Source organism: Periplaneta americana, chromosome 16 (genome assembly GCF_040183065.1).
Source record: "Periplaneta americana isolate PAMFEO1 chromosome 16, P.americana_PAMFEO1_priV1, whole genome shotgun sequence".
NCBI lineage: Eukaryota > Metazoa > Arthropoda > Insecta > Blattodea > Blattidae > Periplaneta > Periplaneta americana.
Window position 1 is genome coordinate 5,763,338 of NC_091132.1, and position 576,716 is coordinate 6,340,053.

Here is a 576,716-nt window from a genome sequence, read left to right on the forward strand (position 1 = left end):
ACATGTTTCGGGGGCTATGCTCCCCCATCTTCAGTGGTTGTAACACGACTGCAACAAGAGAATGGAATGTATAAAGATCTTGAATATACTACAAAATTATGAAATTTATAAAATACAAAGTCTAAGACAATATCGTTAAAAAGTAAAATAATCTAATGTATTGAATTAAAATTTCATTATAAACTTAATTAAGAATGATTTGAAGAATAGTTATTAAATATTTTTAAATGATATCTTATGGAAGGAATATATATAATACAATTCTGATAATACAATGTGCAAATCTTAAGTAATACTAATGGTGACACAAGAATAATGTTAAAATATCAAAATATTATAGAATATGAATGACAAGATGTGAATGTTATTCATTCCAAAATATTTTAAATTAAAAATTAACCATCAATGAAGTTGAAAACTGATGTTGAAAAGTTTTAAAAAGAAGTTTAAAAAATATAACTTATGTTCTTATACTATAAGTACAATAAGAAATACACTCTTAATTAAGTTTATAATGAAATTTTAATTCAATACATTAGATTATTTTACTTTTTAATGATATTGTCTTAGACTTTGTATTTTATAAATTTCATAATTTTGCAGTATATTCAAGATCTTTATACATTCCATTCTCTTGTTGCAGTCATGGCACAACCACTGAAGATGGGGGAGCATAGCCCCCGAAACATGTATGGTTTTTAACCAATTTTATTTATTTTATCAATAAATAGTGTTCAGACAACTGTAATAATTATCTCCATTATTTTTAATATATTATAATGTTTTCACTTCCATTTATTGTTGAATAATTGCACAAATTACCAATTACAAGGAAATTCACCTCGCAACATTTTTCAAGCACACTACAGCATCCCACGTGTTGGAAGAGACTAGCTACTAACACGTAATCGGAACCGTTTTACGGAAATGGGAATGGGAAATAATCTGAGGAAAGCGAGAACACTGCACCCACTCACGTGGTCTGTGTTGTCACATGTACATTTTACAAGTTCAGTATCACATGCTTTTGAAGAATATCAGTTCTTGTAAAGTCATACTACCATTATTGTTCAAAGTTGCCGGTGGCCAATTTTTTATGTTAAAAATGATGTAGTTTGGAGTACTTTCAATTTCAAATATATTTGTACAAAACTGACAACTTGGTTGTTGCCCTGTCTAGTAGACAATGAATGGAAGTGAATTTCAGGGGCCAAAAAGATCTGCGATACTAACGTAGAACTACTTCCTCTATATAAACCCGACTTTAACTTTCAAATATCCTTGAAAGTTTCAAACCATGAATAGTAGCCTATATAAAGTGCAATGAATAATATTTTTTATTTATAATTTAAAAAAAAAAATGTATATGGTGCCTTTCTTAGGTTTGCGTTAAAACTGTTTTTATTGTGCCTCCTCCTAGATGTGTTATAGTCTGGTTGAATGCATCATCGTTAGGTGGCAGCGGTAGCGAGCTTGCTGCACGACCAGTCGGTTTCTATTTCCCGCCCATGCGCTGATTCAGAGGAGGATCTCCTCCCTCTCCGTTCATTTACTCGCTTTAAAACTCTGCTTCTTTCTCTGGCCGCTAGTGCGCTGTTGTCTGTGTGTGTTAACTACAGTAGAGGAGGAATGGATTGACTTTCCTCCACACAAACAATCTCGCATCCTTCTCACAGTTTTCTAGCAGCACATGAGTGTGCGTCGTTTAAAACTCGATCAACCGAGGTTTTCTTATAGCTGTGAACTTAAAAATTATCGAATCTTCCTTGAATTTCAAGGCACATATTTTATTTGGTATTTACCTTCAAAAGAAGAAAAATGTGAGGAGGACGTTCCTCCCTTCCCTCCCCCGAGGAACCGCCACTGGTCTATGATGCATGGTTTCCCTATGTACTTATACCTTTAATCCCAGGGTGAGGAGTATTCATTTGTTTAAGACAGTTTTAAAAATGATGAACACAGCTGCGAGCAGATATAATGCCTTGTGAGCAGATTCCTGAGTCCTGTTAATGTTACAGATGTACTCCTGTAAGGAAACAAGGAAATAGGAGTAGTTAGTTTTCAAAACTTATAGCAATCTTATCAAACTTTAGATTGTCAATCTCTGCTTCTGACATTGCCCTATGCTGTGAGGACAGGACAAGACTGTTAGAGGCCAGTCCACAATGATATATACAGGGTGAGCCAATTGCACCTTCGGAGAAACTGCAGTTAGTGTCCTGCAAGAAATTTTTCAAAGTCCAATGATGGGACATTGAGCATGTGCAAGACACAGACAAGTAAAGGAGCTGCCACACCATAGATAAAGCTGGTGCTCCAACAGTAACATGTACTCAAACCGTTTTAGCCAACGAGTTAGATACTCATTGATTAAAGTTCTCGTTAACACTTTGTTAGAAACATAAAATTTACTTTGTCATACGTTAAAAGTGTTAAAATTGTTAAAAAAGGTATTTACCTTCGACAGACGGCCCGTTTCGACGCTATGTGTCGTCGTCTTCAGTGTCTCTTGGACCACTGGTGATCTTGACTCTGCGATGTGCAGTTGGCCAACCCCCACCATAGAAGCAACACACCCCCACCCCTACCATCGACAACTGCACATCGCCGAGTCAAGATCACCAGTGGTCCAAGAGACACTGAAGACGACGACACATAGCGTCGAAACGGGCCGTCTGTCGAAGGTAAATACCTTTTTTAACAATTTTAACACTTTTAACGTATGACAAAGTAAAAGTTAGATACTATAGAGAGGCTGAAGACCTCTGATAAGCGCTCCCTGCGGAGGCCAACAGTACTATGGATCGTTCCCTAAAAAACATGGCGGTCTATAGTACCGCCAGCCTCCGCAAGGAGTGCTTATCAAAGGTACACTGCAACGAGTTGGTACATGTATTATATTTTTCAGATACATCAATATTTAATTTAAACATTTCGCTATAGGTTTTGTAAAAAGCTGATTTATAAATGAAAAAGTAATAATTAAGACTTTAAAATTTCCAAAAATGTCTCATTCCCTCATTCCCTCGGATTTAAATTAAATGTGCTGGATAATTAAACCCTCTCAATACAGGTACCATTGCCGCAGAGAATTATAAGATAAGACGGACTGAGCATAAGCGAAGTATCTGTATTAATAAGTTTGTACCATCAAGAGTTTAGTATTTATTGTGTTTATAGGGTCTACTCCAATTTTCTTTTTATTAATGTGTAGGGCTCTTTTTGTTACCAAAGAGGAAAGTTAGCACTTGCATCACACACAATTTGTCATTATTGTTCAAAATAATGTAAGAACAGTTTTATTCTGCAAAAGCCTCTGCCTAGTTGCAAGACACGTGTGAGATGAATGCTTGTTTCAAATTATATTAGACTACACGATGTCTCCATCACGCGACAATATTTGTTTCAAATTATATTAGACTACACGATGTCTCCATCACGCGAAAAGAAGTGTACCTAGCTGTGGCTCCTGTTGTTTCTGATAACAATGTTAATCGTATCTTATCGTTTCAATAAATGTGGTGAGTTATGATCACGAGTAACTTTCTATTAGTGTCATTCTTTAATTATTATGTTGCATGCTAAGAGATTATTTGTAGTTTTAATAATTGCAGTTTTCAAAAGTTCTCTGTGTTAATTCCAATTTCAAATGAATTTTTCTCAACAACTTAATTACTGGATATTTTTTTTAATTTTCGCCACTACCTTTCCTATATTTTACTACTATTAGTTACATACGTCGTCTCTCTTGATATCACCTGGTGAGCACTGAATTACATAATTTCATATTAGGTTAGATTAGCTGTAAGGTCAAAAAAGTATTTATTTTTCTTCTGCCGATTAAATTCATCTGTCTTTAGGTGCTTTGCTTTGGTTGCATCGAGTACCGTAAACTGGGGTAAAGAGGATCACATGTGGTAAAGTGGATCATATGTGTATTGCCTAGATAAGGCAGCGCCACATGGATCACACATGAAAAGAAAACCTTTCTTCTATAAGTGCCACTAAAAATAGTTTTCTTTGCATGTGTGATCCATGTGGCGCTGACTTATCTAACAATACACATATGATCCACTTTACCACATGTGATCCTCTTTACCCCAGTTTACGATATAGCTTGTCATTTAATATCTGGGCTATATTTAGTGAAACTAATAAAACATAGGCCTACAGCTGTTATAAAACGTAAAGTTTTGTGTGTATTTTACTTTTTACTTATTAACACAGTCTTAATGTGTAACTCAATTCACAATAATACTAACTTCATCACAGTCATTTCCTACAACATCCGAGCCACGCCCCTTTGTTTTGACTAACCGAAATATGGCGGACCAATGTTCAATTGTCTTCACTTTCTGAGATCTTTGTCCTCTCTATAGTATCTAACTCGTTGGTTTTAGCAGGTACATTTCACAATAGCTGAGGCTCAACATAACAAATGGCGGCAGTTATATTGCTTTGTTTAGGGCCGTTTTCTCTAAAGATAGTTAAACTTGGGATAAATTAAACCCGTTCTATTAAACAATTATAACCTACACTTTCGGTATTCGAACTCAGGAAATATTGCCGTCACTTTGTCCAAACAAGAGACTGTAATTTGGCGGAAGATGTGCATTGTCTATACAAATTTTTAGATTTTTCCTGCAATTTTTTATGTCTCTAATAAAGAATTATAAATTTTCGGAGCTCAAACCCAGGATATAATGCCGTCATTGAATACAAACTACAGACTGTAATTTCGCGGAAGTGGAGCAATGCGTGTACATGTTTTTGGACTTTTCTGTAATTTTTTATACCTATAATGATGAATTATATATTTTCGGGGCTCGAATTCAGCCTTAATTGGTTCCTATGGTGGCAGTTCCATAGATGAACAGTTCCTACTACAAATATAATCTTTGTAATAAGACAGCAGCATTTTACACTCTTTGCGTGTCTTGTACTCTCTGCACGACCTGCATTAGATTTTTATCGAGAGGAAGATTGGCATAAGAAACAATTTTCGTTACAGTGGAGGCAGATGAGTTAAAGCGCAAAAAGCGCTAGAAATATGTTGGCACTCCTTCAGATGTTACAGCATAGAGGGACAAATACTGCAGTTGAGCCATTTTATAAATACTGTTATTGTAAGTTATCTTGGACCTTACATCCCCTAAGTCTGTCTTTCGAACTGCTCGATACGGCATGTACTCATCAACGTAACGGCACGGCAAGGATGCCTCTCCCTCGGGTAACGTGACTCTTTTCGGAAAACGTTGGTTCTTTCACTTTACGGCTCTCTAGTGTAAAAGAACTGGGTTCAATATAGACATCTCACGACACTCCAGTTTTGAGAGGAGAACATATTAGCCTGTAATGAGCAAGAATTTAAACATAATCGTGTGGACACTTCTTCTCTCTCATCCGGGCTGAGGACCGGCAATGGCGGAGTTACTAAAGCCATTTCTATACATTATATAGGCCTACATGACTTATACCTACAGCTGATATGTACATATTGTTATAACAACATTTTACAGGCTTATTATTTGAATTTACATTAATTTACAATTATACACAATCCATATCCCTATCACTGCTGCCATCATCGCTTGGTCCAAAATTAATTATTATTTCGTCAATGGCATCATCCATTCGGAATTATCTTCTTAATCGTAGGTACTACTTTCTGAACAAGATAGAATTCTTCGATTGTATCCCGAATGACATGTTGATTGAAGTCGTCCATTCAACTTTACACAAGTCCTAATTCTGGAATGAAATAATATGTTTTGTAGAACTACAACAAAATAATAACTTACAACAATAATTCATTATGTCGCTCACAGTACACACACTACTGTACATTACTATTATAGCAATAATTTCTAAACATTACATACCTATTCTTTCCCGGAGTAGTGTGAGGTTCATTCGGTTGTAATTCAATATTATTCTTAATTCTCTTCACGGAACTAATACTTTTTCCAGAGTATTTAGCCGCTCTCTCATATTCCTTACCAAGAGGTTCCAACAAACATTTGTTTAATTTTTCCTCATCGCAACACTTAATTATATCTCCGATAATTTCTCTTTCTCCGCTGTGCATAACAGCATTACTTTTTCTCCGCGGTGGTGTGATTTCACCATAATTACTACCCTGTGGTTGCTGCTCCATGTTAACACTACTGGTAGGCAGCGAAGGAAATAGCTCTATGTTTCTTGACAAGAGATTATGCTGCGGAGCATGAGCAAACAACTCAGTTGGCTCAACCCACGTTACGTGCTTCCTTCCCTCTGCCCCTCTGTCCCCTCTCAAGAAGTTCAAGATAACTTGCAATAACAATACATAGTTATGCAATCGCAAACACTAGGCCTACTCATAAGCATATCTGAAATGCAAAAGTGTGAATGACATGATCAAGCCACTGATTTTACGCTATTCTACACTATTCCAGAAACTTCTGATCAGTGTTGGTTGGAATCAGATTCAATAATTGAAACAGGGAGATAAAAAAACCCACTAACTCCAATTTTTGACAAAATTGAGTTACGGGCTGAATGATGCTTTTTAGTTTGCCCCGCATGCGTGGAAGGCAAGAATACACTAATATCGACATTCATCTGCATTCTGGGGGCTGTTTTAAAACTCGTGGAAGTCGGAACTCCACTTACTCTATGGAATAAGAGAGTTTTTGCATTCCAAGCTTAATTTCCCGGCAAGTGGCAACACTATCGCTCAACTAGGTGAGTAAATTGATAAAATACGGTATTCTGAATGTCACAAAAATCTATAAAATCCATGTAAGTAAGACTATTAAAGGCACAATATCGAGTCGATTAACTTCCAGAAACCCAATACAGATCCATCATTCCCCAGTCAACTGAAGTACAATTCAGCATTGCCATTGAAAGAAGAAAGCAAAAGGACTTGCAAAATTTAATGCAGTTTATTTCTGAGGAAAGTAGGATGAATTACCAAACTCTGTTTGCGGACAGTAATAATCTAGAATCTAGATGCACAGGAAGAACATGAGAGTGAGAGAAAAAAATAGACTCTGTAACATGAATGAGACTGTGTTAACATTTTAATATTGTTTGTGGTTTTATTTGTGCATTTTGATGTGCTTTATGGTAATTTGTGATTTTCTGTCTCATATATTTGAAATTTAAAAAAAATGTAGCAATGTTAATCTTAATAATAAACTTCCATTTTCTCGTATATTCCAATGTTTCATAAGGGAATTATGATATGCTTATCTTTTTTTGTTCACATGGTTTATATTTATTCACTTTTCTTAATTCATACACTGTGGAAGTCAGAAAACCACTAACTCCAGCAGTGTTTATTTCAAATTGTAGCGTAAGATAATGTAAAAATTTAGGTTTTGAAGTATTTAATTGATAAAGAACGTAATTTTACACTATAGTAATAGATAAATGTATAATATTTAAAGTTAGTAAGAGAAATAATAAGTTTTTTCTCTCTCCTGTGAAATTTGATTTATTGGAGTTAGGGAGTTTTTGACTTCCCTGTCTCAATTTGAAAGAAGCAACGAAGAATACATATTGTAAAGACAAAGTGTATCCGTAGAGACTGGAAAGAAGTTAAAAAAATAATGCATTTTGAATCTTGCGTACACCACTTTTAACACTTGAATATAATTAATTGATGAACTAGTGGACTTACTCGTGTTAAATATGTAATATTTGTCCGGCTTACAGCTGTTTCAGTGCTTCACGCACCATCATCAGAGCCTACTAGATCGCAGCGTCATCTCGAACTTCTCTGCCTGTTAAGAGGGTGTGTTTTATTGTTGGAAGGTGTTGAAGTGTGCAGTCGAAATACATTACACTAACATATGAAAACAAAAGCACACATAAGATCGCATCTTCATACAGAAAACAGAAATACAACATAACATACAGAACAGAAAACACACTACAAAGACATCTCAACACACAAAAAACACAAACAAATAAATACGACCACACAGGTGTATACAAACTCACATGTAATAGTTGCGACCAGTTCTACATAGGACAGACAGGCAGATCATTCCAAACTCGATACAAAGAACACATTAAAGTTCTGAAAGCTTGTTCTGAAATATTATCCCATCCGTTAAGCTATCTATGCAATTTGTCAATGCAATGTGGTATTTTTCCAGAAAGACTCAAATATTCAATAGTAAAACCAATATACAAAAAGGGAGATAAATGTACTATTGCTAATTACAGACCCATATCATTATTAACAACATTTTCAAAAGTGTTTGAGAAAGTTATGTATAATAGATTATATCATTACCTGGAGTCCAACAATATATTAGTTTTAGAACAGTTTGGATTTAGAAAACAAAAATCGACAGAGAATGCTGCTTTTAGTTTGGTGGATGAAATACTAAATTCATTAAATTCGAAACTACATGTAGGTGGGATTTTTTGTGACTTGGCTAAAGCATTTGATTGTGTAGACCATAGTATATTAGTAAAAAAATTGAAGTTTTATGGTATTAAAGATGAGATGTTGGGTTGGTTTACATCGTACTTATCAAATAGAAAACAAAAAGTAGAAATAAATGTACCAAATAGTCATAAAGTTACTTATTCAGAATTTAGAAATATTAAACATGGTGTTCCACAGGGGTCAATTTTAGGTCCATTGTTGTTTCTAGTTTATATTAATGATTTAGCCTTGACCATAAACAATTTATCTAAAGTAATTTTATTTGCAGATGACACAAGTGTAATTATTTCAAGCAAACAATACGATCATTTTATAAACACTTCTAATACAGTGCTGAATCTAATGAATGAATGGTTCCATGCAAATAAACTAGCACTTAATGTTGATAAAACCAGTGCAGTCAAATTTAGTACACACAATAGTGCTCAGGTTTCCTACAGTATTCGATTAAATGGAACTCATCTCAAAGAATCTATAAGCACAAAGTTTCTTGGTTTAGAATTGGATAATCACTTAAACTGGAAAACGCATATAGAATGTATTACTCGTAAATTGAGCTCTGCCTGTTATGCATTAAGATCCTTATCTACTATTGGTGATATAAACTTACTTAAAATGTCATACTTTGCATATTTTCACTCTGTAATGAAATATGGATTAATATTCTGGGGTAACTCGTCTGAAGCTAAACACGTTTTTGTTTTACAAAAGAAAGCTATAAGAATAATGGCCGGTGTGCATAAAAGGACCTCATGTAAAAATATTTTCCGAAACTTAGAAATCTTGACTTTACCTTGTGAATACATTCTTTCCCTAATGATGCTGTATATTAAGAACCAAGATAAATTCAGTACTAATCAAGACATTCATCATTTTAATACAAGACATAAATCAGATCTTCATCTACCCTCTGTTAGTCTAAGCTGTTTTAAAAAAGGAGTTCGCTATTCATGTATAACAGTCTTCAATGCACTGCCTAATAATCTTAAAGATTTGAAGAACAACGAGAAAAGGTTCAGAAAAGAATTAACCAAATTTCTACATACTCATACCTTCTACACAATTGATGAATTGTTTATGCTTGTGAATTAAATTATTCTACTTAAATGACATGTACAATTTTATATAGCTCAACTAAAATATGTTTTTATAGTGACTTAATCTGTTTACTATGTATTGTATTTTTTGTTTAGCATAACTGATGAATTGTATGTACTGTATACTTCAACTGATGAATTGTTTAAGCTTATAAATTGAATTAATCTACTTCATATGAATTGTATAGCTTAACGAAAATAAGTTTGTAAATTGAACTAATTTGATTGTATATGTTTGTATAGTTTGGCTGATGAATTGTATATGTTCTTAAAATGATTACTAGTCTGTGTAGCTCTACTGATGAATTGTATATAGACCTACTGTAAATTGAATGGTAATATGTATAGCTCAACTGATCAATTGTTTATGATTATAAATTTAATTAATCTACTTGATATTAATTGCACAAATTTGTATAGCATAATGAAAGTATGCTACTTTGTATTGTATATATTTGTATAGTTTTGGCCGATGAATTGTATATGCTTTAAATTGAATAGTAATCTATATAGCTCTACTGATAAATTGTTTGTGTTTGTAATTTGAAGTAGTTTGCATGATATGTATTATCAATTTCTGTATATCACAACTGGTTGAATTGTTTATACCTTAAATTTAATTAAATTGTTTTGTATTATAATATAGCTCAACTTATGAATGATCGTTTGCGTTTGTAAATTTAATAATCTGATTGGCTATGTATTGTATACTTTTAGTAGAGCCATCGATGTAGCTCAGTCGGCAGACTCGCTGGGCTGCTGTTCCGGAGCTGCGTTCGGGCTTGGGTTGGATCCCCCTTTGGACTTTTGTTTCTTCCGAGGTTTTCCACAGCCGTGGGACTGAAGCCGGATGGTCTATGGCGAGTCCTTGGCATCAACACCTTTGATTTGATTACCCCCTTTGATTTGATTACCTGGTTGGGTTTTTCCGAGGTTTCCCCCACCGAAAAGGCAAATGCCGGGTAATATTTTGGCGAATCCTCGGACCTCATTTCATCTCACTACATCTCGCCAAAATGTAAAAAAATTGTACAACATTGTAAAAATTGTAGAAAATTACTAAATTGTAAAACTATAAAAATTTGTAAAAATTGTAATTGTAATATTGTAAAATGTTGACATGTTCCACATCTTAAAGCTTCATTGCTCATGTAAGATCTATGGAATAAAATAAATGAATGAATGAATGAATGAATAACCAGAGGACACAATACATCTACATACGCCGATCACATAACTAATGCTAACCATACATACAATAACATAAATGCGGATATGGAAATCCTACACATACAACCCAAGAACCAAAAACTCAACACACTAGAACAATACGAAATATACAAACACACTAAAACACACCCCGATCAAATTCTCAACACACAGATCAATGTCAGTACACACACACTATTCGACTCCACACTTCAACACCTTCCAACAATAAAACACACCCTCCTAACAGGCAGAGAAGTTCGAGATGATGCTGCGATCTAGTAGGCTCTGATGATGGTGCGTGAAGCACTGAAACAGCTGTAAGCCGGACAAATATTACATATTTAACACGAGTAAGTCCACTACTTCATCAATTGATTAAAAAAATAACAAATCTCTGTCACTTGCAACTCCACTGAGATCAACACTTTGCTGCTTGTCAGGTGGAATATGCTAGACAAGTGTTGTAAATACATCACAAAACGAGACCAGCAGTTTGAGCATGAATTATAAGACACTAATAACCTAATATTTTTAACATGTCAGAGCTCACGTGGGCTACTATTGTAGTCCACTGTTGTCCTGCAATATCTTCGCGACTTTGCCTTTTGTATACCTTTCCTGCACACTTGTAACAAAGCATTAGTGGTGTTACAGTTCATGACTTGACCAATGTTCAGGGTGAGAGCCATTATTATTCCTTGGGGTACAGTTGTAGCCTACGCAAGTAAACCAGTACGGTAACTTCATTTTCGAAGCAACTTCTCATAAATTTATATAAACTAGAAGATATATAAAATTAAGAAATATAACAAAAAATATGGAAATGAATAATTAAAAATTATAACAGATTAAAATAAAGGTCAAATTGTAATGGGCTACAATAGTAGTTGACGTAAGCAATAACAGGATATTATAATCGCAAGCTAAAGAAAATTAAAGAAATGAGATTAAATAGTTGTTGTTTTCTAATGCCAGGCGTTTGAAAATAAAGTCATTTGACCTCTTGCACTCCAATATTTTTCAAAGATATTATCATGACCAGCCACTGAAGCACAGATTTTGAGGTGAGATTAAATAGTAAAAAGACAGATAAAGTTATAATAAATAATAATAACATTGATACTGTTCAAGAATTTAAATATTTGGGTAGTACAATTGACAAGGATGGTGGAACCTTTGAGGATGTAAAGAACCGAATAAAAAATGCAAATAGTGCATTTGTCCAGTTGTACCCAATATGGAAATCTTATATTATATCTAGATCTACAAAAATTAAAATCTTTAACAGTAATGTGAAATCAGTCTTATTATATGGCTGTGAGACATGGAAAACAAGTCAAATTGTACAAAATAAACTGCAAACATTTGTTAATAGATGTTTACGAAGAATTAAAAAAATTAGATGCCCAGATATAATCACAAACTCAGAACTATGGAAGATAACAAATCAGAAAGAAATCACAATAGAAATCAAAAGACGAAAATGCAATTCGATAGGGCACACAATCAGGAAAGAAGATGGAGCAGTAGAAAGAATGGCTTTGGATTGGAACCCCCAGGATAGTGGAACAAGAGGAAGGCCAAAAAATACATGGAAGAGAACAGTTTTGGAGGAAATTGCTAGGGAGGGGAAAACATGGAGCGAAGTGAAGAAGTTGGCTACAAATAGGGTCCGATGGAGGCACTTTGTGAATGCCCTATGCTCCTCATGAGGAGATACAGGAGTTTGATTGATTTATAATCGCAAGCATTCAAATATTAACATAATATGTTATTAAAATTTATAAGTAAAACCTAACCAACTAGTCACAGTTTCCTTCATTAAAAATTTTTAAACAAACAAGAAAGTGTCTAATTATAAATTTGTGCTAATATTCCCATGTCACACAATAAGTGCAAAGTTGCCTATTGGTAAGGAAGACCCAGATGACCCATCTGCTTTGAAATCTTCTATAATCAGACACTGTAATTTCGAGGACATACTATAAAATGCAGGGTTGCATAAAACTGAAAACCAAAGGCAAATGAATCACCTATTTTACTGACAAAAACAAAATCAACGCACTGTTATTACATGTCTAAAATCAGCACTTAAAAGTTTCTTTTCTTCTACTTCTTCTTGAGGTTCACTGTAACACTGGTTATTAAAATATAAAACTTTGTAACAAAACATGAAAACTTTTTAAATTGTTAAAACTATTATACTGATACTTTTTAAAATAAGTGTAACACTTTTACAAATTTTTAAGTTTTTTAATAAAGAGGTGTGTGTGTGTGCGTGCGTGTGTATACAATGCCTACCCACTTCACTTACGTGATTCGGGTTTCGCATATTGCGGATAGATGGCAGGACTGTGACCTATTTTTCAAGTTGCACACCACTTCAGTGGGCCACGCTGTGTATGATTATATCTGTGGAGAGTTATGTCATGTATACTAGGGTGAGTGTATGTGTAAGTGTAGTGTAGAGAATGGATGACAATGAAGGTGAGGAAGTGAGAAGGTTTTTAATAAAGTTTCATATATTATTCTTTTATTTATATGTATTATTCAGTACATACTCACCTGAGAAAATACTTTTTAAAGCGCAAACTGACACATCTTATTTAGCAGATGTATCCTCTCAGTGGTGATATTTGTGACCTTTTTTCCAATCATTCACTGAAACAAATAATATGAAACATAAAACGCGATGTCCAAGAGAAGTAAATAAAAGAAATAAAAAAATCTAGTCTCATTTAATCATAATCTGTATTATTATATTACAGTTAAAATAGTATGACAGTGACAAACACTAATAATAGAGAACATCAATTTTTCAATGTTAAAAAAGAATTTGTTGAAGTTCGTTTTAAAATTAACTCACTGAAATGTGTAAGCAATAACCAGAGGACACAATACATCTACATATGCCGAACACATAACTAATGCTAACCACACATACAATAACATAAATATAGACATGGAAATCCTACACATACAACCCAAAAACCAAAAACTCAACACACTAGAACAATATGAAATATACAGACACACTAAAACACACCCTGATCAAATTCTCAACACACAGATCAATTTCAGAACACATACATTATTTGACACCACATTTCAACACTTTTCAACAATCGAACGTACCCACACAACAGGCAGCGAAGTTCGAGATGATGCCGAGATCTAGTAGGCTCTGAGGATGGTGTGAAGAAGCACCGAAACAGCTGTAAGCCGCACATGCTTACACAATTAACACGAGTAAGATCGCCATTTAATCAATTATTTATATTCAAGTGTTAAAAGTAGTGTACGAAAGATTCAACATGGAATAAATGCAAGTCTTGTGTTTGCTTGTTGGATCTAAAGGCTGCTTGTTTCTCTTCCAGTTGTCTTTTAATCTGGTTTGCAATATTCTTGTAAAAATGTTCAAGATGGTTGCAATGAGATAGATTGTCTTGTAACTGATTTGTAAAGGAATGTATGGAATCAAATATGGACTTGTAAACACTAAAGTAGCATAATGAATTATGAGATATGCTGGCATCAAGAGACTTACTTACTTACCCTGGCATTCCTTGCTGCAGTAGTGTTTTTCATCTGGTGAAGCCTCATCAACACATAACTTGCAGCGCTTGTACGTGTTAGGAGCAGGTTCAACTTTGTTACAATAAGCACACAGCCTCAGTCCGTCTGTGAATGACATAAAACGAATAATGAGAGAACTGAAACACGAATACAGAGAAGTGAATTTGAACAGTAATGTTCTATAGCAGGCATTCTCAACCTGGTGCTCTTTTAATGATATTTGGTACTCTCGTCTCGCGAGCACGAATGCTCCTGAGGTTCCTTTATCAATTCAAACTTTGTTGTTTCTGCAAGAACAAATAATGTTCCCATCCATCCATTATAATATTTTAGCGACCTGATAGGCCTTCTCATATTTCATGGTGTATAACCCATTTCAATTCAGTGTTGACTTAATTAGAAAAATCAAGATTATTCAAGAGAATTATATGGCTACTCGTGCAGACTTGAATTGATAGATCTCCCGTGCTCCTTAGTGCTGAAATACTATGTACAGTAGTGGCAAAAAAAACAGGACTGACCCTTGTAGCTGATTTCAGAGTCACAGATTCAAATTTTGCTAGTCACAAAACACATCCATCTTGTATAATTAATTGTAACAATGAAATTTATTGCATTTGTTCGATTCGTACCGTCTTTTGTTTCCTTCAGTGCCTCAAACTTACAGACGAAAAAACTTTGAGAGTTTTATTTTCATCTGGCATCAGTATTACATTTCTACCTCTATTCGGCAAAGATAACTGCGTATTTTTACATTAAATAGCAGTACATACCTCTGGCTTCACTATCCATATTCAAATTACTACAGTTTGACACAATACACAGCACAAGATTCTTTTGTATCAGCTATAAGGGTCGGTCCGGTTTTTTTTTTTTTGCCACTACTGTACATATTTTATTTTAAAAAGATAAATTCATACCTCTGGGGAACAAAATATACATTAAGTTCCAAATACGGCGAAGTGTTTCTAATGTCTATGTTCGGGACGATTTACCTATGTGAAAAACTTTCCCACTTATGAAATAACCTACCTCAAGAAATTCTGAGTAACATTCAAGTTCAACTGTAACATCACCCTGGTGAGTGTTTTAAAATGTATTTATTTTATTTATTTAGTTTGTTTATTTATTAATTTGTGTTTATTTATCTTAATTGAGGACGTAGCTGCAATAAGGGCCTATAGCCCCAAAGGCCCTTTTTCCAGAGAATGCATAAATCGATTCTCCATAGTTTCTTTGTTACACCCACAAACTTTCGTTGAAACGTTTTTAACGACAACGCTAGTAAATCTGTTTATTTTAATATATGTTATAGGCCCTTAATCTATAGAATATGTTCATACATGAAAAACTGCCCTCCAAGACTGAATCTTCAATCAGCGTCTCGAGTTCCACTGAAGAAAAGTAAAGTTAAGGATGTCAGAGACTTATTTCCATATGTAAAAGAGGAAAGCCGCTCATTTTATTAGTCTCTTTTCTAATCTTCTCAGACTATGGAAGATGAAGAGGAGGGTGGAAGTGATGACGAGATGAGCAGGGAAATCGTGTGGAAAATATGGATGTGGAATGAACAAAAATAATGTCCTATCTTGTTTGAAAAACATTTTTTACTATTCAACAAGTCCATGATGTTGTTTGATTAACTTCTATTCTTTATTTTGTTTTGAAAACATTTCTAACTTTTCGAAATGTTCATTATTTGCTATGTTATGTGGGAAATATCTCAAGTTCTAAAAATGTTAATGATTATTATTAATAATACCGATATTGCTGTATTTTATAAAAAAATTGATAATAATTAATTTTTTATGAACACTACACACAGCTTATATATATTTTTGAACTGAAAGTACGTTCTCCAGAAAAGAGGCCCATAAAATGCATTACTTGAATACATTGTTCTTTAAATATATAACACTGGATTAAAATGCTTTTAGCATTTCTGTTATATAATGTAAAAAACACAATACTACTTACCCAGCAGTTTCATACTCATTGGTTAGTGCATTTAGTGCACTGCTTTAAAAATTTCAACTCTATATATCTCAGAACAGCATTTTGGAGTTTGGGCCCTTATTGCAGCTACGTCCTCAATTGTGTATTCATATATTGAACCTAATCGATTTCATGATGCTCGCTCATTTAGTGTTACAAGTGGGCGGTGCTCACAAGCTAAAAAAGGTTGAGAAGCCCTGTTCTATAGAATCAGTTTTATTTGTAGATGATGAAATGTTGCTGGGAGATCAGAAGATGACCTTCAAAGAAATGTGTACCAATTAAGTAACATTTTAAAGAATGTAACATGAAAATAGCAAATGCAAAAAATGGTCTCTCTGGAAAGTGCTATAATTAGAGCAAAAATTGTAATTGATAATAGACCAACACAACAACACTTCTGATTGAGGTTCTGGCTGATATGTATATCTATTATCAGGCAGTGTCCCGCTCTGTGGCGTCGCGGTCTAAGGCATCCTGCCTAGAACTCGCGTTACGGAATGCGCGCTGGTTCGAGTCCTCATGGGGGAAGAAATGTTCTCATGAAATTTCGGCCAGTGTATGGGACCGGTGCCCACCCAGCATCGTGATGCACTTGGGGAGCTACGATAGGTAGCGAAATCCAGTTGCAAATACCAGCTATAACGGCTGGGGGGATCATCGCGATACCTCCATTCTGGTTGGATGATCGTCCACCTCTGCTTCGGCATGTGGGCGTGAGGCCAGCAGCCGGCTGGTCGGTCTAGGCCCTTCACGGGCTGTAGCGCCACGGATGATGATTATCAGGCAGTACATCTCACCTGACGAACAAGAATTGCTCAATATCGTGTTACAGATGGTACCGTGGATCATGCCACTGTTTATGCACATCGATCGACTGATTTTACGTGATCTGTCATGGTTTACTCATGGCTTATATTCGAAAGAGAATACTGACCATTGACGCAAATACTTGCAGCAATGCTGTAACATTGTAACGAAAGTTTACTGACCAGTGATGCTAATACTTGGAACATTATTCTGTCGTTGCAATGAGTTCAGACTCTGAATAAAATACATGGACAAAAGCTATAGTTTTATTCACAGTTAAGAATTATGTTTTGAAATGTAATTATACTTATCGACTCCAAGGGGGCTATATTTAATATAATTAAATATGTATCAAACCTATATGCACACAGAATTATTCCAATTCAGAAACAACTAAGTAAACTAAAAGAACTCCAAAAGGAAATAACATTTCAATGGATACCTAGTCATTGTGGTATACCTGGAAACGAGAAAGTCGATAATATTGCAAAACAGGCAACATATTTGCAACCAAGACCTCTTCAAGTGATATCTCTATCCAATGCTTTTGCTTCAGTAAAGTCTCATTTTACAAACCTATGGATCAACAATTGGCTCTCTTCTGACAAAGGAAAAATTTTACAGTCTGTACAAAAGAAACCAAATGACCTGAAAATGTACAAAAACTTGCCCAGACATGTTCAAACATTTTTAACAAGAGCCAGAACAGGTCACCTTGTCACTCAATTGTACCTACACCGATTTCACATTTCTGATAATCCTACTTGTCTGTGGTGTAATAATCATGATGAAGATCTGGAACACATTCTTCTATACTGTCCATCCATAAACCACAAAAGAAGTCAATTAAAATCATCAGTACCAGTTGCAGAAGACACAGCCCTGCAGTATATATTGACTACACCCCACCTCTGGCTACTAGCAACAGGCATCTATAATGAACACCGATCAAAATACCCCTCATTTCTCATGAGAAACAACAACTGAATAGACTACAGTGGACTATAATGGACTTTATGTTGTCAGCAAACAGCTGGATACATTAAGAAGATTGATTGATTGATTGAAATGTAATTATAAAAAATGAGATGACTGAAACTTTTTCATAAAAATACGGACATTTAACAAATCTTCAAAAATAAATATTGACGGCAGGACAAACCTTCAAAATACGGGCATGTCCTGCTAAATACGGACGTTTGGTAACCCTGTATCATTAGAATCTCAATTCTCTCATTTTCTGTTACGAATATATTGTTTTATGTTGATTTCATCAATAAAACTACATAACACAGGGACTAACAAAATAATACATCAACAATAATTATTGTTACCATCTCTCCTTATACTGTGAAGTGCTCTGTAGAAAACAAATTAAATATTACATAAAAAAAATTATGCTCTTTCAGATGATATTAAAGAACTTGAGGGTGCCATTTAAAAATGTTTTCGGTGACGTCATAACTCGCACAATAATAGTCGCAAAAAATTTGTTTCCATAAAAATATTCCTTTCTAAATATAAGATCTGACATGTCTTGAGTTTTTTTTTTTTGTTCAAAATCCCATCATTCAGTTTTAATAGAAATTAGCGTTATTTTTAAACACCCTGTATACTTGCTAAACACGGTTCAGAATACACATGCATACCTTGTATAGCCTGGTCACTCTCTTTACTCGCACCTGCCACAGACCGCTGTGCCTGACTAGGCTTGCCTGCTGGGGTGTCAACAGACTCCGCTTCTTTCTCGTCGTCATCATCATCATCACTTGACACGGGATGCACGAAGTGAAAGCCTAGACTACTTGTTTCCAGAGGATATATCTTGGGCAATTTCACAGTTTTCACCATTGCAATTTCCTTGAAATGAAAGAAAGAAAAATTTACTGTAATATAAATATCATTCTCTCACATACAGAGCTTATGAGTTAATTTAATGCAATAATATACTGGGTGTTCATTTCAAAGTGTGTCATGACGTCACTTTTGTTGGGTCACCGATTTGAAGCGAGTTTCAGCTTATATGTCAGAGAAGTTGCCTATTATTTAAGGCGTTCTTCAATCTGAACTTGAGAACGTGTACGGTATAACTTGCACGTCGTAGCAACAGATGGCGGTCTGTACGGTCTATGTGCTACCATAACCTCTTTCGAACTGTGTTTTGCGCGGCCAAGTCGTACGCAGGGTATTTGTTATCATCGGTTGCGTACGGTAACATTCCACAACACAAATCAAATGCTCCGTGTCCATGTTGACCGTCGAAGTTAATGTCAACAAATACGTAAGTAATCGTCTTAACCCTCTCCCCATATCCCGACAGTACGTATTTCCAAACAGTTCACATTCCTGCCACTACTGGCGTTACCGTACGTATCGGTACGTACTCTTCAGAATGAACGCCGTACTTGCTAGGCAACTTCTCTGCCTCACAGGTTATACACCTCTGCGGAAGTGTAGGAAGATTGAATTCTCTAGGCTCATCGGCTAGCTACATGACAGCATACAGCGAGCCATGACACATTTTGAACTGAACACCCAGTAGACATCACTGTCTCAAAGTAAGAAGAGATAAACTTCAGCAGAATGGCTGAGTTCAATGTCTCTCTTTCTCCACCAGCTGTGCATGCCTCGCGACTGGTACAGTTGAGCACATCACCTCACAATGCTGCTTTCAAAGCCAGGGGAGATTTCATTATTTTCTGACATTACATTGTAACATTATATTTTTTCTAGTGTTTCTTGTTATATTACCAGTATGGTTGTGAAGTTTGGACTCTCACTTTGAAAGAGGAACAGTAGCCAAGGGTGTTTGAGAATAAGGTGCTTAGGAAAATATTTGAGGCTAAGAGGGATGAAGTTACAGGAGAACGGAGAAAGTTACACAACACAGAGCTGCATGCATTGTATTCTTCACCTGACATAATTAGGAACATTAAATCCAGACGTTTGTGATGGGCAGAGCATGTAGCACGTATGGGCGAATCCAGAAATGCATATAGAGTGTTAGTTGGGAGGCCAGAGGGAAAAAGACCTTTGGGGAGGCCGAGACGTAGCTAGGAGAATAATATTAAAATGGATATGAGGGAGGTGGGATATGATGATAGAGACTGGATTAATGTTGCTCAGGATAGGGACCAGTGGCGGACTTATGTGAGGGCTGCAGTGAACCTCCGGGTTGCTTAAAGTAAGTAAGTATTTTGGACTTTTTGAGGACATATTTAGTAATTTTTAGGGCATGAACTTCCTGGACCTATACATATGACTAAAACTGTCATATTGCTTCACTTCATACACCAATTAATTTCAATATTTAGGATATACATTTCCCAAAATGAGAACCATATCAGTACAAATCATGATATGGCGTTGTTAGCAGAAGAGGGGATGATACTAAAAGATATGCTACTGAAGCTAAATGACTGCTGTGAGCAGTATGGGATGAAGATAAATGTCAACAAGACGAAGACCATGGTCATAGGAAGAAAAGTAAAAAAAGGTAAACTTGCGAATTCTAAATGAGGCAGTAGAGCAAGTGGACAGCTACAAATACTTGGGGTGTACTATAAGCAGTAACATGAGCTGCAGCCAGGAAGTCAAAAGGAGGATAGCAATGGCAAAGAAAGCTTTTAATAGAAAAGGAAGCATCTTCTGCGGACCTCTGGAGAAAGAACTAAGAGACTAGTGAAGTGCTTTGTGTGGATTCTAGCATTGTATGGGGCAGAAACATGGACATCACGACGAAGTGAAAAGAAGCGACTAGGAGCTTTTGAAATTTGAATATGGAGAAGGATGAAGCATGTGAAGTGGACAGACAGAATAAGAAACGAAACTGTGTTGGAAAGAGTAGATGAAGAAAGAATGATGTTGAAACTGATCAGGAAGAGGAAAAGGAATTGGTTTGGTCACTGGTTGAGAAGAAACTGCCTATTGAAGGATGCACTGGAAGGAATGGTGAACGGGAGAAGAGTTCGGGGCAGAAGAAGATATCAGATGATAGACGACATTAAGATATATGGATCATATGAGGAGACAAAGAGAAAGGCAGAAAATAGGAAAGACTGGAGAATGCTGCGTTTGCAGTGAAAGACCTGCCCTTGGGCAGAACACTATGAATAAATGAATGATTGAATGAGTACAATATACGTGGTACAGTCATTAAGTTCTGACACTGACGCCTGAAGGGTAGGCACCCACAAGAATCAGGATGTCTCAGAAGATGCCGCGTGATACGGCGTACACTTAAACAGATCGACATCCTCCCTCAATATAGTCGCCGTTGGCCGCTATGCACGTCTGCCAACGTTGGTGTAGGTACTGGAAGCACCGCTGAAAGATGTTGGCAGGAAGATGCCGTACAGCTTCTCTTGTGGCAGTCATGACCTTTTCGGCCGCATAAAAATTACCCCTCGTAGGATTGATTTCATGAGGGGAAAGAGAAAAAAAAATCGCATGGTGCGAGATCAGGTGAGTACGGAGGATGTGGCAAAACAGCGACCTGTTGCCTTGCAAGTTCCTCTTGGACAAGGATGGAGCGATGTGCAGGGGCATTGTCGTGTAGCAACAGCCAATTCTTCCTATGCCAAAGCTCAGGACGCTTACGACGAATTGAATTGCGTAAACGGCCAAGAATCTCTTTGTAGAGGATCTTGTCTACAGTTGCACCTTGTGGGATGAATTCTATGTGAACAATTCCATTTGAATAAAGAAACTGTTAAAGCATCACCTTGCCTTTTGACCTGTCTTGTTGCGGATTTTTCTGACGTGGAAATAATGGCGTTTTACAGGTGGCGGATTGTCGCTTCAGTTGCGGATCGTAAAGGAAACACCATGTTTCGTCTCCAGTTATGATAGGTTATAGCAGTTTCGCCTAATTTCTGACAGAACGTGATGTTTGCCCGTTGCTCAAACTGCAACATACTCGAGTTCCGACGCGCACATTCAAATCACCGTCACAACAATGACCGTAGTTCTGCTTACACTATATGCACGTAACTGTATGATGCTAAGACGAGAGACTAACTGACAAGGTACCATATCACAGTGCTACCTATCCGTTCTAGTGCACCACACCGCCACTATGCCCTCAGTCTCAGAACTTAATGAATGTACCACGTATTCAGTGTCTAGTAGGTATCTTTTGAGCACTGCAATAACATGTATTACAGATTACACATCACACGTACTTCCACTGCATGCCACCAGGGAATGGCATGCTGGAAGCCAACAAGCTCTGCCAGTTCGTCACCCCACTTTTTCTTGAGGGCTTCTTCAAACAGGTGAACTCTGTGAACCTTGGAAAAGTTGTACCACTGAACTGGGGCTTTCCATGGCATGTCAGTTAACGCACTCACTGACTTTGCTTTCTTCCAGCGTTTGTGAATCATTACCAGCCCTCCGGAGAATCTGGTCCACACCAAGAATTTCACGAATTTCTGCAACATTGTGGAGATGACATTAGTTAAGCTATCTCAGTATTCTTATGATGTGCCTCTAGGAAGACAAACAAGAGTATCAATAATGGTGCATCATTCACTAATTTTGAGGAATGTGAAACCAGCGTAGAGATAATTAAGTATGGACACTTCACGTCGGTATCTTTGATGTAGCCGGACTGATTTCAATGACCTTCAAACTAGCTTGAGCGTGAGATTGTGCTTTCTCCCTAGAGTTGGCGCTGATATCACACCAGCTAGCAGCCGACACAGCGGAAATATAACACATACAATTAATACATCTCGGTACATTATGTACTCAAATAAAATAAATTGGATCCATAAAATAATAAATCCGTCATTAATTGTAATGTCTAGACTGTAGAGTTCCTTTATAATGAGAGTTGAGACGTTGACCCCAACAATAATTAAAATATGTAATGATTTGATAGCGCTGAAAATGGAAAAACAAAACTCTTATGAGAGGTAAAACCTATATTATATTATATACAAATATTAAACGAATTCGATACTTAATTTTATAATGTATTATATTATTTTATAATATAATTTATTATGTCTGAAATATAAAAAAATATTATTACAACTAGTTTGTCTCTGAGAAATAAGGAAAAGCTGTTAACTTGAATTTATTTGAAGCAAAGCGTTACTGGATTATGCAATAAGGTAGGCGATGTTTGGATCCTGTGTCTCAACTCTATACTCAATTATTATCTTAGCGTATGCTCGATTACACTAACTTCTAGCGCTTGAAAGTGGAACTAAATGCCTGCGCACAGAGAAACAAAACACAGGAAAATTCGCTCAGTGTCCATTCTTTATAATCCCTATTCACTGGTGAAACTAACACACAAAAAGTCTTCATTGATAAATAAGTACATTCGGAATAGATGCATTTTAGGACCCATCAGTCTAATCGATAGTATGTCAATGTAATCGATAATTAAATTACTTTGTTAGAGTTGTCCACTCTCCTCATTGCTTGAATAATGTTACTATTGATTTATATTTCCCTGGACAACAAACTCATTACCCTTGAACCTTAATATTTATATGTATTTCCCTGGACCAACAAATTTATTATATAATAAATAAAACTGCAGCTGTTAAGTAGCCTATTCATTTACAGCAAAATATAATCCTCCATTTAATGACAATAATATAATATCAATAGTTTCATTAAACAAATCGCTACTTCTGTCCACTTTTTTTTTTTTCATTTGTGGCCATATATTACATTCAGAGTGGGTCCTATAATGCATCTGTTCCAGTATGTGAGGAAGACGACGTAATTATTAAACCATAGCTGTGTTCTTCTCTCAGTTTGATGAAAGCCAGAGCATTAGATTAACAATAAAAAATTCTTGTGTGACTGTCTATATTTCTAATGTCTTCAACAAGCAACATTTGATAACATAATCTCAAGGGAAAAAATGGAACTCTCTGCATCATAATCCACAGTTAATTCCCGATTTACCACGAAAATCGTCTGTAGCTGCATTTAGATTGGCAACAGGCCATGATTGTTTGGCCAAACACCTGCATAGAATTGGAACATATCAGTCCCCTAACTGCCCATTGTGCAACTCAAACCAAGCAATGGATTCGGAACACCTCAAAATCTGTGCTTCAGTGGCTGACCATGATAATATCTTTGAAAAATATTGGAGTGCAAGAGGTCAAATGACTTTACTGTCAAACACCTGGCATTACAAAATAACAACAGCAACATATTTCCTAATGTTTGAATTGTTGGCATTTTGGTTAACTATTTTTATATAGTTATTTAAACATATGTAAGTGAAAGTTGTTTTAGCAGGCCTATTTGCAGTAATCATATAATAGGATTTCGACATTTGGAGAAGACTGAATTCTTATGGGTTGTTATCTTTTTGTAATATCACCAACCACAGATCATAATCGAAGAGTTTGGGGCAGGCACCCCTACATAAATTTGGAAAATATTTAATGAATTCTTGCTCTGTACAACTTGCAATAATTCAAATTTGTTCTAAATAGCTACACAACTACAGAATATGCAGATGTTTCAGAGAGATGTAGTACTGTACTCCAAAGCAAGGAACTTCCTTGAGAGGAATGTCATGTTATAATCCTGTAAGTCCTAGCCACTGCAAAATACAGTATAGATGGAGAAGCGAGATCTGGCGTGTGATCTTTGCAATAGGGGAAAGGATGGGGCAACAATGCATACACTTTATCTATACTAATAATAAATCTGTAGCCAAAATTTTTCTTGTACTTTTCGATTTTCTATACAAAATTTTGATAGGACTGATATTTAATGAGATAAATAAGTTTTAAAATTACAATAACAACGCCATCTAAGGCGCTGCACTGAAATAAAAACAAATGACTTCGTCTATAAGGGGCCTTGGACAACAACAATCGAAAGCTATTAAACATAGCCTAAGAGAATGTTTCTGTGTTTGTATGAAGTAATATCAGAAGCTGATTAATTGTTCAATTATTATTTCACCATTGAAAAGTGTAGTTTCTCTAGATGGACATAATTCTACAATGTTAGTACAATAACTTCTGGAACATATAGCAAGTAATATAAAGTATACACATTAAAACTAAATTATATGTCAATCTTCATTAAACTATGGTTGCATGTAATAACAATTAAGAAACATGTTAAAGGAATTGTCACTGCACCAAATGATTGCTTTCTGGACCAAAATGATCGCATTTTAATATTATTTAAATACAATTTAAATGAAGTAACATATTAAACGATTTATCCTTCTATCAAACACGAATGTTCCCTGGATCAAACGTCCTATTTTAATTATGAAATTACTTTATATTTATTTCTAACAGGTGCAGCGGAGCACACGGGTACGGCTATTTTTAAATATACAAAGAAGAGCCGTAGTTTTAAACGTTAAAAAGCAACGGAGAGAGGCCACAACCTTCTCTGACTCCTGAGTTTATTTCCGTCAAATGAGTTATTTTTTCTTTTATTTTTACTGCAATAAGGTTTGATTTATAAAGGTTATAAATATTATATCGTCGTGTGAATGCAAGAACTAGGTAACTCGAAATTTGCGTTTTTTAGTTACCTCTTTTATAGCACAGCAAAAATCGCACAAAATGTAATCCAGGATCTAGGTAACTGATCGAACGATACCAGCGACATCTATTTTCCAATATAACAAATAGGTAAATGAAAACGAGACATATTCCTTAGTGCAATAAATAAGTAAATAGGCAATGCTACAAAATATGAAAAATCAAGTTACCTAGTTCTTGCATTCACACGACGATATATGATCTGCTTTGGGATCTGATCCTTTGTCAAAATTTCGAATAACAAACTTCTGTTCACTTTATCAAATGCTTTTATAAAATCAATAAATGCAAAAAAATATATAATTCCTTACGTAAGGTATATCCTCAGCTCTACCAAATAATCTGTCCAATGAAGGCTTCACGTCTGGAAACTTCCAAGCCAGTAATGCTGAAAACAACAACAACTGTTAGGTCCGCTGGATGTAAATTAGAAGCCACAAAGTTTCTTAACATAAGAATACTCACGAAGTATATGCTGTTCTGTCACGTAGAAATTGTATCTGTAAAATGAGCGGATATCTCCCATCAGTTCTTTTATTTTATTAGCCCTGCAACAAAGAATAAAGGCTAATACAGAGTGAACAAAACTCCGCTATACTGCTATGCAGAAACATACATACAAACATACAGTGTACCTCGTTTTAACCGTGACAACGCTTTTTAGTTCTTTTAAGCATTCTGATTATTGTATTGTGGCTCTGTTTTGTGAAGGATTTTAGATAAGGTTGCAAATGGCCATAGTAGCTGACGCGCCCTTTTTAAACCTCACTAACTACAAACATACAGCCTCACTGCAGCTCATAAGCCTCGGTTGTAACGACGCCTGTAGGCGGTAGTGATACCAGGGTCATACAGAAGAGCGATACAGACTCTACAGGACCATAACCAGCTTTAAATGTCAGGGTAGGGAGCAGTAGCGGCTGGTGGTCAAAATAATGAGTGTGCTACAATCTCTATATCGGCCTACTGTATACACTTATATGTATTTATCTTAATTTGAGACTCACCTAGTGACGAAATATGGAGTTCCTTCCTACTGCAGAACTTGTCAATTACCCTGGTGTTAAACGTTAAATCCCTCCATCCTGGACATTATACTCTTTTCTATTGACAGTATTGCAAGAGCAGTGAGACGATCCTGGGACATAGTGTTCTTTAAAAATGTTTTTATGCGTTTCAAGCAAGAAAAACATCTTTCTGGCTCAGCAGTGGTCATTGGTGTTGTAACCAAAATATTTAACAACTTCGTTACTTCACAGAATGGATCCCGTGAATTGTTGGAGACTGTGTTTTGTAACAATTGAACAGCCATCTATATTTCGGAAGACGGATCTTCCGTATAGAACTCCAAGCTGTGTCTTTAACATTCTTTTGTTCAGTACAGTATAGCTGTTGACAGCAACTTCAAGTTCGCGTTCAGGAAAATTATGCAAAAAATTGTCAAAAAATTCGCTGTTTAACAATTTTGTTGCGTTTAGGTAGCTTAAAGATTGGAAACGACGAGTAGTTTCCTGAATTATACGGTTACATACCTCCTTGGCATCAATTTTCTGGGATTCAATTTTCCATCGCTTGCTGATTGATTCAGGAGGAACCTCAAAAAACTGGTAGATGGCAGCAGCAGTCGAACATTTGAATTACCAAATACATTGTACATAGTTCCGAGTTCCTCCACAAACAAGCATTCATTCCTTACGCTTTACTTTTGCAATCTCCAAGCTGTGTTGTGCTGAAGCTGACTACAGCACTTCCCCACGTAAAAATAGCCAATCAGAGCAGTGATTTCAGCTTCGCACATGCGCATTAACTGTCTACATTCTCATGTAAGTTTTGAGTAGCACAACGAACCCCCTGAGGCACCAAAGAGCGAAGACTAAACACTTTATAACGCGTCATGAACATAACAACGGGAAATTGTCAAATGGCAGATCAAATACTGTGGTGTTGCAAACACATTATTTGAGCAAAAATTATCATTGTGCTGTAGCACTGTAGCACATAAGGACGGGCCGCCCCTGGTAGGGAGGCAAAGAATCGCACACATATTATAAAGATCATAGGCCTACATAATACCCATACCAGACGAAATTGATGCAACTATTGGCAAAATTAATCATGACTTGAATCAAGTTTCTTCATGGGCGAAAAAGTTCGGACTTAGGTTAAATGCTAGTAAGTCACAAGCTATAATAATTGGACATAAGAGACTACTGAACACAATGAACGACAGACATATCCCAATTATTACAGTAAATAATGCCACTATTCCGTACCATTCCGTCGTCAGAAACCTCGGCATTTTCTTGGACGAAAATTTAAATTGGGAATGCAAAATAAAGGAAATATCCAAGAGAGTGTGCTATACCATGCATTCTCTTAACCCATTCAGAAACTTCCTCCCGCCAGAATTAAAACAGACTTTAATGCAAACCCTCGTACTACCACTGTTTGACTATTGCGACGTAATACTCACAGACTTGACAACTGACCTTTCGAACAAGCTGCAGCGTGTGCACAATATGAGTATCAGATTCATCAGCAATGCTCACAAATTTGACCACATTACACCCTCGTTCAAATCTTTATCCTGGCTGCAACTTAATAACCGTAGAACACTTCATTCGCTGTCTCTTCTGTTTCGAGTTCTCCACACTTCTACTCCAAATTATCTTCGTTCCCGGTTTAACTACTTATCCTCCAATCACAATCTAAACACCAGGTCACAGGAGAGCCAAATCCTAGCAATTCCTGCCCATAGAACATCCCACTATTCATCCTCTTTTACTGTCTCCGTCCCCCGTGAATGGAATTCTCTACCTCAGAAGATTAGGGGCTGCCAGACAATAACCACTTTAAAGAAAAGGCTAAACGATTTCTTACGGGCGCAGTCAAATTGAAGTTATAATTGTGATCAAGTTTAATAATTTAATTTAATTTAGGTATGACTATCATTACTATTACTGTTATTATTATTATTATTATTATTATTATCATTATTATTATCATCATCATCATCATCATCATCATCATCATTATTATTATTATTATTATTATTATTATTATTATTATTACATAATTATTTTATTGGTGTTGTGAAGATGAAAAGAATTGTCATTGTATTATATTAATTATGTATTATATTGTCTTGTATTGTAGTATTGTATTGCTTTGAATTGTATTGTATTGTATTAATTATGTTATATTCATAGCATTGTAGTAATTTTCTATCATACTGGTTGAGTGGAAGAGAAGGCCGAAATTGCCTTAACTCTGCCAGTTAAAATAAACCATTATTATTATTATTATTATTATTATTATTATTATTATTATTATTTTTATACTGCATGTATGAAACAAAATGTGCTTACAAAGATGGGAGATCGACGCTACATTTACATATTAAAATAGCGGATGAAGGAAGACAAAATAGAAATTTTCAATTTCCATGGTATAAGAAATCCTTGGCTAAGAGAGTGCTCTGGGACAAATAAATTATATATTTGTATTGTGTTTAGGGGGGTGAAAATGAGTGGTCATCATCTTCTTGTAGGGTCTTGTCACATAAAATATTTTGATAGAAAAGCTGAGAAACATTTGGTGTATAAAAGGTAAGCAGATTTTTTCAGCCTATCAAGTATTTACACATTATTTGGGATCAGTTTGTTACAACAATTTTTATCAAATATGCAAATATGCATAGATATTAAAATTACAATAAGTCAAAAATAAAATACATTATGCAAGAGTTCAAAGGTCCACACATGCATATTCTAGACTGTAAGGACACAAATGTATTAGTTTATTTTTTTATATATTTCCTGAATTTAAGAGTATTATTTGTATATTTAATATCCTCAGGCAAACTATTGTAAATTTTAACACCAGAAACCATATAAGTTCTGCTAATATTTAATAATAATAATAATAATAATAATAATATTTATTTGTCAGAAACCAGTGTACAAGGCCTGGATATGACATCGTCAGGTTCGATAATACACACACACGCACACATACACTCACACATGCACAAACAAACTTAGCACAAATAAATACAGACAAGTAAACAAATAATTATAAGCAAATAAACATACATAGTCAAATAAACGAACACTGAGAAATAAACAAAACAAACACTGTGAGATAAACAGGGTATGCTGTAGGTTAACACATTTATATAAGGACAAAAGGTATAATTAAAATACAAAGAGACAAATTAAAATATAAAGATAGGGTTACATTTCTAAAATACAATATTTACATCACACTCCATGAATTCATTCACTGAATAAAAAGGTCTGTTCAGCAACCATCTATGTATGCAGGACTTAAACCTATTTATTGGTAACTTTCTCGCCTCCAATGGTAGCTTATTAAATATATTTATGCCATTAAAAAGCAGGTATTTGAGCTCACACTCAATCTGCACCTTGTGTAATCTAATTTATCTTTATTTCTAGTGTTGAAGGAATGTATATCTGATCTGGTCTGATAAAGATCTGTGTTGGATCTAAGGAATATCAAGGTTCTGTAAATGAATAGATTGTAAACTGGCATTACCTTTAACTCTGGAAATAGTGGTCTACATGATTCCTTGGTATTTTTATTGAATATTACCCTCAGTGCTCGTTTTTGTAGTAATAAGATGCTATTGACTCCTGTTGCACTTCCCCATATATGAATTCCATAGTTAATGTGAGATTCAAACAGTGCAAAATATACCTGGCTGAGAGTTTCTGTTGAAACCAATGGGTAAGGTGGTGATCCGGAATACTTGAACTACTTTTATTACGAGTGTCATATGTATGAAAGTCACTATTTTGATCAAAGTCAGAAATATTTAAAATAAATTAATTGCAATATATTAAAAAAAATATATGCCTAAAATTTACTCTGTCACACGTTAAAAGTGTTAAAATTGTTTAAAAAGGTATTTACCTTCGACAGACGGCCCGTTTCGACGCTATTTGTCGTCGTCTTCAGTGTCTCTTGAACCACTGCTGATTTTGGCTCTGCGATGTGCAGTTGTCGATGGTAGGGGTGGGGGTGTGTTGTTCCTATGGTGGGGGTTGGCTGTCTGTATGTTATGACGTATTATGATGTCAAACAATGTGTGTGTATTGAACTGTAGTTGCGTATTAAGTATGTAATGTGGGTGTGCTATTGTGTTCTTATATATTTCGAATTGTTCTAGGATATTTAACTGTAAACTTTTTGGTGTGATGTGTAAAATTTCCATATCTGTTTCTATATTATTGTAGTCATGATTATTGTCGATAATGTGATCTGCATAATTTGATGTGATGTATGGTTTGGTTATAGCTTTAATATGTTCGTTGTATCTTGTATACGGGCCATCTGTCGAAGGTAAATACCTTTTTAAACACGGGCTGTCTGACGAAGGTAAATACCTTTTTAAACAATTTTAACACTTTTAACGTGTGACAGAGTAAATTTTATGTTTTTAACAAAGTGTTAACGTGAACTTTAATCAATAAATATATGCCATTAACAGTGAGAATATTGTACTGTAAAAAATATTCTCTACAGAAGATTCTACTATCAACGCCTGCTATGCATCTGACAATACGCTTCTGAGCCATAAAAATGTCGTTCAGCATGGTTCCAGATCCCCAAAAACAAATGCCATATCAAAGCCTTGACTCAACTTGTACAAAATGAAGACATCAATACATCATGACTAAGTATAGTCCTCAAAATTCTGATTTGATAACAAATACTGTTAAGTTTAGAAATTAAACTTATACAATGGGGCCTCCAAGACAAATGATCATCAAATGTAACACCCAAAAAATTTAGTAGTTTCCCATTTACGTATTGATCTTGAAGAGAAATATTACTGTCCTTCAAATTTTTCTTTTGAGAATTGTACATGTTTATTGTATTCAGGGCCCTTGTGGTCACTCAATTCTTTGAGCTGATGTCTTTAATGAATAAATGAAAAACCTACATAACATATGCCTACTTTTGATTATCTTGACTCTCGACTGTAACTCTAAGGCCGGATGCACACAGAACCAAACACAATGCAACGTTTTGTGTCTCTCAACCCCTTGCAACAGCTTAACACAGTCTGCTTGTGATAACTGATTTGCTGGCTGTGGGGGTTTGGAAAACCGCCTAGGCTAGAAAAAGACGTCAATGAAAGATGACTGTCTATATGAGAAATTCTATTGTATTTGCCAAACACTAACACTCACTCACAAAAGTCTTTATTAGCCAAACACTAACACTCATTCACAAATAATGTCACAATGAACACAGCAAGCGACAAATACATCTGCACTTCACCATCAAACTGGGCTGTTGTATGCTGGCGGGTTTTCCCACCACATCCTCCCACAACATTCGTGACTTTAGTAGTAGGTTTATTTTGCCTGGCAGAGTTAAGGCCATGAGGCCTTCTCTTCCACTCAACCAGGTTTCAATAATATACATGAGATACAAAATTTGATTACAAAACAACACAAAAGAAAATACCTTAGAAATTACATAAAATATAGTAGGAAATTACAATAGACAAGATCAGTTACATAATATAAAATTACAAATGGTCAAGATCAGTTACATAATATATAAAATAAAGTAGAAAATTACACATAATCAAAATCAGTTACATAACATAAGGGGGGGGGGGACAAAAAAAACACACACACACACACAGCAGAAAGAAGATGGAACATACACCACAGACACGAGAAGTACCCTAATTCACATGCTTGAACACTTCGTTCCTGAAGACAGTGAAACAGAGGATAGAGAAATACATAAAGCAATCAGGAAGGAGATACAAGAGCCAATAGACACAGAAGACGACACAGCCTTCACGAAGGAAGAAATATTAACAAACTTAAAAAAGTTCAACCCTAAAAAGGCTCCTGGGGAAGATGGTTTAACCAGTGATATTGTTAAAAGAGCTTTTCAGCTATTTCCCTTATTCTTTACACAGCTATATAACGCGTGTCCAAATAAGGGGTGCTTTCCCAAAAACTGGAAACGTACAGTCATTCTCCCAATAATTAAGCCTGGAAGAGAGAACTGCAATGATGTCTCGAAATTTCGGCCTATAAGTCTTGTAAACACTGGTGGTAAACTGCTGGAAAAATTACTGATTGACAGGATATTATTCCACATATATACTAACAACTTGTTCAACAAAAACCAATATGGATTCACACCCCAGAGAGGAACAATTGATGCAGCTTTTGAAGTTAAAAACTACATAGAAAAAAGTTTGAATTTAAAGGAATGCGTAATTGTAGTCAGTCTTGACGTGAAAGGCGCATTTGATGCGGCCTGGTGGCCCGGTATTTTAAAGAATTTAAGAGAACTAAGATGTCCGAAAAATTTATACAATTTAGCAGTAGACTACTTTGGCAACAGAAAAGCCACACTTTCAATAAATAATTATACCACCGAAAAAGACGTTCAAAAAGGGTGTCCACAGGGATCATGTTGCGGCCCAGGTTTCTGGAACGTCTTGTACAATTCATTACTAAATTTGAAGTTTAATAGAAGAACAAAAGTGATTGCCTTCGCGGACGACCTTATTATTCTAACAAAAGGATCTTGTAAAATAGAAGCAGAAAATATCGCAAATCAGGATATAATAAAAATCCAAGATTGGGCCACTGATAATAAAATAAAATTCAACGACAACAAATCCAAAGTTTTATTCATAACGAGGAAACGAAATGACGAGAGGGATGTCAACATCTATCTGAATCACAAACGGCTGGACCAAGCTGAAGAAATTAAATATTTGGGAATATATCTGGACAATAAATTTAACTTCACTGCACATATAGATCTTACCGTACAAAAATCAATCGCTCTTGTCAATATGCTAGCCAGAACAGCCAAACTGCAATGGGGTTTAGGTTATAAAGCATTGAGAACAATCTATGAAGGAGCTTTACTCCCAGTTATGACGTATGGAGCTCCGGTATGGATAGAAGCAATACGAAGAAAGAAGAATATCGCAAAATACAGGAGAGTACAAAGACTCATTAATATAAAAATTGCCAAAGCTTATCGGACAATCTCTTACGACGCCTCATGTATCATAGCTGGAGTACTACCAATCAATATACTCATAGAACAAACAGTACAAACCTACATTGCAACGAAAGTTCACAATGGAAAATACGATGCACCCCTGGAATTAAAATTTTGGCGACATCCTTCAGAAATTCCTGAAATTCGTGAAGTGGAAAATGACATCAAGTATACAATTGAGGCTTACACAGACGGCAGTAAATCCGGAGACAACGTCGGTGCAGTAGGAATTATATACGAAAATGGCACTCTAACAACCGAACTAAAATTCAAACTCCATAGCCAGTGTTCCAACAATCAAGCGGAACAAATCGCAATATTAAAAATAGTGGAAAAAATAGAAGAAATTCAGAACGAAGACAACGACAAATCTGTTGCATTATATACGGATAGTAAAATTACTTTAGATTTATTGAAAAACAACTACAAAAGAAATAGATCAATAGAACTTATTAAAACAAAAATAATTAATTTGGCACATTCGAATTGGAAATTACATTTCGGCTGGATTAAAGGACATTCAGGAATAGAGGGGAATGAAATAGCAGATAGACTTGCAAAGCAAGCAGCAGCAGAAGACCGGGAAATCATTTACGACAGAGTACCGAAAGAGGTTATTATAACACAGGAAAAAGAAAAAGGAATCGAAATGTGGCAGCAACAATGGACAGACTCAAGGAATGGAGCAATAAGTAAGGCTTACTTCCCATCAGTGAAGAATAGACTACGACAGAAAATTCCCTTCTTCCCAGAATTCACAGCAATAGTAACTGGCCATGGAAAGCTGAGGGCATACCTTCACAGATCTAGACTTTCAGACAACCCGATATGTCCATGTGGAGAAGAAGAACAAACTGCAGATCACGTCGTATTGCAATGCAAAAGATTATATAAAGAAAGAAAGGAAATGAGTAAAAGAATAAGAAACATTGGCGAGATTGGCCTACGACTCATGACAAGCTAGTTAGCAAGTATTTGCAAATATTCGTCCGTTTCATCAGCTCGATAAACTTCAATGATCTACAATAATATGCCAATTAATCATGACAGACTGCAATTAAAATATTATATTATACGATATCATAGTAGGTATGAAGATTATAGCTAAACACGTGTATATTATAATACGTTAGATACTGTAAACTGATGAATTGAAATTACAAAGCATGTAGTATTACTATGTAATGGGGCATGCAGTTAAAAAAAAAATAAAATAAAAAAAAATAAACACACACACACACACACAAGGGAGAAATTCAGAATACTAAGCAAACAAAACTGGACAATAGATATAGGATGGGTTAAGGCTGACATAGGGATACAAGGGAATGAAATGGCCGACAAACTGGCAAAAAGGGCAACAGTACTAGAAGGGTTGGAGTGCTACAAAAAGGTCCCAAAAAGTACCATCCAGGAAATATTGCGAGAGGAAAGTATAGCAAAATGGGAAAATGAATGGAGAAACACCACGAAAGGAGAAGAAACCAGACAATACTTTCCTACAGTCGCAAAAAGACTTAAACTAAGGATAACACTGACACCAAACCTCACTACAATGTTAACAGGACATGGACGACTAAGAGCATACTACCAACGATTCCACATTACTGAAGACTCAACCTGTTCCTGTAGAGGAGGGGAGCAAACAGTTAACCACATCCTATATGACTGTAACAAACTCGACGAGGACAGAAAGAAACTAAAAAGAAATATAATTCAAAAGGGAGGAACATGGCCTGCAAATAAAATGCATCTAATAGGAAAGTTCATGAATGAATATCGAAAATTTATTAATGCTATTGAGTTAGAGAATTTATAAGGGTATAAGTGTTACAATGTTAAGTGTCAAGATATCAGTATGTTAAAAACTATCACATTTTAAACAATCTGTACGAACATTTTGAAGAGAGATGCTTCATTGCAGTGGTCATGAGGCTTCTATCTTATGTGTTGTGTATCGGTGTATTCTATGGGTGGAGATGAATGAGGGTAGAAGTGAGTGAAAGAGGAGGTGATGACATATGAATTAGAGCTTAATGGTGAATTAAGTATGCATTGTCTATCTGTAGCAGTATCTTTGTATTTTTTTTTTTAAGTATGGGCTATTGTTGCCTATAGTGATACATTTTCAAATGATAAGATAACGGATATGTTTATTTTTCTTTTTTTATTTTCTTTTTATTTATTTTTTTTTTTGACAAAAACAATAGTTATTATCTATGAATATGAACTATAAAACTGGCCAAACATCGTTCTGTTCATTAAAAACATTTCTAAGTAGAGTGTGCTTAAAAGATTTTAGACTCCGACTGCTCCTGATTTCCTGTGACAAGGAATTCCAGGAACGAGCTGTGTGTATTGTGAAGGAAGCAGAGTAGAGAGATGTTTGATGGAATGGAATTGATAGAACAAGGTTATGCTGTGAATGTGTATCACGGTTGTGGTGGGATGCTAAAAGTGTCAAGCGAGGAACTAGGTAACTAGGTGTGGAATTATTTAAAATCTGATACAGCAAACAGAGTGAATGAACTGAACGTCTCTCCCATAAACGAAGCCAAGATAATTGAAAGAGATACTCGGAGACATGATCATAGCGACGGCTGTTAAAAATGAAAAGAACACAAGCATTATGAACACGCTGAAGCCTCTATGACAATTCAACACTAAGATCACTATACAAAACGTGGCAATAGTCGTATGTGACTGGGAATTCCACTGCTCGTTGGATCTCAAGGTATTTACAAATATCGGCATTAAAGTATCAAAAGTACATTAGTAGTTTCTTATAAGATCCCAAACAGATCACTCCCTTTTTATTCTTTCAGATGTTCTGTACGTGAGAACATAATCGTAACAAATGCTTTTACAATGAGATAAAACATTGATCATGTTGTGCTTTAACATAATTTACAACAGAAAGGAAAAATAATTCTGCGTATAAAACTTAATTTCTCTGAAACACAAAGGTCAGGTACTCTTTACGATACAAGTTTTTTATTCTAAAAATTGTTTACTAATCTATAAGTATTGTCTAAATCACTATACCAAATTTCGGCACAAAATTAATTCAGGATATGTAGAAATTAAATTTTGAATATTACTGGGGATATATTGATTAAGAGAGAAGAATCCAAAAAGGATAGCTGCCTTTGAAAAAGGGGTACCGAGAGATAACAGCACCTAAATTAATTGTAGATCAACAATATTCCATTTTAAATTTTAATTTTATTTTTATTTTATTTTAATTTATTTTTGGGGGGCAGCTATCCTCGACATGAATAATTTATTTTTCATATATAGAGCTGTACAGATGGTTATTTACAATTAACAAGGAATGTCTTAGAACATTAATGGCTATATCTTGAAGTTCCAAAAGATCGATATGGAAACGATGAAAGAAATTGATACAAAATCTTGATATAGTGCCCCTTGCACCAAAGAGAAGCGTATTACTTCCCAGCAACAAACAGGTATGTGGTATTTCTCTTCCAGATAAGGAAAGCAGGGTTTGTAATGTCTTTTCTTTTCTGCTAAACATCTCTTCATCTTATGCAACAAGGGGGAAGGGAAGGGAAGGGAATTAGAAATTGTTACACCAGTTTTTGTGTTCATATCACCATTTTGTCTTCAGTTTAACTAAAGATGTACTGGTACCAGTATGTATTTTAATAAATATTATTATACATAGTTTTTATGAATTATTCCAGAATAATCTGACTCGTTGAGATTGAATATGAACAAAATCCGACCAGTAAGCCTTAATTTTTATTGCAAATTATTTAGAAAACATTGCATACAAACGCAACAAAATATCACAAGAATGTATCTACGAATTTAATTAACATACTGACCTTCTTCCTGTGTTCGTGTCTGACATCAAGTTCAGTAGGGTGATGTACGTTTCCTCCGCATGTACTGCCCTCCAATCTTGTCGTGGTATCAACCCTATTTTGTACAGTTTTGATCGGAGTGACGTAATGTATCGAACCCAGAACCCTACAGGCTGAGAAGGAAGATAATTTGTGAATATATTTAACACATTATATATCAAAACAAACTTCAAAGGAAGAGACTACACAAGAAATATGGTTCACACAATATCAATACTATTCACACTTTTTATCTTCCACACTTATGAGGGAAATTAAAGGTATAATGTAAAATGAAAGAAACCAAAGAAGTGAATGAAGGAGATAAAAAAGATGAGTAAACCATGCACAAAATAAAGCAGTGTTTTTGCCACTACAAAGATATATAGGGCTTTCATTTCAAAACTTTCCAGTCTAAATAACTAATTATTTAACTTGAATTTAATTTAAACAAAAAAACACATCAATTTAGATATTGAGAGGAAATCCTGAAACCAGGCTTAATTGCATTTTAAATTTCATCCACCCACCCCCCAGCAACTCTTAACTTTGAAATTTCAAATGGCATCCCTATATTTTTATATTTAAATATCAAAGAGAATTCAATTGTTTATACATCTCATTCATTTGTTTTCGCATCTTTTGTTTTCTATCGTCGCCTGGCAACCTGTATTTTTGTTATTATCAGTAGATTGTAGGATGAAAACACAGCTTATTTTGTGTAACTTCCTCAATTTAATCAATAAGGATGATTTATGTTCTCTCTTGAAGGGTAAACACCTTTTTAAAATAATTTAATACACAAACACAACTATTACAAGAAATGCTCAATAAGTTTTTGTAACTTTATTCTCTTCAGACGTAATCAACAATAACAACAATCCAGGTTGCCAGGCGATGATAGAAAACAAAAGATTGAAAACAAATGAATGAGGTGTATAAACAATGGAATTCTCTTTGATATTTAAATATAAAAATATAGGGATGCCATTTTAAATTTCAAAGTGAGGGTGGCTGGGGGTGAAATCTAAAATGCAATTAAGCCTGATTTCAGACTTCCCCCTCAATATCTAAATAATTGACATTTTTTTTTTTTGTTTAAATTGAATTCAATTTAAATACAGTAATTAGTTATTTAGACTGGGAAGCACTTTGAAATGAAAGCCCTGTATAATACAAAATGGAAGTGGTATAATTGTGCAGATTAAAGGAAGCAGAAAAACCTATTATGCGTTTTGTAATTAAGTGCCAAGTTAATGTTCTTTCTGAGATATAAAAAAGCTTTAAATCTATATATATAAAATTTGAACTGGTAATGGAAATTACGGGAAAACGGCTGAACGGATTTTAATAAATAACCCCTCATTTTGAAGCTTGGAACCCAAATTTTTTCGGAAAAGTAGTAGTTTTCAGTGAGATGTCAATTTTCCTACATCATTTTTCAAAATCCATCTGTCGTCAGTTTTGAGAAATGCATAGGCCTAATCACGGCCGACTTGATACTCGCTTCCTTCTTTGTATAGCCTAAAGAGTTCTCAGAATAAAACAAAACACAAGCACACTACAATAAACAATATCACACAAAGGCTACGACCTGCAGGATTGCTGACATATTTAGAGTTGAGATGGCTCAGATTCTCTGACATCATAATTCCAATATGTCGATCTTCATTTGTGTAACTTTTTCAGAACGTTTCTGTAATATTGGTTATTAAAAACTTCATGACTTATTAAAACGAATTTACAGGGCAGATTCTCTTGTGTGTAATTTTCTGAGTAGAGCTGTCTGTGCGTTGCATATTAAAAACTACAAAACTTAGGAATGTTTGATGACATTATTACCATTAAAAATGAAATATTATTATAGTGAATGCCATGATGTGAGTTTTGTTACTAATCATACAGATTAATGCTGTATTAATGATATGAAAGTGAAACATTTTGGGTTTATATAAGTAGACGAAGATAATTTTTGAAGTTAGATCTTTATTTCTGTAATATTTACTGAGTGACGGCTATATAGTAATCTATACAAAACTTACCTAAGATAACAATTTTGTTATAAAAAATGAAATATTTTTATAGTTATTAATCAAGTGGTATGGGTCATTTCGATATTATATTTAATGGTGGTGTAGTGTAGATATTTAAAGCTGAAAGTTAGAATTTATAAAACAGTTATGCTATTGGTTGTTCTTTATGGTTGTGAAACTTGGACTCTCACTTTGAGAGAGGAAGAGAGATTAAGGGTGTTCGAAAATAGGATGCTTAGTAAAATATTTGGGACTAAGAGGAATGAAGTTATAGGAGAATGGAGAACTGCACGCATTGTATTCTTCACCTAACATAATTAAGAACATTAGATCCAGATTTTTTTAGATGGCAGCGCATGTAGCACATATGGGTTAATCTAGAAATGCATATAGAGTGTTAGTTGGAAGACCTGAAGGGAAAAGACCTAAAGGGAGGCAGACGTAAATGGGAGGATAATATTAAAATGAATTTGAGAGAGGTGAGATATGATGGTAGAGACTGGATTAATCTTGCTCAGGATAGGTATCGATAGTGGGCTTATATATGAGGGCAGCAATGAACCTCCGTTTGTAAGTAAGTGATATGGATATTTATATGTGTGATTCTCTTCAGTATTGTCTGGAGGATGCACAAAAATTATAATGCCTAAGGGAAGACCAAAGGTATTACTTACTGATAAAATAAGAGGCCTACAAAATGTTGTAGTGTCCCGATCACTTTAGCAAGATACTTGGCAGGATAAAATGATTCTACCCTCTACATTTCAAGGTAGTTCACGAAACATGCAGCAGCATACCAAGCCGCTATGTCTGTTGTTGGAAAGCATGGCAAATCTGATATTTTCATTACTCCAACCTATAATCCTCAATGACCTATTGCTTCACTCCCACATGAAAAACCGACTGATCGTCCTGACATTGTTACTTGCGTTTTCGCATTGAAACTCAAGAACTGAAGATGTATAGGTTCAATAAAAAGTATTTAGCATGAAGAAAACCATTCAGAGGGATATGTTTATTATGGAAGCAAGTAACTTCCAAAATGTCTGGTATTCTTCATTGGAAATAAATTTGAAAAATTTGAATTTGAACTTCTACTGTAATGAACTTAGTTTGCAGCATTTGCTGCACAAGCCACTAGTATGATATAATTACTAGTAAAATGCACTTGCCTGTTGATTAACCATTTCCTGCACTCCACTTTTATTTTTCTGGTAATAGTTGAAGTGTTCTGGATTTAGTGTCTGTTCACAAATGGAAATGTCATCTTCATCCATCATTATATACCTCATGATTGCTTCTTCATGAAACAAGCACTGTAAATTATACACAAAGAAAAATACTTTTGTACCAAGACAAACTAAATTGAAATTCACTGTGTTCAGTTTTCCACTGCACTCAAATAGATATGGTTAAGTAGGTAGTATCTACTTAAATTTACAATATCTTTACAAATTTGAATCACCACAATAGGTAGACCTAATACATTCTTAACATTCTACAGGGTGTTTCCGAGGTGGTGTTACAAACTTTCAGGGATGATTGCGAAGGGCTCATGTATCAATTTGAGATAAGGAACCCTGGTCCGGAAATGACTGAGTCGAAAATTACAAGCAAAAATAGTTGTGTGGAAATGAAATAATTTTATTCCTCTGTACACCTTATTTATGTGTATTTATCTGTACATCTTACACATACTGTATTCATCTGACATTGTTTTACGTTGACTACTTACAGTATTCCATTCAGTGCGCTGTCTGAGGGATGGGGACAGGAAACTACACTAAAGCAATGCAGATAGCGTAATGTGTAACGGACATGGTCGGTCCTGATATGCACGTCTGTAGACAGCAGTGTATGTGTACAAGTTGCAGTGTCCAGTCGATCAGTCCTAGTGAAATGGAGGAGTACACGAGAGCGGAATAAGCAGACCTGATTTTCGAATACGGATGAGCCAATGGGAACAGTAGACAAGCTCACAGATTGTATTGGGCCAAGTACCCACGTAGGAGACAACCGACCCATACCATCTTTCCACGACTGTACCAAAGGTTAAAGGCAGGAAGGCACATGGTGCCAAATTACAATTCCACTTCCACACAACTATTTTTGCTTATAGCTTTCGACTCAGTCATTTCCAGACCAGGGTTCCTTATCTCAAATTGATACATGTGCCCTTCGCCATAATTCCTGAAAGTTTGTAACACCACCTCGGAAACACCCTGTATAGAATGACATAAGTATTGCTTAATATATAATCGCTATCAAGTATTTACTTAGGGAATGAAGTCTGGACACCAAAACTTTGCCTAGAGGCGGCTGCAAGTTTAAGAAACACTGGGTATAGAATGGACGTTAGTTGTTTACTTTACTAATGTGCCTTCATGTTCATATACAAAATGAAAGACGTAGGATAAAGGGAGCTCTGTTCATTTGAAGTTTAATGGGTGCGAGTTGCGTTGTTTACTGCTTTACAATAATAGCACAGTCTAGTATATACAGTCACGAAGCTTGAGTTGTGAGGGTGCTACGAACAATAGACTGTGCAGGTAATATTTAGCATTGTAATGAGGAGATATTAGCGATCCTAGTGGTTAGCAACTATATATGAATGCATATTTATTACGTATTGAGCTTCGTAACTGTGAGTAATGGAACGGAGAAAAATTCTCTCCAGCGCCGGGATTTGAACCCGGGTTTTCAGCTCTACGTGTTGATGCTTTATCCACTAAGCCACACCGGATACAACCCCGGCGTCGGACAGAATTGTCTCTGATTGAGTTCCAACTCTTGGGTTCCCTCTAGTGGCCGCCTCTGCATCAGCTTCACAGTCCCCGTTCCTCCCTCACGCAGCTCCTAGGCGTGGGCAGGTTCTATATCAGTTTCATAAGCAATATTAGTGGTGGCATAATGGCATTATCGAAGCAGTGTGTCGCGTTAGAAAACGATTATTTCATGAGAAATGGGAGGAAGAATTTTTTTTTTCTGATTAGAAGGGGAGAACATACGATGTTTGTTATGCTCGAAAATCCTATTAGGCATTAATAAATTTAATATACAACGACATTACTCCTTATGTCATAAAGAACATGCTGAATTAGAAGGTAAGACAAATTAAATGTTATTTTTCGTACTATTCCGAAGAAAATTTATGATCTTAACATTTGCATACTATACTAAATGCGACATTATACCTTAAACACGCTGCATTAAAAGGTACGAGGAATTAAATGTTGTTTGTACGTATTATTTCCAAAAATTTATAAAAAATATCAAATGTGCGTAGAAAACGAAATATGATTTTCTGAAATTATTTTTGGTCGAGAACGTGCAAATCCATTAAGTAATCTTGATAAACCCCAGAATATTCAAGAAAATAAACATAGACAACGTGATGGAATATTATTGGCTAGTTACGCAATTTCTCGCCTTTGATTTAAATCAATTCAAAGGTGGAGAAACAGTAAAGAGGTTTATGATTAAAGCTGCCGAATTAATTTGCGAAATTGAATAAAAGTTTTCGAGTCTCTCACATTAACCAAGCGCTTTCCTAATAATTCGCCACTGACCGCCTTGGCGATAACGATAAGGTGACGCAGGTCACAGCAGTTTATATTTCCCATCCTACTCTGCAGTCTCCTCGCCTAGTAAACAAACTATTTCAAATCGAGTGCCTCACGTAAGCGAAAATTGTGCCCATGTATGCTTTAATTGATCACCTTCATTGAGAGCAGCATATCATACGCTTTAATCTCGTTCTTAAGCCTCGTTCACACTTTTCAAGTAACTTGAATTGAAGTCACGTGATTTCAAGTAACCTGAATTCAAGTCTCAGTTCAGACATATTCAAGTTATTTTGTTTTCAAGTAGGATAAAATGGCGTCGATGGATGTTGTGCAATTAGGAATTTATGTAGTAGCAATCCTCCGTGCCAGGGAAATGATAAATATATTGAAGAAATGGAAGACGCGTTGTTCAGTATGGGTTAGGAATTAGATTAGTAAGAGAAATACACGATCATTACAAATAGAAGAAGTGAAATCTTCAAGCAGATTTGATAATTCTTATCGCAAATGTAATAAAATATTAGCAAGTCTGATTTACCATAACTGAAAATTATTATCTTGAAGCTGTTAAAGAGTTCCCAAAAGAAAATTATCAACCACACTGAACCGTGCCAGTTTCGGCGATAAATGTCATCCCTTCAAGCAACGCTCTTCTTTTCTTAATCTCTCGTATCTTCCTCACTTCTCCTCTATTTACAGTTTAATGGTTTTTATTATTGCCTTTCATAGGCTATCTCGTGTGTCCACGTTAAAATCTACAATGAACTCTTCCTTCCTTTGCATTTTTATTACGAAACTTTTCTGTTTCTATAATCCGCAGGCCTTCGTGAATTTTATACAACTTCAGAAACTCAAATACTTGGTCATTATTTCACTTACTGCTGTTTCCTATTATTTTTACGTTCCCGGTAGAACAGAAAAACAATCAGCTGTTAATTTAATGCTTTTAAAACAGTTGTTAATTTGAATTCCCGCGCTTTTCTCCTTGAATTCAAGCTATCAAGTGACGTTCACACTTTTCAAGTATCCTTTGAATGAATGAAATGAAATGCGCACAATGTGCATAGGATTTGTAGGTTAGTCTTTGCAGAAGTTTGTGACCGAGGTTTTCCTTTCTCGGCAGTTTTCAACGTGATATCGTCCATATGGCTTCTGACACAGTTCACACACACACACATTCGTCGTTGGGTTCGTGGTATCTCTTGGTGGTACAGATCTTATGGTGAAAACCATGTACTGCGTAACGGGTCACTATGTGTCCCAGTTCGTAGTTTGTGTTTGCCCAGTCTCTGGTTGTCATGGCGTCTGTTATGTAGAACTCGCTCCAGATGGCGTTCTTCTTTCCTCTGAGTACTTCCAGGGCTTTCTCGTATGCTGGGGTGTTCGGCATGCAGAGTTGTGTTCTAATATCTTCGATGAAGAAGCGTTCCTTCATTAGTTCGTATGTTAGTCTCGAGAGAGTTGTTCTTCCTACTCCTAGTACTCTTTTCATGAAGGATGATTTGACTCGTTCAATTTTTCCCACGTCGTTGACTGTTAAGTTTCCTCATATGATATTTAGTCCGTAGGTTGCTATTGGTGCTATAGCTGACCTAAATAAGGTCATTGCCGTTTTTGTTTCTAGTTGTTGCAGATTCTTAATATTGTACATAGCTTTTATTGCAGCAGCTGCTCTTTCTTGAATGTATTTCAGTGTTGTTTGAAGTGTTACTCCTAAATATTTAAATTTTTGCACTACCTCAAGTGGCTCGTTCTGCAGTGTCAGGGTGTCTTTTTTTCTTTGTTTACCGCCGTTTCTGAAGTTCATTTGTTTTGTTTTCTGGTGGTTTATCTGTAGGCTGTTTTCCTCGGCCCATCTCACGAGTTTATTTAGGACCTGTTGTAGTTCTTCTATGTTGGACGAGCCTATCGCCATGTCGTCTGCGTACATAATCATCGATGCTGTGGTGTCCTCTGTGATTTTTGTTATGTCTGTGGTCATGATATTGAAGAGGATCTCCTTGTAGTACCCCATTTGTCTGTATCCTTTCAAGTCAAGTAAAAAGTAGAACGGGATCCAACTTCACTTGAAACTTGAATTCAAGCCGTTAATTGATTTCAAGTCAACTTGAAACATAGTTCACACTTTTCAAGTTCGTCATTCAAGTGACTTGAAAAGTGTGAACGAGGCTTTATTGCGGTATAAGTTGATACACATGCGCAATAGGTAGGCCTATAATAATTAATCTTTCGTCATACAAACTGCACAAAGGAATGATCGGAATGATATTAGGATGTAATGCGACTCGTCAGCTCACGTTTTCGTTCCCAGTGTTGCCAGATTGGTATAACTAAAAGTAGCGAAAGCTCGCTGGAAAAGTAGCCAAAATTCAGAAAAAGTAGCCCAATTTTGGCAAATTTATATTTCGCGGACTATATACGTTTAATTGAATCGTAATGTTTTTTTTTTTTTCAAGTCTCCTTTATGAGCACTAATTTGAACTTCATAAACTTTACAATCTGCTTCATTGCTGTCGTCCTTCACATCCTGAAGCCAGTTTGAGAATGAAGTAGCATTTAACCATTGCCTATTAAACGTTTTGGCATACTTCTCCCACTTTCCCATTTTCAGCATTACAGAACGAAATAATAAATATTTCCATTTTCAGTATAATCACAAAACAAAATAAATGTATAAAAAATTATTCACTATCACAACTTAAAAATGTTACTGTATATCACTTCTATAACAATCACAGATCTCTTAAAATTATTTCACTATAGGACTCAGAATTGAATAATTAGCCTACATTATAATTAGGATACAAAAAAGTAAAAAAAAAATTAATTCTCTAATATAACTTAAAAACTGTATATCACTTTTACAAAAGATCCTATCCATTGATTAAAGTTCACGTTAACACTTTGTTAAAAACATAAAATTTACTCTGTCACATGTTAAAAGTGTTAAAATTGTTTAAAAAGGTATTTACCTTCGACAGATGGCCCGTTTCGACGCTATTTGTCGTCGTCTTCAGTGTCTCTTGAACCACTGCTGATTTTGGCTCTGCGATGTGCAGTTGTCGATGGTAGGGGTGGGAAGATCCTTTCATACAAGATACAACGAACATATTAAAGCTATAACCAAACCATACATTACATCAAATTATGCAGATCACATTATCGACAATAATCATGACTACAATAATATAGAAACAGATATGGAAATTTTACACATCACACCAAAAAGTTTACAGTTAAATATCCTAGAACAATTCGAAATATATAAGAACACAATAGCACACCCACATTACATACTTAATACGCAACTACAGTTCAATACGCACACATTGTTTGACATCATAATACGTCATAACATACAGACAGCCAACCCCCACCATAGGAACAACACACCCCCACCCCTACCATCGACAACTGCACATCGCAGAGCCAAAATCAGCAGTGGTTCAAGAGACACTGAAGACGACGACAAATAGCGTCGAAACGGGCCGTCTGTCGAAGGTAAATACCTTTTTAAACAATTTTAACACTTTTAACATGTGACAGAGTAAAAAGATCCTAGTTCCTAATTTAAGATTATTGTAATAAATTACGGCATTCACAAAAATACTAACGCTTGAATTGGAGCAAAAACAGCAACTGATTATAATGTGCCTGCAGGCTGCACTTCGCCACTGCATTTCTGCTGGCACTGGTCATGGTAAAACGAGAAAATCCCCTTACACTGACTTGGTCATGTGACATGTACAATAAATATATATTTCGCATAGGTACGTCGTTTCTCGTGGTTAAAGTGGTGGTGGAATAAAGCGAGACGTAGGCCTACACTGTACAGGTTTTTTTCACGGAGAGGAAGACTGTTACTACACCTATTATTATTAATTTTCCACAAATTCAAATCAGAAAAAAATAGCCCAAAAATAGCCCCGAAAAATTTTGAGTAGCCCAAAAAGTCGCAAGTAGCCCAATGGTAAAAATCAATAGCCAATTAAAATTTTAAGTAGCCCAATTGGCTACTTGTAGCCCAATCTGGCAACCCTGTTCGTTCCAGGAAGCAGCTGCTGACAGACGAGTGATTTCCCCCACGAATCACGTGACTCGCTCGCTTCAACACTCCTCGCATCGGTTATCTTGTCGACTTCCTTTCCAACGCGTCGTGAAGCAACGAGTCATATTTCGCAACATTTGGATCAGCTCAGCAGTATGACCAATTAATATTTGAGGAGAAAAACTCGATCCGGCGCCGGGGATCGAACCCGGGTCCTTGAATCCGGTCCTGTGGATTGAATTCGGCGTAGCTCAGTGGTCAGAGCGCTTGGTATGTAGAACCAAGGACCCGGGTTCGATTCCCGGCACCGGATCGAGTTTTTCTCCTCAAATATTAATTGTCAACAGTACAGAGATTATACTGTAGAACAAATTAATAAAATCCATAATAATCTCATAGCTAGCAGTGCATCATAACTGCGGAATCCCGGCCAAACAAGTCACTCAACTGAGTGCGCTCCTAATATAATGGCAGTTGACATTAGACATATACGTCAACATATATGACTAATTTGGAGTCAGGCCACAAAGGGAAACACTGAAGGAAGAAGGTTAGATCCGGTGCTGTGGATTGAATTCGGCGTAGCTCAGTGGTCAGAGCGCTTGGTATTGTATTGTATTGTATTTATTAACATTCCATGGTATTCATACATTGCTTACAGCTAGAATATGGAACAAGTCAAAAAACTTAACACTATTATAAAGTCTTAATTTATAGTCACAGTCTAGATGAAATATATACAGAAGAGATTTACAATATAGTCTACTAGTACAACACAAAGTTTTAGTATCAATTTCAGGAAGTGTTATTGAATGTCATGAATTCACCTACAGAATAGAAGGCGTGAGAAATTAGGTACTTCTTTAATTTGGCCCTAAATAATCTTATGTTTTGAGTTTCATTTTTTATATCGATAGGGAGGCTATTAAAAATTTTTACTGCCATATAACGCACTCCTTTTTGATAGCATGATAGACTTGCCGATGGAGTATGTAAAACCAAGGATCCAGGTTCGATTCCCGGCGCCAGATCGAGTTTTTCTCCTCAAATATTAATTGTCAACATTACAGAGATTATTCTGTAGGACAAATTAATAAAATCCATAATAATAGTATGGCCAACCTTGCTATTGTGTAGCTATAATAAGCTGATTTTAAACTTTACGGTTATATCCAGGATTGCCAGATTGGGCTACTATACTTGTTTTTTTGAATGATGGGACATGACAGTTAAGCGGCCGAGCTTGGAACTACAGTGCTATGTTGCCAATATGGACTACCATGCTGCCAGCTGATGGAAGCTAGTAATTGACGTTAAGATGACTGACGTTAAAACATTAATTGACAATTGACGGGAAGGTAAGAAAACAATACAAAAATCGATAGAGAATCAAACACGAAACATACCAATGCACAATAAATATCGCCAAGAGAGTTATTACGCACTCTCCACATGGGAATAGTAAGTTTGGCAACTCAAACGTGGTTACCATAGCAACAGGCCTACCACTCTATGTGGCATTCAGTTGTTTTTACGATCGCAACGCTCCTGTCATGTCCCATCTTTAAAAAAAAAACAAGTGTAGAAATTTTGACGAGTGAAATTTGAATGGTCATCTGCAGCGCATTCGTACAAACAGAATTCCAAGAGCCATGTTTCGCTATCGACCAAACGGTTGTCCAACGACGCATTCGGTTGAAAATTCTACAGTGAGATCGTAACAGACAATAGGGCCCAGTGAGCTCTACTCCTTGAACATCTTATATTTTTCATTCGTTTTTCTTTGAGTTTGTGTTTGGCTGACATTAGTTTTTAATCCCTGAATCAATGATTTCTTCGTAATAACTTATACAATAATTCAAACCCAGTCAATCACCTCCTACCACTGTTACGCCCGGGGGCGGTAAACTACACACACGTTTCAGGTATATGACATAAAAGAAGGTAATTTACACACACCGATTTTGGATATGTAATCTGCACACTCAAACAACCCAGGTAATAAAAACAGGATGTAAATTGCACATGGAGCTATAATGGCATGTATTTCCTTTGAATATACTTCTATTACAATATTAACGTATTAACCAATAATTGATATTGGTAGGTGGTATTTTGTTCGCTTAATGAATTCCAATCGGGATATATGCTTCTCAGTAAAATCTTTTATATTTCTCTCCATAGATTCTTTCTTCTTTAAGGAGCCTTATTTTTAATTTTTGCTGCAGTAGATATCCCTGAATTTTCACGTATATGTATATTTGAAATTCAAAAGTATAAATATCAGTATGAGCAGAGTAAAATGTCTTGTTGAATCTAATATGAAAATACTCATAGACATTAATTAGTTGTACGCTGCAAGCTATTTGTTTTAGCTGCCCAGACTGAAGGAGGAAAGGTAGCGTCATCGTCTACATAGGTGTCTACTAAAATAAACAGTCACAAAAGTTATCTAGCTTTTCATCTTGTGGCTTAATGGCCACTAAATCAGATACAAAGCAGTGGCCATCCTCGTGTAGGTCTAAAAATGGTAGAGCGAATACAAATTTTAACCACCTGCCGATTTCAGAATCACTTTTATATTTGTTTATTAAAGCATATTTTTTTAATCTGACGAAGCCAAGATTGACTTAGGTGGAATGTATATCCAGTGACATTGGCTTCAGTCCATAGAACACTTATTGCAGCATAGATATCACTTATAAACAACTGTGTTCAAGGACCAATACTTTATGTTGAACTGCTGTGTAACTATCCATCTGAGTCAGTCTAATTCATACAGTACCTCTCTCCTTTCATTACAATTGTTAATTGTATTTATCACTTGTAACATTGGTTGATATTGCGTTCGATTTATATGTCATTTATTAAAAAGAAATCCGAGTCATGCTGTGTGTGCAGTTTACTTCCGCCCGTTACGCTTGCCTCCACGTGCATTTGAAGGAGCTTCCATTCCAGGGGTGTATTTTGCGGGCTACCGGGGCTACCAGTGGTAGCCCAAGGAAATTACAAAAGAAAAAGTTCATAATATAACATAATGTAATAATTTTCTATTATTAGTTTTACCATAGTAATTAAAATTAAAGTAATTGTTAGATATATTTTGTGTAATAATAGGGTCAGCGGTAGCCCAAACCCTTTAACCAGTATACGCCACTGTTCCATCCCCATTCCGTCACTTATGTAATTATGAGGAAAATACAAGTGTATTTATTCCTTTTTATTGCGTATTTTAATTGTTCACAAGACACAACGAGTACTTTTAGCGATATAAATTTAAACTATCGCAAATTCTTTTAAATTTCTTGTTTTATTTTTTTGTAGGTTATTTTACGATGCTTTATCAACAGCTTAGGTTATTTAGTGTCTGAATGAGATGAAGGTGATAATGCCGGTGAAATGAGTCCGGGGTCCAACACCGAAAGTTACCCAGCATTTGCTCATGTTGGATTGAGGGAAAACCCCGGAAGAAAACCTCACCCAGGTAACTTGCCCCGACCGGGAATTGAACCGGGCCACCTGGTTTTGCGGCCAGACTCGCCAACTGTTACTCCACAGGTGTGGACAAATTTCTTGTTACAGTACACAAGAGCAGATGAGCATTGCTCTGGAACGAGAGAGACAGTAGCATTTAAGGGGAGTCTGTACACCGAATTTTGAGAAAAAAAAATGAAATTTTGGTTTTTATTGTTTTCCGGTAAAATGTGTAAAATGATATGATTTTATTTCTTCTAATTGTCAGCTTTTAGTCCTATCTTCAGCAAAAATATTGTAGTAATTCTTAATGCAAAAAATGTTATGAATGAAATGTTTTTTTTTTTGTCAACCTCTCAGTGGAATCTATACTAATAATAAATCTGTAGCCGAAATTTTTCTGGTAATTTTCGATTTTCCAAAAATAATTGGTCCTAACATATATAATTAACCACCCTGAAACCGAAAATCGCTTTTTTGAAATTTTTGTTTGTATGTCTGTCTGTCTGTCTGTATGTTTGTTACCTTTTCACGCGATAATGGCTGAACGGATTTCAATGAAAATTGGAATATAAATTAAGTTCGTTGTAACTTAGATTATAGGCTATATGGCATTCAAAATACATTATTTAAAAGGGGGGTTATAAGGGGGTCTGAATTAAATAAATCGAAATATCTCGCTTATTATTGATTTTTGTGAAAAATGTTACATAACAAAAATTTCTTTAAAAATCATTTCCGATAAGTTTTATTCTTTGAAAAATTTTGTTAGGACTGATATTTAATGAGATAAATGAGTTTTAAAATTAAAATAACTGCCATCTAAGGCCGTATAATGAAATAAACAAATGACTTCGTCTATAAGGGGCCTTGGACAACAACAATCGAAAGCTATGAATCATAGCCTACAGAAAACGTTTCTGTGTTTGTATGAAGTAATATCGGAAGCTAAATTAACCGATTTGTATAATTAATTATTATTTCACCATTGGAAAGTGTAGTTTCTCTGTATGGACATAATGCTATAATGTTATTACAGTAACTTCTGAGTGAATTGAGGACAGGTAAGATTAAAATAGCTTCTTATGCACAAACAACTTGATAGGCTATTCTGTGTATTCGTTTCCTGTATTTCTTAAAATAATGTTTATCTCAGAGAATTAACGAACAACGAGAGTGTATTGATTTAGTATGCAGTAATAATATTGTGAATTTTATTAGTTACAACAATGTAATTTATTCGCCACAACAATAATTCCTTTCTACAATTCGCCTTAAACGCTCTCGTCAACAATTGGATTTTCACTCAACACAGTATTCGTTATAGCACTCCACCGACGACAATGACAATTTACTTGGACTAGTACGAACAACAATTAACTGTTAATCTTAACTAATATTTACAAAGCACTATTTACAAATCAGAACTATCAGTTCTCAGTTCACAGTTCTTCTATCTCAGTCACTCGAGTTCACAGTATCTCGAACCACAGACCTTCAGAGACAGTTCACTGTACTCGAACTCGGGTCCCTCCAACTGCGGTCCACTGCACTCGAACTCAGGTCCCTCCAACTGCGATCCACTGCACTCGAACTCAGGCCTTCGGATGCTGACGCAGATGCGGACGCACACTCGAGTCGAACTCCGGTTGGCTTGACTGGCTCGCTCCCTCTGGCTTACTCACTGACAGAATAACTGAAAACTGGAAACTCTCGTTCGCTGGCGCCTGCTCTTTTATAGCAAAATCATAGTTGCGAGAACCTTCTACAGGTGTGTAGAGAATTATTTCGATATCTCTACATCGGCGCATTTCTGGAAGGGCCGGGAAGGTCCGTTCCCCCTTCCCTCCGTAAGCAGCTGCGCGCGCGGACTCGTCGCGTGACGTAATACACCCTCTCTCTTCTCTCCACCGCGCGACGTCACTCAATGTTCCGTGGAGCCTGTGCGATCTGCTTTCTTGCGGGACGCTGGTCGTGAGTTCGATTCTCACGTCGCTGTCACATTGCCCCCTCCTTAGGGCTGCTCGTCCCGGGCAGTCCCTTGGTAGGCTGCTAGTCGGTCCAACGTTTTGGAGTCCTCCGGCTGCTCCCTCCTTATGGTGGCGCCACCCCATCCTTGGCTTGGCTGGGCAGCGATACTCGTACAGCGTGGGCGCCATCTTGCTCTTCCTCTTGGCCCTCCAAGGAGAGCTCGCTGGCCACGGGTTGGTCCTCGGCGTCCATCAGGAACACTTCATCCCGACCAAGACGGAGTATACGGCGCCGGACGTCCACCGTCGCATCGAGTAACCGCATGGCGTCGAGTCCCAGGACGACGTCCTCGGTGATGTTGGCGACGAACACCCACATCTCCAGTTTCCTTTTCCCCAAGGTCAGGTCCAGGAAGACCTCTCTCTGGATGGGCAAGCTCTCGCCTGAAGCAGTCCGTAGCTCGTATTGGCGCAGCGGCGTCCTCCCAGGTAGGCCCCGCATGACGTCTGGTCTGGCGATAGTGAGCATCGCCCCGGTGTCCACCAGTACTCTGCATGGACGGCCTTTTATCCGTCCTTCAGCAATCAGCCCATCGTCGCATCTTCTGTCGACCGGTTTCAGGACGAGCCGAGGGGACGATGATGATGGCGCCGACGTGCTCCTCCGAGCATCGGCCCCCTCTCTCTCCTGACTGTTGCCAGGTCGGTCGCGACTCCTCCGCAGGTGCCCAGGTTCACCGCAGGACCAGCAGGTGGGCACCCGTCGACTCCGTTGCTCAGGCGACTGTTGGTTTCTCTCGGTGTCAGCCACCTCTCTCTCCTGCCGGTGGCTGGAGCGGTCGCAGTCCCTCCTTAGGTGTCCTGGCCTCCCGCAGGACCAGCAGATGGGCGCACGTCGTCTCCGCCGCTCCGTTGACTGTTGGCGCTCCTCGACGTCGGCCACCTCTCTCTCCTGCCTGTGACCGGATCGGTCACAGTCCCTTCTCAGGTGTCCCGGTCTGCCGCAGGACCAGCAGGTGGGCGCCCGTCGTTTCCGCCGCTCCGTTGACTGCTGGCGCTCCTCGACGTCGGCCACCTCTCTCTCCTGCCTGTGGCCGGATTGGTCACAGTCCCTTCTCAAGTGTCCCGGTTTGCCACAGGACCAGCAGGTGGGCGCCCGTCGTCTCCGCCGCTCCGTTGACTGCCGCTCGGGTGGCTTCGGTTGGCGCCCCCCAGCATCCGTCGCCGTGACGCTCCTGATCCAGTGCGGTGCTGAGACTCCCGCCGCCGACTTGGCCGCCTCCATCCTGAGGGCCGCCGCCAGAGCTAAATTGATGGTGCGATGCTCTGCCAGGAGTAGCTGTTGCTTTATTTCCGGGTCTCGAACTCCGCTGCCGAAGGTGTAGGCCGCCTCTCCAGCGATGAAGTCATTAGGTAGGCCCCTGAGCGCCTTATGGGCCAGTTGTTCCACCGCCGTCGCGAATTCTTGCAGGGACTCGCCTGACTTTTGGACCCTCGTTTTTAGTTGGGTCCTAAATGCTGCAGCAAGTTGATGGTCACCATAACGTCCCTCCAGGGCCGCCATTATCTCAGCGGCTGTCCCATCTTCTGGAACGCTGTGAAGAATCTCCGACGCCTGTCCCTGAAGCGCGGCCAGCAGCTGAGTAGTTTTCGCTGCCGGCGTCCACCCATTGTGCTCTGCGATGGCCTCGAACTGGCGACGGAATATCGCCCAAGACGTCGTACCATCGAACTTCGGCGTCTTGACGTTGTGATGTCTGGCTGAAGCCGATGGTTCCGCAGGGGCACTATGTGAGGTCCTCAATGCTGACGTCGATCTTTCCACGGCCCGTTGAACTTCCTCGGCAATTATCTGTTTCTGTTCTCTAGCCTGGCGATCCACCAACGCGAGGATGTGTTTGTTTTCTACAGCGTGTTGGTCCATTAACGCGAGTATGTGCTTGTTTTCCTCAGCGTGTTTGTCCATCACCTCACTCGTCTGCTCTTGACGACGCTCGAGATCGCGGATTTTGCCGTCGAAATGGTCTACATCCTGTCTCAACTCGGCTACTGTCTCGTTTATAGTTGTAAAATTCTGGTTTAGTTTATCCAAATCGGCCTTAAGTTCGTCTTTTACGATGGCGACAATTCCATCTACGTGGGCCGAAACGCTTTCAATTTGCGTAGTGACGTCATTTTTCACTCCGCTTATGTCGCCTTTCACTCCGCTTATGTCGCCTTTCACTTCACTTATGTCACTTTTCATCTCAGCTTTCATTTCCGCGATGGCTTGCAGGATCTGCTGTAGGTTCTCCATTGTCGATAATATCCCGGTTCTGACACCAATGTGATTTTATTTAGTACCAACACTGTAATTTATTCGCCACAACAATAATTCCTTTCTACAATTCGCCTTAAACGCTCTCGTCAACAATTGGATTTTCACTCAACACAGTATTCGTTATAGCACTCCACCGACGACAATGACAATTTACTTGGACTAGTACGAACAACAATTAACTGTTAATCTTAACTAATATTTACAAAGCACTATTTACAAATCAGAACTATCAGTTCTCAGTTCACAGTTCTTCTATCTCAGTCACTCGAGTTCACAGTATCTCGAACCACAGACCTTCAGAGACAGTTCACTGTACTCGAACTCGGGTCCCTCCAACTGCGGTCCACTGCACTCGAACTCAGGTCCCTCCAACTGCGATCCACTGCACTCGAACTCAGGCCTTCGGATGCTGACGCAGATGCGGACGCACACTCGAGTCGAACTCCGGTTGGCTTGACTGGCTCGCTCCCTCTGGCTTACTCACTGACAGAATAACTGAAAACTGGAAACTCTCGTTCGCTGGCGCCTGCTCTTTTATAGCAAAATCATAGTTGCGAGAACCTTCTACAGTTGTGTAGAGAATTATTTCGATATCTCTACATCGGCGCATTTCTGGAAGGGCCGGGAAGGTCCGTTCCCCCTTCCCTCCGTAAGCAGCTGCGCGCGCGGACTCGTCGCGTGACGTAATACACCCTCTCTCTTCTCTCCACCGCGCGACGTCACTCAATGTTCCGTGGAGCCTGTGCGATCTGCTTTCTTGCGGGACGCTGGTCGTGAGTTCGATTCTCACGTCGCTGTCACAATATGTTAGCTTAGCATTTCATTATTTTATAATCCAAATTTTAACTATGCTCAATTGAATCGAGTTAAAATACATAAAATACATATGCATTAAATGCAATGCAAAAAATTTGGGTAATGAGCCAAGCAGATTATGTTGCTCTGTTGTAAAATAAAATTTGTTCCTCCTGAGATTCAAGAGCCCCCATAACAAATTGAAAACTTACTTATCGGGGTACATCCGTTATCAACACACTTTTTATATAATATAATAAAATATAATATAATATAATATAATATAATATAATATAATATAATATAATATAATATAATATAGCACGTATGGGCGAATCCAGAAATGCATATAGAGTGTTAGTTGGGAGGCCGGAGGGAAAAAGACCTTTGGGGAGGCCGAGACGTAGATGGGAGGATAATATTAAAATGGATTTGAGGGAGGTAGGATATGATGGTAGAGACTGGATTAATCTTGCTCAGGATAGGGACCAATGGCGGGCTTATGTGAGGGCGGCAATGAACCTACGGGTTCCTTAAAAGCCAGTAAGTATAATATAATATAATATAATATAATATAATATAATATAATATAATATAATATAATATAATATAATATAATTTAAGTTATTTAAGTTATTTGAAGGGTTCAGAACCATAGTGGGCCAAGCGCCATTTACTGAATACGTAGAAAACAAGAGTTAAAATTAAGTTATTACCATAATTGAATGGAAACATATAACAAGTAAAATAAAGTATACACATTAAATGTAAATGATGTCAATGTTCATTGAACTATGGTTGCATGTAATAAAAATTAAGAAACATGTTAAAGGAATTGTCATTGCACCAAATGAGTGTCTCTGGACCAAAATGATTCCATTTTAATTATTTAAATATAATTTAAATTAAGTAACATATTAAACGATTTATCCTTCTATCAAACACGAATATTCCCTGGATCAAATGTCCTATTTGAATTATGTAATTACTTTATATTTATTTCTAACGGGTGCAGCGGAGCGCACGGGTACGGCTAGTTTTAAATATATTTAACCGGTTGTATATACATAAAGATATCTTACATATGCTCTATTTTTTCTACATTTGTATCTTTATAGCCTCTGAAAAAAGTGTACCAAAAATTGAGGAATTTAACATTGTAAGATATGGAAGTACAGACTCCTTTTAACAGAATTTTGTACTGGCATCATAGGTCTACTGTCTCTAGCAAACTAAGATATAAAACAGTGTGAAAAAATTAAAATATTGGGCGATTCTTTCACTAAAAGGTGACTTTCAAAGATATTATTACAAATTTCTGTTAAAACAAAAAAGATTTATTAAAATTTCAATTTTGAGATTCACATTACTTTCTTGTACTGTATGTAAAGGGATATTTTTTATTCCCTTTTTTTTTTTTGTAGTCGTGAAAATGTCAACTCTGCCCATATTCATATCATTCTTTCTTTAAGACAAAACGTAAGTCCTGTACCCTATATTATGATAGAGAAAGAATGTCCCTCCTTGGTAGATCTAAAATCTAGCAACCCTGCTATACTGCTACTGGAAGAAAAATATCTCTAGGGAAATGAAAACGAGTTTTTAGTGAAATAGTTGTCCTACCAACCAGTAATACAATTCAGTGAACTTTACTTAAAAAGTATCTTGCCCAGTGGCGGCTCCTGCATATTTCTTAAGAGGAGGAAAGAAGTTAACAGCGCAAAATGACACCTTCTTGAGAGAAACATGCTACAAATTAGCCTACATGGATATTTCTAGTGTTAGGGTTGGTCTTCCCATTAGTATAGCAATAATCTGTTCTTGTAAACTGAAATTCCTAAATTGTCCAAAATATAATGTGTTTTCACTTCCATTCATTGTTGAATAATTGCACAAATTAACAATTACAGGAAATTCACAACCTCGCAGCATTTTTCACGCACACTACAGCATCACACGTGTTGGTAGAGACTAGCTACTAACTCGTAACCGGAACCGTTTTACAGAAATAGGAATGAGAAATAATCTGTTAGGAAAGCGAGAACACTGCACCCACCCACGTGGCCTGTTTGCCACATGTACATTTTACAAGTTCAGTATCGCATGCTTTTGAAGAATGTCAGTTCTTGTAAAGTCATACTACCATTATTGTTCAAAGCTGCCGGTGGCCGATTAATTTTTTTATGTTAAAAATAATGTAGTTTGCAGTACTTTCATTTTCAAATATATTTGTACGAAACTGACAACTTGGCTGTTGTTGTGTCTAGTAGACAATGAATGGAAGTGAATTTCAGGGGCCAAGAAGCTCTGCGATACTATCGTAGAACTACTTCCTCTTTCTTTATATATAAATACAACTTCAACTTTCAGATATCTTCGAAAGTTTCAAACCATGAATAGTAGCTTATATAAAGTGCAATGAATAATATATTTTGATTTATAATTTTAAAAAGTTTATATGGTGTCTTTCATAGCTTTGCGTTAAAACTGTTTTTATTGTGCTGCCTCTTAGATGTCTTATACCAGCGATGTCAGACAGGGACAAAACGGAGCGGAGCGCTCCACTAGACTGGTTGCGTGCTCCGGTGCTTCCACAGACATAAGCAAGTTCAAGCTCCGATCTAGCTCCACAACCGGTATTGGAGCTTACAACTCTGACACTACTGTCTTATAGTCTGGTTGAATGCAGCATCGTTAGATGGCAGCGGTAGCGAGCTTGCTGCACGACCAGTCGGTTTCTATTTCCTGCCCATAACTGATTCAGAGGAGGATCTCCTCCCTATCCATTCATTTACTTCCTTTAAAACTCTGCTTCTTTCTCTGGCCGCTAGTGCGCTGTTGTCTATGTGTGTTAACTGCAGTAGAGGAGGAATGGATTGACTTTCCTCCACACAGACAATCTTGCATCCTTCTCACAGTTTTCTAGGAGCACATGAGTGCGCATCGTTTAAAACTCGATCAACCGAGGTTTTCTTATAGCTGTGAACTTAAAAATTATCGAATATTCCTCGATTTTCAAGGCATATATTTCATTTTGTATTTACTTTCAAAAGAAGAAAAATGTTGTTGTTGTTGTTTTCTAATGCCAGGCGTTTGACAATAAAGTCATTTGCCCTCTTGCACTCCAATATTTTTCAAAGATATTATCATGACCAGCCACTGAAGCACAGATTTTGAGGTGTTCCGAATCCATTTCTTGGATTGAGTTGCACAATGGGCAGTTAGGGGACTGATATATTCCAATTCTATGCAGGTGTTTGGCCAAACAATCATGGCCTGTTGCCAATCTAAATGCAGCTACAGACGATTTTCGTGGTAAATCGGGAATTAACTGTGGATTTTGATGCAGAGAGTTCCATTTTTTCCCTTGAGATTGTGTTATCAAATTTTGTTTGTTGAAGTCTAAGTATGTAGATTTAATAAATCTCTTCACAGAGTAATACATAGATTTAGTAACAGGTCTGTAAGTAGCAGTGCTGCCCTTCTTTACTAAAGCATCCGCATTCTCGTTTCCCAGGATTCCACAATGGGATGGTATCAATTGGAATACAATTCTTTTATTGAGTGATAATAATTGAGAGAGCATTTTAGTTATTTCTGCTGTTTGAGATGAAGGTGTGTGTTTAGAGACGATTGATAGAATAGCTGCTTTGGAGTCTGACAATATAACTGCATTCCTAAATTAATTGATGTGGCATAGAAGATTCCTGAGACTTTCACTTATTGCAATGATTTCTCCATCAAAACTTGTTGTTCCATATCCAAGAGATCTATAAAGTGAGAAGAGACAGCACGTAACACCTGCACCGGCATTTTGTTCTCTGGAGATCAAGGATCCGTCAGTGTATAAAGGAAGCCAGTTTTGTGGAGGGTACCTAATATTAATTGTCTCTAAAGACAATTGTTTCAGTATTTCAGTGTTTACTTCTGATTTCAGTATTTCTTCTGTTAAATTTAGATTATATTCTATATTTAATAAAGTTAAAGAGTTTGGTTTAATTTGTAAGTTTTCTTTTACATTCGGGATATTGACTTTCTGTGAGGAGGACATTCCTCCCTTCCCTCCCCCGAAGAACCGCCATTGGTCTTGCCTAAATTTTGGGAGTCGTTGCTTTGGGAAGTTGGTTAAAAATTCATAGGATCCACCTGCATACCTGCTTGACTTCTCTTGGACTGACTGTCACCCTCCAGGAACATCTTCATGTGAACCAATGGCTTCCTCCCCTTCTGCAACAGCATGTGCCCAGGCTGCCAGATCCAACACGATGGGGTGTGATGGCCCCATCACAGATTCATCAAACAAATGCTGGATTGTGGGGCAGACTTAGTGACTTCTTAAACTGTGGGGTAACAAATATTTCCACTTTACAGATGTGAAAGGTGCAGCCATCAATATATTCATAAAGTGGCATTTATAATTAAATGCGTTTTGATACATTTATATTGTTCATGGGTATGTTTCGCTAATATAGATAAAATATATATTTTGAAAATAAATTGGTGAAGAAGTGTGCTAACACTGATAACTGACTGATTACGATATTATACACAAGGTGGGACAAAAGTCGCTTCCCATTTCAGCAACACTTGTTGCAAGAGGAATAAAAAAGGTACAATGAAAAAGTATCGGTATGCTATTGTATACGTCATAAAATAAAATATATTTTTATACTCAATGACATAATTCATTGTTTAAAGTGAGAAGTATTGAGTGAACAGTAACCTAATATAATTGATTCATTGATAACTTATCTGAAAACAACAATGTCTGTCAAATCAATAGAGCAATTCAACATCATCTTCACTTTAACAATCTGACAAATGCACTAGTGGGTAAGTGGAGAAAAAATTTGCAATATATAGTAGCAAAACTTGAAACCACTTTTCCTGCTATTTTCATTTTTTAAACTTTAGGAACATGTATCTCTTTTTTTTTTCTTTTTTTTTTTTTTTTATTTAACGACGCTCGCAACTGCAGAGGTTATATCAGCATCACCAGATGTGCCGGAATTTTGTCCCGCAGGAGTTCTTTTACATGCCAGTAAATCTACTGACATGAGCCTGTCGCATTTAAGCACACTTAAATGCCATCGACCTGGTCCGGGATCGAACCCGCAACCTTGGGCATAGAAAATCAGCACTATACCAACTCGCCAATCAGGTCGACCACATGTATCTCAAAAACTATTCAAGTTAGAGTGACAAATTTTTTGTACACTGCTTCAATAAGTTACATACAAGTTAAACCACCTATAAAATCTTGCCAAATAGGTGGCACTTAGCTATAAAAAATTATAAGCTAATAAATTGATATAAAAATTAAGGGTGAATTTTTAAAAAATCCCACAAATTAATAAATTGTGTAAACATAATTTCTGTGTGTTTTTTTTTTTTTATGACGAATGTCCATATATATTGTGTAAAAATTTTAAACCTAGTGAGTGAAATGGATTTAGAGATATGTGTACCTAAAATTTATGAAATTAACATTGTCAATATAGGGACGTCATTCTCCCCTAAAATTACTTCTTTAAAATTTAACTATTTTCTAAATAATGTAATTATAAACAGAAAAGATTACATTTCTTTCTCTGACACATATGGTCAAGTGAGATGTACTGCCTGATAATAGATTTCACATATCAGCCAGAACCTCAATCAGAGATTATTATTATTATTATTATTATTATTATTATTATTATTATTATTGTTATTTTATTGTCGAGCACAGTGCTGTAGTGGTTAACACGTCTGCATTGTATTCTGGAGGTCCGGGATTCGATCTCAGTGGCTGGATATCTTGACTTCAGTTTCTTGCATGGGAGCAGTGAACGAAACCTTGAGAAAGATTCCTAGTGCTTTCATAATAGCAGCCCAGCTGTACCTAATACCTAATGAATTTTGAAATGATCTATTTCAAAATGTTTGTAATGATGTAAGTTATATTAACAACATGAAGTAAAATCTTTCCCTTATCTCTTGTAAAAATGTGTTTTATATAATTTTAAAGGATGTATCATTATTTTAACATTTTCCTGATCCATATTACTTTTTAAATATAAATAACAAATTCCATAGCTACAAATTATATTTGAATTAAGATGTGAAAAATATTTAAACATGCAAAATTCAATTAAAATATCTCGAAAACGTTTTGCGTTACCATTTTGTTGATGGAATTAAATTAATGTTGATTAAATGTTAAGCATAGGAACGCCATTTCGTAATTTCAATTAAGAAACACACCAAACGAATTATCTTTGCACCAAAAACGGATGCTCCCTGGACCATATCATTGTATTTTATAATTGTTTAAATGCAACAGAAGTCAGAAGTCTTGCTAAACATGTTATTGCTAAAGCACTACGAAATGGCGTTCCTGTGCTTATCAATTATAAATTATTAGTGGAGCTTCTTTTCCAGACGCTAAATATAGTATAGGTGATATTCGAAATACGATATCAGAGAACTCCACAATCATTGCAGAATTTTGATGCAAAATTTTGGAAATTAATTACTGTTAATTAAAAAGTTTTTTCTTTGAAAATATTAAACAAACAGAACAAAGAAGAAATGTACTGCAAGTTTGCCAAATAATGTAATTTCACCATAACTAAACAAAATTAATAAAACGATTGTGTAGTTCTTCCAACAAAATGGTGCTCATCGTAAATCGAGAGCATGTAGATTAACTTAACTATTATTTAACTCGAAATATATCTAATCGCAATAAATAAATATCATAGCAAGGTTTGGAATTATAAATAAATAACAATGTGTGACAGCCCAAATTAAGAGAAACGTACATGAACGGGATTATGAATGGAAAGAAATGAAACAATTGGAGGCAGATTAATTAGAATAGATTTTCTGAAAACACATAGCACTCCCAGTAAAAAACTGTCGTATGTCGAAAATCACATATTACTTTCGTAAATTAGTTTCAACACTATTTAGTATTTTAATGTAATTGTTGTCAGTGAGGTATCCGTATACTAGCTTCACCCTAAAATTTTCCCCTTCCAGGACGTAAAATAAAACGTGTATCTGAATGTAATTATTTTCATAATAAACAAATGACGAGAGCGCCTCTTCGTAAACAAAATACTGTCGTTATTCACTTGAGAGAGAGAGAAATAAATCGTCCGGCTTTAATTAAGGATGACCACGAGGATCCGGAAATTAATAGCGAATAAAAATATAATTAATTAAATATGAGTATTGTTATAGAATAAAATGTAATAATTAAGCACCACTGATTTTCAATTATAAAATACGGCATAAAATAACAGCATGCAGGACAGATGGCAGTATATGCGCGCTCTATCATGTGCTGCATCCAGCGCAGAATTTCTGAACTTCGTGTTAATCGTGTAGTATATTTGATTGCTATTATTTTCATCCTTTTGCTGACGTCATCACTTGCAAGTGGATTATACAATTCAGGACAGATGGCAGCACATGCATTTTTCTATCATGTGCTGCACCCAGTGCAGAATTCCTGAACTTCGTGTTAATCGTGTAGTATATTTGATTGCTATTATTTTCATCCTTTTGCTGACGTCATCACTTGCAAGTAGATTATACAATACAGGACAGATGGCAGCACATGCATTTTTCTATCATGTGCTGCACCCAGCGCAGACTTTCTGAACTTTGTGTAAAGCTAAAATCTAAGATAGTATCAATACCTCTTCCAAATCTTATTTCCAGACCCTTGCTTCTTGTTTTCTTGTTTTGCTTGATCTTTCGTTTACCAAGCGAATGCACAAATGTGCTCGTCATAAAGGGAACGCATCTAGATTAGTTATTATGCAACTTGAAAGCTGACATTACTTATGAAAGATTCATGGATAATGTCACCCTTGATGGCCTTACAAAAAATATGTAATAAAGTTCTTGTCGTCTAACATATAAAATTCGACATTTAAAATATTCACTATTTACTTCATAGTTAATATCAGAAGAATATGTACATACGGATATAAATTTTCTTTGAATATTTTCCAAACTATGGATGCATATTCAAGTTTCGATCTAACTAATGTATAGTATAACATTAATAGGGAGTCTAGTGTAGAAAAAGAATAATTTTTTGACATTATTATTCCCAGCATTCTTAAGGAATGATTATACCTGTAATCAACATGATTATGGAAGTAAAATGCCAAGGTGTCTATGCAATCTTTTCTGTTTATAATTACACTATTTAGAAAATAATTACCGGTAAATTTTAAAGAAGTAGTTTTAGGGGAGAAGAACGTCCCTATACTGGTAATGTTAATTTCATAAATTTTAGGAACACAATCTCTAAATTCATTTCACTCACTAGGTTTAAAATTTTTATACAATATATTATATGGACATTCGTCAACACAAAACACCACAGAAATTATGTTTACAACAATTTATTTATTAATGTGTAAGATTTAAAAAAAATTACCCTTAATTTTTATATCAATTCATTAGCTTACAATTTCTTTATAGCTAAGTGGCAACTATTTGGTAAGATTTTATAGGCGGTTGAAGGAAAAGAAATAAAGAGAGTAAAAAATTGTGATGAATAATAAAATAGTAGAGAAAGTGTCATCATTTAACTGTTTAGGGAATATTATATCAAATTCAGGGAATGAAGACAGAACAGAAACTACATACATGTAATAAAGTAAATGGAATTATAAGAAGACATTTCGGAAGCAAATGTTACAAAAAAAATGAAGTCAGATTAACATTACAGCAAAACAAAAGCTAAAATCTAACAGTGAAACATGGGTCATAAGCAAAGAGGGTAATCTAGAATATAAGCAGCTGAAATGAAATTTCTTACATTCATTTTAGGATTAATGGATCAGAACTTCATAAGTGACACCAATAAGGCATCACTCATGAGACAACTAGGCCAGGAGATAAGGGGTAGAATGGCTAATTCCATTCCCCTTCCATTGTATACATTTCTGGCTAGTTACACTAATCAGACTTCAGATGTAGGCTATACAAACAGTTACATTGTTCTTTCTTTGACACATATCGTCAAGTGAGATGGACTGCCTGATAATAGAAGTACATATCAGCCAGAACCTCAATTAGAGATAAATACAGTACAAGACAAAGGAAGTTATACTTACTGGCTTTTAAGGAACCCGGAGATTCATTGCCGCCCTCACATAAGCCCGCCATTGGTCCCTATCCTGAGCAAGATTAATCCAGTCTCTATCATCATATCCCACCTCCCTCAAATCCATTTTAATATTATCTTCCCATCTACGTCTCGGCCTCCCTAAAGGTCTTTTTCCCTCCGGCCTCCCAATTAATACTCTATATGCATTTCTGGATTCGCCCATACGAGCTACATGTCCTGCCCATCTCAAACGTCTGGATTTAATGTTCCTAATTATGTCAGGTGAAGAATACAATGCGTGCAGCTCTGTGTTGTGTAAATTTCTCCATTCTCCTGTAACTTCATCCCTCTTAGCCCCAAATATTTTCCTGAGCACGTTATTCTCAAACACCCTTAATCTCTGTTCCTCTCTCAAAGTGAGAGTCCAAGTTTCACAACCATACAGAACAACCGGTAATATAAATGTTTTATAAATTCTAACTTTCAGATTTTTTGACAGCAGACTGGATGATAAAAGCTTCTCAACCGAATAATAACAGGCATTTCCCATATTTATTCTGTGTTTAATTCCCTCCCGAGTATCATTTATATTTGTTACTGTTATTTGAACTTCTCCACCTCTTCAAAGGATAAATTTCCAATTTTTATATTTCCATTTCATACAATATTCTCGTCACGAGACATAATCATATAGGCTACTTTGTCTTTTCGGGATTTAGAAAGGAAGTTATATTAAATTTTAATTCAATGTTTAAACATACTGAAAATCTGGAAAGCAATAAAATTATGAAATCATTTTCTAGTATAGGTAGTCATAACAACACTGATCTATACTAATAATAAATCTGTAGCCTAAATTTTTCTGGTAATTTTCGATTTTCCAAAAATAATTGGTCCTAACATATATAATTAACCACCCTGAAACCGAAAATCGCTTTTTTGAAATTTTTGTTTGTATGTCTGTCTGTCTGTCTGTATGTTTGTTACCTTTTCACGCGTAATGGATGAGCGGATTTCGATGAAAATTGGAATATAAATTGTGTTCGTTGTAACTTAGATTTTAGGGTATATGTCATTCAAAATACATTATTTAAAAGGGGGGTTATAAGGGGGCCTGAATTAAATAAATCAAAATATCTCGCTTATTATTGATTTTTGTGAAAAATGTTACATAACAAAAGTTTCTTTAAAAATAATTTGCGATAAGTTTTATGCCTTGAAAAATTTTGATAGGACTGATATTTAAAATTAAATAATTAAAATTAAAATAACTGCCATCTAAGGCCGTATAATGAAATAAAAAACAAATGACTTCGTCTATAAGGGGCCTTGGACAGCAACAATCGAAAGCTATGAAGATAGCCTACAGAGAATGTTTCTGTGTTTGTATGAAGTAATATCGGAAGCTAAATTAACCGATTTGTATAACTAATTATTATTTCACCATTGGAAAGTGTAGTTTCTCTAGATGGACATAATGCTATAATGTTATTACTGTAACTTCTGATATAATATAATGTAATGTAATATAATATAATACGTATAATATAATATAATATGATATAATATAATATAATATAATATAATATAATATAATATAATATAATATAATATAATATAATATAATATAATATAATTTAAGTTATTTGAAGGGTTCAGAACCATAGTGGGCCAAACGCCATTTACTGAATACGTAGAAAACAAGGGTCAAAATTAAGTTATTACCATAATTCAATGGAAACCTGTAGCAAGTAAAATAAAATATACACATTAAATCTAAATGATGTCAATGTTCATTAAACTATGGTTGCATTTAATAAAAATTAAGAAACATGTTAAAGGAATTGTCATTGCACCAAATGAGTGTCTCTGGACCAAAATGATCGCATTTTAATTATTTGGATGCAATTTAAATTAAGTAACATATTAAACGATTTATCCTTCTATCAAACACGAATGTTCCGTGGATCAAATGTCCTATTTTAATTATGTAATTACTTTATATTTATTTCTAACGGGTGCAGCGGAGCGCACGGGTACGGCTAGTATATAAATAAAATGAATAATTATGTAATTAAATATTAGGGCCTAGGGCCAATGCCAACTTATTTACTGCTCATGGAGTGAGGTACCTCAGATAGTATTGGTAACACACATTATTTCTCTTTCGCATCATTAAAAATTAATTTAATATATAACAACAATGAGGTAATCTAGATGTTGTTGGACATTCTGTTCCTGGGTTTTGTTGATTTTCAGAAGGCGCTTTTGCATTTAGCCACAGATGTTTGGGAAGGCACACTACAAGTCTTACTACATGATTGGAGACTGGGAACTTTCTAGCAAGTCTTTTAAATTTCTAAAGATAAGAGCATTCCAAAAGCAGCCCCAGTAAATGCTTTACTTATGTATATCATTTAAATGATAGTTCAAGAAAATAAACTAAAAACAATAATATCGTTAGCAACATAAGAAAGTAACTGAATTGTTGTGGTGTGTAACGAGGAAATCCATGTCATGTTTTTGACACCGTTTATTTACAATCATATATTATGGAAATATTTTTGTTTCAAATTTCACATTTGTACAAATTATTACAAAGCCGATATGTTTGTTGCTATGCAACGATCATTCACAACAGATGTTCACACATGCGAGCCCCTTTTCTTATGAAATTGTGTTCACATTTTGGTCTCGTATGTAAATTACTATGGACAGAACGGCTATTGCTAAACATAAAAACAGATTAGGTCGGAATAAATTAGTTACAGAACTGTCTATGTTGAAGCACGTTCAGAAAACTGATCTCCGCATGCTTCAGCATGTCAAGAAGAAGTTAAGAAATAGATACCTCAAATACGAAAGGCCTTCAACACCAAGAGGAACAGAGGTTAGATTTTCAATAATGCTGCCAAACCTTTATTTACATCAGATTTTAAGCGATTGTAATAAAATTGTTGAATAGCTAGGCATTACTTATTTAAATATTATATTTTGGTCACAGACAGATGGTCTGGGTGGCATTCGCGAATCCGTTGCTGACAGGTGGTCCACCCTATCTCAACCCTGAGAGATCCAGCTCCCGTTCTCAGACGCTGGGCCCAAAGCCTCAAACCCTTCCTTTATTATAGTCCCGTAGCTCTAATTTCCGGCAGCCAATCGCGTTGCAGGTCGGCTACATTTAAACGTGTGCGTCTTGTGATTCGCTGTTGAAGACGTTATTAATTTTTTAAGGCTCGATAAATAATATAATCGCCCGCCATTTTGGCTCTTTCGTTGGCGTTCGCAGAAAGCACACGAAGACGTTATTTGCCGCTCAATTATTTGCTGAATTACAGTGCGTTTGATTTATTATCATAGGAGCTACGACATGATAATGTTTAACGGTGTGGCAAATAGATTCCTCGTATGGTAGATCGGCAACGAAAGAACAAAAATGGCGGACGATACTACCTACCTAGACTTTATAGAGCCTTCACTTCCTAAGACGTAAGCAAAGAGGAGGAGTCACGCCGGGAATAATAGCTTCGCGACTATAGCATCAGAAACCCACACTACAGTCGAGATCGCACCAGGCCATTTTTAGATATTACAGATGACGAGATGATAGATGAACTGAGGGAAAGGTGGACAGTGTTCGTGGAATGGCTGGAGATCGAATCTGGCCGCTTGTCCATCACTATGGAGTAACAGCATGTCTCACCGTGAAACAAGGTTTAAATCCTGGTTGGGACAACTGCTTGGTTGAGGTTTTATCCGAGATTTTCCCTCAACCAATTGAAGGAGAATTGCTGGGCAACTTTCGGCATTGGACCTCGGACTTATTTCGCCATCATATTATACTTCCCCTCTTTCATCATCATCATCATCATCATCATCATCATCATCATCATCATCATCATCATCATCATCATCATCATCATCATCATCATCATCATCATCATCATCATCATCGTCGACCTGGTTGGCGAGTTGGTATAGCGCGGCCTTCTATGCCCAAGGTTGCGGGTTCGATCCCGGGCCAGGTCGATGGCATTTAAGTGTGCTTAAATGCGACAGGCTCATGTCAGTAGATTTAGGGGAGAGTCGGGTAGTATCGGACATTGGGTAATATCGAACAGTGAGTTTCTTTCATCTACCACACGATGATAGTACCTGATTGGCATGGTTACGTTTCTGTGATGTCGCATAGAGAAACGTAACCATGTCATTCAGGTACTACCATATGGTGGTAGATGAAAGAAACGCACTGTCCGATACTACCCGATGTCCGATACTACCCAACTCTTCCCTACTGGCATGTAAAAGAACCCCTGCGGGACAAAATCCGGCGACGCTGATATAACCTCTGCAGTTGCGAGCGTCGTTAAATAAAACATAACATTTTTTCATCATCATCAATATCATCATCATCATTATCATCATCATCATCATCTCCATTTCTTTTCAATATTTCAGTTATAGAGTTGGCTCTGGGCCGCCATCGAACGTGGACCCAATAGTATGTGGTCATTAGTTGCTGGTAGTAGTGCTATGTACCGCGGGCTCATGGTAACGCTTACGACTAGGGTTGAGGGACAGCGATGATGCCTAAGTGGAAAGATAAAAGGGATTCTGCAGACTGTAGGGGAGTTGGAGGGCGGCCCGTAGAGGAATCTGTAGCGTGGTGGGGATTTAGGGGATGCACATTATTCCATTCCGGGTAGGGAAATGAGTCCACTCAACCGGCCTACGTGTGAGGGCAGCCCCCAGCCAGTGCCCTTCCTCTCAAGAGGAACTAATAGAATAGAACCTGGTCGCTTGGATGGAAGACCAATGCTCTGTCTTCGCTGTATTCATTGTCTCACTGCCCATAACAGTGCCTACTTGTTTATATTGCAGTCTTCGAAGGTGCGCATGTACGAAACCCACAACCCTGGGTTCTGCTATCATAGGAATGGTGAGTGCAGAGTCTCGGACACCTCTTCCAACACGTCTTCTCAGCAGTCTTATGAGGTATGGTTAGAGGTGGTAGAAAGTTAAATTATTATTTTTTAAATTATGTTTTATTTAACGACGCTCGAAACTGCAGAGGTTATATCAGCGTCGCTGGTGTGCCGGAATTTTGTCCCGCAAGAGTTCTTTTACATACCAGTAAATCTACTGACGTGAGCCTGTCGCATTTAAGCACACTTAAATGCCATCGACCTGGGCCGGGATCGAACCTGCAACCTCTGGCACAGAAGGCCAGCGCTGTACCGACTGCGCCACGCAGGCCGACTAGAAGTGGTAGATTTTCGCAATCATGATAAATGGGAAATATATCCAAATGCTATAACGTAATTTATGTTTAAAAGCATATCAAGTATATAACTGTAGTTCTTAAATTTGCGATAAAATGTGAAATTAAGTACAAAATGCCAAATGTATAATATTTTTTTGCGAAATAAGAGTGAAATTACATTTCTTGAGACGTTTTTGTCCTTTTCTAAAAAAAAAATAAAAAATAAGGGGCCATATTCATAGACATTCTTAGCGCGGGCTTCCGGTGGATGATCAGCGAACTAACGTTTTTCGTATACATAAACCGTGTTAGCGATATGATATGATATGAATCCTGTACAAGTAATCAGTCGATAGCCGGGGCTAGTTTAGCACGCTCTTAGCGCGGGCTAGCGAAATGTCTATGAATAGCACCCAAGATTTTTAATATGTAAAAGAGATTCTCAATCAAACAGTAGTGGCTTGTTAGGTTAGTAATACTACAAATCCTAGAAAAAAGTGTTGGCTACTAAGACAAGAATTTAATATTTCATTCCTATACACTCTGACAATTTTTTATGTGGTTTTAATTTTTTCGGTTTTCATGTGACCTCTTCTTTTTTTTCTCTGGTAAGTCTCCTTTGTTTTATGCATGATTTTCAAAGATTTGTTTCATAAAAACCATCGTACTCCATTCAGTTTTTAATGTTCTGTTGATTGGTGTTGTCGTTCATGGCGTATCTTTTACGAGTTGTTCATAATCAAACGATTTTCGTGAAAGCTTACCTGCTCCTGATATGGCCATATCAAATGCACCATGTCCATATCAAGTTCATTTCTCTTTTATTTTTTCACCTGACAAATTTACATGCCTTATAGCTGGGATTACGCAAAAATTTTGTATTTTAAGAAAAACAACTTAATTTTTTATGGAAAAACCTGTTTTAACTACACTTTTGAATTATAAAAAAGATATTAAGTGTCATTTTTATTCATTTTACACCAAAATTATTTAATTTTAACACAACTGCGCTATCAAACTGAAAACAATCACGATTTGTAGAACATGGAACAAGGGTGGCACATGTGCACATGTTCCTGATATGGCCACTAGGTAGACTTTTGGAATTTGGGACTTTTTGGACAATTAAAGCTATTTTTATGGGGAAAGGAAATTGTTTTAAGAAAGTCCATTAGACTGAGAACGAGTAAGAAAAAAGTAGTTTACATTTTTTTTTCAAAATGGCGGCTAGAAAAATTCTCAAACCTTAGCATGGCCATATCAGGGACACCTACCTTATTTATCACCCTGTCTGTGTTAGCAGGTCCGTACATTTTGAAACGTTTCTTCATGTATGTACATTGTTTCGCTGTAATTTTATATCTTCCTTTACTTATTATTTTCACGAGTTTTAACTGGGAAATACAGAAAATGCACATATTAACAAATTCACGACATTGAATTTCTACCACTAAACTTTCCATAAAAATATTCCATCAAATATGTTATAAAATGCTACATTTGATTTATAAAGTGCTAAATTTTAAATAATTGATTAAATGGCGATCTTACTCGTGTTAATTATGTAAGCATGTGCGGCTTACAGCTGTTTCGGTGCTACTTGACACCATCCTCAGAGCCTTCTGTGTCTCGGCGTCATCTCAACATCGCTGCCTGTTGTGTGCGTGCGTTCATATGATGAAGAGTTGTGTCAAATAGTGTGTGTGTTCTGAAATTGATCTGTGTATTGAGAATTTGATTGTGGTGTGTTTTAGTGTGTCTGTATATTTCATATTGTTCTAGTGTGTTGAGTTTTTGGTTTTTGGGTTGTATGTATAGGATTTCCATGTCTGTATTTAATCAATTATTTATATTCAAGTGTTAAAAGTAGTGTACGAAAGATTTAACATGGGCTAAATTTTAAGTTGCTAAAATATTTGATATCTAGGTATGTTATATGTGCCACTCAACGGCCAACTGCACGTGCACTTACTAGCACCATACTGTTACAGTAATGCATTTAATTCCACTTATTTCTCTGTTCTGCGCCTTGAAGTTTTCAGAGACAGAAAGAGTTCACTAACGTTTCTATACAGTAGCGCCAACTTAAATGGGCCCACACAATAATTTGCTGTGTTATTACTATTATCATTATTATATATATTACATTTATTTATTTTAACTTATAATTCAGGTGTTTGAGTTCACCCAATGTTTTCCAAAAGTTGGCGTCACTGTTTCCATGCCATTGTTTATAATGCTAGTAATAATTTAATCAAGGAAATCAAGAACCCTCTAAATGCAGTAAACCAAATTACGTGCCATACTTCTTGGTTCTTTCTCTTTCTGTTCTTGTCAGGCTATGCGTGAAATGCTGTTCACTAATGGAGAGATTGACGTCGACAAACTGCTTTGCCTCCACCTCCTGGCCGCACATAATTTTTCTGCAGCCTCGACCAGAAACAGCGCTGGATCCAGGTAGGCCATGATGCTCCCGAAGAACAACAATACGTTACGCGACTTCATCAAGTTACTACGTCGTGTGTTTGAATTGTGTGAACGAGTATTTGGTATTTATTGTACATATTTTATATTTCCACACCAACATTGGAAATTTATCCTATGAAGAGGTAAAAAAGTTCAAATATCTTGGAGCAAAAGTAACAAACATAACGACACTCGGGAGGATATTAAACGCAGAATAAATATGGGCAATATCTGTTATTATTCGATTGAGAAGCTTTTGTCATCCAGTCTGCTCTAAAAAAGCTGAAAGTTAGAATTTATAAAACAGTTATATTACCGGTTGTTCTGTATGGTTGTGAAACTTGGACTCTCACTTTCAGAGAGGAACAGAGGCTAAGGGTGTTCGAGAATAAGGTGCTTAGGAAAATATTTAGGACTAAGAGGGATGAAGTTACAGGAGAATGGAGAAAGTTACACAACGCAGAACTGCACGCATTGTATTCTTCACCTGACATAATTAGGAACATTAAATCCAGACGTTTGAAATGGGCAGGGCATGTAGCACGTATGGGCGAATCCAGAAATGCATATAGTGTGTTAGTTGGGAGGCCGGAGGGAAAAAGACCTTTGGGGAAGCCGAGACGTAGATAGGAGGATAATGTTAAAATTGATATGAGGTAGGGACTGGATTAAACTTGCTCAGGATAGGGACCGATAGCGGGCTTATTTGAAGGCGGAAACGAACCTCTGGTTTACTTTAAAGCCATTTGTAAGTATTATTATTATTATTATCACTATCATCATTGCTATTATTGTTATTTTAACTGTAGTGTTTTTTGACCATATTGATCCTCTAATGGACTTTAATGTACTATTTTGTATTATTTTTGTCATTATTTGGATTTGTTGTATTTGTATGTGCTATCTGCTAGGATGAAAGACAAGACCCCATGGCCTTAATCCTACTTACTTACTTACTGGGTTTTAAGGAACCCGGAGGTTCATTGCCGCCCTCACATAAGCCCGCCATTGGTCCGTATCCTGAGCAAGATTAATCCATTCTCTATCATCACATTCCACCTCCCTCAAATCAATTGTAATATTAACTTCCCATCTACGTCTCGGCCTCCCTAAAGGTCTTTTTCCCTCCGGCCTCCCAACTAACACTCTATATGCATTTCTGGATTCGCCCATACGTGCTACATGCCCTGCCCATCTCAAACGTCTGGATTTAATGTTCCTAATTATGTCAGGTGAAGAATACAATGCGTGCAGTTCTGTGTTGTGTAACTATCTCCATTCTCCTGTAACTTCATCCCTCTTAGCCCCAAATATTTTCCTAAGCACCTTATTCTCAAACAGCCTTAACGTATGTTCCTCTCTCAAAGTGAGAGTCCAAGTTTCACAACCATAAAGAACAACCGGTAATATAACTGTTTTATAAATTCTAACTTTCAGATTTTTTGACAGCAGACTGGATGGTAAAAGCTTCTCGGCCTTAATCCTATCAGATTAAATAAATATAAATATAAGAGTAGTGCATAAATACAAGATATTGCTAATTTTTTAAGGTATCATTTTAGTATTTCAGAACTCATCTTGCATAATATCTGCTGGTGTGTTATTTCGCTCAGGACCCTGCCTGCGAAAGCCAGACCAAACATATCAAAATCGTATTATTTTTGTACATCTTTTCTCTCTAGAAAAGATGCTATAAAAGAATTGTATCCAAGAAATTCGAAGAGCAAGAACATCCAGGGGACAAGAAGGCAAGAAAAGAAACAGGGAGAAGGGATGCTTTGGAAAGGTGTGACCAGGATGCTGCCGACTTACGTTCTGCAACTACGAGGTTTGACAAAAGTGGGAATAAATAGTCCAACGAAAAACGACGACGAAGAGGAGAACGTTCTTTGCAGGAGGCAATCTCCAAGAAAAGCCGAATGGAGAAACGTCAACTCAATCAGGCGGTTTGAGGACGTTCCCTTGCTTGTAAATGACTCAGTTGAGCGTTTGATTGATTCTGTGATCGAAACTCTGAAGGAAGTGAACCCCGGGAAAGCTAGTCAGATACTGGAGCTGTCGAGAAACCCGCCTGCTTTACGAGAGATCTTGAAGAAGCCGGATATTCAACGCTTCATCGGTAAACTGTGTGACAAGCCTCTGATATGGAATTCAGAATCCTTCACGTTGAGTAGAGCTCGATTGTATTCGACGTTGAAGCGTCATTCAGGGAGGAAATCCAGCGCTGAAGAAACTTTTACAGAACAGCTACCGTCAGATGTTTTTCGTACCGGATCGGAAAAAGAAATGATGGTCGTGAGTTTGGACATGGACGATAAGTCTGCTACTAAAAATCTGGGGCAACTTGTGGGGAAGATAAGGCAGAATGTATTTCCTGAAGTCGCAGGAAATGAAACTTGTGAGGGTAAACCGAAGAATGTTCCTGGTTGCGAATCTCGGGGGTCTAGACTTCGACTCCCAGAGGCTTCAATCAGTGGCATATTACTGGAACGTAAGCCAGGATGCGATATATTTAACAATTCACTCACGACGCTGAGATCTTTAACGGAGTCGTCTTCTAATAAAATGTTTAGAAATACAACGTTTGCAACACTAGCGAATAAACTTGTGTCCAAGCCATTAGCAGTTTCGACACGCAGTAGAAAGACAGAGGGTACACTTCTGGGAGAGTTGCGTTACTCCCTGCGACGACTGACGTGTCCAGCCTGCGTCGAGAGACGCAAGCTTCCGACAAGACTTAACAATCGAGACAACGCAATCGGGCGCTACTCAACAGCAGAAACCCAGAAGGTGTTGACGACAAGGAAACTTCAAAGAATTATGAAAATAGTGACAGATTACGGAAATGCAAACACGCCAGAAGGGGCGGCGTCCATCGAATCGTGTTACTATCCCGGTAGAAACAAACTAGAAAATAGCTCCAATTCTATCCTGAGGAGATTGAGCAACGCACAAAGGATTCGAGTGGGACTGAAATCTGCGAGCTTAAAAAACCACGAGATTAACCACGAAGGATCAGAAGGAAAGATGATGATATCTACCTCAAGTTTCATACACTCTGTGCTCTCGAAGACTTCTATCGCTGATTTGGCTAGTGGGAGTAAAGGCAGGGAAGTAGGCCTGCTGTGTTCGAACAGCGGCGCCAGAGTGGAGGAACCACAAGGGGAGACCTCAGAGCGGAGTATCACCAGGAGGGATCTGGAGGACAGACTCGCCAAAACCAAAGCTGCAGTTGTAGCATCTGATGCTGTAAGGATCACAAATGCGGATCTTGCCAAGATGATTTGTGAGGTTGCAGAGAGAGAGATAGACAGGAGACTAGCGCGGTTTTTGAAGTGTAAAAATCCATGAGAGCAACGAATCTGTTCTGCACTTCTCGACATTCAATAGCCAGATAAGAAATGGAGTTCTACATTTCTTTTGAGATAATACTTGATTGAAACTTGTTTGATTTTAAAACCAATTCACATTTTACCTTTTGTAAAAATTTGGAATATTCTTAATTGAAATTGCCATTCCTTAATCTCCATGTATATTCAAGAAGAAGCAAAAAGCCTGCATCATAATAAACACAGGATTTAAAAGTTATAAAATACTCTGCAAACGTTTATAAAGAATATTTTATATTGCACAAATCGGCACAGAAATGAGCGAAATGACATTAATTTATTATTATTGTTTAAAATATTAGTTGGGACTTATTATATGAAACACCAGGCCCCGAAAATGATGATGATGATGATAATAATAATAATAATAACTGAAAGGAACTGGCCATCCTACCCCATTATCTACTGCCTTAGTTGCTCATAAGTGGTGCCATGTTGGTATCATTTGTGAGGTTCAGACCTGTCTTCGGACAGTTGACTAAAGAGAAAAGAAAATAATAATAATAATAATAATAATAATAATAATAATAATAATAATAATAATAATAATAATAATAATAATAATAATAATAATAATAACGGAAACAATAAATTGTAGGTTTGAGCTGCCTCTATTACTTAAAAATCGAGAAATTAGCGAGCACGTTAACAACAATGGTCAGGATTGCCAACTTGGTGAATCAGTATCTATGTAGAGTTTAATTTTTGAAGTGTGGTGATTCTGATTGAGTAGGCCTAGTTCACCGGCATGTTTAGCAGCGCCGGGAAAGGGCAAGAGGATAATATCACAGCAACAAAGAATAATACATTCTAAAATGTTCATGACTCCCACAAGATAACTTTTCACATTAATTTCACAAAATTCTGCTATAATTTTGTGTAGGGTTTATATTACTTTTACTTTGTAATTGTATCATGTAATTTACACAACGCAAATTTCCATAAATGTTGGACTATTGCTTTCCACGGACAAAACTTGTTTAATTACTATATATTTCAGTTTTATCATAGCACTAATTATGTATGACTGCACACTAAAAATCCCCTGATAATCTGGTAGTTATTTCATGATAATAAAACACCAACTTAATACGGCATTCCAAAAATACAAATATAGGTAAAATTTCTTTTTCTGGACTGCACATGTAATGCAGAAGAAATGATTACTTTGTGCAAATAATGCTATAATAGTGGATGTGGAGGAAAATTAAAATATGCCAGATATTAATCACACCCACTGACGAAAACTAATGAATCGAAATTAACGTGAACCTGCGTGTGTATCTTATATAAGCGTTCCTAACGGAGGAAAAATCAACTACTCGTATATGGAGTTGTCTCCAAATTTTGGCATCTATTTCCTACGTGTGATTAAAATGCAATGAACTAGTAATCTAAAACAAATGACTACAGTACAACAATGCAAATACATGTGCTACTACGTTTCACGTAATACCAATGTTTTAGTTTATATAATCCCCCATATCACAGCGGCCAGTCTGTGAATTTTTCAACGGCTGATGCATTTTTAATTGCGGACAGATAGTACGAAAAGGAGCAGACATATTGCTGGCATATAACTCGAAGGAAGTGCACATTCGCTTCGTCCTTCACCAGGACGACACAGTCAGTAGGCGTGACGCTGTTAACTTGCGACTTCAGTGCTTTGTCGCCAAGTCTTGCACAAGCGATTCTTGTTAGCTGAAATTGTTTTCATGGACCAATTTACAAGAAAGACGATTCTCTTATTTTTGCTACGGAAAAAAAAAATTATAACACGTAGAACGAGCGACAAGAATCTGCCGCTATGCAAGTCCTTCTGCTGGACGAACTGTTACCAATACAAATATCACTCCCGCCACGCCGAGATTTGAAAGTGGGTCCGCTGCCAATTGATCTGTCAGTGCGGCGAAGGTAATGTTGCCTACAGTTAATTAAATCATGGCAAACTATGTTAAATATCTGAAACGGTGTATAATAAAATTATATTCACTGCCTCCTAGAACACAAAACCAGAGAATAATCTTCGCAACAATGAATGACGTCTTGGACTATTGGAATGTGAATAAAAAATGTGGAAGTCGCATTTATTTTACTAATTAATTGTGCATGTGAAGTGAAAGTGATTTTATAAATATGTTTTAAAGAAGCGCTAATTACCATGTTCTTATTGTACCGGAGTTAAAAATATTACGTACCTGGCATGATTTTTTTACTTTTATAAGGAGCATGTAAGCAGATTGTGAGAAGGTTAATATTGTGTTGAGAAAATAAACAGAAAATTAGTTTTGCAATACTGAGAATTAAAAATTTTGAGCATTTACTTATCTAATATAATTATAGAGACTTAAAGTATGTTTGGCTAGGTTAAATTAGTGCGATGATACACGATCCAAGGGAATAAAGAATATTTACGTACATATGTAGGTCTAGTAATTGAAAGTAATAAACTGTTCTCATAGATTTTATCTTTTCCATTCTTTTTTATTTTGTGATATAGTGTTCATAACTATGAAAATAAGATATATCTTAAATGTCTGCATGTCATAAAAATCACACGCTCCAAAAATCTATAATATTCTCTTTTAAATTTGTAATTTTCATCATAAGCTAAATTTATACATTATTTTCAAATTCAATGTCCACAGAAATGGTTAACAAATATCTGGGTGCAGGAGCAATTATGAAGCAAATTGTGTATTTTATTATGTACCAGTATTTGTATTGTATTTATGTATTATGTTTTTAAATAAAGTTGATATTTCACTGTTCCTCTAATATTTTTATTCTTCATGCTTCTCCACTTGAAACATCCACAGAAAATTGCCTCTAGTTTATAGACTGATTCCAACAAAGAAAATGTATTTTACATAACGGAAAGGAAATAAAGGTTGAAATACTGGAATTGATGTTAATATCTAATAGATAAAATAAGTTTCTCCAACAGTTGTAGACAGTAGGTTGTGATTTATTCAACTTAATTCTTGAATCTTTGAAACCACAAGGAATATCACCACGTAATTTAATATTTAATAACCATTAATACTATTGTGAAATATGTGTGTATCCAATGCCTACCCACTTCTCTTGCGTGATTCAAGTTCCGCATATTGCGGACAGATGTCAGGACTGTGACCCAATTTTCAAGTTGCACACCACTTCGGCGGGCCATGTTGCGCATGATGTGTATCTGTGGAGAGTTATGTAGTGTAATAGCACAGTCTAGTATATACAGTCACGAAGCTTGAGTTGTTGAGGTTGCTAGGAACAATAGACTGTGCAGGTACTATTTCGCATTGTCTGTAATGAGGCGATAGTAGCGATCCTAGTGGTTAGCAACTATCTATGGATGCATATTTATTACATATTGAGTTTCGTGACTATATACTAGACTGTGGTAATAGGGTGAGTGTATGTGTAAGTGTAGTGTAGGGAATGGGTGAGAATTATGATGAATACGAGGAAGGAAGAAGGGGAAACCCGGTGCCGGCACGTAGCTACTCCTGTCTATTAGCACTAAAGGGGCCGCCAGGCTTAACGTCCCCTTCCGACGGACGAATCACTATCAACAGTGACATATGCCTTCCCTTCATATGCACTGCGGAGAGATTTGGGATTTAACCCAGGCATATTGGTGCACAATCTAGTGATTAGGAATTATGCACCGCCATCTCCCCTAGTCCCGAGGTAGAAATTTTAAATAAAAATATCTGACTCTGCCGGGAATCGAGCCCGGGGCGATTAGTTGATAAATAATGAAAATAGTATTGGTCCAAGATTAGAAACTTTGAACCTTCCCTTTAGTATTTAAGTACTAATATACGGAGAAGAATGGAACGTGTGAAGTGGACAGACAGAATAAGAAATGAAGCTGTGTTGGAAAGAGTGGGTGAAGAAAGAATGATGCTGAAAGTGATCAGGAGGAGAAAAAGGAATTTGCTGGATCAAAGGCTGAGAAGAAACTGCCTACTGAAGGATGCACTGGAAGGAATGATGAACGGAAGAAGAGTTCGGGGTAGAAGAAGATATCAGATGATAGACGACATTAAGATATATGGATCATATGAGGAGACAAAGAGGAAGGCAGAAAATAGGAAAGATAGAAGAAAGCTGGGTTTGCAGTGAAAGACCCAGAACACTAAATGAATTAGATGAATGAATCTAAAAAAAAATGGTTTAAACTTCTTTTGGAATTCGGCAATTTAGCGTTAATGAGAGAGAAAACTCAAGTCTTAATTTCAAAGCTTAACAAGTTGGATTCTTCCATTTACCGCCTTCAGTTGTTTCCCAAGGAACGCTTACGTAAGTAACAATGAGACAAGAGAGCGGATGAGACGTTTCCCAAGGAGCAAGGTCTCTGCTCCAGACGCAGGAAATGTCTTGCAGGATCCTGTGTTGTGCTTGTAACATCGGGTATTAGACATGCCTCGACATTATGACTAAGCAATAGCCTACTTTACATAGCCTGCAACTTTTTGAAAGTCGTCGTCAGTAAGTTATTTGAAGTAAAATGAATAAAAATAATATTTCACGTGAATCTTTCCCAAGTCCACCCGATACCGAAATCACAGATCTACAGCAACTGTTTTTACACGGCCCTCTTGTATAAATATACACTACACCAGTCAAATAAAGAAGCATCAAAATAAATTATCTATTTATTTATTTATTAACCCATTATATCCCAGAGATTTTTACTTTCTTCGGTATAGACTTGTTTACATTTTCAGAATTTGAAGAAGGATAAACATTCAGACGAGATGAAGTAGTAGAGTTCTGTGGTAATTTTATATGAGACGCGACTGTTGTTAAATTTTCTGATCGTTTCTCAACCCTAGGTTCATTCACGTTTGATTAAAAATTTATATCCTCTCTCTGTTTGAAATGATCCCTCTGTCTAACTATCCTCATCTCACCTTCCTGATGTAAAATTCCTCTGCCCAGATCCATAAAAGTAGTCGTCGCTGCCAGCATCATCCCGATCACTGTCGGCGCCATCAGCAGGAGGGTTAAGTACCACCTCTATTTCGTCAGCAGCATGTATACTTGCACACATTTCAGGTTCATCTGCATCTAACACCTCATCTAGCCATTTTATCAATTGTTCTGTATCTTTCCTGTAAGATGGATAAAAGTTCACATAAACGCCCAGCGTTTGATATATCAAACATCAAAGTTTACGTAACCCTCCAGTCCATATTATTCAGATTATTATGAAAAACTATAATAGAACTGAAAGAATACACATTTTCCAACACGTTAAAACAATTGATTAAAATCGAGAGTTCAAAACAAACTATTCATAAAATAAAAATCCAACTTACATGTTATCCATCTTCCGTGCAGACTGGTACTGGAATTTCAACACTCGCAACAACTGCCAAATTAAAATATTTAAGTTTTCCATTGTTACCAATATAGAGGTTGATGATTTATAAGCCAACTGGTTTACCATCAATCACAATAAAAACAGAATTGCAAATATACAACAATCAAACATCATAAGCTGCATCGTGTTTGATATATCAAACGGTGGGATATAATGAGTTCGTATTGGAATTGTCTACATAAAGAGACGACATCTCGAATGGCTTGGTAATTTCTTTGAGGAAATATTGCCATGCACATAACCTCTTAAAATATAAAAACAAATGAGGGTGGATCCGTCAACATAGCCCACTATGTTTAGGCCGCACACTCCATCTGATCGACGTTGCAGCAACATAACCTGGGCCATGAATAAACAAATGAAGGCATAAAAGTTGGAAATGCAAATCAAAGAATGTTGTGACGCAAATTTCTCTTGAGACAAAACATTCCAACAAGAGCTACCAGCAGCTCAAGATACACGGCAGTAAACGTTGGAATAACAACCCGCCATCACACGTACTAGAAGGAAAACGTATCTTCCCAGAGTGCTCCTATTTGATGTTGATTGGTTTTACTGTTTTCTTTGCTTTTAAATTTAAGTAGGTCATTGTATGCTGGGACAAATGTTGCTGAGAAACATAGCTTACGCATTACTGAATGAAAGACCTTCCTTCCCTGACACAGAATCGGTACAACACACTGTCAATCAGACAGTTCACCGCTGAGTGACACAGTTTTAGTAACGGTGCTCAACCAGTTAACTCGAATGTTACTAATTTGTGTTATTCTGTACCACATAACGTCGCGCTTATACATTAAGAGTACATTCTCACATGAAATAAATACAAATACTCACTCACGCCTTCTTATGCAAGCCCGGACATATAGTCAATTCCGTAAAAACAGTACCCATAGTCATATTTGATATGGAAAAGTAAAACTATGTCTTACACATTAGCTCAGTTGGTTAAGGCGTGCAGCCAATAATGGATAATGGTAAGGTATCTTTTTTTACTTGATTATTTAACGACGTTGTATCAACTACGAGGTTATTTAGCGTCTATGGGATTGGTGATAGCGAGATGAGGCCAAGGATTCGCCATAGATTACCTGACATTTGCCTTATGGTTGGGAAAAATCTCGGAAAAAACCTAACCCATGTAATCAGCCCGAGCGGGAATCGAACCCGCGCCTGAGCGTAACTCCGGATCGACAGGAAAGCGCCTTAGTCGACTGAGCTACGCCGATAGCGATAAGATATCGGATGAGAATTTGTCACACCATGCATGTTGTTTAATGTGGAGACCACGAAATACTTTAGAATAATTGATCTCATCCTACACTATTTCACAAACTTCGGAATATTCAACATTTAAAAGAAGAAATCAATACTGTTGACAATATAGTTCCATTGCTGTCGAAATTTGCGACTTGTGAATAATCAAAAATTCTTTGCAGATCGAGGTTAGCAGTTTGAGCATGTTTATCAAATACATAATTATATTTAACACTAACTCCTTAAATATTTATAATGCTTATTGCTTTTAAGGAACCCGGAGGTTCATTGCCGCCCTCACATAAGCCAGCCATCTGTCCCTATCCCGAGCAAGATTAATCCAGTCTCTATCATCATATCCCACCTCCCTCAAATCCATTTTAATATTATCCTCCCATTTACGTCTCGGCCTCCCCAAAGGTCTTTTAACCTCAGGTCTCCCAACTAACACTCTATATACATTTCTGGATTCACCCATACGTGCTACATGCCCTACCCATCTCAAACGTCTAGATTTAATGTTCCTAATTATGTCAGGTGAAAAATACAATGCGTGCAGTTCTGTGTTGTGTAACTTTCTCCATTCTCCTGTAACTTCATCCCTCTTAGCCCCAAATATTTTCCTAAGCACCTTATTCTCAAACACCCTTAATTTCTGTTCCTCTCTCAAAGTGAGAGTCTAAGTTTCACAACCATACAAAACAACCGGTAATGTAACTGTTTTATAAATTCTAACTTTCAGATTTTTTGGCAGCAGACTGGGTGATAAAAGCTTCTCAACCGAATAATAACAGGCATTTCCCATATTTATTCTGTGTTTAATTTCCTCCCGAGCGTCATTTATATTTTGTTACTGTTGCTCCAATATATTTGAATTTTTCCACTTTTTCAAAGATAAATTTCCAATTTTTATATTTACATTTCGTACTGTTCTGGTCACGAGACATAATCATATACTTTGTCTTTTCGGGATTTACTTCCAAACCTATCTCTTTACTTGCTTCAAGTAAAATTCCCGTGTTTTCCCTAATCGTTTGTGGATTTTGTTCTAACATATTCAAGTCATCCGCATAGACAAGCAGCTCATGTAACCCGTTCAATTGTGTATAAATTAATAATATTATAATTTTATTCTTTAACTTCGAAATACTTTTTAAAATGCGTATAGTCTATTACGAATATATTCCTTAATTATGTAATTTATTTATCATAAGTTATTGTACCTGATTGACGTAAAAAATTATTCAAATTCTTCTGTCTCAATATTACATTATTTCTGATATTTCATTGTAGCCCTTATTTTATTTTAGTTTATAGTTTATTTCCCTATTTATCTTGAAATTAATAAATTTTCTAAACTGAGACCCACCACGAACACTGCTCTTTCCGTCCTCAAATTTATTAAAATTATTAGGGAGTTATATCCACTGATTTTTTCCTTGTATAGATTATTGATTTATTCTGTTTGTATTTTGAATTAATGTCATCCTATATTTATCTATAATCATCTAAGTAATAATAATAATAATAATAATAATAATAATAATAATAATAATAATGGTTTATTTTAACTGGCAGAGTTAAGGCCATTCGGCCTTCTCTTCCACTCAACCAGTATGATAGAAAATTACTACAATGCTATGAATATAACATAATTAATACAATGCAATACAATACAATTCAAAGCAATACAATACTACAAGACAAGACAATATAATACATAATTAATATAATACAATGACAATTCTTTTCATCTTCACAACACCAATAAAATAATTATGTAATAATAATAATAATAATAATAATAATAATAATAATAATAATAATAATAATAATAATAATAATAATAATAGTGTATACGTCAAGTTTATAAATAAATTTGTAATTGTGCGAGGAAAAATAGTTTATTATTTTGTTTTAATGTTTTCTTATTAATATTATTATTGGTAGCTTATTTCATGTACGTTCATAACACATACGTTCATTGAAGACTTACTTAAAACCAGATAGACTGTTTTCAGTGCTATTTATAAATGACGTAAAACCCGTGATTGACCATAATCTACGATCTCTCCTTGTGATGATCCGTGAACAATAATTAATTGCATGCTTCATGTGTTTGTTGGTGTCCTTTGAATCCTTTTTCCTGGTGTACTTATTACTATTTCAAGGACACGTCATGCAGCTATTGTTTCGCTCCTCTTGTATTACACAGCACATCTGCTACCATTAGCACACATTCTCATAAGGAAGCTTCCAACTTCATCAATGCCAGCTTCCGCCTCGTCTCGTGTACAGCGCTCAATTGTCTTGGTTTCCCATACTTAAGTACAAGCGCACCTGCGATGCATCGCCATGTAGCCTTCGGCTCTCATCTTTGTGGCCAGTTCTTTCCTCCTTCATTTCGTACTATAATGTTACGAAATCAAGAATGGACATTTCTTGGGGATTTTCCAAAACCGTAACTTTTAAAAAAATCAAGAATGAACGTTTCTTGGGATTTTCCAAAACCGTAACTTTTAAAAAAAATCAAGAACGAACGAACGTTTCTTCGGATTTTCCAAAACCGTAACTTCTAAAAAAAATCAAGAATGGACGTTTCTTGGAACTTTTAAAAACCCTAATTTCTAAAAAATCAAGAATGGACGTTTATTGGCACTTTCCAAAACCGTAACTTCTAAAAAATCAAGAATGGACGTTTCTTGGCACTTTCCAAAACCGTAACTTCTAAAAAAAAATCAAGAATGGACGTTTATTGCAACTTTTAAAAACCCTAATTTCTAAAAAATCAAGAATGGACGTTTATTGGCACTTTCCAAAACCGCAACTTCTAAAAAATCAAGAATGGACGTTTCTGGGAACTTTTAAACACCCTATTTTTCTAAAAAATCAAGAATGGACGTTTCTGGGAACTTTTAAAGACCCTAATTTCTAAAAAATCAAGAATGGACGTTTCTTGGCACTTACCAAAACCGTAACTTCTAAAAAGAAATCAAGAATGGACGTTTATTGGAACTTTTAAAAACCCTAATTTCTAAAAAATCAAGAATGAACGTTTATTGGCATTTTCCAAAACCGCAACTTCTAAAAAAAATCAAGAATGGACGTTTCTGGGAACTTTTAAAAACCCTAATTTCTAAAAAATCAAGAATGGACGTTTCTTGGCACTTTCCAAAACCGTAACTTCTAAAAAAATCAAGAATGAACGTTTATTGGAACTTTTAAAAACCCTAATTTCTAAAAAATCAAGAATGGACGTTTATTGGCACTTTCCAAAACCGCAACTTCTAAAAAAATCAAGAATGGACGTTTCTGGGAACTTTTAAAGACCCTAATTTCTAAAAAATCAAGAATGGACGTTTCTTGGCACTTTCCAAAACCGTAACTTCTAAAAAGAAATCAAGAATGGACGTTTATTGGAACTTTTAAAAACCCTAATTTCTAAAAAATCAAGAATGAACGTTTATTGGCACTTTCCAAAACCGCAACTTCTAAAAAAAATCAAGAATAGACGTTTCTGGGAACTTTTAAAAACACTAATTTCTAAAAAAATCAAGAATGGACGTTTATTGGCACTTTCCAAAATCGTAACTTGTAAAAGTTCAAGAATGGACATTTCTTTGGATTTTCCAAAAACGTAATTTCTGAAAGTCAAGAATTGACGGACGTTTATTGGTATTTTCCAAAGCCGTAACTTCTAAAAGAATAAAAAAAAAATAAATAAATGAATAAATAAATAAATAAATAAAAATAAAAAATGGATATTTCTTGGGATTTTCCAAAAACGTAATTTCTAAAAATTAAGAATGGACGGACGTTTATTGGCACTTTCCAAAGCCGTAACTCCTAAAAAAAAATCAAGAATGGACGTTTCTTGGGATTTTCCAAAACTGTAATTTCTAAAAATCAAGAAGTGACGGACGTTTATTGGCACTTTCCAACATCGTAACTTCTAAAAATTCAAGTTTTATGTAGTAATTTTAGGACATGAGGTGCCATGATGTTTGGGAAACCATGTTGTGAGATTGGTGATCTGTGCTTGGTAGAAAGAAACCAAATGTGAAGAACAAGGGAACGACTCTGCATGAAAAAACTAACACGAAGATCAGATACATCCACATCATAGTGGACATACTACATTTGCTACATACTTATTTTATTTCGTTATACTGATTTACTTCGTAAAAATGAAATTCGTTAAATTTAACGATACATTTTATGGTAAAAAGCCAGGGGACAGAAAATAATTTCATAATATTGAATATTTCGTTATAGCGACGTTCGTTATAACGGCATTCTACTGTATTTTGCAATTGGAAGGGTAAAGTGATAAAGAATATTGGATCTTGATCGTCAAGCGACTGAAGACGGATCTAGTCGAAGGGGAAGGTGTATGACGTCATGATGTAAGCCGTAAACATTGCATTAGCTGGAAAGTAGCCTTGGTGTGGCTCCATGATGGCTGACAGTTGTACGATTAATCTCGTGCGGAGTTCCCTCTCGTCTTTCATTTGTTATTGTGTGATAATTATTATTAATTAAACAGCAGGTTCTCTGGTTGTAGTGATCGGCCCGCCCGTGACACGAAGCCTGGATTTTCATCAGCAGTCCCCGTTGATTCGGTCACACAGAACCCTTTCACTTGTTAACATGCACGTTGCCTTGTTCCAGTCATGAGCGGCCTTCGTGTAACAATGTGGAAACCGTGGCGCCCCCCACCCATTTCCTGATACACTTGCCAATAACCCCCAAGTTCCCGGACAGCGTGCTAGGATTACCTCACATTTTGTAAACCGCTTGTTCGGTTGTCTGCTTCGATTGCAAAGTGTACCACCGCTGGCAGGGTCAAGGACTTCTACAAGAATTTAGCCAAACAGACTTATCTTCCCATAGTCACGAAGATATGAACTACAGTGCGTTGAAAATAATAATAATAATAATAATAATAATAATAATAATAATAATAATAATAATAATAATAATAATAATCATCATCATCATCATCAAAATGGCCTTCATTATCGCTGCTATATCAACATCATCATCGTTGTCATAATTCTCTTCATCTTCATTAAAAATAACGGAGTTTTGGCATTCCATGAGGCCTAGTCTCCAAGCAACAATGCAATTGATAGTTAATATGATACCAATGATTTGTTTAGAATAATAATATGTTACGGACAACTGAATTCATTTGGAAATTAATACCACAGTTGTATTAAATTAACTGTTTCTGTCTTTACACTCCCAGAATTTATTAATCACACCATTTAGTGAACGAATTATAATGTTGTATTAAATCAAAATTAAGTTCACTATTTCGTTAAGCTTTTATAAGCCTATTTGATACCAAAATCACAGATCTACAGCAACTGTTTTTAACACGACCCCCTTTGTATAGAGATATAAATCTCTGAAACAAAGAAGCATCACATATATTACTCATTAATTAATTAGTACGAATAGAAACGCTCCACGTTAAAGAAATGTTTTATTGAAATGACAGACGTTTCTTAAGCTATGTAGGCACAAGTTTTCCCCGCCTACTGGCACTGCACAATATTTACCAAGGAAATCGCCGACTAAGTAAGCCATTGCATGCACGGACATTGTGTGATATATGCCGTGATCCAACAATGACGGAAACCGTTCACACTTGTCTGCAATTGCTTAATAAAAGCTTTCCCTTTCGTGAGAGTGATTATCTTTGTCTACTACATACACAGGTACTTATTGTGGTATTGAAGTTGTGTGGATTGCCATCTTGATGTGTTGGAGAGACATTATAGCCGTTGTACGGCAAGGCGGAAGGTCGCGGGTTCGATTCCCGATGGGGTCATGATCCTTCCGACTGCACTATATCCCTGGGGTTGACAGAGATGAGAATCGCGGGCATTTCCTTGGAATAAAGGCGGCGAGCAGCTAGGGCTGATATTCCTACTGCTACTCAGTCGATTGTATCGTGATCTTAATGATCTTTTGGTGCCAGTAGGCCTAAGGAAAAGTAATTTGCACAGAGCCACAATACATTTCACAGGATTGAAGCTTAGCAAAATGTGAAGATTTTTAATTATTAAATTATTCGGGATATTATTATTATTATTAGGCATTGTTATTATTATTAGGTATATTGTTATTATTAGGTATTATTATTAGATATTGTTATTATTATTATTATTATTACTATTATTTGCACGTTAATATTCTAAATAAATAAAAAATAAATAAAAAATAGGTATTGTTATTATTATTAGGTATTATTATTATTATTATTAGGTATTATTATTAGGTAGTGTTATTATTATTATTAGGTATTCTTATTATTATTATTATTAGGTATTGTTATCATTATTAGGCATTATTATTATTAGGTATTATTATTAGATATTGTTGTTATTATTATTATTGTTATTATTATTATTATTATTAGGTATTATTATTAGACATTGTTTTTATTATTATTAGGTATTGTTATTATTATTATTATCATTATTATTATTATTAGGTATGATTATTGGATATTATTATTATTATGTATTATTATTATTATTATTATTATTATTATTATTATTAGGTATTATTTTAGATATTGTTATTATTATTAGATACTGTTATTATTATTATTATTATTATTAGGTATTATTAGATGTTATTATTATTAGTTATTATTGTCATTATTATTATTAGGTATTATTGTTATTATTACTATTATTATTATTATTATTATTATTATTAGATATTGTTATTATTATTATTAGGTATTATTATTATTATTATTATTATTATTATTACTATCTAGCGAAATTTATAAGCTTGTATTCGCTATTTGGGAAAAAGAAATTGTACCTAAACAATGGAAGGATTCCATAATTGTACCTATTTTTAGGAAGGGGGACAAGACTAACTGCAGTAACTTTCGAGGAATATCACTTTTGTTGACGTCGTACAAAATTTTTTCCAATATTATTTTCAGAAGATTAATTCCATACATAATATGTAGTTGACATTATTGGGGATCATCAGTGTGGTTTTAGGCGTAATAGATCGACTATTGATAAGATATTTTGTATTCGACAGATGTTGAAAAAAAAATGGGAGTATAAGGGTACAGTACATCAGTTATTCATAGATTTCAAAAAGGCATATGACTCGGCTAAGAGAGAAGTTTTATATAATATTCTTATTGAATTTGGTATTCCCAAGAAACTAGTTCGATTAATTAAAATGTGTCTCAGTGAAACGTACAGCAGAGTCCGTATAGGCCAGCTTCTATCTGATGTTTTTCCAATTCACTGCTGGCTAAAGCAAGGCGATACTATTCTTGTTCGATCCCGGCACAGATCGATGGCATTTTAGTGTAGATTTATTGGCATGTAAAAGAACTCCTGCGGGACAAAATTCCGGCACACCGGCAACGCTGGTATAACCTCGGTAGTTGCGAGCGTCGTTAAATAAACCATAATTAGAATTAGAAACGGCAATGTGGAATTCAGCAGTTTTTCTAGTAGCATTTGTAGAATACAAGGCAACCTCAAATGCACCGAGGTTCTGCTAGTTGTATAACCAACAGGCGATGTTATTTATCGGTGAAAATAAAATGACAATATAATAATAATAATAATAATAATAATAATAATAATAATAATAATAATAATAATAATAATAATAATAATAATGATTTATTTAACCTGGCAGAGTTAAGGCCATACGACCTTCTCTAACACTTAACCAGGAGTAAAACTGCGTTACAAAAAACACTACAAATTTACAAAGTACACTACAATTTTACACTCAAAACTGAATAAGATAATAATAATAAAATGTAAACAACAAGTAAGTAGAAATCAGACATAATATATAACATACAGAAAGAAAGAAAAAAGCATAATAAAATGTGAACAGCAGGTCAAAATAAATGAGACATACAAAGTAAAAAAAAGTAAGACAATTATTGATAATAATAATAATAATAATAATAATAATAATAATAATAATAATAATAATAGTAATAAAATAGTGCAGTACAAAGCATACAATGAATACAATATTTTTAAGTACACACAGTAAGGAAAATTATGATTATATATAGCTCAACTTATCATATTATAGATATACCATTATCGGAAAATATGAAAACAAAAATATAAAATAAGTTAAATATCACTAGAACATAAAAAAATGTGAATACGTGGAAACATGCAATACAACACTTGTCATAATAGTAAGTTAGTTTGGCAACTCGTCATAAGATAATTTTCTAACTTGGATTTGAACGATTTCAATGTTCGGCAGCCCTTGACTTCAGGCGGCAGAGAGTTCCAGTGACGAGAGGTAGCAACAGTGAAAGATGAGAAATACAGAGATGATGTGTGAAGTGGAATTTCTAGCGTGTTATCGCGTTATGATCGAGTATTAATATTGTGATAAGCGGATTCTATAACATACGGCTATGTGGTGTAGCGGTCAGTTTTCCTCAGTATAAATCATAAAGAAGAGAAACTTGCGTCCAAGTAATCCACCTCCTTTCGGTGCCGCTGTTAAGAAAGCAAAGCTGTTTGCTTGTCTTCGAGGGACCACAAACACGTGGAGCAAATATCTGACCACGTCTACAACTGGCAGCAGCACCTGAGGTTTCGTCGAGGAGTGAGAGAAAATCAGCTTCACTAGGTCATGCCCCACTGCGACGGCTTCATTACATTCAGCACCTCAGTGGCTTGTTTACGTAACGCCATTCTGGGAACTTGTTTACAAATTTCTCATCGAAATAACGTCCGACTCTATAAAAAAATTTCTGCGCTGTATCGGGGATATACCTGCAAGTATGAAACTACAATTTGTGTTGGTTTGAATGTTTTATTTTCGTTTCGGTTTACAAATGGAAAATATGAGTCTATTATAAGAGAAGTAATTAATGAATGGCATAAATATACAGGGTGATTCGTTCGGGTATGGATAAGTTACTTTTAAGTAGGTTATTTTACGACGCTTTATCAACATCTTACGTTATTTAGCGTCTGAATGGAATGAAGGTGATGATAATAATAATAATAATAATAATAATAATAATAATAATAATAATAATAATACTTACTTACTTACTTACAAATGGCTTTTAAGGAACCCGGAGGTTCATTGCCGCCCTCACATAAGCCCGCCATCGGTCCCTATCCTGTGCAAGATTAATCCAGTCTCTATCATCATATCCCACCTCCTTCAAATCCATTTTAATATTATCCTCCCATCTACGTCTCGGCTTCCCCAACGGTCTGTTTCCTTCCGGCCTCCCAACTAACACTCTATATGCATTTCTGGATTCGCCCATACGTGCTACATGCCCTGCCCATCTCAAACGTCTGGATTTAATGTTCCTAATTATGTTAGGTGAAGAATACAATGCGTGCAGTTCTGCGTTGTGTAACTTTCTCCATTCTCCTGTAACTTCATCCCGCTTAGCCCCAAATATTATCCTAAGCACCTTATTCTCAAACACCCTTAAGCTATGTTCCTCTCTCAGAGTGACAGTCCAAGTTTCACAACCATAAAGAACAACCGGTAATATAACTGTATTATAAATTCTAACTTTCAGATTTTTGGACAGCAGACTGGATGATAAGAGCTTCTCAATCGAATAATAACACGCATTTCCCATATTTATTCTGCGTTAATTTCCTCCCGAGATAATAATAATCCGTGGCGCTACAGCCCGTGAAGGACCCAGACCTACCAGCCGGCTGCTGGTTCACGCCCACATACCGAAGCAGAGGTGGACGATCATCCAACCAGAATGGAGGTATCGTGTGGTTAGCACGATGATCCCCCCAGCCGTTATAGCTGGCTTTCACAACCGGATTTCGCTACCTATCGTAGCTCCCCAAGTGGATCACGATGCTGGGTGGGCACCGGTCCCATACACTGGCCGAAATTTCAAGAGAAAATTTCTTCCCCCATGAGGACTCGAACCAGCGCGCATTCCGTAACGCGGGTCCTAGGCTGGATGCCTTAGACCACGACGCCACGGCACGAGACGAAATGAAGGTGATAATGCCGATGAAATGAGTCCGGTGTGCAGCACCGATAGTTACTCAGCATTTGCTCATATTGGGTTGAGGGAAAACCCCGGAAAAGATCTCAACCAGGTAACTTGCCCCCACCGGGAATTGAACCCGGGCCACCTGGTTTCGCGGCCAGACGCACTAATCGTTACTCCATAGGTGTGGACGGTATGAATAATATTAATTTATTATTATAAAGCTATTATGATAGTAGGAAAAATTTCTTGCTGGTTATATTATGATTAAAAGATGGGAGTTTCCATGACAACCAACAAGGCATAATCTGAAAGGACAAATGAAAATCGTAGATGATTAAAATGGCTACTACAAATCAACAGCGGGCACAATGTGTGCTTTGGTACGCTATACGTGAGCGTGGTGTGCGTAATGTACCTAAATGCGATTCCATAATGTTGTGATCTCGAACATTTGGTCGACCTGGTTGGCGAGTTAGCATAGCGCTGGCCTCCTATGCCCATGGTTGCGGGTTCGATCCCGGGCCAGGTCGATGGTATTTAAATGTGCTTAAATGCGACAGGCTCACGTCAGTAGATTTGCTGGCATGTAAAAGAACTCCTGCGGGACAAAATTCCGGCACATCCGGCGACGCTGATATAACCTCTGCAGTTGCGAGCGTCGTTAAATAAAACATAACATTTAACATTCGAACATTTGTAGAAACAGGTTCTGTGTTAAAAAAAAAGGCATGCAGGAAGTCGCAGGCGAAACCTAGTACGAGAAGCAGCTGTCTCTTGGCTTGGTCCCCAAACTCCCCAGATTTAACCCTTCCTGATTTCTTCGTGTGGGGTTTTGTTAAAGACATTGTATATTCACAGAAACCCAGGAACATTGAAGGTCATGATGATGATGATGATTATTATTATTATTATCATTATTATTATTATTATTATTATTATTATTATTATTATTATTATTATTATTATTATTATTATAGGAGCGACGATAATGTTCTTACTCCCATCTGTCGACACAACGAACTTCCTTTGTTTTTGTCTCTGTACCTGACCATCTACTTGAGAGGAAATGTTTTCATTCCGCGTGTGACCAGTCCGAAACTTCCGTCACCGTAACACATTATTTCAAAAATGTCGTGACGGTGTGACATCAGATATCTGCCACATGTAGCCAGTCATGTGAAGTGATGTTTGCCTGTCTTTCATCGAAAGTCGTTTTTTTAGTGTAATCACGACTTCTATGTCATGTTGATATCTTTCTGCATACGTCATTGTTTCAATATGAAGAAAGTTGAGAATCGAGTATTTCTGGGCAGTTTTGTCAAGATAAGGAACTGCGGGCATCCCCGACTAGATCGGCTTCAAATTTCGATGTTGTTTTAGTCGAGTAGCTCATTTCACATTATTCTTTTTGCTAATGCTACTGTTCATTGCCTCCCAAGTGTGACGAATATAATGTTGATGGAATTTTCTCCTGATATATGAACATCAGCGTTAAATAAATCTACAAACTTACACAGTATGAAATACTTGGCTGACGTTGAAGTGAATCTTAATAAGAGAATAATAATAATAATAATAATAATAATAATAATAATAATAATAATAATAATAATAATAATAATACTTACTTACTTACTGGCTTTTAAGGAACCCGAAGGTTAATTGCCGCCCTCACATAAGTCCGCCATTGGTCCCTATCCTGTGCAAGATTAATCCAGTCTCTATCATCATACCCCACCTTCCTCAAATCCATTTTAATATTATCCTCCCATCTACGTCTCGGCCTCCCTAAAGGTCTTTTTCCCTCCGGTCTCCCAACTAACACTCTATATGCATTCCTGGATTCGCCCATACGTGCTGCATGCCCTGCCCATCTCAAACGTCTGGATTTTAAGTTCCTAATTATGTCAGGTGAAGAATACAATGCGTGCAGTTCTGCGTTGTGTAACTTTCTCCATTCTCCTGTAACTTCATCCCGCTTAGCCCCAAATATTTTCCTAAGTACCTTATTCTCAAACACCCTTAACCTATGTTCCTCTCTCAGAGTAAGAATCCAAGTTTCACAACCATACAGAAGAACCGGTAATATAACTGTTTTATAAATTCTAACTTTCAGATTTTTGGACAGCAGACTGGATGATAATAATAATAATAATAATAATAATAATAATAATAATATTAATAATAATAATAATTGATACTAATAATAAATCTGTAGCTGAAATTTCTTTGGTAATTTTCGATTTTCCAAAAATAATTGGTTCTAACCTATATAATTAACCACCCTGAAACCGAAAATCGCTTTTTTGAAATTTTTGTTTGTATGTCTGTCTGTCTGTCTGGATGTTTGTTACTTTTTCACGCGATAATGGCTGAACCGATTTATATGAAAATTGGAATATAAATTAAGTTCGTTGTAACTTAGAATTTAGGCTATATGGCATTCAAAATATTTTATTTAAAAGGGGTGTTATAAGGGGGCTTGAATTAAATAAATCGAAATATCTCCCTTATTATTAATTGTCATGGAAAATGTTACATAACAAAAGTTTCTTTAACAATAATTTCCGATAAGTTTTATTCTATGCAAAATTTTGATAGGACTGATATTTAATGAGATAAATGAGTTTTAAAATTACAATAACAACGCCATCTTAAGCGGCTGAAATGAAATAAAAACAAATGACTTCGTCTATAAGAGGCCTTGGACAACAACAAACGAAAGCTATCAAACATAGCGTACAGAGAATGTTTCTGTGTTTGTATGAAGTAATATCGGAAGCTAAATTAACCGATTTGCATAATTAATTATTATTTCACCATTGGAAAGTGTAGTTTCTCTAGATGGACATAATGCTATAATGTTATTACAGTAACTTCTGAGTGAATTCAGGACAGGTAAGATTAAAATAGCGCATTAATTATTTAAATTAAGTAACATATTAAACGATTTATCCTTCTATCAAACACGAATGTTCCCTGGATCAAACGTCCTATTTTAATTATGTAATTACTTTATATTTATTTCTAACGGGTGCAGCGGAGCGCACGGGTACGGCTAGTAATAATAATAATAATAATAATAATAATAATAATAATAATAATAATAATAATAATAATAATACTTCAAACTATTTGGTAAAAAATTATCTCATTGCAAATATTTGAAGGCCTTGGAGGAAATATACATCATGAATATATTTTTGAAAATATCCTGGCTTATATTGTATGAGGATTTCAAGTATGATAGCATTGTTAACATCTGTGCTGCTGTAATCCTTTATACAGGGTGTTTCAGAATTACTTTGACAAACCTTGGGGGGCATATTCCTCACACCAAAGCAAGAAAAAAGTTCATATAAACATATGTCCGAAAATCTTAGTTTTTTTAGTTATTATTGAAAGAACAAATTGAAACAATTGAAGGCTACAGGAAGAAAAGGGGGAATGTCAAGATTTTCAGGAGAGCTAATTTAAAGTTCAAAACTAATTTATTCAAGAAGTGTGTTACAAATGATAAATACCACCATGCATTTTGAAAGGTGGTTAATCTAGTAATCAATATGTTCAATATGTTTTATTGTCGTCTAACCATAAACTTCCAATTTTTTAACATTATCTCAATTTTCGCAAAAAAAGTGACATTCCCCTTTTTATTCCTGTGGTCTTCAATTGATAATGCATATCAAGAATTTCGTGGCCTCCACGTTCTCCGGACTTCAATCCTGTGGAATTTTATCTGTGAGTGCCATCTAAAACAATTGGTTTATGCAGCAGACATTCCTAATGCAGAGACACTTCAGCAACGTGTCACGGAAGCCTGCGAAACTGTTCGATACCGTGTGGGAATATTTGAAAGGATGCGACAGTATGATCCAACGAGTGCATGCTTGTGTGGAAGCAAGAACATTTTGAACCATTTGTTATGAGTTTCTGAATTGATTAAAGTTGCAACACTTGCTACCAAGCTGACAATACCTAACAGATGTTTCATTATGTTCTTTCATTAATGACTAAACAAATTAAGGATTATCGGACATATGTTTATATGAACTTGTTTTCATGTTTTGTTCTGAGGAACATATCCCCGAATGTTTGTCGAAGTATTTCTGAAACACCCTGTATAGTAAAAAAAGTAGCACAGAAGGCTTTTTAGGAAAATAAATATTTAAGAAGAAAATCAATATGTTAGAGTGTGAACAGATGTATACTCTGATGTGAGGGTAGCAAAGACGTAATGGAAGATGATATCACTTGTGGATTGCAAAACATGTGTGAATATTTTTATAAGCTCTTCAATAACAATAAGGTAATTCATTCCTGTTGATGGCTATGATTCCGTCATTACAAAAGCAATACTTTGGGTGAAGGGCGATGACCTTTGCATGACTGTAGATTTTATATTGACATTACATCTACGGCTTTGAAGAAGGGAAATGAGGTTGCGATGAAAGGGCGTGTGAAATGGGCTGATGTAACAGGAGTTTTCTACATTGCTGGTGTGGGTATCTCTAGATTAAATTTTAATAATGGCAAATCTTATATTCTTAGATATAATCGTAAGGTTAAAGGCCTTCTTCAAATCAATAAGGAACAATAAAATAGCAGCTGAAGTTCTGAGGTCACACTATAATGACTGTGTCAGCAAGATAGAACATAATATGTCTAACATCTGCGATCTATTTAGGCGAACAGATGTACTACGGTGTAGGATTTATTTCGAGAAGTTTAGTATAGTTGGTAGATTTTCAGAATTATTCCTTTGAAAAGGACAAAAAGTGAAACGTAGATAAACCAATAATAGTAATATGCGTTACAAGAGCGGTATGTTGAAGTTTTCATGTTCGAGGAAAAGTTTGAAAAAGCGACACGTAGTTGAGCTTTTTTAATTTCCGAGAATTGAAAGAAAACATACCGCTCGTGTATCGTACATTATTTTGTGCGAAGATCGTTTATTACATACCTGAAAGAGGAATTTCTAATTAGTTGCAATGAAATCTCCATCTTGGTTTCTGTTCAATGACGGCAAATTTGCAAAACAAAAATATCTATCTTCAACATTGTTGCTTTAAAATGTTTTCTGTGTTTACTATACTCCAGTAGGCCGTGATATAAGTCTGTCTTTTTTTTCCCCAGTCTATAAATGCGAACTTAAAACAAACGGCTTCCTTAATGTTACTTGCATCACGAATGCAGTAACTTTAGTGGAGTTGTAGAGTTTACTTAATTTTTGCAAATATTTAAAAACAATAATTAACAGTGCAATTTATGTGAAATTGCAGTGGTAAGTTTCCAATTTATAATTATTACTATATTGAACGTCTCTAAAAATAATATGTTAAAAGCCTAAAGCAGTAAAATCAATATGTCACTTAAGCGGTAAGAAGAGGGAAATTGTTATGTGTGTTAGGTTGGGAATACTGAATGTGGAATTTTAGACTTTCCGCGGATTGGTTTTGTGCGGAAACCAAGCAAATATGCACGATCTCGCACAAAATAATATATCTTTTTTTTTCTGGATATATGACATAAGGATTTAACATTACCATAAGAAACTTATGTATAAAAACAATGTTTAGAAATTAGCAGGCTTTTACAATTTGTAAAACAAGAGAACATCATTTATGGTTGCTAAGTGAAAGCCTGATATTCTCTTGTTTTACAAATGACCAAAGCCTGCTAATTTCTAAAATATTTCCCACTGATTAAATTATATTTTCTTAGTTTTTTTATACAGAAAAAACATACAGTATATTATTGTTATAGATTGGCTAGCGCAATGCTGAGATCTCTTTTGGTGTTTTAGAGAACTGTCTTAATCATGAACTACAGATTTCTTTTCTCGTGTCTTGAATGGTCAAAGACAATTCTTTATACATATTTTGGTCATAGACTACCCATTTCTGTTTTGAATATATTAAGATAAATGTTTTACACAGTAATTTTACATTTATTCAGATATTTTAAAATTGTAATGTTAATATTTTCAAGAGAAGATAAATATTTCTCCTTCTGTCATTAAAATGACACCGAGTATTCCTTCATTTTAATGTAAACAGGAGGAAGTCAGTTTTATAGGAAATAGGAAATACATTTCGTGCCGAAATCTGGAATTTGAGATCTAGGAAGATAAGTAGGGAAGTAAGACAACCAATTCTTTTCGATGATTCATTCATTTGATTGATGATTTCAGCTTTCTAAAGCCAATTTCTCTTGGATTACTAAGCACAATGACGTGATATTTGTCTGCAGAATCGTGATGAGACGTGTCTGTGCAATATTCTTCTGTGATTTCCGATCTTAGAAGGTTACAGACACAGATAATGTTACGTAATGGCTGGATTTCGACCCAATATTTCTTAAATGTAACATAATAATGGTCTATCCGCTATCAGTCCTGCATTCACATCCATCCACAAGATAAATCAATTGACCAAAGCATTATTGTCAATGTGATGTGCTTATCCATATTCACACGAAACATTTACTAGATCATGTGAAGTATTCATGGATTTTGCGGAACGGATCAACTGATAAGTCAAACTAATTCACTGACTCACTCACATGTTCACTGAGTCTCTTATTTTGCTCCTGTTCTTTACACTCATGTTCATATACTATTTCATTTTCTATATCAAACTTAATCCGTTACACTCACACCCAAATTCTCACATTCGGTCCCATTCCCACGCTCTTTCTCTGTCACTCACTTTCTCACATTCTCACTCACAATCACATTTCTCACGGTATCTCACACTCATCCACCCAACCACTCACCTACACTTTGATACATTATCATGCTCTATTTTACACTCGTATTCACACAATCTCATTCCCTCTGTAACACTCACATTCCGTTATACTCACACCCAAACTTTCACATTCGCTCTAATTCTCACCTCACAATTTCTCACATTCTCAACCATAATCCCTCATTCTTACGCTATCTCAATCATTCATCCACCCACTCATCTATGTCGTCTATCATCTGATATCTCCTCATGCCATTCTCTTCTCCCGTTCACCGTTCCTTCCAATGCATCCTTCAGTAGGCAGTTTCTTCTCAATCAGTGATACAACCAATTCCTGTTTCTCTTTCTGATCAGTTTCACCATCATTCTTTCTTCACTCACTCTTTCCAACACAGCTTTATTTCTTATTCTGTCTGTCCATTTCACAAGCTCCATTCTTCTCCATATCCGCATTTCAAATGCTTCTACTCGCTTCTCTTATAATTTCATTACAAATGTTGTATTTTAACATTTAAAAGATTACAAGCTAGTATTGTTGGACTCTCACTTTGAGAGAGGAACAGAGATTGAGGGTTTTGAGAATAAGGTTCTTAGGAAAATATTTGGGGCTAAGAGGGATGAAGTTACAGGAGAATGGAGAAAGTTACACAACGCAGAGCTGCACGCATTGTATTCTTCACCTGACATAATTAGGAACATTAAATCCAAACGTTTGAGATGGACAGGACATGTAGCACGTATGGGCAAATCCAGAAATGCATATAGTGTGTTAGCTGGGAGGCCAGAGGGGAAAAGACCTTTGGGGAGGCCGAGACGTAGATGGGAAGATAATATTAAAATGGATTTGAGAGAGGTGGGATATGATGATAGAGACTGGATTAATCTTGTTCAGGATAGAGACCAATGGCGGGCTTATGTGAGGGCGGCAATGAACCTCCGGGTTCCTTAAAAGCCAGTAAGTAAGTACAAGCTAGTGTTGTGGGTCCCTATCACCACGGCATGGCGCGTCCTCAGGTTGCGGATCCAGGAGACGGCCTCCAGATATGGAGGGTAGCTGTGAATATATTGAATAAGCAGTCGTGGACAGCCGATGAGGGATGGTCCTCCAGCTTGGGGGTTGGACGAAGGGCTAACAACCTATCACCATAAAAACAGCTTGTTACGAATCCTTCAAATAAGCCTCGGAATGGGACTGATTCTCTGGCACGACTACAGCAAAGACCTTTAGGGAGGCCGAGACGTAGATGGGAAGATAATACTAAAATGGATTTGAGGGAAGTGGGATGTAATGATAGAGAATGGATTAATCTTGCTCAGGTTAGGGACCAATGGCAGGCTTATGTGAGGGCGGCAATGAACCTCCGGGTTCCTTAAAATCCAGTAAGTAAGTAAGTAAGTAAGTAAGTAAGTAAGTAAGTAAGTAAGTACAAGCTAGTATATTTTGTTTTAAAATTTACCACCAAATGGAAAGTGGGCTTTTTAAAAATTTTGGATACAGGGGCGTCCCATTCCAAATGTTGCATGTAAAAGGCGGAGCGGTCTCAAAAACTTTGGGAACCCCTAGGATAGGGTGATCAGACGTCCCTATTTCCATGGACATCCCTCATTTTCAATTGTCGTCCCCGGGGAATAAACAAATAAATAATAAATAAAAATATATAATAAATAAATGAATAAATAAATAAATAAATAAATAAAATATATATAAAATAAATAAATAATAAATAAAAACATATACAATATTTAATAAATGAATAAATAAATAAAAATATATAATATATAATAAATAAATAAATAAGTAAATAAATATAACATATAATAAATAAATAAAATATATAATAACTAAATAAAAATATATAATAAATAAATAAGTAAATAAATATAATATATAATAAATAAATAAATAAATAAATAAAAATATATGATAAATAAATAAATATATAAATATATAATATATAATAAATAAATAAATAAAAATATATAATAAATAAATATATATAATATATAACTAAATAAATAAATAAAAATATATAATAAATAAGTAAATAAATATAATATATAATAAATCAATAAAAATATATAATATATAATGTATAATAAGTAAATAAATAAAAATATGTAATAAATAAATAAGTAAATAAATAAATATAATATAATATATAATAAGAAAATAATAAATAAAAATATATAATATGTAAAAAATAATTGAATAAAAATATATAATAAATAAATAAATAAAAATATATAGTATATAATAAATAAATAAATAAATAAAAGTATGTAATATATAATGTATAATAAATAAATAAATAGATAAATAAACATATATATTAAATAAATAAATATATAAGAAATAAATAAATAAAAAATAAAAAATATATAATATATAATAAATAAATAAAATATATAATAAATAAATAATAAATAAAAATATATAATATATAACAAATAAATAAATAATTAAAATATATAATATATAATGTATAATAAATAAATAAATAAAAATATATAATATATAACTAAATAAATAAATTAATTAATTAATTAATTACAGTTTTGTAAAATAAAAATACTCTCAATTCATTTTATTAATCAGAAATGTCATAAATAGTTTTATGTTGTACTAAAAATTTAAATGCACCTGAAATCCCTATAGGGGGCAATTTTGAACTCTAGGGGAGAGTAATTTGTGCCTCGGGTCACTTTCCGAATTTATCACTGACAGACGTGCTGGGCACCGCATTCATTTTCCATCGTTGAATCCTCAATCCGATTACATTCAGATCCTTAGAGCTATAAAAAACCTCACTGCTGGCAGACGGTACGTCTTCTCACAGGTGTCTGTCCAGTAGGGCGAGCGACAGTAGCATCACATAGCGGAGGAGACTGGAACTTGTTTGCAGCACGTGAGCGGGATCGTAGTGTGTACCGGCGGGCAAAGCAAAGCGGTCGTGTGTTGTGTAAGCTTATTGCATCGTGTTAGCAACAGTGACAATATTACATTGTGAACTTTCGCGGAAAGATTGCGTTTTTGAGTTTATCAAGCTTTAACGGACAATGTCAACCTGTTGAATATGTGTTTTGACGTGTGTGATGAACATTGTATACGATGTAGTAACTGTCGTTCACCGTCGTTTTTGTTTTCAAAACTTTTATATAATGTGAATGCAAACAATCGTCAAATCTGTTCTAATCAGAAGGCGTATAAATATTGAAATGTCTTTCAATTGGATTATATAGCGCAAGGACGTGATTGATAAATTCACTGGAGAAGTACACCTCGTTTTTTTTATTATGTGACTTGTGCCTAAAGTGAAGATATAGCCTAATATTCATTAACCTGTGAAGATCGCAATTTCAGTTGTGCAAGCCCTTTCGTGTTTATATACGACAAAAAAATATGTTCTACATTGTTGAAAGAAATTCACTTTTTTATTGCAAATATTCTATTTCTTTCACACCGTCTCACGCTTCGTAAACAGCATATAGAAGTATTCGACGTGGGTTTATGTACTGATTTAGTGTTAAATCTAACGGCTACCGGGATCGAAAAAGATTGCCAAGTTTTATTTTGCTGTATACAGTGATAATGCTAAAGATATTGACTTCATTTTTACATAACCATGAAAAAAAAATATATAACGCCATTTTTTATTAGAGAATGTTGGAGGGAAACAATGTACGTCACAGGTCACGTCATTGTGGAATCAACAATTGAATAATGTAATGCGATTACCCATCATGCATTGAAGTGAAATTCGAGATGTTTTAACGCCATACCTATAGTGAAAAAGTGTAAATTGTGTTAAAAAATTAGTGGCACTTGTGAGAATTTCCATGGAAGTTTATAATTTTGTGTGAAGTGATAGTCTGCATGTCTGAAAATGCCTCTCTGTGGCAGTGAGTGAATATTCAGCCGTGTGACATAATCTGTCACCATGGATACCAGCGTCGGTAGTGCTTTAGCCAGGGCGTCGAGGAGGTCAAAACTCGGTCGGAAGCTGTCTCGACGTCTGTCATTAGTGACGAAGGTACCGAATATGATAAGTGTGCGGCTCAAACAAGAATTAAGCGGTTCCCGAGATTCTCTGCGAACTCGACGGGGGTCCCAACAGAGGAACTTCGAGATTACAACAATAGCGCCCGACAAGACTCAGAGAATTGTAAGTATTCTTGTAAATTTAAACTTGTATCTTCCTGCACGTCTGATTTGTGTTAGGTTATATCACAGTCTAGTATATACAGTCACGAAGCTCAATACGTAGTAAATATGCATCCATAGATAGTTGCTAACCACTAGGATCGCTACTATCGCCTCATTTCAGACAATGCAAAATAGTACCGGCACAGAATATTGTTCCTAGTACCCTCACAACTCAAGCTTCGTGACTGTATATACTAGGATCAGTGATGTCAAAGCAAGGGCATTTTTCTGACCTTGACGTCGTGCGCTGGCAGCAAGCGCAAGCAGAGGAAGGGTTGTGTATATGAATAAGCAACCTGTTGGATTAAGAAAACAGTGGTGCACAAACTTCAAACGGAACGTGAATTTTATGTCGTTATTTTTATATGGCTTCTTTCTGTTTAATATTATCTATATTGTCTGTAAAACAAAAATATTAACACTGATTTCTTAATATTGCACTTGTGTTTTAAATCTTAATAACATAATAGAGAGTTAAGAAGGAATATTCACTTAAATTCCATAGTAGTATAATATTATACTGTATTAAGTGGATGAAACACATCATTCATAAAGAAAGTGATATTCCAAAGAAAGAGATTGAGTATGACATGATAAGTTGGAATTTATATTGATGGTATCTTTAGCCTTACAAAAGTAATCAATAAACTAATCAAAACAATATTACAGTACAAAGCAAAGTTACCTAGGTACTATATCTGTTTTAAGTGTAACTAATATTACATAACAAAACTCTTATCGCATTATGCTTTTACGGTGATATTTGTGAACAACTTCCTATCATCAGAATATTAAATTATTTTCTCGAAATCTGCTGAAGCTATAGAGCTGACATTTTTACAACACATGGGCACGTATCTTTTGCTTATGATGTAACAGTAGTTGCTTTTTTAATTCATTTCCTTACAAACAATTTCCATGCGAATATTTTCAAAATTTTCAATACACTATCTTCAGTAATACGTATATATGGTATATTAGATTTACGAAAACATTCTGTAAGGCTACTAAATAAATGGGCCTATACCTGAAAATTTCACTTTTCTATACGAAAAGTTGAGAAATATTTGTTTTGAATAAAAAAATCAAACTTGTGAAAAATGAGCATTAAAATTAAAACTTACATTCTTATAATGCACTTATACTTCTCAGACAAATCTAAAATTAACATGGATACAGTTTTAATAAGTTCTCTTCCCTTTATCCATTGAATTAGTGCTGGCCATCCCTGAATATAGCTCGACTAAGAGGCATATACCAACTCTTTCGTCTGTCTCTTTCCTTTCCGCTGTAAAGCGCTCAGGCTCTCCTGGGCTCTAAAGCGCGCGCTTGCTCCTGTGGGCATCAATTGACATGCCTGCACTAGACTGTGGTTGTATCATGATGAAATGAAACTGAGAGATTTTCATAACTTTACAGATGTTCACTATTTGGAGAAATAAATAAGGGAGTTTTCGTAAGGCCCAGGATTAGTAAGAGGTCAGGTTTGATTTGTTCAGGCTTTTAATGTGCCTTGCATTTTCGTTTTTTAATAGATAGCCTAGTTACACAGATTTACCCTGGACCGAATAAATGAATACTTTATTTTCTTACTTGGTTTATTTTAATACGCTTTATCAACTGTGATGGTTATCTAGCATCTGAGAGAAATGGAGATGATAATGCCAGCGAAAGTAATTCACGGTGCAACGCCAAAAGATACCCAGTATTTGGTCATAATGGGTTGAGGGAAAACCCCGGAAAAAATCTCAACCAAAACTTGTCCCAACCAGAATTTGAAACCCGGCCCGATCATTCCACGGTCACACATGTAAACCTTTACTCCGCAGTGGTGGACAAGGGGTACTTCGAACGTAGTGCAACATCATGGTGGTGCTACTGGACTGTTGGGTGTGAAAATGTCGAAGAAAATATCTTAGCTTTCGCAGTGATCACAGATATAAATAATTTAAATAATAGAACTAGTGCCTTGTATTTTGCATTGAGTGTGGAGGAGGGGCATTCCAACTTTATTATTTCAAATCGATTGTTCTGAATGAAATATTTGATCTTATATATACAACATTCTCTACAATATCATTACCACGTCGTGACTACTGCGGTTTAGAATTTCATGTATCTATTTGGATTTATTTTTTCATATTGATAATTAATTATCTATTTTGTACCAACTTCCATTGTTTTAAGTTCTTATGTTGCATATAAATAGCTAAATATTACCCTACTTCATTTCTTTCAATTGTACCAGTACGATATTTTCAACAAGTCAATGTGTATGCACTGAATTTAAAAAGTAAAGCATGATTGAAATTAAAATTAAAAACTCAGACACGTCAAAGCTTGTATTTAAAAAATAATATTTTTATGGAAACAGAATGTTTTTGAGACTGTTGTTGATTTTCTGTTTTCTATTGTGTGTTGTAGATCACTTGTGTTCGTGTAACTGATTTTAGATTTTGATTTATGTTTATTATATTGATGATCGAGGCGGTGATGAATCATGGTATGTAAATTTCCAATCCGGAATTACCCTTTGTGACTGAGAGAAAACATGAAAAACCCTAGCCGGATTGGCTGGCCACGGGGTTTGAACCTGGGACCTCTCGCATGGGAGTCTCGAACGCTACCGTCTGAGCCAACTCGCTCGGTCTCATGGTTTTCAATATCATCGCAAAGAGCATATTATTTTTACATATGTAATATTTCATTTGTTTTGTACAGAAAGAAACACTATGGTTACAGCTACTATGGTAACAATTTTGTTGTTGATTTATTTTGTTAGTCTCTGTGTTATGAAAACAATTTTATCGATGAAATCTATGTAAAACAAGATGATCTTAACAGAAAATGAGAAAACTGAGATTCTTATGATGGTGACAGAAGACTACACAAGGAGAGGGAGGCACTATGCATACTTTTGAACGAAATTCGTTCAAATCGGCTACCTATTTTTCAGTCAGCTGAGAGTGGAATAGAAGGGAAATTCAGAACTTGGACATGTGAGACATAAAAAGGCCACCGTATTGCTACAAAATTTCCAGAGAAATTTACTGACTATCGGCATGACTGTATTATCCGTGTCATTATCGGCGTTGTTATGAGAATTACCCTGACACAGTTTTAAAGTAAATATGTGAATTAGTCTTCCAAGAAACGAAACAGAATTACTATTCCACTCAACAAAATTGGTAAACTGCTTTATTTGAGGTCTGAAGCGAGGCTATCTTAGACTTACGAAAGTCCCCATACACGCATCAGGTGTCGCAGGCCTCTGACCATCGTGCGTGCCACAAAGTGAGACAAATGGGACATTATTCTGCTCTTGACAGTTGAGCAATAAAGCAAAGTTCCGACCGTTCGTGGCAGGACTGTTTTGTATTCGTGTTTTCTTGCTCTCTCTTCTGTCGCACGGGCCCCTCAAAAAATTACTTTTATCCATGATAATGCGTAAAGTTGCATTTTACCAACTGTTATCAGTGCTTTAAGTGAGCGTATAAAATAGGTAATAACTAGAGCGGTGCAGACGGAGCACATGACAGACAGAATGGCATCATAGCAAGGGTTCCGATGTTACTCGGCGTGTTCCCTGTGTACAAGCGACGGTCATGTACACGATGTGTTGACGTACAGACGACACAATAGAAATGACACAGTTCCCTAACGTTTCTACAATTAATTTCCTACAGATTCTTTAGTAAGATTTCAAAATTACAAAACTAATTAACCATTTCATCCTAAACAAATAATATACTGTATACATGTATGATTTCATACAGAACGCAAACAAAATCACTGTTTATTTGTAACGGGTTCATGATATTCTATTCGCAAAAGCACTTGAACAATTGTTTTTTGTTTTTCCTTTTCTTTACAATGAGTGTGATTTATTAATGCACATATGATACGTTATCTGATTTCTTCCAAATATTGTTACAGTGCACAACAAATGACATTTGTACGTTATTAACAGAAAACGATTTTCGTCTATCTGATAGCATGGCCTTATATGTGGAGAAGCTTCTTTCTACGTCTGTTGAGACAACTGGGGCATACGTAAAATCCTGTAAAACATTTTTTTCAACTTCTGTTAGTTCTTCAAAGGAATCCTTATCTCCAGAAATACTGTCACTAATCTTTCAGAGTTTATAATATCCACCATTTTTTTTCAACTTATTTGTTATTTTCGCAGATATTATTTTACCAATTTTATCGTCTACTTGAGTCACTTTCTTCCAGATATTTCGCAGTAGGGAAATCTGATCAATCAGTTTTGTACCAGACTTTTCTAAAGCTGTTATACAATCAGGAATAAACCCATAATTCGATTCAATGTATTCCAATTTGTTTTATGCTTGAATCAATTAACAAAAATATCAGAAATATCACCATATTCGGAATTAAGTCTCCTAAACTATGCCGAACGAATTTGCTCCGCCTTAGGCATCGTAACACTAGAACCGAACTGTTCTTATGTTCCTTCAGTACTGACGTTTGCTTTACTATGCTGTACCTACTGCTTGGAGCTATCCTGTGTACCGCAGAGTCAGACCTCTGCAGGTACACAAGGTGAATTTACAACCCTTGCCCTGTTGCCGGTGTGTCGAACAACTGCTCCCTTTGCTCTAGTAATCACTTTACGCATTGCCAAATAAAATGCAATATTTAATGTACACACTTCATTCAGTAAGAAATTAATGCATTATCGGTACCTCGATCTTTCATTGCTTAAATATTACACGTAACACAAATAAGAAACAAATTTAACATTCATATCTACATTAGAAACGTGTTAATATCTTCAATTTGATTAAATAAATTTATAGCCTATGTGTATGAATTAATCAACCTATATTATATTTGTATTCTATAATTTTGAAAAAAAAAAATATATATATTTCTACTTTTCACGTGCGATATTATTCTTCTCTAGTGTTAATATTATATTATACTAGTGGCTTGTGCAGCAAATGCTGCTGCAAACTAAGTCCGTTAGACGTTCAAATAAACATTTTTCAGATTTATTTTCAATGAAGAATACTTGTCTTTTTGATAGTTATTTGCTTCCATAATAATGAAACATACTCCCTCTGAATGCATTTTTTTAGCCAAATACTTTTTCTTGAACCTATCCAACTTCAGTTTCTGAGTTTCAACGCGAAAACGCAAGTATCAATGTCAGGACGATAGCAGTAGCTATTTTAGGTCATTGTGGATTGTAGGCAAAAGCTAAAAAATGTCAGGTTTGCTAAGCTTTCGAACAATAGCATTTTCGTATAGCTGCTGCATGTAGAACTTGAAATGTAGAGCGTAAAATCATTTTATCCTACTAAGAGATCTTGCTGAAATGATCTGGAGACTACAAAATTTTCTAGGCCTCTTATTTTATCAGTAAGTAATACCTTTTGATATTTCCTTAGGAACTGTAATTTTTGCGCTCTCTCCAGCCAATACGGAAGACAGTGACACATATCAATATCTACACTACACCGCCATTACTTACTTACTTACTTACTGGCTTTTAAGGAACCCGGAGGTTCATTGCCGCCCTCACATAAGCCCGCCATTGGTCCCTATCCTGAGCTACACCGCCATTAAGTATGTGAAAAAGACCCAACCCCACTGGGTTAATAAGTATAAAAATATTTGATTTTTAATAACAATATTATTATCTTACTTAAGTTTTGTAGTTATATATAGCAGTCACTCAGTAAATTACAGAAATCAAGATCTAAATTAAGATATTCTCTCATTTACTTACATAACCTCAAAACGTTTCACTTTCATGTCATCAATATAGCATCAATATTATGTACAATTAATGAAGAATAGACGCATCATGATATTAACTATAATAATATTTAATTTGTAATGGTAATAATGTCATCAAACCACCTCAAGTTTCGTAGATTTGAATATCCAATACACAGCTGTACTCAGAAAATTATACACTGCAGAATCAGTTTTTAATAACAAATTGAATTGAGCTCTAAATATGTCGGCAATCCTGCAGGTCATGGCCTTCGTGTAATAGCCTATTGTTTATTGTAGTGTGTGTTTTGTTCTGAAATTCAATCAAGTCGGCCGTGATTGAATAAAATTAGTTCTCAAAACTGACAACAGATGGATTTTGGAAAATAGGAAAATTATGTAGGAAAATTGACATTTCACTGAAAACTACTACTTTTCCGAAAAACATTGGATGCCAGGCATGAAAATGAGGGGTCATTCATTAAAATCCATTCAGCCGTTTTCCCGTAATTTCCATTACCAGTTCAAATTATATATATATAGATAATTCCATTGCCGCTGTAATTTAAATTTTAGTTCCTATTTTATTTTACTTATTTATTTTTATTATTATTTTCTATATTTCTCTTATATTAATATTGTATTATATAATTTCTGTAACTGTAATTTTAATTCTATTTCATATTTTATTTTATATTCTCTTATAGGCCTATTAATATTATATCTGAACTGCGACCGAACACGAGAGCTGCTCATTCGGTCTCAAATTTTTTTAATACTACTGTATCTCCTTTTTTATATTGATTGTATTATTTTATTTCTATTTCTCTTGTTTGTTTTGTAATTATATTCTTTATTCTGTATATTTAAATTTAAATAAATAAAATAATAGTTATTTATGGTACTTGTGAGGTAAGTGCATCTTTATTGCACGAGTGGAAAGATTTAAGCACGAGGCGTCAGCCGAGCGCAATGAAGATCACGCTCACAAGTACCATACGTAATTTTATCCATGACCACAACGAAAAATTATGTTTTATAAAAGAAAATATGTTGAAAATAAGTCCTCATGTAATCACATACCATGGCATGGATTTTAGAATCAATACGTTACTAGGTAGGTCATGATGTAGGAGGCCATGATTAGTAAAGAATGGTATCTAAGGCGTTGGATAAATAACAAATTATAATTAATTATATAATTTTAATATATATTTTTTCACTTTAAACGTGTATTTTCGTCTTTTTGAAGTTTCAGGGATTATTTAGAAGTGTTCACGGAACTAATGTGATTAAAATAATTTCACATTTTACTTCTGTAAACTTAAGAGGAATATTAAAACTTAATTAATCATCGTGTCTGTTTAGCTCAGTTGGCTAACCCGTGTTGTTTTAAAATCCTATAAACCCAACTTCGTAGGTTCAAGTCTCCTCGCATCCCAAAAGGTAAATTATTACAAAATTTAAAAAAGATATGGACGTAATGTACAAATTACGACGTAGCAGATAGAGAAAAGAGAAGGAGATTGAGTGTGTGTATATTTAAGAAATGGTAATAAAGAAGTAGAGGTAGTGACATCTAGTAACTAATATATTAACTTCTTGAGTAATAGTTCAATGGAAAAGTATACGTGTGTACCCGGTACTAGGAACATACTAATGAACTGTGAGATAAAGTTCAAACTGTGAGGTAAAGTGTTTATCTCACTAGTGAAATAAAGTAATGTTGAATAAAAGCCTAGTTTACAAACGCAAAAGTATTTAGTAAAGGCATGTTTTTCCTTATGGTCATGGATAAAATAAATTAATTAAATACATTAAATTAAAGTAAATTAAATTAAATTCTGAAGTTACATCTGTAGTACTCATTGCAACAAGATGTACAGTAGAACCTCTATTATCCGTGGTAATGAAGGGGGTGGAGTGAACGGTTAATCGAAAAAATCTGATAATCCGTACTATAAAAGGTGTTCATAAACTAAGTGCATAATACAGTTTCGTCATTTATCCCCGTGGTCTATTCTTTTAACACGCTAGGTAGTGTGAATCATAAGTTCACTAAATTAAGTCTAGTTTTCAAATACAGGTTTATAATGGCCAAGGAAACTCCTTATGACAGCTGTCTCTGGAAAGATAGGAATAGTAGAGGTCTCATGTTGTAGATTTACAAATTTGACGCACTTTATATTTTGTTTTTTCATTAAATCGCGCACAGTTGTAATTCCTATTTCGTATTTTGATGAAACAGTTTCTCATTTCCAAAACCACTCAATTACTTGCACTTTTTTCGTAGCAAAAACAACTTTTCCTTTGACACCTGTAGAAGACATTTTGCATAGAAGTTAGACAGTACGATCACTCGAAGAGTAGATCATATTGCGTAAGGGTAAAGATTTGTAAAAAAACACTCTGTAGAAAAAAAAATGCATACTAATACAATGTACAGTAGGACTCATATTTTTTCTGCAAAACAAAAAAGAGCGATAGAGAGAAAGACAGTCGGATAATCCACCAATCGGTTAATACGGCGACGGATAATCGGGGTTTTACTGTATTTGTAGCGTCATGAAATCGTGATCTTATAACATCTGTAATTTTAAATATTTATTTAATGTAAATTTGAATAGATATGGGAAATGCGTGTTATTATTCGGTTGAGAAGCTTTTATCATCCAGTCTGCTGTCAAAAAATCTGAACGTTAGAATTAATAAAACAGTTATATTACCGGTTGTTCTGTATGGTTGTGAAACTTGGACTCTCACTTTGAGAGAGGAACATAGGTTAAGGGTGTTTGAAAGTAAGGTGCTTAGGAAAATATTTGGGGCTAAGAGGGATGAAGTTACAGGAGAATGGAGAAAGTTACACAACACAGAACTGCACGCATTGCATTCTTCACCTGACATAATTAGGAGCATTAAATCCAGACGTTTGAGATGGGCAGGGCATGTAGCACGTACGGGCGAATCCAGAAATGCATATAGAGTGTTAGTTGTGTGGCCGGAGGGAAAAAGACCTTTGAGGAGGCCGAAACGTGGATGGGAAGATAATATTAAAATGGATTTAAGGGAGGTCGGATATGATGACAGAGACTGGATTAATCTTGCTCAGGATAGGGACCGATGGCGGGCTTATGTGAGGGCGGCAATGAACCTCCGGGTTCCTTAAAAGCCAGTAAGTAAGTAAGTAAGTAAGTAAGTAAGTAAGTAAGTAAGTAAGTAAGTAAGTAAAAAATCTAACACATTGTCCGTTTTTCACATTTTCCACCAGCAAACTTACCAGCTCATCTCTTCTACAAGGAGCAACTTTTTTATGTCAAATATTAATCAATCTGGATGAAAATTTTATTGCAAGTATTTATGAGGTAGCTGTATGTTTCTATGCATTTATTTTGTAAGAAATGCTGCTAATTAATTTTATTAATTTTTTTTCGTCAGTTATAGAAAATATAACATTTCCAAAATTTGAAAAAAAAAAAAATTGAAAGTCAATAAATGAAATATTTTAAAATTAATGCATAAAAATGTTTCTGTATGTTTTGTGAATGGAACCAAAAGAAAAGAATTTAAAAATTGAGATTTTCTACTGAAAACTTGGGTTTGAAAATATTTCTAAAAAATAGAAAAAAAGGCCAAAAAACATTTGGTAGTTCAAAATTTGGATTTTGTTAGTTCTTTACATAGTAAATATGTTCTCAAAATTGGTTGAAAAAATGATTAGGAAGAAAGTTGTTTGCGTTTTAATAATAAGTATTTTGTGTATAGGGTTTTCTATTCTGGCTTTTTTCATTTGTTAACTCAGTCACCACATAAAGTATAATAAAATAAACGAAATGAATAACAAACAGTTAAACCTGTAGAAAAAAAATTAAAAAATCCAAAAATAAACCTAATATTCCCTTAATTATATTAAATCTATATTCATCTATATTAAATAATATAGTCGATATATTGAAGTCATACTAGGCCTGTATCAATTTTAAATACCATAAACATGATTAGGTTGCCATGGCAATCAGTGGCCTACTATGATCTATAGGTTCCAAGGTCTAGCGTGCAATTGAATGATGATACATATATTTAAAAATAGATTGTTGTTAAAAATCATTAAACGATCGTAGATGTATTATAGGATAAATAGACTATTATCGCTCTTATATGATTATTAAATCACCCGACTAACACATTTATCTTACGTGGTTGAGGTTTTTTTCAGGGGTTTTCCCTCAACCCATTAAGAGAAAATGCTGGGTAACTTTCAGCGCTGGACCTTGGACTCATTTCGCTGGTATTATCAACAGTAATCTCACTAGACGTTTTGATTTATCTAGAGAAAATCAAAACTCGAGTGGGATTTAATTGACTATTACACGATTAGAAGAAAGTATATAAAGATTAGAAGTAACGAAGTACTCCAATACAATAAAATATTAATTGACTTACGAAAATACAACTGTCTTCAAATGTATTATTGTACCATCTCAACATTACAAATATTACGCTAGATGCATGCTAGATGGCAGTAGTGTCTTTATACAGACACTGTAATGATTACTATTCAATAAATCTTAATATTAAACAATCTCTGATACGTGACTATCCATAATATCATATAGCAGAAGCTATAACATAACCTAATATACACAAGTGTTAGAAAAGTTTTAATTAACGACGATGACATAAAAAATAAACATGAATAATTTTAAAAGGAATAATTATTGAATGTACAATTTTCAAATTTGAATGTGGTTGGTGGTTCAATTGATGTTATATTGGACGTGTGCGTAATAGAAGTGGAACTCGTTGATTTAGGCCTACATGGTGTATTCAACTTATTCAGGATTTCCGAATGGTGCTCTTCATTTATTTGTAAATCGGATTTCAGAAGATGCATAGGTATGACCAGTGATTCTTTATTAATTCTTGTTCTTGAATGCCAATGCGAGTCATATTTGAAACTGCTGTGCATCGACTGGAGTGATTTGTAATTTTATATATATTTTTGACGTCCAGACCAGCGCAGTTTCAAATGTTGGCAAACAAAGAAACAAATGCTAGGGACGCGATAAAATTAAACAAATGCTAGGGACGCGATAAAATTAAACAAATGCTAGGGACGCGATAAAATTGTGCGATAAGCAGCCATGATTGGTTGAAATACGTCCTTTCGTACCGTTTTATTGGTCAAAAGTAGTATGACGTAGTAAGAGTGTAATAGTCACCTTAATATCATTCAGACACTAGATAACTATAGATGTTGATAAAACGTTGTAAAATAAAACACTCAAAACACTTCGTTCTTAAAAAACACACTGGACCAATAATAATGCACTTACTAGTTGTATAAATAACTAAAATGGATCTTTTATGTATGTGACATGTTGTATAACATACTGTAACGTTGCCTGAAAATGTCCACTGTTTGTGACGAGCTTACAAGCAAACATTGTGATGGAGGGCAGGTAAAAAAGTTATTTTTTTTTTCCACCATGTTAATAATGTCAAAACAAGTGCTTAAAATACAAATTTTGGACACCCGAGCGCAATTTCAAGGGCCGTAAAAATAAGTTTCTCTGGGGCCGTTTACAGAAAGAAAACACAATTTCATGGAAATATTTATTGGAGCATATACAGCATTTTGTTGAGCTATTCGCTTGTTTTCATACTCTCTCTCGCTATCATAATATTAATACTTGATCACAACGCGATAACACGCTAGAAATTCCACTTCACACATCATCTCTGTATTTCTCATCTTTCACTGTTGCTACCTCTCGTCACTGGAACTCTCTGCCGCCTGAAGTCAAGGGCTGCCGAACATTGAAATCTTTCAAATCCAAGTTAGAAAATTATCTTGTGACGAGTTGCCAAACTAACTTACTATTATGACAAGTGTTGTATTGCATGTTTCCACGTATTCACATTTTTTTTATGTTCTAGTGATATTTAACTTATTTTATATTTTTGTTTTCATATTTTCCGATAATGGTATATCTATAATGCGATAAGTTGAGCTATATATAATCATAATTTTCCTTACTGTGTGTACTTAAAAATATTGTATTCATTGTATGCTTTGTACTGCACTATTTTATTATTATTATTATTATTATTATTATTATTACTATTCTTATTTTTATCATTATTATTAGGCCTATTATTATTATTATTATTATTATTATTATTATCATTATTATCAATTATTGTCTTATTTTTTTATACTTTGTATGTCTCATTTATTTTGACCTGCTGTTCACATTTTATTATGCTTTTTTCTTTCTTTCTGTATGTTATATATTATGCTTGATTTCTACTTACTTGTTGTTAACATTTTATTATTATTATTATTATTATTATTATTATTATTATTATTATTATTATTATTATTATTATCTTATTCAGTTTTATGTGTAAAATTGTAGTGTACTTTGTAAATTTGTAGTGTTTTTTGTAACGCAGTTTTACTCCTGGTTGAGTGTTAGAGAAGACCGTATGGCCTTGACTCTGCCAGGTTAAATAAATAATAATCATCATCATTATTATTATTATTATTATTATTATTATTATTATTATTATTCAACATATTCCGCACCGGAATTGAGACATTTGTCATGCCTTTTGTAGCCTAGTGTCGTAGAAGTGTGCCGCCTGGGATCGAAACCAGTGTGTTCTAGCCATCTACACCTCTCTGTCGATCCCATGGTGTGACAAATGTTTCAATTCCAGTGAGAAATATGTTAAAAATAGCTCAGCAATTTTTGTATCTGTTCCAATCATTTTTCCAATTAAATTATGATTTCTTTCTGTAAACGGCCCCAGGGAAATTTATTTTTTACGGCCTTTGTAATTGCCCTCGACTGGCCATAATTTGTACAAGTACTTGTTTTGACATTATTAACATGGCGGAAGAAAAAAAATAACTTTTTACCTGCCCCCACGAGAACATTTGCTTGTTACTGCATTAAATCGATAAATAATAAAAAGGAACGGTGAACAGTAGGATAGGAAAAGTGAATTTATCAGGCATTAAATGCAAAGGTCTGTGTAAATTGTTTAACGACAAATTTTGGGACTGCATCGCTGTAATGGAAAATCTGACCCTCTGTGAAAAGAGAGCGTTGTTAAGGAAGGGTTGAAGTCTGTAAAAAATTTTGTTTTATAGTAGACTTGCTAACTGGGAGACGATATTGGCTGATAGAGCAGATGAAACAGTTGTGGCAAAGTGGATGTAGTTGACCTTGAAGCTATCCCCTCTCATAGACACAGAGAGCGAACCAATAGCAGTCGAAATACATAGGCTACTGTATTTGACACTTCAGTTGTTGTTACGGCTACAAGCATAATTTCGAAGGTTTGTAGTGCAGTGCAATTCAGTCGAACTGATTTTCTTATAATTATAAAGTAAAATATTTCAATTAATACTCCAGCGGTACTTACTGGCTTTTAAGAAACCCAGAGCTTCATTGCCGCCCTCACATAAGCCAGCCATCGGTCCCTATCCTGAGCTAGATTAATCCAGTCTCTATTATCATATCCCATCTCCCTCAAATCCATTTTAATATTACCTTCCCATCTACGTCTCGGCCTCCCCAAAGGTCTTTTTCTCTCCGGCCTCCCAACTAACATTCTATATGCATTTCTGGATTCGCCCATACGTGCTACATGCCCTGCCCATTTCAAACGTCTGGATTTAATGTTCCTAATTATGTCAGGTGAAGAATACAATGCGTGCAGTTCTGCGTTGTGTAACTTTCTCCATCCTCCTGTAACTTCATCCCTCTTAGCCCCAAATATTTTCCTAAGCACCTTATTCTCAAACACCCTTAACCTATGTTCCTCTCTCAAAGTGAGAGTTCAAGTTTCACAACCATATAGAACAATCGGTAATATAGGCCTAACTGTTTTATCAATTCTAACTTTCAGATTTTTTGACAACAGATGGATGATAAAAGCTTCTCAACCGAATAATAACAAGCATTTCCCATATTTATTCTGTGTTTAATTTCCTCCCGAGTGTCATTTATATTTGTTACTGTTGCTCCCAGGTATTTGAGTTTTTCTACCTTTGAAAGATACATTTCCAGTTTTTTTTATATTTCCATTTCGTAAAATGTTCTGGTCACGAGACATAATCATTTACTTTATCTTTTCGGGATTTACTTCCAAACCTATCTCTTTACTTGCTTCAAGTAAAATTCCCGTGTTTTCCCTAATCGTTTGTGGATTTTCTCCTAACATATTCACGTCATCCGCATAGACAAGCAGCTGATGTAACCCGTTCAATTCCAAACCCTTTCTGTTATCCTGGACTTTCCTAATGGCATATTCTAGAGCAAAGTTGAAAAGTAAAGGTGATAGTGCATCTTCTTGCTTTAGACCACAGTGAATTGGAAAAGCATCTGATAGAAACTGACCTATACGGACTCTGCAAGATATCAGTAGGCCTATATATAAAGAAAAATACAGAGTGATCCATATGGGAAGACAGAAAATACTCGTATGTAGTGAATATGAACCAAAACTGTTCATTATTTTTAGGAGAAAGCGTTGTACAGACTGAATAGCTCTAAAATGAATTATGGCTAATCCGCAATGAAAATTAAAAATACTAAATATAACATAAACCTCGCTGCCAGGTTATTTGATGGGGCTATTCACAATGATTTACAATTCATATAAACATTGACATAGACGATAACATGAAGTTTGCAAACATCACATTTTTGTGTTCATGCTTAAGACATACTGTAAGTGAATAATTTGAATAATTTCGAGGGAAAAATTGTTCCGGAGCCGGGTATCGAACCCGGGACCTTTGGTTTAACGTACCAACGCTCTACCACTGAGCTACTCGGGAACTCTAACCGACACCGACACAATTTTTCCCTCTATATCCACAGACCTCAAAGTGGGCTGACAACCGTCAAGCAACCAAATTGTGTCGGTGTCGGTTAGAGTTCCCGAGTAGCTCAGTGGTAGAGCGTTGGTACGTTAAACCGAAGGTCCCGGGTTCGATACCCGGCTCCGGAACAATTTTTCCCTCGAAATTATTCAAATCAACTTTACAGGGAGTTATACCTGAAATCTTGATTTGCATAATACACGTCACTGTTCGTGAACAGAAAACCACAATTTAAGTCACACAGAGTTAGTGTGCACTCGAAGTTGGTTGCTTGACGGTTGTCAGCCCACTTTGAGGTCTGTGGATATAGAGGGAAAAATTGTGTCGGTGTCGGTTAGAGTTCCCGAGTAGCTCAGTGGTAGAGCGTTGGTACGTTAAACCAAAGGTCCCGGGTTCGATACCCGGCTCCGGAACAATTTTTCCCTCGAAATTATTCAAATCAACTTTACAGGGAGTTATACCTGAAATCTTGATTTGCATAATACACGTCACTGTTCGTGAACAGAAAACCACAATTTAAGTCACACAGAGTTAGTGTGCACTCGAAGTTGGTTGCTTGACGGTTGTCAGCCCACTTTGAGGTCTGTGGATATAGAGGGAAAAATTGTGTCGGTGTCGGTTAGAGTTCCCGAGTAGCTCAGTGGTAGAGCGTTGGTACGTTAAACCAAAGGTCCCGGGTTCGATACCCGGCTCCGGAACAATTTTTCCCTCGAAATTATTCAAATCAACTTTACAGGGAGTTATACCTGAAATCTTGATTTGCATACTGTAAGTGATTTTAAAACAAAACACAATCATATAGCTCTGAAGTAGACTATATACTTACTTACTTACAAATGGCTTTTAAGGAACCCGAAGGTTCATTTCCGCCCTCACATAAGCCCGCCAGCGGTCCCTATCCTGTGCAAGATTAATCCAGTCTCTATCATCATACCCCACCTCCCTCAAATCCATTTTAATATTATCCTCCCATCTACGTCTCGGCCTCCCTAAAGGTCTTTTTCCCTCCGGTCTCCCAACTAACACTCTATATGCATTTCTGGATTCGCCCATACGTGCTACATGCCCTGCCCATCTCAAACGTCTGGATTTAATGTTCCTAATTATGTCAGGTGAAGAATACAATGCGTGCAGTTCTGTGTTGTGTAACTTTCTCCATTCTCCTGTAACTTCATCCCGCTTAGCCCCAAATATTTTCCTTAGCACCTTATTCTCAAACACCCTGAACCTATGTTCCTCTCTCAGAGTGAGAGTCCAAGTTTCACAACCATACAGAAGAACCGGTAATATAACTGTTTTATAAATTCTAACTTTCAGATTTTTGGACAGCAGACTGGATGATAAGAGCTTCTCAACCGAATAATAACACGCATTTCCCATATTTATTCTGCGTTTAATTTCCTCCCGAGTGTCATTTATATTTGTTACTGTTGCTCCAAGATATTTGAATTTTTCCTCCTCTTCGAAGGATAAATCTCCAATTTTTATATTTCCATTTCGTACAATATTCTGGTCACGAGACATAATCATATACTTTGTCTTTTCGGGATTTACTTCCAAACCGATCGCTCTACTTGCTTCAAGTAAAATTTCCGTGTTTTCCCTAATCGTTTGTGTATTTTCTCCTAACATATTCACGTCATCCGCATAGACAAGAAGCTGATGTAACCCGTTCAATTCCAAACCCTGACTATATAACAGATGAAAAATGACATCGTTATGTTTCCATAGTTACCAAGTACGGTTTATGCTCACTTTTTCATTGTGTATTATATGATGCATTAGGCCTATATTTTACTTGCATCATTCGTGGATACATTGACTGATATGTAGTGAATATGAATAAAATCCTACCAAGAGTCTGGAAGAAATCGCTGTAGCCCTATTTACATAAATTATTACTAAAATCATTATATTTCTTGTGCGTCATTCCCAGGAAAATGAATATGAACAAAATCCTTCAGTAATTGAGGAAAAACTGCTTCATACAGATAAACAGGCAAGATGCCAAAAACCACTTTTCGTTACAAGGTTGTTGAAAACATGTTTTTCCGAGAAAATCTCGCAATAAAACATCACATTACTTCCTCTAATAGTAAATAAAAAATTGTGTTACAAAGGTATGTTATCGATTTTTTTTGTATCTGATTTATCATAGCTCTTTCATCCTTGATGGTCTGGGAGTGAGAGGAATTTCGTATCTGGGGTGGTACACCTGCGAGACAAATTCATTGCTCTGACGTTGATTACACCAGATTTGACTTTGGTCATGGACGAGGAGTGGCGTGTTATCCTCTTTCAGGGACAGGTTTTAGGCTAATACGTGTCGCATGCGTAATGCTAAGCTGCTTAAAAAGTCCGTTAAAGAAATTTATTGCTCTTAAAATGTACAGCTTTCGGACTACTTTGAACGAAACTTTGTTAGACGATTTTTTTAGCTACCGCATATTTCAACTGAAAATAATTATGTAGTCGTCAGGTTGAAGTGTCGGCTTTCTATTCAGGGGGTCCGAGTTCGAGGCAGCAAGACCAAGTGGAATTCGTAATGTAGGCCGTAGTCGTTGTATAGCGATCATTGTCATCAGTAGGGACCGGATTTTTATATAATATCAAGATTTGAAATATGTACATATTTCTGTACGAAAAATAAGCTGAATATATACAAAAATATGTAATATCATGAAAATATTTAATATCAATATCTGGCAGGTATAGGATAGGTAAGACTCTCCAGTTGTGATTTCATAGAGCACCCGACTTTTCTACCGCACACTTGACACTTTATTGTTTTTCCATCTGTAGTGAAAGCTTCGTCCATCACAATCCATGATTTTATTTTTAACGTTAGGGTTGAAGATACAGGGGCCATTTTAGTTAGTTAAAAGCAGTAGATAAACTCACTTGTACTTTAAACTGTAAGTACTAAAACTAGAGAACTGAGTGAAATGAATGACACAACAGTACTGCAAGCACTGTTTCGCTTTACTGGATTAAGAGAAAATAAGAGATGTGGGACACATGCATTTTAGCTGCTCCCTGTAAGAAACAAGTACCTACTAAAACCTCAAACTATAGGCATTTACAAACTGTTGTTTGAAAAGTGATATTCCTGTCTCATTCAGAAGGGTAGGATTATTCCAGCCGAGAACCATACTTTCTAATAGCTCGGAAAATCCCATTTCCGTATAGGTCTACTAAATTTAAAGTAAAGGGGTCAAGCAATAATCTGAAAGTCTCATGTCAGACTTGACGTGTGCAGAACAAAATTATAGTTAGAGACAAATCATCCCACTCCACCGCATGAAGGCAACGCTACTTTCTGAGTGATTTTTACAATACTAGGTATTGTATGAGAAAGGTTGCCTTTTGTTCACTCATATTTACAGTGGGCGGTATGGGGTGAGTGCCTCTATTACTTCCTGGAACTAAGGACGTTATGTTTCGTCCCGAAATATATATCCTTTCTTGGTTAGGTAAAAAGGCTTTTTAAATCTGTGTATTTCAAATTGTAAACTTCCTTAGCAGAAGTTTTTTTTCTTTCCTTTTATAAAAGTAAAAATGAATAAAACCCCAAAATATGTAGATTTATGTAATACCAAGCCATAATATGTAATGTGGGATAAATATGTAAAAATATGTTGTATGGAATTTTAATATATTAATGATAATTACAAAGATTCGCAAATATTTGTTATTTATATACGGTTAGGTTGAAAGGAATATAATATGTAATTATATAAAAATCCGTCCCTAGTCATCAGCTCAGTAGGCTTATGTCATCATTTAAAGCTCGTCTTTCTCCCGACCTGTAGGTCTAAATCATCATTTCGTTCGTTTGTCTGGACTGCAGAATTCTTTGGTCGTTTGTTTTTAATTTGTTTTAATGCATCTGAAGTCTGATTAGTGTAATGTATTACTTGTCAAGGATGTATGCAATGGAGGGGGAAATAAACTGGTAACCTTTTACCATTATCTCCTGGTTTAGTTGCCTTATGAGTGGTGCCTTATTAGTGTCACTTGGTTCTAGCCTGTCTTCAGACAGTTGACTAAATAACGCTCTGAGAAAAATGGTGGACATTTTCTGTCTTTACGATGTGTCTGGCCATACTTTCCTTGGTTGTCCTACTCTATTCCTCCGTAATCGTTTGTCGTAAATCTCTAAATTTATTATTATCTTTTAGAGTTCGTGTTACTCGCCCGAGATCTTGCTTTCGGATTGTGTTCTCACTCTTTTTTTGACAACTTTATTCGAAATTCCGATGTTTAAATAAGGAAGTAGGCCTATGCCTTAAAATCTCGCAAAAACTAAAATTTTGCAAACTTTTTCTTTGGGTCGAAAATCGAAACCAATGATAGATAACGGTGTAGACACGCTTATTAAAGACTTTCTGAAAGAATTAGCACAATCGGTTGGAATTTATAGATTTTATTAACGTTTATACAGATCGCGTTTTTGTATGTATGTATGTATTTATTCACACTGCAATGGGTATATACCCGGTGGCAGTGGTAACTAATTACACTCAATAATAACAATAATAAACACAATTAATAAAAATGCAATTAATAATAATACTAATAATTACTACTAACAATAATTAATAATAATAATAATAATGATAATAATAATAATAATAATAATAATAATAATAACAGGGAACATCCTAAATTAAATGAAGCACGCTCACTTAAAATAACATTTGAAATAAATCTAATTTGTATCTTAAACCTAAGTTCGAACTAAAACCCACGAGTATGATATGTTCATATCTGCACAAGTACCTTTCAACACTACACTAATTTCGCTGTCAACTCACTCACTGCACTGGAACTACGACACATTTCACTGATTCTATCCTGATTTCACTAACACTTCAAAAACATTTCACTGTTCAAATACTTTGCACTGCTTCTATAAACTATAAAGCTTCACTCACAGGAACACGTTTCACTTACACAGCACACTTCACTGACACAACATAATTCTTCACTGATACAACACACTTCACTGACACAACATAATTCTTCACTGATACAACACTTCAATAACAACATATCATTTACACCCTTTAAATACTGTGTATAATTACCGTCTATTAGTAAGGTCCTTAAGCCTATTTTTAAATACATTTTTGGTTGTTGGTAAAGCCTTTAGTAAGTCTGCAGGTAAAACATTCCAGTCCCTGATAGTAGCTCGTGAAACGGAAGATTTTCCCAATTGGAAGTCATATACTAACAAACTTATGTTTTTTCTGCATGCGACCATGAAACTTTTGACAGATATGTGTGCAGACATACAGTAAATATTAAAAAAAAAAAATGGAAGAATCCGATGGTATTTGTAATTTTTATTCATGTGTATAGGGCCTATGTACTATTTGAATTATACTGTCTGTTTATTTATGTGGTTTCTTTTGTTTTCTAAACTCTTTTTTATGAATCTCATCCCTTGTTGTTTTTCTTATGAATATTTTATTGCACAGCCCGTTTTACTTCTTAGAAAAAGTTCCATTCGAAATAAACACTCATGTACGCCACCAACAGGTACACATATTTCTTGAGTTGTAAACACCACCTCATCTGCTTGATCCATGTAACCCAGTGCCAACACTAGTGGCTACAAGCTCACCAATTGTGGAGGTGATTTGTCTGGGCTTGTGTGTCTTGCCTTGTGTATTATCAAGCCGTGTAATTTCTTACCTTCAAGAAGACCAAACGGAGTGGCCCGATCCTTCAAGAACTTGATGCATACTAAGATAAGGGAATTATCAGGTAGATGACAGAATAGTGTCTTAACCCTTTGCAGCGTAGTGATTATTCAGAAGAAACACAATTTTCTTCCTTTCTCTACAAGTATTAATTGTATCATCAAAAGTGATGAATGAATAGTGTTTCTGAACTATAAAAAGAGAAACATTAATTATACATTTGTGAAACGATTGTAAATGTCACTATATGCTATATTGGTATTCATTCTTACATAATGTTCTTCCCAAGAGCAGATATTTCACTGCATTCTCCAATCTTTCCTATTTTCTGTCTTCCTCTTAGTCTCCGCATATGATCCATATATCTTAATGTCGTCTATCATCTGATATCTTCTTCTACCTCGAACTCTTCTCCCGTTCACCAATCCTTCCAGTGCATCTTTCAGTAGGCAGTTTCTTCTCAGCCAGTAATCCAGCCAATTCCTTTTTCTCTTCCTGATCAGTTTCAGCATCATTCTTTCTTCACCCACTCTTTCCAACACAGCTTCATTTCTTATTCTGTCTGTCCACTTCACACGTTCCCTTCTTCTCCATATCCACATTTCAAATGCTTCCATTCGCTTCCCTTTACTTTGTCGGAATGTCTATGTTCCTGCCCCATACAATGCCACACTTAACACAAAGCACTTCACCAGTCTCTTTCTTAGTTCTTTTTCCAGAGGTCCGCAGAAGATGCTCCTTTTTCTATTAAAAGCTTCCTTTGCCATTGCTATCCTCCTTTTGACTTCCTGGCAGCAGCTCATGTTACTGCTTATAGTACACCCCAAGTATTTGAAGCTGTCCACTTGCTCTACTGCCTCATTTAGAATTCGCAAGTTTATCTTATGTGTATTTTTTAATATGACCATGCTCTTAGTCTTATTTGCATTTATCTTCAGCCCATACTGCTCACAGCTGTCATTTAGCTCCAGTACCATATACATAAGTATTTAGGAGTTGTTAATTTATTATAAAGAGTCAATCTGATAAAACTTTAATACAAATTAATTTTTATTTCCTAGACTATATCTATCTATAAAATAAATAAATAAATAAATAAATAAATAAATAGTTATTTATCCTACATAAATCAATAAATAAGAAAATATGGAAGTAAGGAAATAAATAAATAATAAATAAATAAATGATCAAGTATATAAACCAATAAATAAGAAAATATGGAAGTAAGGAAATAAATAAATAATAAATAAATAAATGATCAAGTATATAAACCAATAAATAAGAAAATATGGAAGTAAGGAAATAAATAAATAAATAAACAAATAAATAAACAAACAAATAAATAAATAAACAAATAAATAAATACATAAACATTATCTTACTGCCCCCAGCAATATCATTAACATTTGTGCCGTTTTCAAGGTGTTGAATGATATTTACTTTGTTAGAAATACTCAGACGTGAACGTTTTGTGACATGATGTCTTACCGGTATGCGGGGGCTTGGATTCTAGTCATACAACAGACCACGTTGTACTGTTTGCTGCTTTCTTTAGACTGAAACGCATTCTACTAAATCGACGGAGCCGTGTACCTCAAATCAGTTTACTGTGATGCACCACAGACTTTTGTTTTATTCCTGCTTTTTCTTCAAAGAAATTGAATTTTACTTCCTAATTATACGAGAAATTGAGAGAAAGTATTATGACGTTGTAAAAAAAATCGATTTGGAGATTTTCACGAATATATACTTTTTCAGCTTGTTTGAAACCGAAATGAGTTTTGGAACAGAAATTACCTGGAATTTCTCCTAAACTGTTAGACGGATTTTGTTCGTTGAGTATCTACAGTCAGTTACGGTTGCTAGGAAGTCTTCTCCAAGCCATCAGCCTGTCACGAGGTGGTTCAATTCGAATCCCGATCATAGAAAATTTTTTTCCAGGATTCTCCGTTTCTCCAGTACAAGCATCAGCGTCATTCCGTCAACATCTCTTCTGGCATCCTGCATAAACAGCGTGCCTTAGCACAATGTGCCGTACTGATCAGTACAACTGGGTCGTTATACCTTCTCATATAGGCCTATTATTATATGTAGTGGCTATGCATTACTATTCAGTTCTATGAAACAGATCTACAGAATGTGAACAAAACACGTTGCCTTGGTAACAACACACAGTCAAATTTTTTTCAGTCGATTTAAACGATCAAGAGTACTATTGAAGGACCAATGAAATAAACATTTTTGACTTACACGTTTCTTTCTCTGATCGTTCGCGTTTTCTTGCTGTATTTATTGTTTATTTGAGGCTGTTGTGAATGAAGACTCAGTGAGACAGCGGTACGGAGCTGGCCGCGTGGATTGATGAGGAAGAGTTGTAAGCTGTGCAGGTAGCCTGGCCGTTGTAATGAGTTTTCTGACTCGGTGGCTGGGGGCAGCCGAAACATTCGTCCTCAAGGCCCTCCTTGAATGAGATTCCACTCAGTGGCGTTCTACTGGGCCTCTTCTTTTTCGTAACTTTGATTTGCTTCTATCGATTTGGCATTAAATGTGTGATGGGCCTGTGTATCCTCTAGACGCCATGTTTGGTATAATAAGAGGATCATCCGGTTCATGAGATCGAAACCCTCTTTGTAACTTTGCACACGAGTAAACGATGTAAAAAAAAGCTGACCTACAAAAATTAGCTGCCAATAGAAACACTAAGATTCAAAAATAGGTTTCAATTATCGCTCAAATTATTAGGTTATTCTGTACTAGGATAACATTCATATTTGTCACTATCGAAGACAAGTCAAATGTGTCACTCCCTATACTAAGACAATGGCTGATTGGAAAACTGTGAATAAGTCTAGGAATTTTAAGAAAGAAATAATTAATTTTTATGATGAAGGATGAGTGGAACGGAGAAAAATTCTCTCCGGCACCGGAATTTGAACCCGGGTTTTCAGCTCTACGTGCTGACGCTCTATCCACTAAGCCACACCGGATTCCCATCCCGATGTCGGATTGAATCCTCTCAGTTTAAGTTCCATCTCTTGAGTTCCCTCTATTAATCACTTAGTGATTTAAGACGGCGCTTATTCCGTCGGATCCCGGCCACTTAGTCACTCGTAACGAGTGCACCTCTGCACATGGTCCCACTGTCATACATCTATGACGCAGTGCATGAGGGTAGGCCACTAGTGGGAACCCAAGAGGTGGAACTTAAACTGAGAGGATTCAATCCGACATCGGGATGGGAATCCGGTGTGGCTTAGTGGATAGAGCGTCAGCTCGTAGAGCTGAAAACCCGGGTTCAAATCCCGGTGCCGGAGAGAATTTTCCTCCGTTCCACTCATCTTCTTCATAATTGAGGCGTTCAGAGCTAAAGTGGATCAAGTCCATGAGCCGTAGTTTTGAGACAATAGGAATTAAAGTTAACTTGTTCTAGTGGATTGTCTAATTTGACTAGCAATAATTTTATTGCTCCATTCTCAAACTCTAGACTTATAAAATACTAGCCGTACCCGTGCGCTCCGCTGCACCCGTTAGAAATAAATATAAAGTAATTACATAATTAAAATAGGACATTTGATCCAGGGAACATTCGTGTTTGATAGAAGGATAAATCGTTTAATATGTTACTTAATTTAAATTGTATTTGCATAATTAAAATGCGATCATTTTGATCCAGAGACCACTCATTTGGTCATAAAATTATTTTAGGAAATACAGGAAACGAATGTACAGAATAGCCTATCAAGTTTTCTGTGCATAAGAAGCTATTTTAATCTTACCTGTCCTCGATTCACTCAGAAGTTACTGTAATAACATTATAGCATTATGTCCATCCAGAGAAACTACACTTTCAAATGGTGAAATAATAATTAATTATATAAATCGGTTAATTTAGCTTCCGATATTACTTCATATAAACACAGAAACGTTCTCTGTAGGCTATCTTTCATAGCTTTCGATTGTTGCTGTCCAAGGCCCCTTATAGATGAAGTCATTTGTTTTTTAATTCACTACACGGCCGTAGATGGCAGTTATTTTAATTTTAAAACTCATTTATCTCATTAAATATCAGTCCTATCAAAATTTTTCAAGGAAAAAAACTTATCGGAAATTATGTTTAAAGAAACTTTTGTTATGTAACATTTTTCACAAAAATCAATAATAAGGGAGATATTTCGATTTATTTAATTCAGGCCCCCTTATAACCCCCCTATTAAATAATGTATTTTGAATGCCATATAGCCTAAAATCTAAGTTACAACGAACTTAATTTATATTCCAATGTTCATCGAAATCCGTTCAGCCATTATCGCGTGAAAAGGTAACAAACATACAGACAGACAGACAGACATACAAACAAAAATTTCAAAAAAGCGATTTTCGGTTTCAGGGTGGTTAATTGTATATGTTAGGACCAATTATTTTTGGAAAATCGAAAATTACCAGAAAAATTTCGGCTGCAGATTTGTTATTAGCGGGGAAAGGATTTATATGTAAATACATATTTACTTATAAAGCTAATATAATTTATATTTTGCATTATCTTTATGTTTCACAATGTGTAGGGTTGAAAAATCCTACTTTTATTTTCCATATTTTTCCATATTTTAGAGTTTAATACATATTTTCGTTAATTTCCATATATTTTCCATATTTCATATAAAACAGTCCATATTATATTAGGTTTAACAATAAAACAAAACAAAATTCCATTAACTTTTAAAAATACATTTCAACAATAGAGATTTAAACACATGTTCAGTAATCCCTTTAACATCAGAGTTATTTGAAAATTAGCAGTCCTATCAACAATGGGAAAGTAAGTTACAAAACTGTATTAATTTAATTTAAAATTTTTAACAGACTTCAGTTGTGCAGCTCAACAGTTAAATGCCAGTCAGAGTACACATAGGTTCAGTTTTGTAAATCATACTATAAAGACGGTAAATATGCCAAAAGTACGTCATTCAGTCAATTTAAAATCAAAACTAACAAGTTACATTTCAGAATTTAAAGAAGATGGTTTATCAACTGACAATAAAATATTATTTTGTAATTTGTGTCAGTGTGCAGTATCATCTACACAAAAGTTCCTGGTGCAACAACACATTACAACTAGTAAACATCAGGCCAACAAACAACTAAATTCCAAGCAGAGACAATTGTTTTTAACACAACCAACAACATCGAATGTAAGATCTGAGTTTAACATCGACCTGTGCCGTTCTCTCATCTCTGCTGATATTCCTCTCTACAAACTAAAGAATAAGGTCTTCAGGGAATTCCTTGAAAAATATACTCAACATACAATCCCGGATGAGTCAACACTTAGGAAGACGTATGCTCCATCCATCTACGATGAGACAATACAGAAGATAAGAGATGAAATTAAAGATAGTTCAATTTGGGTTTCCATTGATGAGACTCCCGACAAAGAAGGTAGACTTGTTGGTAATGTAGTTATCGGTTTGTTAAGTGAACAATATTCTGAACGAATTCTTTTACATTGTGATGTTCTAGAAAAGTGCAATAACAAAACTATAGTTAAACTGTTCAACGAAGCTATGGGTATCCTGTGGCCAAAGGGTATTATGTACGATAATGTGTTATTCTTTATTAGCGATGCTGCCCCTTATATGGTCAAAGCTGGACAAGCATTATCTGTTGTATATCCTAAATTGACTCATTTTACTTGTGTGGCGCATGCATTTCATCGTGTGGCAGAAGTGGTCAGAGACAATTTCCCTAAAGTAGATTTGTTGATTTCATCAGTGAAAAAAGTATTTCTCAAAGCTCCCAGTAGAGTTAACGTGTTGAAAGAAATGTACCCTGAAATTCCATTGCCACCAAAGCCAATTTTAACTAGATGGGGTACATGGCTAGAAGCAGTTGAATATTATGCCGAACATATAGACTCTATTAACAATGTTCTCCTTGCATTGGACTCTGAAGATGCAGTCTCAATTGATACTGCGAAAACAGTTACCTGTGACATAAGTGTGAAGAATGACTTAGCTCACATTCAGCATACATTTTCATGCATCATAAAAACGCTCAAAAGTCTCCAAAATAGGCACCTTTCACTATCTGAAAGTTTTGAAATTATAAATAGTACTGTGGAACAACTGAATCGTGGTAGAGGTAAAGTTGCAGATGCAGTAAGAGCTAAGGTGGACACTGTACTTTCAAAAAACCCTGGATATGAAGAACTACAAAAGGTTGTTGCTGTGATGAGTGGTGAATCAACAGTGAAGATTAACTTGGACTTATCCCCAGCAGACATTGTGAAATTGAATTATGTACCAGTTACTTCTTGTGACGTCGAACGCTCTTTTAGTCAGTATAAATCTATCCTCAGAGACAATAGAAGAAGATTCACTTTTCAGCACTTGAAAGAAATGTTTGTAACCTATTGTTATGGTAACAGACAATAAAAATTGTGTTTTGTTGAAACTACATTGGAAGATAAGGTACGTCCATTATATTTTTTGTTTAGTTTGATTAAAATGTACCAATATTTAACGTACATAGTCATTTTTTTATAATTTTAAGTCCATATTTAATTCCATATTTTGGTAAAAATCCATATTTAATTCCATATTTTGGTAAAAATAACTACATATATATTTACATATTTCATATATTTTTAGTCCATATAAATCCGTTCCCTGGTTATTAGTATAGATAAATAATTGTAATGTTAATTGATGCAATGCTATGGTGACTTGATCCACTATGGCTCAGAACATCGTGAACAAAATAATCTGAGCCAAAAGTGACTGGTGTCACCTACCGGCGAAAGCTTGGAATTAAGACTTGATCCATTACTGCTCGGAAAAGATCCATCTTCAGACAATCAGAAAATGAATTAAACTCAATGTATGAAAATTTGTGACTTAATCCACTTTAGCTCTGAACGCCTCATTGATGACGCAGAATTTCTGCACGGAAATATCATATGTACTTCGGAACATCATATAGTCAATTTTATGTTCCGAAATTAGGTTCAAAAGTATTAGACTCTAATAACTGTCTATGGGATGTAGAGTAAACATATAAACTGAGAGGGGACGTCCAGAAAATAAGTTCCCCTGGACTCGTTTACAGAAAGAAAACACAATTTCATGAAAATATTTATTGGACCAGATACAGCAATTTTTGACCTGTTTTTCAACATATTCCCCACTGGAATTGAGACATTTATCATACCGTGGGGTCAACAGAGAGGGCACACGGCTGTCACGCACTGGTTTCGATCCCAGGCGGCCGACTTCTACGACATCAGGGATACTAAAGTTGATCCCACTGTCTTTTTAGAAATTAACAAAAGACAGTGACATGCTGAGAGGGTCGGATTCCAGACACTATAGCTCGCACTCGATGCCTGGTCAGAGTCAATTAAATTAATTCATGTGAAGTTGAACAGGCAAGCAATTAAACTCACAGAGTTGTGTAATTGTGTTCATTATTATTATTCTAACGGGAAGGAAACAAGTGACTCGTGCTTGAAGGTCAAGGGTCTTCAACGACGTAAATCCGGGTAATAATGGTACAGATATGTAATTTTTCATCCTCTTCCTTGTCACTTGTCGAGACTGACATTTGTTCAATGTCAGAGATTCTGTGATAAGTTTATATATAGCTCATATACTTTTTTTTTTGCTTACGGAAATGAATTTTTTATTTATCTGGTAGCTGTGTCATAATTTTTTAGGTTTGATAATGTATGTTTTTAATGATAGTCACATGGGTTTTTTTAGGGGGGGGGCGATTTTTTTTAGTTGTAACGATCGAAAGATTATCCCAACATTAAACCTTTAGCAACTGCGTTTTTCATGTTGTTGAGCTTCATTTCCTAGCCAATGAACACATATGAGTAATTTTTCTTTGAATGAAAGATATAAACTTGTTTTTCCTTCTAGAATAGCCCCACTTTGTTGATTTGTTGAAGAACTTAATTTGCTTGAGTTGGCATTAAAGAAAACATTCACAGAACCTAGACAAATTTAGGTTAAGGAAATTTATCTCGTTTTTATGTAGCCTACTTAATTTTTGAGTTCTTCACCACTTGAATCACTTAACAATGAATGTTCTCTTATCTAAATTATTTTGAATCCAAAAGAGAAATAATTGTAATGAATAACTAATTTAATCTTAATGGCAAAAAGACTTGGTTCTCTGCAAAAATCCATTCAGTTTTCAGCATATGAAATTTCACTTTCCAAAATTATTGTAATGTTTGAAGAAAAGCAATAACATGTTTGAAATAGTAATATGCGTTACAAGAGCGGTATGTTGACGTTTTCATGTTCGAGGAAAAGATTGAAAAAGCGAAACGTAGTTGAGCTTTTTTAATTTCCGAGAACATGAAAACAAACATACCGCTCGTGTATCGTACATTATTTTGTGCGATCATTTATTACATACCTGAAAGACGAATTTCTAATTAGTTGCAATGAAATCTCCATCTTGGTTTCTGTTCAATGACGGCAACTTTGGAAAACAAATATATCTATCTTCAACATTGTTGCTATAAAATGTTTTCTGTGTTTACTATACTCCAGCAGGCCGTGATATACGTCTGTCTTTTTTTCCCCCAGTCTATAAATGCGAACTTAAAACAAACGGTAAGGTTATGTAATGATTTATTTTTCATTTTAATATTTTAACAATATTATTTATATAACATATTGCAGTAATAACATCGGTATCTGGAATCTTGTTGATTTTTTCACGGCTTCCTTAATGTTACTTGCATCACGAATGCAGTAACTTTTGTGGTGTTGTAGAGTTTACTTAATTTGTGCAAATATTTAAAAACAATAATTAACATTGCAATTTAGGTGAAATTGCAGTGGTAAGTTTCCAATTTATAATTATTACTATGTTAACGTCTCTAAAAATAATATGTTAAAAGCCTAAAGCAGTAAAATGAATGTCGCGCTTAAGCGGTAAGAAGAGGGAAATTGTTATGTGTGATACGTTGGTAATGCTGAATGTGGTATTTCACACTTACCGCGTATTGGTTCTGTGTGGAAAGCAAGCAAATACGCACGATCTCGCACAAATTTCCTTTACGCTTCCTTTTCACTTTGCAAATCAGTTTTTAGAAATGATAGTGCAACAGAAACTGCAATTAAATGTGCAAACTACAAAGTGAAAGTTGAAAAGTTTAAGGGGTTAGGTACAGCTTACAGCAGCAAAATTTGTGAAAATATTCAACATTTTTTTCCTCCATTACTGTATCTTGTAAAGTAATGAAAATTGTTATGTGTAAAACAGTGTCCTTCTGCTATATGAAAAAAATATTTTTACGATTAAAAAAATTATTTATATATTTTTTTCAAAATTCAAACTAGTGGCAGTTCACTGTGCAGTGATGAAGCGTTTCCCTCATAACTCATAAACTTGTTAACTTTTTCATGTACTCTCTCGTTTGTTTTATTGCTGAAATTCATGTTTACAATATCATGCTCTTTCAACTACATTCCTTAATAAATAATATTTTTTTTTAATTTTGTATTACAAGAAAATACTGATTTTTGATCATTTTTAAAAAGGAATTTATTTTTTATCAGACAATCTATCAAAGGTAGAAAAGTGATCTTGCATCATATTGTAGATATGACATGCATAAATACACACAAAAAATTTCATCACAGAATATTGGATAGTTTTTGAGTTATGTGGAAAACGCTTCATCACTGCACAGTGAACTGAATTTTGAAAGAAAAAAAAAGTAAATAATTTTTTTTAATCGTAAAAATATATTGTTCATATAGCAGGACAGTTTTTTACACATACTAATTTTCATTATTGTACAAGATACAATAATGGAGGAAGAAAATGTTGAATATTTCCAAAATTTTACTGCCGTGAGCTATACCTAACCCCTTATTGGTGGATTATGCACCAGATTACGTTTTTTTCCGGTCCCAGAGGCGCAGATGACAATGTGATTTTTTGCCTCCTTTGTGGAGGTAGGTTTTTTTCTCACTGATGTGATTCTGTTATGTGATAACTTTTTATGGTTGTCAGGGAGACGAGCTTTTATTCCCGGACTACTGAATGGTTTTTGATACGTTCTTATTATTTTATTGATGACGTAGTGTTTATTTTTACTGTCGGTGGAGATAACTTCAACAATGGCTCAGTGCTAGCGTGGTGAGCTTATAAGTTGAGAGTACCAGTTTCAAATCCCGGTTGAACCACTTATATTTTTATAACGATTATAATAAACAATTATTTAATGACGATGTATCAACTACTAGGTTATTTATTGTTAGTGGAATTGGTGGTGGATGCTAGTTTGGTGAGATGAGACCGTGGATTCGCCATGATATTAACTAACATTCGGCTTACAGTTGGGGAAAACCTTGGAAAGTACCGAGTCAGGTAATCAGAGGGATTCGAACACACATTCGAGCGCACTTTGAGATCACTTGCTTGCTTACTATTTTATATTCCTGCACTTACCCTTATTTCACCAGTAACAATGTGTTGTACTGAGAAAACGGAAGAAAATCCTTCTGCACTCATACCATACACAATCCATTATGCTTAAAATCCCCAGGAGGTAAAGATGAGTCGAGTGGATATATTTTCAGCCTCGGAGATACAGAGAAGACTCAGGAAGCTACCTACGGGTCACCAGATGTTACACGTCGCCCCCGAATATCAACTTGATGTCTTCCATCTGACGCCTTGAGCATTCTTCGCATGATGCAAAGTCTCGCCTCAAGGCATCCATCTAATAGCACCGAGAACACTTCCTTCTGGGAGAGGATCTCAACAAATGAGCGATAGAGATGAACAATTCTGTTCTGTATCAGGGATAATATATCAGCGCGTAAAATACGGCACCCAGTCTCGGAAATGAAACTATAGTTTATTGATTTGAATATTTTATAATTTTTTTTTCTGTTCACAAATGCAGAGTATGGGTCTATGATAAGAGAAATAATCAATGAAGGACATGCAATATATTTTCTCTTCATATGAAACGACATCCCCAAATTACTCCCAGCTCACAACACATTTTTCACTATAGTTCACTCAAAGTGTATCGTACATGTTTTTTATCACTTTAATATCGTAGAACTCGAGATTACAAATCAAATAAGTGGTCGCACAGGTTTGTAGCTGCTCTCGATGCCGAGATATTACTGTCAGAGTTCGCGCGGCACGGTTAATTTTATACGCAACTTCGGCGCCCTCATGTCCGTTGCTAGGGAAGGTGGCGTCATTGGGCGTTATTACAGGATTTACATTGATTCATGACCTAACTACTAATAACATTAGCAATTAGCTGTGATTCCTAGTGTTGTTACTGTATGCATTTGAATTTATGTAAATTTGTTCATCACGGATCTCGGAAGGTGTGCACATATTCGGTGCGGGAAAAACGTATTCTACGTCAAAAATCCGATTTCTAAAGGTATATCATGTAAAAGTTATAATAAATTTAAAAACATTTGTAGAAAAGGGTCTGAATTCTATCAACCTGGCGATTCCAACGGTTCCTTCTTGTATTGACATATACAAGAGCCTTTAGCTTTTCCGACGTTTTCTGAAAATGCAAAGTTACCCATTGGCGAATCGCGTGAAAAAGAATCATCTCATTTTTATCAGTTCCATCGACGCTAGATTACTGAATCATTATTTGACCGATTTGAGAAATTGACGCGTACAAGTTTAAAGTTAAAAAAAAAAAGAATACTCGGAAAGGAAGTTGGAACAGCTTTAAATCTGGGAATCAAGTTTCTCGTACTTGAAAACAAACTAATTCTCCTTGAGACAAAAGGAAGTGACGTCATCATTAAGCATTCAGTGGGAAAGATTGCTGCTATCCTTGCACGCTCGATCCTGGTTGCTAATGGCCTCTTCTCATTTACGTCCAAATGTACCGTTAGGCCCTGTTGCCTGGCAACGCTCGTGTCTCTTGTTTGTCTTTGTAATTCAGTTGTTTTATCGCTGTTCTGCGTTGCAAACAAATGAGTTTAGCTGCAGTTTCTTGTACTCATTTGTTATTTTATTGTAGTCTTTGCCGCTATATTATATCTTTTGATTGATTTTGTCCGTTTATACATTCTCATAATTTGTAATATAAAGAGAAAATATACTATATTTTAATATTTCATAAATAGATGGCAGGATATTCTCGGAAATCTATAAAGTACTAGTGGCTTGTGCAGCAAATGCTGCAAACTAAGTTCATTAGAAGTCCAAATAAACATTTTTCAGATTTATTTTCAATGAAGAATACCAGACATTCTGAAAGTTATTTGCTTCCATAATAATGAAAGATACTCTCTCTCGAGCCAATACTGAAGAGAACCACGCATATAAATATCTACACCACACCGCCATTAAATATATGAAAAAGACCCAACCCCACTTGATTAATAACTATAAAAATATTTGATTTTTAATAATATTATTATCTTACGTAAGTTTTATAGCTTTCAGTAACATATACTATATATACTATATAGCCGCCACTCAGTAAAATATATAAATCAAAATCTAATTTAAGTTATTCTGTACATCTACTTATATAACCCCAAAACGTTTCACTTTCATATCATCAACAAACCATTAATATGTATAATTAATTAATAATGGTCACAACATGACATTAACTACAATAATATTTCATTTCTAATGGTAATAATGTCATCGAACCACCTCAAGTTTTGTAGTTTTTAATATCCAATACACAGCTGTACCCAGAAAATTACACATCACAGAATCGAACCTGTAAATTATTTTTATTAAGTTAAGTTTTTAATAACCAATTTAATTTGAGCTCTAAATATGTCAGCATTCTTGCAGATCATGGCCTTGATGTAATATTGTTTACTGTAGTGTGTGTTTTGTTTTATTCTGAAATGCAATTAGCTAATTCTCAAAACTGACGACAGATGGATTTTGGAAAATAGGAAAATGATGTTGAAAATTGACATTTCACTGAAAACTACTATTTTTCTGAAAATCTTTGAGTTCCAAGCTTCAAAATGAGGGGTCGTTCATTAAAATCCGTTCAGCCGTTTTCCCGTAATTTCCATTACCAGTTCAAATTATATGTATAGATTGAGGTATTTATACATAGTCTATATTTAATAGCACGGCCTTCACACAATATCACGGCCCACTGTATAGTTAAGGAAACAATGAAAATGTTTAACATCTGAACATCAGGAGCGACAAGATATGAGACAAATGCGCATAAAGTGCAGTTGATGGTTGGCTTTGATTGGTTAAAACTCCATTGGCATATTAGTACATGAGCGAAATATTCTGGCCGAGTTTCACTGGTGCTAATAATTTTATTTGTGAATTTAGTTTCACTTTCAAGCTCGCGTTGCTTGCCATGAGATACATATTTTTGGATTTTCTATTTCCAAATAATTATCAGGCAAAAAATATTCGTAAAGTTTAATTAAATTATGGAAAAATTGTCAACACTGTTGAAAATCTCAAAATTAATTTTTTGTAGTAGTACATTTTCCCTTTTTACTTCATTTAGTGAAAGTGTAAATTTTTATAAAATTCTTGGCCATTCCTGTGCTGATCCAAGTGTCGAAAATTTGAACTCAACCTACATAAGAAAAAAAAATTAAGCTACCTCGCTTCAACGATCGACATTGTGATTGGAGTAACATATTCTTTTTTTAGTAGGTTATTTTACGACGCTCTATCAACATCTTTGGTTATTTAGCATCTGAATGAGATGAAGGTGATAATGCCGGTGAAATGAGTCCGGGATCCAGCACCGAAAGTTACCCAGCATTTGCTCATATTGGGTTGAGGGAAAACCCCGGAAAAAAACCTCAACCAGGTAACTTGCCCCGTCGACCTGGTTGGCGAGTTGGTATAGCGCTGACCTTCTATGCCCAAGGTTGCGGGTTCGATCCCGGGCCAGGTCGATGGCATTTAAGTGTGCTTAAATGCGACAGCCTCATGTCAGTAGATTTACTGGCATGTAAAAGAACTCCTGCGGTACAAAATTCCGGCACATCCGGTGACGCTGATATAATCTCTGCAGTTGCGAGCGTCGTTAAATAAAACGTAACATTTAACTTGCCCCGACCGAGAATCGAACCCGGGCCACCTGGTTTCGCGGCCAGATGCGCTAGCCGTTACTCCACAGGTGTGGATTGGAGTAACATAAAATTCCATTAAGGATGTATCTACATGCGATCCTATCCGGTATGGAATACTTACTTACAAATGGCTTTTAAGGAACCCGAAGGTTCATTGCCTCCCTCACATAAGCCCGCCATCGGTCCCTATCCTGTGCAAGATTAATCCAGTCTCTATCATCATATCCCACCTCCCTCAAATCCATTTTAATATTATCCTCCCATCTAAGTCTCGGCCTCCCCAAAGGTCTTCTTCCCTCCAGCCTTCCAACTAACACTCTATATGCATTTCTGGATTCGCACATACGTGCTGCATGCCCTGCCCATCTCAAACGTCTGGATTTAATGTTCCTAATTATGTCAGGTGAAGAATACAATGCGTGCAGTTCTGTGTTGTGTAACTTTCTCCATTCCCCTGTAACTTCATCCCGCTTAGCCCCAAATATTTTCCTAAGCACCTTATTCTCAAACAACCTTAACCTATGTTCCTCTCTCAGAGTGAGAGTCCAAGTTTCACAACCATAAAGAACAACCGGTAATACAACTGTTTTATAAATTGTAACTTTCAGATTTTTTGACAGCAGACTAGATGATAAAAGCTTCTCAACCGAATAAAAACAGGCATTTCCCATATTTATTCTGCGTTTAATTTCCTCCCGAGTGTCATTTATATTTGTTACTGTTGCTCCAAGATATTTGAATTTTTCCACCCCTTCGAAGGATAAATGTCCAATTTTTATATTTCCGTTTCGTACAATATTCTGGTCACGAGACATAATCACATACTTTGTCTTTTCGAGATTTACATCCAAACCGATCGCTTTACTTGCTTCCAGTAAAATTTCCGTGTTTTCCCTAATCGTTTGTGGATTTTCTCCTAACAAATTCATGTCATCCGCATAGACAAGCAGCTGATGTAACCCGTTCAATTCCAAACCCTGCCTGTTATCCTGAACTTTCCTAATGGCATATTCTAAAGCGAAGTTAAAAAGTAAAGGTGATAGTGCATCTCCCTGCTTTAGCCCGCAGTGAATTGGAAAAGCATCAAGTTTACAAACTGAATTTTGCGTGACCGAATGTGCTCTGAAGAAAACAGTTTTAAACTAACTTAAAATTGTTGTGAAACGAAACAGGGGAGTAAACCTGAACCTTGGAGTCCTGGATGTTGATGGCGATGATGCAAAGAAATCATAATTCATTTCCCTTAATTTCAGACTTTTTAATTTACCCTTGACATATTTGGATGAAAAATTGCCCGCGTTATTGCTAATTGATCGATCTGATATCTCTGACACGGTTCATTGTTCACACGATGTATTACCCTCAGCTTTTAACACGTCATTTCTTTCATTAGAAAAATGTACACGTTACATAAAACTTGTACACGTTTTGATCGCAAATGACCTGTATGACTCATAAACAACAGATTAATAACGGGTCTAAGATATTAAAATAGCTGAACGTGAAATCTGCAGCCGATATGAATTTAACACCACATCCGTGAAAGTATGTACCAGGTACAGGGTTATTATTACATGCCACTTAATATGGAGAGGGTCGAACCGAGATCACGTCAGGATAAGCTGGTTTATTTCGGTGTATTAGCTAGAGTTGTGCCATTCAGAGTTGATCCACAGTCACGAAGCTCAATACGTAGTAAATATGCATCCATAGATAGTTGCCAACCACTAGGATCGCTAATATCGCCTCATTACAGACAATGCGAAATAGTATCGGCACAGTCTATTGTTTCTAGCACCCTCACAACTCAAGCTTCGTGATTGTATATACTAGGTCAGTGATGTTAACTGATGCCCATAGGAGCAAGCGCGCGCTTTAGAGCCCAGGAGAGCCTGAGCGCTTTACAGCGGAAAGGAAAGAGACAGACGAAAGAGGTAGTATATGCCGCTTGGTCGAGCTATATTCAGGGATGGCCAGCACTGATTCAGTAGATAAAGGGAAGAGAACTTATTAAAACTGTATCCATGTTAATTTTTAGATTTGTCTGAGAAGTGCAAGTGCATTATAAGAATGTAAGTTTTAATTTTAATGCTCATTTCTCACAAGTTTGATTTTTTATTCAAAAGGAATATTTTCTAAACTTTTTTTTTACAGAAAAGTGGAATTTTCAGATATGTTTGTTTAGTAACCTTACAGGTACTAAAACAATGTTTTCGTAAATCTAATATAATATCGTAAATACGTATTACTGACGATAGTGTATTAAAATGTTTGAAAATATTCGCATGGAAAATGTTTGTAAGGAAATGAATTAACAAAGCAAATACTGTTACATCACAAACAAAAGATATGTGCCTATGTATTGGTAAAACGTCAGCTCTATGGCTTCAGCAGATATCGAGATAATTTAATATTCTGATAACAGAAAGTTGCGCACCATATCACCTAAAAGCATAATGCGATAAGAGTTTTATTATGTAATATTAGTTACAGTTAAAACATATACCTAGGCAACTTTGCTTTGTACTATAATATTGTTTTGATTACTTTTATAAGGCTAAAGATACCATCAATATCAATTTCAACTTATCATGTCATATTCAGTGTCTTTCTTTGGGATAACACTTTCCTTATGAATGATGTGTTTAATTCACTTAGTACAGTATAGTTGTAGTTATTATGGAATTTATGTAAATATTCCTTCTTTACTCTTTATTATGTTATTAACGTTTAAAACACAACTGCAATATTAGGCTAAGAAATAGGTGTTAGTACTTTTGTTTTACAGACAATATAGAAAATAACAAAGAGAAAGAAGCCATATGAAATAACGACATAAAATTTCACGTTCCGTTTGAAGTTTGTGCACCACTGTTTTCTTAATCCAACAGGCTGCTTATTCCTCCTAGCATACCTAGCGCTTAATGCCCGTGCACGACGTCAAGGTCAGAAAAATGCGCTTGCTTTGACATCACTGTACTAGACTGTGGTTAATCCCTGATGGAGGAAGTCAGCATTGCGAAATATCGGAAGGCAGATCACGTGGTAATATATTTGTAATGTTAAAATCACCTTCTTCATGCGAAACTGTAAAGAGCGTTTGCATCTAGAGCTGGCATTGACACTATCTGGATATGTTTAACTTCTGAAAATTTTAGTGATTATTTTTTAAAAATTCTCTTAAAGAAATTCGCCTAAATGTGAAGTCAGCTACCTACTCTGCTTTGAGTTTTGTTTACAAGTTATTCCTCCACATGCATACAGGGAGAGTCGTAAGTAATGTCTTTAATTTCAGGGTGTTATTCTTTGAGATACATTAGATATTATCTCCAGTCATTCTTCCACATCCTAAAATCTTTCTTCAAAGAAAAAAAAACGAAACTCCACAGCTGATTACTAAAAATGGAGGGAATAAACTGATTGACCAGTGTTACCAACTACCAATATTATGATGTAAATTTCAGTGGCTGATACGTGTCGATTTGCCGCGAATTTCAAGCTCGAGAGAATTTTAGAAAATGACAATTTTTCCTATAAAGGAGGGGGGTAATCTGGATTACAAAGCTTGCACGAACTGTCACATTTTTTTAAACAAAAAGCAATAATTGCACAAGAAGCCTTTCAGATATATGCCTAACTCTATTCCAAAATTCATTGATCTAAATCAACCCATTCTTTAGTAATTATTTTTTCCTACAAAATATGTATTTTTCACGCAAATCGAGATTTCAGGTATAACTCCCTGTAAAGTTGATTTGAATAATTTCGAGGGAAAAATTGTTCCGGAGCCGGGTATCGAACCCGGGACCTTTGGTTTAACGTACCAACGCTCTACCACTGAGCTACTCGGGAACTCTAACCGACACCGATCCAATTTTTCCCTCTATATCCACAGACCTCAAAGTGGGCTGACAACCGTCAAGCAACCAACTTCGAGTGCACACTAACTCCGTGTGACTTAAATTGTGGTTTTCTGTTAACGAACAGTGACGTGTATTATGCAAATCAAGATTTCAGGTATAACTCCCTGTAAAGTTGATTTGAATAATTTCGAGGGAAAAATTGTTCCGGAGCCGGGTATCGAACCCGGGACCTTTGGTTTAACGTACCAACGCTCTACCACTGAGCTACTCGGGAACTCTAACCGACACCGATCCAATTTTTCCCTCTATATCCACAGACCTCAAAGTGGGCTGACAACCGTCAAGCAACCAACTTCGAGTTTATTTATTTATTTATTTATTTATTCATGTATTTTTCAGTAAGTTTCAAAACAGACAAATAATTATACAGGGTTTTTATTTCAAAACTTCCCAGTCTAAATAACTGATTATTTAAATTGAATTCAAAAATAGATAGATAGATAGATAGATAGATAGATAGATAGATAGATAGATAGATAGATAGATAGATAGATAGATAGATAGATAGATAGATAGATAGATAGATAGATAGATAGATAGATAGATAGATAGATAGATAGATAGATAGATAGATAGATAGATAGATAGATAGATAGATAGATAGATAGATAGATAGATAGATAGATAGATAGATAGATAGATAGGTGAACATAAAGTTATAAGTAAATAAATAAACAAATAAATAAATAAATAAATAAATAAAGAGGCAAATAATTGAATAAGTAAATAACAAAATAAATAAATAACTAAATAACTAAATAAATATGTAAATAAGTAAATTTGTAAATAAGCAAATAAGTGAATGAATGAATGATCTTTGAAACTTGAGAGTTTACGTTCAATTATGCTGACAGTTGATTTAAAATAATGTAAAATTTAAAATTCTTTCTGATGTAAATAACATTCATAACAGAGCTTAGGTGAAAAGTTGCGTCAAATTCTTACACCTTGATTTATATTTTTTCATTTGATATTTTATCATTTGATTTAATAACTAATCTTTGTTCCTTTATAGGCCTACATATTTTCTGTGGAATTTGTTAGACGTTGTGGATAATCTCTTTTTCTAAATATTTCCCATAACTCATGTCTGGATAGTTTGGAGACACGCTGTATATTAAAAGACAAATAACTCAGTTTAAATTATCGTGTTGGACGCCATGTCGTGATTGATTTCGCAATGTGTGTGTGTGTCTGGTATATTTATGTAATACCAACTGCTATCATTCGTTATGAAATACGCCACAGCCCGTGACAAAGTGACTGAAATGAAGTGATTTATGCCTGAGCTATATATTTATCTGCTCGTACTGGCTGCCTACTGTGGAATTCGTAACGTAATGCCTTCAAGCAAACGCGGACGAAAGTGGAGTGAACATAATCACGAAAGAAACCGGGGCTGTGCCCATCGCCTATGGGCGAATACTCATACAGCTTATACTGTTTCTTAAAAACGAAGAAAAGAGAAACTCTGGCCTGATGTCTGATAAGCTATTTATGCATACATTAAAAAATACCAGACCAGAAACAACAAAAACCTTAATACATAAAATATTAGGTGAAATTATGTGTATCCGTCCTCATCCGTGTACGTAAAAAGTGACAACAGATTCATAGAATCACTAGTAGCTTGTGCAGCAAATTCTGCAGACTAAGTTCATTAGACGTTCAAATAAATATTTCTTCAGATTTATTTTCAATAAAGAATGCCAGACATTCTGGAAGTTATTTGCTTCCATAATAATGAAAGATACTCTCTCTCGAGCCAATACTGAAGAGAACCACGCATATAAATATCTACACCACACCGCCATTAAATATATGAAAAAGACCCAACCCAACTTGATTAATAGTTATAAAAATATTTGATTTTTAATAATATTATTATCTTACGTAAGTTTTATAGCTTTCAGTAACATATACTATATATACTATATAGCCGCCACTCAGTAAAATATATAAATCAAAATCTAATTTAAGTTATTCTCTACATCTACTTATATAACCCCAAAACGTTTCACTTTCATATCATCAATATAGCATTAATATGTACAATTAATGAAAAATAGTCACATCATGGCATTAACTACAATAATATTTCATTTCTAATGGTAATAATGTCATCAAACCACCTCAAGTTTTGTAGTTTTTAATATCCAATACACAGCTGTACCCAGAAAATTACACATCACAGAATCGAACCTGTAAATTATTTTTAGTAAGTTAAGTTTGTAATAACCAATTTAATTTGAGCTCTAAATATGTCAGCATTCTTGCAGATCATGGCCTTGATGTAATATTGTTTACTGTAGTGTGTGTTTTGTTTTATTCTGAAATCCAATTAGCTAGTTCTCAAAACTGACGAAAGATGGATTTTGGAAAATAGGAAAATTATGTTGAAAATTGACATTTCACTGAAAAGTACTATTTTTCTGAAAAACTTTGAGTTCCAAGCTTCAAAATGAGGGGTCATTTATTAAAATCCGTTCAGCCGTTTTCCCGTAATTTCCATCACCAGTTCAAATTATATATAGATTATGCTGTTCGTGATTGTTATTGTGTGCATAGGGTTGTAAGAATGTTTACGATTTTAAATAAAATTTGATATTTCTTTTCATTTCTGTCTTCAAACTCCTCGAATTTAAATTTAACAAGGCGGAGCCTTCGCGTTAACTATTTCACAATCGCTTCTTCATTCCATGGGGCCTAGTTTCGAGACAACAATGTAATTAATAGTCGAAACAATTCACACATCAATATGACGCCAGTGAGTTGTTGATTGTAATTAATAGTAATGTGTCGTTAAAGAGAATTGGATCCATTTGGAAATGAAATTAATATAACAGTTAAGTACTTTAGAATTAGACTATGTTAAATTAAATATCTCTGTCTTCATACTCCAAACATTTAAATATAACAAGACGGAGCCTTCGCGTTGATTAGTTGACAATCGCTTCCTCATTCCATGTGGCCTGGTCTAGAGACAACAATGCAATTGACAGTCGAAACGATTCACACATCAGTATAACGCCAATGAGTTGTTTGAAATTGTAATGATAATGTACCATTATAGAGAATTGGATTCAGTTGGAAATTAATACCAGAGTTAAGTGCTTCGGAATATTATGTTAAATTAACTGTTTCTGTTTTTATACTCCCCGCATTTTTAAACACATCCATTTGTGTAGGAATAATAACTTTTTATTAAATTAAAATTAAATTTAATATTTCGTTAAGCTTTTATGCTAAAAAAAATGTTTAATTGTCAAGCTTGGGCACGCCATTTTTAAATGTAATTATTATGAAAGTCGCCATATTTTCTTACTGATATTACGATCCACTTCCACTAGATGGTACCCCGACACGAGTAGCAGGGTTGCCAATACATACAATCGAAATGATACTGAACGTGAGGAATGTTGCTACAGGTGTGTAGTATTATGTGACAGGTTAGGTTAAGTTAGGTTGATTAGGTGTGAAATATTATGTGAGAGATTAGGTTAGGTTTGATTACATGTGTAGTATTATGTGAGAGATTAGGTTAGGTTTGATTAGCTATGTAGTATTATGTGAGAGATTAGGTTAGGTTTGATTAGGTGTGTAGTATTATGTGAGAGAGTAGGTTAGGTTTGATTAGGTGTATAGTATTATGTGAGAGATTATGTTAGGTTTGATTAGGTGTGTAGTATTATGTGAGAGATTAGGTTAGGTTTGATTAGGTGTGTAGTATTATGTGAGGGATTAGGTTAGGTTTGATTAGGTGTGTAGTATTATGTGAGAGATTAGGTTAGGTTTGATTAGGTGTGTAGTATTATGTGAGAGATTAGGTTAGGTTTGATTAGGTGTGTAGTATTATGTGAGGGATTAGGTTAGGTTTGATTAGGTGTGTAGTATTATCACAGTCTAGTATATACAGTCACGAAGCTCAATACGTAGTAAATATGCATCCATAGATAGTTGCTAACCACTAGGATCGCTAATATCGCCTCATAACAGACAATGCGAAATAGTACCTGCGCAGTAAATTGTTCCTAGCACCCTCACAACTTAAGTTTCGTGACTGTATATACTTGACTGTGGTATTATTACTATATTGGCGACACTGAAACTCACTATCAAAGTAACGAAATATGGCCGTATTCTTCATTCACAAGCAACGATTTTTGTATATAAGTAAGGTACGTATTTAGGGCGGGTTGGGTGGGCTTAGAGCTCTCCAAGTGATCACTTCTATTTCTACTAATGAATAATTTCATTTTATAGTTTATTTGAGTGATTTTCAAAAAGTTAAGGGGTGGCGTTTATGTGATTTTCATTTACCAAAAAATGTTTCACGTGAGTCTTCTTCAAGTCTACCTGATACCGAATCAGAATCTATAGCAATTTTTTTTTCTTTTAACACGGCCCTCTTGTATAAAGTTATACAGTAAGTCACTGAAATAAAGAAGCATCAAAATGCATGTTTTACTGGCTGGATGGTTTCTTTCAGGAACTCCTGCGATGCACATAACCTCTTAAAATATAAAAACAAATGAGGATGGATCCGCTTGCATAGACTGCACATTTCATCTGATCATTGTTGTAGTGGAAGAATAACGTGGGCCTAGAATGAACAAATGAAGCTCGTTAAAAATCGAATGCATTGCGGGTGACATCGACGCAACTGTCATAAGGGGCGATACTGCAATTTTTATCACAATTCTTCTCGAGTGATGCGTAGAAAAAGGCTCCTTATTAAAAAAAAGTTGTTTATTTTGACAGCGTTCTTAAACTGCATCACCTGAAAGAGAAGATGTTCATGGTCCTGTACTTGAGAAGCCCTCTTCTGATGTTTATTTCATTTCCTTTTGTCGTTACTTCTGTGTTAATGGAAGATGTCTGACCCATGCCGCAAACACCAGCAGTTTCTATATCCCAGTGGAGATAAGTGGTTACGTTTAAGGTTTGGATGGTCGTTACTACACACGTGACACACAGCTACTGCATATCCTGACACGGTAAATGTTCGGTCATTTAGATGTAAAAGGCAACCCTGTTGTCGTAAAGCGAACTGCCTATTTTCGACATACATAACCTATAAGGAAATGACTTTTAAAAATTCCTGAGAACATAAACCGTTTTTAACTATAATCAGGAAACCCACTGCATGGATTCGCTGCTTCCGTAGCGAATCCATTTAGTTTGTACAGGGTGATTCACGAGGATTTACCGTCCCTTACGGAGTTTATTTTCGAAGACATTCTGAGCAAAAAATGTCATGTAAACATTTGTCCTAATCTCAATATTTTCAGAATAAAATTACACTAATTTGAAGTTGTTTGTAAAATACCATTATTCTTTAGTTTTGAGGGTAAAAGAATATTACAAATAAAGAATGAACTATTTAGGAGTATCATTTCTTTAATTAGCTAGTATTCTGAAGCTAGAAATGCGTTGTGAATTCCATAGTTGCTTCGTACAGATTTTTTTTTTTCGATTTTTAATTACAAATTTACATTTTCTTACGCATTTATCACAACAATTGTTTCAAATAACGCCATCTAGTGGCAAAAAGAAAAAAAAAAAACCGGACCGACACTTATAGCTGATTTCAGAGCACGATAGACTGGTAACTAAGACTTTCGTGGTTCGAATCCTGCCTGGGAAGGAACCTTTTATTGTTCCTTTTTCAAATTTATTCCCAATACTTTTCGATTGCAACGATATTTTACTACTTAATTAACTTATTATTCCCAGAACATGAATTTTACCAGCCATAGTTTCGTCATTATTTTATTACGAAAGGTAACAGAATGTCTGAGATTCTCTATTGCATCCGATAGTGTGCGCTAGTGTGCCGCGCTAAGTATCGATAATATAACTGGACTTGATCGATTACCACGCTATATTTTGATAGTAATAAAACCAAATCCTTGTAGTGGGGTTCACGTAAGAATAGTTCCTAAAAGCTAATGTGACCGCCTTTTCAGTGTTGCCAACTGTCACTAAATATCCCCAAAACAAGTAAAATCATAATGCTGTGTACTGAAACACCACCACCAGCAACAACAATAATAATAATAATAATAATAATAATAATAATAATAATAATAAATACTATTTTGTATGATCTCTTATTAAAATGTATTTTTGTTTGGGAACATGAAATTCGTTGATTTGATTAAACAATAAATTTATGATTCCTGAGACCTAACCTAAAAATTTATTTTGTTTAACCAAATGAAATGATTAGTACAAATTCCGAAAACGGAATACCATTTTGAAATGTGTACTGTTTATGTATTAATAAAATTATTGTTACTGTAATATTTAGTGTTAATATTATTAATTTATTACCCTATTACTTACATTCAAATTTCAAATAACACTTGCTAAAATTTCGCTACATGAATGTTGGCAGCTTCTTCAAAGGAAAACAATGGTGCCAACTTAACAGTTAGGAAGTAACTGCCAGTTGTAGTACCGATGTTTGTCAATACAAAGAATCGAAACAAAGTTAGCAAAGACCACCTTTGTGGTGTAGGGGTCAGCATGCTGGTCTCTTACGCAGAGGGCCCGGGTTCGATTCCCGGTCGGGTTGAATTTCCTGGTTGAGGTTTTTCAGGGTTTTTCCTCAACCAGGAAATTCGGGCCACAACATCCCTGAAAATCACCGGCCTCATTCATCACCGAAATCATATTCATAACAAATCAGTAATACATATACAGTCGCCATCTAATTCACAACAATAGAACCAGTCTCAACAATAGCATATAAGCCTTCGGTTTTCAACCAAAGATTAACTCGCGATATGACCAAAGATGTTAAAGCGAGTATAAATAACAGCGAGATAAAAAAAATAGCAAAAGAAAATTCAACCTGACAGCTAGAAAATCACTATAATCGTCTAGTATATGTAGTAAAATGAGGAAAATGGTTAAGTTTCACCCTTAGTGTATAAAACAGAAAGACTACGACTATAGCTGAGACAAACTATGCTCAGCAGAACATTATGGTCGCCATATTAAGAACACTTCGTAAGCGTTCACAAGGCTGCAAGTAGGACAGAAACCAAGTGCGTCGGGTATAGCCTGCGGTGTTGCAGACCCCCCAGGCGTTGGCTGTCACACTTAAACACTTCGCGACGAATACTTGAGACTTATTTACAGTACGGGCATCGAAGTACTGATGCTGCTGGTCACCCGTTCGAGACCTGATATAACTGTGAAGGTGATACGTCGCAGTTACTACTGAACCAGTGAACTAGAAGGTCCGGAATTCAACCTCGGATGGTGACAAGATTTTTCTCGTTACCAAACTTCCAAAACGGCTCCGAGGTTCGTTCAGATTCTATCGAATTGAGTACCCCGGGGTAAAAGGCAGTCGAAGCGTAGTGTCGACCACACCATCTTATACTAGTGCCGAAGTCAAGAAAGCATGGGATTTTAGTTTCCTACCCTCAATTGCCTTCGTGGCATACAAAGGGAATACCTTTACTAATGAGGAGAAATGGAAATGATAAGAAATGCAAACGCATAGGCTTTGTGTAGGAGCTGGTTGATATTGAATGAAATTTAGTGATTACATGTTTCATGTGAATGTATATATGTGCATATTTTGGACATTTATTTAATATTTTGATATTGAGAGCATATTTCATGAATAGGCTACTTTTTATTTTATTTTGTAGCGAAAACTATTTTTTAGTTTTCTGGACTTCGTAGTAATTATTTACTTTATCTGGCAGAGGGTTTTCTAGAAAAACATTATTCAGAACTCCTTATTTCATAATAATAATAATAATAATAATAATAATAATAATAATAATAATAATAATATTACTTACAAATTGCTTTTAAAGAATCGGAAGTTCATTGCCGCCCGCACATAAGCCCGCCATCGGTCCCTATCCTGAGCAAGATTAATCCAGTTCCTATCATCATATCCCAACTCCCTCAAATGCATTTTAATATTATCCTCCCATCTACATCTCGGCCTCCCCAAAGATCTTTTTCCCTCCGGTCTCCCAACTAACACTCTATATGCATTTCTGGGTTCGCCCATACGTGCTACATGCCCTGCCCATCTCAAACGTCTGGATTTAATGTTCCTAATTATATCAGGTGAAGAATACAATGCGTGCAGTTCTGCGTTGTGTAACTTTCTCCATTCTCCTGTAACTTCAACCCACTTAGCCCCAAATATTTTTCTAAACACCTTATTCTCAAACACCCTCAATCTCTGTTCTTCTCTCAAAGTGAGAGTCCAAGTTTCACAACCATACAGAACAACTAGTAATATAACTGTTTTATAAATTCTGACTTTCAGATTTTTTGACAGCAGACTGGATGACAAAAGCTTCTCAACCGAATAATAACAGGCATTTCCCATATTTATTCTGCGTTTAATTTCCTCCCGAGTGTCATTTATATTTGTTACTGTTGCTCCAAGATATTTGAATTTTTCCACCTCTTCGAAGGATAAATCTCCAAATGTTTATATTTCCATTTCGTACAATATTTTGGTCACGAGACATAATCATATACTTTGTCTTTTCGGGATTTACTTCCAAACCTATCGCTTTACTTGCTTCAAGTAAAATTCTCGTGTTTTCTCTAATCGTTTCTGGATTTTCTCCTAACATATTCACATCATCCGCATAGACAAGCAGCTGATGTAACCCGTTCAATTCCAAACCCTGTCTGTTATCCTGGACTTTCCTAATGGCATACTCTAGAGCAAAGTTAAAAAGTAAAGGTGATAGTGCATCTCCTTGCTTTAGCCCGCAGTGAATTGGAAAAGCATAAGATAGAAATTGACCTATACGGTCTCTGCTGTACGTTTCACTGAGACACATTTTAATTAATCGAACTAGTTTCTTGGGAATACCAAATTCAATAAGAATATTATGTAACATTTTCTCTTAACGGAGTCATATGCCTTTTTGAAATCTATGAATAACTGATGTACTGTACCCTTATACTCCCATTTTTTCTCCAATATCTGTCAAATACAAAAAATCTGATCAATACTCGATCTATTAGGTACGCCTAAAACCGCACTGATGATCCCCATCTACGTACGGAGTTAATAATAATAATAATAATAATAATAATAATAATAATAATAATAATAATAATAATAATAATAATAATAATAATAATAATACAACCCATAACTTTCATACTAAATCAAAACCTTTGACTTTTTGTATACAAGTGTCTGGTTAGAACTTTCTCCCAGCGAGGAACTGAATGCAGGACTCCTCATGCCGCTCCCTCACAGAGGCCATGACTACACGTTGGGCAGTGCTGGATGTGCCCGCAGATGATGACAGGGTCTTCTTCGCGTGATCGCTGCAGCTCCACTGACCCGTATTTAGAATGAATGCCGGTAGTCGTAATGTTTGTAAGCTTTAGGTCAGGTTTTACATACCTGCACGTCGTTACGGCAGCGGTCTGCACGAGGTGTTGCGGGCTGCGTTCACGCCGGCGATAAATCGGAACTGCTCTGATTGGAGACTATGAATACAATGCAGGCACGATACTGATAATAGAGCCAGGACGGTCAATCACTTGCATATATTTTTCCATTGCCTGTAATTTATTTCTGATTAATTATCTTCACGAATCATCAACATTTAGAGTCCGTATAGGTCAGTTTCTATCAGATGCTTTTCCAATTCACTGTGGGCTAAAGCAAGGAGATGCACTATCACCTTTACTTTTTAACTTTGCTCTAGAGTATGACATTAGGAAAGTCCAGGATAACAGAGAGTTTGTAATTGAACGGGTTACATCAGTTGCTTGTCTATGCGGATGACGTGAATATGTTAGTAGAAAATCCACAAACGTTTTGGGAAATCACGGAAATTTTATTTGAAGCAAGTAAAGAGATAGGTTTGGAAGTAAATCCCGAAAAGATAAAGTATATGATTATGTCTCGTGACGAGAATATTGTACGAAATGGAAATATAAAAATTGGAAATTTATCCTTTGAAGAGGTGGAAAAATTCAAATACCTGGGAGCAACAGTAACAAATATAAATGATACTCGGGGCGATTTAGTAGTTTATTTTACGACGCTTTATCAACATCTTAGGTTATTTAGCGTCTGAATGAGATGAAGGTGATAATGCTGGTGAAATGAGTCCGGGGTCCAGCACCGGAAGGTACCCAGAATTGCTCATATTGGATTAAGGGAAAACCCCGGAAAAAACCTCAACCAGGAAATTTTCCCCGACCGGGAATCGAACCTGGGCCACCTGGTTTCGCGGTCAGACGCGCTAACCGTTACTCCATAGGTGTGGGCACTCGGGAGGAAATTATACACAGAATAAATATCGAAAATGCGTGTTATTATTTGGTTGAGAAGCTTTTATCATCCAGTCTGCTGTCAAAAAATCTGAAAGTTAGAATTTATAAAACAGTTATATTACCGGTTGTTCTGTATGGTTGTGAAACTTGGACTCTTACTTTGAGAGAGGAACATAGGTTAAGGGTGTTTAAGAATAAGGTTCTTAGGAAAATATTTGGGACTAAGAGGGATGAAGTTACAGGAGAATGGAGAAAGTTATACAACACAGAACTGCACGCATTGTATTCTTCACCTGACATAATTAGGAACATTAAATCCAGACGTTTGGGATGGACAGGACATGTAGCACGTATGGGCGAATCCAGAAATGCATATAGAGTGTTAGTTGGGAGACCAGAGGGAAAAAGACCTTTAGGGAGACCGAGGCATAGATGAGAAGATAATATTAAAATGGATTTGAGGGAGGCGGGATATGATGATAGAGACTGGAATAATCTTGCTCAGGATAGGGACGTATGGCGGCCTTATGTGAGGTCGGCAATGAACCTCCGGGTTCCTTAAAAGCCATTTGTAAGTAAGTAAATAATGAAAATTGTCTCACCACCAAGATCTGTATTTTAGGTGTGTTTTGAGTCTAGTCTTCAAATCCTACAAACTGACATAGATCTCACTAAAATTTGACGTTTTCTATTGGCGACTTCCTGATGTCAGTTCAGGTCAGACAAGAATATAAACAGAATTACATTAAAAGCAGTAAAATAATAACTAGCCTAAGCATTCAGTTTTTTTAAAGCCGTCCGTTTGAAATGACAAATGACTGTGTTGTTGTCTTAGAAACAAAACAAATGCTAGTAATGAGGTCAGAGGTTCTGCTGCTACATTCGCACGTCCTGGTCGCTAGTTTATTGTTTGACCCGTTTTCCAAGTTAACAGTTCGTCATGTGTCGACCGCATAAGTTTTCCGTCACGTACAGCAGCAACAGACGTCTCAAATGCCCTGTATGTCACAGAATTAAACAGAATTGCTTAGCAACTTCTCGACGTGCGCTGCAAACCAAGTCAGCATGAGTAACTCTTTGTGTCGTCTGCTGAACTCTAGCTGGGATACAGCGTGCCCCAGAAATACGGTCTCAGAAATTTGCTCGGGTTGGTTCAGAAATTCGTGGGCTCTTCAGAAGAAGAGATTGATACCGAAATGATGATCTTTCTTTTTTTGAAGTAGCTTCTTTGCAAATAGTACATTATGCCACGAGCCTATAATGGTAGTAATTAAGACACGAGTATGTTTATGAAATGAGCGCAAGCGAGTTTCATAATTTTCATACGAGCGTTTTAATTACCATTATAGCCAAGTTTCATACGACTTTTTATGCTCGACCATATTTCTAACTTGAAATTATTCATAAGTATTCATGTTATTCTTATCTGACTGAGGAGCGCAACTGACCTTGTGCAATACCTCGTAAATTGTGAGATGTGCGCAGACGCGAAAGTATTGATTTTTCCGAGAAAGAAATGTCGACATTGACCTTGATATAATCTAGAAAGTAAAATAAAGATTAATCTTGATATAACCTTGAAATTCAATTAGACATTAAAAAACGAGATAACAAATTGAATTTATTTGAATATTATTTACAATTAACGCTAATTATTATAGTAACAGAACTAGTTGTTATTCGATTGCATATCCGAGATTAATCGATACTTGCGCTTTCATAGACCTATTGCTACAATGGTATTTTCTGATTGGTGGAACCCCTGAACTTTAATTAATAGGTGTATTTTAATGAGGTCCATTAAAGGGCTGCTACCAGGTGTATAATTACTACATTTCGGCATGGTCAAGCATAAACTATAATATACTTCTAAATCTCTTTAGCTTCTCCAAGATAGGGAAGCAAGCTATTTTAACTACTTGACCACTTTAAAATCTCTTCCTCTCAGGTCTTTTTTCATAGTTGAAAATGCCAAAAAATCTCGTGGTGAGAGATGCAGACTATGTAGTGTATGATGTAAAGGAGCATTTCCTGAATATTTCGTTGGGCCAGTTCGCTTTAAAGTTTCTTTCTCCCGAAAGTTAAATTTTCACTCTAATGGTGCACTTTTATTATAAACTATTTAATTTATGGTTATGGAATTTTCAAGTCGTGTTAATATATATATATATATAATAATAATAATAATAATAATAATAATAATAATAATGATGATTTATTTAACCTGGCAGAGTTAAGGCCATACGGCCTTCTCTAACACTCAACCAGGAGTAAAGACTGCGTTACAAAAACACTACAAATTTACAAAGTACACTACAATTTTACACACAAAACTGAATAAGATAATAATAATAAAATGTAAACAACAAATAAGAAGAAATCAGACATAATATATAACATACAGAAAGAAAGAAAAAAGCATAATAATATGTGAACAGCAGGTAAAAATAAATGAGGCATACAAAGTATAAAAAAATAAGACAATTATTGATAATAATAATAATAATAACAATAATAATAATAAATAAGAACAGTAATAATGATAATAATAATAATACTAATAGTAGTAATAAAATAGTGCAGTACAAAGCATACAATGAATACAATATTTCTAAGTACACACAGTAAGGAAAATTATGATTATATATAGCTCAACTTATCACATTATAGATATACCATTATCGGAAAATATGAAAACAAAAATATAAAATAAGTTAAATATCACTAGACCATAAAAAAATGTGAATACGAGGAAACATGCAATACAACACTTGTCATAATAGTAAGTTAGTTTGGCAACTCGTCATAAGATAATTCTCTAACTTGGATTTGAAAGATTTCAATGTTCGGCAGCCCTTGACTTCAGGCGGCAGAGAGTTCCAGTGACGAGAGGTAGCAACAGTGAAAGATGAGGAATACAGAGATGTTGTGTGAAGTGGAATTTCTAGCGTGTTATCGCGTTATGATCGAGTATTAATATTATGATAGTGAGAGAGAGTATGAAAACGAGCGAATAGATAATATATGATAGACTTAATGATACACTTTCATGAAAATATCGCAATTTTTTTTGTCTGTTCATCTTTCTAGATGAGAAACGAACATTTATTTTAGCGTAGTATAAAAATATTGGACCTATTAAAAATGATATTGTATAGTTTTACGTACTTTAGTGTCCTCTGACAATATGTGGTTGGAGTTTTATTAGTAGGGCCAGGATTGGTATGCAATTAAAGGATTTTTTGGAAGACAGCTGTAGTCCAAAAACATAAATTTTCAAGAGAAACAATAAAATATCTGGCATGGGTGTTCTTGATACTTCAAGTATGAAATTCATCAGCCATTTCTTAAGGTGTTGTAAAAAACTTGGAAAAAGTGAAGTACATTTATAACTTAAATCACCTCACAGAAATACATGTGTAAATACGCCTATAGGTATCTGTGTGCAATAGTTGTTTTAAGAAAAAATACTCTGTTGGCTGAAGTGTGCCTCTCCTTTAATCTTCTTTTTCTTTATTATATCCTGTTTCTTCTCCTTTCGTTGCTTACGTTTCTTCCACGGAGTTACTTCTGCACCTAAAGATGACTTCATAACTCATACAACAATTCACGTGCTGAAGTATTTTTCTCTGAGGTGGCTTTTGTCGCGTACAGTACATAAAAAGCAGTATTGTCAATCCACTACATTTTAAGCTTGTAAAAAATTTAAACTATGGTTTATTTAACGACGCTCGCAACTGCCGAGGTTATATCAGCGTCGCCGGTGTACCGGAATTTTGTCCCGCAGGAGTTCTTTTACATGCCAGTAAATCTAATGACATGACTTGTCGCATTTAAGCACACTTAAATGCCATCGACCTGGGCCGGGATCGAAGTCGCAACCTTGAGCACAGAAGGCCAGTGCTATACCAACTGTGCTACCGAGGTCGACTTTAAACTTGTATAATGTTTCAAGATGATATCAATGGGATATTTGTAAATGCTACCAGCATCCTGGACAATACCTTAAAAAAAAGAAGTCTTTGGACTACGGTTGTTTTATGAAAACTACTGAACATTTCCATTCCTATAACATAGGACAATGTTTTTTTTTTCACTAACAACTAATTCAGCAGATGGCCGCAACAATATGCTCACCACATGCTTAATGTTTTAAATTTTCATTTTTTGGACTACAGTTCTTTTTTTAAAAAAACCTTGAAGAGTGTGACCACAAAACTCGCCGTCAATTTGACCATTTTTATACATGTAGTATATGATTATCAGTTTCTGTCTGATGCTTTTCCAATTCACTGTGGGCTAAAGCAAGGAGATGCACTATCACCTTTACTTTTTAACTTTGCTCTAGAGTATGCCATTAGGAAAGTCGAGGATAACAGGCAGGGTTTGGAATTGAACGGGTTGCATCAGCTGCTTGTCTATGCGGATGACGTGAATATGTTAGGAGAAAATCCACAAACGATTAGGGAAAACGCGGGAATTTTACTGGAAGCAAGTAAAGAGATAGGTTTGGAAGTAAATCCCGAAAAAACAAAGTATATGATTATGTCTCGTGACGAGAATATTGTAAGAAATGGAAATATAAAAATTGGAAATTTATCCTTTGAAGAGGTAGAGAAGTTCAAATATCTGGGAGCAACAGTAACAAATGTAAATGACACTCGGGAGGAAATTAAACACAGAATAAATATCGGAAATCCCTGTTATTATTCGGTTGAGAAACTTTTATCATCCAGTCTGCTGTCGAGAAATATGAAAGTTTGAAATTATAAAACAGTTATATTACCGGTTGTTCTGTATGGTTGTGAAATTTGGACTCTCACTTTGAGAGAGGAACATAGGTTGAGGGTGTTTGAGAATAAGGTTCTTAGGAAAATATTTGGGGCTAAGAGGGATGAAGTTACAGGAGAATGGAGAAAGTTACACAACACAGAACTGCACGCATTGTATTTTTCACCTGACATAATTAGGAACATTAAATCCAGACGTTTGAGATGGGCAGGGCATGTAGCACGTATGGGCGAATCCAGAAATGCATATAGAGTGTTAGTTGGGAGGTCGGAGGGAAAAAGACCTTTAGGGAGGCCGAGACGTAGATGGGAAGATAATATTAAAATGGATTTGAGGGAGGTGGGATATGATGATAGAGACTGGATTAATCTTGCTCAGGATAGGGACCAATGGCGGGCTTATGAGAGGGCGGCAATGAACCTCCGGGTTTCTTAAAAGTAAGTAAGTAAGTAAGTAAGTAAGTAAGTAAATAAGTAAGTAAGTATTTTAGCCCTCTGTCATTGTATTTTAAACATGTTTTCTTCTAAAACAACGGCAAAATTTGCCTAAAAGTTTGTGTTATTGTGCATGCCATTTAAATACTCGTTCGGTTCGTAGACCACGAAAAAAAAAAAAAGCAGTCAAGTCCTTTCATAAAAATGAACTGGGATCACATCCTTGAAATGCATGTCTTTACAGTCCTGTTGTAAGTTATGCAAAAACATTTTATACAAATCTGTGCAAAGTTAATTGTGAATATTTTTGCATATTTCGGCATTCCTGCATATAATAGAATATTGTAGCATATTTTTTTACGAATGTGATGATTCCCTGTCACCATATTTTGTGCTTGTAATGTCTGTAGTAGTTAAAAATAGGTTGAGGGTAAAGTCTTGTGAACATAACCTCATATTCCTACATGAAAAATGCTAGCGCGTGCGTCTTATGTGAACATTAATAATGCTGTGGAAAAAAAAATCACGGCCTATTTTAATACAGGCTCTGCAGAACTGAGGAATACATTCATACGCGCAGCTATGGTGTGTGACTCAGACAAGTTTAAAAGGAAGGCGGTTTCCCGTAAGCTCCACGTAAAAGGCTCTATCCCTATAGGGAATCGCTGACTCGTGGAGAAATGCAGACACAGTATCCTTCCTTGCATTACGATTGGGTAGGAACTTTAAGATAATATATTCGTAGCGAAATGTTCTTGCCTCACAGAAGCTGAAGAACTGAGGATCGTTTTTACCTCCTCAATGTACAAATTATAAGTTGTTTTGTTTAGTCAACTGTTCGAAGACAGGTCTGAACCTCACAAGTGATAACAACAAGGTACCACTTATGAGGCATCTAGGCCAGGAGATAATGGGGTAAGGTGGCCAGTTCCTGTCCCCCTCCATTAGGCTACATATGTCGCTTACTCCGTTTCTGGAATCTGTTGAGTGTAAGAACCGAAACTAGTGCTTTGCGCAAGTGGTGAGTGGAGGGGGCCAGTCCAATGAGCGCTTTGTGGGAAGGCTTTGATTGCAGACAAGCGTCTGAAATGCCACTCCTAGCTATCACCTTCTGTCACGCGCATGGTACCCCTTAGCGCCGTGAGTCGATGCAATATACTCCCGCACTGATAGGTTCCGTCCATTCGCTTGTCATAGGCTCCACCCAAATGCGTCGATTTACTCCACAGATGCCAGAAACTTAGTTTAGCTACATGTTACACTAATCAGACTTCAGATGCATTATAAACAATTGACACGTATCGTCAAGTGAGATGTACTGCCTGATAATAGATGTACAGATCAGCCAGAACCTCAGAGAAAAAATTAAATATAAATACATTCATTCATTAAAATTAAATATAAATAAATAAATTAAAAATAAATAGCTGAAATAATTAAAAATAAATTAATCAGATAATTATAAATAAATAAATAAATTAGAAATAAATAGCTGAAATAATTAAAAATAAATTAATCAGATAATTATAAATAAATTAATTAATTAAAATAAATTAATAAGTTAATTATAAGTAAATAAATAAATAAAAAATAAATAAATGAATTAAAATAAATAAATAATAAATTAAAATTAAATATGAATAAATAGGTCTAAGTAAATTAAAAATAAATAAAAAATTAACTTAAATAAATAAATAAATTAAAAATAAATAAATCAATTAATTAATTCAAAATAAATAAATAAATTAAAAATGAATCAATTAAAAATAGATTAAAAATCAATTAATTGAATATAAATAAATAAATAAATTAAAGATAAATAAATAAATAAATTTAAATAAAGAAATAAATACATTTAAATAAAGAAATAAATACATTAAAATAATTAAATAAATTTGAATAAATAAATAAATAAATTAAAAATAAATAAATAAAAATTAAATATAAATAAATAAACAGATTAAAATAAATAAATTAATTAAAATTAAGTATAAATAAATAAATACGTTATAAATAAACAAAGTAACAACTAATTAATTAATTATAAGTAAATCAATAAATTAACAATTAATTGATTAATTGAAATAAATAAATTAAAATAAATGAATGAATGAATTAAAATTAAATAAAAATAAATAAATAAAAATTAAATAAAGACATTAATTAAAAATAAATAAGTACATTAAATAAATTCGTTTAATGAGAAATTATTCTGTATCTGTGATTTTATTTTTTCAGTTATCAGAGAACGCTTTCACTTTCCTTGAAGTAAAGCACAAAAAGAAAACTGTTATTGCATCAAGTGTTATTATTATGTTTAGACAATTAATTAATTAATTTAATCTCATCATCACCTGCTATAGTATAAAGAACAAGAAGCTAATTTTACAAATACAAATAATTACTCTTGAACCTACAACGTATTACCCATAGCCTACATGGCAGTTTATGCTGTATCTGTTTCATTTGTTCACTTTTCAAAGTACATACAGTACATCTTCACTCTGTTTACAACAAAACACTATCACTAAAAATAATTCTAACTAGAAAATAAGGACGTGTTCTATAGCTGGGGCCATCTACGAACTCAGACAATAAACATGAAAAAATATCAATACATGATTATGAAATAATAATTTTAATTGTAAAGGAAACTAAACCACTGGAAAGTTTCTGAGTACATGGATGTAGATATTAACAACAAAATATGATATGGGGTCAGTCAAGACCCCAGGTAAGTGTCGAGGGATAAGCATACTACCAATAGTTCCAGGATAGCGTGTGATCAGAGATTAGTGTAACAGGCTGGTATCTTCATGCTTCGAGCTTTAACAAAGTTGTGCAGCATTTCAGAATCGAAAAAAGTTCCACATTAAAAGAACATTATGGTTTTCAGGATTGCACAAAACTTTGCAAAGATATATACAGTTTAAGTTACCGCTTGCTTTTTAATATCTCAGTAAATGTGGAACTAGTGTAAGCAGACGACCTGGAACAGCATTAATGGAGAAAGAGAAAGTCTTGATTTAGATTAATTTCCACCAATTATTATACAATTTAAAACTCATTCTTACATTCTAACATACTCCTTTTACTCTAGCGTGTCCACTTAATATTTCAACATGCTGAAAGAAGGAATTTACAGAAGAATCGATTAGCACAGACGTTTTCCTCTGGAACATGGCTGGTGCAAATGTTTGGACTAGTACATTACTCTTGTAGCCAACAAGTCGAGTGGACGTTGTTCTAGGAAAACAACAGCGAAGATACCGAGTCAAATCGGACGGCAAAGTAGGTAGGAGTGGATGTATTGTAACTACATACAATATGCATGCAATGCACCCATTGTCCTAGAAGCAGACCTCTCGTTTCCAAGGAGACCAGAACGGCCAGGATTTCCTTGCCAAGAGATGTCTAGAATGAAGAAACGTGGCTTATCTACTTTCCTGTACGAATTTTGACGTAAATGCTTCATCTGCAATAATAGAGAACACCTGAGGAATCCCGGCCACCAAGTCACTTAATTGAGTGCGCTCCTTGTGTAATGATAGTTGACTTAGGCCAAATTGTATAAAACTCCCTGACTAAAGATCAACTTTGATCGAAGATCGAAAAGTGAATCGAGTTCAGAGACTTCTATTGTATAAAACTTTTCTGCGATCAAATTACTGTACCTTGGTTCAAATGCAATCTAAGTTCACGTGAAAAGGAATTAGCAACATCACATAAAGAGGTGAAAGATGTGATGCGCGGACAGGTTTGTTCAGTGTTGCCAATCTAGCGACTTTAACTCTTTTTCAACAACAATTTCATTTAACTTTTATATTGCTTAAATAGGGATTTAGCGACCTTTTTAGCACCCCATAGTAACAAAATTTAATCTTTCTTTGTTGATAATGAGAAATCTAGCGACTTTACAACTACTTTTTGGCGACTTTGTGTACACACTGTTGGAGGCACTGTTTTTTTTTTTTGTGCAATGTAAATAATGGCGGACAATAAGAAGAAGGCTGACTGTTCTCCAAGTTGTTATCATGTTATGGTGTTTGATACTGCTAAACATAATAAAGCTTTATAAAACGACAATTTTCGTCTATTAATACAGTTAATTGAACATTTATGAATGTACCTATCATATCCATTAATAATTAATGGTTGTTATAAACATAATATAATTATAGGTTATGTTATTTGATACTGCTGAACACGATAGAGCCTTATAAAATATAAGAATGTTTGTGTATTAAGGCAAGAAATTGAAAAAAAAAATATATATATATATAAATGTACCTACCATATCTATTAATAATAATAATAATAATAATAATAATAATAATAATAATAATAATAATAATTGATATTTTATTTGCACAATCTGTCACTCGTATATTTCAAACAGAAAAGAAATAACTGAACTTGGATCATCTAACTTAATCGGAGAAATTTCTTCAGTCAAAGTTGACTTTAATTTAAGACAAATTAATCTTAGATTAGACTTTATACAACACAAAATTCCAAGTTCAGCTAGAACAAGGATCAATTTAACCTCTGATCTAAGATTAAAAAATGATTTATACAATCGGCCCTTAATATGTCAACATATATGTCGAACTTGGAATCAGGCCACAAAGGGAAAAACACTAGAGGAAAGGGATTCGATCCGGTGCTGTGGATTGAACTTCGGCGTAACTCAGTGGTTAGAGCACTTGGTTCGATCCCTAGCGCCGGAGCGAGTTTTTCTCCTCTAATAATTAATTATTGTTACCATAACAGATAAGGTACATGTGCCAATTACGGCCCACTTAACTTATAAAGATCTGTTGTACGTTTACTGAAGGAGATAAAATTCTAAAAATTGTACTAAAACATACTTCAAGGTGAGCAGTAAAGAAAACGTGGTCTTAGATTTAGAGTTATTGAAAAACTTTTCTATAATAGTGCAATATTAAAAATGTGAGTAAAGAGCCTTATTTAGCACACTCGTTCCAAATAAGGCCCACTATCAGTCCCAAATAAGGCCCATGTATAAATAAATAGTCATTCCGAAAGCAAATAAAATAAATTAAATTACAATAATTGTATTTAAACCAAATGAACTACAATAATAATATCCAAAGTTAAGTAGAGAAAAACACATTCTGGACAAAGCAAATGTCCTTAGTCTAGAGATCATACTCTGAGTAAAAAAAAAAAAAAAACTCTTCTTAGTCTAAGATCACATTCTGGGCAACGAAACCTGAGTATTTTCACCATAGTTTCACTGTTGTCTGAAGATTACACTCTTGGCAGAGAGAACTGGTATGTTGTCCTTAGTCTAAGATGACATTCTGGGAAAATCACACTGTGGACAAAGAAAACTGAATATTTTTTCTTAGCCGTAAGTCCAATGCATTCTTCATGAACATAATTTGAACACTTTACACACAATCTCATGTCAGCAATACGATCTTTTCTGTATAAATAGCAGAACCAACTTCCTTTTTTCACTCTTTTAGCGTGAATGCCACTCGGCCCAGCTTCAAGAAGATCTTTCACGGAAGGCACAGGACATATTTTCCTCTTCTGAGTTGTCTTCACGCTCAAACCTTTAGGAGTAGTGGCACCATTCTTATCGCTTTCGCGGTCCTCTGTAGGCCTATGTCCTTTAGCAGTGTTAACTGATTTAGTCTTCTTTGCCTTGAAACAATTCCTAATTACCTCAACTGCTTGGTAATTAACGGCTTTTCATCGCTGGTTTGTATGGTTTTTCTTCATTTCACGGGTACGAAGAATGTCTTGAAATGAAGTTTCTAATTGTTCTTCATTATCACTAGAGATATGGGAAAAGTTACTGGATTCGTCATGTAGAGAGAAGATGTCACTTGTGAAGCTTGAGTCCCCTGAATCTCTTTGTTTCGAAGCTCTTTTCTGGGTTAATGCTTCAACTTGATTTGGCTGATGTACAGTATGAGCAATTGGGATCCAGATTGTGGTTGTAATGGGGTTTCTTCAGGCTTTTCTCTCCTGGTGAGTTTGGAAGTAGCGAAGGCACTCAGGGATAGCACTAGGGTCGAACGGATAAATTCCAGTAGCGCTAAACCCACTTGATATGTTAGAGGGAGTAGCAGCTCTTGGCCAAACCTTACTAAATATTTCCCAAATATCTGTTTTTTCACTGTACGACTTTCAGCACCTTCCTGCTTTGACCAGTAAAGCAAGACTTTATCATCCCAGAATGCTTCGTAAGGTCCAAGCACGGACTTATCGAATGGCTGCAACTCATGTGTGGTATTGCTAGGTAAGCAGAATAACGTAACGACTCGTGAGTCTTCAAACCTTCTATGTCTCAAGTCATTTCCAGTCAAAATAACGCAAGTTTAAGCTCTCTAAATAACTGAAACTTTTGTGTTTAGGTATTACATATCGAAAGAATGAAAATATTGTATTTAACAAATAAACACAATTATTATGCTAAAATAATTTAAATTACGAATTTAGAATAACTATCGTAACTTTGATAATTGTCTTCACAATTTTTCTTATAAATAAATTACTGTATGTACAGAACGTCTTTATGAGGCTCAAAATAAGAAAAACCTTGAAGATAATTCATGTTCCAAATAAGGTTCATGGGCCTTGTTTAGCTCATCTATAGAGGGCCTTATTTGGAGCTCCCTGTAAATCCACACTTTCATTCATAACTTTACTAAGGGATAAATAAATACACGTTAAGTGGAAAATATCAATACACTCTCTTATTCTAGTAGTCATATGCTTTGAAATGACATATACCATGTTCATTTATGTTAAGTTACAAAAATGCATAAGGTTTATTAAAATACCTCGAAATAATAGCGACAACAGCTTCAGACGTTGTTCACTGTTCAACTGAAGCAAACATGGCGAAATCGTTCACTTAAAATGTTATAGTTTCTGGTCTAGCCATTAGAAGCCAGGAACTGTCAGAAACATTAAGAAACTAGTGGAAATTGTAATGTTAACTTAATTAAATGACAGATGGGCTTTATTTAGAACCGGGCTTTATTTGGCTCATGTACCTTATATTCTGCAGGACCGAAAATTAATCTTTACGTAGGAAATGTAAGATAAACAAAGGAATAATGCCAAATAAAAAAGTGTAGCATTCACATTTGTCTTTTTAGAAAGATAGTAAACTCTTTGCAAGTTTTTGCGTATTTCTTGATTTATTATGCATATCTGAAACTTTGTTTGTGCATATAAATGCTGGCCATATTCACGATTAACGGGAAAACTAGTCCTTACAAGGGAAATCCTCACAAATAATTTTACACGTAACAAATTTCTTTACAAATACAGAATGGAATCAACTAAATAACAAATGAATGTACTTTGTTTTTTGTTAAGTTTATTTATACACGCTCTAACATCTGTGGTCATATCGCGTGTTATGATCTGTGAGTATACCAGTAGGCCGTTGTTACTATTGTTGACTTCCGGTTTTTTTATTGTGTGTTATAGATGGCATGTGTTCATGTAACTGATTTTAGATTTTGATTAATGTTTATGATATTGGTGACTGAAGTGATGATGAATCATGTTATGTAAATTTCCAATCCGGCATTTGCCTTTGTGACTGAGGGAAGCCATGAAAAAAACTCGCTAGTCACAGGATTTGAACCGGGATCTCTAGAATGCAAGTCTTAAACGATACCGTCTGAGCCAACTAGCTTGTTTATTCATACCGTTAGTTTTTCAGATAATATGACATCCTGATTATTTCCATGGCAACCCAAGTAGAATTCCCGTTGCATAAAACCCTTTCATTTTTTTTCTATTAGTGTAGATGGAATTTATACGGTACACGTGAAAATATAGATTTTTTTTTATTGGATTAATTTTTTTCAGAGTAAAGGCTGGTTCACAATAAACCGGAAACGAGAATCGGAACGAAAACGAAAACGGTAAAATTGTTAAAATGTGTACATTTAAATGTGAGCATTCGCAATTAACGAAAAGCTTGCCGGACCCCGGGATCGGGAACGGAGAGTTGGCCAAATTTCAACTTTGGCGTTCACGTTTCCGATCACAGCCCACTAGATTCATTCTATTGCCATCTAAAAGCTATTTTGTCGTCGTATATTTTGTAGCAAGAAGACCGTGACATAACCTATGCATTATTTTGTTCTGTGTTGTGCATCATGGAGCAAGTTTTATTTGATGAGATTCTAATATCGAGTGTTGAGGAAAATCCTCACGTTTACGATAAGCGGCGCGCCTCGTATAAAGGTGAGAAAATAAAGGAGAATACGTGGCTTTCAATAGCTGCATCTTTGAACACCGATCGTAAGTGAATCATATTTTATTACTGTATTGGTTGTATTACACACTACATATTCATGCTTCAATTCAGTAACTACTGTTGTGTGTTCATTTTTATTCTATTGCAAATGTTTCTTCTCTAATTATTTTACGTTATGGTAGACTTAAAATAGGTTGTGATAATAAAGATGCATGGGCATATTTATAGTACCGTACCTAATGAAATGTTTCAGTTGAAATTTCGAAGTTGGTTAACCTGTGTTTATGTTGGCTGCCTTGTACTCAAGAGAGAACACCATTGGTCAATTATACACAAATAACATCACGATGCGTAATATCGACTTTACATATCGTTATTGACATGCATATCGATATGCATAGTCGTCTACATTCTCGATTTATTGTGAATAAAAATTTTTCATATTCACGTCTTCTGCTTCTCGTTTTCATTCTGGTTCTCGTTCCCGGTTTATTGTGAACCAGCCTTAACACTTGAATTACTGGGTTCGTTAAACATCGCAACGTTTGGACGTGTCACCGAGAGGCCTCTTTCGCCGTGCAGAGCTTCGTAACTTGGCACATACGACGCATGTAATAAATTGTAGCATCGGCTGGCTGTCGACCGGCTGACCAGAAGTTGTCAACAGACGCGAACGTTGAACCTGTCGTGAGACGCTCTACCTGACAAGCGTTTGTCATAGCGCTGTCTGACTTCTACCCCAACTTCACTACTGAATGGTTTTTTCGATCCTATACTACAGGCGATGACGCACAAAGGAACTCCCGCTGTATAGGACTGAAACGAGGACTTCTGTAACTGGGAAAAGAAAGCAGAGTCTATGAAGTGTACTGTTGGACGTTTTTCTAGATATTTCTGTCCTCAGCCACTATGACTCACTCTTTCTTACTTGTCATGTTTCAAGTTGTTCAGTTTGATTTCTCAAGTTTATGAGGGATTGGATGCTTTCATTTTCTTCAAATATAAATTATTCCATAAGCCCTATTAAAGGTAAAGTGCAAATAATTTAGCGACAGAATTTTAATTCCTTGTTTTACGAAGTGGCGATAGTTCATTTAACGACGTTTCTGTACTCAGAAATCGTCGAAAATCAACGTGGGCAAAAAAATGACAACAAATTTTACCTGGAGCAAGGACAGGTCACTTTTACGTGCCGAAAATCTACGACACGGCGCCCACAGTTTTACATGCTAAACGTTTTAGCGGTCTTTAAATTAAAAAATTTTCTTAATGTCCTTATTCAATGAATTTAGAATTTTGTTTCTTGTATTCTCTTAATGTAATGTTCGTATTTAAACATTAACATGAACATGTATGTGGCAGTACCAACGGCACAATATAAAGGAAATGTTGCAAAATATGAAATTATTTTGGTAAAATATGAAAATATATTTTCAATTCTTTCGTTTGGAAGTCAGAGCGTACAACAACTCAGCCGAAAGCTTCATCTCCTATTCTATTTCTCTTTTTTCCCTTTTAAATCCTTTCATATTCCTCATTTGAATGGGACAGGGTCAGTACTAATTTTGCGAGTTTTGCTATATTGGGAAATTTTAGTTCTTCATTGAAGTCTTTACCTTAAGGAGTTAGGTACAGTTTACAGCAGTAAAATTTTGGAAATATTCAACATTTTTTTCCTCCATTACTGTATCTTGTACAATAATGAAAATTAGTATGTGTAAAACACTGTCCTTCTGCTATATGAAAAAAAATATTTTTACGATTTAAGAAAATATTTACATTTTTTTTTTTTCAAAATTCAGTGCGTTGCGTTTCCCACATAACTAAAAAACTATCCAACATTCTGTGATGGAACTTTTTGTGTGTATTTATGCAGTCATATCTACAACATGATGCAAGATCATCTCTCTACCTTTGATAGATTGTCTGATAAATTCATTTAAAAAAATGGTCAAATATCAGTATTTCCTTCTAACACAAAATAAAAAAAATATTTATTAAGGAATGTAGTTGAAAGAGCATGTAAACATGAGTTTCAGCAAAAAATGAAAGAGAGAGAACATGAAAAAGTTAAAAAATTTATAAGTTATGAGGGAAACGCTTTATCACGGCACAGTGAACTGACAACATTTTGAATTTTGAAAAAAAAAAATAGTTTTTAAATCGTAAAAATTTCTTTTTCATATAGCAGAAGGACAGTGTTTTACACATACCAATTTTCATTATTGTACAAGATACAGTAATGGAGAAAAAAATGTTGAATATTTCCAAAAAAATTACTGCTGTAAGCTGTACCTAACCCCTTAAATGACTAAAAAAAAAAATCAACTTAAAATTTATAAGGTGACCAAAAAATGCTGTCAGAATTTAAAAAATGTTCAAAAACGCCCTCATAATTTAAAAATGACTTAAAAATTAAAACAATGAACAAAAATATGACGTAAAAACTCTACATTTCTGTAATCAGGAGGTCGAAGTCTAGATTTGTATATATTTACGGGCGTTGCAAAGGATGTAAAGAAAAAAGATGACGTCATAAAAATTCGCACCGTGATAATAATAATAATAATAATAATAATAATAATAATAATAATAATAATAATAATAGTCTTCGGAATATGTATGGTAAGACTTTCCTGTGTTAAATTTCAACGTATCTCGATTACATGTTTCGACCTATTTATGGGTCATCTTCAGAACTGGTCGTTGTTGGTCTTGGCGTCACTTGTTCTGTTTCCTGTGAGGGTGTGTTCCTGCGGTATAGTGTAGAGGTACGTTGAAATTTAACACAGGAAAGTCATACCATACATATTCCGAAGTTGATACAGTGTTAAAAGTTGTGTAATCAAGATGAATAATAATAGTAATAATAATAGTAATAATAATAATAATAATACTACTAATAATAATAAATGTTATGTTAAAATGTTATGTTTTATTTAACGACGCTCGCAACTGCAGAGGTTTTATCAGCGTCGCCGGATGTGCCGGAATTTTGTCCCACAGGAGTTCTTTTACATGCCAGTAAATCTACTGACATGAGCTTGTCGCATTTAAGCACACTTAAATGCCATCTACCTGGCCCGGGATCGAACCCGCAACCTTGGGCATAGAAGGCCAGCGCTATACCAACTCGCCAACCAGGTCGACTAATAATAATAATAATAATAATAATAATAATAATAATAATAATAATAAAGGTAAAGGTATCCCCGTAACATGCCATGAAGGCACTTAGGGGACATGGAGGTAGAGCCCCATGCTTTCCATGACCTCGGCACTAGAATGAGATGGTGTGGTCGGCACCACGCTCTGGCCGCCTTTTACCCCCGGGAAAGACCCGGTACTCAATTTTATAATAGTAATAATAATAATAGTAATAATATTAATAGTAATAATAATAATAATAATAATAATAATAATAATAATAATAATAATAATAATAATAATAATAATAAGAATAGTTTGATGTACTAATTTTGTATAAATAATTTCATTGTTCCACTAACAATACCATCCCATCGCACCTCCTCATACTCATCTTCTTTCACAATAGCCCTGCCAAGACTCTGGAATTCGCTACCTGCTAGCATCAGGGACTGTCGAAATAAAATTGAATTCAAACGAAAACTTACTAGGCTCTTGGTCAGTAATTGATTACTTGTAAATAGTTTCTTTAATCTATCACAAAATATTTCAATATTCAGTAATTTCATCACTATACAATTTTGTTATTCTAGATTTAATTTGTAATTCAGTAAATATAAAATATTCTTTGTTTCTCTATGATAAATTATCTAGCTTTAATTATTCAGGTAATCTTTTCGTACTTTGATTTTATTGTAATTGTAAATTTAATACTAATGGTAATATTATTTGTAATTGTAATTGTAAATTTAATACTAACTTAATTGTAATTTTATTGTTGATATTGTAGTTGGAATCTCCTGGTAGAGGGGCAGAGAAGGCCTGACGGCCTTATCTCTACCAGGTTAAATAAATAAATACTACTACTACTACTACTACTACCTCATAAGTTAGATAAATTCTTCAGAAATATTTCAACGGTTCTACAGGGTGAAGTTGATCGTTTTCTTACATGTCACGTTGTCTCGAGAAGTGTAATGCTTAGAGAAAATGGAAGATCATTTGTAAACAAGTGAATGCCACACCTGAGGCGTGACCGTGTCGCCTTGAGTCCTCGTCACGGACGTTGGTGTCGGCTGGCTGGCTATTTTGAAGAATTTCTGGATTTCTGCTATTGCGGCGTTTCTCTGACGTCACCTGATGCTTGTGGGTTGTGATTTTTGTGCCCATAGTAACGGTAACTCGTGTTGGCACCAGACTAAACAACTGTTTGCTTGGAGGCGGAATGCATGGGCAAGTACAGCGGAGTGTGACCAGCACGTACTGGGCTGTTCTTCCTTTTTTCGTGGAAAATATTGACCTGTCCACAAACAGGCGAGAACACACACAGACTATTCCAAGTGGTCTGTAACCACCTGATTTGCAGGATGTTTTAGTTGGTGAAAAATTCAGAATTGCACGATAATGGTGGTGGTCGACGCCATAACAAGACTATGGTGCGACGCTTTATCAACCTCTATGGCTGTACAGGGTGTTTAAAAATACGGGGCATAATTTCAGGTATTTATTTCCCACATGTAGACAATCAAAATAGTTCATTACAACATGTGTCCGGAAATGCTTCATTTCCGAGTTATGGCCTTCACAACATTGAAATTCACCGGAACATTTTTCTTTCCGCAGGTCGTTGTCATTACAGAAGATGTTCAAAATGTCCACCTCCTGTTTGAATATAGACCTCACATCGATGTCTCATTGACCTGCGAACACGATCCCAAACTCCAGGAGTATTGCGTATCTCCTCAGAACATGCCACAATTCGATTCCGAAGGGATTCCAAATCAGGCACCGGAGACGAATAAACCAATGATTTTAAATGGCCCAACAAGTAGAAATCGAGAGGGTTCAGATCAGGTGAGTATGGAGGCCAAGCAATTGGGCCACCTCTACCTATCCAACGATCAGGAAACCTTCGATCCAAGTACCGGCGAGCCGTACGACTGAAGTGTGCAGGAGCGCCATCATGCAAGAAGTGAATGTGTTGACGATTGATCAGTGGAGTGTGTTCTAAAACATGAGGTATGGTGTTTTCCAGGAAGTTTGTGTACTCCTGCCCCATAAGTCTGTTTACAAGTACATGGGGTCCAACTAATCGATCACCAATGATACCGGCCCACATGTTGAGGGAGAACCGCACCTGGTGATGAGATGGAACAGTTGCACGTGGGTTCTCATACGCCCATACATGCTGATTGTGGAAATTTGTAATGCCATCTCGTGTGAACTGTGCTTCATCTGTAAATAATACTAAGGCAGGAAAGTTCGGATTTACACCACACTCCTGCAAGAACCACTGACAGAACCTAACTCGTGCAGGGTAATCTGCTGGTGACAGGGCCTGTAGGCCTACACGTTGCAAATGATAAGGATACAATTGATACTCTTTCAACAGTCTCCAGACAGTCGTATGAGGAACATTTACTTGCAACGCTACCCTTCGTGTGCTAATAGAAGGAGTCATGTTCACAGCCTCCAGAATCTCCTCCTGTACTTCTGGAGTTGTAGATCTTGGTCGTCCCCTTCCCAAACCAGGAGAGTTAAATTTTCCATACTCGCACAGACGGTAATGGAGACGTACAAATGTCTTCCGATCTGGACATTGGCGCTGTGGGTACCTCTCCTGGTACAAACGACGAGCCAGCGCAGCATTGCCGTCCGCCTTACCGTACATGAAGTGTATCTCTGCCAGCTCTTGATTTGAATACATCTCGCACAATCTAACGCCTACACAACACTGAATGTAACCTTCGCCTCGGAATGAACTGTCAGAGTGCCCACTTAATGTCTCCTTTGACGGCAACGACCTGCGGAAAGAAAAACGTTCCGGTGAATTTCAATGTTGTGAAGGCCATAACTTGGAAATAAAGCATTTCCGGACACATGTTGTAATGAACTATTTTGATTGTCTACATGTGGGAAATACATACCTGAAATTATGCCCCGTATTTTTGAAACACCCTGTATAGCGTCTGAACGAGATGAAGGTGATAATGCCAGCGAAATGAGTCCAGGGTCCAGCGTCGAAAGTTACTCAGTATTTCCTCATAACGGGTTGAGGGAAAACCCCTGAAAAAACCTCAACCAGGTAACTTGTTCCAACCAGGAATTGAACCCGGGCCCACTTGTTTCACGGTCAGGCATCCTAACCGTTATTCCATCTCAATTATTGTATTTATATAATAATACTTTATTGCCAGAACAAAGATACATATTGATTTTATACATAAAAACACTCTAGCATCCCCAGAAAGAATAAATTTTACAGGGTGTAAAGGGTATAAGTACCATTATTTTAACTGATGATTATTCATGTCATAAGGAAGACAAAATGTCCTCACAATTTTATTCTAATTCCAATAATAATTCCATACCAAGATTGTCAATAAATGGGTCGTTTATTAAGTATGGCGACACTGTAAAAAATCTTGGATTATTAATGGACAGAGATCTAAACCTGGAATAGTCAAGTAACTCACATCTGTAAGAAAATATTTTCATTCCTCCACTCCCTAAATCACTTGCGAAACTGTCTGCCCCTTTCCATAAAAGGAAACATTTTTCAATCAGTAGTGATGCCCCATTTTGATTACTGCGATTCTCTCTTGACAAATATAACTATCAATTTAGTTGAAAGACTACAACGTGTTCATAATGTGTGTGTCCACTTAATCTGCAATACTCGTAAATTAGACCATGTAACGCCATCTTTTGAAGTTCTTTCTTGGGTCCGCCTAAAGGAAAGTAGAATAGCACATTCTTTATCTGTTCTGTTTAGAATATTGTTCACTTCTACTCCAAAATATCTGAGAACTCGCTTTGAATATCTTACAACGTTACGGAATCAACATCAGGCCTTCCATCATCCATTCCTCGTCACCGTACCTCTTTCTATTCATCCTCTTTCACAGTGTCAGTTTGTCGCCTATGGAACTCCTTACCTCGTCATGTCAGGGATTGCTGAACGGTTAATCAATTTAAATTAAGAATTAAGAATTACATGCTTTAACATGAAATTGATTTGTGATTGTTAGCCGATTTTTTATAGATTACTCTGTGTATATAAATTGTCATTTAGGCCTACCATAAATTAGAATTAGGATATCAATTGTAAATAACTTAATTATGTATCATGTTCAGTTAATATTTCATTATAGCCCATGTAAGCTTGTTAATGTGCATGGAAATTATTTTTATTTTTAAGTATGACTTTCGTATTTTTGTCATTGTTTTATTATGTATTTTACTTCTGGTAGTGTGGAAGAGAAAGCCTCATGCCCTTAACACTACCAGAATAAATAGATAGATAGATAGATAGATAGATAGATAGATAGATAGATAGATAGATAGATAGATAGATAGATAGATAGATAGATAGATAGGTAGGTAGGTAGGTAGGTAGGTAGGTAGGTAGGTAGGTAGGTAGGTAGGTAGGTAGGTAGGTAGGTAGATAGATAGATAGATAGATAGATAGATAGATAGATAGATAGATAGATAGATAGATAGATAGATAGATAGATAGATAGATAGATAGATAGATAGATAGATAGATAGATAGATAGATAGATAGATAGATAGATAGATAGATAGATAGATAGATAGATAGATAGATAGATAGATAGATAGATAGATAGATAGATAGATAGATAGATAGATAGATAGATAGATAGATAGATAGATAGATAGATAGATAGATAGATAGATAGATAGATAGTTAGATTAGATTAGGATAGATAGATAGATAGATAGATAGATAGATAGATAGATAGATAGATAGATAGATAGATAGATAGATAGATAGGTAGGTAGGTAGGTAGGTAGGTAGGTAGGTAGGTAGGTAGGTAGGTAGGTAGGTAGGTAGGTAGGTAGGTAGGTAGGTAGGTAGGTAGGTAGGTAGGTAGGTAGATAGATAGATAGATAGATAGATAGATAGATAGATAGATAGATAGATAGATAGATAGATAGATAGATAGATAGATAGATAGATAGATAGATAGATAGATAGATAGATAGATAGATAGATAGATAGATAGACCTAATTATTAAAGTTTACAATATTAAACGTCTGGCAACGTTGCTGGATGGGAAGTAGGGGTTTACAAGTACACAGTATAGTTGAAGCACATACAGACGTGCCGTACAAAACAGATGGTCTGTTCTAATGCAGGGGCGGAATTCCATGAAATCAGCTCATATTTAGTCCGTAATGATGGACCCTGTTTAACTCTGCTGTTTACAGACGTTCAGTTGCAGTCTTGTTTCTCCTTCGTCCCTGCCACACGCTACACTCAAAATCCTCCGCATACTAGATTCACAGCGATATTCAGAACATCGTTTTAATACCTTGGATATTATTTTCGTAACTTTTTTGCACTACATCTTACACTAATAAAACGTGTCAGTGTGCAAAATTTGAAGGTTCTACGCAATGTTGAACGTTCTTTTGTAAGCATTAATATTGAACATTTTGACACACAGATTACATGCAGGGAATTTCTTAAAAGAATTAAGAGAGTTGCTATTAGATTGATTTATATCTCAGGAGTCACAGATGCCCGGACTGGATGAGAACCGTTGAAAGGGACCGTAATGACACGTCTGGACGGTGACGTAATCAAACGGTCTGCGTTGACTCGTCTTGTTTAACCAGACTCGAACCGGCCTGATCGTACTCATGAATTCTCTTCACTGGGTCAACACGCAGTTTCAAAAACTGTACCGCAGAGAAAGGATAACATTGCCTGGCGGTCTATCTTACAGGCGACAAGCGATGGCCGTGAAAACTAAAATTCTTTCAATCATTATCATAATGCATTGCTGTCTAAACTGACTGAGCATATTGGGAATTAAATCAATGACTTTCCCAAAACGCTCTGTCAAATAGATGGTTAGCAGAATGATAGTCCATTACGTTTCCGTCCATTCGTAATATGGTCCTAATTTTACGTTTGTCCAGTTATATATTTGTCCTGCTTCAAATTTTGTCCACAAATCTTTCGTCTATGTCATTTTAGTATTACGTGAAATTTCGTCACACACACACACAGATATATATATAGTAACAAATATAAATGATACTCGGGAGGAAATTAAACGCAGAATAAATATGGGAAATGCCTGTTATTATTCGGTTGAGAAGCTTTTATCATCCAGTCTGCTGTCCAAAAAATCTGAAAGTTAGAATTTATAAAACAGTTATATTACCGGTTGTTCTGTATGGTTGTGAAACTTGTACTCTCACTTTGAGAGAGGAACAGAGGTTAAGGGTGTTTGAGAATAAGGTGCTTAGGAAAATATCTGGGGCTAAAGGGATGAAGTTACAGGAGAATGGAGAAAGTTACACAACACAGAACTGCACGCATTGTATTGTTCACCTGACATAATTATGAACATTAAATCCAGACGTTTGAGATGGGCAGGGCATGTAGCACGTATGGGCGAATCCAGAAATGCATATAGAGTGTTAGTTGGGAGGCCGGAAGGAAAAAGACCTTTAGGGAGTCCGAGACGTAGATGGGAAGATAATATTAAAATGGATTTGAGGGAGGTGGGATATGATGATAGAGACTGGATTAATCTTGTTCAGGATAGGGACCGCTGGCGGGCTTATGTGAGGGCGACAATGAACCTCCGGGTTCCTTAAAATCTATTTGTAAGTAAGTATATATATATGTATATATATATATATATATATATATATATATATATATATATATATAGTGCTTACCTGATTTAGTCCAAATTTATTTACTTGAAATTTTCGTAGCTGTTTCTTAGAAAGTGTAATTTCGTTCTTCAATTTCCATCTTCGAAGTTCTGTGGGTTGCTGTGTAATTTCATTAGAGGTTGCATTATAGGTTGAGCGATTCTCACATCGCCAATATATCCTGGTTCGATCCTTATTATAAGAGTGGTGTTGATAACTGTAGCCGTCTTTTATGAGCAGTGGTTTGTTCCTTTTTGAAGAAATTGCTTTGGGATCCATACCTGATAACTTTAAGTGAAACTCTTGTATGCAGTTCCCTAGCAACACTTGTCCATTTTTGAGTTCTCCATTATTTGGTATGCCATTGTTTGCGTCCGTTTAAAATGTGCTTCTATAGTCGCGACGCTGTTATTCCCGGCGTGACTCCTCCTCTTTGCTTACGTCTTAGGAAGTGAAAGCTCTGTAAAGTCTAGGTAGGTAGTATCATTTGCCATTTTTGTTCTTTCGTTGCCGAGCTACCATACGAGGAATCTATTTGCCACACCGTTAAACATTATCATGTCGTAGCTCCTATGATAATAAATCAAACGCACTGTAATTCAGCAAATAATTGAGCGGCAAATAACGTCCTCGTGTGCTTTCTGCGAACGCCAACGAAAGAGCCAAAATGGCGGGCGATTATATTAAGTATTTATCGAGCCTTAAGAAATGAATAACGTCTTCCTCAGCGAATCACAAGACGCACACGTTTAAATATAGCCGATCTGCAACGTGATTGGCTGCCGGAAATAAGAGTGACGGGACTATAGTATCTGAATATCCAAAATCAATCACGATTGGACAATATGTATATAGGATTAAATTTTTATGGACTAAAAAATTTCTGGACGTAATTTACTCTTGGACGAAAATGCTATGGACTTATTCCACTGGACTTAAGTGTGTTGGTCTTAGAAATTAGGACGAAATATTGTATTGAACGAAAATGTTCGGACAAAAATTCCTGAAAGCAAATAGATAATATAAAAGATTTTGTGCGAGATCGTGCGTATTTGCTTGGTTTCCGCACAAAACCAACCCGCGGTAAGTCTAAAATTCCACATTCAGTATTCCCAACCTAACACACATAACAATTTCCCTCTTCTTACCGCTTAAGTGACATATTCATTTTACTGCTTTAGGCTTTTAACATATTATTTTTAGAGATGTTCAATATAGTAATAATTATAAATTGGAAACTTACCACTGCAATTTCACCTAAATTGCACTGTTAATTATTGTTTTTAAATATTTGCAAAAACTCTACAACCCCACTAAAGTTACTGCATTTCGTGATCCATGTAACATTAAGGAAGCCGTTTATTTTAAGTTCGCATTTATAGACTGGGGGAAAAAAAGACAGACGTATATCACGGCCTGCTGGAGTATAGTAAACACAGAAAACATTTTAAAGCAACAATGTTGAAGATAGATATTTTTCTTTCCCAAAATTGCCGTCATTGTACAGAAACCAAGATGGAGATTTCATTGCAACTAATTAGGAATTCCTCTTTCAGGTATGTAATAAACGATCTTCGCACAAAATAATGTACGATACACGAGCGGTATGTTTTCTTTCAATTCTCGGAAATTAAAAAAGCTCAACTACGTTTCGCTTTTTCAAACTTTTCCTCGAACATGAAAACTTCAACATACCGCTCTTGTAACGCATATTACTATTTTTTTCGTAAAGGCAGCAAAGACGAGCGCAAATTGTATTAAGCTTTTTTTGTTTGAAATATCTCAAAGAATAACTCCCTGAAATTAATGACATTAGGCCCTACTTACGGTTAAATTTGTATTTTCCAGTATTATTTTAATATATTTCATTCCAACATTAGTTTTGTTATATCTGATAGGAGAGCGCGGTATACCTGAACTGTAAATAGATAATAAGGCTTAAAATATGATGTCTTGTACACAGACTAGAGAAATTAAATTTCTTACTTATTTACTTTTGAAGGCTTCTCAACTTCCTTGTAAACCCTGTCTCCAATTCTGCCATCTTCCCATAAATCCTCATACAGTTCTCTTCATCTCATCATTTATCCTCTCCAAATCAGTCGTTGACTGATATTTCTTTTTACGCCCGGATGGTAAAAATTAACCACCATTTTGCCACCTCTCCTACTACGACATTCGTTGAACGTGTCCATACCATTGTAAAGTTCGACTCTCGAATCGATCTATCGCGGTTGGATATAAATTAAATTTCTGTCCAAGAAATTGAATGTAAAAACTGATCATAAACGTACGAAAAAAGAAAAATTTACTAAAGAAAATTGATCATGGTAAGGGATGAATTCTGGGACATAAAAATAAATAAAGTGGATAGTATACAGGGTGTCCCATTTATCTTATGCACCTATTATAACTTTTTTGTTTGGATAGGTGTTGGAATTTTTGATTTTGAGCATTATGTTAGAATGAGCGGCTAACATGAGTGTGGAGATTTGGTGCATGTAACTACATTATGGTACAAGATACACGTGACGTCATGAATTTTTCAAATAGAACTACATACTTTAGGGGAGAGTCGGGTAGTATCGGACATCGGGTAATATCGGACAGTGCGTTTCTTTCATATACCATCATGTGGTAGTACCTGAATGACATGGTTACGTTTCTCTATGAGACATCACAGAACCGTAACCATGTCAATCAGGTACTATCATCGTGTGGTAGATGAAAGAAACTCACTGTCCGATATTACCCGATGTCCGATACTACCCGACTCTCCCCTAATCATGTTACATTGATTACACACTTTAAGACGATTTCAAAAATGTATCACAATGTCACCTTCCTAATCAATAACAACAACAAAACGAAACAAAAACGTACTTCCAATGTGATAATGTTATACTTTGAGAGTCACAGAAGATGTTCAAAATGGTGACCATTCACATTAAGGCACATTCGAAGGCGTTCCCCGAAAGACCGTATGGCTGCCCTGCATGTTGCTGGCTGAATGGACACACAAGCCTGTCGAATGCGTTGCTGCATGTCGTCTGGTGTTGTCGAAATGTTCTGGTACACACTGTCCTTTACAGTTCCCCACAGGAAGAAGTCGAGTGGCGACAGGTCCGGAGAACGTGCAGGCCACTTTATGTGGATTGTGGCGTCGACAGTTGTTGTGGTTTGTTTACATGTTAAGACAGCAAACACACAACACACGACGTGTACGGACGTCAGTCGTCTTTTGTTTTGTGTAAGTTAATGCAGAAGATGAATGGGGCATCACAACAAACGACACATTCTAATGGCATTCATTTTGCATTTTATAGTTGTTATTGATTGGGAAGGTGACATTGTGATACATTCTTGAACTCGTCTTAATGTGTGTAATTAATGTAACATGAATCTTGGAGCAACAGTAACAAATATAAATGACACTCGGGAGGAAATTTAACGCAGAATAAATATGGGAAATGCGTGTTATTATTCGGTTGAGAAGCTCTTATCATCTAGTCTGCTGTCAAAAAATCTGAAAGTTAGAATTTATAAAACAGTTATACATACTAGGTTCAAAAAGTTCCCGGAATTTGCTAGCATCATAGAAACAACGTACCTTAAACACTATTCTACAGCATTCCCTTCAAAATAGTTGCCTTCCGCAACAACACACTTTTGCCAACGCGTGTAGAGTTCCTGGAAGCAGGCCTGGAAGCCATTTTGTGAAACCCGTCTTAGTGCTCTCGTCGCGTTTGCGATAACCTCTTCAGCATTGAATCTCCGTCCTTTCAGATGACTTTTCAGACGGGGAAACAGAAAGTAATCAGGTGGTGAGAGATCAGGAGAGTATGGTGGGTGATCCAAAGCAGTTATGTTGTGCCTGGCAAGAAAATTCTTTACAATAATTGCGCGATGAGCAGGTGCATTGTCATGCATAAGAAACCAGTTGTTTTCTACCCACTTTTCTGGACGTTTCCTTCTCACTGCGTCCCAGAGGCGACGGAGGGTTTCTACGTACAATTCTTTCGTTACAGTACGACCTTCTGGAATGAACTCATGGTGCATGAGACCCTGAGAGTCGAAGAAAACTTCCAACATAACTTTGCTTTAAGTGTGCTTAAATGCGACAGGCTCATGTCAGTAGATTTACTGGCATGTGAAAGAACTCCTGCGGGACAAAATTCCGGCACATCCGGCGATGCTGATATAACCTCTGCAGTTGCGAGCGTCGTTAAATAAAACATAACATTTAAAATAACTTTGCCTTTGGAAGTGTCCCTAGGAAATTTTTGCTTCCGAGGAGATGTTTTCGATTTCCACTCAGATGACTGTCGTTTAGGGACTGGGTCGTACAAGTAGCACCAGTTTCATTTTGTTTAAGAAATCACCATCTTCATCAGCCATACTGATCATGTCCCCAGCAAAACACAGAACTTGATGTTTGTACTTTGCTCTGTGGACATAATTACAAAATGCGACGAACAAACAAAACACTATGATAAACAATTGCCTACAACTCAAAACCAATAATTGCCATTATCAGCAAACTTTAAGGAAATGACATCATGAATGTTACCAACAAAACAAATGTATAATATCCCTTGTTATATATTAATACGAAAAATTGTAGTAAAATTCCGGGAACTTTTTGAACCTAGTAGTATTACCGGTTGTTCTTTATGGTTGTGAAACTTGGACTCTCACTCTGAGAGAGGAACATAGGTTAAGGGTGTTTGAGAATAAGGTGCTTAGGAAAATATTTGGGGCTAAGCGGGATGAAGTTAAATGAGAATGCAGAAAGTTACACAACGCAGAACTGCACGCATTGTATTCTTCACCTGACATAATTAGGAACATTAAATCCAGACGTTTGAGATGGGCAGGGCATGTAGCACGTATGGGCGAATCAAGAAATGCATATAGAATGTTAATTGGGAGACCGGAGGGAAAAAGACCTTTGGGGAGGCCGAGACGTAGATTGGAGGATAATATTAAAATGGATTTGAGGGAGGTGGGATATGATGATAGAGACTGGATTAATCTTGCTCAGGATAGGGACCAATGGCGAGCTTATGTGAGGGCGGCAATGAACCTTCGGGTTCCTTAAAAGCCATTTGTAAGTAAGTAAGTAAGTGCTATTTGAAAAAATGACGTCACGTGTATCTTGTACCATAATGTAGTTACATGCACCAAATCTCCACACTCATATTAGCTCCTCGTTCAAATATAACGCTGAAAAACAAAAATTCCAATACCTATCCAAACAAAAAAGTTATAATATGTGCACAAGATAAATGGGATATCCTGTATAGAAAGGAAGAATAATTATCACATCCACAAGGGACATCGAATTAAGTACAAGCCAAAAACAAAACACAGCTAGATTCTGATGATGAAGAGGCCGAAAGATCTAAGCCGAAAAGAAGAGGAAGAAGAAGAAGAATTTTTAGAGGATGCTAGTAAATCATAAATTTGTTGATACTGCGCCAATAGTCTTTGGAGGTGTTTGAGTACTTGTTTGTGAAAGGTGGAGGAACTTCCTTTTGCTTTTGTACTGACACTGAGTACATCTCCGGTATTTGATGTCCTTGAAGGATGCCCCAGCACTTGTCACAACATTGCTAATGTTTGTTCACTGTTAAATGTATTATTTACATAAAAACACTTTCTTGTACTTTCAGCATGCATGAAGATCTTGTTATATAATATCATTGTACACAGCATTTTCTGTCTGCATTTAGCTTCATAGTTGCTGCTCTCCTGTAAGTTTATTCAGATGGCAGCGTTTCGAACTACGAAAGCGTAGTATCCGAATTTCACTCCTATCAAGGAAATAAATATTTGTTTGTTTTCGCAGGAAGTGAGTGTGGATTCCTTGCTTTTGCTTCTTCTGTTTAAGATGTGTCTTCGTTGCTATAGTAACATACTAATGGGGTTACGTTATTTAGGATTGTCAGTTAATGATTATCAATGGACTGAGAACGGAAAAGGCAGTGAGAAAAATCCTTTAATGTGAATTAAAACGAAAATTATTGTAGGATAACATCAAAACTACTTCCTCAGAACTTCTCTGTATTAAAACTGTGAAGTCTACGTCACAAAAAATGAGAATAATTGAGATTCTAATAATGGTGACAGAAGACGTTCACAACAAGAAATATGCGTAGTTCTTAACGAAACTCGTCCAAATCGGTCATCTAATTCTTAGTGAACTGTGAATAGAATAGAAACGAAATTTAAAGAAATGGACATGTCAAAAACATAAATGATTATTTTCTGTTAAGAACATCTTGTTTTATTTCGATTCTGTCGATAAAACTGATTCCATAACACAGCGACTAACAAAATACATTAAAAAACTGTTACCATAGTAACAATAACTATAATGTTGTTGTACAAAACAAATGAAATATTATATATGTGTAAAAATATGCTCTTATAGACGATATTAAAGCTATACCTTTTAAAAATGTTCTCGATAACGTCAATATTTTTGTTACTATAAAAATATCCCTTCTAAATACAAGGTTTTACGTGTCTGAGCTTCTTGTCAAGAATCATTCAATTTTAATTGAAATTACGTGTTGCTTTAACACACATTGTACTGTTTATATGTTTGTATTGGGCTCAGAATCAGTTTCTTTATATTACCTTTGCTTTTAATGTATTATACTCAGTTTTTCTACAATTCCTTTGTTTTGCATTCATATATCTGTTACCATGTTTCCGATCTTTTTTTTTTTCGTACTGAAAATTTTATTTCGCAATATTTCCAAAGAGTATAAGAATCATTTTATAATCAAACAGTGGATTTTCGGTTTCTATACAAGCGATACAAGTATGTACTTACACAGCGAGGACTGAACTCGGGATTTATAGGTAGAATCGCTACACTTAGACCATAGCGGTTGATTTCATGACGTCAAGTAGTGTGGTGAAGGGGCGTTTAATTTCTCTTCAGTGTTGACCACTTGCTATCAGAGCGTGAAACCGTAAGATCTGGTGTTATCTGTCTCCAGAGGGCACGATTATCTCCCTCATACTTTCTCACAGACGGCCTTCCTCTTCTGCGGCACGCCGCTGAGGAGTACCATGTTAACATCGCGAGAAACCGCAGACAGGTGGTGCTGTATACGCATAGCACTGGTGACTTCAAATATCTACTACAGGCAACGGGCCAAGAACAGTTTGTTGGTTCTGCAGCGTGAAAAGAGCGGAGAAAACCCTACTTACAAAATTGCTTTTAGAGAACAAGGAGGTTCATTGCCGCCCTCACATAAGCCCGCCATCGGTCCCTATCCCGAGCAAGATTAATCCAGTCTCTACCATCATATCCCACCTCACTTAAATCAATTTTAAAATTATCCTTCCATCTACGTCTCGGCCTCCCTAAAGGTCTTTTTCCCCTCACGTCTCCCAACTAATACTCTAGTTGGTAGTAGTGACTGAGGAGATAAGATTGCCATAAAGCAGCTCTGTGTTTTCATACTCATATTTAGCATAATTCTCATATATATATTCATAGCATCATATTTAAAGATACTTAAAATACTCACTAATCATTTGACATATAAATCATAAATTCATAACATCCATTTTCCACGCAATTTTGTAATAATATACTTCGCATTTCATACACAACATAAATCGCCATATTGTAAACAGTTAACCTCAAATCAACACTTTGGTCACTATTCCCGACCTTTTCTTCTTTTAACTTGAGTAATTCTTAACCCATAAGTTGACTAATTTTAAGGCTCTTTGTTATTTGTAAAGTTGAAATATTTAATTGATACATAAGTAGGCTTAATTGTAACACCTAATATAGAACGTGTTTACATATTTTAACAAGGACTAGGCTAAATTATTAATAGCACATTTCAATATAAATACTATTGTTGGTTAAGAAATTGCGTGTGTTAAATAACATAAATAGTGAAGTTGCATCAAGACTGAAATATAAGTGCAGTGAAGTGACGTATCGTGTAGATTAACGTCGACAAGTGTTGTACTGGTATAGTGAAGTGATAAAGTGTAGTGTTGGTCCATTGAAATATTGTAGTGTGGTGATACTTCAAAGTAGAAATAATTTAAAACATAAATAGTGAAGTTTCATCTAGACCGAAATATAAGTGCAGTGACGTGTCGTGTAGTTTCAACGTCGAAAAGTGTGGTATAGTGAAGTGATAAAGTGTACTGTTGGCCTATTGAAATATTATAGTGTGGTGATACTAAAGGGTGGAAATAACCTAAAACTAATATACGTAAGTACATTAAATTGAAAAGTGAGTGAAATTGAATTTGTAAATAAGGTACAGTATATACATAATGTGTGCTATGGCTGCTCTGTCTGGAAACTGTCGTAGTTGTAGAAGGATTGTAGTGAAAGGATTGGTATGTAATAATTGTAATTTCTGTTTTCATTGGAAATGTATAGATATAGATCCTGATAATTTTGTTGACAAAGGTAGTTGGGAATGTAGTGATTGTATATATGATAGAAAGATGCGCGATCAACTGGAGAGAATCAGAGCCCTAGAATTGGAATTAGATGAGGCAAAGTGTGAAATTAATAAATTGAGAGCTTTGAAGGATAGCATTAGTGTTTCGAATAAAGGGAGATCTCACACTTGGATGAAACCGAAGAATTCCAAATCTAGGAGTAGACGTTTCTCTGCGGATGATGCTGCATCAATCAAACTGACCAACAAATTCAGTGCTCTTCAAGCAATGAATGTTGATCAGGAGAACTCAGACCCAGTATCGACACTAGTAAAGGTAAGTCAGAAAACAGATAAGGTTAATGATTGTAGGAGTAAAGTATTGATTTTAGGAAGCAGCCATGCAAGAGGTATTTCCTCACTTTTGAAGTCGAAACTGGGCGATGAGTTTGAAATATCTAGTGTATGTAAGCCTAATGCTCCTCTCAAGAATGTTGTTGAGGATATGATGAAATTGAGTTCAGATTTTTCTAAGAGGGATCATGTAGTTATAGTGGGTGGGCCAGGTAATAGTATTGATAACGATTGTAACTATTCTATTGAGAAATATGTCAACAACATAATTGAGATGAGCAGCCATACCAATGTGGGATTTCTCAGTCTTTTCAGCAGGTACGACAAGCCGTATCTTCACAGGAGGGTGCGGAGTGTGAATGTGCGGCTTGAGCGGGCTCTGATGAGACCTGGGGCATCACACATTGGTTTAATAGATGTAAGCCCTATAAGAAGGTATGAATATACGTCACATGGCCTGCATCTGAATGGTAGAGGCAAGGAGCACCTTTCGGTTCTTATTGCTAATAGCATCAGAGGCAGCCATGTTAAAAAGCAGAGTTGTAATATTCCTGTGTTAGTTAATGCTAGGGCTTCTTCTTTTTTAGGTTAAACCTCCCACCAGTAAGGTGTTTGAAACAAGTTCAACTAAATTGTAAATGCTCTGATGTTTCTAGTAATGAACACAGTAACTTCATTATTTTTCATCAAAATATTAGGGGATTAAAACAAAAAACTGATGAATTGATCACTTCTTTAGCAACTCAAAAGCATAAACCTCAGATATTATGTATAACTGAACATCATATGAAGCAACAGGAAATACTACAACTGTCTTTACATGGATATGTATTAGGTTCTCATTTCTGTAGAGATGTCTTCCAAAAAGGGGGTGCCTGTATTTTTATCAGAGAGGATCTATTATTTAGTAAAATTGATATATCTGATTTTTGCCTTGAACAAGATATTGAAATCTGTGGAATACAAATTGGTTATGAGATATCAAATTTAATTATCTTATGTGTTTATAGGGCGCCAATGGGAGATTATAAGAAATTTACAACTAACTTAGATTCATTATTGAAAAGACTTTATAAACCACATACCGAATTTGTAATCTCTGGTGACATAAACATAGATTATCTATCAGAAAGCTCACGTAAAAGAAAATTAAACTCACTTCTTGAAACTTATAATCTTAGTCACACAGTAAGTTTTCCAACCAGAACACAAGCTGGAAGTAGTACTGCCATTGATAATATATTTATAGATAAAAGTAGATTGAATTCCTATTCAACAGTACCATTAGTCAATGGCCTGTCTGATCACGATGCACAAATTCTAAGTGTTTTCAATATGAGTGAAAAATTCCAAAGTGTTAATCTAAAAATAAAAAAAGGATTATAAATGCTGAATCTCTTCATCATTTAAATACATGTCTACAAAATGAATCTTGGGAAAATGTATATAGTACCGATACCATTGATATTAATACTAAATTTAATGCATTTTTCACTACATTTACGAATTATTTCAATGAATGTTTTCCAGTCAAGGTGGTGAAAAAATGTAAAAGTAAAAACATGTGGATAACTCAAGGAATTAAAATATCATGTGCTAGAAAAAGGAATCTATATTTAATGAGTAGGAATAGTGATGATCCTCATGTTCTTAATTACTACAAGAATTACTGTAAAACTTTGACAAAAGTTATAAAAGATGCAAAGAAAATGTATCTGAATGAAAAAATACAAAATTCAGATAATAAGATTAAAACTATTTGGGATATCATTAAAAATGAAACTAATCGATATTCAAAGAGTGAAAATATTACTTGCATTAAAATCAATGATAGTAAAATAGATAACCCAAAATCAATTGCAAATCATTTTAATGACTTCTATATAAATATTATTCAGAACTTAAACATTCAAGATTGTCCAGAAGATGCTGCACTTGGTTACCTAACTGATGCATTTAACACTGAATTTTTAGGTCTCAAATTTATTCCCACTACCGCAGCAGAAATCATGCATGTGATAAAACAACTAAAAACAAAATATTCCTCTGGATATGATGAAATTCCAAGTAAAGTTCTGAAAGCTTGTTCTGAAATATTATCCCATTCGTTAAGCTATCTATGCAATTTGTCAATGCAATGTGGTATTTTTCCAGAAAGACTCAAATATTCAATAGTAAAACCAATATACAAAAAGGGAGATAAATGTACTATTGCTAATTACAGACCCATATCATTATTAACAACATTTTCAAAAGTGTTTGAGAAAGTTATGTATAATAGATTATATCATTACCTGGAGTCCAACAATATATTAGTTTTAGAATAGTTTGGATTTAGAAAACAAAAATCGACAGAGAATGCTGCTTTTAGTTTGGTGGATGAAATACTAAATTCATTAAATTCGAAACTACATGTAGGTGGGATTTTTTGTGACTTGGCTAAAGCATTTGATTGTGTAGACCATAGTATATTAGTAAAAAAATTGAAGTTTTATGGTATTAAAGATGAGATGTTGGGTTGGTTTACATCGTACTTATCAAATAGAAAACAAAAAGTAGAAATAAATGTACCAAATAGTCATAAAGTTACTTATTCAGAATTTAGAAATATTAAACATGGTGTTCCGCAGGGGTCAATTTTAGGTCCATTGTTGTTTCTAGTTTATATTAATGATTTAGCCTTGACCATAAACAATTTATCTAAAGTAATTTTATTTGCAGATGATACAAGTGTAATTATTTCAAGCAAACAATACGATCATTTTATAAACACTTCTAATACAGTGCTGAATCTAATGAATGAATGGTTCCATGCAAATAAACTAGCACTTAATGTTGATAAAACCAGTGCAGTCAAATTTAGTACACACAATAGTGCTCAGGTTTCCTACAGTATTCGATTAAATGGAACTCATCTCAAAGAATCTATAAGCACAAAGTTTCTTGGTTTAGAATTGGATAATCACTTGAACTGGAAAACGCATATAGAATGTATTACTCGTAAATTGAGCTCTGCCTGTTATGCATTAAGATCCTTATCTACTATTGGTGATATAAACTTACTTAAAATGTCATACTTTGCATATTTTCACTCTGTAATGAAATATGGATTAATATTCTGGGGTAACTCGTCTGAAGCTAAACACGTTTTTGTTTTACAAAAGAAAGCTATAAGAATAATGGCCGGTGTGCATAAAAGGACCTCATGTAAAAATATTTTCCGAAACTTAGAAATCTTGACTTTACCTTGTGAATACATTCTTTCCCTAATGATGCTGTATATTAAGAACCAAGATAAATTCAGTACTAATCAAGACATTCATCATTTTAATACAAGACATAAATCAGATCTTCATCTACCCTCTGTTAGTCTAAGCTGTTTTAAAAAAGGAGTTCGCTATTCATGTATAACAGTCTTCAATGCACTGCCTAATAATCTTAAAGATTTGAAGAACAACGAGAAAAGGTTCAGAAAAGAATTAACCAAATTTCTACATACTCATACCTTCTACACAATTGATGAATTGTTTATGCTTGTGAATTGAATTATTCTACTTAAATGACATGTACAATTTTATATAGCTCAACTAAAATATGTTTTTATATTGACTTAATCTGTTTACTATGTATTGTATTTTTTGTTTAGCATAACTGATGAATTGTATGTACTGTATACGTCAACTGATGAATTGTTTAAGCTTATAAATTGAATTAATCTACTTCATATGAATTGTATAGCTTAACGAAAATAAGTTTGTAAATTGAACTAATTTGATTGTATATGTTTGTATAGTTTGGCTGATGAATTGTATATGTTCTTAAAATGATTACTAGTCTGTGTAGCTCTACTGATGAATTATATATAGACCTACTGTAAATTGAATGGTAATATGTATAGCTCAACTGATGAATTGTTTATGATTATAAATTGAATTAATCTACTTGATATTAATTGCACAAATTTGTATAGCTTAATGAAAGTATGCTACTTTGTATTGTATATATTTGTATAGTTTTGGCCGATGAATTGCATATGCTTTAAATTGAATAGTAATCTATATAGCTCTACTGATAAATTGTTTGTGTTTGTAATTTGAAGTAGTTTGCATGATATGTATTATCAATTTCTGTATATCACAACTGGTTGAATTGTTTATACCTTAAATTTAATTAAATTGTTTTGTATTATAATATAGCTCAACTTATGAATGATCGTTTGCGTTTGTAAATTTAATAATCTGATTGGCTATGTATTGTATACTTTTAGTAGAGCCATCGATGTAGCTCAGTCGGCAGACTCGCTGGGCTGCTGTTCCGGAGCTGCGTTCGGGCTTGGGTTGGATCCCCCTTTGGACTTTGGTTTCTTCCGAGGTTTTCCACAGCCGTGGGACTGAAACCGGATGGTCTATGGCGAGTCCTTGGCATCAACACCTTTGATTTGATTACCCCCTTTGATTTGATTACCTGGTTGGGTTTTTCCGAGGTTTCCCCCACCGAAAAGGCAAATGCCGGGTAATATTTTGGCGAATCCTCGGACCTCATTTCATCTCACTACATCTCGCCAAAATGTAAAAAAATTGTACAACATTGTAAAAATTGTAGAAAATTACTAAATTGTAAAACTATAAAAATTTGTAAAAATTGTAATTGTAATATTGTAAAATGTTGACATGTTCCACATCTTAAAGCTTCATTGCTCATGTAAGATCTATGGAATAAAATAAATGAATGAATGAATGAATGAATGAATATGCATTTCTGGATTCAACCATACGTGCTACATGCCGTGCCCATCTCAAACGTCTGCATTTAACGTTCCTAATTATGTCAGGTGAAGAATACAATGCGTGCAGTTCTGCGTTGTGTAACTTTCTCCATTCTCCTGTAACTTCATTCCTCTTAGTACCAAATATTTACATAAACATCTTATTCTCGAACACCCTTGACTTCGGTTTCTCTCTCAAAGTGAGAGTCCAAATTTCACAACCATAAAGAACAACCGGTAATATAACTGTTTTATAAATTCTAACTTTCAGATTTTTTGACAGCAGACTAGATGACAAAAGCTTCTCACCCGAATAATAACAGGCATTTCCCATATTTATCCTACGTTTAATTTCTTCTCGGGTGTCATTTATATTTGTTACTGTTGCTCCAAGATCCAATTTTTATATTTTCATTTCGTACTATGTCCTGGTCACGAGACATAATCATGTACTTTGTTTTTTTCGGGATTTACTTCCAAGCCTATCTCATTACTTGCTTCTAATAAAATTTCCGTGTTTTCTCTAATCGTTTGTGGATTTTCTGCTATCATATTCTCGTCATCCGCATAAACTGAGTGAGAAAACCATACAACAAACATTTTAAAGAGATTAAATAATAATAATAATAATAATAATAATAATAATAATAATAATACTTACTTACAAATGGCTTTTAAGGAACCCGAAGGTTCATTGCCGCCCTCACATAAGCCCGCCAGCGGTCCCTATCCTGTGCAAGATTAATCCAGTCTCTATCATCATATCCCACCTCCCTCAAATCCATTTTAATATTATCCTCCCATCTACGTCTCGGCCTCCCTAAAGGTCTTTTTCCCTCCGGTCTCCCAACTAACACTCTATATGCATTTCTGGATAATAATAATAATAATAATAATAATAATAATAGTCTAATAACAATAATAGTCTAATAATAATAATAATAATAATAATAATAATAATAATAATAGTAGTGTCCCGCGCCGTGGCGTCGTGGTCTAAGGCATCCTGCCTAGGACTCACGTTACTGAATGCGCGCTGGTTCGAATCCTCATGGAGGAAGAAATTTTCTTATGAAATTTCGAGCAGTGTATGGGAGTGGTGCCCACCCAGCATGGTGATGTACTTGGGGAGCTACGATAGGTAGCGAAATCCGGTTGCGAAAGCCAGCTATAACGGCTGGAGAGATCATCGTGCTAACCACACGATACCTCCATCCTGGTTGGATGATCGTCCACCTCTGCTTCAGCATGTGGGCGTGAGGCCAGAAGCCGACAGGTCGGTCTGGGCCCTTCACGGGCTGTAGCACCATAGATAAAAAATAATAATAGTAGTAATAATCATCATCAAATATTAAATTTTTATTTCAAAACCCAAACATCTTTACAATCCCAACCATGCCCACAATAACAATCACGAACAGACAACATGGGCGGTTATACATTCAATATAAGTGAAATTTTTGGTTAAAGTAGTTAAACATTTTATTTTGTAGTTTTTATTTCTTTTTAGGTGATATTTTAATTTATGTTATAGGTTTGGTTTGAAGCTATGAAATCTTTAATTTTAAACTAGGAATAAATATTCGATTGTTTTTATTATAAGAATTCATTGAATGTGCAGTCACTTTTTTATAAACACGTCTTCAAAACGCTTGTCTTTTTTTATACAACATTCATAACGTTTACATAGATTCTCATATTTGCTAATGAAGATTGCTGCACTTGAAAGATAGCCACACTATTGTCCATGGATACTCTATGAAGATGGTCTTCTTCAACAACCCCATGGTAGGCATCGGGAGGTATAATACCAGGTGAAGGCGATGGATAAGGAAAATGTGTTGCTCGTGAAATTTTGCGTTACCCAAAGTGTTCCTGGGGCAAAGCGGCCATGATACAGCAATTACATTTGTTGCCAAAATCGGAAAACTTATATTCAGAAAGTATGCGTAAATTTTGCGACATTCTTTTTTTAAATAATTGATTAAATGACGATCTTACTCGTGTTAATTGAGGCATTGACATGGGAAAGGTCGTAACTGCCAAAAATTCGAATTTTTAGGTTTTTCATTGAGAAGGTAGTAAATGGCCATGCCAATGGCACAGAGAAGGTAGTATGTCCGTATGTAATGAAACGAGGTTGGAAACGTAGTCACTAGATGTTGTAAGTTGTATGTGCACAGCTGTTGGCGCGGAGAAGGTAGTAACTCCTTTTACAACATCAGAGTGTGTCTAGACAAATATGGGCTGATAACTGTGCAGGGCAGAATAAGAATCGGGTGATTCTAATGGTCCTGATTTACATTATTGCCAAGAAACATTTTGATTCAGTGGACTTGAAATTCCTGGTTTCAGAACATTCCTACATGCCATGTGATAGGGAATTTGGCATCATAGAGAAAAGAAAAAAAAAAGATGCAAGACCATGGTTCCAGAAGAGTGAAGGCCTAATAATGTAATAATGATGAAGGATGAGGATTTCTTCGACTTTTGTGCAGAATGTGACAAGTTTTTGAATACAACTCCTATCAAAATCAGCACCCTCAACTGGATTAGACTCTCAAGAGCTGATTTTCCTCTAATAAAAACAAGACAGTCCTTTAATGACCTTGAAATGTGGACAGAGCACAGGATTTTTAGGAAAGGACAGTCATTAACGTCAATCACTAACTTGCAATGCTTGCAACGCCTTGAAAGAAGACCAGTCGTCCCTGATGCCAAAAAGAGAGACTTGTTATCTATGTTAGACTTCCTCGATGAAAAGTATCATGCGTTTTACCGAAAAATTTGTGCATAATGTATAAAAAACGTTAATTCCCAGTTTGGCTAAGGAGTGATTTCAATGTTGTATTTTCATAAAATAGAATTTCACAGATAAATCTGTGCCACAGTTTTCAAATTTCATATGTAACACAAACATGAGTGTATGCCTTTCATTTAAAGCAGTTTCTGTAATGATGTAAGTGAGAAAGTGTTCATAAATTTGTTTTTTGCTTCCCCTGAAAAATTTTGTTTTTGGCAGTTACTACCTTTCCCATGTTAGCGCCTCAATTGTGTAAGCATGTGTGGCTTACAGCTGTTTCGGTGCTTCTTCACACCATCCTCAGATCCTACTAGATCTCGGCGTCATCTCGAACTTCGCTGCCTGTTGTGTGGATGCGTTCGATTGTTGAAAAGTGTTGAAATGTGGTTTCAAATAGTGTGTGTGTTCTGAAATTGATCTGTGTGTTGAGAATTTGATCAGGGTGTGTTTTAGTTTGTCTGTATATTTCATATTGTTCTAGTGTATTGAGTTTATGGTTTTTGTGTTGTATGTGTAGGATTTCCATGTCTGTATTTATGTTATTGTATGTGTGGTTAGCATTAGTTATGTGTTCGGCATATGTAGATGTATTGTGTCCTCTGGTTATTGCTTTAATGTGTTCTTTGTAGCGTGTTTGGAATGATTTGCCTGTCTGTCCAATGTAGAAACTGTCGCAACTATTGCATGTGAGTTTGTATATGCCTGTGTGGCTGTAGACTCTGAGGATGGTGTGAAGAAGCACCGAAACAGCTGTAAGCCGCACATGCTTACACAATTAACACGAGTAAGATCGCCATTTAATCAATTAATTATATTTGTGTTAAAAGTAGTGTACGAAAGATTCAACATGGATTCTTTTTTATTTAAGTAACAAAACGAATCAAGAAATTTGTTCCGAAACTTTAACTAGTCCACACCTGCGGAGTAAAAGCTCGTCTGGCTGCGAAACGAGGTGGCCCGGGTTCGATTCCCGGTTGGGGCAAGTTACCTGGATGAGGTTTCTTCCGAGATTTTCCCTGAATCAAATATAAGCAAATACTGGACCCGGACTCATTTCACCGGCATTATCACCTTCATCTCATTCAGACGCTAAATACCCTAAGATGTTGATAAAGCGTCGTAAAATAACCTAATAAAAACTTTAACTATTGCCAGTATTTAATAATAATAATAATAATAATAATAATAATAATAATAATAATAATAATAATTTATTTAACCTGGCAGAGTTAAGGCCATACGGCCTTCTCTAACACTCAACCAGGAGTAAAACTGCGTTACAAAAAACACTACAAATTTACAACACTACAGTTTTACACACAAAACTGAATAAGATAATAATAATAAAATTTAAACAAAAGTAAGTAGAAATCAGACATAATATGTAACATACAGAAAGAAAGGAAAAACATAATAAAATGTGAACAGCAGGTCAAAATAAATCAGACGTACAAAGTATAAAAAATAAGACAATTATTGATGATGATTATGATAATAATAATACTAATAATAATAATGATAATAATACTAATAGTAGTAATAAAATAGTGCAGTACAAAGCATACAATGAATACAATATTTTTAAGTATACACAGTAAGGAAAATTATGATTATATACAGCTCAACTTATCACATTATAGATATACCATTATTGGAAAATATGAAAACAAAAATATAAAATAAGTTGAATATCACTAGGACATAAAAAAAATGTGAATACGTGGAAACATGCAATACAACACTTGTCATAATAGTAAGTTAGTTTGGCAACTCGTCATAAGATAATTTTCTAACTTGGATTTGAAAGATTTCAATGTTCGGCAGCCCTTGACTTCAGGCGGCAGAGAGTATTTAGATTCAGACAAATGTTTCCTGAAAAATAAAATTCGTTTATTGATTATTTGGCAACAATTCATTTTCTAAATATCAGTTCCAATCCTTGGACATCCCTGTGGCAATCAATGTGTGTCGGTGCGTATATTAATCAGGAAGGCAGTGTTGACTTTGAGCACGACATCACCTGAGAGAGTAAATGCTTGGAATTCCTCCTGGCAGTCGTCCAGTCTAGTGATATGGAAATTGCTGTTCCTGGAAACTCGGCAACCCAAGCGGCAGGCACGCCCACAGTGGCGGCGCTCAATCGTGTTGTTTTCCTTGTTTACGACAGACGAGAATTCTTCTTTTGTTATTGTACGAATAACAGAATAAGCCAGGTTGCTGCAAAAGTTGGTCTCTTACATTTGATGGGAAGGGAACACTTTAGGGTTCACTGATACGAGAGAATTACCCTTCGGACGAAAGTTGATATTTAATATTCGTGACTCAATTGTGGCGGATAATAAAATCGTGAATTAAGAGTTTTTGTTTAAAAATGTCGGTATTCGTTTTAAAAAGGTCGTCCAATAAGACATTTCCTATACCTTCGTCTAGGGACTTTGTAACTTTATCCGTTATGAAAGAGATCGTATATGTACGTGAACGACAACAAATATCAGAAAATGCAGGCTCTAAATTTCTAAACTTTTATAAGGAAATGAACTCACAATTGGACAAAAAGTACAAGGTACCACAACAAGACTTATTAGAACTTAAATATCTGATAAAAGTTAAAAAAGGTTACGAATAATATTTTTAAGAATTCACTTTTAACTTTAAATTAAATTTTCCAAAATTTTAAAATTTTCACACGTATTATATCATAACTCCACAACCATAAGAATTCAGAAATTTTGTACACTGATTTAACATGCATTTATGCAAAAGATAGACTACAATAATGCCCATTTCTTTGAAAATAGAAAAAGTAGGTCACAAAACATTATGCAAATTTTAATATATTTTATATAGGACAAATAAATATTAATTGTATTGAAATAAACAACTCTACATGTCTGGGAGTAGACCACTTTTCAGAAATAAGTGTTTATTACATGCAGGAAAAATATTAAAGATGTCAGAGAGACCATAACAATGTTTGGTTACCAAATGACGTAATTGAAGTTTTTTTTTCATACTCTGATAAAACTGGTTTGAAAAATATTATTAGTAACCTTTTTTATACTTTTATCAGAAAATTAAGTTCTAATATCTTGTTGTGGTACTTTGTAATTTTTGTCCAATTGTGAGTTCATTTTCTTATAAAAACATGAAATAACAAGCAAAATATTAAAAGCGAGTTCATATATTATAGCTGGGCCATTAAGTTATTTATGTAACTATTCAAATGTTCAATGGTATATTTCCCGAGAGATTAAAATATTCAGTGGTTATTCCTATCATCAAAAAGGGAGAAACAACGTCTCCAGAAAATTACAGACCCATATCACTTCTACCAGTCTTCTCCAAAATCTTTGAAAAAGTAATGTATAAAAGATTATATCATCATCTAGAAAGATACAACATTTTAGTCCCAGAACAATTTGGATTTAGGAAAAATAAAGGCACAGAAAATGCAACATTTAGTTTAACTGACAAAATTCTGGAGGCAGTAAATAAAAAATTACAAGTTGGAGGGATTTTCTGTAATTTATCCAAAGCATTTGACTGTATAAATCATAAAATGCTGCTAGATAAATTAGATTATTATGGAATTAAAGATGTTGCACACCAATGGTTTCACTCATATCTAATATATAGGAAACAGAAAGTTGAAATCAATACAACTATGAAATCTACATCGACATGGGGAACTATTAATAATGGAATTCCTCAAGGATCAATATTAGGTCCCCTACTTTTTCTAGTGTTTATAAATGATCTTGCCCCCCTTATAAAAGATGTAGGTCATCCCATATTATTTGCAGATGACACAAGTATAGTAATTACAGCCAATAACTCCAACACATTCCAATCTTCAACAGAGGCAATTCTCTTCAAAATATGTGGCTGTTCTCAGTCAATAAATTAGTATTAAATTGTAACAAAACTAACATAATTCAATTTAAATCCTGTCCAAATGCAACGTCGCAAATTTCTAGCGCAATAATTAACAATAGATCCCTATTAGAAACAATAACAACCAAATTTCTTGGCCTAAAAATCGATAATGTGTTAAATTGGAAAAATCATATTAAAGAAATTACCCCCAAACCAAATTCAGCTTGTTTTGCTATTAGATCTATGCCAAAGATAGTAAATATCAATACCTTAAAAACAATATACTTTGCATACTTCCACTCGGTAATGAGTTTTGGAATAATATTCTAAGGAAATTCCACAGATAGTAACAATATATTTCTATTACAAAAAAGAGTAATTAGAATAATAGTAGGTGCGAAATCTAGGGAATCGTGTAGGACTATTTTAAAAAAACCACAAATAATGCCCATGGCTTGTCAATATATCTTTTCATTGATAATCTTCCTCTTATGTAATCGTGGAAACTTTGTAACTAATTCAACAATTCATAGCATAAATACACGTCAAAAAATGACTTTCATACTCCATCGGCAAGTCTATCGTTCTATCAAAAAGGAGTGCGTTATATGGCAGTAAAAATTTTTAATAGCCTCCCTATCGATATAAAAAATGAAACTCAAAACATAAGATTATTTAGGGCCAAATTAAAGAAGTACCTAATTTCTCACGCCTTCTATTCTGTAGGTGAATTCATGACATTCAATAACACTTCATGAAATTGATACTAAAACTTTATGTTGTACTAGTAGACTATATTGTAAATCTCGTCTGTATATATTTCATCTAGACTGTGACTATAAATTAAGATTTTGTAATAGTATTAAGTTTTTTGACTTGTTCCATATTCTAGCTGTAAGCATGTATGAATACCATGGAATGTTAATAAATACAATACAATACAACATTTTAGAAATATAGAACCTGCTTTTTTCTGATAATATTTGTGGTCGTTCACGTACATATACCCTTAAGGAAGAGGCTGGTGAAGTTTTGGTAATTTTCAATCAAAAATCGCATTTTCGTTTTTTTTTTGTGTGAAAATGAATCAGCAATCTCTCATAATGTTGAAGTTTCAGCCCTCTGAGGAGCTTGGAAAATTAAAAATTACGTCATATTTAAATGGCTGCACTTTTGAGTTTGAATTCCATGCAAATTTTACAAGCTGTTTTCTCACAGTTTTTTTTCTCCCCCCTCCCATTACAATTCATCGTGTTCAAAGTGTAAAAGGTCTTACGATTTTGATGCTAGGAACATGAAATTTTTAATGCATGTTTTGTATAGTGTGGTTAATAAAAAATAGTAACATTTTTTTGATAAACTAAATAATTTTGAAATTAAAAAAATAAAACGGCCTATTTAGCGCATACTAAAATTTAAAAAAAAATTGAAGTTGCATATATTAAAAAAAATTCTCTCCATTTATGGATGTAAATTTAAAATTCTATATACTTAGTTCTTTTCTAACCATGTCAGAGATATAAACGAAATATTGGCCATTTTCAATTAAAAATAGCATTTTCGTTTTTTTTTTTGTAAAAAATGAATCAGCAATCTCTTATTTATGTGTTGAACAAATTTAAGTGTTATGAGGCCCTTGGAAGCATAAAAATTACGTCATATTTAGATGGCTGCATATTTGAGTTTGAATTCCATGCAAATGTTACAAGCTGTTTTCTCACTTTTTTTTTCAGCATATTTCGTCGTGTTCAAAGTGTAAAGGCTCTCACAATTTTGATGCTAGAAACATGACATTATTACTGCGTGTTCCATCCTATATTGTGCTTCACAAAACACTGTAGTATTTTTGATAAACTAATTAATTTGAAATTAAACAGTAAAACATATTTACAGGACACTAAAATTAAAAAAAATATTAATGTTGCATACACCTATATTTTTTAAAATTGATCTATATTTATAGATGTAAATTCAAAATTCGGGATACTTAGTTCTTTTCTAGCTATATCAGAGATTCAAATAACAGTCATTCATATAACCTATATTTTGGAAAAACGGAGATAAATTTTGAAAATATGAAATTGTTTAACATTTGAATGACTAAAAAAAACCACTCATCTGATCATAATGAAACGTACCTGCTAGAATACGTATAGGAAGCGAATAAAGTGTACAAAATAATATGCAGTCTATGCCTTAAAAATAGTAGAAAATAGAAAGTTCAACCATGAAACCCTTAAAGAGGTGAATATGGTTGTCATGGAAACAGAAAAAGAACAAAAGAGAAGTGACTGAATCGCCCAACACACGAGGCAAATTTTATTTATATAAAGATTTATTATTAGTATAGATTTTAACAGCGACGTATTTGAAGTAGTGCATTCATATTAAAAAAATATATATAATGTAAATAAAATATAAATCTTTAAAAAACTATGACATTTTGAAGATTTTTGTTAAATTTGTAATAAAATTGAATTGATTAGAGGAAACAAAACTTGCTTTTAGTGCAATTGTAATTAAAGAAAAATATGGCAGGTTAATTTTTTACGTTTCTCATGCTGTCTTAAAAAGAAAAGAAATTAAAAAACTAAAATTGTGGTCGGTAACATCTCGGCATTTGTCTAACATCGCTCACCAGGGGAAATACATAAATCATCATCGAAATTACCCCATATCATGAGGTGAATCAGAAATTTTTACAAATAACTACTAATTTATTAGAGATTAAAAATTCTATATAATTACACTGGTAGAACGTCAAATGATTATAGATTATACTTTTCTAATTTTTGTATAAAATGTAATTCCACAAGATTTCCTAGAAAAAAACGGCATTACTCTATTTTGTCCTGCGCTGGACGTCGTGCTCTAAGGCATCCTGCTTAGGACTCGCGTTACGGAATGTACGCTGGTTCAATTCCTCACTAGGGAAGACATTTTCTTATGAAATTTCGACAGTGTATGGAATCGGTGCCCACCCAGCGTCGTGATACACTTGGAGGGCCACGATATGTAGCGAAAGCCAGCTGTAAAGGCTGGAGGAATCATCATGCTAACCACACAATTCCTTTATTCTAGTTGGATGATCGTCCACCTCTCCTTCGGCATGTAGATGTGAGACGAACAGTATAAAATAGAGTATACTGTACTTTCATATTATCCCTGAACTTTAAATATATTGTGAATGCTGCATTTCTCTGAATGAATAGGATATATTTTATATATCTTAAATTAAGAGTAGAGAACGTAGCCTTGTTTCTCTTTACATAAGATGGGAAATACCCTTGAGTCTGGTCTGCAGATTTCTCTTGGCTAATTCCGTCATTATATTTCCCCTCACTGCTTTTCCTTAAAGACAAAAGAGCATCAACACGCACATGCAACAATCGGTGGATTTCACGGAGCGTAACAAAAGACTGTCATGACGGCAAAACTAAATATCCCACTTTGTGCACACAATGCCTGACGTAAGAGGTTCGTTTGTTTTGGCAACTTTATGTTTAAACAAAGAAAGTATTTTATTTAAAACAAAGCTCAATATGAGTTTGCGTAATTTATAGGATTTCCCCACATTATGTAAGAGTCGATTTTGCACAAGGAATGTGGTTAGAGACATCTTAATTGAACCGGGATGCTATTGAACAATGTTTTAAATGTAAGCCACTCAGAGGGTGAAATAAATTAATAGTACATTATGCAACGAGCCTATAATGATAGTAATTAAGAATCGAGTATGGATATTTATGAAACGAGCGCAAGCGAGTTTCATAATTTTCATACGAACTTCTTAATTACCATTATAGGCGAGTTTCATACGACTTTTTATGCTCGACCATATTTCTAACTTGAAATTACCGGTATTCAGATGTATACATTTCATTTTTATCTGACAAGATCGGAAGTGACCTTGTTCTAGGTCGTGAATTGTGAGATGTGCGCAGACGCGAAAGTATTGATTTTTTCCTAGGAACAGATGTCCACATTGACCTTGCTAGGCCATAAGAACCTACAGAGATAACATTGAAATTAAATTAGACATTGAAAAACGAGATAACAAATTGAATTTATTTGAATATTATTTACAATTAACGCTAATTATTATAGTAACAGAACATAACCTTCTGCGACAGTATTGGATTTCCAGCCTCCGTGACTTTTCGCTAATTCTCTTTCCATTGCATATCCGAGAATAATCGATACTTGCGGTTTTATAACGGTACAAAGCTGACTTGTCATTGGCTGAACACATGTAAGCTGAGTTATCATTGGCTGAAGACCTGTACTTTAACGAGTAGGTGTACTTTAATGATATGCATTAAAGGACAGCTACCAGGTGTATAATTACTACATTTCGGCATGGTCGAGCATAAAATATTTAATAATAAAAGACTCAGGGTGGGAACTTCTCAAATCAAGGCGACGAAAAACCAGACTCACCGCATTATTTAAGGCACAAATGGGACACAAAGCATGGACCGACATCAATGCTAGATTAGCAACACAATCATACTTAGGCAGGGCTGATCATATTAGGAAGTTTAAATGTAGAAAACAAAGAACGGACGTGGCAAAATTTTCCTTTGTTAACCGCACAATAGTAGACTGGAAGAGCTTACCTGCGGCAATCTTTCAGGGTGGTCCTCTCAAAATCAATACATTTAAGGAAAGATTGAGAAGATTAGACTGAAAATGTATTTGTAGGTGCAGTGTAATTATCTAAGTTGTGTCATGTAATTAATTGAGTTGATATGTAATTAATTAAGATGATATGTAATTTAGTTGATATGTAAATAAATTAAGGTGATATGTAATTAATTAAGATGATATGTAATTTAGTTGATATGTAAATAAATTAAGGTGATATGTAATTAATTAAGATAATATGTAATTTAGATGATAATGTAAATAAATTAAGGTGATATGTAATTAATTAAGATGATATGTAATTTAGTTGATAATGTAAATACAATAAGTTGATATGTAATTAATTAAGATGATATGTAATTAAGTTGATTTGTAATTAATTATGATGATATGTAATTTAGTTGATATGTAAATAAATTAAGGTAATATGTAATTAATTAAGATTATATATAATTAAGTTGATTTGTAATTAATTAAGTTGATATGTAATTAATTAAGATGATAATTTAGTTGATATGTAAATAAATTAAGGTGATATGTAATTAATTAAGATGGTATGTAATTAAGTTGATTTGTAATTAATTAAGGTGATATGTAATTACTTAAGTTGGTAATAGTTGGGTGAAATAGAAGTACTTATAAGTTAGATTTACTTTTGCTTATCGTAGGCGTTATTATAGAATAGTTTTTATTTATAGTCCTAGGTTTATTGCACGTATTTATTTATAGTTAGAAATAAATTTAGGTTTATTTTATTTTATTTCTTTATTTTTATTTTACTGCAGTAATTATTGTATAACTGTAATGGTATTATTGTATATTATATTATATCACTGCCACCGAGTGTGTACCCAATTGTAGTATTAATAAATAAATACATACATACATACATACATACATACATACATACATACATACATACATACAAGTAAGACTTTTTACCATTAGACAACTCTATCAGCCACGCCTGTGGCCCAAGTGCTAACGGGTTGGTCCGAATTCGATACCCGACCTCGTGTAATTTAAGCACTCGGCTGACGCCTCGTGCTTAAATCTTTCCACTCGAGCAATAAAGATGCACTTACCTCACAAGTACCATAAATAACTATTTTATACCAGTTTCCTTCCTATAATTTTATTGAAAATATAGCATAAATTGAAACGTATCCTATAAGATTCCTTGTCAATTTAAGGGTTAAAATCCATGTATAGGCCTATAGTAAAATGTATTAGACGCAGTATATAATAAAATAGGTAAACTCTACAACAGACAGGTAGGCATATTTTATGAAATCCTTCGGAACAAGATAGCTGTGTATGCAAAGTTCCGGCAGTGTGTGGATTCGGGTTATTGTTTCATCAGTCGGACACGAATAAGGTGAATAAGGTCACTCATGTACCGGAAACGTCCTCAAGGTCGGAGTGAATGTGCTGGGCATAGGGTTCCATGTGCTTCTCGCACTGCGGAAATTTGCAGTGTGAGAAAGTAGACATGGGATATGCAACAACATTTACCAGCATTAAGTGGATGTTCCATCTCCAGAAACAAACGGATGGAGTCTTAAACATTTCAGAGGCTTTTGTGATCGACCGTAGGTCCAAAATTTGAATGATTGGTAACCTATATTCATACATTTTTTTGAGCTTCTGGATCTGACGAAATAAGTCTATTAAGTTAAAAAGGATTATGTTGTAAATCAAATTATTTTATTTTCTGCAAGATGAAGACACAATAATAATAATTATTGTTACATTTTAACTCAGATTTTAAAGCTATATTGTAACCATCATCTTTTGTTCAGAGAGGAAACGTACCTCACAGAGCTTCGAGCTCAGTAACTCCGCTATATTTGTCACAAAGTTGTGATTCTTGCATACCCTAATGTTTCTCTCTTTCTCTTTTCAGGTAAGTAATTCACAAGCTGTTTGTTGTTCAACTTCCACTCCAAACACCAGTTGGCGCATTTCCAGGTATAATTTGATTACTTAACCTGTGTGACATGTTTAATCAGGAGTGCCAACTCTACCATAATTTAACACCATGTATCACAATATTTCACGCATCAGTCCCACAACTTCTTGAATAATTCGTTATGTTATATTTTTAGCTACGAAAAGTAGAGATGCTTTATTTAATTGTACAAAGTTTACATTTTTTAAATATGTTTTTATGTGCTCCTGCTGGTTGTTATGTGATTTAATGCTAATCTGTAATTTGTGAAAACGTTGGAAGCCCAACGCAGAAATATGACGTCATATACTCTTCTGCTACAACGTTAATCAAATAGAATGAGCAGCTTGAGCTTATTATGTTGGAGGACCCATCCTCATTTGTTTTTATATTTCAAGAGGTTATGTGCATCACAGAAATAAATCACCCAGCCATCCGGAATATCCTCTGTTTATATAGAAAGTTTCAAGAATAACGATGACGTATACATAAATATAAATAAATAAATAAATAAATAAATAAATTGATAAATATATATATATATATAAATTAATAAGTAGATAAAAAAGATAAATAGATAAGTAAACAAATAAATAAATAAAAAGATAAGTAGAAGATTAAATAAATAAATAACTAGATAAGTAAGTAAACAAATAGATAGGTAAATAAATGCATTGATAAATAATTAAATAAATAAATTAGTACATAAATAAATAAATAGGTAGATAAAAAGATGAATATATAAAAAATAAATAAAAAGTAAAGAAATAAGTAGATAAAAGGATAAATGGATAAGTAAATAAATAAATAAATAAATAAGTAAGTAAATTAGTAAATAAATAGGTAAATAAGTAAATAAATAAGTAAGTAAATAAATAAGTAAGTAAATAAGAACCAAGTAAGTAAATAAGTAAACAAATAAATAAATAAGTAAATAAATAAATAAAGAAGTAAATAAGTAAATAAATAAGTAAATAAGTAAATAAATAAGTAAAGAAATAAATAAATAAATAGGTAAGTAAGTAAATAAATAAGTAAATAAATAAATAGGTAAGTAAGTAAATAAAAAATAAGAAAGTAAATAAGTAAGCAAGTATATAAATAAATAAATAAGTAAATAAATAATGTATTTTGTTGCTTATATACTTCAGTGATGTATATCTTTATACAAGAAAACCGAATTAAAACAGTTGCTGTAGACCTGTGGTTTGGGTATCAGATGGACTTGGAAAACTTAACTAATTTCCTGTGTCTTTCCAAAAGCATTACTGTACATCCGCCAATCCGTGTACATAGCCAATTTGACTCTTGTGGTGAATTTGTCTCTCGATCTATAGTCACACAGCATAAGTGTTAGTTTCCTTTTCATGCTATTGGTTCATTAATGTGCCCGATTGTGAAAGAAGTTAAGACAATGCTGTAACTCTTGTTTTGTATATATTTAAAAAAATATAACATCTATTATCAGGCAGTACATCTCATTTTACGATATGTGTCAGAGGAAGAACAATTGTTTGTATGCATCCGAAGTCTGATTAGTGTAATACGTTACTAGTCAGCGATGTTTGTAATGGAGGGGGAAAGGAACTGGCCACATTCCCTGTTATCTTCTGGCTTAGTTGTCTCGTGAGTAGTGCCTTATTAGTGTCACTTATGAAGTTCAAATTTGTGTTCGGACGTTTGACTAACAACAACATAATAATGAAAATAAAAAATGAAAGACTGGCTAGGACATCAGGATAAAGTTTCACGAATGTTAGGAAGCTTGCAGAGAGATATGGGTGGGATTCATACAGGAGTTACAGGTTTATACTGAAATATTCTGACTTGTTCCTTTGTTTATTGAATGAGCTAGTGGTTCATTGACCTTCACTTTAATCTATTGAAAACTATAGATCATGTGTTCATGAAAATTGACGATAGCCTAGTAGTAATAATAATAATAATAATAATAATAATAATAATAATAATAATAATAATAATAATAATAATAATAACTTTTGTTCCTCGCTGTCCTTTCTGCATGATAATGTTACACAAACACTACAAACTCATGAATAGCTTCAGTTTATGGCCACATGGTGTGCAAAGATCAAGGTCGTCTCTGTACATTTGCTCGACAGTTGACACACATCCGGTCGCTATGGTGATGAGATGATGTATATAGTAATGTCCATTCATTCTTTTCTAAATATTTTATGCATGTCATTGTTTGGCCTTAAGACAGTTGAAAACTTACGTAATATGGCAGACACTGAGCGGTGTTCTCGTACACGAGGTGAGCACAACGCATTGTGCTCTGAACCTAAGAAGGTATAGCATTCGTATTCAGTGGTCACTCTTGCCGTTGCAACAAATGTTTTCGGGTACATATCCAAACATAAAAGTTTAGTGTTTAAAATATTGAGTTTTAACCAATCAAAGTCAATTACCAGCTGTTATCATGTCATACCTGATGCGCATTTGTTTAATATCTCGACGCACCTGATGTTCAGATGTTAAATATTTTCATTGTTTCCTTAACAATACAGTGGGCCGTGATATTACGTGATAGTAGTGCTAGCAAATGTGAAATATTGAATATCTTATTGTTAGTGTATAACATAATCTGTTTCTGTAGGTTATAAATTATTTCAAACATATTCGCGAAATATTTTTATTCAAATGTCACAAGATTTTTCATCTTGTCGATATTTCACTAATTGAAAGTACTTAGTTCAAAATAAAATGTTATATCCTCAAATATTTGTTTAATTTTTCTGTTTCACTAGTCATAATTTCTACAGCGACTGTCAAATGTTTACCCAAGAGTTTCATATTGCAGGAGGCCAAGACTATAACTTATTTACATATCGTCTGAGAATTATTGTGGTTTATCTTGAAACTCATCCGTTTGGCTAAAAGTTACAAATTTCGTTCCACCAACAATGTCCAGTTGACTCCACGGTTCTCTCCATATCTTTATTATTTTATCAGTCACGTGTTTGTTTCTAGTTCATTCCCTTGAACTATATTTCATAAGACATATGGACGTGAAATCATGTACTGTTCGTCAAACCCAGAAAATAAACTTTCGTTATCTACATTGCACAGGAAAAAGTTAAGAGTCACGAAGGCAACATACTTTCTCGCAAGTTTTATGCGTTTTACAAGAATTCAGTTCTTTATTTATCTAGTTTCTTTTTTATAAATGATTTTAGTTCTTCAACGTAGAAAATTATTTAAAATTTTCTCTATCGTAATATTATATTACATGTGATATTTCAATGTAGCGCTTATCTAATTTTAATTTTTAGAAATAGAGGAGTACGTCAGGATGTCCTTTATCACCTGCCATGTTCAACATCTACTTGGAGGATTTCGTGAAGAACTGTTTTCAGAACATGGGAGAAGTGATAGTAGGAGGAAGAAGAATAAAGTGCATAAGATTTGCTGATATGGCGTTGTTAGCAGAAGAGGAGATGATACTAAGGGATATGCTACTGGAGCTAAATGACAGCTGTGAGCAGTATGGTATGAAGATAAATGCCAACAAGACGAAGACAATGGTTATAGGAAGAAAAATAAAGAAGATAAACTTGCGAATTCTAAATGAGGCAGTAGAGCAAGTGAACAGCTTCAAATACTTGGGGTGTACTATAAGCAGTAACATGAGCTGCTGCCAGGAAGTCAAAAGGAGGATAACAATAGCAAAGGAAGCTTTTAATAGAAAAAGAAGCATCTTCTGTGGACTCTGGAAAAATAACTAAGGAAGAGACTAGTGAAGCGCTTTGTATAGAATGTGGAATTGTATGGGGTAGAAACGTGGACATTACGACGAAGTGAAGAGAAACGACTAGAAGCATTTGAAATGTGGATATGGAGAAGAATGGAGCGTGTGAAATGGACAGACAGAATAAGAAATGAAGCTGTGCTGGATGGAGTGAGTGAAGAAAGAATGATGCTGAAACTGATCAGGAAGAGAAAAAGGAATTGGTTGGATCACTGGCTGAGAAGAAACTGCCTACTGAAGGATGCACTGGAAGGAATGGTGAACGGGAGAAGAGTTCGGTGCAGAAGAAGATATCAGATGACAGACGACATTAAGATATATGGATCATATGAAGAGACAAAGAGGAATGCAGAAAATAGGAAAGATTGGAGAAAGCTGGGTTTGCAGTGAAAGACCTGCTCTTAGGCAGAACACTGGATGAATTGAAACATATTGACAGCAAGTATTTAACATAAAATTATCATACGAAAACTAAAATACGTAACATTCACCTGGTGACGTCAGTGAACGTTATATCCACCCCCTGATTCCGCCTACGAAACCTTTAAGTATCTCTCATATCTCTTGACTGTTATATGGAGCAGCTAAGCAAAAATGAATAGCTTAAGTCAGACACCCTGTATAACATACAAATTATATTTGTTGACAAATTTATGTGATGTGTTCAACGTGAATAAATTGAACAAAATGCGAAGAAAATAATGTGCCAGGGAACGAAAAACCATCATTTGGGATGTGCTGGATAAAATTCGTGATTTTTAATTGCTATGGAGTAAATATTAGCATTCTTGACCGTAAAACGAGCGGGTTCGGGTTCAAATCCTGGTTGGGACAAGTTACCTGATTGAGGTTTTCCCTCAACCCATTAAGAGCAAATGCTGGGTACTTTCGGGGCTGAACCCTGGACTCATTTCGCTGGCATTATCACCTTCATCTTACTGTCATCAGCAGTTGATAAGGCGTAATAAAATAAACAATTAATTTTTTGCGACAATTTCATAATGGCGCATTGATCTTGAAAAGTTTTCGAAAGCATGTTGAATTCTTTTTGTCTGAGAAAATGTCAACGAAAAATTTTGAATGAATGTTACATTCACAATGTTGTATCTACTGTAAAACAATAGTAATATGCGTTACAAGAGCGGTATGTTGAAATTTTCATGTTCGAGGAAAAGTTTGAAAAAGCGAAACGTAGTTGAGCTTTTTTAATTTCCGAGAATTGAAAGAAAACATACCGCTCGTGTATCGTATATTATTTTGTGCGAAGATCGTTTATTACATACCTGAAAGAGGAATTTCTAATTAGCTGCAATGAAATCTCCATCTTGGTTTCTGTTCAATGACGGCAAATTTGCAAAACAAAAATATCTATCTTCAACATTGTTGCTTTAAAATGTTTTCTGTGTTTACTATACTCCAGCAGGCCGTGATATACGTCTGTCTTTTTTTTCCCCGCAGTCTATAAATGCGAACTTAAAACAAACGGTAAGGTTATGTAATGATTTATTTTTCATTTTAATATTTTAACAATATTATTTATATAACATATTGCAGTAATAACATCGGCATCTGGAATCTTGTTGATTTTTTCACGGCTTCCTTAATGTTACTTGCATCACGAATGCAGTAACTTTAGTGGGGTTGTGGAGTTTACTTAATTTTTGCAAATATTTAAAAACAATAATTAACATTGTAATTTAGGTGAAATTGCAGTGGTAAGTTTCCAATTTATAATTGTTACTATATTGAACGTCTCTAAAAATAATATGTTAAAAGCCTAAAGCAGTAAAATCAATATATCACTTAAGCGGTAAGAAGAGGAAAATTGTTATGTGTGTTAGGTTGGGAATACTGAATGTGGAATTTTAGACTTTCCGCGGATTGGTTTTGTGCGGAAACCAAGCAAATACGCACGTTCAATACAGTAATAATTATAAATTGGAAACTTACCACTGCAATTTCAACTAAATTGCACTGTTAATTATTGTTTTTAAATATTTGCAAAAATTAAGTAAACTCCACTAAAGTTATTGCATTCGTGATGCAATAACATTAAGGAAGCCGTGAAAAAATCAACAAGATTCTAGATGCCGATATTATTACTGCAATATATTATATAAATAATATTGTTAAAATATTAAAAATGAAAAATAAATCATTACATAACCTTACCTTTTGTTTTAAGTTCGCATTTATAGACTGGGGGGGGGGGGGGAAAGACAGACGTATATCACGGCCTGCTGGAGTATAGTAAACACAGAAAACATTTTAAAGCAACAATGTTGAAGATAGATATTTTTTTGTTTTGCTAATTTGCCCTCATTGAACAGAAACCAAGATGGAGATTTCATTGCAACTAATTAGAAATTCCCCTTTCAGGTATGTAATAAACGATCTTCGCACAAAAGAATGTACGATACACGAGCGCTATGTTTTCTTTCAATTCTCGGAAATTAAAGAAGCTCAACTACGTTTCGCTTTTTCAAACTTTTCCTCGAACATGAAAACTTCAACATACCGCTCTTGTAACACATATTACTATCTCCTTACATTTATATGAATTTATTTTTAACAACACGAGATGAAGACGGAGTGACCAAACATGATCATTTTAGAAAGTGTTTGCGAAAATATTATAAACTCTTGGCGTGTGCGAAACTGTCATATGATTAGTTGCAATGAAAGTTTCAGCGTTCTGGCTGTGTGCAGTGGCAATAAAAATCCTTTCCTCATTACTCTCCGAAAATAACCCTTTGCTTCTAAATGAATGGTGCAATTCATTGTCAGCTTCAAGGTAGTTCTCGACAATGCCCGACACACAATGGGATTCACACGCGACCTGGGCGTCACACTGAACAGTTCGCAGGTTTCGTAACATCATTGTTGCTTGCTTGATTCATAAATGCCAGCTTTCCCACATACAATACTGTGCCTTCAAATCCGGTTCAGGGCAATACAATTTCAGACGACAGAATCGTGTTCTTTCAGTCAGAAGACGAAATAAAACTGTTGCTTCCACGTTTACCTACCTTTAATACGTACATAAAAGATAATACTTGTATCTTAATATATAAAATTGAATGTGGGTATGTATGTGTGTGTGTATGTTCTCAATACAAATCTACACGCTTTGACCGATATATGCCAAAGTTTGCACATTTAACCTTCATAACCAGGAGAAGAACATAGGCTACATTAAAATCGGTCAAATGGAAGTTAAATTAATTAAAAAGATAAAGAAAATAAAAATATATACGATCAAATATTTATTTATATAATTTGAACTGGTATTGGAAATTACGGGAAAACGGCTGAACGGATTTTAATGAGTGACCCCCCATTTTCATGCCTGGCATCCAAAGTTTTTCGGAAAAGTAGTAGTTTTCAGTGAAATGTCAATTTTCCTACATAATTTTCCTATTTTCCAAAATCCATCTTTTGTCAGTTTCGAGAACTAATTTTATTCAATAACGGCCGACTTGATTGAATTTCAGAACAAAACACACACTACAATAAACAATAGGCTATTACACGAAGGCCATGACCTGCAGGATTGCCGACATATTTAGAGCTCAATTCAATTTGTTATTAAAAACTGATTCTGCAGTGTATAATTTTTCTGACTACAGCTGTGTATTGGATATTCAAATCTACGAAATTGATGGCATTATTACCATTAGATATTAAATATTATTATAGTTAATATCATGATGCATCTATTTTTTCATTAATTGTACATAATATTGATGCTATATTGATGACATGAAAGTGAAACGTTTTGTGGTTATGGAAGTAAATGTAGAGAATATCTTAATTTAGATCTTCATTTCTATAATTTACTGAGTGGCTGCTATATATAACTACAAAACTTAAGTAAGATAATAATATTGCTATTAAAAATAAAAAAAATTTATACTTATTAACCCAGTGGGGTTGGGTCTTTTTCATATACTTAATGGCGGTGTAGTGTAGATATTGATATGTGTCATCGTCTTCAGTATTGGCTCGAGAGAGCGCAAAAATTACATTTCCTAAGGAAAGATTAAAAGGTATTACTTACTGATAAAAAAAAAGAGGCCTAGAAAATTTTGTAGTCTCCAGATCATTTCAGCAAGATATCTTAGTAGGATAAAATGATTTTACGCTCTAAATTTCAAGTTCTACACGAAAATGCTATTGTTCGAAAGCTTAGCAAACCTGACATTTTTTTTAACTTTTGCCTACAACCCACAATGACCTGAAATAGCTACTGCTATCGTCCTGACATTGATACTTGTGTTTTCGTGTTGAAACTAAAAAACTGAAGTTGGATAGGTTCAAGAAAAAGTATTTGGCTTAAAAAAATCCATTCAGAGGGAGTATGTTTCATTATTATGGAAGCAAATAACTATCAAAAAGACAAGTATTCTTCATTGAAATTAAATCTGAAAATTTTTATTTGAACGTCTAACGAACTTAGTTTGCAGCAGTATTTGCTGCATAAGCCACTAGTTAATGTATAATATTAAATGCAATCTTCTACAGTCAATTGTTCTTTATTATTGTCTGTTGTATTCAACATCGACTTTCATGAGGCCATGGAAAAAGCAAAACGATATAAAATAACATTGTAGATACATCATGAAGGCCAAAATCTAGACAATTCGTGCAATAAGTATTCTTATGCAGTCCAGAACCGTAGATACAGTTGTAGATAGTGAGCAGACTGTGTTTGATCATACTGAATTCTTAAATTCTTTGAAATCACAAGGATTGCCAACACATAATTGAATACTTAATATTGAATCAGTACTATTGCGAAGAAGAATTATGCCATGGAACAGGAATTGATGTGAAAAAAACTCATGTCAAACGTAATAGAAGTGACAATATTAACTGGCAAAACGAAAGGAAAATATTTTTTATCCCACATATTCCTATAGTAGCCAGTAACATGCCGTTCGACTTTAAGCAACTGCCATTTCAGTGCAACTAGCATTCGTAATGACCGTAGTAAAATAAAGCTCAAAGAAAGTCGCTCAAAGTTGCAGACATTCACTTAAAAACTCCGTGTTTTTCACATTGTAAATAAATTGCGTAACTTGCTTTCGAGTGAGCACACCTAAACATATATACACCTTTATACAAAAGAGGGAAAAACGAATTGTATGCATATCAATGATACTTTTGTCATGTTCCTAATGTAGTATGTGAATATACGTAAGCCCACTGAAAATAACACTATATTAATTCTAAAATACGTATCTTTCAAAATATTATTGTCCGTGTCCAATAATGTGTTATTGCGAAATTCTGTGTAATCATGTTGCCAGTGTAGAATGTTAAGCGTTGTGGAAAGAACAGTCACTTCATTTCTATAACATATGTCTTTCAGAATATTATTATTTACAGTATGTTGACTTACTTACTTACTTACTTACAAATGGCTTTTAAGAAACCCGAAGGTTCATTGCCGCCCTCACATAAGCCCGCCATCGGTCCCTATCCTGTGCAAGATTAATCCAGTCTCTATCATATCCCACCTCCCTCAAATCCATTTTAATATTATCCTCCCATCTACGTCTCGGCCTCCCTAAAGGTCTTTTTCCCTCCGGTCTCCCAACTAACACTCTATATGCATTTCTGGATTCGCCCATACATGCTACCTGCCCTGCCCATCTCAAACGTCTGGATTTAATGTTCCTAATTACGTCAGGTGAAGAATACAATGCGTGCAGTTCTGTGTTGTGTAACTTTCTCCATTCTCCTGTAACTTCATCCCGCTTAGCCCCAAATATTTTCCTAAGCACCTTATTCTCAAACACCCTTAACCTATGTTCCTCTCTCAAAGTGAGAGTCCAAGTTTCACAACCATACAGAACAACCGGTAATATAACTGTTTTATAAATTCTAACTTTCAGATTTTTGGACAGCAGACTAGATGATAAAAGCTTCTCAACTGAATAATAACAGGCATTTCCCATATTTATTCTGCGTTTAATTTCCTCCCGAGTGTCATTTATATTTGTTACTGTTGCTCCAAGATATTTGAATTTTTCCACCCCTTCGAAGGATAAATCTCCAATTACAGTATGTTGACTTCTTGCAAAATTGTACTCTATCTGCAGTCTGTATATAAAATAAAAAGTAATATATTTAATATGTTCTGAATTTGTTAGATTTAATATCTCGAGTCATATTTAAAAAGTCCGGGTATGATATAAGCGGACGTACAGCTGTCAAGGGGTAAAAAATTTTCCAATATAAACTGAATTATATATGTATATATTGATTCTTTGGTACGACCGATAAACAGATAAATTTCGGCTCACGATGACACCCTAACGGATTCAGACTGGGAACAAGGGAATTCCCTAATTATAATACCGTCAGCTCTCTGAAGTTCAAGTGAAAGCACACGTAGACATAAAATTACGTGAAATGTATGTCAGCACAGCTTCAGATCAATGTACAGATCTTATAATTATTTTATCTCTGCCTCAGTACAACGTCACATTTGTGGTGGGGAGGAAAGGAGACGGCAGAAAAATTATTCAATACGCTGACAGCCACGACTAAGATAAGGCACTTGAAATTTAACGGTAACTGACCGGCAGAGATAAAATGTAAGATCCGTAGAACATTGAGTCAACGCTAAGGGGGCGTGTAGAGATCGAAGGGTGTGTTTTTGTTTTGCTGAACTTCAAGACAATGTTAACTCATTTAAAGGTTGTGTGACTGTAGCCTGTATATATTTTCGTTGTAGTTTGATTTTTCTATTATTTTATTTGTATTTCTGGCGGTGTGGAAGAGAAGGCCTAATGACCTTATCTACACCAGAATAAATAAATAAACAAAACAAATAATATATAAATAAAAAAAATTATATTTGAAGCACATGATGAAATGTTTTCTTCTCGGTGCCTGATCTAAAACTGTTTTAAATTTAGTTAACCCTGGCAGGCATTTGGCTAAGGAGTTCATTGATTCATGTAAGTGACGTTAAGTAAAGATTAATCTTTATGGACGAGGAAAGCTTAGTAAAGGCAATTTGTTATGGTTGTCTATAGTTGGGTTTTCGAGATTTCCGAAAATTTAATAACCAGTTCTATTAAAAATAGAAGCAGAAAGGAAAATCTGCGCAACTCCGGGTACTTTCAGCTAGTTCATTAATACAAATCGATGCATCTTACCCTTAAATTCGCAAAGTATCCTATAGGATACAACAGTTTAATAGGCTATATGCTCTAATTTTAATAGAAAAATTGTAAAAAAATGGTAGAAAAATTAGAATTTCACAATACTACATGTGTGGACATTGCGATAGTTGTTTTCTTTACAGTCCGACACGGTTTAATAAACTAGTGCGAGAAATGAAGTTTTGCCAATTTAAGGGTTAAGGGGGCTGAAGAACAATTTCGGATTCATTTTGCATCGGTTTCATCAACAGATTTAATGTTAAAAATGCACTGACACTTTTTTAACAATTGTTATAACATCCTTTCGTGCATTTTCGTTGCACCAACCATTTCCAGATATAATATGTTAGCTAACCATGTTGAATTCAAAGTTTTTCCTTCGGGGGAATGGAATTTACATTATACTGGAAGGAGGGAGTTGAGACAGACAGAAAAAATTCAAATCTTGCCTAACAACAGAGGCAGTCTATGTAAAAAGAAACATAGAAAAACACGATCATTTAAAGAAATAAAGTTTTCATGCGTTTGTAGAAGTTTTAAATACTTCTAAATGTTAATATAGACATTAACTTAAAAATGATGGAGAAAGTTACACAACGCAGAACTGCACGCATTGTATTCTTCACCCGACATAATTAGGAACATTAAATCCAGGCGAATTGAGATGGGCAGGGCATGTAGCACGTATGGACGAACCCAGAAATGCATATAGAGTGTTAGTTGGGAGGCCGGAGAGAAAAAGACCTTTGGGGAGGCCGAGACGTAGATGGGAGGATAATATTAAAATGGATTTGAGGGAGGTGGGATATAGCCTAATGGTAGAGACTGGATTAATCTTGCTCAGGATAGGGACCAATAGCGGGCTACCAGAAGTTCATGATAAGTTGTGTGATGTTAAAACTCAAGAATAATGGTATTTTACAAACAACTTCAAATTAGTGTAATTCTGAAAATATTGAGATTAGGACAAATGTTTATATGACATTTTTTGCTCAGAATATCTTTTTTTATTTTTTATTGGGTCATTTTACGACGCTTCATTAACATCTCAGGTTATTTAGCGTCTGAATGAGATGAAGGTGATAATGTCGGTGAAATGAGTCCGGGGTCCAGCATCGAAAGTTATCCAGCATTTACTCATATTGGGTTGAGGGAAACCCTCGGAAGAAACCTCAACCAGGTAACTTGCCCCGACCGGGAATCGAACCCGAGTCAGTTGGTTTCGCGGCCAGACGCGCTAACCGTTACTCCACAAGTGTGGACTCAGAATGTCTTCGGAAATAAACTCCGTAAGGGACGGTAAATCCTCGTTGAATCACCCTGTATAAGATGTGTGTTCCCCGTCGTGGCATCGAGGTCTCAAAGGCATCATGCCTAGGACTCGCGTTACGGAATGCGCGCTGGTTCGAGTCCTCAAAGAGGAACACATTTTCTCATGAAATTTCGGCTAGTGTATGGGACCGTTGCCCACACATATCCGTAATGCATTTATGGAATTATGATAAGTAACGAAATCGAGTTACGAAAACGAGCTATAGCGACCTATAACGTAAGCTAACCACACGATACCCATTTAGGTTGGATGATCGTCCACCTCTGCTTCGGCATGTGCGACTGTTCAGCACCCGACTGGTCTATTTTCACCCTTCAAAGGGTGCAGCGGCACGGATTATATACATATAGGCCTATATACAGGGTGTCCCATTTATCTTTGCACCTATTATAACTTTTTTGTTTGGATAGGTATTGGAATTTTTGTTTTTGAGCGTTATGTTAGAACGAGGGGCTAACATGAGTGTAGATATTTGGTACATGTAACTGCATTATAGTACAAGATACACATGACGTTATCAATTTTTGCAAAATGAATGCCATCAGAATGTGCCGTTTGTTGGTGCCCCATTCATGTACTGCATTAACTTACAAAAAATAAAAGACGACTGACGTCCGTACACGTCGTGTGTTTGCTGTCTAACATGTAAACAAACCACAACAACTGTCGACGCCACAATCTACGTACAGTGGCCTGCACGTTCTCCGGACCTGTCGCCACTCGATTTCTTCCTGTGTGGAACTGTAAAGGACAATGTGTACAGAACATTCTGACAACACCAGACGACATGCAGCAACGCATTCGACAGGCTTGTGTGTCCATTCAGCCAGCAACTTGCCGAGCAGTCATACGGTCTTTCGGGGAACGTCTTCGAATGTGCATTAATGTGAATGGTCACCATCTGGAACATCTTCTGTGACTCTCAAAGGATAACGTTATGACATTGGAAGTCGTTTTTGTTTCGTTTTGTTGTTGTTATTGATTAGGAAGCTGACATTGTGATACATTTTTGAACTCATCTTAATGTGTGTAATTAATGTAACGTAACATGATTAAAGTAGGCCTATGTAGTGCTATTTGAAAAATTGATGACGTCACGTGTATGTTGTACCATGATGTAGTTACATGCACCAAATCTCCACACTCATGTTAGCCCCTCGTTCTAACATAACTCTGAAAATAAAAAATTCCAATACCTATCCAAACAAAAAAGTTGTAATAGGTGCACAAGATAAATGGGACATCCTGCATATAGATACAGGGTTAGTTAAAAGTCCCGTACCACCTAAATAACTTTTGAAGAATACGGTTCAGTGACATGAAACTTGGTATGTGAGGATAACCATATACTAAGAACTCGATAATGGTATTACCGAGTTTTTTCTACTTCCGTTTTAACCGGAAGTAACTCCAACTCTCTTATTTTAAATGGAACACCCAATATATATTTTTATTTTTTAATAGTGCTCACTAAGAGCTTTTCAAAAAGTACTCGCACTTGATACTTCTGTACAAATTCAGTGTTGCTAAGTCAAGAAAACAGAAAAGTGTATCGAATATTAAAATAATAAAATACTCCTTCCTTAATAAAAACAAAACAAAGCTAGCTCACCTTCTAAATTATGTGTTCAAATTGGTAGCCCTCAGCTGCTTTACAATGTGCCACTCGATCATAGAAACCATTTAAGGAATGATTTAACCAGGCTTTAGGAATATCTTGCACCACTTCCATTTTTATTTGATGACATTATTACCATTATAAATTAAATATTATTGTACTTAATACCATGATGTGACTATTTTTCCTTAATTATACATATTAATGCTATATTGATGATATGAAAATGAAACGTTTTGGGGTTATATAAGTAAATGTAGAGAATAACTTAAATTATATTTTGATTTCTATATTTTACTAAGTGGCGGCTATATAGTATATGTTACTGAAAGCTATAAAACTTACGTAAGATAATAATATTATTAAAAATCAAATATTTTTATAATTATTAATCAAGTGGGGTTGGGTCTTTTACATATATTTAATGGCGGTGTGGTGTAGATATTTATATGCGTGGTTCTCTTCAGTATTGGCTCGAGAGAGAGTATCTTTCATTATTATGGAAGCAAATAACTTTCAGAATGTCTGGTATTCTTCGTTGAAAATAAATCTGAAAAATGTTTATTTGGACGTCTGATGAACTTAGTTTGCAGCATTTTCTGCATTAGCGACTAGTAATATATATATATATATATATATATATATATATATATATATATATATATATATATATTGTGTGTGTGTGTGTGTGTGTGTGTGTGTGTGTGTGTGTGTGTGTGTGTGTGTGTGTGTGTGTGTGTGTGTGTGTAAGGCTGAAGAATGCAAAGAGCTGGTTTGTTATTGTTCGGCACGTGGTTAGCTCCCATGTTGCTACGTAGTGTGGCACGATAGTAAGAAATCACGTTGGTATTGCTGCAAGAACTTTACCTGCTGTTACAGCTGAGGACGTTGGAAAGCGAGCGTCCCTCTGCTGGGAATGGGCACATCAAGGTCTGTGAATTAAAGCAATTATTCATTCCTTTGACAACCGCAGTTGTGATATGGCAGTCAATTGTTAATCAGATCCTTGAATTAGACATGCAGTGGTTGGTGCTGCTTGGCTTACTTTCCTGGCATTCTTCTTCCACTTGATTGTTTTCTTGCACCTTCCCAGCGTCTTTCAATTCGTCTTCGTTGTCTTTATCTTCGCCAACGTCTTTATCATAATTATTGTCATATTTTTTTTAGTTATTTGGCGACGCTGTATCAACTATTCGGGTATTTATAGTCGCGACGCTGTTATTCCCGGCGTGACTCCTCCTCTTTGCTTACGTCTTAGGAAGTGAAGGCTCTGTAAAGTCTAGGTAGGTAGTATCGTTCGCCATTTTTGTTCTTTCGTTGCCGAGCTACCAGACGTGGGATCTATTTGCCACACCGTTAAACATTATCATGTCGTAGCTCCTATGATAATAAATCAAACGCTCTGTAATTCAGGAAATAAATGAGCGGCAAATAACGTCCTCGTGTGCTTCTGCGAACGCCAACGAAAGAGCCAAAATGGTGGGCCATTATATATTAAGTATTTATCCAGACTTAGGAAATGCTTTACATCTTCATCAGCGAATCACAAGACGCACACGTTTAAATGTAGCCGACCTGAAACGTGATTGGCTGCCGGAAATTAGAGCGACGGGACTATAGCGTCGATGGGATTGGTGGTAGCGAATTGATATTTGGCGAGATGAGGCCGAGGATTCGCCATAGATTACCTGACATTCACCTTACGGTTGAGGAGAACTTCGGAAAAACCCCAACCAGGTAATCGGCCCAAGCGGGAATCGAACCCACGCACGAGTGCAACTCCGGATCAGTACGCAAGCACCTCAACCTACTGAGCTACGCCGTAAAATCATCGTCTTTATAATCTCCAGATTCATCATCATATACGTCATTTTCTACATCTTCATTTTCATACGAACATAATCATAGGCATCAAAAGGATCTGAGATTACTGATAAATTCTGGACCTATGTAGTATCCAGAGAACTGATTTAGGAAGCTTGGATCCTGAAGTGGCATTTGTAAGGAGTATTTCCTGAATGGGACGGGAATACTAGAATTTAAATAAAATTCATAAAGTGCGTTTAAAGAAAATGAGACCTACTTACATTATTTTATATGCAATTAAAATTTTAATGGCTGATCGCATGAACTGTCTCACTGCATACTGAATAATGATCAAATTATGATTAGTCTATTGTTTTAGAAACAGTTTCGGCAACTTCTGAAAAACTATAAACATTGAATGTTCGGATAAGGTACAGATCTACTTGATCGAAACATTGTTATATAGACTTATACAACCTATTCCGATCAAAAATAAAATAAACAAACTTACTTACTTACAAATGGCTTTTAAGAAACCCACAGGTTCATTGCCGCTCTCACATAAGCCCGCCATTGGTCCCTATCCTGAGCAAGATTAATCCAGTCTCTATCATCATATCCCACCTCCCTCAAATACATTTTAATATTATCTTCCCATCTACGTCTCGTCCTCTTTTTCCCTCCGGCCTCCCAACTAACACTCTATATGCATTTCTGGATTCGCCCATATGTGCTACATACCCTGCCCATCTCAAACGTCTGGATTTATGTTCCTAATTATGTCAGGTGAAGAATACAATGCGTGCAGTTCTGTGTTGTGTAACTTTTCACATTCTCCTGTAACTTCATCCCTTTTAGCTCCAAATATTTTCCTAAGAACCTTACTGTCAGACACCCTTAATCTCTGTTCCTTTCTCAAGGTGAGAGTCCAAGTTTCACAACCATAAAGAACAACCGGTAATATAACTGTTTTATAAATTCTAACTTTCAGATTTTTTGACAGCAGACTAGATGACAAAAGCTTCTCAACCGAATAATAACAGGCATTTCCCATATTTATTTTGCGTTTAATTTCCTCTCGAATGTTATATATATATATATTATTTTGTCCCTGTTCCTCCTACAATATTTTTAAGTTTTCCACTTCTTCGAAAGATAAATCTCCAATTTTCATATTTAAATTTCGTAGAATATTCTGGTCACGAGACATAATCATATATTTCGTCTTTTCGGGATTAACTTCCAAACCGATCGCTTTACTTGCTTCCAGTAAAATTTCCGTATTTTCCCTAATCGTTTGTGGATTTTCTCCTAACATATTCACGTCATCCGCATAGACAAGAAGCTGACGTAACCCGTTCAATAAAATAAACAAACTGGTATACCAAAATACTTTATTGATCAAATTCGTATATGTTGAATACATTGTAATTATTTTAATTTAATCTATACTAATAATAAATCTGTAGCCGGAATTTTTCTGGTATTTTTCGATTTTCCAAAAATAATTGGTCCTAACATATATAATTAACCACCCTGAAACCGAAAATCGCTTTTTTGAAATTTTTGTTTGTATGTCTGTCTGTCCGTCTGTCTGTATGTTTGTTACCTTTTCACGCGATAATGGCTCAACCGATTTCGATGAAAATTGGAATATAAATTAAGTTCGTTGTAACTTAGATTTTAGGCTATATGGCATTCAAAATACATTATTTAAAAGGGGGGGGGTTATAAGAGGGCCTGAATTAAATAAATAGAAATATCCCGCTTATTATTGATTTTTGTGAAAAATGTTACATAACAAACTTTTCTTTAAAAATAATTTGCGATAAGTTTAATTCCTTGAAAAATTTTGATAGGACTGATATTTAATGAGATAAATGAGTTTTAAAATTAAAATAACTGCCATCTAAGGCCGTGTAATGAATTAAAAAACAAATGACTTCGTCTATAAGGGGCCTTGGACAGCAACAATCGAAAGCTATGAAAGATAGCCTACAGATAATGTTTCTGTGTTTGTATGAAGTAATATTGGAAGCTAAATTAACCGATTTGTATAATTAACTATTATTTCACCATTGGAAAGAGTAGTTTCTCTAGATGGACATAGCCTAATGCTATAATGTTATTACAGTAACTTCTGATATAATATAATATAATATAATATAATATAATATAATATAATATAATATAATATAATATAATATAATATAATATGTAATATTATATAATATAATTTAAGTTATTTGAAGGGTTCACAACTATAGTGGGCCAAGTGCCATTTACTGAATACGTAGAAAACAAGGGTTAAAATTAAGTTATTACCATAATTCAATAGAAACCTGTAACAAGTAAAATAAAATATACACATTAAATCTAAATGATGTCAATCTTCTTTAAACTATGGTTACATGTAATAAAAATTAAGAAACATGTTAAAGGAATTGCCATTGCACCAAATGAGTGTCTCTGGACCAAAATGATCGCATTTTAATTATTTGTTTGCAATTTAAATTAAGTAACATATTAAACGATTTATCCTTCTATCAAACACGAATGTTCACTGGATCAAATGTCCTATTTTAATTATGTAATTACTTTATACTTATTTCTAACGGGTGCAGCGGAGCGCACGGGTACGGCTAGTACACAATAAAATTATTAAAAAACGCATTGACCTTTGTTTTCTCTGGCATGTGTATTTTTTTTTCTTTTTGCGTTCGTTACGTCTCAATCATATTTAAATTAACTTACAAACGGATTGAAATTTCATTCATACTCCCTGAAATATTTCTCTTGTTTCACTTTTTCCGTAACATTACACATGATTTTCACAGTAAAGTGTTTATTTTCATCGCCATTTGATTTTCTGATATTAATACCCCAATCTTTAAAAGTCTGTTTGGAATCTGTTGAGATCGTATTTCTTTTTTCAATCCATAAGCACGCGCTTACTGACTGCACACACATTTTTTTCCTTCTGTGTTTTGTCGGAAGAATTTTCTCTAAACGCAATGTCAGGAATAGGAGTCTACAATGCGTTGCATGAGAGCGGCGTATGTTAAAAGTGAAAATGTGTGCAATTTACGTTACACTGTTTATTACTGCATATAGTAGCTTTTGGAAAGTCCTTAAGTTTGATTAGTCGATAATTATTACATTGTGTAAATATCATTGATATGAAATTAACTAATTGCAGTTGCTAGGGAACAATTCAATGTCGAATAATTAGAAACCATTGTTGCCGGTCTGCTGATCTAATCTGGCCGCATTTAATTAGGCAGGAGGGAAATTTTTCTGCCAGTTTACAATATCAGAGCCGCGTCTTGTTCCTGAGTGAGGCGAAGCGTGTAAAATTAAACACACAAGCTGATTGGAATTTCGGGCGTCTCCTGCAGCCGACCCGCTTTCACAGCCGAGGAATGTGCATCAGACATTCAGCAGAATATATAACTTGAGAAATTCTTGATCTCTATCGAACAGATTCGTGGATATCGGTCCCTCAGATCTAACGTGGCCTCAAGGGCACATCGTGACCAATATTGCTTCGGTTTGACGACTGACTGCGAACGAATCTTGAGGTAAAATACAAAATAATGTAACTTAACAAATTAAGAAAATATATGAGCTACTTTATATAAGACATTATGTTAACTTAGGCTACAGTACATCGAAGGCTATATTTCTTTTAAACTATCCACTTGTTTACTCTTTCAGTAATTGTTAATAAAATTAATTTATCCTCCATTAATTTATTCCGTCATTCACTCTCATTTCATGATGTCCTCAATTTATTGTTGAATTGATAGATTGATTCATTCGTTCATTCGGTCGTTTGTTCATTCGGTCGTTCGTTCATTCGGTCGTTCGTTAATTCATTCGTTCGTTCATTTATTCGTTCATTCGTCCGTTCAATCATTTGTTCTTTCATTCGTTCGTTCATTCGTTTGTTCGTTCATTCATTTGTTAATTCATTCGTTCGTTCGTTAATTCATTCATTCGTTCGTTCATTCGTTAATTCATTCCTTCGTTAATTTATTCATTCATCCGTTCGTTCGTTAATTCATTCATTCGTTCGTTCGTTCGTTAATTAATTCATTCATTCGTTCGTTAATTCATTCATTCGTTCGTTCATTCATTCGTCCGTTCGTTAATTCATGCATTCGTTCGTTAATTAATCAATTCGTTCGTTCGTTATTTCATTCGTTCGTTTAATTCATTCATTCATTCGTTCGTTCATTCATTAATTCATTCATTCGTTCGTTCATTCATTCATTCGTTCATTCGTTCGTTAATTAATTCATTCGTTCGTTAATTAATTCATTCGTTCGTTCGTTCGTTAATTCATTCGTTCGTTAATTCGTTCGTTTTTTATTTCATTAATTCTTTCGTTCGTTAATTCATTCATTCTTTCGTTCGTTAATTAATTCATTCGTTCGTTAATTCATTCATTCTTTCGTTCGTTCATTCATTCACTCGTTCGTTAATTCATTCGTTCGTTAATTCATTCGTTCGTTCGTTCGTTAATTCATTCATTCGTTCGTTCTTCCATTCATTCACTCGTCCGTTCGTTAATTCATTCGTTCTTTCGTTAATTCATTCGTTCGTTCGTTAATTTATTCATTCGTTCGTTAATTCATTCATTCGTTCGTTCGTTAATTCATTCTTTCGTTCGTTAATTCTTTCATTCGTTCGTTCATTCGTTTGTTCGTTCATTCGTTTGTTCGTTCATTCGTTCGTTAATTAATTCATTCGTTCGTTAGTTCATTCGTTAGTTAATTCATTCATTCGTTCATTCGTTCGTTAATTAATTCGTTCGTTTGTTTGTCTGTTCATTCTTTAATTCATTCATTCTTCCGTTCATTCATTCGTTCATTTGTTCGTTCATTCGTTCATTCATTCATTCATTCATTCATTCGTTCATTTATTCGTTCATTCATTCGTTCGTTTGTTCGTTCATTCGTTCATTCATTCATTCGTTCGTTCATTCTTCAATTCATTCATTCTTTCGTTCATTTGTTCATTCATTCGTTCATTTTTTCGTTCGTTCATTCATTCATTCATTTGTTCATTCATTCCTTTGTTCATTTGTTCGTTCATTCATTCGTTCATTTTTTCGTTCGTTCATTCATTCATTCATTCGTTAATTTGTTCATTCATTCCTTTGTTAATTTGTTCGTTCATTCATTTGTTAATTTTTTCGTTCCTTCATTCATTCATTCGTTCATTTGTTCATTCATTCGTTCATTTTTTCTTTCGTTCATTCATTCATTCATTCGTTCATTTGTTCATTCATTCCTTTGTTCATTTGTTTGTTCATTCATTCGTTCATTTTTTCGTTCGTTCATTCATTCATTCGTTCATTTTTTCGTTCGTTCATTCATTCATTCCTTTGTTCATTTGTTCGTTCATTCATTCGTTCATTTTTTCGTTCGTTCATTCATTCATTCGTTCATTTTTTCGTTCGTTCATTCATTCATTCCTTTGTTCATTTGTTCGTTCATTCATTCGTTCATTTTTTCGTTCGTTCATTCATTCATTCATTCGTTCATTTGTTCATTCATTCCTTTGTTCATTTGTTTGTTCATTCATTCGTTCATTTTTTCGTTCGTTCATTCATTCATTCGTTCATTTTTTCGTTCGTTCATTCATTCATTCCTTTGTTCATTTGTTCGTTCATTCATTCGTTCGTTCGTTCATGCTTTAATTCATTGATTATTTCGTACAATTGTTTGTATGCATCTGAAGTCTGACTAGTGTAATATGTAGCTAGTCGGCGATGTATGCAATGGAGGGGGAAAGGAATATGCCACACTACCCCAATTATATCCTGCCTAGTTGCCTCATGAGCGGTGTCTTCTTGGTATCACTTGCCTGGTTCAGACCTGTCTTCGGACAGTTGATTAAACAACAGCAACAACAATACAGTAACGTATGCCCGTTTATAAATTTTTCTTTAGATTCTAGTACTCCCATCCCGTTCGAGAAATGATCGTAATAAATGTCACTTTAAGATATGAAATTTCTAGATAAACTCTGTTATTTTATTATCTATGACATTTATTTCGCGTTATTATGTTTCCTTTCTAAGCGCGAGATAATTATCTAGAAAAGAATCGGCGTATAGTTTTACCACAGTCTAGTATATACAGTCACGAAGCTCAATACGTAGTAAATATGCATCCATAGGTAGTTGCTAACCGCTAGGATCGCTAATATCGCCTCATTAGAGACAATGCGAAATAGTATCTGCACAGTCTATTGTTCCTAGCACCCTCACAACTCAAGCTTCGTGACTGTATATACTAGACTGTGGTTTTACTATTTTTTTCACGTCCTGCTTTCGAAATACTTCTGGTTAATTGCCGAGAACATTTTTACAAACGATAAATAACTAGGCTTCAGTTTTGTAGAGAGCTTGCAGGTTTATAACTTGAAGAATTAAGTTCCAAATTAGTTGCGAACTAACTCACAGTATGATGCTGTCACGCTTGACTGTTGTCTTGGTAACTCGGAAGCGTAAGCAGAAAAAAAAAAGATAAGCGATAAAGGAATGCTTACGTTACAACGCCCTCTCATCTGCGTCAACCTGTCTGGGAGGTCCAGATATCGCGGAAACTAATCCTTTCCGATGAAACATCAGCGTAACTTGGAACAGATCTGCTTGTAGCAGAACAAGGGGAGAATAGACAGATAATAAAATGAATGTAACGAAGCTGAAATCTGCTGTAGATTGATTGTATGCATACAGTAGCAGATGTGGTGTATTGGTGAACTATGTTTTCAGTTAGATCGGAAGTTCATGGGTTTAAAACCTGGCGCATTAAATTCTTAAGTACAGCCTGCACCAAAAGAGAAGGTTACAAAAACGTAGGATTTGAAAAAAAAAATCGATGTTTTAAATCTCTTATACGAAAGAGAACATATTGTGATCATGAAAAAGAAATAGATTTCGAGACTTTTACGAAAGTACATATTTTCAGCATCATTATACTGAAAAAATTTGGTTCTCTCTTGGTACAAAGATTTCTTTTGAAATATGGGACAGATTTTGTTCATATTCAGTATCTACGAATGGTGCATATGAAATGAAAGTGGACAGTTTCAAATACTTGGGGTGTACTATAAGCAGTAGCATGAGCTGCTGCCAGGAAGTCAAAAGGAGGATAGCAATGGCCAAGGAAGCTTTTAATAAAAAAGGAGCATCTTCTACGGATCTCTGGAAAAACAACTAAGGATGAGACTAGCGAAGTGGTTTGTGTGGAGTGTGGCATTGCATGGGGCAGAAACATGGACATTACGACGAAGTGAAGAGAAACGACTAGAAGCATTTGAAATGTGGATATGGAGAAGAATGGAACGTGTCAAGTGGACTGACAGAATAAAAAATGAAGCTGTGTTGGAAAGAGTGGGTGAAGAAAAAATGATGCTGAAACTGATCAGGAAGAGGAAAAGAAATTGGTTGGGTCACTGGTTGAGAAGAAACTGCCTACTGAAGGATATATTAGAATGAATTGTGAACGGGAGAAGAGTTCGGGGCAGAAGAAGATATCAGATGATAGACGACATTAAGATATATGGATCATATGAGGAAACAAAGAGGAAGGCAGAAAATAGGAAAGATTGGAGAAAGTTGGGTTTGTAGTGAAAGATCTTCCCTTGGGCAGAACATTAAATGAAATGAACCGTAAAGTTTTAAATAAAGAAATGGAGATGCACTATCACCTTTACTTTTCAACTTCACTTTAGAATATGCCATTAGGAAAGTTCAGGATAACAGACAGGGTTTTGGAATTGAACGGGTTACATCAGCTGCTTGTCTATGCAGATGACGTGAATATGTTAGGAGAAAATTCACAAACGATTAGGGAAAACACGGAAATTTTACTTGAAGCAAGTAAAGCGATAGATTTGGAAGTTTTTTTTATAGTAGGTTATTTTACGACGCTTTATCAAGAGCTTACGTTATTTAGCGTCTGAATGTGATGAAGGTGATAATGCCGGTGAAATGAGTCCGGGGTCCAACACCGATAGTTACCCAGCATTTTCTCATATTGGGTTGAGGGAAAACCCCGGTAAAACCTCAACCAGGTAACTCGTCCCGACCGGGAATCGAACTCGGGACACCTGGTTTCGCGGCCAGACTCCACAAGTGTGGACGGTTTGAAAGTAAATCCCGAATAGACAAAATATATCATTATGTCTCGTGATCAGAATATCGTACGAAATGGTAACATAAAAATTGTACATTAAATTTTTCCTTCGAAAAGATGGAAAAATTCAGATATCTTGGAGCAACAGTAACAAATATAAATGACACTCGGGAGGAAATTAAACGCAGAATAAATATGGGAAATGCCTGTTATTATTCGGTTGAGAAGCTTTTGTCATCTAGTCTGCTGTCAAAAAAATGTGAAAGTTACAATTTATAAAACAGTTGTATTACCGGTTGCTCTGTATAGTTGTAAAACTTGGACTCTCACTTCGAGAGAGGAACAGAGATTAAGGTTGTTTGAGAATAAGGTGCTTAGGAAAAAATTTGTGCCTAAGAGGGATGAAGTTTCAGGAGAATGGAGAAAGTTACACAACGCAGAACTGCACGCATTGTATTCTTCACCTGACATAATTAGGAACTTTAAATCCAGACGCTTGAGATGGGCAAGGCATGTAGCACGTATGGATGAAAGAGTGTTATGCGTATACAGTGTTAGTTGGGAGACTTGAGGTTAAAAGACCTTTTGGGAGTCCGAAACGTAGATGGGAGGATAATATTAAAATGGATTTGAGGGAGGTGGATATGATGATAGAGACTGGATTAGTGTTGCACAGGATAGGGACCGATGGCGGGCTTATGTGAGGGCGGCAATGAACCTCCGGGTTCCTTAAAAGCTATTTTGTAAGTTGTATGGCATCACTTTCATACCAACCCACGTGTTAGAAACCCTCAAAGGAGTCTTCAGCCTGAAGTGGAAGGTTCTCCCAAGACCAGAGCCTGGGACTTGGCGGCAGTGGCTTTAGTGACCACGCCTGAGACTTGCAGACACGCGCCGCCCATATTTCATTAAAGTTGTACCTCCATAACTGATACCTTTACACAAAGGCCATGTTCCAAAGGACGCTAATGTACATGCAGACCTATGTAATCACAGACTAGAGTGTGCTAGTATCTGCATTCACATTGGATCTCCCTCCTTCATTATAGCTATGATTACCATTCTCACATTTATAACCCGCTTTTATTCCCAACTTCCGTTCTTAATTGTCACTTCTCAGTCCCAGGCTTGCATGCAATTCACACTTACTCTCACCACAACACCCATTTCATTTCTTTTTCATCCGTTCACCATCTCTAAAGTCTTAAATACAACACTGTAATCGTTCAAAATCTGCACACATTGTATTCTTCACCTGACATAATTAGGAACATTAAATCCAGACGTTTGAGATGGGCAGGACATGTAGCACGTATGGACGAATCCAGAAATGCATATAGAGTGTTAGTTGGGAGGCCGGAGGGAAAAAGACCTTTAGGGAGGCCGAGACGTAGATGGGAAGATAGCTAATATTAAAATGGATTTGAGGGAGATGGGATGTGATGATAGAGACTGGATTAATCTTGCTCAGTATAGGGACCAATGGTGGGCTTATGTGAGGGCGGCAATGAACCTCCGGGTTCCTTAAAAGCCAGTAAGTAAGTAAGTAAGTAATCGTTCAAAATAACCCACGTCTGCGGTCAATTCCTAGAGTACAAGTATTATAACACTGAAATGTGGTCCCTACTATGGCTTGCCCACACCTGTGGAGTAACGGTTAGCGCGTCTGGCCGTGAAACTACCGAGCCTGAGTTCAAATCCTAGTTCAGGTTTTTTTTTTTATTATTTTTTTCTCAACCCATTAAAGGCAAATGCTGGGTAACTTTGAACCCTAGACTCATTTCTCAGGAATTACCATCTTCATCTCACTCAGACGCTAGATAATCATAGCAGTTGATAAAACGTCGTAAAATAACCAACTAAAAACATGCTTCACATCTGATTTTGCCAGAAGGGGGATACGCGCACAATGATATTAGGGGAGAGTTGGGTAGTATCGGACATCGGGTAATATCGGACAGTGATGTTTCTTTCATTTACCACCAGATTGTAGTACCTGAATGACATGGTTACGTTTCTGTATGCGTAACCATGTCATTCAGCTACTACCATCTGTTGGTAGATGAAAGAAACAGCACTGTCCGATATTACCCGATGTCCGATACTACCCAATCTCCCCTACTGATACTGACAACTAGAGCCCGGATGTTTGGCAAAATGCCTTTTTTACTGGGCGAAAGTAAATTATTATTTGCATAGATATAGATGAGATAGGTGATAGGGCCAATTTTTATTTTGCCTATTTTGCCTTTTTAAGGCGTTTCTTACTACTAAATGCCTTTTTTTTGTCATTTTAAAGCAATATTTCCTGTTTATTTGCAATTTTTTTAATTAATTGTAATGTAATGTGTATGAAATTTAAATATTTGAAACAATGACTAACTTTACTAACAATAGTAAATAAAAGTAATTTATTTCGGTGCTTAATCTACTAATAATCGTGCTTTAATACTATTGGTGTAATATGGATAATGATCCACAATCCACAATTACAAATATAATATTGTCATGTCTTCACGATACCAACAATCAGCTTTATAATTTTAAATATTAAGCTCGTTCTCATAGAAGTTTCTCATAGCATTTCCAATTGTTTGCTTTCATATTTTCAAATCTCACCGTTACAATTTTGTGCTACACGTGCAGTCAGCGGTTTTGTAGCTAAATCTGTTGTTTTCAGGACTATGCATGGTCAGCTACAGAATTTTACCGTCAGCGGCTAGCTATTTATTTGGCGTTTTTTTATGATTCCGGCAGAAACAGACGATATTTTAAATTTTTTCTTCTGTAAAGATGTTATAATTGTTTTTATATGTAGCCTATTTGCGGACAACAATATTAGTTAATCATAAACCAGAGTTTAATATGGTATTATCAAAATTCTTCATTGTGCAAGTATAAAATATCAACGTTTTAAGTTAGCTCGATTTGGTATAACCAGGTCCATTTCCTGCTTCATCCATTGTTGTACAAATAAGGCATGCCACATTCGTTAAACTCTTAGTCTAATCATGTGTGCATTGTTTTTGTAAATGAATTGATGTAATCATAAAGAGTAGATAATGAACTGAATTGTTATTTTCATTTATGATAACTTATATTACCACAGGCCTATATAATTTAATTTACCATTCCGCATTATAGTTTATGTAACACAGACATACTTAAAACCAGACTCATTGTTAGCAGACACATCTCCAGCTCAGTGTGAAATCAGATTTCGAACCGACTGGTGTGATAGTGAATGTGGTTGTTTCCGAAGTATCCGGTATATTCTTGATCTACTTCATTCTATTTTGAAGAGATATGCCGCGTAAAACTCCATACGTACAAAAAGTTAAAGATGTGTGAAAAAAACATAGGCTAATGTGTTGAAAGACTGGGTGGAAGAAGTTACCGATGATAGGTGGAAAGCTCGGCCTAAATGGTGTAAGGTGACATTGAAAGCAAAATATTCAGATTTAATTTTCCATACGATTTTGCATAGAACATAGAGCCTACGAATTGACACATACTTTCCATAATTTAGCGTACATTTTGATAAAATTCTATAGTTCCCAAAACTGTATAGTTTGTATTTCAAATTTGGAAGTAATGTGTTAAGAAAAATCTGGAGTTTTTCAACTACAGTTTAGCGGTTTTTTAAGCTTGTACAGCGGTAAATAGAATTCTGAGTTGGCAACACTGTACACGTGTTTATTATTGTAGGAGAAAGAAATCTGGGTGAGGAACAGTCAGTTATTGTCGGGTGTCAGAAAGTATAAGATCGGCTAGCTAGAATGCCTAAATTCAGTAAACTTGACGCTTGCGTTAGTGAATTTGGTGCCCATGTGTTTTCAACCGGTAGAACAGTTTTGTTATGTAAGGTTTGTGAAAAGACAGTTAATCACGAAAAAAATATTTTATAAGTCAACATGTGTCACCTGGCGGCCGGGTAGCTCAGTTGGTAGAGCAGCTGGCTACGGACTGGAAGGTCCGGGATTCGATCCCAGGTGGCGACAGGATTTTTTCTCGTTGCCAAACTTTCAGAACGGTCCCGAGGTTCACTCAGCCTCCTATAAAATTGAGTACCGGGTCTTTCCCGGGGGTAAAAGGCGGCCAGAGCGTGGTGCCGACCACACCACCTCATTCTAGTGCCGAGGTCATGGAAAGCATAGGGCTCTACCTCCATGCCCCCCCAAGTGCCTTCATGGCATGTTACGGGGATGCCTTTACCTTTACCTTTTACCTTTACATGTGTCACCTACGAAGTAAATATGTGCGTTATGTTGATATAATTTAAATTTGTTGCTAAAATATATTATGCCTTTTTCAAAGATTATTGTGCCTTTTTTACGTTTTTATTGCCTTTTTTTGCCTGCCTATTTTAACTGTTGTAAATGCCTAAACATCCGGGCTCTACTGATAACCCACTACGAAGGTTGGCAACTCTGCATCAGGGATAGTACTTATTTTGAATTTAAAGTAAGCACACATTAGAAATCAACAGACTAGTCATTCAGGTTTCGTGTCAATAAAGTATTCTATCTCGTAGTTGGCAATAATTTTCTGGAGACGTTGCAGAGATTGTGTGTTACATTGTTGCAAAACCGAACATCTTTGCTACAACATACCGCAGCTGTAATACTGAGCCTGCTTTTAAATCTGTCACACAGCTTTAAGACTGCTCCTTAGTTTATGCGTACTTCATGAGCAGCTGGTCGGTTACTGTAGCTGTCAGCGAACCCGGTTCATGAAGAGTATTACTGCTACTGGCAGTTTCCATAAAATGTTCCCCCATATTGCATATCCTGAATGATAACCCCGGTAGTTAACAGCTTGAGAAAGCCTTTTGACACTTACCTGATACACGTGACAACAGCAAGCCAAGAGCGGGGCGTTGGAAGAGCTAGCGGCTGTAAGCTGCTACTTTTTCTTTTCTGATAGCGTCGGTCACTTTCTTTATTGCTGCAGCTCATTTTACAACCTGCAGGTGCCGAGACAAATGGGTTTGTGTTGGTATTCGTCAGCTGTTCCGAAGAAATTATATTTCATTCATTCATTCAATTTATGTTACGTGACGTATTAGAAGTCAGTTATTCATAGATTTCAAAAAGGCATATGACTCGGTTAAGAGAGAAGTTTTATATGATATGAAATAAACTCATTAACAGTTCCCTTGTGGGGTATTTTGGTTGGATAACTGAAAACCCGTGTCATTTTCTAATACTTACTTACTGGCTTTTAAGGAACCCGGAGGTTCATTGCCGCCTCACATAAGCCCGCCATTGGTCCCTATCCTGAGCAAGATTAATCCATTCTCTATCATCATATCCCACCTCCCTCAAATACATTTTAATATTATCTTCCCATCTACGTCTCGGCCTCCCTAAAGGTCTTTTTCCCTCCGGCCTCCCAATTAATACTCTATATGCATTTCTGGATTCGCCCATACGTGCTACATGCCCTGCCCATCTCAAACGTCTGGATTTATATTCCTAATTATGTCAGGTGAAGAATACAATGCTTGCAGTTCTGTGTTGTGTAACTTTCTCCATTCTCCTGTAACTTCATCCCGCTTAGCCCCAAATATTTTCCTAAGCACCTTATTCTCAAACACCCTTAACCTATGTTCCTCTCTCAGAGTGAGAGTCCAAGTTTCACAGCCATATAGAAGAACCGGTAATATAACTGTTTTATAAATTCTAACTTTCAGATTTTTTGACAGCAGACTGGATGATAGAAGCTTCTCAACCGAATAATAACAGGCATTTCCCATATTTATTCTGCGTTTAATTTCCTCCCGAGTGTCATTTATATTTGTTACTGTTGCTCCAAGATATTTGAATTTTTCCACCTCTTCGAAGCATAAATCTCCAATTTATATAGTTCCATTTCGTACAATATTCTGGTCACGAGACATAATCATATACTTTGTCTTTTCGGCATTTACTTCCAAACCTATTTCTTTACTTGCTTCAAGTAAAATTCCCGTATTTTCCCTAATCGTTTGTGGATTTTCTCCTAACATATTCACCTCATCCGCATAGACAAGCAGCTGATGTAACCCATTCAATTCCAAACACCCTCTGTTATTCTGGACTTTCCTAATGGAATATTCTAGAGCAAAGTTAAAAAAAAGTAAAGGTGATAGTGCATCTCCTTGCTTTAGCCCACAGTGAATTGGAAACGCATCTGACAGAAACTGACCTATACGGACTCTGCTGTATGTTTCACTGAGACATATTTTAATTAATCGAACTAGTTTCTTGGGAATACCAAATTCAATAAGAATATCATATAATACTTCCCTCTTAACCGAGTCATATGCCTTTTTGAAATCTATGAATAACTGATGCACTGTACTCTTATACTCCCATTTTGTCTCCATTATCTGTCGAATACAAAATATCTGGTCAATAGTTGATCTATTACGCCTAAAACCACACTGATGATCCCCAATAATTTCATCTACATATGGAGTTAATCTTCTCAAAAGAATATTGAACAAAATTTTGTACGACGAGAACTTGTATCTCCATATCAAATATCTCAGACTATACTTAGAAACAAGTTCAGTTCGCATCGTTACGTTAAGATGCTGCTGATTCGTAATAATGTGCACTCATCTTAAATTGAGGCAGGTCGGGTAGCAATGCCTACGCAGCCTTCAAGGAACAGAGCGATATGTTGAAACTGAAAGACTTCATTGTTTAGACATCGCCGTGACAGGAAGCAGATAACGCCGATAAGCCTCTTTATGGCCGCCTCCATAAGCAGACGCACGCAGCTCGCCTTGTCTGAATCGAGTTCGAAAGAAATTAATCATGTCTTAAAGACTCGTTGGGGCTATGAACTTAGCGGTACCGCAAATGCTTTCAGTTCCTGGAAACAAACCGTGGACTGTAAGGTCTGCTGTGGGATATAGTGATCATTCATGACTCATCAGTTTGTCACGTATACAAGGGAGAGTCAAAAAAGTAACCTTAATAATTGTTTTATTAATTGAATATGTACAATAAGATTACAAATCTCGAGTGGGATTTAATTGACTATTACACGATTAGAAGAAAGTATATAAAGATTAGAAGTAATCAAGTACTCTAATACAATAAAATATTAATTGACTTACGAAAATACAAAACTGTCTTCAAATGTATTATTGTACCATCTCAACATTACAAATATTACGCTAGATGCATGCTAGATGGCAGTGGTGTGTTATGATCATGTGATGTTATCAGGTGTGCCAACTATGGAATCTTCATTGAAGTCTGTAGACGGTTACTACTCAAGAAGGCTTTGTTGATTCAATTTCATTTTTATTAAAGAGTTGCATTCCACTTCATTTATCCGGATCCCAGTAATCAACGTCACTTTACAGATGATTTTCAATAAATCTTAGTATTTAACGATCTCTGATACGTGACTATCCATAATATCATATAGCAGAAGCTATAACATAACCTAAATAATATAAACGTGTGTTAGAAAAGTTTTAATTAGGGATGATGAAATAAACAAGAAACGTTTTAATTAACGATGATGACATAAAAAATGAACATGAATAATTTTAAAAGAAACAATTATTGAAAGTACAATTTTCAAATTTGAATGTTTTAGTGGTTGGTGTTCTTGTTTTATATTAGACGTGTGCGTAAAAGAAGTGGAACTCGTTGATGTACATGGTGTATCCCTCAACTTATTCAGGATTTCCGAATGGTGCTCTTCATTTATTTGTAAATTTGATTTCAGGGAAGATGCATAGCTATGACCAGTGATCTTTATTAATTCTTGTTCTTGAATGCCAATGCGAGTCATATTTGAAACTGCTGTGCATCGACTGGAGTGGTTTGTAATTTTCTGCGTGTGTGTGTGTGTTTTTTTTTTTTTTTGACGTCCAGACCAGCGCAGTTTGAATGTTGGCAAACAAAGAAACAAATGCTAGGGACGCGATAAAATTAACAAATGCTAGGGACGCGATAAATTTAAACAAATGCTAGGAACGCGATAAAATTGTGCGATAAGCAGCCATGATTGGTTGAAATACGTCCTTTCGTACCGTTTTATTGGTCAAAAGTAGTATGACGTAGTAAAAGTGTAATAGTCACTTTAAAACATAGTTCTCACTACGTTGAATGCAAGTGTTCCTGTTATACAGTCCGATCCGTTTGGGCATGGATAATATTAATTTATTATTATATTATAAAGCTATTATGATAGTAGGAAAAACTTCTTGCTGGTTATATTATGATTAAAAGATGGGAGTTTCCATATATGACAATCAACAGTGCATAATATGAAAGGACAAATGAAAATCGTAGACGATTAAAATGGCTACTACAAATCAACAGCGGGCACAATGTGTTCTTTGGTATGCTAAATTTGAGAGTGTTAAAAGAGTTCAAAGGGAATTTCGACTTGAGTATGGTGTGCGTAATGTACAGTAGTGGCGAAAAAACCGGACCGACCCTTGTAGCTGATTTCAGAGCCTTGTTCACTCCAGAGCACGATAGACTGGTAACTAAGACTTTCGTGGTTCGAATCCTGCCTGGGAAGGAAACTTTTTTTGTTCCTTATTCAAATTTATTCCCAACACTTTTCGATTGCAGCGATATTTTACTACTTAATTAACTTATTATTCCCAGAACATGAATTTCACCGGCTTATTTCCTAATGGCTTTCGAAATGGGCTACGTCAGCAGTCGAAACTACAACAATTTCAATAGATTACTCGCTATCTTGTGAATGCGGGCGTGGCATGCGCAGTGGCTCATTTCGGGGACTTTGATTATTCCTTCGGTCCGGGTTTTTTTTTTGCCATTACTGTACATAAATACGATTCCATAATGTTGTGGTATCGAACATTTGTATGTATGTATGTATGTATGTATGTATGTATGTATGTATGTATGTATGTATGTATGTATGTAATAATAATATTAATAATAATAATAATAATAATAATAATAATAATAATAATAATAATAATAATAATGTTTTATTTTCGCTGGCAGAGTTAAGGCCATGAGGCCTTCTCTTCCACTCGACCAGCCTTAATCAATACAATACATAAATTTAAATTACAAATATTTACACTACACTTAAAAGGTTCTCCAGCAATATTCTTCACTACACATTTATTTAAATTTAGATAAATCTATAAGGTAAAGTAGTAACTTAATTTATGAGCTAATTTAATTCAATGAATTATAATTAATTTAATACTTGAAATAGCTAGTAAAATGATGAAAATTTAATTTGATATAATCTTACTAGGACTATGTTACAGGGAGAATATATATATTTCTATTTCTATAATGAGAATATTAATGTAATTGCCATTAGAGGTTTTGTAAATCTATTTAGAGAAATTAATGATAATAATAATAAGAATGGACAGATGTTAGTTTCATTATAAGTAACACATATTAATCAGCAATTCATCTGTTAAGTAAGAATTTATGTAATTTTGACCTAAATGAAGTTATTGTCCAACAACCCCTTATATCACTCGGAAGCGAGTTCCAATGTATGTATGATAGATAGATAGATAGATAGATAGATAGATAGATAGATAGATAGATAGATAGATAGATAGATAGATAGATAGATAGATAGATAGATAGATAGATAGATAGGTAGGTAGGTAGGTAGGTAGGTAGGTAGGTAGGTAGGTAGGTAGGTAGGTAGGTAGGTAGGTAGGTAGGTAGGTAGGTAGGTAGGTAGATAGGTAGATAGGTAGATAGATAGATAGATAGATAGATAGATAGATAGATAGATAGATAGATAGATAGATAGATAGATAGATAGATAGATAGATAGATAGATAGATAGATAGATAGATAGATAGATAGATAGATAGATAGATAGATAGATAGATAGATAGATAGATAGATAGATAGATAGATAGATAGATAGATAGATAGATAGATAGATAGATAGATAGATAGATAGATAGATAGATAGATAGATAGATAGATAGATAGATAGATAGATAGATAGATAGATAGATAGATAGATAGATAGATAGATAGATAGATAGATAGATAGATAGATAGATAGATAGATAGATAGATAGATAGATAGATAGATAGATAGATAGATAGATAGATAGATAGATAGATAGATAGATAGATAGATAGATAGATAGATAGATAGATAGATAGATAGATAGATAGATAGATAGATAGATAGATAGATAGATAGATAGATAGATAGATAGATAGATAGATAGATAGATAGATAGATAGATAGATAGATAGATAGATAGATAGATAGATAGATAGATAGATAGATAGATAGATAGATAGATAGATAGATAGATAGATAGATAGATAGATAGATAGATAGATAGATAGATAGATAGATAGATAGAACTTTATTGTCGATGGCATAATGTATGCATAGACATGGTCAAATATATACAATTACGATTTAATGTAAAATAAGTCAAATATAAAAAAAAAAAACATTATTCATTTCAACGGCCCATGCGTGCATCCTCAAGACTTTAGGGACACAATTTTATTAATTTCGTTTTTATATAATTCTTAAATTTCAGAGAATTTTTTGTATATTTGATGTCATCAGGCAAACTGTTGTATATTTTAATACCAAAGACCATATATGTTCTACTAGTGTATGTATGTATGTATGTATGTATGTATGTATGTATGTATGTATGTATGTATGTATGTATGTATGTATGTATGTATGTATGTATTCACATTGCAAATGAGTAATACCCGATGGCAGTGGTAACTCATTACACTCAATAATGACAATTAATAAACACAATTAATAAAAAAATACAATTAATAATAAATTAATAATAATACTAATGATAATAATACTAATAAAATTAATAGTAGTAGTAATAATAGAAATAATAATGATAGGCCTAATAATAATAATAATAATAATAATAATTATTATTTATTTATTTATTTATTTATAATATTAACGTGCAAAACAACAGTACAAGGCCAATTACAGTTTAGCACGGATACAGAACAAAAACAAAACAGCAAATGATGATGAGAATGAATGATAGAAAATGGCAATGAGATGAAATACAGTGTACAGAAATAACCATTGTTAAAATTACAGAGAAATGCAAATAAGCAATAATGACAAATTGAATAGATAATTACAAAAATACATGATACAGAAAAGCTAAAAACAACACAAATGAAGTTAAAATGAATGTAATAATAGCCAAACAACAAACTATACATTAAATGGATCTGAATTAATATAATGTAAATTGGCAGCTTTCATGCATATGACAACTGGAGAGAGAGATTTAGGCTTATAGGTATAAAAATTTTTTTGAAGTCTTAAACCTTTCGAAGGGGCTCGAAGGTAGATATTGCTTATGAAGGATTCACAATCAATATCACCCTTTAAGGCCTTAATAATAATAATAATAATAATAATAATAATAATAATAATAATAATAATAATAATAATAATAGGGAGCATTCTAAATTAAATGAAGCACGATCACTTAAAATAGCATTTAAAGTAAATCTAATCTGTATCTTAACCCTAAGTTCGAACTAAAACCCACGAGTATGATATGTAGAAACAGGTTCTGTGTCAAAAAACATGTAGGAGGTCGCAGGCGAAACCAGTATGAGAAGCAGTTATCTCTTGGCTTGGTCTCCAAACTCCCCAGATCTGACCTCTCCTGATTTCTTCGTGTGGGGTTTTGTTAAAGACCTTGTCTATTCACAGAAACCCAGAAACATTGATGATCTGAGAGTAAAAATTGCTCAAGTTTTTCAACAAATCACCCCTCTTGTGTTACAACGGACATGGACTGAATTGCATCACCGTTACGAGTTGTGCAGGGTGTGCAATGGGGGTCATGTTGAGCTCTGAGGAATCTCCCATCTTTCAGTGTTGTATGCACAAAGTTTCAACAAATAAAGTTCAGTAGTAAATGTTTTACCGTGTTTTTATTTTATCCATACCAAAATGGATCACCCTGTAATATAATATAAATGGAAGGTACTATGCATAATATCACATTTCCATAACGTCAATTCTAATTGATTCTGCGTCCCACTGGAATCGAACGGTATCTCCTAGAGTCGCCGCCCAAGCATGCTTCTCGAAATGCGGCTTGATGGAGGAAAGTTCAGCCCGCTTTCGTACAAGCGACAGGCGTTTGATCGGGGATCATGGCTGCGACCCGTGAACAAAGAGGTCTTGCTGTGGAACCTCATTGTGCCAGAGAAATGTTCCAGGAATCACAAGGGTGCCACACAAAGCAGCAACGCAAGTGGTGGGAGAGGCTGGTTCCCAAACGCAATTGCGTGCCAGGTAGCTTCCAGGCACGCTCGGTCGTAACAATCAAACTGCCAGACGTCTCTCTCTTTGTTCCTAAAGGCATTCGAGTGGTAGACAATACTTGTTTGGCCGATATGGCATCGTTTCCACTAAACACACTGGAACAGACGAAATAACCCATTACGAAGTTCAGATAGCCCGCAAGTTTGTAACGGGAGGCCAGCGAATAGGGATGATAAAGAATAGACACTGAGCGAATTTTCCTGTGTTTTGTTTCTCTGTGCGCCAGGGTTTAGTTCCACTTTCAAGCGCTAGAGGTTAGTGTAATCGAGCATACGCTAAGATAATAATTGAGTATAGAGTTAAGACACAGGATCCAAACATAGCCTACCTTATTGCATAATCCAGTAACGCTTTGCTTCAAATAAATTCAAGTTAACAGCTTTTCCTTATTTCTCAATGACAAACTAGTAGTAATAATAATTTTTTATATTTCAGATATAATAAATTATATTATAAAATAATATGTTATAAAAATTAAGTATCAAATTCGTTTAATATTTGTATATAATATAATATAGGTATATGATTTTACTTCTCATAAGAGTTTTTTTTTTCAGTGCTGTCAAATCATTACATATTTTAATTGTTGCTGGGGTCAACGTCTCAACTCTCATTATAAAGGAGCCCTAGAGTCTAGACATTACAGTTAATGACGGATTTATTATTTTATGGATCCAATTTATTTTATTTGAGTACATAATGTACCTAGATGTATTAATTGTATGTGTTATATTTCCGCTGTGTCGACTGCTAGCTGGTGTGATGTCAGCGCCAACTCTAGGGAGAAAGCAGAATCTGACGCTCTAGCTGGCTTGAAGGTCATTGAAATCAGTCCGACTACATCAAAGGTACCGACGCGAAGTGTCCATTCTTTATAATCCCTATTCGCTGGGGGGGCCTTCTGAATTCAGTGAAATCTGAAGCATTCATTAATACTTCCAGAAGAAGTCGATATTGACTTGAATTATTGTCGTCTTACGAGGACTTTGGTTGGGAAACAAAAGACATACCGATATACAGGAGGCTTTGTAAACTCAGAAATATTCAGAAAAATTTGTATAAAACATCGTAGGAAAGAAATAAGCAGATGCCTTCTTATAAACTAGGTGGTAAATGCCGTCCTGCGAGATGTAAGGACTAAATCGATGGCTAAGAAATTATACCTTCTATCTATAAATTTGCAGGTGAATAAAAACTTTTTTATGCGATTCTAGCAATAAAACACGCTTGTTATAACACTATAAATCTTACAAAATTGGCCTAATTCTGACAACTAGTATTCTTTGACGTCATCACCGCCTTCACAACACAATTTTATATAACCTACCTGTAAGAAAAAGCTTAAAAAAAAAAAAACAAAACAAAATAACATCGTCTTAGAAATAGTTACTTAGCAACCATGCCATGTAGGCTTTTACGTCGTATCCAGTACTCATGTATCTACTACGTCGTAATATTACATTTTGTGAATTTACAATAGTTTTTTTTGCACATTTTAATGCTAGAAAAGCATAAAACCACAGTCTAGTATATACAGTCGCGAAGCCTGAGTTTATGAGGGTACTAGGAACAATAGACTGTACAGGTACTATTTCGTATTGTCTGTAATGAGGCGATAGTAGCGATCCTAGTGGTTAGCAACTATCTATGGATGCATATTTACTACGTATTGAGCTTCGTGACTGTACATACTAGACTGTGATAAAACGTTGTATGTACCATGTGTATGAGCTTCATTATAAAGCGCTCGCTTCACTCATGCCATAATTATCAAGATTATACAATAGTTACTTAAAGTACTATTAATTTTTTTTTTTCAAAATATACAAACGTTTTATAGGCTATATACTTCTGCTTGACAAAATCTTCTACGTGAGGACAAAAATTAGTTAACTGTCCAATTTTCTGAACTTAATAATAATGTAGTTAAACTAAATGGCAATTGAGCCATTGAGAGCAGAAGTGGTGTAAGTCAAAAATGGGTATAATGAGGGTTAATATAAACATTTTGTAAAATACAGCGCAAAATAGCAATTAATATTCAATTTATTTAAACTATTAGTAGTCAGTGGATAACGCAAAGGCCATATTAATTGCTCCTTTGCGCTGTATTTTACAGAATTTTTACTTTAAACCTCATTTCCCAATTTTCACTTACACCATTTCTGGCTCAATTATTGTAGATACGAGATATCACTTCTTAGCCATCGATATATCGACTGTGACAATGAAATATCTGTGGATAATAAAGAAGGCCGCATTATGTCGTAAGCGAACCCATATTTACTGGAACTTTATTCTTCCCTTCGTTTTTACTCATACTTCTCATCCCTACATGTTTGACCATCACTTTTGAAACACCCCGTATATATAGGGTTCATTTCTCTGTCACCAAACCATCGACGTTGGACAACCAAGCAAGTTGATACAGCGTTGTTAAATAACCGATGAAAACAGATGTAATCAAGTGCCTAGGTTAAGAAGATGGCCAGTAAAACGGTTCGAAATGAATTGTTTGACTGCAAGCTGTATGTTCAGTAGCACGCACGTGATTTTGTTCACGAGTCGCCACTGCTGAAGCAGGTGTCCCAGGCCACGTGGGCAGATTCTTCAAGCCTCTCGACCCAATAATGATCATTCTCGGTGGGTGTTTATTGAAAAGCTGGCTGTGTTCCGTGACTTAGCTTCGTGTGGAGGCTGACTGGCTTTACAGTTAGCTTTGGAGTCTGCCGAACCGAGTTCGAGTTTGAGCGTGGGTCCGAAGCCCGCTTCTTAGCAAGCAGAGCTACTTCTGGGAACTGAATGTTGTAATACTTTTTTGTGCTCAGTTTTGCGTATCATTTATACAAAATATGCATAATGGCGGATGTATACTGGAGTTAAAAAAATAGATGTTATTAAGGGGAAACGTATGGAATTTTGATATTTTTTTTTTGTTAAAAATTAATCAGCAATCTTTGCGAGTTTCGCACTCTGTTATGCTTGGAAGCATAAAATTTACTACTTGCTTACTTACTGGCTTTTAAGGAACCCGGAGGTTCATTGCCGCCCTCACATAAGCCCGCCATTGGTCCCTATCCTGAGCAAGATTAATCCAGTCTCTATCATCATATCCCACCTCCCTCAAATCCATTTTAATATTATCTTCTCATCTACGTCTCGGTCTCCCCAAAGGTCTTTTTCCCTCCGGCCTCCCAACTAACACTCTATATGCATTTCTGGATTCGCCCATACGTGCCACATGCTCTGCCCATCTCAAACGTCTGGATTTATTGTTCCTAATTACATCAGGTGAAGAATACAATGCGTGCAGTTCTGCGTTGTGTAACTTTCTCCATTCCCCTGTAACTTCATCCCTCTTAGCCCCAAATATTTTTAAGAACCTTATTCTCAAACACCCTTAATCTCTGTTCCTCTCTCAAAGTGAGAGTCCAAGTTTCACAACCATACAGAACAACCGATAATATTACTGTTTTATAAATTCTAACTTTCAGATTTTTTGACAGCAGACTGGATGATAAAAGCTTCTCAACCGAATAATAACAGGCATTTCCCATATTTATTCTGCTTTTAATTTCCTCCCGAGTATCATTTATATTTGTTACTGTTGCTCCAAGACACTTGAATTTTTCCACTTCTTCGAAGGATAAAGCTCCAATTTTTATATTTCCATTTCGTACAATATTCTGGTCACGAGACATAATCATCTTTCCCTGTCACTCGGAAATTCATGGAATGATATTGCTCCTCCACTCTTTTTTCTATTCGAAGTACACAATGGTACACAACAATACGTTATTTTGAATCACATCACAATACACTCACATACCAGTAGAAAGAAGCACAATATTACTGAGTATAATTGTACAAGAAACCATTCACACATTCCTCAGTGAACCTTGGCAGTCAGTGCCATCTGGCGGAAATTTTATCCTATTCTCGATTACAGCTTTAACACAGGGATCAAAATAATTGTCAAGGCCGGTAAAGAGAAGCGAAGCGAGAATCAAGTCGGCCGTGTTAGAATAATATATTTTCAAGACAGTTTATTAGTTTCGTAAGTCAATTAATATTTTATTGTGTTAGAATATTTTATTTGTTCTGACCTTGATATACTTTCTTCTAATCGTGTAATAATCAATTAAATCCCACTCGAATTTTGATTTTTTTCTAAGTAAATCAAAACTTCTAGTGAGATTACTGTAGGTAAAATCAGAACATCACAGGTTTAGTCGTCCACACCTGTGGAGTAACAGTCGGCGCGTCTGGCTGCGAAACCAAGTGGTCCGGGTTCGAATCCAGGTCGGGGCAAGTTACCTGGTTGAGGTTTTTTCCGGGGTTTTCCCTCAACCCAATACGAGCAAATGCTGGGTAACTTTCGGTGCTGGACCCCGGACTCCTTTCACCGGCATTATCACCTTCATATCATTCGGACGCTGAATAACCTAGATGTTGATACAGCGTCGTAAAATAACCCAATAAAATAAAATAAAAGTAAATAGGTTTAGTTTATAAATTTGTTCAATTTCAAATGCCTTAAATTTGAGAGTAAATTAATTTAGCTGGATAGTCATAACGTTTCTTAAAACAAATTTCACCTATTCCCTTTTGTAATAAATTTAATGGTTTAAGATTAGTTTTAGTGTTATGTACTACATACGAAAAGATAATTTGCCACTGTGATAGTTTGAAAAGTCGTTCATAGATAGCTCTAGTTCTGATTTCTGATTCGAGAATTTCCCATCGTTACCTGTCTGAATCCAAGTACAGCGATGTCTGTGATTTTGCAACACAATTGCTCGCTGCAAGTACAATTGTGCCGTACCTGGGTATCATCACACGATCTGGAGGTCAGCTGTAATTGGCGTGTTGTTCCCTTCTTAATGGGGGACACAAAGGGTGTTGTCTGCTTAAATCGGGGTCGGCCGTGTCCATTACGTTGACGCAAGCAAATGGGGTCACGGGAGTGTTAGTTGATTCGTCGCACTTTTATTAATTGCGAAACAATGGCTACATGAACCGTGGTTATTCCGGTGAGTGTTTTAAACGTGAGTGTTAAAGAGGCAGCTATTAACCCTTAAATTCGCAAAGTATCCTATAGGCTATATGAATACAACAATAGAAAAGAAATTGGTAGGAAAATTAAAATTTCACAATACTATAATATTGTAAGACATATAACACATGAACATTGCGATAGTTGTTTTCTTTACGGTCCGACACGGTTTAATAAACTAGTGCCAATTTAAGGGTTAATAATGGAGACAAACATGATTTTGCCACGCTGTTACCTTGGTGATGGAAAAAAATAGAAACTCGTTGAATTTGCTTTCGTATTCATGTACAGATGTGGAGAAGGCTAGGAGTTCGAATTGTTTTGGAGCCGTTATAACTGGCAATCTACTTGACTGACCGACAAATAAGAGTTGGAGGTGTTAGAATGTAGGCGAAATAGAGAATGGCAGAGAAACAAGAGAGTGTAGGAGCGTTCTAAATAAGGTGGAAGTAATGGTGACCTGTTGAAAAGGGGGTTAGATTATACCTTTTATTTCCGGTAAAACAAATTTAGGGATTTAAAAAGTAAGAGGTACCGTCAACCGGGATGACTTTGTCACATTTTCAGCACCTCTTTCCCTTTAAAACATTTTTATTGTGTAAAGAGTATATTTTTAAATTTCTATAATATTATTCTCAAACTGTGTAGTGTCAAATGAATAATTTAAAGCAATTTTTCAAAGTTATTGAAATTTCCTAAGTCCACTTTTTTTTTTTTTTCCAAAAAATTGGACAATCAATTGGTTGTTAAAAACTTTAAGACTTACTAAAAGTAATTTACAGATCTGATTCTGCGGTGTGTAATTTTGTGAGTACAACAGAACTGTGTGTATTGATATTAAAATCTAGAAAATTTGAGGTGGTTTGATGACATTATTACCATTAGAAATGAAATATTATTGTAGTTAATGTCATGATGTGACTATTTTTCATTAATTGTACATATTAATGCTATATTAATGATATGAAAGTGAAACGTTTTGGGGTTATGTAAGTAGATGTGGGCTATTTTATATAAACTACAAAACTTCGTAAGATAGTATCGTTATTAAAAATCAAATATATTTATAGTTAATCAAGTGGAGTTGGTTCTTTTTCATATACATAATGGCGGTGTGGTGTAGATATTTGTATGCGTCATTCTCTTCAGTATTGTCTCGAAAGAGCGCAAAAATTACAGTTCCTAAGGAAAGACCAAAGGGTATTACTTACTGATAAAATAAGAGGCCTACAAAATTTTGTAGTCTGCCGATCATTTCAGCAAGATCTCTTAGCAGAATAAAATGATTTTACCCTCTACATTTCAAGCTCTACATGCAGCAGCTAAACCAAGATGCCATGTCTGTTGTTCGAAAGCATAGCAAACCTATTTTTTTTAAATTTCACCTACAGTACAAGCCACAATAACCTGAAATAGCTATTGCTTTATTCCCACATGAAAAACCCACTGATTATTCTGACATTGTTACTTGTGTTTTCGCATTGAAATTCAAAAACTGAAAGAAAGAAAAAAAAGTGAGAAAGAAAGAAAAAGAAAGAAAAAAAAATGAGATGGAAAGAAAAAGAAAGAAAGAAAGAAAGAAAGAAAGTGAGAAAGAAGGAAAGTGAGAAAGAAAGAAAAGAGCAAAAAAGAAAGAAAGTGAGAAAGAAAGAAAGGAAGAAAGAAAAAAGTGAGAAAGAAAGAAAGAAGAAAGAAAAAAGAAAGAAAGAAAGTAAAAAGAAAGAGAGAAGGAAAGTGAAAAGAAAGAAAGTGAGAAAGAAAGAATAAAGAAAGTGAGAAAGAAAAAGAAAGAAAGAAAGTGAGAAAGAAAGAATAGAGAAAGAAAGTGAGAAAGAAAAAAGAAAGAAGGTAAGAAAAAAAAAAGAAAGTGGAAAGAAATAAAGAAGAAAGAAAGGAAGAAACGAAGAAAGTGAGAAAGAAAAAAGAAAGAAAAAAAGTGAGAAAGAAAGAAAAATTAAAGAGAGAAATGAAGAGAAAAGAAAGAAAGAAAAAAGAAAGAAAGAAAGAAAGAAAGGAAGAAAAAAAGAAAGAAAGAAAAAAAAGAAAGAGGAAGGAACTGGATAGGTTCGAGAAAAAGTATTTGGCATAAAAAAAACTTTCAGAGGGAGTATGTGTCATTACTATGGAAGAAAATAACTTTCAAAATGTCTGTTATTCTACATTGAAAATAAACCTGAAAAATTGTTATTTGAACATCTAATGAACTTAGTTTGCAGCATTTGCTGCACAAGCCACTAGTATGCTGTATTCACAGCTGAGGTTAATATATTAGAAATTGTAGTGTAAACTAGGGCCTCTTGGACAGTCGAGCATGTTGGACACTTGGTGAGGTAACACGTTTAAGTACAAAGCGTCCAACATGCCCGACTGTCCAACAGACCCTAATTTACCCTATGCATCTGACGGTGTTGCAAGTGCGGTGAAAACGTTTATACAGTCATGAAATATGCAATATGAAGGGTTTAATCCTTGAATATTTTATAATAAGTCGTTGACTGAAACCAAAAATATTCATTAGTACCACCATTACAGTTTTCTACTGCCAACTTGAGGTTACCTGATGAACAGCGACACATTGTTCGTCCTTGATACGATTTTTTAACGTTTCTTCACGAAACCTGTTGCTCGCGATTAAAATGAAGTCGTGTTGTGACGAGGAAGATAACTGTCATGTCTGGTGTTTAATGTTGTTGTTTGTTCTGCATAAGCACGCCCAGATCCGCCAGGCTTCTCTTGGAGGGTCTGGCCTTCGATCCGCAGTAATATCATTTACGTCTTGTACTTTAAATCGTAATGCATGAAGTTTCTGCATACACTAACACTCAGTTACGTGTATGAGTTTTATGGCCCATTTCATTTACAGATGTTGTAGTCAGACCCTGTTCCCAAGGTCCGTTTCGAGCATAAGTTGTCTGTGAAATGGAAGACTTAACAAATGGGATCGTATATTCTTCCAAGGACTTACAATTTCTTACTGTTTATTGTATTTGAAGTTTTGTACTGAAAACGTCTGTTACATTCAGTATTTGTTAGTTCTGACGCGCTGAAACATACAGGGTGATTCATTAGGGGAACCCGAAGGTTCATTGCCGCCCTCACATAAGCCCGCCAGCGGTCCCTATCCTGTGCAAGATTAATCCAGTCTCTATCATCATACCCCACCTCCCTCAAATCCATTTTAATATTATCCTCCCATCTACGTCTCAGCCTCCCTAAAGGTCTTTTTCCCTCCGGTCTCCCAACTAACACTCTATATGCATTTCTGGATTCGCCCATAAGTGCTACATGCCCTGCCCATCTCAAACGTCTGGATTTAATGTTCCTAATTATGTCAGGTGAAGAATACAATGCGTGCAGTTCTGTGTTGTGTAACTTTCTCCATTCTCCTGTAACTTCATCCCGCTTAGCCCCAAATATTTTCCTAAGCACTTTATTCTCAAACACCCTTAACCTATTTTCCTCTCGCAGAGTGAGAGTCCAAGTTTCACAACCATACAGAACAACCGGTAATATAACAGTTTTATAAATTCTAACTTTCGAATTTTTGGACAGCAGACTGGATGATAAAAGCTTCTCAACCGAATAATAACAGGCATTTCCTATATTTATTCTGCGTTTAATTTCCTCCCGAGTGTCATTTATATTTGTTACTGTTGCTCCAAGATATTTGAATTTTTCCACCCCTTCGAAGGATAAATGTCCAATTTTTATATTTCCATTTCGTACAATATTCTGGTCACGAGACATAATCATATACTTTGTCTTTTCAGGATTTACTTTCAAACCGATCGCTTTACTTGCTTCAAGTAACATTTCCATGTTTTCCCTAATCGTTTGTGGATTTTCTCCTAACATATTCACGTCATCCACATAGACAAGAAGCTGATGTAACCCGTTCAATTCCAAACCCTGCCTGTTACCCTGAACTTTCCTAATGGCATATTCTAGAGCGAAGTTAAAAAGTAGAGGTGATAGTGCATCTCCCTGCTTTAGCCCGCAGTGAATTGGAAAAGCATCAGATAGAAACTGACCTAGGATTTACCGTCACTTATGGAGTTTATTTCCGAAGACATTCTGAGCAAAAAAATATCATATTAACATTTGTCCTAATCTCAATATTTTCAGAGTTACACTAATTTGAAATTGTTTGTAAAATACTATTATTCTTTAGTTAAAGGAGTACAAGAATATTATATTATATTATATTGTATACTTTTAGTAGAGCCGTCGATGTAGCTCCTCATTCGCAGACTCGCTGGGCTGCTGATCCGGAGCTGCTTTCGGGCTTGGGTTGGATCCCCCTTTGGTCTCATTGAATGGTTTCTTCCGAGGTTTTCCAAAGCCGTGGGACTGCAGCCGGATGGTCTATGGCGAGTCCTCGGCATCACTTCATTTCGCCCCTTTGATTTGATTACCTGGTTGAGTTTTTCCGAGGTTTTCCCCAACCAAAAGGCAAATGCCGGGCAATCTTTTGGCGAATCCTCGGACCTCACATCATCTCACTACATCTCGCCAAAATATTGTAAAAAGTTACACAAAATTTTAAAAATTGTAGAAAATTACTAAATTGTAAAACTTTAAAAATCTGTAAAAATTGTAATTGTAATACTGTAAAATTTTGACTTGTTCCACATCTTAAAGCTTCATTGCTCATGTAAGATCTATGGAATAAAATAAATAAATGAATGAATGAATGAATGAATGAATGAATGAATGAGACAAAAGAATGAAATATTCAGAAGTATCATTTCTTTAATTAGCTAGTATTCTGACGCTAGAAATGTGTTGTGAATTCCATAGTTGCTTCGTACAGATTTTTTTTTTTTTTCGATTTTCAACTACAAAATTAAATTTTTCTTACGCATTTGTCCTACAATTGTTATAAATCACACGCTCTTGTAAATTCTTTAAGACTGTACATTAGCATACGTAATTAAACTGTAAAGAATCAAGTTCCTAAATTCGTATAATTTGTAACCATTTTTTTGTGATAAGTGTGTAAGAATAATATAATTTTTAGTTAATAATATTGAAAAACAAAATCTGTACAAAGCTATTAACAACACATTTTTAGCTTCAGAACACTAGCCAATTAAAGAAATGATACTTCTTCGTAATATTCTTTTACCCTAAAAACTAATGGATAAAGGTGTTTTACAGACATCTTCAAATTAGTGTAACTCTGAAAATATTGGTATTAGGACAAATGTTTATATGACACTTTTTGCTCAGAATGTCTTCGGAAATAAGCTCCGAAAGTGACAGTAAATCGTTGTGAATCACCCTGTATATCAAGTCTATAGTAACGTTTTCACTCTTCTTTCTATTTGAAGTGAAATGAAATAATTGTATCTTTCTTTCTGTGCACCATTCTGTATCGTAGTTGGTGATATTTTGCAGTAGATATGAATGCAAAATGGTTCCAGAGTACATAGGCCTACTGGAAACTCTACAGTGGATTTGTAAATTACTGTATTCTTTTTTTCTGGTGAGTGGAAAAGAAGGATTGTTGACGGTTGACCTTTAAATAAATAAATAAATAAATAAATAAATAAATAAATAAATAAGTAAATAAATAAATAAATAAATAAGTGAGTGAGTGAGTAAGTAAATAAATAAATAAATAAATAAATAAATAAATAAATAAATAAATAAATAAATAAATAATAAATAAATAAATAAATAAATAAATAAATAAATAAATAATAAATAAATTAATTAATTAATTATATAATAGGCCTATTCAAAAGTTAGAACATGCCAAAGAGTTGAAAGATAGTTAAAATATTATTAATGTAAAATTCAAATATTAGCTCTAACCATTTAGTAGTGCGTTCAGACTGAGCAGCATAGAGGTTATAGGAGGCAGTTATTGACGATGGGTTGTGGGGAACAAAACCAATAATTAATTAAGTTATAGTGTCATTAGGGAGAGATTTAACTAATTCCTAAGGAATTGGGTGCCTTTCGTTGCCTTGTACTCTGTTGTTTCAGTGGAGGTCCTCTATCGTGCTCACCATAAGACCATTGAGTCCCGCAATGTGTGCCTGTCTTCTTGTCTATTAATGGTGAAAATGTATATATACCTTCCTCTGCATGGCATTGGATTCAAAGTCCCTATTAAAAGGAAGCGATAAAAAAGACAGAAAGAAAGAAATTGAGGAAGAAAGAAAGAAAAGGGAAGAAAAATACAAAGAAAAAAGGAAAATGAAAAAGAAAGAAAAAACGAGAAAGAAAGTGAGAAAGAGAGAAAGAAAGATAGAAAAGAAGACAAAGAAAGAAAGAAAAATATAAAGAAAGAAGGAAAGTGAGAAAGAAAGAAAAAGAAAAAATAGAGAAAGAAAAAAGTGAGAAAGAAAGAGACAAAGAAAGAAAGAAAGAAGGAAAAATAAAGAAAGAGAGAAAGAAAGAGACAAAGAAAGAAAGAAAGAAGGAAAAATAAAGAAAGAGAGAAAGAAAGAAAGAAAAAGAAAGAACAAAAAAGACAAAGAAAGGAAGAAAAATGTAAAGAAAGAAGGAAAATGAGAAAGAAAAAGAAAGAAAGAAAGAAAGAAGGAAAAATAAAGAAAGAAAAAGAAAGAAAGAAAGAAGGAAAATAAAGAAAGAAAAAGAAAGAACAAAAAAGGAATAAAAATATAAAGAAAGAAGGAAAATAAGAAAGAAAGAAAAATAGACAAAGAAAGAAAGGAAGAAAGAAAAAGAAAGAAAGTGGAAAAGAGACAAAGAAAGAGAAAGGAAGAAAGAAAGAATGAAAGACGGAAAAATAAAGAAAGTGAGAAAGAGAGAAAAAAGAAAGAAACAAAGAAAGAGAGAACTAAAAAGGCAAAGAAAGGAAGAAAAATATAAAGAAAGAAGGAAAATGAGAACGAAAGAAAGAAAGGAATGAAAGAAAGAAAGAAGAAAAAATAAAGATAGAGATAAAGAAAGAAAGAAAGAAAGAAAAAGAGAACAAAAAAGACAAAGAAAGGAAGAAAAATATAAAGAAAGGAAGAAAATGAGAAACGAAGAAAGAAAAAGAAAGAGACAAAGAAAGAAAGACAGGAAGAAAGAAAAAGAAAGAAAGTGAAAAAGAGATAAAGAAAGAAAGAAAGAAAGAGTGAAAGAAGGAAAAATAAAGAAAGTGAGTGAGAGAAAAAGAAAGAAAGTGAGGAAGGGAGAAGGAAAAAAAGAAACAAAGAAAGAAAAAGAAGGAACAAAAAAAACAAAGAAAGAAAGAAGGAAATAAAGAAAGAACAAAAAAGAAAAAGAAAGAAAGTCACAAAGAGAGAAAGAAAGAAAGGAAAGTAAAGTGAGAAAGAAAAAAAAAGAAAGAATGAATGAAAGTAACAAAGAAAGAAAAGGAAAGAGGAAAGAAACTGCCTTCATTAGCTTACATGCGAGCATCTCCATGTGAATGTGCATGAACAAGGCTGGTGTCGCGCTTCAGTTGTTTTATCCCAGCTGTGTTGCTCTTTGTAATCGTTACGACTAATTGGCTCGTCTCAATTGCGTGGTGACTCAGTGCAATAAGACACTGCATACGTTTTTAAGGTTACAAGTTCATGACGAAGTGTCTCTTCATACGGATCACGTGGCCGTCCCAGTTTCCGCGCTATGTGATGCCCACTGTGTTGTTGGATCTGTGTTACGAATGTACTGTGTATCTGCCAGCAGCAGTGTTATTCTGTTTAACCTCTTATCACTGCGAGAAAATGAGGTTTAATCATTTCTTCGCACTCTAGACCTGTGGTATTCAACCTTTTTTCCTCATCCCGTCCCCTTAAAAACGCTTTTGTACCCAACCTTGTACCCCCTACTATACGTAACTATAATATATCTAAACTTAATCAAGCTCAACAATTTATTAATTATTATTAAATCATCTAGTTATTATAGCAATATATTTCAGATTTATATTTTGCTCCCTTTAACATACTTTCAGTATTAATAAACTACTATTAAATTAATTTTCATTATTTAAGAAACTAGCTAACTCAACGTTAATTATAATTTTTATATAGAATATACAGGGTGGGCACAATGCCCCGTTACCCCCTATGATTCATTCATTGTCCTGCCCAAGAGCAGGTCTTTCACTGCAAACTCAGCATTCTCCAGTCTTATTTTCTGCCTTCCTCTTCGTTTTCTCATACGATCCATATATCTTAATGTCGTCTATGATCTGATATCTTTCTTCTGCCCCGAACTCTTCTCCCGTTCACCATTCCTTCCAGTGCATCCTTCACTAGGCAGTTTCTTCTCAGCCAGTGACCCAACCAATTCCTTTTCCTCTTCCTGATCAGTTTCAGCATCATTCTTTCTTCACCCACTCTTTCCAACACAGCTTCGTTTCTTATTTCTGTCTGTCCACTTCACATGCTCCATTCTTCTCCATATCCACATTCCAAATGCTTCTCGTCGCTTCTCTTCACTTCATCGTAATGCCCTGTTTCTGCCCTCATACAATGCCACACTCCACAAAGAGCACTTCACTAATCTCTTCTTTAGTTCTTTTTATAGAGGTCCGTAGAAGATGCTCCTTTTCTATTAAAAGCTTTCCTTGGCCATTGCTATCCTCCTTTTTACTTCCTGGCAGCAGCTCATGTTACTGCTTATAGTACACCCCAAGTATTTGAAGCTGTCCACTTGCTCTACTGCCTCATTTAGAATTCGCAAGTTTACCTTCTTTATTTGTCTTCCTATGACCATGGTCTTCGTCTTGTTTGCATTTATCTTCATCCCATACTGCTCACAGCTGTCATTTAGCTCCAGTAGCATATCCTTTAGTATCATTTCTTCTTCTCCTAACATCATCAGCAAATCTTATGTACTTTATTCTTCTTCCTCTTACTATCACTCTTCCCATGTTCTGAAAATAGTTCTTCACTAAATCCTCCAAATAGATGTTGAATAGGGTAGATGATAAAGGGAATCCTTGACGTACTCCTCTCTCTATTTCACTTCCTTCAGACATTTCTTCTCCTATCCTGACATTGACTCGTTGTTTCATATAAAGATTACTGAAAAGCCTCCTCTCTTTCCAATCCATACCAATTTTCTTCAGGATCTCCATCACTTTGTTCCAATCCACTCTGTCAAAAGCCTTTTCTAACTCTATAAATGCTACATACAATTCTTAATTTTTCTGTAGTTATCATTCGCCGATTTTTCGTAGCAGTCCAATAGTAATAGACTATAACCGATTTTTTTATTGGGTTATTTTACGACGCTGCATCCACATCTAGGTTATTTAGCGTCTGAATGATATGAAAGTGACAATGCCGGTGAGATGAGTCCGGGGTCCAGCACCGAAAGTTACCCAGCATTTGCTCGTATTGGATTGAGGGAAAACCCCGGAAAAAATCTCAACCAGGTAACTTGCCCCGACCGGGATTTGAACCCGGGCCACCTGGTTTCGCGGCCAGACGCACTGACCGTTTATCCACGGGTGTGGACCCGAAAAAAATACCTTTGTGCGAGATCGTGCGTATTTGCTTGTTTTCCGCACAGAACCAATACGCGGTAAGTGTGAAATACCACATTCAGTATTCCCAACCTAACACACATAACAATTTCCCTCTTCTTACCGCTTAAGCGCGACATTCATTTTACTGCTTTAGGCTTTTAACATATTATTTTTAGAGACGTTTAACATAGTAATAATTATAAATTGGAAACTTACCACTGCAATTTCACCTACATTGCAATGTTAATTATTGTTTTTAAATATTTGCAAAAATTAAGCAAACGAAACTTATTGCATTCCTGATACAAGTAACATTAAGGAAGCCGTGAAAAAATCAACGAGATTCCAGATGCCGATGTTATTACTGCAATATGTTATATAAATAATATTGTTAAAATATTAAAATGAAAAATAAATCATTACATAACCTTACCGTTTGTTTTAAGTTCGCATTTATAGACTGGGGGGAAAAAAAGACAGACGTATATCACGGCCTGCTGGAGTATAGTAAACACAGAAAACATTTTACAGCAAGAATGATGAAGAAAGATATTTTGATGTTCCGAAGTTGCCGTCATTAAACAGAAACCAAGATGGAGATTTCATTGCAACTAATTAGAAATTCGTCTTTCAGGTATGTAATAAACGATCTTCGCACAAAATAATGTACGATACACGAGCGGTATGTTTGTTTTCATGTTCTCGGAAATTAAAAAAACTCAACTACTTTTCGCTTTTTCAATCTTTTCCTCGACCATGAAAACGTCAACATACCGCTCTTGTAACGTATATTACTATTGTGATTTTATAATAATTTTTTGTTTTCATTTTTTAATCTAACGCCTGTGATAAGGCTGAAGTTACGTCGTTTCCGTTACGTTCCGTTACGTTGCTTTCGTACGTACGTTGAACTTCACCGTAACGAAACTTAACGCAAAGGAACTCCGGCCTTAGCACACCAGATTTGGCATCAGAGCTAGAAAATACTAGCAAAGCGACATGACGCTAAATGCCAAAATTCTGAGTTAAATTACTTTTCAAAACAGCAGATCTATTACCATGGCAACGCTAATACTATTTAAGCATATCAGGCTCCGGAGTAGAATCAAGCACGCTATATCTCGGTCAGTGGGAAGAAGAGTCTGTTACAATGTCTGGCTAAAACTGCTGACTGGTCCGGATAACAATCACACTCGGCATGTTTCATAACTCCGTGTAGCACCTGCTCTTTGCTCCAGCTCATCTGGCTAATGCTCGTTATGTAATAAACTGATTCTATAATGACTAACAAGCTAACGGCGTATAAAGTCCCAAATCGAACATATACAATGTACCTGGAGAGGAAAGAAAATAAACAGCGACAGAATCTTTCTCATTAGCTTTATTCTGTTCTTTATTACACATATACATACTACTTACTTACTTACTGGCTTTTAAGGAACCCGGAGGTTCATTGCCGCCCTCACATAAGCCCGCCATTGGTCCCAATCCTGAGCAAGATTAATCCAGTCTCTATCATCATATCCCACCTCCCTCAAATACATTTTAATATTATCCTCCCATCTACGTCTCGGCCTCTCCAAAGGTCTTTTCCCTCCGGCCTCCCTACTAACACTCTATATTCATTTCTGAATTCGCCCATACGTGCTACATGCCCTGCCCATCTCAAACGTCTGGATTTAATGTTCCTAATTATGTCAGGTGAAGAATACAATGCGTGCAGTTCTGTGTTGTGTAACTTTCTCCATTCTCCTGTAACTTCATTCTCTTAGCCCCAAATACTTTCCTAAGAACCTTATTCTCACCTCTCACCCACTGGAGTCAAACTCCGTTCCATTTGTATTTGCCTCTGACCTGCGAGTGGCGTATCGTCGCAATGTCTCTCTCGAAACCATGAACCTCTACAAAGACGAAAGTTTCAAGTAGGATGGGAGGACGCATTTTTTTTTTTAGCTGTCAATATGATGAGAATATTAAATGTATGATTTGTTCACAAGTATTACGAGGAAAACGGTTGTATAACATAAAACAGCATTATATTACATGTTACTGTTGAAACATTAAAAGGTTGTGTTATTATTATTATTATTATTATTATTATTATTATTATTATTATTATTATTATTATCTCTGTACGTCGATCCTTTTTCAGCAGATGTACGAATAATGCAGTTAGATCTTCTATTTGAACTCACAGATTTACTATGTGATGTCAAATGAAAGCTAGATGTAAGGACTTGACAAATGTTGAACTTTTCAAATCTTTGCCAAAAAATAAATATCCGAAGCTTCGTTCTTTCGCTTGCCCTGTTGAAGCCATGTTCGCTAGAACTTACATTTGTGAAAAAATTACTTTCAACAATGAAAATAGTAAAAACCAAATTTAGATCACTACTGACAGACAAATACCTTCGTGATCAATTACGACTGGCAGTAAGTGACATAATTCCTGATTTTGAAACTCTGTCGCAGAGACATTCTGAAGACAGTTAATTTTACGTTGTGATAATGTGTCCTATGTTTTCTTGTTCATTTCTTTCTTCGTTACACGTACTAAACATTAGTTTGTAGTCTTGTACTATATAAAATTTTATTCAAGTGCTAGACGTAAGGAAAATGAAAATCCATTAATAAGTCAGACAGTTGCTTCACTTCCCCTTCGTTTGTCCGCCTCCCTCCATAGGTGCTATGCACGTTGCAGGTTACACAGTGGCTCGGCGCACGATCACATTTTCGCCATGGCTGACATAAAATGACCGCATGTTTTGTCCCACCCGTCCTATCGGCCTTGAGGATCACATACCCGCTGCCTGTGAAGGGGAGGTGAAATTCAATTTCCCCGCCCGGAATCGAAGCTGCTTTCTCTGTATTTCTAGCTGGAGTTGCTTGCATATGAGTCAAAGTAGAGTACATTAACAGTAGAATAATGTACAGGGACATCACTTTATTTTTACCAACATTTTTAATATTAACCTGGCTATACTCGGAAACACTGTTGCCCCCTTCCATTACAGGAGTTTGATGTCACTAGTGCAATATGTAAACAAATCATTTTACTAGGTATAGGAGGAGAGAAAAGTAGTGTATCCATTTATGTTGTAGGGAAATACGATATTACGATTTTCAGTTTGATTATCACTTTTACGGAATTTATCAAAATACAGTAGAGTAGTAACATTTTTTTTCAAAAACTCAACTTTTCAGGCGGCTATGTTCGTTATGTAATGTCTACTTTATTTAGCATATTAATTATTGATGTTATCATACAATATAGAGAGTGCATTTAAATTGAGGGGGTCATAATAAAGGGCTGTAAGTGCACTTAAGTTACTTTTGAGAAAATGGGGTTTAAATATTTAAGCTTTCGTAAAATCGGTGAAATTTTTTATTTAAATTTTAATGTATGATGCGATTAAAATATCCCTTTGCCACTAAAATTTTAGATACTTTTGCTCACACTGGATGCACTTAACTCATGTTATTACAAATGTCACTAGAATTCCTTTGCTTCTAGCCACCTCAATTCAAAAAAAGCTAATCTGAATTTTTAGACAAGTTGCTGAAAATGGTTGCCGTTCATTACAATGCAGGCTTCAATTCAGTACGCATATTATTAAAAACATTTTGAAGCATATTCTCTGAAATTGAATTTATCGTTTCTTGAATATAATTTTTTAGTACGATATTATTAATATAGGTTCTTTCTTCTATAGAAAACGCAACCATATTTCTGAAACACACTATACACTGCAGTGTTTACTTCACTGCTTGAAGACTTCGAATGCAACAGCAGCCGCAAGTTTGTGTGTCTGACGGGAGCAAGGACATTAGTGAAGGGGTGAGAGTGAAGTACATTCAGAAATGCAGGTACAATAAAAATGCAAGTAAAAATAAAATGATGTCCCTGTAGTTTATTTTAAAAATTGAGTGAATAGCGATTTCTTCGTTGCTGAAGGGTTTGTCTGTTTCATTGACAAATCACTCTGCAGGGAAAATATGCAAATTAAAGAGGTTGGAACGACCAGGCCTAGCAATGTTCTTTCATCGAATAGTGACACAGGAAATAGGCTTCGCTGCGGAAGTCCCATGATGCACCACACCTACCATCAACTGCTGTGCATTCGGTTGTTGCGACCCATGATGACTCTGTAGAACACTGACCGTTCAACACATGACTACTCTTATAAAAGCATGACTGGTTGTTCAGAGATCGTAAAACTTAGCCCAGGTTTGATTCAGCACTGAGGATAAGATTGTCGGTTCGAATCCCTTCGAATGTAATCATTTTCATATTTTTCCGTCGCAAATAGCGCTGGTTGGATCTTCATGAAACTACTTCCACAGTCAGCGTTTCTCAAACTGTGGTCCTCGAGTTCTGTCCTTGTGGTCCTTCAAAATACAGAAAAAATAAAGTTCAAACGAATGCGTAACGCACTATAGCTGAAAATCTCATACTTTGGAAATTACACATGGAATCGCCTTTCACTTTTTCTATGCTCTAATATGTTATGAAATTTCTTACGCTACCTGTCTACCCACTTCCCACTCTACTCTCAACAACAAAAAAGGGATTTAAAGCACTATGAGCTATCTTCTCCCTGAATAATTTCAAGGGAAAAATTGTTCCGGGGCCGGGTATCGATCCCGGGACCTCTGGTTGAACGTACCAGCGCTCTACCACTGAGCTACCCGGGAACTCCACCCGACACCGTCTCAACTTTTCCCTTTATATCCACACAACTCGCGTGGGCTGACGAAACGCCAGAGACCCACATCGAGTGCACACAATCTCTGTGTGACTTGGAATTGTGGTTTTCTGTTAACGTACACAGTAACGTATATATTATGCAAATCTAGTCTTTCAGGTGAAGCTCCCTGTAAAGCTGATACCCGGCCCCGGAACAATTTTTCCCTTGAAATTATTCAAATCTGCTTTACAGGGAGCTTCACCTGAAAGACTAGATTTGCATAATATTATCTTTTCCCTGCATATCTGGTGCCGAGGTTGTAACCCAGCCAGGGACCACCCGAATTCATAACAGAGGACCAAAGTACCGAACCTTTTCATGTATTGATGACTTTCTTAATAGTTTTGCCGACACCCATGAAATGGGCACGTACTGTACGTCGTACACCAATAACAGAACGTGACAAATTGCACCTTTACTTGTTGAAAATCGGGCATGTTCCTGCATTAATTTTTTATTTATTTTTTTTTTTTTCCAGATGACGATATAAGAAATTTTAGACTCCACCTATTTTAAAATCAGACAGGTTTACTTTTTACACTTGCGTGTTTCGTCTCTAAGTGCCGTTTCAATTTCGCAGGTTTCATACACTCGCTTGAAAGCACTTGTAACAAACAACGCACCGAGGTTTTGGTTCACTCTCATTGTCACACCAAGTAAATCCAAGTTCCAAATAACTCTTGTCATATTTAAGAAAGTATTTTTCTTTGAATAGCTATAACTAGAATTAGATATTTCTTTAATGGCACTATAATTCGCTTCCGAGTGATATAAGGGGTTGTTGGACAATAACTTCATTTAGGTCAAAATTACATAAATTCTTACTTAACAGATTAATTGCTGATTAATATTTAGAATAACTCTTCTCGGGTTCTCAGCCAGGTGAGTTGGAGATTAGCTTCCAAGCTTTCGACGGCTAGCTCTGCCATCTTCTTCAGGAAGATGGCAGAGCTAGCCGTCGAAAGCTTGGAAGCTAATCTCCAGCTCACCTGGCTGAGAACCCGAGAAGAGTTATTCTATACCAAACGCCGGGAAAGCCTCAAGTCATACAATGATTAATATTTGTTACTTATAATGAAACTAACATCTGTCCATTCTTATTATCATCATTAATTTATCTAAATAGATTTACAAAACCTCTAATGGCAATTACATTAATATTCTCATTATAAAAATATATTTTAGATTTATATATATATATTTTTTTTCTCCCTGTAACATAGTACTAGTAAGCTTATATTAAATTAATTTTCATCATTTTACTAGCTATCCCAAATCTCAAATTAATTATAATTGATTGAATTAAATTAGCTCATAAATTAAGTTACTACTTTACCTTATAGGTTTATCTAAATTTAAACAAATATGTAGTCTACTAGTCGTTAAAATTGAAGAATATTGCTGGAGAACCTTTTAAGTGTAGTTTGTAATTTAAATATGTATTGTATTGATTAAGGAATATCACTTTTGTTGACGTCGTACAAAATTTTGTCCAATATTCTTTTGAGAAGATTAACTCCGTACGTAGATGAAATTATTGGGGATCATCAGTGCGGTTTTCGGAGTAATAGATCGACTATTGATCAGATTTTTTGTATTCGACAGATAATGGAGAAAAAATGGGAGTATAAGGGTACATTACATCAGTTATTCATAGATTTCTAAAAGGCATATGACTCGGTTAAGAGGGAAGTATTATATGATATTCTTATTGAATTTGGTATTCCCAAGAAACTAGTTCGATTAATTAAAATGTGTCTCAGTGAAACATACAGCAGAGTCCGTATAGGCCAGTTTCTATCTGATGCTTTTCCAATTCAATGCGGGCTAAAGCAGGGAGATGCACTATCACCTTTACTTTTTAACTTTGCTCTAGAATATTCTATTAGGAAAGTTCAGGATAACAGGCAGGGTTTGGAATTGAACGGGTTACATCAGCTTCTTGTCTATGCGGATGACGTGAATATGTTAGGAGAAAATACACAAACGATTAGGGAAAACACGGAAATTTTACTTGAAGCAAGTAGAGCGATCGGTTTGGAAGTAAATGCCGAAAAGACAAAGTATATGATTATGTCTCGTGACCAGAATATTGTACGAAATGGAAATATAAAAATTGGAGATTTATCCTTCGAAGAGATGGAAAAATTCAAATATCTTGGAGCAACAGTAACAAATATAAATGACACTCGGGAGGAAATTAAACGCAGAATAAATATGGGAAATGCGTGTTATTATTCGGTTGAGAAGCTCTTATCATCCAGTCTGCTGTTCAAAAATCTGAAAGTTAGAATTTATAAAATAGTTATATTATATTACCGGTTGTTCTGTATGGTTGTGAAACTTGGACTCTCACTCTGAGAGAGGAACATAGGTTAAGGGTGTTTGAGAATAAGGTGCTTAGGAAAATATTTGCGGCTAAGCGGGATGAAGTTACAGGAGAATGGAGAAAGTTACACAACACAGAACTGCACGCATTGTATTCTTCACCTGACATAATTAGGAACATTAAATCCAGACGTTTGAGATGGGCAGGGCATGTAGCACGTATGGGCGAATCCAGAAATGCATAGAGTGTAAAAGTTGGGAGGTCGAAGGGAAAAAGACCTTTGGGGAGGCTGAGACGTAGATGGGAGGATAATATTAAAATGGATTTGAGGGAGATGGGGTATGATGATAGAGACTGGATTAATCTTGCACAGGATAGGGACCGCTGGCGGGCTTATGTGAGGGCGGCAATGAACCTTCGGGTTCCTTAAAAGCCATTTGTAAGTAAGCAAGTATTGTATTGATTAAGGCTGGTTGAGTGGAAGAGAAGGCCTTATGGCCTTAACTCTGCCAGCGAAAATAAAACATTATTATTATAATTAATATATTTCTTCATACACAGCTTCTGATATTAGCACTTCCTAAATGAAACGTATCTTCATGTTCCTTTCTTTTCAAAGATCCGGATCGAAGCCAGTTTTCCATTATTTATAATGGACACTATTTAACAGAGACATGGACAACTACTAGCGTCAGAAGGATTTCAAACGACTAACTGCTAACAGGCAAGCGATGAATCAACAATGCACAGAATTTGTTATAAGTTACTTGTGATTGGCTACAAAAATATAATTAGAAGAGTATTATAATTAATTAATTCTCTTTTAAAATATAAGTATACTGGTATTAAAATATGCTACAAAAATGATAAATTTGCTTTCAAAGGGAACAAGAGTAAGGTGGTCCGCGGAATTGTTCTGACTAAAAAAAGTGGTCCCCACTTCAAAAAAGTTTGAGAAACGCTAAGCTAGGTCATTGTACAACCTTTGACACGGAAATTGGTCACTTTAGAGACTGTGTCCCATCTCAGAATAACTTGAGAATCATCGTGTGCGCTGTATTTACATGCGTGCGTTTTATACAGGGTGTTTAGAAAAAAGTATCCAATATTTTAAGAGGTGCTAGTATACACCAAAACAAGTAAATAATGTCTAATAAACTTGGGAACTACAACACATACTTTCTGAGATCTGAACACTTGTTCATAGGAGGTGCTCAATGTGACGTCCACTCATGGCAATGCATTCCTCTGCCCTTCGGCATAAGGAATCACGCATTCTTTGAAATTTGTTTTAATACGTTGATAAGAAAGTCCTGATAACGAGCCCCAGTTAATCTCTGTGGTAGCACGTATGGCCCTATTAATCTATCGCCAAAAACGCCTGCTCATACGTTGATTGAGAATCGGTGCTGATGCCTTGTTTCTTCAACTGCCTGGGAATTTTCATCAGCCCACACATGCTGATTACGAAAATTCACAACACCATCTCTGCTGAACCCCGCTCATATCCGCAACCAGACTTTTGTTTTCAGTATTCCTTGCGACGTATCATTATCCCATGCCAGGGGCGTCAACTACGGTATGATTATCTGGTAGTCTGCTGTATTGTAGGGCAGAGAAATGCATTGCCATGAATGGACGTCACATTGAGCACCTCCTATGAACAAGTGTTCAGATCTCAGAAAGTATGTGTTGTAGGACCCACGTTTATTAGACTTTTTTCCTTGTTTTGATGCATTCTATCACCTCTTAAAATATTGGATACTTTTTTTAACACTCTGTATAGAGAGATTCGAAGCCCGGTCTTTTCAACGAGAAGAAACAGCTCTATCACTAAGCCTTAAAGGCTTCGTAGGGTGTATGTCGTTTCATGACATACAGATATGTCACCACTACGACTTGATTTCATTCTCGGACCTCGATGATTAATATTTGCCCGTGTATATCTCGTTTCAGCGCCAACGACAGGTGGACAAATTCACACTTCAGGAGAGTGACCATTTTCCGTGTCAAAAGCTGTACATTAGGTTAAAATGTAAAATAGTATACATTCATTATCATAAATAAATTGCTTATATCTTCCTTCTGTTTAATTTGTCAGTATACTTTGTAGAAAGTTTTAAATTTATTTCTACTTTTAAGCAACATTAGGACTGAGTTTTTTTACAAAAAAATGGTAAAAAATTCAAATTTCGTGTTTATATACGAAAATATTCTTGGGCGCTTAGGATGTTCATAATAAGAGGTTTTTATCCCTACGTTTTCTTTGAGTTGCAGGAGCGATTTTTATATAGACCTACTCCATATGTCAGTATTGCACCCCCTCTCACAAATTTGCCTTTTTCTCGAAACTACATTTTTAGATGTTCAAAATACTCCAAGCGCATTCAGTTTTCACCAAGATCAGTGAAAATATTCGTACGCGTCCATGCGTATATGATCTAAGAACTAAAGTTGAGAAATTTTAAGTATCTTGAAAATTCATAGTTAAAAAATATTATTATATAAATATAAACAAATAAGTGTCTTATTTAAAAAATATATATATTATGATTATTTCGTTTATATGACGTCATTCCATTTTCGACCAGTGAAGTGTAATGAAATTTTGAATTCCAACCATTCACAGTCAAACATCGCGATAATTTCCGCAGCAAGATTTATCGCTATCAATTTATCGCATGGTCGTTCTTTTGTTTAGTCGTTGTCGCCAACTGTTTCCCCATAAATCGATGATCATGAATCCATTAAGATGCAACTACACGGTTAAACTTTTCTTTCAACTTTAAAGCAATGAATGCAGGATTGATATTTAATATTAATTAATATATTTACGCAGTGAAGACGACGTTCAAAACGGCGCACCATGTAGACACAAAATCTTCATGCATCTTAATTGAACGTACCTTTTAAACTTGATTCTTTCAATATTCTTCCCAGATTGCACACATACGCACATAGAAAATTGAACTGTGTAGATGCAGCTTTAGTTCCGTTACACACTACAGCGAGAATGCGTTTGTCGAGCTATAAAAAATGCTTTCCTGTAGCACCGAGTAACGGTCGAAATAAGGCACAGCTGACATTGTCCCGCTCCCACAGGTAACTTAACCTATAATTGTAGCCTATAAAATTTGTATTTTGTGAATGAAATTAAACAATTAATAGAAAGTCAGATGTTCGTATTTATGTAACATAGGCGCATATCAAACCCAAAGATCTTGTATAGTATTATATACAAGATCTTTCACCAAACTGTCTTCCGTATGGCGTAATAAAATTCGTGTTTTAATTATCTATACAGAGATGGCTTCACTGTGTAGCATCATATGTCTCGCTGTAGTGTGAATACATAAGCATTGGTATATAGCTGTCTCCACACACACATACTACATAGTTCTTGGTTCTTTGTGTAGTGTGTAATGTAACGATGAAGTACTAAATAAAGTACGAAATTCTACTTCCACATCTACATCTTCATGTTCTAATTCCATGTCCATTGTAGGCTACATAAAGAAAATTATACTCCTTCATTAAGTTTTGATAACTGCATTTTCAACAATTCTTCATTTAATTAATGTACTAATCAGGTTACTGTAATTATATTATAAAATTTTAAATCAAATTATGATTTCAGCAGATAATGAAAATGTATTTCTGTTACAATAATAAGAGAAAAACGCAGTACATGTAATTAACACTGTTAAACCTGTATAGTCCTAATAAATTTCACTCGAGGTCTGAGATTACTACAGACAAAACTAACCTAGAATATCATGAATTTCTTAACGTTAAATATTGTTCGTGAATCAAAATCCTCACGAAAAAATATGGACTTGTTGTATTTAGATGTTATACGTATGGAACATTTTGCTTATATCACTAATTTTCATAATTAAAGTAAAGTTCGAAATTATCATTTCGATTGAGCTGAAAATTTCCACACATCTTAGTCTTAACGTATCTGACAAATAGTTAAAAGATTAAACAAATCCGATTAAAATTGTGAAAATTTCAAAACTCAGTCTTATTGTCAATCATCAACACAAAACGACAATAATTGAAGGACATTTCATAGCGACAATTCGATAAGAAAATAAAATACAGGATGATCGGTTTGAGAAAACATAAAATAAAAACATGAGATCTGTCCTATTTATTTTTCAGTAATCTGTAACTATATTGTAGAAGAATGAGAGAAATATCCGTTACTATTTCTGTAAATGCGCATCTTGTTCCTTAGCAACCCACAACTTATCTTTACTGAAAAAAACAAATGAAGTTTGAATATCATAATGTATTATATTACACTGAAGATGTTACTACACTCAATCCACAATATGTAAGAAACAAAAGACATTTCAATTTTTCTTTTCTTTCCTTGGCGAGACAGTTGCTGAAGGATCTTGATTAAGTCCATATAAGGGTTTTTATGATTATGAGGGACGGGATCAATACAATGGCAAGACAGGATAACACATCACAATATAGCTAGTGTACTGGACAGGAATCAAACTCAGTGCTTTATCTCTTGTACAGATTGTCGCTTAATCATAGCCCTTGCTTTTAACTTCGTCATGCAGAACATGAAGCACTTTCTCTTCGCTGGTAATGTCCCACTCAACCCTTCCTAACATAAGACGTAGAAATATATTCCTAATCATTACTGTATCAGGAGGTGAATTCATTGGCGCTGATAGCATCTTGAACGGAAAGCCTGCACACGCCCAGCTGTTTGTTAAATACTCCTGCACTGTTTCCATGGAAATTGTGTAGGCGTTGGCACTAACATACTTTATTTATTAGGTTTAATACTCCAGCTGTACAGCTTTATATCTTCACAATATAATTACCATGTCTAGTTCACTCTAGTATTTTCAGGATGTGGTCAAAGCTTTGGAATTCCGCTCGTAATCTTGGGTACAGTCTCCAGATAATTAAAGCAGTAAACTGTACACAAGCTGGCAAAGTATTGAATTAAAATTATAATCCACATAATATACAGGGAGAACCATAAGTAATATCATTAATTTCAGGGAGTTATTCCTTGAGATATTTCGAACAAAAAAGTTTAATACAATTTTGCTTGTTTTTACTTCCTTTTCGAGATAAAAACTGGTTTATATTAAACATTTCATAGCGTGTTTTGGGAAAGCCAATCATTTAATTCCCAGTACACTTAGTCAATCTAAGAGAGTAGTGCATTATGGGAATCGATTAGGGAAAACACGGGAATTTTACTGTAAGCAAGTAAAGAGATAGGTTTGGAAATAAATCCCGAAAAGACAAAGTATATGATTATGTCTCGTGACGACAATATTGTACAAAATGGAAATATAAAAATTGGAAATTTATCTTTTGAAGAGGTGGAGAAGTTCAAATACCTGGGAGCAACAGTAACAAATATAAATGATACTTGGGAGGAAATTAACACAGAATAAATATGGGAAATGCCTGTTATTATTCGGTTGAGAAGCTTTTATCATCTAGTCTCCAGTCAAAATATGTGAAAGTTAGAATTTATAAAACAGTTATATTACCGGTTGTTCTTTATGGTTGTGAAACTTGGACTCTCACTTGATAGAGGAACATAGGTTAAGGGTGTTTGAGAATAAGGTGCTTAGGAAAATATTTGGGGCTAAGAGAGATGAAGTTACAGGAGAATGGAGAAAGTTACACAACACAGAACTGCACGTATTGTCTTCCTCACCTGACATAATTAGAAACATTAAATCCAGACGTTTGAGATGGGTAGGACATGTAGCACGTATGAGCGAATCTAGAAACGCATATAGAGTGTTAGTTGGGAGGCTGGAGGGAAAAAGACCTTTGGGGAGGCCGAGACGTAGATGGAAGGATAATATTTAAATGGATTTGAGGGAGGTGGGATATGATGGTAGAGACTGGATTAACCTTGCTCAGGATAGGGACCAATGGCGGGCTTATGTGAGGGCGGCAATGAACCTCCGGGTTCCTTAAAAGCCATTTGTAAGTAAGTAAGTAAGTAAGTAAGTAAGTAAGAAAGTAAGTAAGTAAGTAAGTAAGTAAGTGCAGTATGGGAATAAATTATTGAAGTAATTTTAGTTTTGTCCTTCAAATGTGCAGAAATTTGATCGAAACAAATGTAAATTTGCGTTTGGAAAGGAATTTTAAAATACTACATATTTTTAGTAGGTTACTTTACGACGCTTTATCAACATCTTAGGTTATTTAGCGTCTGAATGAGATGAAGGTGATAATGCTGGTGAAATGAGTCCGGGATCCAGCACCGAAAGTTACCCAGCATTTGCTCATATTGGGTTGAGGAAAAACCCCGAAGAAAACCAGTCAGGTAATTTGCCCCGACCGGGAATCGAACTCGGGCCACCTGGTTTCGCGGCCAGACGCGCTAACCGTTACTCCACAGGTGTGGACGTACATTTGTTCCAATCAAATTTTTGCATATTTAAACTACAAAACTAAAATTCTTTCAATCATTTATTATCATAATACACTGCTCTCTTAAATTGACTGAGCATATTGGGAATTAAATCAATGGCTTTCCCAAAACACGCTATGAAATGTTTCATATAAAACAATTTTTATCTCGAAAATAAAGCTAAAACGAGCAAAATTGTATTAAACTTTTTTGTATGAAATATCTCAAAGAATAACTCCCCCGAAATTAATGACGTTTCTTACAGCTCAGCCTGTATAGGCCTATTGAGTTATGAAGTCAGGACACTCTTGAAATTTTAAAATCTTTGTTAAAATGAAGGCTTGCATTAGAATAAAAACGTCAATTTATTCACAAAAGGACAAGGTTTAACATGTTACTTGTGTCGGTGTTCTTGAACAAAAATGTCTTAAAGCATTTTTCGAAATTCTCAAGTTTAAAGTTAAAAGAAACAGATATATGTTTTTAGAACAGATATTAAAATTTAGAACTCATCAGAAACACATGATTGCTTATTATTAATCGTTCGTCTCTTTTGACCACACACAAAAGCAGATATAACATTTTAATTATTTTAAAAGAGAATAATCTTTAGCACAATTTTATTGATATCAATGTGTGAAAACCGAAATATAAATAAATTAATAAATTAATTGAATTAGCTTTTAATTAATTTAAAATTAAATAGATTCATAACTCAGAAATAAATACAGATAAAATAACATTAAGCGAATATATTACGCTATCTGCCAATACTGGCATCACGTTGTTCGTTTGTTTTTTTAACATGAATTCAATTTACTTTGGTCATATTATAACTTGAGCTACTAGCTTTTCTGAAAATATTTAACTCAGAAATAATCGTCAGTTGCAAGTAAACTACTGAAAATCGAACAAACTTTCTTAAGACTTTTTTTGTTTAGAATTACGATACATACCATCTATCAAAAGTTCGGTGTCTCTACCGTTTATATACACCCTGTATGCTGTATTTCAAAGTAAAAGCGTTTCCTTAACTTCTTGTATGTTAAATACATTCTTGCAAGAAAACAGTTCGACAAGTGACGCAGTAAACTATTGTCACGAAAATATTTTCAGATTTCCGGCGAATGACTGCACCCTCAACTGGTTGGCAGCACTGCTATGCAGTGTCGTCTCAGGAAGACCCGCTTCTTGATGATAATGGAGGACGGGAGGGGCACAACCTGACACGGGCTCGTCCCACTGTCTATTGTTTCATTCCGGTATTCGTTTTCTGCCTCGAAGTTCTGCCAGGGATGTTCAAAACTGTTTTTGCAATAATCTGAATTCTCTTCACAGACTGAACCCAAAGACACTTCTGTGTCTGTCCTGATGTGTTTCTTAGCTCTGTGTTATTGCACCACACTCGCGAGTACCTCCTACGGGTGGTGATTGTCATCGATGCATCGGTGTCTTTACTACTTTACCCTTGTGTGCAGACTAATTTCAAGAATGACAGCGAATGGAGAAACTGTAGAAATATGAGAGATTAAGACAGAGGGCTGGTAGGAAATCTGTCCAACACAATCTTTGTCCATAAATAAATAAATAAATAAATAAATAAATAAATAAATAAATAAATAAATAAATAAATAAATAAGTAAGTAAGTAAGGAAATAAATAAATAAATAAATAAATAAATAAATAAATAAATAAATAAGTAAGTAAGTAAGTAAGTAAGTAAGTAAGTAAGTAAATAAATGAATAAATAAATAAATACATAAATAAGTAAGTAAATAAATAAATAAATACATAAATAAGTAAGTAAATAAATAAATAAATAAATAATTAAGTAAGCAAGTAAGTAAATAAATAAATAAATAAATAAGTAAGTAAATAAATAAATAAGTAAATGAATAAATAAATAAATACATAAATAAGTAAGTAAATAAATAAATAAATAAATGAAACAATAAATAAATAAATAAATAAAGAAGTAAGTGAATGAATGAATGGATAAATAAATAAATAATTAAATAAATAAATATATATATACAAAAAAGTAAATAAGTAAGTAAATAAATATACAAATAAGTAAGTGAATAAATAAATAAATATACAAATAAGTAAATAAGTAAGTGAATAAATAAATAAATATACAAATAAGTAAATAAGTAAATAAATAAGTAAATAACTAAGTAAATAAATATACAAATAAGTAAGTAAATAAGTAAGTAAAGAAATAAATAAATAAGTAAATAAACAGTAAATAAATAATAAGTGAATGAATAATAAATAAATAAATAAATAATAAATAAACTTACAAATGGCTTTTAGAGAACCCGGAGGTTCATTGCCGCCCTCACATAAGTCCGCCATCGCTCCCTATCCTAAGCAAGATTAATCCAGTCCTTATCATATCCCACCTCCCTCAAATCCATTTTAATATTATTCTCCCATCTACGTCTCAGCCTCCCCAAAGGTCTTTTTCCCTTCGACCTCCCAACTTTTACACTCTATGCATTTCTGGATTCGCCCATACGTGCTACATGCCCTGCTCATCTCAAACGTCTGGATTTAATGTTCCTAATTATGTCAGGTGAAGAATACAATGCGTGCAGTTCTGTGTTGTGTAACTTTCTCCATTCTCCTGTAACTTCATCCCTCTTAACCCCAAATATTTTCCTAAGCACCTTATACTCAAACACCCTTAACGTCTGTTCCTCTCTCAAAGTGGGAGTCCAAGTTTCACAACCATAAAGAACAACCGGTAATATAACTGTTTTATAAATTCTAACTTTCAGATTTTTTGACAGCAGACTGGATGACAAAAGCTTCTCAACCGAAGAATAACAGACATTTCCCATATTTATTCTTTTTTTAATTTCCTCCCGAATGTCGTTTACATTTGCTACTGTTGCTCCAAGATATTTGAATTTTTTCATCTTTTCAAACGATAAATTTCCAATTTTTATATTTTCATTTCGTACAATATTCTGGTCACGAGACATAATCATATACGTCTTTTCGAGATTTACTTCAAAAACTTATCTCCTTATTTGCTTCAAGTATAATTCCCGTTGTTTTCCCTAATCGTTTGTGGATTTTCTCCTAACATATTCACGTCATCCGCATAGACAAGCAGCTGATGTAACCCGTTCAATTCCAAACCCTCTCTGTTTTCTTGGACTGTCCTAATTGCATATTCTAGAGTAAAGTTAAAAAGTAAAGGTGATAGTGCATCTCCTTGCTTTAGCCTGTAGTGAACTCGAAAAACATCAGAATCTCCCTAAACGGGGAGGCCAAGATGTAGATGGATAATATTAAAATGGATTTGAGGGAGGTGGGATATAATGGTAGGGACTGGATTAATCTTGCTCAAGATAGGGACCGAAGGCGGGCTTATGTGAGGACGGCATTGAACCTGCGTGTTCCTTAAAGGCATTTTGTAAGTGTGTAAGTAATGTGTTAGTTTAATTATATCAGGATTTTGTAATGACGTTTGTTAAGAAATGCTAATGTTACAGCAACCGTACAATACATCTTGTGTTGTGACTTGTAAGCAAAACATTTTTAACAAAAGAAAGTCTTCGTGACGTAGTCACCATCTGTAAGCACGATTGTTAGGTTTTATGCACTGAACAATTTTAATGTTATTTACTTTGAATGATTTATGGTGACATAATTATATGAAAGACACTTTTGTAGAGAGCGGAGAAAAAAATCTGCCCCCGTTTACTAGAGCGGAACTCTCTGACAAGTGGGGAAGAGTTTTGACCTGCTGGCGAATGTCAGTTGTCACGGAGTGGTGGCTCTCTGCAAGGGGGCATGTTGGCACTATTTACTTTCCCGTTTTATGAAAAATAAAGAAAAAGTATTGTGTGGTATTGCAAAAATATCTATTTCAAGATTTTGACGAAATACACGTTTTCAACTTGCCTTGCTTTCGGCTTGTCTTCTTTGTATATGTGAACAGCGATTTCCCGTATGTTCGGATGTTCAGTACTTAAAAATTACTAAATCTTTGGATAATCCATATGTGGTCATGGATTTTCTCCATTGATCTAATCCCAGGGTCTACTCAACCTCTTAATAGAAATGAGGACCAGGGTCATTTCCTTGGTGATAAAGGCAGCGGGCACGTAGGACTGACATCCCTACTGTCATTAATGCCGATTGTCTGTAAAGGTCCCGTCATCCTTTGCGCTGATTTCGCCTGTAATGGGATTGGCTTTTTCTTTCAAAAACAAATAAAAACAGACTATTACATTTTGTATCAGATAAATAGGGGCGAATTTTTGTATATTTTCATATTTTATTTCTTAGCTGTAAATCATATGCTACCATTATACAGAGTGATTCACGATAATTTACCATCCCTTACGGAGCTTATCTCCGAAGGCATTCTGAACAAAAAATGTCATATAAACATGTGTCCTAATGTCAATATTTTCAGAGTTATACTAATTTGAAATTACAAATCTAGTCTTTCAGGTAAAGCTCCCTGTAAAGCAGATTTGAATAATTTCAAGGGAAAAATTGTTCCGGGGCCGGGTATCGAGTTCCCGGGTAGCTCAGTTGGTAGAGCGCTTGAACGTTCAACCAGAGGTCCCGGGATCGATACCCGGCCCCGGAACAATTTTTCCCTTGAAATTATTCAAATCTGCTTTACAGGGAGCTTCACCTGAAAGACTAGATTTGCATACTATATATGTCACTGTGTACGTTAACAGAAAACCACAATTCCAAGTCACACAGAGATTGTGTGCACTCGATGTGGGTCTCTGGCGTTTCGTCAGCCCACGCGAGTTGTGTGGATATAAAGGGAAAAGTTGAGACGTTGTCGGGTGGAGTTCCCGGGTAGCTCAGTTGGTAGAGCGCTGGTACGTTCAACCAGAGGTCCCGGGATCGATACCCGGCGCCGGAACAATTTTTCCCTTGAAATTAATTTGAAGTTGTTAGTAAAATACCTTTATTCTTTAGTTTTAAGGGTAAAAAATATTACAGATAAGAGAATGAACTATCCAGAAGTGTCATTTCTTTAATTGGCTAGTGTTCTGAAGCTAAAAATGTGTTGTTAATTGCTTTGTACAGATTTTGTTTTTCAATTTTCAAATAAAAATTACATTATTCTTACGCACTTATCACAAAAATTGTTACAAATCATACGACTTTAGGAACTTGATTCTTTTCAGTTTAATTATGAATCCTAATGTACAGTCTTGAAGAATTTACAAGAGTGACGTGATTTTATTGTTGTGATAAATGCGTAAGAAAATATAATTTTGTAGTTAAAAATCGAAAAAAAAATTCTGTACGAAGCAACTATGGAATTCACAACACATTCCTAGCTTCAGAATACTAGCTAATTAAAGAAATGATACTCCTGAAGAGTTCATTCTTTATCTGTAATATTCTTTCATCCTTAAAACTCAAGAATAATGGTATTTTACAAAGAACTTCAAATTAGTGTAATTCTGAAAATATTGAGATTAGGACAAATGTTGATATGACATTTTTTGCTCAGAATTCCTTCGGAAATAAGCTGGGTAAGGGACGGCAAATCCTCGTGAAACACTCTGTATAAATGCATTTCAAATTCTTAGTAACCAAAGATTAAGATTTTGTAGTGTAATATGATGCTTAAACCAAGATTACGAATTTTGAAAATCGCAAAAATGGAATACAAAAGAAACACAGACATTGAAATACAGTACTGTAGTGATTTTGTATTTATTGCAATGTGATAACATGCAAACAGTGCACTGTTGTCGGCGAATGACTGTTGGCAATTCCGCGGCAATCTACAAAGAACTCCGTAAGTAAAAGCATTGCTGATTCTGTGCTAAAATGGATAATATTTGGACGTTATGATGGGTGAAAGTTGAGACTAAAAGAACAGATAAACAAAACTAAAAGCCGCCTTAACGTCTTACTTCGCAAGCGCATATGGCTTTGACAGTTGTCATGGGAACGCTGCAATATGATCGAAGCGGAAATTACAGACTTGATAGACTTCTTTGCTCTCGCTAAACTCGAATTTCGCCTCCTACCAACAATAATATAGGCACGAAAATACAGTCACTTTTTATTTTTTACATCCGACGTCCGCAAATCAGAATATTTCATTTTATTGTGGTGACAAGTCAGAGAAATTTTGACAGTGTGTAGAGTGCATTGCATTTTAGAAGAGCTTAGCCGCAAGAAAGCTATTAATTCTGAATTAGGCCTAATTTTATCTGTAGTAATGTATTTTAGGACTATTTCGTGAATAAAATAAAAATGTAAATAATGTATCCCTAAAATTCGATCACAAAATGTTAATACTTGTATATTTACGAATACTTTACCTATTGAGACATTGTGAAGTTGAAATAGATGAATATCGATTCTGCAGTAAAGAAATTCGATGTTATTATTCAGTAATGCCAGTTGGGAAAAGCGAAATACAGGTTTAACAATGTTAATTACATGTACTGCACTTTTATCTTAGTATTATAACATAAATACATTTTCATTATCTGCTGAAATCATAATATAATTTAAAATATTACAATATAATTACAGTAACCTGATTAATAATACTTATGTATTCGCAGCGAGACATGTTGCTACACAGTGAAGCCATCTCTGTATAGATAGGCCTAATTAAAACACGAATTTTATTACGCCATACGGAAGGCAGTTTGATCAAATGATGGATAACTTCAAATTTCATACAGTTAAATAACATTAAAAAGAAGTGTCAAAAACTAGATTTATGCTGTTGACTTCAATTATGAAAGTGGTACTTTTGGTGCAAAACAACGAAGTTAATATTGTGGGTTCGAATCCCATGAAAATATGTATAGATGGTCGTCTGTTGTCATTCTGTTGTCCTTAGGCAGATTTCTGGCGCCATAATTACAAAATTGCCCCCATTTCTGGATATTTGACATCTGGTATCTCTGTTATTTCTTGGAGAAAAGAGACAGTTCTGTGTAATTGGGAAGTGCCGTTAGCTGTGTGATGATTAACTTTATCTGGAGGAAGGGCGTAACCCCGGGGGAGCGCTGCCCTCCGGAACGGACACGCAGCGTAAATCCAGTGGCTATACTGCAGGCGTAGTTAAGTTGGTAGACAGCTCTTATGAATTGCTTACTGTAATTTTTACCACGCTGGCCATCAGTTTAACCATTTTCTTCCTCTCAAAACAGAAATTCCTAACTAAGATAAGGTAGGTGTCCCTGATATGGCCAATTTGAGAATTTTTCTAGCCTTCATTTTGAAAAAAAAAAAAATGTAAACCACTTTTTTCTTACTCGTTCTCAGTGTAATGGACTTTCTTAAAACAATTTCCTTTCCCCATAAAAATAGCTTTAATTGTCCAAAAAGTCCGAAATTACGAAAGTCTACCTAGTGGCCATATCAGGAACATGTGCACATGATATGGCCACCCTCGTTCCATGTTCTACAAATCGTGATTGTTTTCAGTTTGATAGCGCAATTGTGCTAAAATTAAATAATTTTGGTTTAAAATTAATAAAAATAACACTCAATAATCTTTTTTATAATTCAAAAGTGTAGTCAAAACAGGTTTTCCCATAAAAAATTAAGTTGTTTTTCTTAAAATACAAAATTTTTGCGTAATCCCAGCCATAAGGCTTGTAAATTTGTCGGATGAAAAAAATAAAAGTGAAATGAACTTTATGGCCATGGTGCATTTGATATGGCCATATCAGGAGCAGGTAAGCTTTCACGAAAATCGTTTGATTATGAACAACTCGTAAAAGATACGCCATCTGACACCAATCAACAGAACATTAAAAACTGAATGGAGTACTATGGTTTTCATGAAACAAGTCTTTGAAAAACATGCATAAAACAAAGGAGACTTACCAGAGAAAAATAAGAAGAGGTCACATGAAAACCGCAAAACAGGCAACTGACGCCATATTGCTCAACCTGACTGGATGAAAAACGGTCAAGTAACATACCAGGATGCCCTTTCACTTGATGCTGCTGCAATTTAGCGGATTTTTTGGTTAACTAACTCATAATAGGGGGGTGACCATATCAGGAACATAGCCATAAAAGGAGCACCCACCTTATTTAAAAGATTTTATCCATTACAGAATTTCAGGACAAGCTCTAGTGACCTTTTAGATGAGCGCACGTTTATAGCAATCCCATATCTGAAGTTAATTATCAGCCGATTATTTTAATCTTTATCATTATTAACTGGGAGTGCCCCAAACAGCGGAAATATAGCTGAGGAATGAATTAGCGAGTCTTGGAATGAGTTATGCTGGTTGCAGCTCAAGAAGGAAGCAATTTTCCAAGCCCATCAGTCTTTTCTCAAATCTCTTTAAGTTTATTGTTCGTGATCTCTCAAGCGAATACCCAGAGCCTATAATATAGGTCAGATTCCCTGGTAATGTTCGGTAAGTTGCATGACCGTTGGCGAAAAAAAAACCGTATCCGTAGTGAGAGGGACGTCTTGCTTCAACTTGTAGCATAAACGCCCATTTATTACTGGCAGAAGAGTTCTCCTTTCTATTTACTGCATTTATTATTAATATTGTGTGACGTCAGAAGTAGGTGGAATTGTCAAGATTTCTGGTTTCTGATATTCTGGGTCATACGCAATGTTTGTCAGTCTAAAGTTGCCATGGGATCAAGTGAAATACTAGGACCATTCAAGAAACAAGTGACTGTTGAACGTTAAACAGAAAAAAGGCCTACTTAGAGCAATAATAATGTATTACTTTCTGTAGTCACCATGACAACAGAGACATTTTTCGTAGTATAATATGAGCTTTGGGTTAAAAACCCTGGGTCATACGCAGTGTTTGTCAGTCTAAAGTTGCCATGGGATCAAGTGAAATACTAGGACCATTCAAGAAACAAGTGACTGTTGAACGTTAAACAGAAAAAAAGGCCTACTTAGAGCAATAATAATGTATTACTTTCTGTAGTCACCATGACAACAGAGACATTTTTCGTAGTATAATATGAGCTTTGGTTTAAAAACCCTGGTATAACTAATATTTAAGTATTTAACACATGCGGTGAGTTTCGGTGAAGTTTGGAAGGCCTATTTAGTCAAATCTACTCTTCTCACCTCCATAGATAGAATAAGAAATGAAGCTGTGTTGGAAAGAATGGGTGAAGAAAGAATGATGCTGAATCTGATCAGGAAGAGGAAAAGAAATTGGTTGGGTTACTGAGAAGAAACTGTCTACTGAAGGATGCACTGGAAGGAATGGTGAACGGGAGAAGAGTTCGGGACAGAGACGATATTAAGATATGTGGACCATATGAGGAAACAAAGAGGAAGGCAGAAAATAGGAAAGACTGGAGAATGATGGGTTTGCAGTGAAAGACGTACCCTTGGGCAGAACGCTATGAATGAATGAATATGAGCTTTTGAATGCGTTCAGTTAAAAAACATTCTGCGCGATATAATAATAATAATAATAATAATAATAATAATAATAATAATACTTATTTACTTACTGGCTTTTAAGGAACCCGGAGGTTCATTGCCGCCCTCACATAAGCTCGCCATTGGTCCCTATCTCGAGCAAGATTAATCCAGTCTCTATCATCATATCCCACCTCCCTTAAATCCGTTTTAATATTATCTTCCCATCTACGTCTCGACGTCCCCAAAGGTGTTTTTCACTCTAACCTCCCAACTAACACTCTATATGCATTTCTGGGTTCGCCCATGCGTGCTACATGCCCTGCCCATCTCAAACATCTGTATTTAATGTTCCTAATTATGTCAGGTGAAGAATACAATGCGTGCAGTTCTGTGTTGTGTAACTTTCTCCATTCTCCTGTAACGTCATCCCTCTTAGCCACAAATATTTTCCTAAGCACCTTATTCTCAAACACCCTTAATCTGTGTTCCTCTCTCAAAGTAAGAGTCCAAGTTTCACAACCATAAAGAACAACCGGTAATATAACTGTTTTATAAATTCTAACTTTCAGATTTTTCGACAGCAGACTGGATGATAAGAGCTTCTCAACCGAATAATAACAGGCATTTCTCATATTCATTCTGTGTTTAATTTCCTCCCGAGTGTCATTTATATTTGTTACTGTTGCTCCAAGATATTTGAATTTTTCCACCTCTTCGAAGGATAAATCTCCAATTTTTATATTTCCATTTCGTACAATATTCTGGTCACGAGACATAATCATATACTTTGTCTTTTCGGGAATTACTTCCAAACCTATCTCTTCACTTGCTTCCAGTAAAATTTCCGTGTCTTTCCTAATCGTTTGTGAATTTCCTCCTAGCATATTCACGTCATCCGCATAGACAAGCAGCTGATGTAACCCATTCAATTCCAAACCCTGCCTGTTATCCTGGACTTTCCTAATGGCATATTCTAGCGCGAAGTTAAAAAGTAAAGGTGATAGTGCATCTCCTTGCTTTAGCCGACAGTGAATGGAAACGCATCTGACAGAAACTGACCTATACGAATTCTGCTGTACGTTTCACTGAGACATCACCCTGTATACATAGATGATATTTTAGTTCTATATGTTTTATAATATGTAGGGCCTACTCTCACGTATAATACGTCACCCAGTTTTTCTTTAAAATTTCGATCATTGTGGGGGATCGATGCCCACCCAGCATCGTGATGAGTATGAGGAGCTACGGTGTGTACTGAAATTTGATTTCGTAAATCAACTGGGTGAATCATCGTCCTCACCATACTTTACTTCCTGTCCACACCTGTGGAGTAACGGTCAGCGCGTCTGGCCGCGAAACCAGGTGGCCCGGGTTCGATTCTCGGTCGGGGCAAGTTACCTGGTTGAGGTTTTTTCCGGGGTTTTCCCTCAACCCAATATGAGCAAATGCTGGGTAACTTTCGGTGTTGGACCCCGGACTCATTTCACCGGCATTATCACCTCCATCTCATTCAGACGCTAAATAACCTCAGACGTTGATAAAGCGTCGTAAAATAACCTACTAAAATAAATAAACTTTACCTCCATATTGGTTGGATGATAATTCACCTGTGCTGTCATTAGTTGGTCTTGGACTGTCATGGGCTGTCGAGGCACGAATTTCTTTTGTTAATCCGTGTCTGATACGGAATTCGAAGACCTGACGTTAGGTTTCATGATCCATCGAACCTGTGCCTTAAGCGATGCGCAGTTTGTTGTACAGAAATTCAATATCCAGGACGTTTGGATCATTACATCAGAGTGCTTTCCGGAGACAATACCGATACTGCAATATCTCGTGTAATTGATTCGTCATCGCTGCCCTCCTCGCGTTGTCGCGCATGCTGCAGGCCTGCCTCAGATCTGGACCAGCAGGTGTCACGGATCGGGCGGCCACGTCACACCTCCAGGGGTGCCCAGTTTAGGGCTCCCAGACGTCACTATTTTCAGAACATTGCCCCGTGTCTTGCCAGTAAGTCTTCTAGGACATACATTACTTTGTACCGCATTTTTAAAGTTAGTATTTTTCTATACAGAGTGATTTACGAGGATTTACCGTCACTTACGGAGGTTATTACCGAAGACATTCTGAGCAAAAAATGTCATATAAACATTTGTCCTAATCTCAATATTTTCAAAGTTACACTAATTTGAAGTTGTTAGTAAAATACCATTCTTCTTTAGTTTTAAGGGTAAAAGAATATTAGCTTACAAATAGAGAAAGAACTATTCAGCAGTATTATTTCTTTAATTAGCTAGTATTCTGAAGCTGAAAATGTGTTGTGAATTACATAGTTGAGTCCAGACCTGTGCAGTAACGGTTAGCGCGTCTGGCCGCGAAACCAGTGGGACGAGTTTGATTTCTGGTCGGGACAAATTACCTGGTTGAGGTTTTTTTCCGAGATTTTCCCTCAGCCCAATATAAACAAATGCTGGGTAACTTTCGGTACTGGACCCCGGACTCCTTCAGACGTTAAGTAACCTAAGATGTTGATAAAGCGTCGTAAAATAACCTACTAAAATAAAAAAAAATTCATAGTTGCTTCATACAGATTTTTTTTTTCGATTTTTAACTACAAAATTACATTTTCCTTAAGCATTTACCACAACAATTGTTACAAATCACGCCACTCTTGTAAATTCTTCAAGACTGTACATTAGGATGCTTAATTAAACTGTAAAGAATCAAGTTCCTAAAGTCGTATGATTTGTAACAATTTTTGTGATAAGTGCGTAAGAATGATGTAATTTTTAGTTAAAAATTGAAAAACAAAATCTGTACAAAGCAATTAAAAACACATTTTTAGCTTTAGAACACTAGCCAATTAAAGAAATTACACTTATGAATAGTTCATTCTCTATTTGTAATAGTCTTTTACCCTTAAAACGAAAGAAAAAAATGTATTTTACTAACAACTTCAAATTAGTGTAACTCTGAAAATATTTAGATTAGAATACATGCCATATATGACATTTTTTGCTCAGAATGTCTTCAGAAATGAGCTCCGTAAGTGACGGTAAATCCTCGTGAATCACTCTGTATAAACTACAGCTGTTGCAAAATTAAAATAATGACTGGGAAATAGATGGCCAATTTGGATGAGTTTCGTTAAAATTATACATAACTGTTGTATAAGTTTTCTGTCGTCAAATCCTATCATCATCAGATTCATAATATTCTCTTGTTTTATAAAAGCGTTACCATAGCAATCATAACCGTAGTACTACAGTCTAGTATATACAGTCACGAAGCTTGAGTTGTGAGGGTACTAGGAACAATAGACTGTGCAGGTACTATTTTACGATGAAAGAGTATTGGAACGGAGAAAAATTCTCTCCGGCGCCGGGATTTGAACCCGGGTTTTCAGCTCTACGTGCTGACGCTTTATCCACTAAGCCACACCGGATTCCACCCCGGCGTCGGAAGAATCGTCTCAGTTATATATGATATGCGTAAATCACTTCGTGATTTAAGACGACGCTTATTCCGTCGGATCCCGGCCAACTAGTCACTCATTACGAGTGCACCTCAGCACATGTGTGGACTTCGGTCCTAGGTTCATAGATATCTATGACGTAGTGCAGAGGGCGGCCACTAGAGGGAACCCAAGAGTTGGAACTTAAAACTGAGACGATTCTTCCGACGCCGAGGTGGAATCCGGTGTGGCTTAGTGGATAAAGCGTCAGGACGTAGAGCTGAAAACCCGGGTTCAAATCCCGGCGCCGGAGAGAATTTTTCTCCGTTCCATTACTCTTTCATCGTATGATGACGCAGAATATCTGCATGGAAATATCATATGTACTTCGGTACATTAAAATAATATATAGGTACTATTTTGCATTGTCTGTGATGAGGCGATAGTAGCGATCCTACTGGTTAGCAACTTTGTACGGATGCATATTTGCTACGTATTGAGCTTCGTGACTGTATATACTAGACTGTGGTAGTACTTCTTTATAAAACAAATGAATTATTGCATTGAACAGATCTCAGAATATAAATACCTGCGATGTATTATCCATCTTAAGATATAAATATATGCTGTGCCCATCTCAAATGTCTGGATTTAATGTTCCTAATTATGTCAGGTGAAGAATACAATGCGTGCAGTTCTGCGTTGTGTGACTTTCTCCATTCTCCTGTAACTTCATCCCTCTTAGCCCTAAATATTTTCCTGAGAACCTTATTCTCAAACATCCTTAACCTATGTTCCTCTCTCAAAGTGAGAGTCCAAGTTTCACAACCATAAAGAAGAACCGGTAATATAACTGTTTTATAAATTCTAACTTTCAGATTTTTTGACAGCAGACTGGATGATAATCGAATAATAACAGGCATTTCCCATATTTATCCTGCGTTTAATTTCCTCCCGAGTATCATTTATATTTGTTACTTTTGCTCCAAGATATTTGAACTTCTCCACCTCTTCGAAAGATAAATTTCCAATTTTTATATTTCCATTTCGTACAATATTCTCGCCACGAGACATAATCATATAATTTGTCTTTTCAGGATTCACTTCCAAACCTATCTCTTTACTTACTTCCAGTAAAATCCCCGTGTTTTCCCTAATCGTTACAATATAATACAATACAATAAAAATATTGTTTATTAAGGAATGTAGTTGAAAGAGCATGATATTCTAGATGAGTTTCAGCAATAAAATAAAAGAGAGAGAACATGAAAAAGTTCATTAACTTATTAGCTGTGAGGGAAACGCTTCATCACTGTACAGTGAACTGCCACCATTTTGAATTTTGACAAAAAGATTTAAATTATTTTTCTTTAAATCGTAAAAATATTTTTTTTTCATATAGCAGAAGGACAGTGTTTTACACATACCAATTTTCATTATTGTACAAGATACAGTAATGGAGGAAAAAAATGTTGAATATTTCCAAAAATTTTACTGCTGTAAGCTGTACCTAACTCTTAAGTTAGTATGGTGCAGTGCCCATACATTGAAACAGACAAAATACATATTCTGCTGAGGGAAAGAGATACATTTTCATCTCTGTGACGGGGATACTTCTGGCTTTCTGTCTTGACCCGTTACTACTTGACCTCACATCGCAGGCTATGTAGTAAATATTAATATCGTATTCATATTTGGACAACCCTGGATGAGGTACGAGCGATGCTTGGGATTAATGCCAAGGTGAACCGCTTCGAACCCCATTAAAAAAAAAAGACTCTAGCAAAACAGAGTCTGTGGATAATATTTAACAAAGGGTATTAGGAGAGTCTGGTTCAATTCCACTTGAATGGGTGTTGTTTGAATTTGTGTCGAAAATATGCGAAGTGATCTGGATAGATTTTGATGAAGACAAACCGGTACTGAAAGCACAGCATATCTGAGTGTTGCAATGTTTTTAATAACAGAGACATTGGGGGCAAGACATTCTCTTGTCCATTTGTCTTAATTGGGTCTTTTCTGTTATCAGATCATGATGATGTGTTGCGGTATATTGCGGAGTTTTTATATATTTTTATAAGTGGGTTATTTTACGACGCTGTATCAACATCTCAGGTTATTTATCGTCTGAATGAAATGAAGATGATAATACCGGTGAAATGAGTCCGGGGTGCAGAATCGATAGTTACCCAGAATTTGCTCATATTTGCTCTAAACTGGCTACGGCTTAACGAACGTAGAAATTTCCATTCCCTTGTTCTCCTTTTCCAAGTCCTTCACACCTCTACACCTAGCTACCTTGCCTCCCGTTTCAGTTACCTGTCATCATATCATAATCTCTTCACACGCACGCAAAATAGCCGCATACTAGCCATACCAACACATGAGACATCATCGTATTCATCATCATACACAATCTCGCTCTCGCGCTTGTGGAATACCCTACCCAGTGACATCAGAGACTGTCGGAATTTAGTAGCGTTCAAAAGCAAGCTTAGTAAGCATTTTCTTACTGCGTAGAGTAGGTTTAATTTTTACTTAAATAACAAAATATTTTCTTTCTTAACTTCTACAATAAACCGTCTAGCCTTTATTAATGAGTTAATATTTTAGTACATTGATTTTTTATTGTATTTGTAAATTTAATATTAATTGTAATTATAATTGTAATTGTATTCTTAATATTGTAGTTGTAATTCCCTGGTACGGGGGAAGAGAAGGCCTGATGACCTTTCCTCTACCAGGTTAAATAAATAAATAAATAAGTAAATAAGTAAATAAATAAATAAGTAAATAAGTAAGTAAATAAATAAGTAAGTAAATAAATAAGTAACTAATAAATAAATAAATGAACGGACAAATAAATAAATAAATACATAAATAAGTAAATAAATAAGTAAATAAATAAATAAACAAATAAATGAATGAATGAATAAGTAAATAAATAAATAAATAAATAAATAAGTAAATAAGTAAGTAAATAAATAAATAAATAAGTAAGTAAATGAGTAAGTAAATAAATAAGTAAGTAAATAAATAAATAAATGAACGGAGAAATAAATAAATAAATACATAAATAAATAAGTAAATAAATAAATAAACAAATAAATGAATGAATAAATAAATAAATAAATAAAAAATAAATAACTAAAAATAAATAAATAAATAAATGTATGAACGAATGAATGAATGAATGAATAAATATATCAATAAATAAATGAATGAATAAATAAATAAGTAAGTAAGTAAATAAATATGTAAGTAAGTAAATAAGTAAGTAAGTAAGTAAATAAATAAGTAAATAAATAAATAAATAGGTAAGTAAGTAAATAAATTAATTAATTAACGAACGAACAAATAAATAAATAAGTAAATAAATAAACAAATAAATGAATGAATGAACAGATAAATAAATAAATAAGTAAATAAATAAATAAAAGAATGAATGAATAAATAAATAAATAGATAAGTAAATAAATAAATAAATAAATCATTAAATAAATAAATAAATTAATAAATAAATAAATAAATAAATAAATAAATAAATAAATAAATAAATAAATAAATAAATAAATAAATAAATAAATAAATAAATAAATAAATAAATAAATAAATAAATAAATAAATAAATAAATAAATAAATAAATAAATAAATAAATAAATAAATAAATAAATAAATAAATAAATAAATAAATAAATAAATAAATAAATAAATAAATAAATAAATAAATAAATAAATAAATAAATAAATAAATAAATAAATAAATGAGTGAGTGAGTGAGTAAATAAATAAATAAATAAATGAATAAATACAGAATTTTTACTTTAAACGTCATTACCCAATTTTGACCTACACCACTTCTGCTGTGAACGGCTCATTTCATTGTCATCTTCTCATCTTGCGTAAGGCCCGCCATTTGTCAAAGTAATATCGCAACTGCCTGAGTGTGCACCCCTCTATCGAGAGGAAAGAGTATTAGAGGCAACAGCTGAAGAGTGGAAACGCATAACAAAGTAAAGGTGTCTTAGGTGTGTAATCCAGGGAACTAAACACTAAATAATTGCATTTTGAGTGGCATTTCAATATCGTCAAAGACAATAGCATTCACAACGTGATAGAGCTCGTGGAACAAAATGAGAAAGTATATGTCATCCACGAGAAGCTAATGTTTTGTGTAATTTCCAGTCATTCTTGTTGTGACATGAGTAAGCACTGGAGGACCATGAAACCTGCATAATGTCTCAAGTGTCAAGCAGTAAGTTGATTGGCTTCAAATGCCTCCAAATATGGCAAGCTATGTCCGCTGGTTTACAAATTAATTGCACTTCTCAAGAGGGGCCGCTGAGGGGAGGAACTATGTACCCGATCAGAGGTTAGAAGATGAGGATAGAACTGCCTGGAGCACTTCTTCCATTCCTGAATGTAGTAGTAGTAGTAGTAGTAGTAGTAGTAGTAGTAGTAATTGTAGTAGTAGTAATAGTTGTAGTGGTGTTGGTAGTAGTAGTAGTAGTAGTAGTAGTTGTAATTGTAGTAGTAGTAATAGTTGTAGTGGTGTTGGTAGTAGTAGTAGTAGTAGTAGTTGTAATTGTAGTAGTAGTAATAGTTGTAGTGGTTTTGGTAGTAGTATTAGTAGTAGTAGTAGTAGTAGTTGTAATTGTAGTAGTAGTAATAGTTGTAGTGGTGTTGGTAGTAGTAGTAGTAGTAGTTGTAATTGTAGTAGTAGTAATAGTTGTAGTGGTTTTGGTAGTAGTAGTAGTAGTAGTAGTAGTTGTAATTGTAGTAGTAGTAATAGTTGTAGTGGTTTTGGTAGTAGTAGTAGTAGTAGTAGTTGTAATTGTAGTAGTAGTAATAGTTGTAGTGGTGTTGGTAGTAGTAGTAGTAGTAGTAGTAATAGTAGTAGTAATAGTTGTAGTGGTGTTGGTAGTAGTAGTAGTAGTAGTAGTAGTAGTAGTAATTGTAGTAGTAGTAATAGTTGTAGTGGTGTTGGTAGTAGTAGTAGTAGTAGTAATAGTAGTAGTAATAGTTGTAGTGGTGTTGGTAGTAGTAGTAGTAGTAGTAGTAGTTGTAGTAGTGGTAATAGTTGTAGTGGTAGTAGTAATGGCAGTAGCAGTAGTTGTAGTAGTAGTAGCAGTTGTAGTGATAGTAGTAATGGTATTAGTAGTAGTATTTGTAGTGGGAATAGCAATGGTAGTAGTAGTGGTAGCAGTAATAGTTTAGTGGTAGTAGTAATGGTAGTAGTAACAGTTGTAGTGGTAAGTGGTAGTAGTAATAGTTTAGTGGTAGTAGTAGTAATAGTAGTAGTAGTAGTAGTTGTAGTGGCAATAGCAATGGTAGTAGTGGTAGTAGTAGTGGTGGTAGTAGCAATAGTAGTAATATTTGTAGTGGTAGTAGTGATAGTAGTAGTAGTAGTAGTAGTGGTAGTAGTAATAGTTGTAGTGGTAGTAGTAATAGTTGTAGTGGTAGAAATGATAGTAGTGGTAGTGGTAGTAGTAATAGTTGTAGTGGTAGAAATGATAGTAGTGGTAGTGGTAGTAGTAATAGTTGTAGTGGTAGTAGTAATAGTTGTAGTGATAGAAATGATAATAGTGGTAGTGGTAGTAGTGATAGTAGTAGTAGTAGTGGTAGTAGTAATAGTTGTAGTGGTAGTAGTGATAGTAGTAGTAGTGGTAGTAGTAATAGTAGTAGTGGTAATAGTAGTAGTAGTAGTAGTAGTATTAGTAGTAGCCTAATAGCAGTAGTAGTAATGAAAGCTACGGTTTTTAGTTCGAATCCCGACTACTCATCGAGATTTGTACTTTTTAAGTGTGACGCCCTATGCTGTATTGTGGTGGCCCAACAACGTGCCGACCCCATACAATGGGAGTCCCACTGTGTGGTCATCTGTTTGTTAGTGAGGTAGAAGGTCAAGACAGAAGCTGTATCAGGGGTGTAAAGCTGATGGAATGGAGTCCCAGTAAACTGTCAAGTGGCAATTCAGAGTGGAGTGTGTTTTGAAAGTCTCAGCCGATTGAGCACGTCGCCTGGAGGCTAGGCCGCTCTGTGGTCAGCTGTTAATTGCGTCCTCTAAGCCACTTGCCTCCACGATAATTTCAATGCGTGGTTTAGATGCACTACATTCAGGCATCATGGCGCTTTCTCTTCTGCCACTGCCTGCAGTATAAAATATAGCACTTAGCATTCCTAAATGTCAAACGTTTCTTTGAGAGGCCACAAAATGTTAGATCATACTATTGTTAAAGGAAGGTGCAGACAATATCCCTTTTGACGAAGATGATGATCAATCCTGCATGTATCACAGCATGTGTCCATGAGAAAATTTAGCTTGGATTTTTTCTTCTCCATTCTTTTCCCAGGCTTTTTTTTTTCATCTTGTCAGGTCTCTACCTACCAATTAAAATACCTCTGCAGAAATGTAGAACGTGGAATATCTTCAGTGAAACAAAATATCATTCATTTACAGTCTTCTGCAGAAGGGGAAGTCCTTCACTGCAAACCCAGCATTCCTATCTTTCCTATTTTCTGCCTTCCTCTTAGTCTCCTCATATGATCCATATATCTTAATGTCGTCTATCATCTGATACCTTCTTCTGCCCCGAACTCTTCTCCCGTTCACCATTCCTTCCAGTGCATCCTTCAGTAGGCAGTTTCTTCTCAACCAGTGACCCAGCCAATTCCTTTTCCTCTTCCTGATCAGTTTCAGCATTATTCTTTCTTCACCCACTCTTTCTAGCACAGCTTCATTTCTTATTCTGTCTGCCCATTTCACACTCTCCATTCTTCTCCATATCTACATTTCAAATGCTTCTATTCGTTTCTCTTCACCTCATAGTAATGTCCATGTTTCTGCCCCCATACAATGCCACACTCCACACAAAGCACTTCAGTAGCCTTTTTTTTTAGTTCTTTCTCCACAGAATATACGCCTTTTTCTATTGAAAACTTCCTTTTTCATTGTTATCCTCCTTTCGAAGCTGAAATTGATCGTAAAGAGAAAAAGTAATTGGTTGAGTCACTGGCCCAGAAGAAACTGCCTACTGAAGGATGCACTGGAAGGAATGGTGAACGGGAGAAGAGTTCGGGGCAGAAGAAAATGCCAGATGATAGACAACATTAAAATATATGGATCATAGCGGAGACTAAGAGGAAGGCAGAAAATAGGAGAGACTGAAGAATGCTGGGTTTGCAGTGAAATACCTGCCCTTGGGCAGAAAACTTTGAGTGAATGGATAGAAAATATCACTTAATAGTTTTGAACAGCAATAAAACTATCGATATATAGTGCGACTTTAATTGGCCTGTTAAGCATCAGTGATTGGCTGAAAAACGTTAGAGTGAAGTTTTTTTTCAATTTTTTATTTTATTTTTTTTTTAATTTGTTATTTAACGACGCTACTCTATCAACTACGAGGATATTTAGCGTCGATGGATTTGGTGATAGCGAGATGATATTTGGCGAGATGAGGCCGAGGATTCGCCATAGATTACCTGACATTTGTCTTACAGTTGGGGAAAACCTCGGAAAAAACCAAACCACGTAATCAGCCCAAGCGGGAATCGAACCCGCGCCCGAGCGCAACTCCGGATCGGCAGGCAAGCGCCTTAACCGACCGAGCTACGCCGGTGGCTAGAGTGAAGTTTTTTATATTTATTTTAGTAGCTTATTTTACGACGCTTTATCAACGTCTTAGGTTATTTAGCGTCTGAATCAGATGAAGGTGATAATGCCGGTTAAAAATGAGTCCGGGGTCCAGCACCGAAAGTTACCCAGCATTTCCTCATATTGGATTGAGGAAAAACCCCGGAGAAGACCTCAGTCGAACCCGGGCCAGCTGGTTTCGCGGCCAGACGCGCTAACCGTTATTTCACAGATGTGGACCGAGTGAAGTTGTCAAGAAAGTAAAACATTTGTAGCAACGTATGAAAACTCTTTATGCAGAAGAACAGCCCTTTCTGATTTAATTTTAGATTGCGGTATGGCATAGTTGCGCCCCGAAGAAATCAGGTAGTAGAAGGGACATGGCATAGTTGCGCCCCGAAGAAATCAGGTAGCAGAAGGGACATGGCATAGTTGCGCCCCGAAGAAATCAGGTAGCAGAATGGACATGGCATAGTTGCGCCCCGATGGGCATAGTACACACGAAAGTGATTGTCATAATATAAACAAATTACTTAAAAATATTATAGTGGTAGCTGCTCTGAAATCAGGTAGCATATGATCAATTTTGCTATTTAAAATAACACTTTTTTATCGATGACACACAGTAAATGAACTGTATTTTTTGATTGTACACCGATATCTTAACCGTACAGTACAGGATTTCGGAAATTGAAACTTAGAACCATTGTGAATTGTTAAATCTTTACCCTTTTCACTAAACTTAACATTCATTTTAAATTAACCTCACTATACGCCACAGACGGTGTGAAAATTATTAATACAATGTCAAGATTTCTAAAGCCCCATATTCCAACGACTCACTAATTTGAATATGTCAGCTAATAAAGTATTGCCAACTTCATGGTGTTCATTTTAACGGTAGGCTATCGGTAATGAATATTAAATCGAATAAGAAATCAATAAGGTTGGTTGATTACGAGGCTCGAGTTCCCGTAATGTTTTTTTCTCTACTTATTCCATCAGGGCGCAACTATGCCATTCCCTTTTCTCTACCTGGTGGCAAAGGGGCGCAACTATTCCCACAAAACAGGGACCCTTTTTTATCTGCTGCATCTTACCTGACCGTGGGGCGCAACCATGCCCCGCCCTTAGATTGTGTTATTGTGGCCTTAAAAGTGGTCTAAAATATGAAGACAGACTGGAAATGTTTCTTGCCGATCTAACCCATTGTCACAGGTTGATATTGATATCAATCTTAATTTGTGTTTATATTGCTTACTTTAATACATTTTGGTTCATATTCAAGTGTTTGTTTTTGATTACATAAACGAGCTGTCCTAGCGTATTACGTAACTTAACAGCGTTACAGCTAACAACAGATTTAACGGTGGATTTGTATGTCTACAAGATGGACCTGTCGACTCGAAGAAAGTTGTTTGCTCAACGCCACACAAAAACAAGTAATTTGGCACGATTGTCCACTTGCCACTACAACTTGTTGTGAAACGGTAATTGGTGGAAACCGGCAACGTGTAAGACGCGTGCAAGTCTTGTTTGCAGATTTCAATTCCTCCTATAGCGTGGATTAATACTTACTTACATACTTACTGGCTTTTAAGGAACCCGAAGGTTCATTGCCGCCCTCACATAAGCCCGCCAGCGGTCCCTATCCTGTGCAAGATTAATCCAGTCTCTATCATCATACCCCACCTCCCTCAAATCCATTTTAATATTATCCTCCCATCTATGTCTCGGCCTCCCTAAAGGTCTTTTTCCCTCCGGTCTCCCAACTAACACTCTATATGCATTTCTGGATTCGCCCATACGTGCTACATGCCCTGCCCATTTCAAACGTCTGGATTTAATGTTCCTAATTATGTCAGGTGAAGAATACAATGCGTGCAGTTCTGTGTTGTGTAACTTTCTCCATTCTCCTGTAACTTCATCCCGCTTAGCCCCAAATATTTTCCTAAGCACCTTATTCTCAAACACCCTTAACCTATGTTCCTCTCTCAGAGTGAGAGTCCAAGTTTCACAACCATACAGAATAACCGGTAATATAACTGTTTTATAAATTCTAACTTTCAGATTTGTGGACAGCAGACTGGATGATAAAAGCTTCTCAACCGAATAATAACAGGCATTTCCCATATTTATTCTGCGTTTAATTTCCTCCCGAGTGTAATTTATATTTGTTACTGTTACTCCAAGATATTTGAATTTTTCCACCTCTTCAAAGGATAAATCTCCAATTTTTATATTTTCATTTCGTACAATATTCTGGTCACGAGACGTAATCATATACTTTGTCTTTTCTGGATTTACTTCCAAACCGATCGCTTTACTTGCTTCCAGTAAAATTTCCGTGTTTTCCCTAATCGTTTGTGTATTTTCTCCTAACATATTCACGTCATCCGCATAGGCGTTGTTGATATCATGATATCATGGTCTGTGTTGCTTTAGATTAAAGTTGACAGTCTGGCAACAATGCATGCTACATTTCCGTCTTAGTGTGTATGGTTGAAATTTCCTGCGGTAACAAAAAGGTAGAAATCTTCTTCTGTGCTATTACCCACAAGGCCTCTCTAGGCTTCATGTTAATTTTATCACTATTCATTCTGGTTGCCTTTTTTCAGGTGATTTGTATATTGCCATAATTTTTAAAAATCTTCCTTGTTCTTTTAAGTAGGTTATTTAACGATTGATAGTCTGTTTTCCGAATACTCTTTTATCAATTTCTTTTTTCCCACATTTTCAAATTCCCAACATATTCTGAGTCCTTTTGCTTATTTTCTCAATCCTCTTTCTTCACTTCACTTGTCCCAGTTCTCTTTTCATAGGGCCGAATTCATAGGCAACACTTATTGTAAGGAAACCCTTAAGCAGTTGCTTATAATCATTTCCAATTCTTAAATCTCACTGAAGTGAACACTTATTCAAATAAGGCAGCTTGTCAGCTTACTCAAGTGTTTCCTTATATGCATTATAATCAGCTGATTCGGTATACAGTAGATGATGATTATGATTTAATTTAATTTATTGAGTTCTGTAATTAAAGTGAAAATGAGTTTCGGGAAGCAAAAGATATATCAGAGATATGGAAAACCCTTTAGAGATGTATAATGATCAACAATTTAAGAGGAGATACCGTTTCGACAAGAACACTGTTGTGAATATTCTGGTGTCTCTCATTTCAATTCACAATACAACCATGAGGCTTGCCGATTTCGCCACTGCTGAAAGTACTGGTTGCTTTGAGATTTTATGATACAGCAGCATTTCAGGTAGATTTAATTGGAATTTTTTTTCGAAAAGTATTCACGTCCCAACAAAGTGTCATTTGCATTTTTGTTTGTATTCTACCCAAGGAATGAGATGTTAAAATTTGCGTAATTATATCATTTCCACTTTGTTTAGCATAAAAATAACTGAAAAATAAATTAAAATGATTTAATTACAGGAATATTTCCGGAGTTTGCATTTAACTCAGCTGCATGTCAATTTCTTCTTATGGAGAGAACAATAATTATCATTTTTTTTTTACTTTCGACGATATCTCCATATTTCATAACTAGCTATCTTAGCTCACTTCTTTCTTTTCTGTAAAATGCTTTCTGGTCATTTTGTATAATTTTTAGCTTTATAATATTTACTTCTGTGTTTGTGTATGACAATAATGCCGATTTCACAATTTGAAAGCGCTGGAAAACAATTGAATGTAGGAAAGCGCTCACGTCTAGCCATGTTGCCATATTTCTTTCGATGTCAAGGGAATGCTCAGGGCATATGAAAGAGTAGCAATACGATCTGAAATAAGTGCTAGATTTTAAAGGTGTGTTTGTTATTTAATTTTGTTTTTTTTTTAGTAGGTTATTTTACGACGCTTTATCAACATCTTAGGTTATTTAGCATCTGAATGAGATGAAGGTGATAATGCCGGTGAAATGAGTCCGGGGTCCAGTACCGAAAATTACCCAGCATTTGCTTATATTGGGTTGAGGGAAAACCCCGGAAAAACCTCAACCAGGTAACTTGTCCCGACCGGGAATCGAACCAGGGCCACCTGGTTTCGCGACCGGACGCGCTAACCTTTACTCCAATATTGGACTCTAATTTTGTTGTTATGATGTCTAGGTAGTTTATGGGTTTGGATTTGATGTTGGTTTTGAATCTATGTTTCTTGAACTTCTGCAAAACGTTTGAATGGAGTCAAAATAGTAATATACGTTACAAGAGCGGTATGTTGACGTTTTCATCGTCGAGGAAAAGATTGAAAAAGCGAAACGTAGTTGAGCTTTTTTAATTTCCGAGAACATGAAAACAAACATACCGCTCGTGTATCGTACATTATTTTGTGCGATGATCGTTTATTACATACCTGAAAGAGGAATTTCTAATTAGTTGCAATGAAATCTCCAACTTGGTGTATGTTCAATGACGGCAAATTTGGAAAACAAAAATGTCTATCTTCAACATTGTTGCTTCAAAATGTTTTCTGTGTTTACTATACTCCAGCAGGCCGTGATATACGTCTGTCTTTTTTTTCCCCCCAGTCTATAAATGCGAACTTAAAACAAACGGTAAGGTTATGTAATGATTTATTTTTCATTTTAATATTTTAACAATATTATTTATATAACATATTGCAGTAATAACATCGGCATCTGGAATCTTGTTGATTTTTTCACGGCTTCCTTAATGTTACTTGTATCAGGAATGCAATAAGTTTCGTGGAGTAGTAGACTTTACTTAATTTTTGCAAATATTTAAAAACAATAATTAACAGTGCAATTTAGGTGAAATTGCAGTGGTAAGTTTCCAATTTATAATTATTACTATGTTAAACGTCTCTAAAAATAATATGTTAAAAGCCTAAAGCAGTAAAATGAATGTCGCGCTTAAGCGGTAAGAAGAGGGAAATTGTTATGTGTGTTAGGTTGGGAATACTGAATGTGGTATATCACACTTACCGCGTATTGGTTCTGTGCGGAAAACAAGCAAATACGCACGATCTCGCACAAAAGTTTTTTTATGTGATCATGTTGATTTATTCATTACTAAACAGAATTTAAAGTATAAAGACTGTTTATCGGTAAAGGTGGTGAAGATAATGATATCCGAATAAACTGGGTCATTCGCTAGCCAAGTACATAAGCCACGGTGCATTTTGATATGAGAAACAAGTATTTCAAGGCTTCATAATATCCCTAATTGCAAGACATTGAAACTTAATATCCAGCTGTGTTCTTGAAAGATAGACATTTCTTATCACTGTTTCCGCTCTACTTGTTTTTTTTATTATTTATCCTAGCAGCTCATAACGTTTTTGAACTGATAATCTTTGGTGATTTCTGCAGCATGTAGGACACTCATTTAGCAGCTCTAAATAATCATACCGCGGTTGAAAGATATTGTACGCTATCCAAAATCCCACTCTTGTCCGGAATATTTTTCAACTCTCGCTAGCTGTCCTCACATATGTAAGTTAGTATATCTTCACAAAGAGCCTAAGGTGCACTTCACCACGGGGCGACGAACTCCTTGAAATTTATGAGCTAGTTTTTTTTCTTCTGAAGTCTTCTGCATTTTTAAGAAAAATGCCTCATAATTCCTCAATGAATCCCCAGACTCATTTCCCCAAATGTCATCTCATTATCACCTCTTCTGCAGTTGATACAGTGTTGTTAAATTATGTTGCATGTTATTACGATATTTAGAATTTTAAATAATTGGTTCTTATTTATGAGCTCTCAGAATGAAATGAGTTCAATGCAATTTATGTGTTGTATTATTAGTAATAATGTTTTCTTTACTCATTGATTGAATATATCTATACTAATAATAAATCTGTAGCCAAAATTTTTCCGGTAATTTTCGATTTTCCAAAAATAATTGGTATTAAGATGAATAATTAACCATCCTGAAACCGAAAATCACTTTTTTGAAATTTTTGTTTGTATGTCTGTCTGTCTGTATGTTTGTTACCTTTTCACGCGATAATGGCCGAACGGATTTAGATGAAAATTGGAATATAAATTAAGTTCGTTAGACTTAGATTTTAGGCTATATGGCATTCAAAATACATTATTTAAAGGGGGTTTATAAGGGGGCCTGAATTAAATAAATCGAAATATCTCGCTTATTATTGATTTTTGTGAAAGATGTTATATAACAAAAGTTTTTTTAAAAATAATTTGCGATAAGTTTTATTCCTTGAAACATTTTGATAGGACTGATATTTAATGAGATAAATGATTTTTAAAATTAAAATAACTGCCATCTAAGGCGTGTAATGAATTAAAAAACAAATTACTTCGTCTATAAGGGGCCTTGGACAGCAATAATCGAAAGCTATGAAAGATAGCCTACAGAGAATGTTTCTGTGTTTGTATGAAGTAATATCGGAAGCTAAATTAACCGTTTTGTATAATTAATTATTATTTCACCATTGGAAAGTGTAGTTTCTCTAAATGGACATAATGCTATAGTGTTATTACAGTAACTTCTGATATGATATAATATGATATAATATAATATAATATAATACAATATAATATAATATAATATAATATAATATAATATAATATAATATAATATAATATAATATAATATAATATAATATAATATAATTTAAGTTATTTGAAGGGTTCAGAACCATAGTGGGCCAAGCGCCATTTACTGAATACGTAGAAAACAAGGGTTAAAATTAAGTTATTACCATAATTCAATGGAACCCTATAACAAGGAAAATAAAGTATACACATTAAATCTAAATGATGTCAATCTTCATTAAACTATGGTTGCATGTAATAAAAATTAAGAAACATGTTAAAGGAATTGTCATTGCACCAAATAAGTGCTCTGGACCAAAATGATCGCATTTTAATTATTTGCATGCAATTTATATTAAGTAACATATTAAACGATTTATCCTTCTATCAAACACGAATGTTCCCTGGATCAAACGTCCTATTTTAATTATGTAATTACTTTATATTTATTTCTAACAGGTGCAGCGGAGCGCACGGGTACGGCTAGTATATAACATATCTGTACAAGTATTTGCAATAGAATTAACGTGTTTCATCTGAATGATCCGTTGCTAAGGAAACGTCAGAATAGCGTGACGTAACTCACTTCCTTTGCTAACCAACTGATATCAGAATAGTGTGATATAGCTCATTTGCGTTGCTAAGTAACTTATGTCAGATGTTGAACGAGTATGAAGTTTCACGTTAGAAACAAGTGAAGGAAGTCGCTTGAATAAAATTAAGAATCAGATAGACGGAATGTGTGTGTGCGATACCTCTTTCTAGGTATTATAGTTGCTTGGAAACGTGTATTTTCGGACAATATCTGGAAATAAATTTTTTATACCGTCACAAAACTCCATGTTTGTACTTCATACAAGTAATGAGGTATTAGGAACACGAAGAAACTTGTAATATTATTACTCATAACACAAAACCACACACCTACAACGTTTCAAACAACTTATAGTACTCCGAAGGTCTCTGCCTCTAATTGATTTTAACTGCTGCTGTCCCACGCATATGACCAATAATAAGCGCCGATGTGTCTACGAGCCAGGTATGAGAAAAGTTGTCCTTGGATCATGACCGCAAGACTCCATATCCGTCGTGAAATAAAATGTTTATTTTTGTGTCTTGTAAATCAACAACGATTTTATATCTGATGTAGTAATACACCTGAGTACACTACACTTGTAATTATGAAACAGGACACATGACAGCTGTCAGATTGCACTTGTAATGAGATGCAGTGTTGCCACTGTTAACTGATTTGCGTAGTAATTAACTACACCCTCTCTCCCACATTGTTGCTCTCCTGGAGCACACAAATAGTTGTTATTCAATAGACCAACTGCACACGCGTAGTTGTTCTTTGACCTGTAAAGGTCCTAATTCTTGCAAAATACTTAAAAATTACGAGGAGGATCCAGGAAATAACGACCGTTCGCGCATACCTGCCGCGCAGCTGACTCCCCTTCCTTGTTTGAAGGTCAACTGGCTTCCTTAACATGTGTTCTCATAATGTTGTGAGTACTGGTTGCAACAAGTCGCCATTGTGCATTTTGTGTTACTTCATAATGAACGACGTGATTGATAATCCCGCCGACTGTGAGGTGAGGAGTGTGATTCGATTTTTGAATGCCCGACATTTGAAACCTGCAGAAATTTACCGGCAATTGAAAGAAGTGTATGGTGATACTGTAATGAATGAAAGAAATGTGAGAAAATGGTGCGAAATGTTCAACAATGGGCTAACAAATGTCCACGATGAAACTCGACCCGGACGCCCATCACTCATCACAGAAGACCTGAAGACTAAAGTGAACGACAGAATCTTGCAAGACAGGCGCACATCACTCGACGAATTGCATATTGCCTTTCCTGACATTTCTCGTTCTTTGCTTGGTGAAATTGTGTCGCAACATCTTGGCTACCGCAAAATCTGTGCACGATGGGTTCCACGGCAACTGAGTGACCAACACAAAACTCAGAGAATGGCCTCAGCATTGACATTCTTGATGCGATATCACACAGATGGAGACGCCTTTCTTGATCAAATTGTGACTGGTGATGAGACCTGGATGTCTCACAACATCCCAGAGACCAAGCGCCAATCACGTCAGTGGCATCATCCTCATCACCCAAGAAACCGAGAAAATTCAAACAGACTCTCTCAACACAAAAAGTCATGGCTACTGTCTTTTGGGATCGCAAAGGTGTTCTTTTGCTGGATTTAATGCCAAAAGGCACTACGATTAATGCAGATCGTTATTGTGAGACTTTACGAAAACTACGGCGAGCCATCCAAAACAAGAGGCGAGGAATGCTTTCGAGAGGAGTTGTGCTTCTTCACGACAACACCCGCCCGCACACTGCTGCTTCAACTCGAGAATTGCTGGATCAATTCGGTTGGGAAATCTTTGATCATCCGCCCTATAGTCCAGACCTTGCTCCTAGCGATTTTCACCTTTTCACTAAGCTGAAAGACTTTCGGGTGGTACGCGTTTTGGAAGTGATGAAGAGTTGAAGAAGACAGTGAACACCTGGCTTAATGAACTGGCGGCAGAGGAGTATAACACGGGAATTCTAAAGCTAGTGAACAGATACGACAAATGTTTAAATGTAGGTGGTGATTATGTAGAGAAGTAAAGGAAGCTTCAGTTATGTAACAGAATTTGTTTTTTCAAATAAATATATTTTTTTTAATTATTACAACAAAACAGTCGTTATTTCCTGGATCCTCCTCGTATAATGAGAAGGCATGCTTCATGTACTTGATACTCATTTTCTTTATTTTAATTAGCACGTTCAGTTTCGCCAACCTCTGTAAAATGATCACACATGAACCGTCAAATAACTACATCAAAACCAGAAATTATCACATTGCTATCAATTCCATACAATAAGTATAAACATATCAACCCTGTAAGTTAGCGGTCGGCATTTCTTGACTCGAGACTCAACCCCTTAAGGGGAGAGGATGGTATTTTTGATCAAAAACGACTACATTTTCAAAAAGAGAAAGGTTCCTTAAAATACTCTGTGATATGTGTGGATCGCCATTTTTAAACTTGCTGCATTATGGATTTCTAAATCACTCGCCCACTTTTATTGTTTTTTTTTTTCGGTAAATTAAATTTTCAAAAAAATGTTTTTCTTTAAAATACCCTTTCATATGTGTGGAATACATTGCATAACATTTTGTGGGTATTTGTGCCCTTATCGGATGTTGAGACGTCATTTTTAAACTTCCTGCGCTATGGATTTTTAAATCACACGCCCGCTTTTATCGGTTTCCAGTAACTTCATTTTTTTGCTACATTGCCAGACAAAATGGATATAATTTCTGAACTATTAAAGATACATGCATGAAATTTAGAACACACATTCTTTAGACTATTAGGAAACTTTTCTCTGTAACAGAATTTTGTTAATTCATTTCATTTTAAAAATACGTCCGTTTGTTTGCAAGAAAGGAAATCAGAAAATTGTTACTAAATTTTAATTGTTTATTTTAAAAACGTACGGACTAATATCAAACTTTTGCTACAGACAGTTTGTAGAACATGCTTTTGCAAATACATTGCAAAAACTGTTTGAATCTATCTTTAAAAACGGTTTAGATAATCGGTTTTAGTACAATCCTGCATAGGGCATATTTTTTTCAAATTTGGGCCCCCAAATAATTTTTTTTTTCAAAATATTTTTATTTGGTTGAGTTGCCACAGCTATGAGCTCTCTACATACAAAAAATTAATAATTTACACCAAATAGGAAAAAAGTTAAAAAAATACCATCCTCTCCCCTTAACACATAAGCAGGATGGAATGATAAGACAGATCTCTCTCTCCTTAGCCATTATTTATTCATTCATAATATATTCCACATAATTATATAAGTGAAGACATTTTTTCAATTGTTATTTTAAATGCAGCACCCAATATATTATTTTATGTTTGAATAGTACTCATTAAGAGCTTTTCAAAAAGTACCACACTCGATACTTCTGTACAAATTCAGTGTTGCTAAGTCAAGAAAACTGAAAAGTGTATCGAATATTAAAATAATAAAATACTCCTTCCTTAACAAAAACAAAACAAAGCTAGCTCACCTTCTAAATTATGTGTTCAAATTGGTAGCCCTCAGCTGCTTTACAATGTGTCACTCGATCATAGAAACCATTTAAGGAATGATTTAACCAGGCTTTAGGAATATCTTGCACCACTTCCATTTTTATTTAGCAACACTGAATTTGTACAGAAGTATCAAGAGTGGGTACTTTTTCAAAAGCTCTTAATGAGCTTTATTCAACAATAAAAAATATATTGGGTGTTCCATTTAAAATAAGAGAGTTGGAGTTAGTTTCCGTTAAACCGGAAGTAGAAAAAACTCGGTAATACCATTATTGAGTTCTTAGTATATGGTTATTCCCACATACCAAGTTTCATATCACTGAACCACATGCTTCAAAAGTTATTGAGGTGGTGCGGGACTTTTAGCTAACCCTATATATATATATATATATATATATATATATATATATATATATATATATATATATATTTGTGTGTGTGTGTGTGTTCAATTTTCAACGGGTGTGCAGATACAGCTGTTTGAATGTTAGGCATAAAAACTGACAAGGAGAAAGACAAATGACTTAATGATTACTTATTGGTTATTTACATGGTATCAACCAATACATTTCAACAGTTGAATGTTCTTCTCATCTCTGTTAGTTTTGCACTTCTGAGATCATCTTGTTCCTTCATGAGGGCAGCAATATTCATAATGCGGGAGACCAATTCGTCCCAATTTGTGTTTACTTTGTTTCTTTACACTTCACCTTTCATTCGCCTCCACAGATAAAAATCGAAAGGAGTAATGTCTGGAGACCTTGGTGGCCAATGCTCGTGATCACCGCAGACGATCCGTCGTTCAGGGAATGTGAGATTTAGATGATGTGTCACCTGACGGGTCCTTACAGGCTAACCACAAACAGCTGTTCCTCTACACCCATTATGAACAGTGCTGCCATCAGACAACTTCAGAATATTCCTCTGTGCGTAGAATTTGTTTTTCCTCTTGCCGTTTGTAATGCGTAACATTAAAACAGCTGTATCTGCACACCCGGTGACAATTTGATTCATGTTCATATGGACTTTATTACAATACACTATACTACCTGTAAAATATTTATTATTATTCTTGAAACACCCTGTAAATTGCGACATAAATTCGATATCACGAAATGCATCTTAGAGGTATCAACTTATCCCCAGTTCCCTGCAAGAATTTGCTGTTGTGTTGTATGCTTAGATGTCGCTTGTTTTATACATTAGTCTGACCACAGGCACCAGCTGCCATGGCAACCAATATCGACAGCGTGTTAAGTTTGCTCGTGAAGGACTGTCACTTGTTCTAACTGGTACAATCAAGTATGGTAATAAAACCTTTTATTTTTACATAAAGCAGCGAGCTTTGAGTCATGGAGATCAGGTGTTTGATATGCCTGGCGTGCCGACAAGTTTTCCTCCTCTCCCTTCTCAGATTCCCTCTCGCTCGTCGCCCATTCTTGTGCGTGTACACGATCTCTTAGTTAGATAACACTTTTTAAGGGCAATTCAAGTGACGTGATCCATCACTCTGTTTGTTTACGTCTTCTCAGGGTTGTTTAATGTGTTGGAAAGCTTGTAATGTAAGTTTAAGGAAGATCAAGATGTAATAATTATTTATTTATTTATTTATTAGTAGTAACCTGCTAGCTATAAGAGATTAGCCAATAATAAGTTAATACAATAGAAATAATAATAATAATAATAATAATAATAATAATAATAATAATAATAATAATACAATACAAATTAAAACTAACCATCAGGGATTAGCCAATAATAGATTAATACAAAAGATACAATAATAATACAACAATAAAAATGAAAACTAGCCATCAGGGATTAGCCAATAATAGATTAATACAAAAGATAAAATAATAATACAACAATAAAAATGAAAACTATCCATCAGGGATTAGCCAATAATAGATTAATACAAAAGATACAATAATAATACAACAATAAAAATGAAAACTAGCCATCAAGGATTAGCCAATAATAGATTAATACAAAAGATACAATAATAATACAACAATAAAAATGATAACTATCCATCAGGGATTAGCCAATAATAGATTAATACAAAAGATACAATAATAATACAACAATAAAAATGAAAACTATCCATCAGGGATTAGCCGATAATGGATTAATACAATAGATACAATAATAACAACAATAAAAATAAAAACTAGCCATCAGGTATTAGCCAATAATAGATTAATACAAAAGATACAATAATAATACAACAATAAAAATGAAAACTAGCCATCAGGGATTAGCCAATAATAGATTAATACAAAAGATACAATAATAATACAACAATAAAAATGAAAACTATCCATCAGGGATTAGCCGATAATGGATTAATACAATAGATACAATAATAACAACAATAAAAATGAAAACTAGCCATCAGGGATTAGCCAATAATAGATTAATACAAAAGATACAATAATAATACAACAATAAAAATGATAACTATCCATCAGGGATTAGCCAATAATAGATTAATACAAAAGATACAATAACAATACAACAATAAAAATGAAAACTATCCATCAGGGATTAGCCGATAATGGATTAATACAATAGATACAATAATAACAACAATAAAAATAAAAACTAGCCATCAGGTATTAGCCAATAATAGATTAATACAAAAGATACAATAATAATACAACACTAAAAATGAAAACTAGCCATCAGGGATTAGCCAATAATGGATTAATATAACAGATACAATAATAATACAACAATAAAAATGAAAAGTAGCCATCGGGGATTAGCTAATAATAGATTAATACAAACTCAAATGTAACACCTGCAACGACTTCTACATAGGACAGACAGGCAGATCATTTGAAACACGTTACAAAGAACACATCACAGCCATGACAGAATTACAAAACACATCCACATATACAGAACACATCACAAATGCTAACCACACCTACAGAGACATCAACACAGACATGGAAATTCTACACTTCCAACCAAAAAGCCAGAAACTAAACACACTAGAACAATACGAAATAAACAGACACACAAAAACACATCCAAATTAATTTCTCAACACACAAATAAATTTCAGAATACATACACTCTTTGACTCCTCATTACACTACACAAACACATCCCCACAGGAAACGAAACAAAAGTCACCAAGACCAGCAACAACCAGTTCTGAAGAAGGCCAATTGCAGGCCGAAACATGTTAACCGGGTACAGTCAAATTTAACACGAGAAAGACATATAATACAGATTCCGAAGTGATATAGTGTTAAAAGTTGTTTAATCAAGATGTAAAATGAATTACTGCATCAAAGGACATCGTTTAAAAGTCAAAGAACATCCTCCCGATAGTTATGAACAATTCGAGGCGTAGCTCAGTAGACTGAGGAGTTTGCCTGCTGATCTGGAGTTGCGCTCGGGCGTGGATTCGAGTCCCGGTTGGGCTGACTATCTGGTTTGGGTTTTTTCCGAGGTTTTCCTCAACCGTAAGGCAAATGTCAGGTAATCTATGGCGAATCCTCTACATTATCTTGCCAAATACCATCTCGCTATCACCAATCCCATCGACGCTAAATAACCGAGTATTTGACACAGCGCCATTTAATAAACAAGCAAAAAAAGAAACACAACAATTTGAGTAGTGCGGTGTAGACTGGTTCTGATCGGGGAGAGTTTTGTTGTGAGCAGAGCGTATTTATTTTTTACGGAAGGACTCGCAGATGGTGTGACGCCAGATCGAATTTCACGCACGGCTCTCCTTCTCTTGGACCGTTATAATCGCTTGCATTCAAAGGATTGGCAACAACTATCGGCAGTGAGGAAGGTCATCCAAGTCGCAGTTCTGCGGAAAGCGTGCCTTTCCCTTGGGCGACGAAATCTTCGGATTGTACTGGCTTCTTCGTGTTCTGTAATTGTGTGAAGCCTTTATGTTCTCGGTTGGGTGCTGCTGTGATATTTGGATATTAAGAATTGGTTCTTATTTACTGAAAAAAAAGTACGTTGACACATCCGCAATTTTTCCACTTAGAATAGTTACGTGTGAGGAGTTCGCGGAGATGGAAGCAGACTGCAGTGTGCAGTGTTCGTTTTTACGAGATTTTATTTGTCATTGTCATTCCTCACATTGGCTAAGATAGGTCATTATATTATTATTATTATTATTATTATTATTATTATTATTATTATTATTTTACTTAAATGCTTATTCATCTATTTATTAATTATTAGTTACTTATTTACATATGTACTTATTTATAGATTTATTTATCATTAGTTACTTATTTACATATGTACTTATTTATTGATTTATTTATCATTAGTTACTTATTTACATATGTACTTATTTATAGATTTATTTATCATTAGTTACTTATTTACATATGTACTTATTTATAGATTTATTTATCATTAGTTACTTATTTACATATGTACTTATTTATTGATTTCTTTATCATTAGTTACTTATTTACATATGTACTTATTTATTGATTTATTTATCATTAGTTACTTATTTACATATGTACTTATTTATTGATTTATTTATCATTAGTTACTTATTTACTTAAGTGCTTATTCATCTATTTATTAATTATTAGTTACTTATTTACATATGTACTTATTTATAGATTTATTTATCATTAGTTACTTATTTACATATGTGCTTATTCATCTATTTATTAATTATTAGTTACTTATTTACATATGTACTTATTTATTGATTTATTTATCATTAGTTACTTATTTACATATGTACTTATTTATAGATTTATTTATCATTAGTTACTTATTTACATATGTACTTATTTATAGATTTATTTATCATTAGTTACTTATTTACATATGTACTTATTTATTGATTTCTTTATCATTAGTTACTTATTTACATATGTACTTATTTATTGATTTATTTATCATTAGTTACTTATTTACATATGTACTTATTTATTGATTTATTTATCATTAGTTACTTATTTACTTAAGTGCTTATTCATCTATTTATTAATTATTAGTTACTTATTTACATATGTACTTATTTATTGATTTCTTTATCATTAGTTACTTATTTACATATGTACTTATTTATAGATTTATTTATCATTAGTTACTTATTTACATATGTGCTTATTTATTGATTTATTTATTATTAGTTACTTATTTACTTAAGTGCTTATTCATCTATTTATTAATTATTAGTTACTTATTTACATATGTACTTATTTATAGATTTATTTATTATTAGTTACTTATTTACATATGTACTTATTTATTGATTTATTAATATTATTCTCCTCCGTGGAAGGGTGGTTAGATAAAAACTGGGTAAGCGTAGTGCACAGTGTCTCCACAGAAACATTGTGTAATTATAAACTGCTATAATTTTGTAATTATGCTTATTACGAAATTCATATCGGTGCTGTTAGAAAGAACATCTCAAAGAATTTCAGGGGTTGTGTAATTGTAATTGTTGGGGGAAAACAATAGATGACACTATAAGAAGAAAAAAAGACACTGTACCCTCTCTTTCGCTTGTCAATATGTCATTGTTGGTTAGAAGCAAATTGTTTTACAAATTGTGTGAATGTTTACATTTCAACTCAGTGTGAATTCTGCAGCATTTAGAGAGTTATGGCGAACCCACAGAAACGTAGTTGGTGTGTATTGGAATACCATAGCACACGGAGCCTAGTGAGAGTTCAGCGTGCCTTCAAACGGGAGTTTCAACATGCGGCACCTAATGACAAGACTATTTTGAGGTGGTACAATAAACACTTTCGAAAGAGGAGCCTGAGGCAGTCAATGTGCAGGCTTTTAATATCTTCCGGCGTTTATATCCTGATGCTATTCTGTCATGCTTCTCCCCCCCCCTTATGTGGTAGCTGTTAGATTATATCCATTTCGGCTTTTCCCTTCAAAATTCTCTAAAGTTCCTGCAGTGAAACGGCGAAACTCGAGGTGAGACAAATGACCAATAGGCTTGGAGCTCACACATTCAGTACCGTTTTTTGCGTACCTTTTCGATGCTTCTTGCATTTTCCATTCACTCACTCACTCACTCACTCACTCACTCACTCAAAAACTGTAAGCAAAGAATGATAAACTCCTAAATGCAAAATGACCGTAAAATAAATTTTTTAAAAATTATTAACTTTATATAAATGGACTTTTACAACAATTAAGCATTTACTGTCACCTTAACTATTAAATTGGCAAAACTTCATTTCTCACATTTCTAAAACTTGTCGGACCGTAAAGAAAACAACTATTGCAATGTCCATATTTTTATATGTTGAAATTTTAATTTTCCTACCAATTTTTTTCTATTGTTCTATTAAAATTATAGTCTATAGCCTATTAACGTGTTGTATCCTATAGGATACCTTGTCAATTTAAGGGTTAATATAACAACGTGCAAAAAATGCATGTTTAAATGCTTGCCATTAAAAATATTAGAGATGGATTCAGATCTGCAGTGTTCGAAATACATGAGAAACCATAGCTTTTTCAAATGCATAATTAGATTCTACGTTGGTCGGATAGTTTGGAAATTATAGGCATGTAACTATATAGTAAACATATCAAAGTGCTTGCAACTTGATAACAATAATGTTACTTCATTCTGTATAGAAATAGTATCGTGTTTTAAAGTCAACATCATGCCAGAGGAGTTGGTCCCATTAATACTTTTTATCTAGTGTATTTATATTATTTTGTGCGAGATCGTGCGTATTTGCTTGGTCTCCGCACAAAACCAATCCGCGGAAAGTCTAATATTCCACATTCAGTATTCCCAACCTAACAAACATAACAATTTCCCTCTTCTTACCGCTTAAGTGACATATTGATTTTACTGCTTTAGGCTTTTAACATATTATTTTTAGAGACGTTTAACATAGTAATAATTATAAATTGGAAACTTACCACTGCAATTTCACCTAAATTGCACTGTTAATTATTGTTTTTAAATATTTGCAAAAATTACGTAAACTCTACAACTCCACTAAAGTTACTGCATTCGTGATGCAAGTAACATTAAAGAAGCCGTGAAAAAATTCCAGACTCATCATAGACTGGGGGAAAAAAGACAGACGTATATCAAGACCTGCTGGAGTATAGTAAACACAGAAAACATTTTAAAGCAACAATGTTGAAGATAGATATTTTTGTTTTGCAAATTTTCTGTCACTGAGCAGAAACCAAGATGGAGATTTCATTGCAACTAATTAGAAATTCGTCTTTCAGGTATGTAATAAACGATCTTCGCACAAAATAATGTACGATACACGAGCGGTATGTTTTCTTTCAATTCTCGGAAATTAAAAAAAGCTCAACTACGTTTCCTCGAACTTGAAAACTTCAACATACCGCTCTTGTAACGCATATTACTATTCTGTTACGGATGATTGACATTCATTGCACTAGTCACAAATTTTGAGAGTGAAAAGTAATTGCAGTACGCCTTGCAATAGCGGCCACTTCTATGACAGCCGCGTTCCGTCGGTTGCCAACATAGCCAGGCGTTATACTACTCGGAGACGGAATCCGCCTTGATGAGGCGGCAACTTCTTCGACTCATCTGTTGTGCCAGTTGCACTCTATTAGACTGTGTGCAGGTGCCAGTTATTTCAATTGCTTTTAAAGGACGTAAGGTGCTTAAAATCTTCAGCAAGTTGTTTTTTCGTGTCGTCATCTTTTAAAACGTAATAAATTCAATTTTTTTTTTCGAATATTGAAATCTGTGTGTATTCTCAAAGTTCATCTGCTGATGTATATTCTTATCATACACTACAGGATGTTCAGTTCGAAGTGTGTCATGGCTCGCTGTATGACGTCATTTGGCTAGCCGATGAGCCTAGAGAATTCAATCTTCCTACACTTCCGCAAAGGCGAATTACCTATGTGGCAGAGAAGTTGCCTAGCAAGTACAGCGTTTATTCTGAAGAGTACGTGCCGATACGTACGGTAACGCCGGTAGTGGCAGGAATGTGAACTGTTTAGAAACACGTAGTGTACTGAGGTGAGTTTTTTTCTTACTGTCGGGATATGGGGAGAGAGTCAAGACGATTACTTACATATTTGTTGACATTAACTTGGACGGTCAACATGGACACGGAGAATTTGATTTGTGTTGTGGAATGTTGCCGTACGCAACCGATGATAACAAATACCCTGCGTACGACTTGCCGGCGCAAAACACAGTTCGAAAGAGGTTATGGTAGCACACAGACCGTACAGACCGCCATCTGTTGCTACGACGTTCAAGTTAAACCGTACATGTTCTCAAGTTCAGATTGAACGCCTTGAATAATAGGCAACTTTTCTAACATAAAAGCTGAAACTCGCTTCAAATCGCTGACTCACAACAGTGACGTCATGACACACTTTGAAATGAACACCCAGTATAGCTCGCTATCGTGCTGCCCAGTGGCATCAGAGACTTATGAAGTGCCTATCTTCTTACTGCGTAGAGTAAACTGAATATTCTAAAGTAATGCATATGTTTCGAAATTGTTACTGTTCTATTTCTCTTGAAATTTGTACAATTAGTTACTTACTTTTAGATGTTTAGTCGTTTCCTTTAATCACTAATGTATTAGGCAGTCAATATATTGCATTAATACTTTTTGTGCCTATTGTGATCTTATGTTTCTACTTGTGTTTCTGTCTCCCCTCTTTTTGTATTTGCAATTTTATTTTCATTTCTCAGTTACTTATTTCCTCTCCATTAATTTTCCGTGTATGCTTATTTGTATTCTGGTGGTGTAGTAGAAAAGGCCTGACACCCCCTACTTCATCAAATTGAATAAATAAATATATAAATGAATGAATTAATTAATAAATACGTAAATAAATAAGCAAATAAGCCAATAAGAAAATAAGCAATTAAAGAAGCAAATAATCAAATAAATACATAAATACATACATACATAAGCAAATAAGCAAATAAATAAATATGTAAGTAAATAAATAAATGAATAAATGAAGAAATAAAGAATAACCAAATAAATAAATAGCAAATCAGCAAATAAATAGATAATTAATAAGCAAATAACTAAATAATCAAATGAATAAACAAATAAATAAGCATATAAATAAATAAGCAAATAAATAAATAAGGAAATAAATAAATAAGCAAACAAGCAAAAAATAAGGAAATAAGAAAAAAATAAGAAAATAAGAAAAAAATAAATAAGCAACTAAGCAAAAAAAAAAAACCAGTTAAGTAAAGATATAAATACTCAAATAAGCAGATAATCAAATAGGCAAATAAACAAATAAGTAAATAAATAAGGAAATAAACAAATAGGCAAATAAATAAGAAAATAAATAAATAAGCAAATAAATAAGGAAATAAATAAATAAATAAGAAATTGAACAAATAAATAAATAAGCAGATAAGCAAATAGGCAAATAAAGAAATAAATAAGCAAATAAATAAGGAAATAAATAAATAAGCAAATAAATAAGGAAATAAATAAATAAGCAAATAAATAAGGAAATAAATAAATAAGTAAATGAATAAGGACATAAATAAATAAGGAAATAAATAAGGAAATAAATAAATAAATAAGCAAATAAATAAGGAAATAACTAAATAAGCAAATAAATAAGGAAATAACTAAATAAATAAATAAATAAATGAATAAATAAATAAATAAATAAGCAAATAAATAAGGAAATAAATAAATAAGCAAATAAATAAGGAAATAAATAAATAAGCAAATAAATAAAGAAACAAATAAATAAGCAAATAAGCAAATAAATAAGGAAAGAAATAAATAAAGAAGGAAATAAATAAATAAATAAATAAATAAATAAATAAATAAATAAATAAATAAATAAATAAATAAATAAATAAGCAAATAAATAAGGAAATAAATAAATAAGCAAATATGAAAATAAGTAAGGAAATAAAAAATAGCTAATATGGAAATAAATAAGCAATTAGATAAGTAAATACATAAATAAATAAGTAAGTAAATAAATAAATAAATAAATAAATAAATAAATAAATAAATAAAAGTCTTTTCTCACAAACTATAAGGTCCAGTGCTATGATTTTCTAGGAGTTGTTCATTACATATTGCTGAATGTTTGGAACTACAATCATAGTAATTCACTACTTACAAATAAAATAATGATACGCATTTGGCCTTTAGTATAGTTCAGCAATCTTATAGCAGTGTTATCTTCAAAGAGTAAACATTTCAAATCAATTGCGTGATTAGGATTCATGTTATGGCTCTCATACAGAAAAGGCATAACTGTTAAATTTAATATCTATAATATATTTTTTTCCATTCACTAGAGTTCTTTCTCTTCATGCACACAAAATTTCATGCCTTTAACTTAAAAACTATGGTTGTAAAAAGTTTTTAAAGAAAAATTTGTATTTCAGTGCCATAAAATACTGTAAAGATGAAAAATCATTTTTTAATCTTGAAGGTAAACTGCCAATCTCTTTTGCTTCACTGGTTATCTTATCTTGTTGAACTAACGGACGTCCTGCTTTTGTGTTGCAGTTGCCGGCATCCTCCCCTACCGTGGTTCGAGACCTCATAGCCCCGATAGTGCAGGAGTTCGAACTTACAGACTGCAGACTACTCCTGGCAGGCTCCCTGGCCAGGGTCGACCCCGATGCTGACGTCAGCCTTCTGGAGGGCGACATCCTACTCATAGAATACGCTTACAGGCCGCAGGACTCCCGCGGAGGTACGATTCCAGGACAATTAATCTCGTCTTTACATCCAACATGTTTGTAACTGAAATATGGGGACACGACGTTGTAAAGTGCAAGATTCTCGTTTAACGAGTTTGTTAAGTGCCCCGCATGCGAGATGCAATCAGACTTATCCTGCAGTAAAGTCACGGAAAGCGCTTATAAGGGCATTACGAAGCCTGACAGTTATTTTTCTGGAAGGCGAACTTAATGCAGTGGATGTTGAGGCACTAAGCATAAAATGAAGAAGCTACCATAGCCGCATACACATTCAGAAACAAAGTTGTGATTTATTCCCAGATTATATCTGTTAAATATGTGCATAACCGGGGGTCTGCTTCGTTCTCTATGTTCTGATGGATGCCATCTTGCTACTGGGTCCTTGTCCGCAAAGGACAATGGACTTTTAAAAGTACTATTACACTTTTACTACGTCATAATACTTTTGACCAATAAAACGGTACGGAATGACGTGTTTCAACCAATCACGGCTGCTTATCCTGCAATTTTTATCACCTCCCTAGCATTTGTTTCTTTGTTTGCCAATATTACACTTTCAATAACTGTATCTTTTAAAATGATTAATGTTTATATCATCATCCTTAATTAAAACTTTTCCATCATTTATCTTGCTTATATTATTTAGGTTAAGTTGTATCTGCTTTGAATTGCTTGGAATTTGATCAATATCTGGAGACTTGTACTTTTTCAGATTTTCTATCGCAATTTCGACTTCAGAAAGTGTGGGTTCGGGTATAAATGGCTCAGCAGTTTGTATTTGAATTTCGTCCTGATCATTTCTGTTTGGCCTGTGTATATTAAGTAATTGCCCAAAATAGTTTTCCCATCTGTTCAGGATTGAAATGCGTGTTATTATTCGGATGAGAAGCTTTTGTCATCTAATCTTCTGTCAATAAATCTGAAAGTTAGAATTTATAAAACAGTTATACGTGGTACAGTCATTAAGTTCTGACACTGACGCCTGAAGGGTAGGCACCCACAAGAATCTGGATGTCTCAGAAGATGCCGCGTGATACGGCGTACACTTAAACAGATCGACATCCTCCCTCAATATAGTCGCCGTTGGCCGCTATGCACGTCTGCCAACGTTGGTGTAGCTGCTGGAAGCACCGCTGAAACATGTTGGCAGGAAGATGCCGTACGGCTTCTCTTGTGGCAGTCATGACCTTTTCGGCCGCATAAAAATTACGCCCTCGTAGGATTGATTTCATGGGGGGAAAGAGAAAAAAAATCGCATGGTGCGAGATCAGGTGAGTACGGAGGGTGTGGCAAAACAGCGACCTGTTGCCTTGCAAGTTCCTCTTGGACAAGGATGGAGCGATGTGCAGGGGCGTTGTCGTGTAGCAACAGCCAATTCTTTCTATGCCAAAGCTCAGGACGCTTACGACGAATTGAATTGCTTAAACGGCCAAGAATCTCTTTGTAGAGGATCTTGTCTACAATTGCACCTTGTTGGATGAATTCTATGTGAACAATTCCATTTGAATAAAAAAAACTGTTAAAGCATCACCTTGCCTTTTGACCTGTCTTGTTGCGGATTTTTCTGTCGTGGAAATAATGGCGTTTTCCAGGTGGCGGATTGTCGCTTCAGTTGCGGATCGTAAAGGAAACACCATGTTTCGTCTCCAGTTATGATCGGTTATAGCAGTTTCGCCTAATTTCTGACAGAACGTGACGTTTGCCCGTTGCTCAAACTGCAACATACTCGAGTTCCGACGCGCGCATTCAAATCACCGTCACAACAAAGGCCGTAGTTCTGCTTACAGTGCAAGCACTCAACTGTCTCTTGTTGGGTCGAGAGACTAACTGACAAGGTATCATACCATGGCGCCACCTATGCGCTATAGTGCACCACAACGCCACTATGCGCTCAGTATTAGAACTTAATGACTGTACCACGTATTACCGGTTGTTCTGTATGGTTGTGAAACTTGGACTCTGACTTTGAGAGAGGAACAGAGATTAAGGGTGTCTGAGAATAAGGTTCTTAGGAAAATATTTGGGGCTAAGAGGGATAAGTTACAGGAGAATGGAGAAAGTTACACAACGCAGAGCTGAATGCATTGTATTCTTCACCTAACATAATCGGAATAGCAAATCTATTTTCCAGTTCTAGATACAAAATAAATACAATGTTAAGGCTTTTTTTTTTGTAAATCATCTCGTAACCCCGTATCCTACCATTTTACACGACTCCCAAGGGGTCGCGACTCACACTTTGGGAACCACAGTTTTCAATGAACATGCTGTGTGGTAGCATAGGGGAGAGTCGGGTAGTATCGGACAGTGCGTTTCTTTCATCTACCACCATATGGTAGTACCTGAATGACATGGTTACGTTTCTCTATGCGACATCACAGAAACGTAACCATGTCAATCAGGTAGATGAAAGAAACTCACTGTCCGATATTACCCGATGTCCGACACTACCCGACTCTCCCCTATACAATACGATATTCAATTTAAGGAATTTTTCTTGAAGTGGTCACGAGCACTGGAAAGTTTCCAGTGTCTCGTCGGAAAATTCATTTGGAACCCTGCTAATGGTAATTTTATTTTTCTTTCCCTGCAGAGTCAGACGTTCGATTCCGGCTGACGGAAACATTGTTGAACGAAGAACGCGAATACAGCGCCTCTCTGGGGTCGGCTGGCGAACTGTACGGTGGGCCGCTGAAGAAGCTATCGTGTCTCTCCGAGGAAGAACACTACCTTCTGTTTGGCGGGCTAGCCGAGCTTGCAGTGCTGTCCAAAGGGCTGTGCATGCAGGTTTGTCTCTTTCTTCTAATCAAGGGCTTTTTGAAGGATTGTAAGCAGACATTTATGTTACAAGTGACGACAGAATTAATCGAGTATTTATTAATATGAAAACAATTGAAAGTAGAGATTTTTGTGTATATTTTGGCTATACTATAAATAGCAAGCAGTGTTTTCAATAATCGATGTCTAACTGAAAGCGTTTTTTTGCTGTTTGTTTCGTATTTCAACCTACATCTAGTACATGCATAAAAAGTTTAATGCTCGACAATGCCGAAATGTAGTAATTATACACCTGTTAGTAGCCCTTTAATGCAGCTCATTAAAGTACACCTATTCATTATAATTCAGTTGTTCAGCCAATGAGAAATCACCTTTGTACTGATTGTACCATTATAAAACCGGAAGTATCGATTATTCTCGGATATGCAATCGAAAGACAATTAGCGAAAAGTCACGGAGGCTGGAAATCCAATACTGTCGCAGAAGGTTATGTTCTGTTACTATAATAATTAGCGTTAATTGTAAATAATATTCAAATAAATTCAATTTGTCATCTTGTTTTTCAATTCTAAAATCAATTTCCAGGTTGTATCAAGACTAATCTTCATCTTATTCTCTAGATTATATCAAGGTCAATGACATTCGTGTTTCGGGAAAAATCAATACATTCGCGCCTGCGCACATCTCACAATTCAGGTCAGTTCCACTCCTCACTTACATAACCATAACATGAATACTTCTGAATAATTTCAAGTTAGAAATATGGTCGAGCATAAAAAGTCGTATGAAACTTGCCTATAATGGTAATTAAGACTCTCGTATGAAAATTATGAAACTCGCTTGCGATCGTTTCATAAACAAACACACTCGCGTCTTAATTACTATCATTATAGGCTCGTTGCATATGTACCAGTCTATGTAACATCCCCTCTTTTATTCTTTCTTTAAATACGCACCGAGAATCATTACTTGAAGCTGGCAAAATATAAAATTTCATTATGCATCTTGATTACACAACTTTTAACACTATATCACTTCGCAAAACGTATTATTTGTCTTTCTTGTGTTAAATGTTAGATTACCTCGTTAACATGTTTCAGCCTGCTGTCGGCCATCTTCAGAACTGCTTGTTGCTAGTCTTGGCGCATTTTGTTTGTTTCCTGTGAGGGTGTGTTTGTGTAGTGTAATGTGGAATCAAAGAGTGTGTGTGTTCTGAAATTGAGTTGTGTGTTGAGAATTTCATTTGGAAGTGTTTTTGTGTGTCTGTATATTTCGTATTGTTCTAGTGTGTTAAGTTTCTGGCTTTTTGGTTGGATGTGTAGAATTTCTATGTCTGTGTTGATGTCTCTGTATGTGTGGTTAGCATTTGTGATGTGTTCTGCATATGTGGATGTGTTTTGTAATTTTGTTATGGCTGTGATGTGTTCTTTGTACCGTGCTTGAAATGATCTGCCTGTCTGTCCTATGTATAAGTTGTTGCAGGTGTTACATTTGAGTTTGTATACGCCTGTGTGGTTGTATTTGTTTGTTTGTTTGTTTGTGTGTTGAGATGTTTTTGTAGAGTGTTATTTTTTCTGTATGCGATGTTGCAGTTTAATTTCTTGAATGAGGTTGCAATTTTGTGTGTGTTTTTGTTTTCGTATGTTAGTGTGATGTATTTTTTGTGTTCTTGTGTTTGTGTTGTATTCTTATGTTTTGCCTTACGTATTATGTTGTCTATTATGTTAGGGTTGTATCCGTTTTCTTGTGCTATGTATTTGATTGTGTTCAGCTCTTCTTTGTAGTCATGCTGGTTCATTGGTATATTTAGTAGTCTGTGTACGAGGTAATCTAACATTTAACACAAGAAAGACAAATAAATACGTTTTCCGAAGATAAAAATTCATATTGTGATATAAAGCTTTCCTTCTTGCTGTATGGGAGAGAAAAAGAATTTTCACGTTTCGGATGTGTAGAATACAGTTAACATCAAAAAATTTTTCACATTTCTTAACGTGTTGGTGAAATTTTCTTATTTCATAAAAATCTTCATATCTGTTCATGTTTTTGAAGATAATTCCCTCTCCGTTAATATTTCTACAGCTACCACTGAACAGCGGTCTTCAGACACTATAAGGAGACAATAGATATGTTTTCTAGGAAACATTTGAAAAACCCAAGCCACCCATTCCATCAAAATTCAGGGACTGCAAAGGGAAAGTGAAATTTCCGAATTCCCATTAACGTAGTTAAACTTGTAGCGTCAATGATATCAAGGAACCTACCTTATCTTTACCCATTCTTTCGAATACAGTGAAAAATCTTTCAGTGTCTACTTAATTTCTTCCCTTTTTTGCAACTTCATAGGTTTTTCATCGTTCAATACAATATTAACTGACAGAAGGTATGACCTCTTGCCAGAAAACATAGAAACGTTACTTGTATTATATTGTAACCAGTGTTAAGTCCAGCCAATGCAAGAATTTTTTCGTTCTCTTCAATATAAAAACTCGAGTTACCTAGTTCTTGCATTTAATGCTATCAGCAAACTGTTTAAATATGCTGATTTGTTGTATTTTATTAGGTATCGTATCAAATATAGATAAAGCTATTAATTTCTAAAGGCTTATTTTGTAAATAATAATAGAGACTTATTCCGAAAGGTTTAGAAACAAAGATACTTTAGCATTGAAGTTTTTATGTCATATTTTCATACAAGAGAGAACGCAGAAAAGACTGAGGAAAAATAAGATCAAAAGGGACGAAAATGTTGAGGAAAAGTGAGATTAAAGGGGAAGAATAGTTGAGGAAAAGTAGGATTAAAGGGGAAGGCAAGTTGCGAGAAAATAAGATTAAAAGACCAGAAAAGTTGAAAAAATTAATATTAAAGGGGAAGAAAAGTTGAGGGATTATGAGATTAAAAGAGAAGAAAAGTTGAGAAAATTAGGATTAAAGAGGAAGAAAAGTTGAGAGAAAATAAGGTTAAAGGAGAAGAAAAGTTGAGAAAGAAAAAGGATTAAAGGAGAAGAAAAGTTGAGAGAAAATAATATTAAAAGAAAAGAAAAGTTGAGGAAAAATAGGATTAAAAGAGAAGACAAATTGAGAGAAAATGATATTAAAAGAAAAGAAAAGTTGAGGAAAAATAAGATTAAAGGAGAAGAAAAGTTGAGAAAAAATAATATTAAATGAGAAGAAAAATTGAGGAAAAATAAGATTAAAGGAGAAGAAAAGTTGAGAAAAAATAGGATTAAAGGAGAAGAAAAGTTGAGAGAAAATAATATTAAAAGAGAAGAAAAGTTGAGGAAAAATAGGATTAAAAGAGAAGAAAAGTTGAGAGAAAATAATATTAAAAGAGAAGAAAAGTTGAGGAAAAATAGGATTAAAAGAGAACAAAAGTTGAGGAAAAATAGGATTAAAAGAGAACAAAAGTTGAGGAAAAATAGGATTAAAGGAGAAGAAAAGTTGAGAGAAAATAATATTAAAAGAAAAAAAAGTTGAGGAAAAATAGGATTAAAAGAGAACAAAAGTTGAGGAAAAATAGGATTAAAGGAGAAGAAAAGTTGAGAGAAAATAATATTAAAAGAAAAGAAAAGTTGAGGAAAAATAGGATTAAAAGAGAAGAAAAGTTGAGAGAAAATAATATTAAAAGAAAAGAAAAGTTGAGGAAAAATAAGATTAAAGGAGGAGAAAAGTTGAGAGAAAATAATATTGAAAGAGAAGAAAAGTTGAGGAAAAAGAGGATTAAAAGAGAAGAAAAGTTGAGGAAAAATAAGATTAAACGAGAAGAAAGGTTAAGGAAAAATAACATTAAAAGAGAAGAAAGGTTGAAGAAAAATAGGATTAAAGGAGAAGAAAAATTGAGAGAAAATAAGATTACAGGGGGAAAAAGTTGAGGAAAAATAAGATTAAAGGAGAAGAAAAGTTGAGAGACAATAAGATTACAGGGGGAAAAAATTGAGGAAAAATAAGATTAAAGGAGAAGAAAAGTTGAGAGAAATAGTCATCATCCATCTGTTCTTTTACCTGCATTGTGTGTTGAGTATTCAGTTGGCAGAAACCTCGCACTCTCATTTGTTTTTTTATCCGCTATCATTATCTCTTTATTCTATTTTATAAAACAGCTCATTGCTATAGAGGATATTCAGTACGACTTGATTTGTTACAACACGGATATCAGTTGTAATCGAGTCATACGTAATTGGCGTGAAACTTCCTGCAGGTGTTAACAGTGGATTTCCAATTACTAAGCTACAGCGACCGACTTCCTTCAATAAATTCTTCTCTATTCACGTTTATTTCTCGTAACACGTCCTTCGCGCATCTTAATCTCGTGTAAACTACTAGGGAATTCCAGCGTGTTTACTTACAAAGATCGTAACCATGGAAACAGCACGATGTGGTTGAAAGACTCGTCGAGAGATGGCAGAGCATCTGCTGTGTTCTGTCATGCCATCTGCAGTGTCGATGTGGTAGTACTGAGTATCGTTTATTGCTAGGATGAAGTGTGTACGTTCTGTGTTGATTCACGTTCAACGGAAAAATAATATTACTATGACTTGAAATATTCCTTTAAATTATATAATTCCAATGAATTATTTAAGCTTTAGTAAAGAGAGTAGGCTTTAAAACTGAAATAAAATTACCAACCTAACCTGCTTTCAAGCCTAGCTTCATGCCATGATCAAGAAAGATTCGTCAAGCAGTAAGAATATTAATGTGGATACTTCAGGATATTAATACCAAGGTCTGCAACCTCATTCCATTCTGTAGAGGAATGCAGTTGTTTGTTAAATTAATCAGGTTATTCTATAATTTATATGACGTTATCTGTTGCTTTTAACGAAGTCTTGGTTCTTAAAAGTAATGACTAGGTATATAGATTTGTTTGTCGGAAAACTAATCAAATATAATGACACTTGTATATGGAAGACAGATATGGATATTGAAAACAAGAAGGGAGTTACTACATATTATTAGCCGTTGCTTACGTAATTATCACTGCTGGAAATAGATGTAACGCTTCATATAGGCCTATAATCTCTCCCTCCGAACGTAGAAACACTTTGCCTATCCTAGCCATACTTACATAAATACATACATTTTTAGTAGGTTATTTTACGACGCTTTATCAACAGCTTAGGTTATTTAGCGTCTCAATGAGATGAAGGTGATAATGTCGGTGAAATGAGTCCGGAGTCCAGCACCGAAAGTTACCCAGCATTTGCTCATATTGGGTTGAGGGAAAACCACGGAAAATACCTGAACCAGGTAACTTGCCCCGACCGGGAATCGAACCCGGGCCACCTGGTTTCGCGGTTAGACGCGCTAACCGTTACTCCACAGGTGTGGACCATACATACATACATACATATATTCATTAATACATATATACATACATACATACATACATACATTCGTTCATTAATACATTCATTCATACATACATACATTCATTCATACATACATACATTCATTAATACATACATACATACATACATTCATTAATACATACATAGATATATACATAGACACATAGACAAACATATATACATTCATTAATACATACATACATATATACATAGACACATGCAGACATACGTACATACATACATTCATTCACTCATTAATACATTCATACATAATGAATTACATACGTATATACATACATATATACGTACAATACAAATATAGACACATACATACATACATACATACATACATACATACATACATACATACATACATACATACATACATACATACATTCATTAATACATTCGTTCATTCATTAATATATTCATTCATACGTATATACATACATATAAACATACACACAGACATACGTACATACATTCATTCATTAATAAATTCATACATACAAAACTTACATACGTACATACATACAATACATACATACAATACATACATACATACATACATACATACATACAAACATACATACATACATACATACATACATACATACATACATACATACATTCATTAATACATTCGTTCAATCATTATTATATTCATTCATACGTATATACATACATATATACATAGACACATACATACATACGTACATACATTCATTCATTAATAAATTCATACATACATAACTTACATACGTACATACATACAATACATACATAGACACACACACATACATACATACATACATACATTCATTAATATATTCATTCATACGTATATACATACATATATACATAGACACATACAGACATACATACATACATACATACATACATACATACATACATACAAACATACATACATACATTCATTTATTCATTCATGCATTCATTAATACATACATACATACTACATACATACATACATACTACATACATACATACATACATACATACATACATACATACATACATACATACATACATACATACATACATACATACATACATACATACATTCATTCAATAATACATTCGTTCATTCATTAATATATTCATTCATACTTATATACATACATATATACATAGACACATACAGACATACGTACATACATTCATTCATTAATAAATTCATACATACATAACTTACATACGTACATACATACAATACATACATAGACACACACATACATACATACATACATACATACATTCATTAATATATTCATTCATACGTATATACATACATATATACATAGACACATACAGACACACATACATACATACATACATACATACATACATACATACATACATACATACATACAAACATACATACATACATACATACATTCATTTATTCATTCATGCATTCATTAATACATACATACATACTACATACATACATACTACATACATACATACATACATACATACATTCATTCATTAATACATTCGTTCATTCATTAATATATTCAGTCATACGTATATACATACATATATACATAGACACATACATACATACGTACATACATTCATTCATTAATAAATTCATACATACATAACTTACATACGTACATACATACAATACATACATAGACACACACACATACATACATACATACATACATACATACATTCATTAATATATTCATTCATACGTATATACATACATATATACATAGACACATACAGACACACATACATACATACATACAGACATACATACATACATACATACAAACATACATACATACATACATACATACATTCATTTATTCATTCATGCATTCATTAATACATACATACATACATACTACATACATACATACATACATACATACATTAATATATTCATTCATACGTATATACATACATATATACATAGACACATACAGACACACATACATACATACATACATACAAACATACATACTGTACATACATACATACATACATACATTCATTTATTCATTCATGCATTCATTAATACATACATACATGCTACATACATACATACATACATACATTAATATATTCATTCATACGTATATACATACATATATACATAGACACATACAGACACACATACATACATACATACATACAGACATACATACATACATACATACAAACATACATACATACAAACATACATACATACATTCATTTATTCATTCATGCATTCATTAATACATACATACATACTACATACATACATACATACATACATACTACATACATACATACATACTACATACATACATACATACATTCATTAATATATTCATTCATACGTATATACATACATATATACATACATATATACATAGACACATACAGACACACATACATACATACATACAGACATACATACATACATACATACATACATACATACAAACATACATACATACAAACATACATACATACATTCATTTATTCATTCATGCATTCATTAATACATACATACATACTACATACATACATACATACATACATACATGCATACATACATACATACATACATACATACATAAATACATACATACATACATACATACATACATACATACATACATACATACATACATACATACATACATACATACATACATACTCGAATTTATAAATCTTCTTATAGTGTCTTGCAAGCCCGCCAAAACATTAAGCCAAGAGATTGCGCAATACATGAAGTGATTGTTTGGGCTTTTATCGAATGCGAAATAATCATTTGGCACTATAAGACTGTCTAAAACAAAAAATTCCTATTGCTTATAGTGTTTGCATCAAACTCATTATAATTCTGTGCAAAAAAAAAAAAATTCCCCGTGTCAATGTGCTGTCTGTAACTCCTTTGTAAGGATTTTACACTTTCACACCTCTAAAAAAGATTTCGTAATAAATATTAGCTTTAGTACTGTTTATTTCGTTACTTTAATACCTACACATTGCAAAGCAAAATCAAAACCACAGCAATGTTAACATCCGTAAATTACTTGCCACATTCCTTCCTAACGCTAACAAACCAACCTATTGTCTGAAAAGTTGTAAAGTTATTTTTCCTACGCCAGCCATCAATGATAATTGTGCTCCGTCGTAAAATATAATATGCACGATGTGGCAACGCTGCGGAGTCGTACTGGTAGTTCACCAGATACCACGCTAGCCGCTGCATTCGAGGTTCGCCGGTTCAAACCCAGCCGAAGGCAATAAAATCCTTAGAATGGCTTTCTCCGGAAAGGAATTAAACCTGCAAGGCCTGGGTTGCACTTTTGGAAGACAGCGTACCTGCATATGTGAAATCTGTCTTTAGTAAAACAAAATTGTCAGGCATTTCGTAAAGCCTTTGTGTTTTTATTTTTTTCTTGTTCTTGAAACTTATGTCAACATTGAACTATTCCCCGTTTGTATTGATTGGTAATTGTACATACGCGCTATAAAATAGGTACAAGAAAGTTGTTTCTTTGTCTTTCCCAGAGACAGCTTTCCTGTTGTAATGTTTAATTGGTTATCGGGTGTTGCAAGACCTTTTGACTTAACACGTTTTAAATCCTCCTTCTGCCAATTTCTATGCTCTAATGGAACGCAGTTTAAGATACGTCATAGTTTATTGTGTTGTAATTACACCCCACAGGTTTGTTCCATTTGTCATGAATTTACCTTTCCTCATGTGCCAAGCTTTAATCCGCCTTAAAAGTAAAACAAAAGATTGTCAAGAAATACACACACGTACGGCGTACTGTGTTATCTTGTTTGGGAATCGTGATTGTTGTAATTAAATAACATATTTTCAACAAATGTGTCAATGAGTCAGGAGTACAGACGAATCCAGGGGTAAGAGAGCGCAGCAGAAGGGGTATATGCCCTCTCTTAACAAAAATGTACGAAATTAATATAAATTTCATCATTTAAAAGAAGCAAGTGCTTTTACGCCCTTTACCTCAAGGGTGACAATGATTTTCCGCACTTTGGCCCTGGTTACGATGTTAAAGGACAACCCGTAAACTGCCTTTGTGAACTCTATGAAATTTGCCTTGATGTGTCATTTTGGGATGTACAAGGGCATGGCGCCTATTTCAATAAAAACCCATGGGAAGTTGCTCTTCCGGTACCTCTTTGTGTCACCCACATTATCAATTTCGCGGTGTCAGATTCATGCTACATTGCGCCCTATTCAGTTCACTGTAGGTCGCCGTATTGTGGAGGACGGGTGTGCGGGAAGCTGTTGAAGTCATAAAAGCCGCTGTTACCACTACAGGCAACAGAATAAAACAGACTATATACTACAGGTCATATAATTTCACTACCTATAACTTGTATTTTTTTGGGGAATTCATTCATTCGTTCGTTCATTCATTCATTCGTTCATTCACTCGCTCATTCATTTATTCATTCATTCGTTAATTCGTTCATTCATTTATTCATTCGTTCATTCATTTATTCGTTCGTTCATTTATTTATTCATTCATTCATTCGCTCATTTATTTATTCATTCGTTCATTCACTCGCTCATTCATTCATTCATTCATTCCTTAATTCGTTCATTCATTCGTTCGTTCATTCGTTCATTAATTTATTCATTCGTTCATTTATTCATTCGTTCATTTATTCATTCGCTCATTCATTCGTTCATTCATTCGCTCATTCATTTATTCATTCATTCATTCATTCGTTAATTCGTTCATTCATTCGTTCGTTCATTCATTTATTCATTCGTTCATTTATTCATTTGTTCATTCATTCATTCGCTCATTCATTCATTCATTCCTTAATTCGTTCATTCATTCGTTCGTTCATTCATTCGCTCATTCATTTATTCATTCATTCATTCGTTAATTCGTTCACTCATTCGTTCGTTCATTCATTTATTCATTCGTTCATTTATTCATTCATTCATTCGCTCATTTATTCATTCATTCATTCCTTAATTCGTTCATTCATTCGTTCGTTCATTCGTTCATTCATTTATTCATTCGTTCATTTATTTATTCGTTCATTCATTCATTCATTCGTTCATTCATTCGCTCATTCATTTGTTCATTCATTCATTCATTCATTCGTTAATTCGTTCATTCATTCGTTCGTTCATTCATTCATTCGTTCGTTCATTTATTCATTCGTTCATTCATTCGCTCATTTATTCCTTCATTCATTCATTCCTTAATTCGTTCATTCATTCGTTCGTTCATTCGTTCATTCATTTATTCATTCGTTCATTTATTCATTCGTTCATTCGTTCGTTCATTCGCTCATTCATTTATTCATTCATTCATTCGTTAATTCGTTCATTCATTCGTTCGTTCATTCATTTATTCATTCCTTCATTTATTCATTCGTTCATTTGTTCATTCATTCGCTCATCCATTTATTCATTCATTCCTTCGTTAATTCGTTCATTCATTCGTTCGTTCATTCATTTATTCATTCGTTCATTTATTCATTCGTTCATTCATTCATTCGCCCATTTATTCATTCATTCATTCATTCCTTAATTCGTTCATTCATTCGTTCGTTCATTAGTTCATTCACTTATTCATTCGTTCATTTATTCATTCGTTCATTCATTCATTCACTCATTCATTTATTCATTCATTCGTTAATTCGTTCATTCATTCGTTCGTTCATTCGTTCATTCGTTCATTCATTTATTCATTCGTTCATTTATTCATTCGTTCATTCATTCGTTCGTTCATTCATTTGTTCGTCCGTTAATTCATTTATTCATTCATTCACTCGTTCATTCATTCATTTATTCGTTCGTTCATTCATTCATCCATTCATTCATTGTTCTGCCCAAGGGCAGATCTTTCACTGCAAACCCAGCATTTTCCAATCTTTCCTATTTTCTGCCTTCCTCCTTGTCTCCTCATATGATCCATATATTTTAATGTCGTCTATCATCTGATATCTTCTTCTACCCCGAACTCTTCTCCCGTTCACCATTCCTTCCAGTGCATCCTTCAGTAGGCAGTTTCTTCTCAGCCAGTGACCCAGCCAATTCCTTTTCCTCTTCCTGATCAGCTTCAGCATCATTCTTTCTTCATCCACTCTTTCCAACACAGTTTAATTTCTTATTCTATCTGTCCATTTCACTCGTTCCGTTCTTCTCCATATCCACATTTCAAACGCTTCTAGTCGCTTCTCTTCACTTCGTCATAATGTCCATATTTCTGCCCTATACAAGGTCACATTTCACACACAGCACTTGAGTAGTCTTTTCCTTAGTTCTTTTTCCAGAGGTACGCAGAAGATGATTACATAGGCTATATAAAATCTTGAGGTTTAAGAAAAATCCTGTTATCAAGTTTGTTGCACACCTTCAAGAAAACCTGAAAAAATCATGCGTAGGCCTATAGTAAAAATTTGGGAGGAGTAGCATTTTTAGTAAAGCAATCTGTAAGAAAAATGCAAATGGAGAAAATAAGAGTTATAGGGCCGTATTCATAGACATCTTAGCGCGGGCTTTCGATTGATAATCAGCGAACTAACGTTTTTCGTATTCATAAACCAGTGTTAGCTATATGATATGATATGAATCCTGTTTAGCACGCTCGTAGCCCCGGCTAGCGAAATGTCTATGAATAGAACCCAAAAGTCTGAAGGACTACTCAAAACGTGCAACCTTTATTTTTTAAATGGCGGCCGAAATAGCTGATTAAAAGGGCCTATGTGCAAGAAAATTTGTCGATAGATTCTCTGAACCATTCACAATTTTTAGTATTAAAAATGTAAATGGAGTTTTTTTTTTCAACAAAGTTGACAAATTTCACCACTGTATCGTTAAAATATATCGTTCTCGACCAGAATTGAACCTGAGGCCTTAAGATACAGAGGCCAGTACTGAAGATAGAGCTAATGATTTCGTACTTACATTTCAGTTGTCACAATCCATAGATAGTTCGAGGACTCGGTGATCTTCGACGCTAGGCATAAAATTGGAGAGTCGGTCGGTTGCTAGGATACATGCAGGTGTGGGATTATCGTCCACGTGAGAAGGGAAACAGTAGAAAGTTATACAGCATGATGAGGTGGCCGTGACTCGTATGCATTCTAATGAACTGGATGGCCCTCCAGACCTACAGCTTCTTTCACAAGATTTTTCTAGGCTAGACGAACGACTATTGTTATTCACAGCTCAGTTAGTGCTGCTTTCATGTTTGTAAGTCTCGGTGAACTATATTCTTGTAACTACAGTAATATCACTAGACGTTTTGATTTATCTAGAGAAAATCAAAACTCGAGTGGGATTTAAATGTGTATTACACGATTATAAGAAAGTATATAAAGATTAGAATAAACAAAGTACTGTAATTACTTATTTATGACTTTTGAAGAACCCGGAGGTTCGTTGCCGTCCTCACATAAGCCCGCCATCGGTCCCTCTCCTGAGAGAGATTAATCCAGTTGCTATCATCATATCCCACCTCCCTCAAATCCACTTTAATATTATCCTCCCATCTACGTCTCGGCTCCCCAAAAGGTCTTCTTCCCTCCGGCCTCCCAACTAACACTCTATATGTATTTCTAGATTTGCTCATACGTGCTACATGCCCTGCCCATCTCAAACGTCTGGATTTAATGTTCCTAATTATGTCAGGTGAAGAATACAATGCGTGCAGCTCTGCGTTGTGTAACTTTCTCCATTCTCCTGTAACTTCATCCCGCTTAGCCCTAAATATTTTCCTAAGCACCTTATTCTCCAACACTCAGCCCCTGTTCCTCTCCCAGAGTGAGAGTCCAAGTTTTACAAAACAACCGGTAATATAACTGTTTTATAAATTCTAACTTTCAGCTTTTTTGACAGCAGACTGGATGACAAAAGCTTCTCAACCGAATAATAACAGGCATTTCTCATATTTATTCTGCGTTTAATTTCATCCCGAGTATCGTTTATATTTGTTACTGTTGCTCCACGATATTTGAAATTTTCTACCTCTTCAAAGGATAAATTTCCAATTTTTATATTTCCATTTCGTACAATATTCTGGTCACGAGACATAATCGTATACTTTGTCTTTTCGGGATTTACTTCCAAACCTATCTCTTTACTTGCCTCAAGTAAAATTCCCGTGTTTTTTCTAATCGTTTATGGATTTTGTCCTAACATATTCACTTCATTCGCATAAACAGGCAGTTCAATAATGATAATAATAATAATAATAATAATAATAATATTAATAATAATAATAATAATAATAATAATAATAATAAATATTGTATTTCTATTTGTAGTGGTGTGGAAAAGAAGTCCTATTGGCCTTAATTTCGTCAGATTTAAGTAAATAAATAAATAAATATATATAAATAAATAAATATATAATTAAATAAATAAATATATATAAATAAATATATATACATAAATAAATAAATATGTATAAATAAATAAATATATAAATAAATAAATAAATAAGTAAAATGAATGAATGACTAAATAAATAAGTAAATTAAATGAATGAATGAATAAATAAATAAATAAATAAATAAATAAATAAATAAGAAAATAAATAAATAAAAAATAAAATGTGTGATTCAATAAATAAATAAATAATTAAATAAATTAATAAATAAGGAAATAAATAAATAAATAAGTAAAATAAATGAATGAATAAATAAATAAATAAATAAAATGAATGACTGAATAAATAAATAAAATAAATGAATAAATAAATAAAATGATTGAATAAATAAAGAAATAAATAAATAAGTAAATAAACAAATAAAAAATAAAATGGATTAATAAATAAATAAATAATTAAATAAATAAGAAGTAAATAAATAAATAAATAAAATGAATGAATGAATAAATAAATAAATTAATAAAATGAATGAATGAATAAATAAATATTTAAAATGAATGAATGAATAAGTAAATAAATAAATAAAATAAATGAATGAATGAATAAATAAATAAATAAATAAAATTAATGAATGAATAAATAAATGAATAAGTAGGCCTAAATAAATAAATAAAAAAATAAAATGTATGAATAAATAAATGAATAAATAAATAAATAATAAAATAAATAAATAAGTAAGTAAATAAGTAAATAAATAAATAATAAAATGATGAAATGAATAAATAAATAATTAAATAAATAAATAAATAAATTAATTATTTAATTAATAAGTAGTAAGTAATGAAATAAATATTATTATTATTTGTTGCATTATAGTTTTGGGCTCTCTGGTGATGAAGCCGGTACACGTCTCTGGAAAGTTGGCTGTTTCCACTTTTGACACTGTAAGAGCCGAATCGAAGGAATTGGTGAATGGGAGATGAAAGAATGACCGCAGGGTTTTAATGTGTCTGTTCGTACGCCCATTCAACACATACCAACGCTGTTACGTGGAGCCATTTATTGTAGCCAGGGGAAGGGAAAACGTTATGGCTCTCGTGTGTCATGTATCTGGGAAGAAATCCGTGTCCAAGAGAAACAAATACGACGGTAGTAAATTTGAACAATGTTAGAATACGAAAGAGAAATTCACCACAAAAGCAACGCTTATGAATGCTAAGATATTTTCAGTAGAAAATCATAAATTACTAAAGTAAGGAATTGATGTAAGGTGCTTTTGTAAGAAAGATTTCGTAGAGGACCTTTTGTACGAATTCCATGTTTGTCGTTCGTCAGATAGCAGAAAGGATATTATTAGAAAACCTATAAGAAGTTCAAATATTATTAATTTCCTAATTTTAATTAAGTTTTTTCACTCTTGTAAGACTTCTTTGTTAATATTTTCTTTCAGTCTTTCATAATCCTCTGTTGTTATGGATACATCTCTGTATTTTCAGTTAAAATGTGTAATAGTTTTATAGCAGAGTCCGTATAGGTCAGTTTCTGTCAGATGCTTTTCCAATTCACTGTGGTCTAAAGCAAGGAGATGCAATATTACCTTTACTTTTTAACTTCGCTCTAGAATATGCCATTAGGAAAGTTCAGGATAACAGAGAGAGTTTGGAATTGAACGGGTTACATCAACTGCTTGTCTATGCGGATGACGTGAATATGTTAGGAGAAAATACACAAACGATTAGGGAAAACACGGGAATTTTACTGGAAGCAAGTAAAGAGATAGGTTTGGAAGTAAATGCCGAAAAGACAAAGTATATGACTATGTCTCGTGACCAGAATATTGTACGAAATGGAAATATAAAAATTGGAAATTTATCTTTTGAAGAGGTGAAGAAGTTCAAATATCTTGGAGTAACAGTAACAAATATAAATGATACTCGGGAGGAAATTAAACACAGAATAAATATGGGAAATGCCTGTTATTATTCGGTTGAGAAGCTTTCATCATCCAGTCTGCTGTCAAAAAATCTGAAAGTTAGAATTTATAAAACAATTATATTACCGGTTGTTCTGTATGGTTGTGAAACTTGGACTCTCACTTTGAGAGAGGAACATAGATTAAGGGTGTTTGAGAATAAGGTGCTTGAGAAAATATTTGGGGCTAAGAGGGATGAAGTTACAGGAGAATGGAGAAAGTTACACAACACAGAACTGCACGCATTGTATTCTTCACCTGACATAATTAGGAACATTAAATCCAGACGTTTGAGATGGGCAGGGCATGTAGCACGTATGGGCGAATCCAGAAATGCATATAGGGTGTTAGTTGGGAGGCCGGAGGGAAAAATACCTTTTAGGGAGGCCGAGGCGTAGATGGGAGGATAATATTAAAATGGATTTGAGGGAGGTGGGATATGATGCTAGAGACTGGATTAATCTTGCGCAGGATAGGGACCGATGGCGGGCTTATGTGAGGGCGGCAATGAACCTCCGGGTTCCTTAAAAGCCAGTAGGTAAGTAAGTGATACTTTCAGTATAATGTTTTCCTGGAAACTACTGAAGTTAGATACTCAAGAATGACAAGCTGGATACTGTATCTAATTTCTCATTTCCTGAAACATTCCGAGCAATAAAATCATAGACCGTATATTAGATTGATGCGCTGTAAATCTGGCTGTATAATCAGCTTCTCCGTTTCTATTAAACTGATCTTCACAGGCAGTCTGTGTTTCTTTACTCATATAGATCGCCTATTATAATTTATGAATGGTTTATATTACGACCGGTATGAGACATTTATGATAATGACATACATTAAACGCAATCAGAGAAAAATGTGAGTGGGGTGTGTTGGCAGCTGCAGACGTTACTGCGACAAGAAATCTGTTGCCATAGCAAATCGGATCCTGATTTCCTGGCGGAAGTGATTATCCTAGTCGTGAGGACATTGCAAGTACTGTCTTCCGTTGTTCTATTAAATGAAAGCAGATAACTCTTGTATGGATTCTACCTACAAGAATTTATATTTGTATGCACATTTGAATAAAATTTATAACATATACGTTGTACTCTAAATATGAGGTTAAGTGTAATAATAATAATAATAATAATAATAATAATAATAATAATAATAATAATAATAATAATAATAATAATAATAACTTATGGCTTTTAAGGAACCCGGAGATTCATTGCCGCCCTCACATAAGCCCGCCATCGGTCCCTATCCTGAGCAAGATTAATCCAGTCTCTATCATCATATCCCTCCTCCCTCAAATCCATTTTAATATTATCCTCCCATCTAAGTCTCGGCCTCCCCAAAGGTCTTTTTCCCTTCAGCCTTCCAGTAACATTCTATATGCATTTATAGTTTCGCCTATATGTGCTACATGTCCTGCCCATCTCATATATCTGGATTTAATATTCGTAATTATGTCAGGTGAAGAATACAATGCGTGCAGTTCTGTGTTGTGTAACTTTCTCCATTCTCCTGTAACTTCATCCCTCTTAGCCCCAAATATTTTCCTAAGAACCTTATTCTCGGACACAATAATAATAATAATAATAATAATAATAATAATAATAATAATAATATTAATAATAATAATAATAATAATAATAATCAAAGAGCTTGGCATTTCATATTTCTTAGTTTGTTGGGTTTTTTCGAGATTTCCTCAACTGCAAGGCAAGGCAAATGTTAGGTAATACGGTGACGAATGCTCTGTTTAATAGAAAAAATTCCATGCGCAACCAATTTTCAATTTTCATTGGCGACAGGTGACATTTAAGTTGTCGATTAAATAATAAATATATTAATAACTAGTAGCTTGTGTAGCAAATGGTGCAAACTAAGTTCATTAGACGTTCAAATAAACTTTTTCAGATTTATTTTCTGTGAAGAATACCAGATATTCTGAAAGTTATTTGCTTCCATAATGATGAAAGATACTCTCTCTCTAGCCAATACTGAAGAGAACCTCGCATATAAATATCTACACCACACTGCCATTAAATATATGAAAAAGACCCAACCCCACTTGATTAATAACTATAAAAATATTTGATTTTTAATAATATTATTATCTTACCTAAGTTTTATAGCTTTCAGTAACATATACTATATATACTTTATAGCCGCCACTCAGTAAAATATAGAAATCAAAATCTAATTTAAGTTATTCTCTACATCTACTTATATAACCCCAAAACGTTTCATTTTCATATCATCAATATAGCATTAATATGTATAATTAATGAAAAATAGTCACATCATGGCATTAACTACAATAATATTTCATTTCTAATGGTAATAATGTCATCAAACCACCTCAAGTTTTGTAGTTTTTAATATCCAATACACAGCTGTATCCAGAAAATTACACACTACAGAATCGAACCTGTAAATTAATTTTAGTAAGTTAAGTCTTTAATAACCAATTTAATTTGAGCTCTAAATATGTCAGCATTCTTGCAGATCATGGCCTTCGTGTAATATTGTTTACTGTAGTGTGTGTTTTGTTTTATTCTGAAATGCAATTAACTAGTTCTCGAAACTGACGACAGATGCATTTTGGAAAATAGAAAAATTATGTTGAAAAATTCACATTTCACTGAAAACTACTATTTTTCTGAAAACATTTGAGTATCAAGCTTCAAAATGAGGGGTCAGTTATTGAAATATGTTCAGCCGTTTTCCCGTAATTTCCATTACCAATTCAAATTATGTATATATAGATAATAATAATAATAATAATAATAATAATAATAATAATAATAATAAGAAGAAGAAGAAGAAGAAGAAGAAAGTAAAGTAGGTACACACAGCAAGGAAAATTATGATTATAAATAGCTCAAGTTATCACATGATAGAAATACCATTATCGAGAACGATGATGAAACAAAAACAGATAAAGTAAAATAAAAATCACTAGAATATAAATAATGTAGTGAATACGTGGAAATATTCAATACAACACTTATAAGAGTAACTTAGTTTGGCAATTCGATATAAGGTAATTTCCTAAATGGGATTTCAAATAGGCTATTTCAAGGTTCGGCAACCTTTGACTTCAGGCGGCAGAGAGTTCCAGTGACGAGAAGTAGCAACAGTGAAAGATGAGGAATACAGAGATGATGCTTAAAATTTAAATTCTGTAAAAGGAGATATGTTTTGAATATGTGCATTTATTAAAATTTGAAAGACTTAAAAAGCATTAATGTGATTACAATAAAATTTATATGCAAGAATACTTACAGAAAGGGGATGAAGTGCAGAAAATATGTAGTCCCTATCTTAAAAATGGCAGAAAATAGAAATTTCGTCCATCACCGTCCTTAATATTAATATTTATTTTTTCCTTTCTTTCCAGATTCAAGAAACGCTCGAATCTTGGGATCCAGAAACTTCAGCAATCGGTGAGTGAATTTTTATAGAAACTAACCAATATAAAGTATACGCAATAATATAGAAACAAAGTCTATTTCGCCTTAATAATTAAAAATAACGCAAAAAGACCAAAGAAATTTCTGTTCCTTATATAGACCTATTAGGGATATATTCTGTGAACTTACTGTCTTTGAACACCAGCTATGTGACAGTGATTATTCAATTGGACGAAGCTAATTTCAAATTTATATTTGATCTTTCTTTTGTAAACTGACACGGAAGAATCGGACGTTTTTCTTCGACTGAGAATACTTATTTATTTTTATATGTAATTTAATTTTATGTGGGAAAGAGATATTTTTCTTTTGAAGTCGTTTGATAAGATCTGTGACAGCTACAACGCTTTAAGCAAGTCTTAGTGTTTATAAAAGCTACATTAGAATAATTAAAAATTAAAGTAACGGCACTAAAAATAAGTTCCAGATTCCTTTACTCATTTTAGTAGGTATCCCAAAACGCGTTCATGCAAGAGGGGTTGCCTGACTGTCCGGCATTGTAATGACTATAATTATACCTTATAAATCGTAATATGGAGTTACCGGACATCGCTTCCTGAACTCGTATTGCTTGTTTCGACTCCCCCTTCCAACACTTAGACTGTGGGTCGTATCACGTAAACTGACTGTGTAGGCAATTGCTACACTTCACTGGAAAGAAGCAAATAGTAACTGTTGGTACATGTGGGTAAGACCACGTATGAAGAATTTTCAATATCGACTGAAGTTTAATTTCAGTGATATTTTAACCAGGATTTTTGTGTTTCCATTTCGTAGAATATTCTGGTCACGAGACATAATCATAAACTTTGTCTTTTCGGAATTTACTTCCAAAGCTATCTCTTTACTTGCTTCAAGTAAAATTTCCGTGTTTTCCCTAATCGTTTGTGGATTTTCTCCTGACATGTTCACGTCATCCGCATAGACACTCTAATACTACTATCACAACTATTACTACCACTACTACTACCAGTATTATTGCTACTCCTTCTAAATGGGGGTATATAAACTCCTTTACTAATCGTTTCAGAATCAAATGCGTAATATAAGTATACGTAAAAATAATATAAAAAATGCTTTTAATTATTTTAAAAGTCTGGTCTTCTTAAGACGTGTTTTTAAATGTATTTTCTCTGAAGTAACTACCGATCGCTGAACAAAGCTGGATAGAGAGCAACGTTTGTTAAGACACGATTTCATAAAATAAACTGCATTTGACCGGCCGGATACGGTAAACGCTGCGATTACAAAGATTGTGGGTACAGTACTCTTCGACATCCGTGTGCTGCGGTCTTGTACGACACAGGGGAAGAGAAAACAAGTCTAGAACATTTCTCACGCTTCGGAATCAGACGCCAGACAATCATGATAGCATTAGATGCATCTATCGCATTGCTGTTGCGTCAGACACGAGAAATGAAATTGGTCAATCATAACAACAGGAAAAAGAAGAAGAAGAAGAAGCTGTTTTATCTTCACATCAAATGCTAGGAAGAAGACTTAATAACATTGGAGTAAGCTGCTATCACTTGTGTCTGTGTGGTTTCATAACTTACAGGGGAATGTTTAGTGAAAGTAAAATCATTCAAGAGATCAGTGAGGACATATTTGAAGTTAGAGCCTGAGAAATACTATCTTACATTACCTTACATGTTGCTGAGTGAGTTCCGATATCTTAGCTAAGGCATTAGTAAGCAAACATATGTCTTCATATCTATATTAACCTAGAGCCCGGATGTTTAGGCATTTATAACAGCTAAAATAGGAGGCAAAAAGGCAATAAAACGTAAAAAAGAAGCACAATAAATTTTAAAAAGGCATAATATATTTTAGCAATAAATTTAAATTATATCAACATAAGTCACATATTTATTTCGTAGGTGACACATGTTGACTTATAATACTGGGTGTTCAGTTCAAAATGTGTCATGGCTCGCTGTATGCCGTCATGTGGCTAGCCGATGAGCCTAGAGAATTCAATCTTCCTACACTTCCGCAGAGGTGTACAAACTATGAGGCAGAAAAGTTGCCTAGCAAGTACGGCGTTCATTCTGAAGAGTACGTGCCTATACGTACGGTAACACCGGTAGTGGCAGGAATGTGAACTATTTGGAAATGCGTACTGTCGGGATATGGGGAGAGGGTTAAGACGATTACTTACGTATTTGTTGACATTAACTTCGACGGTCAACATGGACACGGAGCATTTGATTTGTTTTGGGGAATGTTACCATACGCAACCGATGATAACAAATACCCTGCGTACGACTTGCCGGCGCAAAACACAGTTCGAAAGAGGTTATGGTAGCACACAGACCGTACAGACCGCCATCTGTTGCTACGACGTTCAAGTTATACTATACACGTTCTCAAGTTCAGATTGAAGAACGCCTTGAATAATAGGCAACGTCTCTGACATATAAGCTGAAACTCGCTTCAAATCGGTGACTCAACAACAGTGACGTCATGACACACTTTGAAATGAACACCCAGTATACTTTTTTTCGTGATTAACTGTCTCTTCACAAATCTAACATAACAAAAACTGTTCTATCGGTTGAAAACTCATGGGCACCAAATTCTCTAACGTAAGCATGAAGTTTACTTTTCAATGGTTTACTGAATTTAGGCATTCTAGCTAACCGATCTTATACCTTCTGTCACCCGACAATAACTGACTGTCCCTCACTCAAATTTCTTTCTCCTACAATAATAAAACGTGTAGCACAAAATTGTAACTGTAGGATTTGAAAATATGAAAGCAAACAATTGGAAATGCTACGTGACAACTTCTATGAGAACGAGCTTAATATTTAAAATTATAAAGCTGATTGTTGGTATCGTGAAGACATGACTATATTATATTTGTCGACCATTATTCATATTACACCAATAGTATTAAAGCACGATTATTAGCAGATTAATCACCGAAATAAATTAGCTACTTTTATATTAGTAAATAAAAGTAGTTAATTTATTTTGTTACATTACATTGGAGTTAATTAGAAAATTGCAAGTAACCAAGAAATATTGCTTTAAAATGACTATTACACTTTTACTACGTCACACTACTTTCGACCAAAAAGGACGTCTTTCAACCAATCATGGCTGCTTATCGCACAATTTTATCGCGTCCCTAGCATTTGTTTAATTTTATCACTACCCTAGCATTTGTTTCTTTGTTTGCCAACATTTCAAACTGCACTGGTCTGGACGTCAAAAAAAAAAAAAATACAAACCACTCCAGTCAATGCACAGCACTTTCAAATATGACTCGCATTGGCATTCAAGAACAAGAATTAATAAAGATCACTGGTCATATATGAAGAGCACCATTCGGAAATCCTGAATAAGTTGAGGGATACACCATGTACATCAACGAGTTCATTTCTTTTACGCACACGTCCAATATAACATCAACTGAACCACCAACCACTAAAACATTCAAATTTGAAAATTGTACTTTCAATAATTGTTTCTTTTAAAATTATTCATGTTTATTTTTTATTTCATCATCGTTAATTAAAACGTTTCTTGTTTATTTCATCATCCCTAATTAAAACTTTTCTAACGCTTTTTTTTATATTATTTAGGTTATGTTTGTTATAGCTTCTGCTATATGATATTATGGATAGTCACGTATCAGAGATTGTTTAATACTAAGATTTATTGAAAATAATCTGTCAAGTGACGTTGATTACTGGGATCCGGATGATTGAAGTGGAATGCAAATGTTTTAATAAAAATGAAACTGAATCAACAAAGCCTTCTTGACTAATAGTAACAGTCCACAGAGTTCAATGATGATTCCATAGTTGGCACAACTGATACCGGTAACAAGAAAACATAATCATAAAACACTACTGCCATCTAGCGTAATGTTTAGATGGTACAATAATACATTTGAAGACAGTTGTATTTTCGTAAGCCAATTAGTATTTTATTGTATTGGAGTACTTTGTTACTTCTAATCTTTATATACTTTCTTCTAATCGTGTAATAGTCAATTAAATCCCACTCGAGTTTTGATTTTCTCTAGATAAATCAAAACCTCTATGAGATTACTGTTGATAAAAAAGGAATTTATTATTGAATTAGTAAGAAACACCTTAAAAATAAAAAAAATAGGCAAAATAAAAATTGGCCCTATTACTTTGATTTACTCCAAATCACATTTATATCTATGCAAATAATGATTTACTTCCACCCAGTGAAAAAACCATTTTACCAAACATCCGGCCTCTACTAATAATAAAACTGTAACCAAAATGTTTCTGGTAATTATCGCTTATCCAATAATAATAGGTGTTAAAATGTTTAATTGACTATCCTAAGACCGAAAATAACATTTTTGAAATATTTGTTTGTATGTCATAAAATTCGGTTCAGCCATTATTGCGTGAAAAGGTAACAAGCATGTATGTCTGTCTGTATGTTTGTTACCTTCTCACGAGATAATGGTTGAAACGAATTTTATGAAAATTAGTATGTAAGATAAGTTAGTGCCCATTTGAATTTTAGGCTATACGGTATTCAAAATAGTTACTTTAAAAGGGGGGGTTGCAAGGGAGCCGAAAGTAAAATCGAAATATCTCGCTTATTATTGATTTGTGAGAAAAATGTAACATACGAAAAGTTGCTTTAAAAATGTTTCCGACAAGTTTTATTCTATGCAAAATTTTGATATGACTGATATTTAACGAGATACATGAGTTTTAAAATAACAATATGTTTTATGTCAATGCTGCCTCAATCAGACTAATACAATGAAATGAAAACAAATGATGTCCTTGCATAACAGACGGAAGATATTCATTTAACACCATTTTTATACGGAAGCATATGAATGTTTATCAATGGTAATATGCAAAGAGAGAGTTTGTGCGTTTCTATTGAGGTTCGTTTTCCGACCAAAGTCATCACTAGATACTTTCCAACAATGTGGCCTCCGCGATCTCCAGATTTCAATCCGGCCGACTTCTGGTTGTGGGGTTACCTTAAAGAACGAGTTTTCCTGACACATCCAATAACAAGAACAAGAGAACGGTGGACATCTTTCTAATGTTTTGTAAACCCCGTTGTACTGTGATGTTTTTGTTTTTTCCCTATCTCAAATATTTTAATATTTATAGCGGTTTAAGGGGTTAGGTACAGTTTACAGCAGTAAAATGTTTTGATATATTCAACATTTTTTTCCTCCATTACTGTAACTTGTACAATAATGAAAATTGGTATGTGTAAAACACTGTCCTACTGCTATATGAAAAAAATATTTTTACGATTTAGAAAAGAAATTACTCATATTTTTTCTTCAAAATAAAAAATGATGGCAGTTCACTTTGCAGTAATGAAGCGTTTCCCTCATAACTCATAAACTTGTTAACTTTTTCGTGTTCTCTCTCTTTTATTTTATTTATGAAACTCATGTTTACAATATCATGCTCTTACAACTACATTCTATAATAAATACTATTTTTTTTTATTTTGTGTTAGAAGAAAGAATTGATATTTGCCCATTTTTAAACGAATTTATTTTTTATCAGACACTAACAAAGGTAGAGAAGTGATCTTGCATCATATTGTAGATATGACATGTATAAATAAACACAAAAAATTTCATCACAGAATATTGGATAGTTTTTTAGTTGTGTGGGAAACGCTTCATCAGTGCACAGTGAACTGAATTTGGAGGGAGGAAATAGTTTTTTTATCTTAAATTTTTTTTTTCATATAGCAGGACAGTGTTTTAAACCTACCAATTTTCATTATTGTACAAGATACAGCAATGGATGAAAAAAATGTTGAATATTTCCAAAATTTTAATGCTGTAAGCTGCACTTAACCCTTTAATATTTGAACTGACTTTTGAAATACCCTATATATTAACATGAACTTTTCTTCCTGCTTTTAGGTGCTCTGTACTTTCTCCAAAGATTTCTGACAAACTTGTTAACACATAGTAAACACATTTTTTTAAGTCCCGGTTGGAGCAAGTTATCTGGTTGAGATTTTTTCCGGGGTTTTCCCTCAACCCAATATGAGCAAATGCTGGGTAACTTTCGGTGTTGGACCCCGGACTCATTTCACCGGAATTATCACCTTCATCTCATTCAGACGCTAAATAACCTAAGATGTTGATAAAGCGTCGTAAAATAACACTACTGAAATAAATAAAACATTTTTTTTTAAGAAAGCTACGACCCTTTTTTAAATATAAGCTAGCTTTCTTTTGTTAATTTAACAGGGGAACTTTTGCTATGGCAACTGACACCTCAAACTATTGAGAACTGAACTATTGCCGTGAATCAGAAATAAGAGGACTAAATGAACAGCCCAACATGTGCTGCTTCCTGCAAAGGCATGACTTCCTCACATTGTCGAATTGGAGAGTAGAAACGAAGACCTCAATTCGAAGCAGTGCTGTATTACATTTCATGACGCTACGCAAATACACAACACGCTGAATGCTGTAATTGTAGCGTGCATATACGCACGACCCGACAAGGACGATTTCTTGTCCACTTCCACATATGGCGCCCCAATTCAGAGTCGTGACCGTCCTCATTCGATTGAAATATCTCCCATCTATACACATCCCATTTTTAAACATCATGTTCGCGGACAATCATCGTTCCAATTCATTGAGTTTACTTAACGACTCACCACTCGGAATCGGCTCATCATAACTTCCTGCAGCATTCAGTACAAATGCACCAACCTCACTCCTCTGACAAGGGGACCTTCCTAAGCCACGATGTCCGACCTCCACTGAAAAAATAGTGGTGGTAATGGTAGTTACAAATGGCTTTTAAGGAAGCCGAAGGTTCATTGCCGCCCTCACATAAGCCCGCCATCGGTCCCTATCCTGAGCAAGATTAATCCAGTCTCTATCATCATATCCCACCTCCCTCAAAGCCATTTTAATATTATCCTCCCATCTACCGTCTCGACCTCCCCAAAGGTCTTTTTCCCTCCAGTCTCCCAACTAACACTCTAAATGCATTTCTTGATTCGCCCATACGTGCTACATGCCCTGCCTATCTCAAACGTCTGGATTTAGTGTTCCTAATTATGTCAGGTGAAGAATAAAATGCGTGCAGTTCTGCGTTGTGTAACTTTCTCCATTCTCCTGTAACTTCATCCCGCTTAGCCCCAAATATTTTCCTAAGCACCTTATTCTCAAACACCCTTAACCTATGTTCCTCTATCAGAGTGAGAGTCCAAGTTTCACAACCATACAGAACAACCGGTAATATAACAGTTTTATAAATTCTAACTTTCAGATTTTTTGACAGCAGACTGGATGATAAAAGCTTCTCAACCGAATAATAACAGGCATTTCCCATGTTTATTCTACGTTTAATTTCCTCCCGAGTGTCATTTATATTTGTTACTGTTGCTCCAAGATATTTGAATTTTTCCACCCCTTCGAAGGATAAATCTCCAATTTTTATATTTCCATTTCGTACAATATTCTGGTCACGAGACATAATCATATACTTTGTTTTTTCGGGATTTACTTCCAAACCGATCACTTTACTTGCTTCCAGTAAAATTCCAGTACAGCTCTATATATGAAAAATAAATTATTCATGTCGAGGATAGCTGCCCCCCCCCCCAAAAAAAAATAAAAATAAAATAAAATAAAATTTAAAATAGAATATTGTTGATCTACAATTAATTTAGATGCTGTTACCGCTAGGTACCCCTTTTTCAAGGCCAGCTACCCTTTTTGGATTCTTCTCTCTCTTACCTAAACATCTTATTCTTGAACTCCTTAACCTCTGTTCCTCTCTCAAAGTTTCATAACCATACAAAACAATCGGTAATATAACTTACCGTTTCATAAATTCTAACTTTCAACTTTTTCGAGAGCAGACTGGATGATAAAAGCTTCTCAACCGAATAATAGTAGGCATTTCCCATATTTATTCTGCGTTTAGTATCCTCCCGAGTGTCATTTATATTTTTTACTGTTCCAAGATACATTTCCAACTTTTTTATATTTCAATTTCGTACTATGTTATATTCACGAGACATAATCATATACCGTACTTTCTTTTTCGGGATGTACTTTCAAGCCCATCTCCTTATTTGCTTCAAGTAAAATTCCCGTGTTTTCCCTAATAGTATGTGGATTTTCTCCTAACATATTGACGTCATCCGCATAAACAAGCAGCTGATGTAACCCGTTCAATTCCAAACCCTCCCTTTCTCCCTGAACTTTCCTAATAGCATATTCTAGAGCAAAGTTAAAAAGTAAAGGTGATAGTGCATCTCCTTGCTTTAGCCAGCAGTAATTTGGAAAAGCGTGAGACAGAAAATGGCCTATACGTACTCTTCTGTACGTTTCACTGAGACACAATTTAATTAATCGAACTAGTTTCTTTTGAATACGAAATTCAATAAGAATTTTGTATAAAACTTCTCTTAAAGGAGTCATATGACTTTTTTTAATCTATGAATACCTGATCCACTGTACCCTTTATACATACTCCCATTTTTTCTCCAATATCCGTCGAATAGAAAAAAGGTGACCAATAGTCGATCTATTACACCTAAAACCACATTGATGATCCTCAATAATTTCACCTACAATACATATGGAAATTAATCTTCTCAAAAGAAAATATAAATTGTATAATACAAAATTATAGAAGGATATCGTACTAGCATATTTTGTGGATGAATTCCACAACAAAATAATATTGCACTATAGACCAAGGAGAAGACGTGGTAACGAACAATCTAGACATATTTGGGAAGATAATCACTGAGAATGAATGTGGCCTACTTAGATCATGGTGATGATGATGATGGTGGTGGTGACTGAAAGAGAGCAAAACTCTTCACTTCAATATAGATTGAGACAAGACTTCAATTGGCTATTTGTGTAGCGTCTTTAGAAGCTTCACAAACAATAAAGGTTCTGGATCCGAACCCCACACGCTTTAACTTCGTTCTTTTTGTTGCATCTCCGCTTTTACTTTCCTTCACAGCGGTCCATCTCCCCCCCTCCCCTCAAATCAACCTCTACAATCTCCGTTGTTTAATTTGCTCGGCACCTTTCATCTTGGACCACGTGTTTCTTTTCATTCAGTTACAGCTGCGATCCATTCTAAGGCGTGGCGCAGGCTACAAGTAACACAGTTGATTAATATGAGGTTGGAGAGATCTAGTCTCGCCGCGCAGCATCTCCAATCGAAGGGGAGTGATAAGTAACGCTACAGTGCTGCACTCAACGAGCCAATATCGTCATTGTTGCTTTGTGTTACCCTCAGAGGCGTAGCGACTCTATAAATACTATAGAAGAGCTATTTTCTGCGCCGTCTCTTAACACAAATTATATTCAGAACACGAATAGTTGGGACTTAATTCATTACTGCTGACAAATTTTACTTTATAACGTTTCCAAGTTGGTTTTAGATTCGTCTTCTGGCTTATTTTTGGACACTTTACGTTCCTAGTGACGAATATTATTTCATAACGTTCCGAAGATAAGTTCTAGATTCGTCTTCTGGCTTATTTTTGGACATTTGCATTCCTGGTGACGAAAATTATTTCATAACGTTCCGAAGATTAATTCTAGATTCGTCTTCTGGCTTGTTTTTTGACATTTGCATTCCTGGTGACGAATATTATTTCATAACGTTCCGAAGATTAGTTGTAGATTCGTCTTCTGGCTTGTTTTTTTGACATTTGCATTCCTGGTGACGAATATTATTTCATAACGTTCCGAAGATTAGTTCTAGATTCGTCTTCTGGCTTGTTTTTTTGACATTTGCATTCCTGGTGACGAATATTATTTCATAACGTTCCGAAGGTTAGTTCTAGATTCGTCTTCTGCCTTATTTTTGGACATTTGCATTCCTGGTGACGAATATTATTTCATAACGTTCCGAAGATTAGTTCTAGATTCGTCTTCTGGCTTGTTTTTTGACATTTGTATTCCTGGTGACGAATATTATTTCATAACGTTCCGAAGATTAGTTCTAGATTCGTCTTTTGGCTTAATTTTTGACACTTTACATTCCTGGTGACGAATATTATTTCATAACGTTCCGAAGATTAGTTCTAGATTCGTCTTCTGGCTTATTTTTGGACATTTGCATTCCTGGTGACGAATATTATTTCATAACGTTCCGAAGATTAATTCTAGATTCGTCTTCTGGCTTGTTTTTTGACATTTGCATTCCTGGTGACGAAAATTATTTCATAACGTTCCGAAGATTAGTTCTAGATTCGTCTTCTGGCTTATTTTTGGACATTTGCATTCCTGGTGACGAATATTATTTCATAACGTTCCGAAGATTAGTTCTAGATTCGTCTTCTGGCTTATTTTTGGACATTTGCATTCCTGGTGACGAATATTATTTCATAACGTTCCGAAGGTTAGTTCTAGATTCGTCTTCTGGCTTGTTTTTTTGACATTTGCATTCCTGGTGACGAATATTATTTCATAACGTTCCGAAGGTTAGTTCTAGATTCGTCTTCTGGCTTATTTTTGGACATTTGCATTCCTGGTGACGAATATTATTTCATAACGTTCCGAAGATTAGTTCTAGATTCGTCTTCTGGCTTGTTTTTGACATTTGTATTCCTGGTGACGAATATTATTTCATAACGTTCCGAAGATTAGTTCTAGATTCGTCTTTTGGCTTAATTTTTGACACTTTACATTCCTGGTGACGAATATTATTTCATAACGTTCCGAAGATTAGTTCTAGATTCGTCTTCTGGCTTATTTTTGGACATTTGCATTCCTGGTGACGAATATTATTTCATAACGTTCCGAAGATTAATTCTAGATTCGTCTTCTGGCTTGTTTTTTGACATTTGCATTCCTGGTGACGAATATTATTTCATAACGTTCCGAAGATTAGTTCTAGATTCGTCTTCTGGCTTGTTTTTTGACATTTGCATTCCTGGTGACGAATATTATTTCATAACGTTCCGAAGATTAGTTCTAGATTCGTCTTCTGGCTTAATTGTGGACATTTTACATTCCTGGTGACGAATATTATTTCATAACGTTCTAGATTCGTCTTCTGGCTTATTTTTTGACACTTTACATTCCTGGTGACGAATATTATTTCATAACGTTCCGAAGATTAGTTATAGATTCGTCTTCTGGCTTAATTGTGGACAGTTTACATTCCTGGTGACGAATATTATTGCATAACGTTCTAGATTCGTCTTCTGGCTTATTTTTTGACACTTTACATTCCTGGTGACGAATATTATTTCATAATGTTCCGAAGATTAGTTCTAGATTCGTCTTCTGGCTTATTTGTGGACATTTTACATTCCTGGTGACGAATATTATTTCATAAAGTTCTAGATTCGTCTTCTGGCTTATTTTTTGATACTTTACCTTCCTGGTGACGAATATTATTTCATAACGTTCCGAAGATTAGTTCTAGATTCGTCTTCTGGCTTATTTGTGGACATTTTACATTCCTGGTGACGAATATTATTTCATAAAGTTCTAGATTCGTCTTCTGGCTTATTTTTTGATACTTTACATTCCTGGTGACGAATATTATTTCATAACGTTCCGAAGATTAGTTCTAGATTCGTCTTTTGGCTTAATTTTTGACACTTTACATTCCTGTTGACGAATATTATTTCATAACGTTCCGAAGATTAGTTCTAGATTCGTCTTCTGGCTTATTTGTAGAGTCCTTAAGCTTATTTTTAAATACATTTTTGGTTATTGGTAAAGCCTTTAGTAAGTGTGCAGGTAAAGCATTCCAGTCCCTGATAGTACGATTGAGAAAAGAAAACTTTCTAGTGTCCGTCCTCTGTCTCCTTTCCCTCTAGATGTACAGTAGATAGTAGGTGCTAGAAAATATTTACACCATATTGTTTACTTTAATACACACTGTATCCTGACAGGATTTTTTTTTTTTTGCACGATCGTGTTTTCTTCTTGTTGTATTTACAGCTATTGTTGTTAGGTCTTGAAAGTTAGAATTTCCACACAGAAACTTGTTTCTAGGGAAACCATTCTTCGGAACATATTATAGTGCACATATTGTTACTTAGTTACCATTAGGGTATAGTTTTTCTTCGATTTTGTAAAAAGTAATTCCCAACCTTGTTCGTAATATACCATTACAAATAAAAATGTCAGGAATATACCAAGTGCAATGACTTGTAACCATAGCGATATTTGCATGCAGCGATCCCAATTATGAATCCTGTTACATCTGGTCACGTGAACACCGGAAATGCTATCTTCCGGTGAAGCCGTTCCTCCATAAATCCACAATACAGAACGCCTTACATAACAAACTGTGTCACTGCGTGGCATACAATTTCTCATTACACGCATATGAGCTAGCACTTAAGAGTCCGTGAGTTTACAATCTCTGCATGAACTTCGTGGGCTACTAAAGATAAATTAATTTTCCTTTTGAGTAGGTAAGTTTGACCTATGACATAAACATGCATAAGTGACTATGTTGAAGCATATTTGGTGATGCACTCCGGATAAAATTTATCGGCAATATCTTTCCTGGAATATTTGTCTTAAGAATCTAAGTAACTGTGACCGTGAAACAGCCTGGTTGGGACAAGTTTCCCGGTTGAGATTTTTTCGGGAGCAAATGCTGGGTAACTTTCGGCGCTGGATCCTGGACTCATTTCGCTGGCATTGTCACCTTCAACTCATTCAGACGCTAGATAACCATAGCAGTTGATAAAGCATCGTGAAATAAACCAATTAAAATAATAAATCAAATTATATGTTATATACTAGCCGTACCCGTGCGCTCCGCTGCACCCGTTAGAAATAAATATAAAGTAATTACATAATTAAAATAGGACATTTGATCCAGGGAACATTCGTGTTTGATATAAAGATAAATCGTTTATTATGTTACTTAATTTAAATTGTATTTGCATAATTAAAATGCGATCATTTTGATCCAGAGACCACTCATTTGGTCATAAAAATTATTTTAGGAAATACAGGAAACGAATGTACAGAATAGCCTATCAAGTTTTCTGTGCATAAGAAGCTATTTTAATCTTACCTGTCCTCGATTCACTCAGAAGTTACTGTAATAACATTATAGCATTATGTCCATCTAGAGAAACTACACTTTCCAATGGTGGATTAATAATTAATTATACAAATCGGTTAATTTAGCTTCTGATATTACTTCATACAAACACAGAAACATTATCTGTAGGCTATTTTTCATAGCTTTCGATTGTTGCTGTCCAAGGCCCCTTATAGACGAAGTCATTTGTTTTTTAATTCATTACACGGCCTTAGATGGCAGTTATTTTAATTTTAAAACTCATTTATCTCATTAAATATCAGTCCTATCAAACTTTTTCAAGGAATAAAACGTATCGAAAATTATTTTTAAAGAAACTTTTGTTATGTAACATTTTTCACAAAAATCAATAATAAGCGAGATATTTCGATTTATTTAATTCAGGCCCCCTTATAACCCCCCTTTTAAATAATGTATTTTGAATGCCATATAGCCTAAAATGTAAGTTACAACGAACTTAATTTATATTCCAATTTTCATCGAAATCCTTTCAGCCATTATCGCGTGAAAAGGTAACAAACATACAGACAGACACACAGACATACAAACAAAAATTTCAAAAAAGCGATTTTCGGTTTCAGGGAGATTAATTATTTATGTTAGGACCAATTATTTTTGGAAAATCGAAAATTACCAGAAACATTTCGGCTACAGATTTATTATTAGTATAGATCATTATTATTATTATTATTATTATTATTATTATTATTATTATTATTATTATTATTATTATTATTATTATTATTATTATTATTGTGATCAGGACTATTAAATAAATATGAAATAGCGTTGGCCACATTCTACATTCTTGCCTATATCCTCGATTGACATTAATTTTGGCGTTCTTTTCTAGTTTTAAGTCTAATTTTAATGATATTATACGAACTTTGTGTTACTTTAGACGTTTAGGTCTTCTGACAGACCAAAGTCTGTCAAACGCCTTTTGGAAATCAATGAAGGCTATAGCCTGGAGTTAATAAATTCTGAGCTAAAATGTTTCCGGAGTTATACGTCATTACACTTCTTTTCGATAAGATTTCGTATTTGGAACACTACTGAATCAGGTTTCTAGTAGACAAGTTCTTTTGTTTAATATCCATAGCAATGACGAAATTTTATCGACTACAATATTTCCCATGCCCTTAATTTCGAGACGAATTTATAGAAATAGTAGTGGCTTGTGCAGTGCAAACTAAGTTCATTAGACGTTCAAATAAAAATTTTTCAGTTTTGTTTTCATGAATACCAGACATTTTGAAAGTTATTTGCTTCCATAATAATGATATATATTCCCTCAGAATGTTTTTTTATGCCAAATACTTTTTTCTTGAACCTATTCACCTTCAGTTTATGAGTTTCAACGCGAAAACGCAAGTAACACTGTCAGAACGATCAGTGTGTTTTTCATGTGGGAGTAAAGTAATAGCTATTTCAGGTCATTGTGGAATGTAGATGAAAGTTTAAAAACGTCAGGTTTACTATGCTGTCGAACAATAGACATAACATCTTGGTATAGCTTGAAATGTAGAGGGTAAAATCATTTTATTCTGCTAAGAGATCTTGCTGAAATGATCGGAAGACTACAAAATTTTGTAGACCTCTTATTTTATCAGTAAGTAATACTTTTTGGTCTTTCCTTAGGAACTATTTTTGCGCTCTCTCGAGCCAATACTGAAGGGAATGACGCATATAAATATCTACACCACACCGTCATTAAGTATATGAAAAAGACCCAACCCCACTTGATTAATAACTATAAAAATATTTGATTTTTAATAAGATTTTTATTATCTTACGCAAGTTTTATAGTTTTATTTAATAGCCGTCACTCAGTAAATTATATAAATGAAGATCTAATTTAAGATATTCTCTACATCTACTTATATAACTTCAAAACGTTTCACTTCCATATCATCAATATAGCATTAATATGTATAATTAATGAAAAATAGCCACAGCATGGTATTAACTATAATAATATCTCGTTTCTAATGGTAATAATGTCATCAAACCACCTCAAGTTTTGTAGATTTTAATATCCAATACACAGCTGTACTCAGAAAATTGCACACCGCAGAATCAGACTTGTAAATTATTTTTTACTAAGTCTTGAAGTTTTTAATAACCAATTTTGTAAATATGTCAGTAACCCTGCAGGTCATGGCCTTCGTGTAATAGCCTATTGTTTATTGTAGTGTGTGTTTTGTTTTATTCTGAAAAGCCATTATTTCTCAAAACTGACGACAGATTGATTTTGGAAAATGGGAAAATGATGTAGGAAAATTATCATTTCACTGAAGACTACTATTTTTCTGAAAAACTTTGGGTTCCAAGCTTCAAAATTAGGGGTCATTTATTAAAATCCGTTTTCCCGTAATCTCCATTACCATTTCAAATTATATATATAGATATTCATTGCCTCAGATCAGAAGATATACAGACGGATGCCATGCTTTATGTACAGCCCTTGTTCATGAGAAAACCGAAGTAGCCTATTATTGGAGGGCGTGATGCGTGTGACCTTCATATTTTAGCGGAGATCTCTGAATCAAGGGCAGACAGTAAATAAATGGGAGAAAAGGCAGGTGTGCCGGTGGGTTCACCGACTGCGGTGATGGACGATTGGTTTCAATTGAACTGAAATCTGCTTCACCTTTAATTACCGCTTTAATTCAAGTTCTGGATTTAATGGGAAGAACCATCTGATTCAATGTTCAGCCCGCAGAAATAAGGCGAGATTAAAAGAAAATAAATTACTAGTGTTAAAAGAGCGCCGCTCGTAAAAAATTGCAGTTGTAAGAAATCTGTGAAAGACGTAATGAAAACTGATATCAAAACTTAATAAATGGAACCAAGTGAGGTGCAAAATGAGGTTAGAAAATAATTTATTAACTGACACATTTATTGATTTTTTGCATAGTTTCACGTTCAAAATATTTCAATAATGTTTTTCTGTCTGTCTATATATATTCATCTATCTATTATACAGGATGTACCGTAAGTAATGTCATTAATTTCAGGGGGTTATTCTTTGAGATATTTCAAACAAAAAAGTTTAATACAATTTTCCTCGTTTTCGTTTCCTTTTCCAGAAAAATAGTTTTATATGAAATGTTTCACAGCGTGTTGTGGGAAAGCCACTGATTGAATTTCCAATATGGCCAGCCAGTTTAAGAGATGATAATAAAATATTAAAAGAATTTTAGTTTTGTCCTTTAAACTTGCAGAAATTTGATCTGAACAAATGTAACCTTTCGTTCTACAAAGTAATTTTAAAATGTTGCATTCTTTCGGATCAGATTTCTGCATGTTTACTTATTTACTTACTGGCTTTTAAGGAACCTGGAGGTTCATTGCCGCCCTCACATAAGCCCGCCATTGGTCCCTATCCTGAGATAGATTAATCCATTCTCTATCATCATATCCCACCTCCCTCAAATCCATTTTAATATTATCTTCCCATCTACGTCTCGGCCTCCCTAAAGGTATTTTTCCCTCCGGCCTCCCAAATAACACTCTATATGCATTTCTGGATTCGCTCATACGTGTTACATGCCCTGCCCATCTCAAACGTCTGGATTTTATGTTCCTAATTATGTCAGGTGAAGAATACAATGCGTGCAGTTCTGCGTTGTGCAATTTTCTCCATTCTCCTGTAACTTCATCCCTCTTAGCCCAAAATATCTTCCTAAGCACCTTATTCTCAAACACCCTTAACCTATGTTCCTCTCTCAAAATGAGAGTCCAAGTTTCACAACCATAAAGTACAACCGGTAATATAGGGGAGAGTCGGGTAGTATCGGACATCGGGTAGTATCGGACAGTGCGTTTCTTTCATCTACCACCATATGGTAGTGCCTGAATGACATGATTACGTTTCTCTATGCGACATCACAGAAACGTAACCATGTCAATCAGGTACTATCATCGTGTGGTAGATGAAAGAAACTCACTGTCCGATAATCCCCGATGTCCGATACTACCCGACTCTCCCCTAACTGTTTTATAAATTCTAACTTTCAGATTTTTTGACACCAGACTAGATGATAAAAGCTTCTCAACCGAATAATAACACCCATTTCCCATGTTTATTCTGTGTTTAATTTCCTCCCGAGTGTCATTTATATTTGTTACTGTTGCTCCAAGACTTTTGAACTTCTCCACCTCTTCAAAAGACAAATTTTCAATTTTTATATTTCCATTTCGTACAATATTCTGGTCACGAGACATAATCATATACTTGTCTTTTCGGGATTTACTTCCAAACCTATCTCTTTACTTGCTTCCAGTAAAATTCCCGTGTTTTCCCTAATCGTTTGTGGATTTTCTCCTAACATATTGACGTTATCCGTGTAGACTAGCAGCTGATGTAACCCTTTCAATTCCAAACCATATGAATTACAGCAATACTAATTTAAGTCAATAGACTGCGCTAGCAACAGTTATAATTGGTAATGTATTATAGCATATTTTTGTGGATTAGGATCCTTACAATGGTGCCAACTGTAGATCAGAAACATTTGCTTTATATTCATGTGTGATAGAGTATAAAAACTTAAAAAATATCTCTCTCCAAGTACGCGGGAGTTTTTCATTGGATCTAGAGCTATTTGACTGACGTTGGGTGGCTGATGGAACTTGCTAATCTCATCTAGCTCTTGCTGTGTGGTTTAATGTACAGAATAATATTGTTTCATTTGTCATTCTTGTGACATCCCGTCCGTATTCTCTTTTTACCAGACTATTCTTTCAATTACATTATTAATTTTTTTGTGTTAGTCGTGCCTTCGCTTTGATGCTGTACTGAGATAAAGATCATCTCAGTGTTCTTTCTTTTGTGTGTGTGTCCCGCCTTGACCGATACCTATTGGTCCAGAGGATTTCTCGATACTCGATTGTTTGGGTATTGCATTCAGATTCCCCACCACCGGTAAGCAGATAGACACGTGGTGAGAGGCAAAAAACAGGGAAGAAGAAGAAGAGACAAACATAAGATAATGGAAAGGAGGTCAGTGAACCACGACGGAGGTGAAGTAGGTAACAAGCCAGAGGGAGAAAAAAAGAAAACTAGCATCCATACAGGGGAAGAGGAAGCAGAAATATGAATGAGTGGATACCGAAAAGAGAATCGTCGATTGTAATAGATTCATTTAGTTGTAAGCCTCTGCTTCTTATGGCATGGTCAGTGACTCCAAAGCTGTTTTCAGAACGGTCCGCCACGCTAATTGACTTGTGTTTTGTTTTGCGTTTTTAATATTACATAACTAGAACTTCTGTGACAATCAACAAGGAATAAAAATGTGTTTTATTTAAGAAGAAAAATTGTTGATATTTTCAACAGTTCATTATTTTAATCAGTGTGTGTTTGAAGCTGAAAATCTGACGGTGTGAATTTAGTGAAAGGATTTAAAACGTCTGTAACACGTTGAAAGACTTTTCATTATATAAGTGAAAGCTACATCAGTTCATATCGTTATTAATACGTGTTAGACGCATCCACGGGTTGTATCTTTAATCAAACCAGTTCCTCTCGTCATAGTTTTTCGTCGGAACACTCTATCATCTTCTCGTCTAAGTGCTTGATGGTGTCTTCACTTTGATGCATGTATGTAGCACAGCTGTTCACAGGGTGGTCTGCTACGTCATTTGATTATATCGCACGGCATTTCCATACGTGGGGTCGCATGATGCATGCATTCTAATGCCTTAGATTTGATAGTCCTTGTTTCTACACTCCAATGCATTCAAGTTGTTTTATTTTAATACTAGTTCCACCTGACATGTGGCTGTACTCTTCTTCGTTATGTAATTTTTTATTATGGGGCTGTAAAAATTTGCCTTTCTTTTAGACATATACAACATTTTAATCTGTAATATATTTTTAGTATTTATACTGTATTTTGAGACACTTAATCTATCGTTCCGGGATACCTGATACTGACACGGGTATGAAATGAGTACTTTAAATTTTAATTTTAATAAACTATCCTTAAAAACATGCCATTTCTAGGCTACTCAATTTCCATTGTTATTGGTTTTGATTAATCGGTTTTTCTTACTTCATTTCTCGTACTTTAACCTGACCTCAACATATTTATTAGACATTTTTTTCCCCTCTGTTCAACTATGAACATAGTTCCTTAATATATTATAATATTAGTATTTTGAAATACTTTTCTTAAATTTATCTATTGCCTTTGATCTCTTAGATATAAAATGCGACAAAGGAAAACTAGTTACAAAAAAATAAATTAAAGCTATAAATTAGTGAAGCACAAATATGTTTCTTCAAACTTTTTTTAATAATGTTATATTTTTAATGATGACAGTTTTCTTAGAGAACTTATTTGCAATACTGCTAATAGTTCAAATAGGAGAATGACTGAAATATTTAGTAGTCCTACAATAAAATTGTTGTTGATATGAATATCATTGTCTTGTCTATCAAAATGATCATGAAATCAATTAGATCTAAACAAGTGTAGGAATTTCTTACAAAAAAAACCACATTCATAAATAAATAAACAAACCATAAATAGTTTATATGTTAAGTTCAGAAAAAAAGTTCCTAATATTGAGTCTGGTTTTAATTCTAAAAATAATACGTAATAGACGATTTTGGATTGATAATATTGTCTTTAGACCGCCAGAAGAATCCAGAATTAAGATGATGTAATATATAATAGAATCGGCCATATCATAATATACATTTTAAAACATTTACAATCCAAAATATGTCTTTAAAACATTAATAGCACAACAGACCTTACTGAGTATATTGCAAAGGTAATGAAAACGAAAAGGCCAACTAAGATTATTATCGAGTATAACATCAAGAATTTTAGTCTTTAAAGAAAATTTAAGATTGAAGTCATCATATTTAAATATTAGATTTGTAGGGACCGATGGCGGGCTTATGTAAGGGCGGCAATGAAACTCCGGGTTCTCTAAAAGCCATTTGTAAGTAAGTAAAACTACCATCTTAAAAACAACTAATAGTATATTTTGTAATAAAATAACTTCAAAATTTTCATGTTTCCAGACAGTTTTCTGTATTTTATTTATCCCTTGTGGAGCTCATGTCCCGACATATTGATAAGAAATTTAAATGGTTACTCTGTTTACCCTTAATTGTAAAAAAAAAAAACTCCTCTAAAATTAATATTTTCATTTGGATAACTTTTAATGTTAATGTTATAAAACAATTTTCTGCACTTCATTTATTGACATAGGGTAAACTAGGGTCTGTTGGACAGTCGGGCATGTTGGACACTCTGTACTTCAACGTGTTACCTCGCCACTTGTGGGCACCACATTCTGCTAGAAGTCAATGACGAAAGTAGGCACGAGTGGGGCTACTTCCGTCATTGACTTCTAGCAGAATGTGGTGCCCACAAGTGGCGAGGTAACACGTTAAAGTACAGAGTGTCCAACATGCCCGACTGTCCAACAGACCCCAGTTTACCCTATATATTAGACATAACGTGTCCATTTTTATTTTTAGTAGGTTATTTTACGACGCTGTATCAACATCTGAGGTTATTTAGCATCTGAATGAAATGAAGGTGATAATGCCGGTGAAATGAGTTCGGGGTGCAGCACCGATAGTTACCCAGCATTTGCTCATATTTGGTTGAGGGAAAACCCCGGAAAAAATATCAACCAACACCGACAGAGTTTCGAATCCGAGCTACTCGGTTTCGCGGCCAGACGCGCTAACCGTTACTCCACAGGTGCGGACTTCATACTTATTTCTAACTGCAAAACCCCCCTTTAAAAACTAACACTTTCGTTTGTGTAACTTTTTATGGTAATGTTTAAAAACAATTTTCTGCTCCTCACGTGTTGTGATTGGTTCTCATATAGACATTCTTATCAGATTCAGAAACTGTCTAATTTATGAATATGTATGATAAGACTTTATTGTGTTAAATTCTAACGTACCTTGTTTACATGTTTCGACGTATTATGGATCATCCTCAGAACTGATCGTTGTTGGTCTTGGCGCCTCTTGTTTTGTTTCCTGTGAGGGTGTGTTCGTGTGGTATAATGTAGAGTCAAAGAGTGTGTGTGTTCTGAAATTGAGTTGTATGTTGAGAATTTCGTTGGGGTGTGTTTTCGTGTGTCTGTATATTTCATATTGTTCTAGTATGTTTAGTTTCTAGGTTTTTGGTTGGATGTGTAGTATTTCCATGTCTGTGTTGATGTCTCTGTGGGTGTGGTTAGCATTTGTGATATGTTCTGCATATTTACGTTAGTATGTAGGTACGTTAGAATTTAACACAAGAAAGTCTTATCATACATATTCCGAAGTGATACAGTGTTAAAAGTTGTGTAATCAAGATGTATATAAGGTAGGTGTTCCTGATATGGCCATGCTAAGGTTTGAGAATTTTTATAGCCGCCATTTTGAAAAAAAATATGTAAGCCACTTTTTTCTTACTCGTTCTCAGTCTAATGGACTTTCTTAAAACAATTTCCTTTCCCCATAAAAATAGCTTTAATTGTCCAAAAAGTCCCGAATTCCAAAAGTCTACCTAGTGGCCATATCAGGAACATGTGCACATGATATGGCCACCCTTGTTCCATGTTCTACAAATCGTGATTGTTTTCAGTTTGATAGCGCAGTTGTGCTAAAATTAAATAATTTTGGTCTAAAATTAATCAAAATAACACTTAATAATCTTTTTTATAATTCAAAAGTGTAGCCAAAACAGGTTTTTCCATAAAAAATAATTGTTTTCCTTAAAATACAAAATTTTTGCGTAATCCCAGCTATAAGGCATGCAAATTTGTCAGGTGAAAAAGTAAAAGTGAAATGAACTTGATATGGCCATGGTGCATTTGATATGGCCATATCAGGTAAGCTTTCACGAAAATCGTTTGATTATGAACAACTCGTAAAAGATACGCCATCAACGACAATACCAATCAACAGAACATTAAAAACTGAATGGAGTACGATGGTTTTCATGAAACAAGTCTTTGAAAAACATGCGTAAAACAAAGGAGAATTACCAGAGAAAAATAAGAAGAGATCACATGAAAACCGCAAAACAGGCAACTGACGCCATATTGCTCAACCTGACTGGATGGAACGATGAAGTGACATACCAGGATGCCCTTTCACTGGATGCTGCTGCAATTTAGCGGATTTTTTGGTTAACTAACTCACAATAGTGGTGTGGCCATATCAGGAACATGGCCATAACAGGAGCACCCACCATATGTCTAATTTACTTCTAACCATATAATTCCCCATCTTTGAATAACCAGCAACTGTTTTTCACAATACATTTCTAGTGTTAACGTTCTTCATTCTTTGTGCTTGCTTTTCATATTGACGCATGTATCAGAATAGTAATATACGTTACAAGAGCGGTATGTTGACGTTTTCATGGTCGAGGAAAAGATTGAAAAAGCGAAACGTAGTTGAGCTTTTTTAATTTCCGAGAACATGAAAACAAACATACCGCTCGTGTATCGTACATAATTTTGTGCGAAGATCGTTTATTACATACCTGAAAGACGAATTTCTAATTAGTTGCAATGAAATCTCCATCTTGGTTTCTGTTTAATGACGGCAACTTCGGAAAACCAAAATACCTTTCTTCAACATTGTTGCTATAAAATGTTTTCTGTGTTTACTATACTCCAGCAGGCCGTGATATACGTCTGTCTTTTTTTTCCCCCAGTCTATAAATGCGAACTTAAAACAAACGGTAAGGTTATGTAATGATTTATTTTTCATTTTAATATTTTAAAAATATTATTTATATAACATATTGCAGTAATAACATCGGCATCTGGAATCTTGTTGATTTTCTCACGGCTTCCTTAATGTTACTTGTATCAGGAATGCAATAAGTTTCGTGGAGTAGTAGACTTTACTTAATTTTTGCAAATATTTAAAAACAATAATTAACATTGCAATTTAGGTGAAATTGCAGTGGTAAGTTTCAATTTATAATTATTACTACGTTAAACGTCTCTAAAAATAATAATATGTTAAAAGCCTAAAGCAGTAAAATGAATGTCGCGCTTAAGCGGTAAGAAGAGGGAAATTGTTATGTGTGTTACGTTGGGAATACTGAATGTGGTATTTCACACTTACCGCGTATTGGTTCTCTGCGGAAAACAAGCAAATACGCACGATCTCGCACAAATAAACATACTTAAATTTACTTTTAACTATAAAACTAATCCGTGTTAACACAACAACTTTCATTTGTAACAACTTTCCAGCGTTCACGTTTGGAAGCGCTTTTTCCACTTCACGTTTTGTACTTGGATCCTACTTAGACGTGTATGATAGGAGATCGCTGATAAAATTCTTGTCTTTTGTGTTTCTGGTTTCTGACAACTTACTCTGTTATTTCCTTTGGTTGGTTGCCCACCTTAATATTGTGACGATGACTTGTAACACAAGCTGCATTTTATAGTAATGAATTGTGGATTGCAGTGCGGTGATAAAATATAAGTGCTGTTTCAATGACTCCTTTCGTGTGATAGTGGTAAAATTAACTGGTAAGCATTACAACTCATTGTAAATAGAGTACTGTGTGTGTTTGAGTTGCAAATGTGTCGTCAATTTACGTCTGTTAAGTGTTTCGTCCTCGAAATGCGTGTGAAGACAGCAACTTGAAAGTGAACTGAGTGGACTGGTGACTGATTACAACATTTCCTCCGCGTGAAGTGTCGTGTCGCCGTGATCGGACTGCGTGTGGTCATGTTGGTCGTCTGACAAGACACTGATAAAATGCCCGTCACTTCGCATTGCTTGATCTTAAGTAAGTGGAAAGATATCACATAGTCACTAGATTTGTGTAGTCTGTCTTTTGTTTTTCACATTCTAAACTTTACAAATACGGGAGATAATTATGAACATAAAAACTGTAGGGTCAAGTAGGGCTAATAAGATACGGTAAAAAAATGGGGCTAATTTGATACAGACTTTAAAATGTACCAGAGGCTTAGTTTGAAAATGTTTAACGGGTTAGGTACAGCTTACAGCAGTAAAATTTTGGAAATAATCAACATTTTTTCCTCCATTACTGTATCTTGTACAATAATGAAAATTAGTATGTGTAAAACATTGTCCTACTGCTGTATGAAAAAAATATTTTTACGATTAAAAAAATATATTTACTTTTTTTTTTTTCTTCAAAATTCAGTTCACTATGCAGTGATGAAGCGTTTCCCACATACCTCAGTTTATAGGTTATGTTACATAATATAATTAATTAATTTGTCTTGTTTTGTAAGCCTTTCAGAAAAAGCTCCAAATAAAATATTATTTTTCTCCACAATTTTCTTCACTTTAGAATCCATTTCTACGTTATAATTTACAACAATGGCAATTGCTTATAATAATTTATAACTACAACAGCGGAATTATAGTAATCCAGATGGCGGTGGTGTGAACAAAGAAGCATCGCCATGACCTACATTACATAAGCCATGGTTTTCTTAAATAGTTTTTTTTTCCTTTCAAGCCAAATAGACTGACTCCCTCCGTGGTCTGGCTTCCAGATCAGGAGGTCCCGGGTTCGATTCCCGGGCTCGGCTCTCGGTGAATTTTTCTTGAAGAAGAAGAATTCCCTGGGTGTCTAGAGTCTGCAAATTTGTATGAATTTGATTGTGAGTTTCCCGGGTTAATATTAATTAAACAATCAACACAGATATAAAAAAACATCAGGACTGTCGCTGTTCAGTAACCTGAACACACGTTTCAGCGTCACATTGTTGACAAGTAACTCCATCTGTTAGCACAACCATAAAGCATCTAATAGTTGCTATAGAGTTACCAACAACGAAAAAAAAAAAAATATATATATACACTGGTCAAAAAAAGTTAAGCATAATTAGACATATAACGGTTTTTATTAATTAAAATAAAATAGATAAATTATAATTGAGTTTCTTGGTTCCACAGAATAAACTTAAAAGTAGAAATACACTATTTGTTAACAATGGACTCAATATGAAATGAAAAAGTTGAATTGTTTGGAAACAACGGAAAAGATAAGGGAAGTTGAAATTCGTACATCATCAAAGAAAAGGAAATGGTGCTTTCAGTACCCTGTTTAATAACGTGTTGGTCCTCCACGAACCCTGAGGCACTCTTGTATGCGACGGGGCATACTCAGTACCAACGCATCTAAGCTCTCCTGAGGCAAATTGTCCCATTCTTCCAAGGCAGCATTCCTGAGTTCTTGAATCGTTAATGGGTGATGTGGACGATTGGAAATGGCTCTCCTGAGAAAGCTCCATGCATGCTCTATGCAGTTCATATCCGGTGAGCATGCTGGCCAATCCATTCTTCGGATCCCATGTTCTACCAGATACCGCTGCACACTATGAGCACGATGAGGCCGAGCATTATCGTCCTGTAGAGTGAACCCTTCTCCTACAGTCTCTGCAAAACCACTTACTATGGGTTGGAGGATGTTGTTCTCATACACGGCAGCAGTCATGTTTCCCTCTATTGAAACCAGTGGTGTGCGGCGGCCAAACATGACACCTGTCGAAAACAAGATTGAACCACCAAACTGTTGGTGATGTTCCACGGTCATTGAAGGATGATTTCGTTCCCCTGTTCGTCTCCATACGCGAATAGAGTTGTTGTCAGGGTGTAGGCCCATTCTCACTTCGTCTGAGAATAAAGTTCTGGTCCATTGGTCTCGTGTCCAATTCTCATGTGCTCTAGCCCATCTTGCACGAGCACCCCTGTGATGTGGACGGAGTGCTGGAGTCTTGAGTGGTCTTCGAGCATACAACCCTATGTCATGAAGTCTATTGTGCACAGTTTGGCTACTTACAACAACACCAGTGGCTTCGCGCAGGTCATGGCGCAGAGTTGTAGCTGAGGCTATAGGGTTCCTACGTGCAGATAACCTTACATACCGGTCCTGACCTTGTGTTGTTTTGCGTGGACGGCCCTCGCGAGGTCTATCTGCTATTGACTGGGTTTCCTGGAATTTTCTCCACAGTCTGGAGACAATACTCTGATTCACATGAAGGATGTTAGCAACATCAACTTGTCTCATGTTTTGTTCCATCAAAGTGATGATTTTGATGCGGTCTGCCATTGTAAGGGTGTTCCGAACCATTGTACTACACTATGAAGCAAAACGACACTGATTGAACTTTGCTCGAATTACAGGCTTTGTTTACTAGCCGTGATTTGGACGTTACCTAGTGATGCAGAATAAAACAAATGAAAGAGTTTGAATTGGTAAACATAATACGTGCCACATAAAACCAAAAGAAACATAAATATCAGGTATTATTGGGTAAACTGGAAATATGCTTAACTTTTTTTGACCAGTGTATATTGTACTAAATTAAGAAACTCCTGCACCCAGTAACTTGCACTTAACATGCAGTTTCGTGTACACTTGTAGATCTGTAACTTGTATTTTCGTGAAACAGACTCCTGGTTACATGCCTAATTTTATTATGTTTTGTATAGTTTCGTAATGGTGGCCGTTGGCGTTAGTTTCAAGTAGACAGTGTACCCTAATGACAGACAGTTGAAGCCGTTTTATATTCAGAGATTTAAGGACCCCATTAGGAAGAGGGCGTTTCTGTACACTTGACTTTTTCTCCTGTGAGAAAGTTCGCATTGCTGAATGTCACTTCGTGCTGACCTCAGCTCATCTCAGAAACTTCCGTCCTCTTCTTTTCGTTTGGCATGAAAGGACCAGGAAGATTATGCAAAGAAATTCACTGCTTGTTTTCTGGGTGAAATGCATATTTACACAACTGAACACATATGAGCCAACCGGCATGTCGGCCGAGTAATACATTCGTCTTCGAATCACTTTCTCCTAACTGCGTGAATGAATGAATTATTTAATGTGAGACAATGAGAAACAAAATATTTTTATGCTCGATCATGCCGAAATGTAGTAATTATACACCTGGTAGCAGCCCTTTAATGGACCTCATTAAAGTACACCTATTCATTAAAGTTCAGGTGTTCCACCAATCAGAAAATACCATTGTAGCAACATGAAAGCGCAAGTCTAGATTATTCTCGGATATGCAATCGAAAGACAACTAGTTCTGTTACTATAATAATTTAGCGTTAATTGTAAATAATATTCAAATAAATTCAATTTGTCATCTCGTTTTTCAATGTCTAATTCAATTTCAAGGTTATATCAATATTAATGTTTATTTTACTCTCTAGATTATATCAAGGTCAATGTCGACATTTGTTCCTCGGAAAAAAATCAATACTTTCGCGTCTGCGCACATCTCACAATTTACGACGTATTCCACAAGGTCAGTTCCGCTCCTCAGTCAGATAAGAATAACATGAACACATAGGAATAATTTCAAGTTATAAATATGGTCGAGCATAAAAAGTCGTATGAAACTTGACTATAATGGTAATTAAGACGCTCGTATGAAAATTATGAAACTCGCTTGCGCTCGTTTCATAAACATGCTCGCGTCTTAATTACTACCATTATAGGCTCGTTGCATAATGTACTATTATTTATTTAACTAGCTAGCTAGTGAGTACAAATTACATTTATAAAACAAAAATGTTTCTAGCCACTACCGTATAAGCCAGGCTCGTGTACGGTGTGGTCTTAGTCAATAATATAATATAAAATTTACAAGGACAGTTTACTAAATACAGTAAGTAACTTGATTCAAACCAATAAATACAACACAAGAGCAAGAATAAAGAAGAAAGAGAAAAATAGAGAAAAATACACATTTAATATAAATTGACAATCCGACAGAAGCCAGTGATATTCAATAAAAACATGAATATAGTCGACAGAAATAAAAGGTAATAAAATACATTTGTTAATATTATATATCATGGATAATTTTACAAATTTCTGTTTTAAAAGCTTCAATTTTAAAATATTTGAAATTTGGAAAATGGTTTGTAATTTTATTATAAAGTCTTGGGCCGAAACTAGCACCACGTTTAAGAGCTGCACTTGTATGACATTTAGACTCAATTAATGGGAAAGTAGACTTTTGTCTTCGAGTACGATATTCATGTCGATTAGATTTATGTTTTATTTGATATCTATGGTAGTAATTTAGTAAATTTTATTTATAAATTTCTTCAATAGGCAATACATTAAAATCTGTATAAATTAAATTTGTTGGGTAATCCATATTTTTGGTCAGACAAATTTTTATTAATCTTCTGTGTAATAAAATTAATGGATTAAGTACAGATGATGCTACTCCACCCCAATTTATTATACCATATTGTATTGGTGATTGTACCAAAGCTAAAAATATTATTCTCAATGCCTCCTTAATGATAAAATTTCGAAATACTATGAATTTATAAATTGTCTTTCTTATACTTGTACACATGGAATCAATTTGTTTATCCCAACGTAAATGCTGATCTATAATAATTCCTAAATATTTAACTTGCGTGGAAGGTGTTAGATGTGGGCAATTACAATAATTATTTGTTAATTCATTACATGTAATATTATGTGTTACTACTTACTTACTTACTTACTTACAAATGGCTTTTAAGGAACCCGAAGGTTCATTGCCGCCCTCACATAAGCCCGCCAGCGGTCCCTATCCTGTGCAAGATTAATCCAGTCTCTATCATCATACCCCACCTCCCTCAAATCCATTTTAATATTATCCTCCCATCTACGTCTCGGCCTCCCTAAAGGTCTTTTTCCCTCCGGTCTCCCAACTAACACTCTATATGCATTTCTGGATTCGCCCATACGTGCTACATGCCCTGCCCATCTCAAACGTCTGGATTTCAAGTTCCTAATTATGTCAGGTGAAGAATACAATGCGTGCAGTTCTGTGTTGTGTAACTTTCTCCATTCTCCTGTAACTTCATCCCGCTTAGCCCCAAATATTTTCCTAAGCACCTTATTCTCAAACACCCTTAACCTATGTTCCTCTCTCAGAGTGAGAGTCCAAGTTTCACAGCCATATAGAACAACCGGTAATATAACTGTTTTATAAATTCTAACTTTCAGATTTTTGGACAGCAGACTGTATGATAAGAGCTTCTCAACCGAATAATAACAGGCATTTCCCATATTTATTCTGCGTTTAATTTCCTCCCGAGTGTCATTATGTGTTACTAAGTGATAATTATTTATAAGTGGAGGTAAACCTTTCGTTGTTAAATAAAATGGAATATAGGTAGTTTTTTTTAGTATTTAAGTACAGGAGATTAGAAGAAATTTTTCACTACTTTAATTCCATTGCTAGCTTTTAAGTAAGTGTTACACCAATTCTCCCCATTAAATGTTAATACAGTATCTTCTGCAAATTAAAATATATTAATAATTGATTAAATGACTATCTTACTCATGTTAATTGTGTAAGCATGTTCGGCTTACAGCTGTTTCGGTGCTTCATCACACCATCCTCAGAGCCTACTAGATCTCGGCGTCATCTCGAACTTCGCTGCCTGTTGTGTGGGTGCGTTCGATTGTTGAAAAGTGTTGAAATGGGGTGTCAAATAGTGTGTGTGTTCTGAAATTGATCTGTGTGTTGAGAATTTGATCAGGGTGTGCTTTAGTGTGTCTGTATATTTCATATTGTTCTAGTGTGTTGAGATTTTGGTTTTTGGGTTGTATGTATAGGATTTCCATGTCTGTATTTATGTTATTGTATGTATGGTTAGCATTAGTTATGTGTTCGGCATATGTAGATGTATTGTGTCCTCTGGTTATTGCTTTAATGTGTTCTTTGTATCGAGTTTAGAATGATCTGCCTGTCTGTCCAATGTAGAAACTGTCGTAACTATTGCCTGTGAGTTTGTATACGCCTGTGTGGTTGTATTTATTTGTTTTTGTTGTTTGTGTGTTGAGAAATCCTACACATACAACCCAAAAACCAAAAACTCAACACACTAGAACAATATGAAATATACAGACACACCAAAACACACCCTTATCAAATTCTCAACACACAGATCAACTTCAGAACACACACACTATTTGACACCACATTTAAACACACTTTTCAAAAATCGAACGCACCCACACAACAGGCAGCGAAGTTCTAGATGACGCCGAGATCTAGTAGGCTCTGAGGATGGTGTCAAGTAGCACCGAAACAGCTGTAAGCCGCACGTGCTCACACAATTAACACGAGTAAGATCGCCATTTAGTCAATTATTTGTATTCAAGTGTTAAAAGTAGTGTACGAAAGATTCAACATGGAAAATATGTTACCACCACATTTGTTTAGATCAATTTTCAACAAATTATTAATATAATATATTATAAATAAGATTGGTCCTAATACTGTACCTTGTGGAATTCCAATATCGATCAATTTATAATTGCTATTATAATTGTCAATTATGACTTTTTGATATCTATTTTCTAAATATGAACGAAAAAGTTTGAGTACAACTCCTCTAATACCAATGTTTTCTAATTTTGAAAGAAGGATGTCATGATTGAGGTATGTATTAACGTTTGAAATGGCGTTTTTATGACTAAAATTTTCTTTGTAATAATGTTAGCTGCAAAATCCTAGTACAGAGCATTGTACGCATAAACAGCAATAACTCAGTGAAAGAAATTTCAAAATTGAGTAATTTTTAGAAAGTATATGGCATTTTGAAGAAATAGAATAATTTTTAATTAAATAATTTTTTAAGGAATCAAAAAGTGAAATTGAAGTTTCTGATATATGGTTATGTTAGTCTACTTTCATATGTTGTCTGATAAATATCTTAAAAAGCTTGGTTAAAAAATGTAGATTTTCCTCCAAAACTTTAATACATACCTTAACTGTGTCAAACGCTTTTTTCAAATCAAGAAATATTCCTAAACATTTATTTCCCATGTCTAATATAATATAAAAGTCATATCATGTTTATGAACTACTCCAGGTTCCAGCCATCTTGTAGCGGTGTTCACAAGGACTTCTTCCTCTGTTGATATTATCTATTTGGTTCGTCAGCTTCTATCTGAACTCCTCGTAGCTGTACAGTAGTATTTCCCCTGCATTCCTTCGTGAAGCCATCCTTCTCGCTTTAAATGTGTCTCATTTAGAATCACTCTCGGCCTGTTTGCGTTGTAAATTACAGCCGCAGTTTGTGCCGCATCAGTAATCACAGCGGCAATGTAATTGGGCAGAATCAGTTAATTTACACGTCTTGAAGACAGCTGTAATTCCCCAGGTGCCGCTCTTCCCAGATTCGCCCAAAAACTGATCAGATTAGACACTGTCTATTGCTTTGCACTGGGTTTTCCCCATATAAAACACTAGAATCACCATTGGCGCTGCAATCGCGTTTTAAATTGATGCCCGGGCGCTGTGTTAATGACGTAGAATAGCCTATGTCTTTTCTCGCATCCTTTCCGGGATCTCAGACTAAACTAACAAGAAAAAATTTTAATGGGGGCAAATAAAAAAGTTATTTTTTTTTTCTTCCACTATGTTAATAATGTCACAACAAGTGCTTATACAAATTTTGGCCACTCGACCGCAATTATGAGGCCGTCCAGAAAGTAATTTTCCTTGAGGCCGTTTACAGAAATAAAACACAATTTCATGGAAAGATTTATTGGAATAGATACAGCAATTGTTACGCTGTTTTCAACATATGAAATGAAATAGCCTATTAGTGTCCCTTAGAAGGGCTAAGGCCTCCTGCAAGAGGGAAAGCTCTGGCTCCGTTTTGCTCACGTGTCGAGCTAGCAGTGGCGTATACTGGTTAAAGGGTTTGGGCTACCGCTGACCCTATTATTACACAAAATATATCTAACAATTACTTTAATTTTAATTACTATGGTAAAACTAATAATACAAAATTATTACATTATGTTATATTATAAACTTTTTCTTTTGTAATTTCCTTGGGCTACCGCCGGTAGCCCCGGTAGCCCGCAAAATACGCCCCTGCGAGCTAGTCCACGTGGGTGGAGTTGTGTACTACACATCGACAATTATGACTAAATATTAACACTTTGTCACTGAATTATAACTAAGATATTCAACACTTTTGTCACTTAGGATTGTACTCATTGCTCTTAGTCTGTTCTGCACGTTAGTTATCACATTAGAATATTTAGGCTTTGTCATTCAGGTGATTTCAGTTCCTACTCATTGGTCTACGTTTAATTCGCACTAAATTAACATAAAGGGTGCGTCAGAAAGAACGGATGGATTTCAAACTATCGATACGCAACGAGGAGAGAGATATAGTGAGGGGGACCACGACTGTTGGGTCAGCCATAGAATGCAGTTTCAGTTGAGAACATGGTGTTGGTCTGGTGTACAACGTGCTTTCATCGTAGAGACATTTTTGAAAAATGAAGAGTCTGTGATCGCCACTCAGGACTCATTTCGACATCGGATGTCACGCTAGGATTCCAACTCGGAATACAATTTTGCGGTGGGTGGCTTCATTTCGTATCACAGGTTCAACATTAAAGAAGAAATCACCTGGACGAAATTCTATTGCACTGAGATTGTCCGAGGCTACGATAAGATCTCGCGCCCTGCGACTTCTTTCTTTGGGACCATTTGAAGGCGTAAGTAACCACATACACTGGACGAACTGAAGACGGCGATTCGTGAAGAAATCGTGGCAATTGCACCAGCTATGACTGTGAAAGTGATGGCGAACATCAGAAAACGCCTCGATGCCTGTATTGAAAGCCAAGGACATCATATGGATAATGTTGTTTTCCATAAATAAACTGCATGTATTGGTGAATATGTTGATAACAATAAATTTTTGATTTGATGAATCTTTACAATTTTCTTGCCATGTGAAATCCATCCGTTCTTTCTGACGCACCCTGTATTAGGACATGTATCACTTTGTCCTTGGGATGCGTTGTCTCTACTCAACTAGCTGTCGTCCTAGCTCCTTCCATCCCCTCCTACATTGTGCTACTCTGCTCCAGTGTGCTCCGATCTGCTGCCTGAAGGAGTCAGCCCATCTGACTCTCGGCCTTCCCGGTCTTCTCTTTCCTTGGTAGGGGTCCCAAGTAGTTGTTATTTGCGCCCATCTATTCCCCTGCAGCCTTATCACATGTCCTCCCCATCTCCATTTTATCCTTGCCGCTACAATTCTGCAACCTGGTTTGAGATATCTCTAATAGTTTTCAAGTTATTTAAAGATAACTGTCATGACACAAACATTAGTTACTGCATCTTCAGATATTTTGTACAGTACTAAGGAGGCTTTGGAAAAGGTATTTTTATGCAATTCTGACAATTAACTTTTCCTGCTTTACTGTTTGGTTAACCTGTGACAGTTTCAATGCATTGTTGTGATTATTTGAATCTTTCCTATAACAAATTTCTTGATTTTCGTGATGGCATTAACGAAAGAGGAAAGAATTGATATCATTCTTCATTCTGATGGCCTAAGCTACAGAAATGTTGCAGCAGACTGGACGAACAGTTCCCTGGACATTGGATTGGTCGGCGTGGACCAGTAGAATGGCCGGCCAGGTCTCCAGATTTAACACCCCATGATTTTTTTCTTTTGAAATTACATGAAGAGCTTGGTATATGAAGAGAAAATTGAGAATGTGAAACATTTAAAGAACCGTATCATTGAAGCCTGTGATAAAGTCACCCCGGTAATGCTACAAAATGTTCTGAGTGGAAAAATCCGTCTACATATGTGCATCGTCGAAAATGGACAACATATTGAGCACATTTTGTAGAATTTTGTTTTTGTGTTATTATGGCAGTTATCATTTAATGAATTGGAAACGATTAGAAATATCTCAAAACAGATTACACCATTGTTAATGCATTCAAACTGTCACAGGTCAACCAAACAGTAAAGCAGGAAATGTCAATTACCAGAATTGCATAAAAATACCTTTTCCAAAGCCGCCTTAGTACTGTACCATGTTACAAAATATCTGTAGATGCAGTAACTAATGTTTGTGTCATTATAACAGTTATCTTTAAATAACTAGAGAAAATTAGTTATATCTCAAAACAGATTGTACGATTGTTTTTATCAGAACATTTCACATGATTCTGAATACCTACATGACCCTCTTTTCATTTAAAATTTCAAAGTTGCATCCAAAATGGCGGCTTTTGAGATAGCTGAGGGCTAGAATCGAATGTGTCACTGGTAGAGCATTTGGTCTTACAAATGCTGGTAACACCTATAGTGATCGAAAATCAAGCATATGGAAGATATTTATATGGTTCCAGACTTTTGATTCATCCATACTTTACACATATGAGGCGTTCAGAGCTGAAGTGGATCAAGTCCATGAGACATAGTTTAGAGATAATAGGACTTAAAGTTAACTTACTCTAGCGGATTATCTAATTTTACTATCAATAATTTTATTGCTCTCAAATACTAGATTTATAAAATATAAACAATTGTGGTGTTAATTGATGCAACGCTTTGGTAACTTGATCCAATATTTATTTATTTATTTATTTATTTATTATTTATTTATTTGTTTATTTATTTATTCTGGTGTAGTTAAGGCCATCAGGCCTTCTCTTCCACAACACCAGGAATACAAATACAATAATAGAAATAAACAGAGGAAAAAAATACACTACATACAAAGTAAAGCTACACAAGAAATAAAGAGAGAGAGAAAAAAACACTATAAACAAAGTAAAGCCACACAAAAATATAGACAGGTTGCAGTCACACAAACTTTAAATGAGTGATTAAGCATCATAATTAATTGTATCCTAACTAATTAACTAACATAAACAAGAAACTTGCAATTTTAATCTAGATTAAAAAAGAAAAAGAAAAAAAACACAAATAAATAGTTCTAGCAATACCTAAAAAACATTAACGAAGACAAATTTTCCAATTTAATTTTGAATTGTGATAAAGTCCGGCAGTCCCTGACGTCATTAGGTAACGAATTCCAGAGGCGAGGTATTTCTACAGTGTAGGAAGATGAGTATAAAGACGTTCTATGATGAGGGATAGAAAGAAGTGCTTGATGTCGGTTTCGAAGAGTTGTAAGAAATTGAAAGCGCGATAACAGATAATTCGGAGTAGAAGTATGCATGATTCTAAACAGAAGAGACAGTGAATGTATTGTTCTTCGTTCCTTCAGACGCACCCATGAAAGTAGCTGGAGGGAAGGTGTTATATGGTCAAATTTACGAGTATTGCAGATGAATCGTATGCACACATTATGAACACGTTGTAGTCTCTCAGCTGAAAGTGAACTTACATTAGTTAGTAAGGAATCGCAATAATCAAAATGGGGCATTACAAGCGTCTGAATAAGGTTCTTTTTTAGACTAAGTGGTAGAAATTCTTTCATATGGAACTATGGCTCAGAAAATCGTGAACAAATAATCTGAGCCAAAAGTGACTGGTGTCACCTACCGGCGAATGCTTGGAATTAATACTTGATCCATTACTGCTAGAAAAAGATCCAACTTCAGATAATCAGAAAATGAATTAAACTCAGTTTATGAAAAATTGTGACTTGATCCATTTTAGCTCTTATGATATAAGATGTATGTGCAGAGAAGTATAGTGTAATATACCTGCATTTGTGTCCTAACTGTAACCTGTAAAATTTTTTCAGAGTTTTTCCTCATGTTGGTGAATTTTTTTAAGTGTAGAATTACATTCAACTTTAAGGGGAGAGGATAGTATTTTTTGGTGAAAAATGACCAAATTTTCAAAAAAAAAACTGTAAAATACTCTCTGATATGTGTGGAATGCATAGCATAACATTTTGTGGGTATTTGTACCCTTATCGGATGTTGAGTCGCCATTTTTAAACTTCCTGCGTTATGGATTTTTAAATCACTCGCCCACTTTTATTGTTGTTTCCGGTAAATTAAATTTTCAAACAAATTTTTTTTCTTTAAAATACCTTTTGATATGTGTGGAATGTATTTCATAGCATTTTGTGGGTATTTGTGTCCTTATCGGATGTTGAGACGTCATTTTTAAACTTCCTGCGCTATGGATTTTTAAATCACTCGCCCGCTTTTATCGGTTTCCAGTAACTTCATTTTTTCGCTACATTGCCAGACAAAAATGGATATAATTTCTAAACTATTAAAGATACATGCATGAAATTTAGAATACACATTCTTTAGACTATTAGGAAACTTTTCTCTGTAACAGAATTTTGTTATTTGATTTCATTTTAAAAATACTTCCGTTTGTTTGCAAGAAAGGAAATCAGAAAATTGTTATTAAATTTTAATTGTTTATTTTTACAAACGTAGGGACGAATATCAAAATTCTGTTACAGACAGTTTGTAGAACATGCTTTTGCAAATACATTGCAGAAAACTATTTGAATGAATCTTTAAAAACGGTTTAGATATATCGGTTTTAGTACAATCCTGCATTGGGTATATTTTTTTTCAAATTTGAGCCCCCAAATAATTTTTTTTTTTTTCAAAATATTTTTATTTGGTTGAGTTTCCACAGCTATAAGCTCTTTACATATATAAAATTAATATTTTACACCAAATAGGAAAAAAGTTTAAAAAAATACCATCCTCTCCCCTTAAAAACAAAACAAGAAATGCTTCAGGACTCAGGAAGGTATAATGAGAAAGTGACAGTCACTTTTTATGCTGTGGGCTATACCTTCCACAGAGGGTTTGTACGTTATGTCTCTTACAAGTCGTATTGGCAGAGAGATGGGAAGTAGCAGTGAAATGATGTTTTGTCTGCGTCCACACCTTACTGAGCTGTCTAGTGAAATCAGCCGCTTGATGAACTTTCTTTTGTGAAGCAAATTACCTGCAGTTACAGTCGCGTTTTTAACTTTCGTTCCCTGTCTCGCGTCGGTTTTTGTAAAGTAGGTAACAGCTTTGTTTTATTGGATGCGTAACCCCGGGGTACGCCAGACTCATTCACTCGTAACCGACATGCGGCATTGACCTTAAAGAATTCCGCACCGTCTGCAGTTCTTATCTGCTCACGGGATAACAGACTTCTAGAAAGTAATAAACCAAGGTAACTGGAATCATGGAAAAGAGGTCACGACGCGGCTGCATTGAATTAGTCTGACAGTCGATGATGGTAGCATTTTCGGTGCTCTGCCCCCTCATCTAGTCAGCTGGGTTTCACTTTTAATCCTCACGGATCGAACATGAGGATCCAATTTCACGCGTGATAGACGTGGAATACATCCGTAATTTTTAACACAGCGATGGAACGAGATTTATAAGCTTTGGACGAGAGTATCTTCCTGAAATCAAAATTGGTGGCTTTCTACGGCAAGGGAAATATGAGATGGAAAATTATAATGCAAAACGGTCTCAAGGAGCGAGTTATATTATCAACAATTTCTTGTATCTAGTGTAGGGGAGAAGTGGGTACAGTGAGACAGGGGGAACAGTGAGACATTTTTTATTAGATGGTAAATTTTGATGTTGAGATGTTGATAACAGTGGAGTTGTATGTTGCATGAGTAAAGTAACAGTATTTTCGTACTCGATTTGATTCTAGTTATAAAGGTGAGTGATGAAAAAATAATTCGTAATTTTTCACTCTAGAAGTAAAATTTTGGCTTGTGTTTAATGAAGGTTATATTGGATATACAAATGAGATATAAATATGAATGTTTTGTTACCTAATACTATGGTATTTGAGATTGTGTTTGGCAAAGTTTCGTCTTTCTTGTTTCAATTTTGAAGTGATGGGGTCATTTGTAAATTAACTATGCGTAAAGGGAACAGTGGACATGCCATTGAAGGGTACACTGAGACGTCTCACTGTCCCCATGTACCAATGATTTACAAAAACAAACTGTAATTATATTACATTTACCAGTAACTAATATTAAAAATGGACATACTAGTAACCAATTTAGGAACTGTAGCTTAAAATAATGGATACATTACATTTTAATGGTTTCATAAATAAAACATTATTCACAAAATTTAAGAAATGTCAGAAAATAATAAAGAATTACATTAAATTCTTATAATTATAAGCTTTGTTGTCACCAAAAATTAATTTCATTTTTTCGCAAAAGTTTGAAATGCCATGGAAAATTCACTTTTCCAAATGTTCCAGATGTTTCAATGGATTCGAACTCAGACATCAAAATGATTCTAAATAAGCCTACAGAACATGTCAAGATAAAGAGACAGCAAGTTTTTTTTTCTTTTGAAATAAATGTAAAACATTTCAATGTCCGTTAATAGACACTGTGGTGTCTCACTGTACCCTCCTGAATGGGAACAGTGAGACATTTGCTTTTTTTTGACAAACACGTATTATATATTATGTCCTTTATCTATTAACATTTTTGTTTATGTATTATTATACTCCATGTTGTAATGTCTATTTCCATTGCACTTGATTTTAAAAATACTTGAATTATCACTTGCATACATATGTCTTAATATTTTGTGTCTCACTGTACCCACTACTCCCCTATAGGAGGTTTTGAGCAGATTTAAGTAGCAGAAAAAACGAGTACATGCTCACACTATCTCAAACCATTTTGCGTTTTTCGCAACTGTTCACTTTATTCACTACGTTTTTTTATTATTTAACAACGCTGTATCGAATACCCGGTTATTTAGCGTCCATGGGATTGGTGGTAGCCAGATGAGGCCGAAGATTCGCCATATATTCTTGATTCCGTTTATCAATTATTCGGTTTTAATGATAGAAATAGTGCATATAACAATTTCTCTAAAACATGTGGGTCTCACAACAGACCTGGGAGCTATTCGCATAATATATCTTCATTTTAATTAACAAAAAAGAAATGTTTTTTAGATCGATTTAAAGTTCATCGCCATTTTGTCTCTATGATTGCAAATAAAAACGTATTAATTTTTACCAGAGATTACGAGTATTATAATTATATCATGTGCTTCAGTTGCGGATAAATTAACTCGTTCAAACTGAATACGAAGAAAATCCCACCAATAATTTAGGATAAATATCTATATATTGATATACATGCAGGGTTTTCCACTCTTTCTAATATGTCTATAAGGCTACATGAATATTTTACATATCCCACTCAATTTATGTGTTGAGGTCAATTTATCTTTATGTTGCAGGTCAATTCTTCTCGAAGCAGTTCTGGGAACACTACGACGAATATCAGGAGTCCTATCGGAAGGCCAGACAGTGAGTATTATTATTATTATTATTATTATTATTATTATTATTATTATTATTATTATTATTATTATTATTATTATCATTATCATTATCATTATCATCATCATCATTATTATTATTATCATTATGATTATTACTATCAGTATTATTATCATTATTATTATTATCATCTTTGTTATTATTATCATTATTATCATCATCATTATCATTATCATTATTATTGTAATTATTATTATAATTATTATTATTACCATTATTATTATCATTATCATCATCATCATCATTATTATCATCACTATTATTATTATCATTATCATTATTATTATTATCATTATTATTATCATCATCACTATTATCATTATTATCATCATTATCATTATTATTATTATCATCATTATTATTATCATTATCATTATTATTAGTATCATTATCATTATTATCAGTATTATTATTATCATTACCATCATTATTATTATCATTATTACTATCATTATTATTATCATCATTATCATTATTATTATCATTATTATCATTATCATTATTATCATCATTATTATCATTATCATTATTATTATCATCATTATTAGTATCATTATTATTATCATTATCATTATTATTATCAGTATTATTATCATTATCATCATCATTATTATTATCATTATTATTATTATTATCATTATTATTATTATGATTATTATCATTATCATTATCATTATTGTTATCATTATTATTATCATTATTATTATTATCATTATTATTAATATTATTATTATTATTATTATTATTATTATTATTACTATACACTACGTCCATACTCGTATAAGAGCAGTGTTACGCGCAATCCCAACCCACACAAGCTGAATAAACTAAGTTCGCTGATATACAGGTTTCGATACAGACACTCCTGTTCGTCCCTAAACCAACCCCCTCCATGCGTCGCCAGCCGCTGATCAGGGAATGCTATGGAGCCCTAACATGAGGAAATGGGAGAAATCCGAAAAAAAACCCTAACTGCCACCTTGTTCGTCATAAGTGTTACTACACATACTTAAATGAAAAATCACAGATCTGACAGGGACTCGAACCCAGCCCGCCTGTGCAGCTGATATCATGGTTTATATTTTATGGTCAAGTTTACTCCAATTTACAGTACATTTCCAGTTTCCACACGTAGGCCTCATTTTAATTTCAAACCCAGTTTGACCAATCACGGGGTTTGAACCCGGATCCTCCCGCATGTGAGTCACAAATGTTACCATCTGAGCCACTTCGCTCAGCAAATTACATTATTCTCTAACATTCTATACGATATATCTTAAAAATTCAGTTGGTAACTTGAAAATTCAATTCTGTAACATTCTAGACGATATATCAACATTTTAACTACAGGGTGATCCGCGTGAGTATGGATAAAATAAAACCATTTACTACTAAACTTAATTTGTTGAAACTTTGTGCATACAACACTGAAAGATGGGAGATTCCTCAGAGCTCAACATGACCCCCATTGCGCACCCTGCACAACTCATAACGGTGATGCAATTCAGCCCATGTCCGTTGTAACATAAGAGGGGTGATTTGTTGAAAAGCTTGAGTAATTTTTACTCTCAGATCATCACTCTTCCTGGGTTTCTGTGAATAGACAATGTCTTCAACAAAACCCTGCACGAAGAAGTCAGGAGGGGTTAGATCTGGGGAGTTTGGGGACCAAGCCAAGAGATAGCTGCTTCTCGTACTGGATATCGCCTGCTACCTCCTGCATGTTTTTTTTTTAACACAGAACCTGTTTCTATAAATGTTCGATACCATATCATTATGGAATCGTATTTAGGTACATTACGCACACCATACTCACGTCGAAATTCCCTTTGAATTCTTTTAACACTCTCAAATTTAGCATACCAAAGAATACATTGTGCCCGCTGTTGATTTGTAGTAGCCATCTACGGTTTTCATTTGTTCTTTTAGATTATGCATTGTTGATTGTCATATTTATGGAAACTCCCATCTTTTAATCATAATATAACCAGCAAGAAATTTTTCATACTATCAAAATAGCTTTATAATTATAAATTAATATTATCCATACCCAAACGGATCACCCTGTATATTACAGTTCAGAAAGGAAACGCCCGCGAAGAAACAAAATGTTTTCTGTTCTCTTGATTTCAAGAATTCATACCTAAAAAGAGAGCAAGAAGTTTCCTTCCGTTTTTCATAGTAACTTTATCATAAGAAGTTACTTTTCTAATTCGATCGACCTTGTCTTACGCTGTAATTCCCCATTAGAAGCAGTATGACTGTCATTTGAAATGTTACGCAGCAAAATAAATTGCAAAGCAGTGGTCTGCCCTGGATGTGACTCATCCGGTAGGCGAACTCGGTCCACGTTATTAATTCTTGCACTGTCGTTCCCACAGTGGAAATGTGATGCAGGTGTGGTCACTCGAGGATTGAAGGAATTCCAGCACTCTAACGGAAATGACAAACGTCAAGGGCAATAGTAGCAAACCTGCAGTAACTTTCTGGTAGAGAATGTAAGAATGTTTGCCATTAGAAAAGAACAGCAACTTCTGGCGCGGAAAGTTTGGTTAACTGTCAGACAAACATATCGTGTTATTGTGAGTAATTACTCATTTGTTTTTCGTATCTCATAACTACTAGCCTAATTCCATCTTTTGATGGGTGTATAAATATAAACAATTGAATAACACCCCTCCCCCCCTTTCCTATCAGTTTTTGACTCCATTCGAAAACTAAATCCCTGGAAAGTAGCAAACAATTATAATTTTATTCAGAACCAAGGATACCACCCGAAGTACGATTTAATTTCCCCCCCCCCCGGAAGGAATTCAAAACAGTTACTACAGTCAGAGACTGATACTGAATCCGCAGCTTTCAACTGGCTGAAATTCCAAAAAAATATGAAGGAGAAAATCATTCAAATAATATTATGTATCTACTGATGAAATGTCGAAACTATCTGATCTTTTCTTTTCGGAGAGCATAGGCCAATTTTGTATCAAGAGAATACATCGCGATCGAAATAGTAATATACGTTACAAGAGCGGTATGTTGACGTTTTCATGTTCGAGGAAAAGATTGAAAAAGCGAAACGTAGTTGAGCTTTTTTAATTTCCGAGAACATGAAAACAAACATACTGCTCGTGTATCGTACATTATTTTGTGCGAAGATCGTTTATTACATACCTGAAAGAGGAATTTCTATATAGTTGCAATGAAATCTCCATCTTGGTTTCTGTTCAATGACGGCAAATTTGCAAAACAAATATATCTATCTTCAACATTGTTCCTATAAAATGTTTTCTGTGTTTACTATACTCCAGCAGGCCGTGATATACGTCTGTCTTTTTTTTCCCCCAGTCTATGATGAGTCTGGAATCTTGTTGATTTTTTCACGGCTTCCTTAATGTTACTTGCATTACAAATGCAGTAACTTTTGTGGTGTTGTAGAGTTTACTTAATTTTTGCAAATATTTAAAAATTGTAATTAACATTGCAATTTAGGTGAAATTGCAGTGGTAAATTTCCAATTTATAATTATTACTATATTGAACGTCTTTAAAAATAATATGTTAAAAGCCTAAAGCAGTAAAATGAATGTCGCGCTTAAGCGGTAAGAAGAGGGAAATTGTTATGTGTGTTACGTTGGGAATACTGAATGTGGTATTTCACACTTACCGCGTATTGGTTTTGTGCGGAAAGCAAGCAAATACACACGATCTCGCACAAAAGAAGTTCTTAAATTTTGTATAACATTTACAACCCGGTATTTATGCTAAACAAGTTTCTCGTCTATGATTGCCATTAAATAAAAGCCAGAAATCGCCTTCAACTTCAAAATAATATCACTAGTTATGTATGGAGTGCTTTGTCCTATTTGAGAGAGTAGGCTACTTTCTGCGGAAGAAAAAGAAAATATGCACATTTATTACATGAATTGCTTTTTAGTTTCTGACTATTGAAAGTTTTGTATTTTTATGTTCATCGTTGTTTATGTTTCTAAATACAACAGCGCAAGATAATCTGCTTCGCGCATTACCCAATTTTTTTGCATTGCATTTATTGCATATATATTTTATGTATTTTAACACGATTCAATTGAGCATAGTTAAAATTTGAATTATAAAATAATGGATTGCTAATCTAACGTACTATTACTGCATACTAAATCAATACACTCTCGTTGTTCGTTAATTCTCTCAGATTAAAATGAGTGTACATAAATATTATTTTAAGAAATACAGAAAACGAATGTACAAAATAGCCTATCAAATTTTCTGTGCATAAGAAGCTATTTTAATCTTACCTGTCCTCGATTCACTCAGACGTTACTGTAATAACATTATAGCATTATGTCCATCTAGAGAAACTACACTTTCGAATGGTGAAATAATAATTAATTATACAAGTCGGTTAATTTAGCATCTGATATTACTTCATACAAACACAGAAACATTCTCTGTAGGCTATGTTTAATAGCTTTCGATTGTTGATGTCCAAGGCCCCTGTTTCGATTGTTGTTGCCCAAGGCCCCTTATAGACGAAGTCATTTGTTCTTAATTCATTTCACCGTCTTAGATTGCGTTATTTTAATTTTAAAACTCATTTATCTCATTAAATATTAGTCCTATCAAAATTTTGTAAAGAATAAAACTTATCGGAAATCATTTTTAAAGATACTTTTGTTATGTAACATTTTTCATAAAAATCAATAATAAGCGAGATATTTCGATTTATTTAATTCAGGCCTCCTTATAACCCCCCTTTTAAATAAAGTATTTTGAATGCCATATAGCCTAAAATCTAAGTTATAACGAACTTAATTTATATTCCAATTTTCATATAAATCGGTTCAGCCATTATCGCGTGAAAAGGTAACAAACATACAGACAGACAGACAGACAGACAAAAATTTCAAAAATGCGATTTTCGGTTTCAGGGTGGTTAATTATATATGTTAGGACCAATTATTTTTGGAAAATCGAAAATTACCAGAAAAATTTCGGCTTCAGATTTATTATTAGTATAGATTATGAATCGTTTCCCCACCCCCCTCAGCTCTTTACACGACCTCTTGAGGGTCGTGACCCTTAGTTTGGGAACCAATGATGTTGATGATGATGATGATTGAGAATTGTTAGGATGTCACGAAGGAACCGGAGTACATGAAGAAAAGTCCTGTCTTACTTGGATCACGACACAGGTTAGGAAGCTAGGGTGGATCGATCGACATTTGAACCCATGTCCTCTGGCCCATAAGCCCAGCGCGCTAATACTGAGGCACCGTAGCGGTTTCTCACAGCGCTTGTAAGATTGTCAAACTGTCAGAAATTATAAAAATTATCACGTACTTTCTATTCACATTTATTACTCTTCAATACAATAAAAAACAATGGGTGTGACTGATATGCAATATCTTCGTCTGATCTCTCTTTTTCTTTCTGTTTCTTGTGTTCTAGTTTCACTGTTATTTACTGTTTGTTTTCGGTCAAGTAAGTTTTTAATTATTATTCTCATCAATTGGTAAATAACCTCTTTTTTCCATAACATTCCATAAACTATTCCTGTATAGTCGACGCACTTTTTTCACATCTATACTAATAAGAAATCTGTAGCCGAAATTTTTCTGGTAATTTTCGATTTTCCAAAAAGAATTGGTCCTAACATATATAATTAACCACCCTGAAACAGAAAATCGCTTTTTTTGAAATTTTTGTTTGTATGTCTGTCTGTCTGTATGTTTGTTACCTTTTCACGCGATAATGGCTGAACGGATTTCGATGAAAATTGGAATATAAATTAAGTTCGTTGTAACTTAGATTTTAGGCTATATGGCTCTCAAAATACACTATTTAAAAGGGGGGTTATAAGGGGGCCTGAATTAAATAAATCGAAATATCTCGCTTATTATTGATTTTTGTGAAAAATGTTACATAACAAACGTTTCTTTAAAAATAATTTGCGATAAGTTTTATGCCTTGAAACATTTTGATAGGACTGATATTTAATGAGATAAATGAGTTTTAAAATTAAAATAACTGCCATCTAAGGCCGTGTAATGAATTAAAAAAAATGACTTCGTCTATAAGGGGCTTTGGACAGCAACAATCGAAAGCTAAGAAAGATGGCCTACAGAGAATGTTTCTGTGTTTGTATGAAGTAATATCGGAAGCTAAATTAACCGATTTGTATAATTAATTATTATTTCACCATTGGAAAGTGTAGTTTCTCTAGATGGACATAATGCTATAATGTTATTACAGTAACTTCTGATATAATATAATATAATATAATATAATATAATATAATATAATATAATATAATATAATATAATATAATTTAAGTTATTTGAAGGGTTCAGAACCATAGTGGGCCAAGCGCCATTTACTCAATAGACTACGTAGAAAACAAGGGTTAAAATTAAGTTATTACCATAATTCAATGGAAACCTATAACAAGTAAAATAAAATATACACATTAAATCTAAATGATGTCAATCTTCATTAAACTATGGTTGCATGTAATGAAAATTAAGAAACAGGTTAAAGAAATTGTCATTGCACCAAATGAGTGTCTCTGGACCAAAATGATCGGATTTTAATTATTTAAATACAATTTAAATTAAGTAACATATTAAACGATTTATGCTTCTATCAAACACGAATGTTCCCTGGATCAAATGTCCTATTTTAATTATGTAATTACTTTATATTTATTTCTAACGGGTGCAGCGGAGGGCACGGGTAAGGCTAGTCAACAACAATGAATGTCTTTCCAAATTATATTAACTTCGCTTCTTATTTACAGAACTCAATATTAAAACATTGTTACAGGCAATAGCACAATTATTGATATTTCTAATTAATTATTATCATAAGGTATCACCACAGTCTAGTATATTCAGTCACGAAGCTTGAGTTTATGAGGCTAATAGGAACAATAGACTGTGCAGGTACTATTTCGCATTGCCTGTAATGAGGCGATGGTAGCGATCCTAGTGGTTAGCAACTATCTATGGATGTATATATACTACGTATTGAGCTTCGTGACTGTATATACTAGACTGTGGCATCACTCGCGTGACATTTGAATAAGACCATTTCGCGAATAATAATACCTCATAATACATATTTAAAAAAGATAACATAACTATATTACTACAATTAAATAAGACGTGTAAGTTGCTAACATAATATATTTCATTGACCGGCATAGCTTTGGCCTCCTGGAGTATGAAATTCATGGATAAACATTTGGCAATAGCTGTAGAAATTACGATTAGTGAAAGAACAAATGTTTGAGGTTATAATAATTTTATTTTAAACGTGGTACTTTCATTTAAGACTTTCGACAAGATGAAAACACGTGTGTTTGAATGAGAATATTTCGTGAATATATTAATAAATAGTTTATAACATACAGAAACAGATTATATTACAAATTAAGATATTTAATACTTACATTTAATCAACCCCGGGCTATAAGCTTGAAACCGTGGAACCAAAAAGGTGTACTAGTATGGCCGTCAAATTACCCATAGTTCATCTCTTTTTCCGGTGTGTTAAACAGCTGTTAAGTTCGTAGTATTACGATTACGACTTCTGTTTTGTGTTGTGAATATTTTGAAAGTCTAGTAAAATTAAGTGGGTGTTATTTTTATAAAAGCTAATATTCTTTTCTGTTGGTTGATATAGTGAACAGCAATAAAATAAAGTAGAAATGAAGTGTTCAGTCCATGTAACAACCATAATACGTTTAATAAAGCTGCAGTGAAATGTGCATTGATATAATAATCTACTAATTTACTCCTGTCCCCTCCACATCCGTTCTAAGCCATTTACGTAAGACAAAATATAATTTTTGAAGCGTCATATGTTAGATAGAGCATAGGTGGACATATTGTGCTGTTGAGCCTAATTTTTTAAATATCTGGCTTTATAAAATACCGTAAGTTACTATACAGAAAAGTACATTTTTATAGTACAGGGTGAAGGTCAACCATGACATATAATTACTTAAGGTTGTTCGACAATAAAATATCATTATAGGCTGCAGTATTTTCAAAGAGTGTAGGCTATTATTTTTATCGTGTAGTTGCTACGTGGCCTAATACTGGTAAATTACATTATTTTTTAAATATAGACTATAAAATATTTTACATTTTTATATACAGTACAAAGAATATGTACAGCCCTATTATAATGCTAAATTACATCTTTAATGATCAATTGTTTTATTAATAAATGTTCAGAAAAGTATAGGCCACATTTTTATATAGGTTATGTAGTAGGCCTATCTTGTATATAGATGGACCATTATACGGCCTAATACAGTACTAAGTTATATAGCTATACTTTATCATGTCTAAATTTACAGAAAAATGAGAAAAGTGTGCATTTGTTGCATAGCCTATAGCCAGTGCTTTTCTTCTGGAGAAAAAATTGCTGGAGTTCTGTGTAGAATTATAACAGACTGGGAGGTGATTACTATCCAGTGTCGTTTTTAACCTCCTTTTCGCCCAACTTTCTTGGTGTGTCAGAGTTTGATGGCAGTTCTGATGATGTTGAAATTATATAAGGAACTTCTTTTAGAGTCTCTGGATTATGATGCCGAACCTCAAAGGGAAGAGAAAAAAACTAGGCTAATTTGTATATGAAATCTTACAGACTATAACTAAATGGACTGTACTTCATCATTGTTAAATTCTAAATATATACTTACTTACAAATGGCTTTTAAGGAACCCGAAGGTTCATTGCCGCCCACACATAAGCCCGCCAGCGGTCCCTATCCTGTGCAAGATTAATCCAGTCTCTATCATCATACCCCACCTCCCTCAAATCCATTTTAATATTATCCTCCCATCTACGTCTCGGCCTCCCTAAAGGTCTTTTTCCCTCCGGTCTCCCAACTAACACTCTATATGCATTTCTGGATTCGCCCATACGTGCTACATGCCCTGCCCATCTCAAACGTCTGGATTTAATGTTCCTAATTATATCAGGTGAAGAATACAATGCGTGCAGTTCTGTGTTGTGTAACTTTCTCCATTCCCCTGTAACTTCATCCCGCTTAGCCCCAAATATTTTCCTAAGCACCTTATTCCCAAAGACCCTGAACCTATGTTCCTCTCTCAGAGTGAGAGTCCAAGTTTCACAACCATACAGAAGAACCGGTAATATAACTGTTTTATAAATTCTAACTTTCAGATTTTTGGACAGCAGACTGGATGATAAGAGCTTCTCAACCGAATAATAACACGCATTTCCCATATTTATTCTGCGTTTAATTTCCTCCCGAGTGTCATTTATATTTGTTACTGTTGCTCCAAGATATTTGAATTTTTCCACCTCTTCGAAGGATAAATCTCCAATTTTTATATTTCCATTTCGTACAATATTCTGGTCACGAGACATAATCATATACTTTGTCTTTTCGGGATTTACTTCCAAACCGATCGCTCTACTTGCTTCAAGTAAAATTTCCGTGTTTTCCCTAATCGTTTATGTATTTTCTCCTAACATATTCCTAATATATATATATATATATATATATATATATATATATATATATATAGGTGAATGATATGCTTATATATTTAATTGTTTCCATATGCAAAGTTGGAACTGCATTTGATTTCAGTCTAACACTAGAGCAGCAGGAGGACCTGTCAAAACATTCTTCCAGGAAATGTTGCGAACAAATAACGCTTCTTGCCGTTGGCTGCCAATTTGGCTTACTTATAAATTTTAGTTATTCATTTTTACGACTTAAATCTTTCGGAAATCTGTAAAGAACGTAAGCCATAATGGTTAGGCCTACATACTATTATATGAATTCCATTCATTATACATAAATATAACAATATAATGCTTAGATATGAAAGGTCACGGCATTTCCTGAAGATTTTGGTTTAGCTGTTACACCACAAACGCAACAACTAACCATTATTAAAATGTGAATTAGATATTTAAATTTCGCCATGTGACATAACAGCCTGCAGCAAAATTAAATACTTGGCGGCAATTCGCGGAGAATTATGAGACAAAAGGTGTAGTTTGACGTCACATCCGTCCCATTGCTTGCAAGCATTTCCCCTTGGATCGCTCTCTCCTTTCTTTTTATCCTCTCAGCATTTAATAGTACCGCCATCACGCAATGTCACGGCCCGCTGTGTTCTTAAAGAAACAATGAAAATGTTTAACATCTGAACATCAGGTACGACAAGACATTAAACAAATGCGCGTTTGATGCGACAAGATTGCAGTTGACACTTAGCGTTTATTGGTTAAAACTCAATAGATTCTTTCACTTGATTGGTGCATTGATACATGAGCGAAATAATAAATATAAATAGTTATTAAATTGTCTCAGCCATATATTTCTGCCTTTTTCTTGTGTTCTAGTGTCGTTATTAATTACAATGTGTGTTCGGTAATGTAATCTTTAAATTATTTTGATAAGCTACTGTTTTGAGAGGCTCTTTTTTTATAACATTCCTGAAATTATTTTATGACACACTAGTCCATAATTGTTCAATTTCTCTATGGATACGATATATGTAATGCAGTCCATTAAATCTTTACGGGCCTATTAAAACGTTTATATGTCGTTTGTTTACTTATTATTATATTTATTTAATTGGCAACAACTTATCTTCAGCTTGTTTGGCTTTAACCCTTTCTTACCTATAGATACCATATGGCAATAATTAACTTTATAGCATTTATATACTTGTGTGTTACATATGAAGGTAAATTTTGCTGGATAACTTCTATTTCAATACATTTTCATCAATATAGTTTTGTTTCAAATGTTGCCACTCACGTAACTTGGTCGCTGAATTGGTCCTAATACAGCTATTTGTTTCAACATGGATTGCTTGTAAATTTAATTTGGATTAGAAAGGGTTAATAACAACTCCAGAAGGAATTTCGGTTTCAACGGATCCCGATATCATTTCGAACATAAGAGAACATTGTTTATTAAATTCAGAGACTGGTAACTTAACAACAACAAAAATAATAGCATCATGCATGGCCTCCCTGAACGAATAATTTTTATTCTACGTATTCTTCTTTTTTCTAGTATACATAGTCCCTGGATACCAAAACAAAACACGCTTAACAAGACATGCAAACACAAAGCGAATTTATAACTTAAAATTATTATCAAAAAGTTTCAATTTATTCAATTACGAACTAGTTTACCACAAATAATGTATGAACCTTGGCGAAATTTCATGTTTAAACCTCGGACCACTTGCACCCCGAGACCCTTGCTATAAACATCTTCATTTCGCTCTTGATACATCAATTACTATTTGTATATTCGACGAAATCTTTTCCATATCAACAATAACTATTGCATGTTTCCAAATTATACATGTACTAGTGGCTTCTGCAGCAAATGCTGCAAACTAAGTTCATTAGACGTTCAAATAAACATTTTTCAGATTTATTTTCAATGAAGAATACCAGACATTTTGGAAGTTACTTGCTTCCATAATAATGAAACATACTCCCTCTGAATGATTTTTTTATGCCAAATACTTTGTCTAGAACCTACCCACCTTCAGTTTTTTAGTTTCAACGCCGAAACGCAAGTAACAATGTTGGGAGGTTCAGTAGGTTTTTCATGTTGGAGTAAAGTTATAGCTATTTCAGGTCATTGTGAATTTTAAGTGAAAGTTAAAAAAAAATTCAGGTTTGCTATGCTTTCGAACAATAAACTTAGCATCTTGGTATAGCTACTACATGTAGACCTTGAAATGTAGAGAGTAAAATCATTTTAATCCTGCTAAGAGATCTTGCTGAAATGATCGGGAGACTACAACATTTTGTACGCCTCTTATTTTATCAGTAAGTAATACCTTTTGGTCTTTCCTTAGGAACTGTAATTTTTGCGCTCTCTCGAGGCAATATCAAAGAGAATGACGCATATAAATATCTACACCGTACCGCCATTAAGTATATCAAAGAGACCCAACCCAACTTCATTAATAACTATAAAATTATTTGATTTTAATAACAATATTATTATCTTACGTACGTTTTGTAGTTATATATAATATACTATATAGCCGCCACTCAGTAACTTATATAAATGAAGATCTAATTTAAGATATTCTCTACATCTACTTATATAACCCCAAAACGTTTCACTTTCATATCATCAGTATAGCATTAATATGTATGATGAATGAAAAATAGGCAAATCATGGCATTAACTATAATAATATTTCATTTCTAATGGTAATAATATCATCAAAACACTTCAAGTTTTGTAGATTTTAATATCCAATACACAGCTGTACTCAGAAAATTCAGTCTACACACCGCAGAATCGGACCTGTAAATTATGTTTACTAAGTCTTGAAGTTTTTAATAACCAATTGAATTTGAGCTCTAAATATGTCAGCAATCCTGCAAGTCATAGCCTTCATGTAATAGCCTATTGTTTATTGTAGTGTGTCTGTGTTTTGTTTTATTCTGAAAAGTCATTATTTCTCAAAACTGACGACAGATGGATTTTGGAAAATAGGAAAATTACGTAGGAAAACTAACCCTTCACTGAAAACTACTATTTTTCTGAAAAACTTTGGGTTCCAAGCTTCAAAATTAGGGGTCATTTATTAAAATCCGTTCAGCCGTTTTCCCGTAATTTCCTTTACCAGTTCAAATTATATATATATATATATATATATATATATATATATATATATATATATATATATAGATTAGTGGCTTATGCAGCAAATGCTGCAAACTAAGTTCATTGGACGTCCAAATAAACATTTTTCAGATTTATTTTCAATGAAGAATACCAGACATTCTGAAAGTTATTTGCTTACATAATAATGAAAGATACTCTCTCTCGAGCCAATACTGAAGTGAACCACGCATATAAATATCTACACCACACCGCCATTAAATATATGAAAAATACCCAACCCCACTCGATTAATAACTATAAAAATATTTGATTTTTAATAACATTATTATTATCTTACGTAAGTTTTATAGCTTTCAGTAACATATACTATATAGCCGCCACTCAGTAAAATATAGAAATCAAAATCTAATTTAAGTTATTCTCCACATCAACGTTTCACTTTCATATCATCAATATAGCATTAATATGTATAATTAATGAAAAATAGTTACATTATGGCATTAACTACAATAATATTTCATTTCTAATGGTAATAATGTCTTCAAACCACCTCAAGTTTAGTAGTTTTTAATATCCAATACACAGCTGTACCCAGAAAATTACACACCACAGAATCGAACCTGTAAATTATTTTTAGTAAGTTACGTTTTTAATAACCAATTTAATTTGAGCTCTAAATATGCCAGCATTCTTGCAGATCATGGCCTTCGTGTAATATTGTTTACTGTAGTGTGTGTTTTGTTTTATTCTGAAATGCAATTAGCTAGTTCTCAAAACTGACGACAGATGGATTTTGGAAAATAAGAAAATTATGTTGAAAAATTGACATTTCACTGAAAGCTACAATTTTTCTGAAAAACTTTGAGTTCCAAGCTTCAAAATGAGGGGTCATTTATTAAAATCCGTTCAGCCGTTTTCCCGTAATTTCCATTACCAGTTCAAATTATATATATAGATTACCTTCGTTTCTCACTTCCTAACTCAATATGAAAACTTGTGTCACTAATTTCTCTTTTGCAGCAAATTTCCTGTTTAATGCATAATATATTTACACGCTTGTAATTGCGAAGATGTGTTCTAATGACCAAGAAAACGTAATTCTCATCTCCCGCCTGCTCACGTTGGAAGCTCGGATAAAAGGTAATGTGAAAGTGACATACTAAAGCTGTTCATAAATCGAGTTAACGTTTTTACTGGGAAACAGTTGACTGTACTGTTCCGTCGTTATTGCGCGAATGAAAGACTCTGCAGAATTTATTTCCCCATCCTGAGACATGCATATATAATTCCAGCATTATCGCCTATGGGTGTGAAGTATGGCAAATTGGAAAGGCTTATGAACAAAGGTTACTGGCAACGGAGGTGGATTTTTTTTTTGTGGTGGTCTTCGTATACATTGCGTCGAGAAAAGATGAAGGCACCAGAGAGCTGCGGAACTTCTGATAGTAAAAGAGAGGCACATAATAGATTTAAACAACAGATTGCAGCCTACCTAAACAAATTATGAATTGGCAGACCAACGAGACGGGACGAACAGTACAGCAAGGTCGACACGGTTGAGTGGCAGCATGTGTGAAAGAAATTTACAAGATGCAGTCTGATTCCATCGCAACACATGCAGACGAAACACAGAGAAGCACCAAAGATATTTATGCAGATCGGTTTTTACACCAGACAACCGTGCAGAAGGAATAGATACAGGGACATCATTTTATTTTTACTAACATTTCTCATATTAACCTGGATATACCTTTGAGAACCATAAACACCGTTTGCTACCCCCTTCCACGACTGGAGTTCGATGATACTGGCGTAATATAAAAACAAATCACTTTACTAGGTATATGAGGGAAGAAAAGTAGTTCATCCATTTACGTAAACTGGGAAATATCGCGATTTTGAGTTTGATGATTTTCATTAGGTTTTTGTTTAATCAAAATACAGTACAGTATTAACAATGAGTGTTTTTACTCACGAACTGAGCTATTCATGCGGACGCATTCATTATGCAGTGTATATTATACTGTCTACAGCACATTAGCGTACAATATAGAGAATGAAGTTAAATTGAAAAATAATCAAATATGGATATTTAAACAAATTTTTGAAAATAGTGGCCGTTTATTTCGATACAGGCTTCAGTTCTTTCGTGCATATTATCGTACTATAAACTATTGTACCTAATTCCAATTACCAGTTTCGTCCTTCGTACCAGTAACTCATATTGAAATAATTCTGTATCTACTTTATAAAAGAGTACCTTACGTACTGTAAATTCAATCTTCACTTCTGCCCGACCCGCACAGATAAAATTACTCAGACATGCTATCTACTGTCCGTCCAAGTGATTATGCCGCAGGATCGTAGAGAGGGGGAAAATCACGTGACAGTTAATTACTTAACGAGGCCCTTTTATTTAAGTTATTTTAAACAGTTGTATAATATTACGTAGACGTCCAATTCCTAACAGAAATTAATGTTCTGAGAAAAGAGCTAAGACAGCCAGCCACTAGTCTTTACAGAGAGGCGAATAGAAGCGGGTGGGGGAAACCGGGATGCGACGTAGGCAAATGGACGACAGTACCTGAGCGAAAATGATTCAATATTGAAAGCTCTTTCGTCACTGGAAAACACGAACATATTTTTGGAACGAACTGTTTACTATGACCGTAAGGCTACTATAACTGTATATGCGGTCTTGGATCTGTGTGAAGGACGGTTGAACTTCATTAATAGAAGGGGTGGGAGTGAAGTACATTAAAAAACTAAGGTACAATAAAAATTGAAGTAAAAATAAAATTATGACCCTGTATGAGCTTCACGTGATAATATTATGGTTGTTGGCTCATCACTGGTATTTCCTCAGTACCTATAATTTCTATTCTGTGTTATGTTGTGCGAATAAGTCCCATAGTACCACCACATCCCCTTAAATATCACTACAAGTTCAGCTTCGCTTTAATATTATATGTACGTCCATAAACTGATGGGGATTCTGCAGAAAATTGGTGTGGATTTGAAAGAGATGAGACTGTTAAGTAACTTGTAGGCTATATCGAACGAGTCAAAGTCAGGATACGAGAAGAAATGTCAGAAGGAAGTAAAATAGGCAGAGGAGTACCACAAGTATGCCCTTATCACCTACGCTCTTCAATATTTACTTGAAGGATTTAGTGAAGAACTGTTTTCAGAACATGGGAGGAGTGATAGTAGGAGGAAGAAGAATAAATTGCATAAGATTTGCTGATGATATAGCGTTGTTAGCAGAAGAGGAGACGATACTAAAGGATTTGCTACTGGAGCTAAATGACAGCTTTGAGCAGTATGGGATGAAGATAAATGCAAACAAGACGAAGACCATTATCATAGGAAGAAAAATAAAGAAGGTAAACGTGCGAATTCTAATTTAGGCAGTAGAGCAAGTGGACAGCTTCAAATACTTGGGGTGTACTATAAGCAGTAACATGAGCTGCTGCCAGGAAGTCAAAAGGAGGATAGCAATGGCAAAGGAAGCTTTTAATAGAAAAAGGAGCATCTCCTGCGGACCTCTGGAAAGAAAACTAAGTAAAACACTAGTGAAGTGCTTTGTGCGGAGTATGACATTAGCCTATATGGGGCAGAAACATGGACATTACGACGAAATGAAGAGAAGCGACTAGAAACATTTGAAATGTGGAGAAGAATGGAACATGTGAAGTGGACAGACAGAATAAGAAATGAAGCTGTGTTGAAAAGAGTGGGTAAAGAAAGAATAATGCTGAAACTGATCAGAAAGAGAAAAGAGAATTGTTTGGGTCACTAGCTGGGAAGAAACTGCTGAAGGATGCACTGGATGGAATAGTGAACGGGAGAAGAGTTCGGGGTAGAAGATGATATCCGATCATAGACGACATTAAGATATATGGATCGTATGAGGAGACTAAGAATAAGGCAGGAAATAGGAAATATTGGAGAATGCTGGGTTTGCAGTGAAGACTATGTATGTGTGTATATATATATGTATATAAATCAAATACATTTACAGAGTTACAGATATTCTTCCCTGGACACATCATCCCCCGATGTGGTGATAGTCTATGGCCTTCACGTTCACCAGATTTGGCAGCTGCAAATTATTTTGAGCTAAGAGGAAGTTACAGGAGAATGGAGAACTTCACGCATTGTATTCTTCGCCTGACATAATTAGGAATATTAAATCGAGACCTTTGAGATGGGCAGGGCATGTAGCACCCATGGGTTAGTAGGTTATTTTATGACGCTTTATCAACATCTGAGGTTATTTAGCGTCTGAATGAGATGAAGGTGATAATGCCGGTGAAATGAGTCCGGGGTCCAGCACCGAAAGTTACCCAGCATTTGCTCATGTTGGGTTGAGGGAAAACCCCGGAAAAAAACTCAACCAGGTAACTTGCCCCGACCGGGAATCGAATCCGGGGCATCTGATTTCGCGGCCAGACGCGCTAATCGTTACTCCACAGGTGTGGGCCACTCACGGGTGAATCCAGAAATGCATATAGTGTGTTAGTTAGGACACCTGAGGAAAAAATACCTTTTGAGGAGGCCGAGACATAGATGAGAGGATAATATTAAAATAGATTTGAGGGAGGTGGGGTATGATGATAGAGACTGGATTAATCTTGCTAAGGATAGGAACAGTAAGTAAATAAATAAGAGAGAATTGCAGTTTAATGCAATTTAGGAAGCGAATGTACTCATGTGAGATTATCACATGACGTCACACTTTATTTCTATACAGTCCGCCATCGGCATTTGTAGAATGAATGAGCAAGACTGCTATGAACCTTGGAATTAGACCAGAATGGATAATTTGCACTGTACTTAGGTTAGTGCGAGAAATGTGGAATGCTTTACTATGAACAACTGCGGAAACTGTGGGCTGCGATGACATACAAGCAAAGGGGTGTGGTGTCAATTCTGGGCAATGAATCATATCCTTGTTAGTTCGTTTGCAGGCTTTTTACTTGAGAGTTATTACCGCAATCGCGTACTGAATACATGAGCGTTACTGCATGACATTACTTACATAGCCAGAACATACTTCCAAGCCTTCTGATCATTATCGACTGTCCCGATGCCTATTATTTGAGCCCTGATTGTTATGCAAAGCGCCTGTCACACGTAACATTGTGACAGGTCGAGAGAATATATTGTCCTCAGTAACGAATCCAATTGGACAAAACTTGTGTCATTTTCATGACACCATTTTTTCACTACACATGAATTATTTATTTATTTATTTATTTATTTATTTATTTATTCACTTACTTATTCACTTGTTTGTTTGTTTGTTCGTTTATTTATTTATGTATTTACCCGGTGGCAGTGGTAACTAATTACAATCATAACAATAATAAAAACAAATAATAATAAATTAATAATACTTATAATAATAATTAATGCTGATAATTAATAATAATAATAAAATTACAATTAATAATAATAATAATAATAATAATAATAATAATAATAATAATAGCATTGTATTCTTCACCTGACATAATTAGGAACTTAAACTCCAGACGTTTGAGATGGGCAGGCATGTAGCACGTATGGGCGAATCCAGAAATGCATATAGAGTGTTAGTTGGGAGACTGGAGGGAAAAAGACCTTTAGGGAGGCCGAGACGTAGATGGGAGGATAATATTAAAATGTATTTGAGGGAGGTGGGTTATGATGATACAGACTGGATTAATCTTGCTCAAGATAGGGACCGATGGTGGGCTTATGTGAGGACGGCAATGAACCTTCGGGTTCCTTAAAAGCCATTTGTAAGTAAGTAAGTAATAATAATAATAATAATAATAATAATAATAATAATAATAATAATAATAATAATAGTAACAGGGAGCATCCTAAATTAAATGAAGCACGATCACTTAAAATAACATTTAAAGTAAATCTAATTTGTACCTTAACCCTAAGTCCGAACTAAAACCCACGAGTATGATATGTTCATACCTGCACAGGTACCTTTCAACACTACACTCATTTCGCTGACAACTCACTCACTGCACTGAAACTACGACACATTTCACTGATTCTATCCTGATTTCACTAACACTTCAAAAACATTTCACTGTTCAAATACTTTGCACTGCCACTATAAACTATAAAGCTTCACTGGCACAAACACACTTCACTTACACAACACACTTCACTGACACAACGCACTTCTTCACTGATACAACACTTCAATAACAAATATCAATTACACCCTTTACAGTAAATAGTGTGTATAATATACTACCGTCTATTAGTAAATAAGCCTATTTTTAAATACATTTTTGGTTATTGGTAAAGCCTTTATTAAGTCTGCTGGTAAAGCATTATGTATTTATTAATTTATGTATGCATTTATCTATTTATTTATTTATTTATTCACTTATTTATTGATTTATTTACTTATTCAGTTATTTATTTATTCAGTTATTTATTTATTCATTTATTTATTTATTCACTTATGTATTTATTTATTCATTTATTTATTTATTCACGTATTTATTGATTTATTTATTTACTTATTTATTCAGTTATTTATTTATTCACGTATGTATTTATCTATTTATTTATTTATTCACTTATTTATTGATTTATTTACTTATTCATTTATTTATTCACTTATTTATTTATTTATTCATTTATTGATTTATTTATTTATTTATTTATTTATTCACTTATTTATTTATTTATTTATTCACTTGTTGATTTATTTATTCACTTATTTATTTATGTATTTATTTATTTAGTACCTTAGTATAGTCAGCCGGTGTGGGTTTGGGAATGCGCCTAGCCTCAGGGTTAGCGCAATAGATCGTGAAAGGTCGCAGTGCTGGGTCATAGTGCCCCTTCCCGAAATTTTATTTCATTCCATATCTCTTACTTTTGAAAACCCTATATTTTAATAATAAAAATTGAGGTCACATTAATGTTTTATATATGTTTTAAGAGCCAAATGGTACTTATTTCCTGGATATGAAGGCCGTCTCTCTCAATAGAATTACAGTCATTATTCCAGATCTCTCAAGAAGCTAATTCTGTTCTGAAGGATTTGTGATGTTTGTGCCCCAGCAGTCATTGTATAATCATTTAAGGCTTGGTTCTACTTTCTAAGCGAAGTAAACAGTAAGCTACAAGCGGAAGACATCCTATCAGTAATTACCGTTACGAATGATCAGAAGCGGCTCCCAGCAAACGAGACGGACTTACAGGTGTGCGCCGCGCCACGCTGCGGACTTTCTCTCAATTATCTATAATAATACGGCGGCACGAGACCATGATCGGCACGTCCACCGCCACTTCCTAACCGTTGTCATGGAGATGGCACACATTTCAGTACGGTTCCGATGTTTATGACGTCATACTTTTATTCAGGTTTATATTTTCATTCCGAACTGAAATTGAACATTCATCTGCTTGTAGACGATCTAATTTTTAATCCAATTGAATAATTTATACGACAAAACTTGGTCAATATTGAAATATTCAAGATATAAATATCATCAATTAGATTCTACTTGTGTAAAAATAGGATCTTTTTGTGTAAAATTTATCCTTCAACAATTTGATGAATTCTGGAAACAGCTAATGAACAATGTTCTAAAAAAAATACAACAATTAAGAGATATAATTCAATTCAATTCAGTTTATTTGGCCATTAGACATACAGTTTTAGGCTTTGTCAGAATACATTGAAAAACATATAAATACATTTTAAAAAACACTAATAAAAGAAACAGTAAAATTTAAATAATAGCCTACAATGAAAACATGAAATAATTTGAAACTTTTAAATTAAAGAAAACTGACTAAATTGCAATTAAACTTATTTATTAAAATACAATTTCATACAAATTTGTGTTGAAAAACTCAGCAACAGAATAAATGGGGTTTTTTTAATAACCAATTGTAAAATCTAGTTTTGAAACTATTGATTGGTAATTTATAATATTGACTAGGGAGCTTATTATCAGACATCGGATTCTAGGGCAAATGCCTATTTTGTTTCTTTAGGAGAAAAGTAAAAATAATTATTAATATTTGTGTTTCATGGAAATTGAAAGGTATTCAAAGAGTTTTATAGTGCCCTAAAATGCCCTAAAACGGTTATTAGAGCCTAATTTGTTAATATTCGCCTAAAAATGCCTAACTCACTGTAAAGTTTCGCATTTTACGCTTACTTTTATAATTTATACATGCATTCACTGCGAAATTTAAGGCATTTAAAAAGTGGAAAGTTTGCTTTACACCGGCCATGAAACCATTGATAAAGGAAACAAAATGTTTTGAATCTCACGACACTCGCAATAGATTTCACCGAATCTAACATGTTTGGAGGCATAAATGCCGACAAAGAACCAACCTTAGTTTTGAAGCAGGCAACAATCACAATATGTGCTGCTACCGATTCAGAGATATACTACTATACTATAAAAATGACTGTTTTCGGTCTGAAACCGATTAGCTGTACTGCCCTTCAGAGTGTCATAAAATCACAATTTTTGGAGAAAGAGTGTTTTTGAAATATTTATGAAAAGTCATAAAACTGTCAGTTAGTAGGGTAAACCGTTACAAAATATTTAAAAGAATGGCCCTCCTAGTGTTAACACTACCAGGAAATGCAACAATAAGTGGAACTTTGTATTTTTGTCCAATTGAATCTCAATAACAACGGTTCATTTGAATGCTCGTTAACAGTTGCTCTTTCCCTCACCTTATTTGTGTTGAGAAGTTTTGAGCGGTAGGACGTTTTCCTGTGATGTTTAACGCGATAATGCCGAAAAATATAAGTGCAAAATCTACATTGATCCGGCAATGGCTAACAGAATATTCAGAATTCAATTATGATGGAAAAATAATATTCTGCAAGATTTGTAGCAAACAGGTATGTAACAATAGTTGAAATATATAAATTCTATTATTTTTAATGAGTGGGCCTATAATATTTATACATTGACTGAGCTATCCTGAGGTATAATTCTTTTTAAGACCACTACACTTTAACCTTTTAAATTCCGATAGTTAAAGTATTTGCAGGTCATTAAAATTTTGATTGTTCGAACCCACTAACTTTGTGATAGAAATACGGCAATACAACAATTAGGATTTTATTTTAATTCAGTTTACTTTACATTTTTGGATTTCGCAAAAAAAGAAGTGCCACCTAAAGCAGCATGTGCAAGGAGCGGCTCATAAGGCTAAAGCTCAGCAGAAAAATCAACTGCAACAAACTTTACTAACACAGCCTACTTCATCCAATCTCAGCAGCAATTTCTATGCTGATTTAACCAGAGCGTTTGTTGCTGCTAACATTCCCTGGAATGCAATTGAAAATCCGGTTTTAAGACAGTTTTTACAAAAATACTGCAAACAAAATATCCCATCTGAGTCGACCCTAAGAAAAAATTACTTAGAATATACAATGAAACTTTAGCTTCCATTCGGGAGGATATAGGTGATTCTTACATATGGGTCTCTGTGGATGAAACCTCAGATCCTATGAATAGGTATATAGCAAATATGGTAGCAGGAAAACTTAGTCCTGATGGACCTTCGATTCCACACCTCGTATGTGTTAAGGAACTTTCGAAAGTGAATAGCCAAGCCATTGCTTATTTTGTAAATAAAGGCCTACAGTCTTTATACTCAGGTAATATAGACGATTCTAAACTTCTGTTGTTTTGTACTGATGCTGCCTCATACATGGTTGCTGCAGCTCCACTTCTTAAAACATTTTATCCTAACCTCACGCATGTAACCTGTCTAGCACATGGCCTTCACAGGGTTTCTGAAACAATCCGGAATGAATTTCCTCTTGTCAATTCGTTTATTTCTAACACAAAAAAATGTTTTTGTAAAGCCCCATCCAGGATTTCAATATTCAGAGAGAACTTTCCAGATATCCCACTCCCACCTCAGCCGGTTGTTACACGATGGGGAACCTGGATTCAGTCAGTGGTGCATTATTCTAAGTATTTTAAAGAAGTGGTCACAGTTATCGATAAATTACCTGAAACTGATAGTGCAGCGTGTGTGAAAGCAGTGAAAGATTGTCTGAATGACTCATGAGTGAAGAACGATAATTATTGCCTACATAACATCAAACTTTTCTTTCATACCTGCAAGCATTAAACAATTAGAACGTGAAAAACAATCTCTTTGTAGCCAAATAGCAATAGTAAAGGAAGCTCAAGTGAACATACATTCTGCTTTGGGCGAAACTGGGAAAAAAGTTAAAAATAAGTGGGACAACGTATTAAATAAGAATGTAGGATTTTCATTGTTGGAAAAAGTATCAAGAGTGATATCGGGGGAAAGTGTAAATGTTCCAGTAAGTATTGATGTTTCTATTGTACCTAATTTAAAATTTGCGTCTCTCACATCAGTTTCGGTTGAAAGAAGTTTTTCTGCTTTCAAAATGATTCTCAGTGACAAAAGGCAAAGGTTAACTGTGGAGAATTTAGAAAAAATTCTGGTGGTGTACTGTGCAGATAATTATAATAAAGTCTGAGCATGGAACTGAATTTCAATAACATAAAATGAGTAATCTTGATATCAATAATCATTATTTCATTAGTTTCAATATATTAAATTTGTGCAGCTCTGTTTATAAATATAATATAGTATTCTTTTTTAATGTTTAAACATACTTTTTTGTGCGTATTTTAGTGTATAACTAAAAATTTCAGTGAAAGAAATAAGTATGATACCTTGATGTGCCTAAAATGCCTATTTTCATTAAAATAGAGCCTAATTTTACAAATTTTGAGCTTATTTTAGGCGCCTAAAACTGCAATTTTTAGTGCCTAAAAATCCTATGTCTACTTATTGTATAATTTCATCCCCATAATTAAAAAGTTTGTGTTGCTCTTATGTAATCTACAATATGGAATATTAATTTGTTCACTATTTCTAATTTCATGATCATGCATATTGGCCACTAATGAGTAATTGTCGATATTTTGTCGAGTGTAAAGTACTAGATCATATATACACAAATTTATGATTGTTAAAATCCGTGATTGTCTGAAAAGTGGCCGACAATGTTCCAGATAGTTTGATTTACATAAAATTCTAATGGCTTTCTTTTGTAAAATCAAGACGCTTCCAATTTTGGTTCCATTTCCCCAGAAAATTAGGGCATATCGGATTATCGACTGAAAGAAAGAAAAGTAGGCACATCTTAAATAATTTTGAGAAACGCAAGTCGTTAATTTCTTTAACAAATATAAAACTCTTGATAGCTTTGTGCATATGTATTCGATGTGCTTATCCCATGTTAAACTGGAGTCTATAAAAAGTCCTAGAAATTTTGTGTAGTTGTCCTTATTTATTAGATAATTTAGGCTGAAAGCTATGTTGACAGTTTTTTCTTGATTAAGCAAGAAACCATTACATTCAAACCATAAAGCCATCTGTGATAGAGTGTCGTTGTTGAGAGCATGTAATTGATTTAGACAGAGCAAGAACATAGGAAAGTAGTGTCATCTGCATACATAATTGTTATTGCTTTAATGAATTCTGGAAGGTCATTTATTGCTATTAAAAATAGTAGATGACCAATTATTGAGCCTTGTGGAACCCCATAATGCGTAGTGGTGAGACGACCAATTTTCACCTATAACAACTAATTAGCCGCCCTATCCATTATCTCCTGAATTAGTTGCCTCATAGGTAGTGCCTTGTTGGTATCACTTGTGAGGATCGTTATTGAAATATATATCGATATGCATAGCCGTTTTCGTTCTTCATATTTACGTCCTCCGTTTGCAATTCTCGTTCTTGTTCTGGTTCCAGGTTTATTGTGGACCACTCTTTATAGTGTGGGAGGTTCCTGGAATCAGTGACTTCATATTTGGAATGAGAATATTTTCCAGGCGTGAGATTCATGAGAGTGGCTTGGTACTTACCTAACCTAGAAAGTAGCTGACGTGCCTTACAGTGAAATACGTAATACTTCATCGCTTGGATAATATAAGACTATTGTTGCTACCGTACTGGGCAATTAACATAAATCCGTTCATGACTAATTGGAAGCTGTGTTATTTAGTTGAACGGGTCGGGATCGAAGCTTGAACGATAATTCCACTGCAGTTAACGAGACAGCTTCTGTTTCTGAACGTAACTTACGAAACAGGACGAAGGGACTCATCGTAAACAATCCTTAGTTCTCACCTTCCGGAGGGTGGGATCCCCTTTAATTACGTTCCTGCCACCTTATTTATGAGGGCCCTCAAACAACGTTTAGACCTGATTCAGTTATTCTGACTTTAATTACGTTTAAAAATTTCTACCTGTCCTAACAGAACCCTAACCTCAGTAACCTATTAAAGCGACTTTCAAAGAAAGGAAAGCGTCTTCAGTGGTGCTGCATTTATTACTACAGACACACTACAGATCAAAACGAGAGTGCGTGGAAATACAATTAGGAAGACGTTTCTTAAGCGAAATAGCAGCTGCTTTAGTCTTAACTACATTTTTCAGTCACGAAAACCTCCGTTAATTTGTATGAACAAGTAAATTACGTTACTTCACAAGGTATCAATTCAAAATCTGTATAAAAACTTCCCAATCTATGTTAAGAAAAAAACATTGAGCATACGGGCTATTCCATTAAGGCCCAATTGTATAAAACTCCCTGACTAAAGATCAACTTTGATCGGAAATCGGAAAGTGAACCGAGTTCAGACTCTTCTTCTATTGTATAAAACTTTTCTGCGATCAAATTATCTTGGTTCAAATGCAATCTAAGTTCACGTGAAAAGGATTTGGCAACATCGCATAAACAGGTGAAATACGTGATGCGCGGACCATGTTATACAGGTTTGTTCAGTGTTGCCAATCTAGCGACTTTAACTCTTTTTCAACAACAATTTCTTTTAACTTTTATATTGTTTAAATAGGGATTTAGTGACCTTTTTAACACCCCATAGCGACAAAATTTAATCTTTCTTTGTTGATAATGAGAAATCTAGCGACTTTACAACTACTTTTTGGCGACTTTCCGTATTACACTCTGTTGGAGACACTGTTGTTTTTTTTTTTTGCAATGTAAATAATGGCGGACAATGAGAAGAAGGTTGACTGTTCTGCAAGTTGTTATCATGTTATGGTGTTTGATACTGCTAAACATAATAAAGCTTTATAAAACGACAATTTCGTTTAGTAATACAATTAATTGAACATTTATGAATTTACCTATCATATCCATTAATAATTAATGGTTGTTATAAACATAATATAATTATAGGTTATGTTATTTGATACTGCTGAACACGATAGAGCCTTATAAAACATAAGAATGTTTGTGTATTAAGGCAGGAAATTGAAAGAAATATATATAAATGTACCTAACATATCTATTAATATTAATAATAATGGATATTTTATTTGCACAATCTGTCACTCGTATATTTCGAATAGAAAAGAAATAACTGAACTTGGATCATCTAACTTAATCGGAGAAATTTCTTCAGTCGAAGCTGACTTTGGTTTGAGACAAATTAATCTCAGCTTAGACTTTATACAACACAAAATTCCAAGTTCAGCTGAAACAAGGATCAATTTAACCTCTGATCTAAGATTAAAAGCTTTATACAATCGGGCCTAAATGATCAGTTGCCATAGAAACGGCTATCTACCACATAGCTTCTAAAATGTACTAGGCAAGGCCCATAAAACCAATGTTTTTTTTTTCTTAATGTGGAATACTCTACATGTGTTTCAATTTAAAAAAAATAATTGATTAAATGGCGATCTTACTCGTGTTAATTATGTAAGCATGTGCGGCTTACAGCTGTTTCGGTGCTATTCGACACCATCCTCAGAGCCTACAATACACACTGGAACTTGAAAACAATAAATAGAAATACATCTCACTGACATACGAAAACAAAAACACACACAAGATCGCATCCTCATTCAGAAAACAGAAATACAACATAGCATACAGAACAGAAAACACACTACAAATACATCTCAACACACAAACAAATAAATACAACCACACAGGCGTATACAAACTCATATGCAATAGTTGCGATAGTTTCTACATTGGACAGACAGGCAGATCATTCCAAACTCGATACAAAGAACACATTAAAGCAATAACCAGAGGACACAATACATCTACATATGCCGAACACATAACTAATGCTAAGCACACTTACAATAACATAAATACAGACATGGAAATCCTACACATACAACCCAAAAACCAAAAACTCAACACACTAGAACAATATGAAATATACACATTAAAACACTCCCCAATCAAATTCTCAACACACAGATCAATTTCAGAACACACAAACACTATTTGACACAACTCTTCATCACACGAACGCACCCACACAACAGGCAGCGAAGTTGAGATGGTGCCGAGACACAGAAGGCTGTGAGGATGGTGTCAAGTAGCACCGAAACAGCTGTAAGCCGCACATGCTTACACAATTAACACGAGTAAGATCGCCATTTAATCAATTATTTATATTCAAGTGTTAAAAGTAGTGTACGAAAGATTCAACATGGATAAAAAAAAATCAATTTTTATATTAAAGGAAAAGTTTAAAACCAGTGGCATTTTTTCTTTCAGGTTTATTTATACACACTTTAACATTTGTGGTCAGTCCAGTTAACACTGTGGTAGAGCGTCTGCCTCCAGATTAGCCGATCCGGGTTCGATTCCCAACGGGGCTAGAAGAGATGGCGGTGCACAACTTACAATCATTAAATTGTGCACCAATATGGGTTAAATCCCAAATCTCTCCGCAGTGCATATGAAGGGAAGGCATATGTCACTGTTGATAGTGATTCGACCGTCGGATGGGGACCTTAAGCCTGGCGGCCCCTTGGTGCTATTCGACAGGAGTAGGCTACGTGCCGGCACCGGGTTTCCCTTTCTCCCTTCCTCATCTTCATCGTCATCCTCACCCATTTCCTACACTACAATTACACATACACTCACCCTAGTACACGACATAACTCTTCACAGACACGCATCATGTACAGCGTGGCCCTCCGAAGTGGTGTGCAACTTGTAAATGGGGTCACAGTCCTGCTTTCTATCCGCAGTATGCGGAACCCGGATTACACAAGTGAAGTGGGTAGGCATTGGACACACACACATCTGTCATCATATAGCGTTTTTAAGGATCTGTATGTATACCTGTAGACCGTTTTAACTATGTTGAGTTCTTGTTTCTATTGTGTGTTGTAGGTGATTTGTATTGTATTGTATTGTATTTATTTACATTCCATGGTATTCCTACATTGCTTCACAGCTGGAATATGGAACAAGAAGGAAAAAGCTCTTAATAGTGCTACAAAGTCTTAATAACACAGTCTAGTTGAAATATATACAGCGACATCATTTTATTTTTACTTCAATTTTTATTGTACCTGAGTTTTTGAATGTACTTCACTCCCACCCCTTCTACTAATGAAGCTCAACCTCCTCCACACAGATCCAAGACCGCATATACAGTCATAGTAGCCTTACGGTCATAGTAAACAGTACGTTCCAAAAATATGTTCGCGTTTTCCAGTGACGAAAGAGCTTTCAATATTGAATCATTTTCGCACAGGCAGTCTACTATCGTCCATTTGCCTACGTCGTATCCTGGTTTCCCCCACCAGCTTTTATTCGCCAGCTAGTGGCTGGGCTGTCTTAGCTCTTTTCTGGGAACATTAATGTCTGTTAGGAATTGGACGTCTACGTAATATTATACAACTGTTTAAAAATAACTTAAATAAAAGGGCCTCGTTAAGTAATTAACTGTCACGTGATATCCCCCCTTTCTACGACCCTGCGACATAACCACTTGGACGGACAGTAAATAGCATGTCTGAGTAATTTTATCTTTTCGGATCGGGCAGAAGTGAAGATTGAATTTACAGTGCGTAAGATACTCTTTTATAGAGTAGGTACAGAATTATTTCAACATGAGTTACTAGTACGAAGGACGAAACTGGTAATTGGGATTAGGTACAATAGTCTATAGTGCGATAATAGGCACATTAGAACTGGAGCCTGTATCGAAATGAACGAACATTAAAAAATGTGTTTAAATATCCATATTATGATTATTTTTAAATTTAACTTCATTCTCTATATTGTACGCTAATGTGCTGTAGACAGTATAATATACACTGCATAATGAATACGTCCACATGGACAGCTCAGTTCGTGAGTAAAAACACTCATTGTTAATACTGTACTGTATTTTGATTTAAACAAAAATCTAATGAAAATTATCAAACTCAAAACCGCGATATTTCCTAGTTTACGTAAATGGATGAACTACTTTTCTTCCCTCCTATACCTAGTAAAGTGATTTGTTTGTATATTACGCCAGTATCATCGAACTCCAGTCGTGGGAGGGGGTAGCAAACGGCGTTGATCCAAAGGTATAGCCAGGTTAATATTAAAAATGTTAGTAAAAATAAAATGATGTCCCTGTACTAGGGTGAGTTTTACAATATAGTCTACTAGCACAACACAAGGGGTTAGTATCGATACTTAATACAAGACAGAAATTTTCATGAAGCGTTGTTGAATGTCATGAATTCACCTACACAATAGAAGACGTGAGAAATTAGGTACTTCTTTAATTGTTCCGTAAATAATTTAATGTTTTGAATTTGACTTTTTATATCCATAGGGAAGCTATTAAACATTTTTACTGCTATATAACGCACTCCCTTTTGATAGGACGATAGACTTGTCGATGGAGTATGAAAGTCATTTTTGTTATCAACTGTTGAATTAGTTACAAAGTTTTCATGATTACATATGACAAAGTTTATTAAAAAAAAATACACTGACATGTAACTGATTATAGATTATGCTTAATGTCTATGATATTGGTGATTGTAGCTGTGATGAATCTTGGTATATAAATTTTCAATCCGTCATTTGCCTCTGCACGTAAAGATTATTATGTTTTGGTCCTACAGAATACATCTGTTGTGGTTACAATTAATATTAGAGGATAAAAATTCGCTCTGACTCCGGGGATCGAACCTGGTTCTATGTACTAAGCGCTCTCACCATTGAGCTACGCCGAAGTTCAATGCACAGCACCTGACCGAACCTCTCTCCTGCAGTGTTTTTCCCTTTGTGGCCTGACTCCAAGTTGGGTATGTATTTTTTATTGAGTTATTTTATGACGCTGTATCAACATCTAGGTTATTTAGCGTCTGACTAAAACGAATGTGATAATGCCGGTGAAATGAGTCCGGGGTCCAGCACCGAAAGCTACCTAGCATTTGCTCGTATTGGATTGAGGGAAAACCCCGGAAAGAACCTCAACCAGGTAACCTGCCCCGACCGGGAATCGAACCCGGGTTACCTGGTTTCGCAGCCAGACGCGCTGACCGTTACTCCACAGGTGTGGACTTGGGCATGTATGTTGTTTATTAAGTGAACTGCCAAGGACCCGGGTTCGTTCCCCGGCGCCGGAGCGAATTTTTCTCCATTAATATTAATATTAACTACCACAACAAATGTATTCTGTAGGACCAATCAATAATAATCTTTACGTAGATTCTTCGAGCAACAGTGCATAGGCCTATTACTGTAGAATCGCGGTCACCAAGTCACTCAATTGAGTGCGCTCCTTTTATAATGGCAGTTCAGTTAATATAAAATGTCAACATATATGCCCAACTTGGAGTCAGACCACAAAGGGGAAAAAACACTGGAGGAGAGGGGTTCGGTCCGATGCTGTGGATTGAACTTCGGCATAGCTCAATGGTGAGAGCGCTTGGTACGTAGAACCAAGGACCCGAGTTCGATCCCCGGCGCCGGAGCGAATTTTTCTCCTATAATATTAATTTTGTTTTTCCAATTTCGTTTAACCGTTGACTTGCTCTGGATTGTCATCAAATTTTCTGTCCTTATACTGCTTGTTTGAGGCTTGAAGTGTCAAAATAAATAACTGTATATCCGAAAGAAAATTAGTTAATAATGGAGTTCGGCAAGGTTGTCCACTATCACCAACTTTATTTAATATTTATATAAATGAAATTATTTTAAAATGGAACCAAATCTACACATCAGGAATCAAAATAACCAGTGCTCTAACATTAAATACCTTACTCTATGCCGATGATCAAGTCATAATTTCCAATTCAGAGAATATTTTACAAAGAGGATTGTATACATTAAATAAAATATTAAAAGATTTTGGGATGGAAATTTCAGCACAAAAATCAAAAGTAATGGCATTTTTAGGACAAGACCCAGTCAGAAGTAAGATAATACACAATAACCAATGCCTCGAACAAGTGCAAAATTTCAATTATCTGGGTTGTGAAATATCTTATCAAAATGAACAAGATGTGAACAAGAAAATTACCAAATTTACACAAATTCTAGGAATAATAAACAATACCCTAAAAGCTAAATTAGTACAAAAATCTACAAGAATAAAAATATATAATACACTAGCATTACCCTCCCTTTTATACGGAAGCGAGATTTGGACATTAAAGAAAAAAGACGTGAACAGAATCAAAGCAACGGAAATGAAATTTTTCAGGAGGACAGAGGATATACTCTTTTAGACCGAAAAAGGAATGAAGAAATTTTAGAACAATTAGAAGTAGAGTCAGTAGAAGAAAAAATCAGCAGATACAAATTCAATTGGCTAGATCATGTAAGAAGAATGGAAAATTCAAGAATCCCAAAAATTATGATGCAGTATAAACCTAGAGGACATCGTCGACCAGGAAGACCTTTAAGAAGATTGCTAGATGGGGCCGAAACAGGTCTACAGAGGTCTAATTCGTGAAGGATGATGATGATGATGATGAATATTAATTTTCCTTTGTGACTGAGGGAAACCATAAAAAATCCCAGTCAGATTGGTCGACCACGGGGTTTGAGCTCGGGATCTTCCGCATACGAATCTCAAACGCTACCGTCTGAGCCATCTCGCTCGGTCAGTAGTAATTGTGTTTTATATTTCATATGTTACTTTTCTTGCAGATTGCTACGAGAGAAGACGGCAACAGATGACGAATTTGTTGAATTCTGCAAACTTCGCCGAGGTGCGGCGCTGGATACCCTCGGGACCTTACTCGACCTACCGGTGAGTCTGATCGTGCACTTCATTTTATTTAATCTAATCGTAGTGGAAAGGTGGGGGATATTCTCGCCAATATACAGGAGGACGACGTTGTCCGGCGTTGGTGACGTCGTAAGCATTGTCGTCTTTTAAACCAAAGAGCACGGCCACAAAAATAAGGACACATTCCAAGTCCGAAATGGAGCAAAATAAAATTTCGATCATATGTCGAGAATCGAATCCGGGTCTCTAGCTGGAAACTACCACTTGACGGAGGACACTCAAAATATGTGACGTTACTCGCATGGTGGATAATTGACACCATTTGGCGAACCTATTCCAGAGGTAGTTTTTGCTTATCACTGCGTTCGCACACGCTAATTCACACGATTGAGGCCATCACATGTCGCACGGAAGACACGATCGCAGCTGCAGGCGTGCGCAAGTCGTGATCGTGCAGGTGGTCCTCGATCAGCGGCGCTTTCTGAAGTACGAAATTGCACGCCGACCGCCGTCTCCTGTTTACTGATCAATGTCATCCCTCAACACAGCCTATGAAGGAGCATTCAGTTGTTTATACACTTCACTCATTTGTTTTCGCATCTTTTGTTTTCTATCGTCGCCTGGCAACATGCATTTTTGTTATTGTTTTTTAGAGCTGAAGGGAATAAAGCTACAAAAATCTTATTGAGCATTTCATGTAATAGCTGTGTTTGTGTATTAAATTATTTTATGCTCGACCATGCCGAAATGTAGTAATTATACACCTGGTAGCAGCCCTTTAATGGACCTCATTAAAGTCACCTATTCATTAAAGTTCAGGTTTTCCACCAATCAGAAAATACCATTGTAGCAATATGAAAGCGCAAGTATCGATTATTCTCGGATATGCAATCGAAATACAGCTAGCGAGAGATTAGACAATATTAAACTCAGTCGAAAAAAACACACAAATTAACATCAATTCACCGTCATCTTCCAGCCTTTCACAAAGCACATTCCCGCAAATTCATATCAACAATGCCGGAAAAAATCAATATGGTCGAGCATAAAAAGTCGTATGAAACTTGACTATAATGGTAATTAAGACGCTCGTATGAAAATTATGAAACGAGCGCAAGCGAGTTTCATAAACATCCATACTCGCTTGTTAATTACTATCATTATAGGCTCGTTGCATAATGTACTATTAAAATGGTGTATACCCTTCAAGAGAGAACATGAATCATCCTTATTGATTAAATTTAGAAAATTACACAAAATAAGCTGTGTTTTCATCGTACAAACAACTGATAATGACAAAAATACAGGTTACCAGGCGACGACAAAAAACAAAAAAATGCGAAAACAAATGAATGAGGTGTATAAGCAATTGAGTGCTCTTTCATATTTAAGTATAAAATATCTTCTTCTTCTTCCCTTCAAGTATTAGGCCAAATGGCCTGTTACGATCTCACAGTTGAATTTTCAATCCAGCGCTTCTTTGGACGACCGAGAGATCTCTTCCCGTTTGGACGATAATGGAGCATGACTTTTGGGATTCTATCTCTACGCATGCGATGCAGATGATTTATCCAGTTGTTCTGATAATGTTTTACGTGATTAATTACAGGTTGTAGTTGTAATTCTTCCATTACATCTTCATTGCGTGTGTGATCCCATTTCGTATATCCCGCTGTATATCTCATAAATTTCATTTCATTAGCCGTTATTCTGCTTTCGTCTTTCTTCCTCAATGTCCATGCCTCACTGCCGTAACAAAGTACAGGTCTCGCCAAGGTCTTGTAAAGGCGAATTCGAGTATGCCTTTGTACTAGGGAAGGTTTCATAATGGTGTTAATTATTCCCATTGTTTTGTTTTGGTGTATTTAGAAATTTTCTGTGAAATGACTACTTCATCGAAAAAACATAATGTGTATCCGAGATATGTAATAGTAAAATGCGTTACAAGAGCGGTATGTTGAAATTTTCATGTTCGAGGAAAAGTTTGAAAAAACGAAACGTAGTTGAGCTTTTTTAATTTCGTGTATCGTACATTATTTTGTGCGAAGATCGTTTATTACATACCTGAAAGAGGAATTTCTAATTAGTTACAATGAAATCTTCATCTTGGTTTCTGTTGAGTGACGGCAAATTTGCAAAACAAAAATATCTGTCTTCAACATTGTTACTTTAAAATGTTTTCTGTGTTTACTATACTCCAGCAGGCCGTGATATAAGTCTGTCTTTTTTTTCTCCCAGTCTATGATGAGTCTGGAATCTTGTTGATTTTTTTCACGGCCTCCTTAATGTTACTTGCATCAGATGCAATAAGTTTCGTGGAGTAGTAGACTTTACTTAATTTTTGCAAATATTTAAAAACAATAATTAACATTGCAATTTAAGTGAAATTGCAGTGGTAAGTTTCCAATTTATAATTATTACTATATTGAACGTCTCTAAAAATAATATGTTAAAAGCCTAAAGCAGTAAAATCAATATGTCACTTAAGCGGTAAGAAGAGGGAAATTGTTATGTGTGTTAGATTGGGAATACTGAATGTGGAATTTTAGACTTTCCGCGGATTGGTTTTGTGCGGAAACCAAGCAAATACGCACGATCTCGCACAAAATAATTTATCCTTTCTAATATTTTTGAATCTAAACATATTTGTCTAGGCACAGGGTATTTTCCGCAGAAGGCTATAATTTTACTTTTTTTTTTCTATATTGATTTTCATATCATATTTAATTCCAATTAAAAGTAGAAAAATATAGGGATGTCAATTGAAATTTTAAAGTGGGGGTGGCTGGGGATGGGAGGGGTGAAATCTAAAATGCAATTCAGCCTGGTTTCAGACTCCCCTCTCAATATCTATATTGATGTGTTTTTGTTTAAATTGAATTCAATTTAAGTAATTAGTTATTTAGATAGGTAACTATCACCACGGCATGGCGCGTCCTCAGGTTGCGGATAGAGGAGACGGCCTCCAGATATGGAGGATAGCTGCGAATATAGAATAAGCAGTCGTGGACAGCCGATAAGGTGTGGTCCTCCAGCTTGGGGGTTGGGCGAAGGGCTAACAACCCATCACCGTAAAAAACAGCTTGTTACGAAACCTAACAGTAAGCCACGGAATGGGACTGATTCTCCGGCACGACCACAGCAAAGGTAAAAGGTTATACGATTTGGTACATGGAACGTAACTAGTCTTTATAGAACAGGAGGGTAACATTAGTAGCAAAAGAACTAGAATAGACTTCGTGGGAGTACAAGAGGTTAGGTTAGATGGAAATGACATATCACAAATAGGCGATTACTTATTGTATTATGGGGAAGGAGTTCTGTATGGTTGTGAAACTTGGACTCTCAATTTTAGAGAGGAACAGAGATTAAGGATGTTTGAGAATAAGGTTCTTAGGACAATATTTGGGGCTAAGAGGGATGAAGTTACAGGAGAATGGAGAAAGTTACACAACACAGAACTGCAAGCATTGTATTCTTCACCTGACAAAATTAGGAACATAAAATCCAGACATTTGAGATGGGCAGGACATGTAGCACGTATGGGCGAATCCAGAAATGGATATAGAGTGTTAGTTGGGAGACCGGAGGGAAAAAGACCTTTAGGGAGGCCGAGACGTAGATGGGAGGATAATATTAAAATGGATTTGAGGGAGGTGGGATATAATGGTAGAGACTGGATTAATCTTGCTCAGGATAGGGACCAATGGCGGGCTTATGTGTGGGCGGCAATGAACCTCCGGGTTCCTTAAAAGCCAGTGAGTAAGTAAGTAAGTTTTGAAATGAAAACCCTATATATCAATTCATAAACTTTAATTTCATCATAATTAATAAAAAATTTAATTAGAAAACAATTTACTAAAAAAACACTTTCTCAAACCAAGGCAATAAATACATTTACTAATAATACACAAGGGCAGATATTAGATCTGCGTGCCTGCAGTAGACTAATAATAATGCTACGCCGGGCTCTTTGTTGTTTGTGATCATTATCTACAGTCATTTGTTATTTATATGGGTGCACTTACGTGATGCTACGCTCTTACTGACTGCATTAGAAAACGAAGGATTAGTGAGACTTACGTGGTCCACACGATTGTTGTCCAATTGGTTGGCCTCCATTAGCAACCAAGGCCTTGGACCTCACAAGGTCAGTACTAATTCGATAAGGCAGCCATTCCTCCAACAATTGAAATGTAGCATTCCAGAGATCGATTTGTCCTTCATGCTTCTTTGCAATATTCTGTATAAGATTGTTCGATGTATTTCTGAAGTGGAACATATTTTTTTTATTTACTGCATTTTCTTAGCTTCGTAACTACATTTTGCTCAGAAATATACCGGGTGTTGCAAAAGACTTAATTCTTTTGATGAAAAAAAATAAATATTATTAACACATGATTTAATTGCTTGTGAATTGATGTCGTGCTAAGAAAATTATAGACACGAAGGTGATTTTTTTTAGTTTCGGTGGAAGTTGAAATATGAATGCCACATAAGATCTGAGTAATATAATCTCGTCCACACCTATGGAGTAACGGTCAGCGCGACTGGCTGCGAAACCAGGTGGCCCAGGTTCGAATTCCGGTCGGGGCAAGTTACCTGGTTGAGGTTTTTTCCGGGGTTTTCCCTCAACCCAATACGAGCAAATGCTGGGTAACTTTCGATGCTGGACCCCGACTCATTTCACCGGCATTATCACCTTCATATCATTCAGACGCTAAATAACATAGATGTTGATACAGCGTCGTAAAATAACCCAATAAAATAAAAAGATATAATCTCTGACGTCTAGATTAGCTGAATTAATTTCATACAACGATATGTTTTTTTCATAATTTATTTTGTGAGCTACGGTCATTTCAGTTTCTTAATATAATTCCTTTTACTGTAAACTTTAATATATTTTTGACTACTAAAGATGACACTGGCCTTGTGGTTCATGTCATCATATTATGACAAAGGGTCAGGATAGAATTGGGTTTATATGTTCGTTTCACTAATATAAGTTACAAAGTTTTCTCAGAAGTTTATATACCGATGAAGTTTGTTAGCTTTCTCGCAAGAATATACAGGGTGTTTTAGAAATACTTTGACAAACCTTGGGAACATGTTCCTCTCACCAAAACAAGAAACAAAGTTCATATAAACATATGTCTTAGTTTTTTAGTTATTAATGAAAGAACGTAATGAAACATCTGTTAGATATTGTCAGCTTGGTAGCAAGTGTTGCAACTTTAATCAATTCAGAAACTCATAACAATGAAAGTTTACGTTCAACGCGTTTCGAAGTACAATCCAACAACGTAACTTAAGTTTGTAACCGATAATAATATTCATTTTGTTAAATAATCGAATGAAGTTATCAATACATGTCTGCTGATGCACCATTGTATCCTAGATGGCTATGTGTTGCCAAGGAGACTTGTTTACTGTAGTCATTTGTCATTTGAACATTTGCTATTTGTTTTTGAATTGATGAAATTTGCAACAGTTGCTATCAAGCTGACAATATCTAACAGATGTTTCATTATGTTCTTTCATTAATAATTAAAAAACTAAGGATTTTCGGACATATGTTTATATGAACTTTTTTTCTTGTTTTAGTGTGAGAAACATGCTCTCAAGGTTTGTCAAAGTTTTTCTGAAACACCCTGTACCTATTTTATTATTAGTAAGGTCTCTGTGAAAACACTAATAATGAGTTACGATCGTATATTAAATCAACACGAGGCAGTGAATGACAATATTTATATGTATGTATATAATCCACATATATCGTAGAGTAAAGATATCATAACAAAAACAAAAAATATGATGCAATTGTTGAAAGTACATACGTTTAAATACGTTATATCCACTCTATATTAAATAAACTATAAATAATTTTAACTACATTTCTTGTTTGCGTTATTATCGACTCTTAATTTAATTCTGCGTCTTGCTTTTGTTTGTGTATTAACTGTCTTCTTTCTTTTGTTCATAGCCTTCGAGTTTCTTCTCTGTCATGGTTTCTGTTTAATAGATTATGTTTTGTTTGAAACAAATGAAAGTAGTTAATTATACGACAAACATAATGGATTAGAACGAAATGTACCTACCTGGTTCCTTCATTTGCACAGACGCTAATTAATTTATTGTTTGTTTCTGGATTTTTGTGAGTTTTAATTGTTTTAATTAAATTTACGACTTCTCGGAAATTATAAGAAACTTCCATACAGACAATCACTGCATGGCTAAGAATATAAGTGTATTATTTATTACAAAAATTACTTCTGTTCATTTTAACTCATTATTTGAATAAAAAGAGAAATTATTATCATGCTACAGAAATCGATTCAAATATTTTGTTATAGAAATACTTGTTTTCAGCTGATGTTGAAAAAGTGGTTTCTTGCTTATCTTCTGTCTGTGTGCAAGGATTTCTACAGGTACATGTAAAATTGTCCTGGATTTATTCACATGAAATATGACTTTAATAAAACATTTATGTAATTTTATTCTTTCCAACGATTTTTTAAGATTTTTTTCTTACACAAGTTAACAGTCGATGCCCTGTAAGTGGAGTGTCGTTGGTATTCACTGATTATCTGATTTTTTTTGATGACCGTTAGAGATGTATCTGAGTCACATGCTTTATCTTCTAGTCTAAAAACCAAATTAAATTCAAATTTATTTACAATTTACATTTGAAATGAATACATGTGAATAGATACCCGAAATGAGCATATGCTCGTGCTCGGGTACAGTCCAGTAGTCTACATAAATTTTACAGGTATCAAATAATAATGCTGATGATAGATATAATAGTAATAATAATAATAATAATAATAATAATAATAATAATAGTGATAAAACAAAAATATTTACAATAATAAAATAAATACTAAGACGGATAAAATAAAATATAAAACCACTAGCGAGAGTTAACACAACTTAAATAAGCATATAATAACCGGAAAAAATGCCAAACTCGAAAACCAACAGAAAAGTTCGATGTATCGCAGACGACAGCAACCGCCGTATTGACATTGTGTTGTGCATTAATGGTAGTAGGGGGGAGCCGAAAGTCTACGTAACTGCCGTTCTCTTCGAATTTTCTCGTACAATCATGGGAAGTTAATGCTGTAAAAACAAAATGTCTACGAGTCAAACTGTTCATTATTACCAGGATAAATACAAATAATACTGAAATATATTAATCTAGTTTCAGTTATAGATCTCCCCTTTTGTGCAAGAGGTATCGTAACAAAATATTTTATGAGTGGCGGGGAAAATATAAATTCAAGAACTCTCTAGTGACAAGAGAGAAACCAAGAGCAAAATTTCTCTACTTAGGCCTATCGTGTTCCTATCTCCTAGGATTGTGTTCACAATCTATCTCAACTGTATACCGTAGCCTATATGCAAAAGGTCTTTTTTCCCCGTCTGTAAACACAAAAAAGACATATTTCTTATATTTCGGCTCTGAATTTTACTAAGTTTTGAAATATGAAACTATGTAAAACATGCATAGATTTTTATTTTCTGTCAAATTTGACTTTTTACTGCCCATGGGCAGGTATTTCACTGCAAACCCAGCATTCACCAATATTTCCTATTTTCTGCCTTCCTCTTAGTCTCCGCATATGATCCATATATCTTAATGTCGTCTATCATCTGATATCTTCTTCTACCCCGAACTCTTCTCCCGTTCACCATTCCTTCCAGTGCATCCTTCAGTAGGCAGTTTCTTCTCAATCAGTGACCCAACCAATTCCTTTTTCTCTTTCTGATCAGTTTCAGCATCATTCTTTCTTCACCCACACTTTCCAACACAGCTTCATTTCTTATTCTGTCTGTCCACTTCACACGCTCCATTCTTCTCCATATCCACATTTCAAATACTTCTATTCGTTTCTCTTCACTTCGTCGTAATGTCCATGTTTCTGCCCCCTACAATGCCACACTCCACACAAAGCACTTGACTTAGTGTCTTCCTTAGTTCTTTTTCCAGAGGTCCACAGAAGTCGCTTCCTTTTTCATTGCTATCATCTTTTTGACTTCCTGACAGCAGCTCATGTTACTGCTTACAGTACACCCCAAGTATTTGAAGCTGTCCACTTGCTCTACTGCCTCATTTAGAATTCGCAAGTTTACCTTCTTTATTTTTCTTGCCACAACCTTGGTCTTTGTCTTGTTTGCATTTATCTTCATCCCATACTGCTCACAGCTGTCATTTAACTCCAGTAGCATATCCCTTAGTATCGTCTCGTCTTCTAGTAACAACGCCATATTATCAGCAAATCTTGTGCACTTTATTCTTCTTCCTCCTACTTTTACACCTCCAATGTTCTGAAAACAGTTCTTCATCATATCCTCGAAATAAATGTTGAACAGGGTAGAAGATAAAGGACATCCTTGTCATACTCCTCTCCCTATTTCACTTCCGTCAGACATTTCTTCTCATATCCTGACTTTGACTCGTTGTTTCTTATATAGGTTACTGAACAGTCTCCTGTCTTTTCAATTCACACTTATTTTCTTAAGGATGTCCATCAGTTTGTTCCAATTCACTCTGTCAAACGCCTTTTCTAGGTCTAGGAAATATAATATACAGTACTTTCATATATGTTTAAAATGCTCTAGCAGTGTGGAAATGGAATTATTACTAACAGATTCCAATATATAATACGGAGAAAAATTCGCCATGAAGTTGACAACACAGTCAGAAAACGAACATATTCTGAACCACTGCCAACTAGATGACTATAACAAATTGCACAGTATAGAGATCTTGTGCCATATCAGTTTTCAGATGTATCAGAAACATAAAAATTAATGATAATTTATAGTGCGAAAGGCTAAAATAGGATTTTATCCCCTATGCGCAACCGAACGCGATAATTTTCACAACTGCATGAAATTTGGTTCCTCTCGTGTGACACACAATATTTCATCCAACACGACTTCCAACAAAATCGTTATAATAAAGTAATATGTGTTACAAGAGCGGTATGTTGAAGCTTTCATGTTCGAGGAAAAGTTTGAAAAAGCGAAACGTAGTTGAGCTTTTTTAATTTCCGAGAATTGAAACAAAACATACCGCTCGTGTATCGTACATTATTTTGTGCGAAGATCGTTTATTACATACCTGAAAGACGAATTTCTAATTAGTTGCAATGAAATCTCCATCTTGGTTTCTGTTCAATGACGGCAAATTTGCAAAACAAAAATGTCTATCTTCAACATTGTTACTTTAAAATGTTTTCTGTGTTTACTATAATCCAGCAGGCCGTGATATACGTCTGTCTTTTTTCCCCAGTCTATAAATGCGAACTTAAAACAAACGGCTTCCTTAATGTTACATGCATCACGAATGCAGTAACTTTAGTGGAGTTGTACAGTTTACTTAATTTTTGCAAATATTTAAAAACAATAATTAACAGTGCAATTTAGGTGAAATTGCAGTGGTAGGCCTAAGTTTCCAATTTATAATTATTACTATATTGAACGTCTCTAAAAACAATATGTTAAAAGCCTAAAGCAGTAAAATCAATATGTCACTTAAGCGGTAAGAAGAGGGAAATTGTTATGTGTGTTAGGTTGGGAATACTGAATGCGGAATTTTACACCTACCGCGGAATGGTTTTGTGCGGAAACCAAGCAAATACGCACGATCTCGCAAAAAGTAATTTTATATAATAGTACATTGTGCCACGAGCTTGCGCTCGTTTCATAAATATCCATACTCGCTTCTTAATTACCATTATAGGCGAGTTTCATACGACTTTTTATGCTCAACCATATTTCTAACTTGATTAATTTTCTTTGTATCTGACCTTGGCCCATGTCCCGTATGTTGTGAGATGTGCGCAGACGCGAAAGTATTTATTTTTTCTGAGGAACAGATGTTCACATTGACCTTGCTAGGCCATAAGAACCTACAGAGATAACATTAAAATTAAATTAGATATTGAAAAACGAGATGACAAATTGAATTTATTTGAATATTATTTACAATTAAAGCTAATTATTATAGACTAGTAACAGAAGATAACCTTCTGCGACAGTATTTGATTTCCAGCCTCCGTGACTTTTCGCTAATTCTCTTTCCATTGCATATCCGAGAATAATCGATACTTGCGGTTTTATAACGGTAGAAAGCTGACCTGTCATTGGCTGAACAGTTGTAACCTGAGTCGTCATTGGCTGAAAGACCTGACCTTTAATGAGTAGGTGTACTTTAATGACATACATTAAAGGTATGCTACCAGGTGTATAATTACTACATTTCGGCATGGTCGAGCATAAAAATATTTAATAAATTTGTCTTCTGTATTCATGTTACCATTGCTAGGAACTATGAACGAATAAAAGTTTACAAAGGCCACTCATCTCTATGGCAACAAGTGAATAAAACAACAGAAATACTCATTCTTTATTCTTAGCAACGATAACATGAATATTGTATGTTATAAAGGATAACGAAATGTAAACATAGGAACGGGCTAGGTTTTTTTAGGAACTGTTGGACAAAATATATTATTTTTCGGAATAAAGAAATATTTTGCCCAAACCATGTATCGTCTCCCGTAATTAAATGTCTTATGTGTTAAGGAATAAACATTTATAGTGCATGTTTCCTATTCTATCTTCATTTTCTCTGATTCTTTGTAAATATGTGTTCCTAGTTTGGTACCATCAATATAAAAATGTGTGTTTAGGTGTAATTCAATTTGCAGGATGTTGTAAACTACTGTTTTGACAACAGGATCCAAGAACTGCAGTCATATCAAGGAATTTAGCACAAAAGGCCATTACTCCTTTCCTTGCGACTCTATTAAACGTTTTGATAGCTTAAGAAAGAGACTATGAGCAAAACACACTAATATGATAATATGGTTTATGGTCGTCTGGTAATGTCTTCCAGTTTACGAGCTGCATTTATTGTTGCGACTGGATGATTAATTTCCAACCGAATGACAACAGGATTCATGGAATTCAATTTATAATAATTGAAGTACGAAAAAGTTGAAATTTAATAATAAACTATGTAATTTGAAGGAAATTATTTTAAAGGTAAGTGTAGTTGATCGTTTGATTGGGACTTATTCAGTTTTGTTATTATAGACCTATTCTTAGCCATCGGGGTATCTCAGTGGTAGAGAGCTGGACTCTTGCTTTGAGCGCGGGTTTGAACCCCACTTGGACTAATTTGCTTGTCTGGGTTTTTCCAACTGTAAGGTGATTGTCGGGCAATCTATGGTGGTAAAGTAGGTGTAATCAAGTTTCAGGTAATTGAACAATGTAACAAATTCATATGAAAATTCTTGGTACTACTTCACTTTAAAATATTATTTTTGATCTTCAAATAGACGCCTTCGTAAGACATTACAATGCGAGTTGTTGCGTGAAAGTTTTTTTTAGCATGAAATGTTATGCGTTTAACATTACAGAAATCTGGTCACAATTTATGTTAATTCGGTGACGTCATCCGAGCCCGTAATGTCACGCAAACGATATGAGCTGCGGTGTTCCATTCAGTAAATGTAAAACCTTAACGAAATATTCAACTAAATTTTAATTTAATAATAGTACATTATGCAACGAGCCTATAATAATAATAATAATAATAATAATAACAATAATAATAATAATAATAATAATAATAATAATAATGATTTATTTTAGCTGGCAGAGTTAAGGCCGTAAGGCCTTCTCTTCCACTCAACCAGCAAAAAGTGTATATACATATGCATGAACTTACAAAGAATCCAACAATTTGATTGAGATGAGAGTTACATGTATACAAAAGTTATTTACAAATTAAACAACAAAATACTATGAACTATTAATTAAACACTGAAATAAACTGTGTAGCAGAATTAAACTAAAAAACATAGAATGTTAATATATTTCAAATAATATTAGATAATAGAAAGAGATTATTACGAGACAATTAAAATACAGCACAATCAGGATGATGTCTAAAGAAAAAAATAACAATGTAGTCAGTGATAGTTTAAATCAGTATGATTGGAGTGAAATGCTAATAAGGTTATCTTTTAAGCTGTTCTTAAAGGTGTTTATTGTCTTGCAGCCCCTAATACTTTGTGACAAGGAATTCCATTGACGCGAGGTGGATATTGTAAAAGATGATGAATAACAAGATGTTCTATGAAGAGGTATACTTAGCGTGCCACAGATAAGTGATCTGGTATTTACATTGTGGTTAGAGTATAGATAAGAGAAACGAGACGAAAGGTAATTTGGTGTTGAAGTGTGCAGAATTCGAAAGAGTAAAGACAAAGAGTGTAAAGTTCTACGTTCTTTAAGTCGGAGCCACGAGAGACTTGCGAAGGACGGTGATATGTGATCATACCGTCGGATGTTGCACACGTATCTGACGCACATATTCTGAGCTCGCTGTAACTTGACTGACAATTCAGAACGTAGGTCACTTAACAAAACGTCACAATAATCGAAGTGCGGCGTTACTAGGGTTTGCACTAGGGTAAGTTTTAGTTGCTGGGGCAAGAAGTTTCTCAAGCGACTCAAACAGTGAATGGAGGAACAGATTTTTTTTATCGTTTCTTTAACTTGAAAATTCCAACTTAGATTATTATCAAAAAAGAAGCCAAGATTTTTTACGACAGATGAATAAGGGATTAGCGTGTTGTTAAGAGTAACAACTGAAAGATTACTGTTATTAAGGGAGTTAACTAAACGCTTATGTCCAATAATTATGGCTTGAGTCTTACTTGGATTAAGTGCGAGTCCGAAATTGGCCGCCCAAGTGGAGACAGTGGCTAGGTCACAATTTAACTTGTCAATCGATTCATTGATCGTATTGGGTCTGGAATGTATGTAAAGTTGTAGGTCGTCGGCATAGAGGTGATATCGGCAATACTGTAAGTTCTTTGATACGTCATTAATGTAGATAGAGAAAAGTAGTGGACCTAATACGGAGCCCTGCGGCACTCCCGCCATTGTGCATCTCCATTGGGAGAATTGATTATTAAGTGAAACACACTGTTGGCGGTCACGTAGGTAGGAGTCCATCCAGCTCAAGGTATTGTCTGACAGGTGCAAAGCCTTCATCTTTGCAAGAAGCAAGTCGATATCAACAGAACCAAAGGCATTGCTGAAATCGAGAAGAGTTAGTGCCGTTACTTCACCCCTATCCATAGCTTCACGGATGTCCTCAGTCACTTTAAGTAGGGCTGTAGAAGTGCTGTGTCCATGTCTAAAACCCGATTGATAGTCATCAAGGAGTTTGTGTTCGTCGAGATAGTTCATAAGTTGTCCATGTACAATGGTAGTAATTAAGACGCGAGTATGTTTGTTTATGAAACGAGCGCAAGCGAGTTTCATAATTTTCATACGAGCGTCTTAATTATCATTTTAGGCAAGTTTGATACGACTTTTTATGCTCGACCATATTTCTAACTTGAAATTATTCATAAGTATTCATGTTATGGTTATCTAAGTGAAGAGCGGAACTGACCTTGTAAATTGTGAGATGTGCGCAGACGCGAAAGTATTGATTTTTTCCGAGGAACGAATGTCATTGACGTTGATATAATCTAGAGAATAACATGAACATTAATCTTGATATAAGCTGGAAATTGATTTAGAATTGAAAAACGAGATGGCAAATTGAATTTATTTGAATATTATTTACAATTAACGCTAATTATTATAGTAACAGAACATAACCTTCTGCGACAGTATTGGATTTCCAGCCTCCGTGACCTTTCGCTAGTTGTCTTTCGATTGCATATCCGAGAATAATCGATACTTGCGCTTTCATATTGCTACAATGGTGTTTTCTGATTGGTGGAACACCTGAACTTTAATGAATAGATGTACTTTAATGAGGTCCGTTAAAGGGCTGCTACCAGGTGTATAATTACTACATTTCGGCATGGTCGAGCATGAAATAATTATTCGTACACAATTGCGGGTGATTAATCATTGCGGGGAGTATAAAGACATAAATAGTTAATTTAACATAATCCAGTTCTAAACTACTTAACTATGGTATTAACTTCCAAATTAATCCAATTCTCTGCAATGATATTATTCATCACAATTTCAAACTGATTAGCGTCATATTGATGTGTGAATCGTTTCGACTATTCACTGCATTGTTGTCTCAAGACTAGGCCTCATGGAATGAGGAAGCGAATATGAAGTAGTTAACGCGAAGGCTCTGCCTTTTTTAAAATGAAAAGTGCGCAGAAGACGAGAAAAAAATGAACTCGCAATGGTCGTTTTAGTCTGTAGCTTCCCCACCATATTTCGTAACATATTGAGTGTTAATTTAAAGTTGTTTTAGTCAAAATGTTCGCTTGTGAATATATTAATATAATACACCGTCGAATATAATGCGCACACTAGTTTCCATGGCAACTTCTGTAAAAAGAAAAAAAAAAAAGCACTTATTATAGACATGTAAATATTGTAATTATTAATTTGCATTTTTAGAATTAATTTTGTTTAAAGGCATGAGAATTAAAAAAGAAAAAACCTTTCTTGTTATAAAATATATTCTCCGCTTCACGCAATAATATGGTTTATATTGAAAGGTACAACATCGCTATTTTTAAACGTTGCAGACTTTTGTATTTGTTTCGTTTTAACTATAAACGTGTCTAGTTGGGAATTATTTACTTCTTGCGCTACCCAGTATCTCATTTTTAATTAATTTCTAGAATGCAACAGTTGTTCACCCTGAGTTTTGCTGTAATTATACACTTTCATTTTCAGAGAACTTCGTGGGTTTAAATTGTATGAGAAAGCAATAGTGCAAACTTTTTAGTTCGTTGTTGGCATTGAGAATGCTTAACGATTGAGTTACCAAGAATGTTTTACAGTGATGTTATTTACTTTCTCAGCTTAGTATGGCAGTAACTAGTACGCAGCCAGTTGGTATCAACGGAATCTTGGAAATAAATCTATACATATAATTGACTCTAAAGAAAACAGCAAATTCATGCTAAAAATATATAGCAGCAATATTTCACTCACATCAAGTATAAGTTATTTCTTTGTAGGCTGGTTTCTCATAAAGACTCTGGTGTATTTTAGAAAAAAGATGGTCCTGTTTCTCACTTTTTAGGCCTATTACTTAAGTATGCTCCGATCGTGTCCTTGATACAGTATTGTCTATAATATTTAAAAACTGGATGCAGAAAAATAATTTCAATTATATTGAATTACATTAACATCACAAATGTATTACAGTGTTACTATAAATAATATTTGTGCGAGATCGTGCGTATTTGCTTGTTTTCCGCACAGAACCAATACGCGGTAAGTGTGAAATACCACATTCAGTATTCCCAACGCAACACACATAACAATTTCCCTCTTCTTACCGCTTAAGCGCGACATTCATTTTACTGCTTTAGGCTTTTAACATATTCTTTTTAGAGACGTTTAACATAGTAATAATTATAAATTGGAAACTTACCACTGCAATTTCACCTAAATTGCAATGTTAATTTTTGTTTTTAAATATTTGCAAAAATTAAGTAAACTCTGCTACTCCACGAAACTTATTGCATTCCTGATACAAGTAACATTAAGGAAGCCGTGAAAAAATCAACGAGATTCCAGATGCCGATGTTATTACTGCAATATGTTATATAAATAATATTGTTAAAATATTAAAATGAAAAATAAATCATTGCATAACCTTACCGTTTGTTTTAAGTTCGCATTTATAGACTGGGGGAAAAAAAGACAGACGTATATCACGGCCTCCTGGAATATATTAAACACAGAAAACATTTTATAGCAACAATGTTGAAGATAGATATTTTATTTTTTAAAAGTTGCCGTCATTGAACAGAAACCAAGATGGAGATTTCATTGCAACTAATTAGAAATTCCTCTTTCAGGTATGTAATAAACGATCTGCGCACAAAATAATGTACGATACACGAGCGGTATGTTTGTTTTCATGTTCTCGGAAATTAAAAAAACTCAACTACGTTTCGCTTTTTCAGTCTTTTCCTCGAACATGAAAACGTCAACATACCGCTCTTGTAACGTATATTACTATTCCGATTACAAACTTGAATAACTATCGTTAGGAGACACTTAGAAACATGATATTGGTATCAATGGAAAGAGAAACTCAAATATTTTTTGTTATACATTCGGTTAAATCACATGTTCTACTCTTAAATCAGCAAAAATTAGAAAACATAAAATTGGTATGAATAGAAACAAAACTCCAACAATTTTTTTATTTTTTCACTGGAAAACATGAAACAGAAAGAGAAACATTTGGTTCACAACCGTAAGTAAGTCACATGTGCTCAATGTGAGCTCCTCGTGTCACACGACACACACCAAGTCTGTAGTCAATTTCCTGCCATTCACGTTGTAGCATTGGACCATCCACCAGTGCAATGGCCTCTGTGATGCGGACACGAAGATCCTCAATGGTAGGTGGTAATGGTGGCTGATACACTTGTTGTTTTATAAAACCCAACAGAAAAAAATCACAAGGAGTGAATTCGGGGGAACGTGCAGGCCAATGCAAACATTATAAATCTTCACGGCCAGCACTTCCAATCCATCTCCTTGGAAGTCGTGTATTCAGTTCGTTTCTGACATCTAAGTGGTAATGGGCTGGTGTCCCATCCTGCTGAAAAATGAGACCTTCAATGTCCTGTTCCAGTTGTGGAAGAAGCCATAACATGTAACATGTCTAGGTACGAATTACCTGTGATTGTCGCCTCAAAAAAAAAAAAGAAAGAAAAAAAAAAAGAAAGAGCCATACACCTTTCACGGCTTATAGCACAAAACACGTTCACTTTGGTGGAATCGCGTACAAATGCAAAAAATGCCCTCCTCTCTTCGTTTGCAGCCATTTTTCTGTTATATCGTCTCCTAGCAACGAAATTAATAGATATGCGATAGGTTCACCAACATAACAAAAAATATTTGAGTTTCTCTTTTCATTGATACCAATATCATATTTCTAAGTGTCTCCTAACAATAGTTATTCAAGTTTGTAATCGGAAAGATCATTTATAGTAACACTGTATTAGAAAAATCGTCTTTTAAGGGGTTAGGTACAGCTTATAGCAGTAAAATTTTGGAAATATTCAACATTTTTTTTTCTCCATTACTGTATCTTGTACAATAATAAACATTGGTATGTTTAAAACACTGTCCTTCTGCTATATGAAAAAAAATATTTTTATGATTAAAAAAAATATATTACATTTTTTTTTCAAAATACAGTTCACTTTGCAGTGATAAAGCGTTTTCCACATAATTAAAAAAAAACTATCCAACAGTGTGTGATGAATTTTTTTGTGTGTATTTATGCATGTCATATCTACAATATGATGTAAGATCACTTCTCTATCTTTGGTAGATTGCCTGATAAAAAATAAATTCGTTTTAAAAATGGTCAAATATCAGTATTCTCTTCTAACACAAAATAAAAAAGAAAATATTTATTAAGGAATGTACAGAGTGGTTATAATTAAACTGACGGTGTTCAGCGTGGGACAGCACGGACTCTAATGGTCGTAGGAATGTGAAACTTCCTAGATATGCTAATTAACCAAAGCGCTCGCAAATTATGCCAAAAAAATAGTTCCACGTCTCGCCACCAGCTCTAAATATGGCACTGTAAGCAGTGAAAACGTGCAGTTGTCTGTAACTCTGACGTCAGTATGTTCTTCCGGTTGCATTGCATTGTGTCAGTTCCAAATTCAACCCTCCAACGTCGTTGAACCCCAACAACATTCTCCACTTTTCAATAACATTTCAGTATCCACTTATGTTCATCGAACGATATTTGCATCGCCATGTTTGTTTATAAACAGATGAACATATTTCCATGCTTTCCACTGCCTTCTGAATCATAAACCACAAAAATCGTATTTCTATCTCATTTCTTTGCTGAGAAATAGTGTTTCACAAACTGTATACATCAATTTGGGATACCCTGTATTAGGATGGAGTAGTGCTTAAACTAACCTTAATCCACTAGATTTATTACAGAGAAGAATAATTAAAATATGTCTAAAAAACCTATTGATTATCCTATCTAAAAAATTGTTTTTAGAATGTAGTGTTGAAAATACGTCAGATTTATATCAATGTATTATTAAATTTTGTACATTAAAAATCACACATATTTCAGATCACACACACACACACACACACACACACACACACACACACACTGCTTTCAACCATAGCAGTAATATCGGCTCTAGAATTTATAACAAATAAATAAACGAATGAATAAATAAATAAATAAATAAATATATAAATAAATGAATGAATACATGAATAAATAAATATATATAAATAAATGAATAAATAAATAAATAAATATATATATATAAATGAAGGAATGAATAAATAAATATATAAATAAATGAATGAATAAATAAATAAATATATAAATAAATGAATGAATACATGAATAAATAAATAAATAAACAAATATATAAATAAATGAATGAATAAATAAATTGAATGAATATATAAATAAATGAATGAATAAATAAATATATGTAAATGAATGAATAAATAAATAAATATATAAATAAATGAATGAATAAATAAATAAATAAATAAATAAATACCCTCATCTGTTTAATTAGAGAGTTTTTAAATTTAAAAATACATGTAAGTAATAATTTGTTATGACTAATATTAATTTTTAGATGTTATTTTATTTTAATTGATGCACGTAACTTTGTTATGTATCGAACCCTCTCCTGAGCACGAGATTATTGTCTTTCAGGAGATCGCTAGAATTTTCTATATTTACAATTTCTTTGCAGTATATTTTTCTGGTAATAAACTTATTACTTATTATTATTATTATTATTATTATTATTATTATTATTATTATTATTATTATTATTATTATTATTCAATCAGTGTTCTGCCCAAGGGGAGGTCTTTCACTGCAAACCCAGCTTTCTCCAATCTTTCCTATTTTCTGCCTTCCTCTTAGTCTCCTCATATGATCCATATATCTTAATGTCGTCTATCATCTGATATCTCCTTCTGCCCCGAACTCTTCTCCCGTTCACCATTCCTTCTATTAAATTCTTCAGTAGGCAGTTTCTTCTCAGCCAGTGACCCAATCAATTCCTTTTCCTTTTTATTATTAAATGTATCATTAGCTCACTTCCGAGAAAGCCAAAGCAAGGATGGAAAGAAATGTGATACAAACTTAAATCATAATCTTTAAAATGTTTTCGCTGTTTGGTTTCTCCACTCCTCAATCTTCTGACAATAATAATAACCAACTTAAACATTCACTTATGATCATGTGACCAATGTGCTGCTGCAAATTTACCTCTATAAGACAACAAAGAATACAATTAAGACCGACTGCTATAAAGGAAAGGTAAATACCCACTTATATTAGGCGAATCGAAGCCAGGATCACTGAATTTGAAACCAGGAAGACTGCCGCTTGAAGAACTGATGCAATTACATTAATCGTAATTCAAATTTAGAACGCGGAGGGAAGTTTGATTAAATTTGCATGATATGATCTGCAAACGCCATGCGGTTTCCAAGTGAATCACTGGTTTCTGGGGAAAAGAAATAAAGCAGAAATTAGAAGCAGCACATTCCGTATTCAGAGGCGTTTCCGCTAGAGATTACGAGAGATTGCGGACTAGAAATTTAGTTGAGAATTATACGATTATCAAAGAAAATGAGGGGAAAATATGGGAAGGAAAGAGCACGATCTTGTAAGAAATGTTGCTGAGAGGTACAGGCCGCATGGAATGGGAGGCGCAGTACTAGACGAAGCGGTGGATTCCGAACCCGGAACAGGACGCAAATTAAGACAATTAAGACCCATTACACAATGAAAATTAAACATATTTACGGTGTGTTTTAAATAAAAACAAACAATGACGTGACAACGGAAGACTTAAAAGTAGATGAAGCAATGAATTCAGAATCAGTAAGGAATTGCGAGATATACAGGCTGTTTATAAAGGAAATAACTAACAATATGTCACTGGAAAACTTAATAGTTGGTGAAGCAATAAATTCAGAATCAGTGACGAATCAGAATATCTACAGGGTGTTTATAAAGAAAAACTAACAATATGCCACTGGAAGACTTAAGAGTTGGTGAAACAATGAATTCAGAATCAGTAAGGAATTGCGAGAGATACAGAGTGTTTATAAAGAAAATAACTAACGATATGCTACTGGAAGACTTAAGAGTTGGTGAAACAATGAATTCATAATCAGTAAGGAATTGCGAGATATATAGGGTGTTTATAAAGGAAATAACTAGCAATATGTCACTGTAAAACTTGAGAGATTGTGAAACAATGAATTCAGAACCAGTGAGAAATTATAAGATATACAAAGTGTTTATAAAGAAAAGGACTAACAATATGCCACTGAAAGACTTAAGACTTGGTGAAACAATGAATTCAGAATCAGTGAGAAATCAGAAAATGTACAGGGTGTTTATAAAGAAAAGGACTAACAATATGTCACTGGAAGACTTAAGAGTTGGTTAAGCAATTAATTCAGAATCAGTGAGAAATCAGAAGTTGTACAGGGTGTTTATAAAGAAAAGGACTAACAGTATGTCACTGGAAGACTTAAGACTTGGTGAAGCAATGAATTCAGAATCAGTGAGAAATCAGAAGTTGTACAGGGTGTTTATAAAGAAAAGGACTAACAGTATGTCACTGGAAGACTTAAGACTTGGTGAAGCAATGAATTCAGAATCAGTGAGAAATCAGAAGATGTACAGGGTGTTTATAAAGAAGAGGACTAACAGTATGTCACTGGAAGACTTAAGACTTGGTGAAGCAATGAATTCAGAATCAGTGAGAAAACAAGATATACAGGGTGTTTGTAAAGAAAAGAACTAACAGTATGTCACTGGAAGACTTAGGACTTGGTGAAGCAATGAATTCAGAATCAGTGAGGAATTAGGGGATGTACAGGGTGTTTATAAAGAAAACTACTAAGAATATACTACTGGAAGAATTAAGGTTTTTGTGAAGCAATGAATTCAGAATCATTGAGGAATCAGGACGTATACGGGGTGTTTATAAAGATAAAGAAGTAACAGTATGACACAGAAACACCTTCAGGTTGATTAAGAAATGAATTCGGAGTTAATAAGGAAACAGGAGACAAAAAAAAATTGCCGGCTGGCATACACTAACTCCAATTCGGAATACTTCGGTTAATTTCGTGAGAATGTAGATTTACACGTGAACGAATTTTTTTATGCACGACTTCCCTTTGTTTTTCTTTTGTTTGTTGCTTTTTTTTCTATTTATAGGTCAAGTGTTATAAATAATCTATAACAAAAAGTCCACACCTTTGGAGTAACGGTCAGCGCGTCTGGCTGCGAAACCAGGTGGCCCCGGTTCGAATCCCGGTCGGGGCAAGTTACCTGGTTGAGGTTTTTTTCCGGGGTTTTCCCTCAACCCAATACGAGCAAATGCTGGGTAACTTTCTGTGCTGTACCCCGGACTCATTTCACCGGCATTATCACCTTCATATCATTCAGACGCTAAATAACTTAGATGTTGATACAGCGTCGTAAAATAACACAATAAAATAAAAAAATAAATCTATAACAAAATATACACAAGGGATAAATTAGGTTCAAAATAAACACTTTTTCCTTAGTCATATGAACCAGACACTGCCTGAAGTGGGCTTTGACATACTTACGCTACACGAGAGCGGTAGTTTTTGTGTCTAAGACTGTACAGGGTGTTTATAAATAAAAAGTAAGTAACGAAGACTGGAAGACTTAAAGTTGGAGAAGCAATGAATTAAGAATTTATAACCAGGGGATGTACAGGGTGTTTATAAACAATTATAAGTAACAATATGATGCTGGAAGACTTAAAAGCTGATGAAGTAATGAAATTAGAATTAGTAAGGCTTTTGGAGGTTTACAGGGTGTTTATAAAGAAAAAGAACTAACATTATAGCGTTTGAAGACATAAAATTTGATGAAGCAGTTACTCTTAACCCGAAACGGGCTATGGAATCCCAACCATTTTTTTTTTTTTTTTTTTGTGGAAAGAGGAAGAAGAATATCCAAGTTCCAGTTGTGACAACATAATATCTCTGAATATTTGTCGTGTTTAGAACAATCAGATCACACACTAGTCCGTTAGATCTTTCTTAATTTACACAAGAACTCGCATCTTATTTGCAGTCTTTACTTTTCCTTATTGCGGCTTGTAATGTGGATAATTTAAACCCTGGCTTCAACCACAAAGCTCGTTACAGCGTATCATTGCAGATTTGTGTATGTGTCGTTATTGCAGTTAGAAGGGCGGGCCATCGCCTGCAGAGCGGCACGTACTACGTGCAGTGACGAGGTGAATGCATCGCACGCACGTCCTCGGCCAATGCACCGCACATATTGCTGCATTCTGGCCATGCATGTTTATCTCTTGCACATTTGTTTAGTCTGTCCGCTCTTGAATTGAAATCTTAATCTCCATATCCTTGTTTGTCTTCAAAGATTCGATCATTTACACCGTTTACTCTTCACCAAGGACTCCAAACGTTTGCTCCGAGTCCCGCCAAAATGTCTTGAGGAACGTACAATTTCAGAAAAAAAAATGGCCCGCTTGAATTTCCTACAATGCATTGCGCATGCTCCGTGTTGCAAAGCAGTGGTACATACGAGATCGATTTGGCAGTTATTGAAACTGAGTTTACTTCTATAAGTTTTTTTTTCAGGCTTTCACGGTGACTGTGACTGGAATTAGACTTTTGGATAATTCACGATGGAATACCCAAAACCCTAATTCCGATCATTTTACTTCGATTGTTGTCGTAAACCGAAACGCATTTGAAAAGATGCGATGAAAATGTATCTGTTTTTAATATATGTATGTATGTATGTATGTATTTTTTTATTTTATTGGGTTATTTTACGACGCTGTATCAACATCTAGGTTATTTAGCGTCTGAATGAAATGAAGGTGATAATGCCGGTGAAATGAGTCGGGAGTCCAGCACCGAAAGATACCCAGCATTTGCTCTTATTGGGTTGAGGGAAAACCTCGGACAAAACCAGGTAACTTGCCCCGACCGGGATTCGAACCCGGGCCACCTGTTTTCGCGGCCAGACGCGCTGACCGTTACTCCACAGGTGTGGACATATGTCTGTATATTTATTTATTTATTTTAGTAGGTTATTTTACGACGCTTTATCAACAGCTAAGGTTATTTAGCGTCTGAATGAGATGAAGGTGATAATACCGGTGAAATGAGTCCCTGGTCCAGCACCGAAAGTTACCCAGCATTTGCTCATATTGGGTTGAGGGAAAACCCCGGAAAAAAACCTCAACCAGGTAACTTGCCCCGACCAGGAATCGAACCCGGGCCACCTGGGTTTGCGGCCAGACGCGCTAGCCGTTACTTCACAGGTGTGGACTGTATGTATGTATGTATAATGTTATGTTTTATTTAACGACGCTCGCAACTGCAGAGGTTATATCAGCGTCGCCGGATGTGCCGGAATTTTGTCCCGCAGGAGTTCTTTTACATGCCAGTAAATCTACTGACATGAGCCTGTCGCATTTAAGCTCACTTAAATGCCATCGACCTGGCCCGGGATCGAACCCGCAACATTGGGCATAGAAGGCCAGCGCTATACCAACTCGCCAACCAGGTCGACTGTATGTATGTATGTGTTATTTTTAATATATTAGTCTGTAATCATTAACTTGTATTACTGCAAATTGTATCAGCTTCTTTTGTTTCTGGCTAAGTGGAAGAGAAGGCCTGATGGTCTTAACTTCGCAGATCAAATCAATAATAATAATAATATTATTATTATTATTATTATTATTATTATTATTATTATTATTATGTAATATAATCATTTAATATTTTGACTACTGAAGAAGATCTATTTAATATTAGTTGGAATTTTAGAAGACTTTTATTATTATTAAAACTATTGTATGAAACTATTAAATTTGTGCAGTATTCTTTGGCATTTAGGCAATATGCTATGGCAGAAGGAATGTTAAAACTATTCATATATTGGTATCGTATTTCAAATTTAATTTCCTTTCGGAATTTTATATTGCTAATAGCTCATACAATCGATAGAGATGTGTACGTATGTATAAAAACACCGAAGGAATTAATAGCTTAATCAGAGGGCCATGTTTAGAAATTAGCAGGCTTTGACAATTTGTAAAACAAGAGACCATCATTTATAGTTAGTAAGTCAAAGCCTGATATGAGGAGAGTTGAAGATGATTCACTCTTAGGTGGGAAAAAAGCAAGAGGAAGACAGCCTGAGTGATGGATGGTTAGGAGGTACACATCATCAGATGAAGAAGTTTGAACTGCGGTGCAAACAAGAAGCACCTGCAACAGAATCAGAATAAGAATAAACGTGATGTATTTTGGAGAATTATTTCAAGAAAATAAACTATAAAAATCGATAACATTTAAAGTATTTAATATCCTTCAAATTTATAGTAATACTAGTGGCTTGTGCGGCAAATGCTGCTGCAAAGTAAGTTCGTTAGACGTTCAAATAAAAATTTTTCAGATTTATTTTCAATGAAGAATACTTGTCTTTTTTTATAGTTCTTTGCTTCCATAATAATGAAACATACTCCCCCTGAATGGATTTTTTTTAGGCCAAATACTTTTTCTTGAACCTATCCAACTTCAGTTTTTGAGTTTCAACGCGAAAACGCAAGTATCAATGTCAGGACGATAGCAGTAGCTATTTCAGGTCATTGTGGATTGTAGGCAAAATTAAAAAAAAAAAATGTCAGGTTTGCTAAGCTTTCGAACAATAGAATTTTCGTATAGCTGCTGCATGTAGAATTTGAAATGTAGAGCGTAAAATCATTTTATCCTACTAAGAGATCTTGCTGAAATGATCTGGAGGCTACAAAATCGTGTAGGCCTCTTATTTTATCAGTAAGCAATACCTTTTGATCTTTCCTTAGGAACTGTAATTTTTGCGCTCTCTCGAGTCAATACTGAAGACAATGACACATATCAATATCTACACTACACCGCCATTAAGTATATGAAAAAGACCCAACCCCACTGGGTTAATAAGTATAAAAATATTTGATTTTTAATATCAATATTACTATCTTACTTAAGTTTTGTAGTTACATATAGCAGCCACTCAGTAAATTATAGAAATGAAGATCTAAATTAAGATATTCTCTACATTTACTTACATAACCTCAAAACGTTTCACTTTCATGTCATCAATATAGCATCAATATTATGTACAATTAATGAAAAATAGATGTATCATGATATTAACTATAATAATATTTAATTTCTAATGGTAACAATGTCATCAAACCACCTCAAGTTTCGTAGATTGGAATATCCAATACACAGCTGTATTTAGAAAATTATACACTGCAGAATCAGTTTTTAATTACAAATTGAATTGAGCTCTAAATATGTCGGCAATCCTGCAGGTCATGGCCTTCGTGTAATAGCCTATTGTTTATTGTAGTGTGTGTTTTGTTCTGAAATTCAATCAAGTCGGCCGTGATTCAATAAAATAGTTCTCAAAACTGACAACAGATGGATTTTGGAAAATAGGAAAATTATGTAGGAAAATTGACAGTTCACTGAAAACTGCTACTTTTCCGAAAAACTTTGGATGCCAGGCATGAAAATGAGGGGTCACTCATTAAAATCCGTTCAGCCGTTTTCCCGTAATTTCCATTACCAGTTCAAATTATATATATAGATTTTGTTGAATTTCGTGCATAAAAATCGTAATATATTTAATTTTTATTCACATAAATATAAAACAAAAAGTTCAGACAACATATGCTTGACAGAACGTAAATTCACCACAACTGTAGCTTATAATCACAGTAGCAACAGGCTTGGAGAGCCTCTATAACAAGGTAAGAGCTAAATTATCAAACATTCAATTTGATCATGCTTCTTATTTTAAAAATTCAGTAAGAATATTTGTTTAGGGAGAAAATATAAAGTTTCAATTATTGTAATGTCTATGTTTTTCTTTTTTCTTTCTACTTTTTTATTCTATGAATAAAATAATTACTTCGGATTATATATGATGAGACTTTCTTGTGTTAAATTTTAACGTACCTTGTTTACGTGTTTCGACTTATTTATGGGTCATCCTCAGAATTGGTCGTTGTTGGTCTTGGCGCCTCTTGTTCTGTTTCCTGTGAGGGTACGTTCGTGTGGTATAGTGTAGAGTCAAAAAGTGTGTGTGTTCTGAAATTGAGTTGTGTGTTGAGAATTTCGTTGGGGTGTGTTTTCGTGTATCTGTATATTTCATATTGTTCTAGTGTGTTTAGTTTCAAGAAATTAAATTACAACATCGCATAAAGAACAAATAACACTGTACAAAAACATCTCAACACACAAACAACACAAACAAATAAATACAACCACACAGGCGTATACAAACTCAAATGTAACACTTGCAACAACTTATACATAGAACAGACAGGCAGATCATTTCAAACACGTTACATCACAGCCATAACAAAATTACAAAATATCTCCACATATACAGAACACATCACAAATGCTAACCACACCTACAGAGACATCAACACAGACGTCCACACCTGAGGAGTAACGGTCAGCGCGTCTGGCCGCGAAACCAGGTGGCCCGGGTTCGAATCCCGGTCGGGGCAAGTTACCTGGTTGAGGTTTTTTCCGGGGTTTTCCCTAACCCAATACGAGCAAATGCTGGGTAACTTTCGGTGCTGGACCCCGGACTCATTTCACCGGCATTATCACCTTCATTTCATTCAGACGCTAAATAACCTAGATGTTGATAAAGCGTCGTAAAATAACCCAATAAAATAAAAATAAAAAAATCAACACAGACATGGAAATAATGCACATCCGACCAAAGAGCCAGAAACTAAACACACTAGAACAATATGAAATATATAGACACACGAAAACACACCCCAACGATATTCTCAACATACAACTCAATTTCAGAACACACACACTCTTTGACTCTACACTATACCACACGAACGCACCCTACAGGAAATAGAACAAGTGGCGCCAAGACCAACAACTACCAGTTCTGAAGATGACCCATAAATAGGTCGAAACATGTAAACAAGGTACGTTAGAATTTAACACAAGAAAGTCTTATCATACATATTCCAAAGTGATACAGTGTGAAAAGTTGTGTAATCAAGATGTATAAATAAATTACCTTTGTGCGAGATAGTGCGTATTTGCTTGTTTTCCGCACAGAACCAATACGCGGTAAGTGTGAAATACCACATTCAGTATTCCCAACCTAACACACATAACAATTTCCCTCTTCTTACCGCTTAAGCGCGACATTCATTTTACTGCTTTAGGCTTTTAACATATTATTTTTAGAGACGTTTAACATAGTAATAATTATAAATTGGAAACTTACCACTGCAATTTCACCTAAATTGCAATGTTAATTATTGTTTTTAAATATTTGCAAAAATTAAGTAAAGTCTACTACTCCACGAAACTTATTGCATTCCTGATACAAGTAACATTAAGGAAGCCGTGAAAAAATCAACAAGATTCCAGATGCCGATGTTATTACTGCAATATGTTATATAAATAATATTGTTAAAATATTGAAATGAAAAATAAATCATTACATAGCCTTACCGTTTGTTTTAAGTTCGCATTTATAGACTGGGGGGGGGGGGAGACAGACGTATATCACGGCCTGGTGGAGTAGAGTAAACACAGAAAACATTTTATAGCAACAATGTTGAAGAAAGATATTTTGGTGTTCCGAAGTTGGCGTCATTAAACAGAAACCAACATGGAGATTTCATTGCAAATAATTAGAAATTCGTCTTTCAGGTATGTAATAAACGATCTTCGCACAAAATAATGTACGATACACGAGCGGTATGTTTGTTTTCATGTTCTCGGAAATTAAAAAAGCTCAACTACGTTTCACTTTTTCAATCTTTTCCTCGACCATGAAAACGTCAACATACCGCTCTTGTAACGCATATTACTATAAATGTTATGTAATGCCTTCCGAACATGAATATGTGTTCTTTCTGTAGTGCTAAAGTTACTTTTATATAAAAAACCATATGTATCTTTATTGTAGCTATAAATGTTTATTATTATTATTATTATTATTATTATTATTATTATTATTATTATTATTATTATTATTATTATTATTATTCGCAACACGACAAAATAACCTGCATTGCCATGAAATGCGTAACCTATATGAAAACATCTGTGTGAACTTTGTGACGCTATGTTTGCAGTGATTCACAAATCAGATAAGAAATCCCAAAGTATTTTCGAAGTGTAGGTAGGTCGATGACCGAAGCTACACGCCAATATTGCCAGCATAACTTTTTTGTGTTTGGTGTGTAAGTTAAAAACAAATGAATTACAGCGCTGGTATTTCTTAACTCTCAATCTCTTGCTATTTCGTCAGAAGATAAGGAAACTGAGTGTGACTTGCCCCTTCGATACCTGTTCACCGCTTTGTGACATCATTCCTTCGCCGGATTATTATTGTTGCTATCGTCAGGTGGATTCCATAGGTGAAAGTTGTTGTCCATTCATTTTGTTTGTTTTTTTTTTTTATCCGTTACGAAGACGTGGGAAAATAAGTCTGTCAGCAACGCGTTTGTAAGCAAGGGCCGGGGTTCTTTACAGTGGATGAATATTTCATTAGGCATCCTAGCTACGTTACACAAACCATAATTGATTTTATGTTCTAAGTACAGACATTTCTTTGCCAGGGTTCAAATCGTGTGTAATATACAACCTTCGACACGCCGTTTTGGTCATGCAACAAATTATGGACTTTGCAGAAACAATAACCCTTGTTAATCCAAATGAAACAGTAAACTGTATTCATCTGAGATCATCGCACGTCTTGCGCAAAGTGGATTATACAAGGTGGGGCTTTTTTTAGAGAACTATTTTTAAAGCGTGGTAACACTTTATGTAGTGAATCAGATATGTATTTAAGCTTATTTTTATTTTTGCATTTTGCTTATTTACATAATTTGTTATTTTTAAACCCCATATTCTTCGGTTGACCTCTTTCACTTTCAGTATACGGCTAAATTCGCTTCTGAAAATTTGTCATGACACGAGCTTGAACATCATGTAATGTATGGGAAAGCAACCTTTGTTTCAAATACCACCATAAAAAAAATCTAGAGCTGTCAAGTCGGGTGAACGCAAAGGCCACGGAATATCACCATATCAGGATATGATGCGTCCGGAGAAGGACCTCTGCAAAGTCTGAAAAAATATTTGCACGTAGTATTCAAAAGTTGAAGAACAACATTTGGCATGTATTTATTTTATTTTTCATTTTATTGGGTTATTTTACGACGCTGTATCAACATCTACGTTATTTAGCGTCTGAATGAAATGAAGGTGATAACGCCGGTGAAGTGAGTCCGGGGTCCAGCACCGGAAGTTACCCAGCATTTGCTCGGATTGGGTTGAGGGAAAACCCCGGGAAAAACCTCAACCAGGTAACTTGCCCCCCACCGGGATTCGAACCCGGGCCACCTGGTTTCGCGGCCAGACGCGCTGACCGTTACTCCACAGGTGTGGACTTTGGCATGTAATTTAACACATTGTTCAGCAGTTATGTGTTCTTGTCATCTTTAGAATTTGAGGGTAAGGTTCGACTTGAGCTCATGGACACTTCTATTGTTTCAATTTTATTGCAAACAACTTATGTCTTTTAATATTTAAGTAACTTTTAAATTCTGATTTTCATAAATAGAAAACAGATTTTGGTATTATCCCAGTGCCATATTTAAAATTTATAGGCCAATGACTAATAAAATAAATTAGGCATAGTGCTTCTTTGGATTGTAAATATTGAGTATGTCTCCAATCTACAATTTACATTCCTTTTTGTTTTTATCTGCAGCTTACAATTTACATTCTCTTTAGATTCTAAAAAAAAATAGCTCTTGTCTGTAATTTAAAATTTACATTCCTCATTGTAAATATTGCTTTTGTCTGCAATCTTCAATTTACATCCCTGCTTGGATTGTAAAAATTGCTTTCGTCTGCAATCTACAATTTGCATTCCTGTTTGGATTGTAAATGTTGCCTTTATCTGCAATCTACAATTATTTACATTCTTGTTTGGATTGTAAAATTTTTCTGTCTGCAATCTATAATTATTTACGTTTCTGTTTGGATTGTAAAAATTTCTTTTGTCTGCAATCTACAATTTACATTTCTGTTTCCATCGTAAAATTTTTTTGTCTGCAATCTACAATTATTTACATTTCTGTTTGGATTGTAAAAATTTCTTTTTCTGCAATCTACAATTTACATTCCTGTTTCCATTGTAAATTTTTTTGTCTGCAATCCACAATTATTTACATTTCTGTTTGGATTGTAAAAATTTCTTTGGTCTGCAATCTACAATTTATATTCCTGTTTCCATCGTAATTTTTTTGTCTGCAATCTACAATTATTTACATTTCTGTTTGGATTGTAAAAATGTCTTTTTCTGCAATCTACAATTTACATTCCTGCTTCCATTGTAACATTTTTTTGTCTGCAATCTACAATTATTTACATTTCTGTTTGGATTGTAAAAATTTCTTTTTTTGCAATCTACAATTTACATTCCTGTTTCCATTGTAAAATTTTTTTCTGCAATCTACAATTATTTACATTTCTGCTTGGATTGTAAAAATTTCTTTTGTCTGCAATCTACAATTTACATTCCTGTTTCCATTGTAAAATTTTTTGTCTGCAATCTACAATTATTTACATTTCTGTTTGGATTGTAAAAATTTCTTTTGTCTGCAATCTACAATTATTTACATTTCTGTTTGGATTGTAAAAATTTATTTTGTCTACAATCTACAATTATTTACATTTCTGCTTGGATTGTAAAAATTGCTTTCGTCTGCAATCTACAATTTACATTCCTGTTTGGATTGTAAATGTTACTTTTTGTCTGCAACCTAAAATTATTTATATTCCTGTTTGGATTATATATTTTTTTGTCTGCAATCTACAATTATTTACATTTCTGCTTGGATTGTAAAAATTTCTTTTGTCTGCAATCTACAATTTACATTCCTGTTTCCATTGTAAAATTTTTTTCTGCAATCTACAATTATTTACATTTCTGTTTGGATTGTAAAAATTTCTTTTTCTGCAATCTACAATTTACATTCCTGTTTCCATTGTAAATTTTTTTGTCTGCAATCTACAATTATTTACATTTCTTTTTGGATTGTAAAAATGTCTTTTTCTGCAATCTACAATTTACACTCCTGCTTCCATTGTAACTTTTTTTGTCTGCAATCCACAATTATTTACATTTCTGTTTGGATTGTAAAAATTTCTTTTGTCTGCAATCTACAATTTATATTCCTGTTTCCATTGTAATTTTTTTTGTCTGCAATCTACAATTATTTACATTTCTGTTTCAATTGTAAAAATTTCTTTTGTCTGCAATCTACAATTTACATTCCTGTTTCCATTGTAAAATTTTTGTCTGCAATCTACAATTATTTACATTTCTGCTTGGATTGTAAAAATTTCTTTTGTCTGCAATCTACAATTTACATTCCTGTTTCCATTGTAAAATTGTTTTGTCTGCAATCTACAATTATTTACATTTCTGTTTGGATTGTAAAAATTTCTTTTTCTGCAATCTACAATTTACATTCCTGTTTCCATTGTAAATTTTTTTGTCTGCAATCCACAATTATTTACATTTCTGTTTGGATTGTAAAAATTTCTTTGGTCTGCAATCTACAATTTATATTCCTGTTTCCATTGTAATTTTTTTGTCTGCAATCTACAATTATTTACATTTCTGTTTGGATTGTAAAAATGTCTTTTTCTGCAATCTACAATTTACATTCCTGCTTCCATTGTAACATTTTTTTGTCTGCAATCTACAATTATTTACATTTCTGTTTGGATTGTAAAAATTTCTTTTTCTCCAATCTACAATTTACATTCCTGTTTCCATTGTAAAATTTTTTCTGCAATCTACAATTATTTACATTTCTGCTTGGATTGTAAAAATTTCTTTTGTCTGCAATCTACAATTTACATTCCTGTTTCCATTGTAAAATTTTTTGTCTGCAATCTACAATTATTTACATTTCTGTTTGGATTGTAAAAATTTATTTTGTCTACAATCTACAATTATTTACATTTCTGCTTGGATTGTAAAAATTGCTTTCGTCTGCAATCTACAATTTACATTCCTGTTTGGATTGTAAATGTTACTTTAGTCTGCAACCCAAAATTATTTATATTCCTGTTTGGATTATATATTTTTTTTGTCTGCAATCTACAATTATTTACATTTCTGTTTGAATTGTAGAACTTTCTTTTGTCTGCAATCTACAATTTACATTCCTGTTTCCATTGTAAATTTTTTTTTGTCTGCAATCTACAATTATTTACATTTCTGTTTGGATTGTAAAAATTTCTTTTATTCCCAATCTACAATTTGCATCCCTGTTCGGATTGTAAAAATTGCTTTTGTCCGTAATTTTGTTTTATTCACTAATCAGGAGTTCGGAATGTCTCTGGACACTTAGCCTACGTTTAATAGCTTAAAACATTGCACAGCAGGAATCTTTTTCTTCTTACTTATTTCGATTTCGGATCTATTTGAAATGTATAGCGTAATTGCTTTGTAAGATTTTTGGTTTTTTAATCTTGCTTTGCGTTACTTAAATAAACCATATTTATGACATAGGCTAAGACAATTATTTTATTCTCGGTGTATTGTATGTATGAATGTCATATGTTTCTTGTATTGTTGTACACCGATGCTCATTTTTATTCTTGACGACAAGCAGCGTTTCAATTGTTTTATCAAGCTGACACGGCATACTAGCTTTTTTTCGTGTTGTAATTACCTAGTAACCCAGCTCTGTGCAAGGATGGTGATTGTGTTCATGACGCATTATTAAGAGCGCTGCCTTGGAATGTTAAGTTACGTTCGATATGGGTTTGTTATTATTTCGTGAAACTAGAGTTTTCGAAGAGCGACAGAGGGCGGGTTTGATGGGCGAGCCCCTTCTATGACAATGGAAGAAGAACATTACCGGGGCGTGACCTAGATTACTGTTCGAGAGGCCTCGCCCCTGGTGTATGTGCCTGCACTCGTCATACATTTTGTTCATTCCTGTGAAATTACACAACAACCGTTATATTCTATGAAACTGATAGCTGCACGTGCTATACTTAATTTACAGACTCGGTTCGAGCCTCAGTAAGTTCTGTGATGCCGCTGTGCGGCGTGTTTTCGTCTCTGATTCGAGTTAAGGTATTCAATTTATCCGCCTTGATAACGTGAAGTGAAACATAACAACATTGAAACGAGTGTTATAACAACCAATTTTATCGCACTGAATGTCGTAAGGGGAACTTTACCGCACTGAGTATCGTAAAGTAAAAATTTTATTTGTAATATTCATTTATGACAACTTCACAATTCACTTTTCCGCTTTAAAAAACCTAATAAATAGATAGATAGATAGATAGATAGATAGATAGATAGATAGGTAGGTAGGTAGGTAGGTAGGTAGGTAGGTAGGTAGGTAGGTAGGTAGGTAGGTAGGTAGGTAGGTAGGTAGGTAGGTAGGTAGGTAGGTAGGTAGGTAGGTAGGTAGGTAGGTAGGTAGGTAGGTAGGTAGGTAGGTAGGTAGGTAGGTAGGTAGGTAGGTAGGTAGGTAGGTAGGTAGGTAGGTAGATAGATAGATAGATAGATAGATAGATAGATAGATAGATAGATAGATAGATAGATAGATAGATAGATAGATAGATAGATAGATAGATAGATAGATAGATAGATAGATAGATAGATAGATAGATAGATAGATAGATAGATAGATAGATAGATAGATAGATAGATAGATAGATAGATAATAAGTAAGTAAGTAAGTCAGTCAATAAATAAATAAACAAATAACTGAATGAATAAATATATATATATATATATATAAGTAAGTAAGTCAATAAGTAAATAAATAAATAAATAACTCAATGAATAAATAAATAAATAAATCCATCAATGAATAAATAAATAAATAATAAGTAAGTAAGTAAGTCAGTCAATAAATAAATAAATAAATAAATAAATAAATAAATAACTGAATGAATAAATAAATAAATAAATCCATCAATGAATAAATAAATAAATAAATAAATAAATAATAAGTAAGTAAGTAAGTCAGTCTATAAATAAATAAATAAATAAATAAATAAATAACTCAATAAATAAATAAATAGATAAATAAATAAATCCATCAATGAATAAATAAATAAGTAATAAGTAAGTAAGTAAGTCAGTCAGTCAATAAATAAATAACTGAATGAATAAATAAATAAATAAATCCATCAATGAATGAATGAATAAATAAATAAATAAATAAATAAATAATAAGTAAGTCAGTCTATAAATAAATAAACAAATAACTCATTGAATAAATACATAAATAAATATATATAAATAAATATATAATAAGTAAGTAAGTAAATAAATAAATAAATAACTCAATAAATAAATAAATAAATAAATCCATCAATGAATAAATAAATAAATAAATAAATAAATAAATAAATAATAAGTAAGTAAGTCAGTCTATAAATAAATAAACAAATAAATAAATATATAATACGTAAGTAAGTAAGTCAGTCAATAAATAAATAAATAAATAACTCAATAAATAAATAAATAAATCCATGAATGAATAAATAAATAAATAATAAGTAAGTCAGTCTATAAATAAATAAATAACTCATTGAATAAATAAATATATAAATAAATAAATAAATCCATCAATGAATAAATAAATAAATAAATGAGTGAGTGAGAGAGTGAGTGAGTGAGTGAGTGAGTGAGAGAGTGAGAGGATTAATGGTTGGGTGTATGCTCTAATATGTAAATAAAGTAATAAATGTTTTAATGAATAAGTGAATGAATAATAATATGTGAATTAGTGAATTAATTAATTAATTAATTAATTAATTAATTAATTAATTAATTAATGCGCCAATAAGTCAATTAGTAAGTGAGTAAGTAGTTCAAAAATTAAAAATGTGGATGAAAAAGTAAATAAATAAATAAAATAATTAATCAGTGAACGGGTGAGTGGAGAGTGAATAACTGAATGATTGAGTCGATGAATAATTAATACGTAAATCAGTATATGAATGAATAATGAGTAAATGAACAAATTATAGAGTGAATGTTTGAATAAATATGCAAGTATTTGAATAATTGAATGAATGAGTAAGCGATTGTGTAAATGAATAAAATCTGTGAACGAATTGATGAGGAGATGAATGGATGTATAAGTTAATGAATTACTAACTTATAGACGCAGTTCGTAAGCAGAGAAAGAACAAAATGTATAAACAAGGAAGCACGTAGATAGATAAATATATCAGTCAATAAATCAATTAATACAACAACAAAACTGTAAACGAATGAAAACTTGAAAAAGACCGAAACTCACCGTCATAATGTGGCACTCAGTTATCCTTTTTTTTTAGGCTCTATAAGGCTCATATTTCGTTTGCCGAACCTTAAAACTTACAATAAATTTAGAATTTCAAGATTGGCATTATAGGGACTCAATGGATTCGAACCGAAGAATGAATGCAGGCCTTAGTTACCGGTTAATTATTTTCCGTCAGCCTCATCATTAGTCGTGGTGCCTCAGTGCATATTTTTCGTCTAGTCAGAACGAAATAAACTGACTTGTAAATTAATGTTCAATTTGGAATTACTTCAGCCAGCAAAATTAATTTCCCCACTCGTTCTCACGACCTCCAGAACGCGGCCTTGGTCGTAAATCCTGAAGGCGGATGGAATGCGAATTGTGAAACCGGTACTCGTCAACAAAACATCGATACCGTACTACGCCAATTACCGGCCTCGCTACATGATAGCCGTTTAATATGAGGTATGAGCATTTAACAAAATATCTTGTAATGTATGCAGAGTTCATTTTATCGCCTATTGCCATGCAACGCGTTGGACTACCGTGTAGAAGAAGTTGCCGACCCATCAAGGCTGCTTGCTTTCTGAGTACATTCACAGTATCTATAAAATAAATAGGCTAATGATGCTGATTTTTTTTATTTCCAGTACATTTGAGTTTATTTTTGCACATTTGTACATTTCTGAAACCACCCATGTTATTGTTATTATTACTACAACTATCACTGCTACTCCTATCACTATTACTACAAGGTATTGCTACTGACATTGCTATGCGACTAAAGTTACTATTAATACAAGTATTGATAATACTACTACCAGCCTTATAACTACTGCTGATATTAGCATTATTAGTACTAATGTTAGTACAGTTACTGCCACTAATACTGCTAGTATTTCTACTACAACTGCTGTCACTGCTACTGCTACTAGTATCACTAAGTACTGTTAGTATTATTACTATCACTACTGCCAGTACCACTACTACTATTACTGATGTTACTACTACTGCTACTACTATCACCACTGTTATTGTTATTACTGTCAAAACTACTGCCAGTATTTCTTCTACTACTGCTGTTACTAATGCCGCTATTACTACCACTAGTGTTAGTACTATTACAACTAAACTATTTATTTATTTACTTATTTATTTCCTTACTTATTTATTTACTTATTTATTTATTTACTTATTTATTTATTTATTTGCTTATTTATTTATTTACTTATTTACTTACTTACTTATATATTTATTTATTTACTTACTTATTCATTTATTTACTTATTTCTTTATTTATTTACTTATTTCTTTATTTATTTGTTTATTTACTTATTTATTCATCTACTTATTTATTTATTTACTTATTTATTTATTTATTTACTTACTTATTTACATATTTATTTACTTATTTATTTATTTATTTACTTACGTACTTATTTATTTATTTACTTATTTACTTATTTATTTACTTATTTATTTATTTGTTTGTTTCTTTGTTTATTTATTTATTTACTTATTTATTTACTTATTTACTTATTTATTTATTACTTATATATTTATTTATTTACTTACTTATTCATTTATTTGTTTATTCACTTTTCCTTTATTTATTTGTTTATTTATTTACTTATTTATTTATTTACGTACTTACTTATTTATTTATTTACTTATTTATTTATTCATTTACTTATTTATTTACTTACTTATTTACTTACGTATTTATTTATTTACTTATTTATTTACTTATTTATTTACTTATTTACTTATTTATTTATTACTTATATATTTATTTATTTACTTACTTATTCATTTATTTGTTTATTCACTTTTCCTTTATTTATTTGTTTATTTATTTACTTATTTATTTATTTACGTACTTACTTATTTATTTATTTACTTATTTATTTATTCATTTACTTATTTATTTACTTACTTATTTACTTACGTATTTATTTATTTACTTATTTACTTACTTATTTATTTAATTATTTATTTATTTGTTTGTTTCTTTGTTTATTTATTTATATATGTATTTATTTATTTATTTCTACAGTATAGGAAGATGAGTATAAAGACGTTCTATGATGAGGGATAGAAAGAAGTGCTTGATGACGGTTTCGAAGAGTTGTAAGAAATTGAAAGCGCAATAGCAGATAATTCGTAATAGAAGTATGCATGATTCTAAACAGAAGAGACAGTGAATGTGTTGTTCTTCGTTCCTTCAGACGCACCCATGAAAGTAACTGGAGGAAAGGCGTTACATGGTCAAATTTACGAGTATTGCAGATGAATCGTATGCACACATTATGAACTTACATTAGTTAGCAAGGAATCGCAATAATCAAAATGGGGCATTACAAGCGTCTGAATAAGTATTTTTTTAGACTAAGTGGTAGAAATTCTTTCATATAGCACAAGAAGTGAAGTTCAGAAAATATTTTTTTGCAAGTGTGTATTACTTGAGTGTTCCAATTTAGATCGCTATCCATAAAAATGCCAAAATATTAATTATTTATAAGTGATTTTCCATGTATACCTGCTTCTACATACGAGAATATGGCAAACCTTGTAGTTATGCTTCCATTTCGATATTTTTTAGATAATTACAATGAATAACTTTGTAACGTGATGCGATATCTTTTACTGAATTCGCTAGATGTTGTCCCAGGTACCTTTTTTATCAGTTGAAATACACGATTTTATTGTTTCATCTGTATTAGAGCAAATCAATTACTTCAGATGTTTCACTGCATGAAAACGGATGGGCTTTAATAACAGAAACAAATGTGAAACGCCATATTAAGTGTCTGATAGCGGCAATAACGAAATGGAATGCCTGACCTCATTGCTTAGGTCTTTAATAGCGGCCACGTGTAGACCAGGATAACTGGGACTAAAAATGCTCACCAGTCGTCGTCGAAGGTCTTCACTGACGACAATGCGGTCGCCTTTCACAATATCTATATGACATATTGCTCATTGATCGGCCATTACAACGACCAATAATTGCCATTTCTCTTGAGCATTTCTGAGGTAAGCTTCTTTATTACTTTTCTTCCTCAATTTACCACAATATTTACGCACAATTCATTATGTGTTATTTTAATATTCAAATCAAGATTTTCAGGTATAACTCCCTGTAAAGTTGATTTGAATAATTTCGAGGGAAAAATTGTTCCGGAGCCGGGTATCGAACCCGGGACCTTTGGTTTAACGTACCAACGCTCTACCACTGAGCTACTCGGGAACTCTAACCGACACCGATCCAATTTTTCCCTCTACATCCACAGACCTCAAAGTGGGCTGACAACCGTCAAGCAACCAACTTCGAGTGCACACTAACTCCGTGTGACTTAAACCAAAGGTCCCGGGTTCGATACCCGGCTCCGGAACAATTTTTCCCTCGAAATTATTCAAATCAACTTTACAGGGAGTTATACCTGAAAATCTTGATTTGCATAATACACGTCACTGTTCGTTAACAGAAAACCACAATTTAAGTCACACGGAGTTAGTGTGCACTCGAAGTTGGTTGCTTGACGGTTGTCAGCCCACTTTGAGGTCTGTGGATATAGAGGGAAAAATTGGATCGGTGTCGGTTAGAGTTCCCGAGTAGCTCAGTGGTAGAGCGTTGGTACGTTAAACCAAAGGTCCCGGGTTCGATACCCGGCTCCGGAACAATTTTTCCCTCGAAATTATTTTAATATTGTTTATATTATGCAGTATTTCTAAAATATGGTTGCTTAGTGAATTTTCAGGTACATCAAAGCTACTCTAATTTTTTTCTAGATCATTTACTTAAACTTTGTGTGAGGACATACATTTTTAAAATAAGTCTCAATTTTTTTTTTAGAAAAAGAGCATAACTCAGAAAATATCTGGTGACATTTATGAAAATTAGTAGCATTGCCTATCATATGTGGAATACGTGTGCCAAAAATGAAACAACTAGCTCAAAAACTACAGAAGTTAGAAATTTCACCCATGTTCTCCCGAATGGAAATAGTGTAAAAATTATTTTCCTATTACAAATAACAGTCAACAAAATTAAACATATTTTTTTTGATAATCCATGTTGAATCTTTCGTACACTACTCACACATACATTAACATAAATACAGACATGGAAATCCTACACATACAACCCAAAAACCAAAAACTCAACACACTAGAACAATATGAAATATACAGACACACTAAAACACACCCTAATTAAATACTCAACACACAGATTAATTTCAGAACACACACACTATTTGATACAACTCTTCATCACACGAACGCATCCACACAACAGGCAGCGAAGTTGAGATGGCGCCGAGACACAGAAGGCTCAGAGGATGGTGTCAAGTAGCACCGAAACAGTTGTAAGCCGCACATGCTTACATAATTAACACGAGTAAGATCGCCATTTGTTAAAAGATAAAGAAAGAGTGATTCTTATACAATTTTTCGTGCTGATTTCAGATCAGTTTTCAAAATTTTTCTATCACCCAGGATTTTTCCAGTAATTCTATGAAATGTGCTTCAGACGTTTCTAGTATTGATACCTTGTAACATTTTATCAAACATAATATTTATTTACTTAAAATGTATGTGAAATAGATTGCAGGCTATACTTCCCTTGAGAAACATCTGTTTTGAGTGTCCATCAGTAATCTGACTGAATATTTGGGCTCCATTTTTCCTGGTAGCGCCTTTCCATTTCAGAAAAATCCTGATGAAAATGCTCCCCATATTCATCGCCCACTACCCGAAGGTTTTAAGGACAGAAAAAATAGATGAGAATCCAAGAAGTTATTTTGAGAGATACATGACGCCACATCACGTTATAGTTCTCAATCAGTTCGGTGACAAGTTCTCTGTAATCTCCTAGAAAGTAACAGTTTGTTGGATGATCCTTAGTTTCCTGGCTTATCATTGGAACTGGAAAAGGCATATGATGGGATCCTTTTAGCCAACCAGTTAGGCTAACAGATTTACAATGAGCACAACAGATTTCAGGGGCCCAGACCCTATGCTCATCTATTTTGCAATCAAAAGAACACTCGTAAGCTCTTTTAACTAGTGTAGTAAAATTCACTTGTGTGCTTTCTAAGTTAATTAACCACAAACGTAACGAAAATTTTTTTTTGTGATTTACACAGTATTTCGAGATATGTTTCACTTTGTAAGATACTTTGACCGCACTTAAAATTAGGATAAAGAAAACACGGTTTATGAAGCTTGTTTCATTATTTAAGTTCCACCTCAAATGAGAATTAATACAACTCTGGCAGTCTTATGAGGAATAAAATTTATTTTTATGAATTCTGACTCCACAGGAAACATCGTTCTAAAGTTATAGGTCAATTGTTAAAGGAATAAAATAAAATATCTTAAATATTTTCTTTCCATTGGCATATTAAGGACTGTATGTAGCAATAAAAATAAATCAATTTTTCTAAAATTACAAAAAAAATGGTGGCTGGTAGAGAGAAATTCTGATTTCATGTTTGAAATCAGCAGATGGCATTACTTACTTACTTACTGGCTTTTAAGGAACCCGGAGGTTCATTGCCGCCCTCACATAAGCCCGCCATCTGTCCCTATCCTGAGCAAGATTAATCCAATCTCTATCATCATATCCCACCTCCCTCAAATCCATTGTAATATTATCCTCCCATCTACGTCTCGGCCTCCCCAAAGGTCTTTTTCCCTCCGGCCTCCCAACTAACAATCTATATGCATTTCTGGATTCGCTCATACGTGCTACATGCCCTGCCCATCTCAAACGTTTGGATTTAATGTTCCTAATTATGTCAGGTGAAGAATACAATGCGTGCAGTTCTGTGTTATGTAACTTTCTCCATTCTCCTGTAACTTCATCCTTCTTAGTTCCAAATATTTTCCTAAGCACCTTATTCTCGAACATCCTTAACCTATGTTCGTCTCTCAAAGTGAGAGTCCAAGTTTCACAACCATACAGAACAACCGGTAATATAACTGTTTTATAAATTCTAAGTTTCAGATTTTTTGACAGCAGACTGGATGATAAAAGCTTCTCAACCGAATAATAACAGGCATTTCCCATATTTATTCTGTGTTTAATTTCCTCTCGAGTGTCATTTTGTTACTGTTGCTACAAGATATTTTAATTTTTCCACCGCTTCAAAGGATAAATTTCCAATTTTTATATTTCCATTTCGCACAATATTCTCGTCACGAGACATAATCATATACTTTGTCTTTTCGGGATTTACTTCCAAACCTATCGCTTTACTTGCTTCCAGTAAAATTCCCGTGTTTTCCCTGATCGTTTGTGGATTTTCTCGTAACATATTCTCAGCAGATGGCATTACATGAGAAAAAGCAGAAATTGTATATATTTAACAAAATCATTGTTGACAAGTGTAATTTGATAATGATTTGAAAGGTAATACTTAAAAGACAAGCAACTTATGATCGCCAGAATAAAGAAATCGTATAATGAAGTACTTACCAGCGATCAATGCCCGTACAAACGCGCTAGATGTCTTTGTATCATACATGTCTTCACTCACAGGTGAAGGACTACACCTTTTCTCTATACTTAACGACAATCTTCATTGCCTCTCAAGTAATCTTACATTTTTGCACGCCGCATATTTCGCAAGATCAAGGTGTGTGCAGCTTTGTGAAAGGAATGTGTAGAAATCCAATACTTGGAGCGATCCAGGGCACCTGCGACCTTTTTCTGCGGAGGTAATGAACGGGTGCCGGACGAAATTGCAGGTTCGTCCGCGTTATTGTCCTCCACCGTTACTATTACTGCGGGCTGCGTTTGTCAATTCCGCCAGGGAATTTCACCATGTCGAAGATATTCTGAAAGTAATACGCATTTATTTTTATGAATAATTCTATGCTATAAACTTAATGCTGTAACCTATTGTAGACGCAGAATAAGACGGGTGAATTTCCTAACGGCGTCTAGGTGTGCCGTCTCTGAAGGCTCGATTTTAATGATTTCTTTTTTGTGAAAAAACACGAAATGTAACGGAAAAATGGTTGCCTGACTAGGTTTACGAGGGCTGGAACGGAGATTGGTCAGTACACTTAGGCGTGCTTTGACCTATTGTGCACCCTATACCGGGTGTCTCAGGAGGAATAGATAGATAGATAGATAGATAGATAGATAGATAGATAGATAGATAGATAGATAGATAGATAGATAGATAGATAGATAGATAGATAGATAGATAGATAGATAGATAGATAGATAGATAGATAGATAGGTAGATAGGTAGATAGGTAGGTAGGTAGGTAGGTAGATAGATGGATAGATAGATAGATAGATAGATAGATAGGTAGGTAGGTAGGTAGGTAGGTAGGTAGGTAGGTAGGTAGGTAGGTAGGTAGGTAGGTAGGTAGGTAGGTAGGTAGGTAGGTAGGTAGGTAGGTAGGTAGGTAGGTAGGTAGGTAGGTAGGTAGGTAGGTAGGTAGGTAGGTAGGTAGGTAGGTAGGTAGGTAGGTAGGTAGGTAGGTAGGTAGGTAGGTAGGTAGGTAGGTAGGTAGGTAGGTAGGTAGGTAGGTAGGTAGGTAGGTAGGTAGGTAGGTAGGTAGGTAGGTAGGTAGGTAGGTAGATAGATAGATAGATAGATAGATAGATAGATAGATAGATAGATAGATAGATAGATAGATAGATAGATAGATAGATAGATAGATAGATAGATAGATAGATAGATAGATAGATAGATAGATAGATAGATAGATAGATAGATAGATAGATAGATAGATAGATAGATAGATAGATAGATAGATAGATAGATAGATAGATAGATAGATAGATAGATAGATAGATAGATAGATAGATAGATAGATAGATAGATAGATAGATAGATAGATAGATAGATAGATAGATAGATAGATAGATAGATAGATAGATAGATAGATAGATAGATAGATAGATAGATAGATAGATAGATAGATAGATAGATAGATAGATAGATAGATAGATAGATAGATAGATAGATAGATAGATAGATAGATAGATAGATAGATAGATAGATAGATAGATAGATAGATAGATAGATAGATAGATAGATAGATAGATAGATAGATAGATAGACAGACAGAGAGATGGATGGGTGGGTGGGTGGGTGGGTAGGTAGGTAGATAGACAGACAGACAGACAGACAGAACTTTATTGTCGAAGGCATAATATATGCATAGACATGATCAAATACATACAATTACAATTTAATTTAGAATAAGTCAAATATAAAAAACATTATTCATTTCAAGGGGCCATGCGTGCATCCTGAAGATTGTAGGGACACAATTTTATTAATTTCGTTTTTATATAATTCCTAAATTTGAGAGAATTTTTTGTATATTTGATGTCATCAGGCAAACTATTGTAGATTTTGATACCAAAGACCATATAGGTTCTACTAGTGTGTGTAAGATGGTGTGCTGGAATAGTTAAACTATTTTTGTTATGAGTATCGTATGTATGGAAGTCACAATTTTGGTGAAAATCAGACAGATTTTTATAAATTAGTTGTAAAACATTAAAAATATATAAACCATAAACAGTAAGAATATTATATTGTCCTACTGTCAACGCCCGCTATGCACCTGACAATACGCTTTTGAGCCATAAATATATCATTCAGCAAGGTTCCAGATCCCCAAAAACAAATGCCATATGAAAGCCTCGACTCGACGTGTGCGAAATAATAAGACATTAATACATCGTGATTTTGTTATCGTCCTCAAAATTCTGATTTGATAACAAATGCTATTGAGTTTAGAAATTAAACTTATGCAATGGGGTCTCCAAGACAAACAATCGTCAATTTAAAATTATTCAGGATAATGAGGTTTGTATTAACCTACATCGTATTAACCTCATATACCTCCGTAATTGGGGAGAAATTAAAGGGAGAAATACAGAATCGTCTTGCGGTTCCCTGTACTATACTTGCCGTGTTATGTCAGTTCTTTTGCACACGGCAGCATCTGAGCACCGCAACGTCTTCGCAACACACACACAACTGAATACACGTTTAATACGTGTATTCGCATAGTGAATATGCAGGCATGCTTTTTTGTTTATCGATTTTGTGATGGCAATGCAGTGGTTGCTCTTAAGGAATACAGACGACTTTTCCCAATTAAAGGGTTCCTGCTACCTGTGTTTTTCCCGTGTTTACCGGATTTTATCTGCAACTGGCAAGCTACCAAGTGCTTCATTGAGGTTAGAAAGAGAATCGGTACGGTACTTGATATGAATTTACAATTCGTGAAATATATAAGAAGGGCAATCTTAGTTGTCTTGTGTAAAAATTCATTAATGCAGTGATCAACATCATGACGATACTGATCTACAACTAAAATTCTGTGCGGAAATAAGTTTCTGGAATAAATAAGTAACGTTGTGTTGTAACATTCATTTTGTCCTTAAGGAGTACTTAAAAAAATTAAATAATAACACGGATGATATTCTTTTCGTATTTTTAATACACGGCAGCATTCATTTGTTACAAAACAAAAGAACAATCTTCAGTGTCAATAACAGACATAGCCTACTTCGTTTATATATGCTTTGAGGATTGAACTCTGTGATGATGACTCCATGGATACAGAAAAACAAATGCCGCAAATTTCCCACTCAATATTGAACACGATATATTACATTGTATTGTCAGTACTTTCGGATATTAATTTCTTATATTATTATTATTATTATTATTATTATTATTATTATTATTATTATTATTATTATTATACATAACACCTACCTTAGAATTCCCGTGAAAGGTTTTCGTGGTCAAAGAATTTTCTTCACTAAATTATTTAAATCCCTTTCTCCAATAGCCAGATGTATTAAAAGTGCCAATTTCCAAGATCTGATTTGATTTTACTTATGCATGATATTCCTTACTTGTTATTTAATATCTTTTATTATTTGTTAGATATTGCCATTTATTTTGTTGCATTTGGTGAATGGTTAATGTTGACCATTGATTGCATTTCATCTCACTGCCATTTTCTGTCATTCATTCTGATAATCATTTGTTGTGTTTTGTTTTTTATTTGTGCTAAACTGTAATTGGCTTTGTGCTGTTGTTTTGCACATTAATATTCGCAATAAATAAATAATAAATAAATAAATTATTATTATTATTATTATTATTAATTTATTATTGTTGTTGTTGTATTTAGTAACAGTAGACTACAACAATTAATGCTTAGTTCAGATCTTTGAAACTCTTCAATGAACAAGTCTTGTTAGCTATTTCACACAGTCTAAGACATGAAGTTATGAAGACATAAAGCATTTCAATGCGATGAAGTGAAATAAATGCGACCTAATAGCTGATAGTAATTGAATGGGTGGGGCGCTCGTTTACTCAGAGATCACTGTTCTTAGAAAGAGCTTGTTTATCATAGAATAACTGTTATTCCGTATGCAGGCTGCAACCGCTTGCAGACAGAGCAGTTGCAGCTGATGTCTTAATCCATACATTAACGGCTGGGTGAAATAAGAATTTCAGATGATTCGGATGATGCAATGAGGTCAGACAATGCAACGTTTCTTTTGAAATAGAATGCTGCTTGTAAAAGGATTTCAAATTTACATTTAAATACAGAGTGCATATTATAACATCCACGAACATGTGCGAAAGAGATATTTGCAGTAATAATTAGCTGTAGTTTGAGTATTCTACATGTAGGCGTGTTTTGCTTTATCTGTGTGCAGTTTCCCGTGTTAATATTCCGTTAGTATTTGTTGTTTAAATTAAGAGGTTACATATGAACAACACAAATAATTGTAATGCTACTTTAGCATGTGCTATTCAATATAAAAGTGAATAGCAGTTTTACAAAATAATATGTATGTATTCACACTGCAAATGAGTAAATACCCGGTGGCATTGGTAACTAATTACACTCCATAATGACAATTAATAATAAACACAATTAATAATAAATAATTATTAATACATTAATAATAATATTTACTTAAAAATGTTTTTAACGAACCCCGAGGTTCATTGCCGCCCTCACATAAGCCCGCCATCGGTTCCTATCCTGTGAAAAATTAATCCAGTCTCTATCATCACATTCCATCTGCCTCAAATCCATTCTAATATTATCCTTCCATCGACGTCTCGGCCTCCCCAAAGGTCTTTTTCCCTCCGGCCTCCCAACTAACACTCTATATGCATTTCTGGATTCGCCCATACGTGCTACATGCCCTGCCCATCTCAAACGTCTGGATTTAATGTTCCTAATTATGTCAGGTGAAGAATACAATGCATGCAGTTGTGCGTTGTGCAACTTTCTCCATTCTCCTGTAACTTCATCCCTCTTAGCCCCAAATATTTTCCTAAGCACCTTATTGTTAAACACCTTAAACCTATATTCCTCTCTCAAAGTAAGAGTCCAAGTTTCACAACCATACAGAACAACCGGTAATATAACTGTTTTATAAATTTTAACTTTCAGATTTTTTGACAGCAGACTGGATGATAAAAGCTTTTCAACCGAATAATAACACGCATTTCCCATATTTATTCTGCGTTTAATTTCCTCCCGAGTATCATTTATATTTGTTACTGTTGCTCCCAGATATTTCAACTTCTTCACCTCTTCAAAAGATGAATTTCCAATTTTTATATTTCCATTTCGTACAATATTCTCGTCACGAGACATAATCATATACTTTGTCTTTTCGGGATTTAATTCCAAACCTATTTCTTTACTTGCTTCCAGTAAAATTTCCGTGTTTTCCCTAATCGTTTGTGGATTTTCTCCTAACATATTCACGTCATCCGCATATACAAGGAGCTGATGTAACCCGTTCAATTCCAAACCCTCTCTGTTATCCTGGACTTTCCTAATGGCATACACTACAGCAACGTTAAAAAGTAAAGGTGATAGTGCATCTCCTTGCTTTAGCCCACAGTGAATTGGAAACGTATCTGACAGAAACTGACCTATAAGGACTCTGATGTACGTTTCACTGAGACACATTTTAATTAATCGAACTAGTTTCTTGGGAATACCAAATTCAATAAGAATATCATATGAAACTTCTCTGTTAACCTAGTCATATGCCTTTTTGAAATCTATGAATAACTGATACACTATACCCTTATACTCCCATTTGTTCTCCATTGTCTGTCGAATACGAAATATCTGGTCAATAGTTGATCTATTACGCCTAAAACCACACTGATGATCCCCAATAATTTCATCTACATATGGAGTTAATCTTCTCAAAAGAATATTGGACAAAATTTTGTACGACGTCAACAAAAGTGATATTCCTCGAAAGTTACTACAGTTAGTCTTGTCCCCCTTCTTAAAAATAGGTACGATTATGGACTCTTCCATTGTTCTGGTACAATTTCCTTTTCCCAAATAGCAAGTACAAGTTTATAAATTTCGTTAGATAATGCGCTTCCACCCTTCTGTATTAATTCTGCTGGAATTTGATCGATACCTGGAGACTTGTACTTTTTCAGATTTTCTATCGCAATTTCGACTTCAGAAAGTGTGGGTTCCGGTATAAATGGCTCAGCAGTTTGTATTTGAATTTCGTCCCGATCATTTCTATTTGGCCTATGTATATTTAGTAGTTGCCCAAAATAGTTTTTTCATCTGTTCAGGATTGAATGAGAGTCTGCAAGCAAGTCATCATTCTCATCCTTGATCACGTTTACCCTTGCCTGATATCCGTTTTTAAATTCCTTTATACTCTTATATAAATCTCGAATGTTTTATTCTTACTATTTGTTTCTACCTCATTCAGTTTTTCCTTCAAGTAACCTCTCTCTGTACCCTTATACTCCCATTTTTTTCTCCATTATCTGTCGAATAAAAAATATCTGATCAATAGTCGATCTATTTCGCCTAAAACCACACTGATGACCCCCAATAATTTCATCTACATATGGAGTTAATCTTCTCAAAAGAATAGTGGACAAAATTTTGTACGACGTCAGCCTGTATAGTCCTTACAAATTCATGACCCTCGCCCGGGTTTCAACCTCAGGTTCAACTGCCAGCAGTGTTACCGCTAGACCACCGAAGACGAGGACAGGATAGGTCCGTGGCCCCTTTTCTTTCATCCCAATATTCGCCTTGGCGCCACAGGAAACCGACAGACGGGATGGGAAGCGAAACAAAATAGAATGTTTCAACGCTACTGATGATACGACAACTACCTCCTCATTGTACCCTGTGCGCCGTGTTTCCCTTTTCGGAATGCGGTCTAATGATCGTTGGCACCACGTCGTTGAGCAGGGCACGACCTGATGCTCTTCTGCCGCCCACGTGACGCAACGCGCAGGATCGTCCCCACCTGCGCCGCACCCTCGCGGGATGTGGATCGAACCTCAAAGGCCATCCTCACATCGCCGCTTATGTAACGCAGCAGATGCGGATGTCAGAATTGCTGTATGTACACTTCAGGATTACTTTTACGTAATCACTTTGCGGTTTTGCAGTATTTCCCCACAATAAATCCAACAGAGGCATCTTGATGTCTTTCGTGTGGGGCCCGTCCTCGCTCTTCACTTTGTAAATCAAAGTTATCACCTAATTAATAGGGAGCGGATTTTTATGTGCTAAAATATTTAAATATATTTATTTTATGTGCTAAAAAGTACGAAAATATTAGCTAAAAATAAAAAAATATATATTTATTTTAAATATGACAAAAATACCTTACTTAGCTTGAAAAAAAAAATGTTACTAGGTACTCACCAACCACACTTGAGTGCTAGTAGTTGGCCGAGAATTTCAGTGAACAACAAAGGTCATCTCCAAATTCTCCATCACAAATGCATGCCGATTATCTCTGAACAAACTGTGAAAACGATCTTTCCACATCACAGGACGTCAGACGTGCATATTTAAAGAGAAGAATCTCACAAACACATACATCGTCAATTTCACCTACAGGCACATCCACCAATACTTGAGCAACTTTACATAGTTTTTTATATCCACTGTTTTTCCCAAACACATTCTGGAATTTGTCCCTTAGTAATTGTGCTTCTGAACCTGGTAGCGAGTCTAGTTTAATTTTCACGGCACGCACCTCCCTGTTTCAGACAACAGGTTTTTGGATGTTTCGAGTTTTGTTATGATGTCACACAAAAAGCTTAGATTTGCTAATAGCAAAGCCAAATCGTTTTTTAAATAACCATATTTCAGTATATCTTGAAGGATATCGATTGACGAAGCCCGATAACAAGGAATCACAACAAGATATACTCGATATACATGAGCGAGAGGCGAGAGATTTGTTTAAATTAAATAATGTTCATACCCGAGCTCTTATCTGTTGTGTTTGACAAACAAAGCGTGGAATGAAATCATCTTCAGCAACAATAAACATTCCTAATTATGTGTTGCAAGATCTCTCCTCCTTGTCCATGTTAATTTATTCTCATATAATAACACTGATATGCTGCCTAGCAGTTCTCAGAACTTGAGGCGATACTATTACAAAAATGGATCACAGATACACCACACAGCGCTTAGAAACACGAACCAACCAAGAATTCTTAAAAAGATAATGTACTTCTGAGTGATATAATTGATTTAGTTTTAAAATATTTAAAGTTCTTGTAAAAAAATACTTAAGTAAAAAAACTCTAAGATTTATGTGTTTATAATAGATTTCCTGAAAATATGTATTTACATAATTTTTTTGTGAAAATATGTGTTTTTATGTGAAATAAAATTCGGGTTTTAAACTTGAAACTTCATGTTCGGAATTCTTAACTTTGTTAATTGTGTTTTATCACACGTAAAAATAATATTTAATTACATAGGAATCCGCTCCTTACTAATTAATTCTGCAGTGCTCGGGAAAAGTGGCACAAGTCAGTTTCCACAAACCTTTTTTGATAATTTATTGACAACTTACGCAACATCTGCTCGTTTGGAAAAAGATACATAAGTATTTCTCCCATACAAGTCCACACACGTGGAGTAGCGGTTAGCGCGACTGGCCGCGAAACCAGGTGGCCCGGGTTCGATTCCCGGTCGGGGCAAGTTACCTGGTTGAGGTTTTTTCCGGGGTTTTCCCTCAACCCAATATGAGCAAATGCTGGGTAACTTTCGGTGTTGGTCCCCGGACTCATTTCACCGGTATTATCACCTTCATCTTATTCAGACGCTAAATAACCTAAGATGTTGATAAAGCGTCGTAAAATAACTTACTTAAAAAAAATATTTGCTGATGATATGGCGTTGTTATCAGAAGAGGAGACGATAACTAACGGATATGCTACTGGAGCTAAATGACAGCTGTGAGCAGTATGGGATGAAGATAAATGCAAACAAGACGGAGACCATGGTCATAGGAAGAAAAATAAAGAAGGTAAACTTGCGAATTCTAAATGAGGGAGTAGAGCAAGTGAACAGCTTCAAATACTTGGGGTGTACTATAAGCAGTTGTGCTTTAATTCGCTGAGGAAGGAAAACCTCGGGTAAACCCCAGCCAAGAAGCTTGTTCCGACCAGGATTTGAATCCGAGCCCACTCATTTCAGAGACAACAGGTGCCAATATTAATTCCAGAGAAGTTAGGAGAACAAACCAAATTCCAGAGAGGGGAAATTTTGCAAAAACCATCACCTATCTTAAAACATGGCTTGAAAGTTAGAAGTGCGATTTGCTTTCTCGTAATTAGCTCCCGCTATCCCTTGGTATCAGCTATATGCAGATCCTTAACTGCGAAGTGTTCGCACTGCAGGATGTTAATCGCTCTCCTACGCAAGCACTTTCTTTCACTGCAAGAAGAAGAAGAAGACAGGTTGGCGCGGGGCGTCCCCCGTTGCGTCACGTCTATGCATAAAGAGACGCCGCCTTCCGCATCTCGTATAGGGTTTATTGACGTTGGGAAGATTTGAAATGTCAGCGCTCGAGCGAGCTGGATTGCGTAAGAAGCGGCGGCTAGTGTGAACCTGGCAATACGAGGTGATGGCTTGACGGAGCACGAGTGACAATGATTGGCAGTACATAGGTGTTACTACTACTACTACTACCACTACTAACACTACTACTACTACTAACACTATTACTACCACTACTACCAACACTGCTACTACTAGCACTACTACTACCAACACTACTACTACTACTACTACAACCACTACTACTACCACTACTACCAACACTGCTACTACTACCACTACTACTACCAACACTACTACTACTACCACTACTACTACTACCACTACTATCAACATTACTACTACTACCAACATTACTACTACTACCACTACTACCAACACTACTACTACTACTACTACCACTACTACCAACACGACTACTACTACCACTACTACCAACACTACTACTACTACTATCACTACTACTACCAACACTACTACTACTACCACCACTACCAACACTACTAACACTACCAGTACTAACACTACTACTATTACTACCACCACCACTACTAACACTACTACTACTACTACTACTACCACCACCACTACCAACACTACTACTACTACCACCACCACTACCAACACTACTGCTACGACTACCACCACCACTACCAACACTACTGCTTCTACTACCACCACCACCACTACCAACAGTACTACTAGTACCACCACCACTACTAACACTACTGCTACTACTACCACCACCACCACTACCAACAGTACTACTACTACCACCACCACTACAAACACTACTACTACTACTACTACTACTACTACCACCACCACTACCAACAGTACTACTACTACCACCACCACTACAAACACTACTACTACTACTACTACTACTACTACCACCACCACTACAAACACTACTACTACTACTACTACTACTACCACCACCACTACCAACACTACTGCTACTAGTACCACTACAACGCATTGTATTCTTCACCTGACATAATTAGGAACATTAAGTCCAGACGTTTGAGATGGGCAGGGCATGTAGCACGTATGGACGAATCCAGAAATGCATATACTGTAGAGTGTTAGTTGGGAGGCCGGAGGGAAAAAGACCTTTAGGGAGGCCGAGACGTAGACGGGAGGATAATATTAAAATGGATTTGAGGGAGGTGGTAAATGATGGTAGAGAGTGGATTAATCTTGCTCAGGATAGGGACCAATGGTTGGCTTATGTGAGGGCGGCAATGAACCTGCGGGTTCCTTAAAAGCCAGTAAGTAAGTAAATAAATAAGTAAGTAAGGGAATACTTTCTCTTTATAGTCATATAATGAGACGGGAAGAATCTCAAACTCCGTCCCCGTTTAGGCGTAGGACCTGACCACGAGAAACAAACTGATCTAGTATTTCAGGCGCTCTATTGTTTCTCGGAAGTTTTCCCTCGCAGCAAATCTGTCCTCGTTTATGTTCACGTAAAAAGTGAGCATCAAACTCCGTATGTAAATTATGTGGAGAAAGTAAGATGCACGTGTGAGCCATTCCACGATAATTACTGCGGGAAAAGGTAAAATCTGTGATGAAGGAAGGCATGCGGAGGGTGTGGAGGCAGGCCCTGTTCAGTCTTGACATCGGTGATAGATGGAGATGGGAGGCCTGGTCGTACACGACCGAATTCCCATAACGTGAGGAAGACAATGCAGAGAGAGACTTTTATCTCTGAAGAGATCGACCTGTATTCCACGCATGAAACAAAACCTTCAGTAGTTTACAGCTTGTTCATTTTGTCACGATGAATCTGTGGGTAATAATAATAATAATAATAATAATAATAATAATAATAATAATAATAATAATAAAGCGATCGGTTTGGAAGTAAATCCCGAAAACACAAAGTATATGATTATGTCTCGTGACCAGAGTATTGTACGAAATGGAAATGTAAAAATTGGATGAAAGAGTAATGGTACGGAAAAAAATTCCCTCCGGCGCCGGGATTTGAACCCGGGTTTTCAGCTCTACGTGCTGATGCTTTATCCACTAAGCCGCACCGAATTTTTCTCCGTTCCATTACTTTTTCATCGTATGATGACGCAGAATATCTGCATGGAAATATCATATGTACTTCGGTACATTAAAATAATATATATATGATATGCGTAAATCACTTCGTGATTTAAGACGGCGCTTATTCCGTCGGATCCCGGCCAACTAGTCACTCATAACGAGTGCACCTCAGCACATGTGTGGACTTCGGTCCTATGTTCATAGACATCTATGACGTAGTGCAGAGGGCGGCCACTAGAGGGAACCCAAGAGTTGGAACTCAATCAGAGACAATTCTGTCCGACACCGGGGTTGTATCCGGTGTGGCTTAGTGGATAAAGCATCAGCACGTAGAGCTGAAAACCCGGGTTCAAATCCCTGCGCCGGAGGGAATTTTTCTCCGTTCCATTACTCTTTCATCGTATGATGACGCAGAATATCTGCATGGAAATATCATATGTACTTCGGTACATTGAAATAATAAATGTAAAAATTGGAGATTTGTCCTTCGAAGAGGTGGAAAAATTCAAATATCTTGGAGCAACAGTAACAAATATAAATGACATTCGGGAGAAAATTAAACACAAAATAAATAGCTATGGGAAATGCCTGTTATTATTCAGTTGAGAAGCTTTTGTCATCTAGTCTGCTGTCAAAAAATGTGAAAGTTAGAATTTATAAAATAATTATATTACCGGTTGTTCTTTATAGATGTGAAACTTGGAGTCTCACTTTGGGAGAAGAATAGAGAGTAAGGGTGTTTCAAAATAAGATGCTTAGGAAAATATTTGGGGCTAAAAGGGATGAAGTAGCAGGTTACATTTGTTACACACATTACGACGAGTTCAAAAATGTATCGCAATGTCACCTTCCCAATCAATAACAACAACAAAATGCAAAATGAATGCCATCAGAATGTGCTGCTTGTTGTGGTGCCCCATTCATCTTGTGCATTAACTTACACAAAACGAAAGACGACTGACGTCCGTACACGTCGTGTGTTGTGTGTGTGCTGTCTTAACATGTAAACAAACCACAACACCTGTCGACGCCACAATCCACATACAGTGGCCTGCACGTTCTCCGGACCTGTCGCCACTCGACTTCTTTGTGTGAGAAACTGTAAAAGGACGTGTGTACCAGAACATTCTGGCAACATCAACTCGTCTTAATGTGTGTACTCAATGTAACATGATTAAAGCATGTAGTGCTATTTGAAAAATTGATGACGTCACGTGTATCTTGTATCATAATGTATTTACATGCACCAAATCTCCACACTCATGTCAGCCACTCGTTCTAACATAACTCTCAAAAACAAAAATTCCAATACCTATCCAAACAAAAAAGTTATAATAGGTGCACAAGATAAATGGGACACCGTGTGTAAAGTTACACACATAAATAAAGATGTAGATACAACTATTTAGGCCTATGTATAGAGATATGGGTCTAGATGTCTATGAATTACACAACAAGAAGTAGAGATATAAATATAGAGATCTAGAGATATACGATGAGTATTATCATCGCCGCCGGCGTGAACTGAAGGCAGATCTTCGGAAGAGGAGGAAGCTGTGAACAGCTGCGTCGGTCGGTTGCACCGCCTCGTCTCTCCTATGAACCGTACCGCGTTGACACGAAACCGCAGCCCAACTAAGTGATTGTCATCATAAACGTGAACGGTCGAAAACCTGAGGAGCGGTTGAATGACCCGTTCATAAATGCGCTCCAAGCTTTGCTGATTGGTTTTATGGGAAAACAGACGCACGTACGTGAATTCTTCTGTAATTTCCATGTAAAAAGTTAATTTAATAGTTCCTGTGGTATTAAGTTGCCTTTAGAACAAATGAATGCTAATTATTCAAGAAAAAGCCAGTCCAGATATTGTATGGCTTTCCCTGAAAAGGACATTTTTAAAGTCTACAAGACAGTCTTTTAGTTTACTGTAGGGAGAATGTCACCAGCATACTCCAGCTGTGATGTCCTACAGTTTCCCCGACGGTGCATAACAGCATTGTTTATATAGCGTCGTTAAATAATCCACTAAGAAGAAGTTTGCTTTTCTATATATTTCTTAAAGCCATAGAGTGATATTAATTTTAGAAGTAGCTGGTTATACAGTAGGGGAGACTGTTGTACCTTTAAACACTTTTCATATATATTTTTTTAATTTTGGGAAATGAAATTTTTTAAATTAAAAATGCTTGAAATAATCATTGAAGATTCCTTTACAACTTCCTGTATGTATTTTCCTGTTTTACAGATCTATTGAGAATGGAAAAAATAAAATGAAGGGACATGTAATGTGTTCAAAGGTACAACAGGTTCATGTACTTTGGAACGCAGCCTCTGGTACCTCGGAACATATGAAATATAAGTGAGAATATAGCTGTAAGAACTGACAATCATATTTAAAATGTATTTGCCATCATAAACCAGAGCAGGCTTCTCTGGCTGAGATTTTATTTCCTGGAGGAGCAATAATTTCTTCAACAGCTTTCTTCAAGGCATCCGGATCAATTGGGGACCTCTTAACTCTAGACTTACTTCGTGACATGATCTTAAAATAAAACAAAAACCGATAGTATTATGTACTTTGCAACATGTTCCATGGTACAATATGTTTTGTGTTCAAAGGTACAAGATGGTACACTTTTAAACAAATATGGCTCACAAAACTCGAGATTCGAATAAATTGTGGAAATTAAAATATGTTATTACTCACCAGATGATAAGGAGCATACTGTACTTGATTCATAATGACAAATACAATCCGGTTTTGTGTTATAAAACATATATCAATGAACGAAATATTTACTTTTGGTACTAAGAAAACTTCTTTTGTCCACGGAACTCACACTTTGCGGTAATCAAACCAGAGCTACTTAGCGGCTTTCTCTACAATCTACTTCAGTTTGAGTCCTCTAGGTAGCAGCAAAACTTAAAAAGCAAAAAATGTTCAAAGGTACACTATGCTAAAGGTACAACAGTCTCCCCTATATTTCTAACTTCTAAAATTTGTATCAGACGAACAAATTTTGACCTCTAGGCGAAATTTTCTTGACTGTTTCACTCGTGTATGTATTCACCAGTGAAGTCTAAAAATCTGTCGAATTTCAATCAATGGGAATCACATACCGCTGCAGTATTATTCTAGGTAATATCACAGTCAAGTATATACAGTCACGAAGCTCAATACGTAGTATATATGCATCCATAGATAGTTGCTAACCACTAGGATCGCTAATATCGCCTCATTACATACAATGCGAAATAGTACCGGCACAGTCTATTGTTCCTAGCAACCTCACAACTCAAGCTTCGTGACTGTATATACTAGACTGTGGTATTACAGTTGCTAACTTAATATATTTCATTGGCCGGTATGACCATGGCCTCCTGCAATATAATATTCATGGGTAAACATTTGACAATAGCTGTAGAAAATTATACTTAATGAAACAGCAAAATTAAACAAATATTTGAGGTTATAACATTTTATTTTCAAAAAGCTATTTCTTTTAGTGTATTGTCGACAAGATGAGAACTGTCGCAATATTTTAATTTTTTAATAATACTATTTCGCGAATATATTAATAAATAATTTATAACATATAGAAATAGATTATATTATAAATTTGAGATATTCAGTAGGCCTACTTACATTTAGTAGCACGACCATCACGAAATATCACAGTCCATAGATAGTAAAGACAGCTACGGCGTGACGTCACATTCTTAGCCATAACATGGCCAACATTGAACAAGTTTATATATAAATGCACGTTTAACATAAGTTTAATATAGCAATTCCTAGGTTTTTTTTTTAGAACTTTCAACATGTATTTATATTAGACGATTGTCAAGATGGCCATGACTAGACCATGAAAACCACGTGACCTCGATTAGCACCGAACATCTGAACATCAGATGCAACAAAATATTAAACAAATGCGCAATCAGATTCGACAAAATTGCAGTTGATAGCTTGCTTTTATTGATTAAAACTCAATATATTGTTATACTTCATTGGTGCATTGTGTTAATAGCATGCGTTATTATCTCTTTATTAAATTATCTACCTTATTTCCGCGAAATAGTCCTAATAAATACTATTCGAGGGTTTTATCCATTGGATGATGATGATGATGATGATGATGATGAAACTGACGTTCTTAAAACAACTGCAGATCGTTTATGAACGATTCTTGCCGTATTAATTTAAAGTTAACTAATTGAGGTAGGAAATTAGAGGAAAATACCAGAAATTTAAACAGGCCCTGAGTATGGTTGTTGCTGTAAATGAGAAGCAGAGAGATTTCGGTCGTTAAGTCTACCCAGCTTACATTCCGCCACGATCAAGGTTAATCGCTGCCGCTGGGTCAATTAGCATGAAGTAACGTTATCGGGGCTCGATCGGAATAAACTTTTATTTGAAGCCATTACCTACACCGGCCTTCGTGCTCGGATTATAATTCCGAAACGGCCAGCGTGATGATAATGATAGAAGAACAAGAAAAACCTCCACGATAATGAACACCAGATTGAAAACAACATTATTACAACACACTTGACAAACACTTAAAAGTAATGCCGAGCAATCTTGCTACAAACGTCTACGTGGAATTACTTTGAAAGATCATCGTCCTTCTTCGAAAGAAATTGCATTTCTTCTCTTATCTCTTTCTTTATCAAAATCTATTTAACATTTCGACTCTTCTAATTTTTCCTTGCTTCTTTATGTTTTCCCATTATAGAAGGTACCTACTGTAATGATATTTCGCGGAAATACACGTTTGCGCTATTCCTGACATAAAATCAAGTTTTAGGTATCTCATCTATTTGCCACACTCTGTACAGCGATTTTTGTTCTAATTTTGCGTTGTTCTGTTATTCGTCTACATTTATTCTACCAAATAAGGTAGGTGTCCCTGATATGGCCATGCTAAGGTTTGAGAAGTTTTCTAGCCGCCATTTTGAAAAAAAATGTAAACCACTTTTTTCTTACTCGTTCTCAGTCTAATGGACTTTCTTAAAACAATTTCCTTTCCTCATAAAATAGCTTTAATTGTCCAAAAAGTCCCAAATTCCAAAAGTTTACCTAGTGGCCATAACAGTTATATTACCGGTTGTTCTGTATGGTTGTGAAACTTGGACTCTCACTCTGAGAGAGGAACATAGGTTAAGGGTGTTTGAGAATAAGGTGCTTAGGAAAATATTTGGGGCTAAGCGGGATGAAGTTACAGGAGAATGGAGAAAGTTACACAACGCAGAACTGCACGCATTGTATTCTTCACCTGACATAATTAGGAACATTAAATGCAGACGTTTGAGATGGGCGAATCCAGAAATGCATATAGAGTGGTAGTTGGGAGACCGGAGGGAAAAAGACCTTTAGGGAGGCTGGGAGGCCGAGACGTAGATGGGAGGATAATATTAAAATGGATTTGAGGGAGGTGGGATATGATGATAGAGACTGCATTAATCTTGCACAGGATAGGGACCGATGGCGGGCTTATGTGAGGGCGGCAATGAACCTTCGGGTTCCTTAAAAGCCATTTGTAAGTAAGTAAGTGGCCATATCAGGAACATGTGCACATGATATGGCCACCCTTGTTCCATGTTCTACAAATCGTGATTGTTTTCAGCTTGATAGCGCAGTTGTGTTAAAATTAAATAATTTTGGTGTAAAATGAATAAAAATGACACTTAATAATCTTTTTTATAATTAAAAAGTGTAGTCAAAACAGGTTTTTTTTCCATAAAAAAATTAAGTTTTTTTCTTAAAATACAAAATTTTTGCGTAATCCCAGCTATAAGGCATGTAAATTTGTTAGGTGAAAAAATAAAAGTGAAACGAACTTGATATGGCCATGGTGCATTTGATATGGCCGTATCAGGAGCAGGTAAGCTTTCACGAAAATCGTTTTATTATGAACAACTCGTAAAGATACGCCATCAACTACAACACCAATCAACAGAACATTAAAAACTGAATGGAGTACTATGGTTTTCATGAAACAAGTCTTTAAAAAACATGCATAAAACTAAGGAGACTTACCAGAGAAAAATAAGAAGAGGTCACATGAAAACCGCAAAACAGGCAACTGACGACATATTGCTCAAACTGACTGGATAGAAAACGATCAAGTGACATACCAGGATGCCCTTTCACTGGATGCTGCTGCAATTTAGCGGATTTTTTGTTTAACTGACTCACAATATGGGAGTGGCCATTATCAGGAACATGGCCATAACAGGAGCACCCACCTTATTACAAAATAAATATTTTATAATGAATTACGTATTTCTGTAAGGATGAGCAAGTGATAATATTCTTATTATGAAGGCCATTACTGACAAATTTTTACATTCGAAAATAGAGTGTATGTATTAGTTGTTTATAAAGCTTGAAAAGCGTTAGACTCAATAAAAAGGGATACATTCTAGTATAAAATGAGAAAAGTAGGGAATAGCACTAAATTATAGTGAATATGGAAAACATTTATAAAAATTTTGGCTTCAAGATCGAACTATCTGATGAAAACTTTAATTTGACAAACTACGGGGTTGAGGCAAGTCTGTAATCTCAACCCTTATCTATTCATTAAATAGCTACATCAACTAGACGTATATGAGATAACACCTCCTTAAGAGTTTACATACATGTACATCTTAGAGGATCAAAGAAATTGAATTATCAACTTTCAACTTCGTTTCTTCATATCTGTGGAAGAAATTTAAAAATATCTATAAAATTGACCAACTTATGCATTAAAATGTCCAGTCATGCATCGACTTCAACGCCATTTTCTGAAAGTTTGTCGCTCTTTTACTCAAAACTACATTTTTCTAGCTTGAATGGATACTAACTTGGCCAATTGTAGGATGATTCCACCAAACTTTACACGCTGATTATTCTCTATATCCATATTTCAAATACTTCTAGTCGTTTCTCTTCACTTCGTCGTAATGTCCACTTTTCTGCCCCATACAAAACCATACTCCACACAAGGCACATCACTAGTCTCTTCCTTAATTCTCTTTCCAGAGGTCTTCAGTTGATGTTCCTTTTTCTATTAAAAGCTTCCTTGGCCATTGCTATCCTCCTTTTGACTTCCTGGCAGCAGCTCATGTTACTGCTTATAGTACACCCCAAGTATTTGAAGCTGTCCACTTGCTCTACTGCCTCATTTAGAATTCGCACGGTGATGTTCTTTAGTTTTCTTTCGCCAATAATGGTCTTCGTCTTGTTTGCATTTATCTTCAACCCATACTGCTCACAGCTGTAATTTACCACCAGTAGCATATTCCTTAGTATCATCTCCTCTAGAAGATTTTTACGAAATGTTTTTGGAGTTCACGTTAGTTAATGATCTTATGAAGGAGAGATATGCCGAAGTAGATAGCGACTCGATTCTGGAGCGTGATAAGATGTTTATGTATTGGATGAATGCTGCATTAGCATGTGGAACGTGTTCGATGGCGTCCCACACTCTAGACTGCTTCGGATTCACTGCAAGCGCGAATACTGGCCTCATGGATGATCAACAGAGGCTGGCACTCCCTTCTCTGTGTTTAGTCACTCAGAGAACAAAGAAGGATTACAATGCACACAGCGAACCCACGTGAGTTCCGCTGGCGAGCGTGTACGGGCATTTACTTCATTATTGTGACACCAAGCGCTCCCTGATACCTGCTTAGAGGTTCAAATTTATGTTGTGGCTGTAAGTAGCACATATTTGTCGATAATGACAACATAAGACAGATAAATAAACCAAATTGCCCACTCTCTCTGCTAGTATGTTTCGGATTACAGAAAATACAGCATTTGTAGTGCTACAAAACGGATATATTTGTGATTTTATGCAGAAATGCACATTTGCACCATCCCCGATACAAAACGTGATCTTGGATATGCCACATACTTGTCTACCAGTCCCTTTGCAACAATTTATTCTAAAGTATTAAACTGATTTCCTTCACTTTACAGTGTTAAACTGATTTCCTTCACTTCACAACAATTTATTCTAAATTATTAAACTGTTTTTCTTCGCTTTGCAACAATTTATTCTAAAGCGTTAAACTGATTTCCTTCACTTTACAGTGTTAAACTGATTTCCTTCGCTTTGCAACAATTTGTTCTGAACTATTAAACTGATTTCCTTCACTCTGCAACAATTTATTCTGAATTATTAAACTGATTTCCTTCACTTTGCAACACTTTATTCTAAATTATTAAACTGATTTTCTTCACTTTGCAACAATTTATTCTGAATTATTAAACTGATTTTCTTCACTTTGCAACAATTTATTCTAAATTATTAAACTGATTTCCTTCACTTTGCAACAATTTATTCTGAATTATTAAACTGATTTTCTTCACTTTGCAACAATTTATTCTAAATTATTAAACTGATTTCCTTCGCTTTGCAACAATTTATTCTAAATTATTAAACTGATTTCCTTCGCTTTGCAACAATTTATTCTAAATTATTAAACTGATTTCCTTCACTTTGCAACAATTTATTCTAAATTATTAAACTGATTTCCTTCACTTTGCAACAATTTATTCTAAAGTGTTAAACTGATTTCCTTCATTTTGCAACAATTTATTCTGAATTATTAAACTGATTTCCTTCACTTTCCAACATTTTATTCTAAATTATTAAGCTGATTTCCTTTACTCTGCAAAAATATATTCTCAATTATTAAATTGATTTCCTTCACTTTGCAACACTTTATTCTAAATTATTAAACTGATTTCCTTCATTTTGCAACAATTTATTCTGAATTATTAAACTGATTTTCTTCACTTTGCAACAATTTATTCTAAATTATTAAACTGATTTCCTTCGCTTTGCAACAATTTATTCTAAATTATTAAACTGATTTCCTTCACTTTGCAACAATTTATTCTAAATTATTAAACTGATTTCCTTCACTTTTCAACAATTTATTCTAAATTATTGAACTAATTTTCTTCACTTTTGGTATCTGCAAGTGAATTCATATGGAATTAATGTACATTAAACTTAATCATTTCACTAAAACATTCGTTCTACCACCATTTTGATTATAATGACTCTCTATTTACTGATTTAGTGTTAATCTCACTCACAGACTTCTGCGTGTTCTAATTTGCGTACCTTCATCTCAACGTTCGTCGATCTGATCAAGTGACATCGTCACTGAAAATGTTATCATGGCTTCCACTGAGTGAGCGGAGACCTTCCATTCCTTCCTAGAAACTATAACTGCATTTTTGGCTCATCTTCAATCTCTCAGAACAAGTAAGGTCTTTTAACGGAATAAAATATGAAACCAAACGGTAAGTTCTAAATCATGAAAGTGTTGCTGGATGACAATGACTATTATTGAATGAGACACTTCTGCAATTATGTGTGTTTAGGCCACCATTGAGTTGAAAATGTGCTTCGTCAGCCCAAGATACTTTGTCAAACCTTTGTGAATTCACTTGAATTCCATATATTGTTCACAGAGAAAAAACATTCCTTATAACGTGATCCTGTTTATTCAGCTGGGATATAGGCCTAGCTAAAGTTTCTTTCTGGAACTTGCCATGGTGTTGTGTCGTTCATCTACAGACATCTGACCACTTTACTGATGCTGCGTGTACTGCATAGGTAGGTTCTAGTGACAAATTCTGTCTTTTCAGTAAAACTTCAAATTGTACCATCTGTTGCCATGGGAGATTTTGCTGATGCTTTTATTTTCATAATCGGAGCAATTTGTTTTCTTACAATTTTGTTACAAGGTTACAGAAATAGCACAAACTGTACTGATGTACTCAACCATTAATGACATGAAACATTTGATAATGCGTCGTAAAATAAACTAACTAAAAATCTTTGAAGGGCCGCTGAATAACTCCATACACATCGATGAAGATATCGCCCATTCGGTATCAGTAGTGCTGAAATAGTAATATACGTTACAAGAGCGGTATGTTGAAGTTTTCATGTTCGAGGGAAAGTTTGAAAAAGCGAAACGTAGTTGAACTTTTTTAATTTCCGAGAATATGAAAACAAACATACCGCTCGTGTATCGTACATTATTTTGTGCGAAGATCGTTTATTACATACCTGAAAGACGAATTTCTAATTAGTTGCAATGAAATCTCCATCTTGGTTTCTGTTTAATGACGGCAACTTCGGAAAACCAAAATATCTTTCTTCAGCATTGTTGCTATAAAATGTTTTCTGTGTTTACTATACTCCAGCAGGCCGTGATATACGTCTGTCTCTTTTTTCCCCCAGTCTATAAATGCGAACTTAAAACAAACGGTAAGGTTATGTAATGATTTGTTTTTCATTTGAATATTTTAACAATATTACAGTATTTATATAACATATTGCAGTAATAACATCGGCATCTGGAATCTTGTTGATTTTTTCACGGCTTCCTTAATGTTACTTGTATCAGGAATGCAATAAGTTTGGTGGAGTAGTAGACTTTACTTAATTTTTGCAAATATTTAAAAACAATAATTAACATTGCAATTTAGGTGAAATTGCAGTGGTAAGTTTCCAATTTATAATTATTACTATGTTAAACGTCTCTAAAAATAACATGTTAAAAGCCTAAAGCAGTAAAATGAATGTCGCGCTTAAGCGAAAAGAAGAGGGAAATTGTTATGTGTGTTACGTTGGGAATACTGAATGTGGTATTTCACACTTACCGCGTATTGGTTCTGTGCGGAAAACAAGCAAATACGCACGATCTCGCACAAAAGTATCTTTCTGTTAAAATCTCGAAATCTGTTCTCTTTTCAGCTTCAGAATAGTTTCTCTCATCCTTCGTGCAGTGGCAATGTAATAAAGATATTTGCACGTCTGTATGATGCGTTAAAATGTGTTTCATCTACTGTGGGAGATATATTGTGTAGTCTGATGGTTGTCAATGTTATGGGCGTTGAAAGGAGCGGTAAGTCACGAAGCCCTGCAGACTTTAGGTAGCATTGACCACAAGTGCCAGGTCACACACACGCACACACTTAAGGAATATGTCACTGAACTACACATACTAAATTAACAATATCTTCAGGTTCAGTTGCTGTTCCTTCAGACGATATTATTCTCTTTTTACTTGAACAATACCGAATAAAATAAAATTAGCTTGCATCATATTTGTCGATGTCTGCTACAGAGATTAACGTGTTACCACTCTATACTTGTTTTTTTGAAAGATGGGACATGACAGTTAAGCGGCCGAGCTTGGAACTACAGTGCCATGTTGCCAATATGGACTACCACGCTGCCAGGTGATGGAAGCTAGCAATTGTCGTTAAGATGGCTGACGTTAAAACATCCATTGACAATTGACGCGAAGGTAAGAAAACAATATAAAAATCACAGACGAAACGTACCAATGCTAACATTGGGTGCACAATAAATGTCGCCACTCGCCACGTGGAAACTAAGTTTGGCAACTCAACCGTTGTTACCATAGCAACAGGAATACCACGCTATGTGACATTCAGTTGTTTTTCCGATCGCAACGCTCCTGTCATGGCCCATCTTTCAAAAAAAAAAGTATAGTTGTCTAGAAGAAACAAGCAATTACTTAAGTCTAGGAATATATGGATACATTATGGAAATCAGTGGATCGGAAATGTATTTGATGGCACCGAAGATATATACTTTCTGAATAATCGATGGAAAAGAAATTTATATTGAAATGATACGAGTAACGTGAGTGATTTTTGTAGGAAATCTCAGACTTCAATTGAAGGGTTCAGAGCCATAGCGGGCCAAACGCCATTTATTGAAAACGGAGAAAGCAAGGGTTAAAGTTAAGTGAACACAATAGTTTAATGAAGATTTACTTATCATTTAGTTTTAATATATTACTTGCTATATATTTTTCATTGAATTATGGTATTGACTTAATTTTAATCCTTGTTCTCTCCGTTTTTAATATATGGCGCTTGGCCCACAATGGCTCTGGATACCATAGTTTAATGAAGATTGACTTCACATTTAGTTTTAATGTGTATACTTTATATTACTTGCTATATGTTTCATTGAATTATGGTATTGACTTAATTTTAATCCTTGTTTTCTCCGTTTTTAATATATGGCGCTTGGCCCATTATGGTTCTGAACTTACTTACTTACTTACAAATGGCTTTTAAGGAACCCGAAGGTTCATTGCCGCCCTCACATAAGCTCGCTATCGGTCCCTATACTGTGCAAAGTTAAGCCAATCTCTATCATCATATCCCACCTCCCTCAAATCCATTTTAATAGTATCCTCCCACCTACGTCTCGGCCTCCTCAAAGATCTTTTTCCCTCCGAGTCGACCTGGTTGGCAAGTTGGTATAGCGCTGGCCTTCTATGCCCAAGGTTGCGAGTTCGATCCCGGGCCAGGTCGATGGCATTTAAGTGTGCTTAAATGCGACAGGCTCATGTCAGTAGATTTACTGGCATGTAAAGAACTCCTGCGGGACAAAATTCCGGCACATCCGGCGACGCTTATATAACCTCTGCAGTTGCGAGCGTCGTTAAATAAAACATAACATTTTCCCTCCGGCCTCCCAACTAACACTCTATATCCATTCCTGGATTCGCCCATACGTGCTACATGCTCTGCTCATCTCAAATGTCTGGATTTAATTCTCCTAATTATGTCAGGTGAAGAATACAATGCATGCAGTTCTGTGTTGTGTAACTTTCTCCATTCTCCTGTAACGTCATCCCTCTTAGCCCCAAATATTTTCCTAAGCACTTTATTCTCAAACACCCTTAACCTACTACTACTACTACTACTACTACTACTACTACTACTACTACTACTACTACTACTACTACTACTACTACTATTAATAATAATAATAATAATAATAATAATAATAATAATAATAATAACAGCGAAATTCTGAGCATGTGGACATACATTCTTGAGACAATATGGAGCAATATATGTCCATGACTGCTATTTCGATCCTCAAAAATGTGTTTCTTCCGGGTGTGGGGCGAAGTCAGACGAGCACATTAGTACGCCTTCCTTTGTTACCTGACCTGCCTACATCTAACAGAGTTTCGACTTGGCAGTTTCATTACAAGACTCGTCACTGTTGAGCGGGAGAAATTGAAAGTAACGTGAAATAAATGGCTTATCATTAGATACTTACGTGCCACGTACCGTTACGTGCCATGCGCTGGATGGCTTGGGCGGATCATTTGAGATGCAATCTAACATCAGAACTGACTTTCATGTCTCCCTTGAATATACATGCCTATTGTTTCCAAGCAGGGCTTATAAAATCTAAAATCTTCCACTTTACAGAACAATCCCTCATCTAACGTGACCCTCGGGCTTTCAATTATCTCTTTGTGCTATATATCTTCAGAGACTCTACATTCGACAAGAATATGACTCACATTTTATTTTCTGAGCTGGTTATTTTTCTCTTTCTGGATTGTATTTATCACTGACATGGAAAAAACCGTTCATATATTATCCTTACATTGCCCAAATGAAAACCTCCAAGCAGACGGTCACATTATCAAAATAAGAGATAGCTGGAAATATTTAATAATAAAAATAATAATACTTAACTTACTTACTTACAAATGGCTTTTAAGGAACCCGAAGGTTCATTGCCGCCCTCACATAAGCCCGCCAACGGTCCCTATCCAGTGCAAGATTAATCCAGTCTCTATCATCATACCCCACCTCCCTCAAATCCATTTTAATATTATCCTCCCATCTACGTCTCGGCCTCCCTAAAGGTCTTTTTCCCTCCGGTCTCCCAACTAACACTCTATATGCATTTCTGGATTCGCTCATACGTGCTACATGCCCTGCCCATCTCAAACGTCTGGATTTAATGTTCCTAATTATGTCAGGTGAACAATACAATGCGTGCAGTTCTGTGTTATGTAACTTTCTCCATTCTCCTGTAACTTCATCCCGCTTAGCCCCAAATATTTTCCTAAGCACCTTATTCTCAAACACCCTGAACCTATGTTCCTCTCTCAGAGTGAGAGTCCAAGTTTCACAACCATACAGAACAACCGGTAATATAACTGTTTTATAAATTCTAACTTTCAGATTTTTGGACAGCAGACTGGATGATAAAAGCTTCTCAACCGAATAATAACACGCATTTCCCATATTTATTCTGCGTTTAATTTCCTCCCGAGTGTCATTTATATTTGTTACTGTTGCTCCAAGATATTTGAATTTTTCCACCTCTTCGAAGGATAAATCTCCAATTTTTATATTTCCATTTCGTACAATATTCTGGTCACGAGACATAATCATATACTTTGTCTTTTCGGGATTTACTTCCAAACCGATCGCTCTACTTGCTTCAAGTAAAATTTCCGCGTTTTCCCTAATCGTTTGTGTATTTTCTCCTAACATATTCACGTCATCCGCATAGACAAGAAGCTGATGTAACCCGTTCAATTCCAAACCATGCCTGTTATCCTGAACTTTCCTAATGGCATATTCAAGCGCGAAGTTAAAAAGTAAAGGTGATAGTGCATCTCCCTGCTTTAGCCCGCAGTGAATTGGAAAAGTATCAGATAGAAACTGACCTATACGGACTCTGCTGTATGTTTCACTGAGACACATTTTAATTAATCGAAGTAGTTTCTTGGGAATACCAAATTCAATAAGAATATCATATAATACTTCCCTCTTAACCGAGTCATATGCCTTTTTGAAATCTATGAATAACTGATGTACTGTACCCTTATACTCCCATTTTTTCTCCATTATCTGTCGAATACAAAAAATCTGATCAATAGTCGATCTATTACGCCGAAAACCGCACTGATGATCCCCAATAATTTCATCTACGTACGGAGTTAATCTTCTCAAAAGAATAATAATAATAATAATAATAATAATAATAATAATAATAATAATAATAATAATAATAGTAATAATAATAATTTATTTTAACTGGCAGAGTTAAGGCCATTCGGCCTTCTCTTCCACTCAACCAGTATGATAGAAAATTACTATATTGCTGTGAATATAACATAATTAATACAATACAATACAATTCAAAGCAATACAATACTACAAGACAATATAATACATCTATACTAATAATAAATCTGTAGCCGAAATTTTTCTGGTAATTTCGATTTTCCAAAAATAATTGGTCCTAACATATATAATTAACCACCCTGAAACCGAAAATCGCTTTTTTGAAATTTTTGTTTGTACATCTGTCTGTCTGTCTGTATGTTTGTTACCTTTTCACGCGATAATGGCTGAACGGATTTCGATGAAAATTGGAATATAAGTTACGTTCGTTGTAACTTAGATTTTAGGCTATATGGCATTCAAAATACATCATTTAAAAGGGGGGTTATAAGGGGGCCTAAATTAAATAAATCGAAATATCTCGCTTATTATTGATTTTTGTGAAAAATGTTACACACCAAAGTTTCTTTAAAAATAATTTTCGATAAGTTTTGTTCCTTGAAAAAGTTTGATAGGACTGATATTTAATGAGATAAATGAGTTTTAAAATTAAAATAACTGCCATCTAAGGCCGTGTAATGAATTAGAAAACAAATGACTTCGTCTATAAGGGACCTTGGACAGCAACAATCGAAAGCTATGAAAGATAGCCTACAGAGAATGTTTCTGTGTTTGTATGAAGTAATATCGCAAGCTAAATTAACCGATTTGTATAATTAATTATTATTTCACCATTGGAAAGTGTAGTTTCTCTAGATGGACATAATGCTATAATGTTATTACAGTAACTTCTGATATGATATAATATAATATAATACAATATAATATAATATAATATAATATAATATAATATAATATAATATAATATGTAATATTATATTATATAATTTAAGTTATTTGAAGGGTTCACAACCATAGTGGGCCAAGCGCCATTTACTGAATACGTAGAAAACAAGGGTTAAAATTAAGTTATTACCATAATTCAATGGAAACCTGTAACAAGTAAAATAAAATATACCTACACATTAAATCTAAATGATGTCAATCTTCTTTAAACTATGGTTGCATATAATAAAAATTAAGAAACAGGTTAAAGGAATTGACATTGCACCAAATGCGTGTCTCTGGACCAAAATGATCGCATTTTAATTATTTGGATGCAATTTAAATTAAGTAACATATTAAACGATTTATCCTTCTATCAAACACAAATGTTCCCTGGATCAAACGTCCTATTTTAATTATGTAATTACTTTATATTTATTTCTAACGGGTGCAGCGGAGCGCACGGGTACGGCTAGTAATTAATGTAATACAATGACAATTCTTTTCATCTTCACAACACCAATAAAATAATTGGGGGTCACCAAAAACTAGAACGAAGGGAACATCAAGTCGGCCGTGATATACCATAGACAAACAAATATATACAAAATATATACAAACATATACCACAGAACAACAAAGTAATAGTCACGAAGCTCAATAAACAAGTCTAGAGGGGGCCATTTTTAACATCCCAAGTACACTTTTTGGGAACGTGGCTTTTATTTTCTCCAGTTGTTCTAGATCTTTCTTCTTCAGATAGTTCCATACTATTTGTAGGCCATAGGTGCGAGTATTGGAATAATTTTTGCGGTGAATAGCACTTTTGCTGTGTCCACAGATAGTCTATTTATGAGTTTGATGCCAATGATGGCTCTTATGGCTGCGACAGATTTTTCCGAAAAACTAGAACGATTCTCAGGAGATCGATATCAAAGAATAAATTATAACATTAAAAAAATTATTGGAGATATGAGTTTTATTCTTTTACCAAATAGCGACAGGAATTTTATCGAATCCCTATAAATTGCATGAAACGTACGTGATTGTTATTGTGAACATGGTAGGGATTTTAAGAATGTTTGGGATTTGAAATAAAAATTTTATACTCCTTCTATTTCTGCCTTCATACTCTTCACATTTAAATTTAACAAGGCGGAGCCTTCTCTTAACTACTTAATTCCATGAGGCCTAGTTTCCAGACAACAATGCGATTGATAGTCTAAATCACAGTTTAGTGTATACAGGCACGAAGCTCAATGCGTAGGGAATATGCATCCATAGATAGTTGCTAACCACTAGGATCGCTAATATTACCTCAGCACAGGCAATGCGGCACAGTCTATTGTTTCTAGTACCCTCAACAACTCAAGCTTCGTGACTGTACATACTAGACTGTGGTCTAAACATTCAGTCATCAATATGACGCCAATGAGTTGTTTGTAATTTCTAATGAATAGTAATATGTCGTTAGAGTGAATTGGATTAATTTGTAAATTAATACCACAGTTAAATATTTTAGAATTAAACTATATTAAATTAACTATTTCTGTCTCTATACTCCCAGCATCTCCACATTTGTGTACGAATAATGTTCACTTAAATCAAAATTAAGTTTAAGTATTTCGTAAAGCTTTTATTATGTTAAAAAAGCTCTTCACGTTAATCTTTTCTAAATCCATCTGATATCGAAATCACAGATCTGCAGCAACTGTTTTAAAACGGCCTCCTTGCATAAAGATATAAATCACTGAAATAAAGAAACATTAAAATACATTATTCATTTATGAATTAATACGTCATCTTTATAGATGGACTTGCGTATATCCCGTTTTCAGTTCTGAATGGTATATATATATTAGGTCATCATCACGGAGCGAGTTTAATCCTCAAGACATAGATGAACCACAGTCTAGTATATACAGTCACGAAGCTTGAGTTTTTGAGGGTACTAGGAACAATAGAATGTGCCGGTACTATTTCGCATTGTCTGTAATGGGGCGATAGTAGCGATCCTAGTGGTTAAGAACTATCTATGGAGGCACATTTCCTACATATTGAGCTTCGTGACTGTATGTACTATTTTGTGGATGAACGATGTAGGCCATGTCTATTGTTGACATTCGGTTTTCTTTTGTTTTGTCGACAAATGAATGTAGCCGTGTGTTAAACGCAAGAAATAAATGCCACCCGTGTTGTTATTACAGCCAAACTTCATTTAATTTGTAAAAATCTTATGTCTTAAGGACGAAATAAGTGTTATAACAGAGCATTACAAAGTCATTCTTGAAAAACTTACTTTCGACCATGCCGAAATGTAGTAATTATACAGCTGGTAGCAGCCCTTTAATGCACCTCATTAAAGTACACCTATTCATTATAATTCAGTTGTTCAGCCAATGAGAAATCATCATTGTATCATTATAAAACCTCAAGTATCGATTATTCTCGGATATGCAATCGAAAGCCAATTAGCGAAAAGTCATGGAGGCTGGAAATCCAATACTGTCGCAGAAGGTTATGCTCTGTTACTATAATAATTAGCGTTAATTGTAAATAATATTCAAATAAATTCAATTTGTCGTCTCGTTTTTCAATTCTAAATTAATTTCCAGGTTATATCAAGACTAATCTTCATGTTATTCTCTAGATTATATCAAGGTCAATGACATTCGTGCCTCGGAAAAAATCAATACTTTCGCCTCTGCGCACATCTCACAATTCAGGTCAGTTCCGCTCCTCACATAAACATAACATGAATAATTATGAATAATTTCAAGTTAGAAATATTGTCGAGCATAAAACGTCGTATAAAACTTGCCTATAATGGTAATTAAGTCGTTCGTATGAAAATTATGAAACTCGCTTGCGCTCGTTTCATAAACAAACATACTCGCGTCTTAATTACTACCATTGTATGCTTGTTGCATAATGTACTATAGTTGAATTGCAGTATCATTATGGTGTTTATCATTATGCGAATTAATTTCTGACCAATTTGACACAATTCCAGCAACTTCCTTGATCAAAATCTTCTCAGAATTTTAAAAAGAGATAAGTTCAATAATTTGCCATTCATATGACAGAATAATACATGTTTAAAAAGGGAAATAATTTAAAAAATTGAAATACTGTTTTTGAAAGTACCACAAATTATTAAATCAGGTTTAGGGCAGATTCGTCACGCAAACCTATGACGTTATGAACGTAAAAGAAGAAGTGTGCTAGTCTTGTGTTCGTTTTTTAATATTTATTATGATATTAAATTTTAGCGAGACCGGTACTGGCGGCCTTTAGTGTTGGTTGTTGTGTTATTGACTCTGGTGTTCCTGTCTTTAACATTCTCTGTCACTGACGTATAGCTTGTTCTACTAATTAATCGATGCGCCAGACGACTAGCCACAGCTGGCCGTACGCACCCATTCCTGGATCGTATTAATCGTTCCTGAGACAACCCGGGCCCTATCTCCATCAACGTCACTTACATTTCCAGGTCAACGAGTCGGGTACGCCATAATAACTGTTTACTGAAGAATACATTTTATTCAAATTAACAGTAAGTTTTAAACATTCTGACGTCTGTCCGTACAAAGCTTGCCCTGCTCTCGGAATGCTCCATTAATAAGAGGACTTGGCCGGTTTTTCATCTGTCGCAGCAGCCAGATGTGATCTCCGTATACACGTGTTTCTGTTATTCGGGTTTCTTGTCCGACCACTGCCTTCATTCATCAAGCATCCACGCATTTTAAATTATTTCCAACGAAGACATTTATCTCTCTAAGCTTCACTAATTCCGTAGAACAGGATTTCTATCCCACTCCACAGAACTGGGCTTGTCTTTAAATAAATTAATTCCGTTTTCTTTGATATTGAATAAGTCCAGGGACATAAATAAAGGACATAACAAGATGGTCATTGTACGCATTCACTGAACAACTGAGGCGCGTTCCTACTGTCGGTTACATGCTTATAATTCTTAAAGAATGTTAGACTACTAGATCCCTCTTACACAATAATTTTGATCAAAACTTCACAAGTAGATAAATTCGTTTACAGCTGATAGAATCAGAAAAATTTATGTTTATTAAAATCTTCCCGTACACTTACACTTTATTACTACATGTTACAAGTGAGGTTTGAATACTTCTGCTCCACATATGCTGCCTTTGTATTAGTTAGCACAGCACTGGGTTATGATAACAGAAGACCCGGGTTTGAACACTGACGATGTCAGACTCGTATTTAAGATAGACAAAGTCAAGGATTCGCTCGTTACTCTTCTGTTTTCTCTTCTTTCCACCGTTATCATCAATTTCATTATTCATTATCATTTTAACCCAAAACGGTTAGGCATAAAGCATTATTGTAACTGGCGTATACAGATGCGTGACTACAGTATCAGTTTTTCGTAAAGTATACTTCGGACGCAAATGTTGACAACTGTTTTTAGAACGAAAATCCTCCTATGGGTTTGCAAAATTGTTTTTTCAATAAATGTGAACTTAATTAATAAAGTATTTTGGTATACCAGTCTATTTATTCTATTTTATTGTTGATAACAAATAGGTTATGTAATTTTATGTAACAATATGTCGATGAACTTCATCGCTACCTTATCCGAACGTTGAATGCTTTTAGTTTTCAGAAGTTGCCGAAACTGCTTTTAAAACAATTAAAATCCTCCTGTGAGTTTGCATAACCAGTCTATTTATTCTATTTTATTGTTGATAACAAATAGGTTATGTAATTTTGTGTAACAATATATCGATGAACTTCATCGCTACCTTATCCGAACGTTGAATGCTTTTAGTTTTCAGAAGTTGCCGAAGCTGCTTTTAAAACAGTTAAAATCCTCCTGTGGGTTTGCAAAACTGTGCTTTCTCAATAAATGTGAACTTAATTAATAAAATATTTTGGTATAGCAGCCTATTTATCCAATTTTATTGTTGATAAAGAATGGATTATGTAATTTTATGTAATAATGTGTCAGTGAATTAGATCGCTACCTTATCCGAACATTGAATGTTTTTAGTTTTCAGAAGTTGCCGAAACTGGGTTTGAAACAATGAAAATCCTCCTGTGGGTTTGCAAAACTGTGTTTTCAATAAATGTGAACTTAATTAATAAAATATTTTGGAATATGTATGATAAGACTTTCTTGTGTTAAATTCTAACGTACCTTGTTTACATGTTTCGACCTATTATGGGTCATCTTCAGAACTGGTCGTTGTTGGTCTTGGCGCCTCTTATTTTGTCTCCTGTGAGGATGTGTTCGTGCGATGTAAAGTGAAATCAAAGAGTGTGTGTCTTCTGAAATTGAGCTGTGTGTTGAGAATTTCGTTTGGATGTGTTTTTGCGTGTCTGTATATTTTCGTATTGTTCTAGTGTGTTTAGTTTCTGGCTTTTTGGTTGGATGTGTAGTATTTCCATGTCTGTGTTGGTGTCTCTGTGGGTGTGGTTGGCATTTGTGATGTGTTCTGCATATGTGGAGGTGTTTTGTAATTTTGTTATGGCTGTGATGTGTTCTTTGTAACGTGTTTGAAATGATCTCCTTGTCTGTCCTATGTAGAAGTTGTTGCAGGTGTTACATTTGAGTTTGTATAAGCCTATGTGGTTATATTTATTTGATTGTTTGTGTTGTATGTGTGTTGAGAAAACACAAAAACAAATCCAAATGAAATTCTCAACACACAACTCAATTTCAGAACACACACAATCTTTGACTCCACTTTACACCACACGAATACACTCTCACAGGAAACAAAACAAGAGGCGCCAAGACCAGCAACGATCAGTTCTGAAGATGACTCATAATAGGTCGAAACATGTAAACAAGGTGCGTTAGAATTTAACACAAGAAAGTCTTATCATACATATTCCGAAGTGATACAGTGTTAAAAGTTGTGTAATCAAGATGTATAAAATATTTTGGTATACAAGTCTGTTTATTCTATTTTATTGTTGATAAAGAATTGATTATGTAATTTCATGTAATAATGTGTCAATGAATTAGATCGCTACCTTATCTGAACGTTGAATGCTTTTAGTTTTCAGAAGTTGCCGAAACTGTTTTTGAAACAATGAAAATCCTCGTGTGGGTTTGCAAAATTGTGTTTTCAATAAATGTGAACTTGATTAATTAAATATTTTGGTATACCAGTCTATTTATCCTATTTTATTGTTGATAAGAAATAGGTTATGTAATTTTATGTAACAATGTGTCAATGAACTCGATCGCTATCTTATCCGAACATTGAATGCTTTCAGTTTTCAGAAGTTGCCGAAACTGTTTCTAAAACAGTTGTCATTGCGTTGTTATCCAGTATGCAGTGAGACAGTTCCTGCGTCATTAGAATTTTAATTGGATGTTGAGTAATTTTTATTAAGTTTATTTATTTTATCTATTCTCGGTGTCTTAGGAAACGAACAAAATTCAATTAAACTGGCGTAGTTCTGTTTCAACTGCGTGATATATTAATCCGAGAGTCAGTTGCTTCAGGTTGCCATAGCAGCGTGTTTGTTTTGTCTTGGACAGCACTTAGCCCGGAATGTTACTCTATTTGCTGCAGATCCAATCCAAGTGGAGAGCGCTAAGCATCTTAGCTTGTTCGTGCTCTACAGCCAGCTCAAAGGGCCTGAGCTGAAGAACTCGTCGGTACCCTTGATCCCTCTCAACTGTTAATGACGTCACGGTAATGACGCATTACAGTAACCATGTAACGAGCTTCCATTGTTTCCAAGACCATTCTGCTGTGGCATGTAAGAGTAGAAAATACCTCTCATTCTACGGTATGTTTGTACACAGCCAGAGGGAGTATTTTCTGTTTAATTGTGAGTTATTTCTTTGAACTTTCGATAATATGAAAATTGTAATAGTGGAATTTAAATTTATATTGCAGTTCTTGCTATATGTAACATTCTTGAACATACGTACAGAGCAGTAGCGGCCGGTAATCGAAATCCCCGGTGAGGCCAGATGCAACTAGTTTAAGTGCCTTCGATGGGAAATGTTTGTTTACGAGATTAATTATTATTGTTATTATATTATTAATATCATTATTACTGTATTATTATTATTATTATTATTATTATTAGCCTACTATTAATGAAAAATAATTTCACTCACCAAATAAGCTGGTATGCTTTGAGTTCCAGCGATTGTTTCAGTGTGATGAAGCAACCCACAATGTTGAGAAAATCCCCTTTCTTTCTTTTCTATTTATTTTTTTCCCTTGACAGCAACGAACAAGACCAACAGAGAAGTTTATTTTGCACCACATTACCACTTAACCATTTATGTTGCCCATACCAGGATGCAATAGAAACTCACGTTTTAAGATTATCTGTCAGAAAAATTGGTCAGCGATGTCGTAGGTATCTCGGTAGACTCTCTCTTTATTTAAAACTTCCTTTCTTTCAATATTATTTCTTCTCGGAAAAGGACACTCTAACAATGAATTAACTACACCAGCATTATTTCTCGCATTTGTTTCTGTTTATATTTTCCCGAAATACATAACAACATTGGCCCAGATTCACTACTGTACTACGAAGTACAATAGTAGAACACCCTCGCTTATGTCATAAACTAAGACATAAGGGGAGGGAATAGTGTGGGTCTCTGCCTGCCAAAGAGCTGGAATGTATGTTATTTATGGCCTATTTAGGAAGACAAGTCACCACTGCTATTCCCACCCCACTCTACCCTTGAGGCCGGCCCATGGGTGGGGGAAGTGAAACCTGACCAGGCCAGACGAATTGTGCCTCAGCTACAACGTTTTAAGCGCAAGCTCAAAGCCCGCGAAAATACAGGAAATCCAGAAGCCAGACCCGGCACGAGCGATCCTGGCCTCAGGACTGCAAAACAAGTCTATATACATCACAAGCCAGACCCCAGCACGAGCGATCCTGGTCTCAGGAGCAAATTTTACTGCAAAACAGGTCTATATACATCACAAAGTTTTCAAATGCTTGTACAGCGATATATGCTTCATTCAAATAACTAATACATTATATAAAAACACAAAATTTGATTTCAGTTAAGCCAAGTTACTAAGGCCCGGCCTCACTTGCCTCAGTCAATCAGCCGCCACTGGTACAGAGTAAAAAATATACTGGGTGTTCAGTTCAAAGTGTGTCATAGCTCGCTGTATGTCGTCATGTGGCTAGCCGATGAGCCTAGAGAATTCAATCTTCCTACACTTCCGCAGAGGTGTATTACCTATGTGCCAGAGAAGTTGCCTAGCAAATACGGCGTTCATTCTGAACATTACTTACCGATACGCACGGTAACGCCGGTAGTGGCAGGAATGTGAACTGTTTGAAAACATGTACTGAGGTGAGTTTTTTTTTTTTTACTGTCGGGATATGGGGAGAGGGTTAAGACGATTATTTACGTATTTGTTGACATTAACTTCGACGGTCAATATGGACACGGAGCATTTGATTTGTGTTGTGGAAAGTTGCCGTACGCAACCGATAACAAATACCCTGGGTACGACTTGCCCGCGCAAAACACAGTTCGAAAGAGGTTATGGTTGCACACAGACCGTACAGACAGCCATCTGTTGCTACGACGTTCAAGTTATACCGTACACGTTCTCAAGTTCAGATTGAACGCCTTGATTAATAGGCAACATAAAAGCTGAAATTCGCTTCAAATTGCTGACTCACAAGGGTGACGTCATGACACACTTTGAAATGAACTGTCAACTTATACAGATAGTGCAATACGCTCTACTGAACAAGAAAAAAGGTCTGCGCTGTATGAGGGATACACCGGCACGTAGAATACGTCACCCAGTTTCGGGAATGAAACTGAAGTTGTGTTGTTTTTAATGTTTTATTTTTTTTTTTTTCGGTTTACAAATGGAAAGTATGAGAAGTAATTATTGACGGAAATGCAGTACATTGTCTCTTCAAATGTTTAAATATAATACCAATATTGTAATAGCTCTATGACGAAAAACATGGCCTGGTTTACAATAATTAGCAAAAATGAATAATTAAAGAAAATAAATATGATTTAGGAAGGAATATACTTACTTACTGGCTTTTAAAGAACCCGGAGGTTCATTGCCGCCCTCACATAAGCCCGCCATTGGTCCCTATCCTGAGCAAGATTAATCCAGTCTCTACCATCATATTCCACCTCCCTCAAATCCATTTTAATATTATCTTCCCATCTACATCTCGGCCGCCGGAAGGAATATACAGAAGAAATAAATATATTAAACGAAAGTTGTATTGAATGTATAATTTTCGTCTTAAATATCTTATTATTCATTAATTCATAATTTTTTGCCCAAGGGCAAGTCTTTCACTGCAAACCCAGCAATCTTCGATCTTTCTAATGTCTTCTATCATCTGATATCTTCTGCCATGAACTCTTCTTCCGTTCACCATTCCTTCCAGTGCATCCTTCGGCAGCCAGGTTCTTCTCAGTCAGTGACCCAGCCCATTCCTTTTGTTCTTTCTGATCAGTTTCAGCATCATTCTTTCTTCACCGACTCTTTCCAACACAGCTTCATTTCTTATTCTGTCTGTTCACTTCACACGCTCCATATTTCTCCATATCCATATTTCAGATGCTTCTAGTAGCTTCTCTTCACTTCGTCGTACTGTTTATATTTCTGTCCCATACAATGCCACACTCCACACAAAGTACTTCACTAGTCTCTACTTTAGTTTTTTTTTTTCGGAGGTCCGCAGAAGATGTTCCTTTTTTCTAATAAATGATTTTTATTATTAAAATTTCTTAATTCAGGATTGTTTTTAAGAAGATATTTAAACAATTTAGGACCAGAACTTGGGATTTGTTTTACACCACCAGTAGTAAAATGTTTGGGTTCAACTGATCGATTTGTCCGGTTTCTTTTTGCGTCATTTTGTGTATATTTAACTTGAAATTTTTATTTTTGTGAATATATCCTAATAAGAAGTACCGGTATTTATAAATTTGGTTAAATATTGCATACCTTAAATTCTAAAACAGTTAAATAGATGTGTAGTAAAATAGATTTCTATAAACAAATTTTTATTATAAGTTAGGCTATATGCATTATAATTTATTTTATGGTCCACCATGCCGAAATGTAGTAATTATACACCTGGTAGCAGTCCTTTAATGCATGTCATTAAAGTACACCTATTCATTAAAGTTCAGGTTTTCGATTATTCTCGGATATGCAATCGAAAGACAACTAGCAAAACGTCACGCAGGCTGGAAATCCAATACTGTCGCAGAAGGTTATGTTCTGTTACTACAATAATTAGCGTTAATTGTAAATAATATTCAAATAAATTAAATTTGTCATCTCATTTTTCAATGTCGAATTCAATTTCAAGGTTATAACAAGTTTAACGTTTATCTTACTAGATTATATCAAGGTCGTTGAGATTCGTTGCCCGGAAAAAATCAATACTATCGCGTCTGCGCACATCTCACAATTTACGAGATTGCACAAGGTCAGTTCCGCTCCCCAGTCACATAACCATAACATGAATACTTATGAATAATTTCAAGTTAGAAATATGGTCGAGCATAAAAAGTCGTATGAAACTTGCCTATAATGGTAATTAAGACGCTCGTATGAAAATTATGTTACCCTCGCGTCTTAATTGCTGTCATTATAGGCTCGTTACATAATATACTAATAAGCAGGGAAAGGATTTATATGTAAATACATATTTACTTATAAAGCTAATATAATTTATATTTTGCATTATCTTTATGTTTCACAATGTGTAGGGTTGAAAAATCCTACTTTTATTTTCCATATTTTTCCATATTTTAGAGTTTAGTACATATTTTCGTTAATTTCCATATATTTTCCATATTTCATATAAAACAGTCCATATTATATTAGGTTTAACAATAAAACAAAACAAAATTCCATTAACTTTTAAAAATACATTTCAACAATAGAGATTTAAACACATGTTCAGTAATCCCTTTAACATCAGAGTTATTTGAAAATTAGCAGTCCTATCAACAATGGGAAAGTAAGTTACAAAACTGTATTAATTTAATTTAAAATTTTTAACAGACTTCAGTTGTGCAGCTCAACAGTTAAATGCCAGTCAGGTTCAGTTTTGTAAATCATACTATAAAGACGGTAAATATGCCAAAAGTACGTCATTCAGTCAATTTAAAATCAAAACTAACAAGTTACATTTCAGAATTTAAAGAAGATGGTTTATCAACTGACAATAAAATATTATTTTGTAATTTGTGTCAGTGTGCAGTATCATCTACACAAAAGTTCCTGGTGCAACAACACATTACAACTAGTAAACATCAGGCCAACAAACAACTAAATTCCAAGCAGAGACAATTGTTTTTAACACAACCAACAACATCGAATGTAAGATCTGAGTTTAACATCGACCTGTGCCGTTCTCTCATCTCTGCTGATATTCCTCTCTACAAACTAAAGAATAAGGTCTTCAGGGAATTCCTTGAAAAATATACTCAACATACAATCCCGGATGAGTCAACACTTAGGAAGACGTATGCTCCATCCATCTACGATGAGACAATACAGAAGATAAGAGATGAAATTAAAGATAGTTCAATTTGGGTTTCCATTGATGAGACTCCCGACAAAGAAGGTAGACTTGTTGGTAATGTAGTTATCGGTTTGTTAAGTGAACAATATTCTGAACGAATTCTTTTACATTGTGATGTTCTAGAAAAGTGCAATAACAAAACTATAGTTAAACTGTTCAACGAAGCTATGGGTATCCTGTGGCCAAAGGGTATTATGTACGATAATGTGTTATTCTTTATTAGTGATGCTGCCCCTTATATGGTCAAAGCTGGACAAGCATTATCTGTTGTATATCCTAAATTGACTCATTTTACTTGTGTGGCGCATGCATTTCATCGTGTGGCAGAAGTGGTCAGAGACAATTTCCCTAAAGTAGATTTGTTGATTTCATCAGTGAAAAAAGTATTTCTCAAAGCTCCCAGTAGAGTTAACGTGTTGAAAGAAATGTACCCTGAAATTCCATTGCCACCAAAGCCAATTTTAACTAGATGGGGTACATGGCTAGAAGCAGTTGAATATTATGCCGAACATATAGACTCTATTAACAATGTTCTCCTTGCATTGGACTCTGAAGATGCAGTCTCAATTGATACTGCGAAAACAGTTACCTGTGACATAAGTGTGAAGAATGACTTAGCTCACATTCAGCATACATTTTCATGCATCATAAAAACGCTCAAAAGTCTCCAAAATAGGCACCTTTCACTATCTGAAAGTTTTGAAATTATAAATAGTACTGTGGAACAACTGAATCGTGGTAGAGGTAAAGTTGCAGATGCAGTAAGAGCTAAGGTGGACACTGTACTTTCAAAAAACCCTGGATATGAAGAACTACAAAAGGTTGTTGCTGTGATGAGTGGTGAATCAACAGTGAAGATTAACTTGGACTTATCCCCAGCAGACATTGTGAAATTGAATTATGTACCAGTTACTTCTTGTGACGTCGAACGCTCTTTTAGTCAGTATAAATCTATCCTCAGAGACAATAGAAGAAGATTCACTTTTCAGCACTTGAAAGAAATGTTTGTAACCTATTGTTATGGTAACAGACAATAAAAATTGTGTTTTGTTGAAACTACATTGGAAGATAAGGTACGTCCATTATATTTTTTGTTTAGTTTGATTAAAATGTACCAATATTTAACGTACATAGTCATTTTTTTATAATTTTAAGTCCATATTTAATTCCATATTTTGGTAAAAATCCATATTTAATTCCATATTTTGGTAAAAATAACTACATATATATTTACATATTTCATATATTTTTAGTCCATATAAATCCGTTCCCTGCTAATAAGCTTATATAGGCCTAACGCAACATTCCGAAATTAGTCCCAGCTCAGAGAGGATTCTTCGCTATACTTAACTGAAAGTGTATCGTACGTTCTATTATTATTTCAGTATTGCACAAATCATGAATACAAATCAAACGAATGGTCACAAAGGTCTGTAACTGCTGTAGATACCGAGATGTTACTGAGAGAGTCCACGCGGGGCGGATAATTTTATATGCAACTTTTTGAGTTTTGATTTCTGTAAATTATGGAATAATAATATAAATTTTTACAGTACGTATCAAATATTTTTTGTAAAATTTATACATTTACTAGCTGTACCCGTGCGCTCCGCTGCACTTATTAGAAATAAAAATAAAGTAATTACATAATTAAAATAGGACAGTGGGTCCAGGGAACATTCGTGTTTGATAGAAGAATAAATCGTTTAATATGCTACTTAATTTAAATTGTATTTAAATAATTAAAATGCTATCATTTTGGTCCAGAGACCACTCATTTGGTGCAAATATAATTCGTTTAACATTTTTCTAAATTAGTCTTGAATGCATCCTTTAATAAATCACTCCAAATTAATAGAGTTGATTGTGTAAAAATGTAAGAATTCACGATCTCCTATGCACTACTGCCTTAGAATGACTAAATTTGTTTTCTTCCTACTAAAAAATTTAATATTTTGCACATAGCAGTTACGGAACAACGACACTATAATCTGAGGCGGCGGTGGAAATGTATTGTATTGTTATTTTAAAACTCTTGTATATCCTTAAATATCAGTCCTATCAAAATTTTGCTTGGAATAAATCTGATCGGAAATCATTTTTAAAGAAATTTTTGTTATGTAACATTTTTCACAAAAATCAATAATAAGCGAGATATTTCGGTTTATTTAATTCAGGCCCCCTTATAACCCCCTTTAAAATAACATATTTTGAATGCCATATAGCCTAAAATCTAAGTTACAACGAACTTAATTTATGTTCCAATTTTCATCGAAATCCGTTCAGCCATTATCGCGTGAAAAGGTAACAAACATCCAGACAGACAGACAGACATACAAACAACAATTTCAAAAAAGCGATTTTCGGTTTAGGATGATTAATTATACATGTTAACACCAATTATTTTTGGAAAAGCGAAAATTACCAGAAAAAATTTGCTTATAGAGTTATTATTAGTATAGATTTACTTAAACTACACGAAGTCATATGATAAAAGTTGAGTGGAACAGAGAAAAATTCTCTCCGGCGGCACCAGGATTTGAACCCGGGTTTTCAGCTCTACATGCTGACGCGCTGACGCTCTATCCACTAAGCCACACCGGATTCCCATCCCGATGTCGGATTGAATCCTCTCAGTTTTTTTTATCATAAAAATTGATTTTAAGTGCAATTCAGAAAATAAAAATTTATATTCATGTTTGAATTATAGTTCAAGAAAATAAACCATAAGCATTAATACTTATGGTTTAATGCTACACGATAAAAGAACTATGAAAATAATGTCATCTTCTGACGCCCACTTTTAGCCTACATCACATGTGTAAGCATATTTCTACAAGTTAAGAGTTTATAGACTTCCTGGCCCTTCTAATTGCATATCTGTCAGTCGCCCACGAGTATTTTACAGTTGGCGTTCCACGTTACAGAACTGTTTCATAAGATAGTGTGCATGAGGACAAAATGTAAGACAAAGACAAGCGGTATGCAAATTTACTTTTCACTTTCTAAAGTTTTCGTTTTAGAAATGTAAACGTACTGTTGACATTGGTTTTCGTAACCTCGCTTTCAACAAAAGCTGAGCTATGCAAACTTGCACGTGTACAGACTTCTGTGGACATTCTTCCGGCCCTATTTTCGTACCGAAATATGCATAAATAAGTCCACACACAAAGTGTGCTTTATCCGCTTTCAATTGTTTTCTTTCATGGGAGGAACACATGCGCGCGCGTACTACGATTTTAAAATCAAATATCCTTTTCTCTCTCTCTCTCTTTTAGCGACGATTGTTATGAAACTGTTTATTCCGTAAATAAGGGAAACCTTGGCAGAAGAAAGAGTTATTTAATGTACATGTTTTAAAATTTGTATGCTCTGTCCACGTGGTCTGGGAGTGTCTCCAACTAGTGTATTTGAATAATATACAATATCGCCTCATATTTGTCTATGCCACTTAAATTGCTTAAAGACTGCGCAATTTGTGTCACATCTCTTATCTTATCTACAGCACCATTAGGCTATAGCCTGGTTGTAACTGGATCTGTACAGTAACTAATATAAAGAAGATCGGAGTTCAATTCTTATTTCCAAATTGTGAGATTTAAAAGCAAGTCTTTAATATACCCTTAATAATGATATACTGAAGCCACTTTTCTAAGTTGCTAATGTATTCTCTGCTCTACTCATTAAAAATATACAGAGTGTTTAAAAAAAAGCATTAAGTATTTTTAGAGCTGGCAGTATTCATTAAAATAAGACAAAAAAGGGTGTAATAAACATGGGTCCTAGAATTAATATCTTCCGAGATGTGAGTGCTTGTCCATAACTATCACAGCAGATGTTTCATTCGTTGCTAAGCATCCTTCTGCTCTAAGTCTTAAGGAATCGTATCATGTTACGCTTTTGTTTACTTCATTTATGATACTGAATACTCAATAAGAAATGAGCAAAGACCTCACATTAGAAGATATGCTGTCTTTCAAATTTCAAAGTCCTTTTTTAGTACAAAATTTAATTTTCGAGGCCATGTTTATTAGATTTTTATGTTGTTTTGGTGATTACTATCACCTTTCATAAAATTGAATGCTTTTGATGAAAGTCACATTGAACATCTCCTGTGATATTGGTGAACAAGTATTCATATCTCGGAAGATATTATTTTAAGTTCCATATTTATTAGACTCTTTTCTTGTTTTGATGAATACTACTAACTCTCAAAATATTGAATGTTTTATAACATCCTGTATACGTGTGCCCTTTCAAAAGTTGGTAACTGGTTGCAATGGTAGTATGTAGAATTAAAAATTAAAACTTTAATATTTCTTCAGATATATTTTTACTTGTTCAGCGATGTATTCATTTGTTTTTAAGATTGCTATATGTGTGCAGAGTGACCAGATGTTCACATATCGTGAACTTATAAGGTATCAAACAAAACTTGGAGAGAATACCTGTTTGTTGGTACTTATCGTGTTAATACAGAATTAATAATTACAAAAACTATTTCGTTTATATGACGTCACTCCATTTTCGACCAATGAAGTGTAATGAAATTTTGAATTCCAACCAATCACAGTCACACTTTGCGATAATTTCTGCAGCTAGATTTATCGCTATCAATTTATCGCATGGTCGTTCTTTTGTTTAGTCGTTGTCACCAACTGTTTCCTCGTAAATTGATGATCATGAATACATTAAGATGCAACTACACGGTTAAACTTTTCTTTCAACTTTGAAGCAATGAATGCAGGATTGATATTTAATATTAATTAATATATTTACGCAGTGAAGACCACGTTCAAAACGGCGCTCCATGTAGATATAAAATCTTTATGCATCTTAATTGAACGTACCTTTTAAACTTGATTCTTTCAATATTCTTCCCAGATTGCACGCATACGCGATTGGAATATTGAATTGTGTAGATGCAGCTTTAGTTCCGTTACACACTACAGCGAGAATGCGTTTGTCGAGCTATAAAAAATGCTTTCCTGTAGCACGAGTAACGGTCGAAATAAGGCACAGCTGACATTGGTCCTGCTGCCACAGGTAGGCCTAACGTAACCTATAAAATTGTAGCCTATAGCATTTGTATTGAAATTAAACAATTAGTAGACGTTCAAATTTATGTAACATAATCGCATATCAAACTCATAGACCTTGCATAGTAATAATGTCTTTGATCAAACTGCCTTTCGTATGGCGTAATAAAATTCGTGTTTTAATTAGGCCTATCTATACAGAGATGGCTTCACTGTGTAGCAACATGTCTCGCTGTGAATACCTAAGCATTGGTATATAGCTGTCCCCACTGTTACTGTTAAATTAAATTATGATTTCAGCAGATAATGAAATTGTATTTGTTATAATAATAAGAGAAAAGTGCAGTACATGTAATTAACATTGTTAAACCTGTATTTCGCTTTTCGCAATTGGCATTACTGAATAATAACATCGAATTTCTTTATTGCAATAATCGATATTCACCTACGAGTATTTCAACTTCACAATGTCTGAATAGGTTAAGTATTCGTTAATATACAATTTTTAACATTTTGTGATCGAATTTTAGGGATATATTATTTAAATTTTTATTTTATTCACGAAATAGTCCTAATAAATGTCACGAGAGGTCTGAGAGACCTCTCGTGACATTACTACAGATAAAATATTCTCAAATCGAAGGAAATATTTTGATACCTGGTGTAACTTACATATAGAGCTGTACATATAACGCGCAAGACCAAATGGTTGCTATTGGCAACGTGTCGAGAATTAAGTGTACAAGATATAATAGCAAGTATTACTCGTTTTGGAGCTTATGATGGTTGCATTTGTATATGGTAAAGACAGACTTGCATTAATGAATGGGCGCTTCGTAACACGTGGCCGCATGTTCCCAGAACTGGGCGGCAAGCAGAAGACCCAGTAAGCATATGCCTGAATATTGGGTTGTGCATTTATGTGCTAAATATACAGTATACGCATACAATTACGTATTTTTCTATGAATGGTTAACAATGGTCGATTTCAGCGATTCTTACTAAATGATTAAAATATCTTGTTATGCGTGGCTTGTTTTGGGAGTGGGGCAACGGAAGACAATCCTAAAAAATCTTGGCTTCTTTTTTGATAATAATCTAAGTTGGAATTTTCAAGTTAAAGAAACGATAAAAAAAATCTGTTCCTCCATTCACTGTTAGAGTCGCTTGAGAAACTTCTTGCCCCAGCAACTAAAACTTACCCTAGTACAAACCCTAGATTTTTTTTAGTTGGTTATTTAACGACGCTGTATCAACTACTAGGTTATATAGCGTCGATGAGATTGGTGATAGCGAGATGATATTTGGCGAGATGAGGCCGAGGATTCGCCATAGATTACCTTGAATTCACATTACGGATGGAGAAAACCTCGGAAAAAACCCAACCAGGTAATCAGCCCAAGCGGGGATCGAATCCGCGCCCGAACGCAACTTCAGAGCAGCAGGCAAGCGCCTTAACCGACTGGGCCACGCCGGTGGCTCACAAACCCTAGTAATGCCGCACTTCGATTGTTGTGAGGTTTTGTTAAGTGACCTAACTTCTGAACTGTCAGTCAAGTTACAGCGAGCTCAGAATATGTGCGTCAGATACGTGTGCAACATCCGACGATATGATCACATATCACCGTCCTTCGCAAGTCTTTCGTGGCTCCAACTTAAAGAACGCAGAACTTTATACTCTTTGTCTTTACTCTTTCGAATTCTGCACACCTCAACACCAAATTACCTTTCGTCTCGTTTATCTTATCTATACTCTAACCACGACGCAAATACCAGATCACCTATCTGTGACACGCTAAGTATACCTCTTCATAGAACATCTTGTTATTCATCATCTTTTACAGTATCCACCTCGCGTCAATGGAATTCCTTGTCACAAAGTATTAGGGGCTGCAAGACAACAAACACTTTTAAAAACAGCTTAAAAGATAACCTTATTAGCATTTCACTCCAATCTTACTGATTTAAACTATCGCTGACTACATTGTTACTTCATTCTTTAGACATTATCCTGATAGTGCTGTATTTTCAAAATTGTCTCATAATAATCTCTTTCTATTACCTAATATTATTTAAAATATATTAACATTCTATGTATTTTAGCTTAATTCTGCTACACAGTTTATTTCAGCGTTTAATTAATAGTTCATAGTATTTTGTTGTTTAGTTCGTAAATAACACTTGTATACATGTAACTCTCATCTAAATCAAATTGTTGAATTCTTTGTAAATTCATGCATATGTATACAGGGTGTTTAAAAAATACGGGGCATAATTTCAGGTATGTATTTCCCACATGTAGACAATCAAAATAGTTCATTACAACATGTGTCCGGAAATGCTTCATTTCCGAGTTATGGCCTTCACAACATTGAAATTCACCGCAACGTTTTTCTTTCCGCAGGTCGTTGTCATTACAGAAGATGTTCAAAATGTCCACCTCCTGCTTGAATACAGACCTCACATCGATGTCTCATTGACCTGCGAACACGATCCCAAACCACTGACAGAACCTAACTCGTGCAGGGTAAGGTGCTGGTGACAGGGCCTGTACACGTTGCAAATGATAAGGATACAATTGATACTCTTTCAACAGTCTCCAGACAGTCGTATGAGGAACATTGACTTGCAACGCTACCCTTCGTGTGCTGATAGAAGGAGTCATGTTCACAGCCTCCAGAATCTCCTCCTGTACTTCTGGAGTTGTAGATCTTGGTCGTCCCCTTCCCAAACCAGGAGAGTTAAATTTTCCATACTCGCACAGACGGCAATGGAGGCGTACAAATGTCTTCCGATCTGGACATTGTCGCTGTGGGTACCTCTCCTGATACAAACGACGAGCCAGCGCAGCATTGCCGTCCGCCTTACCGTACATGAAGTGTATCTCTGCCAGCTCTTGATTTGAATACATGTTGCACAGTCTAACGCCTACACAACACTGAATGTATTTCCCACCTCGCCTCGGAATGAACTGTCAGAGTGCCCTCTTAATGTCTCCTTTGACGGCAACGACCTGCGGAAAGAAAAACGTTCCGGTGAATTTCAATATCGTGAAGGCCATAACTCGGAAATAAAACATTTGCGGACACATGTTGTAATGAACTATTTTGATTGTCTACATGTGGGAAATACATACCTGAAATTATGCCTCGTATTTTTGAAACACCCTGTATATACTTTGTGCGAGATCGTGCGTATTTGCTTGGTTTCCGCACAAAACAATCCGCGGAAAGTCTAAAATTCCACATTCAGTATTCCCAACCTAACACACATAACAATTTCCCTCTTCTTACCGCTTAAGTGACATATTCATTTTACTGCTTTAGGATTTTAACATATTATTTTTTAGAGACGTTCAGTATAGTAATAATTATAAATTGGAAACTTACCACTGCAATTTCACCTAAATTGCACTGTTAATTATTGTTTTTAAATATTTGCAAAAATTAAGTAAACTCTACAACTCCTCAAAAGTTACTGCATTCGTGATGCAAGTAACATTAAGGAAGCCGTGAAAAAATCAAAAAGATTTCAGACTCATAATGGACTGGGGGAAAAAAGACAGACGTATATCAAGGCCTGCTGGAGTATAGTAAACACAGAAAACATTTTAAAGCAACAATGTTGAAGATAGATATTTTTGTTTTGCAAATTTGCCGTCATTGAACAGAAACCAAGATGGAGATTTCATTGCAACTAATTAGAAATTCCTCTTTCAGGTATGTAATAAACGATCTTCGCACAAAATAATGTACGATACACGAGCGGTATGTTTTCTTTCAATTCTCGGAAATTAAAAAAGCTCAACTACGTTTCGCTTTTTCAAACTTTTCCACGAATATGAAAACTTCAACATACCGCTCTTGTAACGCATATTACTATTTTGCTGGCTGAGTGGAAGAGAAGGCCTTGCGGTCTTAACTCTGCCAGCTGAAATAAATCATTATTATTATTATTATTATTATTATTATTATTAGTAGTAGTAGTAGTATTAGTATTATTATTGTTATTATTATTATTAGTATTATTATATTATTATTATTAGTATTATTATATTATTATTATTATTAGTATTATTATTAATAGTATTATTATTATTGGTATTATTATTATTATTATTATTATGATTATTATTATTAGTATTAGTATTATTATTAGTATTATTATTATTAGTATTATTTTTATTATTATTAGTATTATTATATTATTATTATTATTATCATTATTATTATTATTATTATTATTATTATTATTATTATTATTATTATTAGTTGGTCAATTGATTAATGTGGACTATTCCATTATTTCAATTATCTCATTGTACTAATTTTATAATTATTTATGCTATTCTACTCTGTTGCATTTGATCAATGATTGATGTAGACCATTATATTGTTTGTATTTCATCTCATTGCCATTTTCTATCATTCATTCTCATCATCATTTGTTGTTTTGTTCTGTTTTGTATCGTGCTAAACTGTAATTGGCCTTGTGCTGTTGTTTTGCACGTTAATATTCTAAATAAATAAATAAACAAATTATCATTATTATCATTATTATTATTATTATTATTATTATTATTATTATTATTATTATTATTATTATAGTCCATGGAAGCCTACATGAACCCGGGAGGTTAACGCTCCCACCTTTTCTAGTCAATTGGCATTAGTAACAGTAGGGACGTCAGTCATACTTGCTTGTCGTGTTAACACACAAGGAATTACTTGTAACTTTCTTCAGATCGCGTACTGTAGCTACAAGCATTCCCTCGTCCCTTTGTTTACATCATGTGTCAAATCAGTACCAGCAGGAAATCGCACACAAGCACAGGAATGAGCGGTATGCGTCCTCCCAGACAAGGGGCGAGTCGTCCGCCACTCCCGACAGTTCGTTTATTGTTATTATTGCTGCCAGCCTTAAATATTTTTTAGACGCGAAACGTGTCTAGCATGCAGATGCCACCGGGGTATTGAAGAGCGAAACGACCTCTTATCGGAGGTTGCCTGCCGGCTTTATTTATGTATTTTTCACGTTCCCTATGTTCTGTGACTCTGGTCGTTTCTCTACGCTCCCATGATACAACATCGGTTCTGATTTTATCCCAAAACTGTAAAGCTGTCTGTGATAATCTTCAAACATTCTCAGAGAATGCGTTTGCTGCAAAATTCACAACTATTTTAATAGCTAAAATATATTCATTTGTGTTGTTGTTATTATCTGCTTCATTTTCGTAGGAAATTGAGCACGACAAACAATTAAAGTTATTTCTTCTATCATGTTGTTGTTTGTTACTAAGGTAGGCATCCCTGATATCGCCATGCTAAGGTTTGAGAATTTTTGTAGCCGCCATTTAAAAAAAAATGTAAGCCACTTTTTTCATACTCGTTCTCAGTCTAATGGACTTTCTTAAAACAATTTCCTTTCCCCATAAAAATAGCTTTAATTGTCCAAAAAGTCCCAAATTCCAAAAGACTACCTAGTGGCCATATCAGGAACATGTGCACATGATATGGCCATCCTTGTTCCATGTTCTACAAATCGTGATTGTTTTCAGTTTGATAGCGCATTTCTGCTAAAATTAAATAATTTTGGTGTAAAATGGATAAACATGACACTCAATAATCTTTTTTATAATTCAAAAGTGCAGTAAAAACAGGTTTTTCCATAACAAAATTAAGTTGTTTTTCTTAAAATACAAAATTTTTCCGTAATCCCAGCTATAAGGCATGTAAATTTGTCAGGTGGAAAAATAAAAGTGAAATGAACTTGATATGGCCATGGTGCATTTGATATGGGCATATCAGGAGCAGGTAAGCTTTCACGAAAATCGTTTGATTATGAACAACTCGTAAAAGATACGCCATCAACGACAACACCAATCAACAGAACATTAAAAACTGAATGGAGTACGATGGTTTTTATGAAACAAGTCTTTGAAAAACATCCATAAAACAAAGGAGACTTACCAGAGAAAAATAAGAAGAGGTCACATGAAAACCGTAAAACAGGCAACTGACGCCATATTGCTCAACCTGACTGGATGGAACGATCAAGTGTCATACCAGGATGCCCTTTCACTGGATGCTGCTGCAATTTAGCGGATTTTTTGGTTAACTAACTCACAATAGTGGTGTGGCCATATCAGGAACATGGCCATAACAGGAGCACCCACCTTATTTTAATAGCTAAAATATATTAATTTGTGTTGTTGTTATTATCTGCTTCATTTTCGTAGGAAATTGAGCACGCCAAATAATTAAAGTTATTTTTTCTATCATGTTGTCATTTATTACTACTTTGCTTCTAATTGGATCTCTTTCTTTGAAAGCCATTGTTTTTATTTTGTTCCTGCAGATATTCAAACCATATTTGGCTGTAATTAATTTCAATTTGTGAACAGATTTTTGTAAATTGTCTTCTGAGACTGCTACTATAACTTGATCATCTGCAAAAAGAACAATTGTCTGAATTTCTTTGTTTCTTGTGATCTTAATTCCTTTTATATTGTTTTTCTGCTTCCATTCTGATATGATTTCGTTAACATATATTAGGAGATAAGCGATATCCTTGTCTAATAATAATAATAATAATAATAATAATAATAATAATAATAATAATAATATTTTTTATTCGACAGATAATGGAGAAAAAATGGGAGTACAAGGGTACAGTGCATCAGTTATTCATAGATTTCCAAAAGGCACATGACTCGGTTAAGAGAGAAGTTTTATATGATATTCTTATTGAATTTGGTATTCCCAAGAAGCTAGTTCGATTAATTAAAATGTGTCTCAATGAAACGTAGAGCAGAGTCCGTATAGGTCAGTTTCTGTCAGATGCGTTTCCAATTCACTGTGGGCTAAAGCAAGGAGATGCACTATCACCTTTACTTTTTAACTTCGCTCTAGAATATGCCATTAGGAAAGTCCAGGATAACAGACAGGGTTTGGAATTGAACGGGATACATCAACTGCTTGTCTATGCGGATGACGTGAATATGTTAGGAGAAAATCCACAAACGATTAGGGAAAACACGGAAATTTTACTTGAAGTAAGTAAAGAGATAGGTTTGGAAGTAAATCCCGAAAAGACAAAATATATGATTATGTCTCGTGACCAGAATATTGTACGAAATGGAAATATAAAAATTGGAAATTTCTCCTTTGAAGAGGTGGACAAATTCAAATACCTCGGAGCAACAGTAACAAATATAAATGATACTCGGGAGGAAATTAAACACAGAATAAATATGGGAAATGCCTGTTATTATTCGGTTGAGAAGCTGTTATTATCCAGTCTGCTATCAAAAAATCTGAAAGTTATATTACCGGTTGTTCTATATGATTGTGAAACTTGGTCTCTCATTTTGAGAGAGGAAAATAGATTAAGGGTGTTTGAGAATAAGGTGGTTAGGAAAATATTTGGGGCTAAGAGGGATGAAGTTACAGGAGAATGGAGAAAGTTACACCACATAGAACTACACGCATTGTATTCTTCACCTGACATAGGCTAATTAGGAACATTAAATCCAGACGTTTGAGATGGCAGGGCATGTAGCACGTATGGGCTAATCCAGAAATGCATATGGAGTGTTAGTTGGGAGGCCGGATCTGCGGAGGAAAAAAGACCTTTGGGGAGGCCGAAACGTAGATGGGAAGATAATATTAAAATAGATTTGAGGGAGGTGGGATGTGATGATAGAGACTGCATTAATCTTGCACAGGATGTGGACCAATATCGGGGTTATGTGAGGGCGGCAATGAACCTCTGGGTTCCTTAAAAGCCAGTAAGTAAGTTAATAATAATAATAATAATAATAATAATAATAATAATAATAATAATATCATTGAGAGTGATATCCCACCTGTATGTACAATGATCAGGAAGACGTATTAAGACCCGGTAAGCATGTTTCATGGGCACATATTTGTTAAATATGGCGCAGCCAGCCAAGGGAGTTGATTGAGTGCAGGAATTTCCCTCTTAAAGGCACCCTGCATACCTGCGCCATAACCTTGTCCGGTCCCTCTCCACGTCACAATTTATCCTCACTAATCGCCTGTTGCTTGTTTTTTTTCTCATGTTCTTCCTCTTCTTACTGTCTGTTTCAGGTAAGTTACTGCGAGCTCTTTTCCATAACTTTAGTTGGCTGAATCGTTAAGATGACTCGGCCTGGATACTATCTGCTAAAGGACATTCCCCCTCGAGTTCTTGGCCCACACAGCGGAAAACAACGGTAAGATGATATGGGCGAATTATTTAGACACTAAACCAATGCATTTGCTACAAACAAATACCATTTTTTCTCTAAGCTTTGTAACTTATGCTACGAGAGGGATTGAGTATTTTTAATAACAATTTATAATGAACTTCCATTAGAATACAAAGTTTTGCCAAATTCCCGATGTTTTAAGGAATGTTTAAGAAAAAACGTTTTTGGCAAGATTATTTATTTTTATTCTCGGTTAGTTTATTTATTTGTTGGTTTCAAAATTGTTCTTGTTTTACCCTATAACTTAAGTCATACCTTAATTTTCTTATTTATTTTCTTTCTTTAATTCTTGCCGTTTTTTATATTTTTTTTACTGACTGTAGCTTTATGATTTGTTATGTTATGTTCTACAGTATTTTTATAATGTATATACTCATGTATAACCCCTGAATTTTAATTTTATTCGTTGGGGCATACTCAATAAATTAAAAAAATTGTGTTAAATGGATGTATTCAGCTTGTTGTACAAGGCCACCTTAAATAATCGCAGAGTCATTTGTTTTTATTTTATTATATCAGCCTTATTGCGGTGGCACGGATATAATTTTATTTATTTTTTATTTATTTAACTATCTAGCTAGTTAGTGAGCACAAATTAAATTTATAAAATAAAAATGTTTCTAGCCACTACCGTAAGAGCCATGCTCGTGTACGGTGTGGTCTTAGCCAATAATACAACATAAAATTTACAAGGACAGTTTACTAAATACAGTAAGTAACTTAATTCAACCAATAAATAACACACAAGAGCAAAAAAGAAGAAGAAAGAGAAAAAAACACATTTAATATAAATTGACAATCAGAAGCCAGTGATATTCAATAAAAACATGAATGTACTCGACAGAAATAAAAGGTAAAGAAATACACACCTTCGTTAATATTATACATCATGAATAATTTTTGTAAATTTCTTTTTTAAAAACTTCAATTTTAAAATATTTCAAATTTGGAAAATGGTTTGTAATTTTATTATAAAATCTTGGGCCGAAACTAGCACCATGTTTAAGAGCTGCACTTGTATGACATTTAGGCTCAATTAATGGGAAAGTAGACTTTTGTCTTCGAGTACGATATTCATGTCGATTAGATTTATGTGTTATTTGATTTCTGTGGTAGTAAGTTAGTAAACTATATTTATAAATTTCTTCAATAGTTGATACTTTAAAATCCTTATAAATTAAATTTGTTGGGTAATCCATATTTTTGGTTATACAAATTGTTATTAATCTTCTGTGTAATAAAATTAATGGATTAAGTACAGATGATGCTGCTCCACCCCAATTTATTATACCATATTGTATTAATGATTGTATCAAAGTTAAAAATATTATTCTCAATGCCTCTTTAGTGATAAAATTTCGAAATATTATGAATTTATAAATTGTCTTTCTTATACTTGTACACATGAAATCAATTTGTTTATCCCAACGTAAATACTGATCTATAATAATCCCTAAATGTTTAACTTGTGTGGAAGGTGTTAGATGTGGGCAATTACAATAATTATTTTTAAATTCATTACGTGAAATATTATGCATTACTAAGTGATAATTATTCATAGGTGGAGGTAAACCTTTCGTTGTTAAAGAAAATGGAATGTACTGTAGGTAGTTTTATTAGTATTTAAGGACAGGAAATTAGAGACAAGCCAATTTTTCACTACTTTAATTCCATTGCTAGCACTTAAATAAGTGTTATCCAAATTTTCCCCATTAAATGTAAGTACATTATCATCTTCCTTATTTTACAGTTCATATATCTCGTTAAATGTCGGTTCTATAAAAATTTTGCTTTGATTAAAATTTTTCGGAAACATATTTAAAGTGACTTTTTTATGTAATATTATTCTAAGAATCAATAATAAGCGAGATATTTGGATTTATTTACTTCAGTTCCCCTTATAACCGCCCATTTGAATGTCATATAGCGTAAAATCTAAGTGGAGCTTAAATTATTTTCCATGCCATTTTTCGTAGAAATCGGTTCAGCCATTATGGCGTGAAAAGGTAACAATCTGTACAGACGTACAAACAAGAATTAAAAAAATGCAATTTTCGGTCTCTGAACAATTCACTACACATGTTAACACCAATTGAAGGGTTCAGAACCATAGTGGGCCAAGCACCATTTACTAAAACCGTACAAAACAAGGGTTAAAATGAAGTTATTACCATAATTCAATGAAAACACATAGCAAGTAATATAAAGTATACACATTCAGACTAAATGATATGTTAATCTTCATTAAACTATGGTATTCACTTAACTTTAACCCTTGTTTTCATTTTAATAAATGGCGCTTGGCCCACTATGGTTCAGAACCTTTCAATTATGTTTTGTAAAAGCGAAAATTACCAGAAAAAATTAGGTTACAGTTTTGTTTTTAGTGTAGATTTATGTGACATTGCGTCAAACGATAGTAAAACGGATGGAAATAAAGTCTTATAGTTGTTTGCACATGAATTCAAAAAAAAATCTAGATCACGGTCATCTATTGTGAACGCACACATCTCTGTTCAGCGGGTATATTATTTTATTAAAACATGTTTCTATTGTGACAGGACTGTTTTATGAACTTTTCTCTCCGTCATAAAAACAGTAATGTTGTAAATCATTTCTTGCTCTCTCTTGGCTATATAATTTCCGCTTTTATCAAGCGTGTTTGTTGCTAGGTAACACACTATTCAAAGCAGTTACGTTTCCTCGACGTACATGGATTTACTATAGACGTTTCCTTGTGCCGCACCTCGGATGTTTCGTAGTTAATGAAAGAACAGACAAGCACCATATGGGGTTTTCAAAACTCAACCACTTTCTAAATAATTCAAATTTTTATTAAAGTTACGTTCACTACTTTTATGTCATGACTGATAAATTTCTCTAGCTTCTATTTCACATATTTCTTCATCTGCAGACTTCGCACACATGATTCTTCCCAAAAATAAATAATTTTTGTAGCATAGTCTCAATGATAGTCTTCAATACTAGTACTTCACTTACAAATGGCTTTTAAAGAACCCGAGGTTCATTGCCGTCCTCACATAAGCCCGCCATCGGTCCCTATCCTGTGCAAGATTAATCCATTCTCTATCATCATATCCCACCTCCCTCAAATCCATTTTAATATTATCCTCCCATCCACGTCTCGGCCTCCCTAAAGGTCTTTTTCCCTCCTGCCTCCCAACTAACACTCTATATGCATTTCTGGATTCGCCAATACGTGCTACATGCCCTGCCCATCTCAAACGTCTGGATTTAATGTTCCTAATTATGTTAGGTGAAGAATACAATGCGTGCAGTTCTGCGTTGTGTAACTTTCTCCATTCTCCTGTAACTTCATCCCTCTTAGCCCCAAATTCCTAAGCACCTTATTCTCAAACACCCTTAATCTCTGCTTATTTTATGGTTTCGTAACAAGCTCTTTTTTAGGGTGATGGGTATAGACCAAAAATAAATACTTATGTTGTCACACGTATATGCTTCCAGGAATATTCATAAAAACAATACCGACTGTAAACCGAACGATTTGGCTCAGGCAGTAGCGTTTTGAGTCTTGCATTCAGGTGGCCCCGAGTTCAAATCTCGTGGTCGAGCAATCTCACTGCGTTTTTAATTTTTTCTCGCAGTCACAAAAGGCAAATTCCGGATAGAGAATTTACATATCTTGATCCATCACCGCCTCAATCATCAATATCATAAATGTATAATCAGTTACATGAACACAACCCATCTACAGCACACAATAGAACAGGAACTCTACAACAGTAAAAACGGCCTACTGGTACCCAGAGATACTAAACACGCGATATGACCACAGATGTTAAAGCATGTGTACATAAACTTATAAAAAAAATACCGACAGCGAATGAAAACATCATCTATTGTCTAGCAACTACAAGAGAAAGGAAAAGCACATTCTTACAAAAAGTTTTGTGCGAGATCGTGCTATTTGCTTGCTTTCCGCACAAAACCAATACGCGGTAAGTGTGAAATACCACATTCAGTATTTCCAACGTAACACACATAACAATTTCCCTCTTCTTACCGCTTAAGCGCGACATTCATTTTACTGCTTTAGGCTTTTAACATATTATTTTTAGAGACGTTTAACATAGTAATAATTATAAATTGGAAACTTACCACTGCAATTTCACCTAAATTGCAATGTTAATTATTGTTTTTAAATATTTGCAAAAATTAAGTAAACTCTACAACGCCACAAAAGTTACTGCATTTGTAATGCAAGTAACATTAAGCAAGCCGTGAAAAAATCAACAAGATTCGAGATGCCGATGTTATTACTGCAATATGTTATATAAATAATATTGTTAAAATATTAAAATGAAAAATAAATCATTACATAACCTTACCGTTTGTTTTAAGTTCGCATTTATAGACTGGGGGAAAAAAAAGACAGACGCATATCACGGCTTGATGGAATATAGTAAACACAGAAAACATTTTATAGCAACAATGTTGAAGATAGATATTTTAGTTTTTAAAAGTTGCTGCCATTGAACAGAAACCAAGATGGAGATTTCATTGCAACTAATTGCAAATTCCTCTTTCAAGTATGTAATAAACGATCTTCGCACAAAATAATGTACGATACACGAGCAGTATGTTTGTTTTCATGTTCTCGGAAATTAAAAAAGCTCAACTACGTTTCACTTTTTCAACCTTTTCCTCCAATATGAAAACATCAACATACCGCTCTTGTAACGCATATTACTATTTTGAGTCTCGATTGTGTAAAATCAATATATGTCAGTCATTTAGTTCTACAACCAACAATAACATCCTTCCAGCTCTTTCCAGCATCCAGAAGAAAGTTCTTAGAATTTTTTTTTTTTTAATTTCCTGTGCAATAAATCACTTTATCATTATCAAGGGGACAAAGACAAAGTTCATCTAACAACTCCACAGGCAGAAATGGGAAAGATTTGTATTGGCTATTGACACGAAATGCTATCGAATTGACAGATTATGATGCGATTTCACAAAAGAGCTTCTCACTAGTAGGCCTACTGTTGTTCTTTTGAGGTGAGGCTTGGCGCCATCTTGCATGAAGATAAAATGTTTTATGGCATGATACTGTAATTTCTGGATCACATGATCGTTAAACATTCTAAAGTAACATCTTTCCACCGGAGGTCAGTCGCCTGAGGCGCTTGTTTGTGGATCCAGGGTTGCGCTCGAGCGTGGGTTCGATTCCCGCTTGGGTTGATTACTTGGTTGTGTTTTTTTCCGAGATTTCCCCCAACCGTGGAATCAGAAAGTACTTTGAAATTATATTTATTACTAGTAGCTTGTGCAGCAAATGCTGCAAACTAAGTTCATTAGACGTTCAAATAAACATTTTTCAGATTTATTTTCAATGAAGAATACCAGACATTCTGAAAGTTATTTGCTTCCATAACAATGAAAGATACTCTCTCTCGAGCCAATACTGAAGAAAACCACGCATATAAATATCTACACCACACCGCCATTAAATATATGAAAAAGACCCAACCCCACTTGATTAATAACTTTAAAAATATTTAATTTTTAATAATATTATTATCTTACATAAGTTTTATATCTTTCAGTAACATATACTATATATATTATATAGCCACCACTCAGTAAAATATAGACATCGAAATCTAATTTAAGTTATTCTCTACATCTACTTATATAACCCCAAAACGTTTCACTTTCATATCATCAATATAGCATTAATATGTATAATTAATGAAACATAGTCACATCATGGCATTAGCTACAATAATATTTCATTTCTAATGGTAATAATGTCATCAAACCACCTCAAGTTTTGTAGTTTTTAATATCCAATACACAGCTGTACCCAGAAAATTACACACCACAGAATCGAACCTGTAAATTAGTTTTAGTAAGTTATGTTTTTAATAACCAATTTAATTTGAGCTCTAAATATGTCAGCATTCTTGCAGATCATGGCCTTCGTGTAATATCGTTTATTGTAGTGTGTGTTTTGTTTTATTCTGAAATGCAACACGGTCGACTTGATGCTCGCTTCGCTTCTCCTTTACAAAAAAGCGAAGGGTATATCAAGTCGGCCGTGAATGCTATTAGCTAGTTCTCAAAACTGACGACAGATGGATTTTGGAAAATAGGAAAATCATGTTTAAAAATTGACATTTCACTGAAAACTACTATTTTTCTGAAAATCTTTGAGTCCCAAGCTTCAAAATGAGAGGTCATTTATTAAAATCCGTCCAGCCGTTTTCCCGTAATTTCCATTACCAGTTCAAATTATATATATATATATAGATTTCATACGAAAAGTTTACATTTTATTATAATTTATGTTTGTCAGTCAAGAATCAAAGTGTAACAAGAACGACGCAAGCAGCCATTTTGAATCACTAGTTGTCTTTTCTGATTGATTAAAACTTACGTTTGCGTCTTTCATTGTGAATGCCTAGATCTTAGTCATTTTACGCGCTTAAACTTTACATAGTAAGGTTGGCAGTGTAAGAGATCTTTCCCTAGCTTTGTCCTCGTTTCATGTCCCTCTCGTAGGAGTGACCGCTCCCGTAACAATAAACAAACTGCCTCTAATTGCCGGTTAGAGCCGCATTTGTTTCAGAAAACACGTCAATTGCCTCCAAAGTACCGCCTTGATCTGGACCGTCCTTCCACAATGTTGGCTGTTGGAATGCTCGGCAAGTCTTTTACTTGTTACACTATAGCATGGGCTTTCAAGTTATGTGAACATAATTCTATGATTACTTACATTTATTTTGTTTTCAGACTGTGTAGTAATGCTAAAGTAACTTACATTGTACAATTATTTTCAAATAACAAACTCCGTAATATCTAAATTATCCATTGAGGCTTAAAGGGAATCGGACGTTATCACATGCAAAGTAATGGTAAAAAGAGCCTAACTTCAAGCGGTCAGAATTGTAATACTATTTATCACAGCTATTTCATTTTTTTAGTGATATATGTGTACACATTAAACTTTGAAATGAAAAAATAATGGTTAATCTAGTGTAAATCGTACCCTTAAATTAATTTTTGAATTTAAACATATGTTTTATATAAATTCACGACATAGCCTACCTGTGATTAGGTACACTCTATTCACTTAACATAGCACACATTGAATTAAAATTTTGGCCACTTACTGCTAACAGATACTAAAACATACCCTACTAAAATTATTAAAATATTTGTAATATTATGGGCATAGGGCTTATACTAATCTTCAATTTTTTTTAATTTATTGACGGTGATGATTACTATAAGCCCTATGCCCATAATATTACAGATATATGAATAATTTTAGTAGGGTAAGTTTTAGTATCTATTAGCAGTAAGTGGTCAAATTTTCAATTCAACATGTGTTATAATAAGTGAATAGAGTGTACCTAATCACAGACATGAAGTGAATTTATAAAAAAAAATTGTGCTTAATTAAAAAATTAATTTAAGGATACAGATTTACTCTAGAGTCACCATTCTTTTTCATTTTAAAGCTTAATATGTATACACACATAGCTAACAAAAATGAAAGACCTCTAATTAGGCCTATATGTAATATTTTCTCCTACCGGTATTGCTCCTTTAAGCATCAACTTCAATATACTATTAGGGCCCGGGTTCGAGTTCTGGTCATGTCTGGGATTTTTCTCTAAAAAAAATCAATAGTGCCACTTGTGGCGGATAAAGTAGCAGTTTGGAGTCTTTGTCAAGGTTCTCTCATTTTTCCCTTTTTTTGTTTGAAATATCTGAAAGAATAACCCCCTGAAACTAATGACATTACTTACGATTTATGCTGCATTTTAATATATATATATATATATATATATATATATATACTAGTGGCTTATGCAGCAAATGCTGCTAAGTTCATTAGAAGTTCAAATTAATTTTTTTTCATATTTATTTCCAATGAAGAATACCAGACATTTTGGAAGTTATTTGCTTCCATAATAATGAAACATAGGCCCACCCCTCTGAATGCTTTTCTTCATGCTAAATACTTTTTATTTAACCTATACATCTTCAGTTCTTGAGTTCCAATGCGAAAACGCAAGTAACAATGTCAGGACGATCAGTCGGTTTTACATGTGGGAGTGAAACAATAACTATTTCAGGTTATTGTGGATTGTAGGTTATAACTATGAAAACATCAGTTTTGCCATGCTTTCCAACAATAGACATAGCATCTTGGTATGCTGCTGCATATTTCGTGAACTACCTTGAAATGTAGAGGGTAGAATCATTTTATCCTGCCAAGAGCTCTTGCTAAAGTGATCGGGACACTACAACATTTTGCAGGCCTCTTATTCTATCAGTAAGTAATACCTTTTGGTCTTCCCTTAGGCATTATAATTTTTGCGCTTCTTCCAGACAATACTGAAGAGAATCACACATATAAATATCTATATCACTTACTTACAAATGGCTTTTAAGGAACCCAGAGGTTCATTGCCGCCTTCATATAAGCCCACTATCGGTCCATATCCTCAGCAAGATTAATCCAGTCTCTACCATCATATCCCACCTCCCTCAAATCCATTTTAATATTATCCTCCCATCTACATCTGCTTCCCTCAAGGTCTTTTCCCTTCAGGACTTCCAACTAACACTCTATATGCATTTCTAGATTAACCCATACGTGCTACATGCGCTGCCATCCCAAACATCTGGATTTAATGTTCCTAATTATGTTAGGTGAAGAATACAATGCGTGTAGTTCTGTGTTATGTAACTCCTCTCCCCTCCCCTTCCCTTCCCCTCCCCACCCTCCCTCCCCTCCGCCTCTTCTGCTCCCCTCCCCTCCCCCTATCCTACCCTCTCCCCTCCCTATCCTCTCCCCTCCCCTATCCCCTTCTCCCCTCTCCTCAACCCTCCTCCTACTCCTCCTCCTCCTTTACTTCTCCTTTCCTTTTCCTTTCCTCTTCTTTCCTTTTCCTTTCTTCCTCCTTTCCGTCTCCTTTCGTTTTCCTTTCCTTCTCCTTTCCTTTTCCTTTCCTTCTCCTTTCCTCCTCCTTTCCTTCTCCTTTCCTTTTACTTTCCTTTTCCTTTCCTTTTTTCCTGTTTTCTTGTTTTTTGCCTTCTTTCTCCATTCGCTTGCTTTCTACGTGATTCTCAATCTCTCCTACTGTGTCTTAGATCCTTGTCATTGTCATAAGTTTCGTATTCAATCTCTTCATTGCCTTCAGCGTCATCATCAGCATCACCATCTGAACTTTCATCTATCATCTGTAGAGTGGTGTCGATCACCACGTAAGTTTTCATCCAGTGTTACTTGTTAGATAAAACACACTTAAGGGAATAAATAAACTGCACTAGCAGAAAATTTTCTATTAATACTATTGATGCATAAATCTGACGTACACTTCCAAATAATTATATCTCATAATAAGTTGGCCAAGCGTGTAAGTTGCAACCTGCTGTCACGACTGCTATAGTCAGCAACTGAAAGATGGAGGCATAGCTAGAAGAAGGAGGTGCTCTCTTGGCGGGAAAAGTAGTGAGGATCAATTGTTTATCCATTATACGTCAAAATTACGTAAGACAGAAGTTTTAAACAATGGCATTACTTCCTTGTGAGCAGGAAGAAAACAACTGTTTGATTTCCACATATCCTACAAGTTTAATACAAGTAGTGTTAAGTTCATAACAATAACCTTAGTATCTCGTTATCATTATATTACTTCTCTTCAAATAATTATCTACAGTCAGATGGAAAGAAGTTTATGAGATTATACGTTCTCGTGCATAAAATCGAAACTTCACGTTGATGTCGATGTTGTAGGCATTCCTAATTTATAGTCTCAACAAATGTTGACGCAACATTCGTCGATTGACCACGCTGTTATGTAAGTTTTATAGTTTTCAGTAATATATATATATATATATATATGTGTGTATATATATATATATATATATATATATATATATATATATATAGCCGTTACTCAGTATATTATAGAAATAAAGATTTAATATAAAATCTTCTTTCTCTGCGTCTACTTACTCAAGGCCCCAAAAGGGTTCACTTTCATATCATCAGTATACCATTATGTGTTGCATTAACTATAATAATATTTCATTTTAATGGTAAAAATGTCAACAAACATTCTTAAGTTTTGTAGTTCTTAATATCGAATACACAGCTGTACTCGGAAAACTACAGACCAGAGAATCAGGCCTGTAGATTATTTTTACACGTTATTGGCATTATGATGTGAAAGAATCTGACCCATCTGAACTCTAAGAATGTCAGCAATCCTGTAGGTCATAGCCTTCGTGTAATAGTCTATTGTTTATTGTAGTGTGTGTTTTGTTTTATTCTGAAATGCAATTAATTAGTTCTCAAAACTGACGAAAGATGGATTTTGTAAAATAGGAAAAAGATATAGGAAAATTAACATTTCACTGAAAACTACTATTTTTCTGAAAAACTTTGGCTTCAAAACGGCAGATCTGTAAATAGCAACTCGGTATTGTACATTGGATGTGAAACTACATTCATAGCGATGCTAGGCCTATGGTTTGCGATTAATTGATATATGCAGTTGCTATGACGACGCGTTCTGTTCAAAGATCTTTCAAGTATTCTTAATGCTTTTATATACGATAGTATAATATATACGTTCAACTGTAGTGGCTATGTGTCTGTCTCGGGTTTTGTATTCTAACTTGTTTTGTCTGAAATTCCACTGTGCAATTATTTTTGTGCTTTCAGCGATATTCTCTCCTCCCACTCTGCGCTGAGAGTTTGCGTGACGAAAATTAATTCCTCTTGGCTCATTCCACGGCCCACTTAGATGATATTTGCATCTTCAGTTGTGGACAACACCTCTTTAAGACAATTGAAGACCGGGAATCTTGTCGCTCCCTACCCATTCGTAGGACAAGTCTAGGCATTCTATCATCCCCCTCAATTTCTTAGCCCGTGAGTGTTATTTAGTAACACGGTGAGGTTTATACAGATGTAATATGAAGCATATTTAATACATAGCTTATGTGAATCCCTTTTATGTTTCTATTTGCGTTGGTAACATTGTCTAGAACCGTGATATGTGCTAGATGACGTAGGCCTAAGTAAAATTCAATTTGTGGCTTGGATAATTTCTCTGTGAAAGATCGAAATTACTTAAAAATCCAAAAGTATACTGTAGGTAACTTATGATGATGGTAGTTAACATGATCAAAATAAATTAATATTTAATTCTTCTTGTAGTTCACTTTATAACATTTCGGAATATGAATTATATGTCTTTCTCGTGTTAGATTTTACTTACCTCGTTAACAAGTTTCGGCCTGTTATTGGCCTTCTTCAGAACTGATTGTTGCTGGTCTTGGCGCCTTTTGTTTTGTTTCCTGTAGGGGTGCGTTTGTGTAGTGTAATGTGGAGTCAAAGAGTGTGTGTGTTCTGAAATTGAGTTGTGTGTTGAGAATTTTGTTTGGATGTGTTTTTGTGTGTCTGTATATTTCGTATTGTTCTAGTGTGTTTAGTTTCTGTTTTTTTGGTTGGATGTGTAGAATTTCCATGTCTGTGTTGATGTCTCTGTAGGTGTGGTTAGCATTTGTGATGTGTTCTGCATATGTGGATGTGTTTTGTAATTTTGTTGTGGCTGTGATGTGTTCTTTGTAACATGTTTGAAATTATCTGCCTGTCTGTCAACTACTAGCATCGATGTGACTGGTAATAGCGAGATGAGGCTCAGGATTCGTCTTAGATTACCTGACATTTGCCTTACGATTGTAAAAAACCTCGGAAAAAACCCAACCAGATAATCAACCCAAGCGGGGATCGAACCCGCATCTTAGCTATGCCGGTGGCTAGTTATATTTAGACTTAGGCCTATATTGTACTTTAAATTACATGAATATCTATTTTATTACAAAATATTTACAGTACAGATTTAGGGTTATATCTTACTTAAAAGTATGTTAATATCTATTTTATTACAAAATATTTACAGTACAGATTTAGAGTTATATAGTACTTAAAAGTATGTTAATATATTTTTTTATTACAAAATATTTACAGTGCAGATATAGGGTTATAACCAGTGGCGGTGCGTCAATAAGAGCACAAGAGCACGTGAACACCTTGTTTCCATTAATGCACGACTAGTTTTATTATTTGATACCGTATTGACATAGTGGGGATGTATAATATCAGAATCGAGTATTTTAAACTTCCCACATTTTGCATAAACTTCTTATGTAAACTTGGCAACATCCGTTCACGTACAAGCCGTGCTCTTTTCGAGTTGGTTACAGGAATTTCACGCATGCGCGGGAGAAAATTGTCTTTAGCTGGCCGCTTATGACTCGTCAAGAGCACAAAGCGATAAGTGAACATGATGAGTATCTATCCTACAGATATCAGGTGCATCGATGCCTATCGTTCACGTGCTATATCTCGAGGAGGAAATTTAATAGCCTGTAGATGTCAGCATCTGACTGTAGGAACGTTTACTTACGTGTACAGTGCTGCTACGAGAGTATAGTTTGTGAATTACTATACTTCAGTGTCGGCATAATAGCATAGTTTGGCTTTCAAACACGTGCTGGCTGACTGTGGTGGTAGTATGAATTTAAGTATCTGTATGGCAGTGTATAATATTTAAGAATAATATTTACTGGCATGTATTTATAGTAATCAATCTATGCGAGTGGGATTACAGTACTGGTATAGGCTATAGTGTATCAGTGTGTTGTGAATCAAAATATATTACTGAACACACGCGTTTAAATAACGAGACTGTGGTATGTATTCATTTTTAACTAATGTAAACAATGAACTCTGTTCAAGTAAACGCACGATTTCAAATTCTCTTCGATTTTGGAACCACAAAATTGTGAACACACATAATATTTTATCACGAGCCGCCACTGGTTATAACGTATTTAAAAGTATCTTAATATCCATTTTATTACAAAATAATCATGATAAAACTTGATAATAATGATTTTACAGTTAGCTACATATGAAAGTCAAATTAAAGAGAACAGAAAGAGTAACTTATATTCCTTCGATGTAGCTGTCATCTATAGGCAAATTACTTGAAAAAGGCGTCAAACAGATAACTTGAAAATATCAGGCATAAAAGTTACGAAAAGGAGGACATTTCTTGATTTTTTTAAAAATCCGTCCGGACCACGGACAAAGGCCTAAAAAAGAGGAAATGTCCGGACAAACAGGGCGTCTGGTCAGCCTAGTTATGGAGAATTTATGAATTCATTTGAAAGAGAGGGAAAATGGGAGAAGAAATTTAAAAGGAACGCGAAAAGCGTCGTTGCACATGGAGTTTGGGGTGAGAGAAACAGTATGTGAACTCCAAACCTGTTGACCATTTGTCTCACACCGGAGGATACTGCTCCACTGAAGGAGCTGTAGAAAATTTTGAAGGGGAAAAGCCAAAAAGGCCCTATATTATAGTGCTGTAATAGTAATATGCGTTACAAGAGCGGTATGTTGACGTTTTCATGTTCGAGGAAAAGATTGAAAAATCGAAACGTAGTTGAGCTTTTTTAATTTCCGAAAACATGAAAGCAAACATACCGCTCGTGTATCGTACATTATTTTGTGCGAAGATCGTTTATTACATACCTGAAAGACGAATTTCTAATTAGTTGCAATGAAATCTCCATGTTGGTTTCTGTTTAATGACGGCAACTTCGGAAAACCAAAATATCTTTCTTCAACATTGTTGCTGTAAAATGTTTTCTGTGTTTACTATACTCCAGCAGGCCGTGATATACGTGTGTCTTTTTTTCTCCCCAGTCTATAAATGCGAACTTAAAACAACCGGTAAGGTTACGTAATGGTTTATTTTTCATTTTAATATTTTAACAATATTATTTATATAACATATTGCAGTAATAACATCGGAATCTGGAATCTTGTTGATTTTTTCACGGCTTCCTTAATGTTACTTGCATTACAAATGCAATAAGTTTCGTGGAGTAGTAGACTTTACTTAATTTTTGCAAATATTTAAAAACAATAATTAACATTGCAATTTAGGTGAAATTGCAGTGGTAAGTTTCCAATTTATAATTATTACTATGTTAAACGTCTGTAAAAATAATATGTTAAAAGCCTAAAGCAGTAAAATGAATGTCGCGCTTAAGCGGTAAGAAGAGGGAAATTGTTATGTGTGTTAGGTTGGGAATACTGAATGTGGTATTTCACACTTACCGCGTATGGGTTCTGTGCGGAAAACAAGCAAATACGCACGATCTCGCACAAAAGTTAACTTCAGTTCAGTTATTATTATTATTATTATTATTATTATTATTATTATTATTATTATTATTACAATACGTAGTCATAAAAATCTGATTTCTTATTGGTCTTTGCAGTGTGTAATATCGCGCTTGAAATTTCTCCCTATTGTGAGTCCGCCGTGAGTATTGATGCAGTGTGCAGAAGATGGATTATCATTTAATTGAAGTGGGTTGCATATCGAACACAGAACTCTGTGACCCACTTCCAGCCCTTACAAATGCTTGAATATTTATTGTTTGGCTATTTTATTTGCAGTCGCTAGCCATTGTTAGTGCACTTTCTTGCTTTGGCAGAGACTGTGACCCAATGAATGGGATGTGGGCGTGAAATCGCCGTCCGCGCGCTTCGAACCGATGACGAGGCATTTGTAGAAACCGCGAACAATGCTTCCGCCGACATGAGTGCCAAATCCAATCTTTGTTTTGCTTTCTCCGCCAGTAATCTCTCTTTCGGTCAATATGCAATCAGTTGCCGAGGAACTGATTTCCACAATGACGCATGCAAAGTGGGCGAAAAGGATTTCAAAGTCATTGCTAAGTAGGTGAAACCTTTGCTTCGTGCGAGATTTTTTACAACCGCGTAAAAAATTGATGGGACGTTTCTACGTTTATTTTGTAACTTTAGAGGAAAGACAGTTAAAACGAATTCATTTTAAAAGGATGAGGAATTTGTGGTAGATTATTCAAGCACGGTTTTAATTGGACTTCTTCACTTGTTAGTGACTTCGCTATTGAAGTGTAATGTATAATTTTTACTTTGTTGCTAAAAACATTTTGCAATGTATTTTATTTTATTTATTTTAGTAGGTTATTTTACGACACTTTATCAACATCTCAGGTTATTTAGCGTCTGAATGAGATGAAGGTGATAATGTCGGTGAAATGAGTCCGGGGTCCAGCACCGATAGTTGAGGGAAAACCCCGGAAAAAATCTCAACCAGGTAGCTTGTCCCGAACGGGAATCGAATCCGGGTCACCTGGTTTCGCGTCCAGACGCACTAACCCTTACTCCACAGGTGTGGACTTTAGGAATCTATGACAGATTCAAATGAATAAAACTTACTTCTGAAAAAAAAAAAAGCTTAATTCCTACATAATTTTTAGTACTATTGGTTTGTAGATTTCTGAAGTGATTAGGCAATATATTGATTAGTTTGATTCTCATTGCCTGAAAGCTGTTTTTAGATTAGGTATTTTTACTGAAATTAGACCTGAATTTATTTTTGTTTCTGGTATTGTATTCATAAGTAGAATTATTTAGTAAAAGTAAGTCAAAACTTTCCTTATTATAACACAAAAAAACATTGGATGATACATAGCGATACAACACTTAAAATACATGAATTTCTAAATAAATGATTAACATAATTTTTAGTTGACCACCTGTGTGGTGTAGGGGTCAGCATGCTGATCTCTTACGCAGAGGGCCCGGGTTCGATTCCCGGTTGGGTTGAATTTCCTGGTTGAGGTTTTTCAGGGTTTTCCCTCAACCATAAGGAAAATGCCAGGAAATTCGGGCCACAACATCCCTGAATATCACCTGCCTCATTCATCACCGAAATCATATTCATACAAATACTTGGGGCATACTATAAGCAGTAGGGGAGAGTCGGGTAGTATCGGACGTCGGGTAATATCGGACAGTGCGTTTCTTTCATCTACCACCATATGGTAGTACCTGAATGACATGGTTACGTTTCTCTATGCGACATCACAGAAACGTAACCATGTCAATCAGGTACTATCATCGTGTGGTAGATGAAAGAAGCTCACTGTCCGATATTACCCGATGTCCGATACTACCCGACTCTCCCCTAACATGAGCTGCTGCCAAGAACTCAAAAGGAGGATAGCAATAGCAAAGGAAGCTTTTAATAGAAAAAGGAGCATCTTCTGAGGATTTCTGGAAAAGGACTAAGGAAGAGACTAGTGAAGTGCTTTGTATGGAGTATCGCATTTTATGGGTCAGAAACATGGACATTACGACGAAGTGAAGAGAAGTGAATAGAAGCATATGAAATGTGGATATGGAGAAGAATGTGAAGTGCACGGATAGAATAAGAAATGAAGCTGTGTTGGAAAGAGTGGGTGAAGAAAAAATGATGCCGAAACTGATCAGGAAGAGGAAAAGGAATTGGTTGGGTCACTGGCTGAGAAGAAACTGCCTACTGAAGGATGTACTGGAAGGAATGGTGAACGGGAGAAGAGTTCGGGGTAGAAAAAGATATCAGATGATAGACGACATTAAGATATATGGATCATATGAAGAAACAAAGAGGAAGACAGAAAATAGGAAAGACTGGAGAATGCTGGGTTTGCAGTGAAAGACCTGCCCTTGGACAGAACACTGAATGAATAAATGAATTTAATTTGTTTTGTACAGAAGCGCTCTGATTTTCGTTACTATGTTAACAATTTTATTGTTGATATATTTTGTTATTCCCTGTATTATGGAAACAGTTTTATTGCGGTTTGTTTCGTCCCAAAATGATTTTTTTTTCACTTTCTCATCAATTGAGAGTACTCAGTTATATGGGAAAAATAATTTAAGGGTTTTATTTAAGTAACTGATTAACTAGCCGACTTACCCGTGTTATAGACATCATAAGAAAGACAAAACAAAAACTTAACCAACACAAAAACACGCAAAACACAACACAAACACAAGAACACAAGAAATACATCACACTAACATATGAAAACAAAAGCACACATAAGATCGCATCTTCATTCAGAAAGCAGAAATACAACATAGCATACAGAACAGAAAACACACTACAAAGACATCTCAACACAAAAAAAAAAAAACAAATAAATATGACCACACAGGTGTATACAAACTCACATGTAATAGTTGCGACAAGTTCTACATAGGACAGACAGGCAGATCATTCCAAACACGCTACAAAGAACACATTAAAGCAATAACCAGAGGACACAATACATCTACATACGCCGATCACATAACCAATGCTAACCACACATACAATAACATAAATACGGACATGGAAATCCTACACATACAACCCAAGAACCAAAAACTCAACACACTAGAACAATACGAAATACACAAACACACTAAAACACACCCTAATCAAATCCTCAACACACAGATCAATTTCAGAACACACACACTATTTGACTCCACTTTTCAACAATCAAACGCACCCACACAACAGGCAGAGAAGTTCGAGATGACGCCGAGATCTAGTAGGCTCTGAGGATGGTGTGAAGAAGCACCGAAACAGCTGTAAGCCGCACGGACTTAATTAACACGAGTAAGTCCGCTAGTTAACCCTTTGCAGCCCAAATTAAATTTAAAATTAAAAAAAATATATATTTTGACATGAAGGAGAAACACTGCCCGATAGTGTTTTGTTTCGGGATTTCAGGGGTGCCAGCTATCTTAAAAATAACTAAGAAAATGGCTATGATAACATATGGACTCATTTGGCATTTTACAAGCATTCTCAGAGCAGGTAAAGTGTATGATGCCATATGGAATCATTGGGCTGGAAAGGGTTAATCAATTACTTATATTCAAGTGTTAAAAGTAGTGTACGCAAGATTCAAAATGGTTTTATTTAATTCTTTTTTACATGTTTCTACTTTTGTCCTCCTCAATATGGATATTGGACCACTATAACACACCTAAACAAGGAGATCTCGTTACCCCTATATTACATCCGTGACTCAAACCATGATGATGACGAAGAAGTACTTTATAAATCTCGAAGTTCGCCAAGTTCCCGGCCGTGTCACTGCCGTCGCAGTTCATCTCTCAGGGCTGCAGTCTCCACGGTAGATTATCTCTCACTGTTGTGGCACAAAACATTCTCGTCATTGTACAGAAAGATAACGGGAAGCAATCACGGCGGTGTGCTTTCATTTCTTTATTGAGATTTTCTCTTTTATTTCTTTTATAAGTTTTTTCTTTCCTCCTTCCCCATTCCTGACGTATTCAAAGCTACTGGTGGTAGACGTTCTGACCTCCCACTGGGACACGAAGCCACTCTCTGTTTTGTCTTTTTGCTTTATTATCAAGCCTTTCTCATTTTCTCACAGTACAAAATATAAAGAATTGTGAAGATGTGCAGGAATTGAAGGCCGATTTTCAGAACAATTGGCGTTGTCAATATAGGCCTATAGGATATCGTTAAGAATTGTTATAACTTTTTATTTAGAGAAAGTCTACTTCAGCCTTCTATAAAACTGAGTACCGGGTGTTTCCTGGGGGTGAAAAGGGGTCGGAACGTGTCGAGGTCAAAGAATGTATGAGCTATTCCATCTCAAGTCGACCGAAATATAGAGAAAATTGACCATACAATTTCTAAATACAATGAAACTTTTTTTTTACGTAGAGAACTGTGATACGATGCTTTGTGCAAAGTTTGAGGCATCAGAACTTCATAGTGTTTAAATTAAAAATATTTAAATTTATCGTGTTTTCATAAAATTAGCAACTTTAAACTGTTGTAGCTCCGAAACCCTTTCACCCAATGATCAAAATCATGGTTTATTTTGATGCTGAGAAATTAAAGTTTATATTGACATGTAAACAGATTTTCTTACTTTTTATGGAAATGGAGAAATTTAGATTTTTCCTCATTAAGACGCCTTTGCCAAGGGAAAAATATTTTGAAAATAAATGGTTAGATTCCGCATTGAAAGTACAAATAAACACATATTTTTTACTGGTGCACCGTTGATAAGAAAGTATTGAAAATATCAAATAAAGAAAATAAATAGTACGCGCGTGAACTAACCAGCTGACTGTGAGGCGGGAGTTAGCCGAGATAAGCAAGGCCAGAAGACAAACACGTGATGTATCGTATAGTAGCGCATAGCTGGGCTAGCTTTATCACAAGTTTTCTTAAACACAGGAGTAAAATTACGCCCAACGCTCGCTTATCTTCAGCTCTCGGCCAGTGCGTGCGGTACTGCGCCGTTCAAGTCTAGGCGCGTGAAAATAATCTATTTAATACCCTCGAAACTTATTGCCATACTACTAAGCAAACAATGCCGAATCGCTCTTAATAATGCAAGGTTTTTCCTCAATATTTTTTTTACATTTTTACAAATTGGCAAAAAGCCTAAAAGTAAGTAAAATCAGATTATCTGTCTCTCTGTGTACAATAAAAATAAGGATTACTTCTTAACGTAACCTACCAAATGTCAGCTTCAAAATAAGCTCTCGTTCAATGTTCTGCAGTAAATGGTTCCAGAGTTCTGAGCGCTGAAAGAGGCTTGTTTTTATAAAATACGCTAAATTTGTCGGTCAATAATACGAAAACCGTTTGACTTTGGATAGTATATTTTTGAAAATGCACTGTCCTCAGCACCTTGTATAAATAGGGAAAAAAATTAGAGTATAAAAAAATGTGAGGTTTTTTACTGATCGATTTAATATGGAATAGCCCGTATGGACCTCTACCTCCATGCCACCATGGCATATAAAAAGGAAAACTTTACCTATAGCGACATTTTAAAAGTGAAATTTCCTTTTTATCCAAGCGCATGACTCTTGTTTTAAATAAAATGTAAATTAATCCGTAGTGTTGCAGCCCTTTAAGGGCCCAGACCGACCAGCTAGCCTCACGTCCACATTCCGAAGATCATCCAACGAGGTGAACGATCATCCAACAAGAATGGAGGTATCGTGTGGATAACACAATAATCCTCCCAACCGTTACAGCTGGTTTTCATAACCGAATTTCGCTACCTATGTAGCTCCCCAAATGCATCACGATGCTGGGTTGATACCGGTCCCATACACTGGTCGAAATTTGATGGGAAAATTTCTTTCCCCATGAAGTTTTGTTTCAGATAATTGCCTAATATTTTTCAAATTAAAGTCATAGTCATTATTCTCAGGTTTGCAAACTCTTCTTTCGAAGCTCAACTTCTGTGATCAATATTGAAATATTATGTTTTATTTAACGACGCTAGCAACTGCAGAGGTTATATCAGCGTCGCCGGATGTACCGGAATTTTGTCCCGCAGGAGTTCTTTTACATGCCAGTAAATCTACTGACATGAGCCTGTCGCATTTAAGCACACTTAAATGCCGTCGACCTGGCCCGGGATCGAAACCGCAACCTTGGGCATAGAAGGCCAGCGCTATACCAACTCGCCAACCAGGTCGACTCTGTGATCAAAACGCGCTCCGATTGTCAGCGAAGAAAATTTGTATTCTCTCTTTTAAAATTCTTAGCCAAAATGCAAATAAACAGTAGAATTGTTAGATCTAACTGGTGTCGTCTTCCTTCATTTGTTTTCTTTTTTATTCGTTACTGCACGCCAGTTGTTTGCAAGAGCTTAAAAACTTTCGATTTCTCTTGAGACTGTTGTGCTTCCTAGAAGTAATTTTCAATTAGGTTATTGTTTACATCTGTTTTCGCTTCCTCTGAAGTTATCTAATGTTTAATTTTCACGATGCTGCAATCTAACACTTCGTCGCAGTTAGCTATTTCTTTTCTACGAAGCAGCGCAACTTGTGAAGTTTCCTATCCTTGACTGAAATACGATTACGTAGAATTTTAAAAGCGTCACTCTAAAATATCTTGATAACATTCGACAATAAACAATAAGGTAATTGTAGAACCGTCAGATTGCACAACAAATATTTTTCTGTCAATCTTTTATTACTCCAGCGGATTCTCCAACATGATGTCCGTAGTGCTTGGGATAAGTGACATAAGTCAGTTTCCACAAACCTTTTTTGATAATTTATTGACAACTTACGGAACATCTGTTCGCTTGGAAAAAAATACATAGGTATTCCTCCCATTACAATAATTCATACAGAAAAAAATCAAATCGACATAAACCAATATAAGTTGCCAATAAATTACCAAAAAAGGTTTGTGAAAACTGACTTATGTCACTTATCCCAAGCACTGCAGATGTGTTAAGAATGTTAATTTATAAACAAACATAAGATAAACAAGGAGAAAAATAGAAAAAGAAGAAGAGACAAAAATAAAGAAGGTAAACTTGCGAATTCTAAATGAGGCAGTAGAGCAAGTGGACAGCTTCAAATACTTGGGGTGTACTATAAGCAGTAAGCTGCTGCCAGGAAGTCAAAAGGAGGATAGCAATGGCAAAGGAAGCTTTTAATAGAGAAAGAAGCAACTTCTGCGGACCTCTGGAAAAAGAACTAAGGAAGAGACTAATGAAGTGCTTAGTACGGAGTGTGGCATTGTATGGGGCGGAAACATGGATATTACGACGAAGTGAAGAGAAGCGACTAGAAGCATTTGAAATGTGAATATGGAGAAGGATGGAACGTGTGATGTGGACAGACAGAATAAGAAATGAAGCTGTGTTAGAAACAGCGGGTGAAGAAAGAATGAAGCTGAAACTGATCAGGAAGAGGAAAAGGAATTGGTTGGTTCAGTGGCTGAGAAGAAACTGCCTACTGAAGGATGCACTGGAAGGAATGGTGAACGGGAGAAGAGTTCGGGGCAGAAGAAGATATCAGATGATAGACGACATTAAGATATATGGATCATATGAGGAGACAAAGAGGAAGGCAGAAAATATAAAAGTTTGGAGAAAGCTGGGTTTTTTGCAGTGAACGACCTGCCCTTGGACAGAATATTATGATTGAATGAATAAATTAAAGGAAATGCTGTACAGAACATTTTGAGATAAGGAACTTGGGGTCTGTGAAGTCAGATTAAGGAGGTATGAGGTTAAACGTGTCTATCGCTATAGCTTATTGTTTTCCATATTATCTAATTTATTACTTACATTTATTTACAATTACTATTTACATATATTTACACTTATTAGTTACATTTACCTACATTTTAAAATTATTTTATATCATTTACAAATCTGACTTTCAGGATTTAATGAATTTATAGATTACATGTAGACAATTCCTCATGTTTCGTTCGTTGACCTATCGTCCACAAAGTGGTTCTGTTTATCGTGTTTACATTTTAACATTACAAAACATGATAGGATTCAACGATAGACCCTTTCATACCATTCCAAGAGTTAAGAGAACACTCCACTAAAAATTACAACTTTTTTTTTCAGCCAAATTTTGAGACCATGTTTAGTATGTAAAGGACTAAGAAAATCCAAATTTTCAACTACCAAATGTTTTTGGCTTTTGATTTTTTTTATACTTTTTATAAATATTTTGAAACCCAAATTTTTAGTAGAAGACTTAATTTTTAAGCTTTCTTTTTGTTCGGTTACATCCACAATAAATATTTCTATGCATTCATATTATGAAATCTGTCATTTATTCACCTTCACAAATTCTTTTGAAGTTTTGAAAATGTTATTTTTTCTGTAATTCATGAAAAAAATGTTAATAAAATAAACAAACAGCATTATTTTAAAATAAATGCATAGAAACATTCAGCTACTTCGTAAATACTTGCAGTAAAAATTTCATCCACATTGATTAATATTTGGCATTAAAAAGTTGGTGTTGAATCAAGAAAAATAAACTTACGGAAAAATGGATTTGAAAGTAAAATGAATATTTATGTAACACATACCTATTAAAATTCTCCTTCGCTACATTCATCTAGTAACTTCAGAGAGCCAACTTTAGAAAAAAGTTACTAGATTTGTAACGAGAAATTTGTAAAAAAGAATTCTTTCATGAAAAAAAAAAATAATTTTTACAGCTCTTTAAATGCCACGTCCCTTACAGCCTTAATTAAAAAAATGAACATATTTGTACAAATCTAGTTTTCAGGTAAAACTCCCTGTGAAGCAGATTTGAATAATTTCAAGAGAAAAACAAAGAGAACAATTTTTCCCTTGAAATTATTCAAATCTGCTTTACAGGGAGCTTTACCTGAAAGACTAGATTTGCATAATATATACGTTACTGTGTACGTTAACAGAAAACCACAATTCCAAGTCACACAGAGATTGTGTGCTCTCGATGTGGGTCTCTGGCGTTTCGTCAGCCCACGCGAGTTGTGTGGATATAAAGGGAAAAGTTGAGACGGTGTCGGGTGGAGTTCCCGGGTAGCTCAGTTGGCAGAGCGCTGGTACGTTCAACCAGAAGCCCCGGGATCGATAGCCGGCCCCGGAACAGTTTTTCCCTTGAAATTATTCAACATATTTGTAATTAGAATTGAATTAAATCAATTTGGGATATGAAAATATACATTGTAAATAAGTAAAATAAACAATAAAATATATTTATTTTAATTTTTATGATTTTCAGTGGAGTCTCACTCCAACCACAGTACTTACAGTACGTTATTAACTCTAAATAAATGTAAGTAATAAATATCAATAAGTAATTTTTGTTTCATATTTTCGGTGGACACCTTGAGTGTGAATTGAAAGGGGGAAATGAAATTTTCGGAGTGAATGAGATGGTAAGATCTAGTCAACTAATGACGGTGAAGATGATGATAATGATGATGATAATGACGACAGAATAAGCAGGAAGGAAATGGCGAAACAAGCCATGATCTGTATGAAGGTACCACTCCGTGAAATTTACTCTGTGGTCCTCATTAGGCGTGAATCTCTCATATGTGCAGATTGTTTCCATCTGTGCGGTTATGACAGACCTTGAAGGTCACTTGAGGAATCCTTCCCACTACCCATCCGCAGGCAGATAACAATGGACGCACTGGGCGTACTTCCTACTTGGCTGTACTAAGTTCCTGTCTCGGCGCGTGCGCAGTCGCGAGCGGAAACAGTCGTTATGCGATTGTCTCTGAAATCCTGACAACATAATTCAAGGATCTTGCCGGATGATATTTCGCAGTAGCTGCTGCATTATGTAATGAATTGTTTCATAAATTGCTGTTGTTTCGTGAACATCTTCGAAAAGAATATGAGAGCCGATAATTTAAGTAAACGTTGCTATTTTTATCTATTGTTTAATGACGTTGTATTACCTGGACTTACCTAGCGTTTGTGCTAGTGATAGGGTTCCATGAGAAGAAATTCTATAGGAGGACATGGAATCTAAAATAAGAGGATATTGCTGAAAAAGGAGGACTTTTCAAAACTGGTATGAATAATATGCATTATTGTAATGTACCGAAGTACATATGATATTTCCATGCAGATATATGATATGCGTAAATCACTTTGTGATTTAAGACGGCGCTTATTCCGTCGGATCCCGGCCAACTAGTCACTCATTACGAGTGCACCTCAGCACATGTGTGGACTTCAGTCCTACGTTCACAGACATCTATGACGTAGTGCAGAGGGCGGCCACTAGAGGCAACCCAAGAGTTGGAACTTAAACTGAAACGATTCTGCCCGACGCCGGGGTGGGTATCCGGTGTGGCTTAGTGGATAAAACATCAGCACGTAGAGCTGAAAACCCGGGTTCAAATCCCGGCGCCGGAGAGAATTTTTCTCCGTTCCATTACTCTTTCATCGTAGGCCTGGTATAAATAAGATTAAAGATAAAGACAACAGCTCACTTTAGTAAATTTTCTCACTGGTTGCTGGATCAGTATTACATCTGTACCCTACTTATCGGTGGGGCCCACTTTGTGCACGAGAGCCTCAAGAGACAAACTTATATCTTGTAACAAATAACTATGGAACTGTTCACAGACATGTCCTTGAAATTATATATCATCATGATGATACCTCTGACTGTCTCCATTAGCATGCGATTTCGTTCTCAGCACTTCCATTGTGACTTGGGATAAATAAGTAGAATTGACATATTTTTTAGAGTTCTCAGAAAGTTTCAGTGCTCGCAGAACTATTGGAATTGAAGAATTTGCACCATTATTTATCTAAACTTAAATCTTTGTCAAAATTAACTTGATTGACATATCTTTGTACATTGCAGAATAAAATTGATAAAATAGCTAAGAATCATGAATAGTGACGTTTTTAGAGTGTAAGAATTCAATGCATGTCAATAGATCATCATATTTTATGTTTTTTATGTGCTCCAGCCTCAACCATTAAAAGCTGTTTGGCCCACACCTGTGGAGTAACGGTCAGCGCGTCTGGCCGCGAAACCAGATGGCCCGGGTTGGAATCCCGGTCGGGACAAGTTACCTGGTTGAGGTTTTTTCCGTCAACCCAATACGAGCAAATGCTGGGTAACTTTCGGTGCTGGACCCCGGACTCATTTCACCGGCATTATCACCTTCGTTTCATTCAGACGCTAAATAACCTAGATGTTGATACAGCGTCGTAAAATAACCCAATAAAATAAATAAATTGAAAGCAGTTAAATTCTTTCACAGGTTTTCACCATTTGTTTAGATATTCTATGCATAATATCGCATATTATTCAATATTCATATTAATTCTAGTTGAAATGCGAAATGCCGGACATTTCAAAGTTTTTTAAAATGCCTGCCGGACAGGATAAAATGATTAAAAAAGAGATGTCCTCCTTTTGCCGTACCGATTGTGACCCTAGCTAGTGAGATGGAATTGAAGAGTTTGATCCCAGAACGCATTCAGTCCATTTGACTGGGCTAGGTTTTTTTTTTTTTTTTTTCTTTAAATTCACCGGTGTACGAACTGCTAGAGTTTTCAAGTGACATGCACAATAACATAAACTTTTACTTCGGAATATAATTTATTTCTTATAAATTATGTATTCCGAAGTGATATAGTGTTAAAAGTTACGTAATCAAGATGTACAAACTTTTAGACAAGGCTTGGCGTTATTTTGGAAAGAAAACAAGCTTAAAATACAATGATTGATGTCCCAAACCTACAGAAGGCTTTTGACAGACTGGATTGGAATAAACTGATTGGTGTGGATTGAAAAGAGAGGAGGCTGTTCAGTAATCTTTATATGAAACCAGGAGTCAAAGTCAGGACAGGAGAAGAAATGTCTATAGGGGAAAGGAGTACGTCATAGATGCCCTTTATCACCTACCCTATTCAACTTCTACTTGGAGGATTTAGTGAAGAACTGTTTTCAGAACATGGAAGGAGTGATAGTAGGGGGAAGAAGAATAAAGTGTATAAGATTTGCTGATGATATGGCGTTGTTAGCAGAAGAGGATACGATACTAAGGGATATGCTACTGGAGCTAAATGACAGCTGTGAGCAGTATGGGATGAAGATAAATGCAAGTAAGACGAAGACCATAATCATAGGAAGAAAAATAAAGAAGGTAAACTTGCGAATTCTAAATGAGGCAGTAGAGCAAGTGGACAGCTTTAAATACTTGGGGTGTACTATAAGCAGTAACATGAGCTGCTGCCAGGAAGTCAAAAGGAGGATAGCAATGACAAAGGAAGCTTTTAAAGGGTTAGGTACAGCTTACAGCAGTAAAAGTTTTGGACATATTCAACGTTTTTTTCTCCATTACTGTATCTTGTACAAAAATGAAAATTGGTATGTGTAAAACACTGTCCTTCTGCTATGTAAAAAAAAGTAATTTTACGATTTAAAAAAAGCATTTATATATATTTTTTTCATAAGTCAAAATAGTGGCAGTTCACTGTGCAGTGATGAAGCGTTTCCCTCATAACTCATAAACTTGTGAACTTTTTCATGCTCTTTCAACTACATTCCTTAATAAGTAATATATATTTTTTGTGTTAAAAGAAAATACTGATATGTGACCATTTTTTAAAATGAATTTATTTTTATCAGACAATCTATGAAAGGTAGAGAAGTGATCTTGCATCATATTGTAGATATAACATGCATAAATACACACAAAAAATTTCATCACAGAATGTTGCATAGTTTTTTAGTTATGTGGGAAACGCTTCATCACTGCACAGTGAACTGAATTTTGATTAAAATAACGTAAATATTTTTTTTAAATCGTAAAAATATAATTTTTTTCATGTAGCAGAAGGACTGTGTTTTACACATATTAATTTTCATTATTGTACACGATACAGTAATGGAGGAAAAAAATGTTGAATATTTCCAAAATTTTACTGCTGTAAGTGTACCTACCCCCTTAATAGAAAAAGGAGCATCTGGGAACCTCTGTAAAAAGAACTAAGGAAGAAACCAGTGAAGTGCTTTGTGTGGAGTGTGGCATTGTATGGGGCAGAAACATGGACATTATAACGATGTGAAGAGAAACGAATAGAAGCATTTGCAATGTGGATATGGAGAAGAATGGAACGTGTGAAGTGGACAGACAATAAGAAACGAAGCTGTGTTGGAAAGAGTGGGTGAAGAAAGAATGATGCTGAAACTGATCAGGAAGAGGAAAAGGAATTGGCTGGGTCACTGGCTGAGAAGAAACTGCCTACTGAAGGATGCACTGGAAGGAATGGTGAACGGGAGAAGAGTTCGGGGCAGAAGAAGATATCAGATGATAGACGACATTAAGATGTATGGATCATATGCGGAGACAAAGAGGATGGCAGAAAATAGGAAACACTGGAGAGTGCCGGGTTTGCAGTGAAAGACCTCCCTTGGGCAGAACACTATGAATGAATTGCATTCTGTACAGAGAAATAACAATAGTAATATGCGTTACAAGAGCGGTATGTTGAAGTTTTCATGATCGAGGAAAAGTTTGAAAAAGCGAAACATAGTTGAGCTTTTTTAATTTCCGAGAAATGAAAGAAAACATACCGCTCTTGTATCGTACATTATTTTGTGCGAAGATCGTTTATTACATACCTGAAAGAGGAATTTCTAATTAGTTGCAATGAAATTTCCATCTTGGTTTCTGTTCAATGACGATAAATTTGCAAAACAAAAGTATCTATCTTCAACATTGTTGCTTTAAAATGTTTTCTGTGTTTACTATACTCCAGCAGGCCGTGATATACGTCTGTCTTTTTTTTCCCCCAGTCTATGATGAGTCTGGAATCTTGTTGATTTTTTCACGGCTTCCTTAATGTTACTTGCATCACGAATGCAGTAACTTTTGAGGAGTTGTAGAGTTTACTTAATTTTTGCAAATATTTAAAAACAATAATTAACAGTGCAATTTAGGTGAAATTGCAGTGGTAAGTTTCCAATTTATAATTATTACTATATTGAACGTCTCTAATAATATGTTAAAAGCCTAAAGCAGTAAAATCAATATGTCACTTAAGCGGTAAGAAGAGGGAAATTGTTATGTGTGTTAGGTTGGGAATACTGAATGTGGAATTTTAGACTTACCGCGGATTGGTTTTGTGCGGAAACCAAGCAAATACGCACGATCTCGCACAAAATTACTTACCTACTGTGTGTCTTCATTAATTTCTTTTTGTCTGTATGTTTCTTCGTAACATTTCTGTCCATACCTTCCAGTGTGTCACGTGGGGTTAGTGTCTCCCCCACTTAACTGCGTCCGGTTACTTCGTATACGTAGGGTGCTAGTCATTTGTCCTCCGCACCCCACGATCTCCCTTCCGTTTGTTTACTTCTGCAAAATATCGTGGGACAGACATCCTGGTTCAAGGCCACACGTACACGGCATGCTTCGTTCCTTCCTGAAGACTTATTAACCACATCGTGGATTAAGAACATCTGCAGAGTTCCATGCTCAAACACCTTGACGAACGTCTTGAGGACAATGGACAGAGCATGGGGGAAATGACAAGAAAATGTTCCAGATTTTGTGGGATTATCCGTTGTCAGTATTGTATTCTGTTTCTGAATAAATCGCAAGAGAAGATACACAATTGATTACTGTGAGCGGTTTGCCATCAGCTTACTTCCATACGGATTAGAGAAGCTATAATACAAAGACAGGGGATTATATAGCCTATCGTATGTTTTTCTAGTTATAGGACATTGCCATGACAAACTTGTGTATAAAAAGAATGAAAAAAAAAATAACTTAGTGGATCATGTTTATAAATTAGCAGGCTTTGACAATTTGTAAAACAAGAGAACATCAGCTTTGACTTAGTAACCATAAATAATGTTCTCTTGTTTCACAAATTACCAGACATTGACTTAGGAACCATAAATGATGTTCGCTTGTTTTATAAATTGTCAAAGCCTGCTAATTTCTAAACATGACCCACTGATAAAGTTATTTCTTCGTTGTTTTTATAGGCCTACGTAGGTTCCTTATGTAAATGTGAAATTCCAGTGTCCTATATCCACTGAATAAAAATATAGATATGAATAATCATCCTGTATAAGGCGTGTAATGGGCGAATTGGAGCCTGGGTGCTTGAATTCATCTCGGGTCACGCTGATTTGTAATATTCTTCGAGTGTTACTTATAATTTCAACACCCAATATTATTTGTATTATTAAATTGTACTGGTACACAATTTCTTTCACTAATATCTTGCTTAGCGCTAAAGTTCTTCGACATTTAATTAATTAACATTTACTTTTAATTCTATTATATTTTTTAATATTTAATTTGTATCGAATTGTTTTTTTAACCCTTAAATTGACAATGCATCCTATAGGATACAACAGGTTATAGGCTATATGCTATAATTTTAATAGAACAATAGAAAAAAACATGGTAAGAAAATTAAAATTTCACAATACTATAATATTGTACAACATATAAAAATATGTACATTGCGATAGTTGTTTTCTTTACGGTCCGACAAGGTTTAATAAACTAGTGTGAGAAATGAAGCTTTGTCAAGTTAAGGGTTAACTCTTGATTATGTATACTGTTCGTAGAGAATTGTTTAATTAGTCTTATCTTTTTAATATCGAGTTTCTGACTGTTGTTAATCTTAAGAAAGGTCTTGGCGTAGAGCTATACAGCGAGTTTACTCCGGCGAATTCCTGGGTACGAAATCGTGAAGGCGCGAAGCTATTAAAATGACTGCACACGTGTCTTCCGTACGTCCCCTTCCGGGCAGGACTCGGGACAACATCCTCTGTCGGCGATGCCACAGAGAGCCAGAAACACTTGCACATGTCCTGGGCTCTTGTCCGCACGGTGAAGTACTCCGTAACTCACGACACCATAGAATTCGTTCGATGATCGCCGAACAGTTTAGATCAATAAAATTTCAAGTGTTCGAAGAAGTTCACGGACTGGCAGACAATGGCAGTACAAGAAGAATAGACATGATTGCCATCCCGCCAAATAACAACAATGGCTACATCATCGATCCCACCGTTAGATTTGAAAAACAAAAGAGCCAACCTGAAGATGTAAATAGGGAAAAAAACGACATCTATGTACGTACCGTTCCATATTTCATGGACAAATACGGTCTACAACAAATTGAAGTAATAGGCCTTATGGTTGGAGCGCGCGGAACTATTCCCGGCTTCTTCTTCCAGACCTGGCAACGTTTCGGCCTACAGAGGAAGGCAACTGATGACATCGTTCTTGCAGCTCTGAGAGGATCAATATTTATAATCCGCAACCATCTCTACGGTCAACAGTGATCTTCAACTAATTAATTAGTAGCTACTTATTTATTCAGTCATTTCTTGTCCTTGTTGTAAGACGCCCTTCAACTTAAACATATGTATATTATTTATACTTCCAACTGCCTATTGCACAATATGCTCTGTCTTTGTGGCAGCCTGTTAATACAGGGAGCTGTTATCGTTTAGATAAATAAATAAATTATAATTATTAGGCTAATTTATTTTACAATACTTTATTATTTTGTTTTGGCTGAATGGAAGAGAAGGGCCGATAGCCTTAACTCCAGCAGAATGAATGGATGGATGGATGGATGAATGAGTGAGTGAATGAATGAATGAATGAATGAAAATATATTATATGTGTGTGGTTTAAGTAGCTAGTATTATGTTAAACTAAATTGTTACGGAAATCATAAAATGTATAATGACAAATTCTGTGTCATTCCCATGACGCCGTTTATTTGGTATGCTATTTCTTTCATCTTCGTGCAAAATGTATTACACCGTCACATGAACTCTGCCGACATTAATATAGCCTACACATAATAATCGCCCAGCCTCTGGTTTCCTCGTTGTCGGCCGGGTTCTAAAAATACTGTGAATAATTCCCATGCAGCCGGGCACGTTTGCTTTTAATCGCCATGCCCGTCCAGTTCTGCTTCCGGAGCTCAACAGCTCTCCAAACAAACTGGCAGAACGCTGCGTAAGATGTGAAGGCGTCCGCAGCGTCTCAAACAGGTTTCGAACTGCGTGACTCGATGTTACCCAGAAATCTGTGTAATTGCTCTCTCTTTGTTTACTTTTGGGCAGGAAATGTGTTAGGCTGTAACTCTCTGCGTAGTTTTATATTATGGCACTTGGGTAGAAACTTCAGACCCCTATTGGGTGTATCTAGTCGATGAAACGGGTCTGGCTGAAAGCCAGATGCTAAGGAGATGGCAGAGTATGTATCCTTGGAAATGATATTACTCAAGAAGACAAGATTAATACAGCACTCTTTCGGAATAAATGGGAACTAATCTCCTTGCTTGAAGTCTTTTGACAGTGAAAGAACATTCATGTCATTCAAGTATAATCACATTATTATTATTATTATTATTATTATTATTATTATTATTATTATTATTATTAATTACAAAATTTTGTCCAATATTCTTTTGAGAAGATTAACTCCATATGTAGATGAAATTATTGGGGATCATCAGTGTGGTTTTAGGCGTAATAGATCAACTATTGATCAGATATTTTGTATTCGACAGATAATGGAGAAAAAATGGCAGTATAAGAGTACAGTGCATCAGTTATTCATAGATTTCAAGAAGGTATATGACTCGGTTAAGAGAGAAGTTTTATATGATATTCTTGTTGAATTTGGTATTCGCAAAAAACTAGTTCGATTAATTAAAATGTGTCTGAGTGAAACGTACAGCAGAGTCCGTATAGGTCACTTTCTGTCAGATGCGTTTCCAATTCACTGTGGGCTAAAGCAAGGAGATGCACTATCACCTTCATTTTTTAACTTTGCTCTAGAGTATGCCATTAGGAAGTCCAGGATAACAGAGAGGGTTTGGAATTGAACGGGTTACATCAGCTGCTTGTCTATGCGGATGACGTGAATATATTAAGAGAAAATCCACAAAACGATTAGGAAAACCACGGTAATTTTATTGAAGCAAGTAAAGCGATAGGTTTGGAATTAAATACCGAAAAGACAAAGTATATGATTATGTCTCGTGACCAGAATATTATACGAAATGGAAATATAAACATTGTAAATTTATCTTTTGAAGAGATGGAAAAATTCAAATACCTGGGAGCAACAGTAACAAATATAAATGATACTCGGTAGGAAATTAAACACAGAATAAATATGGGAAATGCCTGTTATTATTCGGTTGAGAAGTTTTTATCATCCAGTCTGCTGTCAAACAAATCTGAAAGTTAGAATTTATAAAACAGTTATATTACCGGTTATTCTTTATGGTTGTGAAACTTGGACTATCACTTTGAGAGAGCAACAGAGATTAAAGGTGTTTGAGAATAAGGTTCTTAGGAAAATATTTGAGGCTAAAAGAGATGAAGTTACAGGAGAATGGAGAAAGTTACACAACACAGAACTGGACGCATTGTATTCTTCACCTGACATAATTAGGAACTTAAAATCCAGACGTTTGAGATGGCAGGGCTTGTAGCACATATGGGCGAATCCAGAAATGCATATAGAGTGTTAGTTGGGAGGCCGGAGGGAAAAAAGACCTTTGGGGAGGCCGAGACGTAGATGGGAAGATAATATTAAAATGGATTTGGGGGAGGTGGGATGTGATGATAGAGACTGGATTAATCTTGCACAGGATAGGGACCGATGGCGGGCTTATGTGACGGCGGCAATGAACATAATGAACATCCGGGTTCCTTAAAAGCCAGCAAGTAAGTAAGTATTAATTGTCATTATTGAGTGTAATTAGTTACCACTGCCACCGAGTATTTACCCATTTGCAGTGTGAATACATACATACATACATACATACATACATGGAAAAATTGAGTAACAGACATTCGAGGTATAGAAAATATATTACATGCCAATTATATAGCCTAATTAATTATTATTCCGCCGAGAAATTAAAATTACTGCTTCAATTATTGGAAAATCGAGTTATAGGAGACCGACTGTAATTCTAACGACTTTCTGTAGAATTGTAAGTAGTGGCGAATCTTTTCTTTATTTAGTATTAGTATTTATTTATTTAACCTGGTAGAGATAAGGCCGTCAGGCCTTCTCTGCCCCTCTACCAGGAGATTCCAATTATAATATGAAGAATAAATTTACAATTAGTATTAAATTTACAATTTCAATTACAAATAAAATTACAATTATTATTAGATTTACAATTACAATTACAATAAAAATCAAAGTACGAAAAGATTACCTGACTAATTAAAGCTAGATAATTTATCAACAGTAATCTCACTAGACGTTTTGATCTATCTAAAGAAAATCAAAACTCGAGTGGGATTTAACTGACTATTACACGATTAGAAGAAAGTATATAAAGATTAGAAGTAACGAAGTACTCCAATACAATAAAATATTAATTGACTTACGAAAATACAACTGTCTTCAAATGTATTATTGTACCATCCCAACATTACAAATATTACGCTAGATGCATGCTAGATGGCAGTAGTGAGCAATGCCTTCTCGTCGAGAAGTTCTCGATCTGTTATACACGATGGCAATGTTACTAGTCAAGAAGGCTTTGTTGATTCAGTTTCATTTTTATTAAAATGCAACATTCCACTTCAATTATCCGAATCCTAGTAATCAACGTCACTTGACAGATGATTTTCAATAAATCTTAATATTAAACAATCTCTGATACGTGACTATCCATAATATCATATAGCAGAAGCTATAACATAACCTAACTAATATACACAAGTGTTAGAAAAGTTTTAATTAACGACGATGACATAAAAAATAAACATGAATAATTTTAAAAGGAATAATTATTGAATGTACAATTTTCAAATTTGAATGTGGTTGGTGGTTCAATTGATGTTATATTGGACGTGTGCGTAATAGAAGTGGAACTCGTTGATTTAGGCCTACATGGTGTATTCAACTTATTCAGGATTTCCGAATAGTGCTCTTCATTTATTTGTAAATCGGATTTCAGAAGATGCATAGGTATGATCAGTGATTTTTATTAATTCTTGTTCTTGAATGCCAATGCGAGTCATATTTGAAACTGCTGTGCATCGACTGGAGTGGTTTGTAATTATATATATATTTTGACGTCCAGACCAGAACAGTTTCAAATGTTGGCAAACAAAGAAACAAATGCTAGGGACGCGATAAAATTGTGCGATAAGCAGCCATGATTGGTTGAAATACGTCCTTTCGTACCGTTTTATTGGTCAAAAGTAGTATGACGTAGTAAGAGTGTAATAGTCATAGAAAAACAAAGAATATTTTATATTTACTGAATTCTTCTGATGTGAGATAACAAAGAAAAGTCTTTTTTTAATATGATCATTGTCTTATCGGTCATATTTCAACACATCTACTGCTGACTGCATTTGTCATGCCCTATACGAAACCAATATAGATAGACCTTCTTCAGTGGTGGGGTGTGATTTTAAGACCTGTGATTTTGTCGCTCGTTCCGACTGTGACTGTGGTTCGGAGATCACAGTAATGAAATAAATATAGCTACACCGCTTCTGAATATTCCGCCATTTCTTTCCCTCTCATGAAGAACAACTGGACATTCTCGGCGACTTGAACAAGGAATTGCACAGGTAGAGATGTGAATCACCGCACTCGCGGATGTGGCCTGCACAAGGTCATCAGAACTCTCCTTGCAGGCTGCTTCCTGATCCTTCACGTTCCGGTGCAGGATGTGCAACGCACGTGCCATGTTGTCTTATCTAACATCAGCTAAGTGTAAACCTCTTTTTATATCTCGCACAATGGCGCAAAATACTTGTCTTGTGCGAGATGGTGCGTATTTGCTTGGTTTCAGCACAAAACCAATCCGTGGAAAGTCTAAAATTCCACATTCAGTATTCCCAACCTAAATTGCACTGTTAATTATTGTTTTTAAATATTTGCAAAAATTAAGTAAACTCTACAACTCCACTAAAGTTACTGCATTCGTGATGCAAGTAACATTAAGGAAGCCGTGAAAAAATCAACAAGATTCCAGACTCATCATAGACTGGGGGAAAAAAAAGACAGACGTATATCACGGCCTGCTGGAGTATAGTAAACACAGAAACATTTTAAAGCAACAATGTTGAAGATAGATATTTTTGTTTTGCAAATTTGCCGTTATTGAACAGAAACCAAGATGGAGATTTCATTGCAACTAATTAGAAATTCCTTTTTCAGGTATGTAATAAACGATCTTCGCACAAAATAATGTACGATACACGAGCGGTATGTTTTCTTTCAATTCTCGGAAATTAAAAAAGTTCAACTACGTTTCGCTTTTTCAAACTTTTCCTCGAACATGAAAACTTCAACATACCGCTCTTGTAACGTATATTACTAGTCTTGTGCGAATAACATCGTCCCACTTCGTGGATTTATTCTTCGCAGAATGTGTACCATTAGCAGTATCCTTGAATATCCTTCTGCTACCATGACAAAAATTACAGCATTGCCCATGACTTGCAATGCATTCTTTAATTAAGGGTAATCATTTGTTCATTCATGGCCCACGTCATGATAAATGAAGCAGTAGAGCAAGTGAACAGCTTTAAATACTCGAGGCGTACTACTAGCACTAGTATATACAGTCACGAAGCTCAATACGTAGTAAATATGCATCCATACATAGTTGCTAACCACTAGGATCGCTACTATCGCCTCATTACAGACAATGCGAGATAGTACCTGCACAGTCTATTGTTCCTAGCACCCTCATCAACTCAAGCTTCGCGACTGTCTACTAGTATAAGCAGTAACATGAGCTGCTGCCAGGAGGTCAAAATGAGGATAGCAATGGCAAAGGAAGCTTTTAACAGAAAAAGGAGCATCTTCTGAGGACCTCTGGAAAAGGAAGGAAGAGGTTAGTGAGGTGCTTTGTCATGGTATAAGGCAGAAGCATGGACATTACGACGAAGTGAAAAGAAGCGACTAGAAAAGAATGGTGCGTGTGAAATGGACAGTCGTGCTTCTACCACAGTCTAGTATATACAGTCACGAATCTCAATACGTTGGGAATTTGCGTCCATAGATAGTTGCTAGCCTCTAGGATCGCTGCTATCGCCTCATTACAGACAATGCGACATAGTGCCGGCGCAGTCTATTGTTCCTAGTGCCTTCAACAACTCAAGCTTCGTGACTGTGTATACTAGACTGTGCTTCTACTACGACATTGAGCAAATGCTTTTATATTGGCGGATCCATTTTCATTTGTCTTTATATTTGAGGTTATGTGCATCACAGCATTTCCTGAAATTAACCACCCAACCATCCGGGATGTCGTCTCTTTTTATAGCAATTCCAACAATAACATGACGTATTAATTAATAATTGAATAATGAATTTTGATGCTTCTTTATTTCAGTGATTTGTTTCTTTATAGAAGGAGGCCGTGTTAAAAACAGTTGCTGTAGATCTGTGATTTCGGTGTCAGATGGACTTGGAAAAGATTCACGTGAGATGTATTTAACGTGTAAAAGCAGAACGAAATTTTAAACATAATTTTAATTTAATAAAAATTATTATTCTTACAGAAATGGAATGATTAATAAATAGGGCAGAATAAAGATAGAAATAGTTACATTAATATGGAGTAATTATAAACTACTTCGCTAGAATCCAATTCTCTGTATTTACATATTATTATTCATTACAATTTCATACTACCCATTGGCGTCATATTGATGTGTGAATCGTTTCGGCTGTCAATTGCATTGTTGTCTCGAGACTAGGCCTCATGGAATGAGAAAGCGATTATGAAGTAGTTAACCAGAAGGCTCTGCCTTGCTAAATTTAAATGCAGAGAGTATAAAGACAGAAATGAACGGAAATATCAAACTTTTATTTCAAATTCCAAAGGTTTTTACAATTGTAACCATATCCACAATAACAATCACGAACAGCATAGCCTAAATATTTCAAACTATAGAAATTGCATGAATCCTCTGTTAGTTTTTTATGCATGTTAACAGTTTGTTTCGACATCTTGGGTATTTGTGGGTCATGTGTCTGTTTATGGTACGTTTTTTCCCTGTAGAAACTTTCAAATGAGGTTTGAGCCCGAAGATGAGCACAGCTTTGCGAGTGTATCCAACTTTGGTAATAGATTATTGTGATTCAATTTATTTTATAAATCAGTTGCGGTGTGAACGTGCCCAGAAAGCTAATATCTGTGTGGAATTACTCAACAGTCCAGCAATAGTCGGTATAAAAATGAATAAAACAAGCGACTGGCAGCGGAGAGAAAGCTATCCAGCCGTCGTAAGAAATCAGTGATTCTGGAACAGCCTTGGTTGGCAAGTTGCTCAGCTAGGGACAGAAATTTATGGTCGATCTATCGACCTAGCGAGCACGCTTCATACTCGATACAGCCGCAGGAATCTTTGTGAGAGTGTGTGTTTTATTCCCCAACATTGGATTAAAATACTGCACAAGCTTTGTTCCAGTTGACCTTCTTCTGGTTCAGTGTGTAGATTGTTTTCTTACTGAGATTAAAATATCGACAGCATTAACTTCGCTTTGTAATAGCTATGAATCATCGCATTGGTATGCTATTCTGTTGAATGGAATGTCGAGAATTCGAAGTGTGTTCAGGGAATGTATTTCGTCTCAATATTCAGCATTTCACCTTCCTAAGACCCGCCAGAAAATTTAATGACGTTTCGTAACAAATACCAGTAATTAACTGTTAATTTATAAATAGGAATATTTTATTTTATTTTAGTAGATTATTTTACGACGCTTTATCAACATCTTTGGTTATTTAGCGTCTGAATGAGATGAAGGCGATAATGCCGGTGAAATGAGTCCGGGGTCCAGCACCGAAAGTTACCCAGCATTTGCTCTTATTCGGTTGAGGGAAAACTCCGGGAAAAACCTCAACCAGGTAATTTGCCCCGACCGTGAATCGAACCCGGGCCACCTGGTTTCGCGGCCAGACGCGCTAACCGTTACTCCACAGGTGTGGGTGAAATAGGAATATATATAAATCCCACAAGGGTAGCTGCCCTTCAGTAAGGGTTGCCAAAAGATACAGCATACTAAACAAATAAAATAAACATTTGCGTTATCACTATTTACGATGTTTATTTTAAAATGGCAGCTACCCTTGGGAAAGCACTTTTATTCAGTAATTATTAGTAATCAAATAGAATATAAGGAAATTTAGGTATACAGGTGATTACGTAAAATCTGAACAGAATATTTCATTGCGTCTATAGCAATAATTTTCAAAATTAAAGGAATTCCAAAAGACTTAAAACATTCAACTGAGAATTTTGGAATTGTTCATAGTATCATCATCATACAATAAATTTAGCAATTGAGAAACAAATGACTACAGCGCTGACAATTTAAAAGTGTTTAATTTTTAGCGTTTAGACGAGGGCCAGAAAACAGAAGTAAACATTTGAAACTCATATGCACGAGAAAAACAAAACTATCTTTATTTTATGTAGATTACAGTGTTGAAAATATTTTTCGTGATGCCTAATATTTAACAGAAGTTACTCCTATTTTTTAATAGGTAATTTCGTCAGCAAACAGTTTTACATCTACTTTGTAAGTGCCCAAATTGACTCAAGAATATTGTAATGTGAGATATGGCCTATGTTAATTGAGGATCTTATTTGTGGATGTTAATATAGAAGTATATAAAAAGTACCTGACTGAAAGTCATCCATTTAGTGTTCTGTCCAAGGGCAGGTCTTTCACTGCAAACCCAGTTTTCTCCAATCTTTCCTATTTTCTGCCTTCCTCTTTGTTTCCCCATATGATCCATATATCTTAATGTCGTCTATCATCTGATATCTTCTTCTACCCCGAACTCTTTTCCCGTTCACCATTCCTTCCCGTGCATCCTTCAGTAGGCAGTTTCTTCTCAGCCAGTGACCCAACCAATTCCTTTTCCTCTTCCTGATCAGTTTCAGCATCATTCTTTCTTCACCCACTCTTTCCAACACAGCTTCATTTCGTATTCTGTCTGTCCACTTCACACGTTCCATTCTTCTCCATATCCACATTTCAAATGCTTCTAGTCGTTTCTTCGTAATGCCCATGTTTCTTCCCCATACAATGCCACATTCCACACAAAGCACTTCACTAGTCTCTTCCTTAGTTATTTCTCCAGAGATCCGCAAAAGCTGCTCCTTTTTCTATTAAAAGCTTCCTTTGCCATTGCTATCCTCCTTTTGACTTCCTGGCAGCAGCTCATGTTACTGCTTATAGTACACCCCAAGTATTTGAAGCTGTCCACTTGCTCTACTGTCTCATTTAGAATTCGCAAGTTTACCTTCTTTATTCTTCTTCCTATGACCATGGTCTTCGTCTTATTTGCATTTATCGTCATCCCGTACTGCTCACAGCTGTCATTTAGCTGCAATAGCATATCCCTTAGTATCATCTCCTCTTCTGCTAACAACGTCATATTAGCAGCAAATCTTATGTACTTTATTCTTCTTCCTCCTACTATCACTCCTCCCATGTTCTGAAAACAGTTCCTCACTAAATCCTCCCAAGTAGATGTTGAACACGGTAGGTGATAAAGGGCATCCTTGACGTACTCCTTACCTAATTTAACTTCTTTCTCAAGCCACCGGCGTGGCTCAGTCGGTTAGGGCGCTTGCCTGCCGGTCTGAAGTTGCGCTCGGGCGCGGGTTCGATCGCCAATTGGGCTGATTACCTGGTTGGGTTTTTTCCGAGGTTTTTCCCAACCGTAAGGTGAATGTCAGGTAATCTATGGCGAATCCTCGGCCTCATCTCGCCAAATACCATCTCGCTGTCACAAATATCTTACTTACAAATGGCTTTTAAGGAACCCGAAGGTTCATTGCCGCCCTTACATAAGCCCGCCAGCGGTCCCTATCCTGTGCAAGATTAAGCCAGTCTCTATCATCATACCCCACCTCCCTCAAATCCATTTTAATATTATCCTCCCATCTACGTCTCGGCCTCCCTAAAGGTCTTTTTCCCTCCGGTCTCCCAACTAACACTCTATATGCATTTCTGGATTCGCCCATACGTGCTACATGTCCTGCCCATCTCAAACGTCTGGATTTAATGTTCCTAATTATGTCAGGTGAAGAATACAATGCGTGCAGTTCTGTGTTGTGTAACTTTCTCCATTCTACTGTAACTTCATCCCGCTTAGCCCCAAATATTTTCCTTAGCACCTTATTCTCAAACACCCTGAACCTATGTTCCTCTCTCAGAGTGAGAGTCCAAGTTTCACAACCATACAGAAGAACCGGTAATATAACTGTTTTATAAATTCTAACTTTCAGATTTTTCGACAGCAGACTGGATGATAAGAGCTTCTCAACCGAATAATAACACGCATTTCCCATATTTATTCTGCGTTTAATTTCCTCCCGAGTGTCATTTATATTTGTTACTGTTGCTCCAAGATATTTGAATTTTTCCACCTCTTCGAAGGATAGATCTCCAATTTTTATATTTCCATTTCGTACAATATTCTGGTCACGAGACATAATCATATACTTTGTCTTTTCGGGATTTGTCACAAATATCATTGACGCTAAATAACAAACAACTAAAAAATAAAATAAATAAGTAAAAACACTTCTTCCTGATATTTCTTTTCCTATCCTGACTTTAACTCGTTGTTTCATATAAAGATCACTGAACAGTTTTCTCTCTTTCCAATACACGTCAATCTTATATTTGTGTAATTTTTTTATAAAACTCATTTCAAAGAACGGAGAAAAATTCTCTCCGATGCCGGGTTTTGAACCCGGGTTTTCAGCTCTACGTGCTGATGCTTTATCCACTAAGCCACACCGGATACAACCCCGGCGCCGGACAGAATCGTCTCATATTAAGCTCCAACTCTTGGGTTCCCTCTAGTGGCCGCCCTCTTCACTACGTCATAGATGTCTATGAACGTAGGACCGAAGTCCACACATGTGCTGAGGTGCACTCGTTATGAGTGACTAGTTGCCGGGATCCGACGGAATAAGCGCCATCTTGAATCACGAAGTGATTTACGCATATCATATATATTTTTTGATGTACCGAAGTACATATGATATTTCCATGCAGATATTCTGCGTCATCATACGATGAAAGAGTAATGGAACGGAGGAAAAAAAATACATTTGAAAGAAGTTTTATCTATATCTGTAGGTTTACGCAAACATTGAAAAAACGTATCATATAAGTGTTTTGTAATATGGAAAACTGTCCACATTATTTTGTCCAAAAAAAGAGTAACTTCATTAAAATAACATTTATTTATTTGTTTTTTTTTTTTTTTCGTTTCCTCAGTATCACACATTTTAATTTGTAAGTTATCTTGTCTTATCCTAGGCGCCTTTGTTTTGCTTCTCCAGAAATTTTATTTATCAGTCATTGTGTTGAAATGCCCACCAAGTCACTGCCATTTTGAAAATGGTAGGAAGATTTCAACAGTGTTATTTTTCGTAACTATATCGTCTTTCTTTGTTCTCTGTTCCCTTCAATGCCTTACGCGGTATTCGAACCGACGACCGTTCCTGCTCGCAGAACTCTCTGGTCGTTGCGTACACAACAGTGATAGAAGCCGATGACCTCCGTGTTTTGAACTAAGGACTTGTTTGAATAAGGAATCACCGACTGTGCCTAATCAGCCCAGAGGCTGAGTGCAGCTCATATGGATAGCCTAACATGTGCGAGGTTGGAAAATGGCAGAGTACGTGCCTTGCATTCGCTTAACACTAAACAAATATGCCGTAATGGATCTGTCCCACACTGGATGTCAAGTGTATATAGTTATACATTCAACGCTACGCATGCTCATTAGAGTCCCGAAATTAAGCTTTCGTCGACGATTTTATGAGCGTCCTAAGTGGATAATTTATATCTCGCCATGGAAGACAAGGTCATCCATCCAACTACTGACCTCACGGCCACACATCTCATTTGAGGGGAACGATCATCCAAATTGTGATCAGCAGCATGATTCTCTTAAGGGGACACTCAACTATATTTTGGAACTTTTTTCCTGTTTGACCAATCTTTTTCAAATTTGGAGAAAAAGTTTAATATACACATGGAAAGTAACATGCAAAATCTCAGCTCATTAGATCCAATACTTTTCAAAATAAAAAATATTTCAATTTTTAATCAATCATTAATTGAAATATCACTTTTAATTATCATTTTTTATTTTTTGGCTTTGTGCATTTGACTGTGACTTCTCAATGAATAGGGGAAGAACTGCATATTGATTTAGTTCTGTCACGTAAATTATTGTAGAAATTTAATTTTTCATTTCTATGACACTTTTTCTGCAATTTTTAAGTTGAGTGTCCCCTTAACTGATATAGCTGGCTTGCTTGAATCGTAATGTGGAGTGGCAAACACATATTGACTATATTGCTAATAAAATAGGCAAAAATACAGGGTGATCCATTTGGGTACGTATAACATTTACTACTGAACTTTATTTGTTGAAATTTTGTGCATACAGTCCCGCGCCGTGGCGTCGTGGTCTAAGGCATCCTGCCTAGGACTCGCGTTACGGAATGCGCTCTGGTTCGAGTCCTCATGGGGAAATTATTTTCTCATGAAATTTCGGCCAGTGTATGGGACCGGTGCTCACCCAGCATCGTGATGCACTTGGGGAACTACGTTAGGTAGCGAAATCCGGTTGAGAATACCAGCTATAACGGCTGGGGGGATCATCGTGCTAACCACACGATACTGCCATTCTGGTTGGATGATCGTCCACCTCTGCTTCGGCATGTGGGCGTGAGGCCAGCATACGGCTGGTCGGTCTAGGCCTTTCACGGGCTGTAGCGCCACGGATTATTATTATTATTATTATTATTATTATTATTATTATTATTATTATTATTATTATTATTATTATTACTAGCCGTACCCGTGCGCTCCGCTGCACCCGTTAAAAATAAATATAAAATAATTACATAATTAAAATAGGACATTTGATCCAGGGAACATTCGTGTTTGATAGAAGGATAAATCGTTTAATATGTTACTTAATTTAAATTGTATTTAAAATATTAAAATGCGATCATCTTGACCCAGAGACCACTCATTTGGTGCAATGACAATTTCTTTAACATGTTTCTTAATTGTTATTACCAATTATTTTTGGAAAAGCGAAAATTAACAGAAAAATTTTGGCTACAGATTTATTATTATGTTTATATTATATTATATTATGAAAAAGCGTGTTGATAACGGATGTACTCGAATTAGAAAGTTTTTAATTTGTTGTGGGAGCTCTTGAATCTCAGGAGGAACAACTTTTACAACAGCGCAATATAATCTGCTTGGCTCATTACCCAATTTTTTTTGCATTGCATTTATTGCATATATGTTTTGTGTATTTTAACACGATTCAATTGAGCATAGTTAAAATTTGAATTATAAAATAATGGATTGCTAAGCTAACGTACTATTACTGCATACTAAATCAATACACTCTCGTTGTTCGTTAATTCTCTGAGATAAAAATGAATATGTTCATAAACATTGTTATAAGAAATACAGGAAATGAATATACAGAATAATCTATCAAGTTTTCTGTGCATAAGAAGCTATTTTAATCTTACCTGTCCTCAATTCACTCATAAGTTACTGTAATAACATTATAGCATTATGTCCATCCAGAGAAACTACACTTTCCAATGATGAAATAATAATTATTTATACAAATCGGTTAATTTAGCTTCATACAAACACAGAAACATTGTCTGTACGCTATGTTTCATTGCTTTCGATTGTTGTGTCCAAGGCCCCTTATAGACGAAGTCATTTGTTTTTTAGTTCAATATACCGCCTTAGATGGCAGTTATTTTAATTTTAAAACTCATTTATCTCATTAAATATCAGTCCTATCAAAATCTTTCAGAGAATAAAACTTATCAGAAATCATTTTTAAAGAAACTTTTGTTATGTAACATATTTCACAAAAATCAATAATAAGCGAGATATTTCGATTTATTTAATTCAGACCCCCTTATAACCCCCCTTTTAAGTAACGTATTTTGAATGCCATATAGCCTATAATCTAAGTTACAACGAACTTAATTTATATTCCAATTTTCATCGAAATCGGTTCAGCCATTATCGCGTGAAAAGGTAACAAACCTACAGACAGACAGACATACAAACAAAAATTTCAAAAAAGCGATTTTCGGTTTCAGGGTGGTTAATTATATATGTTAGGAACAATTATTTTTGGAAAATCGAAAATTACCAGAAAAATTTCGGCTACAGATTTATTATTAGTATAGATTATTATTATTATTATTATTATTATTATTATTATTATTATTATTATTATTATTATTATTATTATTATTGTGCATACAACACTGAAAGATGGGAGATTCCTCAGAGCTCAACATGACCCCCATTGCGCACCCTGCACAACTCATAACGGTGATGCAATTCAGTCCATAAGAGGGGTGATTTGTTGAAAAGCTTGAGTAATTTTCACTCTCAGATCATCAATGTTCCTGGGTTTCTGTGAATAGACAATGTCTTTAACAAAACCCTACACGAAGAAGTCAGGAGGGGTTATATCTGGGGAATTTGGGGACCAAGCCAAGAGATAGCTGCTTCTCGTACTGGGTTTCGCCTGCGACCTCCTGCATCTTTTTTTTTTTTTTTTTAACACAACCTGTTTCTACAAATACAACATTATGGAATCGTATTTAGGTACATTACGCACACCATACTCACGTTGAAATTCCCTTTGAACTCTTTTAACACTCTCAAATGTAGCATACCAAAGAACACATTGTGCCCGCTGTTGATTTGTAGTAGCCATTTTAATCATCTACGATTTTCATTTGTCCTTTCAGATTATGCATTGTTGATTGTCATATATGGAAACTCCAATCTTTTAGTCATAATATAACCAGCAAGAAATTTTTCCTACCCAGTTTATTTCAGTGTTTAATTAATAGTTCATAGTATTTTGTTGTTTAATTCGTAAATAACTCTTGTATACATGTAACTCTCATCTAAATCAAATTGTTGAATTCTTTGTAAGTTCATGCATATGTATATACACTTTTTGCTGGTTGTGTGGAAGAGAAGGCCTTACGGCCTTAACTCTGCCAGCTAAAATAAATCATTATTATTATTATTATTATTATTATTATTATTATTATTATTATTATTATTATTATTATTATAGCTTTATAATAATAAATTAATATTATCCATACCCAAACGGATCAGATTGTATATTTATGCTGAGAGTCCTTAGAAAATTCCTGTTGTGAATTTATTATGCTTATACACGGTGAACAGTAGATAATGTCTTGCATTTCAGTGGTTATTCTTTGAGACATTTCAAACAAAAGAGTGTAATATAATTTTGCTCGTTTTTGCTTCCTTTTCGAGAAAAAAAAATTATATGAACCATTTCATAGCGTGTTTTGAAAAAGGAATTGATTTAATTCTCAATATGCTCAATATGTACATACATACATACATAGGCCTACAGACATATATAGTGTTGCTGTTATTCTCCACGGGTTGAAATAGTTGTTTTCCGAAGTCTTTCTGTTTGATTGTTCACGCATGTGAGTCACGTTCAGAAGCTAAGAGGACCTTGAAAGTGCGACATGTCGCCATCTTGTTCTCGTGCCAACTGTTAACTACATTCTCCAAGTGTTAGGAGAGACTTGCACCAGTCAATTATCGAGTTGTGTCAGGTACGCAAATGAACTGTATGAGCTGCCACTGTAACAGGGACACTCTAATACGTATACGTCTCTGTGAATTGAGGTTACGTGATGGTACAGTGGCAGACAACAGTCTTGTTGGAACACCCTGTGTGTTTATATTAGCCAGGACTCGATTGTATTGAAGTTATCGGTGATTTATAAGAGCACAGGTGAAAGTAAGAAATATTGTTTGATTTTTTGTATTCATTAATAATGCTTGTGATTGTGCGTTTTTAGGCCTTCACGGTGATGTGAACAGAATAATAATTAGACTTCTTTGTTTTTTCCATCAATGTTCTGAAATTTGACATTTCCAGCGTTCTGGAATTACGTACAGATTTCATCATCAGGGGGCTCGTTTTATCTGGCTCAGTAACTTTGGGCAGATATTATGAATTAATGGTATTATTAACATTCATGCATTCGTTCATTCATTTCTTCATTCATCCATTCATTCTTTCGTTAATTCATTCATTCCTTCGTTCATTCCTTCCTTCATTCATTTCTTCATTCATTCCTTCGTTCATCTATTCATTCTTTCGTTCGTTAATTTATTAATTTGTTCATTATTTCTTTCTTTCTTTCACTCATTTCTTCGTTCATCCACTCATTTCTCCGTTCGTTCATTCCCTCATTCATTCCTTCGTTCATTAATTCATCCCTTCATTCATTCATTCACTCAATAATTCCTTTCTTCATTCATTCATTCATTCATTCATTCATTCATTTATTAATTCATCCCTTCATTAATTAATTAATGCATTAATTCATTCATCCATTAATTAACTAATTCATTCATTCATTAATTCATCCATTAATTAATTCATTCACTCATTTATTCATTCATCCCTTAATTCATTCATTCATCCATCCATTCATTCATTTATTCATTAATTAATGTATTCATTAATTCATCCATTCATTCATTTATTCATTCATCCCTTCATTAATTAATTAATTCATTCATTCATCCATTAATTAATTCATCCATCCATTCATTCATTTATTCATTCATCCTTCATTAATTAGTTCATTCATTAATTCATTCATCTATCCATTCATTTATTCATTAATTAATTCATTCGTTCATTCATTCATTTATTCATTCATCCCATCATTAATTAATTAATTAATTAATTCATTCATCCATACATTCATCCGTTCATTCATTCATTCATCCCTTCATTCATTCGTTCGTTCATTCATTCATTTATTCATTCATCCCTTCATTAATTAATTCATTCATCCATTCATTTATTCATTCATCCCTTAATTAATTCATTAATTCATTCATCCATCCATTAATTCGTTCATTCAGTCATCCCTTCATTCATTCGTTCATTCATTCATTCATTTATTCATTCATCCCTTCATTAATTAATTAATTAATTAATTAATTCATTCATCCATTCATTCATTTATTCATTCATCCCTTCATTAATTAATTCATTCATTAATTCATTCATCAATTAATTAATTAATTCATCCATTCATTCATTTATTCATTCATCCCTTCATTAATTAATTCATTCATTTGTTCATTCATTTATTCATTCATCCCTTCATTAATTAATTCATTCATTAATTCATTCATCCATTCATTCGTTCATTCATTCATTCATCCCTTCATTCGTTCATTCATTCATTTATTTATTTATTCATCCCTTCATTAACTAATTCATTAATTCATTCATCCATTCATTCATTTATTAATTCATTCCTTCATTAATTAATTAATTCATTCATCCATTCATTCATTCGTTCATTCATTCATTATCCATTCATTCCTTCGTTCATTTATTTATTCATTCGTTCATTCCTTATTCATTCCATCTTTCATTCATACCTTCACTCATCTATTTATACGTTCGTCGTTCATTCTTTTATTCATTCATTTATTTCTTTATCCATTCTTTCATTGATTGATTCATTCATTAACAATCTATACTTGAATGGTTCATAACAATTTCATAAATATCATTCAATGTGCAAGCGTAAAATAAATTACTAAAAACTATGCAGGAGTGAAATGTTTTTCCTGAGCCGTACCTAATGTTAAATTAAAGGTTGATCAAGTGATAAAGGTCTGATCTTGACGACTACATAACCGCCCTCACTGCTGAGGAAAGGGATGTTTCCATATGTTAGCAAGTGCTACTGAATTTACTGCGAAGTTGCAATTTTCTCTAGAAATAAAGTCGATTTCTGGCTAAATAAAAAGAAATAACGCAAAATGGCAAAGGAAAATTATGTTCCTTTTATCTTGAGGATTCATTTTGTAAAGTTTCCGTCACTAAATACCTTCCACCCTGTACATTTCATATTTTTCCGTGCGGCGAGGAAAAGTTTCACTGTTTGAAAGTGAACGCTGTCGTGCGTTGAGTATTGGCAGCAACCTCTCTGTTCTGAAAACAATAACGAACCAGACACAACGAAGTGGCCATCATGTGAGTGGTGGAAACCACAAGACTGAGGTGCATGTGTGTGATCTGTACGGAGCAGCTGCGGCAGCGATAGCCAGCTGACCGGCGAGCGGTCTTGTTTGTTCTGCCCACCGCCATGTAACAATGAACTCTTCTAGCACGGCATATGTCAGAATTGGCCCACTTCGGGATAAAAAGTTGTGTGTAATCCAACTGGCAGGCATTACATGTCCTGATACAGTGGCTACCAAGTTCGGTCTTGGATGCGAGATTCTCGACTTCGAATCTCATCGATGGGATAATACAGAGTGATTTATATAGAACTGACACATTTCTTTCATTAATTGTTCCAAAACGAATTGTGCTAGCGACAACTTATTATACCTAAAATGTAGAGGAATTTTGGTAGATTATTTATCTCTGTAGCAAATATTGAAAATGTCCCCCATCCTGCATAAGGCACAAGTCAACACGTCGTTCTATGTTACTGGCCACTCGTTGGAGGACTCTGTTGTCAATAGCTTGAATCTCCTGTGTGATGTTGTGCTTCAGATCGTCCAATGCCTGGGGACGTGTGGCGTAAATCCTGTCTTTTAAGTAACCCCATAGAAAGAAGTCCGGCGTTGTCAAATCCGGAGATCTCGGTGGCCACAGGTTCCTGGAAATTATTCGGTCGTCAAAGAAACTTGCAATTAGTTCCATGGATTCATGTATGGCATGTTGCGCCATCTTGCTGAAAATATCCTTGACTCAGCTCTACATCGTCCAGTTGCTCCAGTCGTGCTCTTACGTCAGCAACAACCGTGGGAAGCCTAGATGAACGATGCTTGCCGTTTTCACTCACCAGAGATCCAGTTGTTTCCAATTTGTTTACCAGTCCCAGTATTGTGTTTCTTTTGGGAGGATTGGGAACACCAAATTCTCTCTGGTATGCCCTTTGAGTAGCTGTAATTGAATTCGTAATCCAGTATTGCTTCACAAGGAAGAGTCGTTGATTTAATGTGTACTGCATTTTCACGTTGACACAAAATGTCGAAAACAGCTGCCAACAATAGGAATAAAACATAAACATCTGCGCATCTAGTGCTGCCAACAATAGGAATAAAACATAAACATCTGCGCATCTAGTGACAAGGAATCGAAACTCCAGAATATTCTGCTTAATTTGGTGCTAAAATTGGGTCATTGAATGAATTTTCAACGGAATAATTAAAGAAAGAAATGTGTCAGTTCTATATAAATCACTCTGTAGTACATTATGCAACGAACCTATAATGGTAGTAATTAAGACGCGAGTATGTTTATGAAACGAGCGCAAGCGAGTTTCATAATTTTCATACGAGCGTTTTAATTACCATTATAGGCAAGTTTCATACGACTTTTTATGCTCGACCATATTTCTAACTTGAAATTATTCATAAGTATTCATGTTATTCTTATCTGACTGGGGAGCGGAACTGACCTTGTGCAATATCTCGTAAATTGTGAGATGTGCGCAGACGCAAAAGTATTGATTTTTTCCGAGAAACGAATGTCATTGACCTTGATATAATCTAGAGAGTAAAATGAACATTAATCTTGATATAACCTTCAAATTGATTTAGACTTTGAAAAACGAGATGACAAATTGAATTTATTTGAATTTTATTTACAATTAACGCTAATTATTATAGTAACAGAACATAACCTTCTGCGACAGTATTAGATTCCCAGCCTCCGTGACGTTTCGCTAGTTGTCTTTCGATTGCATATCCGAGAATAATCGATACTTGCGCTTTCATATTGCTACAATGGTATTTTTGATTGGTGGAACACCTGAACTTTAATGGATAGGTGTACTTTAAAGACTGCTACCAGGTGTATAATTACTACATTTCGGCATGGTCGAGCATAAAAATCCCTATGGTATGGAAGAGGAATATTGGAGGATGAGAAGGGTATTTCTCTTCGTGCCGATCTACCCACGTCCTACCCATGAGTATGTTCTAACTTCCTTTGTTGGGTTGCTTCCGACACAACTTTCACCCTTCTGCAAATATTTCGTTCATAGTTTTGTGTCCAAAGGCAGGTCCTTCACTGCAAACCCAGTGTTTTCCAGTCTTCACTATTTTCTGCCTTCCTCTATGTCTCCGCATATGATCCATATATCTTAATGTCGCCTATTATCTGATATCTTCTTCTGCCACGAACTTTTCTTCCGTTCACCATTCCTTCCAGTACACCCTTCACTAGGCAGTTTCTTCTTTTGTTAACCAGTGACCCAGCCAATTTCTTTCCCTCTTCCTGAACACTTTCGGATTATTTTTTCTTCACCCACTCTTTCTAGCTCATCTTTATTTCTTATTCTGTCTGTCCATTTCACACCCTCCATTCTTCTCTATATTCACATTTAAAATGCTTCTAGTCGTTTCTCTTCAATTTTCCTTCGTATATATACATGGTCATTCACGAGGATTTACCGTCCCTTACGGAGCTTATTTTCGAAGACATTCTGAGCAAAAAATGTCATATAAACATTTGTCCTAATCTCCATATTTTCAGAGTTACACTAATTTGAAGTCGTTAGTAAAATACCTTTTTTCTTTAGTTTTGAGAGTAAAAAAATATTACAAATAGAGAATAAACTTTTCAGAAGTATCATTTCTTTAATTGGCTAGTGTTCTGAAGCTAAAACTGTGTTGTTAATTGCTTTGTACAGATTTTGTTTTTCAATTTTTAACTAAAACTATTCTTACGCACTTACCACAAAAACTGTTACAAATCATACGAGTTTAGGAACTTGATTCTTTAAAGTTTAATTATACATCCTAATGTTTAATCTTAAACAATTTAGAAGAATGGCTTGTTTCTAACAATTATTGTGATAAATGCGTAAGAAAATGTAATAATGATAATAATAATAATAATAATAATAATAATAATAATAATAATAATAATAGTTACTTACAAATGGCTTTTAAGGAACCCAAAGGTTCATTGCCGCCCTCACATAAGGCCGCCATCGGTCCCTATCCTGAGCAAGATTAATCCAGTCTCTACCATCATATCCCACCTCCCTCAAATCCATTTTAATGTTATCCTCCCATCTACGTCTCGGCCTCCACAAAGGTCTTTTTTCTCCGGTCTCCCAACTAACAGTCTATAAGCATTTCTGGATTCGCCCATACGTGCTACATGCCCTGCCCATGACAAACGTCTGGATTTAATGTTCCTAATTATGTTAGGTGAAGAATACAATGCGTGCAGTTGTGTTTTGTGTAACTTTCTCCATTCTCCTGTAACTTCATCCCTCTTAGCCCCAAATATTTTCCTAAGAACATTATTCTCAAAGAACCTTAATCTATGTTCCTCTCTCAAAGTGAGAGTCCAAGTTTCACAACCATACAGAACAACTGGTAATATAACTGTTTTATAAATTCTTTCAGATTTTTTGACAGCAGACTAGATGACAAAAATTTCTCAACCGAATAATAACAGGCATTTCCCATATTTATTCTGCGTTTAATTTCCTCCCGAGTGTCGTTTATATTTGTTACTGTTGCTCCAAGATATTTGAAAATTTAATAATAATAATAATAATAATAATAATAATAATAATAATAATAATAATAATAATAATAATAATACTTACAAATGGCTTTTAAGGAACCCGGATGTTCATTGCCGCCCTCACATAAGCCCGCCATCGGTCCCTATCCTGTGCAAGATTAATCCAGTCTCTATCATCGTGTCTCCCTGAACATGTCGGCAAACGTAAAATTGTCCGGAGAATTCTAACGAACCACAATGTATCAGTGAACCTTAAAGTAAAAGTTACTCAAGACAGAGAAGAATGGCTTATTAAGACGAAAGCTGCGGTCAGCTGTACAATCTCGGAATTGACAGACAGCAGCGGCAGATCAGAGCGGTTTCCATTGTTGATCTAGGTCTGCCGCAGCGCCTCGGTGAAAGGTTTTCGCATATTTTCAATGGAGACATTGCAACGCACCTTGAGGGAAGACTTCACCAGGATATAACCTGGATATCTGTTTACCGAGAAATTAGTACCAATGCTGAATAAGAATTATGTCACAACGCCGGGGGCAGTGCAGATTGCGGGGAATTTCAACAATGTTATCAGAAGGTGATCGATCGCTGAACGATCTGTTAACGACAGTTCGCTGCCCACTGAACCGGAGAGGAAGAAACCGTTCCCTGCAGGCGTGCGTTCCGTTCCCTTCACAAGTTTCTGTGTCTCTTGTTATAGTCGGGACAATCAGCGATGATCTCTGACAACATGATTGTAAAATATAAGAAGTGAACGTCTGTCTTTGCTTTTATATAGGTTTCCATAGCAACGCTGCGCTGTTGCTAAATTCGCATATCATAAACCGATAATATCCGCTTCTTCTTTTATATGAGTCATAAATAGGCAACGTTCACTTGGGTTTCCATAGCAACCCTGAAGATTGCAAAGGAATTTATAAGCAGAGTCAACTTTTTTTTAATGGATTCGTAATATCAACAGTCTCCCAAATTCATGTGTGGTCGGCCGCAGTCTAGTTAGTAGAGTTGTTCTGCGTACACACGCCGGCGTGCATGATACACAGGGTTTCTCAACCGTGTATTCAAGGCTGTTATTAGCCGTGTTCTTTGTAACTTGTAGCACTTTTATGAAACACGTAATCCTCCGTAATTAAATTCGTTAGCCCTTAATTTTGTCCCTACTTAGTCCTTGATAGCCAGTCTTATGGCACTGCATAATCAGGACGTCCGGAGTTACTAGTACTGTACGGCCAATTATCCTCACTCAAGTTGGTCCTGGTTTTCCTAAGGATGCCTTAAACAATCACATGTTTAATTTCAAAATAAATAGTTGTCTTCAATTGCGCTATTATAATGCACGAAGCGAGTAGAAAAGTGTGGCAACATACAAAACGTAGTGCCTCCGTTCTTGAGTCGCGCATGATATCATTCTTCCACACCCACTAACTGATAATTAGGGCTAGGACTTTTATGACCTATAAACCATTAAAAAAGTCCTAAAGACAATGCATTTATGACCTAAAAATCTTTCAAAAATGCACTTAAAATGTCCTAAAAGTTGATTTTACGTAATTGGCTTAGTAGGAAAAGAGGTTTTGTACTACTTAATATTTAGACCAGTAATTAAATTAAATTCTAGTACTAACATTTAAGTTTATTTAATTTTACATAATTTTTTCTAAGTAGTACACTTTAATTAATTATTTCACCTGATGTAGTTTCCATGTAGTCCATCACAAGGCCACTCTTATCCGGAACTAGCAGGTATAGAGGAGTCTATATTGAAGGGATGGTTGGACTGATCCATTACATGGGGTGTGCTACGTTAAAATGGCAATATTTGTGCAGAAAAACGACTAAAATATTATACAAAATAATGGGTATTAATGGACAAAATAGAGAAAATATCAAAGGAAATAAACATTAGTTTACATTAAAAATGGGGATTTATGGCCAAAATTAAATGAAAATGCCTAAAAAATGACCGAATAAAGCAAAAAATGCTCTTATGAGTTGAAATAGGCAAAAAATGCACAAAAATTGCCCTAACAAATATGTCTTAACATTCAGTTCATCACATAACACCGTCCTTCGCAAGTCTCTCGTGGCTCCGACTTAAAGAACGTAGAACTTTACACTCTTTGTCTTTACTCTTTCGAATTCTGCACACTTCAACACCAAATTACCTTTCGTCTCGTTTCTCTTATCTATACTCTAACCACGACGTAAATACCAGATCACTTATCTGTGGCACGCTAAGTATACCTCTTCATAGAACATCTTGTTATTCATCATCTTTTACAATGGAATTCCTTGTCACAAAGTATTAGGGGCTGCAAGACAATAAACACCTTTAAGAACAGCTTAAAAGATAACCTTATTAGCATTTCACTCCAATCATACTGATTTAAACTATCACTGACTACATTGTTACTTTTTTCTTTAGACATCATCCTGATTGTGCTGTATTTTAATTGTCTCGTAATAATCTCTTTCAATTATCTAATATTATTTGAAATATATTAACATTCTATGTATTTTAGTTTAATTCTGCTACACAATTTATTTCAGTGTTTAATTAATAGTTCATAGTATTTTGTTGTTTAATTTGTAAATAACTTTTGTATACATGTAACGCTCATCTAAATCAAATTGTTGGATTCTTTGTAAGTTCATGCATATGTATATACACTTTTTGCTGGTTGAGTGGAAGAGAAGGCCTTACGGCCTTAACTCTGCCAGCTAAAATAAATCATTATTATTATTATTATTATTATTATTATTATTACTATTATTATTATTATTATTATTATTATTATTATTATTATAACATATAAATACTCCTACTAAAGCAGCTTTGTTTCTGGCTTACTAAAAAAGAAGATGTAATTTCATCAAAATCTTCTGATAATCCTTAACTTGGCAGCGTGTCGGACCGTAAAGAAAACAACTATCGTAATGTCCATATTTTTGTATGTTGTTAATTTTCCTAATGTTCTATTAAAATCATAGCATATAGCCTATTAACCTATAGGATATATTATCAATTTAAGGGATAACAAGAGGCGTGGCAGAGAGGTAGTCCGTATGACACTTTAAGATAAACATGAAATACACAAACATAGTAAGAATAGAACAACGCTGTATTATACTATCTAGAGTAAACCATACTACACTGGAATAGATACGCATTCTTTCATAGACTCAAGTCAAGTGACGTAACCCCCACTCCAGTTTGAGAGGTAGGAGAATTTGGTTTTTGGGCGCTTTGAAATGTATGTCGCCTGGCTCTTTCTGGATTAATTTTTTGCACGCACTGAAATAGAAACGTAATGGAAGCACTCTTGTGAAGCTCAAATATTGCTCTCTCTCTCTATATATATATATATATATATATATATATATATATATATATATATATATTACTAATGGCGGGTACTTGACTATTCGTCATTCACCCATATGAAGCCAAATGTGTAGTCCAGTTTATCGTTGCCGAGGGTGCGCCGTTCGAGGTTGGTCTACGCTACACCCGAGATGAGATGAGATGATGATTTGTTTGGATGTCACAGTGGAACCGGAGCTCTCCGAAATAACCCCTGTGTTACCTGGATAACGGGTTTTCCCAACACAAATTATAAATGGGGGTACGTCGGGAATCGAACCGGGTTCCACAGGATTATCAGTCCAAGGCTCTAGCTACTAGACCACAGTAGCGGCATATTTCTAAATGTATTATTCTTAAATTGTGAACTGATAAATTATTTCGAAAGATATAAATTTACGTAGCCTGTTACATACGTAAACTGTAGTTATGTAGTTATCAATAAAATAGTTGTTGAAATTTAATTTTGTATGTTTATTAATCAAAATTGTACATTATGCAACGAGCCTATAATGATAGTAATTAAGACGCGAGTATGCTTATTAAACGAGCGCAAGCGAGTTTCATCATTTTCATACGAGCGTCTTAATTACCATTATAGGCAAGTTTCATACGACTTTTTATGCTCGACCATATTTCTAACTTGAAATTATTAATAAGTATTCATGTTATTCTAATCTGACTGGGGAGCGGAACTGACCTTGTGCAATATCTCGTAAATTGTGAGATGTGCGCAGACGCAAAAGTATTGATTTTTTTTCCAAGAAAGAAATGTCATTGACCTTGATATAATCTAGAGAGTAAAATAAACATTAATCTTGATATAACCTTGAAATTGATTTAGACATTGAAAAACGAGATAACAAATTGAATTTATTTGAATATTATTTACAATTAACGCTAATTATTATAGTAACAGAACATAACCTTCTGCGACAGTATTGGATTTCCAACCTCCGTGACGTTTCGCTAGTTGTCTTTCGATTGCATATCCGAGAATAATCGATACTTGCGCCTTCATATTGCTACAATGGTGTTTTCTGATTGGTGGAACACCTGAACTTTAATTAATAGGTGTACTTTAATGAGGTGCATTAAAGGGCTGCTAGCAGGTGTATAATTACTACATTTCGGCATGGTCGAGCTTACAGTATAATTTTAAAAGGAGATCTGTTATATTTGAACCGTTTTGTTGGTTGGTTGCCATGGCTGCCGTGTGATATCTGGTGGGAAACAAGTGACAATCGGCGCAAACAGTTGGAAGTCGATGTAAGAATAATTTCCACACTAGTATTAATAGTAGCCTATATTACGATGGAAGAGGATGGAACGTGTGAAGTGGACAGACAGAATAAGAAACGAAGCTGTGTTGGAAAGAGAGGATGAAGAAAGAATGATGCTGAAACTGTTCAAGAAGAGGAAAAGGAATTGGCTGGGTCACTGGTTGAGAAGAAACTGCTTACTGAAGGATGAACTGGGAGGAATGGTGAACGGGAGAAGAGTTCGGGGCAGAAGAAGATATCAGATGATAGACGACATTAAGATATATGGATCATATGAGGAGACTAAGAGGAAGGCAGAAAATAGGAAAGACTGGAGAATGCTGCGTTTGCAGTGAAAGATCTGCCCTCACCTCACCTCACTACATCTCGCCAAAATATTGTAAAAAATTGCAGAAAATTGTAAAAATTGTAGAGAATTACTAAATTGCAAAACTGTAAAAATTGTAAAGTATTGTAAAAATTTGTAAAAATTGTAATTGTAATATTGTAAAATTTTGACTTGTTCCACATCTTAAAGTTTCATTGCTTATGTAAGATCTATGGAATATAATAAATGAATTAATTAATTAATTAATGAAATGGGCAGAACACTATGAATAAATGAATGAATGATACAAGGTTGGGAAATGCTTTTTATAAAATCGAGGAGAAATTTGAAAAACGAGGAGAGCGACCATATTTTTAAAATTGCAAATACAATGTAGGATATTTTGTATTGGAAATTTAGAGCAATATTATTCCAAAGCCTTCCCAGACTGCGCTGTAATGGTAACTAAGTAACAATACGTGCACTGTAATGGGTCTATTTCAGTATGGTTTTATGTTATGAAGAATGGTTTCCCTAGCAACAAGTTTCTGTATGGGAATTCTAACTTTGAAGGCCTAAAAAAAACACAATCGTTCAAAAAAAGTACTTTTCGCACAATACAATAAGAGTCAATTTTTAACCCGCTTCCGTGCCGTTAAAGGATCTGCTTTTAGGATTGGTTGTCTACAAATGCTTTTCAATATCCGTTGAATGATTTATACTGTAGTAGGGCGTCCATTGTTCTGAATAGTTGTCCGCTTGATCGACTCTCTGCATTATCATACAGATTAGCACAGTACGGGACTTACTGAGATTTTGTGCCATAATCTGATCGTACCTGTTGTCCTACTTCTGGCGCATCACTCCCCTTTGTCTTACCTCAGCGATCCCTAATTATTGCCCTCTGTCTGTTCGTGTAATAATATCGTACAGCATTGTATCCTCCGTTATACATTTTTTCTGCCTCGTTTCACTGAAATTCTCAGAGAATCATCCTCTTTTCAGAAACTAGAGTTCACATAGTTTTGTCCAGACAATAAAGCAAGCTTTCAGATACTCTTATGTGTATTGAATCATTATACACGAGTCATTCCAAACATATTATGTAAGAATACGAAAAATGAGTCAGTTATGTTACTATGTCATGTTGAAAATAGTATTACCTTGTATAGATTATTTTGTTACCTAAATTAAGTCATTTAATATGCATGTAATTAGATTATGAGCTTTCGTTTCCTTGGTAACGCACAAACGGTATATCTGTGATCCTAGAATTAAGACATTTGACGTTAAGCAGAAAATATGCAATTAACATTTCACAAATTTACATAAATTATAGACATTTCATTATATTAAACAAATATGCATTTCAAGTGATGTCTTCATTATCTTATGCTCTATTGCAATCTTGTCCGGAAATTCTTCATAACACATTGCAGTAAACTTGGGATTTCGTTGATTTCTTGGACTTTTGCCTATATCCTATTCTTCAGATCCTGATACAGTACAGCCTAGTTTGAAACGCCTTTTTTCGAGGTATCCCCACAGAAAAAAATCAGCAGCTGTAAGGTCTGGGGATCGAGCTGGCCAGTTGATATCGCTGAACGGAGAAATTAAGCGTTCAGAGTAAAGATTTTTTTAGTATTTATTTATTTATTTATTCATTCATTCATTTATTTATTATTGAACATAACAGGCAAAGCCCAATTACAGTATTCAAGACTGACAAAGTAATTTATAAAACATAAACAAGGCAAAGGAAACAAACATACTCTTATTAAAAATAGAAACAAAATTGAAAAAAGAGAAAGAAAAAAAAAGGATAAATTGGAGTAATGTATGAAAGTAGCTTCAAATTATCTAACAACAATATTTTGTAAAATAAGATAACAAATAATTCTGTATTTAGAGAAATTCATATTGAAAATATCAACATTCAGAGGAGAATGTAATTTATTGTATAACTGTAACATTTGGAAAACTGGGGAATTTTTGTGTAATTCAGTATTTGCCCTTGGTATGAAAAATAAATTTCGAAATTTTGTATTAAGCTTAGGTGCATATAATGTTATATAATAAAATAAACCAACACAGACCAACTTATTGTTAATAATTTTATAAAGAAAGTTTAAAGATTGACAATTTTGTTTAATTTGCAAACTAGTAAAATGGAAATGTTGAAGCACTGTAGCATAACTCTCATAGGTAGGATAATCATTATAAAGTCTGTAATATAACCATTTTAGAAATTTATTTTGAATTTTTTCTAGTAACAGAATATATTTTTTAGTAACTGGGTTCCAGATAACCACAGCTTACTCTAATTTAGATCGAACAATGGAATTATATAAAATTATTATATTTTTTACTTTAAATTTACAAGAATTTCTCATAACAAAACCTAAACTTTTATAGGACAAATTTATAACATTATTAATATGACCATGAAATGTAAAATCACTTCTAAATAATATATCTAAATCGTTATGTTCATTTTCTGCTGGTAAAATTGTTGTCTCAATTTTATATGAAAATTTAATTGGATTTTTAATCTAGAAAAGGTCATGTGTATACACTTATTAATATTAAATAACAATTTATTATTAATACTCCAAATATGTTAGTTTGCAATATCTGTTTGAAGTAGCTTACAATCTGATACAGTTTTGATTTCTTTATACAATTTAATATCGTCCGCATATAATAAAATTTTAGAATGTTGTTCACAATTCACAATATCATTAACAAACAATAAAAACAATAATGGACCAAGATCGGAACCTTGAGGTACACCAGAATTTACTGTAAAAGACAGGCCCAATTGTATAAAACTCCCTGACTAAAGATCAACTTTGATCGAAGATCGGAAAGTGAACCGAGTTCAGACACTTCTTCTATTGTATAAAACTTTTCTGCGATCAAATTACCTTGGTTCAAATGCAATCTAAGTTCACGTGAAAAGGATTTGGCAACATCGTATAAACAGGTGAAATACGTGATGCGCGGACCATGTTATACAAGCTTGTTCAGTGTTGCCAATCTAGCGACTTTAACTCTTTTTCAACAGCAATTTCTTTTAACTTTTATATTGCTTAAATAGGGATTTAGTGACCTTTTTAGCACCCCATAGTGACAAAATTTAATCTTTCTTTGTTGATAATGAGAAATCTAGCGACTTTACAACTACTTTTTGGCGACTTTGTGTCCACACTGTTGGAGACACTGTTTTTTTTTGTGCATTGTAAATAATGGCGGACAATAAGAAGAAGGCTGACTGTTCTCCGAGTTGTTATCATGTTATGGTGTTTGATACTGCTAAACATAATAAAGCTTTATATAACGACAATTTTCGTTTAGTAATACAGTTAATTGAAAATTTATGAATGTACCTATCATATCCATTAATAATTAATGGTTGTTATAAACATAATATAATTATAGGTTATGTTATTTGATACTGCTGAACACGATAGAGCCTTATAAAATATAAGAATGTTTGTGTATTAAGGCAAGAAATTGGAAGAAATATATATAAATGTACCTAACACATCTATTAATATTAATAATAATGGATATTTTATTTGCACAATCTGTCACTCGTATATTTAAAACAGAAAAGAAATAACTGAACTTGGATCATATAACTTAATCGGAGAAATTTCTTCAGTCAAAGTTGACTTTAGTTTGAGACAAATTAATCTCAGATTAGACTTTATACAACACAAAATTCCAAGTTCAGCTGAAACGAGGATCAATTTAACCTCTGATCTAAGATTAAATGGTTTATACAATCGGGCCTTAGAAGTAGGCCTATGTCCATGAAAGTTCACAATTTGTACTCTGCCATTCAAGTAAGATTTAATTAACGATATCTATGAGAAAGGAAATCCAAATTGTTTCAGTTTCATTGAAAGAATATCATGGCCAACCTTAACAAATGCTTTCTGAAAAATAACAACAACCGTAGTGTGTCTGTGGCAGTATGGGCCATAGCCCCATCTTGTTGAAAGTACCTAAATGTCATCCCTGTTTAGTGCGTCTCTAAATAATGTCTGTAACATTTGCCCAAACCTTTCGCCATTCTCTGTAATAACTTTCTTATTTTGATCTTGAAAATGATGAATCTGGCAGAAACAGCACATTATACGGTGACCTCACGTTGCCTAGACAACGTTTAATTGTCGCTGCTTTCATTTCATATTACAGTTCCGCCAAACTCTTCAGAAGCAACGTAAAAATTCAAAGTCTCACCTTCTCGGGGTTAATTCAAAGTTCGACGAGAGAAAATCTGATGGAGATTTTGAGGCTGGACGATTATGCCTTGAATTACGGTGATTAATTCTGTTATCTTGATGATCCATTATCTTGAGAGAATTCCATTTTCACTGTAGTGGTATTTCGAGAAAACAATTTCAGAACAATTTTTTGCTATCTGGTCTAATTTGTGTTGCTGTGAACCCCTCGAAACTTCTTAGAAATAGCGAAACAAAAAAAAGTTCTTTAACCCGCCTTCCTGAATCTTAAAAGAGGACGGGCCTTAACCTACATCAGGTAACAAAAAATAAAAGAGGTTCGAAGGGAGCCTGGCGGAGGGTTGAAGCCATTTCATGCAACGTTTGGTAGTGGTTTTGTATTTATGTTTTAAGAACTGCAGGCCGTGGGTTGTGAACTGTATAGAAACGCAACATATTTTATAGAAAGTATCCCAGCGTGAGGTCGTTTAATGAGCAAGCGTGAGCTGTTGCATGCGGTGTTGAATGTGAGGATGGGGAGATGACACAAAACAAGGATAATACAGGATTCTCGTTTATTTTAATCGAGGCTGAAGATTCGGTGCATTTTTTCCTACTCTGTCTCCATTCAGAATTGCTTCTGACACAACAACCCCTCCTCAGTGATATTTGTACTTTGAAGAGTCATTTTGGTTAGGGGAGTGGATATTTTTGGTAATGACTAGCTTTTAAAGATCGCAAGAACTTTCTTCATGTATGTATGTATGTATTTACATTGCAAGTGGGCAAGCACCCGGTGACAGTGGTACAAACAATATAAACAATACACAGTACAATTATACAATACTTACTTACTGGCTTTTAAGGAACCCGGAGGTTCATTGCCGCCCTCACATAAGCCCGCCATCGGTCCCTATCCTAAGCAAGATTAATCCAGTCTCTATCATCATATCCCACCTCCCTCAAATCCATTTTAATATTATCTTCCCACCTACGTCTCGGCCTCCCCAAAGGTCTTTTTTCCCTCCGGCCTCCGAACTAACACTCTATATGCATTTCTGGATTCGCCCATACGTGCTACATGTCCTGCCCATCTCAAACGTCTGGATTTTATGTTCCTAATTATGTCAGGTGAAGAATACAATGCGTGCAGCTCCGCGTTGTGTAACTTTCTCCATTCTCCTGTAACTTCATCCCTCTTAGCCACAAATATTTTCCTAAGAACCTTATTCTCAAACACCCTTAATCTCTGTTCCTCTCTCAAAGTGAGAGTTCAAGTTTCACAACCATACGGAACAACCGGTAATATAACTGTTTTATAAATTCTGTCAGCAATACAATTAAAAAATTTCGGAATATGTATGATAAGTCTTTCTTGTGTTAAATTTTAACGTACCTTGTTAACATGTTTCGACCTATTTTGGGTCATCTTCAGAACTGGTCGTTGTTGGTGTTGGCGCCTCTTGTTTCCTGTGTGGGTGCGTTCGTAGTGTATAGTCAAAGAGTGTATGTGTTTTGAAATTGAATTGTGTGTTGAGAATATCGTTGGGGTGTGTTTTTGTGTGTCTGTATATTTCATATTGTTCTAGTGTGTTGAGTTTCTGGCTTTCTGGTTGGATGTGCAGTATTTCCATGTCTGTGTTGATGTCTCTGTAAGTGTGGTTGGCATTTGTGATGTGTTCTTTGTAACGTGTTTGAAATGATCTGCTTGTCTGTCCTACAAACTCAAATGTAACACCTGCAGCAACTTCTACATAGGACAGACAGGCAGATCATTTCAAACACGTTACATAGAACACATCACAGCCATAACAAAATTACAAAACACTTCCACATATGCAGAACACATCACAAATGCTAACCACACCCACAGAGACACCAACACAGACATGGAAATTCTACACAGACCAACCAAAAAGCCAGAAACTCAACACACTAGAACAATATGAAATATACAGACACACGAAAACACACCCCAACGATATTCTCAACACACAATTCAATTTCAAAACACATACACTCTTTGACTCTACACTGAGAACGCATCCACACAAGAAACAAGAGGCGCCAAGACCAACAACGACCAGTTCTGAAGATGACCCAAAATAGGTCGAAACATGTTAACAAGGTACGTTAAGATTTAACACAAAAAAAACTTATCATACATATTCCGAAGTGACACAGTGTTAAAAGTTGTGTAATCAAGATGTATTAAAAATTGTTGGAGTTTCTGTTTCTGTTGATACCAATTTCATGTTTTCTAATTTTTGCTGATTTAAGAGTAGCACATGTGATTTAACTGAATGGATAACAAAAAATATTTGAGTTTCTCTTTCTATTGATACCAATATCATGTTTTTAAGTGTCTCCTAACGATACTTATTAAAGTTTGTAATCGGAAAGATCATTAATTTATAGTAACACTGTATATATGATAATCTACGTACAAAGATATTGTGTACGTGAATTATTGCAACAGCTTTTGTTTCATTCTACCGAGTTATGTATCAGTTGTTGGTATGGAATTCTAACACATTACAAGTTGAATAACCTAAAACTAAGAACGTGACAGATGTCTGAGAAATTATCGGAATGGTAGGGTAAACTCATCTAATTCCGTGATAATAAGATTTTATTACTATTATTTCCATATGAAGACACAAAATAATATTGTTTATTACTGTAAAAATTTGTTCAAACGTCGTAATATGACAATCCGTGATTGTGATTGTGATTGTGTACGTGAACGTGTGTACTGATAGCTGTGTTTACGTAGAGAGAAAAAAAAATAAAAGCATCACTCACATTTAATTTAATTCCGTGATATTTCACTTAATTCCGTGACACTGTAACCTTAATTCCGTGACACAATAGTGTACATAAAATAAAGACAAAAACCTTACACTGTGACCTTGAACATTAACATGAACGTAATTACCCTAATTAAAGTTATTCATTATTCATATAATCAACTTGAATCATCACGATCAATATCAGAAGTGGCACAACTATCACACATAAAACATCAACATCAGATTCTGCAATTTCACACTTCTCATGATATATTTTCCCACAGAATGAGCAAGCAGTCCAATTTTCATTATTTCGTTTTTTGACTTCAGCATTATAGGATCCGTTACAAACTCCACAAACCCAATTTTCATCGTTAGAACTGGCTCGTGATGTGGATGGCTTTCCTTGAGAAGATTTTGTAGACTTCTGCGGAGAAAGCATCAGCTGGAGGTTTGGTTGGTAGCGTAAGGCACTTGGCTCTGACATCTATTTTGCTGTTAACCGTTCTCTTTTTCTTTGATGGATCAAATGTGGGTGTTTTCAACAAATCTGTTACAGTCTGACGTCGTTTCTCTTGTGTTCAAACAGGCAACTGAACAGAATCATTTTGTTGTGATGAAACAGACAGCTGAGCAAACTCTTTCTTCTGGAAAGTCACCCTGAGTTTGTTGACTTCCAAGACTTGGCTTGTCTTTTAATTTGCTTGCTGTAAGGGCTTCATCTGTCAAAGAAGATGGGTTGAATGGATAAACTCCTGTTTTAGAAAATTCTGAACGGATATTTTAGAAAACTCTGAACTTGCTTCAAGGGATGATAAACACTGACACCTAATGGGTGCAGAATATGGCTGTTATGAGAGGGCATGGTGAAGAGGACGATCTTGTTTTCTCTGGCCAAAGCCAACACATCAGGACCTACGTAACATCCATGTGAGTCCATCAACAAAAGGAAAGAAGGTCTGCTTGGAGGGATGTTCTTCACAAAGTGACGCATCCAATCAAGAAAGAGATCACAATTGATCCACCCATTTGCTGAGATTCAGATACTTAGTTATCTTTAAGAATCTGGGTAGATAAAGCTTGAGACCAGTTCCTGACTAAAAAATGTCTGAGAGTTCCGAGAATCGAACCCACGTGCGGATCAGAGAACAGAGTGCTGATCCCTATGCGAAGATGGTCATTATTAAATATCATATGCAAAATTTTCTTCATTTTAATTGGCGTTAATATTCGATTACTTAATATAAATTATCCAATTATTATAAATAAATATTATATAATTAATTAATATAGATGACAAGTAGTCGTACGTTCATTTAACGAGTTTTCATTTTCTGTTGACTTAATTCCGTGATACAGTAAGGCAGCCAAATGTTAAAAATCCTTAAGAAATTGTGCAGACAACTTAAGGTTTGTAGACTAAATTATATAAGTTAACTGACAACTGTGTACACATTCTAAATCTTCAAAGCAATCTCTATAGAAATATATATTCATACACACGTATAATTATGCACATACCAGTTTTTTTAACTTATTTTAGGATACGACACGAGGACAACTCAAACCAAGCTTCTTAGCAAGGGCGCACTATGAAATTACTTCCTGTTAGCAGTGCACTTGTTCCCAGAAGTCCAAACTTCTTGAGACGGTAGCTGATTAGTGCTGCTATCCATTGAACAAACTACCAACAATTTGTCATGTACACATAATTCAGTGATATTCATTATATTCAGTATAACGGAATTACATGAGTCACGGAATTAGATGAGTTTACCCTATTTTCATTTCAAGCACTTCGGAAACTTTTGATTACTATCTAATTCACCGTGAATGTCACTCGAACTGGTATCTCTGAGGAAGACAGAGAGTTCGTTGAGGGGTGCTCCATATCATGTTACTAGCACAGAAATGCATTGTGGAGGAGACTATAGGCGTGTTATGAAGAATTCCACAGCTCCCATTATGTAACCCGCATGTCCTTGTATCGGGATGGGGGTCGAGCGTTGTGTAGCGATGGCTGTCAGATGATCCCTGAAGAAAGACTCTTCCTCAGTTTTGTGAGATTTCCTTTCTTAAAGCCCTTAAAAGTTCAAGTTTCAGTGTTTTATTCACATGCACAAAGGAAATAGTCCTTATTCCGCTCTGGTGGATATTACCAAAAGTAAAAATTCCAAGAAGTTAGGCAAAAGTATGTTTAGAAATATCCTGTGTGTATTATTGGATAAAAATGGGAAAGAAATGTTTCTGTCAACATGAGAGATATAGTCAGGGTTTTCTTACTTTAAAGATAAAACAATAGTTATCCCATTTCCTTGAAATAATAAAGGTAATAAACCATTTCATCTATATTACAAATTAAAATGCATAATTCTGATTGTTCCGATATAAATTGCAATTGTTCAGTTATTAATGAAGTTAATGAGGTTAAGTACTTATTTATAATTATTGATAATAATTTAAAATGGGATAATCCTATTCATTATATTTGTAATAAATTACGTAAAACATTATATTATTTTGTTGTTCTAAGAAATATTTTGTCAATTAACTGTTTACGTATAATTTATTTAGCATTATTTCAATCTATATTTACGTATGGTATTATAGCTTGGGGTGGAACTTATAAATCCAACCTTTATCCGTTAATTTTACTACAGAAAAAAGCATTACAAATGTGTTTAAAAAAGCAGAAAGATTACCCAACTGAATTGTTGTTTAAACACTTCAAAGTTTTCAATATTAAAAAAATGTATTATTTTATTTTATTAAAATATTTCCATAGACATTTTAATAACTTTGGAAGGTATATACATAAATATAGAACCAAAAACATGAATTCTCTGCGTTTGTCTGAACCAAAATGTAAAACCAATGCAGCTTTTTGTCATAGCATGAGTCACGGCCCCAGATTATTAAACAAATTTTATTCCAATAATATTTCAACCACGAATCCTCTCCAAATTAATAAAAAAATAAAAACAATTGTATTGGATATATAGTTTGTGTTTAAACATATTAAACACTATTTAATCTGTATTCACTCTCAATTTTAATTTTATTTTTGTCTGTATTGGGATCCTCTCCTGAGCACGAGTCTTACTCATTCAGGAGTGGGCTAGTTTATCTTTCATTGTATTTATTAATCTGTATTCATTTCAAACTTACTAGCAATAAAATAAATAAACAAATTATACCCTGATCACTAGAGCTTGGATTTTATGTAGCCTAATATGAAAATGAGAAATATATACATAAATATGGCAAAATATGTACATAAATATGTAATACGTAAAAAAATATGTAACTTAAAATCTGAGGTTTATGGAAGTATTTTTGCACACTGATAAAAAGTTACAGGTGCACATGTGATTCAACGTCATTTAATTATTGTTTGGAGAAGCAATATCGACTGTGGCACCTTGTCAGCCCACTTGAGTTGCGTAGATATAAAGGGAAAAATTGGGACGTGTTGAGTGTAGTTCCTGGGTAGCTCAGTCGGTAGAGCATTCGTGCGCTAACAATTTTTCCCTTGAAATTATTTCAAGTCTACTTCACAGGAAGCTGTACCTGAAAGCCAGATTTGCAATCTCAAGTCTGTATATTGCACTTCATATTTACTGGGCTTACGTACATACATACATACGTGTTTCCATTGTAATTGAAGAGTAAATAGTATGTGATAACATCTTTCTTATCTTTTAAGTAACCACTCCTTGTCATACATGTGATTCATTGTCTATCATTAGCAAAGAAATTAAACGTTATCTTCATTTGTCTGTTTCCTTAACAACGGTTTCAGCAAGATAATATGTTGTATTCGGCTTCCGTGAGCGATGTCGTGGTTTGATAAGTGATGTTATTCGGAAATAGCGTTGTAATTTTGTTTTGAATCGTTAACGTTAATTTTATCTTGAAGAATAAATGCTAGACTAGAATCCCCTTACAACAGCCTTTATCTAATGTCCTTGTTAATGCTTTTTGCGTCGCTCTAATCACATGAGCTGTACACAGAGAGTAATTAAAAATACGTATGGAATTTCCATTCATCCTAACGATACTAGTATTCAAGAAGGCAGTGGTCAACATTTCCTATTGTTGCGGCCTGGATATTAGGAACAATTTCCAATGTTTCGAATAAAATAAAATAATTAATAATTACCGAGCTAATTGGCTCAGACGGTAACGTTTGAGATTCGCATTCGGGAGGTCCCGGGATCAAACCCTTTGGCCGGCCAATCTGAATGGAGTTTTTCATGGTTTTCCTCAGTCACAAAGGCAAATTCCCGATTCGAGGGTTACATATGATACAGTTGCATGAACTCGAGTCATCTGTAACACATGACAATAAAAATAGGAACTCAGTAATAATAATAATAATAATCATAAAAGAAGTTCCATTGATATGTCCAAAGATCCTACACACTCGATACGACCACTGATACTAAAGCGTTTATAAATGAAATTAAAAGAAATAATTCATTAATGCTCAGCCCATTATTAGACTGAAAAAAGTCATTTACAAGGCTCTTATTTTATTTAAATAAATAAATATATACATAAGTGAATGAATGAATAAATATATATATATTTTTTCATTTAAATAAATAAATAATGTATAAATAAATACATACATAAATGAATGAGTAAATAAATACATATTTTCTTATTTAAATAATTAAATAATAATTAAATAAATAAATACATACATAAAAGAATGAATAAATAAATACTTTTTTATTTTAATAAATGAATAATTTATAAATACATACATGAATGAATAAATAAATATATATACATAATTGAATGAATAAATAAATACATATTTTTTATTTAAATAAATAATAAATATAAATAAATACATACATAAATGAATGAATAAATAAATACATATTTTTTATTTAAATAAATAAATAATGTATAAATAAATACATACCTAAATCAATGAATAAATAAATATATAATATGTTACTTTATTCTGTATATACGTAACTTCCAGTCTGTGTTTTGTGTCCCTACTAGTCCTTGTAAGGTCCTAATGATAATTGTGATATTATTATTATTATTACCATCATCATCATTATTGTTATTATTATTACTATCATTATTATTATCATTATTATTATTATTATTATTATTACCATCATCATCATTATTGTTATTATTATCATTATTATTATTATTATTATTATTATTATTATTATTATCACCATTACTTGTGATAAATGGTGAATTGTGTGGCACCGTGTGTGTGAAGAGAACCTGAAACATTCTTGGTTGTTATTTCTTGTATATATGCGATGTTCATCAATCCAACCACCCCTTCAATATAGACTCCTCTATACCTGCTAATTCCGGATAAGAGTGGCCTTGTGGTAGACTACATAGAAACTAAAATTAAAGTAAATCCATGACGCTACAGCCCATGAGGGGCCAAGACCGACCAAGTCACTGCTGACCTCACATCCACATGTCGACGCAGAGGTGAACGATCATACATGGAAACTACATCAAGTAAAATAATTAATTAAAATGTACTACTTAGAAAAAAATTACGTAAAATTTAATTTAATTACTAATCTAAATATTAGGCCTAAGTACTTTTCCTACTAAGCCAATTATGTAAGATTAACTTTTAGGGCATTTTTAAGGGCATTTTTGAAAGATTTTTAGGTCACAAATGCATTGTTTTTAGGACATTTTTTCATGATTTATAGGTCATCAAAATCCTACTCCTAATAATGATACATACATACATAAGTGTCCTGCCGAAGGGCAAGTCATTCACTGCAAACCCAGCATTCTCCAATTTTTCTTATTTTCTGCATTCCTCTTAGTCTCCGCATAAGATCCATATACCTTAATATCATCTTTCATTAATTGATATCTTCTTCTGCCCCGAACTCTTCTACCGTTCACCATTCCTTCCAGTGCATCCTTCAGTAGGCAGTTTCTTCTCAGCCAGTGATGATAATAATAATAATAATAATAATAATAATAATAATAAAATACAGTAGAAGTCCGATATAGTCCAGACCAATATACAACGGAGTTTTTAAGCTGAGTATTACACTTTTACTACGTCATACTACTTTTGACCAATAAAACGGTACGGAACAAAGTGTTTCAAGCAATCATGGCTGCTTATCCTACAACTTTTTATCACCGCCCTATCATTTGTTTGTTTTTATCATCTCCCTAGCATTTGTTTTGGTTTTAATACCTCCCAAGCATTTGTTTGTTTTTATCACCTCCCTAGCATTTGTTTTGGTTTTAATACCTCCCAAGCATTTGTTTGTTTTTATCACCTCCCAAGCATTTGTTTGTTTTTATCATCTCCCAAGCATTTGTTTCTTTATTTGCCAACATTATACTTTCAATAATTGTACCTTTTAAAATGATTCATGTTTATTTCATCATCCTTAATTAAAACTTTTCTATCATTTATTTTGTTTTTATTATTTAGGTTATGTTATAGCTTCTGCTGTATGAGATTATGTATAGTCACGTATCAGAGATTGTACAAAAATCAAACTACTGCAAAAATTGTTATTCCAACCATCTGTCAAGTATATATAGTTCAATTTGTATAAATGAATCGTTTCAGACGTGACTTTTTGTGTAGCCTATATCACTACAGAACACTAAAAAAAGAATCCGGAGCGTATATTAATTCAGTTCAGTGCACGTTAACTGAACGAATATCAAGAACTCCCATCCGAGCGTCGAAGTCAGGTCCGTCTTGGTGAGAAGCTCACATCAAGAATACAAATTATAATGGAGTCAAGTTGTACAATGCCTTACATCCTTATCTTATCTTGCTACATGCAATCAAATTATCACGCTTACTGGTAGAAATTTCTTTTCCGATAAAGGTGGTAAAGAAGTCGTTTCTTCATGATGAACATCGCATATATACAAGAAATAACTACCGAGAATGTTTCAGGTTCTCTTCACATACATGGTGCCACACAATTCACCATTTATCACAAGTAATGATAATAATAATAATAATGGTAATAATATTATTTATTATTCTTATTATTATTAATATTATTTATTCGCTCGTTTTCATACTCTCTCTCGCTATCATAATATTAATACTCGATCACAACGCGATAACACGCTAGAAATTCCACTTCACACATCATCTCTGTATTCCTCATCTTTCACTGTTGCTACCTCTCGCCACTGGAACTCTCTGCCGCCTGAAGTCAAGGGCTGCCGAACATTGAAATCTTTCAAATCCAAGTTAGAAAATTATCTTATGACGAATTGCCAAACTAACTTACTATTATGACAAGTGTTGTATTGCATGTTTCCATGTATTCACATTTTTTTATGTTCTAGTGATATTTAACTTATTTTATATTTTTGTTTTCATATTTTCCGATAATGGTATATCTATAATGTGATAAGTTGAGCTATATATATAATCATAATTTTCCTTACTGTGTGTACTTAAAAATATTGTATTCATTGTATGCTTTGTACTGCACTATTTTATCACTACTATTAGTATTATTATTACTATTATTATTATTATTATTATCAATAATTGTCTTATTTTTTTATACTTTGTATGCCTCATTTATTTTTGACCTGCTGTTCACATTTTATTATGCTTTTTTCTTTCTTTCTCTATGTTATATATTATGTCTGATTTCTTCTTACTTGTTTACATTTTATTATTATCATTATTATTATTATTATTATTATTATTATTATTATTATCATGTTCAGTTTTGTGTGTAAAATTGTAGTGTACTTTGTAAATTTGTAGTGTTTTTGTAACGCAGTTTTTACTCCTGGTTGAGTGTAAGAGAAGGCCGTATGGCCTTAACTCTGCCAGGTTAAATAAATCATTATTATTATTATTAATAACAATAATAATAATAATAATATCACAATTATCATTAGGACCTTACATGGGGTGTACTACGTTAAAATGGCAATATTTTTGTAGGAAAACGATTGAAATATTATACAAAATAATGGATATTAATGGACAAAATATGTAAAGAAAATATCAAAGGAAATAAACATTATTTTACATTAATAATGAGGATTTATGGCCAAAATTAAATGAAAATGCCTAAAAAATGGCCGAATAAAACAAAAGATGCTCTTATGAATTGAAACAGGAAAACGTGAAAAAAAAAATGGCCTAACAAATATGTCTTAAAACACTCAGTTTGTCACATAACATATAAATACTAAAGCAACTATGTATCTGGCTTACTAGAAAAAAGATGCAATTTAAAACGTCGAAGAAGCACCTGGTTATCTGTTGACACTTCACAAAGTGTTGAATCAGGCACGAACCTGCTAATATAACATTACATTATTCCGTCCACCCGCACGAAGACTAGAACCCCAGAAGGCAGCGATGTGATCTTGGGACCTCCAACATCTGCCCGGACATACCTGGGATACTTGTCGGGTCGGCATCCCTTTCTTCGAGTATCTCCGAACTCTGCCGAACACACAGGGTTTGGTTTTTTATCCCGAACAATCGTGTGAGAGCCTGTGGAGGGGGTACCTGGGTGAGGAAGCCAACCAAGTGGCGAAGCAAACTCGTTCTAGTCAGTTGGAGTCTGAGAGCAGAATGTGTTTGCCGTCGCCATGACAGCAGCGCGAGCAAGTCGATACGTGTTTGTTTTTGAAAGAAAGACATGTGAGCGGCGCTTTTTAGACAAATTGTAGCATTCCAGTACATTAGATCAGTTAATGAAAAGTGTTTGAAGCTGTGTGGAGTTGTTTTGCAACATGAATTGTGTACTTATGTGTCGGAATAAGCGAAGACACCAGACACGTGGATTTTTGTGTGGCGTTAAGTGAGGTAGACAGTGTGTGTTGAAATCTAGCATTTCATGTGTGACAAACAATAAAATCAGCCATGTTGTATACATTCAGTGTGTCTTATTTTCTTGCTGAATTATTAATCTGTAATAGTGGTGGGAAATATCAAGTTTGGTGATAATTACATATTCGGAATTTACAAAAGGAATCGGGCCAACGATATATAGATCTATGAAGCATCGTTTAGGCAGCGTTTTGTTTTTTTACCCGGCGCATTGGATTCTACAGTCGACTGTGACATTAGTTTGTGTTTTGTTGGAATTAGTGTGAGTTTGTTTTCTAATGTCAGGAGGAGTGTCGAAGAAATATTTTGTGATAGAAATGTACATTTGTTTTCAAATCCATGAATTCATTTACTAGTTCTGAGAAAGATTCTTGAGTGAAGTGTATTTGTGAAGGATCGGATTGTCATGAAATGCAGTGATAAACAAGTGAAACCGAGAAGGCGTGTAGTATGTGTGATAACTTAATCTGAAGGCGGTAAACTTCAAGGTGGCCGGAGGAAATAGATTTATCTCTCGATAGAATCAAACAATTAGGACGCGTTGGTTGGTGTTACAGACAATTTAATGGTGCCGGTGTGATATTGGAAAAGTTCTTCATATTCTTTGAAATTAGGTTCACTATACAACTTTCATGAACATCAACTTTTTGTGTTATTTTTTTTATAGAGGAATAGCTACCGCTAATTGTGTTACCCAGATATAGTGTGGTGTATAATTCCCAAACATAATAGTGGCTACGTCCTAAAATGTCTGACAACAAAATAAATCACGCTTAATCTCAAATATTCAAAATGTTTGGGAATTTAGTGCAACGCCTCCAGTCGCTGAGCCCTCTGGGGTCTCCAGTTACAAGCCCTGTCAGTTCTCCGAAAACATCTCGACGTCACTATAAAAGTCCAAAAAGGGGACCCAGACGGCCCCCATTGGGACGCCACAAAGAGGAATACAGGGAGGTGCAGTCTGATCCAGAACTGGACGAGGCCGACAATGGGAAGAAATTTGGACGCACAAGCCGGCATCTGCTGGATAAGCGAAAGAATAAATCGCGGGGATCCGCCGCCAGGACCGTCACCGAACCCGGGATTAATAACAACATCTATGCAGAGCACAAGGACTTCGCCCCCCTTCAAGGATCCAAGTCGCTGGGACGTCTGGACGGCTTGAAAGAGGTAGGGAGATATAATTCCTTTGTGTAGATCAATGGTTCCAACCTTTGCTGGCTGGCGCCTCCATTATAAGCAAGGCCTACAAATATTATTATTATTACTTACAAATGGCTTTTAAGGAACCCGCAGGTTCATTACCGCTCTCACATAAGCCCGCCATCGGTCCCTATCCTGTGCAAGATTAATCCAGTCTCCATCATCATATCCCACCTCCCTCAAATCCATTTTAATATTATCCTCTCACCTACGTCTCGGCCTCCCCAAAGATCTTTTTCCCCTCCGGCCTCCCAACTAACACTCTATATGCATTTCTGGATTCGCTCATACGTGCTACATACCCTGCCCATCTCAAACGTCTGGATTTAATGTTCCTAATTATGTCAGGTGAAGAATACAATGCGTGCAGTTCTGCGTTGTGTAACTTTCTCCATTCTCCTGTAACTTCATCCCACTTAGCCTCAAATATTTTCCTAAGAACCTTATTCTCAAACACCCTTAATCTCTGTTGTTCTCTCAAAGTGAGAGTCCAAGTTTCACAACCATACAGAACAACCGGTAATATAACTGTTTTATAAATTCTAACTTTCAGATTTTTTGACAGCAGACTAGATGACAAAAGCTTCTCAACCGAATAATAATAGGCATTTCCCATATTTATTCTGCGTTTAATTTCCTCCCGAGTATCATTTATATTTGTTACTGTTGTTCCAAGATATTTGAATTTTTCCACCCCTTCGAAGGATAAATCTCCAATTTTTATATTTCCATTTCGTACAATATTCTGGACACGGGACATAATCATATACTTTGTCTTTTCGGGATTTATTTCCAAACTATCGCTTTACTTGCTTGAAGTAAAATTTCCGTGTTTTCCTAATCGTTTGTGGATGTTCTCCTAACATATTCACGTCATCCGCATAGACAAGAAGGTGATGTAACCCATTCATTATTATTATTATTATTATTATTATTATTATTATTATTTATTACAAATATCTATTCTCAAAAAATAGTACCGGTAAATTTGAGAGTAGGCCTGATATAGCCGTTAATGGGTTTCAAGTAACTAATTTTGATGAAAAGTACAGTACCGATACTGTACAGCTGAAACAAGAATGTCTTGCAATTTGGCTTATTATTATTTGTGAATTAAAAAAATATTCCTGTGAATAATTTTATCTTGACAAGATAATGTTATTATTTTAACTAAATTTGCTCATCAGAAGTTAATTGCTAAATTAGGCATACTATAATTTAGTTTAACTGACCATTACTTGTTTTCAATCACCTGATGATTCATTTGTAGTAGGCTAACAATATGAGATGCATATCCTATAGTGATAAACACGTGGGTTTAGTTTACAGCAAGAAACACTTTTCACATAAAAATCTTTTAATACTTGCCGGTATATTCTAATGCACTGTAGTGATCCCCCACCACTTGTTACCAGTATAACACTCGAGATGTTCAGGACCCAATACAAGAGAAATTAACTCTGTGGTCGGGAGGAAAAAGGTCTTAAGTAAAAATTTGATACTTTTAAGGAAAGAAGTAGAAAGACTGAAATTTGTGTCAATTATAGAGTTTTTTTAATTAAGAGGTTTTTCCTGGATATTATTTGTTTATATTTCTTCTAAAATAGGTAATGTTGCTCATTTAACAATTTTCTTGATCATTTCAAAAAATAGCCGCACTTAAGCCCTTTTAATACTAGAACCCAAACTGAGTAGAAGGGACTATGTAAACATAAGATCTTTTTCATGTCAAAATAAATGAGAAATGTAAATGATTAGGATTGCAAAATGGGTCTTAAACAATTATAGGACTGTTTACCCTGGTCCTTAAAATTTTAAAAGGAAAGGGCATCAGTATGTGATAAAATGGCTAAAATACAAGTTAGACATTTTTAATAGGGAATCATGGAAAGTAAACATGTGATGTTTGTAAGGAATAAAGTATTAAATATTCTTAAGTCCTTTATTCTGTGTGTGCTCGATTCAAAAAGTACTTAGGACATTTGGTAACGCTCTATAAATCCAGTCAGGAGTCTTATTTGACTTTAGCCGTTTTACCAGATTGTAGAGAATTGTTTCCGCTTTCAGAATATATAAAAATCTCATTTTCACAAATAATTGACTTAAGACCTTTTTTCCTCCCGGCCACAGAACTATTTCCCTAGTAATTCGTCCTGGACCTCTCGCATGTAATGGGGTAGAGGAGAAAGGGAGAAGTACCACCTTTAGTGTAGTTCTTCTAGAGAATTTCCCTTCATTCTCTGCTAATTACCAACATAATATGCGAGAGGTCCAGGATGAATTACAAGGGAAATGGTCAGTTTCTCTAGTGTTGCGTCCTGAACTTTTCTTCTCGAAGTTATATTGGTAACAAATGCATTAGAATATACAGACGATTTTTATGTTGAAATTATTTGTGGCTACAAACTAACACCACGTGTTTATCGCTATTTACTTACTTACAAATGGCTTTTAAGGAGGTTCATTGCCGTCCTCACATAAGCCTGCCATCGGTCCCTATCCTGAGCAAGATTAATCCAGTCCCTACTAACGTACCTCACATCCCTCAAATCTGTTTTAATGTTACCCTTCCATCTATGCCTCATGTATAGAAATGAATAGTTCACATTATTGAGTTTGTCGCATTTCCATGGTAACCGAATTGTAATTTTCGTTCCACTAAAATCCTTTCATTTTTTCTATTAATGTAGTTCGAATATAGACGTCCTCGTCAAAAATGACTGGTGAATATGCTGTATAGATGTTAACATATACTGAAAACATATTCTGTATTTTTAGTAGTCCTAATGCGAAATTATGGTGTTATTTGCAGTTGTTCAATTTGATACAAATGTACAAGAACGAACATTTTTGGTTAACATATTAATTTTTAAATTGTTTTTTGTAAGATTTACTTCAATTTTTCGTTGACATTTATTTTTTATTTGTTTTTTTTTTCTAGTATTCATATCAATTATAAAATAATTATTCAGTTTTAAAGTTTTTTTTGTTATAAAGTTACTATAGGCTATGTATTATTGTTGTTGTTAACGTCCATTTTTATTACTATGACACCTAACATGGTATTTTGAATTTCTGGTACCATGATAACTATTTATATCATACTTTAAGACTTAAGAGGTATTACCTGTGTAATTCAGAATCAATTAAAAATCGTATTATGAAAATGAGCTTGTATTCATTCACAAACGATATTGAGAATAAGCTCATTACAATAAATTCATTCTGGGGGGGAGGGGACAGTCTTTTGATCGCCACATAAAAAATAAAAATGTTTTCGGAAATGCAAATTCAGGAAAAATAGACCTATCACTGTTCAGGCCGGTGTGATGTTAATAATATTAAGAGATACATCCAGAGAGGGAAATTTTCTTTCTCCGATTGGGAATGAACAGAAAAATACAGAAGTTAGAAAAAAAAATTCTAGAAGAGTGGAAATTCTCCGACTTGCCCACTTTCAAATCGAACAGTGTATGACAAATAGTAGAACTATAACTTCAATGCAGTTAATGAATATCAAACATGATTTTTCAGCATGGGAAAAAACACAAATGCATGAAGTTTCGGACCGTACTGAAAACATCAACATTGTTGTTCTCTATCGGGCACGTGGTACATACAATTTCCTTAATGCAGTTAATGAATATCAAACATGATTTTTCAAAATGGGAAAAAACACAAATGCATGAAGTTTCGGACCGTACTGAAAACATCAACATTGTTGTTCTCTATCGGGCACGTGGTACATACAATTTCCTTAATGCAGTTAATGAATATCAAACATGATTTTTCAGCATGAAAAAAAAAAAAAAACACAAATGCATGAAGTTTCGGACCGTACAGAAAACATCAACATTGTTATTCTCTATCGGGCACGTGGTACATAAAATTTCCTTAATGCAGTTAATGAATGTCAAACATGATTTTTCAGCATGAAAAAAAAAAAAAACACAAATGCATGAGGTTTCGGACCGTACTGAAAACATCAACATTGTTATTCTCTATCGGGCACGTGGTACATAAAATTTCCTTAATGCAGTTAATGAATGTCAAACATGATTTTTCAGCATGAAAAAAAAAACACAAATGCATGAGGTTTCGGACCGTACTGAAAACATCAACATTGTTATTCTCTATCGGGCACGTGGTACATATAATTTCTTTAATGCAGTTAATGAATGTCAAACATGATTTTTCAGCATGAGGGGGGGGGGGGGAAACACAAATGCATGAAGGTTCGGACCGTACTGAAAACATCAACATTGTTATTCTCTATCGGGCACGTGGTGCATATAATTTCCTTCGTAGCAATATCAGAGCACTCTTATCATAATTGCTTGCGTTTTAGTACGCTATTGTTTCTGCCAAGGTTGCTGTCCACCTTCTCTAAGGTCAATGCGAATGTAACAGTTGACGATGGTTACAGAACTGGGGTTTGTGTTCCGATTATGACAGTCCACGTGACATATAAACAAGAGATGAACGAGGTCTGTAGAAAGCGGAGTCGAACCTGCCGTGCGCCAAACCGTGTCAGACAGCAGCCCCTCGCCTCGCCCCTCCCCGCCTCACACGTCCTTTCCAATCCGCTCAGTTTGAGTCGACCTGGAATTGTCATTTTTTTACATAATAGCTTATTTGTGCATCATCCGTGGGGATTCAGGGTTCTCATGACCTTCGTTTTGTACATAAAGCTGTTTGCATCAATGGTACAATCAGTGTTGCCTGCTCATTGTGCAAAAACATGCTACATGATTTTTAAAAAGTAGGTTCTTCGTGTAAAAAAATAGCTAGATTGTGAAATTGGTTCGAAATCAAAATACACCTATACAAATGCGAGAATATGCTGGAAAATGCACATTCAAAAATAGGCTATGATTAAAAGAAAGAACAAAAAAAAAAAAAATAGAATAGTAATATACGTTACAAGAGCGGTATGTTGACGTTTTCATGTTCGAGGAAAAGATTGAAAAAGCGAAACGTGTGTGTTTTCCATCACAATATCTATAGAATCATTGCAGTGAACAATGAATAGCCTATAATATTGGAATTTTCAAGTGAAACTGTTTTGTGTTTCCAGGAAACAACTATCTTGGTTTGTCTGTTGTCAACGGACAAGTATTGTATATTTTGAATTTTCTCTGTTGTCGGCCGTCAGAGATTTATACCTTGATATGTCTATTATTAACCAACAAAGATTTGTACCTTGAATTGTTTATTGTCAGTCAAATATTTATAGCTAGGTTTTAATTTAACTTATATTGTTAACCAACACAGTTTTATGTTTTGAATTGTCTACCGAGATTTGTACCTTCAGTTGTCTGTTGTCAGTAAACAGAGATTAAGTTTCTTGGCTTAAAAATCGATAATGTGTTAAATTGGAAAAATCATATTAAAGAAATTACCCCCAAACTAAATTCAGCTTGTTTTGCTATTAGATCTATGCAAAAGATAGTAATTTTCAATACTTTAAAAGCAATATACTTTGCATACTTTCACTCGGTAATGAGTTTTGGAATAATATTCTGGGGAACTTCCACAGATAGTAACAGTATATTTCTATTACAAAAAAGAGTAATTAGAATAATAGTAGGTGCCAAATCTAGGGAATCGTGTAGGACCAATTTAAAAAAACTACAAATAATGCCTATGGCTTGTCAGTATATCTTTTCATTAATAATCTTCCTCTTATGTAATCGTGAAAACTTTGTAACTAATTCAACAGTTCATAGCATATATACACGTCAAAAAATGACTTTCATACTCCATCGGCAAGTCTATCGTGCTATCAAAAAGTAGTGCTTATTTGACAGTAAAAATTTTTAATAGTCTCCCTATCGATATAAAAAATGAAACTCAAAACATAAAATTATTTAGGGCCAAATTAAAGAAATACCTAATTTCTCACGCCTTCTATTCTGTAGGTTAATTCATTACATTCAATAACGCTTCATGAAATTGATACTAAAACTTTGTGTTGTACTAGTAGACTATATTGTAAATCTCGTATGTATTTCATCTAGACTGTGACTATAAATTAAGACTTTATAATAGTATTAAGTTTTTTGACTTGTTCCATATTCTAGCTGTGAAGCAATGTTGAATACCATGAAATGTTAATAAATACAATACAATACAAGTATATCTTGAAATGTCTGTTGTCAACCAACAAAGCCGTTATTTAAAAATTGTCTGTCGTCAACCAACGTAGATTTACATTTTAAATTGTCTGTTGTCAACCAACAAAACCTTTTATTGAAAATTGTCCTTCGTCAAACAACATAGATTTCTATTTTAAATTGTGTGTTGCCAGCCAACAAAATATTTTTACCTTACATTGTTCGTTGCTAGCCAACAAACATTTATGCTTTGAATTGTCTATCATTAGCCAGAAAATATTTATACCGGTTGTGAGAATTGTGTGTCATCAATCAACAGAAATTGTTCGTTGTCAGCCGATAGATAAACAGTCAACAGTCAACAAAAATTTATATTTTAAATTGTCTGTTGTCAATCAGAAAATATTTATATTTTATTTTCTCTAATATTTTAAATTTTCTGTTGTCAACAAATAAATTTATATTGTAAATTGCGTGTTACCAATCAACAAATATTTTTACTTTATATTGTTCCTTGCCAGTCAACAAAAATTTACATTTTAAATTGTCTGTTGTCAATGAGCAAATATTAATATTTTATTTTGTCTATTGTCAGGCAAGAAAGATTTATATTTTAAATTGTCTGTTGTTCGTTAATTAAAATTTATACCTTGAAAGGCTCCTTACCACTTTCACTGTTACAACAGCAGCATGTTTAAAACAAATATGGTCACTTTTAGTTCGTAGCGGTCATCGTCATTGTCACTAAGAGGACATTTCTAAATATAAAATATCTTCCTAAAAAGTAAAAAAAAAAAAAAGAAGTGTCAAGTGATGTAGGCTATTCATTGTCAAAATAACATGATATGGTTTAATCAACTAGAAACAAAAGAGTGAAAAATAATGTCCTACCAGACTGTATCCTTAGAAACGGTAGGTTCTCATAAAACATTTGAACACTAAAGCGTCTGTGTTTCTGGATTAACACTATCAGATGCAAATAAATTGTGTCATGTAAT

General features: G+C 34.9%; 3 protein-coding genes and 1 non-coding gene across 6 annotated transcripts in view; 3 read left to right on the forward strand and 1 right to left on the reverse strand.

Moving 5' to 3' along the window:
• Positions 1 to 627: 627 nt before the first annotated feature.
• On the reverse strand, positions 628 to 62,941 carry LOC138691203 (uncharacterized). Of its 2 annotated transcripts, XR_011329763.1 has the most exons (12): positions 62,649 to 62,941; positions 59,997 to 60,182; positions 46,208 to 46,320; positions 40,842 to 40,985; positions 37,619 to 37,770; positions 26,154 to 26,236; positions 26,000 to 26,076; positions 22,323 to 22,571; positions 18,789 to 18,999; positions 14,314 to 14,439; positions 13,324 to 13,419; positions 628 to 2,026 (listed from the first exon to the last, which is right to left on the reverse strand). XR_011329763.1 is itself a non-coding variant. In XM_069812993.1 (11 exons), the coding sequence occupies exons 2-11, from the start codon at positions 60,079 to 60,081 to the stop codon at positions 13,382 to 13,384; spliced, it is 1,278 nt and encodes a 425-aa protein (XP_069669094.1). In that variant the 5' UTR covers positions 60,082 to 60,182; positions 62,649 to 62,941; the 3' UTR covers positions 12,322 to 13,381. The 2 variants fall into 2 exon arrangements, 1 of the variants encoding a protein (XP_069669094.1); XM_069812993.1 differs by lacking the exon at positions 628 to 2,026 and having other exon boundaries at positions 12,322 to 13,419.
• A 39,457-nt stretch (positions 62,942 to 102,398) lies between these two features.
• On the forward strand, positions 102,399 to 401,913 carry LOC138716496 (uncharacterized). Its single transcript, XM_069849639.1, has 7 exons — positions 102,399 to 103,669; positions 308,395 to 308,584; positions 311,185 to 311,378; positions 330,453 to 330,498; positions 369,612 to 369,681; positions 401,383 to 401,535; positions 401,805 to 401,913. The coding sequence occupies exons 1-7, from the start codon at positions 103,445 to 103,447 to the stop codon at positions 401,911 to 401,913; spliced, it is 987 nt and encodes a 328-aa protein (XP_069705740.1). The 5' UTR covers positions 102,399 to 103,444.
• Positions 127,308 to 127,379, forward strand: TRNAY-GUA (transfer RNA tyrosine (anticodon GUA)). The gene has a single exon. It is a non-coding gene; the product is annotated as a tRNA-Tyr (tRNA).
• Positions 401,914 to 568,122: 166,209 nt separating the features above from the next.
• The window catches only part of LOC138716254 (uncharacterized), a 619,716-nt gene continuing 611,122 nt past the window's right edge, over positions 568,123 to 576,716 (forward strand). For both annotated transcript variants that reach the window (XM_069849112.1, XM_069849113.1), the window contains exon 1: positions 568,123 to 569,569. In XM_069849112.1, the coding sequence (XP_069705213.1) occupies positions 569,192 to 569,569 (378 nt within the window). In that variant the 5' untranslated portion in view covers positions 568,123 to 569,191. The remainder of the gene's footprint in view (positions 569,570 to 576,716) is intronic.

Excerpts from the sequence above, each read along its gene's own strand:
- LOC138691203 (XM_069812993.1), bottom strand. The coding sequence starts at position 60,081 with ATGCTGTTGCAGAAGGGGAGGAAGCCATTGGTTCACATGAAGATGTTC. Across the intron at positions 37,771-40,841 it reads AGGAAATGGTTAATCAACAG|CCTGTAGGGTTCTGGGTTCG; the intron begins GCAAGTGCATTT and ends CTTCCTTCTCAG. Across the intron at positions 19,000-22,322 it reads CCTGGTGGCATGCAGTGGAA|GAAATTGCAATGGTGAAAAC; the intron begins GTACGTGTGATG and ends TTTCATTTCAAG.
- LOC138716496 (XM_069849639.1), top strand. The coding sequence starts at position 103,445 with ATGGATACCAGCGTCGGTAGTGCTTTAGCCAGGGCGTCGAGGAGGTCA. Across the intron at positions 308,585-311,184 it reads GCCGCAGGACTCCCGCGGAG|AGTCAGACGTTCGATTCCGG; the intron begins GTACGATTCCAG and ends CTTTCCCTGCAG. Across the intron at positions 330,499-369,611 it reads TCCAGAAACTTCAGCAATCG|GTCAATTCTTCTCGAAGCAG; the intron begins GTGAGTGAATTT and ends TTTATGTTGCAG.